Source organism: Camelus bactrianus, chromosome 31, assembly GCF_048773025.1.
Source record: "Camelus bactrianus isolate YW-2024 breed Bactrian camel chromosome 31, ASM4877302v1, whole genome shotgun sequence".
NCBI lineage: Eukaryota > Metazoa > Chordata > Mammalia > Artiodactyla > Camelidae > Camelus > Camelus bactrianus.
Genome location: NC_133569.1, coordinates 15,623,812 through 16,197,991, shown reverse-complemented (window position 1 = coordinate 16,197,991; position 574,180 = coordinate 15,623,812). Strand labels below are relative to the sequence as shown.

At 45.8% G+C, this 574,180-nt stretch overlaps 4 protein-coding genes and 1 long non-coding RNA gene across 9 annotated transcripts in view; 2 read left to right on the top strand and 3 right to left on the bottom strand.

Annotated features, from left to right (window-relative positions):
- Positions 1 to 185,159: 185,159 nt before the first annotated feature.
- On the top strand, positions 185,160 to 471,849 carry MSRA (methionine sulfoxide reductase A). 3 transcript variants are annotated; one of them, XM_074355494.1, is made up of 8 exons: positions 185,468 to 185,608; positions 260,078 to 260,205; positions 310,891 to 310,959; positions 327,657 to 327,776; positions 375,377 to 375,481; positions 388,727 to 388,833; positions 415,867 to 416,014; positions 471,617 to 471,849. In XM_074355494.1, the coding sequence occupies exons 2-8, from the start codon at positions 260,103 to 260,105 to the stop codon at positions 471,721 to 471,723; spliced, it is 759 nt and encodes a 252-aa protein (XP_074211595.1). In that variant the 5' UTR covers positions 185,468 to 185,608; positions 260,078 to 260,102; the 3' UTR covers positions 471,724 to 471,849. The 3 variants fall into 3 exon arrangements, with proteins under 3 accessions (XP_074211594.1, XP_074211596.1, XP_074211595.1); XM_074355493.1 differs by lacking the exon at positions 260,078 to 260,205 and having other exon boundaries at positions 185,160 to 185,608; XM_074355495.1 differs by lacking the exons at positions 260,078 to 260,205; positions 415,867 to 416,014 and having other exon boundaries at positions 185,166 to 185,608.
- A 17,853-nt stretch (positions 471,850 to 489,702) lies between these two features.
- Positions 489,703 to 492,292, bottom strand: PRSS51 (serine protease 51). Its single transcript, XM_045504917.1, has 4 exons — positions 492,273 to 492,292; positions 491,298 to 491,557; positions 490,166 to 490,308; positions 489,703 to 489,999 (listed from the first exon to the last, which is right to left on the bottom strand). Exons 1-4 carry the CDS (start codon positions 492,290 to 492,292, stop codon positions 489,703 to 489,705), a joined length of 720 nt encoding a protein of 239 aa, XP_045360873.1.
- An 8,138-nt stretch (positions 492,293 to 500,430) lies between these two features.
- Positions 500,431 to 502,615, bottom strand: LOC141575703 (uncharacterized). Its single transcript, XR_012503438.1, has 3 exons — positions 502,483 to 502,615; positions 501,850 to 502,142; positions 500,431 to 501,433 (listed from the first exon to the last, which is right to left on the bottom strand). It is a non-coding gene; the product is annotated as an uncharacterized LOC141575703 (long non-coding RNA).
- A 203-nt stretch (positions 502,616 to 502,818) lies between these two features.
- On the top strand, positions 502,819 to 510,869 carry PRSS55 (serine protease 55). 2 transcript variants are annotated; one of them, XM_010967829.3, is made up of 4 exons: positions 502,819 to 503,073; positions 503,636 to 503,886; positions 505,281 to 505,423; positions 510,563 to 510,869. In XM_010967829.3, the coding sequence occupies exons 1-4, from the start codon at positions 502,835 to 502,837 to the stop codon at positions 510,863 to 510,865; spliced, it is 936 nt and encodes a 311-aa protein (XP_010966131.3). In that variant the 5' UTR covers positions 502,819 to 502,834; the 3' UTR covers positions 510,866 to 510,869. The 2 variants fall into 2 exon arrangements, 1 of the variants encoding a protein (XP_010966131.3); XR_012503437.1 differs by lacking the exons at positions 502,819 to 503,073; positions 503,636 to 503,886; positions 510,563 to 510,869 and adding an exon at positions 504,452 to 504,587 and having other exon boundaries at positions 505,281 to 505,419.
- Positions 510,870 to 555,817: 44,948 nt separating this feature from the next.
- RP1L1 (RP1 like 1) overlaps positions 555,818 to 574,180 on the bottom strand; it is a 24,546-nt gene continuing 6,183 nt past the window's right edge. The window contains exons 1-4 of one of the 2 annotated variants that reach the window (XM_010967838.3): positions 568,629 to 568,791; positions 566,339 to 566,966; positions 564,679 to 564,820; positions 555,818 to 563,112 (exon numbers count right to left, since the gene is read on the bottom strand). In XM_010967838.3, coding sequence (XP_010966140.3) covers positions 557,585 to 563,112; positions 564,679 to 564,820; positions 566,339 to 566,966; positions 568,629 to 568,645 — 6,315 coding nt within the window. In that variant the 5' untranslated portion in view covers positions 568,646 to 568,791 and the 3' untranslated portion in view covers positions 555,818 to 557,584. Of the gene's footprint in view, positions 563,113 to 564,678; positions 564,821 to 566,338; positions 566,967 to 568,628; positions 568,792 to 574,180 lie in introns of those variants that run through there. The other variant, XM_074355592.1, reaches the window with a different exon arrangement.

Below are 574,180 nucleotides of genomic sequence, written 5' to 3'. Positions count from 1 at the left end.
CACTTATGCTGCAACTATTTGTCTCTCCTACCACAGATTCTTTAAGCCACATCTTGTGTGTGTAGCCTAACCTTTAGTACATACCCAGTGAACATTAATTTCATGAATGAATCAACGAAGCCACAATAAAATGTGCTTTTATTTTTTTAAGCCCTAGCAGAGATGCTAACTAGTGGCCGGTGGGCAAGATCTGGACTGGAAATGTTTTCTGTTTGGCCTGATGATATTGGCCAACACATGAAAATCAGGAGATTTTTACATGCAATACTAGGCCTACATTACATTTTGGAACTACATATTGGAACTGAATAGCAGTGGCCACCTTTATAAGAGGCAGGTCTGCCTGGATCTGTTTAAATGATAGAACAGAACTCAGAACCATGTTACAGATGAATAAATACAGAAAGCTGGCAAGATTTGCCCTTTTACCAACCATCCTTTTGTTGAAAGAGCTTCAATGCAAGCAGAGTTGTCAAAAAGGTTAAAAACACCTTTAAGAGGAATGTAACTCTGACACATAACACAATATGGATGAACCTTGAAGACATGGTGCTAAGTGAAATGAGCCAGACACACATTAAAAAAAAACAAAAAAACACTGCATGATTGAACTTATATGAGGTACCTAGAGTAGGGGAATTCAGAGACAGAAAGTAGCGTGGTGGTTGCCATGGGCTAGGGGGAGGGGGAGGAATAGGGAGTTAGTGTTTAATGAATTGTTTTCACTTGGGAAGATAAAAAATTTCTGGAGATCGATGGTGCTGATAGTTAAACAACGTGAATGTACTTAACACCACTGAACTATACACCTAAAAATGGTGAAAATGATACATTTGTGTTATATATATTTTACCACAACTAAAAAAAGGTAGAACAGCATATCATTATGTTGTACACCTGTAACTAACATGTCAATTATACCTCAATTAAAAAATAAGTAGTAAAAAAAGGTTAAAAATAGAAAATGTTACCCCAGAAGGTCTTCTTTACAGGAAGGGAATTTCTTTCTTAGGGACACTTATTCTGAGGTTTTAGGAGGGACTGCTCAGCTAGAGAAGTAGTAGGTTTTAGTACAGTAAAATTTTTTTTATTTTCACGGCCCAATAAAGTAAACAAGGGGAACCAATTTAGGATTGTCAGCTTTTTCATTTTACCAGGGAGAGGTAGGGCATACCTCAGTGGTAGAGTGTGTTCTTAACATGCACAAGGTCCTGGGTTCAATCCCTGGTACCTCCACTAAAAATAATAAATAAATAAACCTAATTACCTCCCCCAGCAAAAAAATATTTTTTTAAGAGAAAGCAACACACTTTTAAATAATACATGATTCCAAGAGGAAGTGTTAAGAGAAATGTACAAATATTTTGTGGTGGAGGGAGGGATAAATTGGGAGTTTAGGATTTGCAGATACTATTAAATATAAAATAGATGAATAACAAGTTTAAACTGTACAGCACGAACTATATTCGATATCTTGTAGTAACCCATAATGAAAAGGATCATATGTTTGTATACGTATGACTGAAACATTATACTGTGCACCAGAAATTGATGCAACATTGTAATCTGACTACACTTCAACTAAAAAATAAATAAATAAAAATTTTTAAAAATCTTAATTGATAAATACTGATTTTGAAAAAAAAACTAATTCATAACAGTTGCTGTCCACTATCACTATCATTATTTTTTTAAAGGAAGGTCACAAAGAATACATATTTTATACTGAAATTATTTGCTCGATGAAAAACCTTACTACTGTCCTTTTGCTCTTATTTAGAATTGAAAAAACTTGTCACAGCCCCGGGACTGGTTACTAGAGTTGGGTATCCTGGTCTTAAGACAGATTTCCTATTGACCATCTCGCCACATGAAGGTTATAACAAATCAAGGTTTGCAACATGCCCAGGTTCCTGGGCATCCGCTCTTCACTTTGTACCTCCTTTATAACCTGGTAAATTTTGTTTTTAAAAGGCATGTTCTGATGACAGCTTGAATCTAGCTTTTTAAGCAGAAATAAGGCAGGCAGAAAGAGAGAAGGCTGCCAGTTTCTATGGGAACACTGTGTTCAAATTTAAGCTCAAATTTCAGAGAGGAGAAAGCCCCTTAAGAGTTGAAGGAGGGGGTGGATATAATGGGGAAGAGGTGAGGACTTTCTCAAAAGTTCCAAAACCATTTAAGTTGTCCTGGGAACATCTGATGGGAAGAAAATGAGTAGCTTTCCCGGGGACTGTAGAGAAATGCCCCTGTGGGCTACTGTCCCTTTTGACCTCTTGTTCACACTAATCTCCCTCTTTTGACTTCTGTAATAATGCTGAGGAGAGAGCCGGAGACTAGGAATGCCTTTATCTTCCAGTAGAAGATCTTCCTGAGATAGAGAGAAAGGACTTAGATGCGAGTTACAACCTGCAGCCCGGGGGGCTGGGGGGCTTTCCCACCAGGTAACTGGAGAGCTGCCCAGTCACCTCGCGGGGGGTGCTGGCTCAGGCTCCAACAGGAGAGAGGGAAGGTCAAGGTTTCTCTCTTTTCAACTATCAGAGGAAAAAGAGAAAAAGAACTAGTCAATAAAGCACTCCCTTGGACCTTTGTCTTGTAAAGCCAGGACTTAAGAAATCAACCAATATTTATGGTAAAGATACTGCAGTCAAGACACTGTTAAGGCAGAGGGTAGAGCTCAGTGGTAGAGTGTGTGCTTAGCATGCACAAGGTCCTAGGTTCAGTCCCTAGTACCTCCATTAAAATAAATAAACAAACCTAATTACCTCCCCTCAAACCTATACATAAATCTTTTTTTGAAAGACTTGAATTTTAGCTGTGTTGATAAGAAGTCCTTTGATAAAATGCCCTGATCTTTACATATTATTTGATTTCTATTTTACTTTTTTGTTGCTTTTTAAACATATATTTATTATTATTTTTTTATTTATTTCCCCTTAACAGGAGCACCGGGGATTGAATACAAGACCTTGTACATACCAAGCATGGGCTCTACCACTGAGCTCTACCCCCACCCCACCCCTTTTTTATTACTTCGATCCATGGTTTCTGATGGTCCCTGTGCAGGCTGAGGAAGATATTTTGCCCAGTCTTTTCATTATGGGGGAGACCGCCATAATTAAGAGTTGATGAGTGGATCTGAGCAGGGGGTGACCCCCAGAGGCCAGGCTGGACGTACTCTGATACCCTTCTGCCTCCCTGGCCAGAGCAGGGGAGGCATATATGATGGCCACTGGGATGTCTGGGAGGAGCCCCTAGAATGGCCTTTCTGGCCCCCAGGATCTCTGCCTGCCTCTCAGGGGTGGCCCTGCCCTCCACCTCCAGTCCTGAGGTACCAGGGGGGCCCCAAGGCAGGCAGCAACTGCCCCAAAGTGCTGCAACAGCCGAGGCTGCAGCAGAACTGGGGAACCTGTCCCCCTCTAATAAGGAAAGCCCACTCTGGCAGGCTGGGTAGTAGGCCTCCAATTGAATAATTAATAAAGTTATAAAAATATGAAAAAAAAAGAATGATGAGAGCTAGCATATTGAATACGCACTATGTGGCAGACACGGTCCCAAGCGTTCTACATCTGTCAACTCACCCATCCTCACACTAACGCTAGGAAGCCGTGACTGTTCCTATCCCCGCATTACAGACCAGGAAACTGGCCCTGGCAGTCTTACTGAAGCTGCCACTGTGCTGCTGTGCTCTGAACCCTTCTCTACAATCCTTCATGATGACACATGTCTACGTGCAGATTGTCCAGCCCACCGGAATTGGAAAAGATCTAAATTTCACCATTCTACTTGCCAAAATAGTTTCTAAAACCCCATTATTGTTAAAAAGTGGGAACTGTGTACTCAGTTCTACTTATTACCTTTAAAATGGAGGGAAGGAGCTAATCACTACATCAGGGCGAAAGACGTCTCTCCAGCGTAAATAAGGATTTACCTGCGTGCCTCAGACTTCACTTTGCCAGAGCTCTAAGTTTTCCCAATTATAATTGTCTCTTCCTGTCTCTCCAGCTACACGGTAAACACAGGAATGGCTTCTTCAAGTCTCTCTATCACCAGCACCCAGTACAGTGCCTGGTACACAGGGAGGCACTTACATTTTGGGGAATGAAGATATTAACAACCCAGCACCTTGGTTAACCACAGACAGGCGAAATGGCTTGCCTCAAGTCACGTAGCTAGAGAGCTGCAGGGTTGGAACGCAAACACAAATTTGATTCCAAGTGTCTGCCGTTTCCACAAAGAAGACCGTCCCTATGAGTCCTCTAACGTATTTTTCATGTTAGCAGTATCTTTTCTATGTCATGCATTTCTAGTGGAATTAGGTCTCAATAATACCATTTATTTTATAGATGTTATTTGTCAATGGCTTATTATGGGCCAGTCATTGTGCTCAGGCACCCATTTAATTTTCACAACAATCCCATGAGGTTGGTGCTATTACAGCCTTTGACATATAGGCAACTGAGACTTACAAGTTAACTTGTACACTGGGTTAGTAAGAGGTTCCTACATGCAAATTCTGGGTCCTCTTGTGTGTCCTTCCTGGGCCGTCAGACCACTGCCACTACCCCACCCTGCTTCATGTAGCATGTGGTGCTCTGCTGGGTCCCTCAGCCTTGACTGATACTTTATCCGCCACCCACTCGCAGGGCCGCACCTGAATCTTGCCGTGATCTAAGACTGCTCCACCTATGAAACTCAGTAACTCTCATCCACCACATCAACCTCATCCCACCTGACTCACTCTGCTACTCCCAGGGACCAACACACTGTCTTAAGCCTCCAGTTCCTCAACTTACCCCTTTCCTCAAGCTCAAGCTCCCTTGGGGGTTCATTTCCCTATTCCTCTAGCTTAAACCTCCCTCTTGACCATGTCATCACTACCACTCATGCCCTGTGAATTCCACAACTCAGGTATCTTCCTTTCCCTCCTGTTCCCAAACTTGGCCAGTGAGATGTTGTGATTTAAAAGAAATAGATATTTGTCATTTCTCATATATATTTGATCTTCAGCCACAGTTGCTTTGCTGGCTCACAACTCCCCAAACCCTTGGAATTTCCTAAGAGTTGAGCGTGATCAAGGTGTCTTGTTAAAGGCGACTTTTGGAAAGTGCCTCAGGGTAGGGGTGGATTGCCAGTGAAGCCAACCTGTGATTAGACCTCCAGGGAGGGCAGAAGGGCTGGAGGTTGACTCAATCACCATTGGCCAATGATTTAGTCAACCACGTCTGTGTAATGAAGTCACCATAAACCCACTCAAAAGACAGATTTTTGGCCCCTTTTCAGAGTTTCCACATGGAGGAACCAGTTTGCACATGGAGGAACCAGTGCCCACGTGGGCTGCATGGGCCACCATGCTGTGCCCCAAGCTCCATAAGGACAGAACTTCCTTTGGGAACTCGCCCTAGGCATCTCTTCCTCTGAGTATTGATTCATATCCTTTAATATCCGTTTATAATAAGTCAGTAATCCAATGAGTAAATGTTTTCCTGAGTTTTGTGAGTTGTTCTAGCAAGTTAATCAAACCCAAGGAGAGGGTCATGGGAACCTCTGATTTATAGCCAGTTGGTCAGAAGTACAGGTAATAACCTGAACTGAGCCCTTTACCTGTGGATTCTGTGGAATCTGATTCTATGTCCGGGTTGATATTGTCAGAATTGAGCCGACACCCTGTTGGTGTCCAAGAATCTCTTGTAGATGTGGGGAAGCCTACACACACACACACACACACACACACACACACACACACACATGCACACTTTGAAATTGGGTCCAGGAACCCTGCTGGAGGAAGTCACACACCTGTGCACGTTGGTGCCCTCATGAATCTGTGCTTTGATCTCAGCGTGGCCCCCAGCTCCCTCTCCTGTTCCTCCAGGGCCTTTACCATCTTTATCACTTTCCCTCAACCCTTAGTCCACTTCTAGTTGCCAGCCTCTCTGCCTCCTCCATAGCCAGGATCCCCCAACTAATCCACACTCACTGCCTTCCCTTCCTCACCTGTCATTAGCCAACCAACTATTAATTCAATCACACTTCCACCCACCCTCCCTCCTCCAATCAACCTGTCATGGCTAGGTTCCATCGGCCCTCAAATGACAAACCCGGTAGGATGCCTTTCAGTCTTCGTTTTCCTTGATTTCTCTGCGATACTTGGTGTGACTGCCCATCCCCTCCCTGAAGGCCTTGCTTTCTATGATGTCACTCTGTTCTCCCTGTTTTAATTAATTATTTTCATCAACAAACTTCCCTACCTCGAGCTTGGCATTATGGCATTAGATGCTGGAGATACGATAAAAAAGACATGGTGACTGTCCTTAAAGACTAAGAAATTTGGTGAGATTCTTGGAAATGTTGTAACTTCTGCAAGTTGTTTTGCTGCCTCCTTGTTTCTCTGTCCTGGGCAGGAACCCCCTTTCAGGATGGTGCGCTGGGAAAGGAGGAACTCAGTGTGCCTAGCTTGGGAGATCATGGCAAAGGCAAAGCCAGGGGCACCCCACCCAATCCCAGATCTTGGGGGAGAGAAGAGCCAGTACGCGGAGCGGCAGCTGAACAGTCGAGAAAGTAGGTGTGAGAGAAAGGAGGCAAAGAAACACTCGTCTGCATCAAAGAGTGGCTGCAGGATCATAAATTGCAAAAAGCTCATCTGGGTTCCTTGACATCGAAAGCCACATCTCTTGGTAGGGAGGGTATAGCTCAGTGGTAGAGCTCATGCTTAGCAGGCATGAGGTCCTGGGTCCGATACCCAGTACCTCCATTAAAAATTAAAAAAAAAAAAAAAACAAAAACAGCAAAAAAACCCAGCCACCTCTCTTATGCCTGTTTGCTCCATTGCCATTGCCACCATCCTTTTCTAAGTCTTCTTGCTTTCAAAGCCTCTGCATGACCCCTCCCCAAAAGACGCCTCTGGGCAGGAAGTATCACTCCATCCTGTGTACGGGATTTACTCTGGGGTTATAGAAATGCGTTTCTCCTGAACGTGTAAAGCCACAACTCCAGGGCTTAGGTGGCTGCGTGGAACTGGCTTGGATTTTGAGAGATTTCAGTGTTTGGAAGGGTCCTCCTGGGTGTTGGAGGTAAAAGGTATCCCCTGAATTGTGCTAGCTAGGCTGGACCCAGGCAAGGCCCCCTCGCCCTGGGGTCTCACTTGGAATGAGGTGGGGCTTATGAGCCCCAGAGGGTGAGGTGTCCCTTGTGAGCATCTACACATCAGGTGCCTTTCTGTTGTCGCCTTGTGCCTAGTAAACTTTTCTTCAATGTGTGTGTATTTGACCTATGCTAGGGAGAAGCAGAGGAAGGGACTTTTTGGCAGAGCTTTGGAAGGGAAGAAGTCTGCCTCTGAGGCCAATGTGGTGAAGGCAGTGGGGACGGGGGAAAGACCACAACCGGAGTCAAATCAGAAGTGAAGATCTGAGATCACTGGGCTCTGCTCCAGGAGAGACCTCTCTTCATACTAACCTCACAGCCCTGGGTTTTACTTTATTACAGAAGGTGGCATCCCCTCACACGCCCCTCACCGCTGGCAGTCTCTCTTACCCCAGGCTTCTGCTTTGGTTGCTCTCACTCACGGTGCTACCTGCCCTAGGATGTCCTCCTTACCTCTGCCAATTAACATCCTCAAGCCCTGTTTTCTTCGTAATGTCCTCCTTCGTTAATCCTACACAAGATAATATTCCTTTCTGGAAGCTTCTAGCTCTATGCCACGTAAGCAGCGATGACTGGCTGACCTAAGTGATGTGTGTAGGTCTCGTCTCCTCTAGTTAGGTGGAGAGTTCAGTAGTGGAGAAGCCGTGTTCCCCGGTATTGCGCCAAGCACACAGCCAACCCCACCTGTGCTAAGAGACTGGATTCTTCCAATTTAAAAAGCACAGAGTGGAAGAGCCAGGAGGCAAGAGAAGGGCTTTACATTAATTGTTTTGACTGATTATTCTAGAGGAACAAGAAATTCCAGGAGTAAAATAAGCATGAGTGGAGGGGTGGAAGGTCTTTAAAACATCGCTTCGCCCACTTTATTGAGGAAATATAAACCCCTCCTTGTCTCTGAAGATCCAGAACTAAAAGCCTTCCCCAAATGCACAGATATCACTCTAAACTCCCCCAGAGTGTTCACTATCTGTACAAACATAAACCTTCCCCCTTTGTTGGGAAGTGTCTCTAAAGGACAACATCAGTAATGAATCTCTGATCCGCGAGTTCGTCTCCATCAATCATTTAGGGACAGAGGTCAGGGGAGGGTGTTCTTTTGGTATTATTCCAGGCAGATTGTACAGTTCAGGCCCCATTAGTGAGCACAAAAGAACGTCCATAAAATATTCATAGGCTGCGGCACAAACACACTGGCGGTTTGGGGGACCCACCGCCTAAGGGATTCGATTAGTCAGATCTGTGTTTACAGCAGTTTACCCCTTTAAGCTCAGAGGTTTCCACAGCTCATCCACAAATCTGATTGAGAACTGAAAGGGATTTTTTGAAACCACAAGAGAAAGGGTGGTGCAAGCTGGATGTAAAGTATTTTGCCCAGGTCTCCCAGCCTGAGGAAAAAGGAACTGACTTCTCCCAAGGAGGGCTGTCTGGAGGAGGAGCAAATATGGGAGAAAGTTAGAGTTGGAAGGAAAAGAAATCTCCCAGAAAAGTACCTGGGGAGGAACCCCTGGGGGTGAAAAACATGCTTCTCTCCTTTATTCATTGTGAATATTTTTATCACACATAATTCCGTACTTGATTGTATATGTAATCAATGCAGGATACTTGCCTGATAAGGAATCAAAAGGTGAGGATGACACACTCAACCTGTCTGGGTTAGAATCTCCTTGAAGATAATTATGCTGTTATGATGGAAGAAAATGTCCATCCAGTGCCTCCTTTGATATCGCAGGTGATTAAGGTCCTGTTTTCCCAGGGAGGGTGTTATTTATTGCAGCTGCAGGTGGGTGGGGCGGAGGCCTGAGCCTCGCTGGGGAGAGAGAAGGATCCTTCTGAGTCACCCCAGATTCAGATCCAGAAGGTGTCACCTCTGCTGGAAGCGTGAAGGTGGGGGCGCCAAACCCCCGACGCTGGAGGGAAGAGAAAGGCAGAGGAAAGGGCCCAGGCTGGGATGGCTGCCTCTTGTGGTCTTAATCTTCTAGACACTGGGCATGAAGTGGTTAAAGAGAAACCCAAGGCAGCTGCAGACCTGGGCTGTCGAGTTCATTTTGCCCTGCCACCAAGGGAGACTTTTTTCAGCTGAGACCCGATCTGGAAGCTGTTCTGCCCACTAGAAAGCTAGGGGCAGTACAACCTCCCAGTGCCACAGTGTGACCCACAGGCAGCTGAGCAAGGCCCAGGACAGAGCCGGGAAGCTGCAGCCCCACGGTAGCACCAGCTATGGGAGGAGAGCAAAACCTCTTTAGATAGAACAGTGCAGCCATCCTCCACCAGTATAACTTCCAAGCAGATGCAAGGCTTACCTGGAAAAACCTGAAAAACGAGAGGACAGTAAGAGTGAATACTGAGCTGAGCTCAAGCAAAGAAAGACGTCATCAGTTGTAGAAAAAGTACTGAGAGACTTGCTCAAGCTCTGCGGGTGGAGCCTGGGTCCCTGCTACACCGGAGCCTTACTCTTCGCCCTGCACAAAACTGCTTCTTTAAGGAGAAAACAAAAACAGGTCATTTGGAAAGCAATGATTTCTAAAGTGTGCCCTCTCCCCCCAAATTCACCAAAAACAGAAAGAGCAAGCAACAAATAGGGAAGGCTTGGCAACATATGACAGACATAGAGTTCTAGCACTAAAGAAGACATTAAAAACAGAAACCAGAAAGAGACCAGTAGAAGGTAACAGGCTGTTTCCTCAGGGAAAAGTGTGGACAATGCTTAAGATACACAAATGTAATGCTTTTAAAAAGGAGAGTGTAAATACAATAGGACTAATTAAACAAATATTAACCTGCATTTAACGAAAAAGCATAGTGGGGGAGTGTAGCTCAGTGGTAGAGTGCATGGTTAGCGTGCATGAGGATGAGGTCCTGGGTTCGATCGCCAAGTGCCTCCATTAAAACAAACAAATAATAATAAGTTTATTACCACCCCCCGCATAAAAAATGCAGACACATGGTTTTTTTTTGCATAATACCATAGGATATTTTAACTCTTTCTGTTTCGTTTTGCCATAACTTAGAGCATCCTTCTTTGCTTTTATGCTTCCCAAAACTGTTCATCCACTTTGTATCGACAAGCTTGCTTTGGTAGGTCAGCTCTTTGTCAGCAATGTCCTTTACATCTGTAAATCCATCGTGTAGATGATCCATACTGAAAACAGTGATCATTTGTGACACTCCAGAACACCTTGCATAACAGCCTAAATTAAATCTCTCTCAAGGAAAGTGATTTTAAAGCATGGATGTAATCTGAGCTCATGAAGCAAACACTGGATTCCAAATAAGTTACAATTTTAGTAAAGAAATGAGAGTCCTGTTTAACTTGGTTGCCCTTTTTTTGGTGACCTTTTTTTTTTTTTTTTGAGTTCTGAAGCAGTCTTATTTCTAAAAAATGCCTTATGAAAACTTTTTTCACACCGTATACATGACACTAAGCAATTCCAGTGAACTCAGTTTATCCTTGGCCGGGCTCTTTATGGCCTCTTCAAAGATGATCAAACACTTTTGGAGAAACAGCATACAAATTTCTGTTCTACAGTAATCCTTTTTCCCATTCTTATTCTCACTGTATTTTCAAATCAGAGAAGGACAGCCTTCTTGTCCCTCGTTTTGAAAATATAATTTTACAGAGAACATTCAGTATCTTTTCTTCAGCCGGCAGCAAAGATAGCCATCCTACAGGCATCTGTCTAAGAAGGCAATCCCTTTATATTTTTATAAAGTCAAATATCTCGTTAAGTAACTCCGCAGCTTTCAAGAAACTGAGAAGTGACTAAAACGTTCATAATGAAAACCTCAATTTCAGAGGTGAGCAAATCACATTCTCTTTAGCAATATGGTGTCTATGGTACACAAAACATTCAGCAGGAAAGATCTTTTGTCATTTGGGAAAGAAAATGTATAGACTGAATGGAGTTTGCCAAAATTTACATTTGGACTATCTGCCAAATAGGCAGATAGATAAGCATGGTCCAATGTGCCACTGGATAATATGACAACAATCGTTTCTTCTGTGTTTTCTGGAATTTCATTTGTCTTCATAGAAATCAAGAAGATGATTTAAGATTCCATTTTTCATATCAAAGTACCTCAGAAATAAAACTTTTTTTTTTTTGATGAGGAGGGAAAAAATTTCCTCTACCCTCTTAGATTCTGTTTCTGAGGCCTGTGAATTAAACTGGCCAAAGACAGATTAACAGGAGAAAAGACACATTTTTTTTTAATTTAATCTTTACATGGACAGGAGTTCACAGAAAAGAAGTGAAACCCAAAGAAACAATTAGACCATTTTAACAAAGGAAAGGACATTTGGGCTTCAGGGATGATAAATCATAGGGATGTGACTAGGAACTAGATGGGGAAATAGTTACTTTGGCAAGGTCTTTTTATGCAAATTCATCTCAGTGTTGAGTCCCTATCTCTGGTGATCAGAGTGCTCTGCCTGGAGCCAGGAGTGGGAGCAGGGGGATCACCTTTCTCAAGGGGAATTGTATGCCTTGCTTTCAGGCATATATAAAGAGAGGGCAGGAAGTTCTTCCTGTATCTGCTGTTTCTCAAGTGCCTTTGGCCAAAATAATATGCCAAAGCGGCATATTTAGGGGTGGCATGTCCTGCTCCTCTTCATTGTTACTAGTGTGGCTGTGATTTGACCCCTCACTTGATTCCCCATAGAAAGCATGATGGTTGGTAATTTCCTCCAGAATCAACCCAACATTATAAGAGGCTAGTACATTTGTTATCAAAATTTCCTCTCCTGTTTTCCCACAGGACACTTTAGTTTTAATCTTTGAATCAGGAAATGTAACTTTACTTGGTTTCATAGAACAATCAAAGGAACAATATGAGAACATGTGTTCCTTAGTGTGGTGTGTGCACACTAAGTCAGAGGCCAGCTCTGTTCCACTGAGCACTGGTGTTTTGGAGACACCAAAAACTTTTGATTGATTTAGTAGGACTTGCCCGCCTCATCCTAGACTTTCAAGATTCGGTCTCCATCTGTGCCTTTACATCCCCTTCTCTGCCGTGCCCAACCCCAGTGTATTTTGTGCACTTATGTAGTATGCTCTGTTTTGGTGGCTTACCTTCCTAATTACATTCCTGGGTCCTTGCATCTGTCATTAAAATGTCATGGTCCTTGAGCCTTGAGCCTTCCCTTTCAGTGACGTCTAGGTCATGCTGCTGTTTGGTATTGTAATCTGAACTCTTAGAAAACAGAATCAAAGTATTCACCATGTTAAAAATTAAACCAGCACTCAGTACAAGCAAATTCTCAACACAAACAAAGCACAAGAGTTAATCCACAGGCAGAATCAAAGACAGACTTAAAGCTCGAGATTGTAAGGCACTTGACCTGCACACTTAAGTCATATCACCCCCAGGGATGTACAGTGGATGACCCATTACAGGAACCAAATATCACGGTAGCCAACATCGAGAGTCAGTGACCAAGGAGGTGGGTAATCTGTGCCACATCCATTTGACACCGAAAGCAGCGTTGCTTTCAGCCCATAGGGTTTTAGCTTTCTTTCCCCCCGATCTTCCAAACTCATGCCAAAAACCATGCTTTCTCATGTACAGTTAGATGGGTTTCCTGAAATGCGGAACGTTCAGCGCTGATGCCACAGAGGGACAGTCCCTGTGACTGTCAGATATTTCTGGTAGGAAGTTTATGTTGCTGCACTTTTTCTGGAGGGCAGCTTAGATGTGAATTTCAAGAGCCTTAAACATGTGTAAACCTTTGAATTAGTCATTCCACTTCTAGGAAACTTATCTTAAGGAAGTAGAGGAGGTCGTAAACATTTATGGTTATGGACAGCCAACTGGGTTTTATTTATAATATTCAAAAATTAAAAATACTTTAAACTTTCAACAATAAGGACATAGTTTATTTAACTGTGGTATTTTTTACAGTAATTAAACACAATCATTAAAATTGATGTTTTGAGAGAATGTTTAATGTGTGGAAAAATATAGCAATAACTTTAAGAGGCAGTTTACAGTATGATCCCATTTTTACCTAAAATGTGCATTTATACACATGTACAAAAAATACATAGTAAAAGAAAAAGAAAAACTAGAAATACCCCAGAAGGTTACATTTGAGTGGGAGGTCAAATGGCCATGAAAAATGCCCAATATCGCTAATGATCAGAGAAATGCAAATCAAAGCTTCAGTGAGGTATCACTTCACACCAGTCAGAATGGCCATGATTCCAAAGTCCACAAACGATAAATGCTAGGGAGGGTGTGGAGAAAAGGGAAGCTTCCTACACTGTTGGTGGGAATGCAGTTTGGTGCAGCCATTATGGAAAATAATATGGAGATTTCTCAAAAAACTAAAAATAGACTTACTATATGATCCAGCAATCCCACTCCTAGGCATATGTCCAGAGGGAACTCTAATTCAAAAAGATACATGCACCCCAGTGTTCACAGCAGCACTATATACAATAGCCAAGATGTGGAAACAACCTAAATGTCCATCAACAGACTGGATAAAGGAGTTGTGGTACATTTATACAATGGAATACTATTCAGCCAGAAAAAGAGTAAAATAATGCCATTTGCAGCAACGTAGATGGACCTGGAGATCATTATTCTAAGTGAAGTAAACCAGAAAGAGAAAGAAAAATACCATATGATATCACTCATATGTGGAACCTAAAACAAGAAAAAAGAAGACACTATCAAACTCATCTACAAAACAGAAACAGACTTGCAGACATAGTAAACAATCTTATGGTTACTGGCGGGGGAAAGAGGATGGGAAGGGATACATTTGGGAGTTCGAGATTTGCAAATACTAACTATTATACATAAAAATAGATAAAAAAAATTTCTTCTGAATAGCACAGGGAACTATATTCAATATCTTGTAATAACTTTTAATGAAAAAGAATATGAAAATGAATATATGTCTGTATATGTATGACTGCGACATTGTGCTGTAAACTAGAGACTGATACATTATAACTGACTATACTTCAAAAAAAAAAGATTTTAAAATGTCAAAACAGAATTTTGATAGCCATCATCCAAAGTACAGTGAATATCAAAGGACCCTACCCAAGAGGTCACTTCATTCAGCTGTGTGGGATACATTTTGCATGAAATTCAAGCTGGGATCGCTCGGACACTTCTCTCCTCAGACTTGGAGCCAGTGTCTCTTTCTTGCACGAGGCAGACAATTAACGCAATTGTCCTTCAGACCCACTCTTGTAGATTTGCCTGATGAGTTTTTAAAGTATTCAGATGAAATGTTTTAATATCATCTGAAGGTCGAGCAATTGCCAGGCATGAATGTGAGTTTTCTGGAATTAGCAGTAAGGGACATAATGTATGGAAATGACTATTTTTATTGCAGACTAATATGAGATGCCGACGATGACATAAACCATGAAAACACAGGAGTCTCCACAAAGGAAAAAAGCTTTCACCAAGACGTGGAAAAGAAATTAATATCAAAACACTACTTGATATTATTTATAGTTATGATTTATATAATTATGTTTAAGCTAACTATGAATGGTACACGGTTCTCATTCCATGGTGTATAATCTCTTAGTCTTACGAATATTTTAGTTGCTTTTAAATTCTTGAGTTTAAAAACCCCTTGAGGCGTCACACTAGGTAGATGTGTGAACCAGATTGCTCTCAGCCGACAGCTGCAGGAGGACTGTAGGTGCCCGAAGTGAGCTGATGTGAGAAGCAGCACCTCCTTCTCCTAAAATGGGACTTGCGGCTGAGTCCCGCGTGCCCCAGGGCAAGGAGGGAAGAGACAACAAATCTCAAGTCTATTGCAGGGGCTTTAATTAAACAGTAAGGTCCTTCCAGGTTAGTGATACAAACATTCTACATAAATGTCGAATCCGTGTCACCTGTCACTTTCTTTCCCTCTCCATAGCTGGATGTGGGTTGATGTGATTCTGGAATCTTATTCTTGCTCTGACTGTAAAAGTAATTCTGATCTCCTAGTCGGGTTCCATGTGGCATCTGTGATAAAAGAAGGGAAAGCCAAACTGGACAAGGGAGTAAATGAGGAGTGCAAACCACAATATTAAGATGGGAAGGACTAGTGGGTTTGCACAGCCTACCACAACACCATACGTTATCTGTGACCCCTAAAACACATAAGAAAGGTCAATTGCGTTGGACAACCCCTCAAACTGCCCCCTCCCTCTTTCTCTGGATTATCTTTTCCCTTGTTCAGTGCTCAGCTTATCACCCAGTCCTCTATCAGAAAAGCAAGTGGAAGCTGGCCACCTAAAAGGCACCAAAGGCCAGGAGTGGGGGCTGGGATGGGGTTAGAACTGCAAGATGAAAGCTGAAGGCAGTAGAGCTCAGAGGGTTAGGACTGGTCAAGGAGAAAATCAGAAGGCCAAGTGTGAAGAGCCAAAGAAGTCGCCCATTCCTGCTGGTCTGGGGCGAGGGAGGAGGCCAGAGCACAGGAGATCCCAGCCCCAGCCAAGGGGTGAATAGGGCGCCACAAGTCAGAAACTGGTTCTCCATCCAGGATGTTATCAGTAAACCATAAACCGGATCAAGAATCCAGGAAGTTACGAGGGTGAGTCAAGGTCTGTTTATGGCCTGATTTGAAGACAAGGCTTATTTGCATCAGGAGGTGCCTCTATAGTAAATCCTTCTAGGCCGGGAGCAGGTGTGACCTGCGCCTCTACCAGGCAAACTGGAAACAGGAACAGCCAGCTGCGGGGCAAGAACCTGGAAACCTTGTGGTGGCACGAAGGTCCTACCAGAGGTGACAAAACAGAGGTGCTAAGGGTGCCACTCAACCCTGACTGCACCAGACTCACCTGGGGAGCCTTTTAAATCCCGATGTCCAGCCACACCCCAGACAAATTGGATTGGAATTTCTGGGGGTTGGGCGTAGGAATGCTTTAAAAAATCTCCCCAGGTGATTTTAATATGCAGCCAGGACTGCGAACCACTGAGTCAAAGGTAGGTTCTCAGAACTGTGCCCTCAAGGTTGATTCTGATCGTCATTTTCTTGTGACCAACTAGTAATCACAAAACAAGCTTTACAAAAATAGTGTTTAAAGAAACATTTAAACAATAACAGATGTGTTTTAAAAATAGAGATAAATCAACCCTACTGAGGCTGAGGAGCTGGCACTTCGTTCAAGCTGAGCAGACCCAGGAGGATTTCGATCCAGAAGTGATAAGATGCAAGTGCCAACAAAGTAATCGGATGTGCAGGGTTGAGCTGGTTTAGTTTAACAAACATTTATTAATTATGGTAGCTAGCATTTACAGAGGCAAAGGCTGCAGCAGTCTTAATCCTGCCAATAGCCTATGAGGAGGTAGTTCGGGTACCTTGTTTTATAGATGGAGAATCCAAGAGTGAGAGAGGTGAAGTGACTTGCCCAAAGTCGCAGGTGAGTGACAAATGCAGGGTCGGAATTTGAATCCAGAACTCCCTTCACAGCCACTTTGCTGTAACGCCTCTCACGTCATGATGACTGTGCCAGAGTATTCTTTGGGGACACATTGTGAATGTCACAATCCTTGCCTTCAAGAGAGTGCAGACGGGTCAAGAAATATCCACCACGCTAGGTGATAAGTGCTTAATGGTGTTCCGAGAACACAAATGGGGCACAACTAAGCCTGCCTCAGGGGAGTGATGCTGGAAGAAAGCCACGGTAGACTTGTCTTGTTCTTAAAGGAGAGGAAAAGAGTGGAAGTGGGGAGGCCAGTTAGAAAGTCATTGCAATAATCAGGTTGGGAGCTGGGATCTGGCCGTGGGGATGGGAAGGAAGGGTCCACAGGGCAGGACTAAGGTGAGTGTCATTGTCCACTCAGGCTGCTATAACAAAAATGCACGGACTGGGTGACTTATAACTATGGAAATGTGTTTCTCACAGTTCTGGAAGCCGGGAAGTCCAAGATCAAGGTGCTGGCAGTTTTGGTGTCTGGTGAGACCCTGCTTCCTGGCTCCTAGACTGTCCTTTCCATGTGACCTCACATGGTGGGGGGGGGGCAAGGGAGATCTCTGAGTTGTCTTTTATAAGGGCACTAATCCATTCATGGGGGCTCCACCCTTATGACCTAATAACCTCTCAGAGGCCCCATTTCCTAATACCATCACACAGGGAGTTAAGATTTCAACACATGAATTTTGGGGGGACACAAACATTCAGTCTATAGAAATGAGTCAAGGGAGGTCCCTTGGATGCAAAACTTGAGGAGGCACCCACTCTCAGGGCTGTCCCCAAATTTGCATTGGCCTGAGTGCAAGTGCCACCTTAAAGGTTGTGCCAGCCCAGTCTGCCACACCCTAGGTGCCTTGTTTCCTCACCTATTTCTGTCCCCAAGGGTCTACCTGGAGAGAGCAGTGCTAAAGGAAGACTCAGGGATTCAATCACCTGGACATGGAGAAGTCAAAGGTGCTTTAAGATGTCAAGCTTAGGTTATCAAGAGAATAACAGAAGCATAAAAACATAACATGAGATAATGACAGGATATCAAAGTGGAAACACGCAACCAGCACTTAGAGAGCGAGTGGATCTCATGACCGATCAAGACTGGGGATGCTGACTTGGGAGTCACGGGAACGGATACTTTGCAAGCAGTGGAATCATCGGAGGTGAGAGCAGAAGGCTAAGGGTCTCGCACAGGCGGGCGAAAGCTTGCCCAAAGGAAAACAGTTGTGCACATGGCTCTTCAAAAGACAGGCAACAGGGTTCCCAGTAAAGTTACTCTATAAAGCTTGACAGTGAGTGCTAAACACAGATTATTTAACACCCTTCATGCTGTTACTGAGTATTTCCTATAATCAGTAAACTATTCCTATATGTAAGCAATTTCCTATAATTACCACCAGACAGTTCACAATGACAGTGGAGTCCTGAACAGCGAGGGGGTAAGGCCACCAGCACTCCACAGTCAAACATCCCTGTATGACTTATAGTCTGGCCGCCATATACGTGGGTCCTCTATGGATTTGAATTAATAATTATGTATTAATATTGGTTCATCAACTGTAATAAATGTACTACACCAATGCATGATCAACTCTGTGTGTGTGTGTGTTGGGGGTGATGTAGGAACTCTTTGCACTTTCTGCTCAATATTTCTGTAAATCTAAAACTGCTCTAAAAAATATATTAATTTTTTTTAAAAAAAGACATAACTGAATTAATCCCTAAAGTCTCTCCTAGTCCTCTTTGAAACAGCCTGCCATCCTTAATAGGTTCCAGCTGAGCCCCACCTGGAACAGTCCGCCTCTACCCTTCCTATCTTACCTAGAGGGGAAAAAAAAAGTTCATAAATACTACCTTCCTTAATAAAAACCTACTTCCAATGTTAAACTTCCCCTTTCCAAAATGATATCCTTTCTCTCTCCCATTTATTTCTTCTTTAATCCAATACACATTTCACCCTCCTCTCTGAAGTCTCGGTAACTCATGCCTTAAAAATATATATTTTTCATTTTCCCAATCATTTTTATTAAAGGTTATTACAATATATTGAATATAGTTCCCTGTGCTATACAGAATAATTTTTAAAATCTGTTTTTATATATAGTGGTTAATACTTTCAAATCTCAAACTCCCAAATTTATCTGTTCCCACCCCCTTTCCTCAGGTAACCATAAGACTGTTTACTATGTCTGCAAGTCTGTTTCTGTTTTGTAGATGAGCTCATTAGTGTCCTTTGTTTTCTTGTTTTAAGATTCCACATATGAGTGATATCATATGGTATTTTTTTCTCTTTCTATCTCACTTTACTTAGAATGACCATCTCTAGGTCCATCTATGTTGCTGCAAATGGCATTATTTTATTCTTTTTATGGCTGAATACTATTCCAGTATAAATATACCACAATCTCTCCATCCAGTTATCTGTTGATGGACATTTAGTTTGTTTCCATGTCTTGGATATTGTATAAAGTGAACATTGAGGTGCATATATCTTTTCCAGTTAGAGTTCCCTTTGGATACATGCCCAGGAGTGGGACTGCTGGATCATATGCTAAGTCTATTTTTAGTTTTTTGAGGAATCTCCATACTATTTTCCATAATGGCTGCAGCAAACCACAATCCTACCAGCAGTGTAGGAGGGTTTCCTTTTCTCCACACCCTCCATCATTTATTGTTCTTTTTTAATGATAACCAAAAAAAATATTTTATTTACTATTGTATTACTTTATTATTTTTTGGTAGGGTGGAGGAGGTAATTAGATTTATTTATTTTTAACAGTGGTACTAGGGCTTGAACCCAGGACCTCGTGCATGCTAAGCATGTGCTCTACCACTGGAGCTATACCCTCCCCCTTTGCTTTTTCCTATTTAAAAGTGATCTATTTCCAGTAATCCTCCAAACTAGGTTGGGGGTGGGGCTAAATTAAAAATGAAACGCACCTAGTCAGGGCCGATGTGATCATGGGCCCGAGACAGTGGACACAGGCAGGCCAGCCTGAAGAGGACTCGGGGAATTGAGGACCCGCAGGAGCAGTCATCACGCCTGCAGGCAGTAAGGTTAGCCTGGGCCACCGCAGAGCACAGGTGCAGGTGAGATCCAATGTCAGCTAAACCAGGGTTCGCAGGTATCAGACCACCTCACAAGACCAGGGAGAATTACAAGGCAGATGTTTATAAGCCTCCATCCAGCCCCACCAAAGTCTGAAACATACAGCCCAGTTCCACTGGAAGGGAACGAGATCTTACTACAAGCAGATCCCAGAAAATAAGCCAAATCTAGAGAAAAGGCCAAACTGGGTCTGTATTTTCCCATCACATCACCTTTCAGGGCCATAGAGGCAGCGGTCGGTTGGTGCAGGAGGGTTTTCCTGGTTCTGGGTCTCCCCTCTGCGACTCCAGTCCTCCCCCAAGGGGTCCCAACTCCCTCCTGAGCTTGGGGATCACAGCAGAACATCTGCAAGAGAAATAAACCATTTCCTTGCTAATTTAACCTTTCATGGCATATTTTGTTTCGTCTTTTATGATAAAAGACCATGTTCCTACCAGGAAGGGAAAAAATAGAATGAGGAGAGGACAGAAACCTTTATCTTTGCTGTTGCTCACACTTCATTATAACATATCTTTTGATCCTGAGTGGGGGAGGGCTGGGTGCAGCCCCCTCCCCCTGCCCCCATCTCCAAGAGCACGATCCTTTCGGTCTTAAAGAACCAGGATTAGTTCAAGGAAGTATAGCTTTTCCAGGGTGGACCTACATTCTCTAAACCTTTTCTGTATTTGGCCAAGGGGAGAGATACCATTCTTCAGGTGTATTTGGGCTAAACTAGGGGATGGGGAAAGGTCGGTCCATGGCACAGGGGACTAGGTGGCGGCTGGGAAGACCCCAACTCATTATCATGGCTTTTGCGTTTGTGAGCTGGTCACCCTCTGGGCCAGTGCAGAGGGCGACGTAACCCACCTCTCGGACCACTAACTGCCCACGTATCTGTAGAGTTTGATTTTAGGTTTTGTCCCCATTTGCACGTCTCATACAACCACTTAAATTACATAGTTCTCATCTGGTCCTTAAACACTAATCAATGATTTTATTTCTTATGATTTAAAAAAATATATAACATAACCTGTTATTTATTTTCATCCTGGTATTTTCCGATCATTCTTCAAAAGACCCTGGTTTCTGAAAATTTTATTTCCACCTGGGTAGGAATTTTAAAACAGTACCCTATGTCTAGTTCTTTCTTGTTTTATTGTGATTAAAACAGAATACTGAGTTTTAAAATACTTCCTCTTTCATCATTTCTAACCACTCTACTTTTCAGGGGCAATTTCGCAGCTGGTCTAGGCTATGCCACCCTCGAGGATGCTGAAATCAAACGCGGTCATCTATATGAAAGCAATTTGAGAAGCATGAAGACACTACTCAGAAAGACTGTAGTTGGTGTTGTTATTCCAAATGGCTTTTAAAAAGTTGTGCGTTTTTTTTCCCTCAGGATCATACCCATTTTGCTTGTTAATTATGCAAAATTTAACCTCCCCTCTCCCAAAAAATGATTACCAGAAACAACCAACAGTTTTACTCCTGTCCTTTCCCTCCTTGCTATGAGCACTGATGCTTCAAGCAATTCTCAGCATCTTTCTAGAACTCAGTGGAGTGGGCTCAGGTATAGTTCCCCCTGAGTGTTGTCCCCATGCTATCCTTCACTCCCCAGGCTGCGATGCTGACCTCCAATGTGCCCTGCATCCCCTCTGATCTAAAGCTCAGTGCCAGCCTCTTCCTTGGCCCTCAGTCTCCACCCCTGGCTCCAGAAACAGGTCCCTGCGGGGCCCCTCTGTTAGCAGCTACTTGCCTGCCAGGTCCAGATGAATCAGCTCATCTCCGCCCCTTAAAAGCCACTCAACCACAACCCCCTTTCTGTTCTGAAATGCTTGTTGGAAGTGTTGTCAACACTTCTCAAAGGAAGCAAGTGGTTTTCTCTCCAGTACCTCTATCTCTCGTGGCTTCTTAAAGCTGAACAGGCAGGTAATGTAGTTTTACAGGGAGTGGGCATGAAGGGGAAAATCTATATCCATAATCCCAGCACGTGCAGTGGTAACTGGAGCTTCACAAATGTGAATACATTTTTGGAGAAAAAAAGTAGGATGCCATTCGAGAGCAATGGAGAGAGCATGGGTTTCTTCACAAGTTATCTTTCTCAGTGGGTCAGCGATGAAATCAAAGAGGAAATCAGAAAATACCTCAAGACAAATGACAATGAAAATGCAACCTCACAAAATCTACAGGACTCAGCGAAAGCGGTTCTCAGAGGGAAGATCCTAGTGATACAGGCCTTCTTCAAGAAACGACAGAAATCTCAAGTAAACAATCTAACCTACCACCTAAAAGAATTAGAAAAGGAAGAACAAACAAAACCCAAAGTCAGCAGAAAGAACGAAATAAGAAATGTCAGACAGAAAACAAATAAAATACAGATCAAAACCAAGAGCTGGTGTTTTCAAAGGATAAACAAACTCGACAAGCCTCTAGCCGGGCTCACCAAACAGAAAAGAGAGAGGTCCCAGATAAACAAAGCGAGAAACGAAAGAGGAGAAATAAAAACCGATACTGCAGACACATGCACAAAACATAAGAAAATACTGTGAACAGTCACACGCCAACAAAATAGACAACCTGGAAGAAATGGACAAGTTTCTAGAAACATAAAGCCTGCCAAAATTGAGTCAAGAAGAAACAGATAATTGGAACAGACTGATCACTAGAAGTGAAATAGAATCTGTAATTAAACAAAACAAAACAGAACAAAAACCTCCCTGCAAACAGAAGTCCAGGACTGGATGGCTTCACTGGGGAATTCTACAGAACATACAAAGAAGAACTTACCCTTCTCAAACTATTCCAAAATATTGAAGAGGAGGAAACACTTTCAAAGTCATTCTATGAAGCCACCATCACCCTGATACCAAAATCAAGATACTACAGAAAAAGAGAAAATTACAGGCCAGTATCTTTGATGAATGTAGAAGCAAAATCCTCAACAAAATATTAGCAAACCAAGTCCAACAATACATAAAAAGGATCATATGCCATGATCAAATTGGATCCATTCCAGGGTTGCAAGTTTGGTTCAACATATGCAGGTCAATCAATGTGATACACCATGTTAACAAAAGGAAAGACGAAAACCACATTATCATCTCCATAGAGGCAGAAAGAAACATTTGATTCAATTCAACATCCATATGTGATAAAAACTCTCACCTAAGTGGGTATAGAGGGAACATATCTCAGCATAATAAAAGCCATTAGTGACGAACCCACAGCCAACACGCTGTTTTCCACAGTGGCTGCACCAAGTTGCATTCCCACCAACAGTGTATGAAGGTTCCTTTTCTCCACATCCTTTCCAACATTTGTTATTTGTGGATCTATTTTGAAAGTAGAGCCGGTGGGACTTAATGATGAATTGGATGTGGAAGGAAAGAGAAAGAGATGCTTCAAGGGTGACTCTTGTTTTGGCTTAAAAAACATTATTTTTACTATGGTAAAATAAATATAACAAAGTTTACCATTTAAGGCGTTTTAAAATGTTCATTTTAGTGCAGTAAGTACTTTCACATTGTTGCACAACCATCACCCCCATCCAGCTCCAGAACTTTCTCATCTTCTCAAACTGAAAGTGTCTCCATTGAACCAAGACTCCCCATCCCTTCCCCGGTCCAGCCCCCCGCACCCGATGCTCTAACTTCAGTCTGCATGACTCTGACTACTCTAGGAACCTCATGTAAGTGGAATCATACAGTATTTGCCCTTCCTTGATCAGCTTATCCCACTTGGCAGAATGTCTTCCTGGTTCATCAAAGTTGTAGCTCTTCCAGGGTTTTTGGTTTGGCCACTTGACGATAACCATTTCAGGAGATGCAGATGAGAGAACAGCTCTTCTACTCAGTTGGCAGTGAGCGCCCTCTTGAGGGCAGAGACTCATCCTTATATGTTCCAGGAAGCAAGTACATAGTAGATGGTCTTGTAAAATGCTTGTTGAATGAAATGTACTTTGTTTATTGTATTTTGGCTTTTTAAATTGAGTAGACAAAGATGACCTTGAATGTGTGGGTCTAAAAACTGGGAAGAAAAGTAGATTAAAAGAAACTTTAAAAAATTTTATTGAAGTACCGTCAGTTACAATGTGTCAGTTTCTGTGTACAGCACAATGCCCTAGTCGTGCATACACACACACACACATATATATATATTCGTTTTCATATTTTTTAAAATGATGAACTTTCGACAAGGATTGAGGAGAATTTCCTCCCCTGAAATTCAAGGTCATGGAGACTCAGGAACAAGTACAGTATATTTAATCCATTCACCTGCTATGACTGTCCCAAAACACAGACGCAGAGAGGCACCGCAAGCAAAATGCCTGGCAACTTGAACCATAAATTTTCTTTTCTTTTCTTTTTTTTGAACTGTAAATTTACTACAGGATTTTCTTCTAGAAGTGGTTGCATTCTCACTTCAAGAGGACTTCCACGTCTGTAAAGTTACTCTGTGAATAGGGAGGTTGCCACGAGGAGCAAAATGAAGTTTGCTGAAATATTTGCTGCTTCTTGCAGGGACATTCCAAGGATAAAAAAGTGAAAGCACACATCATGATGATCTTCCAAAACCATTGCCAATCCAGATACGATTAAAATGGCTCAGAATACCTTAATCTCTCACTGGCAGGATGAGAAGAGTGGGAACCACAGCAAACAGCCTGTTCGAGCACATTAACTGAGCGTTTTTCTTTTCTCGTCCTGTGTAATCGATGAGACTTGATATTTCTGATATTGCTGCTACGTCTGATATGTTCATGAGAAATCTGAAGTTACTGACGATATTAATCTTTGCCATCTTCAGCTCCAACTACAGATGCTAAACACTTTTAATTGCTCAAGGGATGTTTTTTGGGGGGGGAGGAATTGGGTTAAGAAAAAGTTTAGCAGATTCCTGTAAACAGCAGTAGTATCAATAGCTCTCTCTTCCCTTTCCTGCCATTAATTTTTTCTGGATGTTTTCTTTCCTCTTTGGGGTTAAAAACAAACAAAAACTCTCTGTAAGGTGGTAGAGAACAGTGTGTATAATAATATTTTATACAAGTACAATAATACATGTAAATAAACTAGCATGCAAAAATGCTATGTTGTAGAAAGTGCTTGAAAAGGCAGAGAAAAAAACGTGAAAAAAATGTGGAAAATATTCAATGAAATATTATTCGGCCTTAGAAAGGAAGGAAATGCTGACACAGGCTACGCTGTGGATGAACCTTGAGGACATCGTGCTCAGTGAAATAAGCCAGTCACAAAAGGACACACCCTCTACGATTCCTCTTTGGAGGAATCAAATTCATAGAGGCGGGAGGTAGACTAGGGGTTGCCAGGGATGGGGCTGGGTAGGAATCGGGTGGAGGGGGGAATACAGAGATGTTATTTAATGGGGACAGTGTTTCAGTTTGGGATGATGAGAAAGTTCTAGAGATGATGGTGGTGATGATTGTACAAGTGTGAAAGTACTTAGTGCCACTGAACTGCACGCTTAAAAATGCTTAAAAGAAACTTTTGGTCAACTAATCTTCGACTAAGGCAGCAAGAATATACGATGGAATAAAGACAGACTCTTCAGCAAATGGTGTTGGGAAAACTGGACAGCAGCCTGTAAATCAGTGAAGCTAGAACACTCCCTTACACCATACACAAAAATAAGCTCAAAATGGATCAAAGACTTAAACATAAGACAAGATACAATAAACCTCCTAGAAAAAAATATAAGCAAAACATTATCTGACATACATCTCAAAAATGTTCTCCTAGGGTAGTCTACCTAAGCAATAGAAATAAAAGCAAGAATAAACAAATGGGACCTAATTAAACTTACAAGCTTCTGCACAGCAAAGGAAACCATAAGTAAAACAAAACGACAACCTACGGAATGGGAGAAAATTTTTGCAGATGAAACCGACAAAGGCTTGATCTCCAGAATATATAAGCAGCTCATACAACTTAATAAGAAACAAACAACCCAATCCAAAAATGGGCAGAAGACCTAAACAAGCAATTCTCCAAGGAAGACATACAAATGATCAATAGGCACATGAAAAAATGCTGAATATCACTAATTATCAGAGAAATGCAAATCAAAACTATATGAGGTATCACCTCACACCAACCAGAATGGCCATCATTCAAAAGTCCACAAATGACAAACATTGGAGAGGCTGTGGAGAAAGGGGAACCTTCCTACACTGCTGATGGGAATGTAGTTTGGTGCAGCCACTGTGGAAAACAGTATGGAGATTCCTCAATAGACTAGGAATAGACTTACCGTATGACCCAGGAATGCCTCTCCTGGGCATATATCCAGAAGGAACCCTACTTCAAAAAGACACCTGCACCCCAATGTTCATAGCAGCACTATTTACAATAGCCAAGACATGGAAACAGCCTAAAATGTCCATCAACAGATGACTGGATAAAGAAGAGGTGGTATATTTATACAATGGAATACTGTTCAGCCATAAAAATGATAACATAATGCCATTTGCAGGAACATGGATGTTCCTGGAGAATGTCATTCTAAGTGAAGAAAGAGAAAGAAAAATACCACATGAGATCCTTGTGGTTTTGGTTTGCATTTCCCTAATGATTAGTGATGCTGAACACCTTTCCATGAGCTTATTAGCACATCTTTTGGGATAACTTATCAATTCAAGTCCTGTGCCCATTTTGAAATCAGGTTGTTAAGTTTTAGGAGTTATTTATTCATTCTGGACATTAATTCCTTATCAGATATGTGATCTGCAAATATTTTCTACCGTTCTGTGGATTACCTTTTCACTCTGTTGATGGTGTCCTTTGATGCACAAAAGTTTTAAATTTTGATGAAGTCCAATTTGTCCATTTCTTCGTTGTTTCCTGTGCTTTTGGTGAAACTGCCGAGAGAGCATCGCCAGGAAGGGTTTTTCCTAAGAGTTTTGAAGCTTTAGCTCTTCTGTTTAGGTCTTCGATCCATGCTATGTTCCCTCTTGTCTATGGTGTAAGGTAAGGGTCCAGCTTCTTTCTTTTGCTTGTGGATATCCAGTTTTTCTAACTTAATTCACTAAATCCTCACAACTCCACGATGGCACTTTTACTATCCCTGACGTGCAGAGGGAAACGGAGGCACAGAGGGGTGAAGAAACTCCCTCACGTGGTCACGGCCAGTACGCGACGGAGCCGACCCTCCAACCAGGCAGCCCCGCCCGGGGTCCCTCTGCCTGTAGCCACGATGTTGTGCCGCCTTAGAGTTACAATAACCTGTAGTCAAAATTCCAACCGTGAACCGATCCCTGGGGAGACCCCTCCTAGGGGAGGGCCCGCCCCCCCCCGCCCCCCCCCGCCCCCGCCTGACCCCCGCCCCTCCGCCCCCCCCCCCCGCCTACCCACCTCCTTTGCTGAAGTTTGTGGGAGAAGCCGCACAGCCAAACTGGAAAGACTGTTCTCCGCGGGGAAGAGCTGTTCAAATCCCAGAGCCTCCCTCAGCCAAGAAAGTCAGCCTTGGCTTTCCCCATCCCTCAAAATGGGGCTGTCATAGCATTTTTTTCTTTTTTCTTTTCTTTTCTTTTCTTTTTTTTTTTAAATTTCTTCTTCTTTTAATGGAGGCACTGGGGATTGAATCCAGGGTCTCGTGCATGCTAAGCACATGCTCTACCACTGAGCTACACTCAACCCCCATCATAGCGTCCTCACAGGGCTGTTCTGGGGGTTAAATAAAGCACAGACCAGAGCAGATATGAAGGAGCCGGATGTGTTCAGAGGACGGTGGGCGGAGGGGCTGGGGGTGGGGGAGGGGGAATTTGGCTGAATGAGGGCCATTCATTTACTTGGATCCAGATTTGAGACTCTACTGCAGATTCAACTCTGTCTACTTGGATCTAGCCAAGTGTTGCTGCCTATTTGGTATTTGATGACCTTCCCTGCTTTGTGTTATGAAAACAGGTCAGGGCTGGTTGATAGACAGATCTTTTAAATCACCTCTGGAATCCTCCTGCCATCCCTCGAGCACATACACTCAAACCTCATTTCTCCCTCTTCCACAGGGAACAAGACCTTGGCCACGTCTTACTGACGATCCCACAGAACAGAGACAGAACGGAGCCTGGGCGGAAGATACTTCACCTCCTGGCTGACCCTGCTGCAAATAGAAAATGAGCTTTTGTAAAATTTGTTTCCTTCTCTTTTTCATCTGATAAAATCAAACTAAGTCTCAAATGAACCAAAAGGAGAAGAGTCTGGCAATGACTTTATCATTCTGCTCATCATTATTTTTTTTTTCCTCTTCCCAGATGCAGTAATTAAAACGAAATGGAGGGTCTCATCCGTTGAGACCCACACTCAAGGACCCACCTGAAGCGGATCCTGAGGTGGAGGAAAGGTTGACGCTAGGGCAATGGCGCCACCTGGTGACCAATATTTTTATTGCAGGCAACGTGCCCCAGTTGTGAACCTTTTTAACGGGAATACGCAAAACAAACAAACAAAACCTCCACAATATTCCTTTTCATATCCTCTGAATTTTGTCGATTGTTAATCTTAACTTTAGAACTAAACACAGATCATATATCTAATGAATATTAGTATATTGCCCATTTCCACATGTACTTTCAAAGTTACAGACTCTGGAGAATAGATGATTTTTATTCATCAGGAGCTTCTTCGTTCTTTTGGTTTTTAATATGTTATCATCAACTCATTTATACTATGTGCCGAGCTCTATAGTGGCATTGGAGGGAAAGTGATGTACAGTATAGAATCCCTGACCTCAAGCATATTACAGTTTGGTCAAGATGATTAAGTTCATCTTGCCTTGAATTAGCTTGAGGTCTCTTCCCTCTAAGCTGGTGGTGCCAAAATGTAGATGGCTGCTGAAATTCAGCTGATGCCAAATACCCCACTCCAACTCCAAAAAGTTCGTCATTGGCCAAGAATATGTGATTAGGCGTTTGCCTGAGTTGGAAGATTTCTTCCACACATATTTAGTCCTCCCCCAAAATTATCCAAGAGAGAATGATGGTCTTACTTTGAAAGGGAAAACAGAACCATCCTACCCCGAGGAGATAGCTGGACTCCTCTGGTGAAAACTGGAGTTTTTCGAAACCAGAGCCTCTGGACCCCAAGGGTACTTGGAAGTCAAAATAAATCTCAGAAATTCCTCCCTTAGTTTCTTTCTTTCTCTCTTTCTTTCCTTCCTTCCCTCTATTTATCTCTTCTTTCTGTTTAATTTTCAGCATTTTAATAACTCTTCTTACATTTCTCTTTGAGAAAGTTAACTAAAAAAATTTTGGGGGGGATGCTGAAATTTTATAACACTGGTTATCTCAGAATGATTTGAAATGTATGATGGCTATTATTTGTGTCTTTTATAAATAAAAACTGGAAACCCAAGTTGATTTTTTTCTTAATAAATTCACCTTGTTGGCAGACAAAGTATTTCAAGGTGATTGGTCTTTAGAAAAAAAAGTTGGAAATTCTGCTTTAGGTAGGGGCAAGTGCTGACCTCTAGTGGACATGTGTAACATTGCAGCCTATGACTGAAGCTCAAAGAGAAAAGACAAGTTGCTTGTTAAATTTCTATTGAATGCCTTCTGCAAAGAGTGCTCTGTTTTCTTCTTTTGAGGATTCCTTGGGACCCTAAAAAAATTCCCCTTAATCTTCTGAACCACTGTCCATATTCCAGGATTCACAAAATACTTGCAGTTCTCTGGCTCATAAGGTACCTAATCTAGCTCTTATAACTAGCAACTTCTCTCCTGCCTATATGTGGCTTGATTACAATTTCCTGTTCCAAGAGTATCCAGGTATCCCATTGTCCAGGGTTCCTACTAATTCCATGTTCATTTCCTGCTGCCTGGGCAGGAGGTGGAGAACAAAGTGTATAAAGGAACACTGAGCAATTTCTCTTTATTGTGACCATCAAGGACCAATAGTTGTTGGACTTCCATTCTTGCAACAAGTATTCATTACTTCAGGACACGTGCAGGCCATTTATACAAAACACGTTAGTGACCAAACCCAAGAAGGCATTACTCCTACCTTAACTAGCAAGGGAAGTGAGGATGGAGTGGTGTAAGGACTTTGGATGGGGAAACAAATTTGACTCTAGTCCTGGCCCTTCCCAAGTGCCATGGAGCCCTGGGAAAGTCTCAGTGCCTCAGTTTCCCCCAAGGTAAAATGGATTAAGTGAGTTTTTTTTTTCTTTTGGGGGGGAGGTAGTTAGGTTTGTTTGTTTGTTTATTAATTAAATGGAGGCACTGGGGATTGAACCCAGGACCTCATGCATGCTAAGCATGCAGTCTACCATTGAGCTGTACCCTCCCCCTGGATTAAGTGAGTTTTAAGAACAAGCTTAGCTCTCCTTCTGTATGATTTATATTGTCTGGACCCATCTTAAAGTTTGTATGCAAAGGGGGTTCCTCTGAGGATTTAGTTATTTGCTGGTGTGTAACGATGTCTCAGGCAGACCTGTCAAGTGCCACCACAGCCTCATACTAGTGGTGTGTATTAGCTCCCTACTGTCAAACAATAGCCCAAACTTAGTGGCTCAAAACAACGTTTGTTATCTCTCAGTTTCCACAGGTCAGGAATCTGGCCGTGACTTAGCTGGGGGTCGGGTGCCAGCTGGGGCCACAGTCTCATCTGATGGCTCAGCTGGGGGAGGATATGCTTTTGTGCTCACATGTGTGGTCACTGGCAGACCTCAGATCCTCATGGGCTGCTGGACAGAAGGCCTCCGTTTGTCCACGTGGACCTCTCCATAGGGCAGCTCCTGACAGGGTAGCCTCCTCCATCAGAAAGTAAAAGTGGGGAGAGTCAGAGGGACAGAGAGAGAGTGAGAGGCAAGTTGGTCTTTCGCAACCTACTCTCGGAGTGCCATCCCATCCCTTTTGCTGTATTCTTCTGATTAAAGTCATTCACTGGTTTTAGCCCACTTGCAAGAGGATGGGAAAATACACAGTGTTGTGGGGGTACCAGGAGGCAAAGCTCTCCGGGAGCCATTTTGGAAGCTGCCAATCATACTGTGTGACTTCAGGAAAGTGAGTGTCTTTGTGCTCCTGTTTCTTCCGTTGTGAAATGAGGATACTAATGCCCATCACATACGTTTGAGGTAAGAAATAAATGGAGAATCCTGGGTACCTAGTAATTAAGAACTCAGTGACCATTACTCCCCATGTACCCCCGTAGAAGCTCTTCCATATAAATAATCACAGAAGTGAATCATTCAGGCTGTTTCGTGTTTTCTCCCTGAATAGGCTTTGGGCTCTTTGAGGAACAGTGGCAAATGGAAAATAATGGAAACACAATGATTTATCTTCCCCTTAAAGTTATAAATCAAAATAATAAAATAATCTTTAAGCCGCCAATTATATCCAGGAAAGAAATTAAAAAGTCGTTGGAGCACTGGTTTCTGTATTTCTCACCATTGTATTCCTCGCACCACAGTGTCTGGTTCATGGCAGACAATAAATATCTCTCGAATTGTATGCTGTTTTGTTTTATAAGCTGTTTCCCAAGGAAACTAACAACATATTGCTTTGCCTGAAAGGGACAAGCTTTTTGATATCACAGAGAATGTAATTAGAAAGAAAGAACCCAGGCATCATTGTTTTATCTTTATCTAAGGCTACAGATTTCTCCATGGAGCATCATTAGATTTCCGGTACTTGAAGAAGACAAGTTCTCAGGGGAGGATCGTTTGGATGAGGACCATAATCTGAAGCCCAAAAGTTCATATCTATAGGGGAAAGATGGACTGCCTCTCAAAGGGATTTGTTCGCCAGGTCTCTATCATCTGGGTGGTTTAGGAAACCCCAGGCAGTGCCTGGACTGGTAGTGTTTCCACACCCAGCAGGAGAAAATGCAAACTCCCTCTGGCAAAAAGAAGCTTCAGCTGAGGCCTCATATTCATACTCTAAGTAATTCATCTAGTACAATAGCAGCATGTAAAGACAATAAATGCAGAAAGGGAACGGAGTCGTGACTGAGAACCGGAAGGACCATAAGGACAAGGCTCACAAAAGCACACACTACTGGAATTGTCAGGCGCAATTAAACAACTATGTTTACTATGTTCAAATGGATAAACGTTAAGCCTGAATATATTTACAGAAAAGTGGCAATAAACAGCAAACAGAGGTAATTTAAGTAGAAAAAGGACAAAACAGAGCATCTAGAAGTAAAACGTACAATAACTGAGATTAAAAGCTCAGTGGATGGGCTCACCACCAGATCAGAAAACAGCTGAGGAGAGGATTAATCACCTTAAAGAAAGGTCTGAAAAGTTTTCCAGAAAACAGCACAGAGAAGCAAAAAGATAAATACAGAAAAAAGGTTAAGAGACAGAGTAAAATGTCTAACAGGTATTTCATAAAGTTTACGTAAGGAGAGGTGAGCATATGGGGCAACAGCAATATCTGAAGAAAGAAAGGCTAAGAATTCTCTAGAAATTTCTAGAAATGTTTAGAGACACCAACCCAGAGATATAAAAACCCAAGAATCACAAGCTGGTTCAATTAAAAAAAAAACAAACAAAAAACCAAAAAGTCCACATTGAGATAACAGTGAAGTTTAGAAGACCAAAAACAAGGAGAAGGATCTTGAAAGCAACCTAAGAAAAAAGATCTTCAAAGGAATGGCAGCAAGATTAATAGCTGACTTTTCAGTAGCAACAATGGAAGGCTGAAGACAATGGAATACTATTGTCAATTTGTTAAAAGAAAATATCTGCCACTTTTTATATAGTAAAGATGTATTTCAAGGATGAGGGCGAAATAGAGGTTTTTCATATGGGCAAACAAAGAGAGTTTGCTATTATCTGAATCCTAAAAAAGCAAATCCCAAAGGATATGCTTCAGATAGAAATAATGTAATATCAAATTAAGAAAGAAAGAAAAGAAAAAAGTGGTAAATATCTAGATAAAAATCTAAATTAACGTTGATTAGATAAAAAAATACCTTATAGGATTGAAAATAAAATTAAAATACATGACAATAATAGTAGATATGTTGGAGAGAGGTAAAGATATACTTCCCGATTCAAAAATTTCTACAAAGCTACAGTCATCAAGGCAGTGAGATACTGGTATCAGGATAAACCTGATCAGTATAGATCAAAGGAATAGAATTAAGAGTCCAGAAATGAACCTTCCCACTTACAGTGAATTGATTTTTGGCAAAAGTCCCAAGACAACTCAATGAGGGAAAGAACTGCCCTTTTAACCAGCGTTGTTAGGACAACTGGAATCTACATGTAAATAGATACTTACACAGAATGAAATTAGACTCATCTCACACAATGTACAAAAATTAACTCAAAATAGATAAAAACCTAAGTGTAAGAGCTGAAACTGTTAAACTCTTAGAAGAAAACAGATGTAAATCTGCATGGCCTTGAATTCGGTAAGAGTTTCTTAAATAGGACACCAAAAAGTGTAACCAATAAAAGAAAACATAGGTAAACTGGACATCAAAATGTTAAACGTTTGTGCTTCAAAGGACACCAGCAAGAAAGTGAAAATCCATAGTATGCGAGAAAATCATTATTTTGCAAATCATACATCTGGTAAGGGAGATACAGGTGCATATCTTGCAATTTAATAATAATAAGACAAATAACCTAATTAAACATGGGCAGTGGGTCTGAGTAGACATTTCTTCAAGAAAGATACACAAAAGACCAAGGAGCACATGAAACGATGTTCAACATTATCAGCTATCAGGGAAATGCAAGTCAAATTACAAGGAGATACTGATTCACGCCCACTGCACTGGCTGTTATAAAGAAGACAGCTACTAACAGGTGTGGGAGAGGATGCGGAGAAACTGGAACCATTCATTATACACTACTGGTGAGAATGTGAAATGGTGCAGCTGCTTTGGAAAACAATCTGGCTGGTCTTTATAAGGTTAAACATAGAATTACCGTATGATCAGGACCTCTCCTCCTTGGTACATGCGCTAGAGAATGAAACATGTCCACACAAAAACTTGTTATGAATGTTCATAGCAGCATGTTCATAAAAGCCAAATAGAGGAAGAACCCTAATGTCCATCAACTGATGAATGGATAGATAACATGTGATAGAGCCACACAATGGGATATTACCTGGAATAAAAATGAAATACGAATACATGCTACAACCTGGATGAATCTTAAGAAACTAAGCCAAGTGAGAGATGCCAGTCACAAAGATCCACATACTGTATGATTCCACTTATGTGAAATGGCCAGAACAGGCAAATCTACACAAACAGGAAGTAGATTAACGGTTGCCCAGGGCTGAGGTTGTGGGGCTGAGCAGTGCTGTCGAAAGAGTGTGGGTTTTCATGGTAATTAAAATGTCCTAAAATTTTAAAAATATTAGTTCTACTTTTTTCAGCTTTATTGAGGCATAAATGACAAGTAAAATGGTAAGATATTTAATGTGCTCATTGTGATGATTTGATACATGTATACAAATATGTTCAAAAATTGTTGATGGAAACACAACTCTGGGAATATATTAAAAACCATCAAATTGTACACTTTGAAAAGGTGAATTGTGTGGTAAGTGAATTATTTCTCAGTAAAGCTGTTTTAAAAAAAGCAAACCAAACCTCTGACAATACCAAGGGCTAAGGAGTATACAGAGCAATGGAAACTCTCAGGTGCTGTTAATGGTAGTGCAAATTAATGTAAACACTTTGGAAAGACGTTTGGCAGTACTACCTAGTGGTTAACGACATGCATCCCTATGACTAAGCAATTTCCCTCCTGGGTAAACCCCTAGGGAAACTGTATCATATACCAGGATACATTGATGAGAATAGCAGCATTACTTGTAATATCTCTAAACTGGGAACAACTCAATTGTCCATCATCGGTAGAATGTGTAACTAAATTGCGGTAGAGTCCTATAATGAAAACTTATCAAGAAAGAGAAAGAATGACCTAGAACTATTCCCAGCCAATATGAATGAATCCTAAAAATGTTGAGGGAAAGAAACAAGACACAAAAGATCACAGACAGTCCATTTACATCAAGTTTAAAACCAGCTCAAACCAAAGGTTAGCATTTAGGGGTATATCCATAGGTGATAGAACATTAAAAAAAAAATGTGCAAGAAAGTGATTATCTCAAAAGTCAAGCTAGCGTTTGCTTTCCCTTTGTGGGAAAGAGACACACAGGGCATTTGGGGACCCGGCAATGTTCCTTCTTGACCCGCTGTGAGGACGTAACTGTACGGTTAACATTGTTCATTAAACTGTACATCTGTATATTTTTGTCTTTTTCTGTGTATAATAATATACGATAAAAAAGGTCAAAGAAAAGTTTGAGGAAACTTTTGAAACCAATCAAGGGAACATTTTGTTAATATTTTAAACCTACTTTTTATTGATTATTCGTAGGTATTTGGAGTGAAGTGGGGGAGAATTATACTTGCTTACATATAATGCTGGGGCCCAGAAGTTGCTATACTGCTTTATAAACAAAAGTGCCCGCCACCTATAGTGCCCAGAGTGGGGCTACATGCTGAGGTTCAGGAGGGGTTTGGATGAACTGATGCAAGCGGGATCTCGCATGGTGATGCACAGGATAAATTCCTAACCTTCTGAAGCGGGTGTCAGAGAGGGTAATTGGATTCTCTTCAGCATGTTTCTTGTTGCTGGTGTTGGATAGAGAGCTGTGCTGGATCGATGGAGGGGCTGTCCCCGGAAGTCAGATCTCATCTCCTTCTGTAACAACAGACGACAGCTCTTCCCCAGAGGCTCTCAGTCCATGTCCTGGATTCAGAGTGAAGGTCGCGGCTGATCAGAGTCTGCCACACAACCTAGGACTGGAGTCAATTCTTGGTCCCAGTTTTCAAATAATCTACAATCTGACTAGGGAGAGAAAATGACACCCCTGGAGAGAAACTTTACATTTTGAATTATGTGGTTTCAATTATAAATGTACCTGGAGGGAAAAGATTTGCAGATGCCATGTCAGGAAAATTTACAAGTCAATTAGAAACATATAACAGCCTAACAGAAAAATGGGCCAAGGACCTGACTAGGCAGTTTACAGAAAAAGAAATTCAAACAGCAATACGCGCGTGAAAAGCTGCTCACCTTCACTCATAATTACAGAACGTAGATCAGAGCAACGAGGTATTCCTTACCACCTGTCAGATTGGCAAATATCTACAGGTTTGAAACTAGCCAGTGTTGGGGAGAATGCAGGGAACAAATAAATATTCTTTGCTGCTGGTAGGAATGTAAATCAGTGTTTACTGAGTCCTAATTAGTATTACTAATTACTGAATTAATATTTACTAGTTACAAATTACATTAGTACAATCTTTTTGAAGGACAGTTGGCAGTAGCAACTGAAAAATTCCCCAAACCTGCATACTCTTTGACTCAACAATTTGGGTACTTGGAATTTAGCTCTTGGATATTCTCTTAAAAGTGTGACAGCATAGACATTGGTGAGAAAGCAGTGGCATTGTGTCCATGGAGGGGATGAGGATTCTAGGAAAGACTTCATTTTATAGACTTCACTTCATACCCTTTGTACGTTTGGAGTTTGGAATCATGTGAATGTGTTACTCATGTTTTAAAAAGGGACTTCCACATAAATTCACTGGAAAATTATTATCGTGAAAATTACCCAAATGTCCACCAGTAGGGGGCTAGTTAAGTAAATATACGTAAGGTGAAATATTATACAGCTGTTTAAAAGAGTGAGATAAATTCTAAAGAGAATATCTCCCAGGTGTGCACAAAGAAGTCAAGCTACTGATACATATACAGTATAATTCCATTTTTCAAATTTAGAAATATATATGCAGATAGTCTTTGGGGAGATCTAGGGTTGAGGAGGACGATTTAGCTTTGTTTCACAATCTCTGTATCATTTGAATATTTTACATTTTGCTTTTTGTATATCTAATTTTTATCTTGCAACGTTTTAGGAAAGCTCTTCAAGGAGACCATTAATTTGGTAAACACTAACATTTATTGTGTTCCAGATTCTGTTCTCGGAAGAAGGGATGAAGATATGAAAAGACGTAGCTCCTGTGCTGGAAGAACTCATTCTGATTGGAAACCACAGAAGAATTTATAGATAAATATAGCAGAATGAAATAAACCCTACTGAGTGAATAATGCTGTCTGGAGAGTCCAGGAAGACTTGGATTTTGGAGAGTCTGTAAGGGTTTCCTAGGCGGAGAAGGGAATGTTGCCCTAAATTGGGGAAGTGGTGATCAGGACCAAACCTGGGGCAGGAGCAGTGGAGACAGAGAAGAGCTGATGAGATAGAAAACTTTCAGTAGTAGAAATTGACCCACGTTAGGTGATTCATGGGGCTGTGGGTGGGTGGATGGGGTTAGGGAGTGAGGGAGAAAGTTACTTCCCTGTGACCAGGTTAGAGACATCATCTGAATTTGGTATTATTTCAAAACAGCAGAAACCGCTATGCATACGCTAAGCACTGGGCTGCAAGAAATGTACATACAACAGGGTCCCCACCCTCAGAGTGGGTTAGAATCTCGTTAGATACAAAAAAAACATGATCGGCTTCCACTGACTGCTGGTCTAAGCTGACCCTTCACTTTCACTAGAACATGCCCTTTCAGCTGACAACCGCTCAACCTCTCCCGTGCAACGTGCGTTTAAGACCCCTCACCATGTGCCCTCCTCAGGCAGCAGGGCCACTCGGGGGTGCCAGCGTCTGACTTTGCCACTAGGCTGTATGCTATGAATACGGGCGTGACCATATCTCTTTGAGTCCCTGATTTTAACTCTTTTGGATAATCCCGGGAAGTGAAATTTCTGGATCATGTGATAATTCCACTTTTAATTTTCTGAGGAATCACCAGACTGTTTTCCATAGTAGTTGCACCATTTTATAATCCCACCAACAGTGTGCAAGCGTTCTGATTTCTTTACTTCCTTGCCAACACTTGTTATTTTTTAGAGCAGTTGTCCTAATGGGCATAAGGTGGTACTTCATAATAGTTTTGATTTGCATTTCTCTGATGTTAGTGACGCTGAGCATCTGTTCATGTGCCTGTTGGCCATCTGTATAATCGTCTTTGCAGAAATGTCTGTTCAGGTCTTTTGCCTTATCTTTAATTGCATTACTTGAATTTTTTGTTGTTGAGTTGTAGGAGTTCTTTATCTAGGCTGGATATTGGTGTAGGTACTTTCGTCACAAGCATCTTTACCTTAAGATATCTTTGCTGCAAGCATTTTTGCTGCATAACTGATTGGCCACAAGGCAATTTTGCCATAAAAGATAAAATAATGAAAAATAAAAGGGGGGCATCAAAAAGGACATAGTGAAGTGAGAAACAACAAAATTAAAAGACTGTTGAGAAATACGAAATATTTGAACACTTTGAAAATGTGTGTAGATTCCAGGCATTATTGCACAAGTTTTTTTTTTTTTTTTGTGAGTTATAACTAATTACTTGTCTTCCAAGTCTTTGGTTCATAGTGTTTTGTACATTTTTTCTTGATTCATTTTCTTGTTCAGCATCATCCTTTTCCTTTTTTGCTAAAATTTCTCCCTTTGTTAAGAGAGGTATCATTTTCCAAACACTAGTATGTGTATTTGTAACTGAAGTTTGCATTGCCTTGTGAAAGCGTCTACACTGCTGTGTGTTCTTGCCATGTTGTCACATGTCTAATGATGCAAGTTCTAAAGTTCTATGGGAAACGTGGGTTCAACTCTGTGCCTTTGAGGCCCTCAGCCTCCTTCTCCTCCAATGCAGTGTGTTTCAAAATAAGAAACCAACCCCTGGGGCCAATCATTGTCATCTGTCAGCTCTATAAGGCCATCGATAACGCTGGTAATGCGTTTCAACCAGTTGAAACCAAACTGTCAAACCCAAAACTGTCAACTAATTATTTCATCTTTCATGGCAAAATTGCCTCATGGCCAATTATGCAGCCAAAACATGTGCAGCAAAAATGCTTGTGGCAAAGATGCTTATAGTGAAAATACCAAACAGCGTGTCCAATATTTTCAGATACACTGTTTGCAAATATTTTCTCCCGTTCCATAGGTCTCCCTTTCACTCTGCTGCTATTGCCCTTTGACTCACGAGGGTTCTGGTGTTTGATGAAACCCCGCTTGTCTATTTTTGCTTCTGTTGCTTGTGCTTTTGATGTCTTATCCAAGACGTCGGTGCCAAATCCAATGTCATAAACTTTCCCCCCTACTTTTCTTCCAGGAGTTTTATGGTTTTGGGTCTTATGTTTAGGTAGTGCATTGATTTTTTAAAATTTCCATGAGTCCATATGAATAACTAGAATAGAGATAAAATTAATGGTAGAAGGAATGTTAGAAAGCCATCATTTCTAACCTCCAAAGTAATAGTTGATTCAGGTAAGGGTCATTGATGGATACATAATTTGTTGAGAAATAAGATAGTCTCCTGGTCTCAAAGTGTCACTCCTCAGAATCTTACTCATGACCAAAAGCAATTAAGTAACAATGTCTCTTTAGAGTGGAGAGAGCGGGGAGTCATCACCTGGATCCAGGAATTAAATTTAGCAACACTAATGATGGGACATCTTGACATTCTGTGCCTTCTGAAGTGATGCAACCAGAGGAATGCAACATCACATCACCTAGGATGCACTCGTGTCAAAAAGCGTTCAACTTGAAATGAAGCACGAGGAAGCAATCAGACAAACCCGAAATGTGAGCTATTCTGGACAAAATATAAGACAACCGGACAACTGGCCTGGGCTTGTCAAAAATATCATCATATACTATCATATTAACATATAAAAAATTATTATCATATTTAATAATTATATTTAAAAATCCAAGAAGACTATTCTAACCTAAAAGAGAGTAAGAAGACATCATAGCACATGTAAGGCACAACATCTCATTGGCTCTTGGGATGAAAATCAAAACAACAGCAGCAGCAACAACTGTAAGAAACATCCTTGGACCACTGCAGTTCCTAGGGTGGTCCCTAGTACTTCATGGGAATTTGGTAAATGTTTGTTGAATGAATGATTGATGGTGGTGGTTAGTGGTGGTGGGTTGAGTGGGTGGGGGATTTGGTCATAGCTAAATACCAAGATACGCTGGTTTCGTGTTGTTATTCTTATAACAATAAGTAAAATAAAATGCAGTAAGAAGAAAATTCATTGTTAATAAACTCAGAGAATAACAAGGGAAATTTCTGGTAGAGAAAACTTAGCTGGGGTGAGGACCTATGGAAGAAGCCCCAGGTCAGTGCTAAGGGGCTAACGCGCCGAAAGAACATTAAGTGTGAAATGAAAGGAAAGGCATTTCTGCAGGAACAAGGAGTTTTGAGGCAAAAAAAAAAAAAAAAAACCACAAAACAAAAAACCCAAAAGAAAGAAAATCCAAAAGAAGAAATGAAGGGGATTGAAAAAAATGAGTGAGACTCTGGTGGGCGATGTGGATAATGGGGAGGGTCTGCAGTGTGGGTGCAGGGGGTCCATGGAAAACCTCTGTACACTCTGCTCAATTTTCTAGTGAACCTAAAACCGCCCTGAAAAATAAAGTCTATCAGATAAGAAGTGAGTGAGAAGGGAAGGGTGGAGCAGGCAGTGACCTTTTCCTCTCCCTAAAATGTCTCTTCAAAGAAAGAAGCATCTATCAATGAGCTGTAACTCATCCCTCCACTTGGCATTTGGAGATGGTCTGAGAAATCCCACCGCATTATATCTGGGGGCTGTGCACAAAGCCTGCCTAATCCCGGATGGCGGGAAGGGGTGGGTTTCTTTCCTCCCAAATTCTGTGCTGAAGATGCCTCTCAGAGGAAGATCCCTTGGCCTCATCAGGACTGGAGTGGAAAAGTGAGCTTCCCCAGACGCAGAGAGGCAACACTGGGTGGAGGGATGAGTTGGGGGCCCACCGCAGGGCTTTTCTGGTGACCTGTGCCTCCATCACTATGTCACATCTTCAGAGCCCTGTTGACATGTCTCCATAAATACGTTAGCGTTTCCATCTCAGCAGATGCTAATTCAGCAAGAGCAAGTCTATGTGCCAGTGTGTGGGCTGACCTGCAAGATCCGCCCAGCAAAAACAGAAAGCAGGCGCCAGCAGGAAGCCGACCTCTGAGAAGCGATGTGCCTTTCTGTCTCCTGTTTCTCCTGGGGACACGCATGGGCCTACAGGCTGTCATTGTTACACCCACATGCAGAGAGGGGCAGCAGGAGGAGAGGAAGGGGTTGGAGAGTCAGTTTATAGTCTATCAAGAGAGAGAGTGTGGCCATGCTTTAATATCTTTCTTTATTATTGGTCCCTTTGAGCCATATTTGCAAAGTCACTTAATCTGTTAGGATCTATGGTCATATAGCCTGAGGCCAGTGAGTTTTTAAGGAACTTAAAAAAATGTTTGAGGGGGGGATGGTATAGCTCAAGTGGTAGAGTACATGCTTAGCATGCATGAGGTCCTGGGTTCAATCCCCAGTACTCCTCTGAAAATAAACGAATAAACCTAATTACCTCCCCCCGCCCCCCCCCCCCCCAAAATCAGGATGATAGTAATAGTGTCCACTGCATGAGGTCGAGAATTACATGAGATCATGCGGGTAGAATGCCTGGCACATTACTCAAAAAATACGGAGTAACTACTATTACTCTGTAATTAAAAAAGCAATAGCCTATCCTTGACCACTCAGCATTAGCATGAAGTTTATCAGATACTCTAGCCTCAAAGAAAAGGGTCCTAAACACATGGCTAAAAAGTAAATGCCTGTTGGTGGAATACAAGGTTTGGAGCAAGAGATGTTACAAATGAGGGCAGTGTAAAGGAGGGTGCCTCCTCTTAATAAATGAGCCAGTCAATGGACATCTGGTTGACCACTGAGTCTCTTACAAGTTTGGTCGGCACAGGGCAGCCACTTTTCAGCAAACTGACCAAATCGAGATCCTGGACTGTGATACTGAGAGGAAGAGCTGGAGCTGCAGTGTCTTCTGGAAGATGGACCATCTCCTCCATGTGTCTGAGCCGGGGAAGGGCAGCCCACGCTCCAGGGACGTGCACATAGTAGGGCTGTGGATGTGTGTGAGGCCAGACCCTCACACCTTAACGAGGAAGGGGGAGAAGGCAGACCGTGCTGCTAGGGGAGCGTGTGCCCTCCCTGCAGTCGCCGCTGTCTCTGCTGACCTCCGCTCACCCCGCACACTTCCTGTGCTTAGGCATCTGGCTGCTGGTCCTCCCCCACCCCCACGCCTGCCATCATACTGCCTGTGCTGCTCAATTCTGAGCAGCACAGTGATCGATGACATTATAGTGACTGGGACTTTTTGTTCCCTGGGTTGTTTTGTATCTGCCTTGGCTGCATTTCCCTCTAGGAATCTGTGTCCTGGGTATAGATTTGGCTTTGGGAGAGCTGTCCATCTGGATTTGTTTGGTTGTAAAGTGCTGTCTTGTATTTAAAGCTATGGTTGTCCCTGACGAAGCGTGGACCCGTAGTTGTGGTTTTCTAGTCCAGAGATGGCACAGAGCGTCTGGGACTTAGATGAATACAGGAGGCGTGGGGCCTGTAAAGTCATCTGGTGTTCCGAGACACCCGATTTGTCCCTGGGCTCTGGCGAGTGAAGCTGGGAGAAGCCCTGGGCTGCCAATCTCTTACACAGAGCCTATAAAATGTAGAAATCTTACTTTGAAGGTATCATTTAGCAAGCACATAATTTTTCTGATAGTTTATTGATACACAAAAATAATGTTTGCAATACTTCAAGTTTGGACCAATGTGCATTGATGGCTTACCATCTGGCAACATTGGGAAATAAGGTAATTTTCTCTTTTTCTTAAAAAAAAAGATACTCCCATAAATAGAAATATCACTTTCAAGGTAAATCTTCCTACTATATAATACATACTTCTCTACTTTTTATTCAGAAAATTCCTATCACTATTGAATACTAATTATCTGCCAGCCTTTACATGCATTATTGCATTCAGCCCTTAACAAGTCTGCAAAGTAGGGATTACTATCACCATTTAGCCAGTAAGAAAAATGGAAGCTCAGGGAACTTACGTAACTTGGCTAAAACCGCATGTTGGGCGAGTGCCAGCATGGGGATTTGAGTCCAATTTTGTCCAACTCCAAAGCCCATGTTACTGCTGCCATACTGTGATAACTCTCCTATTTTTACAAATTAGAGCTTCTAAGCATATTTTAACCTTTGCTTGATACGTTAGAGACAAAATGATAAAAATCAGTGGTGATTTAGTGCTGAAGTACTGACTTAGGTGAGACCCTTGGCTGAAGTAACAGAAATCCAAGGGTGCTTGCTTAAGCAAAGAAAGAAAGATTAATTAGAAGATCTAAGGAATGAACTGGGACTTGAAATTCAAACATATCAGACCTTCTCCATCCCTCATCTCTGCGTTGCTCTGTGCATCTATTTTTGTTTTCTTCTTTCTCTTCCTGCAGACCAGCCTGAAGGTAGGCAGTCCAGGGCAGCTCATAGCCGCCCGCTCTGCCCTTCTTTTGCTTTTGTTCTCATTATCAGAACATGGCTGCCATGTCTCCAGACATCAAGTTCTTATTCCAGGCTAGAATAAAGGGAAGGTCAAGGGCAATAGGGAAATTTTCCATTTTATTCAGGGGATGCCTCAGTGAACATCCACAGATTTTTCCCTACCTTGCTAGAGTTTATAATCCTTCAGGGAAGATAAACATACAGCAGTTAATCACACAACTGAAGACCTCCATTAAGAAGATGCAAGTGTATCCAAGAGAAATGAGTGTGTATGTCTGAATGACAGCTATGAGAACATTCATAGAGCTTTATAATAGCCCCAAGCTGCAAATAACCAAAATGTCCATCAACCGAAGAATAGATAAGTAAATTGTAGTGTATCTATACAATTGGAGATGACTTAGCAAAGCTCCCACCTCCCTCCCCCTAAAAAAAACCCCAAACCACTGCCTCATGGATAAATCTCACAGGCATAAGGTTGAATGAAAAAGTCCAGACATGAAAAATCACATATTTCATTCCACTTATATGACGTTCAAGAAGAAACAACAGAAGTTAGGATAGTGATTACTTCACCTGAAAGGGAATTTTTGAGCTTTTCCAAAACAAACAAATAATAAATAGTCCAGGAATCTTGTAACTGGACTTGTAGCTTTCACCGTCAGCTCATGTCTGTGTCGCACAGGGGCTCCCAATCCCGTCTGGGGACTGGCTTCACTTCTATTTCAGTTTTGTTAATTTTAATTTGATTTTTGACACAGGCAACCTATCCACCTGGTTTAAAATGCAATAGATTTTAAAAGGTACGCAGTGAAAAGGGGCCCTCTGACCCCAATCCCCCAACCACCCAGAAGGACTTCAGAGGCAACCACCATCCCCAGATATTTGACGCCCAGATAAGTGAAGACATGTCAGCATCATCAGCCCCTGCACACATGGTGGCCTACAGATTTATAGCAGCTTCATTCATATTACACTCTACTTGGAGATTTTTTCCTTATCTGTATGTAAACAACTTTCTCAGTCTTTGTTGTTAATGTTTGCATAGCATTCCAATGTATGGGTTTGCTATAATTTATTTATTTGAGTCCTGAGGACTTTTAAAAGATGCTCATGCACTGGGTTTTCCCTGGATTTTAATGCCTTGGAGGTGACACCTGGGTAGACGTGGGGACCACTGGGGTATCTTCAGCCTATGACAGGAAGGATGCTGGTTTCCTAGAGCTCAGAAAGCTGGTTCAGGGCTTTGGAAAGTCAGATAAATTCCTTCCTTCTGATGAACAGAAAGCAGTCGAAGCTAAGACTCTAATTAGCAAGAGACACAGTGATAGGAAATTGAGAAGAGCTGGCCGGAAGCCCTGGACCTCTGTATGAGAGTAGGGAGGGGGACGGTGGGCAGCTGTCTCCAAGTTTGCAGACCTCATAGGACTTCTCAGATCCTGAGAACACAAACCAGGACCCATAAAATGAGGGAAATTCTCCAGATTCTCTGAGCTGCAGAAAAGCAGGACATGAGTTTCAGGATGGGCAAATGAAATGTGGAATATTGAGAAACGTAATAATCCAAACTGTACTGAGAGCACCTTGGGCTAAAATATGTCTACTCAGAGACTGTTCTCTGAGTGTATCAGCTTCCAGTAGTCAAAGAAGTTGACTACGTGTAGGGTCCAATCTGGAAAGGTATTAGAACCACGAGGGGAAACACTGGCCTCTTATCATAAAAAAGTATTGCATTTTCCCATCTGAATTCTATGTGGAATTTTGGCTGGTAAATCTCAGAAAAATATGCTAGGACTTAAGAAAGGCACTTTAAAAGTTAAAGGAATGGGCAAGGATGGAGATGAGAAAGGAAACAAAGCAGTTGGGCGTTTGAATATGTTAAAATCGATGCCTAGTAAAAAAATCAAATCAATTTCCAGGTTGGAAACAAACAACCCAAATGTCCTCCAGAATGGTTAATCTGTGCTACACCTATACTGTGGAATACTATTCAGCAATAAAGAGAGACAGACTATTGATACGTGTAGCTATTTGGGTGGATCTCAAATCTCAAATGGTTACATACTGTCTGGTTCTGCTTATGTAATAGTCTATAAACGAAATTATAGAGATGAAGAACATGTTAGTGGTTGCCAGGGGTTGGGGGTGGGGAGGGAAAGAGCAGGGTCTATGGAAGGGGGCAGGAGGGATCTCTGTGGCCGTGAAACTGTTCTGAGGCTTGACTGTGGTAGTGAATATACAAATCTACACACATGTAAAAATAAAATTGCACAGAACTAAATGTGTGTACACACACACACACACACACACACACACAATACCAGTGTTGTCTCCCAGCTGTGATATTGGACTATAGTTATGCAAAATGATACCATTAGTAGAAGATTGGGTGAAGGGGACATGGAATCCCTCTGTATTATTATTTTTTTTCACCGCTGCATGTGAATCTGCAATTATCTCAAAATCTAATTAAAAAAATTAAATAAGCCTAGAATGTTAGTGATAGAGAAAAGTAGACACGGACAAAGCTGCTGTGACATTGATTTTTATCCAATTTAAAAGGGGGCAGCGCTTGACCTTTAATACAAATAGATTTAAAATCCATGGAACTATGTACCTTTTCAGACACTGAGGAATGAACTTTGTGAAATGTATTCACCTACGAGATGAAAGAGGATGAAGATATAAACACAATTTTAAAAAGCAACAGTGGGTCCCTAAGAAACACTAAGACATTTTGGAAGCTTTCCTAACCTTGGAGCTTGACATCACGAAGAACCATGTGCCTTCACACCAGGGTCGAGGCAGAAGACGCAGCCCTGTCCTCCAGAAGCTCCTTACCCAGGCCCCTCCTGTGACTTCGTACATGTTCCACTGTTCAGGAGTTCAATGCTGCTGACATTATTTATGGCACTGAAATGAATGTCATCCTGACAGATATTATTTTTAATGATATCCTGATTAATAGTCACACTTGAGGCTATTTTAAAAATGGAAGCAGTCACCATGAAGTGTGATAGGAATTACCCCAAAATAGACCATTTTATCCTCTGTGAATAATTTAGAACCTAGTGCTCCGAGGATTGCGAAGAGCATAAGGACTGTGAGGGCTGATTGGGGGCTTTTAGAAATGCAGGGCCCATGTCTTATTATTTCCGTAACGCAGGACTTAGCAGGATGCGCTTGGTATGCACCAGGAGCTCAATAAATGCTGAGCTGACAGTCCAGAGGCACTTTTTGCTGTTGTTCTACATGAGTTTCAGCCATAAGGAGCTTATGGGCTTTGCCATTGAGGATTGGGAACTGATTTTGACTAGTGTCAGGAGGATCTGGGGTGGGATCCTAACACACAGACACACACACACACACACACACACACACACTGAATGGAGAAGTACAGGCCACTGGCACAGGGCCGACCTGTACCTGTACCCGAGGGACCCCACTGGCAACCAGAGGCTCTCAGGCTGCAGCAGCTCAGCCCTGCGCCGTGGCTGCGCTGCTACCGTGGACTGGAGCTTCTCCCTTCTGGGTGGAGGAACAGAATCCCATCTGCTCGCTCCGTTCCTTGCAGAGGCGGTGTGGGGGTGCACCTTGACCGACCACTCAACTGTCACGTACAAAGCTCAGTCTAGCGTCATTAACATTATAAAGATGCTACCGTGGCGAATGGCAAATCATTCTGAATACTTGGCGGTGAGCCTCCCAGAAGACAATTACTGAAGAGATGTGGGAGGAGATGAGAGTGGCCTCTGGCATCCTCAGCCTTGTTGACTGCCGTCCAGTGTTCTCTTCGCCCCGTAGGAGAAAACAGCAAATAGCTACCAGTCTGGCGGAGACTAGGCAGTGATAAGGAAGTTTATCTGTGTGTGTGTGTGTGTGTGTGTGTGTGTGTTTTGACGGAAGTGGATATTTAGATCAAAACTCAAGGATTAAAAAACACCATGTGACTGGGACATTGTGCTGTACATCAGAAACGGACACATTTTAACTGACTGTGCTTCAATAAAAACAACACAAAAAACATCATGTGATTATTCTTCTGTTGACCGTAACACTTTTCCTTTTGCCCAACTGGCATTAGAGAAGGCTTGGAGCACTTAGGTGATGCCTGCACCTCTCAGACCTCTAACCAAGGGTCCCTGGTCTGAGCTTAGTTCTGGACTCCGTGGCAGTAGTTGTGCTGAGTCCATGCTCCCCATCGGGAGCTGCCAGTCAGGGACTAAGTGTGCAGCGTTATTAGGACTTCTCTGACAGCTGACCTTGTCTCCAGCGCCCTCTGATGGTCTTGTCAAAACTTCCTTAGACTTCATGCCATCCAGGCTGTTTCCATCCAAATCCCTCCTTCCCTCTCTTTCACATGGGGTCAGGCACAGCTCTCTCTCCCCATTTGCATTCCCATAGGCATGTCCCATAGGCATGCTTAAACCCTCCTTGGTGTTTGCTTCTCAGAGGAACTGAATTAATACAAGTGGTGTTGAGAGTGGTCTGAGAAGAACAGGGGGCCAGCTGGGGATGTGGGCCTGGATTACCCACCCCCCGACCTATGAAGAGGAAGGTTAGGAGGTGGGGCATGGATAGTCTCTGGCATAATGAGGTGGCCCAATTGCTGAAGATTTCACTGGTGGTGACCTGGGAAATGGGACATGGAGGGGAATGCCGTGGCACGTGTGATGATGCAGGAATTTGAAAAGTATGGGGGTATTGTAAACAGTGCTGCTATGAACATTGGGATTTCAAAATGTAGAATAGATAAACAAAATTATGCTGTGTAGCACAAGGAAATATATACAAGATCTTGTGGTAGCTCACAGCAAAAAAAAAATGTGACAATGAATATATGTATGTTCACGTATAACTGAAAAATCGTGCTCTTCAGTGGAATTTGACACAACATTGTAAAATGACCATAACTCAATAAAAAATGTTAAAAAAGAAGTATGGGGGGAACAGGACCTATGGTGGAATTCACAATTTACCGCAAAGTTGTGCTGGTACCCTGCAAAAGGATATTGAAAGGCTGAAGGCTATTGACAAGTAGATAAAGGCTAAGTGCAGGAACCAGAATGCCCTGGTGGTGTTTCACAAAGAGGCCTGGCTACCCAGAGTGGAAAGGCAGAGATACCAGAGTGGCAGGCCAAAGACCTCATTGTGAGTCACAGCTCCAGGGATGTTCGAATGCCCAGATAAGGCAGGTCTGTCATGCAAAGGACAGGGCTGTGGAAAAATCTGTGCTATGGACTGAATTGTGCTCCATCCAGATTCTTACGCTGAAACATTAATCCCCCAATGTGACCGTATTTGGAGAAAGGATTTTTAGGAGTTAATTAAGGTTAAATATGATCATAAGGGTGGAGCCCTAATCTGTGGCCTTGTAAGAAGAGGCAGATCTCTCTCTTTCTCTCCACTGCTCCCCTCTCCCATGCAATGTGAGGACATAGCAAGAAGGCAGCCATCTACAAGCCAAGAAGAGAGCTCTCGCCAGAAACCAAATTGCCTGGCACTTTGATCTTGGACTTCCCAGCCTCCAGAACTGGGAGGAAATAAACGTCTATTGTTTAAGCCATGCAGAATGTTGTATTTTCTTATGGCAGGCCTAGCAGACTGAGACAATCTGGGACCCTGAAACATGGGATGGAGGCATGTGGATGGATGTTGAGGATGTTAATTCTATAACCACCCCTGGACCATCAGGGCTTGCAGAGGTAGCCCACCCTTCCCTAGTGAGATCCAGCACCACCACTGTGCTGGAGAATGCTGCAGAATCCTCTCGCCTACAAGGCACCATGTGTTCCCCTCTACTCCTGGCTTCCAGGCTAATAACTGGTTAAATCTCAGCATGATTTAAATCTGGCTGGAGATGTGCTGAGCCAGATGAGGGAGAAAAGTGTCTCTGAAAGTAAAGAACTATAAAAACTTAGACAGCATGTACCAGAGGGAGCCAGGGGGGCATATCTGGGATTGGATTTTAGGGATGTTTAGTCAAAGGGGCTGGAATATGAGGCGGGACAGGTAAGCATCTATTGACTTCGGGGCACTTTCATAGAACGTGAGATCTAACACCCTATGAAGGACCAGGGGATGGGAAAAATGCAGCTGCTTGCTGAGGTGGCTCTTAGAAGTCTTGGAACTCTTAGAAGTCAACATTGAATGCAGTAGAAAATACCTGAGTTACTCTGGAGGGTGGCGGTGGAGGGCATAGAGAGGAAGTGGAAATACTAGGATGGACAGATGGGCCAGAAGATCCAAGAGGATTATGTTCTATGAGAACAAGGTGTCAGGAGTGAAGTTCAGTGGAGGTTCTCTGCAGGCTCAGAGAGACGGTTACAGAGCTGAGCTCATTAACCTCCAGAAGGAGGAAGGGCCCTGAGTAACAGGGTCCAGGTGGCAGCATGTAACCCCCCAGGAACCATGAGGTGCAATTCCTGTAAAAAATTCCAGCAAGGTTGAAGAGACAGCCCAGTGGGCTTGACCCTCAGGGACTTGCGGAGATGTTTAGCAGAGCATGGCGTCTCTAGAGGGAAAAAACAGGCAGGTGTCCAAAACGGTGATGCTTAACATCTATACTAAAAAATAATGCAGGAATGGAAGTGTGGTAGACTGCAGACAGCCACTCTAATAAAAATTCAAGATCTTTTGTTCAGTTCCCAGACTGGAGCCAATTTTAAGATCAGAAATCCATTGACTGAAGAGGTGGTCCCTAGAGGGAAGGAACTTACAGCATCATGGCAAATATACACTGTGGTGATACCCCAACCCCTTCCCCGGGATATGTAAGGCGTTTGGGTGATTGTACACGTGGGAAAGGGGAACAACGAGATATTTTGAGGACCATTAGACCAAGAATCTAATGATGACACTGATATCTGGAGATCTAAGGTATCCTTACATCCATCCCCTGGTAAGCCTAGGAGGGCCAGGTTATGAAAGAAGTCCTGGCTAAAGTCTAGCTCGTGGTAAGTCCACTCAGCCTTCAGATCTGCCCGGTGGTGTCTATGGCCATACCACCCTGAGCGCACCCGATGGTCATTACCCTAGTCCGGAAGCACACGACTGAAATGGATACACTTGGCAGTTGGAGGAACCTCCATATCAGGTCTTGATCTATGTCATACAAAACTATCACATTGGGGAAGGCCAAGGGGAACTTCTGAAACTGCACCCCACCACCAGCACACACACACACACACACAGCCCCAGCCAAGGAAAGTAAATAAAAACCAATATAATATACTAGTGGAGGGTGGGAGGAGGAGATAGTTAGTGTCTCCATTAAATAATTAAAGTACGTAGCAGTGGTGGTCCCTTTAATTTGACAGCCTGGGCCCTGCAAAGTTCGTTGGGTCCTGGAGAATGACTTTTACCAACTAGCAACTTCCACTGCGGCCACTGCATTGAATACAGTATCGTGGTTAGAGGAGGTCAGCCAAGCTGTAGGTACATGGTATGCAGCCAACGATTTGGTGAAGGCATTCTTTCCTATTCCAGTTAGAGAAGAAGATCAGAAAAGGATTTGCATTGTTATGGGGTAGACAACTATATTCATTTAAAGTTTTGTCTCAGATCTAAATTAAGTCTGCCGTTCTCTGTGCACATGACCCTGGGTTACCAGCTGAAACACGGACAATCCCAAGCTTGGTTTACAATGAGTTGGCTCGATATGTGGGAGCAAATTAAAAAGGGGTGGCAGTCGCTCTCAGGGATGGCCCTGCTGGAAGGCTCCCTATCAGCTACTGTTGACCAATTCCTGTGTCACCAAACTCCAGGGAGTCCCCCAGACCCACATGTCGCACCTAAAGAAGCCACCAAATCCCAAACGAACTTACTCACCATCCGCCAGCCTGAAAATAAGTCTCACCAGGATCTGAACCAGCCGACATCTGAGGCGGACATCTTTTCCAGGATGCCTGGACCAGGCCTGTATCCCTTTTTTTCAGTACTGTCTCTTACTTTGTCTTCTCCCTCCCTTCCCTGGAAGAGTAACGCCCTCACCTGTATTTTTCAACGCTTTGAGGAAAGCATAAACCTCTCTGATTGCTGGATTTTCCATCAGAAACCTCAGTCCGTCCAGGATTGGAATGGCCTTTCAGTTCACACTACAAGAAATTTTTCTGAGGTTCCAAATGCTATTGTCTGTCCAAACTGTTCCATGGGCCCATTTTATAGAGTCAGGGTACCAGCTCACTTAGACTTGTTCCTTGCTTCAACTTCACCCAACCTGGTTATGGGAAAATAAGATCTTTCAAATGTTTGTATGAAAGGTCCTGTGGAGCTGGCAATGCAAGTTGGATCACTTGTAAACTTGCTGGTGTACCTGCATATCTAGGTGACCTCTTGATGTGTAACAACACAATGTCTGAGCTTTGGTTAAACAATGCTAACACCTCTATGCCATTGAGTTAATCCATAGATACTACCCCTGATGCGGGGACCTGATGGACACCCCATGGTTACACCTTCATATGTGGAAGTCTGGGGACCTGCTTTTATGCTTGGGCAACTCAGTGCTTTGGTAGGTGGAAAATCAATCTCCTTGCTGTAGTCACTGTCCTACCCCCCCACCCCACACAACTGAACAGAAGCCTCCTATTGGTTCCTCCTATTCAGCCTCTATAACTGCCTTAAGCGACGATGTCCAGGAGGCATATGTGATGCTGGCTTTGCCTCTGTAAATGGAGTTTCTTCCTATGGATCAGAGTGACTGCCAATGAACAAATGATCAGGAATCCCTCCCTGATACTAGGAGAGTTCGCTGACTCTGTAGCCAACACATTTTTAGCTCAGCAACTGTCACTTAAGTCATTGGCCAAGGTAGTTTTGGATAAAACTGCATAGCCCCTGGTCACCTCCTCACTGAGCAGGGAGGCAGATGTGCAACAGCAAACACCTCTTGTTGCAGGTGGATAAACGCCTCTGAGGGAAGTCGAGACCCAGTTATGCAAAATCAAAGAGCAAGCACATTGGTCACAGCAAATTCGACTTGACAACCCGCTGCCATTTGATTTATTCAGCTGTCGACCTTCAAGTCTGGGCTCCTGGTTTAGAACCATCTTGCAAACTGGGTTTGTTATATCGTTTTTAAATCTACTTTGTATACTTGTTAAGTCCCGCACCTATCCCTGGTTGGAATTTATAAAAATGACATGCCTAATAAGATGATGCTAACTCAGTGCTTCAGGATAATTTCTAGCACTTAGGACCTTGACCAAATATGGACTTTTAACAAGAAATGCTTGAGAGTTCACCTACTACCTTTCTCTGTTACTCAGATGTTGCCTAGTGAGGCTTCTGATTTGTGTTCTTTCCCTCCGAGATGAGACGTGACAACCAGGGAGGGGTCTTCCTGGCACCAAGGGACACAGTGCTGTATGTGGAGAGCCTGACTCTTGCTCAGCAATGCTTTTGAGGAAAAATCTTGATTAAAAGGGGGAATTGTGGAATTAATTTTAAAACTTTAGCTAAAATTGGACTCAAGACAGGCTTTTATGGTGAGTGTTCACACCCAGCCATGCATTAATAATTATTCCAAACAGGACGAGGTGTGGACTTGCATCGCTGTCAGGAAGGTGTTGCCTACTTTACTAGCCAGCAGGAAGAGGAAAACTTCTCTCCCTCTGAGAACAGCCCAGTCAACCCGAAACTAGCAGCCCAAACCACAAGAAGCCTCCATGTCGGGTTTCCATATTCCTCCCTTTGGTTATTACAGTCCTTCCTAAATCTATCCTTTTTTTCTATAAAAGCAAGTTCCCTTCCCTTATTCGCTGGATTTGCCAGTGATCTGCCATAGTTCATATACCATGAATTATAATTCCTCTGGTTATTCCTGAACAAACCCACTTCTGCTGCCAAAATAACTGGCTATTATATTATTGCAGTTGACAAACCTAAAGGTAGAATCCAAAGTGACCCTACCATCATCACTCTCAGCGACCCACTAAAGCAGATTTTGTGCCTCTTGTTCCTGCAACTCTGTGCTTGCAAGGTTTGAGGTCCTGGTCCCAAAAGGGGACATACCTTTGCCAGGAGACACAGTAAGGGTCCCCTTGAACTACAAGTTAAGGCTGCCTCCAGAACACTCTGGAGTCATCCGGTCAAAAAGGGGGTCACCGTATTGAAAGGAATCACTGACTTTCATCAGAAGGAGGAAGTAGGAGTGCTTTTACACGATGGGGACAGGGAGCAACATGTGTGGAACCAGGCAGCCCACTTGGGTACCTCCTGGCTCTCCCTTGTCTCACTGTGACTGTGAATAGACCCGTACGTGCAGCCACCCCCAAAAGAGAAATGTACAGTGATCAAGGATTTAGACCCTTCCGGAATGAAGATCATACCATTAGGTAAGACACTAACACCGGCTCGTTTGAGAGCTAAGGGGGAGGGGGAGTGAGAACGAAGTGTGGAGGGGGAATGCGGACGCTCGGTTGCAGCTTAGCTCCAAGATCAACTTCAGTGGTGGGGGTTGTTGGCTTACCCCTCAGGAAAAAAATCCCACGGGAACCTTGGAGGAGCTGCTTCTTGAGCCTTCCTGTGTGGTGCAAGGGGTGGAGTAAAGCGGTAACGAGAAGGTGCCTCACAGACAACCCAAAACAAGAGCATGGAGGACCCAGGGCCCCAGCTGCTGGGCTCAGAAAATCATCGCTGCATTAGCACTGAGGCTGTACTTCCCACGGCTGCTCCCTGTAAATGACAGAGGGCTACGGGGTACTTAGGTTGGTCCCTGGGAGACTGCCACTGATGGCCAGCTTTGGCTCCAGGACTCTCCAACAGCTTTGCAGAGCCTTCCTTCGAATGCACGTACAATTTAGAACGCTTCCATCAGCTTCCCTTTCCTCACTCCTTCCCTCACTTGGGGTCAGACTTACTTTGCTGCCTGACATGGCTTTCCCAGCCTTTGTTGTCTCACTTTCCTTTTTTTTTTTTCCCCACACAGGTGCTTTCCTAACAGAATCCTTACATGTTTAATTCCATCTGGGCATGTGCTCAGGAGTGCACTGGTAAACTGATCTCCAAAAACAAAAGAACACATTTGTAGCATTGGCTGACTTCCATGGTATAAATACTCCCACCGTGGCGGACTTCCACCAGTGGTTTGTACAACATTCCTAAATGGCTCTTATGAACTGGAATGAGCCACTCCAAGATTTCACTTCATCTGCGTCTGGGGACTAAGAGGATCTGGACCAACACCCATGGGGTTGACCTGGGGGGACGGTATTGTGCTTGAAGGTAGGATGAGTCAGAATCTGGGGTGGAGGACCTGCCAATTGTCAGCATCTGACTTCAGTAAGGAGGTATCTTCCCCATGCTTTAAGTCTCTGGTGTCTGTGATATTTTTTCAAACAGGGATTAATCTATAAACTTACAGGAATCTGACACGTTCCCCATCCTTCATGACATATCATCCACAGTTCTAGGCATTTGTCTCTGCTCCCCTTAATCCATTCATCCACCTGCTGTCTGGTGAACCTTTCTGAAGTGGAAAATCTCCGACAGCTCTCTTGTCCTAAAGAGGTGTTTCTCCACGGGTGGGACAACTTCTTGAAGGATGTTACTAAGTGTTGCGAGAATCCAAGTGCAGTGTGATCAAATGAGTCTGGGCAACTCTAAGTTAAACAAAATGAGTCAGGTTTCTTTATGCCAGGACTTGTCATAAGGCGTTATAAATTGCCTACACGGCTGTGCAACATTTCCCAAACTTATTCAACTATGGGTCCCTCCCCTCGCTTTTTTTTCCCCCCTCACAGCATCTCACGGAACGAGCATTCTGTAGAAGACTCTATAGAAATGCTGGATATAATGGCTTAGAGCACAGAATCCAAGCTCCTTGGTCTAGCCTTTAAGTCTGGGTTGTCTCAGCTTCAACAGCTGTTGAACATTGTTTTCCTTCCTAAACCCTTTGTTCCAGGAAATTTAACCTCACTCATTCTGCCTACCTATCGATATTTCCACTGCCTTTGGATGTTTCATGCTCTTCCCTGTCTCTCATGTTCCTCTTCTCCTTTACAAACTGCAATTCATCTGTCCTTTCAAGCCCAGCTTAGTGTTACCTTTTCTAGAAAGTCTCATCTGAAACATGGTATGTTTTTTTTGATACATTTTTTTTTAATTCAAGTATAGTTGACGTAAAATTTTACCTAAGTTACAGGTATACAATATAGTGATTCACAATATTTAAAGGTTATCTTCCCTTTATAGTTATTGTAAAAGACCAGCTATGTTCCCCGTGTTGTACCAGCTATATTCCCCCACAGCTTATTTTACACATAATAGTTTGTACCTGTTAATTCCCTACCCTTGTGTTGTCCCTCCCTACTTCCCTCTCCCCACTGGTAACCACTACTTTTGAAACAACGTATTTTTTAAAATTATGGTAAAATACACATGATATAAAAATTACCATCATAGCCATTTGTAAGTGTGGAGTTCAGCGGTATCAAGTACAAACACACTGGCGTGCAACCATCACCACCATCCACCCACAGAACTCTTCATCTCGTAAAACTGAAACTCTGTATCCATCAAACAATAACTCCATATTACTCCCTCCACCTGCTGGCAACCACCATTCTGCTTTCTGTCTCTATAAATCTGACTGCTCTAGGTACCTCTTACAAGTGGAATTATACAGTATTTGTCCTTCTATGACTGGCTTACTTCGCTTAGCTTAATGTCTTCAAGTTTCAACCATGCTGTAGCATGTGTCGACATTTTGTTCTTTTTTAAGCCTAAGTAATAGTCCATTGTATGCTTATATTGTATTTTGTTCATGTATTCATTCATTGATGGACACTTGGGTTGCTGTCACCTTTTGGCTGTTGTGAATAAGGCTGCTATGAACATACATGTAACAAATGTGTTTGAGCCCTTGCTTTCAATTCTTTTGGATTTATACCCAGAAGTGGGATGGCTGGATTATATGGTAGTTCTGTTTTTAATTTTTTGAGGAGCTGCCATATTGTTTTCCATAGTGGCTGCACCATTTTACAGTCTTGAAACTATATGACCTTTTAACAGCACTCTGTGTTAGTTATCACTTTCCATGATGTTCTCAGCCACTGTTACAAGCCTTCTCTTCCCTGTATTATAAGTTCATTAGAGCTAAGACCCATGCCCAATTTTTCTTTGTCTCCTCTCAGATGTCCAGATTAGTGCTTAGTGTCCTGCCCACTGACGCCCTACTCCTTGCTGTTGTGCCTCACTGGCTGTTGAAGGACTGAATTTCTATCCACACGGACATCCTACTAATGGTTCACAAGTAGTCACACAGCCGCATCATAATCTTTGTACTCCTTATCTTAGTAAATGAAGCCTTCATTAAAGGATCTTAAGGAAAATCGAGATGTTTATTTGCACCAAGAATATTATCCTGATGTACCAAAGTGCCCCGAAACATTGAGTGGAGATGGTGTTTTTCCACTGTGTTAGCTACTTGCTGCATCAGGACAAATCCACCCGACAGACAGACAGATTCACAAAGATGTGCTAAGAACTGGATGTCTGTAATCACCCCCCACCCCCATGTGTATGTTGAAGCGCTAACTCCCAATGTGATGATACTTGGAGGTGGGGCCTTTGGGATGTGATTGGATTTGGATGAAGTCATAGGGGTGGGGCCCCCATGATGGAATCAGTGCCCTCATAAGGGGATAAAGAGACCAACACTCACTCTCTGCCACATGAAAACACAGGGAGCAGGCGGCCATCTGCAAGCCAAGAAGAGGGTCCTTATCAGAAACTGAATTGACTGGCACCTTAATCTTGGACTCAGAGCCTCCAAAACTATGAGAAAGGAACATCTTTTGTTTAAGCCTCCTAAGAAATAACTATGCTATTTGTTACAGCAAATACCCAGATTGTCTAAGACAGGACACAGAACTGGAGGGCCTCCAGGCAGCTCCCTCTGACGTCGGGTTGGGTAGCTGCCTCCTTGCTTCCATTCTCATCCTGGAATACAGCTTCTCTGAGAAACAAAGATGTTGAAAATTTCCATCCTTCTTACCTGGGAAGGAAACAAGCCTGAGTGGGAAATAGTTCCTTAGGGTCCCTCCATCCCAGCGGCTTTGGGAAGAAGATAGTCCCCAGCAGGCCGGTCCCTCTGTTTTCTTCCTCACATTTCTCTCCCATGGCTACTGGGTCTCTCTTCTCAGGTTAACATTTAACTTGGACGAAAAAGAGAATCAGCTCCTTAGAATTTTGAGCAAATGTTAATCACCACCAGCAGTCTCAGTAATCTGCTTTTCCCATTTCTCCCGAGGTGGGCCGGCTGATTCAGCGTGTCATTGGAGGCTCTGTCTGCTATTAACCTCTTCACCTCTTCGTCTTTCCCGAGTCCAGTTGTTTTTGCAGAGTTTAATTGGATTAGGGTTAGGGTCTCAGGGACTTTCAGATCTGGAACCTTTATTAGATGAGACAATGGGAAACAGGAGGTGTGGGGTGGGGGCAGTAATTCAGTGCCTAGCTAGCGGGAGAGAAGTAAATCCAGAATTAGGGAGACGTGGGGGGTGGGGCCTTTCCGTAGAGATTTCCTTCAGGTCCCAAAGGGCTCTACATCAAGGAACCCCGCGGACAGGTGAGCGCAGGCATTTCTGGTGCTTTCCTCCTTTTTTCCTCTTCTAGGGAGGAGACAAGAAATATTGGTGGCTTGCTAGGGAGAGGGGTAGCAGAGCAAAACAGAAGCAGTGTAGTGTTACAAAATAAAAGGCACCAAAATGTTATACTGTTGGTAAAAAAAAAAAAAAAAAAAGGTAATAATTTGTAGTCTACACAACCAACTTCTGTCATAGGCTAAATTTGGACACTGAAGTGTGCTGGGACCTTGTCTCCAGGGTTACGAGAAATGGTCAGCATTTTAAACCACAGGACTCCAGACGATGTGATGGACTCAGTGCCAAGGTCTTCTGAGTAGGGAAGATGTGGGAGGAAGATGCCAATTTGGTGGGAAATAAGATGTTCTACTGGACCTCCACCTTACAGTGTGCACTGCACAACTTCAGGGGCACCACCCACAGGGCACTGGTGGTAATACCTGTGGTATTACACGGCCGCTACTTTTTTCCAGGTGGCTGCCCATCCCTCCTAACCACGGTTACTATGGGAGCTCCATGCACATGCCCAGCTCACACTGGACCAATCAGGGTTTTCCATCCCTCTGGTCAAGTTGATTGGTCCAGGGATGGGCATTTGACTTAATCTGGGCTATAAAATGTAAAACCTGGGAAATCCCAACGGCCATGTTTCTTGCAGTGTGAACCTGGGAAGCGGAGGCCAGTTTGGAGAAAGAGAGAAGAATTAAACGTGTGCAGAGAGAAGCAGATGCTGGAGACTTAGAGAAAGATGCCTGAGTCCCTGTTGCCAGCTGTCATTGAGTTGCAACTGGATTCTTGTACAGGGTTCCAGGAGATGATAAATTTCCCCTCATGTTGAAGCTGGTTCAGACTAGGCTTCTGTCACTTGAAATCATCAGAGTTCTGAATAATATGCTAGAGGTCAGGGTCAGGGATGTGAATGTTGTCTTAAGTCCTTTCTCAGATTTGGAATAGAAGCCTTCCAGAGGTCAAGCCTAGCTCTCAGAAATTAGAGGCAGGCAAGATGTAGGAGGGATTTCAGAGACCCAACCAACAAGGGTGGTTTGAGGATTTAAGCACAAACAGCTAGAAGACAAATGACGATCAGTGGGCATGGAGGTGAGCAGGGCAACTGCCTGATACTAGATTCAGGACCTCAAGACTTCACTCAGTGGGTAAGGGACTACTGTTTCCACTCCATTTGTCAGAATGTCCTTGGATTTGCCAAAACAATAATTGTCACAACAACAAAAACAACGTGATTTTAAAAATGAGCAACAGATATGAATAGACATTTCTCAAGAAGACATACAAAGGGCCAATAAGCACATGAAAAGATCCTCAACACCACTAAGCTTTAGTGAAATGCAAGTCAAAACCACAATGAGACACCACCTCACATTCATTAGGATGACCACAAAAACCAAAAAACAAAACAAACCCACCAAAACCAGAAAATAAGTGTTGGTGAGGATGTCGGGAAATTGGAACTCTCATGCATTGTTGGTCAGAATGCAAAATGGTGCAGCCACAACAGTGTGGCAGTTCTTCAAACAATTAAAATTATTACATGCTATGGACTGAATTGTGTTCATCCCCAATCCTAACATTATATATTGAAGCCCTAACTCCCAAAGTGATGGTATTTGGAGATGAAAAATGGTACTTGGGAAGTGATAAGGTTTCATTAAGGACAGGGTCATCTGATTGTCCTTATAAGAAAAGACCTGAGCCCCCTTTCTGTCTCTCTCTTTGCCATGTGAGGACACAGCCAGAAGACAGCCATCTGCAAGCCAGGAAGAAAGCTTTCGCCAGAACTCGACCATGCTGGCACCCTGATCTTGGACATCCAGCCTCCAGAACTACAAGAAAATAAATTTCTGTTGTTTCAGCCAGCCAGTCTGTGGTATTTTGTTACACAGCCTGCGCTGACTAAGACACTGTGTGATCCAGCAATTCCCACATGCAATCTGGCCCCACACTTTCCTTCTGATATATTGTCATTATAGCTATGCTCAGTCCTGCAAACCCTCCTCACCCCTTGGAGGGTGCTCATGCTAATCTTAGGATGCTCACCCCACCCCCCAATCCCACCTGCCTCTTGAAGTTTCCCTAATCTTACTCTCCTTAAAAAAGGCATCTCTTTTATTTGAACTCTTCCAACATTTTGACTGTTTCTCTTATGTGACATTAACCACGTTTGGCTTTGTCATAGTTATTTACGTATTTGTCTTATTTCTTCTACTGGACTCTAAGGCTATTGAGGGCAGGGAGGGAGGGAGCCCTATGCATCCACATATTCCTCCTGGCTGACATCAGTGTCTGACAAACAGCGAGATTTCAATAAAAGTTGCTTGCAAATGAATCTTGGGAAGCTGAGAAGATTTGTAATCAACAGCATGAGAATTAGCACAGAGATAAATTTAGGGTGTCCCACTCATGTCTATCTTCTCCCGTATCCAATTAGGTCCGTGAGGAGGAACAAATGTCAGTCACTGGGGTGGCTGTGTTAGTCCTTTCTGCTGCACGGAGGTACCAAGTTATTGTTTCCAAGAGTAACTCTGCACAGAAGCCGTCCTATCCTCACTCCTTACACACATGCACGTGGAAGAATCATCCAGGAGATTCTGAAAGGCTTCCTAGAGCTACAGCGGGGAAAGTCAGGGAGATGTTAATGGCAAATGGCCTCATCAGTGACTAAGAATTTGTACCCAGAGAGGCTCTGAGCTCATCTCACAGGCTGTGCGTGGAGCAAACAACAGGCTTGGCCTCCAATTTGGAGCCTGAGGGAAGAGAAGGAGCTATTCCCTGTTCCCACTAGCCCTAAGAGCAACGGCTAGTAAGTGTTTATTGAGCACTTACTATACGCCAGGTGTTATGCTACAACTTGCATCGCCTACTAGTCACATGTGGCTACTGAGCACTTGAAATGTGGCTCCTGCAATTGAAGAATGGATCTTTAATTTAAACCTAAAAACAGGTACTCTATTAGGTTATTAGAAAATATTCAAGAATGATTGGAACTAACTTGGGTGTGTGAATTTATTTCTTCAACTATAGTTTTATGAAGTCTAATATGAAACAAGTCTTTCTGATGAAAATTTAGCATCTGAATTGGATTGCATGGTAAGCGTTAAGATACACACCAGATTTTGAAGATTTAGTATGAATTAAAGAATGTTAGACCTCTCGTTAATAGTTTTTATATTGATTACATGTTGAAATGATAATATTTGGGGTTATATGTATTGGGTTAAATAAAACATTTGATTAAAATTAATGTCACATGTTTCTTTTTACTATTCAAAATGTGGCTACTAGAAAATTTAAAATTCCATATCCGCTTGCATTATATTTCGATTAAACAATGCTTTGCCCTATGCTGAACATTTTAACACACATTATCTAATTTAATCCAGAGAAGAACTCTATGAAGTAGACACCATTATTATCATCACCTTTGTACAGAGGATGGGCAGAGAGATTTAGCAACTTACCCAAAGTCATAAGCACTTTGCTACACACTCTCTGGGGGTTGGGGGTTGAGGGCTGGGCCTGAGCACACAGGGCCCCGAGCTTGGGTGTCAGAATCACAAAAGGCCTTGTGGGCAGACTTTCAGGTAATATTTTTGGAAGATGCTATCCGTACAGCATAGGTATAGTAACAGAATTGAAAGCAGAGATTAATCATCGAATCTCAAATTCTCAACTGTAAGCGTATAACATACATCCCAATTTTGGTATCCCTGCTTTGGCATTTCTTCATTTTATAATATCCAGGAAGCCTCAAGAAATGGAAGAGACCAAATCCCTCCAGACTTCTGAGAGGCCCTGGGATCACATTACATAATTTTCCTGGCTGTCCCCAATGCTGCCTTGGACAGTTTTTAGTCCGTTGTCCGATGAGTGGTTGAGGATTGGATACGGCAGGCTGACCGCAAGGACAGCGCGGCGTGGACAGCGCGGCGTGGGCGGCAGGGAGACCAGGCTCCTACCCGCGCCGGCTACACAGCTGTTGATAAATCACCCACGTGAAGGCGGTGGTTATGCTGAGGTAGGAGGGCAAGCGGGGAAATGAGAGAAAGACTTGGCATTTTCCAAGACCGAGTTTTCTAAGAGGCTGGTGGGAGGCTAGAAAGACAGTCAGGGTACTGGCCTCCAGCTCATTAAAAGGAAAAGAAAAGAAAAGAAAAAAAAGAAAAGAAAAGAAGGAAGAGAGAAAGAGAAAAGGAAGGAAGAAAGAGAGAAAGAGAGGGAAAGAGAGGGAAAGGGAGGGAGGGAGGGAGGAAAGGAGAAAGAAAGAGAGAAAGAAAGAGAGAAAGAAAGAAAGAAAAGAAAAGAGAAAGAAAAGAAAGAAAGGAAAGAAAGGAAGGAAGAAAGAAAGGAAAGAAAGGAAAGGAAGGAAGGAAGGAAGGAAGGAAGGAAGGAAGGAAGGAAGGAAGGAAGAAAGAAAGAAAGAAAGAAAGAAAGAAAGAAAGAAAGAAAGAAAGAAAGAAAGAAAGAAAGAAAGAAAAAGAAAGAGTCACCACGCGCTCCGCTCCTCGCCCCGCAAGCACCTGCCGCGAGTCCTGACTTTGTATCCTTCGCAACGTGCAGGATCTGCGGGAACGACCTATTCAGGGCGTCGAGGAGATGACGGAGCTCCACTTGGGCAAGGGAAGGCCGACTAGGGAGAGGAGAGCGAGCTAAACCGGCCCGGGGACGTGCCGACGTCGGGTGCCACCGCGTGAGCTCGCCCCGCAGGCCCACAAGGCCTACACCTGCCCAGCTTCAAGACCCAAGAAAAAGCCCTCAGTCAGCGACCGAGACAGATGGCAGTGGTTTCATGGAGGGGGGGATCCTACGTGCCTGAAGCAAGGTCCTGGAGCAACACCTCACTGTGTGCGGCAGGACATGGTGGCAGCCAGCGGTGGCCTCGCTCTCAGCGGGAGGGGGAGGGGGCCAGTTATAGGGGAATCGACCTCTGGTTGGCTCCTTGGTTACCAGGGAAACCAGCAGAGGGGCACGCCCCTCCCCTCCCCTCCGGTAAGCTATCATGGGGGAGCTGTTCTGATCTAAGATTAGAACAGTCACTAGCTGGGGCGGGGGCACGTGTGTAGGGAGATCAGTCACGTGAGTAGGGTTAGGGTTTAGGTGGAGCAGGCACTGGTCCAGCAGGGCTTGTACAGAGAGCAAGAGAACAGCCATCTTGGGTGGCCTGATCATACACCACCCAATCCCCAGGTTCACCTGGACCGCCTCTGAGTCTACTTGGGGTTACTGTAGCGAAAGTGGGCTTGCCAGGTCACGTCTAAGTGTGATTCTTCATGGAACAGTGAAGTCAGAATTCACAGCTATGCAAAGAGATACGAAGAGGCTGGCTTCAAATGCGGTGGCCTTAACCTAGACAGAGAACATTTAATTTGCAAAAATCATAGGTGTCTCTGTTAAAAGCTCGGGGTGCTCCTACCAGCCTTCAACTGGGGCTAGTAAAATGTCAGACCTTGGAGAAGAAACTGATGAGGATTCATCTGAGGTTCCAGAAATGCGTTTTCTTATTAACTGTCATATCGATGTGCTTGGAGCATGGGTGTGTCTGGAAGGACGGAATGAGGATGCTGTCCTTGCACAAAAAGTGGGGAAGTTGATGTTATTCTTCCCACTTTGGGATGCTTTATAAGAAATTCTGATCAGATTCCACCTGTTCTAAGTGTTCTACGATGTAAATACCTCTGGGAAAGTTAAGAGACTAAGCAATTCAATATGTAAAACAGTTTAACCTCACTGCTTTTCTCTTCTTGACCATTAAGAATCTAGACATTTTCAAGGGGCTGGGGGTTGTGGGAGGAGAGTAGAAGGAACGAGAATTTGATATTTATTTATGGCACCCCCCTCAGTCGGGAAGACTTTGGTGTGATGTAAGTTAGGGGTGGCGCAGGGAGAGATTTGAGTGTGGAGTTTATCAAAAAGGAAAAGAAGTTCTCTTCAAAGAAAACAGAAGGGTTCAAAGGAGAATTTTTACTCAGAATTTTTGTCTGGGACTGGGAGTGTGGGTGGTCTCTCTACCACGTGTGAACTATTTGAAAATCAAAGTCCACACACCTGGATGAGTGAAGCAGGGCAGGGTGGGGGGCCTAGGGGGTGAACCAGAAACAGTTTTAAAGCCCCTTCCTCATCCATGAGGCCACTGTATCTATTCTCTTCCCAAGAGGCTTTAATGCATAATTGTAGCTTTTCTGCAGCAAAAGCAGAAGGACAGCTGCTGCTAATTTAATTACATCCAATTTGGGTGGTATTTTATCGAGCCTTATGTGTAAGGCACCTTCTTAACAACGTCCCAGCCCTGCAAACACTCGCCCCCACATCCCCCCCTACGGAAAACCTGACCATAGGCTTCCCAGGCCAGGATGAAAGCCTCCAGCTTCCTCAGCAGAAAGGGCCAGGCCTCCAGGTGGCAATGGGAGGCCTCAGCCAAAACCAGCTGCTCTGACACTTTGTTTTCTCTCCGTTCCATTCTGATGCTGACATGATGCAGGTCGCTATAGAACTGCTGGCGGTACATGCAAGAGCACATCGGAGCATTTAAAGCATTATTGCAAAATGGGAGAAGGGAAAACAGACAAAGAAGGATCTCCCTGCTGCCATTCCGATTTTTACTTTTATTTTCCTGTTTCCAGAGCACCCGTAATGGGAAGTGCTTGCTTTCATATATCAGCCAAGTCAGGGCATACAAATAAAACAAGGCAAAAGAACACTAAAAAAAAAAAAAAAAAAAAAAAAAAAAAAAAAAAAAAAAAAGAAGGCTATTACCCGCAACTGTGTCAGCCCCACAAGGTAAGGAAGTAAAGCGTTCCCTAGGGCATCTGTGGGAGAGGAGACAAAAGCTTCTCTCTTCATCTCCAAAAAGGATGCCTTTCCCAAATTGCTTTTTCAAGTTTCCCTCCTCGAAATGTGAAATGTGAAATGTGAAATGACATCACCTGAGCACTCAGTGTGAATCGATGGTGTTATACGCCTGTGGTGGCTTTCAGACAGGCCCTGGGCTCCTGGGAAGGTGACAGGGAGGGTGGGGGGGGGGACAACCCAAGGCTGAGGCATCCTGCCTTCTTCTGATTGCAAAGTGCTGCTCCAAAAAACAAAACAAAACAAAATGAAATGGCTCCAGAGAAAGAAGGCCCAGGGGTGGTGCAGAGAGGGAGGAAAAACTTACATTTTCTTTTTTAAAAAGGGGGGGATCATTTACTTCAACTGTAAAGAAGTCTTTCTCAAAAGGAAAAAAAAAGCCTAGAAGTTCCCCCCCTCCCCCTACTCCCACTCCAACTGGGCGAAGTACTGGGACAGACAAGCAAAATGACTGATGTGCCCAGTAAATCATCGTGGAGTGGGGGAAGGGTTTGAATAGAGGCGAGGAAGAAAGCAGAAGCCAGGCATAGTGTTAGCTGATTCCAGCAGAGGCTGTAAGCAGCAAGGGGCCTGGGCTATGGGATACATAATTGGCTAACGAATAATAAAGCCAAAATTGGATATTAACAGCAATTAGTTTCTGTAGAGGCACTGGGGAAAGGAGCTGCAGAAAACCCCATTGGGCCTTAAGCCGAAGCAATGTGAAATTAAACCAGTGTCTCAATTAAATGGGAATAGACATTACCACATCAGTCTGTGTAAGTGTCAGGGGCTGGAGAGGAGCCCCTGTGAAGTCCAGGTGTACCTTCCTGTGTGTCACAAGCTTTCCCTGGCACGACCTTTGTCAGGCACTTCTGGTCCTGACCTCTGTGTGGCCTCTGGAGGCCAACAGGCCCCTTTTCTTGGACACGTGACATTGAGACCCAGGCTCTGAAGGTTATTTCAGGGGACTGGCCTGTTAATCCAGAGGAAACTTACATCACTAACTCGGTACCCTGGTGGGCCCAACAGATGAGGAAAAGGAAGAGAGTTTAGTTCTTTTTAAAACAGAGATCATGTCCAGTGGACCGAATGGCTCTATGCCCTTCTGCTTGGAACTGGGGTTTGGAGGTTCATAGAGACAGAAAGAGCAAGCCAGACCGACTTCTCCGCAGCTCCATCCCCTCTGGCGTAGATCTGGAGCCGGCGCTAAGGCTGGAGGAGAAATATGTCGTTTTCCTTCTGGGTTGAGGGTTTTGTTGTTGTTCTGGCTTTTTTAGAGAGTGTTGTGGGGGTGGGAAGGAGATGTTTGGGGATGGCGAAGTGTGTCGCTGGGGGTTGTGGATCGCTTGGTCCAGGGGGGAGATGCGGGACGCCGTGGGGTAGCCAAGGGGGTGGCTAAGAAGTCACTTTCCTGTCGGGTCCTCTCCCAGCCTCCTCCCTTGCCTTACCCCCTCCCGGGCCACGCACCGCCAGCTCCTCTTTCTTGCACAATCCGAGGCTTTCTAGGGCACAGGATGAGGTCGTCGGGGCCGCAGGACCTGGAGTGGACAGGAAGGAGGCCTGGAAGAAGCTGAGGGAGAAGGAAAGAGGCCGGCGCACCTAGCTGTCCCCGCGCAAAGGCCAGGCCGGGAAGCGCGGGGGCGCGGGGAGGGGCTGACGTTTCATCTGCCAAGGCCTCGGGTTTGCCTCGTCCGGTTCCAAGAAGCTGATGAAGGATCACCGCCCTGAGCCGCGCCCCATTCCTACCCCTGACTCCGTAACCACCTCTGTTGACCGTCAAGTGTCCCTCTGTGACATTGGGGGAGCGGAGGTGCGCGGAAAAGGGGGTAAGGGACTGCCCCTGCCGTTGGTGGCCGGATGCCGAGGGCGTCCAGCCCTCTCCGCGTCTACTCGCAATTCGGATCAATGCGAAGCCTGGGGAAACGAGGATTGACCCAGGTCTTTGGGGCCTGAAGTCTCTTGATAAGAGCAAGGGAAAAGACAAAAAAACCCAACAAGAACACAGCGGGGAAAACAGGAACCGAAAAGAAAAGCAAAAGGAAACCAGCGGCTGTTTTCGCCTTGCTCGATTTTGATGTCTCAGAGGCATTAGGAGATAAAGCGAAAAAAGCAAGCCTCATGCTTGTTGGAAAGCTGGTCACTGGGAGCCCCGGGCGCGGGGCGGCGAGGCCTAGTCGGGCGCCCCAGCCCCGGAGCAGGATCGCCGGGCAGGGAGCCCGTCCGCCGCAGAACCGCCTTTAGGACGTTCCTTGAAGCAATAGATGGAACTTCCAGCGAAAATACTGCCTCCTAGGTCCTAGGTCTCCATATCTGTGTATGTTTAAGAAATAAATCGATTGGATTTTAATCTAAAATAAACCTCATTCTACTTTAATTTGGAGAGAGACCCTAGTGATCCTGGAGGTTTATTTTTTGGCTTTATGCAGCCATGACCCAGGTCCTCATGTTTTGGGCAACATTTCCATTTTAAGACAAAAGGGAGAAGGATTAGAAAATGAAAAGGTGACTCTATTGAGAGTTGCTGGCACTTCAGTTCTGACCTGGAACATTCCTTGTTCTCAATAATGCCTTTTTTTTTGAGGCCATCTAAATTTGGTGCAACTCTCCCCAGGCCTCCGGCTGCCGATGGGCATACAGCGGCCCAGAGCAGCACACATGGAGGGAACACATCCTATTTGAAGTCTTTCTCTTGTTCTATGTCTACATTGGAGATGCAATTAAGTATTAAATATGGTTTGATAAAAACTTAAGTCACATTGAGTAAAACTTGGCAAAAACACCCAGATGAAAGAATTATAGATGGGACTTGGAAGAAAATGCATCTTTATTAGATATCATAATTTTCATAATTGTTATTGACATACTCAGCACCGTGAATCAGCCAGGCAAGCCTCAAACACATACCACCAGCGCAACCCTCAGCCTGTGTTGACTCATGGACTCTAAAACCACCCACAGAGTACATGAGGAAGGGAGGTTCCATCTGTCCTAGGGAGAATGCTTTGCAGCTGCCCCCAGAGGACTCCATTCTAAGGTTGGAACAAGGGGTGGGGGTATTATGTAATTTCAGTAGAGGGAAAGAGAAATTTATTTTCCTGTGGAGACAGTATAGGGTGTGTGTGTGTGTGTGTGTGTGTGTGTGTGTTTAAATGCTTTCCTATAAATAATAGCAATGGATAAGATCATACGAGAAAATCTATGTATATATGTGTCTATGGGCATAAGCCTGCTGAGAAATTCCCCCTCCCCTCCCCTCATATATTTGTTTCACTGCCTAGGGCCCCTCTTGTGCCTGCAGAAACTGTCCCCCCTCCCCAGCCGGCTGGTGATAGGAAGTGGTAGAGGTGATGGAGGAATTTACCTTTGCCTTTGTTAAAGGATCAGTTTCTTTTCCACTTAAACAGAGAGCTGGGCCTGGGCTGTCTCTGGCAGAGGAAAGAAGAAAATTACCATTTTTTTCCTTTGGTACATATCTAAATCCATCTTAAAGGCTCTGGTGTGTCACCTTGAGAAACCTATGAGCTCCCGTCATTGCGAGGACCATAATGATGGTGGTCTGTGTGGAATGATGGCGGTCTTCATAACATATTCGATCTGCAAACTGCCTCAAATGTGTCCTACATTTAAAAAATCATACAGTTTTTCCTTCATTTAAGCCATAGGATGTAATTAGAGGGGCTCAAATAGACAAGGGAGAAGATGATGTTGAGATTTAAAGAAATGCCTGGAAAGAGCAAAAATCTTCAGGTTTCTCACATAAGTATCACTGGGCATAAACAGGCCCCTAATAGAGTGGAAGAGGAGAAGCTGGGGTTGACCTTCACCCGGATACCTCTGGTGAACACAAAAGAGACCTTGAAATTACCCAGGAAGCAGAGCGGTACATTCATCTCTGCCATTGCCGGCCATTAATGCCCCCCATAAAAACACATTTTGTAATGAGACCTGGTGAACACAGGAAAAGCCCCACGCTGATGCACACAGGCCCAGCAAACCCAGAACACTTCCATGCACATTAATGCTTTCTGGAACAAGAGTTTACATAAGTAATAAAATTAAAAAGAAAAACAAAAACGCCCCTCCCATCGCAGATTATGGGCAGCCAGATCCTGGCAGGCCTTGTCCATGGTTCCTGCGGTTTAAGCTCTCAGGGAGAAGTGTGTTAGGTTTCCACCTAAAAGGGGCATTACTCTGGGAGGCATCTGGAGATTGTACCGGCGGCAGCCATATCAGTGAAAGGTACAGCTACGTCTGATGGAATTACGGGAAGCAATTATCGAGACGAGGCTCGCTAATGTGGACAATCATGGGGTCGAAGATTGTTCATCAGAGGCTTAAGCTAGACCCCAAAGAACTGTAAGAGCAGCCTTCTTAGTGAGGAGGGAAGGAAGACCCAAGGAGGGACCATTTTGAGGGAGGTCTATTTTGGAGGCAGTGGCTGCCGGTGCCTCTTAGGATAACCCTGGCTAAGGCTCAGAGGCAAGAGAAGCTGTTCTCTCTGTCCTCCAGCCAGGCTTGACTTTTGGGGCTTGAAGGACTGCACTGCACCTGCAGTTTGCATCATGCAAACTGCAGCCTTCTTGCTGCAGGGGTGAGCAGGTTGTGGCACATTTCTGCAGACCCAGAGCAGATTCTGGGAGTGTCTAGATATAAGGCACCGCACACTTAACCTCGCCTGATTCCAGGCACTCCTTAGAGGGCAAAGGAAGAACTGAAGATTGGCACATAGTAGGTCCTCAATAAATACTTGGGAGGTGATAAGGCTAGGGATCCATGGATACCAATTTATTTAGTGGGCTAGACTGAGGCTTGAAGAAGAAAGAGCTCCTTTTTAGGCCTTCATTCCTGTTTCAGGAATCAAACTAAAATCCTAAGCATCACTTATGGCTTTGGGCTTGCAAAGACAGGCCTCTGCCAAGGGCAGGGAAAGGATGTTAGTAGCCTTCCTGGGTAGGAAGATCCAGCTCTTGGCCTCCTTTCTCTACAGGGCCCTGCCCCTCCTCCATTTTCTCCACCTGGAAATTAATGAGTTTAGGTCTTCTCACCAAGCACTGCAGCTCAGGGGTTAATTCAGAGCTGGAGGTGGGATGGGGATGTGTCTGTGGAGCGCAGGGGGGTCCCTAGGACCAGCTGCTGCTCCAGGACTGGTGATGGGGAGGAAGGCCAATTTGGGAAGCAGGTTCTTCAGGATGAGGGAGGGTTAACCCTTTCCATTCCCTGACGGCCTTTTTCAAAAACAGTCTTTCCTCAGACCTGCACCTGTACACATTCTGATTTTCCTTCTATTCAGATTTTAAAAGGAATGTACCCCTACTTCAGCACAGAGGTTACTGCGCCTCTCCCTTCCTCTGCATCTCCTGGATCTCCGCCTGAAGCTGCAATTACAGCCTCAAGGAGGAAAGCAAGATGTTCCTGAGAGCCCTGGCCATACTCTTAGCTCTGATGGAGCTTGTGAACCTGCTGGGAGTTTGTCATTTCTTTCCCCTGTATCTTAATGACTTCCTCAAGCTTGTCAGGTGGCCACAGCTCAACAGTAAAAGGGGACAAACACCTCCCTCCTCCCTTCCAACTGGCTCTCCCTCACCCCAAGCACAACACAATATATCCGCAGTCTCAGCCCTGGCACAGTCTGCCAGTCTTCTGATGCCAGATTATTTTTTTAAGGGCAAACCAAACGCTAAGCCCAGAGCAAAAACACAGCCATGAAGAAAGGTGTCTACCCACATTCAATGCATCCTGAGCCCAGAGGAAAATCTGCACACGGAAGCCCTCCGCAATGCGCTCACCCTCACCCCCGGTTTGCACAGATCTGTGTCTCTGTCACAGAATCAGCTTCTGTTTCTCTCTCTGAGTCTGTTTGCATCTCTAAGCCCCTGTCTGTCACAAGCCACGCACCTCCCCACCCCAAGGGCTCCGGTTGGGGCAGCCCAGCCGGCGAGAGCCGGCGACCCCTCCCGCCTGAAGTCGCAGCGCTGAGCTCTGCGGAGGGCGACTCGGCTCTGTGGCTCCTTCCTTGGAGGGCCCTCGCGGACCGACGGTGCTCAGCCAGCCCCATTCTTGGCATTCACCGCGTGCCTTAATTGTATGGACATTTAAATCAAGGTCCGCTGTGAACACGGAGAGAGAGGCCTTTCTCCTGAGGAAGGAAGGAGGAAGGAAGGAAAGGAGGAAGGAAGGAAAGGTGGAAGAAGGGAAGGAGGATAGGGAGAAGATGGAGTGAGAAAACAAGGAAAACCAAGGAAAAAGCGGCGCGTGTGCGTGCGCACTGACAGCGGGGAGAGGCGTGGGGGCGGGGGAGCGCAGGGAGGAAAGGACCACAGCATCCTCCCTACCGCAGCTCCCCCAATCACACAGACAATGAGGTAACAGCGACGTCTTCCAAAGGCTCTTTGTTCTCCCCATCCTTTCGGATCCAGGCTTTTTCCTGCAAAGCGGAGGGGGTGGTGGGTTGGGGGGTGTGGGTGGAAGTGGGAGACGGATGATGCCTCTCCCGTGTTAATTACCCCGACTCCCCTCGCCCCTTCCCAGCTCCTCGCTTCCCCTGCAGCCCCAGACAATGAGAAAAACACCACCAACCCCACCTCGCCCTAGCGCAGCAAAACCTACCCACCCACCTCGCCCTCAGCTTTGCCCAGGAAACTGAGGGGAGGGGGGCGGGAGGGAGAAGACGAGGGCGAGAAACGAGCAGGGCAGCCGGGGCTCGGCAGCGGCTGCCAGGGCAGGGCGCGCCGCCGCCGCCTTTACCTCCTTCGCCGAGTCCAGGCGCAGCCGGGCCGGGCGTGCCGCAGGGGCGAGCTGCCGGGGCCCTGGGCCGGGATCTGGGGAATCAGCCTTCCGGAACTCGGCTGCTGCAGTTCTCTCGCTCAGGTCCCAAGTGGTGGAGGGGAAAAAGGAAAAGGAAAAAAAAAAAAAAAAAAAAAAAAAAAAAAAAAAAAAGAAAGAAAAGAAAAGAAAAGAAAAAGAAGAAGCAAAAGAAGAAGAAGAAGAAGAAAAAAAAACACCCATAAGACCGAGGCCCATCTGGCCCCTCATCAGCTTTGTCAAGTCTTGCATACGCTAAAATGCTAATGACCTAGATAGCTCATGCAAAATGCAGCAGGGAGGGAGGGAGCAAGGGAGGTGGGAGGGAGGAAGAGAAAGAGCGGTGTGGGGGGGCATAGCGAGGGAGGAGGAGATGGAGGGGAGGGGAGGGGAGCGGGAGGGGGAGAGAGAGAGAGAATATATATGTCTTCGAAACACCCCTACCACTCTCCTCACCCCACCCCGCCCCAAACTGTCAACGAGCTTTACCAGGTAAAGGGTGGGCACAGATTTAAAAGGTTACTTGTGTCTAATGCGCTGGATCCGTGGGTCAAAAAAAGGGAGGGGGGAGGGAGAGCCAGAGGATGAGAGTCCCCAAAGCTGAAGGGATAATAAGACATTATTTTAAGCCCCATCCTTCCATGCCCTCCCCTACCTCTGCATTCTGTTTACACACACATCCAGACGTTTCCTTATGTGTGTACATGGATTTAACAGTTTTTCATCAATGTCTCAGAGCTCCTATCAACAGACACCGGTATTCTCATTCCTCGCAAAACTCATTTGTGAACCCAAAGGGGGGTTAAAATAAACCCCTTCTTCTGCAATCCTCCTTCAGCTGGCCCATCCCCACTCACCTCCCCCATCGCGCCACTATTCCCTTGGCCCTCCAGGCAGCAGCTCCGGCTTCTACTCTTCTAAGCCCTTTGAGCCCCAGTCTCCTCTCCAACATCCGGATCTCGACAGGGTGAGGCAGGGAGCAGGAAAGCCAAGTCTACCTGATCTCCCACAATTCTTCTCCCATTCCCAGAAAACAAACAGAACCCCTCCCCACCAATGACACAGTTCAAGCATACCAACAGGATAAATAAAAATTCAATCCGAATACCCTCAGAGGTCCGGACGCCGGGCGGCCGCCCTAGGACACGGAAGATCACTCGTGTTCCCGAGCCAGCGCTCCCGCGCGTCCCTTCTTGCCGAGTCCAAAGTGCTTTGTCCGGGGGTCCGCTCAGGGTCTTCCTCTTTTTGTTCTTCTTTTAAAGAGACTGGTCGCATTCCGCAGCGTTCTAGCCGGCCCAACGAAAAGCAGTAGATCTACTGGAATAAAAGGGATCAAGATAATATATATGCAGATGGATGAGAGAGGGGTGCGGAGAGGCAAAGTCCGCATCTAAGGGAGCGGCCGCCGGGGCCGGGCCGAGTAGCTTCCTTCGCTGGGGAAGGGGCGGGCAGAGAGAAGGCGCTGGTGGTCGCTCCTCCTGGCAGGAGGAAATGATAACCATGATAAGGAGCATCATGGTGATGATCTTGAGCAAGATAGGAAAAAAAAAATTCAGAATCTCCCTTCGGTGAACCAGAGCATGCGTGCAGGAGGGACTGCACTGCTGGCGGCGGCGGCCGGGGGGAAGGAGAGGATAGCAGAGCAGGAGGCAAAGGTTGTGGCGGCAGCACCCTCAGATGAATAATAATAACGCGCAGCGCAAGTTGCGGTTCAGCCTGGAAATCCAGCCCTCCGCGTGAACTCGCGTCGAGTGCGGATTGCAGGGGATGAGGAAGAAGGGGGGAAGGGAGGGGAAGAGGAGGGAGGGGGAGGAGAGGAGAGAGGCAGGCAGAGAGGGACAGGGAATTTGGAGCCTTTTAATTTATCCTTACCCAGCCCTAATCTCGCTCGCCGTCCTCTTTGGGTGAGGTCGATCTCCTTTTTAAAAATTATTATTCCTTTAACGGATTATTCAGCTAAAAGAAGCCACATCTGCTGACTGTACCGAAAACAAGAGGATTAGGAGCCAGTCCACAGAGCCGGGCCCGCAGCCCCCCACCCCCTCTCTGCACCAGCACACGTCATTCTCACTGCCCCCGGGTACCTCCCTCTCCCTGCTTGGGGAGAGCTGTGCCAAGGAAAATGCGGATTTGGGGAGAGTGAGAAGTGGGAGCGCTCGGAAGAGCGGGAAAGCCAAGGCTGGAGGTGGCAATTCGCACCCCCATATTCACACGCGCTTCCGTTTATCCGTTTCTATCCTGGGAGAAGGGGGCGCTTTCGCCGTGCCCACATGACGGCATCTGCAGTGGTCCGTGCGCTCTGCCTCCTTAACGTACCCCCGGGCCGCACCGGCTCCGGGCCGACTCCGCTTAGCGGCGGGGGCCAGCAAACCTGCACCTGGTCCCTCGCCCTGCTCCCCTTCCTCCGCCCCAGAGGCCGCGGCCCTGTGGTTGGTCCACCCCCTGGCTCTCCTGCTTTGGCAAATGGAGTAGGGGTACCCGGGCACCGCACGCCCTCTGCTTCTAACCCCAGGCGGGAGGCGCTGGACGAGGGTTCTGGCGTGCGAGGCCCGGGGTAGGGTGGTTGCTGGGGGGACGGGCTGCGGCCGATGCGGTTGACATCACTGCGGAGAGCGCGCGGCTGTCCCGCTGCTGCGGCGACCGGAGCGCCTCTGAGCCTCCCCCCTCCTCCCAGCCCCTTTGCGTCAGGGCAGGACAGCAGCGGGAGTGGGGAGAGAGGTTGCTGTGGGGTGGGGGTAGGTAGTCCCATCCCCCGCCCCCCTGCAGTCAAGGTGAATGTGAAGGAGAGCGGGCTCGCGTGCCCGCGCCACTGGGTACGTGCGCGCGCCTCTCCCGGCTCCCCCCTCGCGGCCCGCGGCGCCCTCCTGCCCGCCCGCCCGCGCGCGCCGCCGGGGCCAGATGGACGCCCGAGATTAGAGCGCTCAGAAGTGCGTCTCCACGTCCGGCCGCCACCCGTCCCGAGAACGTTTAGACTCACTTCGGGAGGCGCCTTTTGTTGTGCTGGTGTGGCCGTGTGGAGTGTTTTTCCGGGAGCCCGGGGTTAGCTTGGCCTTAAGGAAGGACTCAGAATGAATCTGCCCATGAGAACAAAACCCAAAGACACCCCCGCCCCGACCCCCAACAGAAACCCAGCGCCAAGAAGGAGAAATCTTCGGTCTTCCCCAAGAGTCGGTTGAACAGCCTCGGGAGTCAACCCTATCCCCGGCGACGTCCGTACATGCAGGGCCCATCTGCTTCCCCTACTCCGGCTTTTCTTCTTTGATGACTTAAAAAAAGAAAAACCTAAGTGTTACTTGGGCAGCGCTGGATTCAGAGCAACGAGCGATGGGTAGAAAGAACGAGCCCCTGACAGCTAAAGCAGCTCCTCAAGTCAGATGGCCCGCGCTGGGCGGCCGGGAGCCGTCCTGCGGCGTCGCGGCAGATGCGCGCCCACCGAGCGGGACCGGTCGCCGTGACTGGTGACCCTGGGCTCTGCCCTATTCTCTCCTAGGCCATTTTGGTTCTTGTCAATTACTGGGTGTCTGTCCCATTAAAAGAAGCCTAGCAATCTCACAACCTCTTCGCACTGGCTTTTTGCCTCCAACAATGTACCATGAGAAGCTTGAAAATAAGCAGTTTTTGTAAATTTTAAGGAGCTGAAAGCTTTAAATTGAGAGCGAGAGACAGACAGAGGAGAGAGAGATGAAAAGGATATGAAACATCCCTGCAGCAGAATTTTAATTTCTGAAGACTGCAGTTAGTTGGAAAGAGGCTTCATCCGGAATAGCTTTCCGTGGAAAACTTACCATTCTGATAACGTTCCCCTCAATCTAAAATACTTTTCTGGTGGAAAAACTATATTGGCGGTTGCTTGGCTCAAGACTTCCACCATTTTGATCAGAGTTTTATATTCAGGACTGTGTGTCTCCTATTCACTAAGAATTCCTTAAGCAAGCAGTTCCCGAACCCCTTCTACGTGGAGAGATAGGGCTGCGACTTGAGTTCCAGGTTGTCTTGACTGAGAGGTAGCAGGACATACCTCTGCTGCACTTGCCTTGGTTTTTCTTAAAGGCCTGGTGTTGTTTCACTTAAGGACGGGTTCGGTGCGGTCCTTCTACGCAGTTGCTGCAATGCAGGAGATTTGCTCTCTCATCTTGCGGCATGGGGGGAGGGGAGCAGAGAGATGGTTTTGTAACAGGCTCTGCAGGCCTGAGTGTGAACACCTTAAATGATGAGTCCCGGGTTTAAAAAGAAAAGAAAATAAAAGAAGAAGAAGAAGAAGAAAAAAAAAAAGGCAGCTGATGCTGAATTAATAGTTGGAGCATACATACCCCTGGGGCTTTCTCAAACGAGGGTATCACCAGTCCTTTCCCCTCCCCCAGTCACAGATTTCATATCTGTGTTTAAACAGTCTGATCAGATGCTGGGACATTTGTGATGGCTTCTTAAAACCTAAACCCTTGGGCTTAAGAGCTGTCTATACTCCTGATCAAACTCACCCCAAATACTAACACGTTAAGAAATTACATTGTAAAACCTCCCCAAATCCGATTGACTGGGCTGTTTGGGGCCCATATGGCTGGACAGCTGTGCTGCTCCACGTGAAAAGACACCATTGCCCCTCGGATGGTATAAAGCGGGGGTTCCCCAGAGAGCTCAGACATGACCTAAGTATTAGCTTAGCCTGGGGTGAAGACTGAGTTAAATCTCTCTCTTCTTGGAGGTTAAAATAAAGACAACAACAAATATCACAAGAGGTGCACTTTTGAATTAATTGTAAATTGCATACCTCCTGCTGGTCCCACCAAAGGAAGGAAGGAAGACCCAAAAAATCAAGTCTCTCCAGCTTACCAGAAGCATGACGTTAGGCAAACTGAAGACACAGGAGATTGGGAAGAAATATATTATTTGCCAAGCGTACCATGTGTTGGTGACATTTGTGGTTCCCTGTTCAGAGAAGCAGGGTTCTGACCTCAGCCGATTCCTCAGCGTTAACCATGAAGACAGCCATGAGTGCAATTTCCATGGTGAGAAGATGAACTCGTGCTTTCAAAAGGAAAGCCCATTATGAAATGCAGCCGGATTTAATTTTTAATATGATGGCGGATCCTCTGATGCATTCTTTGCTGGTGTTTGCATTCAGGAGGAGTGATTCATCCTGTGGCAGAAATCAAAATAACACTCTGCAGTACTTTGAAACGGCCTCCTCGTTTTTAAAGGTGTCCTGAAATAGAATATTCTCTAACCTTCAAGTTGTGGTGGCCGGAGAAACTGAATACAAAACTGTGTCCCTACTGAAGTGTTCAGGCTAGAAAAGCAGCAGGCTTGTTCTTACTTACCTATCTGTGCTTTCGCCTGCCGCGTCCTCCAGACTCCTACTTCTCTTCAGGCCTTAAATATTTTAAAGGGAAGAAGAGGGGGGAAAAACCCTCATAAATCAACCTGGAGAATGAAACAGTGTGGGGGTGGGTGGGATACAGGTTAGAGAATTAGATTCATAAGATCTGAGTCCAAAGTCAGTCAACATGGATTTGGAGTAATAATTTCAACAGTGAAACTCTGTCCTTTGAAGCCTTACACAGATTTAGCAGAAACTGAAGTGCTCCTTTAGTGTCAGTTTGCATCTTCGGAAATAGCTATGCAGAGTTCTGCAGCGACTGCGGCTTTAAAAAACTAAACAAAACAATTTTGGAGATATTATTTGAATGACATAACTAATGATGGAAACCCGGAGATCATTTGGTTTGCTTCCTACTCGAATAGAAGAGGAAAGCAAGGCCTAGAGAGCAGGAAAATTTTTTTCTGGATGCCATGTGAATGGTTTGTAGCAAATTCTGTGGTTGAGTTAAGAATAAAACCAGTTCTTCTCATTTCTTGCCTCTATATTTTTCTCATATCATAGTTGAACTTTAGGTTTTCATGTGATTTTATTTTATTTTATTTTTTAGTAAAAGAAATAGCCAGCCAACCCTGGCAAGTCCATTTAGTGGCTAGCTTGGATTTAATTTTGAAATTCAGGTTTTCCTATTTACATTTCTCTAGTTTTAGAGATGTATCAGAGCAAATTTAGGAAAACACACACTGCCAACCTCTTGTGGCCTCGGAGCGATAGGGAAAGAGACTTTGTTTCAAGTGAAATGAGCCCCACGATGTGCCGGGAAGATAATCACGAGAGCCGGAGCTGGAGGGTTGGAGGAAGGACCCCCAAGACAGAGGGCTGGCCAACAGCATTCTTTCATAATCATTTTGGGGGAAGGATGAAGCATGTGGCAAGAGTCTCGGACACAGACCTAGTTTATCAGGTGGCAGTTACCAAGTCAATTTGTCTTGTTTCTGCATTATTTAATAAATTGTTCATATTGTACAGAAAAAGAATCTTGGGGGAAAACTCCCAAAGTAAAATAGACTGTGGTCTGATGAAGATGGTTTATAGGCCTGTGGGCAGGTTAGTCACTCTATCGCAGAGGATATGAAATCTCTTCTTCAACATGAGGGGTTCGGAGTAGATGGTTTCTCAAGTCCCCTTCAAGACAAATAGGGTATGATTCTGTCGTTTAAAAACAAACAAAAAAATCCACATGTTCCTGTATTTGGAAGATATTGTTTCCCTTTTAAGATCTACCTGGGTGATACTGTTCAGGGCCTGAGATGTTGAATACAGAAAGCTTAAAGAAGTGATGTGTGTGTGTGTGTGTGTGTGTGTGTGTGTGTGTGTGTGTGTGTTTAAATGGCATTCATCTGAAAGCACAATCCTCTTTATTCCTGATGACTCTCTGCTTCAGGAGATGGTCCCTCTATCAGGTTCACCTAGTGGCATTTTCCTCTCACCCTTAGGACACCTCACCACAGTGTGACTGTCTGCTTCTTGTGCCTTCATATAAGCAGATCCAAGCTGAGCCCCTTAGCAGATTTAAAAGCCCCCCCCCCTTAGCTCCATCCTGACCTACATTGCAGGATGAAGACTAATGATTCATTTGCAATGCTTATGACGGGCATCTACTGCAGGGTTCTCCCTCCTCCTTGTGCAGAAAGAAACCCCGGTGCCCTTATCATCTGATATTACCACAAGTAAATATTTTTGTTCAATTGCTACCCAGGGCAGGAGGCTATTTCCTAATGAATTATCTGCCCCAGGGAGATCTATAACTTGCTTTTGCTTCAGGCAATTTTTAGCATGTGTCAGATTGTGTTTGCATTGGAGAACTTGGACTGGTTTTTTTTTTTTTTTTTTTTTTTTTGGTGCGGGCAAACTATCTGTTTTTCTTTTCATCTTTATGTAGAGCTATACAACTCAACATACCTCTACAAAGAGAAAAGCCCTGTTTTTGTTTAGGAGTCTGAGGGGACCACGCAAACAGGGCGTTCATATGCATAAACGATCAGATCACGGAGAGGAAGTCATGTTCGTATTCATATGCCAGACAGTGTTCTAATGCAAACTGGACAAGGTTTTCTTTGAGTTTCATTTAGAGGCAGCTACCCTGTGCTATAAGTTATGAAACCAGTGCATTATGCTTGGAAAAATGGTCCTGATTCATAACAAGGTGCCAATGGGTATGTTCATTAAATATATAGATTTGAGGCAGAATTAGTAGAAATTACTGAAATGGAAATCTTGTCAGTCACAGATGAGACAGCTGACGAGTCAGAGTTAAAAAAAAAAAAGAAAAAACCCAAATGTGATTCATATCTTGTAGGATTGTGTCTGAGGATGATTTAAATAAATTTGGACATTAGGTGGTGACAAGATGAAAATGAAAAATAGCATCCAATTGGGCAAAAAGACTGTAGTAGGGCCTGGGGGAGTGTGAAAAAAAGGAAAGGGGAAAGGGAATAAAGAGGGGGTCGTTTGGAGGATAGCTTGTTTGTAATGAATGAATGAATAGATGAAATCTAGAATATTTATTTCCCAGTAGCCAACACTCAGGAGACATTCAACTATTGTTCATAAAATAAAATCCGTGTCCCTTCTGTGTTGAGCAGCATTGAACAGATTATCTGCATATATAACTCTGCTGGGAGGCCACAGCATCGTCAGCTAGAACGGTGGTGCGGGCGAAGTGGGTCTACTTCCCATCTTTCATTTCCAAACGCGGTAAGACAGGCATTTAAAAACACTGTATGTAAAACAAAGGGCCGCTGCCTGCCAGCCAGCTGCGTGCCAGGCACGGTGCTGTTTAGGTGTTGCCCGTATATAATCTAAATCTCAGAGCCTTGCTAACTCCATGTTACAGAAGAAGTGACTGCCTCCCTGCGCGGTTAAATGACTTTCTCAAGTGCGTAAGCTGGAATTGGAGTCCAGTTATGACCGGCCTCAAAGACTCCGTGCTCCGGGCTGCCCAGAATAAACAAGAACGTTGTTATATAACGTAAAGCTGATATTTCAAAAAAACAAAACAAAAAAAACCTGTAAGCGTTTGTCCTGCCTCCTTTACAATGTTGAAGCGAGCACTGTGAGACTGACAGAGCAGATGAGAAACACCACTTCAGATAATTCTTCCTGCTAAACTCTATGTACACTATGCAAATATGATTGCAAAAGTGGAACGTTATCAACACTTTAATGCTGGTTATTTTTCAAAGATGATACTTAGAGTAATCAACATAAACTTAGTATACTGAATCCTAAATAATGAAACTGTTGGCTTGTAGCACTCTGACATCTTGGTGCAACCTAGAAAGCCTATCTGGACGATGTGTAGTGATAATAACATTCTGCATTCAGGCAGCATCTGAACAGTCATGGCGTTTTGTCACCGGGGTGGGGTGGGGGAGGGGAGTTGGAAAATAGAGGAGGACTTAGGGGCTCCTTTGGGGGCAGAGAACCCAGGGAAATTCCTGGGATGGAGGACTGTAAATCAAGGTGAACATACTTCCATTTGGTTCTGGGAGATCTGCTTCCTGTCTCCCCCAAGGTAATGCTGATAAGCAGGACCCCCTTGGCAGAGATGCTTCCTGTATTTGGTGTGTGATCAGATACCCTGAGCTGATCTTAAACAATAACAACAATAAAAAAAAAAAAAAAAAAAAAAGGAAAGAAAGAAAAGCCTAACAGTGGATGGAAGCAAGTGATGGAAAAGGTAGGAGGGAATAACAGGAGAGTGATGGGAATTTAGTTTTTATGGGATTTATTCCCCTGTTTAATATATATTTTTAAATTACTGAGCTGCCCCAGGGCAGGAAAAGATGGCATTTCATTCCAAATTCCTTACTTGTCACATGTCAACAACCGCGATATCACCCGGCATCCCCTGTCTGGGCAGGAGCTGCATGCCGGCAGATGCAGCCTCGTGGGGTGGCGTCTGGGAGCCGGGAGGCCTGGGTCCTAGTTCTCGGGTTGTTGGCTGCAGTGACCTTGGACAGGGCAGTTTCCCTTGTGGAGGGTGCAGTGTTGGACCCAGGGCTCCAACCTTCCTTTGTTCTCTTCCCTGCTCTCCACTCCTGAGGTGCCTCCTGATGTGTGCAGGACAAGATCCTGACTCTGTATCTGTCACCTAATGACACCTATTCTCCTAAGGGAATTTTTAAAGACTATCACATCAATTAACAGCACTTTGGGAATCCCTAAGCTGATGAGGGATGGTTGTCTGTGGGAGACAGAGGATGCTTTCCCTGCACTTCTGAAACTGTGCTGGTTTTGCCTGGGTCCTTGACCTCCTCCACGAGAAAGCACAGAGTCTACGGGAGAACAAGCAGGGGTCCTGGGGCCAAGACGGACGTGAGACCACACACTAGCTCCACCACCTTCCTACTCGGTGACTTTGGCTAGTTTTCCATGTGTGATATGGGGACAATGATAATGCCGACCTCACAGGGCTAGTGTTTACTGAGAGAACACCCAATAAATACCAGTTTTGTACTTTTCTTTCTGCCTTCTCTCTGAAAGGGGTGGGGGTTCAGGGATAGTCCCCACTTCTGTCAGCCCCTCCCACTCCCCGGCAGAAGACGGTGCAGGGGAGTGAGCAGGGGAAATGCAATACCATGTGTTGTGGGGTCCACGGGTTGGCCCCAGTCTGAGCGGAAGGGGAGCCCGGGGTAGGATTGTTTCATGATGTAGTTGACCCACAATTGTTTTGACTGAACAAGTGATGTGGAAATAGCACATTATGAAGTAGGGAGAAATACAACTCTGAGTGCCTTCTGAACCCTGGGGGATGTTTTTGAATCCTGAGGGTCTCAGAAGCTCCCACAGAAACTGAGCTCGAGCAAGTGGGGGGCATGGCCTCCTCGAGATGACCAGCAGTCTTGGCCCCATTGTGTGTGGTGTGGCCAGAGATGGGAGAGAATCTCAGAGCTACAAGACGAGAAAATTGGGGTTCAGAGGAGTGAAGCACCTTTCCAGGGACTCCCAGTTATTAGGTGGCTGGAAATCAAAGAGGAAGAGGGTGGACAAGTGTGTGGGAGACCAGAGTAGGGTCCAGATAAGAGGGAGGGTTCTGTGTCGGGGGAATTTGAAGTCTGCTGACTTGCTTTCTCCCTGGGCCTGAACAGAGCTCCGACGGGGACCTAAGCTTTGGAGGTCTCTTTCAGATGGGTAACAGTTATACCTACCTCAGAGAGTTGTTGCCAAGATAAAAATGACACAAGGCATAATAGACACTTAACACAATGCCTTATAAGTGCTCAACGATATTAGCTGAAGATACATTTTTTTTTTTTTTTACCTCACACACACAAAAAGGCAGCCATGTTGCTCTTGGCAAGAAAAGACTGTTAATGTAATTGGCTTTCTTCTTAGTGAAAGCCAGAGAAGTTCCCCGACGCCTGTGGTAATGACATCACCATTAACGGCAGAGGAGGCCAATTGTAACCACGTTTTCCAAGGGTCTAAGTAACTCTCTTTCTCTGGGAGACTTGAGCCTTAAAGCTAAGGTCTGTTTTCAAGGAAGTGACAACCTATAGTATCTACTTTATCATCATTTCACTTCTGGTACAATCTATTAGCGGGAACATGAGGAGACACTGAAGACTTCAGCTGTGGATGTGAAGTTCTTTGGGGATGTCTGGGAGGGACAAAATGAGATTTAGGACTTGTTTGATGTGATGAAACAGCACAGCCTGAGTGAGAGAGTCATTTTTTTTTTTTTTTTTTTAACATCCTAAGGGAGACATTGTAAAAAGCATCCTCAGAAAACTTCTTAAATAGCAGGGCCTTAGACCCTTAATTTCTGGTGATAAGAAATCTGAAAATCTCCTGGAAGTTAACACCTAAAATTTTTAGAAAAGATATATGAATATCCTTTTAATTGCTTAGTAGAGCTTGAAGGAAATAAGTATATCTGAACCAGAAATAAAATCTAGCTATTTGCTATTCCTAAGAGTTGCATCCAAAACATGGAACAAAAAGGCTGGGAGGAAAAAGATGAGAAAAGAAATAAGAGGTAAATACTAACCAAAAAAAAAAAAAAAAAAAACAAAACTGATGCAGTTTATTAATGTAAATATAAAATAGACTTGAAGACAAAGACAGTATTGGTGATAAAAATAGTCTCCATATAATGAACAATTTAAAAAGGACAATTAAGTAGAAGAATAATTCTAAACTTACATGCCCCTAGAAACATAGCTTCAAAACATAAAAGCAAAAAGTGAAGCAATTTTAGGGAGAAAAGGGCAAATTGGAAATGATAGTTAAGAGATTTTAATGCACCTTTCTTGGTAATTGATAAAAACAGTTGGGAAGGACCTAGAAGATTTGAACAACACACTATCAAGCTTGCTTTAATGTGCCAGCTTGGAAACCTCTTATCAGTAATTAGAAAAAAATCACATTCTTTTTGAGCATACACGGGACATTTATAAAACTTGATGGTATGCTGGCCCACAAATGAAATCCTAACAAATGCTATGATATGATCTCACATAGATTGTGTTATTTGACAATATAATTTAGTGAGAAATCATTAGCAAAAAAAAAAAAAAAAATTCACTTGCTTCTCTCCACGCATTTGGGGGAAAATAGGCATTTCTAAGTAACTCATTGATCCAAGAAGAAGTCATACTGTAATTAATTAATTAAAATTCTACATATCTACTAATACTACTTTGCGTCTAGCACTTACAGAAATAATTAAAGGAGAACTTATGGGCTTAAAATGCATATATTAGTAAAGAAGAAAGACTAAAGATTGATGATCTGAGTGTCCAATGGAGGAAGATAAAAAAAGAAAAACAGTAAGCTCAAAGAAAGGAGAAGAGAAAAAAAATAATGATAGGAGAAAAAAGTGAGGTCAGGTGGTGAGATTCTGGAAAAGGTCCATGGCTATTTTATGGCTATCTCTCCACTGCAAATATCTAGCTCTCGCAGCAGAATGGAATCTCTCCTCTGAAGGCCCTTTTCATCAAACCTGTACCACCTTCAAAGTGGACTGAAATTGTGTTTTGTTCAGCTCTGTAGCCTTCACATGTAGCACAGGGGCTCAGCAATTCCAGTCAATGACTTTCCCTTTCGAGTTATCTGTTATTTACCTCCTTTGTTAGACTGTAAACTCTTTGAGGCAGAAACTAGATCTTCCTCATCATTGCTCCTCTACAACATGTGAGCCAGGACCTGTGCAAAGGAGCCACCTGATATTTAAATCTGTTTGAAGTTGAATTGAATTTGTAAGCTTATAGGCTGGAAGAGAAATGGAATAAGGAAGGTGGAAGTGATTTCTGATACTTACGGACTTGGGAATCTGATCATAGTTTATAGAGTTGGCTACTGCTGACCTTCAGCACAGAAAGAGATTTCCCATAGCTTCAGCATGATTTTGTGACTTCTTAAGAAACTGGGGGGAAAAAAATCCTAAGCTCTCCGTTGGAGAGGAAACACATTCCTTTCTGATTCCTGTCTGTGGTGGGGATGAGTGAGTGCTTAGGAATAGAAGGTTTTAGAGTTGGATGCTACCTAGGTTGAAGTTCCCATCTGCTTTTTTTTTTTTATTATTATCATGGTAAATATGCATAATATAAAACCATTTTAGCCTTAAAAATTTTTTTTATGGAGAGGGGGAGGTAATTAGGTTTATTTATTCCTTTTTTTAAAAAAATGGAGGCACTGGGGCTTGAACCTAGGACCTCATGCATGCTAAGTATGCACTCACTCTGCCACTGAGCTATACACCCACCCCCGCTTTTTAGCCATTTTAAATTGTACAATTCAGTGGAATTAAGTACATGCATAATGTTGTGCAACTACCACCATTAGCCATTTCTGGAAACTTTCCATCAATTATCCATAACAGAAATTCTGTCCCCACTACTTTTTAACTGCAGTTTTGGTCAAGTTGCCGGTTTCCTCACCCGCAGATCAGAGCTAATCATATTATCTACTGAACAGGATTACTGACTGGATTAAATGACGTAATGCATGAAAACTGCTTAGCACAGTGACTGGCACAGTGTTTTATTGAGTAAGTACTCAACAAATGTTATTATAGAAGAGGGCAAAGGGAGAGAAAACTCAAATCATTTAGAGCCGGGAGGGCAACTCGAGGTAAAGCTGAATAGTTCATGGAGAGCATGCTGGACAGTGTCTTGATGGGGCTCGTCCAGAACCATGCCTGTTGGCAGATAATCTCTCCAGGCTTGAAAGGTGTGGGGCTGAAGGAGGTTACCTCTAAAATTCCTTCCACCACCAGCACTCCATCTGGCTCATCACGGGAACTCAAGGAACACTTGAATAAGTGAATGACTGAACAGACATCAACATTTCCGTGCTCACCAGGAGGACAGAGATCATTTAGTCTTCGTTGTCAGTTTATCAGTGGGAAGACTGAGACTCAGAAAAGTGAAGGGACTTATTCCAGATCATACAGTTAGGGGTAGAGCTGCATTAAAAAACCAAGGTTCCTAAGCATATGGTGCAATCTCAACTTGAACCAGCACTCAGAAAAATAGGAGAAAAACCTGAGAAAACCCGAAAGGCCCGTGCGATGCCTAATTTAGAGTCAAAGTCTCCAAATGTTCAATGACATTTTCCCTCTCCGACTACACATTTGATGCAGAATGTTGCAGATAATTGCTTTCCGTTAAGGATAGAACATTTCCTTCCATTGCAAGGGCAATGGTCATTCTGGTAAGGAGGATCATAGAAAATAACTATTTTGAAAACCATAATTCTTGGAAGAACTAGGAATTTTTACAAGACCCCAAACTGCCCGCACACTTTAACCTCACCCAGCCTCAGTTTTACTTGTCAGGTGCAAATAATAGCACCCCATGAAGCGGTGGTGAGAATTAAGTGAGATAAAGAGTGTGATGGTTGCTTGCCCAGTGCCTGGCAGACGGATGACATTCAGCAAATATTTGTTCCAAGCAAAGGGGGATCTTATTGATGAAGCATACTCTCCAGCTCTATCAACAGCCCACTTGACCCTGCTGGGAAGATTTGCTGGTGCTGGATGCACTTTGTTTGCAGTGTGACCCAAAGAATAACCTTGGGGGAGGAGGTAGCCATTAGGACTGGAGCAATTTGTAGCAAACAAGTGGTGCTTTTTGCTGCTGTGCCCCGGGCTGCAGTTAGTCAGAAATGGCCTCCCGTGTTTACTGGAAACATCGAGAAGGGTCTGGTGACATGAATGCTTTGGCTGCAGGTTTCAGTCTATTCCCAGGGATCCAGGCCACTTGGTAGTCATCCTATACCCAGACAGAGCAATGGGAAGAATCCTGCGCTGGGAACCAGGACACCGGCTTCTAGATCTGGCCACTTATTAGCTCCATAATCTCAGGCAAAGGGCTTCACTTCTCTGAACCTCAGGATCCTCTTCTGTGAAACAAGGGGCTATAGAATGCATAATTTCTCTGCACCCCTCCTCCAGCTCGACAACACTACATTCTGTTTATTTATTCCATCCACAGCTTTCCAAGTATTGCTGCTCACTGAAAATATGAATGTCCATCCATGTGTACAGTCACACACACACAGACACACACACACATATACGCACACTCTCACGCCCAGAATCTTCACTTAAGGAAATAGCACAAAAACCTACATCCCAGTGAATAGCCATTTTACTCACCACCTTTAGAGTGACATAGCCCAGCTGCTTCTGGACTAGAACCTCATCTTCCTTGTGACTCGGTGCTTCTGCTGCCAAGCGAGGGAGAAATGGTGCAATCTGATTTCCACCCCCAGAGCAACTGCTGCTGTGGCTGCCGCAGCCACCCGCCTTTTCGGCCATGGATGCTGCATCAGCACAGAAGTGCTGAGCACAGCACATTTCTGAGCGTTGGGAGGCAGACTGGCTTGCTGCAGGGGGAAAAGGGTTTCCATTCTTCCAAGGGCTATTTCCACCCAGTGAGTTTTAGTGGTGGCAGGAAATTTACTTTGAAATGTTGCAATCCCCAAAGGGATGAATTTGAGAAACCTTGGCTTTTGCCAAGATCAGGCACCCCCCTGGTGAAGTCAGACTCAGTCATCTGGGATTGCGATCTTGCTTCCTGCTCCAAACACTAAGGCAACATTGGTCTTTGTTGATGAGGATAGTGATGGGGTCTTTAAGCATCCTTAAAAGCCAGGGGGAAATGCCTGGCTTCTTTCTTAAAGGGTGATGTTTCTGAGGGCTTCCAGGAGTTCCAGATGACATCATTCAGCCTGATAGGATGAGATGTGCTTTGGGGTGCTGGCTCTCCTGGCATTATCTGTTGGGAACAGAACAGGGCAGAGCCTGGGACTCATTCACTTTGGGGGTGGAGTTTGTTTATTAATTTCCACAGATGTCTCCCTGAATTGGTCACTCAGCTTTTGGGGTGCCAGGTTCAGGGTGGCTAGTCTTTGCTTCTGCCTAAATTCTGTAGCCCATAGTTTCTGGGCATTTTTGCCACCCTGAGTTTCAGTTTTCTCATCTGCAAAATAATACCACCCAAAGGGTGGTCATGAAGAGTTTACATGGTTTATGATAATGGTCTACAATATTTTTTGAGTATGTCCTCCATCAGTAAAAACTTATTTGCACATGTACCCCCAGTGTATGTATATTTATGTGTTTGTAAATTATATAACACACATATCACTAGCTAATATCTCAAGTCAAAATATACACTAATGATGGCATTCATTATTATTGTAGTGGATGTTAAATGATATTTCAAACACTTGTGATAATTTCAAAAAATTTTGGCCAACTTCTTCTTGGGTCTGAATAAGTCATTGTTTTGATCTTGTAATATGGTTGTGAATAGGGGTGTAATATGGTTGGGTTCTCACTGGAAGTTGACACTGGAAGTGTCAACTCTACCTTTTCTTGTTGTTTGTGTTATTAGTGCTCACTTCCATTTGGGATTTCTTCATTAGAATCTTTCTAAGCCAAGCATCCTCCTTGTGTGTGGAGGGTTAGTTTAATTAAAACTAGATGGTACACTCTGCCCTTCCACTTAACCCTTCCGCACATGGAACTATTTCCTCAGGACAGCATGTTTCCTGTAAGTGACACCTGGGCTTCTAAAAGTCATCAGTGTCAATTCATATATCAGATATTAATAAAAATTAACTTCTTTCTGGTATTTGAGATAAAACAGAGGCTCTGAGATTTTCTTTTCTGGATGGTTCTGCATATACTCTGGGGTACCTATTTGTAGCCTTTTTTGGAAACCCGAGTTGATGGATGTCAAGCTGCAAAGAACTGACTACATGAAAGTAATGGTGGGGATGCGTATTCAGGGAAGAATGTCTTCATGGGCAGAGCTGTTCTCACCTAAAGCTCTAAGAACCTCTGAACACTTTTCTAAGAAGGATCAATCTCATTGGTGCTCACAGAGACCACGCCTGGTCATCCCTCCTTCGAACCGGAGTTCCAGGCAAGTTGGGCTGATCTTCCCCAAATCTTTTTGACTCCAGCTCTGCTCCTTGCCTGACTGTTAGGAGCACCTTGAGCATAGATCCAAATTCCTTATTCTTTGGATTAGAGGCGTAAGAGAATGCTCGGTAGGAAGGAAGTTTAGTGCAGGTTTAGTGTTACAAATGTGAAGAAAGAAAAAAGGTTTTGCATTGTAATTTCAGAAGGCTTTGTTGGATTTTGGAGAACTGGAACTCTCAGTACAGTTCTAGGATTTTGGACAGAATACTCAGAAATCCTTCCCTGGATCCTGAAAAATTCATTTATTTCTTCAAAAATAGTTAGATCACAGGGTTCTGATATGAAATAAGTGAGGTCAGATCATACTGGGCATTGAGCCAGAAGAGGTGCTGCTTATGACCAGCCAGACTTTGGGAGAGAGAGATGGAATATTCACAAATTGTGACTTCGGCAAAACTTTCACCCAGAAAGCCTCTGTTGCTCGCCCTGTGATTATAAGCGTGGGGAGGAAAGAAGACTCTTAAGTCACTGTGACCTCCAGATTTTGTTGGTCATGTAGAGACTCTAGAACATAGGCCTTCCTGGAACAGAGTGACCATCCCTGAAAGTCTCATTGATAGTTTTCTGACACTTCATGGGCAGATGAGAAAGACCTCATCTAGAGAGCAGCCTGGCTTGACCACCGTCTTGGAGGAAGCAATTCTCTCCGGAGTAAGTTTGGCTTCAGGAAGAACAATAGGGTAGAAGGGACTCAAGGAACATGTGTTATCCAGCTTCAAATGATAGGATAAAACATCAAGAGATAGTTTTAAACATATACTCAGTGAAAAAATAAATGGCAGTTTGGGGAATTCTTTCCTAATATGTTCTCTCACGGTAGCAGAATTGTAGCTCGTTACCTATTTCGTGGCAAGAATATTGTTTCCATTTTCCCTTGCTATTAGGTGTGGCCATGGAACTTAGTTCTTGTTGGTGGAATGTAAGCCACTTCCAGTTCTGTTACTTAAGGTATTAATGTGTCTCTACCACCCTCTCTTTCTTCTTCCCATGACATGAATCCAGACATTACGGTGACTCAGCTATGGACATGCAAATGATGATGGTTCTTTAAAGGATGGCCAACCAGTGATTGGCTCCCTAAATGACCATGTGGAGTAAGGCTGCTGTCCCCTTCCCAAACCTGGGCTGCTACAGTGGATGCTGTGGTGGGCTGCCTGGATCTCCCCCTTCAAGCTGTGGGACCTCATCCACCCAGATTCTGGGAACAGTGACTTCTGCTGGTTCACATTTGAATTTTTCTTCAGCAATTGCTCTTGGCCAAAGAGAGCTGCCCTATCTGAAGTTCCACTCCCTCCTCCAGGGACAACTGACATGCAATGATTGTCAATGCTGGTTTGAAAGGCCTGACCCCTATTCCTCAGTTTTGGACAACTCTAAAGGGCATCCCAACTACAGAGCTCCCTGTGGCACTGGCTGAAGCTTCTTTGGAATTGCAACAACCCCTCTGCCCAGCTGCTCTTCCAGAAAGCACTCTCCAGTAAACCTCTGGCATGCAAGTCTCCTCATATCAGTCTATTTCCTGGGGAATCCAACCCAATATACCACTCACATTGTGACTGCTACATGAGTGGGGGAAAAGCCCTTATTTATTCTTTAAGTCTCTGCAGTGTTGGCTTTATTTGTTGCAACACCTCAAACTTCACCTTAATTCAATTATAGAGCAGTGAGAAATGAAAACTGACCTGAGAATTAAAAGACCTGAAACCTAGTCCTGATTTTCAGGAACTCATTTTTTTTCGACTTTGAACATCACCTTTCTTGACCCTAATCTTATCTGTAAAATGAAGGTGTTGGATTAGAGCATTTTAAAGGTCTCTTCCAACTTTACTAATCTGTGGTCATCTTCTTTCGAAAAAGTATCTCTTCATGAAGCTAGAGTGATATCCAGTGGCAGTTGCATTAGCCGAAAATTTCCACCCGAGCAAAAGATTTGGAATGTGACCCTCCATCGTGACCTCTCTTTTGCTTCTCCTCACCCCCATCTCCTTTCCCTTCTGCCTGCACCACCTGTCCTCCTTCCTTTCTGATTCATCTCATCCACCGGCCAGAGAGTAGGTCCAGAAAACCTCAGTCATTTCTTTGAGCTCAGCTGCTGCTGTATGCTTCCAGCTGAAATTCCATCTGGAGCTCATGTTTTAGGCCAACTCCTCCTGTGAGAGCTGTCTTTTTTCCATTGCACCTCTCTGCCCTGCACCCCAGGGGTGGCTTAGGCAGAACTGGCCACTGAGGACAAACATTGTATGTTTTTCTTCTTCAGCTCAGAGCTCTTTTTGGAATCAGAATGCTCTTGATAACTCTCTCTGGGAACATGATTCTGTGCTAGGCACTGTAACCAGCAAGAAGGACCCAGCTTTGCCTTCATGGCACTTACACGCAAGCTTAGATATTGTCACTCAAGTAGCCAGGAAAAGGTTAGCTTTTTATTTGTAAGTACTATGCAGTTAAGGAAGTCTGTATTCATATTATCTCAATTCATCTCAAAAATAACTCAGTAAGTCTGATAATATTATTCTTCTCCTTTGACAGATGACTCTCCTAAGAACACATCATAATTGGCAGAATTGGGACTGGAACCCACATCTTCTAACCACAAAGCCTGCACTTTTTTCTGTCTGCTTTTATTAACCTAGTAAGCTTCCTCACTAGATCCATGCCTAGGTCCTCCAGGCAGGTCTCGGGGCTCCCACGAAACTTGGCTCATGTGTTGGTATATAGATGATTAGTTAGCAGTGAGCACCTATCTCTCCAATTAGACTGGGAATGCCTTAAGAATAGGGACTGTGCCTTGGTCATCCTTATGTTTCACTTTAATGACTAGATATTTTTGGTTTATAATAAGTTAAATGTGTCTTTTTTCTGCAATTCCCAAACCATTCACATTGTGCAATGAAAATAGTAGTGAGCACTGGTTATACACAGAGATAGCAGGAAGCTGCCCAAGGATGTGATGCTATAAGCCTGGAGGAACTTCCCCCTTCCTTATTGCCTCCAAGATACCTTTAAAAAAAAATTTTTTTTTAAACTTCTTTTGGGGGGGGATGATTGGGTTTATTTATTTATTATTTTATTTTATTATTATTTTTTTAATGGAGGCACTGGGGATTGAACCCAGGACCTTTGCATGCTAAGCATGTGCTCTAACACTGAATTATACCCTCCCCCCACTAAACACTTTTCTTAAATGGCAGTGTAACCTTTCATTTCATGGCATGTAATGGTTCAAATGAAGTCCCACACTGACGTAAATTCACTCTAGTTTATAAAAGATTTCTTCCAGACCCTCTTCCAAGAGTGGGCTTGGGAAGCAGGTTGTGGAAGAGCTGCACTTGAGACAGGGGAAGGAAGAGCCACAGAAAGAGGAAATGGGACATGAAAAGTGGATTCTTGGGGTATTAGAGGCACATGATCTGACCTGGCAGTTTGCCTGGCACTGGTCTTGAAGATTCAAAATCCCTTTCCTGTGCCCTCAAGGAGCTGGCTTGAGTGGTGAGAGTAAAGGTGAAGATGAGCATTTAAGGCACTCTGTCCCAGCTCTGAAACAAGCGATTCCAGGGTCGAGGGCTGCTTGGCTCCAAAATGAAGTCAGAAGCGGAGCGCCGCGCAGCCTGGAGCCGCCCTCGCGGCCTCTGCGCGATCCCGGAACCAGGCTGTGCTACTTCAGCACCGAAGACAGCGCCTCGCTAGCCCCTTGGAAAGTGGGCCCCGACTCCGTGACTGTTTACACCAGGGAGTTCTGCATGTTTGATTTAGTGTCTTCGGCAAGCTGTGCAGAAGGTTGGAACCTGGGGTCTTAAGGAAGGCTCAGGATCCAAGGGTCTAGCTCAGATTCCTTTTAAGTGTATTCTTTGGGCCCCCTTTTCTTTCTCTAGCTACTTGAGGCACTCAATCTAATCTTTCCTGCCCCCTTCTATCAGAAAAAAGATGGAATCCTGTGGCACCTCTTTCCCCATCCCCATTGCTAATCTCATGCCTTTCGGCCTAAGTATGCTCCTTCTTTCCTTGGACCTCTGGCTCACTGTTTTCCAAGCAAGAGTTGGCTAAACAGCCCTGGATTTCAGGGAAAGCATGGATTGACACTAAGATACAAATGGCAGAGAGCAGGATGCCCATTTCTTTCCCACTTTCGCAGCAGCACATGGACCTCTTACAGTCATGGTGCCTTAGATCCCACTATTTTGAATTTCAGGCTCAATTTCAGGCCAAGGTGGAAGATAGTCTCAAAGAATCTCCAGGGCCTCAGAGATGCCGCAGATTATGCAGTAAAAGACACACTGATATTCTACCTCTATGAAAGGTCACCCTGGATGTGGTTCTAATTCTTCACCAGCTGTGAGGATTAGAACAGGTCGCTTAACTTCCTTGAGCCTCAGTTTCCTCAGCTCTAAAGGAAGATAACAACAAATACCCATCTTAAGTAAAAATTAATTGAATTATTTATGAGAAATTGTTTTGTTAACTGCAGAGTGCTACCCAATAATTAATAATAACAGTCCTTACAAAACCGTTGATGAGAAGATACTGGCATTTCTGGTTTCCTAACCACTGTGGGCTGTGAGAGTGTTAAACCATGAGCATCAGGGAGGTGCAGATAGTGATGCCAGGACAATTCAAAGGGACACTTGTCATCCTGCTTTGAGTTGGCTGTTGTCTGTGAACTTGGCTTTAGTCCCTTCTGTATCTGAACAAAATTTTTTTCTTCCATTAACTTAATAAGCCAAGGACACTCACACTGACACCCTTGATTTATCAGATAGTCACAGTGCTGCTGGAAACAGCTAGTGACACATTTCCTCCTCCGTCCTCACTTCCCACTGGCAGCTGGACATCTCAGAACCTTGCAGAAGCCTGTGGGTTTTTATTAGTCATTGCCCACGTGTTTCCATCCATCCCCCAGCTACCTGCATGTCACTTCCACTCATTGCTGCCATATCTCTTGGATGATTTGACCTTCTTGTAGAGTTCCTAGGAAAGACTGCTTTGTGTTGTCTCTAAAGAGGGTGAGCCCTAAGGCTGTGGACAATACAATTCCTGCCTATATGCTCAGATAGGTGTTCAGCCCTTACCAGTCATTCCATTATGTTTTAGGGTGGTTTGTGCAATGCGCATGCCTGGTTGTCTACACAGCCTCCACTCCCCCTTCTTTCCTAACAGAACTCCAGCTGTATTCATGTATCCTTCATTCCCCATGTAGCTATGTGCCTGTGGGAGGCTGACCTCACCTCTGGCTCTATAGTAGGCCTGGTTAGCAAAAGGGTATTCTCCTCTGTGCCAGTGGATAGTGCTGGGAGGTCTCTGCAAAAGCCTTACTTATCCCTAAAAGATGGTGAAATGCCTGGATGAGATGCTGAGAATTGTTGCTGCCAAACTGCTACCAGCCTAATATTTAAGCCAACACCACAGATGACAGGGCAGAGAGATGAAAAGAGCCTGGGTCCTTGGTGACATTGCCAAGCCACCGAATCAATCAATTCTGAAACCTGCATCTCATCTGGCCTTCCTGTTATGTGAGATAATCAAGTTCTTTATTGATTGAGCGGGGGTTTCTGTTACTTGCCGCTAAAAGCATGCTAACACACCCGGTTGCTGGTCAGGAGATGAGTCTAGGTCATTTGTCAAAGACACAGTACGCACTTGACCTGCTATGGGGCCCCTCAAACAGTACTCCAAGTTAATCTACCGAGCCTCTTAAGCCAACAGCATTTTCACTCACTCCTGCCATTCTTAGCCATGTGTGTCCGATGACGTAAGCTGGCAGTAGTTAGGAGACATCCTGCAAGTTTGTGGATTCTATTTTGTTAGATATTCAGATTCATTCTTAATCATAGCTGGTTCTATTTCCTCTAGGTGCCAAGCCTCAATTTCTAACTTAATTGCTTGGTTTGTGTAGTTTGTTTGCTTTGGTAGGAAGGATTTCCTTTAGTTACGTGGAACAAGGAGCCTACCAGAGAAGGTGATATTTGTCAAGTACCAAGACCCTTTTGCTTTTTTTTTTTTCCCCTGGGGATATGGTCCTCACATGTGTAAATTCTTTTCTTTTAAATTTTTATTTATTTATTTATTTAATTGAAGAATAATCGGTTTACAATGTTGTGTTAATTTCTGGTGTACTTTTTGCTCTTTAGAAGTCAGTTTTGGGGCCCAAGATTCTGTATATAAAGGGTTTCTGAGGGCCATATTTGTTAATCTTCAAAGGAACGTATTGAGAGGGTGTCATCCCCATCCTTCTACGCAAGACTCTCTAGCTAATGATCTGTCATCTGGACCAATAATAAATTCCTCTTAGCTCTGGTGTATTGTCTGACTCACAGGGATGGTAGAAAGTGGAGGAAGCCATTTTTTAAAGACTGATTCTTCACACTCATTGATAGATGATTGATGGACCACGAGATGGAAATTAGAAAAGAAAGGACAGATGGGGGAACAGAGGGACAAAAGGAGCTGTAAGGAGATTCATTTCTTATTCTCAGCAGATGCAATAATAAAACCTGGTCAAGAAATCATATCGAGGGCCTCCCAAGTGCAAATTTTGTTGGGAGGAGCACTGAGATACTTTCTCTGTCTTTGGGGTTTCATAGTCTAGTTGAAAGATGATCTAAACAAGCAAAAATTTACTTTGAACTATAAAACTAGCTGAATAGAAGAAATAATAATTGTTCTGGACAACAATAGAAGAGCTATCACAAAAAGATAATTTGTTAATTTTTCAAACGAACTGTATAGATAAAAATCTAGAGAAGAGAGGATAATTGGGGCTACAATTGACTAAGAAACTACAGAGGCTATGAGAATAACTTCACCAACATCACTGTCATAATTACTGTCACTACTGCTGCTCTGACAGTAAAAGATTCTACTAATTGAGCATCTATTGAAACCAGTGCTTGACACTTTTCTGTAGTCACTAGCCCTCACAATAGCATTTTAAGGTATTATCCCCATTTTGTATTAATGAAACTAAAAATTAGCTGTCTAGGAATTTAAAAAACAGATTTACTGAGATATAGTTCACATACTATACAATTCACCTATATAATGAAGTGTATAATTCAATGGTTTTTAGAATATTCACAGTTATGTGACCATCACCACAATCAATTTTCCAACATTTTCATCACCTTCAAAAGAAATCTTTACTCCATTAGCCCCATTTCTCCCCAAATCCCCAAGATTTTGCTTAAGGATTTTGACCTCGGGCCTGTTGGGCACTGAAGGCTTTGTGAAAGCTTAGAATTCCAGAATTAATAGAATATTATTTAGCTCCCCAAGCCCTGCTAGTTTTGAGACTGATTCTGACAAGACAGGGAAGTAGATGGTTTAGTTTAAATACGAGGATGAATTCCTGGATGACCTCTTACTAAATAGCACCTACAGTGTTCGATTGTCCAATGTACTGACTGGGATAGGACATTCTAGAATTGCACTTTTAGGCCACTTCTTTCTTCTATGTTTATGTGCTGCCCAAGGCTGGGATTGTTGGAAATTTCAGATAAAATTTCCTTTGCAGTTTGGGCTGAGAGCTGAGAGCACTGATTCACAGATGACTAAACAAACAGTGCTTAACACCCTTGGCTTCACCTTCAAACTGGGAAATTGGTTACTAAAGAGCACGCTCTACCAAAGCCAGGGCTCTGTCTCCTTTCATCGCTGAGTGGTTTAGCCAAGTTGTTAACTGGTGTGTGTTCCTGCTGTAGAATTCCCAACAGATCGCTCTGTATTGAGAACTGGTCAACAAGGCTTAAGCCATAGTGACTGAATATAAAAACTTGGAGAATTTGGACATGGGATCCAAAACTTTTTAAAAAACACTTGAAGTGCAAGTACTAGGGTATTGAAACATAAAGTAAGGACCTGAAATCTTCTGATACCTTATTTTAAGTAAACTAGGACAGGGAATCAGAGTGTTGGACTTTGTAAGGGCCTGTCCAGGCTGGTCTTAGCCCTGAGAGAGACAGAATATTAAGTAACTTGCCTAAAATTACACAGCTTTTTAGTGAAGGAAAAGCTGAGCTTTAAACCCAAGTCTGCCTGATTCCAAGGGGCATTTTCTTTTCATTACACCCCTAACAGAAAATAGAGTCATGGAGAAAAACCGAAGACCCAAAAGAGTGAGTGAAAAAATTTATTCTGAACATCCTAGAGGGGGAGTGGAAATTGCTTCTCTCTGGCAACAGGAAAGGTGGTCCCAATATCAGGAGGCTGTTTTGAAGGTGGGTAGCTGAAACTCCTTCCCAGCAGTTTGCTTAATCAATCTGGTCTTTTATTTGTTCCTCTGGAAGATGCCAGGGGGGTGCTGGGTTGGGGGTGGGTATGGAATAGGGCTCGGAACAGTAATCTCTTGCAGTATATTTATTTCTTGATCTTTTAAACTTGATGGGGCAGACCATGGTCCTCACATAAATTCTCACTTACTTGTAACGTTGCCAGTAGTGTGACATCTTTGTCTTTCATGCTGGCAGGAAAAAATGAAGAGGAATGAGTTCAGACACATGGGGGAGGGGGGTCATGAGCCTTCCTCTAGTCTCACCCCGCAGAGAATCATCCAGGTCTCTTCTCTGGTCTCTCTCTGAGGTCCTGCAGAGAAGAATGAGATCATGTCTGAAAAGGGAACTGAACTTCTTGGAGCAAGAAGCTAAATAACTCCAACGCCTACAAGTGCCATTATCCGTTTTCCATTTCGAATCCTGATTCAAGGACCAGATTGAGTTTATCTTTTAAAAGAACTCTCAGTTCTCAAATCAAAGAGCTGAGTCCTCTTCTTTTCCTCTTCTGGGTTTTTGAATAGTGTCGAGAGCCCCTAATGCCATGGCAACGGGAGATGTGGAAAACTGAACCCGGAAACGTGGGATGGAGAGGACCCTGTGGAGATGGCAGCCTCTGAGGGACAAGAGTTATCATCCCAAAGGCAGATGGGAAGCTGGTCCTTTGCTCCATCCTGATGTTACCCACAGTGGTAGGATTTTAGGGAGGTGGAATGATGGGGAGCACAAACATTGGCTCTGGTGTCATGCAGCGCTCAGTCTGAATGCCAGCTCTGATACTTACCAGCTGTGTGACACTCAGCAGGCTGATTAACCTCTCTGAGCCTATGTTATAGGATTGTTTGTTTGATTATATTAGACAATGAATAACTGGAAGTGCTTGGCACAGATCAGATGCTCAACAAATAGAAATCATTATTCCTATTTTAAGCATTGGGTTCTTAGCTCTTGCTCCATGTCCTCCGTTGGCAGCCTCTAATGATGTGGTTCATCCATTCGGAAGAGTGTGGGTGAAAACAAGCTCTTATATGCCAGGCTTACTTAGATCTGGGAGGATCAGAGAAAACCTGCGTGAAATTGTCCTCATATATGCGGCTCTTCTCCGCACAAGATGTGATGATAATGGAGGGGTGAGAGAATATGCAGGCAGAGAGCCAGGAACCCGAAAACCTGGATTCTTAGGTCTCAACTCACAGAGACACCCTGGGCCAGTCATTTCCTCTCTCTGGCTTTGGACATCTGCTCTGCATGTTGGTTTCAAGAAATTGCAAGCTCTTTTAGAAAAACAGATGTTAGAGTTTGGACAAGATTGCTCTTCTCTGCAAAATATCTTTCTATTCAGTTTCCTGAGGACTGAAATCCTACTGCCTGAGCCTCCTCCCCTGGGGTGATCCAAATAGGGTGTTGCCTGCTGGGCCAAGTGCAATCTTGGGATGAATTGCCCAGCTCACCATGGCTCTGGGAAGGTTGGGAAAGGACAGACCTCTGCAGGGGGTGAGGAGGGACAAGAACATAGAAAGCCAAAGCTGTAAGATTCCAGTGCCTTTCTACCTTTGTTTTGCCAAGAGCTGGGCCACTAGCCACCTATTTATGTAGCTGAGCAGGACCCTATGGGGTCTTCATGGGACACACCCTTCCCCCATAACCTCTGCTGTAGCTCTTCTCTGATAATAGTATCTCCTGAGTTTAGTGTTTTTCCTGGGTTTTTCAGATGCTAATACCCACCACCAAAGGGAAGCAATTAACTACTTGATGGTCCCTGACCTTCTGGTGCCTAAGGGTTAATAGTGTTGACTGCTCTGTTACCTCAGCATCAACCCATCAGAGAATTGTGCACAAGCTGCTCACCCTGTGATCCCTGCTCCCTCACCTGGCTTTTAAACATGCTTTGCTGAAACCCCTCAGGGAGTTTTCTTGGGCATAAACCACCCTGTCCTTCTTGCTTGGCCCTGCAATAAACCTTTCTTTGCTCCAAAACTCCGACATTTCGGTTTGCCTCACAGTGAGCCCGGCCCTCGAACTTGCCTTTGGTAACATTAATAAAACCCCCAGGAGTCAACAGAGAGGTTAGAGGGATTCAGGAGCTCACCGTGTACCTTCGGGCAGGTCAGTCCATCTCACTGGGTCCCAAAGTCCGAATCTGCACAGGGAGAGGATTTGAGCCTCTTACTCTGACATTCTGATTTGGGGGGAGGCTGCCCTGGGTTCTGAGGGGCAGGGCCAGCGTTCAGGAGCTCCAAGGTGGGGCTCCCATATCCAGCCTCTTTGCTGCTAGGAGCCTGCTTGGAGGGAAAATCTAAGCTCACAGCTGAACTGAGGTTTTCCTGACCTCTCCTGCAAGGCCTCTGAGGGAAAGGGCTGTCTGGAGAGAGGAACTCTACTGGAAGTGGGCGTGGTGCATTGAAGGGAACCTTTCTCCCTTTCCTGTTTAGTATTTTATTTTCTCAATAAATACTTACTGAGAACCTATGGTGAATTCAGTATTTATTCACTTCGATATACAAAACACACAAATCTATGTCTTTGTAAAGGGTATGCCCTAGTGCAGACAGTAGAAATAAACATAGAAAATCATATCTTAGCAGTGTCTTCTTGGTGATAAGGACTATGAGAGACACGGAATCAGGGCTGTGACTGTGGGGTTTTGGCAGGGGGGCTGGTTATAACTAAAATAGTTGACTTTAAAAGGCAGACTGGAAGGACACTGGCTGGCCAAGGGGAGAACATTATTTAGAATATAACCACATATTAATATTCACAAAATGCCCTTTAATGATGCTATTCATTAGTGCTACTTATTTGTTAATAATTAATAAGTGAGTTGTTCATTCTTTTTTTTTCTTCTTTTTTCATAAAGGTTTCTGCAGCTTTGCGTGTCCTCGGCTGTCTAACTTTTTTTCTCTTTGTCTTCCTCTTCTTGGCCATGTTCCTGTTCCCTCCCCGTTCACCTGGAATTTTTTTCCGTCGCGGTCTTGCTCCGGCCCGGCCCCTCCCCGCTCCCATCCCCCCTCCCCTCCCCCACCCGCTCCGCGCCAGCTCCCCCGCCAGCCTGTCAGTTTCAGTCCGCTGCGGGCAACCCGAGTGGAACCGCCAGGCGGACGCGCGGGAAAAGGAAGGGAAACCCCTGAGCAGTCAGATCGCGCAGCGGGTGCACCCGCGCCCCACCTCCCACCGCCTCGGCGGAAGTTCCGTTTCCAAAGTGGTTGGGGCGCTGGAGACAGCGCCGCCTGGGAGAGGCTCCCCTCCCCTTTCTGATGAAGCGGGCCACCTGGAGGAAAGGGGCTCAACCGCAAGCCCCCGCTTCTTCACGTTGAGGAGAAGGGTAATGACACCATTAATCATCATGCTAGCTCAGGGTTCTTGTGAAAGTTGAATTTTAAAAGTATGGGACAGCGCTTTGGGGGGTGCCATGCTAAAACTCAAGACGTTTCTCCGGATGCGGGCCAGGGAGCCGCGTGCCGGGTTCCGGGGGGGAGAGCGATGGCCAGGCCGCCCCGTGGCTGGCGGAAGTCGGTGTCTCCCACCGGGCGGAGAGCTGGGTGTGCCACTCACTGCAGCAGCATGCAGGCTGTGATAAAGCCGCCGCGGAGCTTTGCCCTGGCCTGACCGGAGGACGGCTAACCACCCCTTCTTGGTTTTGGGCTGGAGTGATCTAGATGGACCTGTGATCGGGATCCGCTCACTCTACAATAACGATCGCATCGAAAAGGTTCATGTGTACATGTGGGATGGGGCTTCCGTTTCTCATAAGGAATTTAGTGACCTGACATCCCCGGTGTCACTCAGGATGCTGAGCCCAGCGGGATGAAGGTCAAAGGGCTGAGGTTGTGGTTAAGGTGTTGAGAAGCCTTTTCCCCGCCGGAAGGCCCACTCCTCGCTGAGAATCATTACAGACATAGCTGGTCCTTCAGGCCCCTTGGTGAATAGGGTGTATTTTTACGTTCTGTTTCAGCAGATCACTTACGTGCTGGGGCACTTAGTATGTTATAACTAATTCTCCTTTATTGGCTTGCTGCCAGTAGTTTCTCAAGTTTGTGTTTTTAGTTTGTAAATTTTTTTTTTATCCCTTTTCGGGGGTATCGTTGGTGTACAGTAAATGGCACATATTTTAAACATTCAATTTTATGAGTTTTGAAATACGTAGAAATCAGGGAAGCATCTTCATCAATCTGAATAACACATATTTTTATCACCCTTGAAGAGTCCTTGGGGCTCTTGGCGAGCCCTCCTTTTCTGTCCTCATCCCCAGGCAACCTCTTGCTCTCCCTTCTGCCGCTGTAAATCAGTTTACATTTTCTAGAGTTTTATGTAAATGGAATTATACGGTAGGTACTGCCTTTCATCTGGCTTCTATCACTCAGGATAGTGATTTTAAGACTCAGCCATGCTGTTGCACGTGTCAGGAGTGTGTTCTTTGCTGCTGAATAGAAGTCCATTGTGTGGATATACCATAATTTGTGTATCCATTCCCCTGTTGATGGACATTTGGGCCATTTCCAGTTTGTGGCTATTAGAAATAGAACTGCAGTGAAGATTTGTGTACCAGTCTTTGCATGTTGAGTAGGATCTTGACAGCCAGAGATCAAAATGTGTTCCGGACAGAGGGAGTACATGGCCACTGAGGGGTAAAGACAGGACAGGGACAGGGAAGGGGTAGCAGTCTGGGTTAGGAATACAGGATATTCACTCAGAGGGCAAGGGGAAAAGAGAGAGCAGGTTGCAGTCGGATCTGAAAGGGCTTTGGACTTTATGCCTTGGGTTTTATTTCATTCTATACACAGCCAGGAACCATGACATTTTTTTTTTTTTTAAGGCAGAAAAGACACAACTGGAATTCCAACCCTGTTCAGATTAACGTTCCCTCAATCCGTATTTTGCTGAAGAGTTAAGCTAGCTGGTCAGTTTGCTTTTAATGTTAACATTGGGGAACATTTACTTAAGCTAAAGTTCGGGCAGAGTCTCGAGGTCAGGGGAAAGGACAGCCCTCTGTCTCCTATGTTCCCCACTTGTGTAATAAAATAATTGTAATGAACTTTTCCTGGCCCAAGTATCCATGAAGTAGTGGGATGTACATATTCCAAAAGGGTTCGTAAAATCTAAAACTGAATTTCTGGTAAATAAATTTTAATTTCTCATTAACTTCCATTGAAAGATTGGAACTATATTTTTATAGGAAAATGTCACCTTATAAAAATCATCCTTATAAAGTGGATTAGTCAGGGACCTAACAGGAAAAAGGCAGCACACTCAAAATGGGATAAGTTGAAGGGACTTGAAAAAAAAATATAACAATTACAAAGGTGGTGGGGGAGCTCTAGAGCAACCACAAGAGCTGTGAGATAATCAGAAGGGACAAGGGGCAAGGGAGCGTCACCCGAGCCTGAGTGGAGTGTTGTGCAGAGTCAGTTTCTCTTTGTTCAGGGACACGATCAGCTCGAGATGACCAGAAAAATAAACACCTTGATCGCATTCTCATCTCTGCCAAAAGCTAACCCCAGCGAGAGATCATGGAAACCCTTCGATACGGTCCCAACAAGTAGAAAGCAGGATGGAGAAGAATGAGACTACTTTGGGGAGGCATGTGGAATCTGTCACTTCTGTCCCATTTGCTCCCCCTCTGCCTCAACCCTGGTCCATTCTCCACCCTTCACTCTGCTCCGTGCCTCAGGGTCACCCTTGCCCTCTGGCTCCTGGTTAAATTTGGCCAGCAGGATGCACCACCTGGAAGAGTGGCAGGGTATTTATTTCCCTGGCTTCCTCCTCGCTGCATTGCTACGGCTGGCTGTGTCCCTGTACCAAAGCCACAGCTCCTGTCAGAGAGCACCTCTCTGTACAGCCGCTTTTGTGCAGGCAACCAGCACTTCCTCTTGTCCTTCTGGGTCCAGGAATGGCAATGCGTCCCCAGTGTTGCCAGCCCTGGGGCACCATGCCACCCCTGGTTAGTTTCTTTGAATCCTGACAGCTCCTTTATAAATAGGCTCTTACAATCTCTCCTCTTTTCCCTCGGTTCAGTTGCCATCTATTTCCTGCCAGGACTCTGATAAAAAGTCAAATACAAGTAAAATTCCACTTGGCTGTCCTGGTGTGTTAGGTGATTCTCTGCACCTGGGTGAACCAACATGATACCTGGAACAGTTGGCCCATTCCGGGATCTCTCCTGGCCACCTGGAGGCCTCAAGTCTCCCTGCAGATTGTCCCCAGGGGCTCTTCCCAACTTCTGCCTCCTGCACCTGACCACTCCCTCTTACTTGACCTCTGTTGGGAGCCCTTCACTTCAGGCCTGCTTCTTCCACGCCCACCCCTGTGCTTGCATAAGAATGGGGAACCTCAGTTCCCCTGCACTTCATGCTTGTCGCCTCTTCCAGCCCACTCCAACTCGTGTTGTGCAGAGCTGACACCTTTCCTTGCAAGACAGGGGAAGGCAGACCATATTTTAAAGCAAGACTTGTAGTTACAGTTTCTCTGATCAGCGTACCAGCTGATAGGAACATAAGATTCACTGGCTATGTTGACCAAAGGCCATAGGAATAGTGGGTCAGTAGTTTCACACCTGTTCTAATTTATCTTTTGATGGGTGACTCCATCTCTAATTCCCAGTCTACTTTTCTTAGTTGTGCTGGAATGTTCCTTGCTGTAGAATTTTTGTTCTCTTCGGAGTCCATTAGCTTGCTCCTCACCCCATCCCTCCTCGTCCATGGTCTCCCTGACAGTCCTTGTCTGGGTTGGGCTTCTGGTAGAGCTGCACAATGGAACAGTTTCTTTTGTGGTTCCCGGGTTTTCATCAATGGATGGAGGGGTTAGGAAAGGCCAGATGTTGCTTTAATATTAGCGAGCTCATAATCCATATGAGACCAGGCACCTGGTTTCACACAAAATACAAACAGCAATAATAAAGATGTTAAAGCTATTTGAACATGAAAATGAGTGTAAACCAGGAGTAACTTTATTTATTCAACGAATATTTATTGAATACCTACTATGTGCCAGGTATTGTTCTAGCACCAGGGAGTGGCTTATACCTGTAGACCATTTATTTCCAGCCTAATGGTGCCAGTATTAGGCTGGTATCCTTAGGCATAATTAGATATTAGTGGCTTATTAATGCATTAGTAAATCGACTGACCAATTAAATCATTAATTAAATTAGAAGCCATTTATCACACACAGTGGAGATTTGTTAGGTTTGGTAAGGTTGACTCTGAGGAATGTTGGTCTACTGATATGGTTTATTTAGAACCCTGTCACATGTTGCATCTGCAATCCAGCATGTTGTCAGGTAACTAGTACCGTTGAGAAGACAGGACAATCTCCTAGGTTCAATCCCCAGTACCTCTATTAACAAAAATAAATGAACTTAATTACCTCCCCCCTTAAAAATTAAAAAAAAAAACAAATGACAGGCTTTGTAGTAGAAGGAGCAAAACTTCAGAGATTAAATTATACTGTGGAACAGAGTGAATCAAACCAGCTGAACATGTGTCCACGATCTTCCAAGTTCTTGTTGACTCCTGCTCCAGTCCCGGGAGGCTTGTCAACTCAAGAGGCTGCGGTCTAAGACTATGAGCTGGAGCCCAGACACTTGGCCTTTGTTGTGACTCCGCTTTTCACTAGCCAAGGGCTGTGCACGAGGAATTCAACCTTTCTGAGCTCCATTATCTATTTGTTTGCTGGAAAGATCTTCCCCAGCTTGGCACTTCTGATTTCATGTAACTTCAGTCCTACCTGCCTGACTGTATTCCCCAAATGTTTCTTTGGGTTCTGTTGTCCTAAGCACAGCTCAGTATAAGTGAGCTATGATTTTTCACCTCAAAGAACTGGTCTGGTGGACCTAGAGAACTGATATGCTGGGAAGGGGATAATCAGGCACCAGAGTAAGCTGACGTCCCAGTTAAGAATGCAGACTCCTGGGCTCCACCTCCAACATATTGAATTAGAATCTCTGGTTCTTGTGCACAGTCAGGTGGAGAAGTCTTGCTGTGCTGCATTTGGATGATGGTGGTGATGGACCACAGATGGATCGCCCAGCAAGAGGTAACTGCCCCACAGAGGATGGCATTCATCCCTGTGCCACCTTTGTGTTCGTTGTCATACTGTGTGAGCCTGCTCTATTATTTACTTAATAGCTTTCTTTACATTTATTGATTTAAAGGTCAGAAATCTATCTATTTAAAATGAAAACTTCACACCAGAAATGTAAATGGTAAGCAAACACTGCTTGCCATAAAAGAACGCAACTGTAGAGGGAACAGAATTGGGAAAAAAAGAAAGGTTATGCAGTGCCAGCTAGATACCGCTGAGGGCTAGAGCCCACATTTTCCCAGTTCAAGTGGGAAATTAGCAAGTGTCAGAGAGATGGGAGATTGTGCTCAGAACAGGGAAGCCTAGTTACTGAAATGGAGGTCAATTTGGTGTTCAGTTTGATGTGGTTGATGCTAAACACTTCGATATTGAACAAGAAGAGAGATTTTCAGATGTACTTTCTTGACCTTTCTTCAGAAAACATCTTACTAGAGATGTAAGTGTGTGAAACAGATTAAATGCAGCAAGAGCAACAAAACAAAAAACAAAGCAGCTGTTCTGAAAAAAGCCAGGGGAGGGGCCCACCCTCTACGGTGTCAGATCCCAAAGCATTCAGGCTGCGCTTGGAATAGCACTGGTTTGGGGAACCAGGGATCCTGGAGACCTGGTGGGTAAGCAGAGTTTGAGGACTTGGGCACCATGACAGGATTCTGCAGGCTTTGTGCCAGCAGGGACCGTAGAGGGAGCATAAGGGGAAGATGAAGGAGAATCATCAGAAGAGGCTGGCCACATGTGGGTTCGGGAGAGGGTTATCAGATTGCTGACCTACGAGTGAGGCTGTTTTGTTTTACTTGTTTCTTTCAGTCTAAGGAGGCAACAGGACGTGGTTCTCTTTCTCTAGAGTGAATAGCTGGGTGTGCTCTTTGGTTCAGGAGGGGCAAGGAAATCTGGGCATGGTGGTTAAGAAAGCTGACTCTATATTTCAGAGTATTTGTAAAGGAAAAGCTTCCTGGAATTTGGGGTTACTGTGGCCTGGCTCCTGCTCCCGTCACTCTGGTGAATCAGGAAATCATCTGAGCCCACAAAGAAAAGTCACGTGATTATTCTAAACACTTCTTGGGAATCTTTTATGGCAACTAATGAATGGGAAACCTTTTTGACTCTGGGAAAAGTCTTGGGTGAATCAGTGTGCTTGCTCGATTTTGGAGGAAACATAGAGTTAGACTAAGTTGTAATTCTTATCATGAGAAGTTTAGTCAAGATGGTAGGCAACTGTTGTTGGTATGGTGACATCGCACCTAGATCCCCATCCCGGCAATTAGGAACCCTGGCTTTGAAGGGCTCAGAGTTGTGTCTCTTGGTGAGATTTGCTCAGGCAGCAAGGAACTGCCTCCACCAAGGTTCCGTTCCCCTCAGGGAGCCGCCTGCCCCATGGCTGGTAAGTGTAGGATACAAAGGCTGGGCCCCTTGCCTCCACTTTGGGACACCCCTGAAGGGCCATCTTAGCTCCAGAACCCTCTGTAGGACTGATCAAGTCTCCGTTGCAATCTCATCCTAGGTCAGCTGCTATCTTCTTGTATTCTGGGTGACATCATGATATGAAACCAGACAATGGAATTGAATAACATTCAGTTTCCAGGAAAGTGGAATTCTCCTGAGTCATAAGGGTGCCTCCATGAAGTAAAACTGTTCAGAGCTGCAGAACCGCTCTCCTAAGCCTCCTGTAGAGGGTGGCTCTTCCTTGGAGACAAATAATACAGGTGCCGCCTGAATGTGTATTATACACATACACAATTCAGGTGTAAAAGCAGCACCCCCATGAGTGGGTGTTCATCTGGGTATACATCTGTTCCAGACCCCATTTCCACTCCTCCCCGCTTTGCTCAGCTTTACCTACCCTCTAGTTCTTGGCTGTCTGATCAACAAAGAACCCCAGCTGCTTCCTCTGTCACCTCATCTCCTAGGACTGCCATCTGTCTCAGCCTCCCCTGAGTGAGGGCCAGACTTTGGCAAGGTGTCCATGGCGTCTGCTGTGGTGGTAGTGGGTCCAGTGTCCAGGGGTGACCAGATGCCAGGTAGAGCCTTTGGTTGCAGGGGAAGCCCCAGGTCCCTACATAGGCTGGAGGAGCTGGATAACACAACTTGGAAGTTTAGGGGGTTTTAATATCCCATGGGATGAAGTCTGACCAAGGAGAGACAGGAGACAGGAAGGAACCAAGAAGCAGATGACTCTCTTCTTCTCCCCTTCCTGGACTGTTCCAGGTGCTACGACTCCATATGGTCTTTCTGGAGACTTCCGGTTACTGAGCAGCTGCTGTGTTGTTTTGTGAGGCTGCAGCCAGCTCGGTAATTACCACCTTGCCTTTGTCTCTGCCCTTCCCAGCCTTGCTCCCCGCCCCCCCCAACCATGGTGGCCCTGGCATTGCATCACTAGTAGTCTGTCGGCACCTAAGATTTGCATCAGTCTGCTTTCTCTGGGACCCGACGTAAGGCAGCTTCTGAGAGCTTTCCTGTGCATTTAAATGAATATTTTATATTTCAGTACTGTGTTTAGCATCCAAATACCAACACGTGTGTAACAACTGAACTGAACGTGTGTGTCACGATTGAATGTGTGTGTTAATATCTGAACAGCTGTGGGAAGCAGCTAAATAGTTATCCAGAGCTGTGGGGTCAAATACATGTTCAAGTCGGTGTATGAGTTGTCGATCGCTGCAATACAAATCCCCCCAACACACAGCAGCAGAAAACAGCAAGTATGTATTATCTGACGGTTCTAAGTGGGTCCGGAATCTGCTCAAGGTCCCTCACGGGGCTGCAGTCAAGTTGTCAGCTGGAGCTCAAGGTTCAACGGGGGAGCCTGTGCTTTCATGCTGACTCACGTGGCCGTCGGCAGCCCCACGGGTGCCTCTCCACAGGGCTGCCTTGCAATGTGGCAGCTGCCTTCTTCTGGAAAGAGCAGAGAGAGCCCCCAAAGGAAGCCATCGTCTTTTTATAACTGAATCTTGGAAGTGGCATGCCATCGTTTCTGCCATGTTCTATTCATTAGACGTGAGTCAATATATACAGCCCACACTCACGGGGAGGAGATTACACGGAGTGTGAATGCCGAAGGTGGTGACGATTGGTGGTATTTTAGAGGCTGCCCACCCCTCCGTGGGTATACTATTTCGGTGGTAACTTAAACCCACTGTCTCTGCTAAGTCTCAGAGAAATCTCCTCCTGTCTCATCCCAGGATCCTCCTGAATTTATCCCAGAAACTATTCTGATTGAACTGAATAATTTCTGCCCTTTTCGTTTCCAGTTGGGCGGGAGCTGAAAATCTGTGTTGGTGGTAGTATTTCGGTCAGGGGTGGGAGTAGTGTGGCATTCACGTGGGAGCAAAGATGGACAGACTCTTGGAATGTCACGGGGACAGGTCACCCTTGGGCACCCTGAGGGGGACACCACAGGCCTGAGCAGTGAGTACTGGACTCTCTAGGCTGCCCGACCCATCTCGCCTTTGTGCCTGGGAGGCAGAGAATTTAACGCAGCACCTCACTGAGACCTACTGTTTCAGTATTGCCCCGGGTACCACGAAGAATGCACAGATGAATTAGGACAGGGTCTCTGCCCTCATGGAATTTATTTATATGGACTTAGCACTCAGAGAAGGGGGTCAAGGCTACTAGCATAAATTTGGGAAGTGTCCAGTGATAGGAACACTATAGAGGAGTAAATGTAGGTAGAGTCCAAAGGGGCTGAAGGCAGTGCCCTGGGCACTCCAGTATTTAGTGATTGGAAAGAGTAGCCAGCAAAGAAGATGGGGAAGTCTCACCTGACTTGTCTACGAGCAACAGCTGACCCAGCCGGGTCAGTGGTTGGCTTGGGCACTTCCTGGTTATGAGATTGCCTCTGGGTCTCCACAGCCAGCTCCAGGCCCCTAGATCCCCAGTTCAGAATAAGCACAAAACAACGGTGCTCTCAGCAACAGTTTTTTTTTTTTTAATAAACTTTATTTTTCAGAGCAGTTTTAGGTTCACAGCAACACTAAGCAGAAGGTACAGAGATTCTCCATGGACTGCCCACCCCCCACCCAGACATACCTTCCCTGGTAGCAACATCCTTCACTGGAGTGGTCCGTCTGCTATAACTGATGAAAGTACATTGACACATCATTATCACTCACAGTCCAGTGAGTTACATTAGGGTTCATTAGGGCTCTCTCTTGGTGTTGTACATTCTGTGGGTTTGGAAAAATGTCTAATGACTTGTATCTGCCATTATAGTATCAAACAGTAGTTTCACAGCCCTAAAAATCCTCTGTTCAGCAGTGGTTTTTAAAGTCTCTTTAAAAAAAATTTTTTTAAATTGAGACACAGTAGTATTGTCAATTTACAATATTGTGTTAGTTTCTGGTAATACAGCATAGTGATTCAATTTTATATATATATATTCCTTTTTACATTCTTTTTCAATATGTTATTATGAGATATTGAATTTAGTTCTCTGTGCTATACAGTAGGACCTTGTTGTTTACCTATTTTATATATAGTTGTGTGTATCTGCAAATTCCAAACTCTCAATTTATCCCTCCCCACCCAGTTTCCCTCCTGGTAACCACAAGTTTGTTTTCTATTATCTGTGAGTCTGTTTTTGTTTTGTAAATAAGTTCATTTGTGTTAAAACCTCTTTTTAAGAGCAAAGTGGAAGGGATTGGGGAAGTAGAGGAGTATCACCTTGCTTGTGGCTCCTAGAATAATCCCAGGTGTGGTCCTCAGCCTCACAAAGAACACTGTGAGCTCCACTGTCTGCCGAGCGGAGTTCCCAGCTGCCACTGCTGCCCCTGGACTCCGGGTGTGGCTGTGGCTTCAATCCCACTCGCTCTCACCCTTTGTTTTCCTGTTCCATCTACAGCACGTGGGAATGTTTACCTGGTTTTCAAGTCACGCTATCCATGTTTACATGTTTTCTAAAAAAACATGTTATCTAGCAGTGCTATGTGCTGCAGCAGAGAGATCCACCAAATTTTGCACTTATTGCATCATCTTGACTACACATCCCTGTAAGGTCTTTTTTAGAGCCAGAGCTGCTTTTTTTTGGGTGTGAATGGTTCCCAGATCTCAGATCCCAAGAGTTGAGCTTGATGCCAGGCACAAGAAGGCTGAGTTTTATTTAGGTTATACCGGAGGGAGGTGATCCTCCTGGGTAAGAGAATATTGATTCTTGATTGTGAAATAAGGAAAACAGTATCTGGTTTTACATTGAGTTTCAATGAAATAATAATATGGAAGTGCTTTACAAACCACAAAATGCCCTGTGAATTATCATTATTATTAGAGAACGGTCATCAGTAGGGTGGGGGCTCTTTCCGTAGATTTGGTTCGCAGAAACTTAGTGTAATCACCCTAATTTATTCAAGCAAAGTGCAGTAAGCAGAACCCCGGGTTTAAAAAATGCACATTTGTTTCTCATGCATCCTTCCCCTTAGGCTCTAGGGCTGTAACCAGATATGGATCTGAGGCCATGCCATAATGAAGGGAAAACATCGGCCAGGTGAATCAATTCAATAAAAGCATCCTTTCAAACTGGTCCAAAGATTTGGAGCCCAGACCTCTAGGTAAATGACTGGCTAAATTTTATGATTCAGCTGATAAGATGTTTGGAGTTGTATAAACACTGCTTAAGAGATCAAGGGTCAAGCAGCAAATGGAGAGTCTAATTAGGATTAAAACTTGGAGCCCTTGCGTTGAGACAGGCTGAGCTCACCACCCGGTTCCTGGGCGGGGCCTCCGAGTCTGTAAGGTGGAACCTGGAGAGAGAGAGAGAGATAGAGAGAGAGAAAGATGAGTCCTGGAAGGGACACATCCAGTTCATTCTTCTGGGCATTAGTCAGGGAACTCCTTTCTGTCGGTCCTCGTCCTCTGACTCTTCCCAGCTCCATTTTAAATGTCATGAGTGATGGATCACTTCCTAAGGGATTCCCTGTCCTTAATGCACCGTTCTCTGCGGCACTGTTCCTTCCTGCTCATCTCCATTTGGGTCGAGGCCACCCTGGAGGATCTCAGCCTATTGAGACCAACCTCTTCTCTTTCCCAGAATCACTTTATGACTGAGACCAAAGACAGGCTCAGAGGCCCCACACAGCAGGAAGGAAACTCATGAAATAGAAGCCAGGATGATTAGGGGAAAACTAAGGAAGGGAGGGGGAAAGTCAGAGACATCTCCCGAGCACATTTTCTCTATTATGATTATTATTATCATCATTATCTTCTAAATCTCTCATGGCAGTTTATTCCTTTTCACTTGTAATAGTGACCTCTGAAATACCATGAGATAATGGATGCAAATCTCCTAGCACTGGGCTTGACACAAGTTGGTGCTCAAGTTTTCTTCTTTATACGTGTCTTCTTCCAGGCTTCTCTGCATCTCACAGTACTTTGCAGGAAGCTGACGGCGGATTCAATCTCTTGAGTGAACAAAGAAGCTTCATTCTGTTTGACATACCAGCGAACAAGCTGTTCAAAAATGGTTCTCAGCTAAGGGGACTTTTTGCCTAGGAAGGGGAACCACGGCCACTCACATCACTGCACGAAGGGTAGCAGGGGGCTGGGTGTCTGCAAAGACAAGGGAAGCCTCTTTTCTTTCTACCTGGAAATCCAGGTAGATGTAGTCTTCCTGGATTTCCCAGTGAGCATTGACGGCTCCTCCCTGCATTACATCTACACCCACCTACCTCCACCCCTAACTGGCTGCCCTAAAAAATTTCACTCTGAGACCTCATTATACCTAGTAGCTAAGCAAGATCCTGGCCCATCTTTCAGAAAGCTGCCTTTCCAGACCTGCTTCCTGCCTCTCCAGGGCCAGATGTAAGAGACCCTGAAGCTCATACAGTTGAAAAGACTTACCTGGTCAACCAACCAACAGAGAAGCCCAGCTGCCATTAGAACTCAGGACTCCAGACTCTCCGTCCAGTCCTCTTCTCATTTCACCAAATCTAGTGCCCCTCTTCTTTTCAAAATATGTAATCCACGAGAGGCTCCATTTCCTCTTGTTCTTAGTTGACTGTCTATGAAAAACGGAGTGAATTAAATTAATTTCTAATGAATTCAGCATAAACAACCTCTCCCAGAGACACAGCCACTTTGCAAGGCTGCCCCAATGTGGCATCTCAGGGGCTACACCAGGTTGGACGGGGGGGTGTCTTTTGAGGAGAAGGATTCTTCCTGAAGGGGTGAGACGAACCTGTGGAACAGCTGGGAAGTTGGCCAGGAATTGGTGGCGGGTGGATGGGCTCCAGAATGGAGAGCCTGGCTCATTTGTCAGCAGGCTGCCAGGCAAGGGTGTGTGAAAGTTTTTGCCTCATCATAGTTTAGGATAAATCATCCTCTTCCCTCAGCCAATCTGCAGTCGTTTGACCTATTTATTGAAAGTGCAGGTCCCAGAACTGAGGACTTGCTTGAACATTTTTTTGACCATTCCTTGTGTCCCATCTCTGGAGGTAGGAGGATCTAGTATAGACTATGTTAAGGTGGAACAGGAAGAGCTTTGGGGTCAAATAGCCCTTGGTTCTCATTCTGACTCTCCTAGATTAGCTTAATAGGGATGACGATACATGTCTGGCTGCGTTGATGTGGGATTAAACGTAATGTATGTGCATTCTAGGTGTTCCATAATGGTAGTTATAATTGTTATGAATATTGTTAACTATGTAATCTTGGGCAAGTTGCTTAACATTTCTGAGCTGCTCCAGCCTCTCCTCTGTAAATTGGGAATAATTTTAATTTTAATGTAGTCAAATTTATCAGCCCTTTCAAAAAAGAAATTGTTTTGTTCTCTCAGATCATGAAGATTCCAGCCTCCTATTACTTTTAGATTGATGTGCACCTTTGTTTTCTCAAAAGTTCTTTACAGGCATTAGTATCACATTATAACCCAGAGTTTTGCTTGCCTGCCTCCTGTAATGACTATGAAGTATCCAGTACTTATCCTGGAACTGGATGTGCCTGTACGTTCTGTGTCCCGTGCATGTAACTTCATATTATCTCCATGAGAGAGGTGCTAGAGTTATTCCATTTTATAGATGAGGAAGTTGACTCACAGTGGTTATGTTTTTTTGTTTATGGCAGGCATGTTAGCTTCTGCTTTGCCCTAGAAGTGGTCCTCTGACTGTACTGGCCAATGAGATCTCAGTGAGACGTCTGGATGCCTCAGGGGAAACACTTGTTTTCTTAATAAACTGGAGACATGTTACTGGGGTGACATCCCTTTTCCCTTCAATCTTTCTGGAATGCAGATGTGACACCTGGAGCAGGGGCAGCTATCATAAGACCATTAGATGACACAAAGCCAACAAGCTAAGGATGGCAGAATGGAAAGATGGATCTGGAATTCTTGGTGGCACCACTGAGGTCTAAACCAGTACAAATAGCCATCTACTTCCAAGTGCCTAAACTAACTGGACATCCTGGGGGGAGTAGTGAGAGCCCTCCTTAAGCCAAGAGAGGGTTACAGAACTTCTTGGCTCTGTCTCAGGGCAGACTGAACGGGGTAGCTGAGCATATGAGGAAGTTTGCTTTCTTTGCGTTACTGAGAGTTTTGAAAAGAATTTCTAGGACAAATCTCCACAGAGGGCCTGCTATGAGCTGTCCGCCAGGGTGGTGCTGATACGCACATCATGCAGCCTGGCTAGTGAAAAACCTGGCCGCTGTGCTTGCAATGGCCACGGCATGGCAGCAGCAAGGAGAGCACAAGGGGTGTGTGTGTGTGTGAGTTTCTCTCTACCATTTCAGTGATTTATCCTTGACAACTGAGAGAACTCACTGGCCAAGGAATTTCCAAACATTCTTCACTAAGAAGAGAGAACAGGGATCTGGTGGGGATGGAAGGCTAGGATTCTGTGGAGCCCCAGATACATTGTGAGAGACCCTGGCTTATTTCCTAGACCCTGGTTTATTTCCTAGCCCCTTCAATTCAGTGGATCTATGAAGACTAATCATGTGATTTGGTTCTGATTTTCAGGTAAGCAAGGAATAAAATTCTGAAGTGTCTCACAGGAATGTCCCACCAAGCCCTTTTGGGACACACTCTCCTGAGAGCACATCTGGATGCCAGAGATGGACTTCAGGCTTTGATTCCTCTTTTGAGGGCCCCAAGGATTGGACCTTTTGCTCATTTATTTTTTTTGCTTTCCTGTCTTGTCACAACCTTGTCAAACAAGACATAGCTCGTATTTTCCCCCCTTTCCTCTCATCCCTCAGTAAACGCAGAATCATAAGCGTTTTTTTTTTTCTGATAGTAACTACAGAGAAACTGACATGGATAAAAACAAAACAAAAAACAAACATGGGTCAGTTGCTAAGTTACGTGAAGTCTTAAAAGCTTTTGAGAAATAGCTGGTACTGATCTTGGTTGAAATCTAAATGGAGCTTCTTTTGACTCTACTTAACCCCTTTCTGACCCTTTCACAGGCCCATCTCTTGGATTTGTTTTTCAGCCCTTGAATTCTCTTTTGATTCACCAGACTGGTGGTTCTGTATCTCCTAACCTCCTCCTCACTCACCCTTCAGCTGTAGGAAGGGGGCATTCTGCTTTGTGGAAAGTGTGAGATACTGAGAAGGGTGTGATGATCTTAGGTGGCTATTGGAAAGAGGAATGTGCTTGGTCCTTATCTCTCACCCTGGGCTCTTTCTTGGAGTCCTGTACCATGCTTATAACTGGATATATCTTTTTATTTGGGAGTCCATGACTTGTGTTTGGTAACTTAAAGAAAGCATCTTAAATAGCTATACCTCTGGATTTAATTCTGTTTGCCTTTTCCTAACTCCTTGTCCAAATTACCAAACTTTCCCCATCTTTCAATTTCTCATTCAAATTCCATCTTTTCTGTGAAGGCATTCCAAGAAGTCCAGCACAGAAGAATAGCTCCTTTTGGCACTCAGAGTCAGGATATGCTACATCACTTGATTAACACTAAGTTGTTTGTATATTACATTGCTCCCAACCAGAATGTCTCTCTAGCTAGTTAAGAATTCACAGATGTCCCTCAGGTAATTGAATTGACAGTATTTTGAAACATTCTGGATACCAGCAGTAGAAATCTTGAGATGAATAAGGAAGGATTTAATCATGATTTAGGTACAATCTCCAGATTTTTTTCAGTCACTCACACTTTCTTTTGTCTGCCTCCAATGTGATGTCTCCTGATTCATCTGCTCTCTCCTTACCAGTCGTCCACCTGCTTCACTTGACCTGGGGGTCTTAGATTCTCTTCTAGTTGCCAACTTACGTGTTATTCTATCTACTCACAAACCCACTTTCCTCAAAGGAAGAACTCTTATTTCCTTCCGAGGGTGGGTTCCCTAGCCACTGGGCTCTCTTCATGGAATTCAGTCCTCTGGCACACAGACAAATTGTACTCTTCCAGGTATCTGTGGGATGATCTTCCCATCACAGTCTGTTTGGGAACTTCAGCTTCGTAGAGCTCCAGATTGAACAAAAGCTTCATTAGTGGGCGATTATCCACTTTACAAAGGATTCCTTTAAATAACAAAATCCCAGAATGGGCTTAAAATAGGTTTAATTTAACCCCAGTCCAATTGTACACCCTGTTCAATAACACAGTGATTGTTAAAGATGAGGTACATGTGTGCTTATTTATAGACTAATTGCTTATTTGTCCCTTTAAACCCTTACTTCTTACCTAGTGGATCACGTTTCTTCTTTCAGATTCTTCAAGATTCACTTCTGTGGGAAGGGTGTTGTCTGATGAAAAGGAGTGCCTTAGGGTAGCCCCAGCTTAGCCCCGTTATCACAATTACCCACGATCAAAAAGAGGAAATCACCTCCACGGAAGATCACCCCACGACACACAGCTTCTCCCGTCTCTCTTTTCAGATTCTCTCTCTATCTCTGTCTGCCTCTGTCTCTCTTTATGTATCTCTCAGAATCCCCAATCAGCAATTTTAAAGTTCACGATTGATTTCAGTCTGGGTCTCTGATTCCCTACCATTAGGATAGTGTTCACCCCACACATGGTATTTGAGACAAAGAGAGAAAGCCTACAGTCTTATTGCCTGTGTCCATTATCAAAACTAGATAAAGGAACTTTTACTCTCTTCTCCTGAAACTTTACTTGACCCACAATAGAAAGCACTTGACCTGTGGTCCTCATGCTATGATTGTGTCTATGGGATTCTGGCTAATCTGATGGAAAATGAAGGTAACTTGAAGGAAAAACTCAGCTTGTCTACACAAGCATTGCTTGAGTGTTTCACTTATCAACTGGGTGTTTTGGAGGACAGTCTATGCATGGATCTATCCGTAGGTGTTTGTTAAAGAGCTGTTTCAAAAGATGGTATATCAAGTCATTGCCATAGCCTCCTGACTGGTCTTCCTAAAGTTTTACCTCTCTTTTTCGTGAAAATTTCTTCTTTTTAACTGGGCATCTCAAACTTTAATGTACATATGAATCATCAGGGGAGCTTGTTAAAATGCAGATTCTGATTTAGTACATTTGGGATTGGAACTGAAGGTTTTTTAAAAAAAATTTCTAACAAGCTCCCATGTGATGCTGATGACACTGGTTTGTGGACCACACTTTGAGTGGCAAGGCTCTAAAAACTGCTCGTGTGAACATTCTAAATGTGAACATGATCATGTCACTTTCCTACTTGAAATCCATCAATAACCCCCATCACTTCCAAGGTGAAGTCCAAAGTCCTTACATGGCACACAAACGTCTTTATCTTCAGCTCCTTGCCTACCTTTCCAGCTTTATCTGCCACCTGTGCTGTTCCCAGAATGGGCATGTTCTTCCTCACCTGGGTGCAGGTTGTAGACCCCATTGACCTAGCAGACTCCCACCCACCCTTCTAGATTCATCTCACAGTTACATTCTCCGGGAATCCTCACCTGTCATTTCAAAGCCTCCATGCTGCCTCTATGCTCCCCAAGTACCTACTGTGTACTTCTATTACATATCACATGGCTGGAGAGTTTTGTCTACATTTCTTTCTCCCCAGTATACTGTCAGTTCCTGTGGGGCATCAATCATATTCTCTTCATCTCAGACTCTCTAGATCCTAGCACAGTGCTTGGCGCCCTTAATAGATACTTGCATGTATGCAGAATGAGCTCATACTTTTGTCTTTTTGCTCTCTGTGTGGTACTTTCTCAGCCAGGGTCAACCTTTCTCTGATTGTTGTCTACAAAGCCCTCGTTCTCTGAAACCCATGTGCAACCTTCTATCTGGGGAGATGAATCTGATGCCTAGGAGTCATGTCTAATTCCATTGTCTGAACATTAGCAGCAGTTAATTCATGGGCTGTTGTTTGGAAAATGTTAATTAATCAACATGATTTGTCTGGTGCTCAAGGGAAAAAGTCATACTGTTTTAAAAGCAACATTTACCTCAGTAAATGTTCTGTTAACTAAGGCAGTAGGTTTCAACCCAAGCTGCTCATTGGAACTATTTCAGGATCTTTTAAAAAATAATGATGCTTTGGTTCAACCCCCAAGAATTCTGATTTAATTGGTCTGGTAGTAGAGTCTGGCATCGATATTTTAAAGAACTACCACTGAAAACCACTGCACCAAGTCAGAGCATCATACCCCATTCTGGATGAAGAGTTGCCACTTATCTGATGATGGATTATCCAATCCTTGTTCCTCCTTGGAAACTCTTGATTTAAATTTCTTCTTGACGTAATTAGCAAAGGGGATAAAGTCCTTATTTCAACTTATTCAGTAGCTCTCTCCTGCAGTTACATTTCTGTGCAGTCTATAATTCTACTAAGAGGCCTTCTGAATGAAAACCCTTGCTTATCAACTCAAATTGGACTTGAATCAAAAAGAGGGGAAATCAGCTTTGGGTTGCTTCCCATCAGCTTAGGAGGTGTTCACTGCTTATCTCCAGGATGGACACAGGTATGAGAAAGAGTTCAGGTGAGGGCAGGGGTACAACTTTTTAGCTTTCCCTGGGTCTGTTTGGATGGACTAATTTCTCTGAAGCATTGTGAAGTTGTAAAGCCCCCAGACATGATTTTGGAATTAGCTATAATTTTGAAAAACAGCTGCTAATGATATTCCTCCCTTGACACAGAATTGACAATAGTGCTTACAAAATATTATCATAGACCCTTGCAGAATCAAAGGTACTCTGTTTTCCCTTCAGAGGAGATGAATTTTTATACTGTCTGGGCTGGGCAGGTCCCCTTCACTCCCTGCTCTCCTCACTTTGTATTTATAGGTCAGCAGGGTCCTGGGAGCCACCACCCCATAATGGAGGATTTGAAGGACACCCATAAACAGTGTCCAAGAGCACTCTTGCAGGTTTCCTAAGGCTGTAATGCTTTCTGGCATCAAACCCATCGGTACGAAGGCTCAGTGTGAGGTACAAGACATAGTCTGGCAAACTCTTGGTCAACAGCTGGTGGTTTAAAGTCACTCAGAGTGCCTAGTCTGGTTCAAAGGAGTGTTAGCTTTTTGGCTCCTACATATTCCCAGAAGATTTCCTACCTTTGACTGACAAAGGTGACTCCTGAATAAAATCAAGGGGTTTAGAGTGGTTTTGGCTCAGGCTGTAATGCCATGATAATCCTAGAAAAAATGTTGAGAATTTTTTTCCTGGGAAGTTTATAGGAAAACTTTAAATGCAACCTCACTAGATATAATTATCTTGAAGGGAGGGACTATTTTGTTCATTTTTATATTCTCTCTACCCCTTCCCCACTTTGCCTTGTATATTATGGATACTCATAAGTGACAGTAAATAAATACAGCTAAAGTTTTTGAGTGCTTATTATTTGCCAAGTACTATATACAAGCTCTAACTAAATCTAAGTAATTCTAAGAAGTAAATAATATTATCATCCAGTTTTAAAGATGGGATTATTGAGGCTCGGTGAAGTTAACCTCAAAGCCATACAACTAGAGAGTGGCAGAAACAAGATTCAGCCTGGATTTATAAATTCAGTATATTTATAAAACGTTTGCTCTTAATTTACCTGGTGTATCTTAAATGGCCCCAGGAATATCTCAGTTAGAATTCTGGGGTGGGGGAAATGATTTGTAGAAATGCAATCTTCTGGGCTCTACTCCCATGAGATTCTGACTCAGTTGGTTTGGTGTGGGACCCAGGAGTCTGCAATCTCTCAGTCACATGCGTGTTGAATTGCTTGCTAGACCAATCCAGCTCTCTTGGTGAGCAGACATGAATGTCTTCAGCTCACGTGGCTGTTGTCGAGACACCCCAAATGGTTCAAACCCTGCAAGCCCAGACTTTCCTTAGCAATGTTAGCCCCCACCACATCAAGAAGTGTTCTTGTGTAGTGCAAACACATTTCACCTCCATCTCTTAGGAGGCAAGTAGCTTCACCTGTTTACTGAAGTGGGCCCCATATTATTCACATCAGTATTAATGTATAAATCACATACAGTGAGTAAAAGCTCTTGAAAATATCAAGAAGTTCCTCAATACCTCTATCACTGTAAATTGTGCTCTTGTATGTTTTCTCAAGTGTGGCTTTTCCGTCGGCCTTAAATGTTAATTCTGCGTCACTTTATAAAGGTGGCGGTTCAGATTCTCAGGTAATATGGGATTCTTCCTTCCTGTGAGTTGTAGAATGTGACTCAGAGAAGAATCTTAGACTCCCAGCAACAGAAGGAAATGTTATTGTCCTTTTCTGACCTGCCACCTGCCAGGTACCTGACGGAGGGGAATGACTGTACTGTCTGCTCCATTAGGGGGCGCTCACCCTCTCCAGAGACTATGGGTGCCATTGGTTGACAGCTCCAATTACTCCTTAAAATATATATTTATTTATTTTTCAAACTGTGAAATGTAAATACACATTAAAGTGTATAAAATGTGTTATATACAGTTGAAGAATAATAGTAGAATGAACACTCATATATATTCCTCACCAGGTTAAGGCATAAAACATGACCAGACCCTTGAAGCTTGGCAGGTGCCCCTCTCCAGTGAATTCCCCACATTCCTTCCCCCACAGGTGTCTTCCTTTTGGAATTTTGGGGTGTCAACCATTCCTTGGTCTTCTTTATATGGCCCCACTTACATCTGAATCAAGCTCTTTTATATTTTATTATAGAGTCTTGTGACAGAGGTTACTAGCACAGACCCAAACTTCCCAAATTGTCATCTCACTGTCGCACACCAGGTGTGCGACACTGGGAAAGTGATTTATCTTCTCTCTGCCTCGGTTTCTTTATCTGTGAAATCAGAGGAGCAATAGTTCCTGCTTAAAGGATTGTTGTGAGAAGTAAATACATTTAGGGTGCAAGCCTTTATAACAGGGCCTGATACATCATGAGAATTATGACGATGTCATTGTTGTTTACCTTAAGCTGACATCGACCTTCCTGTAGATCAGTGTTTCTCAGTTATCTGTGGTAAAGGACCTTAAAATATTTTTTCCAATCCACTGCGGACGGATAATTTTGTGAAATACAATAACATGGAATAACTGAAAGGTGAGATTTTAAAAACCTCAAACATATAAAATTCAAACTCCAATTTTTTATTATTACAGTCAACAGAAATAAAATTACTATGTCAAATTGCTGTAAGTGTTTTTAAATGGTTGCTTGCAATTGCCGTGCTTATTTGTCATGAGCTGGTCGCGGACAGCTTGTGGACGGCCACTGGCTTACGGATACACTCCAAGCTGCTCTGCTCCAGGTTTCTGCACGCTGATTTCTGCCTCGTCCTGCAAGAGGCACATTCCTTTTGCGGGAAGCAAATTTTGGCAGTCTCTTGTCGGGCGGTCCTCAGAACGTTGTTTATCTTACAGCTGCCCTTCACCTGCTAGAAATAGAAATGATTTTAAAATAAACAAACATACTTAACAAGTGCTGATTATCACCAGAGGCCACCGTTTTCTTCTTCTTTTTAATCAAGACAGAATTTCTGGTGTTAAGGAAATGTCCCCATGTGGACAAGCAGCTATAGGAGAATCGTAGATCTGCATTTTGATTTTTCCGACTCAGGAATAAGACAGGAGCAGACTTTTAATTTTCTGAGTCTGGAATTTGACTGTAAGCTCTCTGAAGCAATTTAAGGCCTCTCCCTTCCCTCTCCCCAGTAGCGCCTTGAGTATTTGTGGACATAGTGGCTGTTCACAAGACAGCTATTTCGCGACCCATGAGTGCTGTGAAGTTGAACCCTGGGAGCTTGCCAACAGTCTACCATTTTTCACCATAAGAAGGCATTTTCATATGGTGCAATCAGCTGTTTAAGTTTCCGGGTCTGATCCATTTCATCTGGGGCCTCTCCCCGCAGATCTGTTAGGTAATTCTTTCCCAGGAATGGAATCTGCCCATTTCTAGGACCTCAGAGAAGTCTCAAGTGCTGGGAAGGGAAGCGCAGTCTGGTCGGCTTGTCTTGTCTCTTCAGCCTGGCTTTCCGCAGCAGCCGCAGAGAACCCGAGTCCCAGGACCTACCTCAGGTATCTGTCAAGGAAGAGTCTGGTTCACCATTTGAAATGGATAAACCCTGACTGATGTGTGAGCTGTTAAAGAAAAAATTACTCATGACACTTGTTAGAGATGGTGAGATGGCTTTATTCAGAGGGGCTACAGCAATGGGGTTTTGCAGTAGGAGAGAGATCGGACTCAACTCTGAAAACAAGAAGGAAGGGTGAGGATTTATAGCCAGGGAGCAGGGTGGGGGTCAGTAGATGGAAAATCACTAAGAGGAAACTTCAGAAATAGCTGGATTCTTGCTGAAGGTGGGCCAGGGTGATCTGATATCACCTGGGGGGTTGAGGGTGGGGATTCACTCTAAACCGACTTCGCACGATTCTTGCTAAAAGTAGACTTTACAAGGACAGAGATGGAAGCCCAAGGTTGGGTCTAGTTGCGCAGAGGGCTCAGAGGAGCCTGGTTAAGGGTGGTCAAGGGGAGAATCTTTGTCAGATCATAACCGTGTTGATGAGTCAGGAGTCCGGGGTTCTTCTTGAAGCTTGGTTGTGAATCTGTGCCCTGTCTCCTAAATACAACATTTCTACAGCCTGGACCCCAGCACATCTACATTTGACTCCAATCAGGATTTGAATCAGACAGTTTGGAGCTTCTTCTGAGCTAGAATATCTGATATTTATTTTTAAACCATTAATGTTCACATAAGACTAGGGATTAGGGGCTCTGTCCATCTGATGTAAAAATAACTTTAATTCTAGCAATTGATCAGTTCTGTGTGTGTGGGGGGGATCACAAAGGCTGTTTGAATTTCAGTCAAAAATTGTCAGTGTATTGACCCTGGATTAACATTTGTGTTCAGTCCTCAAGAGATGAATTTTCATCGTCATCCTGTCTGAAAGAAGGGACATGTCAGTTTCTGCCTGCCGAAATCTGCCTTATAAAATTCACGCCTGCCTCTGGCCCTCAAACTGAGGGACAAGCTGCCAGAGGCTGTCACAGGTTACTGATCCTGTGTTCAGAAGTGGGGGCCTGAGTGCAGGAGCAGGGCTACTCAACGGGAACCTCGGCCTCTCTCCTTCCTGGGCCTTCTGCACACACATGCTGAGGCTGCACAGATGTCAACACAAACACAGAGATCACCCAAAAACCCACACAGATCCACACTCCCACCGTGGGCACTGCCACACACCCCACTGCTAGCAGGGAGGGCGTATGAACAGAAAAATGGTTAAATTCAACCTCAGCCTAATTAGTAGCCAGTATGTCAAGTGGAGTAAAAGTCTGGGCAGTAGAAGGTCTGGGTCGACCATGTGACTCTGGGGCAGTCGGTTCACCTCTCCGGGTCTTGGCTTTTCTATCTGTCAGAGGTGAGTGTTGGAAGATCGCAGTAGGTCTCAAACTTTAGCTTTGGTCGGAATCACCTGGAAGGCTTATTGAAATGGGACCTCACCCCAGAGTCCCTGACTCAGTCCGTGTGGGATGGGGCTTCTTCAGGTGCGTTCGTGACAAGTTTCTAGATGCTGCTGCTCCTGCTGGCTGGGGAACCGCACTTTGAGAAGCCCTGGGGTAGAGGAACTCTCTGGTTCTTATTAGGTCTGAAATCCTGTAAATGTGGGCAGACGTTCAGGACTAAACATAACTAAGTTGCTGCGGTTCTCAACCGAGGCTGATTCTGCCCTGCAGGGGCTGTTTGGTAATGTCTAGAGCCGTTGTGGGCGAGAGGTTCTTGTCTTGTCGCAGAAAGAATTCAGAAACAAGACATGGAGGTCAAGAAAGCAAAGCAAGGATTTATTAAGAGATAGATAGTACGCTCTGAGGGAAGGAGCAGGCAGACCCGGGTGGGTGGCTTCCCGGAGTTTCCTTGGCAAGCTCATTATATGGGTGTAAAAATGAACGGGCAGAATATTCATTGGGGGTCATGTTTCCTGATCTTCATCCCAGCCCCACCTTTCCGGATGGGGAGGAGGGATTTTTTTTTTTTTTTTTCTGTCCTTATTTAGTCTTGATCGGGAAGTTGGCTGAGGTCGTAATGAACAACAGGTTACATTCAGATGGGGGTATCAAGCAAAAGATTACATTTGGATAGACGTCGTAATGATCAAAAGGTTACATTAGGATGGTGGCGATTCCTGTCCTGTCCCATCCTTCTGCCTCCAGGACACTTGTCAACCCAGAAGATTTTTTTTTTTTATCAGTCTGGAGGATCCTGTTTTTCTTGGTCTGTCCAAGGACCCCATTGTTCACAAGACGTATGATTTTCTGCCGTTTGGCCCATGTCCCCCTTTCTCTGCTCATATCTAGCTACCTGCCTGCTCTAACAGTGATACTTTTGATTGTCTTAAATCAGGGCATGCTGCTCCTGGCATCTAGTCGGTAGAAGCCAGAGCTGCTGTTAAACATCCTCCAATGCAGAGGAAAGCCCCCGACAACAAAGAATGATCTGATTTAGAATGTCACTATTGCCAAGGTTGGGAAATCCTGATCTAAGTGCTCCAGTTCAGCTAGGTTTGGATTTGTGTCAGAACAGGACATGTTGACATACACCACGTAGTAAGATTGATGTCTGCTTCTCATTTCCCAGAAGGAAAAGTTCCACAAAAACTACCAGACCTTCCCTGAGCTAGGTATTTCTCTTTGCTCCAGGACCTCACTCAAGGCTGAGCAGGACAATTATGACTCTCAGGAAGCCTGCAGACCTCAGATCCCAGGGAAGCAGCCCAACAAAGCCCAAGGGCTGGCTCCCAGCAGGACGCATTCCCAAGGCAGCATCCATCCAGGATCTGGCAGGCTTTGCACTAGATTAGGACAGCAGTAGGTGCTGGTCGCACTGTGCCCCCTTTCTCTGCTTCCAATCCATGGGGTAGAGAATGAGGGCAGCTCTTGTGGGTTCTGATTAGAAGCTTCACATAGCAAGTCCCTAAATTTGCAGAATGCCGTGAGCCAGAAAGGCTTGTGGGGTGTGTGTGTGTGTGTGTGTGTGTGTGTGTGTGTGTGTGTGTGTGTGTGGTGAGAACCACATATTCAAACCATTCCCTATTTCTGCACCTCATCTTGCCAATTACAATCTGCTTGGTGGTGTGAAACTGACAGCCGGCAGCAGTGACGGAGACAGGAGAACGATGAACAAGGGCTTTGTGCATTCTCAGCTTTAGAGAGAATGTTCAGTGGGGCGGACAGGCATGTAACTGGCAGGTTTAGGAATCAGTAAAAACCAAGAGCTGGAAGTCCTAATTTATCGTCTGTTTCGATACAAGGCTAGACACAGGCTATTTAATACAATGCATTGTTTACAAGTGGGGGAGAGTGGAAGTTATTGATGCATTACAAATGCAGGCAAATGCATCTCATAAGCCAAGGGGTAGGTAATAACAATTGCAGAAGACTAAATTTGACTTTAATCCCCTGAAGAATGGCATGCATACAGTTTAAAATGATAAAAGCTGGAGGGGGTCCGGGGAGAGTGAGTAAGGGAGGAGGGAGGAGGCCTAGGGAGACAGAAGGAGACAGAGGGGGAGAGAGAGAAAGAGAGACAGAAAAAGATAGAGATATGAGAGCTGATTTTCTACTGGGGTTGTGCATTTCTCGATTAGGAAATAGAATGGAAATAGAAAGAAAAGATTTTTTTAGACCTTGTTTTGATAAACAGCATCACGCCTGGCAGGGTGTTTTCAGTAGCAGGTCTGGCGTTGTGGTCAAGCAGCTTGGAGCAGTTTAAAGACCTGCCAATCCCTTAGATAATCCCAAAGGCAGAAATAGAAAACAAGTCTTCATTTGATTAGTGCACATAGGCTGTTTTGTGTCCCCCTCCCGGGGTTGTTAGCGCCATGGCCACACTGGCAGGGTATAAGCAAGTTTGCCCAGCCTTTATGGTTAAAATTCTCCACTCTTGACCCTTAGTGCATGATGCTTTGGTACATAGTAGGTGTCCCATGAATGCTGGTTGAGTGAACTCGGTGTGATACAGCTGCTCGCAAAGAAACAGCGTAGCTGGACTCCATATTTCAGAGTCTCAGCAGGGAAAGTGGTTTTAGAGTAAGCTGAATAGACTCCATTCCCCGTCCACGCTGAACTCTCCTCTGCAGTGTTACTGACAAAGGTGTCCAAATTCTGAGTGAGGAACCACGAGAATTCATGGAGTGGGGTTAATAGCAGTCAACATTTATTTATTTTAGGGGGTGGGGATTAGGTTTATTTATTTATTTGCTTTTTAATGGAGGTACTGGGGATTGAACCTGGGACCTCGTGCATGCTAGGCACACACTCTACCACTGAACTCTACCCTCCCCGCCAAGAGCCATCATTTATTGGGTGGTTACTTACTATGTGGCAGTCGCCTTGTTAAAATCTCCATGTGGTGTATCTCTTTTTGTGCCTCTGTCCAACTTAGGAGGCATTAAGCATCATTTCCTCTTAAAGATGTGGAAATTGAGGCACAGGGAGTGTTCCCAGCTGATGCTGGTGGAGGAGGCTGACTCTGTAGGGGACCCTCGTAACTGCTGGGGATGTTCTTGCTGGGTTGACCTGAAGCTTGCCTCCCGTTCCCATCTAGCGGTCCCACAGCAGTCGTCAGCCCCATGGGCTGGTGTGCCCAGTGGTGGATTTCCACTATCAACATGGTTCACATTTGCCTGGTTTATGGTTGTGTTTGCAGTGCACCATCTGCCTTCTCTGGTGATCCAGTGGCAAACAGAGGGAGAAAGAAGATTGGCACTGGAAGATCTTTCTATGACTGCTTTCTAAGAGTGACAGCCAACTGCGTCCAGCCTGGGTTGTGGAGCACAGAGAGTCCCTGGTCATAACCAGAAGAAGCCACTATTTGTGGATCAATCGAAGATCAGCAAAGGAACTTACTCTGTAGAACAGTGGTCTCTGTGACTCCATCTGTGCGCTTAAGCTGGTTAAATCCTAAGGGGAGCCAGTAATGTCACCTCTCTAGGCTACCCCTGATATGGTGGACCCTCAGTAAACGCCTGTTGACTATCTGATCTGACAGCATTCCGGCTGAGGCTCATGCCGCCAGAAGGGCTAAGCCTGGAGAGATAAAACATTTTTTGTTTGGAAGAATGATCTTGACCATTTGTCTATGACTTTGGAGTAATAGACCTCACAGTCTTGGGTCCTGTTCGCCTGCAACTGGCTTGTATTTTTGTGCTTTGTGTCTTACTGATGGATGTCTGCCTTGGAGGCATGACGGGGGTCCTGGCTGCTCCTGGTTTCCTGTCACTTTCTCCCTCTGGGATATGTAAGTTCTCCCCAGATGTTTCCGAGAGAGAAGCTAAACTATTCCAAACAGAATATATGGCATGCCCAAATATTTTGATGATTTCCTTTTCTTTCTGAGAGCCATTTCTTCTAATGGCACCTTTTCACAGTCAAACAAGCTTGAAAAATTTGAGGAATCTCTGTCCTTGCTTCTGACTCTCACATCCAACCAACTGCCCATCTTAGTGACTTTATCTCGGACGTGTCTCCTCGGCCAGTCCAGGTCTTCATTATCTCTCATTTGAGCAACTGCTGGAGCCTCAGAACTGGTTTTCTTGCTCTCAATCCACTTTCCCTCTGTGCAGGCAGAGAGAGCTTCCTCGTGCAGTGTTTACCCGGGACTATGAGTATCTTTCACCATGGAATGGTGAGTCGATATCGGTTAAGTGATATGTGCTACCTTGTTGGGATGCAGACATCATGATCATTCCTAAAATTTAATGAGCACCTACTACATGCCAGACACTGCTTCAAATGCTACTCACACATAATTTCCTATCCTTTCTACAGCCTTGCCATGTCAATGCCTGTATTATTATCTCTATTTTGCAGCTAGACAGCTGGGGTTCTGGAGACAGCCAGAGCTACTAAGTTGGTACATGGCAGGGCCAGGAATCGGATCCATCTTTAAAGCCCATTCCTCCTCCCCCCTCCCCTTTTGCCACATCCCCCTCGTGCCAGAGACAGAGTCAGAGGTGGAAAAAGGAAATGAACGCAGAGTCATCTGCGAAGTTGCTGAAAAAAAAAAAATAAAAGGATAAGGACTTTATTTTAAGAACTTATTTTCATTAGGATTTCATTTGAGATTTATTTTCATTTCGGCTTCCATGTGGTGATGAATATATACCTTTTTTGAGGTTGATATCGTCAACAGTTATAAAATTGGTAACATGGGGCCTTTAGAGAGCTCTCTTTAAAAGTGAACACATGTATATGTATACATTTTATCTCTTTGGGTAATTGGCTCTGACTCCTCCTAATTCCTCACTCCTACTCAGTTCCGTGAGCAGAATGTACTCAGACTGGAGAGCACTGGGTGTGGGGAGCCCCAGCTGGACTGAGGTCTGGGAGGCAGAATGGTAACTGACGCTTCTTCCGGGGTCGCTGGTTTCAAACCAAAGAATAGTGTTGCTGTGTGATTTGTCATAGAGAACTGGGGGCCACCCAATTGTCTTTTCAGCCTTGAGCAAAGCATCTACTCCCCTTGAGAGTAAAACAGCAAGACATAACTTTTTTAAATTTTGAAGAACTGAAAAGCCTTTTAAGATGGTTTCTCAGAAAGCCAAGAAAAAGCGTTGGTGATTTTCTGCTCTGAACTTTGAAATCCCTGTAGTTGGGTGTCACGACTTTCCTACTTTCCTGCTACCTGGATATTCTTTCTATGTTGTTAAGATCATGTGGCAACTAATTTAGGTCATTTGGAAAAAATTTCAACTACAGAGCCAGATATTTGGGGGGAAATTAAAAATTCTCACTTGGAAATGAATTTTTATATCACATTTAAAAAAATTGTGGTAAACTATACATAGAAGAAATCCTACCATTTCAACCATTTCAAAGTGCACAGTTCAGTGGCATTCAGGTGCACTCACCTTGTGCAGCCATCACCACCATCTCACTCCAGAGCTCCTTTCTTCTTCTTAAATTGAAACTCTGTCCCCTTAAACACTAACTCCCCATTCTCCCTCCCACAGCTCCTGGCAACCACAGTTCTCCTTTCTGTCTCTATGCATTTGACTCCTCTAGGGACCTCATATAATTGGAATCATACAGTATCTGTCCTTTTGGCTTATTTCATTGTGCATAATATCCTCCAGGTTCATCCATGTTAGAGTCAGAATTTCATTTCTTTTTCAGGCCAAGTAATATTCCATTGCATGGATATACCACATTTTGTTTGTCCATTTATCTACTGTTGGGCACTGGTTGCTTCCACCTGGAAACGGCTTTTACAACACTGTTTTAGCTGAGAACAAATACTGACCATTGACTCACAGAGACAAACTATTTTAAGCTTACTTTATGGGACAATCAGATGTATTTTGATTAAAATACTGTTTTATAGACTCGGGGTCCAAACATTTCCTATAAGATTGTAGCTAGTTTGCTCAGATTTACATCTAAAACAAGTCGAGTGTAAAACGTTCTGGAGGCATAGATTTTTGTCATTTAGATAACGTTTGATTGCCAAGTATAGGTTCTGCCTATGGTAACCCACCCTCAACCAACCCATAGAAAGTGAAAGTGTATTAAGGTAAAAAAGCAGGACTCATTTTTTTAAGGATCATGTATCCTTGAAACTTTTATGGTCTTGAGTCCTTGATACAATTACAGTGTTTAACCAGAGTCAGAACGCAAGGAGAAGCCAATTGGTTGGGGGCTTCTTTGGCAGGTTTGTTCTAACACAACGGAAGATGTGAAATGGTTACAGAATCAGATCCAGGGCTGCTGCAGGCGGGGAGGGTGTGCCAGAGGGTGCAAGCCTGCAGTGTTTCTGCAGAGCCACCTCTGCAGAAGAAAATGGAAGAGAAACATTTCTATTTAGGTCTGCAAACGGCTATTCCTATCAAATGGAGCAAGCCTATAAATTCCCTGTCTTCCTCTAGGAGTTTTGGGAGCGGTTTCAGGCAGAGATATTCAAGGCAGAGACAGAAAGCCAGAGTCACGCAGGCGAAAAAGCCACTCCTGAGGTGATAAATGGACTGGCAAATAAATAGGCATTCAACAGAGAGCATTGGGAGAAAAGCAAGCACTCTGCTAACTACAATAGACGAAGACTCTTTTTAAAAATCTGAGGCTAAGAGACAGACGTTTTCTGAAATACATAGTAATGACACTGATATCAGGAAGGAACCATTCCGGCACAGGATGGCACGGAGCAAGAGCAGCCTGGGATGCAGAGGATGGGTGGAACCCGGATCGCACGGAAGGAAAATAAGTCCTAGCAGGACCGGACAATGGCAATTCCCTGTCACCTCTGACTGGGGCTTTCCACCCGTTCCCCTGGGGAGGGGAGATGAGCAGTTAACACCCGAGCCCTGATGTATATGTCTTACTGTCGGCACTTTAAGTTAGCGGTTAAGCTGCACGTAGCTCTCCTTCCACGGGTCAGGTTCCTACCAGTCTTTTTGTTGTCTTCATCATGCCCTGAGTTAGAGTGTCTTTTCAGGGGTTTCTTGCAGGTTGATTTGTGAACCAGCTGGACCCTTCTGACTTCTCCAGGTGAAATTCTGGTCCGAGCATTGTCCTTATGGAAGATGAACTTAGCCTGGAGTATTGCCCAGCTGCTGTTTACAGAAATGACAGTTTAGCTGCAGTTTCCTGCCTGGATAGATTTCTATGTTCTACCATCCTTTTTTTTTTTAAGTGAGGTATAGTCAGTTACAATGTGTCAATTTCAGTGTACAGCACAATGTCCCATTCATGCATATACATATATTTGTTTTCACGTTCCTTTCCATTAAAGGTTATTACAAGATATTGAATATAGTTCCCTGTGCTACCAGCTCCTTTTTTTTTTTTTTTTTGGTGTTATTAAAGATCTTTGGAGATGCAATGCAGGAGTGGGGAGACATATACTGAACCAAGAACTGAGTTCCCCAGATAGCTTCACTCTTGAATGGAAAATAAGAAAAGAAAAGCTTGCTAGGCCAGTGATCAGCAGACTGATGCTAGGGCCCGGGTAGACGCAATTTGCAATGGTAATGTGGCAGCCTGAACTTGGGGCACAGAGTCTACAGCTGGTTGCCGGTCAGCAGCTGCCTCTTGAGGCACAACCCCTGAAGCTTATTAAAGCAATTAGTCTTTTGAATTGTCTAAATCTTCCCGCCCAAAGCCTGTTTCCACACCCCGGCGCAGAGCAGTTGCTCAGCTAAGATAACAGGTCCCTTCGGCAGGGCTGCCCTGAGCCAGCACGAGTTCCCCTGTGTCACTGTCTCAGAAGCCAGCATCCTTGGTGGCCTCTATGTACGGAGTCACTTAAAATAATGTTCCTCCCCCCATTTTTTCCTTCTGGGGAGGGTTAGGGTTCAGAAAAGGGACGATGGTAAGAGGAGGCTCATTTTTCCCAAAGTGAGAACTCACTGCCTGTTATTTTTAGTTGATTGCTCTGGGGCCTGGCTTCTGGGACGCAATATTGTTTTCGTTTGTCAAGTTCGGAGTCACCATTGGTTTTCCGGACTACCTCAGATGGGACCTCTTCCTTAGCCTCTGTTTTGACATCTGTGAATTGGAAAATTCCAGATTGTTTCTCTGTCTACTTCACAGGGGTATAGAATAACCAGTAAGGCTGTGTTCTACACAGTAAAGTGAGTATTTTGGGGGAAAGGGTGTAGACTCAATTTTCTGTGATGTTTCCATAGATGCAAAAGGCACTGTGAGGATATTTACACCTCAGCACCTCTTACTCTATATGACAGATCTGTGGTCCGGAGGGAGTGCCGGACTTGGCAAACGTCCTGGAGGGCTTCATGGCAGAGGGGGCTCTATGACTCAAAACCTCAGGATTCTGAAATCATGTCCACACCTGCCCCTGCTGTTATACTTTGCTCTTTCCCCATTGCCTTTGTTGAATGTACCTTGCCAATGCTGAAATCCTAGACCTTCAGGCTCCTGTGTGCACCACTCAGAAATGATTCTATGTAGATTTGAGTGTAATTAAACCTGCTTTTCCTTAACAATGTGATAAGATTGACATTTTAGCAGCTTAAGTCCTTTTTTCCCCCCTGACAGATTATTTTCTTTATTCAGATAAAGCCTGTGTTCTGTTTTGAATGCTGGGAGAATGTAGATTTTTTTTTTTTTTCATTCGGAGTTGGAGACAATTAGAGCTACAGATTAATTTCTCACATTAAGAGGAATGTTTTGTCTTTAAATCTGCACCTGCTCAACCCCATTTCCAGAGATTTGTAGGTTGTAGTTATAAAGAGGAAGAGGAAATACTTAGCAGGGTCAGAGGGAATCACTAATGGCTAATCAATAACTGTGGAGTATTTCAGGACTCTAAAGAGACATGGCATAGTGTTGTGGGAAACAGTGGGACCACTTAGCTGTGGTTTCACTTGTGCGGGGTTACCAGAAAGAGCCAGAATTGACCATTAAGCAGCCAACATCTCCATTTATTTGTCTTTTAGTCACTGCAAACTCAGTAACAAATTTTTGTGTCCCCCTTCACCTCTCTGCTCTACCCCCCAAACTTGCTGCTCCTCTTGTATTTCTGATCTTTGTTAAGGTGTCCACATCCTCAGCCATCCTTGCGGGAAATCTTGGCTCTGTCCTTAGTGCCTCTCTCTTCCTTACTATCATGGACAAGGGTTGGCTTCTTCCTGGCATCCATCCCTTCCCTCCCTCATTGCTCAGAGCACTCAAATTTCCTTTGGGGAGTCACTCCCCACCATCTGGTATTTGCTATGTGGTTTGGGTAGAATTTTCCCAAGTGGTGGGCCCTGATTAGTTAGACTCAGTCAACAAAATTCCATTTCTCTTGTCACAGAGATTGGCTCAGAGGCCTGAACCATTGTTTGTGTGGCCCTCCCCTAGCCCAGAGTTTGGTTCCATTTGATCCAAGTGGAATAAATGCAGGACTTCTGTATGATGGCTGGAGGAAGGAATACTATATGATCTCATTTATTTGTGGAATCTGAAAAAGCAAGCTCTTTTGAGATAGGCTATGTGGTTGCCAGAGGTAGGGGTTGGGGGAATTGGGTGACGGTGGTCAAAAGGTACAAACTTCCACTTATAAGATAAATAATTCCTGGCGATATAAGGTACGGTGTGGTGACTATAGTTAACAATACTGTGTTCCATATTTGTTAAGTTGCTTAGAGAGTAGATCTTAAAAGTTCTCATTGCAAGGAAAAAAATTCGTAACTCTGTGAGGTGATGAATGTTAACTAGGTTTACTGTGGTGATTATTTCACAACATATACAAATATCCAATCACTGCATTGTACACCTTAAACTTGTACAGTGTTATATTTCAATTATACTTAATGAAACTGGAATAATATTTGTTGATTTAGAAAATTAATTGCTCTAACTAAAATGAGTTGACAGAGGTGTGGCTAATGCAGCAGTGAGCAAAACAAAGTTCTTGCCTTCATAGGGCTTACCTTCTCATGGGGAATTGCAGACAGAAAACAAAATGACAGTCAAATGCATAATATGTCAGGTCAATTCACTGATGGGCTGGTGGATGCTTGCCTCAATTTCTCAAGGAGTTCATAAGATGCTCGTGGGCAAAGGGTGTACCATTTTGTGACCCCTAAAAACCCCAGCACTAGACTTGTGCTAAATAGCAGAGAAATGCTTGGTGACTTATTATTTGAGGTTGGCCGAATTTGCATGGCAAGACAGAGGGATACGAAACTGGGTCTCGCTTATGTAATTCCAAATGCCATGAACAATTTGCCTCTTACTGGGTTGGAAGTAATATTTCTAAGGTCCCTTCTAGCGCTAAGATCTGTTTTCTTTCCTTTTTTTTTCTCCTTAACCACCAGGATGGTTTAAAAATCAAGTGGTGCAAATATAGGCTGAATGTATATTACATTTATTTCATCACGACTTGGTTAAAGAACAATATACAAAGGAAAGAGAAGGAATTTTATTAAAATCTTAATAAGCACTGTCCCAAGTGTGCTGCTCTGATCCGTGCTATTCTCCTAGAGTCTCCCCTTTAAAAATGGATTTTTCCCCTACAGACGTGCATAAATTCAGCTTTAAAGCCATTTGCTTTCTATGTCTGTGTGTCATTAAAACTTTATTTGCTTTAATACGAAATTGTATGCTCCCGATTACAACCAAGCAAAATTACGTCTGCACACGGACTCAAGCCAGAACAGAAGCAGCACTGGGTGATAACAGTGAGACTCAGGGTAGTTCTTTTTTCTCCTTTAGACGTTCCTTTAATGCTATTCTTTAACATTTATACAAGAATATAATTGGGGAGGGAATAGCTCAGTGGCAGAGTGAGTGCTTAGCATGCAGGAGGTCCTAGGTTCAATCACCAGTACTTCCATTATAAGTATATAAATATATTTAATTACCTCTACCCCACAAAAAATTAAATTAAAAAAATAAAATAGTTGGACAAAAAAATTTAAAAAAAAAGGAATATAATTTACTATTGATTTGATTTTGAAAAAAAAAATTTCTCTAGCAAAATACCCAGCAGAACAACCTGGAGAACACTGACCCAGGCTGGGTGCTGCCGGCCTCAGGGAAGCAGGCTAAGGCATGCCCTTGAACATGCCTCATGCACCCAGAAGATGCAGAAAGGGTTTACCCACCCCAGATGTCCTGGCCTCCCGGGTGCAGGAGCTCAGCTTCAGGAGGGCCTCAGGACTCCCTGGAACTGGCCTAATTTGGGGGAAGCCTTGGGCAGGGAGGTCTGGGGAGGCATAGGGGTCAGTCACTGCCCCTGGGGCGCCTTTGCATCAGTCTTTATGTCCCTTATTTGACTCTGCAGACCTGATGTTTTCAGTTTGCACTTCTCTCCCCTCCCCACCTCCCTACCCCCCAAAGAAAAGATATAAGACAAAGAACAAGGAACTGTGAGTTCCAAGTCTGGCTCTGTCACTAACTCTCAGCATGCTCTCTCGGAAAACTATGTAACCTCACACAGGGTCTCAGCTTCTCACAGGTGAAAATGGAGATGGTGGACTAGGTGATATCTAAGACCCCTTCATTTCTGGTGCTCCACGGGGTCATGATTCTAAGAATGAGAAAGAGACAGGCATGCATTTTGTTCACCAGGCAGAGCTTTGGGGCGCAATCCAAGAATATTCCTGTTGTGGCTACCAGAGAGGTCACCAACCCAGAAACTCAATTTATGCACCCGATCCAATGAAATCAACAGTACTTCCTTTTTTTCTTTTTTTTTGCAAGTAAAATTTTATTAATATTTTTAAGCAATGTAATACTTTTGCAGTAATATTACAATACAACAGCTTATTTCTTCAAAGTAAGGAGACAGTGACCTGGGATGTTAAGCTTGACAAAAGTGAGTATCTTTGAAAACTTAGAGAGGTAGAACATGACTAACACCTACTATTCTTTCTTTTTTCAGTATTTCCTTATTTTTAAAGATAGCGTTGCTAGATATACTTGGACTTACCAATTAAAAAATAATTCTGTTATTAATTCACATAGCTAAGAACTTCCACCCTATTGTGCAAATACACAACATAAGGCATCCCACAACGCAGGTTTATAAAGACAGGAAGGCACGGAGCTCAACTGGAACTGGGGTGGAGGCAGAGGGAGTTGGTACCTACTGGGCATTTTTAAGGCAAAGTTCCAGAAACCCAATTCCAAAGCAGACTTACTGGCTTATGCTACGGTCTGAATGTGTCGGCCCAAATTCAGATATTGAAATCGTAACCTCCGTGGTGATGGTTTTTGGAAGTGGGGCCTGTGGCAGTGATGAGGCCGTGCAGGTCCTCATGAATGAGATTCATGTCCTGACATAAGAGGCTCCCCTGCCCCTTCCACCAGAGGAGCTCACAGTGAGGAGACTCACCAGACACCAAATCTCCCAGCCCTTGATTTTGAACTTCCCAGCATCCAGAACTGTGAGAAGTAGATTCCTGCTGTTTATAAGCCTCCCAGTGTGTGGTGTTTTGTTCTGGCAGCTCGAATGCACTAGGAGAGCCTACATGATTAAGAATCCAGTTCCGTGCTCCGATTGACCGAAGGACTGTAATTGCATCATCAGATCGAAATTGTACTGTCTCCTCTGTCTCCTGATCCTGGTTCCTCCACGCAGGCTGCTCTCTGAGGCAGCCCCTCCTCTCAAGGTGGCTCAGTGGTTCCGAGTTTACATCCTTCTCACTCCCAGGCTCATTCCCCAGGACAGCCTCTTTTTTTCAACCATTCCTATTTGGGGTTCTTTTGGTTAGTCACTTTTATAGTCTCGAAGACAAACAATAATACGATACTATAAAGAGGCTTAGCTCTCTGCTTCTTTATTTACCCATATCAGTGTCTCTCCGGGATCGAGGAAGGTCAGATCACTCTTACGCTGTCTGGCAGCAGAGATCCATCACGAGGCTTTGCTTCTTCTTCCCTGGATGACTTGTGCAGCTGCAGGAAACGTACTTCCTCTTCATTTCCCCCTCCAGCCACTCTGTCTTGACTCTTTCATGGTATAAGATGCGGATACTTCTGCTCTTACCCTGTGTTCCTCCTCCCCTTACTTCCTTCTACTTCAAGGAGGTAACACCTGCATTGTATTCTGTACCAATCATGGAGTTTCCAATGTTGCTCTGTAGGTTGATTCTACAAGCTTAAAATCAGGAAGCATGGTTTACATTTTTGGGATCATGTAAGTATGTAAGTGGGTTTATTCTCTGCTGGTGTGATGTCATCTCCACTTTGCTGCTCAGCAGAGATGGTGTCCAACATTCAGTTCGAATAGATAGTTAATTTTCACACCCTACTACTTGTCTTTTATCATATATTCCATTTTTCCAAGCTTTAAGTCATACATCTATTGTTGTTGTTATTATTATATTTTATATTAGTAATGTTCTTTCTTTTTTTCTGCATACTTTTACAATCTCTTTATCTTTGGTACTCTGAAATTTCATAATGCCATGTCTAGGTAGGGTTTTGTTTTGGTTTTTTTTCATCCTGTAAGCCTTTCCTGAGGGGCTCTCTTTTAAATCTAAAGCCTTGTGCCTTTCTTCAACTTTGGTATGTTCTCTTATATTATTTCCTTCATAATTTCTAACCTCCTGTTTTCTTTGCTGTCTCTTTCCTGAACACGTGTCAACCTTCTGGGTTGATCCTCTCACTCGTAAAATTCCTCTTATATTTTTCAAATATATATTTTTTCTTTCTTTACTCTGGGAGATATTTTCAAATTTACTTTCCAACCATCATTCTATGGCACTTTAAATATCTCGGCAACCATACAGCCAGATTTTTAAATTCTAAGAGCTCTTTCTTATTCCCTCAGGACTTGTTTATGCCGAGAATATAATTCTTGGTTTTACAGACTTTGTTTTGCTTGTGATTTTATTTCTCTTCTGTGCCCTGAATTTTTTTTTGGGGGGTGGGGGGAGAGTGTCATTTTTTCTGCTTGATTTTTTTATTTACATTGCAAATATTTGTTGATATTTAATACCCAAGCAACACTGAATTGGGAGTTCTGTCCAGAGAACTGGGATGGCTTTGGAAAGGGACGTGTGGGGAGCAGGCTGCTATGCTGGGGGACCTCTACGTGGAATTCAGTGGAGGACTCTACTCTGTGGTGACACTGCTTAGTAAGGGCCTTAATTTCCCCCTAGATGGCATTTAAAGTTGAGAACAACTTTTTTTTTTTTCCAGTAAAGAGCAACTGAATTTTTGGCCAGGGAGAAATGTCTGATTGTGGCAATTCCTCCCCCTGAAGTAGGGAGGGGCTGGGGGGAAGGCTCACATAGCTGATGAGCAGGTTTTCATCTGCTCCTGGAGTCCTCAGCCCTGCTTCTCATTCCTGTGCCCGTGTCACCTGCTGTCTCAGAATCTAGAGTCTTTCAGGGCCTGCAGCATCCTTTGTTCATCTTCTAGGTGGATGCTTCCTTTGTTCCCTCTGCTTGCTCACCATTCTTCCACCTGCTTTACGTCTTCCAGCAATTTATTACCAACTCTGCACCTACTGTTGGCTCCGTTCTTGGTCCTTATGGGTTTCTGCCTTTGAAGTTATCTTACCATCTTTTCCACAAGATCTTGGGAGGAGCAGAGGTACCCGTGTGTGCTTGGTACCTCACCCTGAAACGCCCAACTTTGTGATGATGTTAATTTTGTGTAGAGGTGATGCTCTGGATTTTCAGTTGATTGTGGATGTGAAGAGACTTTGAGTTTAGTTTAGGATCCTCTAGGGCCGGAAGGAATCTTGGACTTTAATAAATAAATCCCATCCACCTCTTACTTTCTATATTCATCATGGTTCAATCTGAGAAGTGTGACACTAGGTATTCATTTATTTATGATAGATATTTGACCTTACACAATGGTGAGAGGTGATGAACAAGTCTCTCTAGGGCAGTTGTCTTTCTGTTCGAATCTGAGATTTGAATTCTGCTGGGTGGGCAGGAGAGACACAGGTAAAGCAGGGGAGAGTCAGGATAAGATGGACCCCGGAAGCATGAGCTGGAGCCCATGAGGATGGACTAAAGCCCTGTCTGTTCTTGCTGCCTTTGATCTTGTTGGCATGTCCCGCTGAAGAAGCTGGTACCCTTCATCACAGAGTTCAATACACATCTAGTCCAGAACGTGAAGAAGCTGAATGGGGATGTGAGGGAAGACAGAGAAGCTTCAGGACTCTGCCCACGCCAACAGGTAAGTGGCAACGTGCATGAGCCGCTGGGTCCCCCACACTGACCTGCCAGGTGTCACCCCAGTTCTGCAGACCTGCCCCAGCTGGGAACTTACAGGGAAAGGAATTTTAGAAGCCAGTTCAGTTGTGTCAAGTTGACGCACTGCAAAGCCAGCACACTTTCAGATTTGAAAAATTAGGCTCAGGGAGATGATGTGAATTATCCAAAACTCAATAATATTTTTAGTGGTCAAACTCGGACTAGAACCAGGTTTCTTGGTTATCAATTCAAATGCCTTTTAAAAAATTTCTCCCCCTTACTACGGATATAACACAGTCTTTTAAAAAAGATTGAATAACGTAGAAAAGTTGGGTAGGATAAAAGATCATCCATGGTTCCATCATTTAAACTCAATCATTGTTAATATTTTAGTATATTTCCTTTTATTCTTTTTTCGCTTCCTATTTGCCTGTACTTCTATAATTACACTATACGTACATATGTAAATATTTTCTTATGTATTACAATCTTTATCGGCATCATACAAAATAATTTTTTAACTATTTGTCTAGAAATAGACATTAAGGATATTTCTAATTTTCTTGCTACTACAAATAATGCTGAGCATACAAAAAGTGCTGAGTATCCTTGTGTATGTACTTTTATTCCCATTTCACCCCTATGAAAGAATCTTAAAGTTGAAAGCAAATACTCTGATACTTATTTCATCAAAGATAATACCAATTTACTGGAATATCTGTCATCCTAAACCTCTGACAGTATTGGATGTCATCTTTTAAATATCTTTGTTATCATTGTTTCGATTTGTATTGCTTTGGTTACTTGAGAGGGTGAAAATCTCACTTGAATTTGTTCATCTTTTTATTTAATTTTGGTGAATTGTTTGTTTATCCACCTGTCAATCGAGGATCTTAATTTTTTTGTATTGTCTTTTACTATATTAAACATACTAAGTCCTTGTTATTTTGTTACAGATACATATTTTTTTCCCCTGAGTGGTTTGGTGCTCTTAGTCATAACCAGGCCAGAACAATGGGCCCTTGGGAACAGAAGCACGGCCATGTGGAGGGTGGGGATGAGCTGACATTTAGACATATTTCGGTCAGGAGTTCTGATGGGTGTCTGTTGAGGATGCTGGTGGAAAGCCCAGATGAGTCATTCGGTTTAAAGGTAACCCCTGAGCAGATTAGCAAGGTCAGGTGGAGACAGGGGGGAGGACAGAGGCAGGTGAAGGCACATGCCCTGGGGCGCCCTTAGAATCAGGAAAAGTGTTGGGTAAAGTGGATGTGACGGGGACAGCTGGAGAAAGTGACTCTGACATCTTAGAGTGTATAGGCAAGGACTGTCCTCAGACTTCGGAGAAAGCTTATTTGAAAAAGTTCAGATGACAGATGGATGCAGCTCCATTCCCTGGGATGAAGAAAGCTGCTCAAAAACAAAATTATGACAAGTGCACATAAGAAAACCCTAGAAATGTAAACTTGGAGGAAGCAGCCAAAAGAGTTTGCTTTTCAGTGTATGGAGAGCAGTGGGAAATATGTTTGGATATGGATTTGATTCTTGAACGACCGATGAATTCTCTACACGTTGAATGGGAATTTGTGTCCTCACCTACACAGCTTGTATATACCATGTATCTCATATATATTGCAAATATATATTTTAGGACATAAAACATAAATGATGAAAGGGGAGGTATTCTCTTATCCTAACTGAAAAAGGCTTTGTTTTGGAGAGGGCTGTTGAGGAGAGAAGTTCTGACCCGATTTGAAGTACTCAAGAAGTAGATTGGGTAAGAAAGGGGATTTTACTCAGTGTTGCTGTAGACCATGTAAATTTCCTCCACCAGCCCAATAGAAATGAGTCAGCAGTGGTGTCCCCTCTTGTTTTCTATTGTCTATTGAACTGTGCCTTTCGGTAAAGCGCTCCAGAACAGAACCACCTGTGTCTCAGTTCATAAAGGCTGTGTCTTCTTCAAGACACTTTAGGGACTTATATTTAGAAAAAGAAACAAAAGCAAATTCCAAAAGTTTTCATTACATTTGTTAAACAGGATTAGAAAGAAAAATGATTGTTTTAGCTTGAGATGAAAAGCATGGATATTAAGCCAAATTTTGCCTTCGACCATGGGGTATTGAAAAGTAGGATGTGATCTCATATATTGTTGTACTCTCGAAAGCCTTTGTGTGTTTGTTTATTTGCACCTCATTTCATTCCATAAAGAGTTTGAGCTTTCCTGTCTTTGCCCTGATGCTTCCATTACTGGAAATAATTTCCTTCCTTCTCTTCTCCATCTGTTGAACTCCTACACATACTCCAAGAGCCAACTCATTTATCACCTGCTCTGTGGAACCTTCCCCAGTTCACCCAAGGAGAATGAACTCCACTCTTCCTAGTGTGTGGCTATCACATTGGATTGCTAGTAGTTCTACTAGGTTATAAACTCTCTCACTGGTCTCTGTAGCCCCGGCATCCAGCCCAGAGCCTGCAGACTATACATAAGTGACGAAAGCATGAAGGCATAGGAAGCCCTTTATGGTGAATGAACTCTCTGTTTCTCTCTATGTTGACTGGGTAGATAGATTTAATTCTGGGGCGAAGTACGAGAAAGTTCATTGTGGCCCTGAATCTGAACCAGCTGCTACCAGTTATAAGTCTGATGAGTTGATCTCCATCTGGCTGACTCCCCGTGTCTCTCTCTCCACTGGTTCCTGACTCAGGAACGAAGAGCTGCATTATCTATTGCTCCCCTGCTAACCCCCCAACATCTGACATTTGTACAGTGCTTTTCAGTTTACAAAGCACATCCACATCCATTATTTCAAGGGCTGTAAATGAGGTAACAAAGTGCTGTGGGAGTTTTGGGAGCGAGTGATTAATTTCAGTTGGGAAAACCACGTGGCACTGCCTGTGGGCCTTTTTCAGTGCAGGCGTCGGGCTGGGAGGTTCCGGAGCTCTGCCCCTTCCAAACCCTTACAAAAAAGAAGAGAACTGGCAGAGGGCATTAGCCTGTTTCCAGAATTTGCCTCATCCAACATCTAGCTGGCTTTTCTGATCCACTGCACATCTAGGGCATCTTCCCCTGATTCCTGACGTCCATTGGTTTTGTGTTGGTATTTCCAATTCTGCTTATCTTAGGAAGCCCTGGTTTTGTCAGCCTCTTTGGAGACACTACTGTGACATGACCTGGCATCCTTTAGGGGTCAGGACCTGAGGATCACTCTCTAGGGTCATATTCTGTGACTAATGCTCCCTTCCCCAATCACACCGCCATAGAATCACCTGGCACCTACAGCTTTGTGCTGTCATATCCTATCATTGGACTTCATAACTGTAAAGCAACTGGGTCTCTTTGCTCAGTTACAGCCAAGACTTCGTAACATCAGAGGTATTGCCACATCCAAGGCACACACCCGGTGACTTTGTAGTCACCATCAGTTTTCCTACGATGTGGGTCCACCGGTAGACACTGCATTGATGTGGATGTGCTAAAAAGCATTTTGGAACTAACAGCTTCCACAAAAGTGCCAAATTCCAACAGACATCGTTTTTCAAGGTGTTAGAATGTAAATTGAATTTCAAGGCGAAGGGAAAAAAATTAGAATTGGAAGTAAAGAAAGTGAATTTGCAAGCAGAAACAAAACGAGTCCATCTAATTTCGAAGCCTGTCCTGAATGAAGGGTAAAATAACAAACAGGGTTTGTGAAGAAAGAGAATCTAATATTTTCACAGGGAGCTCAACATCTCAGGGACGATAAATGGCACTTGAGAGGAAACGTTGCATTAGATAAATTTTATCTTGACACTGAGCCCTTTAACATGCCTGCAGAGCTTGTCCTGTGCATCTGTTGTAGCCCACATACCAGTCTGTCCCTGGTAGTGACTGAAGGGTTATTTTGCTGAGAGAAAATCTGTTTGACTTAGAAGCTGGAAGAAAGGAGAGGGGAACTCAGAGCCTGGAATCCAAATGAGTAATAGAAAAATTTCAAATGCCACCATGACAGGGAAAAGATGAACACGTCTGTGATAACTGACACCTCTTCTTCCTTTCAATTCCATTCTGTACGATCTCCCCCTCCTCCCAGAGTTCTTAGCCTGGATTAACATCATTTAGGTCTATTTGGAATCACAACAGAGGCTGTGACAAAGGAAATCAAATCAGTGAAACGCATTGTTGGGTGGAATTACCTTTGGAGGTACAAACTGTGGGGATGTGACACTGGTGGTCCTATCTTGCTATGAGCCCTGAGCATCTGGAGTCCCTCCCTGATAACAGGGGCTGATGGGGCAGAAAGGATGAGGAGGGAAGGACTGAGTCCCGAAAGGGGAGTGTGTAGGTTTGGGTGGGTAGGGAGTGAGGGACTAGCTACAGTTCCACGTGGTGTGTGCGTGTGCACACGTGGAGTGAAAATCAGAGCTTAAATGGTGGGGTGAGCAGGTGTGGTGGGTGAGGTTCTGGCCAGTAGGTTCTTCTGCAGCATCTCTTTTCTTTGCTTTGTGATTCAGCTTCCTTTGTTGGTGATTCCCCTCATTCATTAAAGCTTCAGGAGAGATGAATAAGACAATGCATTTAATGACAATTAATCCAAACTGTGCTTTTAGAATGATCTGGGGAAACGGTGGACGTTAACTAGCTTTAAAATTTTTTTTAAAAATTTTATTCCATTTCTGTCAGTCAACTCAATAATATCCTTTATAATGCATTTCTTTTTCTTCTTTTTCTTTCAGTGTGGGATCTGGTATAGGATTGGTTATTGCATTCAGTTGTCATGTCTCCTTTAACCTAGATTAACCAAAACTGTATCTTACCAAGTATTTAATCATTGATAAATGATATACCTATACATGGCTGGCTGATGTAACTTATAATTCAATTAACAGAGCAATAGAATAACCAACGACTATTTATCTGGACATCTCAAGAGCTTGTAACTGCCCACTGCAACAATTCTAAACACATCTACCCCCTTCCCAGTCCTCTGTAATATCTGTAATATACCCTCACTCTAGTTATCTAAACACCACTCCCCCGTGGGGGCAGCAATTTATAGCTGGAAAAACCTAAGCTTGTGGCAGGCAGCTCTGGGTGTGAATTCTAGCTCTACTGCGTGTTGACTGTAGCAAGTTTTTAGACGTCTCCTAATTCTCCTAACTGCTTCCAAAAAAAATGGTAGGAACTCAATAAATAACTGAGGACCCAATTAAGAAATCTACTTAATAAGTTTGTTAGGAGGATTAAATGTAATGATTGTCTGAAATGAATTCATATAGCTCCTTGGTATATAGCAGATTTCCTAAAAAAGTTTATTTCACTTCATTCTTCTTTCTTGGAGACTCAGCCGTTGTCAAGTTCATTCCCGCCTCCTCTCCGTTGCTCATATAGCCCCACTCCACCTCTGTCTTGCCTTCCCCTCTCTTCCCAGCCCACCCAAAGCCTGCATTATTTGTTAAGATTCGACTCTAGTTTTTACACCCTTCATGGAACCCTCCCTGCTTTCACTACTCTCTCTACCTTCTAAACCACTACGCAAATCTTGGACTCATCAAAGATTTAGTAAACGCTGAATGGATGCCATCTTAGAGCATCAAAATTTGGGGATTTTGAACCCAAGACTGGCTCCATACTGCCTTTTATATTGGATCGCCACCTAAGCTGAAATTTATGTTAGAAAATACATGATTTTTGACTCATGGGTGACAAGTACACATTAAATTTTGGAGAACCCGGAATAGTAATAGAAGTGGGGCCATCCTGCCTCTTGCTCAACATCAACTAGTTTTTGTCCCCCTAATTTTGAGTCAAGGGGGTGTCGATGAGCCTGGGGTTGACTCAGTGTGACTTAAAATGACGGCTTTATGTGCTTCTGAGGGAGAACTGGTTGATGAATAGGTAGTTTAAAAACCTCTTACACACAAAGAGCTCAATAATTTTTCATTTTAAACATGTCACTTGAAGTTATCAGTTCATGATTGGTAATGGCGGCTCAACAAGCAGGCATTTATGATGAGTGCTTCGGTGTGAGAGGTCAGACAGAATGACCTCCCGGGGTCTTCCCCATGGACGTCATCGATCTAATCAAATCTTTAGATTGTGCTGGAGCCCAGAGTGGCGCACTTACTGCGTTTTGAATTGTTACCCTATGGTTTTGAAGGAACACATTTTATCTCCCCAACTGGTAAGTTCTGGGAGGGCAGAGATGGTTACTTGTTATTCATCTCCAGAGCACTGGGTGCAGACTGGAGCACATAGTAGGTGGTTAGTAAACACTAACTGACTGATTAATCCAAGATCCTGCAACTCCAGATGCCTATAATACCAGGACACTTAAAGTTGGTTCAGATCAACAGGGGACTCTAAATAGTGACCCTTAAGAGCTATTGCAAAATGGATTGCGTGGACTCCTCAGGGAAGCGCCACAGGCAACATTTAATACTTAGATCTAGAAGCCACTTTATCATTGTTGTTGTTAAGAATGGACTTAAGTGAAAGATGAGGTCTTTTTTCTCAACTCTGACTCTGTTTTGGTCTCAACCCTGACAGTGTATGATACATCAATGCGCTTGTCTTTGCCCCTAAAAAAGGGAGTATGTTGAGTTAGAAATACAAATCAGTTTCAGCAGATTTTAGAGACTTGTGGCCCAGCATCAAGGTGTTTAATACTTGACGTACACCAGAAATGGACACAGCATTGTAAACTGATGATTCTTCAATTAAAAAAAGAGAAAAAAATGTTTAATACTTGGGACTACGGGAGACATCTTGGTAAAGAAGGCAGAATGAAACTGGATCACAGAATCTTCCACGATACCTAATGAGAGGAAGCAACAACTTTGAAGAGTAAAAACAAAACAAGATACCAAAAAATTTAAAAAATTACTAGCAGCATTTAAACAAGAAAAAGCTTGTCGTTTAATACTTCAAACATCCAAATATTCCAGCTAAGGAAGGAGATTCTGACATAGCACTTAACCCTGATGCTATACAGTTGGCCTTCCACATCTGTAGCTTCCACAGCCACAGATTCAACCAACTGAGGATCAAAAAAAATCCTTAAAAAATTCCAGAAAGTTCTAAAAAGCAAAACTTGAATTTGCTGTACTGGCAGCTGTTTACATAGCATTTATATTGTATTAGGTATTATAAGTAATCTACAGATGATTCAAAGTTTACATGAGGATGTGTGTAGGTTATATGCAAATACTACCCCATTTTATATAAGGAATTTGAACATCCTGGGGTTTTGATATCTGTGGGGGTCCTGGAACCAATTCTTTATAGCAGGGGACAACTCTGTACATCCTCCCGAAGGTGATGCTGTAAATTGAAATATGCCCAAATCTGGAGATGATCTAATTGAGGGGACATCTTTATACTTTCTATTACTGGGATCAGGGTAATGGAGAGAGGAAGTGAGCAGTAAGGCTAAGTCTAACCATTAAGCATACCTCCCAGAACAACACAGACAAAAAGTTCTGCCCCCGTGGAGCTTGCAGTATGGAGGAAGAAAACACAACAAATAAAACAAAGAAGTGTTTTATGCTGTACTAGGAGATAAATACTATGGAGAAAACCAAAGCAAGGAAGGGGATGACAGTGTTGAGGCCGAGGGATGCAGTTTTAAACAGAGTGATGAGGGACAGCCTCACTGAGAAGGTGATGTTTGAGTGACTACCTGAAGGAGGTAAGGAAGCAAGCTCTGCAAATAATTACAGTGAAAGCATTCCCGGCGCGGGAGTAGCAGGTGCAAAGACTGAGGTAGGAGGCTGCATGGCTTGCTGAAGAAACAGCAAGGAGCCCGGCATGCCTGAAAGTGAATGAGCAAGGGGGCAAAAATAGCAGGAGATGGAGTCAGCGAGGTAATAAGCAGCTGGATGAACGAGTGTTACGTTTTATCCAGTTCTCTTTCTGCGTCTCTGAAATAGTCATGTGATTTTTTTCGCCTTTGATTTCAAAATGTAGAGGATTATGTTTTTATATTTGTCTATGTTAATGTCTTTATGTTCCTGGAATGAGCTAAATTTGATCATGATGTGTGACTTTTTTATAAACTAAATTTAGCTTGGTAATTTTTTTCAAGATGTTTGCATCCATATTCTTGAGTGAGTTTAGCCTGTGGTTTTGTTTTTAATACTGTCTAAGTCATATAAGCCCTCACAGAATAAGTTGGAAAGTGTTCCCTCATTTTCAACAGAAATTATTAGCTTGGATCGACCTCTGTGTTTATCCAATTCCTTGTTTTCATTTCCTTCTTGCATCTCAGATCTCCCTTCTAGGGTGATTTTCCTTCTTCCTAAAATACGTATTTTAGGAGTCCCTTTAGTAAAGCACTGCTGCTCTGATGTATCCTTTTATTTATTTGAAAATGTCTTTATTTCACTTTCATTTTTGAAAGGTAGTTTTGCTGGGTATGTTTGCCCTCAATTGACAGTTATTTTCCTCTCAGCACTTTGAGGATATCAATAGTATCAAACTTTGAATATGATACCATTCCACTTTTGTAAACATGTATATAAGAACTGACTGGGAGTAAGCATGAAAAATCATGAACATAGCACCCACATGGTTGAAGTTATCTGTCTGTCCCTCCCTGGTCCTACCTCCTTACCTCCCCAAATGGAAGCTAACTCTTTTGACTCTTGTGTTTACCATTCTCTTGCTTTTTAAAAAAGTTGTAGAGCTAAGATCAAGCAACTGTGAGGCTTATGGTGGCAGAACAGAATATAATGACTAGTATATAATGCTTCCAATGGAAAGAAGAATAATACAGCTATCACAAATAGGAAGATGCAAGGAAGTAGGAGAAATCTGTTTTCTGTATCTTCATTACAGACAGTATTGCCATTGTCAAAAATTGAAACATTTACCAATCTTAAATGAAATGACTCCAACCTCTATTTTCCTTAAATTTTTTCCCCTTATAATTTCATAGAATATCTCTAGTGGTGAAAAATATTTATCTAGACTTCAGCAAGTCCTTTAGTTTCACTTTATTTTCTATTCTCTCTGTAAAGTTAAATGTAATACTTTTTAACAAAGATGGAAGTTACATTATGATCATATTTTTATGAAAGTATGTCTTCTATTTAGTTTATCTTTGTAGAGGATGGAGAGCTGCCTGGTATGATGTGCACTTTAATACTGATAATGATTTATTTCACATGGTGGTGTTTGCGATAAATTTTAGTTTGATTTTTGTGTATTCTGTGTTACTGGAATTCCTTGTTACTTGCATTATTACAAAGTCTTTTTTTTTTTTTTTAATTAAATGCAGCATCAGCAACTTCGCAGGGCTTTTTTTGCAAATTGAGACAACTTCCTCCTCCTTATCTACTCCTGTACTCATGGCCTTAACCATCCATCAGTTTCACTTCTTTTCTTACTCAGGAGGCTAGTCAGTGTGTGCACAGCTAGTCATCACTGTAAAATTTCGTATCTTTGGAGTTCTGCCCTGCACTGTTGCTATAGACAGCATGTTTGTGACTCCTGAAATTCCTATGTTGAAATCCTAACCCTCAATATGATGGTATTAGCAGCTGGGGCCTTTGGGAGGTGATTAGGTCACAAGAGTGGAGCTCTCATGAATGAAATTAATGCCCTTTATAAAAGAGACCCCAGAGAAGTCCCTCAGCCCTTCCGTCATGTGAGAACACAGTAAGAAGTTGGCTGGTTGTGAACTGGGAAGTGGGCCCTCACCAGACACTGAATCTGCCGATGCCTTAATCTTGGACTCTCAGCCTTCAGAACTGTGAGAAATAAATTTCTGTTGTTTTCAGGCCACCCGATCTGTAGTATTTTTGTTATAGCAGCCCAAATGGACTGAGACAGGTGTCTGGTCTGCCATGAGGGGGCCTTCTGGCTGCCTTTTTTTTTTTTTTTTTTTTTAATGGAGGTACTGAGGATTGAACCCAGGACCTCACACATGCTAATAAGTATGTGCTCTACACTGAGTCATACCCACTCCTGGTTCCATGGCTGCCATTTTCTTAATGTTGGATTTTTACTCTGTTTTTGCAAAAGGTGGCAATTTTAACCTGCCATGACTGTTCTTCTACATCAATCTTCATAGCTGATTACTTTTTAGTATAAAATCTTAAAAGTAAGGTCAAAGCATATGACGTTTTTGTAATGCCCATGATTTTATATAGCCAAACTGATGTTCAAAAAGGCCATACTAACTGATGCTTGTGCTGGAGGTACTTAAAGAAGTGCCGCTTCCATAGCTCTCTTGCCAGCACCTATCATTTTTGTTTGTTTGTTTGACACCTGTGCCCATTTGATAAGCAAAAATGATTTAATTGCTGTTTTAATTAGAATTTTATTATCAGTGAGGTTGAATGTTTTTCGTATGAGGATTGAATTTTTAAAATTTCAGTGGAATTTTATAAGTGGGCAGACAACAGGATCATATTTAAATTTTTAGGACTGTAATTTGGGTGCGAGCATTGCAAGTGGGTGGTGGGAGGAGCCTGATGTCAGGAGCACCAAGAGGAGATCTTGGTGATGGTCTGCTGATGGATGATGAGGACCTAACCCAGGCAGGGAGGCAGGCAGATCTGACAGCATTCCGTCTCCACCTGTAACTTGTAGGCTTCCTGATTCCCTGTTCCATTTTCACTTTGAAAAATTAACCTAACACTTTGACCCAATTAATCTCGTGATGTCCCTAATCTATTTAAATTTAGGGGAGATTTTATAACTCCCCTGAGAGGTCCATTTCTTCGCTTCCCATCTAGAGAATCAATAATTCAGAAAGGAATTTGGCCGTAAGATGATGAATTTTGTCTGCCTATGACTCCTATATGGGGAAAATGAAAATGAGATTCTGTGGATCCAAACACGCTGGAGAAATACATTGATCTGCTACTGGATTTTGCTAGTATTGGTTAGTCTCTTGGCTTTTACTTTATTTTCCTTATATGTTACATTTTAAAAATAGAGACACAAGACATACATAGTCAGGTTTTAGCCAAAGCAAACCCTGATGAGAAAACGACCAGCCCTCTGTAATTCTGAGCTGAATTGTAATTCTTTGTTCTCTGTAGACTTCAGATAAAAGGATTCATGTGGGATGGTAGATAGGGCGGTTTTAATTTGGATCAACTGGACTTACTGCTGAATTTTACACCAGCCATGCTGAGAGGCAGGTCCTTTGTTTTTCGCAATTATCAAACTAAGTCTAATTAAACTTGCTTTGCTTTGATGTGCTGAAAGCTTTTCCATAATTTTATATTCTGCACCATTTTCTTAAGTCCTTGTTTGAAATCAAGGATAGACTATGGATTCATTTTATATCTGTCATGCCATGATTTAGTATGCATCTAATCAAGTTTTAGGACGCTTCCTTTTGGCTGATAGAATTCAACATTCTTCTCGTGTACTTTGCAATTTGGACACATGGAATTGTTTTCAAATAAAATATGCTAATGTAGTAAATACAAGAAATACGTGTGGAAGGAAAGCACAAAGACTTTCAATCCTACCAATGAAAAATAGATCTTAAACCGTAGAATACACTCTTCTATCTTGTAAAATTCAATTGATTCCCCTTTCTGTTATGTTATTCCTTACAGGGACTCTTTTCTTTAAAAGCACATTTGGTCCCATTGACTCCATGTGCATTTCTCTTGTGTGGATGCGTTAAACAAGGTACTTCGTTGTCTTTTTTGTATTCACAGGTTGTTCATTACCCACTTAGCGGTGCCTGCATTACATCTCTCTTGCTTTATGGGTGCTAGCATAGAAGATGTGAGTGTTTTTCAAAGAGCATTTTTCTTCATCAACGAATAGAAATAACTTAAAAACACATTTACTTCATTCAGCTTGGGGTTCTTGTTAACCTCCGTGCCCTTGGAATGGGCAAAGGACACAAAACCCGATCAATTACACAAATTCCTCTTTCAGCCCACGTGTGGAGGGGACTTTGATATGAAGACCCTGTTGAGCATTTTTGAACACAGTAATGCCTCTCTCTGAGATTTGTCATGAAGACGTATTATTCTTATCTGTTTCTATGGAAATCAGGAAAACTTGGAGCTAAATTATTATCCGTATTAGAAAAACTTCGTATTACTGGGCACACTTTGATAATATTTTAAAAAAACCTTTGTGTTGAAGTATAATATACATGGAAAAAAGTGCGCATATTGTAAGGCGTAGCTCAATGAATTATCACAAATTGAACACACCTGTTTAACCAGTAATCAGACCAAGAAAAAGAACATCACCAATACCCTAGAGCACCCCCGTGCTCCTAACCGATCATTGCTCCCCATTAACCACCGCCAAGAAACCACTTTCCTGACGTCTAACAACAGCGTAGTTCTGCCTGCTTTTGCATGGGGTCTCTTTTCTTTGAAAGATCATTTGGTCCTGTTGACTCCATGTATAAATTTCTTCTGTGTCGATGTGTTAAATAAGGTATTTCATTGTCTTTTTTATACGTGAATTATACAGTGTGCACCCTTCAGCGTCTGCAGCCTTTCATTCAACATTATGCATGGAAGATTCATCGGTATTGTTGAGTGTAGGTGTAGATGTTCATCCTTACTGCTCTGCAGTTTTCCATTGCGTGACTATACCACAATTTATCTGTTTTATTATGGAAGGGCAGCTTTACGTGGTGGGGGTAAAGGTGAGAAGGCGCGGGAAGGAGGCGTCAAATGACTTACATTTCGTATCCTGCACCAGGACCCGAATCGCAGGGACTGTAAGCGAGCTCAGTAGACTTGGTTCTACCTTCTAAGTGCTTGTTCGTTGTAGACAGTAAACACCCCGAGGACAGGGACCAGCTTTGCTGATCTTCCTTCTCCCTGCTCAGTGCCTCCTCCAAAGGCACTCAAATGAGTGTTGATAGAATTCAAAAATAGCTTGCCCATGTGGAGAAATAATAAAGTGCAATTAAGAGGGTGTAAAACTTGAAACATGAGAAGAGTGCAGGACCTTCCACAGAAGAGGCTGCTGAAAGGTAGAGAAGGTGGAAGAAGATGTAACATAAAACACTATGAAACAATGCCTATTTATCTTGCTGTCCCATAAATGAGCCTAATTAAATAGACTAGATCTCTACTAAATCCTCTGATAAAACGTATAAATAAAACAGGGTTGTGGTTTGCTATTTTCTTGTTCACTGCACAGTAACTTCTGGTCTCCCACCTTCGATCATTTTAAATGTATTCTGTTCAATGCACATGATTTTTTTTTTCAATCTTCAAAGTAGCAACTGAACTGAAAAAAACCCAATAATTGTATAAAGTTGACATTCATCACAGCCATGTAAATGTTTGGTATTTCAACCAGTTTTGCTTTTTCCATTTTGTTTTTGTACCAGGCTTTACTGTGGAGTCGACAAATTCTAGAATTATTTTTTTGTAAAATACATTATAAAACTGCTATTTTTTTCATTTCTTTTATTGACTTGATTGAAGTTGCTCTCAATACACTAATACATGAATAATTGTTGTTACGTCCCAGCAAGTGGTAGTAAGATAATTGTAGAGTTAATACCAGTGCAATACATAAACTATTCATTAATGCCTATAGTGCCTATTTGAACGTATTGCTGCATTCTCATAGCCAAGCGTCTAATGCTTTATTGGAGTCTTTCATTTTGATTTAAAAAATTAAGATGGCTTGTTCAGCCTGCTAATTTTGGAGAGTTAATAATTTGGATGCTCTAGAAATTGACCTCAGGAGAATCTGAACAAGTGACAGACCTGAAAGGAAGTCAGGGTGGAACTTGGCTTGGTTGATTTCTGATCTGTCTTCGTGTATTCGTTTGCTAGAGCTGCCATAACAAAATCCACAGACCATGTGGCTTAAACAACAGAAATGTGTTTTCCCACAGTTCTGGAGGCAGGGAGACCAAGATCAACGTGTTGGCAGCCTTGACTTCTTCTGAGGACGCTCTCCTTGGCCTGTAGATGGTTTGTAGATGGCTGATTTATTCATCAGTCTTTTCCCCCCACTATTAGTCCTCCAAGCTTGATCAGCCTAAAGAGTAAAATGACCTATGGAGGTGACACATTACGAGTCGGAGTATTCAGTAGTGGACGACTCAAGCCATTCTATTACTGTAGACAAGCATAAAGATCTAAGTGCTAAGCACATGTTTCACCACTGCATATGTAAGCTGCACATGGAACAGGGCATGAGAGAGCAAAGTAGTTAAACCCCATGGGGCAGCAGGTGGCTGCTTTTAACTCCAGCTGCAGTGAGGGAAGTGGGTGGGGGTAGTGAGGGAGGGAAGTTTCATCGGAGACACCGGGCACAATCGTAGGAAAAATGGCTGCTGCACGATGGGGGAGTCTTTCAGGCGACACTTGGAATTAAAGGCCATTGCACCATCTGAGGACGAGCAGGGGCTGTGCGGAGGGAGGGCCAGCGATCGAGTCCTGTGGCGTTGGAGGGGAATTACCTCCACAGCATCGCCTACATTTCTTGGTTTTGTTGAAAGGCAAACAGGAACAGAAATCACTAGGGCAATAAAAATGCTCTTAATGTTTTTGAGGCAGAAAGCAGGTAGAGTGAATTTGGAGCAGTTGTAGGCAGCAGCCAGGAGCACTTTGAAACCAGAAAGCAAATGGACTATTGTGGGACCTGCGGGGAAAGCAGGCTGCAAGGTGCCTGCGTCCCAGATGCCCAAGCCAGACCTGGAGTCATTGCTGACTCCTGCAGTGTCCTCCTCTTGTCCTCGGGTGGGTTGTTTCTAGGGTTTGTTTTTTTTCCCTCTTAAGAACTATGTTGCTATGGACGTTTTATACATATTTCCTGGTTCATTCATGCAAAAATTTCTATAAGATAATGCCAAATTGTTTTCAAATGTAATTGAGTCAAAAAAACAAAACAAAACAAAACCCAGACATAATGCATGAATCTGGAATTAGGGGGAAAATGTAAAATGCGTATTTGGGACAATTGGGGAAACCTAAATATGGAATGAATATTGGGCGATACTGTTGAATTATTGTTAATTTAAAAAATAAGAATGGTATTGGAGTTATATTTGAAAATGTCCTTTCCTTATTCTTTCTTAAGGGTATTTAGGAGTGAAGTGATAAGATATCTATGATTCATTTTTAAATGGCCCAGCCAGACAGTGTATATATGGAGAGACAGAGAGAGAGGGAGAAGAAAGAAAGAGGGAGACAGAGATTGAGGGAGAGGAGGAAGCAAACAATGTGGCAAAATGTTGGTGGATTATTTACATATGTTTTGAAATTTTTCAAAGTAAAAAGTTGTGAGAAGAAGAGAAAAGGTTGAAAGAGTTAAGGTCTAGTAAGGAAAGCAGAAACCACTGCAGGTATTTCAAACAGAGGGATGTTAATACAAGGAACTGGTTTCAAAGGCACTGGGATGGCTGGAAGTGTAAAAGGCAGGAGGTGGGACTAGAGGACCAAAAGGGAGGAATCAGTGATGCCCAGAAATCAGAAGGTGCCGGTGCCCTGGAGCTCAGCCCACCAGCCAGTTGCTGGCTGTGGTGAGACACTATTGCAGTTGGTTCTGGATCCACTGAAAAGGCACTATTTCTAAAGCAGAGCTGGAACTGCTGTAGGTGGTGCTGCCTCTCCCCAGGCTGCTGGTATCCAGATCACCTGCTATAACTTCGTCAGAAACTGTCACCAAGGGTCAGAGCCAGAAGCAGAAAGCTTCCCTCTTCCTCCTGCACTGGCAAAGCCTCACGGGAAGCCAGCAGTCAAGGGATCCCGGGAAATGCCTTTTGCAGATTCCAAACCCCAGCAGGACAGAGCAGAGTAGGGAAAGAGGATGTGGCACTCAGAGCATTAGGTAGCAATGGATATATACTCCCACCAGAGGTAAAGAAGAGTTCTCTCTGCACCATATCTTTGCTAGATACTTGGTATCGTCTGACTTTTAATTTTTTTCATCTGGTGAGAGTTTTGGCTTGCATTTTTGCTCACCCTTTGTGGCTAGCTTACATGTTTCTTCCTTGGAGAAGCCATATCTGACACTAATCAGCTTCTGTTATCCTCTGTCATTGCACTCTGGATTTCTGCATTGCACCCATCACAATTCATAGTTACATATTTGATGTGTGTATAAGCATGACTGGGACATTGTGCTGTACACCAGAAATTGACACATTGTAATTGACTGTGCTTCAATAAAAAAAAAGTTACATATTTGTTTGTGAGCTTATTTGAATAATATCAATCTACTAAACCAACGTGTAAATTCCACCAGGGCAGGATGTAACTTTCGGTTTCTGCTGAATTCCTGGTGCCTATGATTTACATATTGGATGGATGGATAAAGAGGGATCAAATACAACACCAACCCTGTGTGATGAAGGTGAGGACCTGGATTGGACTGAGAAGAGGGACATCCCCCCTTCTGTCCTGGTGAAGAGCCACATCAGTCACTGAGTGGGGTGAGGTTAATGCCAGAACTCCAAGGAATTGTGACATTCTCTATAATTTGTCCTATATGTTCTAATAATTTGTTATAAATATTAACTGTTAACAAATTGTATGGAATTCCTTCTAAGGTAGCGATTCACTCACAATCAGTGAGTTGTGAAATCCAAGATGAAAAGAAGGCCTCCAGACAGAGTTCGGGAGAGAGAAGAAGCTGAATTAGCTGGAGCCATGTGAATGGTGACCGACCGTTCTGATTTGCCCGGCACTGCAGTTTCCCAGGAAACTAAAATCATAAAACTCTGGGGCAATCCCAGGGATTGATTGATTACCCTAGTCAAATACCATTTACAGTCATCTTGGGCCCCAACTGGGAAGCCCAGAAAGCATCTGCCTTTATAGGACAGGATCTAACCTTGTTTGAACTCTTACACCAGATTGATGACAGTATGGAAGATGTAGATTAATTTTAAGAGGTAATGAACATGATGAATGGAGCTCGCCTGACTTGTGATTAACGGCTCTGCGTAATCAGGACTTTCAGTCAGAAAAGCAGAGGGAGCCCCTTGCTCAGCTGCAGCAGGAGTCCCAGCGGGCCCAGGCAGCGAAGGCAGGGGCTCCTGGACGGCCTGACCCTGGGGCGCCCGTGTCTAACACTAGAAAAGGTGCCGTTGTTTGAGACACAGCATTTGTGTTCATCAATGTGCTGACATGGACCAAGAAGTCAGTAACCGTTTGAGTTTCCAGAAAGCGTCTTCTGACTGTAAAGTCAACCTTGTGAATGCCAAGTCCATTGAAGGGTGAAGTGGCTCTGGAAGGGTTTCATTTTTCAAGGACTTTGTGAAACAATTTCGTGAAGTTTTTTGCATTCATAGATTTTGTAGACCATCCAATTGACTCATGGAGGACAATTAACTGGTGTGGTGGCAAACACTGAAGTACTGAGAAGCCTCTGCCTTCTTTGTGAAATTCTTTCCTCCACTGACTTCTGCTTACACCCCTCCATTCTGGTTAGTTCTGTTTTTCCGCTTGCCCTTCCTCCCTTCCTTCCTTCTTTCCTTTCATATAAGATAAAAAACACGTAAGATCTACCCTCTTAACAAAACAATGTTGTACAGCAGATCTCGAGAACTTTTTCAGCTTGCACGACAGAAACACAATACAAAGACGTCAACTCCCCCTCGCGCTCCCCCCAGCCCCTGGCCATCACCCTTCCATCTTCTAATTTCCAGTTGCTCTTTCTTGTCCTCTAGGCTCCACTTCATCCCAAGGGGCCAATCCTTGTCATCAGGGCCACTGTGTCCCTTCTTGTCCTCTTCTCGCTAAACATACTGCTCCCAGGGACACCTCATCACAGCCCTATTTCTAATAGCAAAAACACAATTTTGAAACAATTCAAGGACTCAGCAGTACAAGATTGAAAAAATATAGATTATTCCTTGGGTGGAATACTCTGCACCATTTGGTGAAAACTGCACTATGCAAGTACATTTATTGACATAGAGAGATGTTCATGATATTGCTTAGTTAATAAACCATGTTATAATATTGCATGTATAATGTGATCTCATTTGTGTAAAAAATAGATAAATATACAGTGACACTTAAATGAATGTTCACCAAAATACTAACAGTATTTTATCTCTGGTTGGCAGAATTCTGTGTGATTTAAGCATTATTTCTGCTTGTCAACAATTTCTAGTTTTTCTACAAGGAACATTTATTTCTAGTGAGATGAACAAGAAATATATGTTGTATGAAAAAAAAATTATGGATATGAATCCCTGTCAGCCAGTTGACTGCATAAAACTGCAATAAATATTTAACCAATCAGTTCAGGTGCAGAGTCAGCTCTGCTCAGGGAAGGAGGCCATGCTCAGTTACCTACCAGTCTAAGGACAGAATTTTTTTTTTTTTAATTTTGATAGAAGCCCATTTCTTTTTCTTCTTTTTCTTTTTTCCTGGAAACTGGTGCTACAGAACAGTAATAAACAGGTAAGGAATGATCAGACCTTGAGCATGGTGTTATTTTACTGTTGCAATTATTGTAAGGGCCAACCTCACTGCAGAGTGTGGGGATGTGTTCAACCCATGGGAAGGCACAAGACCCCAAAGCACTTATTGTGCACTGCTTGTCCTGACCCTGGACATATGTAACAGGTACCAGAGACTAAACACTTAGAGAAATGTTCCAGAATGTAAGTTCAGTGATGTTATTATTCAAAATCTTTGCTGGGAAGTCTTTTTTGATCAGTAATAATGGCTGTAATTTGGTAAGCACTGGCCGTATTATGCATTATCTCATTTTTTTTTAACCACCCTACGAGATTGGTGATGAAGCGATTTTACTGAGAAGGAGACAGGCTTGGAGAGGTCAAGCCACTTGCTTAAGGTCAACTAGTCAGCGGCAAAAAAGATTTTCACACCCTTTCTGCCCGGCTTCAAATCTGATGCAGGAAACTGTCCACGCTGTCTCCAGATCCACACCAGAAATCCATTCTGTATCTTTATGTCAACAATGTTTTGACCTAAAACATTAGTGCCCAGTTTTATCGCCTGCTTTATTCTCCATGTTCTATTCAGAAAGACTTCAGAGTTGAAGATTTGCCACCAGAAGTAACCATTAAAAGAATGGATATCAGGTTCTGACGACCTGAATCTTTGAAGAAGTGTCTCCCAAATTGAAACGAAGAACACCCGATCATCAGACCTGAGGGATGTCTGTGAAGAACGCCACCCATTTGAACAAGTAATTCTAAGTCTTCTTGTGAAAAACAATTCATTGTTTTTTTTTTTTTTTAAATTCTGTCACTTTGAGATTCTGAATGGAGTTTTTAAAAACAAAACAAAAAAAAAAACCCCACGGCTTTGAGTAGAGACATTGGGCTCTGTCCCTTAGCTTTAAAGTGTGTCTTATACCAACTTCATTAAGTTGTTTGGGGGATTAACGACGGGGCAGCCCGTCTCTCTCACCTGGCCTATGAAGTGTTCTTCATGGAGTGTGAGCTCTGAGAGTTCCTCGTACTGTAAAGTAGTTTTGATCTTTCTATGGCTGATTAACTCACAGAGGTAGTATCTTTTAATGCAAGTTTTATATATGAAATGAGGTGCCAAGTTAACAGCCCAGGAAAACAGAAGGCTTATGTTTTTCCGCATAATAAACCGTGAAGAAACGAGTCGGGCCAGCTTTGCAGCCTCTCCACAAGCACGGTGTGCCCATAAAACATCCTGTACACGCAGAATCTTCTCTAAGACACCGTGCTGCTCTCACTGAGGAATAGGATGCTAAGAGCCATCCAGAAATTTTCTTGAACCTGCAGCTAAACTAAAATAGCCAGGTGTGTTCAGGTTAGCACTGGCACAGGAACCCTACGATGGGCCAGACAGTGGGTATTGAAGTTTCAGAAATGAATAGGACTGTACCCCCTCCACTCAGTCTTGGGGGATGACACAGGGACCCACCAGCAGATCATTTGTCTGTGGCAGAACCAGGATAGAAGGTGGCCCAGGATGTGCTTGGAGCCCAGAGAGATGTTAAGCTGAGTTGCACATAAAGAGAGGGGCTGACAAATATTGACGTTATCAACAGCAACACAAGCCCCAATGGAACTCCTCAGTGGGCTTCCGGAACAGAACACAGACGTAACTTCTCCAGAGAGTTAGCGCCACATCCCTCCTCCCACATGTGCGTCAAAGGAGCTACTTAGCCAACACATGGCTGGGGCACAGCTCCGGGGACCTGAGGAGCAGAATGACTGCTTCACTTCCTCCGCAGCACCTGCCATGAGACAGACACTGAAGGGGAAATGTGCGTGACGCATGGCCTGTCTTCCAGAGGCTTGCAGTCTAGTGGAGTGGGTGAGTTCCCTGGGGCTGCCGTGACGAATTACAAGCTGGATGGCTTGAAAGCACAGAAATGTATTCCGTCAGCGTTTTGGAGGCTAGAAGTCCAAACAAGGGGTCTGTAGGGCCATGTTCCCTCTGGGACTCTGGGGGGGGGTCCTTCTCACCCCTTCTCAGCTTCTACTGGTGACCAGCAACCTTTGGCACTCCTTCCTTCAGTCTGCCTCCATCATTCCATGGCCTTCTCCCCTCGGTATATATATCATCTTCTCCTGAGAGCACTAGGCATATTGGATCAAGAACCCACTCCATTATTACTTCACAGTAACTAATTATATCTTCAATAATCTTATTTCCAAAGAAAGTCACATTCTGAGGTACTGAGGATTAGGACCTCCATGTATCTTTTTGGGGAACACAATTCAACCCATAATAGGGAGGTAGGTATTTTCCTCTATTTTGAGGGGAGACAGTCCCCTAAGGATGTACTATTGGGACTCACCGTGCTGAATGGTGAAAAGAGCATGGATGTAGTGATGGAAAGTCCTGGGATCCCACCTCATTCAATAATGCCGCTTACCTCTTGGGTTTGTGTCTTACATCAGTGAAGTGAAGTGGTTGGGGCTACTTGCCTTCTCTCATGTCCAGTGCTTTTGTCCAGTGGAGAGCACTCTTTTTTTAAGGCTGAGTAGTATTCCATTATATATATATATATCCATTATATATGTATATATATATATATCCATTATATATGTATATATGTATATATATCCATTATATATGTATATATGTATGTATGTGTGTGTGTGTGTATACACACATATACACACACACACACACACACATATACCACATCTTCTTTATCCATTTATCAGTTGATGAACACTTAGGTTGCTTCCACATCTTGGCAATTGTAAATAATGCTGCTGTGAACTATGGGTTTTATATATTTTTTCAAATTAGTGTTTTTGTTTTTTTCAGGTATATACCCAGCAGTGCAATTGCTGGGTCATATGGTAGTTCTATTTTTAGTTTTTTGGGAAAGCTCCATGCTGTTTTCCACATTGGCTGCACCAATTTACATTTGCACCAACAGTGTACAAGGGTTCCCTTTTCTCCACATCGTAGCCAACGTGTTATTTGTGCTCTTTTTGATGATGGCCATTCTGACAGGTGTGAGGTGATATCTCATGGTGGTTTAGGTTTGCATTTCTCTGATGATTAACAGCACTGAGCGTCTTTTCATATGCCTGTGGCCATCTGTTGTCTTTGGAGAATATCTATTCAGATCTTCTGCTCATTTTTTAAATCCAGTTGTTTTTTATTTTTTAAATGTTGAGTTATATGTGCTGTTTCTATATGTTGGATATTAACCCCTTATTGGTCATTTCATTTGCAAATGTTTTCTTCCATTCAGTCGGTTGTCTTTTTGTTTTGTCAGTTTCCTTTGCTGTAGAAATCTTTTAAGTTTAATTAGGTCCTATTTACTTAGTTTTGCTCTTATTTCCTTTGCTTTAGGAGACAGATCCAGAAAGATATTGCTGTAATTTTTGTCAAAGAGTGCTCTGCCTCTGTTTTCCCCTAGGAGTTTTATTGTTTCTGGTCTTATATTTAGGTCTTTAATCTAATTGAGTTTATTTTTGTATATGGTGTTAGAGAATGTTCTAATTATATTCTTCTCCATGTAACTGTCCAGTTCTCCCAGCACCACTTATTGAAGAGACTGTCTTGTCTCCATTGTGTATTCTTGCTTCCTTTGTTGTAGTTTAATTGACCATAAGTGTATGGGTTTATTTCGGGGCTCTCTATTCTGTTCCATTGATCTATGTGTCTGTTTTTGTGCCAGTACCATGCTGTTTTGATTACTGTAGCTTTGTAGTATAGTCTGAAGTCAGTGTGCCTAATTCCTCTTGCTCTGGTCTTTCTCAAGATTGTTTTGGCTATTCAGGGTCTTTTGTGTTTCTATACAAGTTTTAAAATTATTTGTTCTAGTTCTGTGAAAAATGCCATTGGTATTTTGATGGAGATTTCATTGAATCTGTAGATTGCCTTGTGTAGTATGGTCATTTTAACAATATTAATTCTTCCAGTCCTTAAACACAGTATAGCTTTCTGTCTGTTTGTGTCATCTTCAGTATCTTTCATCAGTGTCTTCTAGTTTTCTGAGTACAGGTCTTTTAGCTCCTTAGGTAAGTTTATTTATGTATATCTTAAAGCGTTTTGGATTAATGTGATTTACACTTAACTCTGTATATATACTCAGCGTTAAAGAGCAGCAAAGTGGTAGTAAAATAATAATGATTGAACCTAAGAGAGACTCACATAAAGAAAATACTGTAATTTACTGAAGCAGAAAAGAAAAAAGGAGAAGAAATAGAGACACCTATCACATTCATGGATAGGAAGATCAAAGATGTCTGTTTTCTCCAGTTTACAACATAGAAATAAAAAGATTGGGGAGCAATTAACAAACTTGAAATCAATCAACAAGAAGAACCAAAATAATTTTGAAAAAGAATACTAACAAAAGAATGTTCACCTTACTAAATGTCAAAATATTTTATAGAAAATGCTTGGTCTCATTGAGAAATCTCTATTTTTTGTTTATCTAACCATGCAAGGTTTGATAAAGACAATAATAAATGTTTGAGCAGAAATGTGGTGAAATAGGTACACACTTTTTACTTTTGAGCGTTTCAATAAGGGAGAACTGAACCACAGCCTGTTCTGGTTGGGCTGAGGTTCTCTTCCACAAGGGTCAAATTCATTCTAATACTACTCTTGTGTGTCCATCATGCCTTCCTTTAGTGTAGCCCCTACTGATTGCCTGAAAGTGACAAGGAGATTTTAATGTTAATAAAGGGGCTTAGTATCTTTCCATTAGAGCATCCCTTATAGTGCTGGGATGTTCCGATTGGTTCCAAGAGCAGATGGATAGTGAGAGCATATAAACGATTGAAAAGTAAGTGTATTATTGGTACCTAGATTAACAGACAGACTTAGTGGATCACTAGAGCCACACCCATAAGCATCCTTCATAATTTCTGGCTACTCATTTTAGTATTAACTGAAATTAATTTCTTTTAAAATATAATAGGGTGGAAGATGAGAGGGTAAAATTGACTTATTGATAGTAGGGAAACAATTCCTTCTTAAAGAATTAGGTAGCTTTTTAATTTAAAGTTCCAGTAGTTGAATAATGTTCATATTTCCCCAGAGTGACCTTGACTGGAATATCCTCCCCCACCCCCTATCTGAGATAGCCAGGAAAAGACAGAGGTGTATTTTTCATAGCTCCATACTGGACACCCTCATCCCCACTCACTTTCCATCTCATTGTGCTGGCTGGGTCTAGGGTTCAATGCTCCAATCAAGGCTGAAGATAAGGAGTGACAGCTTGCCCAGGGCAAGTGACTTGGCACTATGACTTCCAGTATAGGACATTAATGCAGCTAGACACATGTGTGGTGGAAATACTTATTTTTAGAACTATCCATAACATCCTCGTGAAACCAGATCTTCCCCTTGCTCTGGGTCTCCCACCCACTTGACCTCAATGTCATTTCCAGGTGCTGTTCTACAGAAAATGCCAGGCTGGCTTCCACCTCTTCAGCCTGCCAGGTGGTCTGTATATACTCAGGTGTATATAAGAATACATATTACTCATTTGACATTTATTTAACACATCTCTTCCGAGTGTGGGTATCATTGTGTTTTGGTCAGCTCTACCCCATTACCCCCAAACAACACAGTGTTATTGAAGCACTTTCTGCCTTCAAAGGTCAGAGAAGGTTCCTTGGAGGCTGTGAAGTTTGGGAGGAATGTGGAAAAGTGGAGAGGAATTCACAGGTAGATACAAGGGCAAGATCATCCCTGATCAGATAATCTCTTCCTTTCCCATCCTGTTGACACTGATCAGCTCCAAATTTACATCTCCAGCCCTGACATCTCATTGAATTTCAGATCTGTATGTGCTGCTGCCTAGGGGACTTCAGTTTATAAGCCCGAGATCTGGGAATCATCCTAAACTCCTTTATATACCTAATCTCTTATATCCAAGTCACAAAGGCCTGCTAGTCTACCTGTTGTTGTTGTTTTTTTTTTTTTTTTAACTTTTTACTTTTAACGTATATTCAGTTTACAATGTTGTGTCAATTTCTGGTGTACAGCACAATGTTTCAGTCATACATGAATATACATATATTCATTTTCATATTCTTTTTTACCATAAGCTACTACAAGATATCAAATATAGTTCCCTGTGCTACACAGTATAAACTTGTTTAGCTATTTTATATATACCAGTCAGTATCTGCAAATCTCAAACTCCCAATTTATCCCTTCCCGCCCCCTTTCCCCCTGGTAACCATAAGTTTGTTTTCTATGCCTGTGAGTCTGTTTCTGTTTTATAAATAAGTTCATTTGTCTTTTTTTTTTTTTTTTAGATTCCACATATGAGTGATATCACATGGTATTTTTCTTTCTCTTTCTGGCTTACTTCACTTAGAATGATATTCTCCAGGGCCATCCATGTTGCTGCAAATGACATTTTATTCTTTTTTATGGCTGAGTAGTATTCCATTGTATAAATATGCCACAACTTCTTTATCCAGTCATCTGTCGATGGACATTTAGGTTGTTTCCATGTCTTGGCTATTGTAAATACTTCTGCTATGAACACTGGGGTGCAGGTGTCTTTTTGGATTAAGGTTCCCTCAATATATGCCCAGCAATGGGATTGCTGGATCATATGGCAAATTTATTCTTAGTCTTTTAAGGAGTCTCCATACTGTTTTCCACAATGGCTGCACCAAACTGCATTCCCACCAACAGTGTAGGAGGGTTCCCTGCTCTCCACACCCTCTGCAGATTTTATTGTTTGTGGACTTTTGAATGATGGCCATTCTGACGGGTGTGAGGTGATACTTCATTGTAGTTTTGATTTGCATTTCTCTGATAATTAATGATATTGAGCATTTTTTCATGTGCCTATTGGTCATTCATATGTCTTCATTGGAGAATTGCTTGTTTGGGTCTTCTGCCCATTTTTGGATTGGGTTGTTTGTTTTTTTCTTATTAAGTTGTATAAGGTGTTTATATATTCTGGAAATCAAGCCCTTGTTAGTCTCATCTTTTGCAAATATTTTCTCCCACTCCACAGGTTGTCATTTTGTTTTGCTTATGGTTTCCTTTGCTGTGCAAAAGCTTGTAAGTTTAATTCTACCTGCTAAATATTTCTCAAATCTGTCCCCTCTTCTCCCCTCATTGCCACTAACCTCATCTAGACACCCTTATCATGTCTTGCCTGGAATATATTAACAGCCACTCAACAGGCCTTCTAGTTCTTGTTGTGAGACCTTTCAACCTAATAGCAATCTTGCTTCCAGGATGGTCTCCCTAAAATGCAAATGATTGTATCATTGCCCTAATCAGAACCCTTCCATGGCCCCATTCTGAGTGACGCAAAAGCCCATCTCCTGAGCATGTGTCGTGCCACCCTCGGGAGGGGGCACTTCCTTACCCCCCCAGCTGCAGCTTTCACCACCCCCTGATCACAATGTCCTTTCGGGCCACTGCAAATGACCTGCAAGTCCCCAAATATGCCTTGTATTTTAATACTTTGCACTGCTTCACAGGTGCCTGTTAAAATGGGATGTCCTAGCCCTTGTATCTACCTGAAAATTCCTCTCTGCTTTTCCACATTTTGCCCCAAATTCACAGCCTCTCAGGAAACTTCGGTGACCTTCCAAGGCAGAAAATGCTGCAAAAATGCTTGGCCGTGCAGGGGTAATGAGGGAGAGCTGGAGGGGGCGCACCTGTGCCCTAGATAGCAGGCTCTGTCTCCTCTTTGCTGTCCCACCTCCTCCGAAGGCTGGGAGTGGAAGTGGTCTTTGGCCGAGTGAAATGGGCACCTGGGACCTTATCTACCAACCCTGGGCTCCCAGGTCCCTGTTGTGATCCAACTTGGGGCAATACGGCCTTAAGGGTCACGCGTGACACATGGATGTGAATATTCTTGGCTTTTGCCACAGGTAGACGATGTTCTATAACACACTTACCGCTCCATTACTGTGTTAATAATTACTTTGAGTTGATTCCAAAATGAGCTTTGGTTTTATTTCCTGGTACCTTGCATATTCTGAGAGGGAATAATGTCCGTTTCCTGGTGTCCAGTGTGGGACAGAGAAGAGCCCCGCCTCCACCTCGGCGCTTCTGTTATGACGCTTTCCCTTTGTTTAGGCACCAGTTTGCCTGCATTCCCTGAGAACGCGGGAACTGCACTGGGTTTTCTAGCCCCGGCACGCACACCACTTGTCTTACTGCAAAATCTTAGTGAAATAATATAGTTTCTCTTACTCCATCACCTATAGCCTCCATTTTGTTGCTCTTTTAAAAAAAATTGTATTTAATTTTTGTTTGTCTTTTGGGGGGAGGGGTGAATTAATTCCTTGCGTATCACGTCATCATAACACATCTCGTAAGAGACACGGGAAGGAAATGACCGTGTTGGCGTCTGCGGAGTTGTGCAGGGTAGTTAGTTCATTTGGCCATTCCTTGATGCTGTAGTTACAAGTGAAAGCCACCAGATGGCTTAAGGAAATGAATTTATTTCCAATCCAGATTTTAGCTGAGAAATCCAGGACCAAGTAAAGCAGGACGGGAGGGAGCTCAGACAGCTGTCTATTATAAATCCCAAATAACCAACAACCCCTCTCTTACCAGTGTCATCTGACTTCAGGAATGGATCTGTAGGGACTTCCCTATCTTCAAAGTGAAAAACACTAAACTGTGTATCATCCTTCCAGTGTCTACAGGCTTTAAGAATTACAGAATAATTACCAAAATTCAATTCAGTTCCACAAATATTTATTGAGTGCCTAAGACCCAATTAAACCTTAGGAGAGGTGTATTGGAGCATATGCCACGTGAAGCACAGCTCACTCCACGTGGAAATAACACCAGAGACTAGAAGCAAGGATGGATGTCTTTTTGTGAGCACTAGTGCTGGTTACAGTTTCAAGGAGGAATGCTGGTGGAAAATCACAGTGACCTAGCAAATTTACGCAATTATCTGTAGGCAGAGTAGGTAGGAGACAAAACAAAACAAAATCAAGCAAAACTTCAGATGGCAATAGTGGTTCTAAATCAAAACGTATTTTATATGGTATTTGTATATGAAAACCAGAGTTGAAATTGTTAGAGTAGATGAAAACATGTTAATGGGGTAATTTAAAAATAAACCTATGTGTAAAAAGATCCAGGAGGATATATACATAGGTATACAGGTAGAACATGTTCAAATGGCTCTTTTATTTTACACTCTAGATGCTCTGCATTGTGTGACGTTTCTGGAACAAGCACATGTTTATTTATAATTTTGGAACGTAAAGGATGAAATGTAAACCTAGTTAAAGATAATTCCATTCATTTATTTGACAAATACACTATGGGACAGACTCTGGGAAGGAAGCAACACTCAAAGATAGAGTCATGAATTAGAGCTCCTAATTTCTACTTATACTAACATTGAAAATAATAAAATTTGTTAACCCTTTGAGACTATTTATAAATTATGTCAATCTGCAATGTCTGCTCTTTAATATACACAAAATATATATTTAAATAAACATATTAGAATATTTTAAATGCCTGCTTTTAAAAACATATTAAAAAGGCTTTTCAGAAATATTCAAGAAAAAAGAGAAATATTCAATATCAGATTATTTTTAAACTTCTGAACAAAAGTTGAAGTGGATATAAAGGAATTCAGCAAAGATTTCTGAGGTCACGACACATCTTACAATGATTGGTTAACATTTTAAAAATATTTATTTGCTAATGAGAATTGAATAAAAGCAATCCAATAAATGGGGATCCATTCCCTTTTAAAATACCCAAGAGAGTTTCCTAGAGGCCAGGGAGTCCTAGGAGCTAAACATGGAAGTCTGGTACCTCCGGGCCAGGAGTGGAGAGCGTTTCCTGGCTATGAACTCTCACGCAAGATGCCATGTGCTGAAGATGCTCCCTTGAGCATTTAATCAGAGCGTCTGCCAGCTGCACTGCCCCCCAACCCTGCCCTCCTGGCTTCTGTGCTGGTGGGTGTGGACCTGAGAAGCCAGTAGAGAAACCTCGGGATGAACACAAGTGGTCCACTTGAGGAAGGCGTGCCCTGTTTCCCCCATCCTTCTTCCCAGTCCCCAATCCTAAGAAAACTTGATCCCAGAAAAAAGGAAGACAGAAGAATGAAAAACGGATCCCTCCCCTGCTTCATGCCTTTTGGGAGGGAAGCCAGGTTTGAACTGGGCTGAAAGTGAGAAAAAGAGTGAGTATTAAGGAGACAGGAGTGAAGTCGCCAAGTGTGGACCGGGCTGGCTGAGGTTTTAATAACTGGAAATGAGCACAAAGCTCGCGGAACCCTCCCGACAGCCGGCAGGGCTGGGAAGAGAGATACGGGCTAATACATCGTAAGGTAGTTGACATTTTCTCCTTCACACTTCAGTTTTCTTCAAGGAACTATATATATTACGTTTACATTTAGGAAGCAAATAAAGTGGGTTAACCACTCTTTTATCCCCTACGTTCCGACTATTCAATAAATGAAGTACAAAGCAGATTGCAGAAGAAAATGAAAATCGCCTATATTTTTGCCATCCAGAGATAACTACTGTTAATATCCTGGTGTATATTTGTCCAGACTTTAAAAAAATTCTCTCTTTCAAAGAGGATAGAAAATAAAAGTTAGAGCAGTGGAAATGTTTGGATTATAATCATAAGTGAGTAATAATTAAAAAGACAAAATAAACTGAGGCTGTAAAAATGCACTTTAGAACCTATTAGGAGACAGGAGATTCTAATTTTGCCAAATTCTGGAGCGATCTGGTGTAAAGTTACCTTGGCTGGCTCTACAGGTAGCTAATGCTATGTGTTAAGGAGCACATTTTAAAATATGATAAAGTAGAGGATTAAATAAAATTTATCTCCAGGCTTTTCATTTTAAGCATCAAATTCTCTGGGTTTCTTGAACTACAGTGGAACCTGAAAGTCAACAGCTTAGTCATGGATCAAACAGGAAAAAAAATTCTTTATTTACTATGCACAAACACAGAACAAAACAAATTTGCAATGATGTATGTAGTTACTGTAGGGGAGTCTGAAAATGTTACTGCAAGCAAGGACAGAGGAGTAGCAATTAATTGAATAGTACCCATTACTAATTAAAGATTTATAAAATGTTAAAAAATTTCTCTCTTACACACACATGCTTAAAAATAATGAAACTATGAAATAATTGTATTTTGTTAAAAATAGCATGTTGAAGAAAAAAACATGTACTGTATTGTGTCAAAACTGTCTCCAAGAAAGACAGTTTTAACTAACTGAATTACCTTCATACAAGTAGTTAACTGAATTATCCTTGATAAGTAATATTCAGAGAAGTAAGTTATCCGATAATTGAGCTTTAAAAAGCCTATGTAAATCAGCTGTAAATTAGATAACACGATACTGTTTACTGTTTCTTCATTCCACACACACATCCTGAGGCTGTCTGTGTGGCTAGAGGTGTTGTTTTCTGGATTAAGAACCAGTCAGCCCAGTTTATCAAACCTGGACGACTCGACAGCACCATATTTAGACTCTGGGTGAACTTGATGGACTCCCCACCAACGGACAGGTCTGCCAAATGCACCCTCAGCTCAAAAAAGTTGGTGATTCAGTGAATTTGGAGAAGCTGTGACCTCCCTCTGCTGCCTTCAACTTCACTGATGATGAACACTAAGAGACTAGTCAAAGTCCACAGAACTAGTTAATCCAAAACTAATATTATAATGCAGCCCTCCACTTTTGTACTCATTCACTTGGCCATTTTCTTCTTTAATCATCAAACATTGATGATTGTCTCTCCAGCGGCAGTCCAGGTCTCTGGGCTTGTTTAATCACCAAGACAAAATAATAGTAACAGCTCTTCAGCATTAGGTACTAGATTACATATTTTCACTTGGATTATCTTGTTTAATGGGTATATAATCTTAGCAAGCACTTAGAGAAGAAAAAATAATGTTGACAAGTTATAATACTCTTAAAAAAACATTCTGGAATGTCAGGGTGGGGGAAGGTGACTAGGCAGAAAACAGAGGATTTTTAGGGCAGTGAAAATACTCTGTAGGGTATTATAATCATAGCTGTCATTAAACATTTACCCAAATCCACAGAATGCACAGCACCCAGGGTGAACCCCAAGGTAAACTAGGGACTTCGCGTGATTATGATGTGCTAATGTAAAAACCCTTGGTAAAAAATTCTGGAGGGATGTTGATAACAAGGAAGTAGGCTATGCATGTGTGGGGACACAGGGTAAATGGAAGTTTCTGTTCCTCTGTCTTAATTTTGTTGGAAACCTAAAACTTCTCTAAAAAAATTAAGTCTTAAAAAAAACATTCTAAAGAGATATCTGGACTCCCATGTTCATTGCAGCATGATTCACAATAGCCAAGACATGAAAACAACTGAAATGTCTATCAGTGGATGACTGGCTAAAGAAAATACGGCATACACATATGATGGAATATTATTCAACCTTTAAAAAGAGAAAAATCCTTTCATTTGCTACAACATGGATGAGCCTGGAGGATATTATGCTAAGTTAAATAAGTCAGTCATAGAAGAACTAGTATACTGCACGATTCCACATATTTGACCTAAAATAGTCAAATTTGTGAAAGCAGAGAATAGAATGGTGGCTTTCAGGGGCTGAGAGGTGGAGGAAATGAGGAGTTATCGTTCAGTGGGTATAAAGTTTCAGTTATGTAGGATGAGTAAGTTCTAGAAATCTGCTGTAAACATAATACCTTTAGCTAACAATGTTGTACTGTGCACTTAAAATTTTATTAAGAGGGTAGATCTCATGTTACATGTTTTTACCACACAAAAACTAAACAAAACAAAGGGGCACAAGAAATTTTGGAGGTGATAGATGTATCTGTTACTTTGGTCGTGGTTCTGGCTTCACAGCTATTTGCGTGTGTCCCAAATAATCAAATTTACCTATTAAATATGTGCAACTTTTGGATAGCAGTTATTCCTCAGTAAAGCTGTTAAAACAGACAAAAAAACCAAAAACGTATTCTACCTGCATCCTTTGGGGGACTCTGATGTGTATGTGCGTGCGTGCGTGTGTGTGTGTGTGTGTGTTTATGTGTGTGTGTGTTTATGAGTTTAATTTATAAAATAACTGGAGAACACTTTGTAGATAACAAAATAAGAGATAAGTCCTATTTACATCCAGACCCAGCGGACATCGAGAAGTGGCCAGGAGGGACTTTTGGAGGGACTTACATAGTTGGTTCAAAAGATGCTAAGATTGATCCATGCATTCATTCAACCAACGTTGGCCGAGCGTTACCATGTCCTTGCCACTGAGTATGCACTTGGGATACAACAAAAAGCAAGAAATGAACACAATGCCTGCCTTCTTAGAGCTCACTGGCTAGTGGAGGAGACAGATTTCAATCACCCAGATAAATGTGTATAATAATCATAGCTAATGGTTACTGAGGGCTTCCTATGTGTCAGACGTGATTCATGCACTTTTCCTGTTTTAACTGAGTCATCACCAAGAAAAAACAAAAACAAAATCAAGAACCTGTGAGTTAGGTGCTGCTTTTATTAGCCCCAATTGTATTTCTGATAGGAGCTGTCAAGGAGAAGTTCGTGGTGACCTGGGATCATTCCTTGGGGAAACTAATCTGGCCTGGGGGTCGATCCCAGGAAGACTGAGAAAGGATTGTCAAAGGCTGCCCACCTTCCGAGGTGGGCAGGGTACTCTCCAAGTGGGAGGGAAGTGCTGAAGGGTATCGGTTTGGGGCACTAATGAATTGTTAGCAGTAGGTAAGAGAGTGAAAATGAACATTTATTAAGTGCTTACTACTTTCTGTATGCTGGAGTTGCGCAGTACCCAGCCCTCTTCCTGAACTGCTCTCTGACCCGACTTGAGGGTTCCGACCCTGAGTTCCTAAAGGGGCGTGGGGGGTGTGGATGGCTCAGAGAAGAAGAGCATCAGGCTACCCATAGGGAAATCTAATTAAAACGAGGTGACCCCTGAACCCTAGGGAGTGGCAGCAGCATGGGGTTGGCAGTGTCAGATGCTCTGATGGTGGCAGCAGGGGAGTGGCATCTGTGGTGGCAAGAGGGGACACCAGTGACAGCTGAGGTGAGTTCACAAATCACCTGGGACCCTGCCAGAGAAAAAGCTCGAAGCTGTCTCTTATTGGACGCTTCCAAAGGCCACGGCGGTTTGGGGAGGTGTGAGTTGCACACCTGAAGGCTTCCCTGCTTATTCTATGGTATCTGTGACTCTTTCTGCTTTCCGAGCATTCAGCTTGTTGCTGCTGAGCGCTGCTGCCATTCAAACGTTCACGACCCCCCTTTATGGGGAGGATTGCGTTTTCCCTTTTCCATGGTTGGGCTGTTGTTTCATGTGCAGATTTTGATGCTATTCAAGGTGTGCCTGATCTCGGAAGATGAACTATTAAAAAGTCAGAGCTTAATTTAATTTGACATACGACAAACACACGTGGACCTTTCTCAAAATGTGTTTTTAAAGAGCCAGTTATAATTCTTGAAAATGATGGATTACTACAAAGAGAAGTTTTGAATTATCCAGATTCTAGAATCCGGATTTTGAGGGTCCAACAGATTCTCTCAGCTGCCACTGGATAGACTGTATTTTCTGCTCGTTGCTTGGTTTCTGGTATGTTCCAAATCCCTTTAGATTCAGCAGTGATAGCTGTAGACAAATTAATACTGAACTAAGTTTTAGTTTTGGATTCAGTTTTTGGTTTGGATTTAGTTTTAGGTTTGGATTCAGCATGCAACCCGAAGTGGGCAAAGGCAGTTGAGAACACTGTTAGATTTTAAACACTTGAGGTGTGTTTATGGAGAACTGGGACAGTGGGTGTGATATCCTAGAGTGAAGTGTGTGCCTGGACCAGCAGTGTCGGCATCACCTGGGCGTTTGTTAGAGATGCTAAGTCTCGGGACTTTCGCAAACTACTGAGCCAGACACTCTGGGATGGGGCCAGCAGGCCTTCCAGGTGATTCTGTTGTACGTTGAAGTTTGAGAACCACTGAGCTACTCAAAACCATAGAGGCATAAATAAAATCAAAGGTCATTTCTCAGTCATGTATCTGCCTACGAATAAACAGTCTAGGGGTGAAATAGCACCTCCATGATGTTGGGGACCCTGGGTCACTCCCTCCGGTCCCTGCTGCTCTCACAATGCCGCGTCCATCTCATGGTTTGCAGGGGTTACTCCAGACTGGCTCTCGCACCTGAGTTCCAGCCAGCAGGAGGGAAGGGTCAGAAGGAGAGCCTGGCCTGGGAACTGCACACAGTGCTTCTACTCCAACCCCACTGCCCATCACCTAGCCACATGGCCACACCTGGGCATCTTTACCTGCATGCATGGGAGCAATTACAACCTGGGACGGGGTGGAGTTTCTATTGCTGACCGAAGAAGGCAAGGATGGCCACGGGGACTGGTGACCTCCTAGGAAGGACCCGGAAGGAGGGTTTTACCTTTTGCCCAAGTCACTCCATTTTGTTTTCCATTTAGATCGAAACTTCGCAAAGTGATTAAGAGCAGAGGAATTTGTCAAAGTAAGAGCTAGCCAGCTCATTTTTTGGTAAAGGAATGATCTTGAACTTGGGAGCTGGGAAAACTCAGGCTTGAATCCAGGTTCTTAGTAGTTTTGTTTCCTTGGGCACCTCTCTGAGCAGGAGTTTCCTTGTGTATAAAATTGTGAAAATCGGTCAGAGTGAAGGTTAGAAATAATGCATGTAAAGCTCCTAACATAGTGGCTGGGGGTTAACAGGTGCTTAGCAACCAATAACTAGGTCATTCCCATTTCTACAGGGACACGTTCCAAGACCCCAGTGGATGCCCGAACCCCGCGGAGTGCAGGAACACCGGTATATGCTGTGTTTTTTCCTGTACAAATGTGCTATGATAAAGACTAAATTATAAAAAGGGAGGATATAGCTCAGTGGTGGAGTGCATGCTTAGCATGCACGAGGTCCTGGGTTCAATCTCAAATGCTTCTATTAAAAAGAAATTAAATAAATAAACCTAATTACCACCAAAACTTAAATAAAAATAAAATAAATAATAAAAATAAGTAAAATTTTAAAAAGATTAAATTATATATCTGACATAGTAAGAGATTAACAACAATAACGGATTATATAAATAGAACAATTACAACAATACACTAATAAAATTTATGTGAACATGATCGATCTCTCTCAAAATATATAAATTTAATGCCTTTTCCACCTTAACTATGCACTTGTCACTCAGTGGGGCTGTAAAACTAGCACAAATTTCTTTTTCCTTCTTCACAATTTCGCAGATTGAAGATTCATTTTTTATTGTAGATCTTAGCAACCTCAGCATCCGATTTTTTTCCTTTCCTTGGTAAGTCGAGAACTTTCAGCTTTTCACCTAAAGGAAGCACTTTATGGCTTCTGTTGGCACATCTGAATTTCCAGCATCATTCCTCCTGCCCTTTGGGGCCATTATTAAGTGAAATAAGGGTCACTTGTACCAAACGCTATGATACCAGGGCAGCTGATCTGATAACCCAGACCCTGGACGGCCGCTAAGTGATGTATGGGTGGGATCCGCTGGACACAGGGATGAGTCAAGTCCCAGGAGGACGGAGAGGGATGGCGAGCGTTCATCATGCGCCTCAGAACAGCACGCAATTTAAAACTTATGAATTGTTTATTTCTGGAATTCTCCATTTAATATTTTCAGGCCACGACTGACTTCAGGAAACCGAAGGAAACCTTGGAAAGTGAAACTGCAGTTAAGGCGGGGAAAAGGCCGTGTTGTTTTTCTTGTTATTTCTACTTGCCTCCTAAAACTCAGTAAAATAATCTCTGCAATGAATTAATACACTTAAGACAGCTCTGTACCTTCTACAGATAGACCATGAATAAGGCCACGTGGTTTTGAGTCTGCGCATGTAAAGTGTCATATTAACGCTTTCTATTTATTCATTTATAAGGGTGTCTCTGCCTACTTAAGTGGATTTTTATAAAGAGGCCAAAAAAACCTTATCTCAGTTTGTCTGCCAGGGCATCTGTGAAGTTATTCATGGTTTAAGAAAGAATAGATGGGATGGGAGGATATAGCTCAGTGGTAGAGCACATGCTTAGCATGCATGAGGCCCCAGGTTCAATCCTTAATACCTCCATTAAACAATTAAAAAAGGGCTTGAAAAAAAAAAAATAAAGACAAGAGCTGAAATTCCTCCTGGAGAGAACAAAGTCTCACCTTTTACACATTCTGTCCTGGAGTTCACCTTCCACACCCGTGACAGTTCTTTTTTCAGCCTTGGTGCATGGTTCTGCCCATATCCACCGCCCGCAACCCCTGAGGTTGACGATTTGTCTTCCTTCTCGAAAGCCCTTTGCCAGGGCTCTGCGGTGGGGTGGAGTGAGCACCCCAGTCTGCCAGGTGTGCAGCTGGGCTGGGGCTGGGGTGTCTCTCCAGCACACCGTGGCCCCTGGAGTCGCGGTAAGGCTGGACTCTTGGGTGTGCACCAACCGGTTGGTGTCTTGTGGATGGTGTGAGCTCCGTGGTGTTTACTAAACAAATGAGGGTACAGCAGAATCTGCATGTAGGGACGATGCAAAAACTGTGTTCAAAGCAACACATCAAAAAGTCATTTATCATTTGTAACTGGGAAGCAGGTGTGTTCTTAATAACTTAGCTAAATGTCACACCTTTACCTTATATAACAATTCACTTCCCAATTCCTACTAAAATGTCTTCATGTATTATTTGACTTTTCAGGGGGTATAGTTTTCTTCCTAGTGGCTTTTTTTTTAAAGTAATCCTGAGACATAGATAATTTTTACAAAAGAAAATTGACTGGCAAAATAACTTGGCACTGAAGTTTCCAAGTTCATAGAAAGTTTTCAGTATGTAATTAGGCTCATTTTATCAGTGATGTATACAGTTTTGTGTTAGATTGAGGGGTGATGCAGTTGGATGAATTCTCAGGAGAGACACCTCTGCTTGCCCACCTCTTTGCTGAGCACCTGTTCCAAATCCTCACCCTTGGATTCTTCCTGGGTCCACGTAGATGTGTCTAGGACCCCATCCCCAGGTGCATCCGAGGGTGGGAGGAGGGAAGATGATGCTTGGCTTTCTCTTTCATGCCTTAAATCATGTCTTTTGCCCTGTCTAGTCTGCCTGGGGAGAGCTGGCTTGGAACCATGTGTGGTTAGGAAATCTGAGAGGAGAGGATATGATGGAGCCAGTGGGAAAGGAGCAAAAGCTGCTTGTTAAGGGCTGATCTCTGTGAACAGGGATGGTAACAGCTGGTCAAAGGAGGAAGAGAACTTCCTTTGATGGAATGACTGTTCTGTGTCAAGGGCTACCACAGTAGAATTGGGCCAAATGTTTTGGTTTTGCCTTAGAGGAACAACTACCATCTCTCACCAACACCATATGAGCAGGAAGGACATTTTGACACCAGAAAATTCAGAGTGTGTTATTGTAGAATAAAGGATAGCTTTTCAAAGTGAATTTATATAGCTTCATGGAAAACTTAATGTATTATCTTTTTTTTTTCTTGGATTTTGCCATTTAGCGGTAGACTGGTACCACACTATTTCACTCATGTATGTGATATCCTGGCAGGCAGCACCCCTGACTCCTAGCCAGGCTAGCCAGCCCTTCTGTGTGCTTTCATAAACTACATGCAATGAGGCCAAAATGTAAACAACATGACTCAGATGTATAAAAAATGTTAACTGCCCTGTTCTCTAGAACTGATCTCATCTTGCTCTCATTGTCTCTCACAATGGAGGAAAACACTTGATCTTGCCAAATAAAAGCGTCTTCTTGGTGTCTTTTGGTTTTAAATAGTGTATTTGGGTAACTGCTCAGTCTTTTGGGATTCTCTCCCGGAGTTTCCCTACTTCTTTCCCCTTTCAGGATGGCACCTGGATACTGAGAGAGCTTACATGTCCTCCTGGTCTTGAGGTCTCCCACTGAGGTGGCTCTCAGCCTTGGCCCCTGTCCTCAGAGTATGTGCATTGGTGTGGCTTGGACTCCTGGTCACCAAGCTCTTGTCACGTTGAGACACAGCTGTTCCCAACTGTCCTTTGGGCATCAAGTTGGCTCCTCGTGCTGATGACTGGGGACTTTATTGTTGCATCTGGCCACACAGGCTCAACTCCTTACTCTAACTCCAGGTTTTACTGGGGTCATTGATTCTCTTAGTCCTTCCATACCCCCACCTGCCTTGGGAGAGCTGGAAATGCTCTTCTGCTTTCCCCACAGGGGAAATTGTGTTTCCCTCAACACAATTTTATAGGATCCTGTAAGGCTGCCCTCAGGGCCACTAGACCTGGCCCTGCCCTCAGCCTTTGCTCCTCCTCTGCACACATAGCACAGTGCACGCCCTACTGAATGCAGTTATAGTCTCTCTAGACCATGGCTTTCAAATTTTTTTCTGACCAGAAGCTACACCAGGAGATATATTTTAAGTCTAGCTACAGTGCAGGTATGGTACACACACGTACAAGACTTTGTATTGTTGCATGCTTTCATATGAAATGGTTGGGCCATGTGTCATATGCGTATTTAACTGAGGAAACTGCCAAACTGTTTTCCCAAGGTGATTGTACCATTTAGTATTACAACCAGCAGTGTATGAGAGTTCCAGTTCCTCTATATCCTCACCAACACTTGGTATGGTCAGTCTTTTAAATTATAGCCATTATGATACAGGAAAAAGTGGGGGCTAAAGTTGGGGGGTGAGAGGATGTCCATGACCCAGGTTCCAGGTGAGTTCCTGGGATGCACCCTGCCAAGTGAGGGTCCTAGGCTTTGCTCAGGAAAGAATTAAAGAGTGAGTCACAGTTGAGTAAAAGTAGATTTATTAGATTTATTTAGAGGGATGTACACGGAGGGAGGCTGGTGGTGGTGGTGGTTAGAGTAGAAGTAGACCGATATAGAGAAGCAAGATGGCAGAGTAGAAGGACGCTTGTAACTCACCCTCTCCCACAAATACACCCAAACTCACATCTACAGACCTACTCAGCCAACCAGAGCACCTGCCGAACTCCGACAGAACATTGCCCTCTTCGAAAGACAAAGACACCAAAAATCTGGTAGGAGAAAAGGAAAAAAGAAAGAAGAAAAAGCAAAACAGTGTGGGACTGGTCCCGCGGGGAGGGAGCAGCAAAGGAGGACTGGCGCTTGTTCGCTGGGTGTCCCCCTCCGCAACGGAGAGGCCAGCAGGATGGAGGGGGAGCCTCCGAGGCTCAGATCTGCCCCAAGCACCCCTTGACCAAAAGAACTGAGTTAAATGGGCACAAAGGGTCCCTGCAACACCCAGCCTGAGACGCAAGTAGGCAGCTGGGGCCGGGCCGGGCCCCCGAGCCGGGCGGAGGGCGTGGGGGGGGGCTGCACTGAGGCGGCCCTGGGGGACTGCAGGGGGTCGTGCGCTGTGGCCGGGAGGGGATACGGAGCAGAGAAACCTTGGTCCCCCATAAACTGCGAAAAAAGCAAAGCAACCGGCTGGTGTGCCCTGGGGGGAGGGGCGCCATAGCCTTTGTCTCCTCAGACCTGCGGCGCCATTACTGGCGCTTCTCACGAGAAGACAGGCGGGCGCAGCCACAGCCGCCACCTCCTCCTGTGCCAGCGCCCGGGCGGGGGTGGGGGCGGGCTGAGCCCTGAATCCGCACCCCGGGGCTCTGCAACCTCCTAGGCAGGACTGAGACTTGTTTACAGCCCGAGGCAGATAGGATCTTTCTGCCCTGGCACCTCAGAGAATTCGTGCCACCAAGACAAACAAGGAGCTGAGTTTTGGCACAGAGCAGGGGCAGGGCCGTTCTGCGGTCCTTCCTGAGCCCGCCTTCGGCGCGCCCACCCGAGGTGGAGTGGGCAGCTGCACACAGCAGCGGAGCGACCAGCGCTGGGAGAGAGAGGGTGGCCTCCAGTCTTCCTGGCAGGAACGCAGCACCTGACCACGGTGCTGGGAGGGGGTGCAATCTGCCCACCTGCCTCCCCCTGAGCGCGGTATCTGACTGCAGCATCAGGAGGGGAGTGACCCTCCCGCCCACTGGGTAAGAGCTTAGCACCTGACCCAGTGTTGGGAGAGGGTGCAATCTGCTAGCCGACAGCCACTGGGAGCAGTACAGATGAGGGCGCCAACAGAGGGCCTCTGGACACGCAAGCTGAGTTCGCGAAACAGAGCAAAGACACAAAGACTTCTTGATAAAATCATTAAGAGTACACCATCTCCAGGAGAACTAGATAACTGATACTCCTTAAGCCACAGTGCCAGAGATATATGAGCAACATGAAGAAGCAAAGGAACCATTCCCAATTAAAAGATCAAGAGAAATCCCCTGAAAGCACAATCAAGGAAACAGACATTGATGGCCTACAAGATCAAGATTTCAAAAAAGGACTGATCAAAGTACTGAAGGAACTAAAAGAAATAGTGTTTAGAGATATAAAATATGTCAAAAATGAAGTAGAAGCTATAAAGAAGAACCAAGTAAGAATTAGTAACCTTATTTGCTGAGATGAGAGCTGACCTAAAGGCTGTACAAAGCAAGCTAGATAATGCAGAGAAACAAATAAGTGACCTAGAAGACAGGACAACAGAAAGCACCCAATCAGAACAGCTGAGAGAAAAACAAGTAAAAACCAATGAAAACAATATAAGGGACCTATGGGATAATATAAAGTGTGCCAATCTATGCATAATATGGGTTCCAGAAGGGGAAAAAAGAACAAAGGGGACTGAAAAGGTATTTGAAGAAATCATGACTGGAAACTTCCCAAACCTAAATCAATCAGATATCCAAGTACAGGAGGCTCAGAGGGTCCCAAACAGGAAGAACCGAAACAGACCCACACCAAGACATATCATAATCAAGAGGGCCAGAGTCAAGGATAAAGAAATGATCCCAAAGGCAGCAAGAGAAAAACAAAGAGTGAGTTTCAAGGGAACCCCCATAAGGCTCTCAGCTGATTTCTCTACACAAACACTACAGGCCAGAAGGGAGTGGCAAGATATATTCAAAGTCCTGAATGAAAAAAAGATGCAGCCTAGGATACTCTATCCAGCAAGACTATCCTTTAAGGATAGAAAGAGAGATAAAGAACTTCACAGACAAGCAAAAACTCAAAGAGTTTAGCAACACTAAACCCATGCTAAAAGAAATATTGACAGGTCTACTCTAAATAGAAAAGAAGCAGGATACTACAAAAATGAGAAACACATAACTGGAAAGGAGATAACTGCCATGAATTACAAAAAGAATAAACACAAAATTGTAAAAGAAGACATCTAAATCATTAAGAGTGGGAGAAGGAAGCAAGGAAAGCCACTGTGGAAAACAGTATGGAGATTCCTCAAAAGACTAGGAGTAGACTTGTGACCCAGGAATCCCGCTCCTGGGCATATATCCAGAAGGAACTCTACTTCAAAATGACACCTGCACCCCAATGTTCATAGCAGCACTATTTACAATAGCTAACACATGGAAACAGCCTAAATGTCCATCAACAGATGACTGAATAAAGAAGCAGTGGTATATTTATACGATGGAATACTATTCAGCCACAAAAACTGACAACATAACGCCATTTGCAGCAACATGGATGCTCCTGGAGAATGTCATTCTAAGTGAAGTAAGCCAGAAAGAGAAAGAAAAATACCATATGAGATCACTCATATGAGGAATCTAAAAAAAAAAAACAAAACAAACAAACAAAAAAACCAACCAAAACATAAATACAAAACAGAAACAGATTCATAGACATAGAATACAAACTTGTGGTTGCCAAGGGGGCAGGGGGTGGGAAGGGACAGACTTGGATTTTAAAATGCAGAATAGATAAACAAGATTATATTGTATAGCACAGGGAAATATATACAAGATCTGTGGTAGCAAAAAAAAAAAAAAAATATATAGTAAAAAAAAGAAGCAAAAAAAAAAAAAGTGACAATGAATATATATATGTTCATGTATAACTGAAAAAGTTTGCTCTACACTAGAATCTGACACAACATTGTAAAATGACTATTGCTCAATAAAAAAAATGTAAAAAAAAAAAGTAGAAGTAGATAGACACTCCATAGACAGAGTGCTGGCCATCGCAGAAGGCAAGAGAGAGCGAGTGACCATGAGGTGTCATGTTACTAGTTTTTATATGCTAACAAGTGAAAGGATTATTTCAACTACTTTGGGGAAGGGGTGGGGATTCCCAGGAATTGGAATTCACCTTTTACAGTTGGCTTCAGAACTGTCATGGTGCTTGTGGGTGTGTCATTCACCATGCTAGTATATTACAATGTGTGTAATGAAGCTCAAGGTCCACTGGAGGTCAAATCTCCAGCTATTTTGGGACTCAGGGTCTATTGGGATTTGAATTCTCTGCCATCTTGGTGCTAATTGCTGTGTCATTCCTTTAATGGCTGTGTCCTGTCCCCTTCCCTCCTGTCTTAATTCTAGTGACTGCACAATGGCATCTTTCTGTGGTTTTCATTTTTCCTTAACCTAAGATTACAAAGATTTCCTTCTCTATTTTCTTTTAGAAGCTTAGAAGTCACTATTTTAGAAGTCACAGCCTTTGCACCTGGTTGAAAATCAATCGACCATATATGTGTGAGTTTATTTTGCGACTCTGTGATTTGTTCCATTAATGTGTTTGTCTCTCTTGTGGCCAATATCATACTTTCTTGGTTTTGTTGCATTGTAATAAGTCTTGAACTCAGATAGTGTAAGTCTTCCAGCTGTGTTATTTTTCAGATTCGTTTTTGTCAAACTATTAGGTATTGGGGAGGTCAATTAGGACAATAAGCAAAACTGAAAGTAACAATCAAGTCTTTAGTCACTTACTGGGATAGTATAAGGAAGAGGCCAAAATGGAAAGTGCTTGCTCCTTCTGTTCCATTTTCCCCATGGAAAAACATTGGGTGCAAGGATCAATCAGATGACATGCAGCACAAGTGGGAAAAATTGTCTCACTGAAGGAAAGCACTGAACAAAAGTCTCCTGCTGTTTTATTGGTGGGATGGGGAGAGGCATGGAGAGAGAGCGAGAGAAACTATCTTAGTCAACCTCTCAAGGAGGTCTCCAAATGGGCTAGAAATGCAGATATGATTATGAGCATGGCTGGCCTGGGGTGGGACCCGAGTCCTTGACTGTAACTCTCTCCAGAAGACTACAATTCACTGTCTGTGCACCAGGTTTGGTGTGAGGAGGACAGCTTTTCCTAATGAGGCATGCCAGGCAAAGCCTTTATAATTGCCTATGATTGGGTCTGAAACATGACATGTAAGACTTTGGTCTGAAGCTGGACTCCTCAGTTTTTGGCTAATCTAGGTCCTTTGCATTTGCACTTGAGTTTTAGAATCAGCTTGCCAATTTCTTTAAAAAAAAAAAAAAAGCCTGCTGGGATTTTCACTGGGACTTTGTAGAATCAATGCATCAATTGGGGGAGAAATGGCATCTAACAATATTGAGATGTTGAATCTTCTGATCCATGAACATGGTATATCTCTGCATCTGTTTAGCTCTTGTAAGCTTTCTCTTAGCAATGTTTTGTGGTTTTTGATGTACAGGTCTAACACATCTCTAGTCAAATTTATCCCTAAATATTTAATTTTGGGAGGATGCTATTGTAAATGTTATTTTTAGAATTTCAATTTCTATTTTTTCTCTAATATATAGAAATAAATAGATTTTTGTATATAGATCTCATGTCCTGCAGTGTTGCTAAACCAACATATTAGTTCTATGTGCTTTTCTCTAGACTTTATAACATTAACCTAAACTATGTGGCATTAGTTTAATGGACAGGCAGCAGATAAGGGCGTAGATATTACAGACTAGAAAGCTTGCAAACCTTTTTATGCTGCCACAAAACATTTGATAAAATTGCCACATGCTCCTTGAATCTGTAACTAGAGGGAAAATTGTCAGAAAGATCATTTCTCTGACCAACGAGAGGGTATTGGCTGTTCCCCGCCTTTTTTAGCAAAGTCCTTTGTGAAAGACGAACTCAGGTAAAAGCTAGCCATTTTGTTAACAGAGATGGAAGGAAATAAAGCTCTGCTAAGATTGGAGTTCTCTGCCTGCAGTCTGCAATACAAATTGACTGAGAGTGGTTATTTACGGCCTTAGTCTAGTTTCGATAAAGCCAAAAGCTATTATACTCCCAACAGCAGACGATAAAACTGTGACCCAAAGCCCTTCTCAAGGGCCATTAGCAAAGTGTTGTCTCCCAGACAATGGAAGCCAGGCAAGCAGTAAAATCATATTAAAGGGACTGCCTTCCCAACCAAACTCACAGATTTTGCTGGCTGCAAGGTCACTGCCATTAAGTTAATAGATACAGGATAGTTGGGACAAAGTTGAGTCTAGTAAGTAAAAACGAGGAGTGGTTAGGCATAAGAAATACGACTAGTTGAGATCTTTAGATGCGGTTATTTGTACAAGGAATTGTAAAAGAAACAAACAGACCAGAAATCTTTTCAGTACCTTTTCAAACGGAATCAACAAAGAAGCTACCAGCCTAGCTTGCCAATACCTCTGTCTATCTGACAGTCCCTCAAAACTGCACCAGTAAGAAACTGGGTACAAAAGACATGCGTCCTCCTAGGAGGTCATCCGCTTCAGTACACCCTCCAAATGGAATCATGGAGAATCATGAATCCCAGCTGGTAAAGCCAGTACCTTCAGATGCAAGTAACAAGGGTCTTCCTTCTAGAAAGCAGAACTGAGGTCTAACCAAGAATTTACTCCACCATCTGGGCAGTCTTTGAAGTTTCCCTTTTGCAATATTTGATTAGACTGTGGACCAGTGATGACTCCCCCCCCCCATTCTTTTGCCAAATGGGTTTTCATATTCCTGCTTCACCATTGTACACCAGGTATGCACGAGAGGAAACAGGAAGGGGAACAGACACTTTATTTCTAGGTTGATAGGTCACTGGACCATGAGGAGTTACATCCAGACTTGTAAAAGACTGCACGTCATCTTTAGATCGTGGACTCTGAGCTAGATGCAGTACCTGCTTGGAAATTTGGTTTCTCGTCCTTTAAAATAGAGTGTGTTCTATGTCAAGAGAAGGGTAGATACGGCTAGCTGGGTGGCCAGAGCAGTGGACTGGAACAGAGTTGTCCATCAAAGTACATTCTTACCTTCTTCCTTTATTACAAGAACTGCCTGGTGTTAGCTGCATCCGTGGTGGCCCAGCTAGAGAACTTCACCCCCCACCTCCCCCACAGTAGCTGTGGTTGTGTCTCTAATCAGGTCAACGAAAGGAGTAGAAAGGACATGTGCTACCTCTGGGACACACCCCTAGGAATACTGAGAAGTGCATCCCTTTCCTTTCTGCTGGGCTAAGACACAGATGTGATGGCACATTCTGGGATGGAGGTCATGTATGGGGACAGCAGTGCTGCCCTTCTGGTCCTGGACCACCTACCTCTGGCCCAGGATATGACAGAAAAAAACAAAACAAAACTGTCTTGTTTCAGATACATTACTTTTGGGTTACAGAAACCTAATCCGTGTTCCAACTCAAAGCTAGCCCTAGTTTTGGAATAGAGTATTAAGTATTCTTTTCTCCAAGGGGTAAGGCAGAGTCATTCTTGAGCAAACAGAAAAGAAACTTTCGGTATTCTAATCAGGGTTCTGACCCAATTAAACCAAATATGTAATCACTGAACATTTAATTTGAGCCCAAACAGTGCGAGATACTATGAAGAAAAGACACAGTTCTGCTCACTGTTGAACTACCTATTTCTAGATCGTTACATGAGAGAAATAAACTTTTCTGTCTGAACTGCTGTATTTTGGGTCTTTGTTATACCAAAGAGGATGCTTAGACCGCGTCCTAGAGAAATACATTGTTAGAATTTGTTGGAAAACCAGAGCGTAATCTCAAAAACATCACATCAAAGCAGCATGTGTCCAATGGGAATATGGTCCAGAAGAAAAAAAAAAAAAAGAAAAGAAAAAAAAAAGAGAGACTCTGTCAGCATGGTGAAGCTCGGAAGGGATTAGGCCAGTCTGAAGAAGCGGAAATCTCAGTGGTGAAAATGGCATCACTGAAGGCAGGAATATTAATTCTCTCCTGAAGAAAGAAACAAACAAATCTTAATGTAACTTTTCTCTGTACTATTCTGGTAAATGAGATAAGAAACTCCTGTTTTATGAAAAAAGGTATTTTTTCTTAAAAAATTTTTTTTCTTTTTGGCAGATCTCAGGCATGGCAAGAAGTGGGGTTCAGGAGTGTATTAAACGGGATGAGGTCGTGGTCCAGGTTCTAGACAGTTCGGGGCTTGGAGTGGGGATGTGCATAGTGGTTTCAAAAGGGGCAGCCCCGCCCCTGCAATGGTGCAGTGAAGAAAATATGTTTTAAAGTGGGAGGGTCCGGCAGTGGGGCGGGCAGGGTGAGAAGCTTGGCTAGGGGCTGCGGGATGGGTTTTGTTAGGCGAAGGGCGGAATATCCCTGGCCAAGCCTGGGGACTGAGGTGGCTGGAGACTGAGGTGGACTGCGAAGAGCTGAGGTAAGGCCTGGAGGGGAAGGGCGGAATCCAGAAAGAGGCACCCTCACATACCCTTGTCCATCCCGCAATGGGACAGTTAGGCAATCAGAGGACAGAGCCAAGATGTCTGTGGGGCTGACCCACCTCTCTCCTCTCTTCCCTTCCCAGCTGGAGCTTCTATCTGCACCCGCTGTGGTGTCTGTGACTTCGGTGGTGACTGTGACAGTGTGTCACCCATTTTGTCTGGTTGTGGCCCCTCTCCCTTCCCCTACAGACCCCCACCCTCTCCCATGACCTATTAAGAAAAAAAAGAAAAAAAGAAAATGTTTATTTTTTATAATAATGAAAGTAACATAGCCACTGGAACAGTTGAGAACACTGTAACAACGCTTAACATTTCAAATCAGAAGTTTAGTAAATGTACTGCCGAAGTGAGCACTTAAATCAGAAATTTAAAGTGAAAACCAGTCAACCATTACCCTGAACAGCAAAACTGTAAACACTATTGTAATTTTTTCTAGCCTTTCTTCAACCAGTGCTCAAGGGCAGGTGTGTGCATATTTACACATTCCACATACGACCTCTGTGCACACTGTGGCTTTATTGTGTGTTCTCATTGAACACAGTATAAGTGTTGCTTCTTACCAAGAAAAATTCCTCAGTTCTCAGTTGCGGTGTCTTCCTCACGTGTTTAATTTCATACAGTCAAGTGCAAAACATAGAAAAAGCAAGTAAGTATGTATTCAAAGGCACTAATTAAAAAGAAAGCACAATAAACAAGATTATACTGCATAGCACAGGGAAATATATACAAGATCTTATGGTATCTTACAGAGAAAAAAATGTGACAATGAATGTATGTATGTTCATGTATAACTGAAAAATTGTGCTCTACACTGGAATTTGACACAACATTGTAAAATGATTATAAATCAATAAAAGATGTTAAAAAAAAAAAAAAGAAAGAAAAAACAGCGTATTCCCTTTGACAGAAGAATCATTTTATGACCAGGCCTTTATAAGTGTAGAAGGAACACTTTGGAGTGTTTTCAGGGAAGGCCTGCAGAACCTACTTGGTATAATCTCATAGCAAAACCACATCAGAAGTAAAAGCTGAGCCATGTTGCCCAGACAGAATCTACATTGCAAAATGAACACTTTAATCTAATCTTTTAATGCCACATGTCTGGCCATATTCTACAATACAGTAGTGCTAATCCTCCTGCCCTCCTCACATTACAGCCCAGACCGCATGCAAACACAGGTAACTAAACCCACGGTGTGTGCGGGGGTGGGGGTGGGGGTGGGGGGGAGGCTGGGAAAGCCTTCTCGTTTCTGTGGGTGCTAATCTGAAGTTCCTTCCTTCATGAGACTATCCGCCCATTTTGGCAGAACATTCGTGTAAAACCAAAATTTCACATATGGAACTCCCAAGTCACCCATCTGTCTCCACCCACCTTTATTTTTTGGGGTTGAAAATTTGTCACAGGAACAAATGTTATCTCCCATGATTTGAGAACCAAGAATGATCCAACAGTACCATTAATTCACCTAAACTGCCTTCATAGGGTCGGAGTGACTTGCTCTTCTCCCCATCTCCTCCTGTAAAATGGGTTTACCAACGTATTATTTGTGTGTGTGTATGTACGTGTGCGTGTGGCTATATATGTGTATGTAAAACATTATATTTAATTGTTTACCCTATTCTGAGCTTTTAGAAAATTGTGCTTAGTTTTCACTTTGGATAAATACTCATCTTTTTGATAATTTATCATAATGGCTCCCATGGAAATAGACATACATTTTGACTTATAAGGGTAGTTGCTGGGCAGACCGAACAATGGTTAAGGAAGTTGTGAAACGCGAATGAACTTTAAAACTCAAAGGCCGGGCATTTCTTTTTTTTGGCCTCTGCCGCTTCACGTACTTTGTACCGCACTCAGAAGACCTACTCCGGGCCTGGGAACTTTGTACAGAGAGGGAGCAAGAAAACCTCGCTGGTGCCTCCGGGGCCTGGGCCGCATCCGGGCGAGAACATGCCCTCTGCCCGGCCCGAGGCTTAGTTAGGTAACGACCGGGACTCCAGGGCGGCTGCTGCAGAGCCCGCGGCGCACGTGCCCCGGTGCCCCCGCGCGTCCCCGTGCACGCCGGCCCCGCCGCCCCGCGCCAGCCGCCGACCCCACAGCGGCGCCTCCGCTCCCGGCGCGCCGGCCCTCGCTGCGGCCCCCGGCCCAGCCGCACGCCCATGCTCTCGGCCACCAGGAGGGCCCGCCAGCTCTTCCACAGCCTCTTTCCCGTCCCGAGAATGGGTAACTCCGCCTCCAAGCTCATCAGCCCTCAGGAGGCATTGCCGGGCCGGAAGGAGCCGGTCGCCGTAGCCGGTAAGGACGCGGGCACGCAGCGAGGGCGCGGTCGTTCCTTCTGCGCCTGCGCGCCAGCGCCCGGCGCCTGCGCGGCCTCCGCCCGCGGGGAGGGAGCCGAGGGCCGGCCTCGGGAGGGTCGGCAGTCTGGGGTCTGCGCAGGCGCGGAGGGTGCCGGCAGGGGAGGGGCCGAGGGTCGCCCCTCTTTCTTTGTTTAGGTGCTCACCCCTTAAACCAACACCGAACGCGTTGACGGAATGTAGTACGTTGGTATAACCCACCTGGAGTGCAGATACCCCTGCGGCTTCACACTCTGGGTGGGAAAAGCGCTGACCCGATTTCCGCCCTTTCTCCCAGGTGTGGGTCCCCTTTTCTATCTTCTTTGCACCGGCCGCTGGGAGGCCAGCCACTTGCCGCGATGGTGCGATTTTTTGTTGGGTTGTCACTGGGAGCAATGGAATGGTACAGAATGATGCGACCTGCCGTTTGTAAACTGTATCTCCAGTGTTCGGGTTGCAAGAATTATCCTCCAGTTGTCAGGTTTCCCCCAGTTGTCAGGAGCTGCCGCTAGCCCTGTGTTCCCGGGTCTGTCGCTGTGTATCCGTTATGCAGAAGTGTCAGTTTTAGAGCTGTGCTTCCCAAACTTAAAGATAATTTTCCAATCTTATACCAGTACTTTTGGAAAATATAATAAAAATGAAATGCTAGAAAAACGATCACGTGCTTGGATGTCCAGTAATGTTAAAATGCTCTGAAAGTTCCCAAAGCTTAACTCTGACCTTCTGTCACAGCCCGGGAGAAAGTCGCAGACAGCACGGGACCACCAAGCTGAGGACCATACTTTGAGTAGGATTGCTTAGATGCATTGCTTGTCACAGTGTGGTCCTAATGATACCTTTATAAATAAGCCCTTCCGGTGATACAAAGGCACTGGATAGTTTGTAAACCACTGCTTTAGGGCTGTCAGAGGAGTAAGTAGTTATTAATCTTTTACATATGGCTCGGCTCAATGCCAAGATAAAGCCTGCACTTACAGTTTCCTAGGAATTCTTCCCTTTTTCTTTTCCTTAAAGAATTATTGAGTATATACAGGACGAGGTCTTTGTGAGGACTGCATATCATATGCAATACTCATTGTGAGAAAAGGTAGAGGTTTTTGGATTTCAGGCAGTTTAGAAACACGTTGTGTGACCTGTTCTCATTCATCTACATTAGCAAATCTTTTTCCTGTGTTCCCCATCACTTCACCTTCAAGTCATCCAGAGCCCTAAAAGCTCATGCAGAGAATGAGTTTAAAAAAAAAAATCAGATTATCTTTAACTCTTTCCATCTCTAAACTGTATCACCCCATTATCTAAACTTTTATCTTGAAAGAGATTAACAAACATGGATTCATATGGATATTTAAAGGCATTACTTTCTCAATGCTGAACTTCCCCAGCTTGTATGAAATTTCCTCTTTACACACTACAGTGTCTTTGTGTGTCCTCCCAGACATCTGAAAACAAGCCCAAAACTCCTAGTCAGATTTCCAAACTGGTTCAAGATGAAGAGTGACCAGAATTTAGCTCTGTTTTATCTCGACCAAAGTCATCCCAATCAATTCCCCAGTCTGTAAATGACACTTATGGTAAAAGATTAACGAACATGACAGAAACAAGCCAATGATTTCTTTTTCTATTCACCTAATAACTCTGACTGCAAAACCTCAGGACGTAGTCCTCTTCCAGGCTCTTCTGAATTTTACATAGCCATGCAGACATTGCTGTATCTGAACCAGTAAACTGCTTTTTTTGGTGTAGAGCCAGGCCTGTGATGCACAAGTCCTTTTTGTTCAGCTGTTGTAACTTCCTTGCACCCCCCAGATATTTAAATTTTAGATTGTGGCCTTTCCTATCTCCAACCCTGGTACTGCTGCTTTTCTTGACAGGCTGCTGAAGGTTCTGACTGACCCCAGAAATGGGCAGTGTTAACTCTGGTGGTTTTTCAGTGGCTATAAGATTGAGGCATATGGGCTTAACGTTATTGTTTTGAAAGTTAAATTCATCTGTACTCCAACCTCCAATCTGTTTAACAGCTCTTTTCTCTGCAATACCTCTGTCTGTGTCTGCTGTTATTTGCACCCCGACTCTTGTCAAAAGTTCTGTGACAAGAGCATCACCTTTTGATTGTAGAAGACAAGACCTGGTCTGTCTGGTTAGTGTCTTTGGTGCAGCCTGGTACCAGGTGTACACTAGTACAGATACATTGGGTGTGAAGGGTTCTTATCGTAGTTTTAATCCTACCTTTTTTGGTATTCTTAAAGAAATGTACCCCCTTTTATAAACTGTGGCCTAGTCGTAGTAGATTTCTACTTTGCAGAAAGATGAGATTCAATCCTTCAAACTTCATTAATGTTTAGTTTCTCCCAGGTTACCCAAAGTGGACCGAAACATGAATAGGCCTACTCCGGGTGATTGGTTAAAGCTAAACCTGGACTGGACTGCCTCGCCTCATTTGAAGCACCCTCTGTTCAGATTAGCGGTGGGTTCTGGACCCCACAGGCTGGCTAGCAGGGCACACAGGAATTTGCTGGTCTTATCATGTGGTGGTGGTCTGTCTCTGTTTCAGTGCCTGGCTACAAAGCAATACTCAGAGAACTTTGGGACTGGGGGAAAAGTGGAATTCATGCTTGTGGAACTGAATTGGTGGGCAATTAATTGCTAGAAATAGGCAGGAGGTGGAAAGCTTATAATTAAAGCCTCAGAGGGCCTCCTATGTTGTTAAAATCTAAGTTTATTGTAGTTAGAACTGATCTTATTTCTAGTGAATTCATTATTGTAAAAGCCGAGCTTTTATCATATATGGCACCTTCCCCCCCACCCCCAAATCTGTTTTTTTGATCAGGTGTTTGGAGATACCATCCAAGATAACATTGACAGCTCCTCTGTCATCTCTCCTTTCTTGCCTTTATAGTTTTCAGTGTTCACTGTATTACTGTGATGCCTTTTTGGGGAGAGGAACAGATGTAGATTACGTGCTAAAGGTGTGCTCTTTTAAGAACTAGAAATATAAGCAGACGAACAATAGAACAATCTGAGTAAGCTGAAAAGTGGCTCTTTGAAAAATAATTGAGCTGCCGCATTAGCTATCAATAAAGGGAAAAAAGGAAGAGAGTACAAATACACAAAATAAGAACTGAGAAGGGAGAATAATAGAAATGGAAAATTTAGAGAATCATAAGAGACTGCTTTTTGAAAATAAGTTTGAAAACTTGGATGAAATAGATACTTTTAGGAAATATGACTGACCCAAACTGACCCCAGAAAGGAGTAGAAAATCTAAACAGATTGATTTTTCTAGAGGAAATTAAGTTGCCAAGGAATTGCCTCCTCTCAAAGCATTATGTCCAGACAGTTTACAGAGGACTTCTAAATATTTAAAGAGCAAATAATTCCAGTAGTATGTATTTAAACTAAAATAATTGTTAAATTTTTCTTACAAAGCAAGTATAATATTGAAACCAAACCTGATAAAGATTGCACTAAAAAGAAAACAACAGACCTCTCACTTATGAATACTGATGCAGAAATGCTAACTAAATATGACTAAACAGAACCTAGCAATGGGATTTACTCCCAGAAATAAGGATTGGTCAGTATTAGGAAATCTATTAGTAAAATGCATCATTGAATTGGTCTAAGGAGAAAAGTGATGTAACTATTTCTCTAAATGCTGTAAAGTTGTTTGACTAAATTTAACAACCATTCTTCATAATTACACTCAGACATGGCTACTTTCTTTTGTTTAAATATATCTTTATTGAAGTATAGTCAGTTTACAATGTTGTGTCAATTTCTGGTGTACAGCACAAATGCTTCAGTCATATAGGAACATACGTATATTCGTTTTCATATTCTTTTTTGCCACAAGTTACTACAAGATATTGCATATAGTTCCCTGTGCTGTACAGTATAAACTTGTTTATCTATTTTTATATGTATTAGTATCTGCAAATCTCGAACTCCCAGTTTATCCCTCCCCACCCACTTCCCCTGGTATGGCTGCTTCCTTAAGATGATAAAATACATCTCTCCCAGCCCAAAAGCCAACATCATGCTTAATGAAGAAATATTAAAGATTCGCACTAAAGTTCTAGTCAAGAGAGAGCGTGGAGGTGACTCGCTCTTCCTTTGCTTAGGGGCAGTGTGCACTACTGCTGAATACTTTTGTTCTAAAGGGTTCTCATCTTAGCTTTAATCTTACCCTTTTTTGTGTTCTTAAGAAAATTTCCTTCCTTTTATAAACTTTGGCCGAGTAGATTATTACTTTGCAAGAAGGTAAGAGTCAAACCTTTAAATTTCTTTAATGTTTCATTTTTCCAGGGCTGCCTAAAGTGGGATCCCAGCACCACTAGGCCTGCTTTGAGTGATGGGTTATTATTTAACATTGTTTTGTAGGTGCTAGCCAACGCAGTCAGACGAGAGAAGGCAATTAGAGACATACAGATTGGAAAAGAGAAGGAAAAAACTAACACCATTTGCAGATGATAAGATTATATAACTGGAAAATCCAAGAGAATTTAATAAGGTATCAGAACATATACTTAGAAGACAGAAACCAATAGCTTTAGTCTACAGTTATTTAGGAATAAACTTGGCAAGAAATATGCAAGACCTATGTGAAGAAAACCTTAAAAACACACTCAGGGACACAAAAGAAGACTTGAACAAATGACAAGACATAACCAGTTTCTTGGGTCGGAAGGCTGAGCAGGAAACATGTATCAGTTCTCCCTAAGTTAGTTTATAAAGGTAATATGGTTTCAATAAAAATTCTGATGATATTTTAATTTTGTCCTAGAACTAGATACTAATTAAAAAGTTCATATAGAAAAATAAACAGGAATAGTTATGGTAACTGTAGAAAAAGAGCAAAGAAGGGCAGCCAGCCCTACCAGGTAGTAAAAGTGAGGTTTAATAATTTAAACAGTGCGGGGCTGGTCCATGAATAGAAAGGTCAATAAACAGAAGAGGAAGATTAGAAATCATTCAATCGTAGGGGAATGTAGTGTGTGATACAGATAATATCTCAAATCAGTGGGGAAAAGATGGAATATTCAATAAATGGTTATGTGAAAACTGGGTAGCCATATGGAAAAAACCAAAAAACCAAAACCAAAAACCAACCAAAGTTGGATCTGTACTTCACATCTTAAACCAAGATAAGTTCCAAAAGATGTATGTTGATAATAGTTCATGCTTATTGAATGCTTACTTTAATGCCAGACATGGTGGAAATTGTTTTACATTTGCTAATATATTTAATTCTCACAATATCCCAAGGAGGTAGTAACTATTATTATCCCCACTTGTAGATGTAGAAACTGAGGCCTATAAAGGTTAAGTGACTTATCCAAGGTCATATAGCTAATAAGTGGTTGATCTGCGGTATGAATGTAGGCAAATTAGCTCCAGAGTTTGTGATCTTAACTACTGTATGTGATGTTTTTCCATTTAGTTAAATATAAAAAATGAAACACTTTAAGGATGAGCAAGGGCAGAATTCCTTTAGAAAGGAACACCTTTCCAATGGTGAAAATCAGAAGACTTAAAAGATTGATAAAGTAGATCACAACAAAATAAAAATCTTCTGCAGGCAAAAATTACCATAAGCAAATTCAAAAGACACCTGGGGTAAATATTTGCAGCTCATATCATAGGTGAAGGACTGACCTCCCTAGTATACAAGAAACTCCTAGAAGGTGTGGAGAAAAGGGGACCCTCCTGCACTGTTGGAGGGAATATAGTTTGGTGCAGCTGTTGTGGAAAACAGTATGGAGATTAATCAAAAAACTAAAAATAGATTTTCCATATGATCCAGCAATCCCACTCCTGGGCATATACCCAGAGGGAACTCTAATTCAAAGAGATATATGCACCCCAATGTTCATAGCAGCACTATTTACAATAGCCAAGACATGGAAACAATATAAATGTCCATCCACAGATGACTGGTTAAAGAAGATGTAGTATATTTATACAATGGAATACTACTCAGCCCTAAAAAAGAATAAAATAATGCCATTTGCAACAACATGGATGGACCTGAGGATTGTCATTCTAAGTGAAGTAAGCCAGAAAGAGAAAGAAAAATACCATATGATATCACTCATATGTGGAATCTAGAAAAAGAAAAGACACAAATGAACTTATTTACAAAACAAACAGATTCACAGACATAGAAAACAAACTTATGGTTACTGGCAGGGAAGGGGGTAGGAAGGGATAAATTGGGAGTTTGAGATCTGCAGATACTAACTACTATATATAAAATAGATAAACAAGTTTCTTCTGTACAACACAGGGAACTATATTCAATATCTTGTAGTAACCTATAATGAAAAAGAATATGGGAACGAATATGTGTATGTATATGTATGACTGAAACATGCTGTACACCAGAAATTGGCGCAGCATTGTCAACTGACTGTACTTCAATGAGAAAAAAAGAAAGAAGCTCCCAGAAGATAATAAGAAAACACCAACATCCTTTAGGAAAATAGACAAAGGTTATGAGCAGTTTACAGAAAAGGAAGTGTAATTGGCTCTTATACATATGAAAAAGATGCTCAGCTTCACTCATAATGAGGAGAATGCAGGGACCATTTTTCATTCTTCAGATTGGCAAAAATCCAGAACTTTGATGATACACTTTGTTGGTAAATCCTTAAGGAAAAAGGCACTCTTGTACATTGCCAGCAGGAATGTAAATTGGCTCAACTCTTATGGAGGGCAGTTTGGCAATATCTATCAAAAATTTAAATGCATGTACCTTTTGACCCAAGAATTCAGTTTCTGGGAATTTATCCTACAGATATACTTGCACTCACGCCTAATGATGACTGTACCAGGTTATTCACTGCAGCTTTGTTTGCAGTAGTCAGAGATTGGAAACAACCCAAATGCCCATCAGTAGGGGCTAGTTAAATAAATTATGGTTCATCCTCACAATGGAATAAGCAGCTGTAAAAAAGAACATGGAAAATCTATATGAATAGGTATGGTGAGATTGCCAAGATACAGTGTTAAGTGAAAAATGCAAGATCAGAACCATGTTGTATAATATGTTAGCTTTTGTTTGAAAAAAAAAAGTTAACTTTTGTGTGAACAGGGAGGAAAATAACATGTGTGCACGGAGAAACTCTGGGTAGCTAAGAAACTAATGGCTGGGGAGAGGACTGTGCAATGAGCTGATGGTGGAGGGAGACAGAACTGGGAGACTTGCTTGCTTATAACTTTTGGTTCTTGCAATGTGACTGCATTATTGAATCAAATAACTCCACTTTGAAGATGATCTCTTTCTGCTGTTCTTAGTCTAATTGACCACCTTTCTGTCATCTTTTGTCATCCATATTTCAAGTTCGTTTTTTAAAAAATTTGCTCCCTTTTTCTTGTCACAGCCTTTTTTTTCCTTCCCCAACTTGCTTTTGTAATCAAAATCCACATTTTGGCGTGATTTAAAAATCTAAATTTAGAGGGTGAAATTGGAATAAGTTAATCCAAGTCATTTTACATTTCATAAATATTCATTTTTATTGAAGCGTCAATTGTAGTGGCATCATTTATACAAAGAAGAGATCTCTGGGGACAAATTCCTTCCACTATTATGTAGAAGGCATTATGTGTGTTTCTTTTATTTTGAGTGATGTACATAGACTTTTAAAAGAAAATGATAGAAAACAATTTTCCTTTTAGAAAAAATTTCCCCAATGTGTGATTAATTTCTAAATTATAGGACACAGAACTATTATCTCTCCTCTTTGCATTCTGTCTGAAGCTCTTTATATTACCCTCTGATTCAGAATCCTTAGCACTTTCCTGAAGTCCCTGGGGTAAGAGTGTTCCTTCCATACCTCCCCTGGTTTGGTACTTTCCTTCCCAGCCTTTCTTCCCACTGTGCGCCCAGAGAACCCCATTGTCTGGCTGGTATGTGTTTCAGTGCTTTGCCTCTGGAGATGTTTGTACGATTTTGCCCACGTGGCTTCCACAGTCCAGTCTTTTCATTTCGTCATTCATTAAATGTTTATTAAATTCCTGCTTTGGCAAAATACTGTGTTTTCCATATATCCTTATCCTACTCTTCTTCAAAACTTGCCCTGCTTGAGTTCCATTTCTCCCATTAACCCATCCCTTTCCTCTCCAACCTAAGCGATCTCTGTCTTTTCTACTAGACCAATAATTATGTACTATTTTATGACTCCTTCCAGCGGATCTTGCATTGTTACCTAGGTGCTTTATTTGCTACCCAGGTTATTAAATCTATATCTTGTCTCTCCATATGAGTGACACTCTCCAGAAAGATGACTGTCCAGAGTGGGGAGGGGCTGGGCTGTGTTTGATACTATTTTACCCTGTGGTCTATAGCACGTTGCACAGGGCACTGCCTACATCAGACACTCAAAAATGTTCTGCGGATATTGGGCAAAGTGTGGTGAGTGCTTGAAAGCAGAGACCAAAAAGGTGGTCTTTTAATGTGACCATCATGTGACCATCTTGTGACCAACGGTGACACAGAGTAGCTAACAAAACATGTTTTATCCGTGGGGCACACACTCTGAGTTGTTTCTCCACTAGTGGTGATGGATTTGTGCTGATTTCAGACTTTCCTCTCAATCACTCTTGTGACCAGTGGTAAACCTTTCCACTGGCCAGGATGAAGGATGGGGAGCCCTCGTCTTCAAATCTCTGAGCAGGGACACCCTAGGAACCTGCCGCAGTGGTGGAGAAAAGGTGTCACGCTCAGCACCGTCTTTGGGGGCCCTGGCCTGCTACTCCCCTCAGGTTCAAGGCACACAGTGAGCCTTTGTGTGGGTGGGGAGAGAGGAGAGTGAGGACAGTGGAGGTGAGGAATGGGAAGTTGCTTGCGGGCAGAGACATCAGCCTGCTCCGTGGGCCCCAAGAGAGCCAGCAGCCTCAGGCCCTCAGCAAGGACCAGAGTGGAGGCCTCTTTGCTGAGCTTGGTCTGGCCCCTTCACAGGCCCTAGTGGCCTGGCAGCCGGCCAGACCCTTCCCCGGGCTACAGCAGCTGGCTGGCCCTGCCGTCCTGTGCCAGCCCAAGCCAGCAAACTGTGGTGCTGTGCGAGTGACGGGTGTCAGGGTGTCAGTGTGTGACGGGTGGAAGTTGTGCGTCTTCTGTATCCTGCTCATTCACCTTTCTTCCATCAGTAAATCCCCAGATTGTCTGAGAGCGTCACAATGTCTGATGTATGAAAGGTAGCACTTGAGAGTGCAGACTCCTTGAGGGCGTGATTCTGTCTTACTCTTTGTGCGTGGAACACAGTAGGCTGACAATCGATATTTGTTGAATGATTGCAGCGTATTACATTGTGAGCTCTTTGATGGGCTGGTCCCTCAAATACATACGTGTATTATGACACAGAATAGATAGTCAGAACCTGAATGGGTTCTCGGTACGTACACTGTAAGCATCTTTGTTGTAGACATCTTTGCTGCAAACATTCTGGCTGCGTAACTAATTGGCCAGAAGGCAGTTATGCTGTGAAAGATAAAATAACTGGTTGACAGTTTTTGGTTTGACAGTCTGGTTTCAACTGGTTGAAATGAGTTAGCATTTCTTCCAGTTAGCGACATTATTGATGGCTTTATTGAGCTGACAGATGACAATGATTTGCCCCAGGGGTTAGTTTCTTATTTTGAAACACATTGCATTGAAGGAGAAAGAGGCCGAGGGCCTCAAAGGCACAGAGTTGAACTCATGTTTCCCATAGAATTTTGGAACGTGTGTCAACAGACGTGTAACGACATGGCAAGAATACACAACAGTGTAGAGGCTTTCACAAGGCAATACAAAGTCCAGTCACAAATACATCCTAGTGTTTGGAAACTGATACTTCTCTTAATGAAGGGAGAACTTTTAGCGAAAAAGAAAGTGTGATGCTGATCAAGGAAATGGATTAACAAGCAAAATATATACGTATATAAAACTCAGTGGATGAGAGGTTTGGAAGGCAAGTACTACGCAGGTACAACCCAGGAAATAGAACCAGTTATTTGTGCAAGTGCCTTCAATGTGCACTTCTCATGGTTTATCATGTCCTTCTTCATGTCTCTCTTATTTTTCATCATTTTATCTTTTACGGCAAAATTGCCTTACGGCCAAGTAGTTAAGTTCGTGAAATCATTTGTGGCAAAAATGCTTTGAGCAAAGATGTCCATGGCAAGGATGCTTGTGATGAAAGTACTGGACCCAGTTTGGATGAGTAGAGGAGAGGAAAACAGTACATTGAAAGAGACAGGAAGGGCAGGGGCCTGGGGACTTGGGATTGCCTTGTGTGCTGGTTTCCGTGTTAAAAGTTTTTCCTGTTGTATCAGAAAACTTTATTCGCTGGACAGAGTGTCTGCAGCCAAATGGATACACGTGTGATAAGAAGTGGACTATATTTGAAGAATGCAGTGTCAGCGTGCCCTTACACATAATGGCAGGCTCTGTACCTGCCACTCCCTCCTTCTTCAGTTCAGAGCATCAGCCCAGAGCATCAGCCCAGGCTCGGCTGCATGGAGCTGAGTTTCTGCCATGCTGCCCAGGCCTTTGGTTACATCAGATTTGTAGTGAGCCGTGGGTTTGTCATCCTAGAGCAGATCAATCATTTTAACTTGTATCTATCCCCTCACCAAATTTCTGGCTAAGAGATAGTCAGAAGTCAGGAGGCTCTGACAACCAGCCTCATCTCTGCGTTAGTGCAGTTGGCATTTCCTGGCATCACCCTCTTCGTTGCCCTCAGTTTACTGCTTTACTTTTTTTTTTTTTAAATATAGTAAAATTTTTAGTTGAAATTAAAACTGTAAGTGTACATTGATTCACTAATCTTTTTTTTTTTTGGAATTGAAATATAGTCAGTTACAAAGTGTCAATTTCTGGTATACAGTGTAATGTCCCATTCATATATATATACACACATGTATGCATTTTCATATTGCTTTAGTCTTCATACCCTCTTCTCCTGGCTGGCTGGCTAGCTTCTTCCCAGCTGCTCGTGTCTGTGGATGGTTCCTGAAATCGAAATCTCATCTTGCAGAATTTCCGCTTTCCATTTCCAAATACTTAGAGGATGTGTATGTCCTTGCACAACCCCAGACTCAGTTCTAAAACCAAACTTACCATTTTCCCTTCAAAACATTGGATACGTATTTTAATTTCCCCATTTTTGTCAGTGGCCCTCCATTATGCTCTCAAGCCCCCAAACCTTAGTTAGCCACATTCATCTCGGATCCTTGCCTCTATACTTAATATAGCCCTTCTCCAACAAGTCCTTATTGGTCCTTGGCTTGTGTGGCAGTCAGGATTTTCCAGAGAAACAGAGCCAGTAGCTTGTGTGTGTATGTCTATTATGTGTTTATTTATTAAGAGGGGTTGTTGGCTCACGTGAGAATGGAGGTTGGGAAGTCCAAGATCTGCTGCCTGCAGGCTGGAGGCCCAGGAGAGCTGGTGATGTAATTCAGTCCAGCCCTGAAAGCTGAGAACCAGGGGAGCCAGTGGTATGAGTGCCCATCTGTGTCCTAAGGCCCAGAACCAGAAATGCCCAAGGCAGGAGAAGATGGACGTCCCAGCTCTAGCAGAGAAGCAAATTCACCCTTCCCCCACCTTTTTGTTCTAATCTGAAAACACTGGTGAGCCCACATTGATGGGGCCGGCTTCCTTTCTCAGTGTACCAATTCAAATGCTCACCTCTTCCGGAAGCACTTCCACAGACACATGTGGAAGTAATGTTTTCCCACTATCTGGGCATCCCTTTACCCAGTCAACTTGGCACATAAAATTAACCATTACACTTTCTTTCCATGGTCGCTGCTTTCACTCTTCCCAGCCTAACTGTGAGCACCGCGATCAAGTATCTGTTTAAGCGTCAGATTTCATTCTATCACTGCTAAGAAAACAGCAGTAGCTCGTGTGGTCTGTGCCACGGCGCTTTTCATCCTGCAGTCAGAAACTCGCTCTGACTTGCTGCTAACCTCAAGTGTTCTGGATCTCTGCTTCCACCCCTGAGGCTGACTGCTGCTTAGTTCCTTCCTCCTGGGATGTCTGCTCTCTTCCTCACAGCCCATCTAAATCCCCCTGGGCCTTTCAAGGCTGAACTCAGCTCTTCCCCTTCCGTGCTGCCTTTTGGGGGACCATTTCAGCATAGATTGCTCTTGGAGTTGGAGATGGAGCGAGGGCTCTGAGGCCCTGTTTTACACTTTCATTCTAATGTGTCTCCTTACGGAGGTGAAGGTTGAGCTCCTTTAATATATTTGGAGCTCAGCGATGGCCATTTCCCCCCCTTGTGTCTCCTGAACTCCTAGCATGGTTATGGGGCCCTGCGGGCATGGCCAGAGCTCATGGATGACAATGGCCAGGCTCCCTGGCCTGCTGGCCATTTCCCCTCTGGATGTCCTATCACCGTGTTCTTCCCATTTGTTGACATACTTGACTATTTTGACTCGCGATGCTGTTAAAATAAGTGGAGGAATTAATATAATACACTTTTAAGAGTTTATTTGAGCAAAAACAGTTTTGAATTGGGCAACATCATCTAATCTAGCAGATAGAAAAGAGCTCCGAGGAGCTGCACAAAATGAAAGATTTTTATAGGCAGAGGCGAACGGGAATAAGGAAGTGATTCTGGGCAAAAAAGCAGGTGGGTTATTACAAGGTTCCTTTCCTCTAGGGAATGGCAGGATGTCTACCAGGCAGATTCCCAGCTGGTGGTTGACTGGCTTAAGATTTCATTTCATTTGGCCACAGCCAAAACTGTAGCCAAGATAAATCTTGATTTGGTGGCATGAGGCTTAGCCTTGGTGACATGGGGCATAGCATAAGTGACTTCATTTGGGGCGTGTTGTCCTTTTTTAAAAAACAATGCCAAATGCTTGATTTTATCTTGACCAGAGACCGCCATAGTCTTTAAATCAGCTGGGACCTCTTCTGTAAGCTGGGTCTCATGTAAAAGGTGAAATAAGGCTAGTGCCCTTCATAGAGAAAGACATGGTTCCTTATATTTCTGCAGGACTCTAGTACCATTTCACGTGAACTTATTTGCAGTGCTTCTTGGCAGGGTATATTTCTGATCCACTAGCTTGTTGAATAAGTGTATTAAATTTGCATTACAATAAAGCAAAGACCGGTAATCGTGCAATTGGAAGAAATGCAGGGTTACAATATGTTTTGATGAATATATTATCATTACATTTTTTTAAAATGGAGAATAAAATCTAGAAACGTTGAATGTTTTCCCAGAGCATGTATATAAAATGAATTCTTTGGAAAATGTTACCAAATGGGAAAGTAAGAACATTAGTGTTGAATTTTCTTCTGGAACTTTTTCAGATTTTCCCTTTGATTCTTTTTTGTTTTTAATTTGTAGTTTACCCTTAGGTAATTTATAGTTTGCTTAGGTCAAATACAACGTGAAAAAGTAAAAAGCATTGTTCACAGGAGGCCAAAAATTATTCTTGGGCCAACTGGAAAAAAATTTGATATTTTAACAGATTTTACCCAGAAGGCGAGAGCCATGAAAATGAAATGCTGTGAGGGAATTCAGAGCTTTCCAGCTGGAGGAAATGAAACCTCAAGGAAAAAATCCCGAAAGTACCGTAGTTAGCAGATGAGAAGAAAACCGTGTTAGGGTTTGCAGAACAGAGCAGCCAGCTTTCCAACAGAGCCCCAGAGAAAACACTGCATTGCTGCAAACCTCCATTTTCTTATCTCTTCTTAGGAACCAGTTCATGAACAGCCACGTCATCAAACAGGAAGCAACTCCTGCTGGTCCCTGGGGTTTCTGAGTCCCCCATTTAGCATTCCTCGCACACCGAGCTGTGTGCACTGGCACGAAGCAGCCGCACCGAGCTCCCTGCTCCCCCAGCCCAGGCTGCAGCGGGCCTGATAACAGCCCCGCTCACCAGTGCACCAGGGTCTCTCCCTGACAACCAGGGCAGGTTGCCTGGGAAACCGCATCCCTCCCAGAGGAGACACTGCACCCAACTGCCTCTGCATGTAAAAGAGATTGGAGGAGCCCCTTGCAGATAACTTTTATTTCCAGAAATTAAAAAACAAATTTTTTTTTCTTCTTCGGGATTATGCTTATGCTAAGAAGCTCTGTGGATTTATTCCGATAAGTGGAATAAAAGGGAACAATGATTTTCTGGTGAAAATTAGGAGTTGGACGAATAACGTTATATAAGCTATATAACTTTAAATATGAATTTCCAGGGGCAAGATATGAACCAAGGGATTTCTATTAATATGATGGAACTTAAGCCTTCACTATTTTGGTTCATTAAAAACCCAACAGTTCTTTTTTTCAGAATAAGGAGATTGATTAAGGAGCTGAGTCTACGCTTTCTGTATACATTTGCTTTGGAACTTGTAGGATGGTTGACAAACAAAATTGATATAATTTATAAAAAGAGGATTCTTTATTGTTTACTCCGTTAGAAGGGAACCGAGTGATCTTTGCTCTCAGCCTCTGGTTTCTCATCCCAGTGAGTCTGGGGGTAGGCTCTCCTTGCTGCTCCTTCCCGGTCAGCTGAGATGGCTTCTCTTTGCTTCAAGATCTTAATTAGTTAAATCTTACATTTTTGTTCACATTTTTGCTCAAACTTTGGTCTGTAAGTTTTTAATCATTTGTATCTTCGTCTCCCAACTTCCCAAGTAACCACTCTCCAGAACCAAGAGCGTTCTTCCATACCTTTCTCCGCATTCATTAAATCATACACAAGCACACACATTATTGTCAGTGTTTTATAAAAATGGACCAACATGTATTCTCTACATCTCACTTTTCTCAGTAGTACAGTGTGGAAGCATCTCCAAGTCAGCTGGTATAGCTTAACATATTCTTTTTAACAATATAAATCGACAATTGGGGGGAACAATTTTAGGTTTACAGAAAAACTGAGTGGAAAGTACAGAGTTCCCGTATATACCCATCCCCCACACCCCCAAGTTTCTCCTATTATTAGCATTTTGCTTTAGTGTGGTGCACGTTACAATTGATGACTATTATTAACTAAAGCCCATACTTTACCTTAGGGTTCATTCTTTGTGTTGTACATTTTGTGGGTTTTGACAAATGTGTAATGACATGTATCCATCATTACAGTATCACACAGAATAGCTTCACTGCCCTAAAAATCCCCTGTGCTTCACCTATTCAACCCTTCCTCCCTGCCGAACCCCTGGCAACCACTGATTTTTTTTTACCATCTCTGTAATTTTGCCTTTTCAAAAATATCATATAGTTGGAATCATACAGTACATAGTCTCTTCAGATTGGCTTTTTTCACTTAGCAATATGGATTTAGGGTTCGTCCATATCTTAGCTCATTTCTTTTCTAGTGCTGAATAATACTCCGTTCTATGGATTTGTTTATCCATTTACCCATCAAAGAACATCTTGGTTGCTTCCAAGTTTTGGCAGTTATGAATACATTTATGATAAACATTCTTAATGCAGGTTATTGTGTAAACATGTTTTCAGCTTCTTTGGGTAAATACCAAGGAGCACAATTGCTGGGTCACACGGTAAGAGAATGTTTAGTTTTGTAAGAAACTGCCAAACTGTGTTCCAAAGTGGTCGTACCATTTCACAGTCTCACCAACAGTGAATGAGAATTCCTCTTGATTCGTGACCTTGTCAGCGTTTGGTTTTGTCAGTGTTTTAGATTTTAGCCACTCCAGTAGGTATGTAGTGGTATCTCATTGCTGTTTGAATTGCAACTCCCTAATGACATACGAGGAACATCTTTTCACATGCTTGTTGACCATCTGTATATCTTCTTTGGTAAAGTGTCTTTTTATGTCTTTTGACCATTTTTTAGTTGGATTTTTTGTTTTCTTATTGTTGAGTTTTAGGAGTTCTTTTTGTATTTTGGATAGCAGTCATTTATCAGATATATATTTGGCAGGTAATTCTCCCAGACTGTAGCCTGTCTTCCTATAGTCTTGACAATGTCTTTTGCAGAGCAGACATTTCTAATTTAAATGAATCCCACATTAACAATTTTTTCTTTCATGGACTGCACTTTTGGTGTTTCATTTTTGATGAGTTCCAGTTTATCAGTTCTTCCTTTTATGGGTTGTGCTTTTTGTGTTAAGTCTAAGAACACTTTGCCTAGCCTTGATCCCCCAAATTTTCTCCTATTTTTTTTCTAAAAGTTTTATAGTTTGACCTTTTACATTTGAGTCTGTGATCCCTTTTGAGTTAATTTTTATATAAAGTTTGAGATTTAATTTGAGGTTCATTTTCAGGGGCCTATGGGGATCCAATTGCTAAAGCACCACTTGTTAAAATCCTGTGTTCCCCATCTTAGGGGGAAAGTGGGATGTTAGCTGTAGCTTTTTTACACATGCTCTTTATTGAGGTCAGGTAATTCTCCTCTATTCCTGACTTGCTGAGAGTTTTATCATGAATGGGTCTTCCACCACCAGTTTTTGTGAATAAAGTTTTATTGAGACACAGGCGTGCTCATTGGTTCATTACTGTCTATGTCTGCTTTCACAGTACAACACCAGAGCTGAGTGCTTGTGACAGGGATCATGTGACCCTCAAAACCTAAAATACTTATTATCTGGCCTTTTATGGAAAAGGTTTTCTGATTGCTGCTATAGTTTCATGAAATCTTTCTTTTGGTTTGCTTTTTTTTTTTCCCTCATCAGAATTCCTCCTGTCTCTTGATACCGTAAGATGGTTGCAAATTCTTAATCGTTCCACGCGTGCATCTTCAATTCACTCAGACTTAGACCCTGAGTTGTTGGCAGTTCCCATCTCAAAAGACAGCAGAGTATGGATGTATGTAGATCTGGCTGACTTCCAAAGGCCTTTCCCCGTCTGACATGTCTGTATTTCTATCAGCGGTAGTATTTTGGGTAGTTCTTAGCCTGGGAGCTACTGTTAGCTCCTTACCTTGACCATCAGTCTGAACAAACTCTCTGCACTGCCCTGACCCTTCTTTCCTGCCATGATCCCAGACTCTCACTTTGTGTTGTCTGCACTGCTGTGTTTCAGCATGTTTTCAGGATGGGATGATACCTGACTTTGGTGTCCCTAAAGGGTCCACAGGAGCGTGGCATTCTAAGCTCAGTGACTCTTTGCACTGTAGATACATATTTTTTATATTTTATTTTTCTGAGGGAGTTTTAAAGTTTTAACAAGTCTGTTGCTTTGGTTGAAAATGAGGACCTGGATAAACATTGGCCTTAAGTTAGGAAATAAGCAGATGTGCTCTTTTGATCTCTGAAAGGTAAACCATTGTGGTTTTGTACTAATTGATTATTAACTGGCAGAGGTACTGTGTCCTACATCTCTGCATACACATTTTGTTCTAGGTTGTCCGATCTGCTGACTCCAGAACATGCCTTGACTGATAACACCTCCTTTTCTTGTCTTGACCGAGCTTCCTCTTACCCATTACCACCTCCTCCCTCAGCGATGTCTTCTCTCCCATTTGACCCTCCTCTCTTACACACTTTTAGCATCCTTTTCTTGACTGCTCATTGGGTATGCAGTCCTGTTATTTGACGATTGTATTTTATTGTATTGATTGATTGTATTGTTGTCTTATTATTGCTTAACTTTATAATAGCGATTTAACTTTCATATACATATATATTTTCTCTATAACTGCATTTTAAGTTCAGTGACGGCTTATTTACTTATTCATGTAAGTAATATGCAAGTTTGTGTGAAGAATTTACTTATATGTATATGTTTTCTCTGTAACTGCATTTTGAGTTTAGTGGGGGTTTATTTACTTGTTCATGTAAGTAATATACAAATTTGTTAGAGGAATTTACTTATTTGTATAAGCTCTATGCCTATCCGTGTTTCTGTTACACTGTAATTATTAGTTAAATGAATGAATGATTGAGCTAATACTCCATGTAGTATTAAGTTTGGAAGTTGTCTGTTCAATAAAATCCTTTTAGTGTGGTGCAGGTCAATAGGCGTTAATATTAATGAATCTTAATAAATGGATGTTGTTTGTAACTTACCTTCCAGCACAGACTGTCCATCTCTAGAAATTTGATTATGACTGCTTGTGTGAACCCTGTGGCTGACTTTCCAAACAGTTGTTAGAAGTGATCTGAGCTCTTAGCTGGGATGTTACAATTTGTGTTTAATTTTTATGGAAGAGAAGCCTTCCTGTAAATATGTAAAAATATTGGTGAGTGAAGGAAATGGTTCCCAGTGTGACAGAAGAAGACATCTTAAAAAAGACCCACAGTTATCTGCAGTTTCCCCAAGGTTGTGTTTATATAAAAAAGACATTGTTTCATGTTCTAGAATCAAGAGATGATATTATAATTTAACAAGTTCCACCAATAACTTCGATAAGGTTATCAGCACCAGCACAACTACTGCAGAGATCACACAGCGGGAGTCGTCTCTGGATTTGCTGAGTTTCTGCATTCCTTTAGTATCTTTCATGTTTTTCTCCCAAAGGTACCACTTTCCTCTCTTGACTTAATACCAAGATACGGAAACTTGTTCCTGCTGCAGCGTATGGCGCTGGGAAGTGAATGTCTGTTTATTCTCTCCCTCTACAGGACCTTTCATGACCGTTGGTGGACGTTTGCCGCTCACTATAAATAGGCGGCGTTAAGAAACGTGTTCTTTAGTGAGGGATGAGTTGGTTTGGTGGAAAGCACAGGCATTTCCTGTCTGGATGGTGACTCTGAACTTCACGTGCTCATCAGCTGCATGACCTTGAACAGATTTGCCTGAGTTTTCTCACTTGTAAAATGGAAACAGTGCCACCTGCCTCACACGGATGTCTCTGGGAACGGATGAGATCCTGGAGAAGGAGCCAGCTGATACCCGGCTCCCGGCAGACTCACAGGTGCTGCTTGTGCCGTGAGATGTGTCTAGTGGGGACATTTCGGGAGCAGCTTACTGCTGCGTTGTTGCCCCCTGATCTGTGAAGCTGGCTGGTGGCCGTGTCTTACCAGCACACTCACTGAAATTGCTGCAGCGTGCGACAAGGAGGAAACCCAGCCAATGGCTTATCGTGACCTTGAACTCAACTAATTTCCTTTCCTGGGCCAGTCGTCCTTTCAGAAGGATCGGCCGTGGAGCCACCTGTGAGGCAGGATGGTCCGTCATTACTTAAACCCATGCTCCTCCCGCCTCTTGGGAAAACAGGGCCTCTCAGAGGACATCGGGTGGCCAGCGTGAGTGTGCTTTGCTCAGCCTCCATCCCCCCACTTCCCAGAGATGCCATCCTTCCTGACTGTGCCCTCTCCCCAGGTCCTCAGGGTGAGCTTCTCTGCAGTCAGTGAGCTCCCTGTCAGTTCAAGTTCAAGCAGAGCCTGGGTGATTCCTTCTTGGGGGTGTTTGTGGAGCCCTTACAACAGTGGTGTTGCCTGTAGAGTGCCTCCCGGCTTAGTGTGCTGATTTTCAGAGCCCAGCGCCTTCCCCCAGAGTGTCTCCACACAGCTCCGATGAAGTGTGCATCAGAAGGAGAGAGAAGAGGGTCTTGGGATGGGGTGTGGTGGAATCCCAACACTCAGAGCAGAGGAAGACGAGCCACTGAGGAAACAGAAAAAGTAGCGAGGAAAGGGAAAAGCATGCTCAGGAGGGGAGAGGACACCCAGGGGACAGGGACGCTGAGCCGGCACCACTGGATTTGGTGGGAGTCGGGGTGGGAGGGCAGAAGCCGGTGACCGTGGGTTAGGTGGTGAGGAAGTCCAGACCAGAACGGATTCCATCTTCTCTTTCAGCAAGATTGGCTCAAATGAAAAGAAAGAGGGCAACAGTGACGTTCAGAAGGGAGATGGTTTTTAAAGATGGGAGAGACTCGACAATACATATACTCTGAATGGGGAAGGTATGGGAGGATCTTAGAAAAAAGGTGTCTGTTCAGATTTGCACTGTTTCTTGTCATTTTACGTGTGAATTCTTATCTTTTTGACTGCCTGTCCTCTTTTGTTCTTTTAATTCATGGTTATTTCCCTGCTTCACCTTCCTCATTCCCTCCCTCCGTCCTTCCTTCCCTCGCTCCCCACCTCTTCTCTCCTTGCTATTTGAGATTTCTGACAACTTGTCTATTAATGGGTTTTTTTACAGTCCTGCCCTATTGTATATCAACATAGGGTCTGGGTTATGGCAACTTCTTATTGTCCTTTTAGGAAGAAACCCATATTATCCGTTGGCCCCGTCCATCCTCAGCTGCGTTAATCCTTCCCTACAGCCTTTACTTGTTGCTGCGTGACTTCTTTGTGTCAAGCCATGTCTCAGGGCCCGGTATTTACCCTGTGTTTTTATTAAGTTTTTTGCTTTCATGCTTAATTCTTTGAGGGTTTTGTGATGCCAGCCCAACCAGTTTTTGTTAAGAACAGTGGCATAGGAAATGGAACACACAAAATTGCCTTTTTGATTTAGAACTGATAGAAAGGCAACCTGGGAAACTTCAGTTTCTGCTTCCCAGTAAGTATTCTGTAACTGTCCTTTTGGAGGGGGAGAGGTGAGTGCAATGAAGATGTCTGCAGTTTTGAAACTTCCTTTTTGTTCCTTTCCTGCCCCTCCTCCCTTTTTTCCTCCTCCCCCCCCCCTCCCTCCCTCCCTCCTCCTCCTTCTCCTCTTGTCAGCCAACCTGATATTGAGTGTAATAAACCGTGCTGGAGACAGGAATGGAAGCCGGAATTTGAAAGATGCTTGAGGCATATGCTACGTACAGCTGGTGCCCTGGGCGAGAGAGGGGGGTGGGTGCTGTGTGCTCACCAAGGACCACCTGCCCAGCACCCTTGTCAAGGAGCTGCCTCGGCCCCCTTCACGTGGCTCCAGAGTCCAGAGCAGAACTCTGTCTACTGTGACTGCCCCCAGCACTGCTGATCGCCTCGGTGGGACCTGACGCTCCCAGGGCTTGGGTGCCTGTCTGCTAGGGACGGGAGCTGTAGACTGTACACTTACAGAGCAGACTGGGAAGCCCACACTGTGACAGTGCCCGGGGAGGCTGTGATTTGCTTCTCCGGCGTTTCCTTCCGGGGCCGCGGCACGTACACATTTAGGCTGCAAGAACCAGGTGAACGGTAGTGGCTCAGCAATGTGGTCTGGCTCTTATGATTTTTCCTAGAAAAATCAAGCTATTAAAGTAGCATCACCAGTCGCAGCATCCCTCACTGGAAGAGGTGGTATTTACAAGCTCCTGGTAAGCAATGTTGTTAAGCCCAGCTAATACCAAGGATTGCATCATAAAAGCTTGACTTGTTTCCCCCCTATTTCAAGGGAAACTTTTACTAGTCTTCCATATTTGGCATTTCAGAAGTTAATAATCACAGGGTTCATGGCTTATACAGTGACTCCCATGAGCCTCCTAAGGCTTTTCTCCTATGGCCACTCTTGTTCTGTTCATCAAACCAAGGTGTGAAGCCACTGTGGCCCCAGGGGATGGCCACTATGCTCATGCTTTCTGGGCTTGGCTGTGCCACTAATTCACTGTGCAACTTTGTGCAATTTACTTACCTTCTCTGGCCGCCCATTAGCTTTTCTATAAAAAGTGCTTGGAAGCAAAGATCCTGGAGGTTCTTTTTCGTTCATGCAGTGATTTAAAGTGCTTTCTTTATATCATGCTTAATATTTCCTCCCTTCCCTTCAGAATTAATCTCCTTCCTCAGAAGCATATTAACCCCAGCTCTAAGCCCTGCATCTTTCTTGCATGGCTGCACTTGCTTTTCCCCCGCTCTTCTTTTCTGTTCTTTTTTCCCCTTGAGGAAAAGGCAGAGAAAGAGGAAGAAAATGGTTGCAAATGCAGTTACAGCTTTTCCTGATGGCCTCTTTCTCAGTCTGGAGGAAGTTACTTTGGCAACCGCGAATCCATCTCTCTGCCTCAGAACTCACTTTATCCTTACTTATTTTATTTTAGTGGGACAGCGTCTTACAGATTAAAAAAAATCTGGTTTTCTTCTTGGAAATTCGTAGAGACCAACATTTCTCCCTATATCTGAATATTTGAAAGTACAGTTGAAGCAAACTCCCAGGAGTTTAGAAGCAAGCACACTGTGGTTTTCTCAGTGTGCAAAGTTCTTCCCACGCGGACTGGACCACACATAGACCTTGTTCATTGCAGGCTCTTGGTTCTGTACCAGCCTGCAACTCTGTGTCCTAAGTGTGAACTTTATCTACAGCTTTCTCTTCCGAAGATGAGTCTCCTCCAATCACTGCAGCCAGGTCTTCAGCAGTGCCCATGTGGCAAGCCATATTCCTCCAAACTGGCAGTCTCTATAGAGAAGTCATTAATGGAGTGCAGAGGCAGGGTGAGGCTGGGTGCTGGGGAAATGTTTGGGCAAGATGTCACAATACAGATCAAAGCAGAAGTAGTTCTGGGGCAAGAGCGGGCCAGGTGGACACAGCAGGAGGTGGCAGCCCCAGTTAGGGCCGTGCACAGACTGGGTCTGGGGGCAGCTGCAGATCTCTGGCACGAAAGGGTTGGTCAGGAGGCATCACCGGGGCCAGTCTGGGTGAGACTTGTGTGTAGGGGTCCTCCTTTGAAGGGGCTGGCACCCCTGTGGTGGTCTGAGCCTCCCCTAGCTGACTGTGTCATCTACTACCATTCGGGGCCTCCTGCTCTCAACTCAAACCCTAGTTTCAAACCGCGGAAGCCCAAAGCCATCCTTAAGTTTCCTCTAAGTTCGGGAGCGTCCCTTCAGGGATGCTTGTGTTCTCTTGGTTACCTCTGCCTCCCAGCTCCTGCATCCCCAGGTTCTCTCTTTTTCACACTGAACCGACCCCTTTAGCATTATATCTACCAAACCCTACAAAGCACATGTGAGGCTTTACTGAAGATTGGGGCAGGAGCGCTGGAGGGAGGGGCAGACTGCAGAGGGCCCAGCGAACAGCGAAAGGCCTGCTCACAGTCCTGCTCCCCAGCGCCTTTCAGCCAGCCTTGCAGGCGTTGGGTTCCTCCCGGGCCTCTCCCAACGCAGGGCCTGCACCTCCCACCCTGCTCGTTCCTCACTTTCTTTCAGCCTCCTTCTCAGAAAATGTAAATCTTTTCTCCCACAGAACAGATCTGGCGTTCCTCTAGGACATGGGTTCTAGCTACTTTAAGATGCTAAGGGCCTTACCTTCTATTTCAAAAACCACATCAAGTTGTTTTCTCAGAGACCAAAGACTTCTCTTATGTTGACCTAGGATTAAATTTTGTAATACTGGAGCTTGAACTAGGTGCTGAACTAAGTAGCTCTGAGACCGGGGAGAGGGGATGGTAATGAGTGATTGGTTCAGAGGGCTCTTCTTCCCACTGAGGGGTATTTGTGACCCCCTCAGTCTTGTCCCATTTTATCAGCCTCCCCATACCCCCTCTAGACAGTAACATCTTTGAAGGCAAGACTGTTTCAGCTTCATTACCGTATCCCTGTAGCACCTACCAAGATGCCTTGAACATAGTAGGTATTCAGTAAATATCTACTGAACAAATGGATGATTTAAAAAGTTAAGAATCTTTTCTCTTAAGGAGTTTATAATTCATCTGGGAAGACAAAAATAACATAGATGAGAATAGTTAAGCCATGAACCTTGTGGCACTGATGAGGGGGTGAATTTATCAAGAATTTGAAAATGCTTAATATTTGCATCCTTAGTTGTGTATGTAGTTTTTAAGTAAAATTCAGACTTCTATCCAACTTATCACTAATTCAGATGTATTTTTTCCAGATTAAAAACAAAAATGTAAAGGTGTATTTCCAGAGATGTTTAAAGGGCACCAAAGATTATGAATTACATTTTAGCATCAGCAAATGACAATCTAGTTTTAGGAAGTTATTTTGAACTACGTACATCTAAAACTCAGGTTAGTTTTGTTTTCTGGCTAATTATTCTAATGGGGAGATATTTCCATGGAAGTATTAGGATAAAATACTGTTTCTGGATATGTGACACGTTTCCTTGTATTTTAAAAATCTCTTGGGTGTTTTAAAGGAAATTTAATCCGTCTGATTTTGATCTAAATATAATTTACTCACAGTAATGGAGAAATATTTGATATCCAGAGAAATCTATTGATGCTCTTAAAGCTTTTCTCCTGGGAAATAAGAAATCACACTTTTCCAAGAGTAAATCACAAACCTACAGTGTCTACTTTTTCTACTTACTTAACGAGACCTGAGTTAAGCATCAAATCAGGCAGTCCAAATCAGTTATTTTTGTTTTTAAATTTTTTGTCTTTTTCCATGCATGGGAAGTTTTCATCAAGGAGGTTTTCTTTTTTTCTTATTCTGACAGTTTTATCTGCTATCCTAATTTTTTTTCAAACAATAATTTTGTACGATTTAGGGTAATAAAACAATTTTGATGTCTGTGGATGAACGGTGTCTGTATTCAAGATGTTTCAGATTTGTCAGAAGCTTGGAAATACCATTTGAATGTATTTCTTAATTTTAATTGCTCTGAGAACTAGATACCAGTCCTAAGTGCATATTTTAAATTTAAAAGAGGAGGTTTAGGCCAATGGATGGCCAAATTTCACACACTTGGAAGACCTGAAATCCATTTGCAAATAATAATAACAACAACAACAACAATAATAATACTAATACTACTAATAATAAAAAAAGCGGAGTCCTGATCTCACTATTACGTTTGGAAATGGGATGTGGAAGAACCTGGGCAATAAGAGGAGCGTGTGAGAGGGTCCTGGGTGGCCGCCTGGGAGCTGGGGGCAGGGCCACCCGGCTGCTCTGAGACGCGGCTCCTTCAGCACCTCTGCCCTCTCTCTGGACCCGGCCCCATGGCCAGAAGTGACTTCTGAAATTTCCCCCGAGGACGGTGGTGCTCCCAGCCCTCCTCTTTGCATCGCTGCATCGGGTAGATCTTGCATGGCTGACTTCGGCCTTAGCCCTGATCCTTCCGGTGCCGTCCTCCACCGGAAGCCAGTGGCCGGAAGCCTGGGCGGGGCCCCAGCTCTTGCTCCACAGCCTTCTGCTGCCCTCTGCTGCCCAAGCATTTGGCAGTTACCCCTCCAGGCCCAGCTGGCCCGTGGGATCTGATGCCTGGGTCATTGCAATAGTCTCCAGTCTTTCTTTTAGTTCAGCAAACAAATTTTGCCTGAAAAATCCTGAAATGTCATTTAACATTAGAGTCAGCTCAGTCATAGCCGTTAGGTTCATAGACTGGAGACAGACTGCCTGGGTTCAGTTCCAGCTCTGTCATTTATTAACAGTGTGACCTTGGGCAAGCTGTATGACCTTGGGCAAGTTAGTCAAACCTGTATGCCTTAGTTTCCTAGCCTAAAAGCTGGGTTGATGGAGGGTATAGCTCAAGTTGTAGAGTGCATGCTTAGCATGCATGAGGTCCTGGGTTCAATCCCCAATACCTCTGTTAAAAATAAATAAGTGAATAAATAAATAAACCTAATTACTTCCTCACGAAAAGAAGATGTTGGGTTTTGTCAGATACTTTTTCTGTGTCTATTGAGATGGTTAAGTGATTTCTGTCCTTAAGTAATATAGTATATTACATTGATTGATTTTTCTATGTCGAGCCAACCTTGTATTCCTGGGATAAATCCCACTTGGCCATGGTATATAATCCTTTTTATGTTGCTACATTCAGTGTGTTAGTATTTTGTTTAGAATTTTTGCATCTATATTCAAAAAGAATATTGGTCTGTGGTTCTCTTGCAATATGTTTTTTTTTTTTTTTTTACTATTATTGATTTCTACTTTTATTCCACTGTGTTGGAGAAATACTCTGTATGATTTCAATCCATTTTAATTTACTGAGGCTTGTTTTATGGCCTAAGATATCGTTTGTCCTGAAGAGGGTTCCATGTGCGCTTATGAAGAATATGCGTTCTGCTGTGGTTGAGGGCAGTGTTCTGCAGATGTCTGTTAGGTCTAGTTACTTTACAGTCTTGTTCAAGTCTTCTGTTTTCTTGCTGAACATCTGTCAAGTTATTCTATCCATTATTGAAAGCAGGGTACTGAAATCTTCAACTATTTCTGGAGGATTGACTATTTGTTGAACTATTCCTTCCTTCAGTTATTTCGTTTTTTGCTTTATGAATTTTGAGGCTCTTTTGTTAAGTGTATGTATGTTTATAGTGGTCATATTTTATTAATAAACTGACCCTTTTATCATTGTAAATTGTCCTTATTTTTCTCTAGCAATATTTTTTGTCTTAATTTTTGTTCTATCTGATATTAGAACAACCACTTCAGCTTTCTTTTGGTTGCTGTTTGTGTGGTATATATTTTTTCATCCTTTTACTTTCAGCCTATTTATTTCTTTGATTCTAAAGTGTGTCTCTTATAGAGAGCATATAGTTTGAGCATTTATTTGTATTCATTCTGTAATCTCTGTCTTTTAATTGGAGTCTTTAATTCATTTAAGTTTAATTAAATACTGATAAGGTTGATTTACTTCTGCCATTTTGCTACTTTCTGTATGTCTTTCTTTTTCATTCCTCTGTTCTTCTATTACTGCCTTCTTTTGTGTTAAGTAAATATTTTTGTATGCTAACATTTTAATTCCCTTGTTGTTTTCTTAGTGATTGCTCTGGAGATTACAGTTAACATGTTAATTTACAACAATCAAATTCAGATTAATACCAACTTAATTTCAATAGTATATAAAAATTTTGCTCCTATATAGCTCTGTTCCATCCTTCCTTTATTCTGCTGTTACAGATTACATCTTCACACATTATATGCCCATCAACACAGATTTATAATTAGTGCTTTTTGCGGGTTATCTTTCAAATCAGGTAGAAGAAAAAAAAAGAGATTCAAACAAAAAACACATTTATACTGTCTTTAACATTTGCTTCTGTGATTACCTTTACTTGTGCTTTTTATTTCTTCATGTGGATTTGAGTTACTGGCTAATCTCCTTTCATTTCAGCCAGAAGGAGAAGATCTTTTGGTATTTCTTGTAAGGCAGATCTGCTCTACAAGGTAACAGCTAAACTGATTTTTGTTTATCTGCAAATGTCTTAATATCTCCTTGATTTTTTGAAGGAGAGTTTTGCTAACATAGAATTCTTGGTGGATGATTTTTTTTCCTTTCAGCACTTTGAACATGCCATCCCACTGCCTTTTGGCCTCCATGGTTTTCAGTGAGCAGTCCGCTGTTAATCTTATGGAGGCTTCCTTGTACTTGATGAGCCACTTCTTGCTACTTTCAGGATTCTCTCTTTGTCTTTAGCTCTCAGCAATTTGAATACAAATTGCAGATTCGCTGTTACTCTGTCCATGATTCACCATCTGTATTTGGAAGGATAGCAGGGAGTACTCTTGTTAGGGCTTTCATTTGACCCTTAGGATGTCTCTGTAACATTTCTCTCATTTATCAACTTTATGATTTAGTACTAGGTGGTTTTGTTTTTAATTATTATATTTCAGTTTTACAGAACTTCAGAATGATATTTATGTGATTGATCCCTATAACTCATTCACTTAATAGTTTTGTTGAGCACCTACATATGAAAGGCTCCATGCAAGACTTTCAGTTTTCTTAGATAAGTGACACATGGTCCTGCCTGTGAGGATGACACATTTGGTTGGTGAGGACACATACTCAACAAATTACTGTACAGTTAGAATGAAAGTGTACTGAATATAAATGGAGTATTTGGGGAGCACAGAGGAAGACATCACTGATTTTTATATTTGATAGACAAGCAAACTAAGAATTATATAGATCAAGCAATTTGAGACCTCGATGTTATCTAAGTTAGAAGGACAGAGCCAAGGACTAGAACCTACTATTCTGGGTTCTTTCTATGAAACCATGGTGATTCTAGCATTTGACTGGTCTGTATTTCCAAGCATCAGAGGTAAAAATGATTTCTTAAATGAAATGCCAGCAAATAATTTGGTAGAAGTTGATGGTGTCATCACCAGGATTTGGGTACCATACCACAATTTTCTGTTTTCAGATATATTACTTGATCCACAAAGGACAGGTACATGTGTGAAGCACAGACTGGCTTGTTTTGCTTCGAAAGACATGTATGCGACAAATAAAAATAAATAGTTTTTATTTATACATGTTAGATTGTCCTAGTATGAATTTAGTAAATAAGTGGCTATGTTGCAACTTGAAGTTCAGAATGTGAAAACATGCTTAGTTTTACTCAATCCACTCTAAGTCTTTTGTTTTTCCCTTTTAATTGATATTTATGTTTTGAAAAGAATCCTCACCTCCCTTCACCGCCAGTGAAATTTGGGATAGGTACAGTGCGTATTAGAGTTTCCTTGAAAGTAGGAATTGCCGATCAATCAGAGCTATGTTGTTTTTTCCCCAGGAGAAAGCGTGACTTATTTGGGCATACAGTTTTAATTTTAATCTGCATCCCTCCTTTTCTCTTCTCCCATGATTCTTTGCAGCAGGGCAAGGAAAAAGCTAGGCTTATAAAAAGAAATACAGTATGTGGTGCTTATTAAAGTTACATACATTTCTGCTCCCAGGAGAATTTTGCAGGTGGTGCGTATGTCGCATATGGACACTTCTAGGGAACAGATTCCTTATCGCTGAGCAATGACTGGCTTCTAGTACTCCATTATTGCTCCGGGAACATGTTAGTAATGATGATGAAAGGTAGGATAGCATGAAATCTGTAAGGTGATTTGGCAGAAGCTGATGCTGTTGGTGCCAGGATTTGGGTACCAAACCACAGTTTCCTGTTTTTCAAATGTATTAATTGATCCGCAAAGGACATCTTTTGGAGACAAGAATTCAGACAGGCTGGCACAGGCTGGACCTCCGCCAAGACTGCTCGGAAGGTTGCCATACTGGGAGCAAAAGAGTGAGAGAGAAAGAGAGAGAGGGAGGGAAGGGAGAGAGAGAGGCAGAGGGAGAGCTGAGGAAAGAAAAAAAGGCAAAGCTTGGCACAGCTCAGTCAAATCAGCTTCTTTTGTCTGCTTTCTCGGCTTGAGCTTCAGGAAAGAAAACCGTCCTGGGGTACAGAAAACTCAGAACTTTTTGGTTTTCAAACTTAGAAGGCTTTTTAAGTCTCTTGGGCTATTTGAAAGTGTTGGTCCATTCAATGACGTTTAGTCACCAGTATTAAGGGAAATAAAAGCCTTTTTCAAAATGAAGCTTCTCCCCAGTGTCCATGCATTTGGGAAATACTGTATTTGATTTTTTTTTTCTGCATGTATGATTGTACCATGAGAGACAGGACTGACAATGTAGAAGATGGCAAGGCAAATTTCTAACTAGCGAGAATATTCATTTTCTACAAAATAAACTTTGTTCATCAGTACAAACCTGCTTTCAGATCAAATCAGACATCCTTCGGAATGTGTTGAGAACGTAAGTTTTTAGCTTTTATTTTATTTTTATTTTTATTTTTCCCATTTGTAGATGTTCCCTTTTCGAGGAGCCTTTCTAAGATTTTATGCGACCCAGCCAGGAAGTCAGAGTAAAAGTTGTTTTATCCATGTGTGTAAGAAAACGTTTTCTTAAAGCAACAGCTTTTATTTCTGCTGCTTCATGCTGTCCTAAACTCCATCCCCCAGCAATGAGTGACAACACTGAAGACCAGAAAGGCAAGCTGAAGACACCAGACTTCGCTTGAAGGGCAAACAAGAAATGTGAGCTTGGTCATTATTTTTGTGTGTGTCTTTGCTCTGAACCAGTTTTTGGAGGTGGGTGGGGAGGTGGGTGGGGAGGTGTCTGTGTCTAAAAGATATGTGCGATTAGGGAATTCTCATTGTGAGAAGGAAATGATAAAAGGTAATTTTTATGGGGTTGGCAGAAATGGCTGGGAATGGCAGGGAATAGAAATTTAAATCTTTTGGGTAAGAAGGAGTGAGCTGTGTTTGCAATACTTGGAGAAAAATGCTATTTTTTAAAAAGCTGATTAGATTATATGATTAAACGATTACTATATAGCCTGGCTCTCTCAAAATATTTTAAGGAGGAAGAAAATCTGGAAAGTTCATTGATTTTCTTTTCAATGCTACCTGGTATTCCACTTGGATGTACACTTTATATCTAATTTACTTCCTATTAGGCCTGCTTATGGTTGGCTTGTGATAGTTCTGCTCTTAAAAAATCAGCATTATCATAGGAGAGGTGGACTGTAAGGCACGTATCTTTGTCGACCACCCTCATTGTCAGTGAGGATTCTCTTTCTAAAGAAGAGAGTTTGAATTGTAGGATTGGGTTCTGACTTCCTGTAATAATATATTTTCTTTTTAATTTTATATACTGAAAGAATGTAGGAAAATCGTGTATATCCACATAAGTACAAATCATTTTGGGCAGTATAAAAGACTGCTCCAGGATCCATGCTTTTGTTTTGAGTGTGTAATCATGGATTTGTTAATCCTTTGACCAAAAAAAAAATTTTTTTTTTTTTGCTTATAGCTTGATATTATTGCACCCCTTAAATAATCAATTGTTTTAAATGTTTTTTTATTGTGTTATCATGACCCATCAGCAGTTCTGAGAATGGCATTTAGAATACAGATTTGATTTAAAAATATGTGAAATCTAATACAGGTGTTTGCCTAGTTCAGCTTAAGTAGTCCTTCAACTTTTTTTTTTTTAACTAACCAACATTTTGACCTTCAATAAAATGAAATCACTTAATGTTCATGTGGGTTGCCAAAATGACAACCTTTGTTTCCTAAGCTTCTTTATACACCACCTCGCTGAGGCTCTAAAATGGACGCCAAGACATAAAAGACGTGCTGATAGGCACTGGGAGATGTTTGCATGGCTAGCCTTCCCTTTCGAGCTGATCCAGGGGATCATTCACGCCTCCACTAAAACCCAACCATACAGGAAACTAAAGGCAAGTTCAGTAAACAAGTTTAAATTAGAGCTACATTTTCCATACTGACCGTCTTATTACCGATTTATATTTAATTTCATTTACTTCTTAGACATTTGACGTGACCTCTTGTCATCCAGGCTTGCTAAACATATGACTTCTTTAGTTTATTTAAGACCACGTCCCCTTAAAGTTAAAAGGATCATTTGCTAGCTTATTTTATAACATCTCTGTGGCGAACTCATTAGGAACAAACTTGTTTCCAGACTATTTTTTGTCCAGTTATTTTCTAACAGTATAACAAAAAATTAGTGAATTAAAAAACAAAGGTATCAGAACATACTTTAAAAATATTAAATTTTTTTGATAATGGTAAAGTTACATTTTATAGTGTTTATTAGACTTAAGATTTGATAATAAGCATTAGCTGTTATACCCAATAAACTTTCTTATTGATATATTCTCTCTGGCCTACTTGTTACACATCTTAAAATGAAAAAAGTCCAGTACTAAGATGCTCCTTGTTAACTGGATGAAATAGAGACTCTTTGTGCAACCTTTTTATAAAGGTGTGTTTAAGAGATGGTGCTGATTGCATTGCCAAACATGCACATTTAGGTTTAGTATAATGCATTCTTCTTTATTTTTAGAACTTTTGTTTTACAAACACATTGGCATTTAGGTTATGATTTACTTCCATATGAATATTAATATTTCAAATCTTGTTTTAAAGTGTATAAATACTACTGATAGGATTCTAAATGAACGCCACCTCAGCATATAGTCATTGCGGTTGGCATTATATCATATTTTGTAGTAGAATTATTACAACGGAAACAGATGAACATTTAACTGTTACCTGATGCCTGTTGCCTGTTATTCAGTCCCATTCAGACATATACACCTGAACATACAAGCGCATAATGCTGTAAACTCATGCAGAGCCCTCAGGGGGCGTTGGCCCAACATTTTATAATTATTCACTTTATTGAACAAAGGTTTTCTGAGTACCCGCTCAAATATGCTAATATTGTAATGATTTTTGGGTACAGGGAAGGAAGCCACGCACATGAATGGAAGAGGGAACAGATTTAAGATAGAACCACAAAAGCCTAGAGAGAAAAGAGCAGCTACTCTTGTGAGACTTACTTCAGTAGATTAAAGTACGTTAACCTTTGTTGCACAGTGTACGTGTTGTAGAGCGTGGTTTTACAACAACCGAGATGCAGCAGGAGTCGGGACAAAAGGTAACTAGAAAGCTAGGAGAAGCCGCTGTTGGATTTGAATCCGGGTCCTGTGGAGCTTCTCCTCCAGGATCTATTGATGAGTCAAGTCTAAATGAAGATCAAGTTTTGAAAACATCACAGGAATAGGTGTAGATTTTGAAGAGAAATTATGAAACCCAAAAGATAAATAGTAAACATTTATCTACTGGGCTGTTTACATCACATTTTAGCTGTTTCCCATTAAACAGGGCTTGAAAATCTTTATTAAAGGAAAATATTTTTGTGTTATACGTGGATGATGCAAGCTTATATAGTATTTCAAACCATGTTTCTCTGCATCTAGCTAACTCTGATGCAGATTTGGGGAATAAAAACTAGCACTGTTGAATTTTACGTATGCAAACTGAGCCCGGATACCAGCTGTTTAAACAGCACCCAAACGACCAAACTTGTCATTAATATTTGGTGGTGCTGATTGATAGCTTTTTTGTGTTTTCCAATTTTTATCACTATCTGTAGACCTAAAGAGTTAGACAAACATCATTTGGATATGCCGCTGCCGCTGCTGTTGTAAATGTTTTGATGTATTACAATCGTTCCTGTGCCGTGAAACTTACTATATATAACTTTAAACACTGATTCATAGATCTTTCCTCATGAAGAAGTAAGATTTGCCTAAGGATTCTCACCTTAAAAAAATTAAAACATCTACTGTAGAGCACAGGGAACTGTATTCAATTTCTTGTAATAACATATAATGGAAAGGAATCCGAAAAGAATATATATATATATACACGTATGTATATGTATAACTGAATCGCTTTGCTGTACACCTGAAGCTGACATTGTAAATCAACTACACTGCAATAAAAAAAAAATTAAAACAATTAGGAAACTAGCAGCAGGTAGTCTGTACAGCTTGGAGAATTTTAGTTTACCGTTGTTTAAGTTTCTGCATCTTATTGACCAAAAATCTTCAGTTGTTAAAAGTCTCCTGATGAACGTATAAAATAAGCAAATTGAAATGTTGAGAGGAGGAAAGTAAGTAGGGGCAATTGAGCCATTGCTCACCTGCTTGATTTTACATACGTTCGAGAGGTGTCGGTGACCCTTGGAAGATGTGGCTGCAATGTAAAAACACAGGGATGTTTTTTGCTTTCCTTTGTTTTCTTCTGTGACAGAGTGAGAGAAGAGGAGGCCAACAGCACATCCACCAGCCAGCGTGGTCCTTAGGAAGGGGGTTTGCTAGAGGGCGGTGTGTTTTAAATGGACCAGTGGGTTCACTTTCTGTGTTCTCTAGTGTTTTGCTTCGTTTTTTTTCCCCCGAAGCTTTATTCACTAATGTGAAAACTCATTACACCTCTCGAACCTCTCGACTCTAGACAGAGGTGAGCATTTAACTTGGTGGCCTGACTTTACGCCAGGTGGTGGTTCTCCAATATAAAAAGAAGGTAGAGATTCCCACCCTGAAGAGGAGATGGGAGTTCCACAGGCCAGGGAGGTGAGCTTGGAGCTGCGGTGGTGTCAGGGCTGGCGGCCAGCGGAATGGAGATGAGAACTTTCAGCCGCGGCGTGTGCTGCTGAACTGGTGACGCAGCAGGTATCCCCAAAGGGCCGCTCTGTTCCGGGCACCACGTGGGCTGTCGGGGATACAGAGAGATAATTCCTGCCCATCAGGGATTCATGGTTTAGTTGTGGGGCGGGCAGGGATCAGAGTAACTGCCGACTGCGTCTCCTCAGTGTACAACACACTCACCCATCATCTCATTTCCTCCTGGCAACCACGCCTGCCTGGCACAGGACCCAGTATATCCTGGCCACCCAGTAAGGATTCATTGAAGGAATAAACCAAGTTGTGAACCAGATGATTATCTCCTTGAGTCTTATTCGATTAAAAGAATTTTTTTCCCCTCATGATTGCTTTTATCCTGAGTCTGTGCTGCTGGTTAAGGGTTTAGAGAAGGTAAAGTGCAGGGCCACATTCTCTGTGACCAAGTTAGAATCCCCGAGTTTGCCATTGCTGATAGTATAAAACAAGGACTTGACTGGTCACAATGGCCCTGGCCAGCTGCTCCCTCCCGCCGGCCCTCCACTGTCTCTCAGTCTGCCGCTCCTGCTTTCCCTGAAGGACCCCAGAACTCCACCTCAGGCCTTGGGGGTGTGGCCTCAGCATGGAGCAGACCCGCGGTTGTCTAGCAAGCTGAAGTCTCTGTGCTGAGCGTGGGACGAAGGCTGCGGGCACTACGGGGGAGAGGAGGGTGATTGCAGAGAGCTGAGGGCCCTGCCCCGTGGCTGGCTTCAGTCCTGGGGTCACTTCACTAGTGAGGGCAGATGGGGGGTCTTGGGGTTAGACGGGAATGTATATCAGAAACAGCCAGCTTCAGGGGTGTGGCGAGGCGTCATGAAGAGTTGCTGAGGCCAGCTCCTGGTGAATGGCATCTTTCTAGGTCTTTCTCCAAGGGTGTTTTGAGGCCCAGGAGAGGGAGGTGCAGAGTCTGGACCATTGTGTACAGTTGTGGACTTTCCTCCCCAAGCCCTGTGCCTTGGTCTTGGTCGGCCAGAAGGAGGTACACAGTCACCACAGGTGTGAGTGGTGGCCCTGGAGAGAGTGGCCATGGCTTGAGCGTAGGCTTGGAGCTGGAACAGCAGGAGTGGGAGAAGGTCTGAGGGTCCTGGGCAGGGAGGGCAGCATTCCAGTACTTGACCATGAGGTCCGGGCCTGGTAGGAGATGTGACTGGGAGAGTCACGTTGCAGAGAACATGGTGAAACAGGAAGAGATGAGGACATAGAAATGCTGGTCAAGTGAGAGAAAAGGCTGAGCAAAGTCAGGAGTTTATTCTGAAACGCAACAGACAGTGATTCGTAAAAACAGCACCCGCTGCAAAGTGGCGCTTAGTCTGGTCATGGTTGGTGTTACGGTTACTTTATTTCTTTAGAAGCAAGTGCAGAAAAGAAAAACAGCTACCCGCTTGTGTTCTGTATTCCACAATGTAAGAATTTAAATTTTCTCTTCTGTTTTATCGTTGAGAATCTCTTGGTCCTGTACAATCAGAATACGCCACATGTATGGCTCTTGAGGTTTTATGGAAAATATTTCAGTGCTGCGGTTTGAGTTTTGAAGAATTAGCCCCTCTGTAGTGATGCCATGCTCTGCATCCCATTTGTATCTCTTTTTCCATTAGCCACACACTGCAAGTGTTTTCCCCCAACTTGGAAAGGTCAGATGGTTCTGAGACCCAAGAGTGCTTTATGCTGGCGCCTTTACCATCATGGGTTAGAAGGAGTGGGCTTGAAAGCCTCACCAGCCTCAGCTGGAATTTTGACTCCATTGTTTACTTGTTGGACTTTGGTCAAGTTAGGTGAACTCAGCTTCCTCATGTGTAAAACAGGGATCATGCTGCCTTCCTCAGAGGTTGCTGGGAGGAGAGAGAAGGAAGTTTATGAAAAGCTCTTAGTGTAGTATCTGGTACATAGTAACTACTCAATAAATGCTAGATATCATTTTTAAAAATTGTGGTAAAAATACATAACATAAAATAACTGTCTTAACCATCTTTAAGTGTTCAGTTCAGTGGCATCAAGTATATTCATGTTGTTTGTTGTGCTGTCATGACCATAATCCATCCACAGAAATATTTTTGTTGTGCAAAACTAAAACTCTGTACCTGTTAAACAATAACTTTCCATTCCCCCTTCACCCCCAGGTCCCTGGAAACACCACTTTATTTTCTGTCTCTATGAATTTGACTACTCTGGGTACTGCATGTCAGTGGAATCATATCGTGTTCGTCTTTTTGTGACTGAATATTTCAATTTGCATAATGTCTTCAAGGTTCATTAATGTTACAGTGCATGCTAGAATGTCCTTTTTAAAGGCTGAATAATATTCCATTGTAGGTATATACCACATATTGTTTACCTATTCATCTGTTGGACACTTGGATTTTTTTCTACCTTTTGGCTGTTATCAATAATGCTGCTTTGAGTGTGGATGTACAAGTGTCTGTGTGAGTCTATGTCTTTGGTTCTTTTGGGTATGTAGCCAGACGTGGAATTTCTGGGTCAGCAGGCAGTATTAGCACTCACAGAAGGTTATGTTTTTGAAAAGCTTATTGCAAACTGAAATATGGTATAATCTGAATTTGACTTTCTGGTGTAGATAGGAGTTTGATTGTGAAGTGTCACAGAGTGGATTCCTTTGGATTTATCCCAGGGTTCACTCAGCTTCTTTAATATGTAGTTTTATATCTTTTGCCAGATTTGCAAAGTTTTCAGCCATAATTTCTTTAAGTCGTTTTTAGGCCTGCTTTCTTTCTCCTTTCCTTCCAGGACTTGGATGACATGAATGATAGATTTTTTTTTTGTTATAGTCCTGCAGGTGCTTGACAACATATCATTTCTAGGTTTTTTTTTTTTGGGCGGGGGGAGTGGGAAGGATAATTAGATTTATTTATTTATTTATTTTTAGAGGGAGTACTGAGGATTGAACCCAGGACCTCATGCATGCTAAGCATGTGCTCTACCACTTGAGCTATACCCTCCCCCAACATATCATTTCTTTTAAGCCTATCTTTTCTTTATTGTTCATACTGGTAATTTCTGTCGTTCGGATCTTCAGGCTCACTGAGTCTTTCCTCTGCCATCCTCATTCTGCTACTGAGCCTACCTAGTGAGTTTCAGTTTGTATTTTATCTGCCTCTATGCTGAGACTTTCGATTTTTTTCATTTGTTTCATGTGTGTTCATAATTGCTTGTTAAAACACTTTTACGATGGCTGCTTTAGAATCCTTGTCAGATAATAGATTTTAAAAAACCCAAATTTCTTCTGTATAGCACAGGGGAATATATTCAGTATCTTATAATAACCTTTCATAAAAAAGAATATGGAAATAAATATATGTATGTAGATGCATGACTGGGACATTGTGCTGTACACCAGAAATTGGCAGGGTGTGACCGACTATACTTCAATAAAAAAAAAAAAGAATTAAAAAACAATATCCTTGTCAGATAATTCCAGCACTGAATTGTCTTGGTGTTGGCATTCATTAATTGTCTTTTCTTGTTTGAGTTGAGGTTTTCCTTGTTCTTGGCATGACAAGTGATTTTGATTATATCCTAGACGCTTGGGGTATTATGTTATGAGACTGAGAATCTTATTTAAATCTTCTGTTTTGTTAGAACTCCTCTGACCCCCTGCCAGCAGGGAAGAGGAGGCACTCCCTCATTACTTCGAGGTGGGGGTGGAAGTCCAGGCTCCTCACTGGCTTTTATTTACATCCTGGGGTGGGAGGGGTGCCTTGATACTGCTGGGTGGGGGGTGAATTTCTGTTTCCCCCTAGGCAATACTGTTATTTATATTGTTAGGTTTGTACTTGGTGAAGTAACCTGAGCAGTCCCTGAGCTGTCTGTTCCTTAAATTTAGCTCATATTGTTGGTGCTACTTGTGTTTGATGTTTAATAATATTTAAATTCTCAAATTGGGGACTGAGCCTTCTCTAATGACTAGCTTCCCTAGGATTAGTATGTGTTTACCATGAGCACAGCAAATAAAAGATTTTTTTAAGTGAAGAAACAAGGTTATAGTTTATACTTTATTAACTTTGAAAATTTATTTTTAAAAGGAGAGAAAAGCCTTCCTGTGAAGGATTTCCATTTTCCCATTAACATGCCAGGTTTTGTTAGGCTTGTGTAACTTACTTTTAGAGGAGGTCAGTATATTAGAAATAGTTAGAATAAATGGGTGTATGACAGGTAGCTTTAAACATTTCAGTGATAAAGTATTTCATTTCATTTACTAACTAATACCTATGGTTTTGGGTCAATAACAGAACTTGAATTTGATGCATATGTCTTTAGAATAATAGATTTTCAAGATTCTTAATGGTCATCTGAGGTATAGTAATGACAGTACTGAGTATCAGTACTAGAACACTGCCTAACTAGGTGATCTTGGGAAAAGCTCCACAACTCTAAAGGTTGACTTTTCCTCTCAGAAAAGTGGATGTCACAATACCTAAATCAAAAGGTTGTTAAGAATATTAAATGAGGCAATATGCCTGAAAGCAATTTAACTGGTAGCTATTACACAAATATGAGAGATAATTATCTAGTCATTATCAAATGTATAACTGTGATGGGTAAAGATAATGTACCTGATTCTGTATGATTTTCAGCTCTGTGTGCCAGTAGACTATGGGTTAGACATCTATATTTAAAATGCTTTTTAAAGTTTAAATTATGGAAACCTTTCACATAGTTAAATATTAAATAAAAGGAGTGAATATCCATGTAGTCGATATCCAGAATTAGCAAATCCCGTATTTATTTGCTTCAGATTTGTTTTTTAAAGAAAATAAAACATCAGGGATATAACTAAAGCCTTATTTTCTCATCCCTGAAATTGATGTAGAACATCCCCACGCACATCTTTATGGTGTTACATATGTGCTAAATACTGTACAAGAAATATATGCTAATTATATACACAGCCATAAACAATATAACTGTAGTTCTACATCATTTAAAATGTATATGAATGATTTTATACTGTTGCTATCCTTTTGCAAATGAGATTAGATATTTTTGAGATTTATCCACGTTGCTACTATGAGTCTATACTGCAGAGTGTTTCATATTAGTTTATCCATTCTTCTATTGATGGACATTCAATTTTTTGCCTTGTGCTGACTGTGCTATAACGGCCACCTTGCATGTGCTTTCTATAACGTTTGTGATCTCCAGAGGAATTACATAGAAATGGAGCTGAGTTGCCAAATATGTCAGCTTTACTCAATTTTGCCAAATTATTCTTCAGAGCATTTGTACCGGTTAACATTCCTGCACTAGGGCACCAAAGTTCTGATATCTTTATATCTTCTACATCTTTACCAATACTTGATGGTATCAGATTTTGAAAATTTTATCATTCTAAAGTATGAGAAATATTTTGCTGTTATTTTTATTTGTGTACCTGATTACTTACTGAGATTGGGCATCTTTTTATGTTGACAAAATTTAGATTTCCTTTCCTGTACATTCTCTATTCATACCCTTTGTGCATTTTCCTTTCGAGTTGTTTTATTCTTATTAATTTATAGTATATTTCATATAGCTTTTTCAGGGTACATTTTATATACCAAAGTATATAGTGATCTTTTATTATATGGGTTTAAAATATCATCTCAGTCTTTGATTTGTTTTTTTCATTTTCCTTATGGTGACTTTTGAAATAAACTGTGATATACGTTTGAAAAATTGGAATACTTTCAGTTTTATTTTCAAAGATGATTTTATTATTTATGTATTATTTTTTATTTTTTAAATTTATTTATTTTTTAATTTTTATTTATTTATTTGTCATTTTTGGGGGAAGTAATTAGGTTTACTTAGGTAGAAATTAGCAACCAGTGGAAGACTGGACTTGTAAATCCAAACTATTTTTACAGAGGGTACTGGGAATTGAACCCAGGACCTTGTGCATGCTAAGCATGTGCTCTACCACTTGAGCTATACCCTCCCCGCCAAAGATAATTTTAATGATACTTACAACCCGTGCTTTTGGACGTGGCAAAGACGGCTAATGGGACCACTATTTCTTTGAATGTACCAGAATTTTGTCCTTAATTTATATGGAGCATAAGGTTTCTTATTTTCCATATAGATTTTTTGGACAACGGAAATCTTTGGGTAGATTCTTGGTTCCTGAGCACCAGTCACTGACTTAATGACTGTGGGGCAGTTTTATTTCGTTGTTTGCAGACCCTCCTAAGCACACAATAACATGGGCACATGCCTACTGCATCAGCAGCATCACCAAAGAAGAGCTCTCGGGCCCTTAGAAAGAAAGTTCTGTTTATCTGATTACACTCATTTCTATACAGTGAATGATCTCGGTGCAGTAAGCACTTTCTCCTTTCCCCGACCAGTCCTCTTGCTAACAAAATAACTTAATTGAGAAATTCACACTGTTGGGGCAAGTGGGACTGAGTTGTGGCGGGGCTCCTTGTGCATCCTTTGTGGCGCAATCAAGTGGCACTTATTCACCGACTCTCCACAGCTCTCCCGCCCAAACAAAACCCACCTAATCTCCCAAATCACTTTGCAAAACAAAAGAACACACAGAAGATACAGAAAGCAGGAGGACTGGGGGCGGATGCTGGATGTAGTGTGTGCAGCACACCCTCTCCTTTCCCTGCCCCCTGCTCCTTATACAGAACTGTTTGGCTATTCCACATCTGTTTTAAAATCTGAGTGTGAAAGCATGCTTGAGGAAACACGGTCTTTCAGGCCATTTGGCGCCCTTGTCTGTCCGATGACAGTTTGTCATAACCTAGAGTAAAGTTCTAGGTAGAAGTTAGCAACCAGTGGAAGACCGGACTTGTAAATCCAAGCCTGTAAGGCAAGCCTCCCGGCCTGGACTTGGCAGCCTTAAGTTTTGCGCTTTTCTTAAATTTATTTTTTAATGGAGGTAGTGGGGATTGAACCCAGGACCGCATGCATGCTAAACACGTGCTCTGCCACTGTGCTGTGCCCTCCCCAAGGGCAGCCTTAAGCATAATGATTTGACTTACATGCATTATGAAATCATGGCCACGCTAAGTTTAGCGCCCATCTGCAGTCTCATAGACACAACATTAAGGAAATAGAAAAAAATATTTTTTCTTTATGACAAGAACTCTTAGGATTTACTTTCTTAGCAACTTTCATATATAGCACACAGCAGTGTTAATTATATTTATCATGTTCTCCATCACATCCCTAGTACTTACTTATTACTGGAAGTTTGTACCTTTTGACTGCCTTCATCCAGTTCCCCCCCATATCCACAAATCTGATCTCTTTTTCTATGCATTTGTTTGTTTGTTGGAGCTGATGGACCTATGACATTATGTTAGTTCCTGGTGCACAATATAGTGATTCGATATTTCTATACATTTCAAAATGATGACCCCCAGACTCACCTTTCTTACAAGCAGGGGCCTTGTGCTTTGCTCAGTGCATGTTTGCCTTGTTACACTTGCTTGCTACTTAGTGCAGTGAATGAGCCTCCCGGCAGCACAGAAGGAAACCAGCTAAACATCCCCTCATTGGCTGAGCTTTGGTATTTCTCCCTTCTGCCACTTACTGAATTCTTCCCCTGGAATCAGGACTTAGCACCAGTCACCATCTCTGCATCCCTTCTCCACTGTTCAGAAGTTCTGGGGAAGCTTTAATAAAGAATATGTGAAAATAATGACTACTATTTGTTCAATTACAAACTTTATTTCCTCTGCATCTACAGCCTAAGTTACTGCAACATGGCCTGGTTCATGACACCACTGGGGCTCAATCTAGTCTTCTGCCTCCAAATCCCTTGTTCATTCCGTTCTGTGGCTTTTGTTCACTCTGTAAGGAGGCCACCGGGAGAGTACGTTGCTGCGATTATAGTGGCTCTTCCATTCACCTCTTGGGGCTGTGTACTTGGGTTAACCCTCTGCCATGCGTTCACTCGCTCATTCAAGCACTCCATCCATCATTCACTGAGTACCCGAGTGTCCGCTGGAGCTAAGCGATGAGGACACAGGAATCGACAGACATAAACCCCCTCGCCTTCACAGAGCCTGTCGTGGTGAAGAAAGCCCACAAACAAGTCGATTTCACCACGTGTAATGATGATGTGACAGGAGAAGAGGGCCCTGGTTTTCACAGCTTGCTTTCCCTCCTCAAGTAAAGCGAGAACAATATCCATGCACTTTAGAGAACATGGACCTCTTGGGGTGTGAGACCCTCCTGCATTTTTAAAATGTGACACTGAGTATAGAGCCATAAAATAAATAAAGACTCCAGAATATTAAAATCTTAGAGGTCACTTGGTTTGCCTCCTTGTAGCCAAACCATGAGAATCTCCTTTCTCAGCCTCCTGAGAAACAGATCTTAGCCTCTCTGGGCAGTAGTTTCCTGTGCTCATCAGCACCTGGGAAAGAGGTGCATAATGAGTCATTCTGTGGGTCTCTGACGCAGAACCTTCTTCCCACTTCGTCTTCCACCTGGATTCCTTTGAATGCTTTGGAATAACAGATCGGTGTAGAGGAGCTTTGTTTGGCTATTTCTGGGTAAGTGTCAGGAAAAATCGAGGGGAGGAAAGAAAATCACAAAAACCCAATGTGCAGTTTAAATAAAGAAAAATGAGTTTTACTTCCAAGAGAGCTTTTGCCATTTTCTTAATGCTTATTCTTCTTCGGAGAGCTCATTATTGAACAGAGCGTGACAGTAGTTTACCGTGGTGAATGTGCCTTGTCCGGGCCAGGGGATGAATTAAAGCTCTGATAAAGGCCAGCGGAGTGGGCAGAGCTGCATCTAAATTACCGCCAGATAGTTGGCAAGCTATTCTACTTTTTTAAAGACCTCCGGAGAGCATCTCTAATCGCCTCGAGTTTCCCTTTTCTGTGTTTAATAACCTTTGCTGTCAGGAACCTCTTCCTCATATTTAACCCAGTTTTCCCTTGCCACCGTTCAGTCCCATTTCTCTTGTTATCCTTGGTGGCGGCAGAATAGCAGGTCATTATCTTCTTGATAGTATCCTTAACGGTCTTGAAGGGCATCTGGAAGTTTTCCCTAAGCCGGCACGTTCCCCCAGTGAAATAACAACATACTCCCTTTTCTCCCCTCCCACCCCCACTGCTCAAGGGTCCTCTTTGGAACTGTGCTTTCTGACATTTTGCTTAATTATCTGATCCAAATAGTCACGTCAGGCCTGTCTTGAGACATCCATTGGTTCCGTTTTTGCTCAAAGAGCCAGGTCCTTGTCACCTCCTTCGCTGTCGGTTCATTTGACCTGTCTGCTCCCTGCTGCCCTCCCTCAGGGTGTGAGGTGCTGCTTTGGAGGCTGCAGGGGGCGTGAGGAGGAGTCCCCCTCTCTGACTTATTCCCAGAAGGAGGGACTAGAACACTTCTCGCCAGCCCCTCCTGGTCCTTCTGATCATCTGCGGATTGCGCCTGCGAGTTTCTCTCTTCCACAAAAACATTTCATTCCGGTTGGCATTTTGGTACATTTCGGATTTCCGCCGACCTCATCCTGAGAACGACACAGCACGTCAGTAAAGTTGGCACTGTCCTCTTCCCAGGGCTCTGCTCACTCTTGATACAGTTTTATAAATGCCGCCGGGGAAGCTGGGATGTGTGAACTTGGCTGGGTAAGTGGTGAGCGAGCACGTCTCTCCCATCAGGTTGCACACGGTCCTCACGAGGGGCTGGAGTCAATCTCCGAACCTCCCCAGCACTCAGTAGAAATGCCTGACACCTTTTAAACAACCTTCGTGACTGTTGGTTGGTTGTCAAAAGAGTTATTGGGGAATTTACTTCGTGTTGTTTTTTTTCAGGTTTCTGTCTTCTCACCCCTTTTACCTAAACATAAAAGCAGCTCCAAGCCTTTGCCTGGCTGTGGTGCAGGCAGCCTCCCCCCTCGGCTGCCAGGCTTTTAGAGGATGAAATAAAAATCTATTTATAACTGGTCTCTGATGGATTTCCTCCCTACCTGCGGTGGGACTCCATCAGCAGGTGTACGGAACAGATGGAGAAGGGTTTTCTTTTTTTTCACTTCAATTAGATCAACTCTCCAGGTTCAGCCCAGTACTCTGCCTTTCTCACTTAGCTTCTTCCTCTTGGCATTAAAATTGTCGAGCATAGCAAAACACAAACTAAGACCAGGAGATAAAATGGATCTAGTGCCTGCCTTTAAAATAAATATTTTGGCAAAGGAACCACATTTGACATTGGATGAAAAATCAGTAACCCTTTTCTTCCTAGTGCTCAATCTTCATGTTATTTAAATTAATATTTGGGATACTAAAATGCTCGAGTATAAATGCTTTCTTTTTTCTTACGATGTAGTTTTAGCGTTTGAACTTACACATATCCTCTTGTTTTTGAGGAGACAGATTGTCTCTGATAGTTCAGTGGATATGACGGAGAATTTTAATGAGAAGCTGAAGTCACTGATTCCATGAAGTTTGATATGTCACTGACTGTTGACCTGTCCGGAGTTGAGATGGCATGGTAGCATGCCATCCAAAGCCAGTCTGAACGGGACCTCACCCAGCTTTGGGTTTTACCGTCACTGGCCCGAGAATGATGGGCCACCACAGGGTCTGGCTTCGATGTGTATGTAGATCTGTTCTACTGATCACACTTGCCCTTAACAGCTTGAATCATTTCTCAGTCTCAAGACCCTAGATTTCAGTTAGCTCCTGGCTCTCAGATGTGAGGCCGAGCCTGACTGCCTCATTCAGCAGGCTTTCCTGAGCTGCTTCCCGCCTAGGGCTCTGATGCTGCCTCCACCGAGGCCCTCATGATGGCCCTGCCCTGCTCCCTCAGTGCCATCAAAATTCTGCAGTTAATTTCCATTGGAAGCTGGGTTTGAAGCAAGCCAGGTCTGGCCTGTTTCAGTATGTTTTTTTTTTTTTCCAGATGCTTATACAAGAAGGCTTCCCCCACTGCCCCCCATTTTATTCTACTCAATTCTTAATTCTTCCTGGATGAGTTTCTCAAGGATATGCATTATCCAGATGTGTGTCTCGCTCTCTGGCCTCTCTCCTACTTTACTGCTCACCGAGATTCATATCAAGTGTGTCCACCATTGTTTAAAAAGTTGTTGTGTCCTAGGAGGGGCAGAGTTTCCTCACTTGGAGCCTCCTGGGGGTCCCCACCTAACTGCTGCACTTGAGTGGCTGCAGTATAAGGGCCTGTCCAACCACTGTTAATATGTCAAAGTCCCACCAATTCCCATTAATGTGTCTTAGACTAATTCCCATTAATATGTCTTAGACTCAGCCTTCTTGCTCTCAGACAAATGGTTGTCTCATGTAGATTCAGCCGTACTTAATTTATTTCAAATAATATTCCTTCAACAGATATTTTGAGTATTTACCATATGCCAGAGCTGGGGATACAGTGGAGAGCAAGACACGCAGGGCTCTGTCCTCAATACTGTGGGGGAACAGGACAAGTGTATGTTACGTACGTGTGTGTGAGAGAGAGAGAGAGAGAGATGTATCGCTACAGATTGTGAAGGACAGCTGCAGGGTGCCATGAGAACATACTATTTATCTACTACTATGTGCCAGGCGTTTTATTAAGTACTAGGATTAGATAGAGCAAGGATGTGCAAAAGAAAGAGACCCTGAATTAGACTTGGTCTGTCATCAGGGAGCTCAAACCTGAGCTGCAAAGAAATATAAACAGTCAGGACACAACAGGAGAAGCCCTTCTAGAAGTCTTGTGAGCAGAGAGTTACCCAGACACAGGTAGGGGTGACCAGTTCTGTTGTGCCATCAGATTGACATCCAGATTGGATCGTAAATGATAAATAGAATTGCATCAAATGGAGAAAGCAGAAGAGAACATTCCAGGCAGGGGAAAAGTAGAAGCAAAGACACAGAGACCCACCTGCGCAGGATATCTGGGCCTGACACACGGTTCTGGCCAGAGCCTGCACAGATGGGCGGAGTTCTAGAAAATAAAGGGACACAGAGATGTTGCGGTTTGTTGACTGTGCCATGGAAAGTCAGGATCCTTGCTGTAGGGGCGACCTGAGATGCAGAGGACGTGAAAGGAGATTACTATGCAAAACATTATAATTTGAAAACCTTAGGTTAAATGGGTGATTTTCTTAGAAAATAGAAATTACCAAAATTGCCTTTAAAATAGGTAGAACATAAATGGATCAAGAACAAGGTAAGAAAATCGAAAGAGTCATTAAGAAATTAGGATCTAAAGTGCCGCTGGGATCTCACATGGTTTTAGAAGCAAAGTATATGAACAGAGAAGGTCGAGTTATTTAAAATGTTCCGAAACAGAGAGAGAAGGATGATGTCCTTGTTCACATTATTAGGCTGCTATAAGCTGTCTAAATAAAAAATAAAAATAAGGCAGTCAAAATAAAAGCCCAAATGAGGTATTAGCAGATTTTAAAAAGAGCTGCTTTCGGTTCCTCCAGGGAGCCAGCTCTGGGCTCCGTACACTCTGTTTTTCGCACATCATTTCATCAAAGCCTCACGCAAGCCGCGGTGCGGTGCGAGGTCTGTGATGAACGAGGGCAAACGGAGCTCCGCAAGCGCTCACTGCACCTGAGCGCCCGGCCGCTTCTCCCTGGTGTGGTGCTGCTGTGGTGGTTCTTTTTTCTTGGGCAGATTTGCCAGGAATTTGCCTACTTTATTTTTCTCCTCAGGGACTCAGTTCTTAGCTTCATTTATTCATCTGATTAGACCTTTTTCTTCCTTATTTGCGTCCTGACCTTTCTCTAATTCATTCATCAGCTCCGACACTTAAGTCCCAGCTTTTAGCCACAATCCTAGTCTGCCCCTTATTTTAAAAGAAGAATTCACCACAGTCAGGGAACGTTTATTCCGGAGCCACCAGGACAGTTCCGTGTTAGGAAAGCTAGTATTATAATGGTGCATGCTAATTTGTTTGAGAAGAAACTCTGGTCATCCTGATAGTTACTCAAAGCCATTCGATTTAATTCAACCTCTACTTTTTCTTTAAAAATAAAGAAACAGCTGCTCTTTGTAAATGAGATGGCATAAATGACTTCTCTCACACGATAGACCTAAGACCTAAGAAAGGATTCGCAGCGCCATTTACTTTTTGGTGAAAAAACATTCTTACTAAAGTCATGACCAGATAAAATGCCTGCTGTCACCAGAGTTACTCAACCTTGTTTTAGAAACTGTAGCCTATGCCATTAAATGGTGTAAAGATATAAAATGCAAATGTTGGAAAGGAGACAAAAACACTACTTTCAGATATAATCGCCTGGAAAGCTCATGAAAAGATATTTAATAAGCATCTACCATGTGCTCAGCTCCCTATCTTGCAAAACCTATGATGTATTGGCGAAGACATTCCATAAAATACACGATTCCAGGATAGTGTTATAAATTCCAGGATGGACAAGACCCAAAGTGCTGTGGGAACTCTCCTGTAGTTGGGGTTAACCCCGTCTTGGGGAATTAGCAGTTTTTCTGTTCTTCAGACTTTCCAAGTTCATTTCTGCCTTTCATTCCTGCCATTCCTTCTGTTGAAAACTCTTTGCCTTGAACTTTTATGGCTGATTCCTTTTAGTCACCTGGTCTCAGCTTAGGTGCCTCCTTCTCAGAGAGGTCTTGACTGTGGACTTCTGCCCCCAGAGCTGCTGCAGAATAAATTTCTTTGTTTAAGCCGTGAAACTTGTGGTTGTTTGTTACCACAGTCCTAGGAAGTGATACAGTGGCTAGCCAGATTTGATTTGATAGAGGGGCTAGTCAGTAACAACTCTGCATTTTCTAAAAGATTAATAATCAAAGATTAGTATCAGTTCTTGGGTTGGACAAGGAGTTCAATTTCATGGTTAAGGAGGCCTCACAGATCTGCAGGATGAATTTGAAGAATCTGGACTGGACCCAGGGGGACAGGAACCTTGTCTTAGTCACCGCTGTTTCCCCAGCATTTAGAACAGTTAGAACATAGCTGACACTCAATGACTCTTGAATGAATGAATTAATAAATAGAAAATATACAAAAATACAAAGTGTATTATTATTTTTTAAAACAATGAAGACACTGATTTTGAAAAAAAAATTGGGCCGTGGTGGGACAGTAGGGCCAGAATGTCTGCAGTCCCATGTCCTGCACATTTCTTTGGTCTGTTACTCAGGGTGACTAGAGAAGAAGGAGGTGTCCGCTCCTACCTGGAGCCGCTGCTGTGACCCAGTGCTGCTGAAGCAGTAGCCTTGCTCTCTGCTGTCGCAGCACCTGACTGAAAGCTGTGTGTCAACAAAGGAAGGACCCGTCCTTGCAACCAGTGACATTAAAACCCAAGATAGATAACATTATTAACGCACCAAAGAACGGTTCATCATTTTCACATATTGAGTAAAAACGCATTCATCTGACAAGCAGCGGCTGAATGTTTGCTGGATGCTGAGTGCTGTGCTAGGCTCTGGGGTCCAGAGATTGAAGACAGTCTACAGGTTGTTGGGGGCTGGGAGGCCAGACAAGTAGACATGGTTTTGACACAGTGTGATGACATGCCATTGTCATAAGCCTAGGATGCCGCAGGAACCTAGAGCAAGGTCTGCTAAGGTGGAACGCGGCATCTTAGAGTTCAGAAAAGGTTAAGTACTGTTTGGGCTGTATGTGAGGTCAAGGCTTGGATGTTGGCAAAACGGTTTAAGTCATGGAATAATACGAGGGGTGCTGAAAAATGCACATCTGCCCAGAATAACTCTGGCTGAATAATGCCTGCACCTCTACCCTGGGCAATTATTTCTTTGCCTTACGCTTTCCAAGAGTCCTGTCTGGAGCACGGGCTCCTCGGTAGGGCTCCATGAGTCGTTCCCTCCCTACTTTGTTGGGGATTGATTTCCCAAGTTGGTTTTCAAGGCAAGGAAGAGCCCATGACCAGGGAGGGGTCACAGGTAGGGAAGGTCCAGAGAGAGGCTGGAGAAGAGGGCTCCCTCCCCGGGCCCGGAGAGACCCCTGGGCATTTAAGAATTTAAGAACTGCCAGCAAAGAGCAGAGAGAGTCCCTAGAAGGGGCACCAAAGATAGCCTGGAAGATCCACAGTGTTGCCTGGGCCGGGTCTCCCCGGCGCTCTCTCCCAGCACCCTGGCCAGCTGCTGGGTGCGAGGGAAGGGGCGCGTGGGCGGTGCTGTCCTGTGTGTGGCCATGAACCCCTGGCTCTTCTCTCTGGGAAAGGAGAAAGACTGGCTTTCTAAATGTAAGTTTCTGTATTCTGGGTGTTGGAATGAATCTTGGTTGTTGGGATCCTGTCTTTTGTTAACCTAATGAAGTGTCTCGTAAATATGGCTAGCCAAGGAATTTGATAGTGCTGATGTCAATAAACTCGATGCCTGTGCTTGCCCACTTACCTTACGATCAAGCAAGTATACATTTCAGGCTTTCTGGTGATGGCTGTGAATGCTACTTGCTAGTATTAAAATATTTTAATTTTCCATACCTTGGGCTCTCTTTGCTCTGATGAACCAGTTAGAAAACCTAAATTTACCCTCATTTTCGGTCATGAATGAATCCCTGATTGCCGCAATAAAGAAAAACCCTGGGTCCCACTTCCTTGCTCGAATTAACACAAATGTAACGTTCCATCTTGATCAGGAGGTACCAAAGGCTGAGCATAAACAAAAACACACGAGCACTTCATCACTCTGAGGAGATGTTTAATTTTCATCAGTCAAGAAAGATGCAGACGCCAAATCAAAGGTGTTTACAGGATTTTAGTGAAAGTTTCTGGTGATTTTATTTTTACCAGGTTTTAACTGTCCCCCTGGGCTCAGTTGGTTGGCAGGGTCGAGCTTTAACTTTAGCCTTTCTTCTTCCTCACTCCTGCGTTGGAGTCATGCTTTTATCTCTTTGCCTATCCAGCCTTGGCAGGTATCATCAGTCACTGCCGTGCATCCTTGATTATAGGAGAGACTTTATAAATAATGACCCTCTTATTCATTTGTTCAGCAAACATCGACTGAGCCTAAGCTCTGTGTAGTGAATTATGGGAAATGCTGAGGGGAAACAAAAGTATGTAAATCATGGGTCCAACAACGTGTAAAGGACCCTGGATGACATAAATAATCATAGAAGACACATCTTTACCTCAAGTGGTTTATAACCTCATGGAGTAAATACCATGGGCCTTCCCATCTCTTCTCTTTTCAAAGAGCTTCAGTGGTTCTCCGTTTTCCCCACAATAAAGTCCAAACCCTTCAGCTGCGTACTCAAAATTCTTTGCAACCTACCCCCAGCCCACCTTGATATCCTCACCTCTTACCGCTCCCCCCGTACCCTGTGCTGGGTCTTTCTGTCCTTTCCCCGAATTCCATGTTCTTCCCTACCTGTGTGCCTTTGCGTATTCTATTTTCTGTGCTTAGACTGCTCTTTCTAAAATTTTCGCTAGCCCATAAGCTTCTGCACATTCTTTAAAGCCAGCTCCTCTGTTCCCCTTTTGAGAAACTCTTATCTGGTTTTCCAGCTCTGCCCCCTGTGGCAGAGTTGGTCTCTGGGCTTGTGCAGGAACATCTCGGGTGTAGGATCCCTTCTGGTGCCTAGAAGATCGGAAGGCAATGATCCTCGGCTTTCCTGGCTCAGCCCGGGCTAAGGTGGCCCCTCCAGGAGAATCTCAGTATTTATGATGGCAGTATTTATTTAGAGGCCCTTGAGGAGAGTCCCCCTGTTCCTGAGACGTCTGGACTCCCCTGTGGATGCAGAAGACCCAGAGTGTGCCTTTTAGCGCTTGGACATTTGTGTAGGCTCTTGTTCTTCTTCCTTGTAGCTCATAGTTTGTGTCTACACACACGCTCTCCAGAGCAGACAGTGAATTACAGCTACTGACTCCACGGAGCTCCGTTATCCTGGGTGTTATTTCAGGTGTGTTTTAATGTTGCTGTGTAATTTGTCCATAAAGTACATGTCTTCATAATGAAATATGAATGGGTGTCTGTTGAAGGAAGAAGAATGCCGATGAATAAGGTGATGACAGGACACTGCTGGAGCCCGTTGTTTAAGTCTTCATTGGTCACCTTCCTCCATGTCTAGAGGAGGTAGTGAAGGCCACTTGGCTAATGTGCTTTCTGTTGCAACCTCAGAGAACAGTGATTAATGCTGCACTTGGGAGTGGTTTGCAGGGGGCTGGATGATTGGAGCGTGAAGTTCCTCTCGCCTGGAAAAGCAGTCATGGCAAGCTATTTCTTATATGTGTTTGGTTCTCTGATAAGCCCTTGGATTACTGAAATGGTTAATACACATCTTGCCCTTTCGGAGAGAAAAACATTCAAAGAAATGTGTGAATGCTCCAGTAGAGGCCTGTGCTTGATTCTTGGAGGGTACCAGGTGGTCAGTGAAGAACAGCCTTAGGGGAGGACAGGAGATGGGGTCCAGGGGAGGACGTGAGTAGGATACTGAGAGCGGCAGAGTCTCAGAATTAATTCTCTCTCTGCCTAGTGGGCAAAGGGACTGTGCTGGTAGGAGTCCTGGAAGAAATACACTCGGGTTGGGTAACTGGAGGAAGCTGAGTGAAGGGACTGTTCACAAATGTGCGGGCAGGATGATTGAAAAAACCCGCAGGGGATGGTAGAGCACCTGGGAGCTGGTGACAGCTTTACTGCTCCTGGACCCAAAGGGGCAAGAGGAGGGAGCGGCTAAGAGAATGGAACTGGGGCTGTAGGAGAGGACCGCTCTCCAGGAGTGTCCCCGTCGGGGCCCTGCAGAGAGGAGCACAGCCGCTGCCAGTTTCTGGCCTGGCTGGGGGAGAGGGCGGGGGGCACACGCCTAGCAGTCTCTGTGCTGTCCAGTCCCCCAGCAACGTCTCCCACTGGCCAAACTCACTAGAAGGCAGGGATCAAGGGAGCTCATTGGTGCATGGTTGGCAGAGGACATGAACAGGGTAGAGAAGAGTGGAAGGTGCTTCTAGGAGAGCAAACAGAATATCCCGCACAGAGCTGACTGGGCCCAAGTGAAGATAATGTTCACGGTGTCCACTCCCCTCGAGGAGGCGTCCGCCTGGTCTATTTGTGACTCTTATAGAAAATCTAAAAATGACTTTGGTGCCATGTTTGAAACTAAGACTCACTTCTTGCTCCTATGATTCTACTTTGATATTAAATAAGTTTTCCTTTATAGGACATTAGTCAGTAAATAGAACAGAATGTATGGTTAAATAATTAAAATTACTTTCATCATTACAATGAAAATATGCCTTGCCATTTCAAACCAAATATCCACTTATCATTCCTGAAATTTTGCAAGAAATCTATTATTCAAGGGTGCAGAGATGAGTTTTTGGGGGGTGAGTTTAAACATTTTTATGGATTAGATATGAATTCAGTAAAAATAATTGAATTAAATTGGATGGCATGAATAATTCATAACATGTAATTTCACATCAGTCCTAGCATAAAAATAAAGCTCTTGGTTTATGTGCTGGGAAAATGTATTTTATTATTTAGAAAGGTAGTGAACATTTATTATTTTGGAAGATAATTCACTTTATGATTAAATAGAGATATTAAATTGTAAGATTGAAAGAAAGCATAAAATTCAGACTAAGGCTCTGATACAAGTCACCACTTCTAAGCAGAAGGACGGGGAGAGAAAGGGGAGCATCCTAGGAGTGGGGATAACCTGTGCAGGGGTTCCGAGGAGAGAGGGGTCAGTCTGGACCTGCTGGCTGTTGCTGGAGGGAAGTTGCCCTGAGAGTGTGGTGGGAGATGAGGCTGGAGAACCTTCAGGGCCAGGTCATGAAGGACCTCAGCTACCAGCTGGGCTTGACCTTGATCCTGAAGGCCAAGGGGGAGCCACTGAGCGACACTGAATGATAGATGCGTTCTGTGGGCTTCACAGTCATCTGTAAGACTCTAGTGAAAGTTCTTTCTCCTAAACATTCTTGGCTGTTCAAAATATCATTTGGTCCACGGGGATATTTTATAATTGGTTGATGCAGTATCTTAACCTCTGCCATGGTTTAATGATGGGACCAGAAGTTCATTCACCGAAATTGATACCAATAAGTGTTACTTTTTACAGCAACGCCTAATCCTCTATTTTGACCACTTTAGTTAAGACAACCATCATTCCCTTCAAAAGGCCTTTGCCACAACTTTTATGATTTGAGATGAACCTGGCCAGGTTCTGGAGGAAGGCTCTGTGTTTATTGATCTTTAGAAGGAAAGGAAGGAAAACCCTGGAAGTCATGCCACTTCCCTTCTGGATATGGAAGACTGTCCCCTGGGTAGGATTCCAAGGTTCCTGTAATCCATAAGTGAACAAATACTGCCTGGAGGGTGGAGCTGTGTCTCAGGTCAGAGTCATTGGAGCCAGACAAAACGGAGGAGGATGAAAGACGAAATGGACTCCATTGCCTGGTGTTTTAGGAACTTTTCTCTTTTAAATAACTGCATTGTTTTTGTTAAATGATGCACACTTACTGTGAATGAAGTCAGATAGTACCCCGCAATGCAAGAAAGTAAAAATCACTGAAAAACCCAATCCCCTGGAGATAACCGCATGTAGTATTTTGGTGAACGTGACTACCAGACGTCGATCTAGAATTCATAGTGTTGTGTTTCCCAGTCACTCTCAGTTTGTAAATCCGGAGTTCTCTGTCCCCTCTGTAGGATATCTGCTGTGATTGCCTAGATTTTTTTTTTTTAACTCCTCAGGTTTCTTAAATTAGGGACTATGTTCCATTTTGTTTCTTCTCTTTACAGTGCTTGGCTTGTTTTATAACAAAATACACATATACAAAACAAGGTGTGTGTATATATATGTATATGGGGTACAATTGGGGGGAGAAACTGAACTGTTTGTAATTATGCTTGATTTGGATAACCCACTCTTTTATTGTGGTAAAATACACGTAATATAAAACTTACCATTTTAAGTGTACAATTGAGTGGCATTAAGTATATTCACAATGTTGTACAACTATCACCACTATCCATTTCTGGACCTTTTTCATCATCCCAAATTTACTACACCCATTAAACAATAAATCCCCATTTTCCCCTCCCCTGAACCCCTGGTAACCTGTGTGTTACTTTCTGTCTCTATGAATTTGTCTATTCTAAGGGGAATCCTACAGGGTTTGTCCTCTTGTGTCTGACTTGTTTATTTCATTTAGCAGAAGGTCCTCAAGGTACATCCATGTTGTACAATACATCAGAAAGTTTTTCCTTTTTAAAGCCGAATAGTATTTGTTTATATGTATATACCACATTTCACTGGATAACCAACCCACTTTCGAATTTAGTTTAGAGTTCATTTAGTGGTCATTTTATAGGGTAAGTTTGTTTCATGAGAGTAGATGTCACTAGATGTCACCCAGAAGGAATGAACAGAGGCTGATATATTAAGTGATATTCTTCAGGGAGCCTTCCTGAAACTGACTATTTAGAATTAAAACAATCAATGAATATTTGATACTGGGGTTAAGGACATTTGTTATATTTATTAATAAAAGAGATGAGTAAATTAGCAAGTATTTTAGCTAACTTGATTACAATTCAAAAGGTTGTTGTTAAGCAGAAGAAATACATACTTAAAAATGTCAGAGTTTGGCTAGATAGAGAAATTCAGGTATGAAAACTGTATGTTACTATCTTTATAGTATTGCAGACATTTAGATCTTACTTAATTTCATATTTTTTTTTAAGACATTCAGGAGGTGTGGATTTTTTTGTTGCCTGCACGTGGAATGATTTCTGTTTGCGGGTGGGCAGGCTGCCAGCCTGGTCTTTTCATCTAGGGCAGCGATCCTCAGGCTGGCATGAGTTCTGGACCCTTCTGTGGACTGTGGTGCCGTGGGGAGGGGGGAAAGCAGAGAGACCACCCCCCACCCCGTGATGCAGTCCTCAGGAGAGCTTAAAGAAGTTTCTGTTTTAATTCCGATGATAGTAAATCCTTGACATAAACCTATTCAGGATGACGTGGCATTACTGGATTTGCTGGTTCTGATTTTGACTACCTTTTAGTGTATCCATCCATGACTTGCATTAATTTATATTTCTTCCAGGGCCCTGCTGTTGAGGCTGGTGTGGCTCCTTTAGCTTGTAACTGAGCCTGGAAAACGAGCTACTCGGCTTTCCCCACTCGGCTTGGCTTTGTTGTCTGTACAAGGACATCTTATGAGGGAAATTTTGTTCGTGGTGATATTCAAAATTGAGGTCGGTCTCCAGAGTGGGAAGGGGTTACTTTTTCCTTTAGACAGTGCTCAAGACCCACTGAAAAGCTCTTTGCTGCCCAACTCTTCCTTTTCATCAGAGGTACTGTTCGTCACCTCAGTTATTCACTCATCCAGCAAATAACTTATTAAATGTTTACTATGCAGTGGACATGTTGTAAGAATCATATCAAAAGCTTGTTATGTTAGTTATGTTTAAACTGATTTTTTTTCCAGGACAGGAGTTGAGGAAGACGTTCAAGTCTCCTTGGTAAACTTCCAAATGCCTTTACTGTCGGCCCTTCTTAGGCAGCAAGAGAGTATATAGTATGTGCTTTTTCTAAGTCTTAATTTTCTCACTAGTTTGCAAGCCCCTTGAGGGGAGAAGACTGTAGCATAGCATCCCAATTCTCTTCTGTGCAAACAGAAGGACTTTGTGGCTAATTGACGAACTCCATCAACCAGAACGCCTCTGGATTCTGGCTGCCTGAGATTGTACTTTTTCTTTTTTTGTAATTGAAGTATGGTTAGTTACAATGTGTCAATTTCTGGTGTACAGCATAATGCTGAGGCTGTATTTTCAAACAGACACGAATTTGCTGCAGGTTCTTCCCTACCCTGGATGCTCCTTGGCATTATGGTCATTTCTGTTGTTATTATTAGTGGTAATGGTGGCTGGGAGGGATTGTAGAGGCAGAGATGTAAAGAAAAGCCAGGTCAGCTTTGGCATGAACAGATTGCTCCCCCGCCCGACCCACTAAAAGAATAAAAATGCACATCTTTCAGGGTTGTGGAGAAAATTAAGTGAAATAATACACTTGTAAAATGATGAGGGGAAGAAATTGCCATGGCAGTAACTCAAAACAACGATTTTCCTTCCTTTGTACTTGATCAGATGCTCGTACCCCATCTGCCTCCCCCCAGCCTTGGGCCCTGGGGAACCATGAGCACCAAGTAGCAGGACTCGAGGAGGAAGAAAGACCAGAGGGAGAAGGAAGCCTGATTTTGATAACAGAATTAGAACACAGAACTCACGGGATAGGACAGTGCTCATCAGAAGTGGGGAAGTGCTGCTAACTGGAGATACTAGGCTTTCTCTCCCCATCCCCCCAGTCTTGAGTCCCAGGAAGCACAAAAAAGCAAAGACATCAATTATTAGGAAAAAATTAAGATACTCTGTATTTTTAAATGGCTGTGTTGAATCTGTGTCCAAACCTGCTTTTGCCTGTGAAGGCGGTGTACACCTGGCTCGCTCACAGTTGGCGTTGACAACGTTCCACTCTCCACATCCCCTTCTTATTGATTTCATTCTCTCTCTAGTGATACACACATGGATCTAACCCATGACATAGAATACGTAGTTGCAATCTGGATTGCAAAGTGTGTGTGTGTCCCCGTGGGTCCAATGCCCCAGCAGTACTCACCTCCCTCAGGGGAAACTGGGTTAGTGGCAACCTTGGGGTGGTGCCTTTCTGGTAATCCCAACAGCTGGGGGTGGCTCTTGCCTTATCAGGGACACAGAACATTCAGCAGACGGCAAGACAGCCCTGCCCCCCCGCCCCCAACGAAGAACCGTCTAGCCCCTTTGAAAAACACTGCATTGTCAGTGTGGGAGAATCCTCAGCCACTCTGTCAACTGGAGCCTGTTTATAATTCTGTCACAAAGGATAACAAGTTTCAGGGGAAGCAAGAGAGCCTGTGCCTTGTCTAATGGTATTACTCGGTGACAGGAGTGACTGCATCTTGATCCTTGCTGTGAAATTCTAGGTATGTTAAATTCTGACCTATGTGTGAGCATTATTTCAGAGTTTAGGGCACAGCTATCCCTCTTCTCTTCATACAGATGGGGTGAAATAAAGGTGGTTGCTGTTTGGATCCCTGCCCTGCCCAGACCTTCTTTCACTGGGAAGCCATTAGATAAAAATTGGGCAGGCTTTGTGGACAAGGCATTTCACCAGAAAAAGAATCTTCGCGTCACCATGCACACACGCAGAGTCTGCACACACAAAGAAACTTTGCAGGGCTCTTTTGATATGACATAGGGAAACCGACAGTGCCAATAATAGCACAGGGCTATTTCTCTCACGGTGCTTTTGAAGGCATAGAAAGCAAATGACAATTCCGGCGGTAGCCAAGATATATTTTGCAGGGACTGGAAAGAAACTGGCATTCTTATAGGAGTCCAGGAAATTGTCTTTGAGCCTTTGAAGGCACACAGAAAGCTAATGACACCTCAGAGGAATAGCGTTCTCAGGTTTTAGATGCCACAGATGCCAGTGATGCTAAAGCCAGGATATAAAACCTTTCTTATAGGGCCTTTAAGAATCCTCAGTGTGCTTTTATTAGCAGGCTGAGTGTGTGTATAGAAATGTTAATGGTCTGTGGAGCAAGCTCAGCTTGTTTTTGCAAACTGCAGGACTATAAAAGTGATCGGAAAGGACACCCGTCCTCCTTCCTGCCGGTGCTCCTTTGTTTCTTGTGAGTTTCTTCCTCTGTGTGATGACAGAGCACCGATCACGTTCTGGGGGCTGTGGCTGCCCAGGTGGCTCCTTCGTGGGTTCGTCTCTCCGGGAGCTTACCACCTAATACGGGAGCAACGTATGCGTTAATATCTGCAACCCAAGGGGGAAGGCGATAAGGGTGCAAATAAAGCACAAATTAAATGGAAATGTAGCCACAGAAGAAATTACTTCTGGCTGATAGGATCAAAGGAAGTGACAGAGAGGAAAGAGTGGAAATGGTATTTAACTGTTTTCCAGCCTATGTTGGGTTCGTGTAGGTAGCAGTTAGCTTGCAGGGAGATGCGAAAAGGTGTCATGAAGGAGGGCACCCCAGCTGGCGGAAGAACACTGCAGAGGTCAGGGCAGGAGTGGTGTGCTAGCGGGTGCAGTCCAGGGTTAGCGAGTGGTCCTCGTATGTACTGCTGACCATTCACAGAAGGAACCTGTTTGCTGTTATCAGTGAGTGTTTTGGAGCACTGGTCCTCACCTTTTCATGTGCCCTAGAAATTCCTGGGGAGCTCGTTAAGAATTCCAATGCCTGGGACCCCTCTGCACATCACCATTTAGAAGAGGCCAGGGGTCCTGCTGTCCCTTCCTGCCCTGGCCAGTGTCGGGCCTGCGGCCAGTCTCTGGAGACTCTGCTGTGTGTGTCCCCCAGCTGGGACCCGGCGGCGGGATGTCAGAGCGGGAGGGAAATGGAAATTACTTTTCTAAGAAGTGTAATCCCCCAGTCTTCTCCAAGCAACTACAATAACATCTCATATTTTATTTAATTTTCTTTCAATGGAAAAACCGGTTATACTCAATGAAAACAAATGACTGGTAAAGAAGATCTGAATGATGTTTATAAGCCTTTTATATGATTTTTTTTTTTTTTTGAGTTTTTTGGCCTCCTCATTGCTGAGTAGAGGGAAGACGGGGAAGACGGGGAAGACTGGCACGTGTTATGTTCTACCGGTGTTCGGAGGGGGTGAGGTGATTCCCACCCGGCTAGTAATGTTCTCAAGGGTGACTGCTGTTTTTAATTTATCTGAGCAGTGCTTTTCAGTGAAGTGACATTGGTCCTGATCTGTCTGTAAATAGAGAATTTTACTGGAGGAAGTGAAGTCTCCTTCACAAATCAGTTTGAGCTTTCAGATTGCTTATCTGACGTCAGTGATGCCGGACTGTGCTCCAGTGCAGACCTCGCAGGCCACTGCCTGGCGTTTTTGGCTTTGGTTTCCCTGTGTTGTCTTTGGCCCTAATTGGGCCTCCCGCCCCTCCAGAGCGCTGGGTGTGGCTCTCGTGGTGTGTGTTGGGTAACCCACCTGAATATGAGGAACACTCACCCACCTGTGAGCCCCGCACGCAGGTCTGAAGCATCTGAAGCATCTGCTGTTCCAGCAGCTGGAGCTAGAAGTTCCCTGCTGCCCGCTTGCTCCAGCCCCCCTCGCCCTGCCAACACATCCACGCCAGGCACTTCCCGGTACATTTAAAAGCCCAGCCACAGTCCTGCGAGATATGTAATGGTAATAAGCCTGCCACTTACTGTTTACTGAGTGCCTATGTATGTCACATTCCAGGCTAGGGTCAGGAAGGTTAAATGATTTACCCAAAGTCGTAAAGTAAACAGGTGGCAGAGTCAGTCCCTCGAAGACATGCCTTCTGACTTTCAGTCTGGTTGGACCCTCCACCGAGAGGAATGAGACCTTGGCCATTTACTCCCCGCCACGTGGGCTGGGATGCAGTCTCCACGGCAGGCCTGGCCTCACGAAAATCAGACTTGACTCATAACCGGCGCACTGAAGGATCCTGCCTTGGAGCTGAGTCCTACGGGAGTGCCTGTTAAAGTGGGGAACTGTCCAGCTCTCAGGGAAGCAAAGCCGCACTGGGTGTGGATGTTCTGGGGAGACGCCGGAGGTCCCTGGGTCCATGGCAGCGAGACCTACTTTTTGAGTCCTGTTTTTCGTAGACTGTGCGGGGAGGCGGGGAGAGGGGTTGGAGGGGAGGGAATTACTGTTGACTGAGCATCAGCTGCCCGGGGCTAAGTGCTGTGCGCTCTGTTCTAGCTCATGGGGCCTCACGGCCACTCTGTAAGTTTCGTAGCATCAACATGTTTCAGGAATGAGCCTGGGCTCTGGGGCTCCCCACTAGGAAGGCGCTCGGTCCACAGCCAGACCTGCTTTAACTCTTGCTTCAGTGCCTCGGGCCAAGGTCCTGGCCATGGGCTTGACTGGATCCCCGGGCTCTGCCCCTCCAACTCTCCAGAAAAATTGTACTAGTACTGGGGTCAGCTCGTCCAGGTTCAGATCTGGGCTTTGCTGCCTCCGAGCCAGACAGCCCTTCAGCCTCAACCTATCCAAACCTTAGTGTTGTTATCTCTACAGCTGGGAAGAATACCCACGTCGCAGGGTTATCATTAGGCTTCAATGAGAAAGCTGCTGTGAAGTGCTGAGCGCGTGGTCTGGCACGTGGTGAATGCTCAAGAAATGGCCATGATGGTGGTTCTCTGAGGCTGAGAACCTCAAAGGTTCGTGTCCTGACCCATAAATCTACCTCCTTGGGTCCTGCCTGAGAAGAACGTGTATGATGGTAAATTGTAAAATGCATTTTCCGTGCCATCTGGTTTCCTGCGTTCACTCTTGCCCCCACCCCTTCCTGTTGTCCTGTCAGAGGTGATGGTCGCGGACGTCCTGGTGGCAAGTCCGTAGCTCTAATCAAATCACGTAAGAAAACCGGGAAAAGAATAGCTCATGGCTTCCTGGTGGTCTCCAGCTGGAAGACCCCATACAACGCTTGAGATTTTTCAGTGTTGAGCTCCCGTATAGTCAGCATTCAGACTGGAGAGAAATTCTCTTTCATGCCCAGCCAGTTGGTACAAAAAGGGAACTTTAATCGATACCTGTGCTGGTGTCACTCTCAAATTCAGGTGACAGTGTGGTATGTCCAGGCCTGTGTCACACACACACCAGGTCGCTGTCAGTGCTTGCTCTGGCTCGAGGACGCGTTTCTAAGAGGCTCGTTTTTCTGCACAGTCTCTGGTCTAAATTTACCCACGGCCCACGGTCATTTCCAGGCCAGACTGCACACGCCGGGTTAGAGCCCTGAAGCCAGGTAGTACAGAGACTGCCCACTGCTTTAGAGAGGTCTGAATGAGATGCTGAGGAGGGAAGGCTTTTCCTGTGGCAGAACAGAGCATCTAAACCAAGTGTTTGGGCTGAAATATGTCTGTGTTGAAGCCACTTTAATTTTTGTTTAAAAATGTCGTTACATTTTTGTGTTCAAATGCTTAACAAGCTGTGTTCTGATGACAATGTAGGTTTTCTAAGAGATTGGTCTCAAAGAACTCTTGCTGGAATTTTCTGTAGCCAAGGTGGGCTGTGAAAGTTAGAGCTGTTGCTAAGGGAACCAACTGAGGAATTTAAATGTATAAATCTCGCAGTTGTATTTACACTTCAAGTAACATCTGACCCAAGCTTTACTTCAGGATGAAGAGGAGAACGGAGTAGGGATTATAGCAGGCAAAGATGAACGAGATGAGTACCAGCCTTTTAGAACGCGCTGCCATTAGTGTTTATATCTTACTCCTTAACAAACAATTCTGTTTTTCTTTTTAAAAAGGCCCTAGATGCTATATGCCTGCAGAGAGGTACCCTTGCCTTTCAGGCCAAGTCTTCACCCAAGGCTGTTTCCATCTCTGGGGGCTACTGAACTTCAGAAAGAGGCAAAGTGATAAGAAGAAATAGTTCTCTGGTGTTCTTACCATTGAAACCGAAATCTCTAGAATGATGGAAGAAATTCCATAGTTTACTTGGTGCAATTTTTTTTTTTTTGCCAATTCCATGCTGCCTAAAATGCTTTTTTGCTCTCTTCTATACTAGATAGAAGGAGGTCATTTCCTTGTGCTGAAAAAGAGTTGAAGCAGTTCCAACCCGTAATATTAATGATGACGTTAGCAATGTCGCTCTATGACAGATGTGCTGAGTACGATACAGTTGACCCTCGGACAGCCCGTCATAGAGTTGGTATCTGAGCACCATTTTACGGTCTACGGTCTGCCCTCCGTACCTGCAGTTCCACAGCCGTGGATTCAACTGACCGACCTCAGATCCTGTGTTACTGTGGTTTGTGTTTAGTGGAAAAATCCCGCATATAAGGGGACTTGCACAGTTCAAACCCGTGTCGTTCACTGTACTAGGAATTTAGTATCCCTTATCACACTGAAATTGATACTATGATAAGACAGAGGTGCGTGTGGCTCATGATCCCAAGCACAGAAACTGCACAGCAGCTGAATAGAAGAAGACAGCAGTGTTCTCTGCATTTGTGTGTCCCTGTGCTGAATAGATTTATATTGAACCATATGAAACTGCTCTTTTGTGAGCATAAAGAGTCATATATGGGCAGCTTCCTCTGGTTCAGCACAGCACGTGTTTCTGTATCCCCACCTGGCAGACACAGGTCTGGAATTTCCTTGGGATAAACCTGATGTTTCAGTGGCATAGAAACATGAGATTTTCCACAAATGCCTAACTAACCATGCAGGAAAGGAAAGCTCTTAAGTGTTCTATCTAATAATCCCAGATCTGGAGAGCCAGAAGGGTCCCCAGGGGTTGTGTGGTGGCCCAGCCCCGTTTTACAGAGGTGGGGCCCGGAGAGGTGAGGAGACTTGCCTGCTGTCCTGAGTGAGTTGGTGCCGAGTGTGAGGCTGGGATGTGGCCTGTGCATCTCCTGGGACACCTGCTCAGTCTTCCTCCACTGATTCTCAGTTACAGGCCATCCAAGCTAATGCTGCAAGTGATGTCTCCAACTCAGAAGTCAGCTACCTGTGGAGGCTTATACCAGGCGCAGGGCTCTAGGCATTAGGCTGTTCTGCGGTGCGGAGGAGAGGGGTGGGAAAGGAGTCAGACCTCCCGTGTGGAGGTGAGGGAGGATGGCAGGTGCCGGGCAGGTGAGGAAGGGAGGGGCTTGCGAGGAGCAGGGACGGCGTGCAGATGAGTAACCTGTGATGTGTGCTTGGCCTGAGAGGAAATCCACTTCCATTGCCAAACACTGTCGTATACTGAAGAGGGTATACATTTAACCAGCAGCGAAACACGTTCTCTTTGCGGGGATCCTGGGTAGCTCAATAAACCATCAGCGGTGTCTTCTTCATTTTGGCACCAGCTTTAGAAACTAGCACTTCTGCCTTTATCTCCCAACTTTACTTGAAAGTGTATTTTTAAAACTCGGTTTTCCGTATTTGTGTGTAAAGAAATTGTCTTATGGTTTTGTTTAATTTTGGAACTTCAAAGTGCCTGCTGTTTCTCGTGACAGTCATCTGAAAGACCCTTTTGACATTTAGAAGTTAACTGCCTTCTTTGAGAGCAAAGCAATACACACTGGGAATCAGCATTTAAAAAAATTCTGTGCCTATTTCATCAGAAGAGGATTGTGGTATACGGGGAAATGAAAGAATTCAGTGGAAACTCATTTCATCATAAATGAGATAAGCCATGAGAAAGACCTGACCATAAGCTTCATAGGAACCAGTCATGTGATACTGGAGCTGATACATTAGTGCAGTGGTTTTGAATCTTGTGTAAAGTAGGAAGACTTTGTTCTCAATGGAAATATTGGAACCCTGTGCTTAAAACAGATGGAAGCACTGAATGGTAATGGAGGAGACGTGAGGAGCCCAGAGTCTGGGCAGCATGGCTGCTCTGCCCCTCTCTGCCCTAGGTTATCTCCTCCTCAGAAACTTGAAAGCCACTGTGCTAATAACATTCATTACATACGGATAGTAATCCCCTAAGTAAACAAAAATGTTATAGTTTCAAGGCATGTTTTTATACATCATTTTATTTGACTCTGGAGAACAGGCAGCAAAGACATTCTTACCCCATTGCCCCCATTTTTCATAAAAGGAAATTGAGGATCAGAGAGGTTAGCCACAGGTCCAAGGGCACACAGCTAATATGTAAGGCAGCAGGGTTTGGAATGTAGTTCTTCCGACTCTTAGTCTAGGGCTCATTTCACTGAATTATAGGGTTGTCAGTGGATGAAATAAAAAGTCCAGGCTCCTTTGAACTGGTGAATCTTTCTAGCATGTTTTGTTCAGTGGTGGGTGGATGGCAAACTGGAGGATGTTCAGTGGGGTGACTGGGATACAGCCCATCATATCGTAGAAGTAAAAAATTCAAACAATGGAAATCCCTTTGAGAATTCATTCATTGGTGTGAGCTGATTTCAGCAAATGCACAAGATGCTCTGTAAGGGGGGTGCATGAGGCTCTGCAGGCTTGAGAGCCTTAGGACAAGGAGTGGATGTCACAGCAAAGGGGGAGAGAGAAGACAGCCAGGCTTCAACTTCCTGGAGCTTCAGAGATGGGCGTTCTGTGGCTGAGGGAACACGTGCAGCCCACCATTTTCAAAATACAGCCTTTGTTCCTTTTTCGGGATAAAAACTAGAAGGCTGCTTTCATGTTCCTACTTCTCAAATATGTCAGTTTTTTCAGTGACAGTATTTCATTCAATATAGTAGATAATCTGAATTGTAGGATTACTGTGTATTTCCCCATGGGACTAAATTAAGTTGTTTGCATTTTGGATGGACTAAAAGGCTCTAAAAACATTTTCCCCCTCCTGAATCATTTTTGGAAAAAGAGGTTGCAAGCCACTGATCTATTTCATAATACTGTCTGGGTGAAAGCCAGAAAACACACCTATCTGAATGCAATGATGCTAGCACAGAATTCAGCCCAAAGGGTGGAATATTTAGTGAGAGAGATTTGGGTTCAGCCTGACAGCAGCAGCAAAGTCACAACAACAGCAGAGCTAGTCACTGGGAGCAGGTGGCCTGGTGGTCCCAGGCTCCCCATCCCTGGATGGTGTGGACGATGGGTACCCCAGTCCTGCGTCAGTGGTGCGTCAGACCGCGCCGTCTTCTGAGATCCAGGATTCTGTTAATTCCACGTTGTGCTATCACGTCAGAGTGACTGCTTGGACTTTCCTGCGTTTGAGTAGATGACGCTGACGAATACTGAGCCTTGGGTTTGTTACGTTTCACGGACTTCTCACTTTTGAAATTTTCTTAGCAAGAATCTGAGAACATTATGATATTAACTGGATCAGACTTGTTAATATATTTTAAGAGCATGTAATCCGTGATGAAGAAAAAAACTGAGCTGAGTATTGGATGATGAGACAACAGTCTAGATACTTTTTATTTTAAAAATACTATTTTTAAGTCTTAGAATGACACTGGTGTCACTAAACGTGTCCTCTTTGAAAAACTAGAGAGGGGCTGTGTTCCTGAAAGTTGTGTCAAGTGCCCATATTTTCTCTTTATTTGTGTCAGTTTTCAAGGATTTCCTATTTTTATTTTTGATGCATTTTCAGATTTCAGCTAGTTTCCCCAGATGCTTAGTTTTGCCTTTCTATAAAGAAAGCTTTACTCCTTAATGGTCTGTAATAAATTCATATTTCAGTGTACGAAGGGCGCAGTGTTAGAAACAATAAAAAAAGAGCAAACAAAAAGCCGTTATGTGAACTTTTTTGTAGTGCACATAAGTTTTCAATTTATCGACTTTATAATTTGGGTTTTCTGGCAGCAGAGGTAGAGAGCACTGTTTCTGTCGTAAGTCACTGATCCACAGGAAGAATGAATCAAAGTCTACTAAGTAAAGAGCAGCTTAATTTCTTTAAGAGAGAAATGTATTCTACTCCTCTGCCTTAAAAAATAGAAACAGGGAACATAAAACTATTTGATAAATACTAGAGATAAAAATTAAGAGAGATTGAGGATGAAGATAAAAGAGGAAAGAGAGAGCCCCCCCCCCAAAGGGAAACAAAGGTAAAAACAAGGACTGAGAGTGAGAGTCAGAGACAGAGTGAAACAGATGCTGAGAGATGAAACACCAGCACACGGCAAGGCTGGCAGACTGGACTCCTTCTTGGGGGCCGGGCAGGTGATGATGTAACTTAACAAGAGGTGTGGCAGATGTGGTGGGCTGTGGAGTGCTTGCCTCCCCTAAAGGCACTCAAATCCAACAAAACGGAAACACTAGGAAATCCTTCTGGCACCTGCTGGCCACTGGGCTAGACCCCTGGGTTGTGAGCACCCACAGAAAGGAGAGCTGACATTCACGGGGGGCTGACTTGGGGCCAGGCCTTGTTCTGGGTACCTCGCCTTTAAGGACTGCCTTCTCCTGACATCCTCGGAGGCACATGCTACTGTCCTTATCCCCATTTCAGAGGTGAGGAAGCTGAGGCACAAAGGGGTTACGGGACCTACACGGCTGGTACATGGAAAAGCTGAGGTTTGACCCCGAGGAGCTCAACTGCAGAAAGGGCTGTGTACACAAAGGAAAACCCACACGGAGACATAGGGTGACACTCAAGAGCTATCCATGGCATTCACTTTAAATCACTGAAGGGCAGTGGACGATAAAACAATAATCTACATACGTTTTATTTTAAAAATATCATTTTTAAGTCTTGAAATGACATTGGTATTGATAAGTGTGTCCTCGCTGTAGAAAGAGAGAGGGGCTGTGTTCCTGAAAGTTGGATGAAGTGCCCATAGTTTCTGCTTATTGCCATCAGCCTGACCCTTCACCCCGCCGCACAGAAGAGCAGACTTGGAAAAGGCAGAGACAGAACTCCTCTGACAGCACGCGGGAAGCTTCGAGCTAGTCTTTCATGGAAACACACCCCAACCTTCTGACTTTCACTGTGCACGATATTTGTATCATGATTTTAAAGCGGTCAGCACAGTGGTATACCTTTTAAAGGCACAAAGATAAATGGGGCCGGGGAGGGGAAAGTAGTTTCCCCGTGGTAAATGCCTACTTTTTAAATTAAAAAATTAGAAAGAAAGTTTTGTTCCTGTTTTGACATGGTATAAACTTAAAGTGGTAGTATGGTTTTGCTGGAGACAGTTAAACCCGGGCAGCAGTTGTTTTTTTTTTTTTTTTAAGCCGGAGGACAGTGGCGTTCTAGGAGAATTACCACAGCTGTGTTGTGCCCAACATGTGGTAGATACTCAGTAAGTGTTGAATAATCAAATCACAATATTTAGCAGTTATTTAATGATGGACACCCTCACGGTTTTCAGCATGTATTCACATGCAGTATTTACTCATTATCTCAGAAACTTCTTGAGGCTAAGCAAGGTAGATATCATTATTCCCATTTTATGGATGAGGAAACCAAGACTCTGAGGGCCAAGTGACTTGACCAAGACTCACGGCTGGTGAGTGATGGAGCTGGTACCCGAGTGCTCTGCCTCTAAATCCAGGTTCTTTCCGTGAGGCCACACTGCCCTTCAGTGATTTAAACTGAAAGCCATGGATAAATCTCAAGAAAAATGTGTTTTCTTCTAGAGTTGTAGCGTTTCTGAAAAATGGGAAGCTCTGATTCCACCCCCCCCCCAATCTTGGAAGGAGGAATATTAAATGTCTGCAGTGTTTAAACCTCCTTAGTCCCCTTTCAGCCTCTAACCCCTCTTAAGAGGATGTTTAGGTCTATGACTTCCCTGTTTATTTTTAACGTCTTGCTTTTTTATTCCTCTGCAGTTGAAAGAGAACATTGAGTATGATGTTTTAATGCTATTGATTTTTCCTAGGCTGTTTGTTAAGATCTGTTTTATAAAGGTTCACGGCCAAAGTCAGTTGCAGTAATAGCTCTAAGAGTTTTAAAGCGTCATGGATCAGTGCAAATTTTTCTATCCCTTGCTTCAGAAATTATTTTAAGTAGGTGTTGGAAAGCAGCATTATTTTGAAATATACGTTCTTATTTTTCAAAATCTCAACTGAAAATGAAACATCACCAGGAACAAAGGAAATAGCCTCCCTTTCCCGACCCCAACTCTGCTCTTTTATTGTGTTCTTCTGGCTGCAAATTCAGAGAACTTCGTTATCTGGAGAGGTGAGTATTGTACCAGAACATGCTTCAACACCCACTCCACCCCGTCGCCACCACTCCTTAGGTCAAGGAATTAAGCATTATTTTATCCAAAGAATGATATGAAAGGAAGATTCGCTCTGCCACAGTTTTGTCCTCTCCCTTCAGGGGAAAGAGTGGGCTGAAATGTGCTTAATTTTTTGCTACAGCTCCTGTGTGTACATATTTTTCCCTCATATTATCCAAGACCGAGTGAAGAGGGAGTGTTTAGGGAAAAAAAGAGAGGAAAGCTAATACAAGTTGAAAGTGAGATGCTTGCATCTTAATTTTAAGAGAACACAGAAAGCCAACTGCTTTCAGAAAAGGGCCCCTTCACGGAGTAATTTGCCTGGTGTGGCATCACAGTTTGTTGTATAATTTCAGCCCCGTTACTATGGAAACCTGCTTTAGTGTAGCAGTGATTGTTAATCAGGATTTGTCGTTATTCCCCTTTCATCACGAGCCTCTATATCCTCCCGGATTAAATCACAGTTCTCATTGACAATGGCATAGATCAAACATTATTGCCACACATAAAACCCTGGGCCGCTCCCCGTCATCGCCCCCCCGTTACCGGAGCCGTGAATGCCAGCTGAAGTCTAACTCTCACAAGGAATCCGAGGCTCCTCTCGGCTTCTCCGCTGTCTGCCCTGGTGACAGGGTGCCAAGTAGAGGAGGGCGAGGGCTACTTTCATTTAAACTCGCCCTGTGCACATGGGAAAGGCAAGCCCCATTCCTCGTCACTGCAAACCTGGGTCTGCAGCTCCAGGTCCAGGCAGGAAGTTGTTCCAGGGTGGCCGCGGACTTCCTCTGTCCTTTTCCCGTGTTTGCCCATCGCCAGGCGTTTAGCGGAACCCTTCTTCTTGGAGCAGCCCTCTTTCCCTTTCTTTCCCATCGATTTTCCTGGAGTCCTGGCTCCTGCTTTTCTATAGGAAGATCATGTCAGGACAGGGAGGCCAAGCTGCTCCCCTAGTGGCTGTGACTGTTCCCTCGTAAGCCCCCCAGAGCCCCTTCGGGCGGCGGAGTGACCACTGCTCTCTGAGAGCTGAGTGATGACATTATCTGGATGAGGAGGTTAACAGCCCTAAAGGGCAGCGCCGGAGGCAGCCGTGCCAGATGGCCAGCCTCTTTAGGGAAGTCAGCTCGCAGGAATATGGGGACCACCGAGCTCCAGTGCCACAGTGTTCTGGTTTCAGGGCCATCACCAGTCATGGCGTGCCTTCTGACTCCTCATTGGCGTCATTTGGGAGCAAGGACTTTTAAACTGTGCTGGTTAATACGTAGCCTCTGGTGCCAGTCGGCCTGGGTTCCATGTCTGGTGCTTCCACTTCCTAGCTGTGTGGCCTTGGCAAGCTTTTTAACCTCTCTGAGTTTCCGTGTGTAAAATGAGGGTAATAACAGCACCTACCTCATGGTCATGAGGATTAAATAAGCCGATGTTCAGATTATTGACTGGCATGTTGTGAGTGCTGCATAGGTGTTTGTACAGAAATGAAAAAGAAACGACATTATGCTTACGTGTACTCCAAATGTATTCCAGATCGGATTATCCAAATATTAGTAAGGTGTTGAAACCAGCACTCCCCTCCCCCTCTCTGCTCATCCCCAACCCCCCCGCCCGCCTGCTTTCTCCGCTTCATCTCTGCCGCGTGCCCAACCCCCAAGTATAATTCTGATTGGCTAAATTAATTCTGCAGCATCCTGCTGTGAATAATTATGTTGATCCAGTGTGTATTCTGATGCCTTTTTTTTTCCCTTTGCCTAAATTATAATGTGACAATTGCGGCTCACAGCTGGCTCATCAGAGGTGGGCAGTTTGGGAATTGGCGCATCTGAATGTGTTTCTCTGTTAACCCTCTGCCTTGATTGCTTAAGACAAGACATATGTAAACCCCCTGATTATTGCCATTTGTTTGGACTTTGCAAAGACTCTGCCTTCCAACATAAAGCTGCTGGGTTTGTTTTGGGGGAGAGGGGCGTCTGGAAGTCCCCTCCCTTTCTCCCCTCCCCCCTTTCCCTTTCAGACAATAAATAGCTGTCAGGCTTATGTCAAGGATGAAATTATAGGTGCACATGAGGCCTTGATTACATTGTTTTGGAGAGATTGCTATTAGCATACTGAAATGAAGTCTAATTTTTCACTGACGGAGCTGAGTCAAAACTCAAGTGACAGAGGAGGGCAGACATCTCGGGGACAGAAAGATCCAGTCTGAGCCCCTGTTCCACATGGAGGGGTGGTCCTCCTTATCAAACCAAACAACAAACACAAAATAGTTAACGCGAAAAATATCTCATTGGAAAAGAAAGGCCAACTGATCAAGGATGAAACAAGACATCTGGGTTAGATAAGGTTCTCTGTGAAATTACCCTGTGTGATTTTCAAGTGTGTTTAATCCATTTTAAGGCAGCGTCTAGATTATCGAGTCAGCCTGTGTTTTAGCTGAAGCATGCACTGTCTTGATTTTTTATTTTGCTTGCTGTCTGCATAATTCATTTCATCCTGCCACGTTCCCCATGCACGCATCCTCTGAAGATGCACACTTATGATCACCCAATCTGCAGGGCGCCCGCCCCTGTTGTACTGTGCTGTCTGAACAGCTTTGTGATGTGAACGTGCGGCTTGTTTGTTTCCAAAATCCTTTATTTAAAAAAAAAAAAAAAGTTCTTTGCATGTGGTTTCCCTGAAATGTTTTAAGGAGTGGTGCCTCCCGTGATGGTAGAATAATAATTATATGTGTTTTATTATAACTCTCCCCGCTCCCTGTGGTGCAAATTTAAAAATTGTACACACACACACACATGCACACACACACCCCTGCGTGGGTGTCCATGCGTGTGCATGTGTATGTGTATGTGTGTGTGTATAAAGATTTTAGCATTGTAGCTTGAGAGGTTATTCCATATTACTTAGTAATCCCTTATTACTGCTATTAAGGGGTAAAAAAAAATGGAGATTTAGTATGGATGGGAGAGAGAGGAGGGTGTCCTTCAAATTGAAATCTTGTGACAGTGGAGAAAATTTGTAGACAGACCATACTTTTATTTATTTGGAATATGTATTTTAAGTACCTCCCGAGTACAAGAGGCGCACTGATGTTGGTGTGGGGATTCAGAAGTGAATTAGAAATGGTCCCTGCGGTTCTGGGACATGGATGCTCTAGACGGGAAGGGAACGCTGCTGCCCCCACCCTGGGCTCTAGGAAAGCAGAGGAGAGCGGGGCTGGACAGGCTTTGTTACTCAACTGTTCAGACGATGCAAAAGAAAATTGAGGAAGAGGAGGAATCAACGGAGGTTTACTAAAGGAGGTTGTATTAGAAGTGCGGAGCGGCGGGCAGTTGAGGGGTGGGATTTTAAACAGAGAAATGGAAGACAAACATCCCAAGCAGAGTGGAACGTGTAAACTGCTGAGAGGTCTGGTTTGGCTGGAGGTTCCTTCCCTGGCTGTGCTTTTGCGTCCCTGGAGAACCTGTAATAAAAGGGACTGCTGCCTGAAATCCATAGAGACCGGACAGGAAGCAGACCAGAGGCCGCCTAGGGATGGGGGAGCTGGGGGAGAATAGGGAGCAATTTCTGATGGGTATGGGGGTTCTTTTTGGGTGGTGAAAATGTCCTAAAATTGAATGTCATGATGGTTGCACAAGTCTGTGAATCCACTAAGAAAACCAAACACTAAATTGTATACTTTCCATGGATCAGTTATGTAGTATGTGAATTATATCTCATTAAAGTGGCTGGAAAAATGACTGCAGCCCGGTTCCCAGGCCAGACCAGCGAGATCAGAAGCCAGAGGGTGGTGGCCCTGATCGTCTGGGAAGGAGCCTCAGGTGATGGTGCCGTGTCAGGTCCGCCCGGGCTGCAGCACGGGGTGGACAGACAGCGCAGCTGCTGGGGCTGCCGGCTGGAAGGGTGGGTGGGCTTTACCTCTGAGAGCCTCGCAGGGCCTGCTGAAAGGTTTGCGCTTCCCCAGCCAAAAGGAACCATGGAACGTTTTAAAGTGGAGACCGGGCACCTGGAGACTGCTCTTTAAAAACCTACTCACAGATGTATGGAGGACGGTTTCTGAAAGTTGGGAAGCCAGCTGAGGCTGTTTTAGGTCACCAGTGGAGAGGTGCCGTGGCCCTCACTGGTGCCAACAGTGGTGGGTGGCAGTGAGGATGGAGTGGAGGGGACCGGTGGAGAGACGCGGAGAGAGCAGACCCCAGCAGGGCTGGGTGGCTGCCTGGACGGGGGCCACGTGGGAGAGAGGCTTGGAGGAATCTGCAGTTTTCCAGGCAGTGTTTCTGCGGGGCCTGAGGAGCCAGGCCAGACAGGGAGCTGGAGGTGCTGAGAGAGGCAGGTTTACAAGAGGGAACATGCAGAGTTTTGCATATGCTGGACTCAAGGGAACTGCCGTCCAGCCACAAGCAAACATTCTGCAGAGAGCTGGAAGTGTCTGTGACCCCAAGAAGAGGCTGGTCAGAGAGTTGGGAATCTGCAGACAGGAGTTTCGGGTGATCCGCTTCCCCAGCGGCCCCCTCACCTGGCCATTGGCTGGAGGACCGGACCCTCACACGTGGACCTTACCGCTGGCTGCCTGAACGTCCCCACAGCACGTCACCTGGCTCCCCCAGAGCCAGTGACCCATGATCAAGCAGGTGACTGAGCGAGGCACAAGTGAGTCACAGTGTCCCAGGGACCTGGTCTTAGAAGTGACCTTCCGTCATCTCTGCAAGATGCTCCTGTTCACACAGACCAACTATGACGCAGGGTCAGAGGGGACGGCAGGTAGGCGTGAGGACCAAGGGCTGCCGCGGGCCACCGTGGACTGGCTGCCACACCCTGGTGCCTGGCACTGCGCTGACAGTAGTAACAAGAGCAGTGTGGTCCCTGATGCTGGAGGGTGTGTGACAGGCAGGGCCCTCAGGTGCAGGCAGGCACCAGCTAGGTGCAGGGAAGCCTGCGCTGCCTGGAGCATCCACTCACCCACACCGTTTAGGGACACCTCTCCGTTCAGAGGCAGGAGAATAAAATGAACAGGGCCCTGATTCTCTGGACTGTGACTCCTGGGAGTTTGCTGTCCTCTGACTCCCTGAGGGGCCAGAGGGCTGGGAAGAGATTCCTGACCCCAACAGTTGTCCCCAGGGCCCAGCCACAACGCACAGTTCCAAAGAGGGGATGGTGCAGATAACTGTGGAGGGACTGGGAACGGGAGTAAGTTTTTCCATCCATCATCATCATCATCATCATCATTCATCACCTGATGGACAGTACCTGTCTGTCTTGCCACTCATCAACACCTCACTAATAATTGCTAATTTCCCTTTTTTACAAAGAGAGAGGGAGGCTCAGAAATGTTGGGCAGGCTAACACTTTAATGACGTTGGTTTTTGTTGTGTGTATGATGTGGCTGCCTTCTGTTTGTGGTCAGTGAGACTGGCTCTCTATTTCTGATGGTGGCGTGGAGTTCTCTCTGGAAAATAAATGCTTGTCTATCTCACAAGAGGCTTGTGTGAAAGATAGGACGTAAATGATATTACAGCTGGTGGAGATCATGACGGTGGCAGTGAAAGGACTGAACTTTAGGAAGCCGTCCCTGAGAGTGCGTTAACTTGGCTTCCTTCAGCTGGCCTGGGCCACACAACAGGATAACGCAGACTGGGAGGCTGGGAAGTCCAAGATCAGGATGCTGGCTGGTCTGGTTCTTGGTGAGGGCCTTCTGGTTTGCAGATGGTGCCTTCTCACCGTGTCCTGTCATGGTGCCCTCGTCTCCTCTTCTTGTAAAGACATTCATCCCATCCTGGGGGCCCCATCCTTATGACCTCATCTAAATCTGATCACCCCCAGAGGCCTTTCCAGCTAGTACCAGCGCACTGGGGGCTAAGGCTTCGACGGAGGAATATTGCGGGGGACACGGATATTCAGTTTATAGCACAAGGGTTGCGATATCTCTGTGTCACGGGAAGTGGCACTCTTGAGAGGTGCTGGGGTTGGTGTCAGACATCCTGGGTGTGTGGCTACTGGCAGATCATGCAGCCTCACTTTCCACGTCTCTAAAATGGGATCACAACACCTTCCTTCCTTCACAGAACTCTTGAGGTACAAGTTGAACAACATTTGTGTAGCTTACATCACTTAAGGCTGGTAAAATGCCCCTCTATTAAACTGGGTTTTCATGTATGCAAGATGACTGTGAGAATAAGCTACTTCACATTTTTACAGAAGTTTGGAAAATGCTAAAAAATACACTTTAGATCTAAAACCTAAATCTAAAATGCGTTATGGAATGATATCAAGTAGCCAGATTTTAGTTTTTTCTTCTTTATTTTCAGATGATATTATTGGTCTCCAGATCTAACTCTTTTTCATGTAAATTAAGACAAGAGTTATGGACTCTCCCCTACCCCCTCCCTCTGCTGCCCACCAGCCCACGCCTGGCTTTTTCTGTGGTTTACTTTTCGTTCTGGCCAGTTGTAATCCCTTCCCCTCCAATCTTTAAGTTTGTTAAACGAGGAATTTACTCATGCTTGCTCATTTCTTTTATTTCTATGTTGTAGAAGCAGTGAGTCGCAGATTGGGGCGTCCCTAAAAACATGTGTTGTGTGCAGCCTGGGGTGCTGCATCCAGGGAGAGGGCAGGCCACCCTCCCTCGGCTCTGGGGAGGATTAGATTGAATGCTGGTCGGCACCTGTTAACAGTCACTCCTTTCTGCCACCACAGCTGCCTTTGAGTCCCCACCCTGTACTGAGAGAGGGGAGGAACGAAGGCATAGTGGGTCCCAGAGGGCAAGCTCAGGGCAGGTTCTCTGGCAGCACGTGGCTGCCCTTCAGGAGATATAGCAACAACCTCTTCAGTGCTCACACCTTGGGGGAGCCCCGGCCATCACGTTCTTGGGGTGTACCAGGTATTTCTGGAACCCAGCGGGTGAAGGTGAGGGGCCCGGATCTTGCAGGAGACCTCAGTCTGTAACAGCAGTTTTGTTGTTGGACAGACAAGCAGGACTTGAAAGCTGAGACCATAACATTCATGATCATTTCTTGTAAGTTGGGGATTTTTTTTTTTTTAATTTTTTGGTGAGGAGAGCGGTTTAAAAAAAACAAAACAAAACACAGAGGTTTTTGCCACCTTCATCTGTCAGTTTTACTCAGCCCATTGATAAGTGCTATGTTTTTCTACCCAGTGTAGTTAAACCGCTCTAGGAGGCTTTCCCACTCCTGGATTATGATTACTCTGCTGGGCTGGGGAAAGAACACCTAATGGTACAGGATGCTGTAATAGTTGTAATGAAAAGGTTCCCTTTGATACTGGGGGAATGCTGCGAGCCAGCTGAAATGCAGGAAAGCTCTCCGAGTGAGTGAGTCATTTGCAAAGAGGGAAGGAGGGAGCCCTGCGTGCTGTTTAAGGTAGCCTTGGTCTTTCCGGCTTCTCACGCTCTTTTCAGATCCCCGCAAGTGGATGACACAGAGATGCTGTTAATTGCGTCTGTGAAGGAAGTGAAACAGCGCGACCAGCTCAGAGCGAAGACCAAAGCAACTTCAGAGAGGAAATCAGTCTGTCGTATTTGTACAAGTATGTGCACTTAAATGATAATTACCGTAGTCATTGTTTACTATTGCGCCACTATATTAATTATCTATTCAATGATAATTAAATACAGAATTCTAAGCATCATCCCCAAATTACCTTTTATCAATCGAAACAAACCAATTAAAAATTTCAAAATGCAGCCATGTAATCAACAGCTTAATACATGTTAATTATGACCAAAATTTCAATTAATGTGTTAATATATGACCTCAAATCTCCAGAAACAAACAACCAAAAAAAAAGCAACCTCACATAGCAATTATGGCCTCATTTTACTGACAGATATCTGTGAGTTTGTTTTTGTGTCTGGCTTGGTAATTTGACTTCCATCAAAAAAGCCGGCCTGTTCTTGCCTCTGTTCTGAAGCCATTGCATGAAAAGCTCACAAGGTTTGAAAACAACTCCTTTGGCTTCAGCTCCTGCATCCTGTCTTCCCTGCACAGCACTGCCCGGCGTGTGTCTCTTAGAGCATCCTGTCGGCTGCCCTGTGAACCCGTGGAGTGGGTAGCGCAGGCTGTGATCTCTTCGTTTTGTAGGGCGGGACGGGGGGACAAGACATGGCGGAAATTCACCACACAACCTTCGTGAGGGTTAGAGGAGGGAGTGCCTGTTCCTGGGGGTGTCAGGACGGGCCTCACAGAAGGGGCTTAGTGGAGGGAAGGGATTTAGACCAATGGAAGAGGTTGGGGGTGGAGAGCATTCTAGCGGAAGGAGGGGCTGGGTCAGGACCACGTTTGGCTGGATCTTATAGTCATTGGAGAAAAGCCGTGATGGGTAAGTTCAACAGGGCAGATGAATACATCGATCGTATTTCTCATTCTGCGTGTGCCCCTCGATGGGAAGGCCGTGCTGCAACCCTGAAGTCGGGTGAGGTCGTTTAAAAGTTTACCTGTCCTTTTTTATCTGACTTCAGGTATGTCACACGACAGCACAGCATCCGAGTCCCATCACTTGACCCTTACTGCCTTGGCTTCTAATGACCAATTTATTGTGAGCCCGTATTTTATTCAAAAGAGAACTGGGGGTACTTCTAAAGTAGTTCTTTATTTTATTCTAAGTACATGCTTCCACTCTGAAACGTGGCTCACTTAGACGCACTGGCAATTTTATTATGTGCAGTTAAGTTGTGAGCCTATTTTTGTGTGTATTGAAGTGGAAAGTCTCTTTGGAAATTCAGCAAATTGGACTTCAGCTTGAAGGGGAGAGATGGATAGAACTCTCTGTGTAAATAAATGTATGTATGTGTGTGTATAAAATGTCCTATGTATATATATATATACACACACACAGACATACACATGCATAAAGATGCACATGCATACATATGTGTATATAAATAAATGAAGTAAAACTGGACTGAGTCATAAAAGTGTAAATAGATCAAATATAAAATCCATTAGAGAAGGAGTTTGTTTTTATGACTCAGAAGGGAGGTGTGATAAAGAAGTATTTTTAAGACCAAAACTAGTGTGTGTCAATTTCTTTTTGCCCAATTCCACATCTTCTTGACAGGAAGGTGAGTCACTGGATTTGAATCATAAGGCTGTAAAGAATCCTGGGGGGAATTTATTTCAGGCTGGATGTTTAGAAATGTGGGCTAAATCAGTGACTAGGTATTTGAGTGGATTGGGGAAATCATCAAAACGAGTATTTCTCTCCAGTTTTTCAGATTCTATGGATCTCCTGCCGAGTACAGAAGTATCTTTAGAAAAATTAGTAAAGAGGTAATGCTGTCTGTACATTCTAAAGGAGGTTGTTAAAAATGAGTGGAGACGTATGATCACTCATGTTCACAGCAGCATTATTCACCACAGCCAAAAGGTGGAAAGGCCCAGGTGTCCATTGACAGATGAATGGATAAACGAAATGTGATCTGTACATACAATGGGATATTATTCAGCCTTAAAAAGGAATGACATTTTGATGTATGCTAAAACATGGACAGACCTCGAGGATGTTATGCAAAGTGAAATAAGCCAGTCACAAAAGGATAAATACTGAATGATTCTACTTTTTTATGAGGTACCTAGAGGAGGCAGATTCATAGAGACAGAGGGTAGAATGGTGGTTGCCAGGTGCTGGGAGGAGGGAGGAATGGGGAGTGATTGTTCACTGGGTACAGAGTTTCAGTTTGTAAAGATGAGAAAGTCCTGGAGATGGATGCTGGTGGTGGTTGCACAACTCTGTGAATGCACTTCACGCCACTGCACCGCACAATTAAAAATGGTTGCGATGGCGCATCTTATGGTGTGTGTGTTTTACCACAATTTTAAAAATGAGTGGAACACTTTATTCAGGACCAGGGAAAGCAGAAACCTGAGAAGTTGGGTGGCCAGGCTGTTGTCTGAAATGGAAACACCAGTTGAGCCATGAGGTGAGGAAAGAGGACAACAGGTCTTCCTTCCAGTGAAATCGTCCTTTTCACCACGTCTTCTGCATTCACTTTCTTCTTAACAACTTTTATCCTGCCCTTCCCCTCTTCATTTACCCAATCAGTTCTTACCCCTGGGAGACGCTCACACCAGTGTCTTGCTTCTTTTTCTGCCTTCTAGGCATAAGAGCAACAGTTGGAGTAGACATGCAGTTATGACTTTTTTTTTTTAGTTGAAAGTTAAGGTTTTGATGTTGGTCACTTCCCAAAGTGACAACAGCCCACAGCTCCTGGGAGGCTATTGCCCACTGTCAGAGAAACACTGTTAAGTGCGCTGGCTGCTTTTCTGTCATGAAGAATGTGCTGTTGTGCTGCTAAATATGCTTCTGGAAGAAGCAAGTGAAACAGATTGTGGAAAAACTTGAGAAAGGACATGAACTTGGGTTTTGAATCTTGTCTTCTCCATTTCAGTCTAAAATTCATTTTATTTAGGGTCAAGGGTTTAGCATGCTTCTTGTTGATATTACTAATTAAAAATAATGTCACAGCAATGGTGTTTTGACCATTTTCATGTGGGTAATCAGTGCTTGTAGTCAAAGCTGACATCAAAACTACTGCACTTTTGGGCTAAGACATCTGTACTTTCAGAGATAGCCGTGGAGGAGAGGAAGTAATAGTCTGGGATCCTCCATATATTTTAGGTTTTATTTGTTGAAAGTGGACCGAAGGGGGGTTAATCTTGAGAGAAATGAGAAGTGGTCAAAACCTAGTCACTAATTAAGTCTGCCTGGGAGGGGACACTGCTTTCCAACCTTGCAGGGAAATAGCTGTCTTACCAAGGTCACAGGCGATGTGCCCACCCAGTTAAAAGCACTAGTTACCAAGACGCTACCAAAATCTGCTTCAGGCAGATGGAAACCTCAAGGCCATACTTGTGTTTTATAGGAACAATACATTTCCATTTTAAATAGAACAATTTCACTTATTTCTCATGAGAGAATGTTAAAGCATGGGTCAGACTTATTAATTGTTGGAAGGTCATCTTAAGAAAATTACTTCTGTATTGAAAAAGATTTTAATTTTTCTTCCTTGGAAATAGAGATTTATTGTTTCGGTGGAAATGAGAACCATCATTTTGAAAGCTCTGTAATGTTGTCTCACAAAAGCTTAACATTACTATTTAAATATCACAGGTACTGTAAAATGTAATGTGGAAGCTAATTTTCATAGATTTTGATTCTTATATGTCTATATGAATTGACATTATCTTAAATTCACATTTTGAGCAAACAAGCTAATTTTATGATGAGCGGAATCATTAAAAATATCTTTTTATTCTAAGCTTGCTAAAGAGTCCTAAAGGATTATACCCACACTGGATGTAGTTTGGAGACAAAAAGATTTCTGTTGGTAGGGATATTGGTGACAAAGGTCTGAAACTATTATGTGTCTATTTAGGAGAGAGCAAATGAAGAAATGTAATGATGTGTTGGAAATTAGAATTTTTGCTGCAGATGAGCAGGGACACAAATATGGAAAAGGGAGAATGAAAGGAAGTGTCTCATGGTATTGGATTTGAGTCGAAGATATCAGAATGAACTCACGTTATGCACACACGCGTGCGCACGCACAAACACACACACACACACACCGCGTGGATGTAACTGAGAGAGCCTAGAAGCCATGTCATGCTAGTAGTAATAAGCATCTCTGATGTCCAGATCTTGGTGTCTAAATTCCATGTTCCACTAAAAGAAGCCACTGGAGATACTGCAAGCCTGAGGTATTTGTGTCCGAAGCAAGGCAGTGCTGGAAGACTGGAGAGGTCACGTCGAGGGACTAGCTGAAAGGGACTGTCAGTAGCCAAACTCAGGAGCACCCAGTATCAAAAAGAATTTTGATGATCATAGATTTTTTTTTTTTAAAAAACATGAGCTAGCAGTGATAGAAGGAATTATAGAATTTAAAAAAATCATCATTTTGTTAACACCAGCGTCATCACTGACTCAGGATGGATGCTAAAACGGTGGGGAGAAAAGTGGTTGTTGTTGAAGAATAGAATGTTCTCATGTTCTCAGCTGACTTCAGGAGACAATGTGCCTTTGAAGTGGAGAGATGGATTGTCAGGACCTTAACCAAATGGGCAAGCTTGGCATCACTAATAGCGGGAGCCCTGATGGGATGGAGCAGAGGGTACACAACTTCTGCAGGGTCGGCCTGGACCCCTTTAATGCCATGAAGGACAGAGGGGAGTGCAGGAGCTGTGTTAGGTTAGGGAGACTGAGGAGAAATGACAGCCAATGCAATGAATGAAATTGGTTAGATTCTGGATCAAAATAAGCCAAGTAGCTATGAAGGACATTTTGGAGACATTTGGGGAAATTTGAGTATGAACTTTATGTTGGGTGATGATACTGAGTTAATTAATGTTCACTTTTTGAAAGGTGTGGTTAGATGGGAGAAGGTCCTTGTTCTTGAAGGATGCCCGTTGAAGTACGTAGGATGAAATTGGGGGGAGGGTACAGCTCAGTGGTTCAGTGCATGCTTAGCATGCACAGGGTCCTGGGTTCAACCCCCAGCACCTCCATTAAAAAATAAATAAATAAACCTAATTACCCCCCCCCAAAAAAAAGTTAGGGTGAAATTTCATGATGTGTTAAGCCCAGTTTTGGATATTTTAACAAAAGGGAAGCATGTGTATATATTCATATTGGAGAGAGACAGAGAGAGAGAGACAAAGATACAGGATGGGGTCAAGGGAGGCTGGGGATGGAGAGAGGGTTTGCTAAGATGTTAAAGTGATGAATCTGGGTGAGGAGTATATGAGTATTTAGTGTACTATTGTTCTTTTTTTTTCTTTCTCTGAGGGGGAGGTAATTAGGTTTCTTCATTGATTTCCGCTTGGAGGAGGTTCTGGGGATTGAACCTGGGACCTCCTGGGTGCTGAGCATGCGCTCTACCACTTGAGCTGTACCCTTCCCCCAGTGTTCTTTTGTTTAAACGTTTCTGTAGGTTTGGCATTTTTCAGAATAAAAAATAAATTAATTAGAAATAAGTGGAAAGGATACCCCATGAGTTACATGTATTTCTGCATATAGGAGCATGAGGATAAGGTGGTAGGGGAGTCTCTGAGACGTAATTTCCTATAAGACAAGTATATTCTTTCTCCACTACCCCCAGCATGGAAACTGTGAATGCTGTTGCCTTTCTGTGGAACAGTGGTAACGGGGTGGGATTTTCCAGTACTGCAGTTAGTTGTACTCAGCTTTCCTTGAGGTCTCTATCAACCAACCTAGTTCCTTATGAATTAGAAGATTCTTTATATATTGGTTCAAAATGGATTTTTACATTTTCCCCGATGAATTGTGGTAAGTAAAGTAACAAAGGAATTGGTCATAGGGCAGTCTTCCATTTATTGAGTGACTACTGTGTGCTTGAGAATGCCCTATGTTTTTTACTTAAATTGTCTCCGTTCTTCATGATCTCCATATTATCATGAGGAAACAGGCTCAGGGTGTTCAATGTGTTTCAGAAGGTCACATGGTGAATAAGTTGTGGAGTTGAGGTTTAAACTCAACTCTGTCTTGACTGAGTTTTTACCTATTCATCATACAACGTCATGTTGTCTATCCTTGAAAATAAATGACTTCAAATGATGTCCCAAGTGATGACATTCATTACTTGAGGAAATTCATGGTAGTAAAGATCAAGTTAATACTTCTCTGAATGTATGATATTTGAGGTTAAGTCAGCAGATGGTGGCAGTGGAACTGTACTGGGATTCCACTTCCGTTGCTAATAGTGTGACCCACAGGCCTTGGTTTTCTTGAATATCATCATCTTTGGTCTAGTTGGTATCTTGGTTGGTTCAAGGAATTAAGATAGCATGACACTTTTCAAAGAAATTTTAAAATGATTACTGTGGCAGAAATAAGGTTGGGGGCAGGGATGATCAGGAGGGCTTGGGAGTCTAGTGGTGGGGATGGCTGCAGAGAGGCAGGGGGTGTTATTAGGGATCTGTAAGCAATCCCATGCAGTTCCAACTGAGTTATAAGGGAAGTAAAAGTCCTTGCATGGTGTTTTTTTCTTTTTCACTTCAAAAATTTAATAGTAATTCTTTAATAACGTCAAATATTAGCACCGGTGTCAAATTTCCCTCATTTATACTTTGTTCACATCAGGATCTAAAGAAGGGTCTTACATTGTAATTGCTTGGTAAGTCTGTCTCTCCCTCTCCCTCCCTCCTTTTTAATAACAGCATTATTGAGATGTAATTCATATACCATACAGTTCCCCTATTTACAGTGCACAATGCGGTGGTTTTTAGTGTCGTCACACAGTTGTGCAACCAGCACCATAGTCAATTTTAGAACGTTTTCATCACCCCCAAAAGAAACCCTGTACCTGTTAACATCGCTCCTCATTTCCTCTCAAATCTCTCCCAGCCCGAAGCAAACTCCAGTCTACTTTCTGTTGCTGTCGATTTGTTTGCGGTGGACATTTTGTGTCAATGAAGTCATTGAATATGTGGTCTATTGGCTTCATTCACTTAGTATACATTTTCAGGGCTTGTCCATGTTGTAGCGAATATCAGTACTCCACCCCTTTTTTATTGCTGAATAATATTCCTTTGTATGGATATACTACGCTTTATTTATCTATCCATCCGTTGATGGATGTTTGGGTTGTTTCTACTTTTTCTCTATTAGGAGTCATGCTGTTGCAGTCATCTGTGTACAAGGTTTTGTGTCTTAAAGTGGTTTTAATTTCTCTTGGGTAAGTAGCCAGGAATGAAATTGCTGGGTCAGGTGGTAACTCTGTGTTTATTTAGCATTTTGAGAAATTGCCAGACCATTTCCCTGCACCACTTTACAATCCCACCAGCAGTGTGTTCCATCCGCAGAGGGGTCCAATTTGTCCAGATCTTCACCAACAACATTTTTTATTACTTTTTTTTTTTTAAAGTAAAGCCATCTAGTGGGTGTGAAGTGGGTACCTCATTGTAGTTTTGATTTGCGTTTCCCTGATGGTCCCTTGGAGGGTTTAAGTGGTGGCGCGGCATTATCCGACACGGAAATTAGAATGCTCGTGCTTACTGCGTTGTAGAAGGTGGGTTAGAGGGGTGCATGACATAAGCAGGTGCCCAGTACGTTCAGGGAACAGCCAGGAGGCCAGCATGGCTGGAGCAGAGGGAGGGAGATGGAGTTAGTAGGAGGAGTTAGTAGGAGATGAGTTCAGAAAGGAGGTACGAGGCGTCGGGTGGGGGTGGGAGCCGGTCCTGAATTACGTGGGCTGTCGTAGGCCATTGCATGGACTTTGTCTTCTCCTCTGAGACAGGAACTTCCCGGACGGTTTAATCAGAAGAGTGACACGTTATGACTTAATGTCTTAAAAGCATCGCCCTGGCCCTTGTACTGAGAATTTCCTGAGACGGAGATGGCAGAGGTGGCATTGGGGTGACCAGCTGGGGGCTTAGGGCAGTCATCCTGGTGAGGGATGATGGTGGCTGGGGCTGCCTGGTGAGTGCTGGTTGGATCCTAGATTTATTGGCAGGATAGAGCCAGTGGGATTTTTTGACAGGTTGGTTGTGGGGCTGAGTCCAAGGGAGAAGTCAAGGACGACCTTTGGTTGGTCCCCTGAGCCGAGGGAAGGAGAGTGGTGGTTTTCATGAATGAAGATGACTACGGGGGTGTAGGTTTGGGTGGAGGTCAGCTTTCGATGTCTGCCGGAGGTCTAGGTGAGGCCGCTGAGCCAGCTGTGAGGACTGAGTCAGCCCCGTGCAGGAATGAGGTGCTCAAGGGAGGGTTGGAGCTGGAGACGGAAACATCGGAGCCGCACGCCCCCGCCCCTGCAGGCTCCTGAAAGCAAAGTGGTGTCAAAAAGAAGCCAGGGCCAGCTCTTCAGTCCTTTCCCTCCTTCTGCATCACCAGGTCAGAGACAGCTTCAGGCTGGCCAGGGTCAGGCTGGATTCGGTGATCTCCATCCTTTCCAGGACCCAGATGCCAGAATTGGGGAAGGGACGCCGAACCCTCTGTCCCGGGCTGTGTGAGGACGGGCCCTGCCATTTTTCCCCTCCTAAAAAGCACACACAGAAGTGCTAGCCTCACTCAGTACAGACTAAAGGGAAAGAACCTCATTTTTTTCAGTTTACTGAAATTTGTCACAGGATGGCATCTTTATCAAAGCTTTCCAGGAAGTAGGTTTGTGTGTGTGTGGTGGGGAGAAGGGAGAGAGGTTGCCTCTTGTAAGGCAGATTTTGGTTGGCATTGTCTTTTGAAATCTTTCTTTCAGAAAGAAATCTTGTTAACATGCTGTTTAGATTTAAATGATGACTAGACCATATTTCACAAAGAGGTACACTAGTCGAAAACTGCCTCTAAATACTTTGATTATTATTATTCTTTTAAGAGATATATTCCTAATTTGGGGATATTAATTCTTAATGGCCATTTCTCTGTTAAATTTAGCAGGAAATGCTTATAAAGTTTCCCTTGGTTTTCCCCAGGAAAACACCTTTATAACTTGAAATCTTTTAAAACCTTTTAGAAACACTAGTCTCTCGAATGCTGAGCAGGGGGTTGAAATCAAATGCTTTTCTTTTTATTCTTTGCACTTTGTCAGTTGAAAATGTGTGAAGAAGTCTATTTGAAATTCCCTTTGGGCCACTTAATTCACCTTCATTATGGAAGAAGAGGGATAAAAATAATATCAAACAAACCCAGTAAGTGACTGAAAATATAGTTGGGGTGACTCAGTGGCTCATTCTTACAGTGGTTTTATTTTTCCATTTCGTGAATTCAGCCGGAGAAGGTCCTTTTTAGCTAAAACTCAAGACTCCCTTTTTCCTCAGCCTGGTTAGAGAGGATGGGCAAACAGATTTCAGGTTTTTAAAATGGGACTGCCAGAAGTCACTTGAATTCCAAATAAATAAATTTATAAATTCACTTATGTTCCCGAATAAATGGAAGCGATTACGACTACATTAGTGCAGCATTAATTAACATTGCTAATTCTTTGTATGCAATTATGTCAAATAATAACACTCATAAAATGTAAATATCCAGTGAGTGCGACAGGAGCCTCCCTTCTCTTTTTAACGCCACCGTATCACCGCATCCGACTCTGAACGCGAAATATCACCAAGCTCCCAGACACCTACTCTCTGAAACAGGCTGTATGAATTCTAATGAAAACACTAATTCTGTGGGATAAATTTTCTTTTCCACCCGGTTCAGTGAGGGGCTGCCCAGCCAGCCAATAATCCCATTCCTCAGAGCATCACTGAGAATATTTATATAATTAAATATCATCTGTTTCCCCATTTAATTCCTGGTGGCTCCTTCCCCCTCCGGCTGTTTGCGCTGTTTCCTCGGGCAGGAGCGGCCGCAGCCCTGACGGATCATCTTCATTAGCTACTTGGGGTGATGAGTCCCCGAGTGATGCTGAACGTGATGTACCGCACACAAAGCCGAACCTTCTGCGGAAGCTCTAAGTAGGGCAGGTTTTAGGCAGCTTTAAACTGGTTTGTTTGAAGAAGAGAAAAAAAAAAAAAAGTCATTCTTTTAAGGAAACAATTTTGGGACAGACTTTAGTCTCTGCGGGCGAGCTTCCTCTGACCTGATAGCAACTAACTGCTGATCCTGAAAATGCTTCTTGGTAAAGAAAAGGTGAATGAAGAGCGTGATGTCCTACTGAGAGGAGCACGGTGGGGGGGGGGCCTGGGCTCTGACTCTGGGGGCGCAGCTGACACCAGGCACGGACTCCTGGGTCTTGGGAAGCGAGGGAGCTGGACTCTCTCTTTGCCTGTCTGGCAGGACCCAGGCTCCCAGAAAGTCACCCGATCTCCCTAAGCCTGAGGCTCTGCATCTGGAAAATAGGGACACACCACTCATGCCGAGTTACCCTCTTGCCACGGGAGGGTTGTGAGGATCAAATAGGAGAGCGTGCCGAGCGCACCTGCGCAGAGCCCGCCGGCCTCCAGACAGGGCAGTGGTCTGTCTGCCCTGGAACAGGGTCTGAATGCGTCCTAGAGCTCTGAGCCAAAGCTCTCAGTCATAATCTGTTTTTGGAAACGTGCCTGCAGAGCTGAAGCTTTGGGGTGCGGTGTGTGACCTTGAGTGCGTCCTGCTGTCATTACGGGTACTTTACACCCATGGGTGCCAGTGTTGCTTCTTCTTTAACGCGTAGGTATTTGCTTTCTGTGAGGGCCTGGGTTATGCTGGGAGGCGCCCTGCTGGGCTGGGGGTGTGCTGGCGGGAGGGCTGGCAGCTGCCGGAAGGAGAGGAGGATTATTGCAGGCTTGGTCCAGCTGTGGCCAGGGGGCATCTGGAGGGGAAACCTGGAGCCTAAAGAATGGAGAGCAAGACAAGACAGGCTGAGAGATCAGTTTCACTTTGTACCCCCCAGGCCTGGACCTGGCAGCATCCGTCTCCCTTGTGGGTTCAGAACACAAGGTGTGTTCTAGGGTGAGAGTAAGCTCTTCCCGACCCCGAGGCCCCCATCGCTCCAGGAAGAGCCGCTCTCTTGGCACCGCTGCCATCTCCCTGGCTGCAGGGCGCTCCTGTTATTTCCATGGTGAGGCCCGGCCCATCTTTCCCCAGAGAACTTGGAGAATGGAGGGAGATGGAAGGCAATGGCCTGGAGGTGGGGTGTGATGGGGGGTCTAGGGGGTACAGGGGCTTCTGAAGAACCGAAAAGAAGGAATGCAGAATTCGGTAGCCTCCGCGGTCAAGGCCACTTGTAAATGGCAGTAGCACAAGGGGCAGGAAGATCTCCAGAGAGCCTGACTGTGTGCGAGCACCTGTGTACACAGGTGCACCTGTAAAGGAAAGGCAGCAAGAATGGCTTATGGTTACCGGCTGATTTCTACGCTTCAGGCATCGTGTTAGGTGCTTTATATACACCATCTCGTTAACTCTCACAGCCCTCTGTAGGCAGGTACTGGCATCATTCCTGTTTGCAGGTGGGGGACCGGAGGCTCAGAGAGGTGTGGTGCATTGCCCAAGGTCACACAGGTAGGGAACCAGGATTCAAAGCAGGCACTGTGTCTGGAGCTCTCGCTCTCTTAACTGCGACCGAGGCGTGTGTGGTGGGAGTTCACGGAGCATCGCGACGCCTTGGAACCGGGAGACTGATGTGCAGGGAAGCTAGAGTGGATTTTTAGCTGTTAGCCCCTCCACTGGAATTGCAGTTTTCCCTTGAGTACAACATTACCCACTTTACAGGGCGGCTGGGAGAGGGAAGTGGGGCCAGATGTGGGAACCTGCAAAGGCTTGTCCCGCTTAAAATGCCGTGAGGCTGATGATCATGGAACCGTAGCTGGCTATTCTGCCCTTTATCCTGGGGGCGGGGCACCAGTGCCTCACGGAGCTGTGGAGACAGATTCCTGTTTCAGCACCACATGAGGAAATCAGGTAACTCCAGTACGTACCTGGAAGTTGGAGGACTAAGTGTGAAATCAGATCAGGCCTGGTAGAAACAGAATTCTGTTGCATCCTAGCGTTCTCTGAGATCAAGGGACCATCTGTTTAGTAAGAGCAAGACGCAGGATGGGTAACGTGGGAGCCAGAGACATCATCAAGGGGGAAGGTGGGCCTGGGTAAGAACCTCAGCGGGGGCCTTGACCTCCCGGGATGGACACCGGATGCCCGTGTGGCAGGAGATGGCCCATCGGGACCGGAGGCAGGAAGGAGGACCACTGTGACCAGCTTTCCAATAATATACCCACTTGCTCTGGCTTAAGCACTCTTTTCTGTTTTTAAAGTAGGTTTCCAGTTAAGAACTCAAGCTCACACAAGAGTAGAACCTTTGAACTGCATTCAGGCAAGAATTAGGCTGTGGATTTCAAACAGTTTCCTGGCAAACCCAGCCTGAAGACAGGCCAGGGGCCAAACTGGGTTGGAGGTTGGGGGCAGCAGCGAGTTCACACCTGGATTATTTGCCAGGAAATAAGGGGCAGTTTGTGGACAAGTGGCTTTGGTTTCCTGATGGCACCTCACAAAGCTCTTTCGGTTTGTGCAGGTGAGTCCACTTTCTAACCCCAGTCAGGACACGTGGTCTGCTAAGTGGGAGAGTCTAAGTGGGGGCGCTGTCGCTGGGACCTGAAGCTGTTTCCTCATCTGTAAATTGGAGGCATGAGGAGCCCCTCGTGGGACTGCAGGGAGGATTAAATAATTGCTAACATTTACTGAATGCTTACTATGTGCCAGACACCATTCTAAGTTTTTTTTTTCAAATGTATTAAATTATCTAACTCCCCAAACAACTCAGGGAATAGGTACCATCATCATCTCCGTTTTACAGATGAAGAGGCTCGGCTTGGTGACTTGCCTGAGATTCCAGGACTGGCCCGTGGGCTATTGGGATTTGAAGCTGTGCGGTGATTCTGGAGTTTGTACCCATAAAGCTCTGTGTGCGTTGCTAGGGCACAGGAAGGTGGTACAGGATAGACCCTCAGGAAACGAGCAATCCTGGTGAAATCGGAGGAAGCAGAGGTGATCCTGTCTGCACTCCCAAGAGCCAAGGCCAAGAACTGGGGTGTGTGGGGGGGGGGATTTGGGGGGGATGAAGAGTAGGCTGGTGGTGGCAGCCAAAGACTTTTCTAGACATTTTGGAGGGTCTGGCTACCTAAGCTGCAGGGGAGAATGAGCTCGAGATGTTATTAATTAATGAAGTTATCTGTCAAAGGTGAAAATGTGCAGGAGATGCATATTAGCATAGTGGTTGTGTGCATGCATGCAGTGGGGGGAGGGGGTGGAATGTGTTTGCGTGAACGTGGGTTTGGGTGTTGGGGAGTTACCTGACAAGTGACCTGGCCTCATTCTTCAACTTTGCATTCACTGTTCTGTGTTGTATCTTCTGGAATCTTTTGTTTCCCCTGGTTAGTCACTCATTTGATGACCCCTTTGGAGCCTCAGAGGTCTCAGTCGAGCACTCACTACAGGATAGGTTCAGCCCATTTCCTGGAGTCTGTGAGCAGCCCCCGACCTGCATCCCAGACACTTGCAGAGCCCAGGGACCTACTCCCAGATTGAGCCCTGGATGTACATTAGGGCCACCTGGGACTGGTGTCCATGTTGCTCCCAGTCTCTCTGCCCCCTTATGAAATCAAGTCCTCTGCAAGAAGGACCTGGATCCAACCAGTGTGCTCCTAGGGTTGCGAAGCCCTGGCTGCATACACCTAACCTATGCAGACGGGACAGGGTAACACAGAGATGTTAGTCTGCAGAAGAGCGGGTTATCCTGCTTTTTCCATTCTTCCCCTTCTCTTTCTCTCCCCTCCATCCTCTTCCAGCATTGCCTTTGCCCTTAAGCCCCCCTCTCCCACACAAAGAATTAAAATGTTTTGTCTGGAAATAAGCAGACGTGACAAACACGGCCGGGGCAGCTGTTCAGCGTGTTTGGATGCCAGCAACTCGAGCTTTAACACGGAGATCGGGGTCCATGGCACCCGGTATTGCTGCATCCGTGTCCATTGTGCTGAACATCACGTGGAAATCAATCAACTAACAATCTAGGGAATGAAATATTCAACATACAATGTTATTAACATATAAAAGACTTACAGGCAAATCACTTTTAAGTATGACAAGGCTTCAAAAATGTGTTTCATTTGAGTATAGTGAGGAAGATTTTGGGGGAGTTGTTTATCAGCAGTGCCATGAAGAAGGCTTATTTCTTCCCCTTAAATCTGGATGAATATGCATGTGTGCGCGGCACGATAGTAACAATCCCGAAGCCAGGAGATTAGCGGAGCTGGTGCTCTCGCATGCAAATTCCGAGCATGCGGGGCGGGGAGGCGCGTGCGGCACCTTTCACTTGTCTGCTCCCCAGCCTTCGTCTTCTGTCCTGGGTGTGTGTCGTGGAGCCTTTGCAAAGTCAAAAGCCTACATAGTTGGGACCCTGTGTGGATGCTGGTCTGCCTTCTCTTATTGTGAGATATACGAACAGAAGAGTCCATGACATTTAATGAATAATTACGGATACCCCAACCCCGAAGGAAAAGAATATTGCCAGTGCCCTGGAAGAGTTCCCTCTGTCTCCCGATGTTGTTTAAGAAAATAGGCATATAGAACAGGCACGTGAGTGGCCAGGAATGGAAAAGCGCTGTTTGGACTTGGTAACGCTGCTTCTTGACAGCAAGAGAGTTTCTTTCTTTTCTTTTTCCGTTTTTTCCTCTTTCGGTTTTATTAGGTAGAATTATTACAGTTTGACTGCACATAAATTTCTTTTCGGATCTGTAGGAGGCAGTAGGGAGTCTGGAACCCACCTGTGGGTTTGAATCTCATCTTTGTGACCTTGGGCAAGACCCTTATGCCCTTTGTGCCTTAGTTTTCCTTATCTGTAAAATGGGGATAATAAAAGCACCTACTTCACAGAGTTGTTGTGAGGATCAAGGGTGTTAATACATGTAAAATGCTCAACACAGTGTCAGGGACGTATGTATCGCTACTGCTGTTATTACTTTAATTATTATTAATACTCTTGGTTCTGAATATTAGTGTAATTTTATGTGTGGAATTCTCAGTCTGGCAAATAAATCAACATACATGGATTTCTCTGTTACTCTGGTCCAACCACGTCATGATATCTCCCAAAGCCAGCTCAGATGTCACTAGGAAGGTCTCAGGCATCTCTGTCCACTCCCAAGTGGAACATTGCAGCTTGGCAGAAAAATCACTTTTAAGAGAATTCTAGAGGGTGAATGTGATTGTTGGGAAGTACCGAGGAGAAAACTAGCATTGCTTGAATATTTAAACAGTGCCATTTAAACCTAGAGAAAAAAAAAAAACCCTGTAGGATAAGGTGCTTTTAGCTCATTTTACAATTAGGAAAGTGACACGCAGAGAAGTGAAGCAACTTGGCTGGTGTCACATAGCTGGGAAGTGGTTCAGCCGGGATTCAGACACGCGTCTATTTTCAAAGACTTGAGGGGCCTCAAGCTCACTCACTCCACCCTCCTCCCCATGCAGGAATACTCTTCCACACACCTGCCAAGTGATAACCCAAGCTTTGGTTGAATGAATCATACATTTACAGGAGCGTGACATCTTGACTGTGCTAAGTGTGTATCAGTTTCTAGTCACAGAATTCATTGTTTCCAATCACAGGAAATGCTAATGGACTTCAAGGCATGTATAGATAGATATTCACGATCAAAAGATGTGCAAATTATTTGTTATTAATCACTGTGTGGTATGGGCTGCATTGGAGGTGGAACTGAATAAACGGAATGCTGTAAGTACTTTTGCATTTGTATCATTTTGCTCACAGCCTTCTCTCGTGGCGGCGGAAGCGGGCTCTCTTATGCAGACACTCAAATTGTGACATCAGCCCTAACAACCTGCTAGGGCTTCAAAGTGATGTAGCAAAGACAGGGGTGGAATCCTGAGTCTGTGTGGCTATGGCTGGCGACTAATGTATTCCTTCAATTCTTTATTCGTCTAACTGTATACAACAGGAAAACCAGGAAAAGCCTTACCATATTCATCAACCTGCGTTACTACGTAAATCACAGCTCTTTGCCCCAACCGAGGGAAGTCAGCAGAAAGATGGGTTTAGCTGTGTGTGTACCTTCTGAGTTTTGGCCATTTCTGTTTCCTGTATTGGTGCCACTTAAGTTTATGAGTGTTCGCTTACTTCAGAACTACCCTATACAAAAGGAGCTCAAAATAGATTGTCAACCTAAATGTAAAACATAAAATCATCAAATTTCTCAATGAAAACATTGGAGAAAATCTTACACAAATAATTCTTATGCAAATAATTCTTGAATAGGACACAAATAATTCTTAGATAGGACACAAAACCCACAAACCTTAAAAAAAAAAAGGCTAAATTAGACTTCATAAAAATAAAAGAAGTGTTCTTCAAAAGGAATTAAGAAAATGAGAAGACAGATCTTGTGTGTACTTTTTCCTAATCATTTCAATTTGATTGATGCTGTTATAAATGATACCTTAAAAATTTTTTTTCATTTCCAACTGCTCATTTTTAGTACATAAAAACTAAGTTGGTTTTTATATATTGACCTTGTATCCTGAGGCGTGTTAAATGCATTTATTAGTTCTAGTAACTTTTTTGCCCATTCCTTCGTGTTTTCCGTGTGGCCCAAACTGCCTTTTGTGAATAACGATAGTTTGATTTCTTCCTTGGCAGGCTAAATGCATTCTATTTCCTTTTCTTACCTTATCGCACTGACTAGCACCTCCAGCATGATGCTGAATAGGCAGGTAGCGCAGAGTGGATAGCCTCGCCTGGTTCTTGGTCTCAGGGGAGGACTATTCACCATCAAGAATGATGCTGGCTGTTGGCTGGCTAGCATCCGGCTAGGTTTTCTGCCAGCTGCTTTTACTTTAGGCATCTCGATGGAGAGGTTGCAGCCTCCCAGCTGACTTTTCCCTGCCATCTTTAACATTGTGCTGAAGGGTAGCGAAAGGGAAAGGCTGAACCATTTGTAATCCAGTTAGAAGAAACTGCTGTTTGGGAGTCAGTTTTGATTTGTTTTAGAAATATTTCATCTTTCTCCCCTTTGGGCCAGTACAGGTATGTCCTCCCCAGCATGTCCCGTTCTTTTCTCCGTCTCCTCCCTAGCCCTGAAGAAATGTACTAGAGCTGTCATTTTAAGGGCCTTATTCCAACTTAAACCTTAGTTTTTGAAAATAGAACTTTAAGAAAATGAATAGTTCTCTACCTTTCCTTGTATCTGTTACAAGGATTCTTACCCACGTTCACCCTCTAGTTTCTTGTGAGAGAAAACAAGGGCCTTTTATCTTTGTTGATAAGACGTCATGTAACTGCTATTAATGAGCAAAACTGTAAGAAGAAATGTATTTTTTAATTTGTCCGCGGCTGTTCTTCCGCGGGTGACTAAATTGCTGCACGTTTGACAGCGCAGGCAGCAACAGCGAACTCCCGATACGGAATCACCCAGTTAATTAAGTAAAGATTATATTACTGGAAAAACTAAATCCTCAGCTCAACCATGTGAAAACACTTTGGAAATCATCTTAAAAATGTCTTTGCAATTTCTTTAGCTGGTAGCAGAATCTGTGCAAAGTATCAATCATTGTAATAGCATTGTAGTTCTGTTAACAACTGCTTGAAATCAGGGAGTATTTTATCTATTGTTTAGGTTTGCCAAAGCATTTCTTTTATAATGTTGCGAGGTGTTTGTGTGAGTCTTACTCAAAGAGACAACACAGTGTCTGAAGTCTAAAGCAAGCGATGAAATCTGGAATTTTAAGTCTCGGGTTGGGTCTATATAGGTAATGTCCATCTATGATGATAACGATCATAGTAGCAGCAGAGTCAGTCAGTCAGCCAATCGATCAATCAATCCATCAATCAAAGAAACTCCCTCCCAGATTTCCACCTGAACTAGGGAGCACCCTCCAAGGCGGGTGGGGTCACAGGCATGGAGGTATGGCAGAGCTATAGGCATGTTTCATCCATGCTAGTGTCTGAAAACGGGGGGTGGTGGGCAGGGACAAAGGCAGTGGGATCTGGGGAGGAGGGGTGGCTGGTGTGGCAGTCACCCTGCATGGGAGAGGATGCCGGGCTACTGACGGGGCTCACAGTTTTCAGAATAGCAAAGGAATGACATTTTAGGGGCACTCAGAAAATGCTGGTTGAGCTCAGAGGGACAGAACAGGCAGGAAGTGGAGCTCGTTGGAAGGACATGGCTGCTGGCTGCGTTTCTAAGGTGGACTCTGAAGCCCGAGCGGAAGAATCCAATTGTGGTCATTTGGCGGGGATGAGCTGTGTAGGGAAAGAGGGAGGAGGCAAGGATGACACAAAGCTCGTAGCTAGGACCACTCGTTGGATGATAAGAGTATTAACTGAGAGGCAGGGGTTGGGGAATGTGCCAATTAAGGAACCAGTTGACCGAGAGCATAGAGGCAGGACGAAAACTCAGCTAAGGAGGCAAAAGAAATAGCCCAACTTGGCTTTGGGAATGGATGTGAGTTTGAACTTCATGGAGAGAAGCTAGGGCCAGGGTGTTACTTGACAGGAAGCTCTGGTTCACCAGAGCAGGGAACCAGGGAGCCTTGGAGGCGTGGAGTTGTGTTCTCGGAGGCAGAGGAACGAAGCAGCAGGAGACTGAGGACATGTGCATGCCCCTTCTCCTTCAGTGGAACCTCCTGCTCGTTAATCAGGCCGTATGTATCAAGCACCCGTCTCAGATGCCAGGCACAGATGCTGTGTAACAAAGATGAATAAGAGCCTGGAGATTTTGCATGAGGAGGGGACAGACTGCCCAGCTAATTACAAATAGAACACCAAGTGGAGATGACCACATCCAACATAGGCAGAGAAGGAGCTGATATTTGAGTTGGGTCTCTAAGGAGTTTAGAAGGCGAAGGGGAAGGAGGAAGAGGAAGGAAGAATATTCTAGGCAGAAATAACGCCTGTAGGAAGGCTTATGCAAATAGATGAACTTGGCGGGAGGGTTACTTTTTTCTCACAGCAAACTCTGTCCTTGTGAGCCCCTTTTCTGTTCATCGTCCTCCCTGATACGACAGTTCTATTTAAAACCTTAGTACCTTTGGTTCATGTGTGTGGTTTTTAGCTTTTCAGAGAGAAGGCAGTTAAATGCCAGAGCACCTCTGAGCCGAAGGTCCTCTGTGTTTGACTGTCTGCAGAACAAAGACATGCGCCTTTGTTCTCTGCCTTGTGAGAGATTAAAGATGGTGCCAGCAATGTCACACCCAGCTCCTTTGAAATCAAGAAGTCCCCCTGGTGAGACTCTGAGGGTGGAGCCTAGACGAGGTGAAATGGCCTCCATCATGGTGTAACTTGGTCCTACAAAGAGAGGGGTCATTGTCCGTAGTCGGTGTCACCTTGTTTCCACGCAGGGCCACGTTGTCTCTCTCCAGCCCTGAACTTGAAAGCGTGAGCCCCCTCTGGCTAGTTCCAGGCCTTGCCCACAAATGGAGGCTGCAACTGCTCTCCAGGCGTCTCCCTGACACCCCACCCTGAGCCTCCCCGGGCCCTGGGCCCAGGAATCTTCCCGCTTGTCTCTTTTCTGGGCTTGCAGCCAGGTTCAGCTTTCAAGATGTTGTCTTCCAAATCCTGCCTTGATTCACTCAATCTGCAGCCCCTTTCTTTGTCACTGTTTTCTTGACACTCTCTTAGTTTTTCCTGCAGTCATCTGTGTTCCTGTCTGTCCCATCTTAGACGTTTGCATTTGCAAATGACTGCATTTCCATTTAACTCACGGGAGGCGGCTTGTCGTCTGCTGCAGAAGGAAGCACACCTGGACGGCGCAGAAGACTGAGGGCTGGGCGAGTCTTCCCCGGGGCCGTGGGTTGGGGCACCTGGGCTCAGCATGCAAACCTGAGAGGACAGGTCTGGGCAGATTTCCTAAATAGGCACTGAGATGGAAGACTGCCAGCCACAGGGTCATCTCCGAAGGGTTCTGGGAAAGGGAGTTAGGAGCAGCTGTAGCCCTCTGCATGTTACTTAAAGGGCTTTGGGTGCTTGTTAATGGGTATGCCGGTGAGGGTGCGGACAGGTGGAAGTAGGGAGCTTGTGCCCATCCCTGCAGGAAGGGGGAGGGTGTGAGGGAACCCCGATGGAAGAGCTTATAGTGGCAGCTAGAAAAGAGAAAGGGGCCAAGTAGTCCCAAGTCGTGCATCAGGCATACGGAAGGGATGGCTGGAGTGGACTCAGGATGCAGGAAACCCGGACTGACCAGTAGCCACCAATGTGTTTGGGCTTCATGAAGCTGTCCTTTCCCACCGCTCTTCCTTCTTGGGTCTTACGACCTTATCCTGGTTCTCCTCCCACCCCCACTGATCGCTTCCTCTCCAGACACCTTAACAGACACCTCCCCCTCCTGCTTCCTCTCTTGAACTCAGACCCGTGGCCGAAATCCTGTGTTCTTCTCTCTTTCAGCTCCCCTCTCCCCACCCCTCCCCGCCCCCCGCCACGGTCCTTGATTCAGTATTACCTCTGTGGCGACAGTCTCCCCGCTCTGTGTCTGCATTCTTGCACCTGCTCCCAATTTTCCTCGCTTTTTGGACATTTCCACTGGCTGCCCTCCCCTGTCACCTCAGACTCAGTGTGTTGTCCTCAGACCTCTAATTGGATGAGTCCAGTTAAGTGACCTGTAAGATCTCTTCCAGTTCTGAATTTCTGGGGCTTATGTCACAAACCAACCTCACCATCTTCACATCTTTAAACAGGATTTTCTTCTGTTTCCTAGTTTCTGTCAGTAGAGTTTGCACCCCAAGACTGGCTAACTTCAGCCATCCCTGAAGTTTCCTGTCCCTCCACTGCCCTGTTGGCCTTGCATCTGGCTCTTCCCTTGGTCCACACAGTCACCACCAGTTCTGAGGTTTTTTCCTTAATGTCTGATCTCCCCTGACTCAACTAGGCTCCTGTGGTCCATCCTGTCAGCCTCGGCGCCCTCCAGGACTGCTTTCACATCCTCGTGACGGGGTCTTCTCTCCTCTTTAGCTCTTTGTCCCACAGCTTTTCTGCACTCACCTGCCTGGACTCCAGCCAGCGTGCCATCAACACTCTGCAAACAAGCCCTTCTCCTCTACACTCCAGAGATGCCATGATGATCACACCTCACTTCCACCGGGAAACATTCTCAGCCTGTGTTAATCATTCCATCTTTCTCCTTTGTTCTTCTAGAACTGATGATTTCTCCTACACAGTGTAACATATAACCATGTATGTTCAGTGTGTTCAGTTTCAAGTGTATGAGTCTTATTTCTCCAGCTTGAACATACACTCTTATCCGATCACAAAGATCTTCCCCCAAATGCCAAGAATGGGAAACAGGCTCAACAAATGGTGGTTAGTTGATAACTGATAACTGAGATTCTGGATTAAAGAAAAATTTTAGTCTAATGAGCTTAAAACTCTGCCTGGAAAGTCTGGTGGAATATGCCCTCTGTTTGGGGATGTTGAAAGTGACTGTCTTGAATCTCTGCTCCCTTTTCCCTCCCGCAACCCTCCCATATTTCTACAGATGCCGGTCAGGACTCTTTGCCATCAATCTCATGTCCTTCCCACTCAAATTAGTTGATGTTTCTACTAATTATGTTACCCCTCCTGCTTAAAACCCAGATGTTTACAGGATACAGTCTAACTCTTCGTTTTGGTATTTAAAACCTTCCACGATCTGTCTTCTGGCTTCACTTTCTCCAACTCAACCTCACACTTCTTGCCCAGCCGTACTTCACGGTGAGCCCCCCTTCACGCCGTCTCACCGCTGTGCACCTGCTGTGCCCTCTGCCTGGAACATTGGTAGCCCCCTTCTTCACCTGGCTTCCTGCCTCTGCCTGTCAAGATTCACCTCTGGCAGGCACTCCTTCCAGAAGCCTTCCATGACTCTGTCTGCTCTGGGTTAGATGCTCCAGTGACACCCTGAGGTGGTCCAGTTTCACCCTGTGCATATTTCTATCAAACGTGCATCTCCTTGTGCCGGGACAGTTGGTATTACTGATTTGTCTCCCTGAAAGTCCTAAAACTTCTTGCTGGTAGGGATGGCGTCTTATTAACATTTGTATCCCCAGCACTTAGCGTGGAGCCTGATTTGTTGGCAAAACTTTGCTGAATGAATGCCTATTTCAGCTCTTCATGCCGAGAATGTTTGGCGCTGTTTAGATCCAGCCCTTGTGCTTCGGTGAGCACAGTAATCGCTGATGATTGAAGGTCCTTCAAGGAGGCGTTTTGCTTTCGCCTTTTATCTAGGTAGATACAACTCAGTTTTATGTTTTTAATGCTTCCTTCTGGACTTAATCACTCAATCGAGTTTATTTACATTTGATTCATTCCTTGCAGTTGATGTAGCAGAATGGGTTAAGGCCGCAGCATTTCTTCCATTCTGTTTTATCTCTTATCAGCACTTTGCTCTTCATGCCCTGCTTTGCCTGAGTCATCAGTATTGGGCTAATGGCCTGGAACGGCCCGAGTTGAATGGTAATTACTTACTCTGTTGCTGATAGCCCAGATGAGAATAGGACTTATTAGATCTGTAATAATGGAAATCTGTGTTTAATGCAGATCTTCTAAGCAGTTTGAAACGATCTCAAATTCATCTCTTTTTGCCATATGTTAAAATGTCACATTATGGTTTTAAAATTCAGGATGAGAACTGAAGTTTCAGAAGAAGCCTGCCTGTGGAAAAGTTCTCAAATCTGTCCTTTCTAAACTCAGAAGCATTTGTTCATTTCAATCAAGCCTCCCCGGAGAAGCAGGCCTGTCTGAGCAGTCCCCCTAGGGCGGTGGTTCCGGGAAGAAGGGCGCCTCAGTATCACAAGAACCCGGGAACCGGTGACGGATGGAGGGGAAGCAGGTACAGAGGCCTCGGTGGTGCCTGGGGGCTTCCCAGAGGCATAAAGCTTGACTTTAGCGAAGTACCCAAGTTAAGAATTCCTTATTCTCAGCCGTCAAGGTGGGCCCAAGACCCGAATGCTTATACTTGCCATTAGCCCATCTCTTGTTTCAGCTGTGGAAAACTTCAGCTTTTCCACATTCATTTCTTCTTTCTCCTTTTCACATGAAGAATAAGGATAGAAGGAATCTGACTCTAGAAACCTCCGTGAAAGGTGCTTAGTGATCACAGTCCATCCTCTTCCTCTGGCCAGACCTGAAGACCAGGTCGGTGAAGTTAAATGGCGCACCTGAGGTCACATGTCAATCACGCTGCAACAGGGGTGGAGTCAGAATCTAGCCCCTGCCCAGGGGACCTGCCACCCTTTGTAGAAGTGTGTTCCAACTGGGCCTTTTGACCAGCCCAGCAGCTGTGTTTTCAAGTTATTTCCACTAGGCTGTCTCCTTCTTCTTGACTCGGCAGTGGCCCTAAATAATTTAACTTCCTCTCTTAGAATAGCGTCTTGTCTGGAACTTGCTAATGGGGGCTCTGACCTTCCCATATCTCATAAAGGAAGCAGGGTCTGGAAGGAGCTCTTGTTTCTCAATAGAGACCTTAGAGTGAGAAATGGTTCTAAAGACTCGTCCAGTCTACCGTGCGCTGCTTTTCTCTTTGGTTCAATGAGTCTCATGCCTTTTTGCAACTGGTAGATGTCCTGAGGGGTATTGTTATGGTGTTGAAGAGCTTGGTACTGGTAAAATGCGCCAGGCACATACCTCTTCTGGTTTTGAAGACTTCACAGCGTTCACAGGCGAAGACTGGTTGATGTTGAGTCATTGGTGAGGGGTTGGTTTGGATCCCATGACTCTAAACGATTTTGTACTTTTATGACTCCATGGACCTGAGAGAACTGGCAACATACTCTGATGAATAAAACGGAGGATAAAAAATACGATTCTTTGAACTCATGTTGCTTCTATGTACTGTATTTACTTGTGTACTTTAAAAAAAATCATTGAGCTTTGATACTTTCTGTTGATAAATTTTTTTGAGTTCAGTGAGTTTGTTAGGTACATAGAACTTCACAGGTGTATTTTTAGCAACTCCTACTTTGGGAGAAAATGGTCACATTTTAATATTTAATGGCTGCAGAAATAATGATGATATGTGATACATCAGCATTGACTTAAAAGTTGTTTATAGGTATTTGCCACATGTTCTGGTGATACCTTGTGCCCCATTAGGGAGATTTGACATCTTTTTTGGTAACGAAGTTCTCAGCTTCTATCTGGTTTTTGTTGATGGACTTTTTCTGGCAGTAATCCAGGAATAGTCCTAAAATTTCTTGAAACCAATCTTGGAAGGATGAAATGCTGTGGACATTTGGATGCTTAGTTGAAAGTTCATGCTACCTGCACAGTATCTTCCTCATTTGAGGATGTCTGTGTATCGCTGAGGCAGAGGAGGATTTTTAAGAACTAGAGGGAGTCTTCTGGGTCCCCAGTTGAGAAAGCAGAAATAAAGAGGCAGCGACTTCTCTAGAATCACTTCAGACTGGGTTCAGAACCTATCTCCTCACCTCTAGGCTTGAGTCCTTTCTACCTCGTCACCCACTTCTTTTATTCCAGAAACATAAACAAATATTTTACATCTGATCACCTTCTAATGAGTACATCTATTCCCGAGACTGGCAAACCTTGTGATTCTATCAAAGCAAGCAGTCTTATTTGTAAAGAGGCTGGCTAATTAGCCATGACATTTTAAATGTCTGCATTGTCCTTGAGCTAAGAGTGTGAGAATCAGAAGACTCAGGGGTGTATACACTTCCTGATAGATTTCACTTCGTTTACCACGCTCTGACAGTAAAAGCAAAATGCATCTTAGCTGTTCAACAGCAGTAACTGGGATTCCAAGTGGGAAAGTAACTCGGAAAGACCTGCTAACTGCATTATTGCTAATTTTGTATCACAGGAACTGCCAGAGTTATAAGTGAAGATACGCTAGACGCATTTCATCTAAGAGAAAACAAAAAAAGCATATATTCACTTTGCATAGATCTCAGCGACAGTAATGATCATTTTACTAACTCAGGTTGTTTCTTCAGTTGAAATTTCAGAGTAACCCAGGTAGATCAGAAGACTATTATGATAAAGGATTGGAAGCTCTTGATTTTATCAAGGATTGGAACTAAGTTGAGGTGCTAGGAGATGTTTTATTAGACAAAGAGGCAGGGGAGATGCTGTGGTCCACGACTTGAGAAGAGCATGGCCCCAGCCAGTATCTGGACCTAGTGCTCAAACCTGCCGCCCAGTGAAGAGATTCCTTTGTGAAGGCTTTTGTTTCATGGTAATTCTCTTTGTTTTCTGTTTTTACTAGAAGGACGTATCTCTTAGTACTTATACCTGGTTGCAGTTTTCTGGATGTCCTGTTGATTCAGGGGCATTAGGAAGAGTTAAAACACCCTCTGCGTCACAAGCTCCCCCTTGGCCGTATCCGGTTCACTGATGACTGTGGTGAGTCGGTGCCTCACCCTTTGTCATGGCTGCCCCACAGGTTAATGGTATCTTTTGATAATTTAAAAAATATGTATTATTTTCAGGATTATTTTTGCCTCTATAGTATTTTATTTTTATAAAATTATTATTATTTTTGCCTGTATAGTAATGTGGCGATAAGACAGGGTCATTGTTTTTGTTTTTGTTTTTTTTTAAATACAGCAACATTTTCAGGTTTGAATCAATCCAGTTTCTTGCAGGAGCAGCAGATATTGAGATCTGTGTACTGAATAGATACCAAGGACAGAAGTCAAGGGGTTCTGCTTCTCTAATTGTGGGGCTGGGCTCTGGGAGATGGTCTCTGCATCTTTCTGGCACAGGGATAGGACCGAGTGGTCTCCATGGTTACCTGCAGCTCTCACAGCCTCTCATTTACAGTTGTAATGCGTGCTGCATCTGTGTGCGTTTCAGTCATTCTGAAAAGAAAGAAGGTTTTGTCTTGAAATGGCGTATCTATTTTTGTTGAATGGATGCTTTCTGCCTGGTTCTGGCATGGTCTTGTCTTGCTTTCTTCTGTGTGGACATTCCTGTCTTCCAGTCCAGGCCTGAATGCGCCACCCAGCTGATGGCATGTATTAGTTACTAACACGGGCTTTGGAGTTCAATGCTCCTGGGTTTAGGTCCTGATACTAAATCCCAGCTGAGCTTTTTTTTTCTTATATGTGGAATGGAGATTATGCTGACTTTGTGGATTGATGTGAAATATTGATGGTAAAGCCCTTGGCACAGGGCCTGGTACCCTGCCCCTCTTCCTCCCAAGTAAAGGTTTCTATGTACAGAAATACGAATACCTCATTTGTATACATTTAACGTATTTATGTGTTTAGTGCCAATACCATTTGAAATTATTTTGTAGCTTTCTTCTGTTGAATGCATTGAAGACAGGGACAGGAAACCAGATGTTTTCAGAAGACACTGGATCGAGAGCTGTGCTAACGTCTACATTCTGTTTTTATGGTTCAGCTTCTTCCGATTCCACATATACATGATATCAAGATTGTCTTTACATTTTACGATGACTATCTTAGTCAGTTTGGGCTGCTACAACAAAATGCTTTAGACCAGGTGGCTTCAATAACAGAAATCTATTCTCACAGTTCTGGAGGCTGGGAAGTCCCAGATCAGTTGCTGGCAGATTCAGTGCCTGGTGAGGACCCTCTTCCTGGCTTTTGGAGCCGTCTTATTGTGTCCTCATGTGAAGAGAGAGTGAGCTCTGACTCTTTTTCCTCTTCTTACAAGGACACTCATCCCATCACGAAGGCCCCACCCTCATGACATCTAAACCTAATTACCTCCCAAAGGCCACACCTCCAAATGCCAGCACGCTGGGGATTAAGGCTTCAATGTATGAATCTGGGGGACAGAGCACAAACATTCAGTCCATAACAACCACTCAGGTTGCTCAGCAGAGAACAGACTAGGGTGGGGGAACCCACAGAGAGGGCAAGAGTGGAATCGGCAGGTGTTTTACTAGTGGAGGAAATGAGATGAACTAGTCGGGCGGGTAGTGATGGAGCTGAGGAGTTGTGGTCATTAAGCCAGTGGGACTTCCTGATGTCAGGTAGAGGTGGTCTCTCTAGAGTACTGGTGTCCTGGAGGCCTTGTGTCCATCCTGTGGGCCATGCTTCTGCATGGGGATGGCCTTTCTTCCGTGCCCCATGTGCTTTGACCTGACAATGTGATTGGTGTGATGTGGGGTTAAGGGGTGGGTATGAGAGATTAATGTAAGAATATACTTTCTCTTCTCCTCAAAATAAGAATATGTAGGTGACACACAAGGTTGGGGTAGGGAGAGGAAATACAATTCTCTTGGCACATGGCCCCATCTACAACTTTACAGCTCTTTTCTCAGCCCCTCACCCTAAAGCTTTTGAGATCAAGGAGCGGACAGGTTGATGACTGAGAAGCTTTTGTGACTTGCCTGGTTTATCTACTTAGCTGTGGCAGCCAAGTCAGGTTTGCTGGTTCCTGATCCCAATTCCCGGTGATCCTTCATATAATGTGTAGAATTTCATAAGAATATCCAAAGTAAGAGGCAGAGATGCAGGCTGTCAAGGCTACAGATACAAAGCTATGTGTACTAGCTACCTATTGTCCTGTAATAAATTATTCAATAGCTTAGTGGCTTAGAATAACGTGTATCTGTGATCACACGGCTTCTGTGGATCAGGTGTATGGACACAGCTTGGCAGCATCTTCTGCTTCAGGGTCTCTCCCAAGGCTGCACTCAAGGTCTTGGCCAAGACTGAGGTCTTACCTGAAGGCTCAGCTGGGGAAAGAGCTGCCTCTAGGCTCATGTCTGATAGTTGGCAGGATCCCATTCCTCAAGGGTTGTTCCTCAAGGCTGGGGGCCTCAGTTCCTTCCTGAGTGTTGCCTGGAGGCAGCCCTTGGTTCTTTGCCATGTTGGTCTCTCCAGCATGGCAGCTTGCTTCATCAAAGCATGCAGTAGAGAGAGTCTGCCAGCAAGTTGGGAGTCACAGTCTTTTGTGACTTAATCACAGAAGTGACGTCTTCTCAAGGTTGCCATAGTCTATTAGTTAGAAGCAAGTTACTCAGGGAGAAGGAATTACACCAAGCTGCGCATACCAAGCGGTGAGGCTCTCTGGGGGCCATCCTGGAGGCTGCCTGCTGCATATCATGGCTGCAATCACAATATTAGAGCAGAAAGGGTCTTAGTCATCATCCGGGGCCCTCCTCACTTTTCATAGGTGAGGAACCTGAAACTCAAAAGAGGTGAGGTGACTCACCCAAGGCCATGGCTACTTGGAGAGGTAGACCTGGAACTTCAGACTTTCAACCCAGTGAACTGTAAGTGGGCTCTATCTAACCTGCCATAAGGTGGCAGATTGTGGTTTTTTACTTTGCAAAGTTTCAGCCTCAAGGAGTTTTATTCTTCTGCACATTTTTGATGCACTGTCACTACGTGCTGACCCCCAAGCCTGGATCTGAATGGGATGTAAATGGCCCACCTTGGACTTTGTTTGAAACCCAAGGCATAGAGGTTCTGCCTGAGCTTATCCAGCTTCAATTCTGTGTTTTCTACGTTTTTTATCCCCTTCACATCAACATGTCTTTAAAGTAAATGGCGTAGTTTAGAGGGAGTCTTTAAAACAACAGGCTCCATGAGCCAATCAGGCGTCTCACCTGTTTTGAACATCTCCTTTGTGGTCTCATCTATCGCTATAAACCCCCATGTTAAGGACCCTCAAGTCATAGTTTATCTTGAATCTTGGCTCTGTGTTTGCTGTTAACTCTGGAGGCTGCTTGGCTCCCTAGACTTGGCGCTGTGCTGGCCCCTGAGTCCCCATGTCACCTAGAACGTATAGAGCCAAATGTGAGTGACGGGCTAGGAGGTGAGAGGTCCAGAAAATGGCTGTGGTGCTCCCTGGGATCTACTGTTAAGAGCCAAGATCCTACAGTGCAGGAGTCAGAACAGGGCTGGGGAGACTGCTGAAGCATCAGTCACGGCAGGCTGAGAGCCTGGGAGCTGGAAGCAGTGGCCGTCAAGGCAGAAACGGCTTAAAATACAGAAGTTCAGAGTGAGTGAAATAACAATGCTGATGAGCAGAGAGCAGGAGCTGGGCTGGTCCAGGGCAGGGGTGTTTGTCTCTTTCTCCCTCTCTTTAAGTTTTGTTCTTCAGCAGAAGCTCAGGTGTAGGTGATGTAGAGGCCTTGCGTCCTTTCTGCTAAATGGAGCGGAAGTAGGTGTGGCATCAGAGGAGGTAAAGCTGAGCCTGGCGCTGCTGGAATTGGGAGTGGTGTTGGTGCTGGTGGCCGTGGTGGACTTGCAGTCCCCTCACTGCTCTCTGAAATGATCCCCAAGCTCTTGGTGCCTCCACTCCCTCCTCAGAGATTTATAGACTCCACACCCCTTTCCGTGAAGTGGAAGGACTTAGTTTCCTGTCCCTGGGCGCAGTATACCTTGATGGCCACATCCCCTCTAGACGTGGAAGGTTTGCTTACTCCGTTATGTTCAGTGAAAATAGCAGAAAAGCCCTCTTCTCTTTCTAGGCTGGGATTCAATCGCTTGGTTTACATTGGATTCTAGGGTTTTTTTTTTTTTTTTTTAAATACTTCCCTTGCCAGTTCTTTTAGACACCGGCAAGAAAATCTTTAAAGATGAAGATAGATTTAAAACAACACTGGGATCCTTAGATTTGTCTGATGCTTTAAGCTTACACGTCCATCTTCTCATACGCTTTCACCTGATCCACTTAACATCCTGAGCAGGCAGGTAGAGCAGGAGCGACCCACATTTGACGGAGGAAGAGATTCTAGGTTCAGAGAATTTAGGGGACATGTCAAAGTGCACACAGCTGTAGGCCAAACAACTCATCACTGTTTGCAGCCAAGACTCCTCCCTAGGTCTTCCCACTCCAAGTCCCGAGCTCACTTCACACAAAAAGTAGCCAGATTTTATCACCCAGCCCATGAAAGAAGAGAAGGTGAGAGTGAACCGAGGGGAAAACAGTAAATTATGTTGAATGAAACCTGAGAATAATAGTCTGCATGCATTTGCATAGGGCTGCAGGCCTAAGACTTGGTTTTTACTTGTTCTTTCCTTGTGCCTTCTGCTTTTGTAAGTATTCCCAGCATTTACCACAAAGTCCTCTGCCTGAAGGCTGAGGGCTGCTTTTCTCCTCAGCACAGCCCTGCTCCTCTCTCATCTCGGGAGGCTGGCCGTGCCCTGTGTGAATGGGAGTCCCCTCGTGGCCAGTTGGTGATTGAGGGAGACAGCTGGCTGCAGGGGCGGTTCATCAGTATGCATCATGACCAGGGCCTGCCAGTGATTAGAATTCATTCTAAATTACTCAGAGTCCCAGGAATCTCATTTAGTTCTCACTCAGCAGCTGGAACATGCTGCCAGCTGTGGAGTTAGGGTCCCCCTCAAAGACTTTACCCAAGTGTGGGGGCCAAACAGGTCAAATGATCTGATGATGAGTGGGTGAGGATAAAGCAGGGAAGCCTGTTTCTGCCTTAGAGCAGATGCTCCTCAGATGATGCCGTTAAGGGAGTCAGACCCAGTTTAACCCCCGGTGCCTCCGATGGGCCAAGGAACACTCCAGAGTGTCTTTGGGAGTTCTTGGAAAGAGGGTCTGGAACAGAGAAAGGAGAGGAGTAAACAAAGGGAGAGGGAAGAACTGTATGTGGTACCTTCTCCATCAAGATCTGGCCCCTGGTGGCCTCTTCTGTTTCAGCTGCTGTACACTTTTCAGCGAATCCTAGATGCTGGTCTGAGCTGACCCTTCACTCACGCCTCTGGACCTTGGATCCCTGCGTTCTCAGTCCTGGGTGTCATCCCTTCGACCCCCGACTTCCCCTCATGGAAACCCCCTCCTTTTTCAAGGCTCCTCCCTAACACGTGCACCGGGTGCTTCCACGTGGAGCATCCCCTCACATTCTGGATGTGATTTCCATTCATTTTTTTCGGATCAGGAAATTGAAGCTCAGAGGGGCTCTGTGACTTGCTCAAAGGCATAGTCCTGGTGGGGAGTGGGGTCCTCCAGCCACGGCTTTTCCACTTGTCCTGCACTTGTGTCTCCCTGGTGCATCCCTTCCTTGTGATGTGCCCTGTGCTGGCCCTGACACCGGGGTGAGGTGAGCCACGTTTGACTTCTGTGCTCCTGGCCCTTGTCCTGTATGTCTAGCTCTTCCCTAAAGAAGAGGAGAGACCGTGACCTCATGTCTGGTCCCCTTACGCTCTGCCTCTTAGAGCTTTGCTCTAGGGCAGGGCTTGGAAAGCTTTCCTATGAAGGTGCAGATGGGGATTATACTCGACGCTGCCGCTGCAGACTGCAAGCAGCCATAGACGAGAAATGAATGAGTGTGGCTGTGTGCCAAGGAAACTGGATTGAACGACACTCAATTTTTGAATTTCTTGTCATTTGCATGTGTCACAAATTTTTTTTCTTCTTCTAATTGCTTTTCGATCATTAAAAAAATCTGAAAAACTACTCTAGGCTCATGGGTCACCCCAAAAACATATAGCAGGCTGTGGCTGGTGGGCCTTCGTTTGCCAACCGCTGTTCTATATTTCGCTTTGTTCTACAAAATCATTTAGATTTTGGTAAAATTGTCACTGCATCGGTTCTCCCGGAAGGGCTGACAATGTACACCTTTCACTTCAGGTGAAAGGCTTTTTCACCTCCTGAAGGGATTTTGGGCAGCTGTGCCTGGGACGGCTGTCGGGTGGGCGAGGTGGTGCCGGGGGATGGCTGCTTCCGTGTGGAATAAGGTCAGTCCCGCTGGGCGCCTGTTGTCTCCTCAGTGAAAATGTTAGGTTTAAGTCCTGTATGTCATTTCTCTTTGAGCTCTGTAGAGAGAAAAAGGTCTTGCTTTGGTTTTTTGAAAATACCAGGCGTGGATGGTTTTGTGTGAGCTGTCATCAAGCCTTTGTGATTGTTGATCTTGTAAATTCGTGCTTTTCAGTGCTGGCAGAGGGATTGCTTTTGTTTCCGAACAATTTCATGAAGTGTTTCTTTCGATAGGAACTTGCATTGAATTTCAACTTTAGCTGTATTTTTCATCTCAACTGGATTTTCAAGACACGGGCAAGTGCCATTATGCTCTAGAGGAGTGCTTCGGAGCCTTTTTTAATGTGAGAGCTTCAGCAAAGGGTGTGGTCAGCTACTGGCTCTTTCCTTCTGGCCACCAAGACCCGCAGTTGGACTCCACCGTTGGCCTCCAGGTGACCTGCAGTGACCGTGCATTTGCTTGAAACTTGGTCATTGATCTCTGGAGTGTCCTGAAGGGTTTGCTTTTTACTTAGCCTTGGGTGCAGAGTCAAAACTTCCATGAAATGTTATGCCTATTTGTGGAATTTGGAAAGAAGCATCAGAAAGGGAGAGGAGACTTGACGAGGAACTTGATTCTCACTGGTACCCAAGGTGTCTTCCACCTCCTCCCCCAAGTCCTGTGTTGTACATAAGGGGGCTTACTGGGAACACTGCACTGGGATATTGCATAGGTGCTTGACTTATGCATCCAGCCTCCAAAAAGGCCGTTCCACAGCTCAAAGGAATGTTTATTTAATACATTTCTGTACAAATTAAAGCCTAGTAGTCTGAGAAGTTTAAAAAAATAGGTAGATTACCCGTTATAAAAAGAAGGCATAGCTTCTTCCTCTGTATTTCTTCCCCAAATTCTTTGATTATACTGTGTTACTAGCAACTAGCATTGCTTGCTGTTGGTATTTTTAAGTTAAGCATACAAGATCCTTCAAGTGTGTTAGACACACATCATATTACCGGTCAGCATGGAGCTTATACTCTGACCATTCCTCTCATCAGAGGTAATTCTATAGTCGTTCTTTTGTACTAAAGAAAGAGAACTATCAATTATTCAATCGTCTGAACTGCTTATACATGTAGACTGCAAACACACGGAATTTAACTTAAATGAATGGGTCAGCACTCTGGAACTTTGAAAATTACATTCTGGGAAGGGAAATCTTTTCAATTTCCTTCACAAGCTTTGAGTATTTCTAAGTTTGCTTTCCAGACAGTTAGGGTATATTGATATGTTTAAAGATTTTTTAAAGACTTATTTTAAATAGTTTACTCACTAAAAGTTGCAAATATAGTCCAGAGTTCTAGTGTGCCTTTTGACTAGCTTCCCTCAATGATAACATCTTACATAATCGTAGTACATTGTCAAAGCCAGGAAATTGATGTTGGTATAATACTGTTAACTCAAATATAGACCTTATTCGGATTTCAGTAGTTACTGCATTAGGTTGTACAACATAAGGGTTTCTTATGTGTATATATTGCAAAATGATTGCAACAGTAAGTTTTGTTAACATCCATCTCTTCGCCTAGTTCCAAAATTTTTTTGTTGTGATGAGAACTTTTAAGATCTGTTCTTTTAGTAACTTGCAATTATACACAATACAGTATTATAAACTGTAGTCACCATGCTGTACATTACATTCCCAGAAGTTACTTATCTTAGAACTGGAAGTTTGTATCTTTTGACCTTCACCCATTTCCCCAACCCTCTACCCTTCTCCACCTCAGGCAACCACCAATCCCTTTTCTGTTTCTACGAGTTTGGCTTTTTAGGTTCCACATATGAGATCATATAGTGTTTGTCTGACTTATTTCACTTTGCATAATGCCCTCAAGGTCCACCCATGTCACAGATGCCCAAGGTTTCCTTCTTTTTTTTATAGCTGAATAATATTCAATTATATGAACATACCAGCTCTTCTTGATCCATTTATCTCTTGATGGACACAGATTGTATCCATGTCTCAGCTATTGTAAATAATACTGCAGTGAACCTGTGGGTGCAGATATCTCTTCAAGGTACTGATTTCACTTCCTTTGGATCTATCTCTAGAAGCGGAATTTCTGGATCATTTGGTAATTCTATTTTTAGTTTTCTGAGGAACTTCTATACTACTTCTCATGGTGGCTATACCAATTTACATTCCCATCAACAAAATGCCCAAGGGTTCCCTTTCCTCCACATCCTTATCAACACTTGTTATCTCTGATCTTTTTGATGACAGTCATTCTAACAGGTGCAAAGTGCTATCTCATTCTGCTTTTGACTTGCATTTCTCTGATGATTAGTGATGCTGAATACCTTTTCATGTATCTGTTGGCCATCTGTATGTCTTCTTTGCAAAAATGTCTATTCAGGTCCTCTGCCCATTTTTTAATCTGATTTTTTTTTTTTTTTTTTTGCTGTTGGGTCATATGAATTCTTTATATATTTTGGATATTAAACCCTTATCAGATATATGATTTACAAATATTCTCTCCCATTCAGGAGGTTGCCTTTTCATTTTGTTGATGGTTTCCTTTTCTGTGCGAAAGCTTTTCAGTTTGATGTAATTTTGCTTGTTTATTTTTCCTTTTGTTTGGTATTAAATTAAAAAAAAAAAAAGATCACCAGACCAATGTTAAGTAGCTTCTTCTAGGAGTTTTATGGTTTTAGGTCTTAATAGTCAAATCTTAATCCATTCTGAGTTGATTTTTGTGCATGGTGAAAGAAAAGGGTCCTGTATCATTTTCTAGTATCATTTATTGCAGCTCCTATCCTTTACCTCCTATATATTCTTGGCTTCTTTGTTGTAAATTATTTGAACATGCATGTGTGGGTTTATTTCAGGGCTCTTTAGTCTGTTCTATTGACATATGTATCTGCTTTTAATGCCAGTTCCATACTGTTTTGATTATTATAGCTTTGTAATATAGTTTGAAATCAGGATGTGTTATGCCTCCAGCTTTGTTCTTCTTTCTCCAGATTGCTTTGGGTATTCGGGGTCTTCTGTGGTTCCATACAACTTTTAGTATTGTTTATTCTATTTTGTGAAAATTGCCTTTGGAATTTTGATAGGGATTGCATTGAATCTGTAGATTGCCTTGGGCAGTACGGACATTTTAACAGTATTAAGTTTTTCACTCCATGAGCATGGAATATCTTTCCATTTATGTATGTCCTCTTTAGTTTTTTCCTCAATGTCTTATAGTCTTACGTGTACAGATCTTGTTTTGACTACTTTAAGTCTTTTGATTTTCTGTATAAATTTTATAATCAACTTCAGTTTCTACAAAAGCTTCCTGAGGTTTTCACTGGCATTGTGTTGAGCTGTAGATTAATTTGGGGAGAACTGACATCTTAAAGGATTAGCAAGTCTTTCAATGTGCAAACATGGTATATGTCTCTATGAATTTAGATATTCTTGAATTTTCTTGGCAATATTGCATAGTACAGGTTTTATATGTATTTTGTTAAAAATCTCCCTAAGTACTTCATGTTATTTGTTGCTATTGTAAATAATACTGCTTTTCTCATTCTATTTATTTGTGGCAACTTTATAGTAATATGGTTTATTTTTGCATATTGTCCTAGTATCCTGTGATTTTGATAAACCTAATTATTAATACAGATAGCTTTTTGATAGATTCCTTAGGATTTTTTATTTACGCAATCATGTTGTATGCATATACAGACAGTTTTTCTTCTTTTTTTCCTTTTGGTATGCTAGCTGCAGTTTTCTTATGGACATTGTTCATCAATTTTTCTTCCTAGTTTACTGAGAATTTTTAAAAAACTTATGAATAGGTGCTTAATTGTGTAAAAATTTTTTTTAGCTTTTTTTCTTTTAGCATTTGTTGAGATGATCATAGTTTTTTTTCTTTTTTGGTCTGTTAGCATGTTAAATTGCATTGATTGCACTTTTTGATTGTTAAAACAACTTTGAATTCCTTGGATGAACCCCACTTGGCCATGATTATTATACTTTTAAAATATATTCCTGAGTTTAATATTTTTAAAAATATTTATTATTTTTGTGTTTACATTCATAAGGGAGATTTGTCTATAGTTTTCTGTATTTTTGGTTTTGACATCAGGGTAATACTGGAAATTAATAAAATCAGCTGCAAAAAGTTCCCTCCTTCTCTACTTTTGAAGGAATTTACATAGGATTGGTACTATCTCTTCCTTAAGTATATCTAGAATTTCCCAGTGAAACTATATGAGCCTGGAGTTTTCCATTTCAGATTTTTCCATTTCTTTTGTCAGTTGTGGTCTTTTGTGACTTTTGAGGTATGTTACTAATTTATTGCCTCTTGGCTCTGAATACATCATTCTGAATATGCTCTGGATTTTCTGTAGTATTTTTTCCTTCCGTGTGAGCATGGTGTTAAGCTTTCTAGTATAAGACACTGGGGAGACCTTGCAAGAGGAAGAGCTTCTCCTGCCACTTCCAGTGTGGGGACCCCCAGTGGAACCTGCCCCGGCCACCAGCCCAGAACTCTGTGACCTGACAGCCTTGGTCTGGTGATAACTTTTGTGCAGCCAGAGCTCTTGACAAGGAAACCAGAGCCGCTGTGCTGTCCCTGTTCTCTCCGAGTCCCTGCAGACACCCTAAGGCCGCCTGGGTGCCTGGATCCCTGCGTCCACTCACGCCGCTAGTTTCTGATTGCCTGTGTTCTGGAAGGTGGCCAGCGCTTGCCCAGCATCTCCAGGTCAGCTTGGGCCTGCATACCAGTGAACTTCCCTGCTCTCCAGTGGCTTAACTGCCTCTTCTCCAAGGAGGCTTGAATTCTTCCAAGACTGTCCTTCCTTCGGTACCCTCAGTCCTTGGGAGCATAGAAAGTTTCCTCAGTTTGGTTACTTTTTAATCATAGTTAATATTTGTGATGTTAGACTTACCCTGCTTGGCCTGCTGCGTGGTTTCCATCTCCTGACCAGACCCGGACTGCTACACAGGAATTTCTTGTAAGCACTTTTGTGATCTGTGGGCTTTGTCCTCATTTTCAAAAAGGGTAGGAGACAACTGGTATTTTTTTCTCCTACTCTCACTTAACCCCTCCTCCTCCCCATGTACTTTAATCTGAGATTTAACTAAAGTGAGGGGGGAAGCCCGAGAGTGTGGTGAGTGATGTCTCTGCGAGAACTGAAGTTTAGCGAACAATGATCCATGAATGTGGTTTCCTGCCTCACAGAAATGAGCAGCTGAAGCTTGGCCCTCCCAGTGTCTCATGGTGGTTATGAGATGCTTGGAATTTCTTAAGCTGTGATCAGCACAGGATATAACAGGCTCCTACTATTTTGCTGCTTAAAACAGAGGTACTGTGACCTTAAGTTGCTACAGATGATGTATCCAGGCTAATAACAAACCGAGTTTAATATCAGCAACAATTTTGATTTTTAGATTTGATTTTGATTCCAATAGGAAAGGGGAAAAACTGTTTCTTATCAGTACCACTATGGATAGAAATAATCCAGCCATCTTCTTACTGCCATCTAGTCGAAGCAAAAAGCCCTCCAACTCAACCAAACAACCAATGAACCAAACAAAACCCCATCAAAATACAGAAGATTTCCTCCATTGCAATTAAGGCCTTTGGCATGAATTTAAATTTAGTCTTCCTGGGAATTTTGGAAAAACATTTTTCTTCATTGTTTTTGTAAGCCCTATGTGGCAAGGATATAACTTCCCCAAACAAAACAGCAGGAAAAGCAACTAACAATACTCTGGATAATGCAAATGAATAAATATTGCCGGAATTATTGCAGAAGTGCTGGAAGCCTTACTCTGGTGTTTTAAGGCACTATTCCTAGACTTCAGTGGTTCAGGAATGCCTGTTTTAGCAATCCCAGCACACTAGGGAACACAGTTCGTGGGAAAAATAAATTACGTGGCGGTAGTCTCCGACTTAGAAATAGATCATGTTCCAGGGGTTGATTTGTAAATCAATTAGACTGGAAATACTTTTTTTCCTTTATAAAATATACACTAAATTCAATACAGCTTTCTAAAAGATGGTTTGATTTCCTTCCTTATTTCAGTGGTTGTCCTTTGCTAAAAATTACATTGTTTCTCCTTTATTAGAACATGCTAGTGTATTAGTTATCTACTGCTATATAATCAATTATCCCCAAATTTAGCAACTTAAAAGAACAATCATTTATTATCTCACTGTTTTTTTTAGGGGGGGAGATGTCAGAAATCTGGGTGTGGCCTAGTTGGGTGGCCCCGGATCTGGGTCTCTCCAGGCTGGAATCAAGATATCAGCTGTGCTGCATCTTCCAGAGGCTCAACCTGGGGAGGATCTGTGCTCCAGCTCGCTGAGACCTGCCAGCAAATGAGCTTGAGAGCAGTGCACTCCCAGTCGTGTCTTCAGATGGACTGCAGCCCAGCCAGCACCTTGATTCCAGCCCTTGGGAGAACCCTGAGCCAGAACGACCCAGCTTCACATTCTCATCTGCAGTGAGACCACTGAATTTGAAAATGTTCTTTGAATGAACGGTGGTTATTATGCAACAAGAGATTGCCTCCTCTTTGCAGGAAGAAATCTTTCTACAGTGATGAATAAAGTGGAGATTTCCTTCTGTGGTCACGTTAGCAGCTGGGCAAGTTGGGAAAGCAGGGAAATGTTTTCTTTTCTCCAGTTGTAGCTGGCAACCAGCTTGGCCAGCGTGAAAGGCTGCGTTCTTGGTATCGTAGGGCAGAACTGAGAGTAGATTTTCACATTGAGATGGTACCTTACAGACGGTGGTTGGAATCCTAGAAGGAGTTATGTTTGAGACTCATTTTAGGTTGAGTAGGCCCTCGCGGGCTAGCACACCACCATTTATAACAGCGTGTTCATGAGAAAATGGATTCTGTATCCCCGTCGTCCATTTCTTAAGCGTGCTTTTGAAATGTGACTCATTGTAAAGTTGGGAACTCGCCTAGATTTCATTAGCTCCTCTCCAGCTACCTTTCCCACAATAGTTTACATTTGGAGCTATCAGCCATTTGGGAAGATGCAGTGACAGAAAATAGAGATTACTATAATTTACTCTTAGCACTAAAAGCCTGGCAGACCTATCGAGGCATACTTTTACTCAAAAATCAGATTTTCTGCAGGGCCTGCACTGAAGTCGCTTTACAGTTGAGTTATACCAGGTCACAGCCATCTCCTTGTGTACAGTTCTAGGGTCTTAATCAGGCACCTCCAGAATCATTCAATCAGATTTAGTGCCTGAGAAGATACTAAACTGAGAAGTATTCTTGGCCTGCCTCGCACCCCGCAGCCCACATCTCTGCGGAAGCCGACGGCCTTCCAGCTGGGAAAGACCACTCTTCAGGCCTGGGGTGGGATCAGGGGACGGCTGCTGGCATTGGTGTCCCACATGCTTTCTGTTTTCAGACATAGCTCTCATTTTATTCAGCAGTGGAGTCCTCCAGGAGTCAGCCCATCACTTGAACCCCTGGGGATCGGCTTGAGCACATATTCAAGGAAGATGACCCAGTAGGCCTTGCTCTGCCACCTCTGACCTCTGGCCCTTCTTTAAGTCAGGTGACCGCAAGCATGTTTGAAGAGCCACCTCCGTCTGCACTTAAGTTCCCCAAGTTAGGATGTTCGGTTTCATGTCATTCTTTCATGGTAGACAAGTACCACAGCATCGTAAAATGCCTTTCACATGACAGTGACACGTGACAAATGCCTGAGTCACTGTCAGAACTGGAGTTGAAGGCTTTGTCGATCCCGTTTCTTCATATGCACATGCACTGGGTCACCCGCTGTCCCTTGATTGGCGTTGTGTGACCAAGTCTGCTGTCTAGAACGCAGGTCCTTGGGGGAACGTCTTTAAGGTGGACGATCTGCCTGTCCTTTTGCTCTAGGAAGAGCTGGATCTTAAAAAATTTCGCCGGGTTTTTGGAAGTCAGTGGAAGGCTTCACAGTAAAAACTTGGTTTACCTTCTTTTTTGAGGGAAATACAGAATGTTTTAGCCGTTTTTAAAATTATGAATGATGAGCATAAGTTCTATTCATTAAACCTAAAATAGATTTTAAAGTACCCTTATCTTCTGTGGAGAAAAATTTCACAAGGGAATGAGAAACAGAGAAGATGAGAGATGGGAGGGACAGAGAAATAATTAAAATATGTACCAAATTCCAGAAAGGCACAGTACTGCTGATGTACCGGTCTCCCTCCCTCCTTCTCTCTTCTTTCCTCTGAAATAAAGAAAAGGTAAACTCATAAACATCTTTTATTTTGTTTTTAGGTAAATGATGTTTTGATTCCATCTAAAATTTGTAACAGTTGGTTCTCTTAAAATCCTTCCCCTTTTGAAAGGAAGAACAGTTAACGTATTGTTTTGGAGAACGCAGGTCACCATCAGAGAGGGAATGGAGTGATACCTCTATCACGAGGCCTTTTAGGTTGCTAGAAACTGCTCAGAATTGTAAAGCCTGGTAGATGTTCCGCTGCCGTGAGATACGGGCGGAGTCATCTTTGGCGTTTATCCAGGACCTGAGTGAAATGTAAGCATCCAGCTGATCCGAGCTCAGGGGCTGTTTGGCTACCAGCCAAACCCGCATCTCAATGTGGCCTTCAGCCCTGGGAAGAGGCTCTCGGGCTGCAGGGGTAATCAGAGGGCAGCAAAGACTGGGGCCATTTAAAATATTTTTTATTTCTCTTTTCGAGAAAGTAATGCATCACACGGTTAAAATTCAAAAGGTAAAAACAGAATATTAAAAAAAATGACTAGTAGCATGTTATACACGTTATCTTGCCTGTTGAATTTTTTCCCCAATTAACAGTGCATCTTGTAGATAGTTCCATGTCTTCACCTATAGACTTACTTCATTCTTGATAACGAGTGCATATTATTCCACATTATAGACTATTTTATGCAGAAGGTTGGTGCCAGTCTCTTTACAAACAATCCTGAAATGACTGTCTTTGTACACGAGCAAGGTGTATTGTAGGAGCTGCTCTGAGATGAATCTTGCTGATGGTCAATGTTCTTGTTCCATCCTCTTGTTTTATTCCCCTTGGAACCTTCTGTCTCTTTCTCCTTACCTCCCACCACAGTAATAATTAAATAAGTTGAATGCGTAATGAATGGAAGCCAAGTTGACGACTCTGTTCATATCCACGACTGCTCCTCTTTCTTTCTAATCAAAGCCCCAGATTTAGCTGTACCGCCGTCATTTCTAATGTCAAAAGATAATTGAGACAAGTTTCCTCTAAGGTTTGTAACAACATATTCCATTTCGATTAGGAGCTTCCACTTGGAAATAAAAGTCATAATTTGTTTTCATGAAAGAACGGCCAGAAGAAAGCAAGGAGGTCTGACCTCATGTCGGCACAGGCCCACGTGGTGTGCTGGGCGGACGCAGGGGGGACACTGGTGGCCGGGGAGAGGCTGGCGTTGGTCTGGAACAGATTGCAAGGGGAGGGCTGACACGTCAGGCCCAGCTGAGCAGAAGCCCGGTCATTTATCACTGTCAGAGGGGTGGGGTGGGGCGGGGGAGTTACTGGACCATCCCTGCCCATCCAGGGCTGACGGCAGACAGTGCCTCACGCAGCTTCTAGGTGGATGCTGTGCCTTGGAGGGGCAGTGCACTTCCTACTGGAGGCCCCGACATGGTCACAAGGGAGGAGAGAGCGGACCTCTGCTTGCTAGTGCCCTTTACTAGAGCCGGGCGCTGCCTCCTCTCGGAGGATGGAGAGAACCGTGTGTCAGAGCCCATGTTAGGGGCATACACGTGGGCGCCACAGTGGGGTTAGAACTCTGATGGTGAGGTGAGAAGCTCCCTCTGTGGGGTTCATGCCTCGGTTACATTCACAGGACTTGGGCCCTGCAGGACACTGATTGTTTTCATGTGGGGAACTGACCCGGACAAATGCTGTGGTTGGTAACTTTGCTTCATCTACATGGAAGGGACCAAAGCAACGCAAGTCAGGGACACCAGAGTCCCTCCCAAGTCTTCGAAGGGCAATGGTTTTTTAAACAATACTAAAAAGGATGATTTCTCTGTGGACCTTTATAGGTCTGTTTAACATTCATTTTCAGAATCTAAAATAGGTTTTAGGATCAACAGGAAATGTCCCTTAGAAATCATTTTGGTTTACAGCCATATCTTTTAACACAACTGTTTTCAGCACTGGTGTTCACAAGGATGTCCCATTCATCTAGCCGACATACAGATTTTAATCCTTAAAATAACTTTATTTTAAATGGAATTTCTCATCTCAAGATTACCTAATTTTGCTAGTCATTAGGAATTACATGTGTTGGGGAGGGGCATGGGGAGATTTCATAAAAATCAGGTGGAAATTTTCCATCAGTTAATATTCTGTGCTTATCACAGACACCTGCGTTAGCCACGGTGCTTAAACGTGGTGATTAATAACAGTCGTACACAAGTGAAAATGGAATTCTTCTAACAGTGAAGTGAGTGCTTTTACTGGGGTACGTTGTATGAACTCTTGCTGGTCTGATCACCGTGGGGCAAAGGATGTGTTAAGACCCATAGGCGTGACATGGAAGCCCTGCGTGGAGGACCTGGTCAGCGGCCCGAGGAAGTGGGCGGGGGTCGTTGCTGGTTAGTGATGAAGGATGAAGAGGAGGCAGGTGCTGTCTTACTCTGTATCACCGACAGGAAGCCCGGTGCCTGGCACGTAACTGGTGTTCAGTCATTGTTTCCAGAACTGTGACGCTATTTGAACAGAATGTGGATTCCTGGGCCTGACTCACTGGGGCAGCTGTGCCCCCCAGGTCCCTCTCTCAGCCTTACCTCCCCCTCCCCTACAGCCTACCTAGGAGTTCACAAGCATCGCGGGGACAATGGCTCTCATCAGAGAGGACTTTGGAGGCCAGCGAGGCAGCTGGTTTGAGCAAGCCTGAAAGTCCCTGAACAGCTCCCGCGCGCATCACCCGGAGGGCAGTGTCTTAAGGAGCAAGTGCGAGTTCAGGGCACTCAGGAGCCCGGGAAGAAGAGGGTCCTTGTGTGATCATGCGGGAAACGGTCTGCTCTTTGGTTATTTTCATCTAAGAGAGTTTTTATGGTTTCCCTTGCTCTTTCTACTCCTCAAAGGAGACAGAGGGATGCGACCCCAAGGAAAATGTTTAGATTTTTACAGCTGAAGAACATACCTGACAGGGTCTGGATTTCGTCTTTGTCCTTGCTCTTCTCCACTTAACTCTGTATTATCACTGTTTCCTGATGCCATGAAAAAAAACCTGTTTATGGTTATGCTTTTAAAATTACTGTGTAATATTCCATCTGATGACAGTGTCCCAATTTACTTCATTAGCTCTCTTTTGTTGGGCCATTTAGGCTTTTTATAGTTTTTCACTATTATAAACAATTCTGCTACAAACATCTTTGGAAACCTTTGCCTCAGTTCTGACTGTCTCCTAAGGTAGAGCCCAGTACTTGGAATTACTGGGTCAAGAACTTCAACGCTTTTGACATGCTTGATGCATCCTGCCAGGCTGCTTTCCAAACAGATGGCAGTCCTCCCACCACCACGAAAGTGTGTGAGAAAGCCCATCTCTCTGCACCCTCATGGGTGCTCAGCATTGGCTTTGTAAGTTTTGCCATTTTCGTGAATTAAAAATAGGATCTCATTGTGTGGTTGAGCATCTATTTGTGTATTTACTTGTTATTTATACAATTAATTTTTAAAAATGTGTCATGTGTCCTCCTGTCATTCTCCACTTTCTCTCTGGCAGTGGAGCCACCGCCTTGGGGAGCGAGCAGAAATCATTCTGATGCTGGTTTCTGGGGCACTTTTGTTGTGGGCATCCCCACGGCCACTTGCCTTTGCTCTCCTGGGCCGTCGTGTAGCCCCAGGGGACACAGGGCACAGCAGGCTCATTCTGGGCTAGTGTTTCTTAGGGACAGAAGAGGGCTCCTGCCTCGGGGCTTGTGCACTTGGCATCTCGGTTCTCGGTTTACTCTCTCTCATGGTCTTGTGCCCTGAGCAGACCTCGGAGAGCACAGCAGGTGTGTCTTGAAAAGTCAGACTGCCCTCTGCTTACATAATGCTTTATTTTTAAACCATGCTCTTATCCTCAGCTGACTCTTCTGGCCAGAATCTTCCCTTAGGATTTCTCCCAGTAACTTCGTTGATGAAGTGGACGTCCCTGAGTGTAGGGTCTATGAAGTTTATCTTTCTTTTCACAGCAGCCAGTCCCTGGCACATACTCAACACGTAACTGCTGGTGGACACGAGCCAAAGACCCCACCCTGGGCCTTAGCTGGTGCCTCTCCAAGACGTGTTCTCCTGTAGACTGGGCTTGGGCCCGGCCCTGGCCTGCCCCGTCCTGCCCCGTCCTGCCCCGTCCCCGGGCTGTTCAGGCTCTGCTGCAGAGGGGCGTGGGGAGGCGCGGGGCTGCCTGGGCCCAGGCATCAGCCCCTCCACTGGCCAAGAGATGGTCTGCAGTTTGCTGCACCCAGAGCAAAGCGGGGGGGGGGGTGGTTAGCTGGAGGAAGGACAGCGGCCAGAGCATAAGGATGAAATCCTGAGTGATGGATGAATTTTGTTTTAGTGCTACAATTGTAAATGTTCTCATCTGATTATCCTGCCTTTTCCATAATGTATCTTTTGTTTTTAGGGCAGTCCCCACTTAGGTACACGGTCATTGGTCACTGTGTGAGGAATGCGGAGGGCTGGCCCTCCTCTTGCCCTGGAGTGTTGAGGGACAGGCTCACCTCTGGGGGCCCAAGCAGCTGGGGACCTTCGTCTCATTCCCACTACTGCCTTCCTGGGGATGCCTCTCCAGCCTCTCCTGGCCACAAATGGCGTCTGCCTCTAGTCGGGCACTCACCAGTCAGTAAGAAGGACTCGATGTTCCTCAGACACAGGGTTGGTGGAGAGTGGAGGTTGGCCCTTAGGCTGAGCAGTGCCCTCCTGGTAACCTGCCCACCACCATGTGATTCCCCTCTCCCCCTGCCCCTCACATACAGAGCACACTCTGGGTTGACATTCACCTTGAGACACCAGAGCCAAGAGTTACAGGAGCTGTAAGGGACAAAACCAATATAAAACCACAGTGCCTCTGGGCAGAGGGGACTAGAAGCATCATTACCCGTCCTCTCCCAGTGCACCTGTCTCATCTTTGAGTAACTGAGCAGCAGGTACAGCCTCACGACCCCTGCTCTGCTTTCTCTATAAATCAACACTCACGGTCATCAAATCATCCTTAAAGCACTACGGCAGGCACTTTGGCAGGACCAGGGCCCAGAGGGCTTAGTCAGTGTGATCAGAGGCCCCCCTGCTGGGAACAGGAGACGCTGGTCTAAGGCTGGAGCTTGGGGGTCAAATAGGAGGAGCCCTACTTAGGTCCAATCTGACTTGTATCTTGAGACACCAGGAACTTGTGACCTGAAGAAAGAGCCACAAGGAAATAGACAATGGGAGGGACTGTAAGACCATGTTTTGTTTTGGGGCTTAACAGATTTTTTGTTACGTTATTAGTGAAATAAACGTACTCTCACTGCAACCCCAAACTGAACCTAATCACCTCAGTACGCTTCTTAGTGGCCTGAATGATTGCCAGTAACCCATGACAGGTAAGGGCTGGGTTTTTGTGAGAGGGGCTTGCACTGCTAGTTGACCTGCAGCTCTGAGAGTTTAGTCTGATTTGTGGTTGTTCCAGTCCTGGGATGATTCTAGGGCCAGCGGTGGACCAGGACTCACAGGACAGCAGGAACAGTTCTTGGAATCTCCAATTAGGTAGTGTCGCCATGGTCATCCAGACTGGAGGAGATTGGTCCTATCAGAGAATCCTGAGGATCTGGGGGCCCACCTGCCAGTCCCCACTTCCCTGCCGTTTACCTATATGTCCGCTGCCACCTCCCTTCACCCAGAGGATCTGAGTTTTAGCTATCTCAACTTGGGCACAGGACCTGGTGTTAATCACCGGTTGGTTTATGTCTACATTTGAATTACTGCTGGTACTTTATTGTGTTTTTCTCAATGAAGAAAATAGCCATGAAGTCAAGTGCATTAGACATTCACAAAACAAAGGACAATGGCAGTATCGTCTTCTAAAGCTTTTGAATGTGTCCGCCAAATCCCCTTCAAAATCTCTCTAAAAGTTGACTTTGACCCACTCTTGCTCTAATTAACCTTGCTGTTCCTCAAGCACTGGGCTTTCAAGATAAATGAAAATCTGTTCCTCATCCTCACATGCCCTTGACTGGGGACACATCACAGCCATCAGCAGAGGTTGTCCTCCTGGAGCGTGGGGCTTTGGAACGTGCCCCCACGGAGCCCAGCCAGCCAGATCACAGGCATCCACCCTGCTGTGGCCGGGCAACAGACGTCCCTGTCACAGACCCCCTCCTGTCTCCGTTTCGTGCTCTGCTGGTTATCAATAGTTAGAGCCCAATCAATGAGGGACTTTTCTGTTTAGTCAGTTTGATTGTTTTTGTGCCACAATGAAATGTGCCACCAATTCTGGAAAAAAAATAGATGTAAATGCTAATTGGGTTCCAGGTTAACTTTCCCTCCCCCCAGTCTTTGACTTCTGTAATATGTTTAAAGAGTCTGGTTCTTTGGCCCCCAAATACTTGTCTCAACAGAGTTTCAACAGAAAATGCCCTTAGAAGCTCAGCCTTGGTTTGCAGGACTAGAGCAGCCATTGCTTGGTTTTTAACAACCCTCCATTCTCTTCTCGTGGGGTAAACAGTAGCACTCAGGTTTCCCTCCATTCTTTTATCCCTAAAGCTGTATAGCATTTTGGAGATTTTCAAAGGGTAGTTTTTTTTTTAATTGCAATGTATCATGTAGAAATGAGAAGGAAAATGGCTTCTTTCTTTGTACCATCTTTTTGTTTTATTCACTTAGGCCAAGGATGGCCAAACAATTTCATCCCACATGCCACCTCTTAGAAGTAAGAGACTCTGGGGTGTGCTAAGTTGAGACAAGGTTTTGTGATCACATCTGTGCTGTGGTTGATTAGTGATGTCTGCCATGGGCACGGACAAGGAGGAGAGCTGAATATATGCCCTGTATTTGCCACTCTTGACTCAGATCTGGTGAAAAACCAAATTCACACGTAGATGGTGTGAACACTAGCCTAACAGTTAAGCAGTGTTTACTCTGCACTGGGCACTGTTCTAAGTGCTTTACATATATTAACTCCTTTGATTCTCAAAGCAACCCACAAGGTGGGCACAAATGAGGACACTTACAATGAGGAAATTCCTGCAGATGAGGAAACTGAGGCACAGCGAGCCAAGGTCACCCAGCGGGGAGGAGGGAGAGCTGAGCTTCAGTCGGGCAGTTCTGTTCCAGAGCCCCGTGTCCTCAGCCCGGATCCTGCGCCTCTCTCAATGGCTCGTGCCATGTCCGCACTGTCCAGGGACTCATGTCATGCTCAGCTGTGGTTCAAAATGCAAAATTATGTTTCCAGACCTTGTTATCTTTGAGCCTTGGGCTCTGGAATAGAAGATAAGACAGAGTCCAGGGGAACCTGAGCAGCGAGGAGGGAATTGCGTGTGGAAGTCCTCCTCCCTCTCCAGGTAGCATTTCTAGTCTGTCCACCCCTGCCACACCTCCGCCTGCTCAGACCAGAGGAGGTGGATGGGAAGGGAAGAGGGTGGAGTGTAAGGACTGGAACAGGGAGATCCTTGGTCTCTAAGCCACCTGGCTAGGGAGACTCTTTCTGAGTGGCCACTTTAAATGAGCATTTGTATATAAGGGACACATGTTCATATAAAGAGAGATACATGTTCATGATAAATTAGGAGTTTGGGATTAACCAATACACCCTGCTATATATAAAATAGATAAATAACAAGGACCTACTGTATAGCAGGGGGAGCTGTACTCAGTATCTCGTAATGTCCTCTAGTTGGAAAGAATCTGAAAAAGATTATATATATATATATATGTACAACTGTATCACTTTGCTGTACATGTGAAGCTAACGCAACATTGTAAATCAACTATACTTCAATAAAAAAAAGAATGTTCGATGTCAACAACAAAAAAGGAGACAGGGCTGTTGAGTGTATCAAATAATGTATCTTTCATGATACGTTATTACCTCTGTAGTTCCCGGCTCTTCCAGCTGAGCTATCAAAGGGTGCATATCTTTCATGATACATTATAAAGAGATTTTTTTTAGTAGTTCGTTTCCTTCATTAATTTAACAATGTACTGAACACCTCTGCTGGGCCCCACGCTCTGCTAGAACTGTGGAAGTGGTGAACTGAAAGGGGTATGAGTTCTGCCTTCCCTGGGCTTGTAGGCTACTCGTTGAAATAATGACCAAGTGTAAGGTGAAGGTCTGACTGTAGCAGAGGGAACCGGGGACCGAGGTGGCCAGACCACATGGGTTTTTGAAGGCTTCAGGAAAGTGTTCTGACTTTAGGCGAAGAGTAGTGGGAAGCCAGGAGAAGTAGGGGTGAGGGTGGGGGACTTTGTTTTATATAATCAGAGTTAGAAGATCATGGTGGCTACACTGGGAAGGATGAGTTGGAGAGGGGAGGCGGAAGAGCTAGGTGTACTGGTAGGATGGAGTCCAGGCACAGAGTCCTCAGGAGTTGAGACTACAGTGGTTTGGGTGGTGCAGGGAAGAAGTGGAAGGATTCTAAAGATGTCCAGAAGGCAGAATTAGCTGGATTTGGTGGTAGATGAGATGGGAGTAGTGAAGGAGAGAGAATGGACCAGGATGCCTAGAAAGTGGGAGGATGGCTGTCCTCTTCCCAGAGGGAGGGCTGCCGGAAGAGGGTCAGGCTGGGTGTAGAAGGGCGCCTGTGTTGGAGGTGCTTTTGAGCTGTCCCAGAGGAGCTGCCAGATAGACCACAGTCCTTATTATAATTGTGTAGTGTTTCAACCAGCTACACATGAGCCTCAATGGACTGTCCAGGGAAACTTAGGGCAGCAGAAAAAATTTGTAGAAATCTATAATTTTGTTGGCTTTTAAAACTCCAGATAAAAAACAAACATCTTTTCATCTAGGAAATAAGAATCTAACGATGACAAAGAAAATTGATAGAAATATCTTGCACAATCTCCCTAGGTATTTTTGTTTTTGCAATGTTTCTCTGCCAGTCTTTTCCCATAAGCATTCGCATTTTAGTTAGCTGTCATTAGAGCCTACATCCAGCGTATAAGAGGACTGTTTTCTCTTACTGTTATCCCAAACATTCTCCACATTTCTATATAGCTCTCAAATTCTATATTTAAACTGTTGCATAATTGTCCATGCTTTTGATGAATCATGAACTACAACGTTCTAGGCTACTTCTCTGTTTTTGGACATTTAGTTGATTTAAAGATTTCATCATTACAAGTAACACTTTAATAAATATTGTGAGACCTACCACCTTTTCTGTCCTCTTGCATTTTTCCTTAGGTGAAATTCTTCTGAGTGTGATCAGTGGGTTAGAGCTTGGATGGGGCTACCACTCTTGCTATGTGTAAAGGCAAACATTTTAAGACCTCTGACAGGGGCTCTGGGGTCCTAACCATAGAACAGAGCTGCGACCTCCATGTGGAGCCTTTGGATTCGGTAACCAATGTTCCTAACCATATGTGAGCGTGCGACAAGTTCCCTCGGCCACCTGTGCCCTTCCCCCTTGCATCTGGTGGTTGTATCGGTTGGTGCCTGGAGACACGGTACTGCTTGTTCTCTGCTTCAGCCAGGCTCCTCCCCTCCTCCCAGGCTTTTTGTTCTTCAGCTGGTGCCACAATTACTTAAGAACCAATGGAAGCTCCTGAACCGACGGTCTCCCGAAGGGCTTGTCTAACCTTGACTGAGCCTCACGAGCCTTCAAGTTCTAAAAGACTTGCAGTGTGCTGCCTAGCATTCCCATGGGTTTGGATGAGGGTCTTGAGACCCTCTGTGACCTGATCCCTGCCTTCTAGTCCATCCTTAAGGTCATTGCTTCTCAGCATGGTGCCTCCACTGCACCCAGACTAGACTCTGCTCTGGCCGGGATGACGCCCTGGTTGCATCTACTCAGAGAGCCAGGCTCTCACTCAAGTTGCTCCCTCACCCTCTGCCTTTCCAAACTCAACCCCTCCTTTGAGACTCTACGTGAGCTGAAGTTCCTCCAGGTCACTGGCTCTGCCTTCCAGCTGTTGTACCTCCACTGCAAACCCCAACGGTGCCTTTGGTCTCCACGCCGGGACTTAGCACACAATTGTAAGCTTTCTGGAAAATTCACTTTTGAAATTCTTACCTCTTGGAGATGATCGTACACTCCTCGAAGGCGAGAACCATATCAGTCTTCCCCTCCGGACCTCTCAGAGCCTCACTTTGGTACTGAACCCAGTGTCTGAGCTTGAGAAGTCAAATGAGACCCATTAAATCAAAATATATGTGTTCCATGATGCAATGTCGAAGTGTTTCAGCCATGCTTCACTTAACGTATTTGCAGCATAAATGCCCATGTTAAGAACTTGCTGAGGGTAATACTAAAATACTCTGAGATGGACCAAACTCAGGTCTTCTCTGGTTGCATTTTCGGGGGGTTATGAGAATAAGGTAATGCTGGAAACCCATGAGCTGGTCACGTTTTATTTCTAAGTCCTTGATATGCACTCGGATGGGAAGGGTGATCAGTGGAAGGGACAAGGGTGGACGAAGAGTAGTAAGAACCACTGGAATATCTGTCTGGTTCTTAAGAAAGCAAGTGTCTTTGGCCCCTGGAACAGTGCTTGACTGTCATGAAATGATGTCTTCTGCTCTTCTGGTTCTTAAAAAATTGGTCCCCAGTGTTACCCTGCTGTCTTCACAGCTCACTTTACTTCCGATGGTCAGGAGCCTTCAGCACCCAGTTCACCCTGGAACCCTGAGCTCCCCTAATTCTCAAGGACACAGCCTGGCACTAGGGGGGACCCTCTGGCTGGGAGTCAGGAGCTCCCAGGCGGAGCCGGCCCTGCCCGCCCCAGCTGCCCGGCTCCGCGCACTCTCGCTTGTGAAATGACGCGCCTGGGCCCGACCATCTCTAGGCTCTTTTGTAACTGGGATCCTTAAAAACAAAATAATTGAAACTTTCTTAAGAGGGTGAGCTTTGGTGCCACTGCGAACTAAAAATAAGAAATAGACTATCTGACACGTTTAATGACACGTGTTGGTATGTGTGTAGAACTTTACACTTAACATGCATGTCTTTCTCTCTCTCTTTTTTTTTTCTAGCCAAACATCATGTCAATGGCAACAGAACAGTTGAACCTTTCCCAGAGGGAACACAGATGGCTGTATTTGGTAAGATATCAACTCTGAAAGAAAACCCAAATTGTGTGCAAAGACAAGTGCCAAATTTCTGAGTTTTAGCAAGTGTCCGCAGGGCTTCAGAATCTGGGCGCTTCTAGATATTTACAAGTCGTTGCAGCCAAAAAAAAAAAACTCTCAAGTTCTTAGGATTTCTGGGATCGGAAAAGCTTATGCTATAGAATTTAGTATGCTTTCCTTTCTCACTTTGCAAATCAAATTTCAAACTGTGTATTTGCTATTTCTTACGTCCACACTGTGAAATAACCTGATAATTTAGCGTTTGACTTTTTCTTTCTAGGAGGGTTTTTCCCCCCATATATAAAAAACATATATATATAAATATTTTTTCCGTATATATAAATATTAAAGCTGGAATTCAAGTAGTTTTGAGTTGTTATTCTGCACAAATCAATCTAATTGAATGGTCTCTTTCTCTTCCGTTACGAATTAAGCATATTCCACAAGAGAAAACATCAGCTAAAATGTTTTTAATCCCCGAGTGTATCCTTACCACGTACGGCTATGTGGCTGAGCAGAACTTCTCTGCTAAATTCCAAACCTTTTGGTGAAGAGATCTTTTGTAATTCGTGGGTTCCTTACCTTCATATCTGACATCACCTGACATTCCTTCAGCATGTCTCTGCATCTGGAACTCTCCTTGCCCGCTTTCTTCCCTCCCTCTCTCTCTCCCCTTCCTCTCCTCCATCCCTTTTCTTCCTTACAGCCCCCTCTGCTCCCCACCACCTCCACTTCCCTCCACTTCTCTCCAGCAGTGCCCAGAGACCCTTATCACCCTTTCAGAGATTTCCACCTCTGTCCTCTGGATTTTCAACTTTTTATTTCTTCTGATTTCTCCCCCTTTGCTTTTTAGACAGATTCTATGATCTCTTTTGTCCTAAAACCCTGAACTCCCCTGACTTCGTGTCCTGCTCCAGCTTCCATCTTCTCCTGGTCCTGATGGAAGTCTCCTGCAAGGGCCTCTGATACCAATCTGCTGTAAGCACTGAAGTATCTTTAAGCCAGAAATCAGCCTCCTGACAACACTGTCTCTAAATTAGCATATTCAGGGTAAAATGTTTACGTAACCTCAGAGTTAGTCATCCCTGATGATTAACAGTTGGAGAGTTATGAAATGAGGACCCGACTCTGCCTAGGTGTTTGTAAAGCTCCCTTTGTATGGGCTGTCACCTTTTAAAATATACTGATCAGTGATTAGAAATTACTGTGCTCAGAAATTTAAATGGAGAACCTGGCTTTTGTAGAAAACAGCATAATGGTCGCTATAAAACGTGTGCTATTTGATTTGTTAAGTTTCCTCTGAGAAATTACGTTCAGACGATGCCGTTTTACCCAAGTTGTAGGCCCTGCACGATGTCTGTCACCAGGGGACAGCAAAGGCCAAAGGTTCTTGTGATGATTTTTTTTTTTTTTTTTTTTTTTTGTCTTTCAGATTTGTGAGCCCCAATAGGTTAGAAAGTAGGTTTCAGGTCACACTGGGAAATGTGAAATGGCACTGACCTGCCTTAGGTTTCCGTATGTCGGGATATTATTGGAGGAAAGCCTCCTTCCCAAAGGACTGACCTTGGTCCCGGACAGGGCGACATTCTTTGCCACAGAATTGGAAATAGAGAAAAAAGCTCTGGAGAGATTCTTCTTATTACTTTGTTTTGTCAAAGGTTTGGTTTAGAGTGAGTTTCCTGAACATTCTAACCCAAGGCGTTCATTGTGTGACTTTAGGTAAGCCACTCCCCCTCTCCAAGCCTCAGTCTTCTCCCCTGTAGAATGGGAAGGCTGGGGTGCTCTGAGACCCTCCCCTCTGCTTCTACATCTTCCATACTCAGGCCTCAAGGCTCACCTGGCAGCGGGCAGCCCTGGCAAGCCAACTGAGAATGGCCAAGGGGTGTGGTTTTAAAAGAAACGAATCAAGTACATAATTTCTACCACTGCAGAATTATACAGATTGTAAAACAGAGCATCTCTTGACGTGTAAGGATTGTTGCATTATTAGAACTGCAGTTGGGCTCTTCCAGATGCTTAGTAAGGCCCCCGTTTTGATTGAGTGCCTGTAAACATTTTGTATTCACGTTTTAAAAATAGTTCTCACTTGATGTTGCTCGTCCGCCCGGCCTGCAGTGGAGTGAGTGAGTAGGTGGTCTGGGGGCTGGACTTCTGTCATTCGGGTTGTTTATAGTCGTACTGAAAAAGTCAAACTAAGTACAGCTCTTTGATATCTCTTGGGCACGTAAACCTCCCAGCACCGTGTAAGGCTGGTAGAATTATGCAGTGCCCTTGTCAGAGAGCTCATACGGTTTCTCCCAAGTCCCTCAGCCAGTAAGATGGTGGCACTCGAATTTGAGCCCAGGTCTCAGTGACTGCGAAGCCCACGTTCTTTTTACCATGCTCCCCGACTCTTGGCCCTGGTTGCAGGAGTCCTGGGAGTTTCTGGTAGAGTCAGAAATGCCTTTCAGCTTGATCCATGCACAAAAGCATGATTTCCAGCCAAGCCAATTTAGCCAATTGATTTGTGAATTTCTGTGCATTTCCAGAGTGCTCTGAAGGACTCTCGAGACATGGCTTTTGCCGGGAAAACCCTGCTAGGAGTGACATCTCCTACTATTTACCGTTGTCTCCCATTTGATTTTAGTAGCAGGTATTCATGTGCAGAAGAACGTCTTGCCTCTACTTCACTGTGAGCTCATCAAAGCAACGGTGGCGGTTTCTACTGGTCCAGACTCGTCCTTTAGCCTCGGAGGTCTTAGTATTTTATGCCGAAAGAGTGTCACCAGTTTCAGTTATGTTGTCTGTTGGTTAATCATTTGAATGTACCACACAGAATACTTGCTAAATAGGAACTTTAAAATTTAAAGTGGCCACTGAACTGCCACTGGGCATTGGGCTTAGGGCAGCTGATGTAAGCAAAAGGGGAGTGGGGGACCGGGTCCGGCTCTGTTCTGGAAAATGGACGAATGTGTTAATAGATCAAGTGATGAGAGAAGCTGTAGATGGTTCTGTAAGAGCTCCTTGTGGCATATAATCTTCACAGATTATTTTTAAAACAAGACATTCATTTTTTTTTTTTTCAGATTTTCTTTTGTGGCCCAGCGAGTTTTATCCTTGTCTTGTTTTTCTGTGATCACAGTCCTTTAGCTTTTCTGTTGCTCGCTCTCTCCTCCGGCTTTAGGACGATGCTAACGACGGTAATGGGCTTGCTCTCCCTGCAGGCTGCCCCTCGGCTGTGTGCGATGCTCTCTCAAGTCGGTGGGAGCCCTTTTTTTACAGGCCAGAGAAGCGAACGGAACATTTTGCAATTATTTAATGTCTTTGTTCCCGGAGGCTGAGTGCCCTACAGCTGTCGGGCCTTTAATCCCACAGCAGCCCTGTGAAGTGGGCATTACTGTATTCTTTTAGGGATGGAGAAACTGAGGCACCCAAAGATGAAAGACGTGTGATCAGGTGGAGGGAGTGCTTTCTCAGGCAGGAGGACATCCACGTGACCCTTGCCAGCATGCTGGGCCCGTCTTAGAAAGGTTCTCTCCGGCTCCCAGTAACTTAATGAAAGGGACACCCCTTGGCAGCGGGCCACTCCCTTCACGCAGAGAGCACGGGCCCGGGCTGTCCGTGGGGGTCCTTCTTAAGCACAGAACAGCTATTCATTTTATTACAAGTACTCCGTAGTCAAGAAGGTTTATCATTTCAAAATAAATAGAAATGTATTCATTGAGAAGAGTGCAGAGAAGTCGGGGGTTTGGGATTCCGGTCTATTTGTGAAGATTTTTAGTACAATTTTTAAAAATGAAATACAGATTTTTTAAGACTTTAAAAATTTCAGTACTTGACCATAATACTTATCATTCCAAACTTGGATACTTCTGAGAATGAAAAGGATGCTGTTAAAAATCACATGAAAATAATAATGAGTACATACCTGGAGGATTTCAGACAACTGGGGTCTAATGTCATCCTATAATGAGAGTGTATATTATAAAATATTGTGCCAAGAATAATAAATACATATTAAGTAAGGTTGAAATTGAAAAATGATGAACTTAGATATATAAAATGAAATAAACAAATGAAAAATTACAATGCAATGGACTTACGTGATGTACAACATAACATCAACGCCAGTAGTTATGCTAACGTCCAAGATTTTACTCAGTAATTAGTTATATTCTTTCTGAATGACTTGAAATTAAAAGTTAATTCACACTGATAAAACCTGATTCTTAGCACTTTGATAAGAGATGGGAAAGTGATTTGATCATACCTTTGCAATTTTAATGTTGTAGTAATACTGTCCAGTGATGCGGGGTAATGCCCTCTCCATCACTAGAAGGATTCCAGCGACAGAGCCTTCCTTGCCAGTTGGGAAGTGGAAGGAAACAGCCTTTAGGATCCTTTCTTCTAAGTTAATGAGAATTTTCTTTGTTTCAGAGAGTTAAAGCATTTTGAAAAACAAAATCACTTCTAACTCTAAATTCTTGGATCCTAACATTAGAAACCCGCGTCCAGGCTGTTGGGTGAGAGGAGAAATTCTGCAGCGAGAAATCATAGCGTTCAGGGATTGACAGACACCGGGCAGCAAGGGCAGAAGTATCTCCGTGAGTTCTGAGGGTTGCTGTGGGGCTTTAGGCTCCCAGGAGCCCAGGCGGCAGTGGCTTTGGGGACTCAACCCCCTGCAAGATGTGTTCTTCGTGTCAGGTCCTTTTAGGGCTCTTAAAACAGGAGGGAGCGAAAGACCGTCGGAGGCATTGTGCAACTGTGTTGATCATCTTGTTACACATCTGTTTTTAGCCACCGTGCCAAGAATTTGCTTGACTCTTTCCCGATGAGCTGTGAGGAAGGACTGGCCCCAGAGGAGGGGCCAGTGGCTGTCAGAGGCCCACAGATGCACACCCACCTTCTGAACCCCAAAGGAGAGTGAGAGCAGTGTCTGTGAGATGAACCAGCCATGAGACATTCCACCCTCCTCCCCCAACTTGAATGAGAGGTGATTTTTGAAACAGCCACAGTTATTTTGTCTGCCAGCCAAGAAGACAGCATTGAAAGCAGCAGGCAATATGTCAGACTTCAAAGGAAAATATATTGGTGTCTCATTGGCTCAGATCCAACATTATGTTGGTAAATAATCCAGTCCCGGTGTGACATATTTCTCCCTGAACCTTGACTGAAAACTACTGAAGACCATCCTGTGAGCTGGGGAGCGGCAGTCACTCATTCTAGGAAAAAGGCCAGAAAGAATGACTTTGAAATGTGTTTATAATTAACTCAACAATCTAAATTCACAAGACTGTTAGAACAGCAGGCTGCTAACTGGTGCAAACTTCCTAAGTGATAAGGCACTTGGGGAAACAAAAGTCAGCCTTCCTCCTGTGGTACCTGAAGCACCTTTGAGGGACAGTAACCGGTCATTTGCAGACATGTTTTAAGACACATTTTATTTTATGTGTCTTTTTGTGTGTGTGTGTGTGTGACGATCTCAGGGTTTTTTTGTTTGTTTGTTTGTTTTGAATGTGGAAAGGTCTAATGATATGGGCAAAGGGGAAGACACTTTTCAAACCTTGTGTGGAAAATCCCTTTTGCTTTGTGTGGCATTGCTCGGGGTGGCCCTGGTCCCGGACCTGACGGGCACAGGTGTGGTGTTGGAGAGGGTGTCCTGAGAGAAGGGGGAGATTGGAGCATGGGTGGGGATTTCTGTGCTAGAGGGGAGGAACTGCCCCCATTGAGTGAAGGATCAAATCGTGTTTGATTAAGTAACACCTCTCTTGTCTAGAGCTCGCATATCCATCAACCTCAAATACATGGAATGCAAGTTTAAGAATCAGGAATTAAGCACACCCTTCCTCTCAAAATCTGTAGAGAAGTCCCTAAGGAATTCAGAATTTGCAGAGGTCTTTGGAGTCAGGTAGACCTTGGTGTGCAATTCCAGGCAAGTTTCTTACCCGCTCTGAGCCCCATTCCTCATCTAGAAAATGAGGGAAAGGATATTTACCCTCTGGGGTTGTTGTCAGACTGTCAGGACATACTGCATCAGGGCGAGTGCACCAGGGCGTTTAGAGGAGGCAATGACAGGAATTGTGCCTTCAGAGCTTGGGCACCGCGGCTCACAGCCCAGCCAGCGAGGTGCTCCCTCAGGGCCCCTGTTCTCCCATCAGGCCCCAGGCCAGTGACTCCAACCTTGGTCAGTTCCTTTTGATCCCATAATATCTCCTGCATAAAACTTGATGGCTCCTTTAGTTCAGGGATTCTGAAGGACAACAGACAGCTTTAGCTGAGAACTAATCTATTGGCCTGGTACTGAGCGGCCCTTGGTAAATTTCCTCTTAGGTCCATTCTCATCACTGGTCTAAACGAGACGGGTGGCTTCCTTCTGAATCAGTACAGAGTGCTCAGAAAATAGCTTTACTTCTCAGCTATACAGTTGCTCAGGAATGGCTCATTTTTTCCACTGTTGTCACTGGTATATGGTTGCTATCCAATTGACTGACTTTTTTTTTTAAGTTTTAAAAATGAGAAAGAGGTTAATTTCATTTAATTTACAAATGTGGCAGAAATTTCTTAAATTTCTACAGATAAAATATGCTCAGTCGGATGTAACAGGGAAAACAATCAATTATATTTCCACTGCTTCTCTGTTAATTAACTTTTTTTAGAAGAGGAACGTAGCTGTGGAGAGCACCAGAACCTAAGAAGTTAATTATTATTCAGTTTAACTCAACCAGCATCTTTAAGGAAAATACTGAGCCCCATGTTGCAGACAAAGTAAAACAGAATATCCTCTCTCTTGCTCTGGTTCTTCCCAACCATTTTTCTTGGACCTTGTTATGACATGAAATAAAGCAAAATTAAAATATATGCAAGACATGGCAGAACAGCATACATTAGAATTAGGTAAACATTAGACCAAAGAAAAAAATAGAAGTGAAATATACAAAGCAGGCATGCTATTTTACTACGTAATTTATACAGATCAGCTCAGGTTTGGTTCTGTATTTCCTAGCAGTGACTCAAATGTCAATTAATTGCATGATTGGCGTCAGCCTTTTAAAATTGTGGTAAAATATGCATAATAAAAAATTTACCATTTTAACCAATTCTATGTGCACAGATCAGTGGCTTTAAGTACATTCACACTGTGGAGCAACCATCACCACTATCTTACCTCATGAACTTTTTTGTCTTTCCAAACTGCAATTCTATACCCATTAAATAATAACAGTCCATTTCCCCTCCCTACAGCCCCTGCAAGCACCATTCTACTTTCTGTCTCTGTGAGTTTAACTGCTCTAGGAACCTTGTATAAATGGAATCTGACTGTATTTGTCCTTTTGTTACTGGCTTATTTCACGTAGCAGAATGTCCTCAAGGTTTATCCCAGTTGCGGTGTGTATCAGAATTTCCTTCCTTTTCAAGGGTGAATAATACTCCATTGAATGCACACACCACATTTTGTTTATCCATTCGTCTGTCAATGGACCCTTGGGTCCTTGGGTTGCTTCCACATTTTTGCCATTGTGAATAATACTGCTGTGAACGTGGGTGTACAGATACCTCTTTGAGACCTGGCTTTCTTTTGGTGAACATACCCAGATGTGGAATTTGCTGGATCATATGGTAATTCTGTTTCATTTTTCTGAGGAACCGCCATACCATTTTCCATAGGAGCGGAACCATTTTACACTCCCATCAGCAAAGCACAGGGTTCCCGTGTCTCCACAGCCTTGCCAATGCTCGTCATTTTGTTTGATAGTGACCATCCCAATGGGTGTGAAGTGGTGATTGGTTTCAGTTTTACTTAGTGATACTGGAAAGCTATATGATTGGGAGAATCATACAATTTCTTGATTCTAGAACCAGAAAGAAATTTCTTCCGAGGGCGTTTATCAGGAGGACACTGTAATGTAAGGCAGTCGGAGGGAGTGTGGAGGGAGGTGCATGAGCTGTTGGTCCCAGCACTCTTCTCGTTGGGCTCCTGAAATCCACCAGGAGCAGTCACCGTGCCCCTGCGGTGCCAGTGTCTTTTTGTGCAGGCTTGGCTTAACCCGGAAAGGAGTTACTTGTATCTAAAACAGTCAGTGGACCAGATAAGTTTTAGGGAATTTTCTATAAATATTATTTCTCTCAGTGGATTTTTAATACAACTTCTCACCCAGCCTGTGATGGGGCCTCATGCTGGTTTCTCTAACCACTTCCCACACTTCCACACCTTCAGCTGGAACCCTCCTAGTGTTGGGAGACTCAGCAACTTTCCCCCAGTCTTTACCCCCAGCTCTTCTTTGTGTCTTTGTTCATCAGATAAGATTTCCCACCTTGCATGATGAGTCACTGTTGAATTGATGGTCTCCCTCTGTCTGCCTGCTCTTTGATGATAGGGATGGTGTCTTACTGTCTCTGCGTTGCCAGGACCTAGTCTCAAATACTGGCCTTTAGCATAGATATTTGTTAGATAATCAATGAATACTATTCTGCATATCTGCAATGGAAGTGGGAGACATTTTTTAACATTCTGTTACTTAATTTACACAGAGTTGAGTAAGAAATAATTTTCAAAATTTAGCTTGAGGAAAAGGCTTGATGAAAGGAGGAAGAAGATCTGGCAACTTTTAGGGATTTAGCAGTCAATGGCCCTATGCGCTTTATAGGGGGTGGGTTTCCTCCTCGGTCTAGATGTGTCACCAGCCCAGTTTTCTGGGTACCTGTTGGATGAACGACGTCCAGGGGGCTCCGAGAGGAGGCGGACAGGATGCAGGTGCTAGGTAAATGGAGCTAGCTTTTATTGACTGTCTACTGGATGCCAGGCAGGGCTGAAAGGGAGGTATTTTTAAGGCAGAAAAATGGTTGAGAAATAGGGAAGTGAGAGAGGAAGCAGTCCATCCATGCCAGAAAGAAGAGATGTAAGTGACAGTGGGCCGTGCCAGAGGAGGGAGGGAAAGTTCTAAATTCCTCCGATTCACTGGACTGGTAGCCTAGGGCACTGTCTGTGATGCCGTAAGAATTGCCTCGTTGCATCTGGACCCTGTGCGTCTGTCATGAGGTTTGGTGTAAGCTGGTGGCAGAAACCCACAATGTCTGCTGTTCCTCCACCCCTATTTCTCAAGCAAAAGGTACCTGACCAGGTCCCTCGGGGTCACGTTGCTACTGCTTGGTTTGATGGAAACACTTGGTATCTCAAACCAGTTGTCTTGTCTGACCTGGGCTGACCTGACCCAGCAAGAGCCTGGGTTTTCACTAACAACCTCCCGACTTCACCAGACCACTCCTCTGGGATGAAATGGAATGATCCAGGCTGACCTCGCCTCACTCTTATGCTTTGCTGCTTCTCAGGAAAGGTGAGCAGAGGGTCACTAGTAGATGGTGGTTGCAGGGTTATTTAGGGGAACCTCCACCTGGGATTTCTTCTCCACCACCACGTGTCCTGTATTTTCGCTCAGAATTCTGCTGGAACTGGAAGCATTCTGCTGCGTTAGTCCACGCCTGTGGCCAGTGTCACGGGCATTTGTTCGTTGAAATCCCGTCAATCTCTTACCTACTCTAGGAGGGAAACTAAAATTGCAAGTGCCTGAGGGAAGGCAGGGCCCATGAACAGACATATCCAGGAAATAGAAACACACTGAAGGATGCTTCCTAGGAAAACTGAATGCTATTTTTTTCCCCTTAAGGCTTTCTTTTCTTTGCACAGGCAAGCTGCTGGGTGTATTTATCAGACCCTGATAAAATCCGCAGCTCAGTCTCTCCTAGCTTCATCATCAGCCTCCTGTCCACGTCCTCAGGAGGAGTCTGTTCTCCTGGATTGGGGTGCTGCTGTCTGCTCATCGGGGAGTGTCCTCTAGTCCAGCTAGCAGCCACTTGCTTTCCAGCAGCTGGAAGAACCGTGCTGCTTCCAGAGAGCTGGGTTTCACAGTGATGCCACAGCCAAGGGTCAGGCTCTCCACGGGGACCCACTGACCCATCAGCCTTTCCCTGGGGAGTGGTTGTGGCTCCACTGCCCTTTAAGGGGTACAGACACAGCGGTGCACACCCCAAGGAGGGTGGATGGTGAGTGAGCAGATAAAGGAACTTGTATTCAGCTTAGACAAGAGGAGGTCTGTGGAGTTACCAGAGCTGTCTTCAGGCGGTCAATGGATTGACAGGTTGTCCTGAGGAAGTGGGACTAAATTTGTTCTTTGTGGCCTTGAGGGAGAGGATCAGAGCGAAGAAGGGAACATCCCAGGGTCTTGGCTCAGTGTAGGAAAGAGCTTCCTAGCTGTCATTAGATCTGCAGAGGTGGACTGGGCTGCTTTGAGGCTGAGGGCAGTTCAGGCTTGGACTGGACAGCTGTTTGCTGTGATGCTGCGAGATTTGTTTAATACTAGCAGGGCATTTAAGCTAGGTGAGGGTAAGGTCCCTTCCAACCTTGGAATTCTTGTTTGTTTTATGAGGGGGAGGTGATTAGGTTTCTTCACTGACTTCCCGCTTGGAGGAGGTGCTGGGGACTGAACCTGGGACCTCTTGGGTGCTGAGCATGCGCTCTACCACTTGAGCTATACTCTTCTCCCTAACCTTGGAATTCTGTTCTTGAATCTTCTTGGTGAATAAATACCTAGTACTCTTTGGAGCTTATTCCCAAGGTAAAGGGTGAAATACATCAATGTGTAGAGAGAACCAGGAACGGCATTAATCACAGTACAGAGGGAAAGATGGAGCATACGTGTGCCTACATGGGTATGTTTTAAACTCTGGAAGAGACTGCAAAGGATACTTAATAAAGTTAAAGCAACATTAGGAATTGATGTGGACAGAAAGTAATTGATTGTCACCAAATACTGCAAGTATCAATCAGATTCTGGTGGCTGTATGGTTTCTTTTCTAGCAGAAGATATTTTAAAATTTTGTCGTTTTTAAGAGCAGTGATAAGGAAAGCCTCTCACTGAATTATCTAATACGATGTGGGATTGCTAAAAAGTAAAGCTAGCCTGGGAAATACACTGAGATGTCACTTACATTTCTACCACCTGTATTCAGCTTCTTTGAGAGAGACTCGTGACATTCTAGAGGTGAAAATTACCTTCAAATCCACCTTCTCCTGCTCCTTTCTCTGCTGGACAGCTGACATGCAGTGATTCGTCCCAAGCCACACACAGCCAGGCTCTGTGAACGTGTGTCCGTGATCAGAGCCTGGCCGCCTCTTGTCTGCCTCAGGTCTACTGAGTTGCTTTTCTCGAATTTAGCCGAGGATATTCCCCATCTCTGCCCAGGTTTCCCCTTCTGATAAAGGGCTCAGACCTGTCCGATTGTGGGTGGAATTTGGGTTTCAGTTTCTTGCCCTGGTCAGAGCTCCAATGTGGACCAGATGTGACATCATCAGTGTGATACCATCTGGATGTCCCCCCAGTGCCTTTAGAGAAGACAGGGAGCCCTGGAGAGGGGTGCCTTTGGAATGTGTTGGGAAAAGTGCACTGTGTCTTTGCTGTTGACTCTCTGTTAACTTTATTTATATCCAGTAAAATCCCATTGCAGAAAGTGTAATTCCAGCAGAGTGCTCCATAGTCATACTGTTTGCGCGAGACCACGTGGACTGCCTTTTATTTACCAGGTGCCACTGAATTCTCTCTAATGGATAACAGGATGCAATGGAATCATCCTCCAAACCCTGCATCTGTCGTAGGAGGCTCTTAACTCCGGCTGCGCCATAGCTTTCCGTGCAGCGTGGCAGGTGGGAAGGCGTGGGTCAGCTTCGCGTCCCAGGCAGGCGTGGGTCAGCTTCCTAGGTCTGCCTTGGTTCTGTGTCTTTGGGCAAGTGACTTGACCTCTCTGAAGCTCCATTTTCTGACCCTGAAAGTGAGGCTAATACCGTCTTCCTTGTTGGGTTAGTGAGGGATTCCACGTGTACAAAGATGCTTAATACAATGTGGGGGTCACAGCGGCGTTTGATAAATGTAAACTCCTTTGTACCTTCCTCTTCCCTCACTTTTCTTCCTCTTTCTTCTCTCATAAGGAAAAGGATGCCAGGTTATGTACCTTTTGTAGGAAAAATTTTATTTGCTCACTGATCACGGTCACAAAGTCACATTTAGAGTTGAGGAGAAAAGAGGAAAATAGCTTTCAATTCTCCCTATTACTCTGTCCAGAGGGACATCAGACCATTCAATGATCAGGCTGGGTATTAGAAATAATTCAGTTCTACTCATGTTTCAGATGAGTCGTTGAGGCTTAAAACACCTCCCTGAGTGACCAAGAGGCACACATCTTGCAGTGAGGCTGGCATTCTTTGTTGACAGACACCTGGCTGGTGACATCAGGCAGGAAGAAGGCAGCGAGAAGGCAGATATGGGAAGAGATATTATGCTTTAAAAAAAATGGTGAGTTGAGAAGTAGCTATTAGAGAGTTTTCTGAATTGAGTGGTAACCAGAGAGTTATATGCTCAGGAAATGGAGAGACTGGTTCAGAGAAATTCTGAGAATTCTGGTTGAATCCAGAGAGGCTGTGTATGAGACTGCAAAGCAGTCTGTTTCATTTGGGGGCAGAGGGGATGGCTCTCAGGTTCTCCCACAGGACAATGTGACATCTCAGAGACCAAGGGTGACAGAGAAGCATCTCCGACCTTGGATGGACTGAGAGAAGGAGTTTTGAGTGTGTGCATGTGTGTGTTGGGAGGAGGAAGGTGGAGCAAACAGGGAAAGTGAGAGAAGAGAATGGGGATGAACATTTATTGAGTACCTGCTGTATGCTGGACACTTTCTCTGTTATTCATGAAATCCTGTCAGAGACTCTGTGGTTAGTATTATTTCTGTTCCTAGTTTACAAATGAGGAAACTAAGACTTCGAGAGTTCCCTGAGGCTGCACAGGTAGGGTTTCAGCATGTAGACCTGGTAGAAACAGACCACATTCAGTGCTTCTGAGTCCATGTCTACAGCAACCCAGGAATTTGGTAGAGCAAAGAGACAAGTGAAATAAGAACCTTTTTCTTTCTTAGTTCAGCACTACGTTTTCCATCCATATCGTCATTGAGTTTCCACTTTACAAGCCTCAAAGGAAGATCTGAGCTCTCCATAAACTGGCACTATGGTTTCTCAGAATATCTAGAATGTGCAAACGTGCAGGAAATACTGAGGACAGAGGAGCAAGTTGAACTGCACCATGGAAACGCAACTGGCAAAATCCACACTGTGGGAATTTCTTCAGATCAAGCGGCTCATGTTTTCTTCAATGGATAAATTAAAAGGAAAAGTATGATGGGGGAACCTGTCAATTGAAAGAATTTTAAATATTTATCAATTTTTTTTAAACGAGCAAGACCAAACTCTAGCATCAGGATCGATACCTTGAATGATAAAAATATAAAGCAACATAAGGAAGTGATTACTATGAAAGTCAGATAGTGGTTACTTTTGGGGGGAGGAAGGGGGTTGTGATGGGGGTGTGGTACAAGGAGGGGTTACGGGGTAGACAGCAAAGTTCTAAGTCTTGACCTGGGTGCTGGCTCCTAGGATGTTCACATATTAATAATACATTGAATTATGCATTTGTTTTGTGTGGTTTTTCTTCATCTGTTTTACTTTATAATAAAAGATTAAAATATACAAGAATTTAAATAAAATAGTGCAAACTACATCTTCTTTGATGATATTCATCTTGTTTACTAGACTGTTGTAAGTTCTGAGAAATTCTGCCGTAAATAAACCCTTCTTTGTTTAAACACACACACACACACACACACACACACACACACACACACACACACACTCTCTCAAAACCAAATAACAGAATGCTTAGATTATACTGGACGCCGTTTGATATAAGAATAAAAGCTTTATAAGGCAATAAGTCTTGCTTCAAAGAGTTGTATTCTTATAAAAGCCCCTATCCTAGGGTAAGTGCCTTGCTAGAAGTTTTGGTGTTGGGTGTACACCAGGTTTCTGCATTTTTTCAGCCATGCCTGGCCCCGCTTGGAGACCTTTGCCTAGCTGTAGTGGTTCACTCTCCCTTCTGTCAGAAATACTTTCTTGATCCCTATTAAACATAAAAGGGGGTTAAATAATCTCTCCACTTGCAGTAAATTTTTGTTTGGTCTCCCTAAGTTTTATAAACCTACATCATGAGGATATAGTGAAGATGCAGTCTGTGGGACTGTAGACAATGGGCAGGGTAGGCTGGCTGCTAAAATAGCCCGTTACGTCCCACGTGCGGAGACTGGTGCAGGCATGCAATGCACTTTCACTGTCATCGTGAGATACAGAAATGGTTCATTTTGTGGATCCCGCAGATTTCCAATCTTCAGGGGCTAGCATGCCTTCAGCTTGGTTCCCGGATGTCTTTGTGGCCTTTTATGTTCAGTAATGCTGCCCAGATCACCTTTTACTTGCCCTTCTCCAGAGATTCCCTGTCATCATTCCTGTGATGGTTAATTTTATGTGTCATCTTGACCTGGCTAAGGGGCGTCCTGATGGCTGGTCAAACATCATTTCTGGATGTGTCTGTGAAGGTGTTTCTGGAAGAGATGAGTGTTTGAACTGGCAGACTGAGGAAAGCAGCTCACCCTCACCAATGCAGGTGGGCACCAGCCCGTCCACTAAGGGCCTGGAGAGAACAAAATGGCAGGGGAAGGGTGAATTTGTTCTCTCCGTTTGAGCTGGGGCATCCATCTTCTCCTGCCCTTGAACATCCGTGATCCTGGTTATCAGGCCTTCAGACTTACACTGGGAATCAGGTCGCTGGTCCCCCGGGTTTTCAGGCTTTTGGGTTTGGGCTAGAATTGTAGAGCAGCCTTTCCTGAGTCTCTAGCCTGCAGGCTCGTGGACCCTGGGACTTCTCGGCCTCTGTAGTTGTGGGAGCCAACTCCTCATAATGAACCTCTCTCTACATATCTGTATAGGTCCTGTTGGTTCTGTTTCTCTGGAAAACCCTGATGACATAATTCCCGCATCCCAGGAACACAGTGAAGTAAAATTAATAGTGAATCCTTATTCCAGAGACTTGAGGATAGTCCATTTTTAGAAATACTCAGTAAATATTTAGTTACATTCACTAGCAGCAAACAATTCACTTGTGAACAGGAGAAATGGTATCTAGCAGTATGTAACTCAAATAATGCATATACTTAGCTTTGAATTTTTTGCTTTCCTTTAAAAAATGTATTTTTTGTTTTTAAAGTAATGTGACACTATTACAGAAAAAACTTGAAAACTGAAAAAAATGTGTGTATATTCTCCCCACAGGACTGCAATCATGATTATGATTTTGTCTGTTTGTTCCTATTTTGGTATGAATATTTTTTAGTTGTAAAAAATACATATAATTGTACTTTTCCATTTTAAACTTCGCCTTGAGTAACTATCATATAATCACATACACATTTCTGTGCTACATTGTCATCACAATGGTAATTTTTTTACTGCATTAAATTCCATCACTGGGCTTTGTTGCATTTTTTAACTGTTACCCTATATTTGGTCAGTTTGTTTCCCCTCACATTTGAGCAATTACATTTTTGTATAATGTATAACATTGTGCATATTTCTTTTTGGTTGTTGTTGCTCTGAATTTTTAAAGTTAAAATATTAACAAGTGTCAAGAATTTCAGTAAACTTCTAATTTTTCTTTCACTCTGTCATGGAGTCGAACAAATCTAGTGATTGTTGAAGTAGGAGGCATAGTTAATTTGCCAACTGCTGTTCCACCCAAGATCTTAATTATGTATGACTTAATAAAACCATGTGAAACGTGAGTGAGGCAGTAATCTTGTTTACATCTAGAAATTGGCCACAGAATAGCAGTTGTGGACAGTTTAGAAACTCATAGTAGAAAATGAAGATTTTTTTTTTTTTTATTTGGAGCTCGGGAAATGTAATGCAGCATTTTCAATGTGCGTAAATATGTGCAATCTTGGGAGATGGGTCTTAGTTTTCATCATATGTTCAAAGGAATCTAATAACTAACCACTGATACAAGCACAATGTTTGCTAGTTGAATGGAATGCTATTTTTGTGAGTTTCTTTGTTGTTTCTTCTTTCCTGCTTCCCCTGCCTTCCCCCTTTTCTTTCCTTATTCATTATACACAGTAATCAAACTCAGAAAAATGTTTTTTTAAACATTTTTTATTGATTTATAATCATTTTACAATGTTGTGTAAATGTTTTTTTTTTTGATGAGCAGAGATTTATCACATGAAAGTTTCCAAAGACTTAAAAAATTAAAAAAAAACTAAGCACATATGTGAAATTGTTCATCAAGTACTGTGCCGATCGGTTTTGATTTGAGGAAATTTTCCCTTTTAAATCAGTAATTTATTATTACTTTTCTTTGTTAGAATTTTTTTTAAAGCATGACCAGGATGCTGATCATTAAATAAATTCCCACCATTACTACCACTTACTATGTTTTAAGAAGTCCATAATGAATTGAGTGTGGAAATCATTCATCAAACCCAGTTATCCTTTTCCTAAATTATTTCAAAAGGTATAGCTTTATTAACTCCATTAAAGTTTGAGGCTCTTAAAGTTTTTGTACAACTAAAGCAAAGAGGCATTCTGTGAAAATAACCTAAAATCCTTTCTCAGTGTTAGAAACGCTACTTCTTTAGAAAATAAAACCTTAGTCGTTTTTATTTACCAAGAATGATGTCTCCCCTCCAGTGTAACAGGGCTTCTAATATGCAATGACCACCTCGTTTTTCATAAAGGACTAATTACTGTCATATGTTTTTCTTAGGAATGGGCTGTTTCTGGGGAGCTGAAAGGAAATTCTGGACCTTGAAAGGAGTATATTCAACTCAAGTTGGTTATGCTGGAGGCTACACTCCCAATCCTACTTATAAAGAAGTCTGCTCAGGTAGGAAGAATCTGCTCCATCATGTAAGAAATAAGGACGGACTTGTCCCTGCTGGCAGGTGACAGGATCTTTAAAATGGAAATAATTTTTCTTCTTTTTTTTTGGTGTCTTCTCAGTCTTCTCTTGCCCATTTCTCTAAGTATACCTGCTGGCCTTTCACTTTATGCTTTTGGAAGATAATAGACTTCATATGGAACGTATCATCTCGCTTCCGTTGCAGAACAATCACCCCGAAACTTAAATCACTCAGACAGTCATTATTACCTTATGATTCTGTGGGTCAGTGACTTAGACTGAGCCCAGCTTGGTGGTTCTTCTGCTGGTTTCTTCCCGGTTGTTTCGTGTGACTCCAGTCACCTGGTGGGTTGCCTGGGGGCTGGTTGGTCTTCCATGGCTTCACTCATGCACCTGGCGGTTGCTGCCTGGCGGACACGTCCTCTTGGCTGGGCAGTAGGGATGGTGGACCACATGTCTTCAGCACACTGGCCTGGGTGAATTCACCTGATGGTGGATGCGGAGATCCAGGAGCAGTAAGAGAGGACAAGCACCATTCTGCTAACACCTTTCAAGTCTCTGTGAACTATTCACCGTCATCCCATTGGCCAAAGCAAATCACGTGGTCTAGCCCAGCGTCTGTGTGGGAGGGACTCCTCTAAAGCAGGTGTACGGGGGGTGGGAAGAAACTGGGAACATCACCACAACAATGTATCACCTGGGACAGATATGTCATATTTATTGTTTTCTTGAGGGAAAGACATTAAAACCAGGCTATCGTGAAGGGATTGGCAAACTATGGCTCGCAGGCTAAATCCTTCCTGCTGCCTGTTTAGATAAAGACAGTTTTTTTTTTGAAATACAGCCATGACTGTTTATTTATGTTACCTGTGAATACTTTCATGCCACGATGGCAGAGTTGAGTGGATGCAACAGACATTGTATGGCCTGTGCAGCCAAAAATATTTATGATCTGGCCCTTTATGGAAAAACATTTGCTGACCAGGACAGGCAGATGCCCCCCAGGGCAAATTCTCACTCAAATACAAGCTAACCTCTCTGGAATTTGTTTTGTTTTGCTGTTTGTTTCCAGCATTTAAGGACTTCCTTTACCTTTCTGCCAGCTCCGGTAACATCTCAAACACATTATTTTTCTCTTTTAAAAACTTTTTTTTTCATTTTAAAAATAAAAATGGTATATATTGAAGGTGCCCAACATGATGTTTCTATATACACAGTGAAATAATTACTAATAGTCAAGCTAATTAACCTACCCATTGCCTCACGGACTTCGTTTCTGTGGCGAGAGTGCCCGTGATCTCTCTTAGCAAATTTCAGGTGTACAATGAATGCAGTATTATTAACTACAGTCACCATCCTGCACATCATACCTGTAGAGCTAATTCATCTCACGTAAATGAAAGTTTGAACCCTTTGCCCGACATCTTCCCATTTCCCTGGTAACCACCATTCCACTCTCTGCTTCTGTGAGTTTAATTTTTTAAGATTCTACATAAAAGTGAGATCATGCAGTATTTTTTTTCTCTGTGTCTAGCTTATTTCACTTAGCATAATGTCCTACAGTTTCATCCATATTGTTGCAAATGGCGAGATGTCCTTCATTTTTTAGGCTGAATAATATTCCATGCCACACCTTTTTTATTCCTGTGTTGATGGACACAGGCTGTTTCCACACCTTGGCTGTTGTGAATAATGCTGCACTGAACCTGGGAGTGCAGGTATCTTTGTAAGATACAGATTTCATTTCCTTTGTATATATACCGAGAAGAGAGGTTACTGCATCATACGATAGTTCTGTTTTTAATTTTTTGAGGCACATTGTTACTGTAAGACATGTTTTTCTTTTGTAAGAATATGTTATTCACGGTCTTAGGAGCTCTTAATAGGGAGAGTTTATCTAGATATATAGTCTGTCACATTGACAGAAATGGGATTTTAAAAACATATAAATTGTTTTATCTTTTAAAAATAAAGGTTTGAATTGGTGTTACTTGTGGAAGACCCTCTCTGCTCTTGGAGGGTGCTGTGAATGAAGGTGAGGGAGGAACTGGAGTTTGTTCAATAGTGAGCAGGTTGGTGTGTTTGCTACAATGTGAATTCTGGTTCTGAAATGAAATTTGAACTGGGCAACAATGAAATTATCATAAAAGTATTCATATTCTTGTTTTTCTTGCTTCTGGAGAAAAATGGAAATATTCTGATTGATGTTGAGAATGTGGAATATCGAACCAATACTTTAGTGGTTAATCCATTTTTTTTTCTTTGCTTCTGTTTTAAAATTAAACAAATGCTTATGCAGAGCTATTAATACAGTCAGATGAACCCTGGAGATTACCCAGGTGTAGCCTCTTCAGTCTTAAGAATTGAAATGAATGGATTCCTTCCTGTAATTGCAGACAAGGCTTAATAGCCTGAGATAAAAGGGTTGCTAAGAAAACCTCCAGGTACCTACTGCTTATACTGTTACTCTCCACCAGCAAGATGTTAATCATCAGTTAGAATATTGTGATTGCTTGTTTGTTCAGACTCGCTCCAATTCAGCTCTTCACTGTAGCAAGAACCACATGATAAGTGCCCTTTGTTGAAGCCCTACTATGTGTGATAAGCACTTTGTGCATCTTTGCTTTTTTCCATCTAATCTTCCAAACAGTCCCATGAAGTGTCTCAGCTTCTGTCTTTTACAGAGGGAGTGTTGAGGCTCAGAGGGGATAAGTAATTTGCCCAAGGTCATGTCTGCCAACCTCATTAGCTCTCAACTCAAAACTGATGCCACTGACCATGGTGTAAGTCACCCGACTGTCATCACGTCCCGGCCATCCTCCATTCATCTATGCAAGCTTCCCTCCACACACTTTCATGTGTACGTTTGAGTATACCGGTAGGCTTTTTAATGATTACTGTCAGGAAAATACTGAGCAATTTTTTTTGGTCTTTCTGATGTTTAGAAAGAAAAAGGACAAAACCTTTTTAAGGTACAGTTTTTGTAGACGTCTGGTGCGTCAGAGTGTCTATAGCAATGGTGAAGTACAGAAACCACGAAGGTTGGCAAAGAACTCCCTATTTGATGTGAACGCTACCTGCTAAGTTAGCGGTGGCACCGGGAAGCATGGTTGTCATGGAAACTTGCTCCTGATTGGGAAAAGAGAGTTATAGGGTCTTATCCAGACACAGAAGGAGAGATGATTTCTTCCCCAGGCTTTTTTGTTGTTGTTGTTCTGATCATGAAAGGGAAAAACAAAAAGGCAGACAGAAGCTGCGATAGGTCTCTCTGGCACAGAAGTGGTGGGCCTTCCGACCCCTGTGAGGAGCAGGGAAGGAGAACAGACAGGGTCCCTCACTCGTGTAATTATGGTAACCAGCCAATTAAAGATTTTTGACCAAGGAGAGGGCCTGGGGAGACAGAAAGCAGGTGATACTGGCTGGGCCCCCCTGCTAGGGCCTCGGGTGCGCAAAGCCTTGCTGAATGAGTCAGCCCTGAAGGGGTCTGACTTGCAAGAAAGAAAAGCCACGTCTCTGCTAAGACGTGTCATAATTGCTGAGGCTTCATGTGAGAGAAATACTAGTCTATGCGCCAGTATTTGCCTTCATTTCAATACTGCTTACTCTCATGTTTGCAATTATGCTTGTTGTAAAGTTGGTCACAACCAGGAGCCTTTCGTAAAGGTGTTCCTTCCCTCCTGCCTTCGTTCATTCAAGACAGGAAGCCCAAGGACCTGGCCTGCGTGCCAAACCCCTTCCCTCATAGAGCAGCACACCTGAGCTTGAGGCGCCTTCCAGTTTCCCGGGGCAGGTGCCAGACCTCCAGGGTTAGCGCTCAGGAAGGGGTCTCAGGATCCTGCTCCTCCCCACCTGCAACTGATCATCTGGGGGTGGGGGGTGCTTCCTCAAGTCAGAGCCTGTGTCAGAGCTTCCACAATGATTGTCTTGGTGAACAGATCGATGATCACAAGCCGTGGGTCTGGAACCATTGGCCGCCGTTGGTCGTGCTTGCTTCCGAGTGGGTCTTGGCTGCACAGCCTGGAGGGCCAAGTGAGCACGTGAGTGTGCATGTGAGTATCAAAGCAGATGTGTATCCACACAGGATGTGTAGTAATGTCTGGATGGAGTTACCAGGTGGCTCTTCATGGGCCAGTGATTAGGCACGTAGAAAAGAGATATGGCTTCTAGTAACAGCCAGGAGAGGAGGTGACCCCCACGGCGACACTTGGGTAGAGTCAACTCTGTCGTGTAAACAGAACGGCTGGCTCACTGATGGGTCTGTTACACGCTGGATGATCAGTGTGAGACTTGAGCCTGACGCATGGAGAAGACATGGGGAAAACAGTTCCTCAAGCATTTGCAATGAAGTTGCCCTTTGGGGTAAAGTATAAAATAAGTCTGTAATGTGTAAGAGCAGAGATGGGCAGCCACCGAGAGGAGAGTTGGCTTCTGAGGCCCTAGGACTTCAGCGTAACCCGATGGAATGTCCTGACATTGCGGAAGGGAAAGAAAAGAACCTTCGTGGGGGGCTGGTGCACCAGGCCAGCCTGGGGAAGGGGAGGTCTGCTGGTAGCCACGGGTTGCTCTGTAAGGTTTGGCTGCTGGACTGACTTCCAGAGCCTGACCCCATGACACTTTTAAGTTCTATCACTAACTCCTCTTGTTCTGCTCCACACTCTGTAGAAACTTCTTGTCTTTTCTCCTCTTGTGGAGATTATTTTCAAGAAGAAAATGCACTGAAACAAGGTTGGTCAACCAGACAGTTCTAATTCTCATTTCAAATTCAGTTCAATGCATTCTGAGATGTATAGCTCAGTCTACTGTGAGTTTAGTCTACCTGGGTCATTCTTTCCATATTGGATTAACCTGGGGTTAAATTAAGTAGTAAAAATGGAATTTGAAGGCTGAGAGTCAGAAGCCTGAACTGCCATGATTTTCCAAAGGCTCTGGTGGCCTCCTTGCTTTTCTCTGGAGCCCCCTCACCCCTCACATGTGTCCATTGTTTCATTTCAACCTGTTTGAAAAGTGACCATCCTCCTGGAATAGGCACTTAAACCTCCCCTCCTCAGATTCATCAGTTATTGCTGGCTCTCACAGACTGAGAAACTTGCATCTCCCAAATGTTCTAGGGCTGAATTCCGAGGCCTCTGAGAGCTGCCCACCACTGACTCCTGCACCAAGAACCCAGTCTCAGCTGGAGGCAGGGTAGCCTGGTTCACAGCCACAGCTTTGCTACTGTTTCTTGTCATGTTTCACATCTGTCTCTAAAAGGTGTGCTGAGAAATAATTTAAGTCTTAGTGGCCATCATTTCTGTTCCTAAAATGATTTCCAAGGATTCATCCATTTATTTGGTATTTCTTAATAGCTCAGTGTAGGCCTGGCACTAGAAAACCCACAGAAACCAGGAACGGAACAGCCTAAATTTCGTGCAGGCTTTCTTAAATAAATGTAGCAGATGCAGAACATTGCACTTGGTACCAGAGGATGGTTGTGTATGATACATGGTTGAATAATGCTAGTACCTGTCTTCCAGAATTCTTTCTCTATAGTCAGATGAAAGCTTGACTTTTCACATTTGTTTTAAAGAGTTGTACCAACCCTGGCTTTATACACACAGACATGTGCGCACGCGCGCGCACACACACACACACACACACACACGAGCTTATGCATGCAAGCGTGCACACACACACACCCACAAACACACATTTGTTATGCAAACCAACTGATTAACTGGCATGCTGTTGCTTTACTGCGTTGATTTTAGAAGTAATTGAGCTATTCAGTTTCCTGAATACCCTGATAGAGAATTATTCTTACATTTTGTAATAACGACTACACAGATGAAAATATGAAAAGACATTCTGCAATGGATAAGCATTCTGGGTTAATTTCGGTGCATTAGCCTAATACACAAATAACCCCATTTCTGGCAAGAAAACCCAGGATGTTCATTCACTGGGTAATATCTTTTCGGATTTTGCTTACAGATGTTCAGAACAATTCCATGTTTATTAGTCTATTCAGAAGCTTTTCGAAATCTGCACAGCCAAATGGCACCGACGCCAGAAGCGTGAAAGGCACTGCACAACTTTTTCTCATCAGTGAGATTTATATAATCACCACAGAAAAGCTGAGGCCCAGACGCTCTTCTTTATCAGCAGGGCACTCTGGTGGATTTTCGCACAGCGTGTTCAGGAGAAGTTCTGTGCAGGAGCCCCGGCTCGGGGGGAGCAGAGAGTGGGAGGCTCATGTCACCTCCCAGTGGGGTCCATGCTGAGGCCGTTCCACTCTTTGGACTCAGTTGCCTGTCTTGTGAAGTAGGGGCAGGGCTGCTTTATGAGGCTGGCAGAGTTGCTTGCGATGGGGTTCTGATCTGAAAATAAAATTCTTTCATGTTGAAAGTATCCTAGGAAATCCAGGGCAGGCACTTTCTATCCCTCTAGCTCTGGGGCTTGCTAAAGATAAAAGCGGTGGGTCTGGAAGCATCGCCTGGCAGGGGTCTGGGTCAGCCCCCAGAGGGTGCACGTGGAGGAGCAGGCGCTTTCCTTTTAGCCTCTTCTGTGTCCTGAGTAGGGTGTATCCACCCCCTCGCCAAATGCAGATCCCTATTTCCGCGATGCCTAAGAGCTCTAACAAAGCACTGAATAATCTCCCCACTAATACAAAGCAACTCAGTGTACGTTTTTAGTTTGACTTCATTGCTGAAGTGTTTGGGTGGATGTACATGTCGATGTATCTTGCATGAGATTAATGACCCCATGCTTTTGCAAAGTAGTGATGAGTTCTGTTATTAACAGATTTTTCCAAGCAATGCACAACTCTTTCTAAATTCCTTGCAGACTACATTAAACCTCTTTTTAGTGCATAGTAAGTCTTATTGTACCCTTTTCAGTGTCAGTCAAAGTAAATTACTAAGGTATTGACATACCCCTGAAAATGCAAGAATTCTGGAGTTCAGTTCTTGCTGTAAGCGATTGGATCACTTTTTGTTCCTCTTAATTAGGCATAAAATTAACCTTGAACTTCTAGTAGGCAGGATGAGAGTGCTTATCTCTCTCAAACCACCAGGCAGAAAGCAAGCCCCGAGGTCAGGGGTCCTGTGACTCCTGTTTATAACTCCTAGGACCAAATACGGCCCCTCCACCCAACCCATCCATGTGGCCGTTGAAGACAGATCAGTTCCGTGAATGGACTGTACCTGACAGGGCAAAATATAGGTCATGGGAAAACTGCTTTTTTGGTTTATTTTCTAAGCTTCAATAACCAGCAAAGACAAATTTGGATTCTTGACAAGGGCACCCTTCTGAAGGGCATAGGTCATGGGGAGGTGATGGCATTTCAGTTCTGGGGCGAGGGGGAGGGAGCGGGGACTTAACCATCTTCTAGCCCAGGGGCTTTCAAAGTGGGCGACCTAGGACCCTCAGGCTCCAGGAGGTGCTTCAGGGGTTCCACCAATCAGGAAGTGTTTTAAGTAAATAACAAAGACTTAAGATGCTAGGAGCACTCATTCACACTTTTAGCTCTGTTACATACCGTGGTCTTGATTAGCACCTCATTTTAAAAAGTTCTGGAAGATGTTTGGAAACCAGCGAGACTGCTTGTTTTGTCGGATAAGGAAACCGGCCAAGAGCAGGTGATTTGGGAGACAGATTTGAGAAGGACTGAACATTTATTTGTCTTCCCAGATCATGATGTTCCTGGAATCCTAAAAGGAAGTCACAGTCTGAGTCCATCATGCCCTTTTAAGTGAGGATAGGGACCGCGGATTCAGAGTAGAGATGGCTGTTGAATTTGAAATGTTAAGATTTCACAACATTAATATTTTTGTCAACTAGATCCTGGTTGTCATGTCAGTTAGGCTCGGGTTTGTTTTTTTTTTTTTTTAATTGAGCATGGGCGTTTTCTAATAGTTCTTAGGTCTGCTGGATGCCCTCAGTGCTGTCTGCTCCAGCCTGTTGTTAACCTGGCGTCTCTCGTTTGCACCGACCTTGGAACGAGAAAGCAAATCAATCACCCAGAGATTGTTGCTGCCTCTCCCTCTCTCAGAGCCTCTGCCGGTCTCCAGCCTGGGCTGTGGACCCACGGCACCTGCAGAGTCTGCAGACTGATTTGTCCACCAAGCAGGTCCTCGAGATCTGACAAGATCTGACGAACCATCTCACTCACAACTGTGTCTTATGTTCAGTCTCGAAGGGAGATGACATTGTAATCAATGGAAGATACATTCATGCAGCCTTACTGAACGCAGAGCACCTTTTGTTCATCACAGTCTGCCCTTCATCCCTGGATGCTAAAACGAGCACCTGAGCTGGCCTCTCCTGCAGCGGCTGGACAGAATCACACTGTCTCTCCTGCTCACATGGCCGTGGACCCACTGTGCTCATGAGCAGGCTGGTCAAAGTTCCCAAAGTTGAAACAAAACAGACATGAGAGCCCTTTGCTACAGATATTTCAAGTTTGCTAAAATAATTCAGTCCAGCTTTAGACGTCACAGAGGAGGAGGAAGATGTTTCTGTAGCTTCCAAGGGCTGAAAGCTGGGGAGCCCCAGGACGCGAGGCAGCACAAGACCTGTGTCCCCAGGTGGGAAAGGAAGCCTTCATGCCTTTCCTTCCTCGTCGGGTTGACCGACCAGAGACTCCAGTATGTCACTGTCTGTTGTTTGTCATTTAAGGGGAGGGAGGGCGAATGGATTTTGACACTTTGTGGACTCTGAAAGTATTGCACGTTCCAATGGACTTGAAGTAGTTAAATGTGCCAATATTTCAGCATATCTGATGGTCAAATTCTAATAGGCCATTTAAATGGAAAAGAAATTAAATGAAAAGGAACAGTAATGAAAAAACAAACTTTTTTTATACTTATGCAGCACTAGAAATAGGTTGTTCTTTCATTGTTTTGGGATTATATTCTCAAAGATTTAGAAGGGAGATTAAGGGGAATTTGCTATAGCAAGTGATTCTTAAAACATAATTGCAAAAGCAATTGATGAATGTGCCTGCGCTGGTATTTTCAAATCACAGTAATGGGGCTGTGATGGAATACGAGCAAAGCACCGAACAGGAGGCTGAGCTTCGCTAGGAGTTTTATGTGATACTCTGGGTCTTAATTACTTCACAATGATGGATAGTTTTTTACAGCCTTAGAATCTGGTGTCTTTCTCTTCCTTTTTCTTTTTTTTGTCTAAGTTATGTTAAAAGTAAATATCGGGGTCAATTACCGCCGCATCTGCCAAGTCAGAACCGCAGCGAGAGGGGCTCGTCTGAGGACACGGTCACCCGTCATGCGCGCGAGCTGTGCAGCGGGCTGGGAGCGGCCTCAGAGAGGCCACTGCTGTGTGCCAGGCTGGCCTCGGATTTGCCAGGCCCTCATCAACATGCCATCAGTCACAGGCCACTGCGTCCCCGCAGCTGTGGGCCAGGCTTTGCTTAATAAATCCTGGCCTCTGATGCGTGGAATTGCGGGGCCTGTCAGGAGCGCCGAGGGACAGAGCTGATGTCAGCATCTTCAGGCTGTGTAGGGGAGCCGGTGCCCTGTCTCTGCGGCCGGAGCTTTCCGAGGAGGATGCCGCCCCACGGCGGGTCACAGGGTCCCCTCTACTTTGTAACCGCCTCCCTCCTCTCCTTTTTTGTCATCTTCTCACCCCACTTCTCCTCCCCTTCCCTCTTTTTCTCTTTCTTTCCTCTAGTTGCTTTCCTTGACAATAGTCCTAAAAAAAATCACGAGAACCAGTGACTTACATGGTGCCCACCTTAGGTTTAGAAGAGTTTATAACATGATGCTCTCAACACATAGTATTGTAATAGCTTATATTAACTGCTGGCTTATGATGTCTACAGAACATCTCCAGAGGCTGAGCTTTGTCACAGCCTATGAAATAGGTAGGGCGGTGTTGTCGCTCCCATGACCAGGAGGCAAAGCTCTCGAGAGCAGAAAGATGCTCGGGGTGTCACCGGCTACTTAGAGGTCCCGACCGCCCCTTCTCATGGCATCTCTTTTGAAAGAAACAGGTTTGTATTTCAGACCACCTCCTTCTAAGCTTTTTCTCCATTCATTTCCAATAAATGCATTTTCACGTGCCTTTCTTGAGCATTTTAGGATACTTGAAAAGATATAAAATTTAGCGATTAAGTTCTTGTAGGAATAAATTAGAATTTAGAAAATGGTTTATAAATATTGGTGGCCAGGAACTATATGGATGAACTTGACCTATAGAAACATGGATTTCTTTTTCTTTTCGATGGATGGATCTTGGAGGTCATCTGTTTCAGTGATTCTTGAGACTTTTAGTCAGCATCAGAATGCTTTCTTCTGATAAAGATTTTGCATAGAAGTCTAACATTAAAACACAGTGTCCCAGATACTCTGATTAGTAGAGGGGCTTCTCCCTACACTGTCCTCATTCTTCAGGCCAGAGAGGTGCTTCCTTGGGACTACGTCTAGAAAGCAGATGGGGACCAGGGGCCACTTCACTCTGGGCTGAATCACACGGTGAAAAGGAGAAGGCCTCCCCACGACCGCATCACACACTGAAAGAGAAGACCCTCTCTTTACACACTCGTGCCTGCTTTGAGCTGCACCCTGGAAGTTACCAAAGTCCCCAGGATTGTCAGGGAAGCCATCCAGAGATAAAGTTCTGGAAGGCAGGAGAAGGGGACCCTTTATTCTCTGCCTTCGCAGACGTGTGCCAGGTGCCGAGATGTATGTAGGAGCCGTTAGCATAGGCGTTCTGGGTTTCCCAGCCAGAGCATCCAGTTTCACCCAGTCACTTGTCTCCTTCCATTTTCGGTCTCAGCTCTGGCACCTTGAGCATATTTATTTTAAAGCCCCTCTCTGCTCCTCAGTCCTGGAGGTCAGGAACTGTTAGCTACCATCTGGGGACCTGCCTTGCTGCAGAAGGGTGGGTTGACAAACAGTCATCGGTGCCTGAACTTGTGTATCTTTGTGCACAAGAAAAAAAGTCTGCCACCTCGTTTAAGGCTTGTTAGATTGTGTTTGATAGTTTGAAAGTGCTCCAGGGAAACCCACCCGTCCACTTTGAAGAGTTGCATTGTAAAATGGCTAAGCCTCATACTGGGGGTGCTGGTAGGGGGGGCACGGGAAGACGCTATCTGTTTTTGGCTCTTCAATAACATTTTTTAAGTAATAAACTATTTTTTTAGAGAAGTTTTAGGTTCACAGCAGAATTAAGAGGAAGATGCAGAGATTTCCCATATACCCTCTGTCCCCACCCCATGGCCTCCCCCACTGACACCATCCCCACCAGACTGGTACATGTGTTACAGCTAATGAACCTACATGGACACATCGCTATCACCCAGAGTCCGTAGTTCACCTTAGTGTTCACTCTTGGTGTTGTCCAGTCTATGAGTTTGCACAAATGTGTAAAGACGCGTATCCAGCATCATAGCATCACACAGGGAACGTTCACTGTCCTAAAAATCCTCTGTGCTCTGCAGATTCCTTCCTTCCTCTCCCCAACCCCTGGCAACCCCTGATCTCTCTACGGTCTCTGTAGTTCTGCCTTTTCCAGAATGTCACGTAGTTGGAACCATACAGTATGTAGCCTTTTCAGATGGGCTTCTTTCTCTTAGGAATATGCATGTAAGTTTTTTTCCACCCCTTTTCACGGCTTGATAGCGGATTTCTTTTTTGCCCTGAACAATATTCCACTGTCTGGGTGGACCACAGTTTAGTTATCCTGTCACCTACTGAAGGACATCTTGGTTGCATCCAAGTTTTGGCAATTATGAATAAAGCTGCTATAAACTTAAGAAGCTCATTTTTAACCACGAAGCGGAGAGGTTAGTGTGGGACCTCAGGGGTGGGGGAGTCCTGGAGGCCTGGAATGAAGGGATGTTCTGCCAGAGAGGATTCCTGGCAGCTCGCACCAGGCAACTGCGGGCTTCATCTGCCAGAAACACTTAGATTCTTTACTTGAGTGTGTGTGTGTGTGTGTGTGTGTGTGTGTGTGTCACACAGGTAACAGTCATTTGCAGAGCGCACCTGTGTGTGGGTGGCCGGTGGTTACAAGATCTCAGGGGAAGGTAGCTCTCCTGTCTCCTGACAGTCCCAGCGTTCGGGCAGGCGGGGGTCTGTGCAGCCCTTTCGATGGCCAGGTGTCTCTGTTCAGCCTCACATCGAGGGTGTAAGTCCTCGGAGTTCCACCTCTGTGGGGATATTTCCTATTAGGTAACTCATTTGGGGGAGCCCCAAATTTCATCTCCTGCCCTCTTTCCCCACCCCAAGTGGCTACCAGAGAGGGTCCAGAAGAAACTCCAGGGCTTTGGATCTAAAGATAGAATTCCCTCACACCAGTGAAACATGACCTTAGAGACCTGGGGGCTCAACGCCTCGGACAGCGGAGAGTCTCCATCAGCCCAGATGCTCTGTTCTGTTTGGTCCACGAGCCTGTTTCATCTGTGTTAAATTCCTGCACCCCTAGGACCTACCATTCGAGTACAGAGGAAGGAACCTGAAGAAATTGTCAGGAACGTGGTTCACAATCATTCAGGAGGTAAAGGATGTGCCCTGTGGTGAAACCAGGTGTTAGGGAGCCGTGTCCTCCTCCAGTCTGCAGTGTCCATTTCCCTGTCCCCTCTCCCAGGGGTGGGAGTCACAGGGGACCGGTCCTCCCTCCTTCCCTTCCTGTGTCTATCGCATATGCACTGGGTAGAAAGCATTATTTTGGGCATTTGGGAGAGTTAAGAAAAGAATATGTTGAACGTTCTTCACCAGGAATATATTTCTAGTAGGGAAGCAGGACTGGGCGAAAAAGAGCTGGGTGCGCCGAGGTGAGAATCAAGATGCAGCGCTCCCTGTTCTCTCCCGGGTCCTGTCGTGCATTCTCTGCCTTTGCAGATGGTGGCTGCTGCTCTCCTGGGCCTCTCTCTTTGGGTCTGTAGCTTTGCTCTGCTCACAGCTGTTCCTGACATTGGTGCTTTAGGCTCTGTCTACCTCACCTCCACCTGAAGGGCCTCATGGATGGATGGCTCTGCCTGCCTCACCCCTACCTCCTGGGCCGGTGGCTCTGTTGCCCGTGGTTCTGCTTTGTTCTGTGCCTTGAGGTAACATCAACACAGAAGTTCCAGAAAAGAAGGCCTGGACCTATTTCCCTGAGATTCTATAAGATACGGAATTTCCAGAAAAGAAAAATCAACCTGGTTATTTCGGTTTGTTTCCAAATTTGGATTGGAGACAAACGCTGCCAAGACAAAGTGGGCATGAGAGCTCTAAGATCTGTCAGGTTAAATGGCCAAGAAGTGGAAGAAATCAGCGGCTGTGTGTAGGTGTGTCGTCGATGAATGAGGCTCACTCTGTAAGTGGACCGATTGCAGCAGAATAAAAGCTCCACTTCTGCGTGAAGAACCACACATGACAAATAAGCAAAAACGGCTTATTTCTGCTGTGCCCGGTCCAGTTGTACAGGGCATAAAATTCTGGTTAGTGATGAAAGTGGAGTGAAAAAGCTGCAGGTAAAATATGAAAACAAATATACGTATGTATATACATGACGGGGACATTGTGCTGTGCACCAGACTGACACATTGTAACTGACGGACTTCAATTAAAAAACAAAAAGCTGCAGGTAGCCCAATACCAGTGTAATAGAGAACCAGCAAAGCTTCCTTTGCTCCTTAGTGGGTGGGAGGAGAGGAGAGGGAGGGTGGAGGAGAGCCCCTCACAGCTCCAGCCGCACACGCTCTTAAGTGAGGCAGCTCATAATGTCATTAGGCACAGATGGGCCGGGCACGTAGCCTGGAGTTAGGTCAGCAGATGGGACGATTCATTGCATAAATTGGATACCCAGGGACCTCAGTACCTGCTCGGAAAGCCAAGGACGCATGAGGTTGAGGTTGACCCAGTGACACCATACCTGGGCAGAGGCAGAACCAGGGTACCCATGATCTGAAAGGAGAGTGAACAGCCATTTGCAATGGTGGGGAGAAAAAAAACCAATGAAATTCAGTAAAAATAAAGAAAATCCCATCATCTGTGTGTGTGTTTAAAAAGTGTTTGTTGTAAGAGGACTTGCTGTCTTTCATTCGTCTTTGCGAGACCTGACAGTATTACGTCACTTCCGAATGTTGTAATCACATGACACGCAGAGCACCGGAAGGGGAAATAATATTTAGGTATTTGAAATATAGGCAAAATATATTTGAAATAAATTTTCCTAACGCTGAATTTTTACTCTAAGCACAAAGTGAAAAATAACTTTCTTGAAAATAATTTCCTATAAGGGCTTGGTTTTCAAAATACAGCATCAAATGTATAAAAGATGAAGCCTTTATTTAAAAACAAATTAGTATTAAACTAAAACAAAAATAAGTCTATGTGGTTACATTTGGGTCACTTTAATAGTGTGTCACAAAAACCGTAGTCTGCTCTGATGATACCGAGAACCTTTTCATTTGATGATAAAATGAATAACTTGGCATATTTTTAAGCTGCTGGACACTCAGCACTTTTATATACATTTAGTAGATGCACACGGTCATTCTAGGCTCTCCGTTGAAAGGTTTTAATAATTCATCACCCAGTGTGAAAGTCCCTGTGCCAGATACAGTGGTGGGCAGGAGAGAGGAGTTTTTGTTTCATGAAGATGTACATCCATTACTTCTTTTTTTTTTTTTTTAATAGACTTTAATTTTTAGAGCAGTTTTAGGTTTACAGAAACGCTGAGCAGGAATACCTACAGGGATTTCCCATATTATTCCCCATTGCCTGCGCCTACATTTCACCTTTTATTAGCATCTTGCATTAGAGTGGTACGTTTGTTATAATTGATGAGCCAAACCTTTTATTTAAGGTTATTTTCATAGAATGTCTCTTTGCTTGAATTGCACAAAAAAACTTAGCCATTATTATTCACGGAAGACTGTAGTTTGTGTTAGGGTTCACTCTGTGTTTTCCATTCTGTGGGTTTGGACAGATGTATAATGATGACACATAGCCACCATTACAGTATCATACGGAGTGGTTTCACTGCCTTAAAAATCCCCTGTGCTTCACCTGCTCATCCTCCCCACCTGCCTCCAAATCCCTTGCAACCACTGACTTCATACTTACAGTTTTTTTGCCTATCCCAGAATGTCATGTAGTTGGAATCATATAGTATGTAACTTTTTCAGACTGGCTTTTTTCACTCAGCGATATACATGTAAGGTTCCTCCATGTATTTCAAGTCCAAGGAAAACACCTGGGAATAAAGTGGGGGATCAAAGGAGAGGGTCATGGGAAGCCACGTAACTTGATAGGCAGGCCAGGGTGTTGAGAGACTGAAGTGGAGAGCAGGGTGGCGCTCAGAGGGAGAGGAAGCTTTAAACCCATGTCTGAGTGGGTGCTGCCACTGGAGCTGAAGTGAGGGGGCTTTGGGTGTGTCACGGGTGGCCGCTAGGATTAGATCACGACAAACTGGGGGTTTTGCCTTTGATTCAGGAAGACAAGAGCATTGAGTGTTATTGCTCACTTTCCACCTGTGGCTGATTGGATGCCGAGTCTGGATATCCTGCTGGTGTTTACCCAATTACGTCCTGCATGGAGGAGAGGCCAGAATGTATTCCAGAAATCAGCCCAGATGCCCAGGTGCCCAGTGGCTGGCTGGAGGACAGCTTGGCCAGACACCAAGTGGAGGGTAGAGAGGGAGAGGCAGGGGACACAAGCTGGTCTGCAGCCACTGTACAGAGTCTGGGGTGATTCTTGGCTCCTGGAAGATACCTGGTGCACGCTGGATGGTGATTCGGGCAGGACAAGGACATCACTGGGGCCATCTGGGCAGCTGTCAGCTTGGGGCACTCCCAATTGGCCAGGTCTTGAGGCTGACTGAGAAGTCCTCAGGTTGTCATAGACTGTGGTGACCACTGGAACAAGTGACCCATGGCTCAACCAAACTAACAGAGCTGCAAGGGCCTCTGAAGTCATCTCTTTTTACACAGTTGGAAATGGAAACTCAAGAAGGTTAATGCCTTACCACTCAGACAGCTGGCCTGTAGCAGGGACTTGGCCAGGACCCTAGTCTTTTATATACATATATACACACACACTGATTTTTTAGAAACAGCTCTATTGAGATATAATTGACACATAGGAGAATACACATATTTAAAGTATACAATTTGATCAGTTTTAACATTTTTAGACACTATAAAACCATCACCACAATCAATATTGAACATATCCATCACCCCCAAAGTTTTCTCCTGCACTTTTGTAGTTCCTCTTTCCTGCCTTCCTCATCCCCTGTCGCCCCCTGCCCGTGTGCCACCAGTCCCCCGGCCCCCATGTCCAGGCAACCTCTGATTCGCTTTCTCAAATTTCTAGATAAATTTGCATTTTCTAACATTTTATATGGAATCACACATACATGATTATCATACACATCTGGCTTCTTTCATTCAACATAATTGATCTGAGGTTCTTCCAGTCCTGTGTGTATCAGCAGTTCTTTTCTTTCTATTGCTGAGCAGTCTTCCATCATGTAGTACACCATCAGTTCACATTAACATAGTTAACATGTTGGATAGTTTTCAGTTTGGCTCTTATAAATATTACACTGCCATGAACAGTCATGTACAAGTCTTTGTATGGACAGACACTTTCATTTCTTTTAGAGAAATACCTAGAAGTGGAATGACTCAGTCATATGGTAGGTGTATGTTCAGCTTTTTAAGACATCGTCAAGCTGTTTTCCAAAGTGGTTGTACCATTCTACATTCCTTCTGGTTGTGTATGAAGTTCCAGTTCCTCCACATTTTCACCAGCAGTCAGTTGATGTGGTCAGTCTTTTCACCTTGAGCCATTCTGATAGCTGTGTAGCGATCCAGCTCTGCGCTGCTCACTTGCATTTCTCTAATGGCCAAATGACTGGAGTATTTTTTAAGGTGCTTACTCGCCATCTGTATATCTTTTGTAAAAATGTCTATTCAGATCTTTTGTACATTTTTATTGGATTATTTTCTTATTTTAGAGTTTTGAAAGTTCTTTACATATTATGATTACATGTTCTTTATCAAATACATGATTTTCAAATGTTTTCTCTGAGTCTTTGCATTCTTTTAAGAGTATATTTGAGAAAGTAGAACTTCTAAATTTTGATGAAGGCCAATCCATCCATTTCGTCTTTTATGGATTATCCTGTAAGACATGATGTCATATCTAAGAAATCTTTACCTTACCCACATTCCCAGTGATTTTTGTCTAATTTTTTTTTCTAGAAGTTGTCTAGTTTGACATGTACATTTAGGTCTATGGTACATTTTGAATTAATTTTTGCTTATGGTGCAAGACGCCCACAGTCTTTCGACATACATGCAATGTAGTAAAATGCGTGTGGTCTCTTTATCCACAGATGGCCATGGGCATCTTTTACCAATATCATTATGTTTAAATGCAAAGGTTAACCATACGTTAAATATGTACATCCCTCAAAAAACACCCCACTAAAATACATCGCCCGGTTTTCACAATACATTTAATGAAAGAATAATAAGGTCATTAAGGGCAATCAGTGTTTAGTTGTAGTCCTGATTAAATTCTTGATTATAGTTAGTTATATTTCTTGATATGAACATAGTTGGAGTAAGAAGTAAGTCTCTTCCCCTTTAATGGGGACCAACATAGTCCTGGACTCAAGTTGAAAACCTTGACAGCAGCAGTGATTGCATATTGCTCACCCCCCACCCCTCCCACTGTGGTGATTATGGCACTTTAGAATTCCTGGAGAGGACGTGGTGCTTAATCACATAATTATGTCCCATACAGTGTGGGGCACTAGCTCCACCATCCATAGGAACAGTCAAAAGAGAACTTGGGGTTCTTGTTGTGAAGACCCAGGGGGAGGAGAGGCGGCCGTGCCTGAAGAGAGCAGCTCTTAGACAGGGAAGGAGTCGATCTGGAGACCGGATCGGGCTGCGTCGGGATGGTGGGGCTTTGTGTGTGCGTGTCATGTATTATGAGAGGAGGAGGGGTCCTTGGCACCATTCCGTTGACCGTCGTGTGTAAGGTGTGACTCAGGCCCTGTGACACTGTCATCTAGGGTTGGAGCTGCTCTTCTCATCCCTGGTGATTCCTGATGGGCCCCAGTGTTCTGCCTTCCACTGGGCTCCTGGCCCCAGGGATGTGCCTGCTTTCTGAAAAGCAGCAGATACACAGAGAAAGGGACAGAGGTCAGCAGACAGAAGTGTCTATGTGCTGTCATTCCCCAACGTCTACCGGGGGACCAGTCGTTAAGCCTCTCCTAACACCAGTTTCCTCATCTGCCAAACAAGGAGAAGAGCAGCCCTTTAGTGTGCCCGGGGCACGCCCGGAGAGTGTGCTCCCGACGGGCACAGTGGTTGTTAATGGGGTGGCAGCCATGTCTTCTTCCATCCTTTCATACAGAAAAAAAATCACTTGCACACATTTGTTGTTGTTGTTGGAGGCACCACGAGAACTGGCCTTCCCTCCTCCAGGACCCCGAGGCTGGGTCAGCTCTCCCTCCATCTCCTCGTCCCCTTTGCCTGTTTCCCTCCTTCACTTGCTAAATCACAGTGCTCACTTTCCTCCCTGCCTGGAGCAGAAGTTTCTTTAGGGCAAGACCTCTGATTTATCTTTATAACCCTAGTGCCATTTAATAAATGTTTGATGAGTAAGCAGCTAAATGAGTAAATATGAAGATGAGCAGGACATTCCTGTGTTAAAGGAATTCATAGCCTCATGGAGGAATTGGGTGTATATGAGAACTTGTAGCTGACTGTTCTAGTGGCAACAAGCAATTCATTTATTCATTTTTAAGCAAATTGTGAACACTGCATTCTCATCTAACAAAATAGCTTTTATTGGCACTCAAGACATTTGGGTGGAGAGTATGTTGCTGGAAAATGTTTTCTAAGAACTGTAGAAGAGACGAGGGGAGACAGTGTCCCTTCATTCCAGTCCTTACTCATTTGTAAGTCTTCCGTTGCCCTGGCACCGCCCCTTCCTCTTCCTAGATTAGGTTAGCCCCCACCCCCGCCACCACCGCCAGTTAAACATTCTCACAGCTTTGTCCTTCTCTTTTCTGACAAATTATCTGTTTAGTATCTACCTTAGCACCTGTCTTATTCACTACTCTAGCTTCACCATTTAGAACAGTGCCTGGCAAACAGATCCTTGCAAATTGCTGTTGAATAATTAAGTGTATGTGCACAACAGTCCTGAATCACAAAGAATTAAAAAAAAAATAACCCTGACTTCAAAAATGTTAAGGCTGCAAGTTCTTCTTCCACAACGGTGCACTTTCACTCCGGCTCTGTGAGCAGGGTTCATTTTCAGCAAGACTGTGGGCTTATCGCAGTCGGCCACACTAGACCATTAAGCGGATCTCCAGAGATCTCGATGAGTTAACCTATCAAAGAGATATATTTTGTGTTGTCCTGGAGTGCAGGTACAATTTAACTACTTTTTGTTATCACACAACTTTTTAGGAGTAACCTTTTACCACCTCTTGGGACCCTTATCTTTAGCTTTCTGGAAAAGCTGTAGATGGGAACGCCATGGTGCAAACAGGGAAGGCACAGCCCGTGCACCGTCCGCAGGTGCCCTGTGTTTCCTCGCATTGTCGTCTGTCTCCAGGTTTGACTGCTTCTCCAGAGCCTTTATTGGCAGCTGAAAATAGAGTCCTAGCCAATATGGATACATTGTTACCACAGAATGCAATTTGCTGCCACACATTGTGTTCAGATAATGGAAAAGAGCAGAATTCATCCAAACAATTGTGCCCAAAGAAATGACACCACAGAGTGAGCCATTCTGGGTTTTTCTGAATCATTTAAATGGTTTCATTGTAAGATATCCCTTTGTCAACTATTTTTTAGTGGGAAAATGAAGGCTTAAAGGAATTTCTTTTCCTAAAGAAACAGAACTTAGAGCAGAATCAGAAATATGTTCTGTTATATAATCATTTATGAAACGAGAAACATGGCACCAATGATAACAGGATCACTTTGGTGAAGTTGGAACAGCAGTGTTAATTCTCTGCAATTTTCTGGCTGCATCAGGTGTAGACTTGTGTGGACAAAAGTGAAGTGTTACCGATGGGTGATCAAGAGCATAGTGACAAAAAGCATGAGACCACCAAGAAGACTTAGCTATCAGCCCTGGCTCCCACTTGTCCTCTCTGTGATCATGGAAAAATTATTCTCTCAGCTACTTTGTGCATTTGTTATGAGTGTCAAAGAAGACAATGCAGGTGTGGAGGGTATGGTTTGGACAGTGAAGGAGAAAAAAATTCTGTTACCATAGAAGTAATACATTCCTGTGTGAACTGGAAAACTCATTCAGGTTTCACATTGGAAGTTTGGTCTTTCTTTAATTAAATATTGTCAGAAAAATCTGTTTTGTTGTTTACCTGTGTTTGGAAATTTTACTTATATAGCAGATTCTATTATAAGGAATAAAATAAATGCCTATCTATAGCTATTTTTGCTTCAAGATAATTCACTGAGCTGCAAAATTCTATATAAAAGGCAACATGGTATCCTTTGGTAGAGGGCCACATTCTATTTGTTTTCCATGGAAAAGATAACAAATGTCTCTTTTAAAAAATACATATAAAAATAATATATAATCTACCAGTTGCCTTATTCATGTGGTAGAAATTTTAACCCAAGTTTAATTATAAAAAATAATAAGGAAAATTTTGCTAATTAAAGACTGGCAATTTGATGCCCATCGCACACAAGATTCTCGTCTGCACTGCTGGAGGAGGAAGAAGATGGACACCAGGGGTGGCATAGGGTCACTCCAACCATGTCAGACCAGCTTCAGATCCAAGCGCTTTTGAGGGATTCTGTACAGGGTAATCGCGTGTCCTAGGGCTGGGTGTGTCTCAGATTCTCTGATTTTATGAGCGCTTTTATGGAGGTATTGACACAATGTATATCATTTTCATTATTTTATTTTTCATTATTATTATATTTGTTATGGTGATCTATGATCAGTGGTCTTTGATGTTACTATTGTGAGAAGATTACAGCTCACTGAAGGCTCAGATGATGATTAGCAGTTTTTAGCAATAAAATAATTTTAAATTAAGGCACGTACTTTTTTTAGACATAATGCTATTGCACACTTAGACTACAGTATAGTGTAAACATAGCTTTCATATGTACTGGAAACCAAAAAATATTTGCGACTTGCTTTATTGCAATATTTGCTTTATTGTGGTGATCTGCAGCTGAGCCCACACTATCTCTGAGGTCTCCCTGTAGTTTCCTTTGGCAGTGTTCACACTGCTGAAACCGTCAGGATAGATGTTGCTGGGAACAGGTTAGATGAATGTCATCACCCGAATCCACTGACCAATCTTGGCATCACATTATACATCTCCTGATTTGATGAAAGAAGCAATACATAGATGAAATTCATCTATGAAGAATTCTTGCTAAAATAGTTGAACCCAAATAAAGCCAAAACCTTAGATCCAACATCCAGTTAACAGGAAAGAAAGGGGATGGAGGAACACCTTACATGGCACATACCGTGAGGAAGCAACTGGGCAAATCTGAAATATAGGATACCCTGAGGACAACTGACCTGGTTTCTTAAACATGCCAGTAAGTTGCAAAAGCACTGTTGATTACATAACATTTAAGAGACATAATCAAATATGATGTGCAGACCATGGATGGATGTTGACTTGAAAACAAAACAAAATGACAACTCTAAAAAGACTCTTTTTGGCAGCACTCACGGAAATGTGAACACGGACTGGGAATTAGATGATGTTAAAGAGTGACAGCTAATTTTATCGGATGAGGTCATGGTATTGCAGTTATGAACAAAAATATCCTTATGTTTTAACAATTATACATGAAAGTATTTAGGTGTGAAATGATGTGAGAAATTTGCTTTAACATACCACAAAGTGAAGGAAAAAGGAAGGAAGAAAGATAAAAGAAATTGATGAAATGAGTATGCTAAAATGTTGGTAATTTTTGCCTCTGGAGGATAGGTGGGTAGGTGGGGTTTATTTTACTATTCGTTTTGCTTTTGTGTGTGTTTGAAAACTTTTATAATAAAAATTCTTTATAACTATCTTTCTAGTAATCGTGCAGACTATAAAATAGAAGTAAATAGACACATAATTTTAGGAATAGATTACCGTGTATTTTACATGCAAGAAACACCTGTCCATAAATTCAATTAAAAATGGTTTTATCTCCATTAAAAAATTCAGATATATCAACTGTCTATTTGCATTACAAAGGGGTTGTTTCTTTTATAAAATGGTTTACCACGGAATTCCATTAAATGATTTAATTTCCATGAGTCGTCTTGTTCTAAATCCTCACAATTTAACCGTTTTCTTTCTTCAGTCTCTTCTACTTTCCAGCCAAGCATGCTGAATCCTTGCATGACTCCAAAACTTTATGAAAGCTGGTTTCCTCTATCTGAAATTATTTTCTTCACTTACTGTGTTTATCAGAGTTCCCCAGAGAAACAGATCCAATAGGATGGTGATCGATCCATCTATCTCTATATCCATCTATCTAACTACCTATCATTTATCTGAGGAATTTATTATTAGGAATTGGCTCATAGTGCTATGAAGGCTGAGAAGTCCTAAGATCTGAAGTTGGCAAACTGGAGACCCAGGGGAGCTGATGGTATGAGTTCTAGTCCAAGAGCCCGTAGATGCAAGACCCAGGAGGAGTGTGAAGACATTCTTTGAGTCCCAGCTCCAAGGCAGTCAGTCTGGCAGGAGTTCCCTCTTACTTAACCTTTTTGTTCTACTCGGGTCTTCCGTTGATTGGTTGAGGCTGGCCCATCGGTTAGAGAGAGAGCAATCCACTTTTCTCAGTCTCCTGATTCACGTGTCAGCATCATCCCAGAACACCCTTATGGATACACCCAGAGTCATGTTTGAAGAAATATCTGGACACCCTGTGACCCATTCGAGCTGACAGAAAGAATTAGCCATCACACTTATCCATGCTTTAAGACCTAGCTCAAATATGAATTCTGTAGTAAAGCGTCCACGTGCCTGTTTATATAGATTCACAAGTCTGTATTTTATTCTAGGCTGTAAATTCCTTAATGCAGAGGTTGTTTTGTTCAATCCCTAGTACCTCCATTAGCTAAAAAAATAAACCTAATTACCTCCTCCACCAAAAAATAAATAAATTTTAAAAATATTTTTTTCTAAAAGAGGGATGGTACAGCTTAAGTGGTAGAGATCATGCTTAGCATGCACTAGGTCCTGGAAGAAAGAGTAAATTAATAGCCCTAATGACCTCCCCACCAAAACAATTAAATAAAAAATAAATATTAAAAAAATGACAGTAACAATGATAATTATTATTATAATCATCAGCAATAGATGCAAACAGCTTTCTTGCACCACCTTCCCACTTCCCAGCATCTCATCCTCTCTGTGGGTGAGGCCGGCATGAGCCTTGCGAGAGGAAGCTGCGGGCAGGAGGTGAGGGCTGGAGAGAGCAGCGCCCTGAGGGGGCCTGGGGAGGGAGGCACAGGGGAGCCTGGGAGAGGAGCTCCTTTCTCCTCTGCTGTCCCTCCCAGGCTCCCTAGTGACAAGGCATAACATCCTGGCATCTGGCAAAGGAGAGTATTTACTGAGCCCACCTCCATGATCGCAGAGTGGAAAGGAAGGGTGGCTTAGGAGCTGAGGGGCAAAGACTTAATAACTACTGCTTCTATTAAATCCAGAAGCCTTCTAACATACTATTAGGGTTAAATTCCCAGTAAGTCCCAGGCTTGGATGTGTGCGGTGGGGAATGGGGAGCATGTTAGTTGTTTTCAAATAAAGATCTGCCCCACGAAGGAGGAAATCATTATTATGCGCTGCTCAGAGGGAGCACGCCTAGTGAAAGGTATAGGGAGGCAGACACTGGCAGATCCCTGAGGAACTTAGATGCTTCTCTCTAGATGTTGCAATTATCCCGGGACTAAGAACGGTGAAACACAGGCTAGTCGTGGGCGTTAACCAGCATAGAAGGTGGAGCCGGACCATTCCCATCTGGAGAAGCTATCAACTTTTCAGGAATACCTGTTACCTAAAGTGAGGTGTGCCTGTAGATCTGCCTACCAACCCCCCCTTTATTTATCTCTGTGCATTATCCATCCATCTCTCCATCCATCCATCCTCTTTTGAGTTGCTTCAAAACTCAATGAAGTTATTTCACTCAATTTTAAAACTCGTGTTATTTGGACCAGCATTTTTTGGTTCGCTTCTTAGGGCTATTACATTAATATTGAAATTAATCAACATTAGATACAAATGCATTATTTTCATTTTGGTTTAAATAGAATAATTAGAATAATTCTTACTCGCTGTCTTTTCTCTTGCAGGTGTTCTTTTTCTAAAACTGTCTTGTAATATGCCAAAAGGCAGGAGTAATATCAGCAAAGAGATTGAATAAAACCACATACAACTAAAGCACTGAAATGAGTAAACACAACACATTGTGAAATAAACTGAGTGACTCCAAGGTAATTCCACACTAAAGTTTTAGGAACGTAGCCTACAGTTGTCCAAGCAGGGAGCTGCGACCAGGACCTGAGTCATTAATGTCCGCCTGCTTTACTTCCTTAGTTCCAGCCTGGTCTGAGAGAGTTCATGGCCCGATTTTACTGTTTGAAATTGGATGTGTTGTCTTTTCTGACACGTGGGACTTTTAAAGAGTTGGAGAGCAATGACAAATGAGATTGTGAACAGCCTTTCCTTGGTGGGGCCTCTTCGTTGTTCAGTGATGAGACAAGTAGCGAAAATGAAAACAGTAATAGTGGGTAGGAAGGAACAGAACCAGTGTTCAAACCCAGGCATTTTGATTCCACAGTCCCCGCTACTGCGGTGCAGCGGCATCTCCTAATACAATACAAGACGTGTCCGGGTGAGCGGATGCCGTGGGAAGTTTGGAGCTGGTCAGCTCTGTTGTTTGCAAGCTGCGTGACACAGAGCTGGAACCTTGGTTTGGTTCCCAAGGAAATGAGGGCCCAGAGAGTAAGGTGAATCGCGCAGCATCACTCAGCCAGAGCTGCCCATCTGGGATTAAAAATTAGATCTCTTGATTTGCAGCCCAGAACTTGGGTTTTGTGTCTTTGTTTATTTTTGACCTTTTTTTTTTTTTTTCCAGTTTTGTTGCATAGGAAATCATTAAGATCATTGCTCAGGGAAATTGAAATCCCACTGATGAAAAACCTGTTCTCAGGGTTTCACCCTTTCTTGGCCATCACATCCTCCGGCAGCATCTCTCTGTTGGTGCCCAGCCAGTGCCTCTGTCCACGTCTAGGTCAGGACAGCCTCTGTGTCTAGGGCGGTGGAGGCAGGAATGTGCGTCAGGTGATACTTACGGACAGGCTTTGTTCTAATCGGTACCCCGGAGTCGTGGAAGCTGTCTGGGGCTCTGTGGCTGGGGGCACCGTCACAGTGCGTGAGTGCCACCCCATCCCGACAGTGAGAGTTGGTTAATCGTATACAGTGCACCCACAGTGGGCCGCCTCGTAATTGTTCCACGGCCCTTTCAATTCCTTGCAGTTTCCTTTGTCTCAGCAGTTTTGGTTGCATCCTTGTTTCTGTAAGGACCTGACAGTTCCGGCCTCACAATGCAGCTTAAATTGGACCAGCTGCTGCCTCAATGGAGCAGTCTGCCCATCTCCAAGGCATTAAGCCCAAAATTATTTCGAAAATTGAAGCCTTTGACTTGCTCTGGATTAATGTGATTAAGCGGGGCTTGCTTTCATTTGTAGCGCTCGCTTCCTTTATTAATAGCATCTCATCAGTTGGAGCTGCACGTATGTATTCGAGACAACAGAAAGTTAGGTTGATTGCAGTTTGTAAGAAAAGTCTTTAATGTTTCAGTAGCAACTGATACGAGGCTCCAGTTGTGGGCAGACTTAGATCTGCTTGTTATTCTTAATTTTTTATGGAAACGTAATAAGCAAATGAGTCCTCGCTCCTTCCCTCCCTTTGTCCCCTGCCCCTGAGATCCCCATTTGATTTACAGCTCCCTTTAAGTAATAAAGGAAGGATCTTTTTTTTCATCTGAATTGTATCAGCTGGTGAAATCTGGAAGAAATATCCTTCAGGGTTAAGAAAGGTAGAATTAAAAGGGATTTGATTTTTCTTCTCTGTGTAATTGGAAGTGTATAACCATTATGATGATTAAAAATAATCTGTTAGCTTTTCTAAATAACAAAGTATATACCTCATTACTTGAGACCTAGATCTTTATAATAACAGTGGTGGGTGATAGTAGAAGAAATAAGGGCAGTGTTTTAAGAATGTCTTTAATAATTTTCTTAAGCTCAGTGAAATTATTCTTATAAAATGTATCCTGGCCAACTCAAGACGGTACTAATTCTAGGTCGCATCTCTTGCCCCCTTAGTATAATTCAGCTAATTGGAAGTATAGTTCAAGTATTTTTCTGAGGTTAAATTTTGATCTTCCTTCTATACTATCAGAGCCAAAGAACCCAGGTCTGGGAGTCAGCAAACCTCCGTTATTTTCTCATCAAAAAGCTGTGTTATGTTGGGAAAGTGACTTAACCTCTCTGTGCCTAAGTTTCCTCATGGATGAAATGAAGAAATTGAGGAGGAAGCTTTCTCAAATCTTGTCTAGTTCTATTACTTTATAGATTCAGCATCTATGGCTTCTTACCCCATTTAAAAAATAGGATTTACTGGGTTTGATTCCAGTATCGTCTTTTTGCTTTTCCCCTTTACAAAGTGTAAAGTATAAATGATCAAATTTACTGATATTTGAATCAAATCTGGAAGTCAAAGAGCCTCAAGTAACTCAGTATCACTGCATATACTTTTAATTGTACCTAATCCCCCAGATGTGTTTCTTCCCCATGGTTTTCATTTCATACACACATCCGTCAAGGTTCTGGTTCCTTAGTCCTGTTTCATTTGGAGGTATTTGTTTAAGAACAACCCTTATTTAAAAGACTTTAACAATGTAAGTGGATTTAATACTTAGAGACATCTTTCTTATAAATAAATGGTTTTCTACTTATTGACATAATTTTGTTTGCATCAAGAACTCTTTAGACAGGCAATAAAAACCCACATCAAGGAGTAATACCTATTATATCAGGGACAAGTTCTAAAACCTTTCTCCGTTTCCTCCTCCTGTTTTGCCCCGTATTTTGATAGCTATTGTAACTCAGATGTTCATTGTCTTGTTACATGCTTTACTTTGAGTCATTTATTTGCTTAGCCTTTAGATCTCATTTCCAAAAATGCTTTGTGGTAGGACTCCCTTGGACTGAGGGAGCCAGGTGAAGCAGGGGGCATCCCCTTGGTCTTAGAAGATGTGCTCAGAGCCCCAAAGGAATTTCACAGCACATCTGCTTCTTGACCTGGTTATGCCACTGTCTATGGGATTGGACAATCAGCTATAACAAACAGACCGCCAAAATGTACAGTGGCTCAAACAGTGCAGATTTATTTCTTGTCAGGGTAACATCTGACAGTGGGCATTCCTGGCCAGTGGCAGCTTTCCTCACATGGTGATTCAGGGAACCAGACGGCATCCTGTCATTTGGTGGCTCTGCTGTCCCCTGTGACCCTTTTGCCATCTACGTCCATCTACATCTAGCCTATCATATGGGCAGAGAGCACCTTGGGAGGGCACACCTGTGGCTGAAAGGCCTCAACTCAGCACCGGCACACATGGCTTCTGCTCCTGTTCTTGGTAGAACGCATTCACGTGGCTGCGCGGACCACCAGGGAAGCCAGGAGATCAGTTAAGGTGGGCTGCCGGAGATAAGGAAGCACATTTCTGGTGAAGAGGCTGCAGAATCTGCTGAGCTCCCCCAGGCCCTTTCAGCTCTGCCTTCCTGCAGTTGTATGGAAACTCCTGGAAGAAGATGCCGAAATGGTTATCCTCTGTGAGTGCACTCACTGTGAGTGCAACTCTTTGTGGGCATCTCAGATGGTCTTTTAAAGTTGATTTCAAAGGACCTAGGCATTTCCAAACCCCCTTCTGACTAATTGGGCTTCTGGCTTGGTCCTTGGAACTTTTTTGGAGCTCTGAGTCTTATTGGCACCCTTTGGGCACTAGACAGGGGAATTATGGTAGTCCTTTGATCGTGCTTCATAACCAGAAGAGATGTTTGCATTAGAGTAGAATCCTAAAAATTATTTTCCTTCCGTGGTTGCATTTGTTTGTTTTTAACACAGGACGTTTAGATCACTAATTCTATGAGGATCACACTGTGGCTTTTCTTCTTATTTCCTATCATAATGTTTTCCGGGCTCCACTGCCAAATGGCTGCGTGATCCCGGGGAACTGTCTGAGCCCCTGTGTCTTCATTAGTAAAAGCGGGGATACTGTTTCTCACCTTGATGGACGGGGTGATGATTAAAACACACATTACACGTCTTCTGTGCAAACCACTCAGCATAGCCCTGTTAAAAGAATTAATTAACATAAAAATAGCTGGCTTTCCAGACACATGTAATGGGTGAAAGTAGGAAGGTATGAATGTTCCTTTAGAAATATACTTCTTTTTTTTTTTAACATTTTTTATTGATTTATAATCATTTTACAATGTTGTGTCAAATTCCAGTGTTCATCACAATTTTTCAGTCATTCATGGACATATACACACTCATTGTCACATTTTTTTCTCTGTGAGTTATCATAACATTTTGTGTATATTTCCCTGTGCTATACAGTGTAATCTTGTTTATCTATTCTACAATATTGAAATCCCAGTTTATCCCTTCCCACCCTCCACCCCCCTGGTAACCACAAGTCTGTATTCTCTGTCTGTGAGTCTATTTCTGTCCTGTATTTATGCTTTGTTTTTGTTTGTTTGTTTGTTTTTGTTTTTGTTTTTTAGATTCCACATATGAGCGATCTCATATGGTATTTTTCTTTCTCTTTCTGGCTTACTTCACTTAGAATGACATTCTCCAGGAGCATCCATGTTGCTGCAAATGGCATTATGTTGTCGGTTTTTATGGCTGAGTAGTATTCCATTGTATAAATATACCACATCTTCTTTATCCAGTCACCTGTTGATGGACATTTAGGCTGCTTCCATGTTTTGGCTATTGTAAATAGTGCTGCTATGAACATTGGGGTGCAGGTGTCAGCCTGAAGTAGATTTCCTTCTGGATACAAGCCCAGGAGCGGGATTCCTGGGTCATATGGTAAGTCTATTCCTAGTCTTTTGAGGAATCTCCACACTGTTTTCCATAGTGGCTGCACCAAACTGCATTCCCACCAGCAGTGTACTTCTTTAGAGACTTAAGAAATCAGTCATATCAGAGCTAATGCCCACTGAGAACTCAGTTTAGGCGTCTCCTCTTTTGGCAGCTTCTCTGACTCCACAAGTTCGGTCTCAGCGCTTCCCCCGTGTGCTCTTACCCCACCCTACACGTGCCCTTCTACTGAGCGCTTGTCCACTGGATTGTAACTGAGGTTTACGTCGCTGACTCTCCCACTGCATTGAATGCTTTCTACTTTCTGCTGTATCTCTGGGCCTGGCAAGGTTGAAACACACAAAGTTGCCATTTTTTTTTTAGTAAAAAAAAAAAAGTGGTTAGATTTTAGCAATTTCATATGATTGAACCTAATACGTAAGAGGCATGAGATATTTTGTTGGCCCTTGAGTGATGTGTGACACCTTAACGTGGGACCTGAACTACTTTTGAGTCTCATGCTGTATTTAGCATCTATTACGCTATCATTGACATACAGGCTAATAGATGATGTCATCCTGCATGTGTTTCTTTAGCTGTTTCAGGTACTACCTATGACTCAGATTCTCAGGTGAGCAAGTTCTTCTCCTTAAGGACAAGCTAGTATTTGGCCTATTGTGTATTGCCCACAATGCCAGACAGCTGTGGACAAATGGTTGACATTTAATATTTTTGGATTTGTCCTGAATTCGTTGCTTTTAAATTAGAGTTGAAAACTGTAAGTCTCCTAATCGAGAATTCACTTCAGTGATTTAGTCATGATCCCGGAGTCTTTGACAGAACTAGTATTTGCACTCAGTGGCTAGTCTGTTTCCGTGATGGCACGATTGCCTTAGACTTGATGGGAATGTCAGGATGATTTGACAGTATGTTTTCTTGCTCTAGGCTTTTTTCTGTGTGTGTCATCATGTTTCGTGGGAAGAAACACCAAATTTGGAATCAGACCTGGTTTCAGATCCAGTTATGCCATTTATAGACATGTGACCTTGGCACAGAGATTCAACTTTTTGCTATTCCGTTTGCTTCATTTGTAAAATGCCTGTTTCACACCATTGTTGTGAGGATTTAATGAGATCCAATATGTAGATTATTCAGGATACTTTTGGTGGCAAGTAACAGAAATCTCAACTAAAATTGGCTTAAAAATAGGAACATGTACTCTTTCACATAACTAAAAGTCAAGAAGTTCCAGGGTGATTAATTTGGTGCCTCAAAAAAAAAAAGTCATCAAGAATTCAGGTTCTCCCCATCTTTCTACTCTGCCATTCTCACTTTTGGCAGCATCCCTCACTGGCCTTGGATGGCTGCCACAGCTTCCGGCATCAAGTCCTCAATTTCAAGATCCACTGTCAAGAAAAGGGAATTAGTGCTCCTTTTTTGTAAGAAGCGTTTCCTAGAAGTCCTTCAGGAGGCATCCCCTTAAATCTCTTCTTCAGCTAGAAGTGTTTCACGTTCTTGTGCCTAGACCAGTCACTGGAAAGAGGAATGCAGTGGTCATAAAGAGTTAGAGCAGTCAGAACGTATACTGGTAAGTCAGAGGGGCCCAGCCTGCCCAAAGTTGCCTGATTGCCTGACTCCTGAACTGACTTGGTATTCAACAAGCAAGGAAGGGGTGAGAGGTGGATCGTTGTTGGGTAGACAGCCAACAGTGTGTTCAGTACCATGGACAGTGCTTGTCTAACCATAAATTATGAAGTAGGTGCGATAGGATTGTAATATTTAACCGGATGGTTCCTGGTGTGTATTTTAAACCCGCAGTGTGTTCCCTATGGTTTTTACTTCATACACACATAAGTCAAAGTTCTTATTTCTTAATCATGTTTCATCTGAAGGTGTATGTCTGAAAATAATCTCCATGGAAAAATAGAACTTCAAGAATGTAACAGGATTTTACTACTTAGGGACATCAATTTGGACAAAAAGTATGCTTTCTGAGACTTTACAATAAGAATAAACAAGCAGCTGTATAGGTGTTTAGACATTACATCCAATTGTCATACAAAAGGAAACACAAAATAAAGACAAGACAAAACCTTTGTCATAAGATGGTGAAATTTCTCTGACTTATTATTGTAAACTTGATATAAGGTATGATTTGCTAATGGGGGAATAGCAGGTTTTTAAGAATGTTTCTAAGTGTTTCTATGTGTATTTTCACTTTCTGGGGGAAAAAAAAACCAACATGAAAAGTCATGACTTTGTTTTACTGCAAAACAACTGTGAAACCAAACCTGTAAATCAAGCCTGTAACTCGTACAGGTTAACCTTCCTTGTCAGTCTTTCCTGTCACCTAAGAATAAATTATATGCATTGATAAAACACACTGAGGTTTTACAAAAATTCTTTCAACCCTTGGTGAGTGCCATTCTGTGGGACTTGTCAGTGTGGGTGCTGCGAGGGGTACCAAGGTCCATAAGACATAACTTTGTTGTAATTCAAGTAGCTCATCACCTTGTGGAGCAGAGAAGGTCATTCTAACTTAAGGTAGAGAGTGCTCAGGGCCCCAGGACGGATGCAGGTGGAGACCTCTGAGAACTCAGAGGTGATTTCTGGCTGGGAATCAGAAAGGTGTCATGCAGGAGCTGACCCTGGGCAGATGAAGGGGGTGAGGAGGAAGACAAGTGCCCGATCGGATGGAAGCCCCTAAGTGCTGCTGGTGTGAGGAAAGTGTAAGGAAAGGATGGCCCTTGAGGAGAAGTGGGGGGAAAGTCTGGTGGGAAAGGAAGATTGGGGAAAATCGTATGGCTAACACACAGCAGAAATGTAATATTCTGGCATTGAAGAATTCCCCAGAGAGACTAAAATGTGTTTTTAAATAGTCAAAGGATAATACAACATCATCAGTTGTCTTCAGGCTTCCCAAGTTCTCCACTAACCCCAGCATAGTCAGGGCCTCAAAGGCCTGGGCATTTAGAATTCAGTGTAAGGAGCATTCCTGCTGCACGGAAGGCACATTTAGATGCTTGGGGTTCAAAGGCAGAATGCGATTTAGCTCCTACCCTTAAGAAGATTGGGTCTCAGGGTTCTCGCATCAGCTAATCCCAGGCTCCACCAACCCTGGCCTCTAGGATTCCTCTATAATCTCTCCCTTCAAGCAAAGGCAAATTTTCTCTCTTGTTACATGGGGAGCAGGGAACAGCTAACACTCTGGAAATAAATCATTCAGCCAAACTGAAGAGGGACTAAAACTGCAGAGAAAGAGATGAGGTGGAGAGCCAGCCCCGCGTGGCCTTTGTCAGCTTGTCGCCAGTTTATTCTCAGTCACTTCTACTGATAGAGGCCTCCCTATTGTTACCAAGTCCAAGCTCGTACTGCTCCCCACCCGACAGGCCAACAAATCGAGAGATGAGTTGTTGGGGCAAGGAATGGTGACTTTATTCGGAAAGCCAGCAGACAGAGAAGATGGTGGACTAGTGTCCCAAACAGCCATCTTACTCAAGTTAGAATTCAAGCTTTCTTTTATATTAAAAGAGGAAGGGGTGTCGTTGGTTGTTGTGAACTTCTTGGTGCCGGAATCCTTTGTTCTTGCCGCTGTCCCCGTAGGTCAGGTCATGATGTTCCCGTAAACCTCCAACAAGACAAATGTTATTCTCTGTTCTACAACTTTTCATCTCCGCTCCGTATGAATGGAAAAGCATTATACCTTTAAAGGTCAGAGCCTTGAGAGTGGGCTGCCCTATATATTTCAGGCTAACAGCAACATTCTTAACTTGTAGCAAAAGCAATGGAATACAAAGGTTAAAGTAAAAGAAACAGATCTAATGTGGAGTCAGATTTGTTCTCCCTGTTACAGTATCATCTAGGGGAGTTGGCAGCAGGAAAGTGAGGTAAAACTAGGTGTTAAAGTCTGCTCACCAAGGTCAGCAGAGCCCCAGAACCTGGATCAATGAGAGTAAGTGCCAAGCCCCGCATTCTGTAGGGACGTTTTAGACTTATCTGTATAGAGCATTCTAGGTAGACAGAGGGGGGTTAATAATTGAGAGCGATGATTTCTTGGGAGAAGTTGCTGGAGAATGAGGCCAATACCTAAGGCAAGCTGGTGAGCGGGATCTGTATTGTTACCTCAAGCCAAGCGCAGGAGGCCTCCGGGGGAGCACCCGGACAACTTAACATCTGCTGCTGGAATCTGGGATATGTCAGGGTTGGTGTGTGTTTCCTGCCCATGGAGGAAGAAGGCTAATAAGACTGTGGCAGGAGCTGCCCGGCTGGCAACAGAAAGGACACAGCCAGCCTGGGGTCTGGTTGTGCTTCCTCCCAGGTGGGGCAAAGGTGTGTGGCTTCCAGAATTGGACCCTGTGCTGAGGAGGCAGTCTGGGATCTTTTACAAAGTACCTCTCCCACGAGGACCACGTGGAGGGGCCAGCGGACTCCCACAGGGGAAATCCATGGGGTGGATTGCTGGAAGCTCAGAGGGTGGGGAGCAGGGAGGGCGGCTGTAAGCAGCCAGCTGGAGCAGATGGGAGGGGCCCTGCCCACCTCTAGGGAACAGCGGCCAGAGATTCTCAGAGAGAGGACCCCCTAGAAACCCACAAAATTACCCAGTGAGGAAAAGAAGCTTTAATTATCCATCTCCCACGTGGAGAGGTAACCCCAATAGCGGATGTATTAATTTCCTGGGGCTGCGGTAACAGTCTATAGATGGGGCGGCTTAAACAGCGAAAGGCAAAAGGCAATTGTATTTAACTTCCTGGCAGAGACCCTCTGAGAGTCACTGAACAACCTCCAAGCCACCCTTTGGGTTTTATGATTTATAAGGCTTCTGAAGAGTAGCTCTTAATAGAATAGGGGAAAAAGAGGTTTGAATCATGGCCTCTGTAATGAAAATGATTATTTTCAGTTCTAGATTGACACAGTATAACTTTAAAAAAATTTAGTAAACTAGTAATTAACTTGTATACTTGTATGTATAATTAAAGTTAAATGCCTAGGAGAGGTGTTTAGAATAACTTGGTCTTAAATGAAAAATAAAGGTTACTATCCATAGTTTCTTTTAATAAAAACAGATGTAAGTCTGAGGTTCTCGGGACATTATAGGCGTTCCTTTTTAAATAAAATAAAATATTTGGTCCATGAAAAGAATTATATAAAGTGGACTTAAATGATAAAACCTAAGAATAAGAGGAACCCATCACACTTAAGAACTAGAACTTTATCTAGAATGTGGAAACCCTCAGCATGCACCCCGCACCACTGGCCCCCCACCTGCCATTGCATCCCCAGAGCCTCTTCCCAGCATTGTCTGCTGTCTGAACAATGCGGTGCTGACTGTTGCTTTGCTTTTCCTGGTAGTTTTGCCATATGCTTTGTGTATCCCAAAGCAATATATTATTTAGTTTCGCCTGTTTGGACCATTTTATAAGTGATATCGTACGATATGGATTCCTGCATGAATTATTTTTCTCAGTCAACAGTTTGCTCCTGAGATTCATCCACATTGAGCCACATAGCTGTAGTTGATTGCTTTCTGCAGGTGGTATGTTATTGTATGGCCAAGCTGCAAGCTATTTTTTTATTTTCCTATAGATGTTCTTGGCTTGTGTACACTATTTTCCTATTATAGACGGTGCAGCTTGGTAAATCCTTGCATATCTCCCAGTACCTAGGTGTAAGAGTATCTCTAGGCTCCACTGGAATTTTGAATTGTAGAAGTACCATTGTTTTGATTTCCAAGGTACCATGGGCCTATGTCAAAGTATAAATTTTTTAGCCAATTCTATGGGTATGCAATGGCATCTTGTGATTTTAATTTGCATTTTCTTGATGACTAATGCAATAGAAGCAATTCTCATATATGTGTTGACTGTTTTAAATTTCTCTTCTGCAAAATGCCTGTTTAGATCTTTTACTAATTATCCTCTTGAGGTTTTTGTCTTTTTCCTTGTTGGTTTTAAGGAATTCTTTATATATTCTGGATGCGAATCCTTTGACAGTTATATGTATACCAAGGATTTTTCTTATCTTTGATGGCTTTTCTTTTAAAATTCTTTGTTGTGTCTTTTGATGAGAAGTTCTTAGTTTTAATGTGGTTCAGTTTATTAATCTTGTCCGATATGGTTTGTACATTTTGTATCTTTTCTAGATTAACCTGGGACCACAAATTATCTTCCCCACCTTTGGCTTCTAAAAGATATTAAAGGAGTTTGGCCTTTTACATGAAAAGTTTTAATGTAACTAGAATTGACTTTTGCTTATTAAATAAAGACCTTATTTTATTTTTGTCTTTATGAATAATCAGCTGTTCCAGGGACCTATAATGTAACCTCTGTCACATAGTAAGTTTCCATACTTGCATGGGTCTCTTTCTGGGCTCACTGTTTTGTTCCTTAGCTCTCTATTTCTGTCACTGCACCAATGCACTGTCTTAATTATTAATTGTATAATTGGTGAAACAAGTCTTTTCAACTCGTTTTTGAGGAGAGTCTTGGCTATTTTCAGCCCTTTGTTCAACTTTCATGAAAAATTACTGGTCATGATTTTGATTACATTTTGAGATAAACCTAAGCTGGCCAAGAAGTTTTAGCTTTTAAATACATTGCTGGGTTCAGTTTACTGTTAATTTTGGTGTTGAGTTTGCATCTTGTTTCATGAATGAGATTGGCCTATAATTTTATACTTTTTTATACTGTCCTTTTCCGATTTTAGTATCCAGTTGTACTAACCCCACAGAACGTGCTGGGCAGTGTTCTCCCTTTTTTGTGTTATATTAAGAGTTTGTGAAAGATTCAGATAGTCTGTTTCTTTTTTTTTTTTCATTCTTTTTTATTGGAGTATAGTCAGTTTACACTGTTGTGTCAATTTCTGGTGTACAGCGTCATGTTTGTCATACATATACACACATATATTGGTTTTCATTTTATTTTTCATTATAGGTTACTACAAGATATTGAGTATAGTTCCCATACTATACAGTAGAAATCTGTTGTTTATCTGTTTTATATATAATAATTGGTATCTGCAAATTTTGAACTTCCAATTTATCCCTTCCAACCCCCTTTACCTCCTGGTAACTGTAAGTTTGTTCTCTATGTCTGTGAGTCTGTTTCTGTTTTATAAATAAGTTCTTGTTTCGTTTTTTTATATTCCACATATAAGCTATATCATGCGGTATTTTTCTTTCTCTTTCTGGCTTACTTCATTTAGAATGACATTCTCCAGGTCCATCCATGTTGCTGCAAATGGCATTATTTTATTCTTTTTTATAGCTGAGTAGTATTCCACTGTGTGTGTGTGTGTACCACAACTTCTTTATCCAGTCATCTGTTGATGGACGTTCAGGAAAAGAATCACTTTTGCTGCCTCCCAATAGTTTTGATAACAGTATTTTCATTATAATTTGGTTTTAAGTATTTACCATATTTTATTGTGGTTTCTTCTCTTTGAATTACTTATTTTTAAAATTACTTTTTGATACTGATATCTACTAGTCTTAAGTCAAAAAAGCATTTGTAGCCCTCATACATTGCTGGAGGGAAGGGAAAATGATGCTGTCCCTTTGGAATACAGTCTGGCAGGTCTTCAGGAGGTTAAACATAGAGTATAACCCAGCAGTCCTACTCCTGGGTGTATCCTCAAGGGAAATGACAATATATGTCCATAGAATACCTTATGCATGAATGTCCATAGCAGCAGCATTTAGCTATTTATAATAGCCCCAAAGTGGAAACCATTCAGATGTCCATTATTTGATAAATGGATAAATAAGAAGTGGTATATACATATAATGGAATATTATTTGGCAATAAAGAAGAGTGAAGTACTGATACATACCACAACGTGATTGCCCTTGAAAATATTATTCCAAGTGAAAGAAGCTAATCACAAAAGACCACAGAGTGTCTGAGTCCATGTATTTGAAATGTCCAGAATATAGAAATCTGTAGTGACAGGAATAGACAGGTTAGTGGTTGCCCAGGACTGGAGGGGATGGAGGGTTGGGAGGATTAGAGTTAAAGGATGTGGAGTTCCTTGGAGTCATGAAAATGTTTTAAAATTGATTGTGGTGATGGGTGGCCAACTCTGTGAACATACTAAACCCCACAGAATTGTACGCTTTAAATGATTGAATTGGATTTTATCTCAATAAAACTGTTACCAAAGAAGAAGGCATTTCCTACTGAAATCACCAATAAATTATAATAATTCTAAATGACTTTTAAATTTGTATGTTCCAATTCTCATTCTCCTCCCCCTCCAGCTCCCCCCTCCTCTTCCTCCTCTGTCTCCTCCCTCTCCTGTCTCTCATTGGAAAAGTTGAATAACAAAGTATAACTTGTTTATCAAAAAAGGATCAGCTTAATGAAAATTAATGGAGAATATTGACGTGAACATAATTGTCCAATGTCCACTCGCTCAGATAACTGAACACTAACAGACTGAGATGGTGTAACCCTGACAGTCTGTCGGTGCTGACTGACTAGCACACAAGGCTTAGACTGTACGGTTCTGGGAAAGCAGAATCTTGAAACAATACTAGTGCAGTGAATGTAGGAGCAGGTAGACTATATATAACATATCTTAGAAAATGCTATAGATAAGAAATGGTCTTTGAGACGATTTCTGGCATGTGTCACCGGGGAGAATGGTATCAGATCTACACAATGAGTGGATTGTGTGGAGTGGCTTCTCTGTGGAGGATTTTACTTTATTCTCTGCGCTGGAAACCCTGACCCCACCCTGGCTGTGAAGTAGGAGCCTGCTTTGTAAAGGGGCGCTGATCAAGAAGGTGGCCCTTATCAAGCTGGGATCCAAACATCTGAAGCTTATAACCAAGCACAATGGCCAAGGCTTCTTATCCACGTTTCTAATTATATTTTTTCCTGCTTTTTAGATAAAGGGACAAAGAAATATGGGACTTACTTTTCAGGTTTTTTCAGGCGGTTCTGAAGCATCCTTTTTAAAGGTAGAGGGATGTAGTTTTATTTAATAGCTGTCCTCTGAGCAGGGTGTATTCTCCAAGACTGTCCTTCTGTGTACAATAGCACGTGGATGTCAGAGATGCATTAAGAGATGAAATAATTCATTTGTTCTTTCTAATGAATAGTAATAATTTATAATTTGTACTAATTAGAAACCTTTCATCCACAAAACCCAACAAGCTTTACAAATATCCTCTCACCAGCCTCTGAAGTAAGTGTCTGGCAAGTACAATTACCCCTAATTTGCAGAAGGGCCAGGGTAGGGAACATAGTACAGAAATAGTTACTGATGTATCTGCAGTCTGAAATTTATATTTTGAAAGTCACTTTAAACTTATTTTCATTAGTTATTTTGGTGGCCAAGGAGTATGACTTACCCTGACCTACATAAGGGATATCCACCAAGGTGAGAACTATGAAATTCACATATCCAGATGTTTTCAACACTGACAAACCTAGAGAAGCTCAGATTTTCCAGCCACTTGGGGGATTGTGTCCATTCTGTGCCCCAGTTGTCTCCACAGCCCAGTTGTCTGTTCATGTTGTAAAGCAGCCGTGGTGGCACTGCTTGATGCAAAGCCTTCAGAACATTCTAGTCTGTTCTCTGATCAGTGGGTGATGGGGGGTGCAGATGAGGGTAGACCCAGAAGAGTGGGGACGCCCTTTTAGTCACTGTCTCTGCCTCCAGACCGCACTGCCACCAGAACAGCCCACAGGAGGCTGCGAAGTTAATCTTGAAATAATGTTAACTCTTAGCAGCTCGCTTTGACTTGTTGCAAAATTTGTACTCTTGATCCTGGAATTTGTGTTCTCCATCAAAAATATAGAACAGCAGATTGCCTCCGTATTTCTCATCACCTCCTCTCTGTAATTTGTTGTGGAAAAGACTTGGATTTAATTTGACTAACCTCTCTCTCTCTCTCTCACACACACACACACACACACACACACACACAAACACACACACACACATACACACAAATTGAGGTCAGAGCTTACCCTTAGAAAATACACAGATAGATAAATAAGGTCCAACTGTATAGCACAGGGATCATGTGTTTGAACATACTTGATAATGTCTTCAAGGGTTTTTACGTTTATTCATTCTTAAAGAGAGAATTATAGAGATCTCATGTTTGATGAGAAAAAGAGAAAGAAAAAGAGAGAGAGAAGGAGGGGGGAGGGAGCGGCGCATGCGCCCAGGGAAAGCAGTGCATTCAGGCAGAGAGGGTGATCAGTTTCAATATAAATATCAAAGTGTGTGTCTCATGCAGTTTTCTCTGAGGAAAAAAAAGCAACTGTAATGTGGTTTGTGTGCAAAATGAATAGGCAATTATTATCTTTGGATGACTTAAAGTAGCTCTTCTGGCAACTCTGCATAAGCAGCGGGAGTTAGCAGTGAAGAGTTTCAATAAGGGTGCCTTTTCTCATCCATGTTATTATGAGTTGAGAGGAGTTTGGGGAGAATATGAGAAAATACCCGACTTGATTTTAAAGACCCCTTCTGTTACCAGGATTTCAGGGGTGCTCTAGCTGTGTTTTCACTCTGATTCAGAACACAAACACTTTAAGGAAAACCTGCCCTTGGCCACTTACCCAAAGAAACCCAGCTTTTCTTGGAGAGCTGTCCACATTGTTCTGTTTGTATTCACCCCGATCCTGAATGTTTGAGAACTTCTAGCTTTGTACAGTGACGTTGTCATGACATGGCTCATTGTTAGTGGTGTATGGAAATGATGTCACAGATTTGATTACTATCTGTCAGTTCCCAGAGTGCTTCCCCCTTAATGTCTGTTACTCAGTGCTTTCAGCCACACTCCAAAATTGATAGGACAAGTGTTAGCGTCCTCATTTTACAGATGAGGAACTCGTGACTAGGAGAGGGTAAGCGGCTTATCTGGCAGATTATGCCCTCAAATTCAGGTCTTCTGACTCCAGAGTCAGTGCCCAGTTAACTACCCTACAAAGTCCTCCCCCTTCAGCCTTCTTGGGAGTCATTGTGGAGGAGTGAGTAGACCCCAAAAGACACAGCCTGGCCCTGTGAGTAGAAGGAGGTAGATCTGCCTCAGTAAAGACAGGACATTCCCACACCGGCTTGGACTGCTTTGTGAAATATCCCGCACCCTGTCGCTTGACGTGGTCGGCTGGAGGTTTCAATGGGGTAGAACAACACGGTGTTTGGCTAGGTGACCTTTTGTGTCCCTTACAATTCTGAGACTTTGTTAAAAGAAATTTCCTGTCTGGTTTTCTCTCCCTTGGTATTGCCTCATTCATCAAATGCCTGATTTCGTGGTTCCCTTTCTGGGTTTTCCATCAGCAGTCCTGTCAAGCTTTGTGAGGACACATATGCCCAGGCCGGACCCCAGATCTCCTGTATCAGAATTCCAGTGCGGGGCAGAGTGGGAGGGTGAGAGTCTTTTCCAGAAAGTTCTACACGTGACTCTAAGGCGTCCAGTGGTGAACCTCTTTTCTGCTGTAGCCCGCTAATGACAAGGTGCAAGCAGGCCTCGTTTTGGACTTTTTGATGTAATTTAGCAGCATCAAGAAGTCATAGTCTCTCAGTGTGCAATGCCGTTTTTATATTAATCAGGCCATTTAATAAAACTGTTCTCAAGGATGCCGTGATCTCCACTTGGCAGGTTAGCTTTGCGAACATCTCTTAGCGCCCGCCTGTCTCATGATCTGGTGGGAGTTGGGGCTGGTCTGGGAAACAGGCATTGATCAGCCAACTGCATAGATCCTTTCATACACTTCATGTTTGGGAAAAAAACAGTTCAGAGGGTGTGACAGCCAGCCTCTGCAGTCAGCAGGGTGTGTGCAGAAACTCGGTAGCTGCTCACTCCTAGACTAGTTCCCTGCCAGTTAGCTTTGTAGAAGAAACCTCCAGTAGCATGAAGAATTGATGGTTATAGTTTATTGTTTTCTTGAGGAATTTTCTTGATGAAGTACTCAACTGTGTTTCTAGTACTTCTCTGAGATAATAATCTCTGAAGGATTATGCATCCCCCAGCACGTCTCCCCACGGTGTACCAAAAAAAAAAAAAATTAAAATTGCTCTAACAGTATTTTTTTTTTTTTTTTACTTTTCAATCAATGGGATGCTTTTTAAGGCTTACGTTTCTCTTTGGACACTTTAAGTGACTGATGAGACAAAAGAAAGAAAGCCAAGATAAAATGACAGTATAGACACTCCTCAAATCCTATAATGAACTCCACAGGGCATCCAATTTTGATGTATTAGGATTTTTTTTTATAATGAATACATTGTTGGAAATCACATTTTCTGTCTGCAAGAGCTGGAGATGAAACTGAGCTGACATCTTACCTCTTTGTAGTTAATTAGCAGGAGAAAAGTAGTGGTTTAAATCTCGTCCTGGAAAGGGAGGTGTTAGTCCTCCATCCTCCCCTGTTCCCATCAAACCCCTGGATCTCTGTGTTTGCTCTTCCATCTGGTTTAATGGTTTGGATTGGTCTCGTTGGCTGGAAAAGATGAGGGGAATTGAAGAATGGTTATTATTTAATGAAAAAAATAACTATAGCTCACTTCTCCCCTCCATCTTGCCTGTAGGGTAACAGAATAGATCGGGTCTTTTTGCTCTAAAGAGCAGTTCTTTACCTCGACTCAGACTATAAGCGATACGCAGGCTGCAAGAGTCTTTTAGTTGTCACGGCAGTAACCTTTGCCACCACTGTATCCCCAGCACTTAGCACAGCACCTGGGACTTAGAAGGCATTCAGTAAATATTTATCCATTAATAAGTAAGAAAATGTCGTGCTAACCCTATGGTAAGTTGTTACAGTTGCGTTCATTGTGTCCAATGCCTTCCTCCAGGTAGTAGCTGTGTCCATTTGAAGATGTGTGGTGAGGTTTACATAGACTTCAGTGTTAGGGACAGAGAGGCAGAACAGGGCTTGTAGGTGTGATTCCATTTCGGGGTCTGGTCCTCTGGCAGGTGAGCCGTGCTGGGGCCAGTGTGGACAGTCACCCAGATGGAGGCTAAGTCAGTGATAGAAACATTCAGCACAAAGACTCCTCCAATCTGTACGTGTTTCTTAATGTCAGATCATGTGCCTGATCCTGGGGGATGACAGAACAGCCCTGTCCCCGGTCCTCCTCCTCCAGGAACTTACTTAGTATGTGGACAGACCAAGCAAGCATGTGAAAACAGACAGCACCCAAGTGTTACACTGCGTGTGACTGATCCCAAGTGCAGGAAGAGTCAGGGGACGCTGCATCAGTGGTGCTTGGACGAGAAAGATCATTCTTTGAGTCCCTTCTGTGTGCTAATTGCTGGACCCTGTCTGCTACACACATCATCTCTCTTCATCACAAAGACCCAGGGAGGGTCCTCAAGGGACCTGACTCAGTCCAGGAGCACAAATCTCAGCACAGTAGATCTGATGGGATCCCACTGACAGTGCTTCCCCCCGCATCATGCCTCTTCTCAAAGTCCTGTACTTAGGGAGGGCTTCCTGGAGGAAGCAGCACCCGAGGGAACCTTGAGAATAGGAGAGAGCTTGGATTGCAGATGGCTGGAGGAAGAGCACTGCAGGTGGGGGAGGAGGCAAGAGAAACTGGGGTGGAGGTGGGGATGTGGAGTGCCTGGATCAGGGAGCTGGTGTGGGGAAACTGTTACCGAGTCCAAACTCGTTCTGCTCTCCACACAACAGGCCAATAAGTCAGGAGAGGAGGTGCTGGGGCAAGGAACAGTGACTTTGCTTGGAAAGCCAGAAGACCGAGAAGATGGGGGACTGACGTCCTAGAGAACCATCTTACTTACACAGCAGATGTGTGATTTTTCTGCCCCTAGAACACTTTTGTCTTGTGCAGAATGACTTCCATAGTCTACCCGTCTGCGTTCATTCGCCTCCCTTTGGGGTCATGAGGTAAAGCAACAGAGAAATGCTCAGAGAAGACATTCATCCTTTTCATTTTTCCTTTCAAGGTATTTTTGAACGACAGTGTTAAAGCGTCTCTAATGCTGCCGTGAACTGTTAACAGGCACGTTTGCACATCACATCTATCATGCTGTTTGCATGATGTTACTTGAAGAAACAGCTCAAAGTACTTTTAAAATGTAGCCTTTTATCTCTGGAAGCACCAGAGACTATTTGCAGACTGGTCTCGGGAAGCAAATTAGCCTAGCCCACTGGCGAGTTCCTGGAGGCGTGGGCATTTCCGCGAGTGGTTCCTGGCCCCTTAATCCTTTTGATCATTTGCACTGTGTATTTTTATACAGACTTCTGTGCTTTGGAGAAATAAAATAAAGAAACTTAAAGGTGAGTTTGACAAGGGCTTCTCCACACTGTTTGTCGATGCAGATGCAGCCTGAATTTTAATGGTAGTAGTATCTTTTAAACAACTAAGCTTCTCTAAACCTCTCCACAAATAATGTCAGTGTACAGATTATGCCTGAAGGTGTTTGCTGGTGAGTGGGGCTCTTTCCTGACCCCGTGCTGTGCCACGAAAGAAGAGCCTAATCCTGGAAAATAGCCTTGACAGCCTGGATGTCAGTTACCCCACAGCTGGGTTTTCTCACCTGGGCCACTGCCTGTGGGACATTGGCTGTCAAGTGATGGCATCAGGTGTCTATATTCAGGAGCCCAGCTTGGGGGTCACAGAATGAGCTAATCCTTCCATCTTCAGTGAGACCTGGTTGGCTCTTTTCTGGACCCTGCCACATACTGGCTGTGGGATGTTATGTGAGAAAACTTTGTGGAGATGCCTTGGTTTCCTCATCTGTAAAATGGGGATGATATCTGTTGTAAATTGTTGTGAGCAGTATCTGTCTGCCCATATTCATAGCAGCACTACCCACAACAGCCAAAAGGTGGAAGCAGCCCAAGTGTCGTTGGCAGATGAATGGATAAACCAAATGTGGCATTAAAGTGCAATGGGTATTATACAACCTTAAAAAAAGAAGGAAATTCTGACACATGCTTCAACACGGGTGAACCTTAAGGACTTCCTGTTGAGGGAAATAAGCCAGTCACAAAAGGACAAACACAGTGTGAGTTGATTTACATGAGGTACCCAGAGTAGTTAAATTCACAGAGACAGAAATAGAATGGCAGTTGCTTGGGCCTGGGGGAAGATAGAAATGGGAAGTTAGGGTTTAATGGATATAAAATTTCAACTTTGCAAGATTAAAAACATTCTGGAGATGGATGTTGGTGATGGTAGCGTAACAATGTGACCATACTTAGTGCCACTGAACAGTACACTTAAAAATGGTTAAGATGGTAAATTTTATGTTATGTGTTCTTTACCGCCATGGAGAAAAATTGGAAAAACTTTTGTTATGAACATTAAAGAACATCTTACATTAAAGTCAGCAATGGTATGTTAATGTTTCAATGTGTATTTGTTTGCTTTTATTTGATCACTAAAAATGTTGAAAATTTTTCATGTCTTGATTTACATTTATTTTTTCCAATGTGTATTGCCTATAAATTTACATCTTTTGCTTATAGTTCTAGTGTGGCTTCAATGCCTTTCTTACCAAATATATTTTGTCGTATTTGTATGCCAGGTTTAATATTCAGAGTAATAGAATATTACTACTTATGCAGTTAAATCACTCATTTAAACATTTCAAGACACAAAATAAGATTTTAAAGTAGATCAAAGGTGGTTCTACAATAACATAATCAACGAATCATCTTCCCATAATCCACCATCACTCTTTTCATGTCTATTAGCATAAAATCCGGTTTTATTTACTTATTTATTTTTTTGAGGTATAGTTGATTTACAGTGTTGTGTTAATTTCTGGTGTACAGCATCTTGATTCAGATATACATATGTATTTCTTTTCATATGCTTTTCATTATAGGCTATTACAAGGCATTGAATGTAGTTCCCTGTGCTATACAGTAGGACCTTGAATTTTTTCTGTTTTATGTATATATAGTAGTCAGTATCTGTAAGTCCTGAACTCCCAATTTATCCCTCCCTATCTCCTTCCACCCTGGCATAAAATCTGTTTAGATTGACTATTGTTTAGTATGACTATAATATTTGAATTAAAATTATGTAGACTGACCAATTAAGAATAAAATACTAATAACCTAATATAAAAAGGACATAAAAATTAGAGCAAATAAAAATTTAAATGATTAATAAGCATGACTTTTTAACCTAATAATTAAATTCATGAGCAGTAAAATGGTAGGATACTGTCTTCCATCTATAAATTGGTAGGGGTTAAAAACCCTGTAATGGTGACTGAGGCTGGCCCTCAGATATGCTGCCAATTGGGAGAAAAATTGGGTCAACTTTAATGAGTAGCAGTTTGACACTAGGTGTCAGGAAACTTAAAAATGTTTAGAAACATTGGTCTAGAAATTCCACTTATATAACTAAGGCTTGAGGCAGCCTCAGAAATGTAGAAAAACATTTATATTCATAGGTTAAAAATGGGATTCAGTCCAAATGCACAGAAACAGTGAATGGTTAAATAAGTCGCCGTAGGGCCATCTTCGGAGTGTAATATAGTCATTATAAACGGTATTTCCTATAAATTTCAGTGGTATGAGAAAACACAATATTGCTGGTAAGTAGAAAAAGCTTGATGTAGTGATTATAATAAAACCAATTGTGTGTCATGGTGTGCGTATGTGTTTTGTGTGTGTATCTGGTGTGTATCTAGGAAGAAATGTGTAAAAATATTCATAGTACTCATCTTATTTGGTAGAAGTGTAAGTGATTTTTATTTTCTTTTTTATACAGATGCACATTTTCTAAGCTTCATGATGTTTGCAAATTATTGTTTCTACCATCAGAAATACATTTAAAATTTTTTTAAAAGACTAAAGATAATGAATAGATTTCTTTCCTTTTCTGGATTCAGTGCATTTTGCTCTCTCAGCTTTGATGTATTGGACAGGACCCTGAACTGGAAGTCAGAAGGTAGTTTTTCAGGTTATGGTCCAGAAATTTACTAGCTATGTGACCTTGGGCAAGTCTAACTTACATGTACCTGTTTCCCCGTTTGTAAAATGGGGATTTCTACCTTCGCTGCCAGTACCACTGGAGGGTTGTCAGAATTAAGGTGACATTGCCAACACAGGGGGAAATCACTTTTGCAAACTAAGGTGTAAGTTCAAAGGATTCCCCAAACCACCGTGAGGCTTGGTAATTTGTTAGAAGGACTCACAGAACTCCCCGAGAGCTGTTATCTTCACAGGTTGATTACAGGGAAAGGATACAGATCAAAATCAGCCAAAAGAAGAGAGCATCAGGCAGAGTCTGGAAGGGTTCCAGGGTGAAACTTTCGTGTCATCTCCCACGTAGTCAGAATGTGTTGCCCTCCTGGCATCCACGCATGATGACATGCCAAGAGTATTGCCAGCCAGGAAGCTCCCCCAAGCTCTGGTGTCCAGAGTTTTTATTGGGGCTTCATTATGGAGGTGTGATTGATTGATTGCTCACATGGCTGGACTCAGCCTTCAGATCAACGGATACTCTGTTGCCCAAAACCCCCACCCTCAGTCACAGGGTTGGTCTTTCTGTCTTAGCAGCCCCTCCCGTAACACTGTTGGCACCCCTACCAAAAGGCTGTTAGTGTGGCTGGCCCTTCTCTAAATAAGGGCACTCATTTCAGGTATCAGAGGCCAAGGCAAAGGCTGGCTACCTATTTGGGCAAGGCTCAATTCTTTCCTACACATAGGTGGCTGAAAAGAGAGGGGAAACAAATTTAAATGTAGAGATGCTGTTAGTTTGGAGGGGTCTATTATTTACCGTGTTCTAACGCTGTAAAATAAGAGAGGGCATGAATTCCATCGGTACGAGTGATGCTGCAAATCCCCGCTTCCCTGATCCACAGGACTGTGGGGACCACCTTTGAGAAGGGGCTGGCTGGCAGTGGGGGCTGCAGACAGGCGTTTGCTACAGGAGTTGTTTATCACAGAGATGAATTAGGCTGAGAAAACACTTATCGCCTGCTGGGTCTAGGAACCTGACCCTTGCCTCGGTGCTAACAGCACAGCAAATATGTCCCTCCGTTAACAAATTTATCTAACGTGAACGAGCTCTATACCTGTTTTTTCCCCAGGTTTCTCTACCTGGCACCATCTCCCTCCACGGTACAGCTGAGCTTATTACTACATACAGCATGGGGTGATGATAAAAGTAAATTGGCTTATTCCTCTTTGCATAGGTTCGAATCTGTAGCACCATGTTAGATTGGATCCTTAAGGTTCCCTAAGAGTGAGATTAGAAAAAATGAAAACCTGAGTTTATTTTCTCGTGAAATTAAAAAAAAAAATTAGAGCACACTGAAGAGAAATCACCATCCTCAGGAAGCTTGCTGGAGCTCAGCTGTGTGCGTCTCTGGAAAAAAGGACCAGTGACAGAGACTTAAGATGAAACCGTCATAGTTGTGCCTCCCGCCCTGCCTTCAAAGGGAAGAATTTCAGCCTTTGTCTAGTGGTTTTCCGGAAACAAATAATGTGTAATAAATTGATGTTGTATGTTCTGTTTCTTTCAAGGAAACACTGGCCACGCAGAGGTAGTCCGAGTGGTGTACCAGCCAGAACGCATCAGCTTTGAGGAGCTGCTCAAGGTCTTCTGGGAGAATCATGACCCGACCCAAGGTAGATGAGTGAGCCAGTATTTAATTATCTTACTAATTACAGCGGGGATAATTAGTGTTTGAGCTGCATGGAAGAGATGAACCTTGAAATCACACAGGAGCTCAAGAATATGATTGCAGACATTTATTGACGGAGAAGAGGAGGGGCTGGGGGGAGAAAGGGTGAGAGAATAAAGGCGCAGCCACAGTGTGCGCCCCTCCCCCCTTTACAGCTGTCAGGGGTGGGAAAATTCCCACAGAGAGGGACGCCAGACAATAGAGAGTCGTTCACCTTTGATTATTGCATTATTCCTCCTTAATGCAGTCTTTTGTCTACAAAATTAAAGTGTCTTTCTAGCAGCTCCAAAGTTTTCCTGATTTATGGTTCCTTTATTTCCCTGAATTTAGCCTTTCTCATCTTTTGACGTTATCAGCTTTCTTTTCTCTTTGAAATGTCTGCGGGTGATTTAAAAGAGAAAAAAAGCTTAATAAAGGTAAAATGCAGTAATCAGTGGGTCTATAATGCTTGAGTTATTTAAATATTTCACTTATCTTCTTTGGAATTTATTATATGGAAATATTCATATATTGGGGCTATAAACAATGGTGGTCAGAAATTTTGTTTGAATGCACACACAAGCAAAAATCCCGTGTTGGCAAATACCATTGTAATATTCAATAAGGGAGCAATTTCCAGATTTCATCTTAACAGCCTTACAAGCACTGCTTTGCTAGTGTGATGATCTGATATTGTGAGGCTTAGGAACTGAAAAGTCCTATGTATCTAATGTGATTTTCGCAAACCCACAAACAGATTGTTCGTTTAGCAATTTGTCTATTTAACAAAAATGTTTTCCATTTGGTGTTAGGTTTTGGGGTTGGGGGCGTCCCAAAGGGACTGTTCCCTGATGAACGGATGGATGTGTTTTTTCCAACTGTGTGTTGTGCTTTGTGGTGGAAACCTTCCCAGGACCACAGCAGCACAGGGTGCTGAGTCCTAAGTTCTGGTTCCACCTAGTGCCCGGATGATTTGCCAGAGGGTAAAGGTCAGAGCTCAGGCAAGAATAGCAGAATGATCAGTGAGGGTAGGGCAGGTCCAGGATGGAGGCCTTGGAAGGAGGCCAGGAGCAGGCTCTCCATTACAGCGAGGTCCACTCTTTTTGCCAGATACTCTGCTAAGTGATGCTAGATGACTAAGTGGTCTGGAATAAGCAGCAGTACCCGACCTTTTGGTTACCACACAGGGAAAAATATGTTCCTATAGGAAGACAATAGTTTAATCCCAATAAACTGATGTCAAATGAGCTTTCAGAGAAATATATGTAAGACCACAGACCCAGGTGTTAACCTGAAATAATTAAAACAAGATATATGTTAATCCTGGGGCATGAAAGCAAAAACGTGAGTTCAGAAGAACTCTGGTATCAATGGATTTAATTCCATTGATAATCTGAAAGGTCTAAAACCTGTGGTCATGAAGTCATTTTTCTGAGGTAAGAATTTGCAGTCCACTCTCTGAAGGGTGGGTGTGCGGCAGCAGATAGCTGGGACGCAGGTGAACTTGACCATCTGACCACAACCTTTTAATTTCTCTTCTTGAAGCCTCATGGTGACTCCTGTCACTTTTCACAGTGCAGAGTGGCCCAGAAAAGAAAAGCACCAGTAGAGCAAATGAGGGAGGTGGAGGCGTGTAAGATCGGTTGCTCTTACTCCGAAAATGGATGTTTCTAAAGACAGCAGCGTGTTGGATTTGGTGGAGACTCTGGTCAGTGAAGCAATAGCCCATTCGAGGTTTTTTTGGGAAAGAAGAGTAAGAGATTTCCTAAAACTGCTTGAGGCATGCTCTTAGCTGCACCAGAATTACTTATCAACAAAGAGACGAAATTTGAAGAAAAAGCTGAGAAGGCATTGATCTTAGATGTGATCATGTACCTGGGCTATTCACGATTCTCCACAGCAACAGAACTCAAGAGAAATGGGTTTTGATTAGCATGTTGAAAGACTTTAGTGCCTTGTTTATAAAGTCATTAAGGATTTGCAGGGGCCACTTAAATTTTTTAGTTATAATTTACTTCATTTTGTGGGAGAAGCAATATAGATGATATTAGCAAATGTGGGGGTTCTGGCTAATGACAAGAGTCTTCTGTAGTGGAAACAGCAAGAATTTAAGGTTAATTTAAGTCCCCTTTCAATTAAATCAGATCTTCATGGCATAGACTAGACAGAAAATCCTGCATGCCCCTCACTGCTTCAAGGCACTAAAGCAGCTCTCACAGTGTGGGTCCTAATGAGAAGGAGGAAATCCCCATGGCCCGCCGTTTTGAAGGGAGCAAAGCTGGTAGGTAAGAGCTGTCAGAAAGCGTGGGCTCCTAGGGATATGGGGAGGGGGCAGACACCTGTTTTCCGTCGTCGCCAACAGGCAGTGAGTCCTGAGAGAGTGACACAATGGATTAGCTTCAGGTGAAGTTTACAGATTATTGGCCAGTAAGTGGAATAGTCTTGTCTCTTAATTTGCTTCAGAACTACTTTTGCAAAGCATTCAGATATCACTGTTTAAGCTGATAGGTCTTCTCTGGCATTGCCTTACTCATGGGGCAAACACACTTCCTCCAGGCTCCCAAGGATAGCAGGCTCATTCCTGACCATGTGGTCCCCAGTTCCCCTGATCTCCAGACAACACGGCAGAGTGTGACATTTAGATTTGGGTTCTGGCCCCAGTGAGACCTCTTCTCAACCTCGCGACCTTGGCCAAGACACAGTCTGAACCTCTGTTTTCTCACCTATCAAAAAGGGATGATGGTTTCTATCCTGCGTACTTCTTGGGTTGTCATACGAACTAAATGAAATCATGTGAAAATAACTTGAAAATGCTCAAGTATCATGCAAGAGGTAGGCATTTTTGATGTGTCCTTTTCAGCACAACAGTACAATTTCACTGGGTTCATTTTTTTAAATTAATAAATTTATTTTTATTTTTATTTTTTATCGACGTGTAGTCGCTTTACAATGTTACTTTCAGAGGTACAGCAAAGCGCTTCAGTTACACATATACATATATACATGGGGTTTTTTTTTTGGTTTCTTTTCCGTTATGGCTTATAACAAGAAATTGATTATAGTTCCCTGTACTATACACAGTAGGTCTTGTTGTTTAATCTATTTTGTATATAGTAATATGTATCTGTTAATCCCAAACTCCTAATCTGTCTCTCCCCCCTACTTTCCTCCCTGGTAACCATAGTTTGTTTTCTATGTCTATGGGTTTATTTCTGGTTTGTAAATAAATTTTTTATTTTTAGATTCCACATAAAAGCGACAGCATATGATATTTGTCTTTCTTTGTCTGGCTTACTTCACTTAATATGATAATCTCTAGGTCCATCTGTGTTACTGCAAATGGCATTATTTCGTTTTTTATGGCTGAGTAATATTCCATTGTGTTTATATACCACATCTTCTTTATCCATTTATCTGTCAATGGACATTCAGGTTGTTTCCATGTCTCAGCTATTGTAAATTAGCTGCTGTGAACATTGGGGTGCCTGTGGCTTTTTGAAATACAATTTTCTTTGGATGTATTGCTGGATTATATGGAAAGTGTATTTTTAGTTTTTTAAGGAACCTCCATACTGTCCTCCATAGTGGTTGCACCAAATTACATTCCCACCAACAGTGTGGGAGGGTTCCTGTTTCTCCACATCCTCTCCAGCATTTATTATTTGTAGACTTTTTAATGATGGCCATTCTGACTGGTATGAGGTAAAACTTCACTGTAGTTTTAATTTGCATTTCTCTACTAGCTAGTGAAATGGAGCACCTTTTCGTGTGCCTGTTGGCCATCTGGATATCTTCTCTGGAGAGATGTCTAGGTCTGGGAAAATTGGACAACTGGACAGTTATATGTAAAAGAATGAAATTAAAACATTCTCTAACACCATATACAAAAATAAACTCAAAGTGGATTAAAGACCTAAATGTAAGACCGGATACTGTAAAGCTCCTAGAGGAAAACATGGGCAGAACACTCTTTGACATAACTCACAGCAATGTTTTTTCCAACCAGCTCCTACAGTAGTGGAAATAAAAGCAAAAATAAACAAACAGGACCTAATTAAACTTAAAAGCTTTTGCACAGCTAAGGATACCATCAAGAAAACAAAAAGACAACCTACAGAACGGGAGAAAATATTTGCAAATGATGCCACCGACAAGGGACTAATTTCCAAAATACACAAACAGCTCATACAGCTTAATATTAAAAAAAAAAAAACAAAAGAAGCAACTCAATCAAAAAATGGGCAGAAGACCTATTTATTTATTTTCATATTCTTGATTTCTGTGGGAAAATATTTACCCTCTACCTACTGAGGTGGGGTTTTCTACCCACGAAGCTTGTTTTGGACTTCCTGTTCGTTGGAAAGATTCCAGTGTTGTTTGTGTTCTCATTCTGTGGTGACACGGCTGCTGCTGGTGGGGGTGAGGCTGGAGGACAGGGAACTCCTGACGTCTGCTGCCTGGCACAGTCCTCAAAAGAACCAGATAAGCCCCCAGCCTCTCGCGCGTGATCTGGATCCCTCTACCTAGCTTGCTCTGTGCGCGCTCTATGCATGAGCTACATCATTTCAGGCCTCCTGTTCCTGCATCAGGATACGGGGCACAGACCCTGAACCTTGGGCCAAGCCACAGGTACAAAGTGTGCAATGTAGAGACTCAGCGTTGTCTCACTTGACCCCATAAATCTGGCTTCTCAGTTCCACCCTGTTGTCTCCTCTTCATCCTGGGGGAAAGGGTAGGAACATTTACAAAGCACCCGTTATGGGCCAGTCTTAGTGGTAGATGCTTTATGTCTGTCATTTCATTTAACCCTTAACACAGAACCTTATGAACTGCGGTTCGTTGTCTTCACTTAACAGAAGAGAAGAAACGACGTTCCAGGCAACTGAGCATCTTGCTTGATGTGGATGTCACTGTTTGGATGCAGCTCTGTCTAAAGCCCAGGGCTGTTTTCTTTTCCCGACACCAGAGGGGTCCATGCTTCCTGACTAGGAGGACCTCTTCTAAGCGGAAACGTTTTCCAGAATCCCCCATGTGATAGATTTATGCCCTTTGTAACTTTTTTAAAGCAAATATATTGAAATGCTGCTACAAATTTAATCACACTTTAAACTGCATGCCTGTTTTATTACCCACCACCATGTCACGTACCTCTGGAAAACGGAAATGCCCACACGCGTGATGCATCCTGCAGCCTCTGGGCCTTGCCTGCTGCACAGTTGGGTTTGGGGACCTCTTGTAGCCCCAGGACTCCCCAGGGACTGCGGCCGCAGGTGGGGAACTGCTCCGGTGCACTCCCAAGGGGGCAGAGGCCTTCTGGCTGAGACTGCTAGCTGACCCCAGTGTCCATTTCCCCACTTCTGAAAGATTGGAATTTTAGCCGGATAAGCAGCCACCAAGAAAGACTGCATTTCCCAGACTCCTCATGGATAAGTATAGCCAAGTGTTCACATTCTGACAGCCAGGGCGTGCGTACAGATGATGGTATCAACTTCTTGGCTGTGTGCGCTGAGAGGAAAGGCTGTCCTCATCCTCATCCTCGTCCTCCCATCCCACAGGTGGCCTGTGGAAGTCATGATGGACCATCTCAGACCACAGGGAGGGGCCTTGCCCTTGTAACTGAGGAGCTACAGGACATAAGGCTCCAGTGCCACTACCCCAGGCTGGGCTCTTTCTGTAAGAAGAGTCTTCTTTAAGCTACTCTTATTTTGGTTCATTTTAGTTCTTTTTTTTTTTTTTTTTATCCCCTACAACAGCTGAACTATTCCTGACTGAAGTAGCCTTCAACTATGAGCTGGTGATGAACTCACAGTCTCTGCTCTGAAGATCTTAATTAAAATGTGTCCTTAATTAGAACATCTTTAATCAAATCTGTTAAGACGATGGACTCTGGGGTTAGAGGAGATGGCTTTAACCAGGTCTGCCGCATACCAGCCGCGTGGCCTGGGGAAGTTACGTCACTCGTCGCCTCCATCTCCACCTGGCCACCAGGGTCCTCGCTCTCCTTTTCTCCTCTCTGACCGGCCTGTCTTGCCCCTTCCCGACTCAGCTAGAGAGACTTTGCAGCCTCCTCCCAGGTTTCGCTACCACGGTTCCCCCGCTTCTTCCTAACACTTACCGCGAAGCAGAATTTTTATGTTTACTCGTTTATTAACTGCTCCTCTTCTACAAAATCAGCTCCATCTTCAGTATTTTCTCATTAAACAAATGAGTGAGGGGACCTCAGTTTTCCCCATCTGTAAAATGGTTCCTACCCCACTGATACATCAGTGTGTATCAGGGTGGGTGCAGGAATGTGGTCTGTTGGGCAGAGCCCAGTGCCAGGCAGAGGGTAAGCTCGCCGTGTATCACAGCCACTGGGCTCATCCTGCCCGAGGAAGAGTTGTTTCACCAGCCCCCGTTTGTTTACCTTGCTCTCTTTTGAATCCCAGTATTTCTCCATTTTTCTCTGTCATTTTTCCCATCTCATATTCTGCATACTCCGGATCATTTCCTACACTTGGTCCAAATCCTTTATCCTCAGTCAGCAACTCAGCACCCCTTTCCCTCCCACGCCCACCCCCCACCCTCCCACAGGGAGCTTCCCAGTTGTCCTCAGTGGCTTCGTGTGGCTCCGTGGCCACGCTGTGTCTGGTGCTGGGTTTCTTGGAGCCCCAGGACCACACACTCTGGCTGGCTGCCTTACCCTCAGAGCCAAGAGCAGGAGATTAATGTGGTTCCTTAGCCCGTGGTTGGAACTCAAGACCCCCCAGGACTCTTCTCCATTCAGTGCCCTTGGACCCCACATCCCACCTCTCACTGTGAAGCATTGCTCAAGGTGTGTTGCTCCCAGGAGGCCCCCAGAGAATCAGGGATGGCGTTGGTCCATTCCTTCTCCAGCAGATTTGCTTCATAGCCTGTTTCAGGTGCACAGCAGAGAGGCCAGCACCCCCCCCCCGACTCCCCCCGGCCCTGGGCTGTCTACTGGGAAGCATTAATTGGAGAGAGAAAAATCCTAGTTTCCTTCTGTTTCTCATCAAGTTGGCAATTAAGAGCTGATGTTCGTATATTTGAACTTGCCAAATTAATATCTGAACTTCGTTGTGCTGACCCTTTTAAGTTAGTTTTTAAAAAATAAGTCACCAGTTTTTGAAGGACTGTCCTTTTTTTAGACCATGTACAAGAAATCTATCATCTGCAAATAATTAGACAGTGGGAATGATATTGTATTGCTAATGAGCAGATGTGCGTACTTACAGTGCAGAAACAGCTGCACACACATAAAATGCAAAAACAACCCAAACCCAGCATTATGAATTCTGAAAGGGATTTCATTCTTTTAAGAATTTCAGAAACAGAAAAAAAAAAAAGAAAAGAAAAGAAACAAAGAATTTAACTGATATTTTTCTTTATTAATTGTTCTTTCAGTCATACTTTTCCACGCATAACATTATCACACATGTACGTAGTGTCTTTGTATTTGCAAATGTGCTATTTGCACTTTCAAATCCCTCTCTCATGTAATCCTGTAGGGCTTACGCTTAACATTTTTCCTCTGCCTTTCTAGTGCTTTAAGGGTTTGGTGCCTCCAGACTCAATGCAAGACTCCTACTGGGTGTTTAGTCTGGGCTGGGCGTGGTGCTAGGTTCTTATGTGCATGTAACCCCATTTGATCCCAGAGTAACCTGTGAGTAGGTGGTCTTAGACCCATTTTACAGATGAACAGACAGGCCCAGAGAGGTGAAGTGATTTGCCATGAGCCAGGTAGTACATTATGTGTCAGAGCTGGGTTTTGGACCTAAGGGTTCATTTTCAAACCTTATATTCTTTCCGTTGTATAGTACGTGGTCCTACATTGTTACAAGATTACATATGTTACAAGAGCCAACAGAAAGCATGCCATGACCAGAAACAGCAGCACATTATCCACGGAAGAGTTTCTGTCCTCACGAGCTCCTTGTAATACCCATTAAATCCTGTTTTATAATCCTGTTAAGGATTTTCAAGATGAAGAAGTTCAAATGGGCTGTTTTTTTAAGGCTGTAAATCAAATGTCTTTGTATCGAATAGTGTGGTAGCAGAAGTTAGAAATGCTAATATCTTTTGGCAGCCTATACAAAGAGCAGGGAGCCAAGAATTTCTTTTGAAGGATGTGATTGGGTCAGTAAGTTCACATAGGCTTTTGAAAACTTTCAGCCAGGAAGAATTCCACATCTTTTAGACAGGAGTGGTGAAATTGTTTAAACTTTGCTGATCAATTCCTGAAATGATATAAAATCAATAAGAAGAAATGAAGTCAGAAGAATTACATTACTTCACATAAAAAAGTATTAAATCAGATAAGAGAGAAAAAAAATCAGAGCTGATAACGTTGGCAGGAGCTAGAATTTCCAGGTTCCAGAAATGGCAGGCTAGATTATTCAGATTGACTTTCTCATCAAAAACAGCTCAAAATGTTGGATAAGATTTAAAAAAAAAAATTAAAAGCATCACATCAAAAAGCCAACAAAGTGCTTAGGAATTACCGTGTTAAAATTGAAGGGAACACAGAAATCCAGACAGGTAAGCAGGGGACTAAAACACCTTTGTTCTGGGAAATTTGCCAATCCCAGAAGAGTTGGGTCTTGAGGGCTTTTTAAAGGATATAGAGGGTATGACCAGTACAATTAAAGCACTTGATCTGATGGACATATATAAAACACTGTACCCTACACCTTCTTAATCACACATGGAACATATATGAGGCCATAAAGTTTGAATATGTTGCAAAAGGACTAAAATCACAGAGATTATGTTTCTTTCACCATAATGCAATTACACTATAAATCAATAGCAAAAAGGATAGCTAAAATATAGAAAATCCTTTTATGTTAGAAGAGAAGAAATTTTCTAATTATCTTATGGATCAAAGACAGCCATAATGGAAATTAGAAAAAATTTTAAACTGACTGGTAGTTAAAATACTATACATCAAAACTTGTAGGGCATAGCTAAAGCAGTTCTTAGCGAGAAATATAGAGCCTTAAATTCATACATTCGAGGTAGAGAAAGATAGAGCTCAGTGTCCATCTCAAGAACTTAGAAAATCAGCAAAAACATAAGCCAAACAATGAAGAAGAAAGAAATAATAAAGAACAAAAATAAATGGAATAGAAAGTAAAAAAGTAGTAGAGAGGATCAATGAAGCTAAAAGTTGGTATTTCAAAATGGCTAATAAAATTAATAAAAACATTGGAAAGTTGATCAAGAAGAAAATGAGAAGGCATAAGTACCCAACATTGGGAAGAAAATATGGAATATCACTACAGATAGGCAGTCTTGAGAAAAAAGGACAAACCTGGAGGTATCAGGCCCCCTGATTTCAGTCTGTAATACAAAGCTACAGTCATCAAAACAGCATGGTACTGGCAGAAAAACTGACACATAGATCAACAGAAAAGACTACAGAGACCAGAAATAAACCCATAAGCATTATGGTCAATTAATCTATGACAAAGGAGGCAAGAATTTACAATGGAGAAAAGACAGTCTCTTTAATAAGTAGTGCTGGGAAAATTGGACAGCCACATGTAAAACAATGAGATTAAAACATTTCCTCACACCATATACAAAAATAAACTCCAAATGGATTAAAGACCTAAATGTAAGACCGGATACTATAAAACTCCTAGAGGAAAACACAGGCAGAACACTCTTTAACATAGATCATAGCTCTGTGTGTGTGTGTGTGTGTGTGTGTGTGTGTGTGTAGGATCTGTCTCCAAAGACAAAAGAAATAAAAGCAAAAATAGACAAATAAGACCTAATTACACTTAAAAGGTTTTGCACAGCAGAGGAAACCATAGACAAAACGAAGGACAACCTACCAAATGGGAGAAAATATTTGCAAATGATATAACCAATAAGGAGTTATTATCTAAAATATGTAAACAGTTCTCATACAACTCGATATCAGTAAACAAGCAACTCAATTAAAAAATGGGCAGAAGCCCTGAATAGACATCTGTCCAAAGAAGATATACAGATAGCTAACAAGCACATGAAAGATATACAACATTGCCAATTATTAGAGAAATGCAAATCAAAACCACAGTGAGATATCACCTCACACTGTCAGAATGGTTAACATCAAAAAGTCTACAAATAACAAATGTTAGTGAGGATGTGGAGAAAAGGGAACCCTTGTACACTCTTGGTAAGAATGTAAACTGGTGCAGCCACTATGGAAGACAGTATGGAAGTACCTCAAAAATCTAAAAACAGAATTACCATATGATCCAGCAAGTCCACTCTTGGATATATATCTGAAAAAAAAAACTAACTCAAAAAGATATGTGCACCCCAATGTTCATATCAGCATTATTTATAATAACCAAGATATGGAAACAACCTAAGTATCCATCAATAGATGAATGGACAAAGAAGATGTGGTGTATATATACAATGGAATATCATTCAGCCATAATATAACTAATAATACATAATATTACTCAGCCATTTGCAACAATGTGGACAGACCTAGAGGGTATTATGCTTAGTGAAATAAATCAGAAAGAGAAAGATAAATACTCTATGTTATCACTTATATGTGAAATCTAAAAAATAACACAAACAAATGTATATAACAAAACAGAAACAGACTCACAGATATAGAGAACAAACTAATGGTTACTAGTGGGGAGAGAAAAGGGGAAAGGGTAAGATAGGGCTAGAGGATTAAGAGGTACGAACTATTACATATAAAATAAATAAGCAACAAGGATCTGTTGTGTGTATGTTGAGAAGCATTCCTTAAACAAGGTATAGAAAGTATTAACCGTAAGAGAAACTGCTTGATAAATTTAACTATATATTAAAATCAAACTTTGGTTCATCAAAAAATATCATAAAGAAATTGTAAGGACAGAGAGGTTATATTTGACTAAGTATTAGTATCCAAGATACATAAATATTTTTAAAAATTAAAAAAATCTCCAATAGATTTTTTTTAAAGGCAGACCACTGAATAGAAAAATGGGCGAAAGACTAGAACAGTGGTGAAGACCGTCTTATTTCTGAATCCCAGTAGCTGGTACCTTGGACAGGGAAAAACAGATGAATGAATGGAAGGAAGACAAGAAGGCAAGAAGTCAGGAAGAAGGGCTTTTAAAACGATTTTTATCATTAATTTTCATTGTTCCTGTTTCTTTCTACCAGTCTGCAAGTCTTTCTTTCCCACTTCCTAGTAACCCAGTGAGTGTGAGCTTGAGCAGTACAAGATAATTGCCAACAGGCTTGATTTTTTCAAGCTTCAGATCAGAGACCAAGAGTGAAGACATCGTATTGTGAAGCTCTTCATGGGCTGGGGCAGGGGAAGGAGAATTCACTCAAAGAGACTTCCCCCTCTCTTGGGTTTGTTTTCCACTAAAATGGAGAACTAGGGTGGAGATTAGCAGAGGTAAAATTTAACTAGGAAGGTAATTCTGTAAAAATAAATAAATAAATAGATGTAATAAACAGGAAAAAACTAAATAGTACATTTCTACACACATAAAATTAATTCTGAACCTCTCTTTAGATCGTTTATCTGTGTAACCCCTGCTGTGTGAGTATCTGAGAGATTAATATAAATAATACTTTTTCTGGGGGGAAAAAGAGTTGCTCCTAGAATATCTTGTGTGATGTCATTGGTTATTTTTATTTCAAACTAGTTCTGAGCTGTTCTAAGATTATGAAAAGTTGTAAATATAGAAGTGTTTAACACCTGCATCATTTTTTACAGTCAGCAGAGTGCTTTACAGGTTCCGTCTCATTTACTCCTCCCCACAAACCTATAGGTTAGGCCCTTATAATCCTTGTTCTGCGGAAGAGGTTTGAAGCTCAGAAAGATGAGGTAATTTGCATAACACGTCAGTGGCAGAATCAGACTCAAAAACAAGATCTTGCAGCTCCAAGTCCTAGGCTTCTTACAAGGGGTTTAGTAAGCAGATTTTCCTCACATATGAATGACTGTTTGGCGTTCATTATATAAACCAATGGAGGTTGAAAGAAATGGTGAAAGTTTAATGATGCTAAACATCTGTAAATGCAATGTCTTAAAAATAATGAGAACAGAAAATCCATAGTTCTGTAGGTTTTTCAATCTGTTGAACATAAAATCATATTTCCCAGTGAACCATCTGTCTTCAAATTTGAAGCTTCTGTCTGTTTAAGAAGCCCCTTCCTTAGTGAACCAAGAAGTATGTGTATTGGAATTAACCAAATACACACACGTCTGGGGCTATATATGTATGGTTTTGGTTTAAGATATGCCTTCTCCTCAGGATGAACTTTAATGGAAAAAGTCAATCAAAATAATGTTGTTGAGTAGATGGGAGAGTTAATGCCTTGTCCAGTTTCATTCAAGACTCAAAGGATCCTGAACAAAGGCTGTGACATTTTCTCTCTATTCTCTGCTGTATCTCTTTAGCACTTTCTTGTCCTCCTTTCTGGCCAGTCAAGGGTTTAGCCAGAGTTGACCAAGAAGAGAACATGTATTGATTCTGACACGGGGAGCTTTTAGTTTTATTAGAACATCCAAGAAGATCAGGGCTGTAAATTCAAATTTGAAAGACAGATTTGAAATTTGCCCACTGATGAATAACTCCCATCTTTCCAATGGATGGTTAGTTTGGGTTTGTACAAAGAGAAAAGTGCAGGGAGTCTGGGGCAAGGCTGTGTGTCATGCCTGTGAACTTACTGCTCTTTAAGGCGGTCCACAGGATGTTGGGGACAGCCCAGGCCTGCACAGGAGGACAGGGACAACAGTGACAGAAGCCACATCAGTATTATAGTAGAACTGAGGATCAAGTCAGAATGCAGAACCAAGGGATCACGGCTTCAGGGAAGGGTCCATACATCCCTAGCCTGGATCACAGTGGTAGTATAAACTCTGATTGTAGAAATAATCCATGGATCATTTTTTACAGAAATTCATTACCTTACATACTTGCCTAGAATGACAGCCATGTACATCTTTTCTGTACGGCCACACAATTTTCTGAAATCTTCCTGATATTTCAAACCCTTAGTTAGGTTGTCCCATCAGGGCAAGAGAAGCTCTAAAAACACATGTAAACTTACAGGCTTCATTAGATCCTCCTTCAACCAGATGATCTGTGAAAATATGACCCTTCGAAGAGCCCTCTGTTATACCATATCCTTGGAGTGATTCTCAGATGTTCCCAGTCATGCCCTCTGCCTTCCTCTTCCCTAGGCTTGCGCCAGGGCAACGACCATGGCTCTCAGTACCGCTCTGCCATCTACCCGACCTCCACCGCGCACATGGAGGCAGCCCTGAGGTCCAAGGAGGACTACCAGAAGGTAGGGTCCCCCCTCTCCCTCCTGGGAACCCCCTGCAGAGGGAGAGTCCGCTTCTTGTCACCTGGCACTGTGTTCCATTTGAATGTGGTTTGGAAGTTTCTCTCAGCCTCTAGGAACACAACCCCTCTGCTCCACAGAAGCGCTAAATGAGCAGACCCTGATGCATTTCTCTTTGAAATCAACTCATCCGGATGAACATACATAGCTTAACACTTAGTCTCTCTGTCTCCTTCTGAGTCTGTCTCTTTTTTCTTCTCTCTGAATAAGTCTGCTTGGGCGGCGACAAAGTGTGACAGACTCGGGGCTGAGATGACAGAAATCTGCTGTCTCATGGTTCTGGAGTCTGGGAGTTCAAAATCATGGCGTTGGCGGGGCTGGTTCCTCCTGAGGCTGCGAGGGCGGGACCTGCTCCAGGCCTCTGTCCTTGACTTGTAGATGGCCGTCTTCTCCCTGTGTCTTCACATCAGCTCCCGGCTATGCGTGTCTGTTTCTGTGTCCAAATTAGCTCCTTTTATGACAACTCCAGTCGCATTGGATCGGGGCCTTACCTAGTGACCACATTTGAGCTCGGTTACCTCTATGCTGAGGTCCTGGGAGTCGGGATTCCAACATATCTTTTTTGGGGAAACACAGTTCAACCCATAGCGCTGTCTCTCTTGCTAGTAACAGTGGATTGAATTATAATAAAAATACTTCTCAGGAATGTAGACATTACCTCATGAAATAATTATTTTCACTATTAATTTGTATTATATTTAAAAAATCTCCTCTAATTCAGAGATTCAGTTCTTTTAAAAATAACTAGAGTTGCTTTAATTTTCAGAACTTAGTGATAATGTTTAAATTTTAGTTACCTTTATATTTTCTGATTTGGATCCATGTTTAACAATAGAGCCAGGAGCGACTGTAATACTGCTGTATTTTAGAATTATGTAAAAAGTCTGCTATGCCCCAGTCCCCAGAAGTGTGTGGGTTCTCCACCCATCCCCATGGTGGCAGAGGTGGCAGGGGGCAGGAGGCAGGGACAAAAGTGTATCTACTGAGAAAAAGTAGCAGGACATACAACTCATGGTCATTTTAACTCTAGAAACAGAGAGGGCTGATGGGGATGCTCACAGAGCCCCATTTATTCCTCAGCATGTTCCCCTCCCTCCCTCCAAGGCTGTGATGTCTGCATGGGTGATCGGAGTAGGCAGCCTGGAGGATGGCCCTCAGTGGCCTCTGCCTGTGTGGAATCCCCTCTCCTTGAGCGTGGGCTGGACTTAATGACTCTCCTGATGAACGGCAGATGTGATTGGATGTTACTTCTGAGATGAGTTTCTGGCAGGACCGTGGCTTCCATCTTGGGCACCCTTTCTCTCTCACTGTCTCTTGGATCACTTGCCCTGGGGGAAGCCAGCTGTGGTGTCGTGAGGCAGCCTGTGTAAAGGCTCATGTGGCAAGGGTCCGAAGTCTCTAAGAAACATGGGAGCAGGCTTGGAAGTCCCCAGCCCTGGTCAAGCCTTCAGATGAGACTGCAGACCCGGTTTGACAGTTTGACCACAACCTCAGGGTGGACCTCAAGCCAGAGGCACCCAGCTGAGCTGTGCTGCAGAGGCTGCAAGGAAATAAATCTTTTGAAGGAACTGCTAAGTTTAGGAGTCATTTGAGTATGCTTATGTTTCCATTCTAAACTGTGAATTATCCTTCCTCATTTCTTTTTATGGTGACTTTTTTGATAATGGTGGGCTCACCTGGGCATGTGTGCTGGCAGTTAAGCATTCAGCCTCCAGCCTTGAATTGCCTCAATTTGTAAGTCAGCTGCATAACTTCTTAGCAAGTGCCTGACACTTAGAAAGCCATGTATCACAATTACGTCAGGCAGACACATAAGGATGAGAGACCTCTGTCACAGGACTCCAGGGCAGAAGTGATTGCAGCTTTGTGTAGGATGGTGGGAGTATGAATGGAATGGAGGATATTTGGGAAGTAGAACTGATGGGACTTGGACCTTGATTGGAAGTGGAGGATAAATGAGAGGAAGGGATCCAGGGTGACTTACAGGTTGCTGGCTAGTGATGTTTTGTATGAAGATAGGGAGGGGCAGAGGCAGTTGGTGGGGAAGGTAAGTTTAGTTTGGAAATGTGGAGTTTAAGGTGGCCCTGATAGGTGCATGCACAAGGCTGTTAAGAGGTGATGTGGGCTGGTCCCACCTTGCAGGGAGGGTTACTGTGACTGTTAACTGGCTTAATGCTGGTAAAGCACATAGTAAGTGCTCAACAAATGGTAACCTTTCTTACTATTGGGGATTATCAACTTATATTTGGTAAACAATGCCTTAGTTGCTGGTACGATCACTTAGGAAGAGTGGAAAGTGATGAGAAGAGAGGCTTAGGACCTGAGGAACACCAGCATTTGAGAGATGGGGAGGGTGCCGAGACATGTGGCAGGCTCCATACAGAATCAACCCCAGGCAAAAACTTAGAATCTAGTTCTATTTGGTTTAACCTCACTATATTTAATTATAGAGCCTATGTTCGTAATTAATACTTAAAGTTACATATGACTAGTGCTATATATAGATTTCCTAATATGATTCACAGTCTCTTAAGTTACAAATAGTAACACTTAGAAACTCTGGGAGGGTATTGACTTCTCTCCAGAATATCTCAAAACGAGGTGACCCTCTGGTGTTCACAGTGGAGATTTTAAGTTCAGAAAGTCAGTGCCTTCCACGTGACGATGAAGAGACTAACTTAGACCTAATGTTCTGGTTTCTACCCCCGTATAGTTTCTTATCCTTCGCTTTGGGTGGAACCCACACTGATTTGAGATAACTGATACACTGATGAAATACCTAAAAATTAGATAGTAAATATTTATTGTTTTCATCGTTTCTCCATTATTTTTGTAGATTTGGGGAATGTTAATCTTATATTCTAGATAGTTGTTCTAACCTTTTGGATGTTCTGTACTTAAGCATATGGAAATTACATACATTCATACATATACTTTTTTTTTACTTGACTTTTAAAAGTAGGGTCTGTTTTTAAAATAAAGCTCGGGCCCTCCTGTGCTCCCAACAACCAGATATCCATTGCTGTTAACATAACCACATGTGACGGCTGTATCACACCTCAGAGAGCAAATACTGTCGTGTCTCCTTAATTTTATGCATAAATAAATCTAGCCCTGGATCCTACTGATAGGTGAGTAGAAAGTCCAGTATTTCTCTCCTGGCAAACTGTCTAACACCCAGAGAGTCCTGGCCCTAGACCTGTGCCTCCGTACGACCCTCTGCCCAGTGGCAGTGGCTTCTTCCGCAGTGCCCGGCAGTGGCCGCCAGCCGCATACGGCTGTTGAGCACTTGAAATGTGGCTCATGAGACTGAGGAACTGAATACTTTATTTACAATGTGTCAATTTCCGGCGCACAGCATAAATGTCCCAGTCATGCATATACATTCAGATATTCATTTTCAGATTCTTTTCACTAAAGGTTATTACAAGATATTGAATGTAATTCCTTGTACTACACAGAAGAAATTTGTTTTTTAATCTATTTTTATATATAGTGGCTAACATTTGCAAATCTCAAACTCCCAAATTTATCCCTTCCCATCCCCTTTCCCCGGTAACCATTAGATTGTTTACCATGTCTGCAAGTCTGTTTCTTTTGTAGGTGAGTTCATTAGTGTCCTGTTTTCCATGCATTTTTATACGCACTGTTTTCTCCTTTAAGAGCTGGCATTTCTGACCCTGTCACCACACTCAGGGAATTCATCTTGTTTGAGCCCTGGTGGGACCCCCCTGCACTAACTCTAACATTGACTTTGGTTACTAATTTAATAGTCGTCACTAGTTTGCCCCCAGTGACCCCCAGGAACCAGCTTCTTCAGCAACTTTTCTCTGCTGCATGAAGTTGAGAGTGACAGTATTGCTTACCACGGCGCAGCCATTTGAACATAAAATTAGCTGATTTTATCACAGGGACCAATTGTTGAGCTAATTAGATGCGCAGTAGTGCTGATGAGCCAGAAACCCAAAGTGATTTTCCATCTAAACTGTGGTTTCCTGCAAAGTTGGCTGGGTTGTAGATACCAGGCTCCCTGACAACGCTAGGAAAGGAAGGGAGGCTGAAGGAGTTTGCTTGTTTACGCTCAGAGTAGGGAGGCTGGAGATGCTTACAGAAGAGGATCAGAGTGGCATGTCAACTTCACACTGGGTTCCTTGACCTTGAAAGGGCGAGATTCTGTTCACAGAACTTGACAGCTGCTTTGTGGCTTTGGTGAGCTGCAGACTTAGCACAAAATGTGGGCTGTTCTTGCCTTGGAATGAAGACTTTGTAATCGTTTGTTAACGTCATTTTCATATTTTCTCCTCAGAGTCTCACAGTGGAATTATTTGCTTATGGTATTATGGAAGAGATAATTTGGTGTAATATTAATTGTCTTTGGATCATCAAATGTAGACAGTTGACCTCTCAAGTGAACCTGTGATGACAAACATTTTCTAATATTCTAAACTGGATTGTGGCATCTGACCGGGATGTGGGTTGTTCATGTGTGATTCTCAGGACCTGAAAAGTAAACTCTTCCTCATTTAGGAATTAAGCCTTTTGATCACTGATAGATTAAGTCTCCTGAAATTTGATAGAGAATTAATAAATCTTAAGATTTTTCTGGCCACACACCTTACTTCCTTCCCAACTCCTGGAGGCTTCATGAATAGTAAGCACAACCTTTCCCCTGGATGACCTTTTTGGGTGAATGTTAAATTACCCACCATGTGTCAAATGTAAGATAGTGCCTTAATATCTGTCTCTGACTCTCAGCATGTTTGTTCCTCTGTCCACCCACCTACCCACCTATCCATTCATCCATCCATCCATCCATCCATATCTTCAACATAGCTATAATCTCTAAGTATTTACCATGTTTTATCTTGAAATGTAATTATCCAACAGTCTGTCATCTGTTATCAATACTCTATAGTGTCATTTTAAAGAAAAGTACCCAAAGTGAAAGATAAAAATAATGCAGTTGACTGGATTACAACGTGTATTTTTAGAATTGCTTCAGCTTTGATTATTTAATTTGTTTAGTGGCCACCAACATTCCATGGCTTGTGGCCACATCCTTCCAGTCTCTGTCTCGGTGGCCACGTTGCCTCTTCCCCTTCTGTGTGTCTAATCTCCCGCAGCCTCTCTGTCATAAGGACGTGTGTGATTACATTTTGGGCCCACTGGCTAATCCAAGATAATCCTCCATATCCAAGTCTTTAATTTAATCACACATAATGGTGAAGGATTCCAAGGGGTGAGGACGTTCAGGGGGCATCATTATTCAGCCTAACTACACCCCCTGGCCTGGTTTCCATGGTACCACTGCCGCATGTCCAGCCCCAAATAGGGGCTGAAACTGAGAGCTCTCCTTTGATGGGCTGCTTACCAGGTGGTTTCCTGTCTGGCTTCTTCTGGAACCCAGGGCCATATGCTCAGGTCCCCAGAGAGAGGATGGGACTTTATCTCCTCTCTCTTGAGGCCCTTGTCTCATTTTGAAGAAAGGTAGAAATTTGCAGAAGCTTATCCCCTTTCAAACATCTCTACCTTCAAAAAAAGATCCAACTTCATCCCCATCTTACTTACCAAAATAAAGTAACAACCGGAAGGAAATCCTAAGAGCTAGATTCTGGCGGGAGAAGATTGTGTGTGTGTGTAAGGAATCAAAATGCTGTTTGAATGGTTGGCAAGAATGTTCTAGAACTCTTGCAGTCACTTACTACCTGTGGATCCTTGGCTTCTACTTCTGGTCTTCATTCTTAAATTGTCTGAGTGTGGATAGCAAGATTCCCTCACAGATTTGTTATAAGAATTAAATAGAATTTTATACATATGTAAAATATCTCTTGTTATGGACTGAAAAAAATATATATATATACCTACTTTAGCTAGCATGCAGTAACCGCCCAAAATGCATTAATTGAAGTCGAGCCCCTCAGTTTTCCAATCAAGAAAGTAGTTCTAATTATGCCAACTCTATTGAGAGATGTTAAGTATATGCAATAAATATCCAGTTATGCTGTAATTGTCATATTATAACCGGACCTGATGGTTCCCCACCAGGAGGTACAGATCCTTTGCCTTTTCCTAGTAAGCATCTATTGGCTGAAAATTTTAACATAAAATTTAAAGGGAGGTAAGTCCTCCCTTCCTTACCTTCCCCCCGCCTTCCTCAATAAATTAATACCTTAATTACCTTATCAGATATTAATTATGTGCTGATCAGTTGCCAGACTCCCATTACAGTGGTTTCAAACCCAGCTATCTGAAGAAGGAGTCTGTGAAGTTTCTTGTCATCAACGGTGCTACCCACAGTCCCGAAAGCCCACGTGTCACAAATGCTCTTTCCTGTAGAGCCTCTGCTGGGAACCGTCCTGACATTAAGTGAGCCGTGTGGGAGCTCCTCGTTTCCCCCAAGACCTAGTTCTGTGCTTGGCACCTCGCAGATTGTCAGCAGATATTTACTGACCTGAACTGAAAAGATGTAGCAGAATTAAGAAGCCCACTGTTACCCCTTGTTATGGGCTGAATATTTGTGTCCCCTCCTCCCCAAATTCATGTGTTGAAGCCCTAACTCTCAATGTGATGGTATTCGGAGGTGGGGCCTTTGGAAGGTGACTAGAGTTAGATGAGGTCATGAGGGTGGGGCCCCCATGATGGGATTAGTGCCCTTGTAAGAAGAGACCCCAGAGAGCTCTCTCTCCCTGTGTGCACACAGAGAAGAGGTCACTTGAGCACACAATGAGCTGGTGGCCATCTCTAAGTCATGAGAAGAGTCCCCACCATGAAACCTACCCTGCTGGCACTGCCCTGCCTCCAGAACTGTGAGATAGATGTCTTTTGTTTAAAGCCACCCAGTATGGTGGCCCAAGCTGAGACATCATGGAGGGGTGGGAGGAACCACGGCCTTGGGTGAGAACACCTCGCTGGGGCCCTGCTCTGCCTTTACTGACCATGACTTTGGACAAGTCTTTACAGCTCTAGTTCCCTGTTTATAAAATGGGGACGAGAAGAACAGAAATTTTCATAAACCTTAGCGGTTTCTAGTGCTTTGTCCCATGTGCTGGGAATGGTGACCCTCACCCCACACAGGGAGGCCATTTAGGATCTGCTCTCCTGCCTGCCTGAGGAAGAAACTGAGGCACAGAGGGCTTCATTCACATTCCCAGGATGGCCCAGATAATACACTTAGACAGTTAGAGTCATTTGACTCTGAATCCCATATGCTTTTCTCGCACGCCGTGTGGAGATACTTGGTAATCTGTCAAGCATTTTACAAACATCACAGTTTAATGGGGGGACTCCAGAGACAAGGCTGTTGGCAATGACTTCATCCTGCTTTCCCAGAGGCCCTCAAATCTCAAACCGTTGTGGAAATACAGGATTGGGGAACCTTCCTCTCTGTTGTGAATCGAGAAGATGGCAGGGTTATTCCCGTTTCTTTGTTCGCTGGAAAATGGGTAGGTTGCATCCTAGAAATACCTCTCCTCGATCTGTTGTGTTCTCTGCGCTCTGATGTGAGAACCAGTGACAGCAGCAAAAGACTGTGCTCTCACCAACACCAGAACTCATTTATCTGCATCGAAGCACCCTGAAGAGACGTGGGTAAATGTCAGTTGATATTTTATGGTTTAGGGATTAGCCATCTCTTCCTCTTCTTTCTCTTCTTCTTCTTTTTTTAAAATTTGTGCTATCGTTTAAAGCTTGGAGTTATGACTTTTAAAGTCCATGGAAAATCCCTGAATAATTCATTAACTTACCTTAGTCCAAGAGAAAAATCCCCCTTTGTCTGCCCAGCAATAAAGATGAAATTCCTCTTACACCCCTCTTGTAGCTTTGTGGTTATCGTTGCAGGTATTATTATGAACTCTAAATAAGAACTTGGGAAATAAATGTGTTAAAAGTGCCCGTTTCTGGGAGGCAGGCACCTATCTTTCTACGTATGCAGCCGTATAGACAGATAAATCTTTAGCCTTAATGGTTTACTTGCATCTGGGTGATTATTTTCATTTCCACTTAATACTGTGTGTTAGACTCCCTGTGTATGAGTACAGATTGCCCTTTCTTGCACTGTATTTAGAAATATCTGCATTTCCCCTGGGAATTTGTTCATTAATAGTGGGTGGGGAGAGAAAAAGCTTGTAATAATGGGCTTTACATATTATTAAACTGTGTGCATCCACATTTGGGTCCAAATGAGAAATCCAGTTTGTGTTACTGCCCTCTGGTGGTTGTAGTTTGTTACTGCAGCGGCGGGGAAGTGCGACCCTGGGGTGGGGTTCCGTCTGCGGTGGCAGCTTCCAGGTGCGAGGCAGACATCATCGGGCAGGGCTGGGCCATCAGTCTTTAATTCACCTTCGTGCTTCCATCCAAGTGCACCACACGCACTCTAGGATTCCACTTACTGGCCAGAATAATGACAGAAGAAAGCATTCTTGTGAGGACCGAGGAGACATTTTCATTTCAGGGGAGGGATACATACAAAATAACCAGCGGAGGGTGACCTTCGAGTGAATTCAAACTCTCCATGGGCCACACTCTTCCCCATCTGTCAAGGCCGGCCTGGGAAAATGCAGTGGCTCCCCACGTGTGACATATGTACCCCTTGTGGTACCCAAGATGACTTTAGGGTGTGTCCAGATGAACATTTTAAATTTTAATAGTTATGTGTTAATATTTTAACATGTTTTAGGAAATAGGAGGTGAGTGTTTGCAGCCCATGATTTCCTGGGCATTATTGCTTAGGGGGAGACCGGGAGATGCTGCATTCTCTGCAGCGATGTGGCTGGTGGTTGATGGCCACTGGCTGATGGGGCAGACCGCCCAGGGAGGTGGGGAGATGACGTGGGGCAGCAGTGCTCAGCGACCTGCTTGTGATGTGACCTTGGACTGGTAACCTCTCTACGCCTGGGGCTCCTGATTTGTTAAATAGGATAATAGGGGCTACTTCTTAGGGTGTTGTAACATGACGCGATATGGTGTACAGGTCAGGTGCCTGTCACAGAACGGGCGCCCCAGTCTCCCCACACCCAGGACCCTTCTCGGAGCTCGCCCTCCTCCACGTTCCCATCGTGCTTTTCTTGCCACGCCCACTCCATCCTCCTTCGGACCCGATGTAGGAACAGCTTCCATGTTTTCTTCCCTCTGGACTCCAGGTGGGGCCTCCCCTGTGGAGGGTACTCCACGTGGCACTGCGCACAAAGCAGGACTGCATGTTTGCCGCAAGAGTTAAGCACAAGTGCGGACTAATTCTAAGCGGAGGCGTCTTCCGGTCTTCTGACACATTCAGTGCATTTCATCTATCGGATGAGGACGGGGCCTGTACATTGTCCCTCTGGGTCCCTGATTCATGTGGTCCGATAACAGGGACAGGATTAGGTCTCCTGCCCACTGGCTGCTAGCCGGGAGGAGAAAAGTTCTGCAGTGTCCAGTGCCTGCCTGCGCCGGAATCACTCTTATCTCACCAACCGATACATGGGTTTGTGGTGTGCGCCTGCGTGCCCTTGCTCTGCTTGTTAATTTCAGTGGCAGATAAACGCCAGGCAGTGGAAACATTTTAAATACACTGTTTCTGCTAGGATAGGATCTACTTTAGAGACAACAAAAGAGCCCTTGTTGCTGAAGCAGTAGATTCATAAGCCTCGCCCTGGTTTCCTCTGTATAAAATGGCCTTAGGAGTGCTCCGATCAGAGGAAGTACCCCAGGAGGGGAGGGACGTAGGAGCCCTTACGTTTCAGTGGCCACGGGAGCGAAACAGGGTTTGTGGTCTGCTTTGAAATTCCCGTGGATTCTGTCTCAGCTCCTTGTGGTTCTAAGTTTCTCTGATTCACCTCCACAGAGCTTCCCAGCCTGTCCTTAAATGGCTGCAGAAGCCGGCTTGCACGCCTGCCGTGGACGCGATGCTCATTTAAGGCTTCCCGAAATCAGGGCTTCCATGTTTGCCATGGAAGCCAGCGAGCCACAGGCACCTCAGTAGCGGAGATGAAAGAACGTGTGTGTGCGCCTGTGTGTTTAGAACTTAAAGGACAGGGAGAGAAAGAAAATAGATGTTACCGCTTTGCACTTACTTCAGAATATGCCTGACTCCCTCTGGTGGGACCATTTAACTCCAAATGTGTCCCCCTCTCCCCCTCCGCCCCCACCACCCGCTCCCCACCCCCACCACATTCATCTTGGCTCATGTGACATCTGTTCTGGGCACTGTGGAGCCGTCTTCTCGTTGCCATGGCAGCCAGTGGAGAGAGCCCGCCCATTGGCTGCTGGCAGAGAGGAGGAAAAAGAGGCCCACGGTGTCAGGGGTCGTGTGCCTAGGGCCCGCCTGCCACTGTTTTCAGGCAGCTGCTGGCTTGGCCGCATTGATAGAGCACGCTGCAGCGGGCAGAGCCCCACCGGGACCAGCCGCCACAGCTGCGGACACCTCCGGGCAGATTGGGGGCCCCGAGGTCAATGTCATTAGTTCCTCCCTCAAGTGTGAAGTGTGTGAAGGACAAAAGCAGAGCTGGGAAAGAAAAGTGGGCTGCCTTTTCCTTCACCTTGAACTCCTCGGGGCTCTCTTCTCTTTTGTAGTGTTTGGACTGAAATTCGGAATATGACCCTTTCTGCTCCCGGCCGTCCCCACAGAGAGAGAACCTGGGCCTGAATTAAGCTGTCGGAATAAAAGCCAGTGTCCGATTCCATTTACCTTGACTATGACCCTGTGACTCTTAAAACGAAAAGGGGACAGCATTCCATATCGAAATCCACACCTGAACCTGATTGTTTTTAAAATCATTCTCCTCTTGTTGGAGTCACCTCTGAATTTCACGATGTGATTGGAATCAGAGCTGCAGGTTATCATAGTTCTGGCCTCGTAGCTGTAGGTTACTCACATCCTCACCTCATGGCCAAGTGAATCAACGCCCCAGTGCCTCGCACCTGGTCAGTTGGACAGATGTAGAGAAGCTGTGAAAGCCTCGTGGGCCAAACCCCTGCTGCCTCTCTCGGGCTCCCTCCTCCAGGTGGGTTTTAGGTCCCCACCGCTGAGAGATGGGGTGTCCTGTGCACCAGCCACACTAGGCCTTCAGCCTCCAGGGCTGGATACCGGTTGGGATCTGGGTGTGGCTGGTGACCTTGTCTCCCTGGGCCAACACTGACGGCACCAGTCAGCATAATTGAGGGTGGAAGAGGAAATTTCACCAATATTCTCTCTTCTGCTCCTCCCAGTGAGCATGTGTGGTCCCTACTTTCCAGGCAACTGAAGATCACACATCTTGTGGCCGGGGAGCCCAGGATGCAGTTTTTAATTCTTTGCTTCCAAACTACACACATGCTTTGCCGGTTCTGTCACACGGCCACGGTGGGTGCCTGATGTTTAAACCCCCACAGGTCTATATGTGGGAGGTAGCCTGTGATGAGGACCGTTCCTCCCACCTCTGCTCATGCTTTATTGTGCCCCTTTTACATTTGATGAGAATGTGTCATGAGTGTTTAATTTGTCAAGATCAGGGACTGATGGCTTGAGGAATTTTTGTTATTCCTTGTGGCGGCTGCTTGCGGTTACAGTCTGAAAGCACTGGAGACGTGCATTTCACTGAGCAGAGGGCTCCCGGCTGATGACAACGAGGCGATTTGTGTCAGAACCAGTGAGACAGAGTTAAAAATTATTGTTGCCTCTACTTCCCTCTCTCAGACTTATTTTGCTCCCTTACTTATTTGGGGATGGGTTGCGTTTTATCCGAACAGAAATGTACCAGAAAATCATGATGGAGGAGTTCTGTGTGATTAATGGCTGCCTCTCTGCTGTCTTTGCTTGTTCCCTTTGGCCTGAATCTAGACGTTTGAGGATTTACTCCCAAATCTTTGAAAGGAACAGGAAAAGAATGTGGTAGCACTCACCTATGCTTCTGTGTGATTGTAACTTGTGCGATTGCTCCTGCAGGTTGGTGAAACCAAGACTGATACAGTTGCCTATGATTCACATTCTAATCTTTCTATCCACGTGCTGATCAGAGCCAGCGGAGTTAACACACACTCGATCAGGTGGGAAATGAGGCCTGGACTCCCCAAAAGCTTACCCTCAAATCCAGTGTCCTAAGTAGCAAGAGGTTATTAAACAAACCAGCAAACTGAGTTCCTTCCTTTCCTCACTCTTGGACTGGGTACAGCACCCACTTAGGGGAAATTGAGCAAAATGGAGAGCCTTTGCATTCCCAGAGATAGGACTTCAGCAAGCACTCAAAAACAAACAAACAAACAAACAAACAAACAAACAAACAAAAACGCTTTAGTGACAAGAATGCTAGAATATTTCATGTTGTAACTCAAATGATGTTTTTAATCAAAACTTGAGTGGCGAAGTTACCATGAGTAACATTTTGTCCCAAAAGATAGGATCAGGTCTATAAAGCTATAAGGGAGCAGATTTGGACTCAAGAAACCTACAGGCAACTGTTCTTCCAGTTACACTTACCCCGAGCATTCCTCCAATTACCTTCCTGTGACATGAGGCTGTAAGAAAAAATGTAGTGAAAGACAGCCTTAACAGTGAGTTTTCCAGAGAGAAAATGAAGCAGGTAAAAGCCAGAGAAGTTCCTGGTATCCACTTAAACAGCTGGAAAGGAAATCGGTCTAAACTCCCTGAACTGGTAAGAAATCTGCACGGTCTGTGTTCACGATTTACCGGAGACACAGGAATAAGACCATTAGCCATCACGTAGAGTAGCTGCCTACTCTATATCGAAAAAATGGCACGGTTTTTCTTTTTTCTCTATTTTCTTATCCATAATTTTAGACTCATCTACCTGAAGAAATTCCTCTAAAATATTTAGTTCAACAGTATTTAGTCACATGATTAATGGTTGTATAATATGACCCTTAATTTCCTCGCCAATTCTCAGGTTGTATGACATAATGGTGGTAAGACAATTGAGTTGGCATTAGAGCTTGAAGTTTTATCAGAAAAGATTTATTGAGCACCTGAATATGCCAGGAGACTAAAGGACAGCCTTGGTTTTTTAAAAATATTTTTATCATTGTATTATCTAATTATTTTATTTTGGTGGGAATGGGGGAAGTAGGTTTAATTATTTATTATTTATTTATTTATTATTTATTAGGTTTATTCATTTTTAGAGGAAGTGCTGGGGATTGAACCCAGGACCTCCTGCATCCTAAGCATGCACTTGAGCTATATCCACTTGAGCTATATCCTCCCCCTGGCTTTGGTTTTTGAGCCAGATGCTAAACCCTTTACCCCTTACATTCTGTGCATGTTTTATAGAATGTCAGTCAGTTCCTTACTGGGCAATAAATGCAATGTACCAAGTCCTCCGAGTGTGGATCTAATGTTGATTTTATTTAGACATTCTCATTTCTTGAAGGGAAGCACCAGACCGCTTCATGCCAGGAGGATTCATTTACAATTTTAGAAACATGTTTACCAAGATAAACACTTTGTTACAAAGTAGCAAGATTCAGAAGCAAAGAAAAACAATTGGGGGAGAAAAAGGAGCCTGGTTTTAGGGATATTGTTCTTTGTGCCAAAGACACTGAGTTGAATGAAAAGCTGATTTATTAGTTTTGCACATATTCATCCAGAGGGGGTTGTGTGGTCTGGGAAATCCACAGAGCTTAACACCCAGCACTTGTGACAGGAAAATGTTATTAAAGCATTGTTAGTATTCAGCAAAGTACCCTCTTTCTGCTAAATCAGTTTGTAAAGTGGCCCTTAAAAATGCACATGTGCTCATTGATGACAGCGCGGCTGTGTGTTTCTGATGGAAGTCTAAGAGGACGTGAGAGTCGAGAGGTAAATTACGAGCGTAGGAAATCGGGGGTGGAAGGTTGACAAAAACAAGTGAACAGAAGCGATACTCGAAGAGCAGCAGAAGAAAAAGTATTCTTAAGTCAGGAAAAGGGGAACAGGATGTGTGAGGGACCAGGTGGGGCTAAAAGAGAAAATCCATTGGTCATCGTGTGGACATCGTGTGTGAAAAAGGAACCAGGGAATGCAGCCCTGGAGGGAGAAACACAGCAGGAAGTGAAAGGTGGGCCAGGGTCATAGTGTTCCAGTAGAAAGGAAAACTACGCATTTTAGGATTGGGAAAACACTGGAAAGAAGTCAAAACGGACAAAAAAATGTCTGAGAAGCACTGCCTTGGACTGAAAATTTCTAACACCATCTGATGGGTTTCTGTGGTGCTTCAGCCTTTCAGCCAACTTTTTAAAATTAATTTCCTAATCTGTGAAACGTGGCTGGTAGTCCTTGTTCCACTTGCTCACGTTGTGGGGTGTGAGGGTCTAGGGAGATGCTAAGTGTGAAGAGGATTGTAATTTGGAAAGTGGTCTGCGTGTGTCAGGCATTAGCTGGATGGGGGCTGTGGAGAACGAAAGATAGCAAACTGCATTTTCTATTTGATGGCAGAGCTGACATTTTATCCTTTTCTATTTTTTTTTTTCACTCCCTGGGGTTCTTAATTTGTTCTTTTCTTTTTTTATTGAAGTATAGTTGATTTATGATGTTGTGTTAGTTTCAGTTGTGCAGCATAGTGATTCATTTATACATATATATATATATTCTTTTACACATTCTTTTTCATTATAGGTTATTACAGGATATTGAATGTAGTTCCCTGTGGTATACAGTAGGAACTTGTTTTATCTGTTCTGTATAGAGTAGTTTGTATCTGCTAGTCCCAAACTCCCAGTTTATCCCCATCTCTTTCCCCTTTGGGAAACCATGAGTTTGTTTTCTATGTCTGTGAGTCTGTTTCTGGTTTGTAAATAATTTCTTTTGTGTCATTTTTTTAGATCCCACGTATAAGTGATATCATATGATATTTGTCCTTCTGTCTGGCTTACTTCATTTATGATGACAGTCTCCAGGTCCATCCATGTTGCTACAAATGGTGTTATTTCATTTTTTTTATCACTGAGTAATATTCCACTGTATAAAATATACCACATCTTCTTTATCCAGTCATCTGTCGATGGACATTTAGTTTGCTTCCCTGTCTTGGCTGTTGGAAACAGTGCTGCTGTGAACATTGGGGTGTGTGTATCTTTTCAAATTGGAGTTTTCTGTGGACATAGCCCCAGAGTGGGATTGCTGGATCGTATGATAACTCTATTTTCAGTTTTTTAACGGATCTCCACACTCTTTTCCTTACCTGGTTCTTATGTAAGGAGATGACACGATTGCAGAGATAAGTTGAGGGTGACTTCCACATGGAAATGTAGTTTATCTCCTCCATGTCACCCATTGCCAACATGGCCCCTTAGCTTTAGAATGAAAACCACAACTTATGAACCCTCAGTCCTGGGCCGAGCTTCAGTAGAAGTCTGTAAACTTCTTCCATTACCGACCCTTTCTTTCAGTTTGGAGGCAGGCCCTTTTCTGTAACATTCCTGGCTAAATAACTTCTTGAGAAGGCAACCCATCTTTTAAATCAGAGTTGAGTTTGTATCGTGAATTGCCATCATTTATTATTCAGGTCCTAAACTGGCCACTTTTAAATTGGGGTCTGTTTAGAAGTCCATTGGTATAACACAAGTGAAATAAATTCAGCACCCGCCCTGTTCCTGCGTGTCAGGGATTTTTTTTTTCCCTATAAAGTAATGGGGTTTTCACTACAGGTTGTCTGACAACTTAGAGAGGAAACACAGGGACCCTTGTGGCCTGCTGTGTGCCACCCAGGCCTCAGCTGGGTGATGGCCGCTGCCCACATGGCCCTTACCTGTCTGTGTGGTAGGAGACCATGAGTGGCCACTGGTGGTGACACACAGGTGGGAATGTGTGGCTCCCAGGGACCAAGGAGCCACAGCTGCTGTTGCCAGCAGAGCTCTGTGCATCCCCTCGTCCTTCCAAGCAGACTCCAAAGTGCTCAGCCCTCTCCAGGTCACCACCACGAGGTTGTTGAACTAGATTTCGACAATCGAAAAGGATTTGTATCTTAATTCTAATTTACCATGGAAAAACCATGAGCCGTCACATTGGGAATTATTCAACCTGCTTTACAGAGTGGTGAGGATTATATACGATCACCTTTCAATTCAATTCAGAAGTGTTTACCAAGTACCTGTATATTGCAGGGAGGGCTGTGGCAGAAACCCACATAAATCAGAATCTAAGAGCGCAGATGCATGACCGCTTAGAGCTTGGGGGCACATTCTGCATCGGCTTGGCTGCATCTATTGACCTAGTCTCCAATTCAGGTAGAGAGCAATGCTCATGATATAATAAAAGTACTATTTCGTCCAGGGAGAAAAAAGGCCCTGAAAAGAAAGCCAATCAGTAGTTAGTGTGTGGAAAAGGCTTTCAAATGTGAAATGATTTATCCACCTAATGTACAGCTATTTAAAAGCCAAGCTAGAATTTGAGGATTTGTAGGGTTCTGTGGATTCTGGAGCCTCGGATGTACCCACTGAATTAGAATCTTCAGGGGTGGGGCCAGGAATTACAGAATTTTTTAAAACTCCCCAAATGATTTTGCTGCACAGCTAGGTTTGGGGACCTCAGTGTGGTGGGTGAGCCCTTAGTCTTGGGTGTCTTTAGTCCTCAGTCCCCAGACTTAGGACTCAGTGTTGGGTGTTTGAGCCTGGGTGACTCACTTAACCTCTCAGCTTCAATGTACTCATCTCCAAAATGGATCTGATCACATGTAACTGGGAAGATGGTTGTGGAGAACGAATGAAATGACAGGTACCAGGCCCCCGGTTTGCAGGAGGGCTTCATCCGTAGCAACTGTCTTCCCTCCTCTTCTTGCATCCGGCACGTCATTCTCAGTTTATCTTGAAATCTTCAGTTACATCAGCAATCAACACACACAGGCAAACGATGTGCTCAGAAGGTCTGACGTCGAACACTCAGCTGTTGATGGGGAAGGCGTGGGGCAAGACAGTTGCTAACTGGGGTGTGTTTGTAATGCACTTTCCACCAACACATTTCCCCCCTGACGTAAGCTACGCCTCCCAAGTGTGGGCTCTCCACCCAGGGTTAAGGATTTTAGGGACAAATAGCCCACAAAGTGCTCACAGAACAGCCTGTGTCCCACTCTCCCCGTCCTGTGCATTGTGAGTCGGCGGGATCTGCTCAACTCAAGGAGTTAAAAATGGCTTGTTAGCAGTCAGCTGTGTGAAAGCAAACGGGTCTTTTTGTTCTTAAGTTCTGTTCTCCAGTGTTGGAGATTTTAGGCGATTTCATTTCCGCTGGTCTTCTAGGCATGACCTTGAGCAATGATTCTCAGACTTTTTGGCCTCAGGACCTCTTTAAACTCTTAAAAATTATAAGGGTCCCAACGAACTTTTATTTTTGAGGGTTACGTCTGTTGATATTTACAATATTAGAAATTAAAACTGAGGTTTTTAATACAGGCGCACATTCCATTAGCCATCAGAGTGGTGGTGCCATCACACTTCATGTAGCTTCTGGAAAATTCCACCTCCACTCATGAGAGGATGAGAGGAAAGAAGGAAATATATATTAGTATTATTGTGAAAATAGTTTTGGCCTTGTCGACTCTGGAAACAATCTTAGGGGCAACCGGGGGGTCCGTGGCCCACCCTGAACTGCTGATCGTGAGCGCACAGGGTATGTCTTGCCACGTGGATCTGACTCGGAGAAGCACAGAAGTCAGAGCAGAGCCCTTTGAACCCCTCACCGAAACAGCTGGGAAAGCGCCTTCAAGAAGGCCTCAGTGCCTAGTTGCCAAAGTGAGTTTACAGCCTAGAGCTTCTGACCCCTGGGCTTGCCCTGTGTCTCAGGCCAGGGGCTCAGGGCTCAGGCTCAAGGGCGAGATAGCTGGGTTCCTGTCCCCAGCTGCGTGGCTTGGGCCCTTGGGCAAGTTTCTCAGCTCCTCTGGCCTCCACGTCCTCACGCATAAAATGTGGACTATAAAAATACTCACCTCACTGGCCTGCTGGGAAAATTCAACGAGATAAAGTATAGAAGGGAGTAGTGTCTTGTGCGAGCATCCGATAAACATTGACCACATCTCCGCTTTGCTGGAACCCCCGACTTGTCAGTCACTTTTGTATTTTCCTCTTTTAGCCTGAAAACAACAAACTCTCGGGGTGTCCCTTTGTGATAGTGTGGCAGTCACCACTCCTAGGAGTTGCTGCGGCTCTTCGCCAGCTCTGGTCTCAGCCCCTCCTCTTTCTGACCACATCCGGGCCGGCTCGGCAGCTGGGCGAAGCACGGGATCCCAGGTTCCTGGTGAAGGCTGTCTCCCTCTGCCTTCCCACCAGGCTGAAGGCAGAGCTAACATTGGCTGTTAGGAATTTAGACGTCAGACCCAGCAACCCGTGCTGTGCGTCACGCGGCGTGATCAGTGCTTTCAAGGTGGTGTGAAACCTCGTAAAGAGCCAACGAATAGTATTATTACAGTTGAATAGAGCGAAGCGTGATTTAGGAAGATTAAAATTTGTTTGTAGCATATGTTTTCCTTTTTCTTTTTCCCCCCTAAGTAAAATGTGTGTTTCTGCAGCACCATCCATTTGCAAATTGCATTCCCAAACCACTTTTTAATTGTCTCCTAATCAGTTCATGGGAGAGCTCAGTGATGGGAGGTGACCCACTTCTTCTTATCTGGAAAATGTAAATGTAGTGCTTTGTTCCTTGGTGGCCCTCACAGGCAAGCCAACAGATTTCTGCTGCAAAAAAATGTTAGTATTGTGATTGTGAGTGAGTCTGGAATTGGAATCTCAGATTTCCAAGTCAGGGAAGCTCAGTTCAGCAAGATATTCTGTATGAGATGATGATGATGGACTTTGAGGACCTCAGGTCCTCTCTTGGGCCTGTGAATGACCACCGCAGACACATTTCTTTTTCCTTACAGCATAAGTTACTTACCACTGTGTAACAAAGCACCCCAAAGCTTAGTAGTTTAAGGCAAAAATGACTTTCTATTTCTCATGATTCTGTGGTTTGGCTGGATCCTTTTGTTGGTTTTTGCCTGGGCTCGTGGATGCGACTCTGTGCAGTTGGTGGCTGGGCTCAGAGGGGGCGGCTGGGACGTCTGACCTCTTTTTCTTTACAGGGACTTTCCTCCTCTAGGCGGTTAGCCCAGGTGAGAAAGTGGGTCTCCTTCATCTTTATCTTCGCCGTTTCTGTCTATTCCTTTCCATTCCTATCTCAACCCTTGCTGTCTTGGACAGTGACCTCAGCCTCCTACTGGCCTCTGGGTTCCAGTCTCACTCTCTCCAGTCCATTGTCCACACTGCTCCAAAGTCCCCTTCAGTTCTGCTTCTCTCTTGTGGAAACCCTTCTGTCGCCCCACACTTCCTAGCCTGGCGCTCAGAGCTCTGTACGACGTGACCTTCAGTGATTCCGTCACCAGAGCGCTCACTGCTCCCCGACACTTACCTGACTTTCCGATCAACGTGTCCTTCTGTCTAGGCTCTGCCTTCCCCTTCCCTCCTCTGTTCTGCCTTTGCCATCACTGCAGCCTAAATGGATGACTAAACATTCCCTTGTACCCTCCCAGTGGCAGTGCTGTGTCCTGCCCCGGGCTGCAGTCTTCCAAGCACGTGTTTTCTCTCTTTTTCTGGGCCACGCTCATTGAAACACCCACCCTGGCTGGTCTCTGCCTTGTATGTAGAGTGAGCACAGAATAAATATTGGTTGAATGAATGAATGATGCGGCGGGTCTGGGCATCTAGGCCAGCCCTCATGGAAAATGAGTTCATCTTGAGATTGACTTGGGATCGATTAGTTCAAACCTGCAGTTGAGCGTTCCCTGGAAATCACGGGCTCCTGTAGACAAAGTCTCAGAGTAATTACGTATTTACTTAGTCCTTCCTTCTGTAGTGCCAGTGAATTGCTTCGTATCTGAGTAAGCGCTGTGGCCCTGTCCCCAGGAGAGCTCTCCCTCTGAGGTCTGTGCCAGCCAAATGCCCATTTCCCCAGTTGTATCCAGAGGTAACTGGCTTCTCTTTGGTGGAAGTTCAGTTTGTACCACCAAGGCGTCTAAAATACTGATTTCCTTACTCATGAACACCTTGCCGTGATATGTACCCTGGAAGGAGAGAGGCTGGAAGAATTTGGGGCCAACAGGTGGCTGGGACCTGAGGGGCAGTGGGGGAGAGAAGGCTCGCTGAGGACGAGGCACGTATCACAGGAGGCCAGCGTGGTGGGAAAAGAGGAAAAGGGCGCGCTGTGGCTTGCACTGTCTAAAAAAACTTGCCAACTTGGTCTTTTGGTTCTTGGATTTCTGCATCTAATGTAGAGAATGCCAGCACCGTGTAGAATGCCAGCCTACGAAAAAGGAATGAAAAGAATGCCTGCAAAAGCTGAATAATCATACGCAACACAGGGGTTAATTTTAGAACATGATCAGATAACGGAAATTATACCTGGTGGTCATCAATTAGCACAGCTACCAATAAAACAGAATACGTGTGTTGTTTCAATTGCTGAAGTTCGTAGCTAGAAGTTGCTTTTGGAGGCATCAGCAGGTGCACTGCCAGCAGATCCACCTTGGCTGTCGTGAGTGGCGAGGCGGCTGTTTCAAATGGTGTCAGTGACGCGCATGGTACATACTCCTGATGTGGTAAAACGTCTCTCTGACCTGCGCTGCTCTTCCCCACCCTCCCTGGTTGCATCACTCCATGCCTTCATACATACTGTTCCCTCTGCCTGGAACATCTTTACCCCTTCCCCATTTTTTTTTTTTTCTGTTCTTCAAGATTTAATTGAAACCTGACTCTTCAACGATGCCACCCTGAACTCCCAGCTGCAGGGCCTCCCGCTCGTTTGCTGACATTTGCACCTGTGACCTTGGTAATGTTCCCCTGAGCATAGGTCTCTCTCCCCCTCCAGCTCCTTGACGATAAGGAGGACTTGCCTTCGTTGCTTCTTCTGTTAACTCCCACCACACCAGGCCTGGCACAGGGCCTGACACTTACTGGAAATCAGTAAATATTATTTAATAAAATGGGACTAATTCAGGATTGAGGCTCTAACCATTTAGCTCCTAGAGAACTCCTATCTCCCCACTGGGCCCTCTGGCTCCACTGCCCTCAGTTTCTGTGTGAGGCCCGTGAATGCTAGACTGTTAGCGCCCGGGGAGGGGTCCAGGGGCCTTCTCACATATCCCCTTGTTTTAGTCCCTTCAGGTAGCTGTAACCAAATGCCACAGGCTGAGCAGCTTACCAACAATGGACAGTTCCTTAATTACAGCTCTGGAGGCTGTAAGTCCAAGATCAAGGGCCAACAGGGCCAGGTGCACCTCGGGTCCGCTGCCGGGTGGCAGACTACTCTCTGCGTCCTCACGTGGCCGAGGGGGTGAGGCAGCTCCACCCGCCCGTTCCTGCGGGGGGCCACTCACATCCTGATCGCCTCCCAGGGGCCCCGCCGCCTAACACCACCACCTTGGGACTTAGGTTTCCAATAGATGAATTTGGGGGGAACATAAACATTCAGACCATAGCACCTCCCATTTTACAGGTACAAATTCCAGACAGTCAGAGGGACTAAAGGAAGGCCACAGGTTTCCTACCAGTTGCCATTTAAGCTTTTGACTTTGTTGATGAAGCCTCCATAGGCAAACCGGGGACCTAGGTTTTCATTTGAGTCTTTATGTTAACTAGCCGTGTGGCAGGGACACTGCCTCCCTTTTTAAAGAAATCGTTAGTCATAAAACAGTGGCTTGTGAGTGGAATACAGAAAACTGGAATCTTCTTTCTTCTATTGTTTTTTTTTTAAAAAAACTTGAATTTTAATGCTTTTCAAAAGGCATCCGCTTTGCCGTCAGCGGTGGTCTCCAGCCTTCCCCGTTGCTCCGAACGGCACTGCCCCACAGACGTGTAATGGCAGTCACAGATCTGAGGCACATGTGGAATTTAAAGTGTTCTAGCATCCAGATTAAAACGTTAAAAAGAAACCAGTGAAATTAACTTGAATAATTTATTGAACACAACAGAACCCAAATATTTTCATTTCAACATGTAATTTATAAAGAACTTATTAGTGAACTCTTTTACATTTTTTTCTCCTTCTATGCCTTTGAAAACCTTTGTGTTTTCTCCTTAGAGCACCTCACGATTTGAACTAGCCACACGCTAAGTATCCAGTCGCCACCCGTGTCCAGTGGTCACAGGGGTGGACAGGGCCGTTCTAGGTCCTCCTCACTTCACGTGTTGACTGTCCTTCCTTCCTTCTGAAAGCATCTGAGTCTGAAACCCCTGGATAAGAGGTTCATTGGCAGTTCTTTCTGCCATGACATCCTGTGATTCTGTTGTAAGGGGGGATTTCTGAGATAAATGAGTCCAGAACCAGAGGAGTTGTTTCACCAAATTAGAACTCAGTTGGAGCCACAGCGTTTGAACTCGGACCAGAAAGCAACTCTCAAACTGGCAGGGTCAGATTTTGGGGCCCCGAGCTGAGTGGGCTTGGAACGAGACCCTCCTTTGTTTCAGACCCAGGCGTGATGGCCTGTCCCCGTGGCTGGCAGCCCCAGTGTGCTTAGCAGCACTGAGACCAAGGCCCCTACAAGCCACCTCTCTGTAGCAGCAGCACGCACAGAGGCCGCTGCCTCCACCTTCATTCACAGCAACCAGCTTCCCTCCTGGGTGCCTTCCCTGCATCTCTTCTGGTTCCAAACATCATGTCAGACTTTCTCAGCCATTTGCTGCAGTCGGCCTGGCAGGGATGGGTTACGTGGGAGCTTCTGGAGCCAACAGAGGCCTTCTCACCGCCCTTCCAACCGATGGCTTCCATGAAGGTGACACAGTGTGTTTTTTAGACCACTGCACAAAACCATTATTTCCTGTTACTTCTATGCAGCTGCTCCAGAATTGGCTGGAAAGAGAACGCCACTTAAGCTGCCTGAGCAGGAGAAGGCTGTGAGTCAGAAGACATCTTGCCAAAGGCAGCTGGAGATGCTTCACTGGGAGTCTATCTCCTCTTCGTAGTGACGCCCTATTTCCAGGCTCATCCGTTCAAGTGAGAAACAGTATGCTTTTCCTCCCTGTGCGAATCTCTACCAAGAACACTGTGTAATTTAATGAACGGCAATTTTTTTTTCCTTCTGAACAGCAGAGTGACTTCTATTTGTAAAGATGATCACTATGAAAAAGTCAAAGGTTTCTGTTCAGACCCGGTAGTTGGAAGCTATCAGGACGATTAGGGGATTAAACTCCTTCCCCATTAAGACAGAACAGCCTGTAAGAACGCTTGTGAGCTGGATTCAAACATTGTTACACATAACGAGGTGACTGCAAGGCCGTGCTTCTCAAGCGCTCATCTCAGTAGGAGTCACCTGGGGATCTTGCTGAAACGCACGCAGTCTTGGATTCAGTAGGTCTGGGACGGGGCCTGAGACTGGGCATTTTTTAACCAGCTCCCAGGTGAGACCCAGGTGTCAAGGCTGTAAGGACTTGGTCTGGACCTTGGATGTATGGTCACAGTTCACGGGCAAAGAACTCGACTCTGTGGCTGTTAAGGCTCTGCTGGGAGAATTGAGCTGACTTGGGAACGCTTTCGTGTTCGTGAGCTGAAGTGCTGAGATTTAGTAAAACAGCAGGAAATGTGAGAGTTTAGAGAAGGGAGAAAGGGAGCTATACAAGCACCTTCCTGTTTCCTGATTCCTTATGAGGAGTCCACTGTTTTGTTTGCTGGTGGTGGTGACCGGGAAGATACTCGGTGGGACAAAGTTCTGTCCCAGCTGGACAAGATGGAGATCTTTGAGAGCTAATGAATTTTTTTCTGACTCCTAAAGTTGTTATAGGTGAGAGCATATAGATTAAAAGAACCAATAAGACTGTGTGTGTGTGTTTGTGTGTTCTCTATGAGAAACGTTTTTCTCCCCATGCAGAGGAGACTGTCTTGTGTTTGGAAGGAGTTCCACGCTGTGCTTCAGGACCACAGGTTCAGCTGGGGGCAGGGCAGAGGGACTGGAGAAGGGGAGAAAGGCCGGAGGACAGGATGGGGCCGTCATTCCTGGGCAGTTCGTAGCATGTCATGTTCATTTTGGTCAAAGACTGATCTGAGAGATGGCTTCTCAACATGTCGAGGAAGATTGCAGTTGCAAAGTGCTGGTTTGTCTCTGTTCTTTTAATGCTTTCCTGAAGTGCCATTTTGTCTCAGTAAAATGCTCCCTAAAAATACTCAAATATTTTTAGTTGGAGAGTACGAATCAGATTGAGCTGCACATTTCCCTGGTGAGCAAAAGGGATGAGTTTGTGTTCATTAACTCGAGGCCATCTGGTGCAGACACGCAGCAGTCTGTGAATCAAACGTGCCTCCAACTCCAGGGATCAGAACCCGCGCCAGACCCAGTGTTCTGGAGAGTCAACAACCAGGAGGAGAAAGGGGGCTCGACTATCTTTTTCTTTTATTTTAAAAATCAGTTCCGGCTCGCAGTATATCAGCACCACCGTCGCCTTCTCTTCATTGCCCAGCCGAGCTGCCTTTGGGGGACGCTTCCGCAGTCCAAGTGCTTCCAGGCACCACCTCCCCTGGGGCAGGGGAGGCCAGCAAGAGCCCCGGCACCCCTCCCTCTCCACTCGGGGCCAGAACCTCGGCCAGCGCCTGCGCTCGCGCTCGCACGCCTCACGGTGCGACAAAGGATGCCGAACCAGAGCGATGCTCAGAGTAGTCGGGGGAACGGGCCTTTGCAAAGAGCGCGTTTCTGGACAGGAGAGCGCGTGCTTCTTGCAGCCTTGCTAATAAAAAGCCACTCAGCAGCGGCCGGCTTTCCATTTAAGCGTGCTCACCAGAATATCAATGAAGGAAATAAACTGCTCTGCCGATTTGTTCCTGATTGCCACCAGACCCCTGAATGGAGTGTTTGGAGAACACTTTTCTCGCACCTGCATTTCCCGTATTGGAAAGTGGGGTCCGTGTGTTAAAACTAGCGGTCAGCGTCTCCTGCAGAACAGCCTGGCCGACCTCCCTGGGTCCAGATGCACTTTTCTGGGCCGTGTCTGTTCCCTAATGCTTTCCTAAGTATCCTCTTTCTAGCTCTGCTGTTCTCTTTAAGTAAGGACCCCTGTATGTTTGACTGAAGAAGATCAATAGAAGGGCTGCCCATCCGGAAGATAAGACCAGTGACTATTCCTCCCTCAGTGTCTGCATCCGCCGCTGCCCACCCTTCTAGTTCTAAGATGCCAAGCAGGTGACAGAGTTCCATCTGGAAGATTCTTTTGACTCCCACGCAGGACAGTGATAAACAGAAATAAATAGGCAGCTATTTTCCCATGTCTCGTAACGTGTCTTAGGAAACTGCATTTCAAAAATTACAAAGAAAAATGATGAGACAAAGGACTTTAAAGATGGCTGTAGGGGGAGGGTATAGCTCAGTGGCAGAGTGCTTGCTTAGCATGCAGGAGGTCCTGGGTTCCAGCCCAGTACCTCCATTCAAAAAATAAATAAATAAACCTAATTACCGCCCACCTCCCAAAAAATGATGGATGCTAACAACTTTATTATTAATGGAAAGCAAGAAACCTATGTGTAAGAAAATTTGCCTAAGTGCTGTGAAGAAAGCTAAAACATTCTTCTTCTTTTTTCAATGGGTTAACCTTTAGCAGTATTATTCAGCGCACTGCATTGCACTGTTTCTTACTACAGCCTTACCAGCTCCAGGGACTATCATTGTTTTTAATTGTTTGCTGATATGATAAGCATAAAACGGCACTTTGTTTTGTTTTGCGTATCTTTGGTTAGCACAAGAGTTTAAATTCACTGGGTTTTTTTTTTTTTTAAGCCCTGAATAAAGATTTTCTTGTACTTGGGAAAGCTCATCTTCTAAAATGCAAAGAAGCTAGTGTAAGGTCTTATTTGGAAATTGAATTATAGTGTGTTTGCTTTGGACTTGATCTCTAAGTTGGTAGAATCCACATTGTTTGCAAGATCCAACTGTAGACACAAATTTGAGAAGACACAGTGAGAATGACTCAGTGAGAGAATCAGATGGAGAAAGAAAATTTTGTTTTAATTTTTTTATTACATAACTAATGTATGTTTATTGTGGGAAACACAGATAAGCAAAAAGAAGAGAATAAAAATTACCTTTAATAATCATATTTTTAAACACTGGGTGTATATGTTCTGTTCCTTTCTCGTTGGAGTAAATACCTTAAACAATAGAGTCAGTATACATTCCTTTTTGTTATGTGTTTCCACTGATCAGTATATCGTGAATATCTTTTCATGCCATGACATGTTATTTTTCTATATCATTTTTTTGCTACATAGTTTCCCCTGAATGGATATACCATGATTTATTTAACCAACCCAATATTCTTGGACATTTGTGTTGTTTCTGACAACTGGGAATTGTAAACACTGTTGTGGTGAGCGTACCTGCAGCAAAGTCTTTTGTGCATCTGTGGTTATTTCCCTGGGATGAGTTCCCAGAAGGGGAATGCCTGCATATATGGGCATGTGGACTTTGATAGCTTTTGACACGTGTGTGTCAACAGCACCATGTCCTTTCTGTACTATGGCACTGTCACAGAAAAAAGTATTCATGGCATTTGTTGAAGGTGGTAAGGATGACTTTATTCAAGGGGGCCATGGTGAAGTACACCTTGCAGTGTACTTGAGGTCTTGCAGTGGGGAAGAAAGATGGGACCCAAATCTGAGCACAGCACAGGCAAATGGGAATTTATAGCCAGGGAGCAGGGTGGGAGTCAGTGGACAGGAAGTTACTGAGAAACATGAGGGGTAAGGGAGGTTCTGGCTAAACCAACCTAAGAGGACTCTTGCTGAAAGCAGAACAGGGTGATCAGTCATTACCTGGGGGATGGTGGGGATGAGGAACCTGATCAGATATCAAAGGTGATGACATATTGAGGTTGGGAGGTTCTGTTAGGCTGACTTAGCAGGATTCTTGCTAAACTGGGATGATGCACAGATGGACACAGAAGTCCCAAAGTCAGACCTAGTTGAAAAAGAGTTCAGGGGAGTCTGAGAACAGTTTGGTCAATGAGAGACTCTGTGTCAGCATTTAGCACGCTCTGGGGTAACTTCTTGTTTATTGTCCTCCCCGTAAATCTTTATTTGTATTCGGGCAGGGCTGTGTATCCCTTGTTCATCAAGCTACAGCACCGAGTCGCCCTCCCAGCCCCCAGCCCCACCCCTGCCTACTCCGCATCGTTCCTGGCACGGAGCTGATGGCAACTGGCATGGAAGTGCTGAGTATTGGTGCATGTTTGAAAAGAGGTAATGGCCAAGGCTGGATGGAGAGGGAGGGGTGAGGAAGTCATCGTCGGAGACTCCTGGGTTCTGGTAGGAGCTTTATCAGATAAATGTGGGATTTGCCAAACTCGCCGTCAGTTCTCTGATGCTCAATTTTCTAACACAAGCAAATGAGGCCATTTAAAAAAGATGATCTGTCCGAGGACATTTCCAGACCTGCACATTTATGAGTCTTTGTAAGTCATGTGTAAGGGATGGAAAAAGCTGGCTTGGGTGGGGTGAGAAAAATACCACAGTGAAGCCGGAGAAGTTTGCCGAACAGGTAGATCCCTTCAGGACATGAGTGACAGCAGAAAGGCCTGCGCTGCAGCAGGACAGTCACTCTTTGGGCTACTAGTGTGACTCCTAGCAAGAGGCAGCATCTGAAAGTTGACTGGCTAAATACCAGCTTCAGACTCCTGGCGTGAACCTTCAGAAGGCAGATGAGTGGCGGTTCTGGGTGAGGACTTCCAGAAGCAGGTGATGGTCAGAGGTCTAGCCAGGTGGATGGCCTCCATCAGGGAGACCCAGTAGTCAAGGGACTTGGACTCAAAGTGGAACCGTGGTTTCCTAGAGGTTTGGAGATGACAAGGCCTGGCCTTTCTCCATAGGAACTAGGGTCTTGGCAACAGAAAAAATGGTGAGCCATGCTAGAATGGGGTTTTGAAGAAATGGCTCGTTCACAGTGGTCAGACTGCTGAACTGTCAACATGAAGCTCCTTAATTTATCTGGGGAGCTGGGATTCAGTGTTCCCAGCTGTGAAGGTTCGGTGTCTAGAGTCAGGAAGTCTGGACACTCACTACTGTTAACGCTGTAGTTGGCAGCCTTCTCTCTTGGCTCTTATCTAGATAGAGTCTAGAGCATTCTGAACAACCTTTAAAACTGATCCCTGTTGGAATTTTTTAAAATTTGTCTTCATCATTCTATTAGAAAGTAAAACAGACACAGAAAGCAATACTAAGCAAATCCATAGCTTTGTGCATTTTGTAAGGCAGACACTTTTATTCCCAAAGGGTTTTGCCAGCCACCCTAAAAGCCTCTCCATTGTCCGTCAAAATCACAGCCCCCTACCTTCTCAATTTTTATGATAATCGCTCTCTTGCATTTCCTGGTAGATGTCACCTCAGGGTGCTCTCCTCACTGCTACTTTTTGTAGTGTATATATATATATAATTGATGGATAGCTGATGTACTGAAAATTTCAGGTGTACAGTACAGTGATTCACAATTTTAAAGGTTATACTCCATTTATAGTTATTGTAAGATATTGGCTAGATTCCCCCTGTTGTACAATATATACTTGTAGCTTATTTTACACATAATAGTTTGTACCTTTTAATCTCCTACCCCCATGTTGTCCCCCTCCCCACTATTTGTTTTCTGTATCTGTGAGTCTATTTCTTTTTTGTTATATTTGCTAGTTAGTTGTATTTTTTTAGATTCCACATGTAAGTGATATCACATAGTATTTGTCTTTCTCTGTCTTATTTCACTTAGCATAATACCCTCCACGTCCATCCATGTTGTTGCAAATGGCAAGATTTCATTCTTTTTTGTGGCTGAGTAGTATTCCATTGTATATGCCACATCTTCTTAATCCATCCATCTGCTGATGGACACTTAGGTTGCTTCCATATCTTGGAAAATAGTAAATAGTGCTGCTATGAACACTGGGGATGCATGTATGTTTTTGAATGAGTAAATTTGTTTTTTTCAGATATATACCTAGGAGAGGAATTGCCGGATCATACGGTAGTTTTAGTTACAGTTTTTTGAGAAACCATACTATTTTCCATAATCCTCACTGCTATTTTTTTATGTCATGCCCGTTAAAAAAAAAATTTGTCTTTGAAGTCTTTTTTAAAAGCTGCAGCATCTCCTCCGTCCCTTTCTTTTCCTTACACTTTTTCTGCGGAAGGACCGAAGCATTTTTAATCTGTAGAATCTCACAACCTTCTAGGGTTGTGGTGCAGTTCAGCACGTCCCTCTGGCTTTATATTTCCTACACCTTGGCAGCTGCCTCCAGAGGCTCGACCAGACTCGGGTTCAAATCTCTTTGGCAGGTAATGGTGTTTTTCATCAGGAGGCACATAACATGTGGTTTTTACTTTTTCATGTTAACACCCTGTGATGCTCAGTGTCTAGACCCACCACTTCACTGCGGGCTGCAAACACTGATGTAATTCTCACTCTATAATTTTGTGTTTATTTATTAGCTGGGATAATTTTTTTAAGGAGAATCTTCCATTTATCTACCACTTGGTTACCCAGTGGTACAGTTCTTACAGGAAAGACAGAATAAATATTCAGTGTGTTTATATATCCAGTTTTTGAGATGATAAATTGGCTTCCTGTCATCCTTAAAATGTGACCAATTAGTTCTTTTAAAATAGTATTACGAACTCATGGATTAAACAAAACAAAACAAAGCAAAACTATATGGGCGGTAATAGCTCAGTGGTAGAGCGTGGGCTTAGTGTTAGCATGCGTGAGGTCCTGGGTTCAATCCCCAGCATCCCCATTAAAAAAAAAAAAACTCATGGATTTTCACATACTTGATGAATTTAAATCCATTGTCAGTTGGAGCTTCTTCACCTGGCTCCTGGCTCCCTTTGACGTGACCTCGGGAGGTTTCCGATCATCCTTCCTGTCTGGAATATGAAGATTCCCTAGGCTCATGTTGTGTATTTCCTGCCCCAGACGTAGAATCAGCCTTTTCTCCAAGAAGCCTGGTTTCTCTTAATGGGAAAAGGTATTTCAAGACCACAATCTGGGTACTTTGGATGCTTCTTCCTACTGGGTTGGTCTTTGATTCTAGGTTTTTCAGTGCACATACCATGCACATGTGTAATATGTGTGTGTGGGAGGGGAGGGCAGATGTGTGTGATCAAATATTTTGTGAGTTCAAGCTATTCAGGTTCAAAACCAGAGAGCTTTTACTTCACTACTTTTCTACTGCATTTGTATCTCCTTTATTCCAAACCAAGAGTCCTGGTTCTTAAAAATGCAGAATTAGAATTAGAACATCCCATAATTATTATGAAAGTCTCAGAATAATAGTAACAACAATACCTCCACCATCAATTACGGTTACTGAAAACAGCTAAAATGTTAAATCTCTATAATCTCTTCCCGGCCCCCAAATTTTCTGGTTGTATTTGTGTTATCAGATCATATAGCCAGTATATACTGTCATCTGTCCCTTTTAGCCCTGATTCAGCTCTAGTTCTGTAGGCAGCTATATATTTAACCCTGACTATTTTTATGCTGATGACAATCCAGTCATTTTGCTTATCTAAGCTTATTCTCTAGTAGATTCCTTAGTAAGCATTCATCACACAGAAAAAATATTCTCTGAATTCTTGCATATTGATAATAATTTGTGCTCTTTATACATGAAGTCAGTTCTGCTGGATATAAAACCTTTCACTCACCTTTTTTTCTTTAAATAACATAAATATAGGTATCAAAAATATAAGAAAACAGTACAGTTTCTTCTAGAATAAAGTATGGCTATCAAAAAAGCATGTGATAATCCCTTATAAGTTATGTATAATAAAGATTTTTTTTCTTATCTTTAAAGTTCAGTAATTTTACTAGATTATGTCTTGATAGTTCTGGGTTGAGAGTTTCAAGTGTGTGGTGTGGTCTTTCAATATGTTGTTTCAAATCTTGTTTTAAAATTCAAGGAAATTATCCTGAGCCATACTTTTTAATATTTTTCTATTCCCTTGCCTTGGTTTTCTTTTTTTTTAAATTGACATATAGTCAGTTACAGTGTGTCAATTTCTGGTGTACAACATAACGTCCCAGTCATACATATATATACACATATATTCATGCCTGGGTTTTCTTTTTCAGCGACTGACTCCTATTTGCCACTGGCTGGATCTTCTTTTCCTAGCTTCAATATTTGTCCCTTTCTTCAGATCCTTGTTTTAAAAAATCTATTTCTTCATTTCTTTTTGATTTTTAAAAACTTTTATCCTTTTAGTCTTTCCTTTAAGGCATCACTTGTTCTATGTATTAGTTTTGTGTTCCTTCTAGATTCGTTTTCATTTCTAAAATAATTTTTGAAGTCATTTTAGATCTTACATCATTTTCTTATAGCCTTTAGCTGATTTTGAAATAATGCACTACAATTCTGATAGTTTTCTGAGCCCATCTTTCTGGCATGCCTTCATTATCTATAAAGATGGTCTTCTGTCCTTTTTTTTTTTTTTTTTTTTTTTTGGTAATAGCTTTATATGAAATTTTACCTGCATGCATACCACTACAGGGAGGCTCTTCTCCAACTTCCCCCACCAAAACTCTCCAATAAGAGAGTGATCTTAAATGAGGGCACTTTTGCAAAGTGTGAATTCTTATGTGAATTTACTTTTACTGAGTTTTTAGGAGGAGGGTTGGTTTATTTAGTTTTCCTAACTTCACGGCGTTCCCTCTTCTGTTGTTTCCCATAGTGTTAAATAATATGGCAACTTTCTTTTTGAGATTTCCTGCTTCTGCTCCCCTCCTCTACTTTTATCTGGACCACATCTTTCCAGGATCTCTGTAATTCCTCCCTGCTCAATCTTAGGGGCTCACCAGATGATTTCATTGGAGCTCCTAGGGAGCAGGCAGCTCCAGCCTCTTCACTTCTGACCTTCAAACTAGGTCCTTCCAGGCTCCGACTACTAGAGTGAGCAGAACTGCTCCATTTTAGCAGCTATTCTCAGTCATCTGTGCTTTCCATCAGGCTCCTGTTGGATAGTTTGGTGTCTTGTTCTCAGGTCCCTCTGATGCCCCGTTTCTTCCCTCTGTTTCCTCTAGCACAGATGCCAGTGACACACACATCTTGTGCCTGTTGGTGGTTTTCTCCACTGGGTTGTCTTTTGAGGGTTCATGGGGGTACCTTTTCACTTAGGTTTGTCGTAAGCATTGTCTGTGCGTTTTTGATTTTGCGTTTAGTTTTTCTGTATGTTCTTTCCGTGAGGCACTGGGAAGATATCACTGCCACCGCCCTCCTCCTGGAATCCCCCAGCAGGGTTTTAAGCTAATGGAAGGCAGGGCTCATGTTGAATCTCCAGCAGCACTCCACACGTTGTCCTGTATGTAACATGAACTTTATAAATGCTTGTGGGATGAAATGGAACTGTCTACCTCTGGATTAAAATCCCAGCCCACAAACAGTGCTTTCGGTGACTCATCCTATTTCCAAAGAGACATGATGTCCATTGGGATGCCAGGGACAGAGGGTCTGGTCCTGGTGCTGGAGGAGCTCACCTTCTAGTGGGAGGGCAGTGTCTCTCCGTTGCCCATTACATGGAGATAATGAGTTGCAAATGTTGAATTGGCTTTTAGAGTTCACAGCCTGCCACTTGGAACCACGACCAGGTTGGAAAGCAGTTGGGCCAGCTTATGACTCCCAGTGCCTTTGTCTAAGAAGGAACTTTATATAGCCATAACTTAGCCACTTGTTTGCTGCAATCCCTCATTAAAGCTTTTTTCAACCCAATAAACAGCCTCACCCTGGCTAATAGAGTTGGGCGACTCCTCAGTGGCCTCTGCCTTCGTCCTCTTTGGCTCCGTGGTCCAGGGTTAAGTTCCTGTGCCTTCAGTGGGGCCACCCACTGAAATGTTTAATGCGGAGGAGAGTATTATGTTTCTTGGAGACATAACATTCTTGGAGACAAGATACATTTAATGCAAACTTTTCGAGATAACAGGCCTTTTGAAATGCAGTGTGTTGGGGGAAGACGTAGCCCAGGTCAGTGGCTGCCTTAGCCAGCGTGGCTCCTTGGCCAAAAGGCTCTGGGGTCTGTATCTAAAGTTCATTAAACTTTTGTCTGGGAGACTTTACTTGGGACTTGTGGTTCTATGTCTTCTTACAGCTTTTCAGGCTGTCACCACAGTTTGGTGGTTGTGGCTGTGGGCACAGCTGTAGGTAACTTCCCCTTTGAATGCCCCACTACTACGAGACCATTATGTGGGGGGTCCCTAAGCCTATTTTTGCATTTTATTAGGATTCCTGAAGACTAGAAACTCTGGACGCAAGTAAAACTACCGCTAGGAGACACATTTGTGACATTTGAAGACTCGTGTTTTTCTCTGTCTTCTCAGGCACCCACTTGTCTTCCTCAAAAGTTAATGTGAGAAAGATTTTTATTTGGCACTTAGCTTAAATGTACACAGGACGCCATCTCCTTACAGTAACTCTTAAGAACATCCCTTTGTGAAGTAAATACGACTTTAATTATGTGAAAAATGTCTCTCTAATTTAGGTCTTAAAATTTCAACTTTTTTTACATCACACCGTCATCTTTCAAGGCAAAGCTGTGTTTTATTCATTTATTTTTCTTTCTACTGCCTCCCCTTGATTTCCTGGAAAGGGAAGTAATTCCTACCACATGAGGGCGATGGTTTCCCTTTCCCCCATCTCCTCTTTCTTTGTTTCACTATGTTGGAATCTTTCGTTTGTGAGGAAACAGAGGAAAAATCTTGGCCTTGGAGTGAGAGAGCCTAGCACTCCCATCCAGCTTTATCCTAACTTGTGACACTTTGACAAGATAGTTAACCTCTCTGAGCCTTAGTTTATTCACCTATAAAATGGGTATTTTAAAAAAAAATCCCTGCATCACTTTGTCACTGCAGGATTAATTGTAATAATCTGTATAAAGCACTTGGTACCTGGCATATGTTGACACCTGCAAAGTAATCATCCTTATTGGGGACTCTCTTGCCACTGAGAATGTGACCTCCTGCCCATGAGAAATACTGTGTGGTATTTGTTCTCACTCCCCCTTCCCCCTGTGGGTGGGCTTCATCCGTTTTCCCTCCTGTGCTGTTGAGGACGTGTTTCTCCACACAGATAGAGCTACAGCCACTGAAACGAATCAGAACTGGCCGTTCATACTGATATGTAAGCAATGAAACCCCAGCCAGACACGTGGGTGTGGATTCTTTAAGCATGTGGGTGGGGAGGGGTCACTGTGATGTCTGTCTCTCGGCTCTGTTCCCGTTTCCGTGTCTGAGGTTTTCATGCCTCTTAATAGACATAACGCCTGGCCAAGCAACCCCCTTAGACTCCTGGGTCCGCAGAGAAGCCCATCTCACCCCTCCCGCACCGCTGGGTCCCAAGGGGAGGGTGGCCTCAGATGCAGTCTCTTTTGCAAAACGTTGCTTGAGAGATGGCAAATCAAGCTCAAGCCTGGCATCCTGGCCTTTGTAAGCACAGTTCCCTCCACAACCTATGTGGTCTCTGATACACCCCTCACTGCTGGCCGCCAGCTCTTTTGTTCCTCTGTCCTTGCCACTGCCCCCTCCCCCCAACCCCAGTACACTCAGCTTCACTGCTGCTTAAATGTCATTTTTGAAACAACAGAAGGACATGCTGTTTTTTTGCGGCATCTCAGAAAAAAAAATTTTTTTTGATCCATTTGGTGTTAAAAGCACTCATGAGAAATGTATTCAGGGACCCTCGCCAGCCTCTTTCACTGGCGTGGTTCACATTTGGTGGTTGGTAATGTAACAGGCACAACATCTTTCCCCTAGAATCGTCCGTCCTCCCATCCTCTGTGTGCTTCTTCCTGAGAGGTGTTTATCTTTCAGCTAATTCTCGATTTGAAGCACCGCAGTTCCTGGTTTATTTCTGAGCTGGGATCCATCCTCCTCCGGGTTTTTAAGCAGGTTCTTGGAACACAGCCAAGTCCGGCTTGCTTCTCTGGGCTGTAATGGAGGAAGAGGATCAGGACACTTTGTCCCACCTTGACCCATAGGGCCAACGAGCGGGAGAGGACTCTGTCGCGCTCCTGTGTCAGGACCTGTCTTCCAGGAGGGAACAGTGCATCTCAGCAAAAAAACTAGCAACTTGAATTCCCTTTGTTGCTTCTCTGTCTGTCCTTTGGGCCCCACTGTGCCCCACCTGTGATTAGGTATATTCACCCCTGGTCATTCCCCTCAGATGGAAAGTTCTTTAGGGCTGGGTCCACATCTGATTCATCTTCTGGCCCTTTGGTGCCTAGAACTGTGCCTTGTACGTGGTCCATGGCTGCTGACAGCAAGAACCCACACAGCCACCCGCTCAGCTGCAAGCGTGTGTGAGGAGGAAGCAAGGAACAGGGCTCACTCGCCCCAGGCTTCTTCCTGGTGATGCTCTGCAGAAGAAATGGTGCACACTGGCGCATAGCATCATTTTAAAACCCAGAGACCCTTTGCTCATTACTGAAGGTCCAGATGAGCAATTAAGAGAGGAATTGGAGTTTTAATGAGTTGGTGTTCTGGCCAAAACACCTGATTGCGATGTCGTGACCAGAGTATCCCCACCTGTTTGAGGTATTCAGTCGCCAGGACTGTGGCGCTCTGGACTTCGTGGCTGTGACCCCGGACACCCAAAGTGGGAGTGTGGTTGCCTTTCGGGACCGTCAAAGCAAGCTCCCCAAGTCTTGACTGCCCCAGAGCAGCCTTAGTGCAAGAGTAGTTGCAGAGATGCTGTCAGGTGTCAAAATCGTACCCAGGAGACCTTCACTGTAGCTCCTCGGCCGGTTATCCTGTCCCCTTTTGGCGCCCTGGGAGAGCACTGGCAGCCACTTAACAGATGCTTCCCTACTTACCTTCTAGCCATTATACGAATTTGGAGGAAATGAGAAATAGACCAATTTTCACTCACACACATGCACACATGCACCCCCCCCCAAAGAATTCCTCCCCTAGTGACTTTTTCTGACATAGCCCTTAACAGGAGTCTGACACTTTGAGGTTTGCAGCCTGGGTGACCTTCTTTAAAAGTACCCTGTGTCTTCCCTGACTGAGTAGACTTTCATTCACGGGTGAATCGGGCAGAGCCAAGTCCCTCTGCAGACGGGCACACGAGACGCCGTCCACACCACCTAGAACCTACTCGAAGCGCGTAGTAGATATTGCCTCCCTCCACCGTTGGGGACATTCCCCGGATGGAGAAAAACTTGTGTTGACCACTTCACATGTGTAGGTCTTTCCTAAGCATGAATCCTAACCTTTCCTTTCTGAAATATCAGGAATTGATCCTGCCTTAAAAATCAGCTTGGAGGTGGGCTCCCTACGTAATGATGCCCTTGGCGTGTCTCTGTTGAAGAACATGTCTGAGCTTCTCTTTATCTGCTTTTTCCTCACCTTTGAATTCTTCATGGAGGCTGAGTTTTGCCAAATAGACAGCGATAGAGCAAAATTAGAAGCTTTTCACTGGACCGGCTTCTAAGGGCCCTTCCTGGTTTTCTAAGAAGCAACCAAAAAAAGAAAAAAAGAAAAAGTAGAGACTGAAAGAAGCAAACTTTCAGCTAATTATCATCTTTTTTTCCCCTCTGAGCTCAGAGCACTGTTCTTAATTTCCTGACCAGCTTGCGCCCCTCCCCCGCTCCCTCCGAGCATCTGTGGTGGTTTCAAATTGAACTGCATACCTGCTGCTCTGAATTTCCAACATACCATACCAGTTGGTTTGCCAAACAGTGAACTGCCAGCCATCTGCCATCCAAAGTCAGAATTTACATTGTTTCATCTTAAAATAACGCCTCCGGAATAGCAAGCCACTCTGTGCATCAGGTTTTAAAGTTGACAATCAGCCAGAATTAAAAACAAATACCAAATGGGCATAAAAAAAGAACGTGGTGGGGAGCTGGGGGTGGGGTGGGGGCTGGCATTTGACAGAGAGTTTCTTTTTCAGCATTTTTACCTGATTTTCCACCAAAATAGCCATGCCATTTAATTTTATCTGCAACAGCAGGAACTACTTATAGACTGAGAGCATTAACTTTTTACTTGCCTGGCTCTACACAGAAGAGGATCGAGACTGTGGGGCTGGAGCAGTGGTCCCCGTCTCAGGAGAATGGATGTCTTCATAATCCCTGGGTCTAGGGGAGGAAGACCTGTCTTAACCTCTTCTTGCTCAGATGAGAAAGCTAAGATGCATGAAGGTGGAATGCCTAGTCCAGGGTCACTGGCTAGTTGATGGTGAACCCATGACTCCCGGCTCCCGTATCCTGACCCCATCCCTGTCTTGACCTGTCACTGTGGATATGGGATTCCCTCCACCCACCTGTAGTTCCTGTTATGCGACTGTGGCACCTTTCATGCCTTATCCCCTGCTGCTTCAGGACAGACAGGAGAGAAGGGATTTCTGCAGGATCGGGGAACCCTGGCGACCTGTGATGTTAGCTTTGTGGAAGAGCGACCATTGAATCTGGGTGACTTTCCAGAGCAGATGGGCTTGAAGGAGGATTTTTTTTAAGAAAGAAAGAGAAGAGGTTTCATGTTTCTTTTCCGGAAGCTGTTCCAGGCGAAGGCAGCTTGGGGGAAAGTGTGAAGTTCTGAGTGGGCAGAGGAAGCAAAGGGCTCTAAATTTATACCAGAGCCACCTGCCTACAGTTTGGCACCCTGTGCCACGGGCCTGCCAGCAAAAGGAGGCCTGTACCTGACCCTGGGATGGGCAGGGCACCGGGTGACCCCTGCGCTGGCGTGGTGCCGCTTCTTTGAGCTGACCTTGGACATCCTGGGGCCCAGACGAGCTGCCTGCTCAGTCTGGTCTTGATGTGAGTGTCAGAGGTGGGAACTGGGGTTGCAGCTGTGGTTAGGTTTGGGTTTTGACCGGATGGTGGCATCTCCACCTGGAAGCCTTCTCTCCAATCCCAGCCAGACCCTGGGTCCACCTTCCATGTTCCCACAGCCCCTGCTCGTAGCTCTGACATATCTGCCCCGAGAGCCTGTCTTGGTTGCTGGGACTCTGTCCTTCCTGTTAGAGACTCCTTGGAATCAGGGCCAGCTCATCCGTCTTTGGATGAGATTAGTATGTGTTCCACTTACGTTCACTTGGAGAAAGAATCAGTTGCTGAGATAATACAGAACTTGACTGGTTGTGTTGACTGCTAGACCCAGTCCCACGGCGCTTCTCCTGTGAAAGCTGCTTTTGGTTTACCTGAGCTTTTCCAGTTCCAGTTAGCATTACTGTAACTAGCTACCAGTCATCGGGAGTGTTACCAAGTCCAAGCTTGTCAGGCCAATAAATCGAGGGTTGAGTTGTTAGGGCAAGGAATAGTGACTTTGTTCGGAAGGCTAGCAGACAGAAGGTGCTGGACTAGTGTCCCAAAGAACCATCTTGCCTGAGTTAGAATTCAGGCTTCTTTTGCACTAAAAGGGGAGGGAGCAAAGCCCTGGTTCTGGCCGGACTCTGGAGGGGGGTGTTAATTTCTTCCTTCCTGCAGCCACTTAAAGGTGAGTCTGGTCAGGAGGTTTCCTATGAGCTAAACCCAGGTATTTTAGCCTAATGCTCATTATCTGGGAGGCAGGGTTCCCAGAGATGGGCCGTTATGTATAACTTAAGCCTGTAGGTAACTTCCCTTCAATGATTAACTTGTAGCAAAAGCAACAGAATACAAAGGTTAAAGCAAAAGACACAGATCCAATATGGAGGCAGATCTGTTCTCCCCATTACAAGAGTGCTTAGGGGCCAGTCGCTGTACTGGGTACCTTATAAATGTTCTGATCCAATGTGATTTAATTCAGTTTATTAATAGTAACCCTGCGAAGCCACTGTTGTCATTATAAAGATCATCCAACCAAGGCACAGAGGGGTCAGATTTCCCGAGTCACACCTCAAGTTCGCGTCAGAGGCCGATTGGAACCGCAGGGCCTAAGAGCTCCTGTGAACTGAACTGGTTGCTCTGAATCGGGCCGTGACCAGGCCTCCGTGAGCTGCTGCACCCCGGGGCACGTGCTCAGTACCAGTGACCACTGAAAGCGCCCTGACACCCCCAACACACCTGCAGGAGGGCAGCTAAGATGAGAGAGGCCTTAGGAGGAAGACTCGAGAAAGCGCTTCCATTTGGCCTGGGAAGAAAACACTGAAGTGAGGCGTGATGGCCACATTCAAGATTCCGACGGGCTGTCCTTGGAAGGGAGAGAGGGTGTGCTGGCTTCCTCCAAGCTCAGGAGCAGGGGGACCGCTGTTGAGCCCATCAGGAAGGATTTCCAAGCAAGTGGAGCTGCGCTTCAGTAGAAGCAGTGAACGCCCTGCACACGAGGACCAGGCAGCAGAATGACCATGTGTCACGAAGCCATAGAAAGGATGCGCCACTGATGTGGAGCTTGGTCCAAGTGCGCCTGAAAACGCCCATCCCGACCCCCAGATCCCTCACGTCTGTTCTTCGTTTAGTACATAAAACAATGGTCATTATGACGAGACATTTTTAAAGCTTAAAGTAGCCTTAACTCCTTTTTACAGACTGAATCATTTAAAAACCTTCTCCCCAATCCTTGCCTTGAAAGTCTAGTCCAAAGAATTCCAATTTTTAAAAACTTAAGCGAGATCAGATGCAGCACTGTTGCTGGACTTCCTGAAAGGTGTTTTCCTTTGCAAAATGGGAGCGTGAAAGCGTGGGCCCCTCTGAGGACTGCAGATGCTGGTCCGCGGGAGGCCTAGGGGAAGGCTGCGGGTCCCGCTCAGCCTCGCCCGCGACGGCTTCTGGGATGGAACCCTCTAGAAGCCAGTGTAAAACTCTGCCTAGCTATCTGCACAAGTGCTATCTGTAAGACACACTGTTTTGTGATAAAAGATAAAAGCTTTTTTCTAAAGCAGCTGTGAGACTGTTCGTATCTGACCCTGAGTTAGAGTCGTTACTAAGGGAACCGCAAAGAGAGAGAGCTTATATTTAAATGAGCTGACATCTCAAGATTCCCTTGAGCAGGAGACATGTTTCTCCCCAGGAGAGAGCGGAACATGACTTTCTTCCATGTAGTGAAAGGATTCGTGGTGTTTGCTGCCCATGGGGTGCTTGTACCTGTCTGTCCCCGCTTTCCCTTGCTGTCTGGGAGACGGGACCGTCAGCTCTGAAGGGCCTCCAGCTCATCTGGTAGCCAGGAGAGCAAAGCAAGGCTTCCCCCCCCGGTTGTCTCTGAGCAGCTTAGTAAGATGCCAGCGTTCTCGTGGGTACAGGACGACTCTGCTGTGCCAACAAGGGACCACATCCCACAGGGGTGTGGAAACAACACACATGACGTTCAGAGGCCAAGAGGACAAGTGTCAGAATCCAGGCCCAGGTCTCTTAGTTTGAAATGAACTCTGCTTTCAGTTCTAGGGGAGAAACGGTTATATTAAGCAGTGACCGAGTTATTAAGGTTGAGTAGTTAAGGTAAAGTTATAATGGTTTAATACTTCTTTACCTTAAATACTAAAAAATAAAGTAGTCTTTTAAATACTGTTGAAATGTGGCTCTTTTTATAATTTTTTTTTTAAAGAAGAAGAAAAGGTTCTCCCTCTCAGTTAATTCTGTCCATTATAGTATATAATTCTGTCTGCTATAGACAGAATCTTCCTTGGATACAGCATGATTGTGACACTCCTGCCACCTAGTGGTGGAGTGTCTTAATTGCAGACCAAGTAAGAGATCTGAACAGACAGGAATTTCAAGACTAAATATAAATACAGCAAACCAAATGCCACCTCTGGAGACCAACCTTACATACAGTGTATAAATCACTGTCTGATGCGGTTAAGAGGGAGGTCATCTTTCGGCCTTTGCTTGTCTTTGATTTGTGGTGCTTTATGCTCTCAAAGTCCACCAGAAATGCAGGCAATGTAAAAAGAACTACAGGAATTTACAGTAGATCACAATTTGGTTTTAGAATGAAAGCTGTTGTTAAAAGGGGGCATTGGTTAAAATAATTTTTAATACTTGCTAGGTAATGGTCATCAGTAGTCATCCAGTTTGTGCATTACTTAATCATTTCTTCAGGTTAGTTACGGCCCGTTAATCATAAAACATGTTTTTAAAAACAGTCACAGGAAGAAAAACAGAAATGAGAATTACTCATCAGTGTTCCAGGTTTAAAATCATCCTTACATAACTTGTAGCAGATAAAGGAGGAACAGCCATTCACACATTCTCCCATGTGGTTATGAAACCATGAATTCATACTGAGGTACCCACACAGGCAGAGTTCCGTCATCTCCTCCCTGATGGGTATTTGGCGCATATGTTCTGTTCTTGTTGAAGAAGAAACTTGACGTTGAGTCATCGGCAAGGGTTGAGTCCTCAGTCAGGGTAGACACCTTTATAAACTTCTGTTTTGTCGTTATTTTTGCTTTCTGGTTTAATAACAACCAACACTTATATCATGTCTTGCAGCTTCAAAAATGCTTTCACATGCCATTTTCATTCTCTAGATAATTAGCACCTTTGTTTTACAGCTGAAGAGTCCACTACGTTCATAGAAATCAAACGACTTGGTCAGTGACAAAGGCAGGAGGTAAATCTCAATTTTCTGGCTCTAAATTTCAGGCTTGTTCTACTCTGTGGCCCTGCTTCCCAAGATAAGATAAGAATGTTCTCAAGATGGAATTCTTTGATTCCGTTACATATGGCGACATAGGTCTCATATGGCCGGGCAAGAAATAGCAGGGTAGGCAGAGGATCAGCTGATGTCTGAGCTTCTAAGGAAAGAGATTTCACACCACAACCATTGGATATACCCTTCTTTTAATGGAATGCCAGCGCTCATTAACTCAGTTATTCACTTGATGACAATTACTGTGAGGGTAGCAACCGTATGACCTGCACTGTCAGCCCAGAGAATGACGGTCTGGAGGGGCCCACGCTTTGATGACCTGTAAGTGCCTCTCCCTTGTCCGGAGCCCTTTTCTCTTAATCTGCCACCTCCAGTCCGTGTGATGCACCTGGAATGCTGGGGGAATGTCACTGCTTGTCACGGTGCACAGCAAAGAGGGAAACGTATTAAAAATGCTTTGAGACTCCTGAGGTCTTGTAGGTCAGCCTGTGGATTGGTGCGTGGATCTGTTCTCCTGCCAAACATGCCAGGGTTGCCATGGATTAAAAAAGGCAGCTGCATTTTGTTCTGAGACGTTCTGTCACACATACATGTGCACACGCAATGGCTAATCGTTAGATGTGTCTTAAGTATGATCCAAGTCTCCTCTCCGTAATTCGACTCCTTGCCTGACTTCAGTCCTTCTGAAAAACGAAGATTCCTTTTCACCATCCTGTGCTATCACATCAACCCGGGTGGACCATAACCCCCTGGGGACACTGCCAAGCCAGGCTTACCCACTGCACCCCCTCTGCAGCCCCGTGTAAGAAACAGAGCTCTCTGTGTCATGAGAGGTGACTGATAAAACTTATTTTGTTGGTTATTTTAGGTGTATTATTGGGGGGCAAGACTGGGAAGGAGAGAAACGCCAGAAGGTACTTGAAGGTCAGAAAGGAAGTTATTTACCGTCTCGGCCTTTAGAGGTGGCGCAAATTTAAGCCTGGGGGAGCGCAGACATGATGGGAGAAGTCCTCCTCCGTGGTTCTTCTTCCTGTTGGACTTGGAAAGAGTGTCATCAGTCCCTAAAGCCTCAGCTGGCCCGCACCTCGTTCCCCGATTTCCCCGACCCCCTCCATGATGAAGGCGAGTTTGACACAGGCCTTCCCCAGATGGTCCCTGTACTCTGGGAATGGCACAGCTGTTTGTCCTGTTCTCAGCTTTTTGCCTGGGCAGAAGCACACAGCAGCGAAGAGCCATGTCTTCTGGGTAGGGAAGAGAGATGGGAGCTTGGTCCCCTGGCCACGGTAGGGCTTGGCCTCCTTAGCATGGCGTGCGGGACTGTCCACAATTCGCCAGACTCCCTGTTCCCTCCCAGCCCCCTCTTACTCTACCATGAGCTCCTTCGTTTGCTTTGATACCTCTGGGCCTCTGCACTCGGGGTTCCCTCTGCTTTGGCGGGCGCTGCGAGCTGCCCTCACCCAGCCAGTGGGCCCCACCACCTTTCACCTCCAGTGCTGCCCCGGGCCTTGTCACTGGGTCTCCCTGGCCCTGCTGGGCAGCGGCTGCCGTGTGAGCCAAGGGGGTCCAATTAGGAATTAAGAAATAGACTATTACAATCACAGGCCTCATTGAGCCGAAAGCGCTTAGAGTAATTTTCCAAGCGAACTCCGTGGAGATTATTTTCACCAAGCTTGCAAGTAAGACAAACAGATTCCTCACGCATCTGTAGTGCTCTGCAGTGTAAGACGCCTGTACATGTACCGCTTTGTCTTGTGACAGTCGTGTCACAAGGGAAGTCGGGCAAGTGCTCTTCGCCTCTTTCTGGGTAACTAAACCGAATCTCGGGGAATCTGACTGACACAGCCACTGTTCCCGGAGACACGGGTCCACGCCCACCTCTGTCTCTGGATGCGAACAAAGGGAGGAGGCTCCAGTTAGACAAAGCGAAGACGGGAAAAACCATAACGAATGAAACTGAATGATGCAAAGCAGGCTGCCGGCTCTCCGGGACTGGCAAGAGAAGGTTGGAATCGTCAGGGACTAATAATTAACATTTTGGTGGGCTTGAAAGTGGAAGGAGACAGCTAAAACTGGTTTGAAACGCCAATAAAGTTGAAAATCGGATTTCCTTTAAAGCTTTAACTGTGTGGCAAGCCCTGTGCTGGGTGTGCGTTTACGAGCACGCCCTTACAGAGTCCCCCGTCAGCGCGTGAGACCGTCACTGTCATTGCTGTCATCTTCCAGTCGACCAAGGGCTGGAAGGGTCAGCAGATGGCTCTCAGTGACCGGTGGCCCGTGTGGCGGTGCTTTGATGGGGTGCTGCGCTGCCGCCCTCTGGGCTTCATGGGAGAAGCAGGGTAGGAGGTGGCCCTGGGCTGGGGTCACGATTGGCCTTTCTGGGCAGAGAGAGGAGGCCAGGCGCCTCAGAGGGGAAGCCAGCATGACCGGAGGCACGGAGGGCAGGACAGATGCGGTCTGTGGAACTCTGGGGAGCCCAGGAGAGAGCGTGGTGTCACAGGGGGAAGCAGTGCGAATGGGCTGGGTTACTAGTCAGACGGGGCACTTGGATGTGATGGGGTGGGCTGTGCGGCCTCTGGAAGAATCTGAGCAGGAGAAGTGGGTGGATGTAAAAACCACCGAAGCGAAGCCTTGGCTGTGGGGTCTGTGTTGCGGCCACTGGCTCCCAGGGGTCTGGGAAAAGTCCGTGGGCCCAGCCCAAAGGCAGGTGCGTGAGTCATGCCGCCGCATCAGCGTCCTGAGCTGGGGGCTTGCCCTCCCCGGTCAGTGCGCAGCCGCCTTCCTGGCTTATGCACGAACACGGGGACACCAGTGGAGACGTGTTCCCCTGCTGTCCGGCTGATTGATGGAGGAGTCAAGCCTCCTTCTGTTCAGTGCAGTGGGCTGATGGGCTTCAGTTCTCCAGGCCAAATTCCTAGGGTCCTTTTGGTCCCAGAACACTTTGCCTGTGGCGTTTATAATAAAAAGGACAGAAGTGAACTCACAGAGTATAATCTGGGGGTTGTGAATAGAGATGGGAGAGGAGTTATGACTCTCCTAGGTCTGGAGGCCTTGTGCCGTGGGATCTTTTGGCTGCCTCGGTGGGAACAGGCAGACCCCACCTGGCCCTCTTGCTGGGTTAGAGGTAAGAGTAACCATTAATCATGCAAACCCTGGGTGCCAGGCCCCAGGCTGGGCACCTTACATGTGCGACTCGCAGAACTCTGTGAGGAAGGTGTTATGATCTGATTTACAGATCAGTAAATTAAGTCTCAAATATTATATGAGCTGCCGAATTGTGACAGCTGGGAAATGACAGGTACAGCCACCAGGTAGGTCTCTGTGTCCTTCCCACTGTACGTTGGAGGGAAATACACAGATGGAGCTGGCTGGGTCAAGGGTCTCTGCTTTGAAACAGGCAGAGAGCTTGACCATTTAGTTTCCATTTTCCCCTCATTATGCCTTTGAAAACTCTTGTACGTTTGAATAGATAAGAGACGTTTGCAGTTGGTGTGGACAGACACATGTTTGCTCCTCCACTTCCTGCTTTTTCGTCTCTTTCTGGCATCTTTGCTCCTCCCCACCCCCAACACATTTAGGGAAAGTAAGGCAGCATCCGCTCTGTCGCACGCTGACATGCGTATTGTGATGTAGACGTGGCCTGACTGGGAGCTGCTGGCACGGGCGCGGCAGATGGCTGCCCGGGATGGCTCTTTGGCCCTTGGGGTGGATGAAGACACCGCAGCCGGGGCACTACCGCAGATGTGTTTGCAGAACTGAATTCATGTGCTTCTGTTCCTCTCCTAATGCCCCAATGGGATGATGCTCTGTGGAGCCTGGGGTTCCATGGGGGCCTCAGTAGGAACAGGATGTGTTTGGAGAAGCAGGGATGGAGGGCAGGCACAGGACTGTCACCGCTAAGCACCAGCGGGGAATTAACGGGAGCTAGTCCCCAGGCTTTGGATTTTTCAGAATGGCACCACATTGGTAGATGAGGCATCAAGCCTGAGTTTGTTCAGGTTTCTGTTAATGACTCCCCTTTCTGGGCTGCACACTTACCTTTCTGATGGTCTGAGCAGCTCATTGTTACATAGCGAGTAAATCAGCTATTCCTTTAACTGAATCACTTGGCAAACAGTAGTGCAACTTTTACACTTGAGAGGATGCATTCCTCAAGATGCCGGTGTTTCCGGCAGGTTTTCTGAGGAAGGATCCTCATAGCTTTTGCTTCTACATTCTGACCACAAACAGCAAAAACCACTTGGATCCCTTAATTGCAAGGAGTCTTCAGAACCGCGCCTCCATGTCCGGTCAAGTGCAGGTTAGAGGCGGTGCAGCACGATGTTAGTGTCATGGGCTTTGTCGCCTTATTGCCTGGGCTTAAATCTCTGCTCTGCCGCTTACTGTGTGCTCTTCGATGTGGCATGTTCCTGCTCCACGCTGCCTCAGTTTACTAATCTGTACAGTGGGGATGATGAGAGTACCTGCCTCCTAGGGTTTGGGAAATAATAAGTAAATTATTCCATGTAAATCATAGAACAGTGCCTGATAGATAGTAAGTACACGGTAAGTATTAGCTATTACTAAGCACTTCAAACCCCCTGGAAATCCTGTTTTTAACTTTATTGGAGTTTTGAAACCAGTTTTGGTTTTACAGTCGTTTTAATTTAGTTTAGTTTGAGTTGTCAGCTCTCGTAACTACAAACATTCAGTGCGTGTGTGCAGTGGACTGTCATGTGCTGAGTGCGGAACATATAAAGGCAAATGAGTGAAGCCTTTTTCCTTATCTTAGTCTAGTGGAAGCAGGTGTTCCTGGGGACAGTCACCACTGATGTGTAGAGGCTTTCGTCATGGCCTCATTGAGCATAAGGTAGGTTAAAAAAAAGACCTTGGCTGAAAGTTTATAAAAGAAGCAGAGAGGTGTGGGGCTCAAGAGGCCTGAGGCAAAGCCCAGATTCACTCATCACGAGGCCTCGGGTAAGCCGTTCAGGCCTCCTGGATGTGACTCAGTTCCTCATCTGTAAAATGGGCCTGCAGGGTTATGTCCTAACTCATGATGGTGGCTCACGTTACGCGGCTGTGTGGAAGGACCCTGGTGATCCTTCGTACTGAAAGTGATGATCACGAGGGTTTGGGGGGGAATAAGTCACAGGTGGACCCAGCCAGCGGGTAGAAACCAAGCCAGTTTGCCTGCGGGATTTTACATTAATTACCTTTGACATTCTTGGCTGGCGAAACCCTAACCTGAAGGTGGCCCGAATCCCCTTTCGGGAGATTTCTGCCAGCATCTATGTGGGGCCTCCGGTTTGAAGCACAGCTTGGCCTATTAAGAACCAGATCCTTTCATATTACTAGCAGCCAGCTCTTTCCATTAGCAGATACTGATTCTTTGTTCACTTCAGCAAAAGTTCACAATAACTGGCTCTGTTGGAAGGCGTGGCTTCTCCGCAGCCATGGCCTTTGGGTGGGTGAGAAAGCCGCATCTGTGTGGAGGAGGTAAGGAGTGTAGATATTTTTACCCAGATATGTACCCTGCACTTCCGACCTTCTGGTTTTGCATCTGCCCAGCAAGATGTCGCACCAGAATGTCTCCTGGAGACGGCTGGGGGCCTGTGACCCAGAGCTGGGGACAGCAGGCAGCGTGCTTCTCTCAGAACACAGGGCTGCTTGACTTCAGGCTCTGGAATCAGACTGGAACCTCTGCTGGGCCTCTCTGGGCAGCTTTAATTATGGCAAGTTCACAGGGCAAACTCCTGCTGGCCAAACACTTTCAAAGGAGGGTCGTGAATGACGAGGTGCTGGGTATGGGGGCCCTGAGTCTCCCAGGGCCAGCCAGCGGGGACCCGCTCTGCCCAGCCCCACTGCCCAGCCCACCAGGCGGAAAGTTTCCCGGCAGCACTGGTGCTCGTGGTCCAGGAGGGTCTCAGTCTGAAGCTGGGTGTGGTGGAGTGTGCGTAGGACCCCCACGCTGGGAGTTCTGGCCCCAGCACAAAGCTTTCCTCAGCAACACCTGCTCGGGGTGAAGGGCTCCAGGCAGCCAGGCCAGCAGATGTCTTTATCAGCAACTGAACGTTGGCAGAGGGGTTCTGCTTACCCTGGGGAGCGCAGGGTGTTACGGGAGAGAGAGCTGGGGTCTGGGAGCCGGGAGCCCTGGGTTCTCGTCTCAGCTCTGCCACGAGCCAGCGGTGTGGCTTCTCCCCTCCGGGCCTTGGCCTCTTCACACAGGAAAGTTGGCAGTGGGGTTAGATCACCTGTGGGTCTTGGCGATGCTGTCCTCATGTTCCGGACTCTGGGGACCACAGCGAAGAGCAGATGTGGAAGAGCAGTCGCCCAGTGAGAGGTCCCAGAAACTAGGGGGGCTGACAGCTAACCCCCTAAAATAGTCTCTTGGTCTCTAAAAGCCAGGAGGAACTCTCTGATCAGGGAGGCAAACCCCGTGACCTGCTGGGTGGGTGACCCTGACCAGGAGCAGGATGGAGGTGACCAGGCTCACTGCATCCATCAGAACACAGACTGGCATCATCTCTGCGGCCATCATCTCCCGACCTCCCGCTCAGCATCTCCAAGTTCAGACTTTCAGAGACACCACGCACTCGCTCAGTGGTTCTCCAAGTGTGGGCCCAGTGGCACCAGCGTCATTTGGGAACTTGTTCAAAATGTGACTTCTTGGGCCCGACCCCAGCCTTACTGACTCAGAACCCCGGGGGGTGGGCCCAGCAATCTGTTTAACGAGCCCTGCAAGTGGTCCGAGGCAGGTTGCACCAGCCCGACCCCATCGTTTGACAACCATCGTCTCTCTCTCTCTCGTATAAAACCATTTTTATTATGAAGACCACGCTACAGCAATGAAGATACTTTGAAAATTACCGTAGTCCCACTGCTCCGACACAGGCACTGTTTTCGTTTTTCTGGGCTCTCTCCTGGTCTTTGTCCATTTGCCCCCGTACTTCTTATGCGGACGGCATTATCTAGAGACTTCTTTTTTGTTGTCCTTTTTTCGCTGAACGTTACTAGTGCTTTTTCCCCGTTGCTTCATCACCTGCATCCTTGTTATTTTCAATGACTGCAAAACACTTCCTCCCACGGCCCGCCTGACACGCTTGACCGCCCTGTCCCGAGACAGTTGGCAACTTGCCTCTCTTCACTACTGGAGAGGTCGCCTGTCTGTCCAGGGTGAAGTCAGCTTCTGGGGTGTTCCACGTGACCCCCTGTCAGCCCAACGTCCGACCTCCCTGGAAGTCAGTCCTCAACGTGAGTCTATCCAAAAAAGATTACTTAATGGAAAAGATAAGTTTTAAAAAAAATCCCTCCGGAACAGATACTGAATCCACAGTGCCGCATGGTGGCTGAAACACCCCCGTCTGCCGAGTTTTGTTAACGGAGTGTCTTCCCATTTCCCTCGCAGGTGGTGTCTGCAGAGGGGGGCAGGTGTGGGGGTGGGGACGGGAGCCTCCTCCGCCCAGTGGGCTGGGAGCCCGTGGCCTTGCCCGGTGCCAGGCCTGCTGTCGGTCATTTCCTGAGCATCCTGGTCCCCAGCAGGAAGGCCCCTCCTTCTTTCTCCTGCTGCCTCACCTCCCCCTCTCCCACACCTGTGCATCACCTGTCCCCCTCCTCCCCCCAGCCTGGCTCAGCCCAGTTACAGCCCTGACACACAGCTTGACCAGCACGGCCCTGAGGGGTGGTCCCTTTGTTTGGACAAGACCACTGACTGTTCTTGGGTCATACAAATAATGCTAGACCTTTTGAAATGATATTGTTGGGATAAATCCGTAGATGCGGGCTAAAGGTGAACCCCAGGTCCCATCATGTGCCACTGTCCCCGCTCCTCGGGGCGATCTGCATGTCTGCCGTATCAGTGACTCCACGCTGCTTCTCACAACCTGGCCAACTGGGGTCTTCCTGGTTTGGCTCTTGGATCACAGACTCCGCTCGGATGCCTCCCAGGGCAGGCTTTTAACATGAATGTTGATTGGGCCAGAGCGTGGGAGAGAGCAGGCCGTGATGAACGGGAGGGGACACCCCGCCTCAGGGGCAGCAGGGAAGAGAGCTCCAGGGACGATCAATGACGGGGGAGGCATGTTTCTGCCTCAATTTTAGTCCCTCACTTCCGCATCCTCTACCTCTGGTCCCACCCCATCCCCAACGTTCCAGCCGCATCTGACTGGGCCATGCCCGCTCTGGCCTGCTTGGGGCCATGTTGCCTTTTCACAAGCCGCCTCCCTGCCTAGAATGTCTCTTCCCCTTTATCCCTGGTTGACTCCTGCTCTTAAGACTCAGCCAGCAGGGTTTCCTCCTGCTGGAAGCTTTTCCAGACCAACCGCCGCTGGGTTAGGAGGAGGCCTGGCCCCTGGGGGAGCTCCCTGCGCTGTGCTGGGTGGGGGACGGCCGCGGTGCTGGGCCTTACTCTCCTTTGAGAGTGCTGCTACAATTCACAATTTTGAAATCTCTCTTTAAGGATAGCCCAAGGGACCTCTGAAGGGCGCTGACGGTGTGGCTGCCTTTCCTGGGCAGTTTTTCCTGGTTAGCCTGTAGCTGGTGAAATGCCCAGATTCTGGACCCTTCTAGGGACCGTCCAGGATCAGAAAATGCATTTACGTTTAGCTTACATTCCTTCCCTTTTCTAGACTAAGGACTTTTTTTTTTCCCCAATTCTCTGTATCCAGAAACTGTTGGGGGTGAGAGGTTCTTGTCTTGTCGCAGAAAAAATTCAGACAAGACGCGGAGTTTAAGAAAGCAAAGCAAGGTTGTATTAAGGGATGGGCAGTACGCTCTCAGGGAAGGAGCGGGCAGACCCAGGTGGGTGGCTGCCCCGAGTGTCCTCGGCAAGCTTGTTATCTGGGTGTGAAAATGAAGGGGCAGAATATTCATTGGCAGGGAGGGGTCTGGGGTCGTCTTTCCTGATCTTCATCCCGGCTCCACCTTCCCAGGTGAGGAGGAGGGGTTTTTTCATCCTTATTTAGTCTCGATCCGGAAGTTGGATGAGGTCATAATGATCGAAAGGTTACATTAGGATGGTGGGGATTCCTGTCCTGTCCCACCCTTCTGCCTGCAGGACACTTGTCAGCCCAGAAGGTGTGGTTTTTTTAATCAGTCCAGAGGATCCTGTTTTTCTTGGTCTGTCCCAGGACCCCCGTTGTTTTCAAGATGTGTGGTTTTCTGCCATTTGCCCACGTCCCCCTTTCTCTGCTGATATCTAGCTACCTGCCTGCTCTAACAAAACCAGCAAGCTGCTTGACACACAATAGGTACTGGGCAATTTTTTTTTTTTGGATAGATGGATGGGTAGGTGGGTGGAAGGGTATTCTGTATCCGTATGCTCCGTGACCCCTGAAGAGGGCGGCGTCTTCCCCAAGCCTCTCCCTCACTCAGCCTCCCCACCTCTGCCCTCCTTCCCTCCCACCTCCCAGTCGCCTGTGTTGTCTTTTTAGCTTTACGTTGATTTCATTGTTTTTCTCCCTCCTTCCTTTTCTCTTGGCTCCACCTCTTCCTAACACAACCCAGTCCCTTCCCCGCTGTCTCTGGCCCTTTCACCCTGACTAAGTGGCCGGGAGGTTTGCTGTTTAGGGCTCGTTCCCAGGGCCTCAGGAAGGGAGTGGCCTGAGGAGCAGAATCTCTGAAACACTTTGGGAGAAGAGCTGGGAGGAAGGGGGCCGTGAGGCTTAGATCCTCAAACTGGCTCTGCCAGGCTGGTCCCTCCCCAGGAAGCTTCCACTTTTTCACATTGGCGTCAGGCCTCCCCTCTCCAGGTGCCTGGCTGGCGGGGTGGGAGCACACGTGCCCCCAGGCCCTCTCTCTGCAGTTGCTCAGTTGAACCACCAAGCAGAACACCCCCCCCACCGCCCCCAGCGCGCCGTCAAGGTCGTGGTGCTACATTCTGCCCCGTCCTTAGTGTCGAAGCAGAGGCTGTGCAGACACTCGGGAAGCTGATGAGACCTTTGCTTTTCCCTAGAGGTCTAGGAACAGTGGCAGGGACCCCTGAAGTGAGGGCCATCCCTGGGGGCTGGAATAGTCATGCTGGGTTGGTCTGCTCCCTTCCGCATCTCAGGCGTTGTCACCGGTGTGATCCTATGAGATGGGAGATATACCAAGGGCCAGCTTGCAGGGGACACATCACGAATAGGAACTGGAGAAGTAGCATGTGACTGGAGAATAGCGATGCTAAGCCGTTTCATGCTGTGTGATGTGGCTTCCTCCTACCTACTTACAGGTGAGGAAACAGGCCCAGTGAGGGCAGGTGGCCCACGGTGGCTATTGGCCTGGGGCAAGGATCCTTGTGTGTTACTTGGCTGTGGGTTTCAGCAGTTGGGGCCACCGCCTTCCCCTCCTCTGGCTGCTTCTCCAGATCGTTCAGCACTGCCGGCAGCTTGGGAGCCTTTGGCCTCAGAGATGGCGCTGCTCATAGGCCCCCCTCCCCCCACCACTGTGGTTCTCTTGGGTCTTGAGGGTGAGCGTCCAGGGCCATGACCTACTTCATCGTTACCCCCGACCCACACTGGTTTAGAGGAGGTTCCTGTCACCAGAGTCTCCCTTGAACTGCTTTTAGTGCCAAGACCCATCGGTAGCAGCTGGCGTAAGGCCCTGTGTGGCCGGGAGGGAGGCACACCTTGAGTGTCCTATTTGCAAAATGACCAGAGGCTGTCATTCTACACCTGCCTCTCATTTGGAGACCTGATCTCGAGCTGTCAAGGTAGTGCCAGGAAAGGCCTTTGCCAAAGCAGCTCGTGAAAATCTGGCCAACGGGCCTTTGGGGTCCACTGGCTACAGCTTCACGTGGCGAACTGCTCAGCTATGTTTTCAGATTTGGCAGGTGGCAGAGGTCCTGAGTGGCCAAAGGCCATTCAAGGGCCAGAATGGCATTTCTGGACCCTTCTCTTTAAATGGACATACCGGCCCAGTTGTGGAAGGACAAGGCCGTGCTTGGAAGAGGCCCAGCTCTGCCTCCAGCTCGCCGATGGTGAGACAGAGTCAGCCGGCTGCCCCGTCCCAATGATGTCCCCCTGCTGACCCGCCTCACGTCCCCGTCTCCACACCGCCAGCTAGCTCCCTGGTGGGGAGTCAACTTCCCGCAAGTGCTTTCCTCCTTACAACGTTCGCTGTCTCCTGGGAGGTGGGATGGGAGATGAGAATTCCCAGGTGTTCATGTTTTCTCCCCTAGGGCTGTGGAAGCATCCATGGAGGAAAATTAGTTCGGCCACCTGCCCTTCGAGGGGGAACGTTTGAGGCCTGTGCTCTGCTGGGGTCCATAGGCCAGGTGCTGGCAGAGCCAGGACTTGTCGGGGAGGGGCGCTGCTGTCTGGAATGCAGGAGGGCTGCAGGGAGGGGGTGCCCAGGTGTCAGGAGGGTCACCCGTGTGAGCAGGGGACCATGGGGAGCTCAGGATGGCAAGTGGGGTGACTAAGGGCCTGTGACGAGAAAAAGCTCCAGTTCACATCCACAACTTCTGTTTTTTTAATGTTTTTGCTGAAGTATAGTTGATTTACAGTGATGTGTCAGTTTCAGGTGTACAGCAAAGGGATTCGGTTATACGTGTATGTATGTTCTTTTTCTGATTCTTTTCCATGATAGCTTATTTCAAAATATTGAATAGAGTTCCCTGTGCTGTATGGTAGGTCCTTGTTGTTTCTGTTTTATATCACAGGTTCCATTTCTTTTAATTGTGGTACATTAAGACGATTAAGAATTGTACAAGTTTATAGTGTATAGCATAGAGAACTATATTCAGTATCTTATGGTAACTTATGGTGATGGAGAATATGAAAATGAATATATATATATGTTCATGTATGAATGAAGCATTATGCTGTACACCAGAAATTGGCACAACATTGTAAACTGACTATACTTCAATGAAAACATGTAGAAACAAAACAAAACAAAAGAATTATACATTTTTAAGGCATATGATTTGATGATTTGATACACATACATATTGTGAAACGATCACCAAATTTAAGCTAATTAATAGATCTCTCTCTTCAAATAATTAAAACTTTTTTTTTTTTATGGTGAAAACCTTAAGATCTACCCTCAGCAGCTTGATTCAGTTTTAAAGTGTGTGTGTGTGTGTGTGCGTGCGCTGTGTGTGTGTGTGCGCTATGTGTGTGTGTGTGTGTGTGTGTGTGTGTGTGTGTGTGTGCTGTGTGGTCTGTTTGTACTCAGGCAGCTTCCCGGCTAGACTGAAGCAATTTCAGTTTGATTCTTGTGGCTTAAAAGGTCCCTGAAACACTTCAGTGAAATTATGGCTCCTTAATTTAGCTGCCTGTCAGTTATCTCTTTCCAGGTGGTTTAGGGTTGACAGGAGTTTGACATTTATAAAAATGTTTTGGAAACTGTATCAGACGCCTTGGAACCAAAAGGAGTATAAAAGTGCGTTATCCCAGGAGTGGTCCTCCTGGCCGCCCCAGGTCCTGCCTCTCTCTTTCAAGAGCCTTTGAGACAAAGCCTGGTGACGGGCTGTGGAACTGTAGGCTGCTTCTGAGCCTGGGTGTCTTTGTGAGTTTCCTTCCTGCTCCCGTCACCCTCATTTTAGTGACTTCTGCTTCATTTGCCCACAGCTAAGGACAAAGCATTTCTGTTTTGTTGGTCAGAGCATTGTAGGATGTTAACGATGGAAAGAACCTGAGGAACCTTCTCCATCTGCTCATCCCCACTTTTTTCCCAGGAGCTTGGAGGGCAGGGGATGTGACCCTATTCACATGACTGACGCCCGCAGGGCTGAGATTCACTCCCAGATCGATGACTCTGGACCATCCTGGCTCCACGAAGCTACATGTGAAAATGCCTACAGGGACATTTACCTACCAGTTTCAGTACATCTATGAGCCCAGAGCTTGTACCTTAAGTTAGAATATGCCTGACATATAGAGCTGTTCACCCTGGAGAACTATGTGCGACTCCTTCTGTGCCCTTATGGGTGGGGGGAGTAGCGGCAGCCTTCCTTGAACTTGGAGGAGCTCCCTCTGCCCCCGCCTGCCTGCTCTCATTCCTAGCAGTCAGCTCAGAAACATTGCCAGGCACCCTGCCAGTGCTGGGCATCCAAAGAATGAAAATCCAGAATTCCTGCCCTCCAGATAATGACACAACAGTGTGCCAATCACCCCAATGACAGTCCGTGTGGAGCCTCGCAAGACCGCCCCAGCAGAGCTGCTCTCTGTATCTGGGTGGGAAGGGGAACGGGGGGTTCAGCCCAAAGAGTCTCAACTCTGGCTGCTCACTGGGGTCACCTGTGGAGTTAAAAAAAAATTCCTCCTGCCCCCTCCCCAACCCCATTGTGATGTTTAACCCCAGCCTGAGGGGAGACCCAGGCATGAGGAGTTTTTTTTAAGAAGCTTCCATGTGTTTCAGAATGCAGCCATGATTGAGAATGGCTAGGTAGAAGGACTCACATTTGAGTCTTATTTGGGGGAAACTGTTAAAAAAAATGTGACCCTTGTGAAAGACAATAAGGAAGACTTCATTTGAGGGGGGCTACTGCCGTGGGCTTTTGCAGGAGGGGAGACCCACTGGGCGAAGACAAGAGGTCAAGCGGGGATTTCTAGCCAAGGAGCAGAGTGGAGGTCAAGGATGGAAAATTCCTAAAAGGAAACAAAGGGGGTAAACCAGCCTGACAGGAGTCCTGCTGACGGCGGGCCAGGGTGATCAGACATCACGTGGGAGACACGGGGTTAAAAAATATTCAGTCCCTTTGGCAGTATTTTTAAAGTCGCTATTATGCTCTAGAAACCCGTGAAATTAATGCATTATTGTTTGTGTTTTCCCATCCAATTGCAACTTCCTTGTTACTACTTCAGTAATCAAATCATTCTTTTTCAAAAAATGGGGAGGGAGCTGTCACAAGGCCCCCTGAAGGATTTCCTCCTGAACGTGGCTTTCTGCTTCCCCGGGGTTGGGCTGGAGCGGACCCTGCCCTCCCGCCCTCTTCCGCCCGCTTTCCCCTCCCCAGCCAGAGGGCGGTGGTTCTGGAACTCACTCGTCAATAGTCTGACTCCTGTAGGAGTCCACTTTTAGAAAAATACTAACCTAATTTTTCATTAACTTTTATTTCCCCCCTTAAACTTTTAAATCGTCTGTAACGCAACCCGACTTAACGCGGTTGGGAAAGAGGTTTATCCATGACTGTTGCGACAGCAGGAAAGCTGGGTCCCAGTGCTGCTCTGACAAGGAGCAGGCTTTGTGCTCTTGGCAACTTGCGTTCCAGCTTCTTCATCTGAAAATGGGCATCATTCTTTAGATCAGCTCTCTCTGGGGGAAGGTGCCAGACTGCACGTGGGATGTCTGTGCACTGCCTGGGACCCGGCGGACAGATGTAGGTGTCTGTGATGTTCTGGGTGATTAAACCATATCTTTAATTAAAACTCTATTAAGATGTTTTTCAGCACTTATTGATAATTCTGTGGACAGTTTTTTACTAGTAGTAAATCCAATGAATGAGTCAGAGAGGATTTTCCAGAGGCCACATGACAGCAGTGACAGGACAGGGGTAAGGATGCTGAGGCTGGAAGAGGTGGGTGAGTTCCCAGGTCACACATCCTGCCCTCTGTCCCCTTCCACTTGACCACACCTAACACGTCTGTCGCCCAGTGTCCCAGCCCGCCCTGCCCTGGAGTCCAAGAGGAGTAATCCGTGGCCTCATTTGTCTGTGGCTTCATGTGTCCCACGTGAAAGGAAGTGATGGGGCAGTGAGCGGGCAGATGGTCCCCTCTTTAGAACACTGCGTTCCACTTACTAGGGACTTGGATGGCTGGCCTAGTTTTGCCACAGTGCTGTTCCTGCAGTGGACTTTTCCTGATCTCTAGAAACATGTGAAACATTTCTGAAAGTTGATGTTTTAGGCTTAAGGTTCAGATTATCGCTATTGTATTTAAAAGAACTCACTACAATAACGTACTGGACATTCAGAAAAAAGGGGGGTCACAGCCCCGCCCCCACGTGGCTGTGTGTCTGCAGGCTGCGTGATGTACGGTGGCCACACGGCCAGCCCACGGGTCTGCAGGTGCCAGCTTTCTGCCATCGGTGGTGGAGTCAACAGCGGATGGGAGACACCCTGAGACCACACGCCCAGTGTCAGCACTGGCTGTCTAGGGGATTGACAAGAACTGTTAACTAGATGGCGTCCGCATCCTGGGTATTTACAATAACGCTTAAATATTTCACCAGTCTCTTCACCCTGCTTGTTACGATGAGTTTTTCTCTTTGACCTTTCCCACACCAAAGAGATGTTCAATGTTTTTATTATAAAGAAACCAAAGTTGACACTATGAGTCTGTATTTTGGGCAGCCAGAGCCCTGTGATCCCCCAGGATAATAGTTTGTATTTTCAAGGAAGTAATCTCCAAGTTTCAGACCCTCTACCAATACCAGGCTGTTAAATCATAAATAGACCTCCAGTTCCTCCCGTCCCATCCCTTCTTTATCCAGGCCAAGAAAGGGGATTAATGTTATATTAAGTGCAAAAATTTGCTTATCACAGTAGGATTTATGAAGTGATTATGTAAGTTTCCTCATTTGAATAGCACATTTTAGTTATAAAATCCCTTTTATAAATAGCATCTCATCGGTTCCCTGAGCAGCCTTGTCAGAGTGGCAGAATTCTCACATCCATTTTATGGACGGGAAAAGCAAGGCCCAGAGGGCTGTGGGACTTACCTGAAGTCACAACTGCTAGGAGACAGAGCGATTCCACAGCCAGCTCATTTCCCACACCTCCCGCTGCTCTCAGCGAACTAGGACCTCTGTCTCTCCAATGGCATTGGCTGCTTTCTAAATAACGTGTACCAGGGCACACGTGTGAGCTGGCTTGTCCAGTTTCTGTCTGATATTGCCATGGTTATTCGTCTGAGTGGGATCCAGAGTCTTTTCAATATTGTCCATACTTATTGATTGTAAATCAATGATCCGCAATTACATATTCAGTTCAATCGATACACAGATGGAGTGTCTACCATGTGTAAGACACTGCCTTTAGCCTGCGATGTGTGGGAGGGTGGTGGGACCAATAATAGTGATTTCAGCTCAGTCTCTGCCATCAAGCCAGCTTACAATAAAGTGGCAGAAACTAACACACACACAGCTGCCTAGAACAGCATGACACATGTGACATCAAGGAGAAGCTCAGGATGCTCTAGGAACACACCTAAGGGAGCACTGAATTCTAACCTGGAAAACCTAGGAAGGCTTCCTGGAGGATGTGCCCATTGAAGTAGGTGCCTTGAAAGACGAGTAGGATTCCTAACCAGATGTGTGTGTCTGTGTGTGTGTGGGAGGGTGTGTGTGTGTATGCGCACGTGGGGCTGTGATGGGTGAGGAGAGAAGGAGTGCATTTCAAGGAGGAGAAATAACCTCAACAGGTGTGATTTGGGGGCAGAACCACAAGATGTACACAGAATGGGTCTGAGGAGTGGAGAGATTGAAATCGTAAAGTTTGGTTGAGGCCAATTTGTGGAGGAAACATTTAGCCATATTTTCCAGCAGGGGGATGCCATGGGCGGCAGGGATGTGTTTTAGAAGAGCCATTCTGACAGTCACGAGGTGAATGGAGCAGAGGGGCAGACACTGAGGCCGAGGCTGAGGCCAGCTCGAAGGCTCTTGCAGAAGTTTTGGCAGAGCACGAACGAGTCATCTCAGCTCAGGGTGAGAAGATTATTGCCTCCGCCCCTCCATTTTTAATGAAAATGTCCGCTGACCCTAGCTACAGAAATCACCTTTCATCAGAGAGCACTTTGAATCCCTTCCATATCCAGTGAAAATGCATCTGCCTGCTTGTGAGAGTGTTCTTCTGCTTCGTTTTGCGTTGTATCCCTGAAAAATGCTGAAGACGTGAGGGTGTAGGTGCCCTGTCTCCTGTGGGTCTCATAGGCAAATCTATAGTAAAACTGCGCAGGGCGGTCCCAAGCACATGGCCCCTTCTCTGCAAAAGCTGGAATCAGAAACTGCATGTCAGCAAATTCCTGTTTCTGTAGGTCTTCAGGTGGCCCTGTAAGTGGGCTCGAGCTCAAGTGAGTGATGCCCTGTCCACTTTGTACCGCACGGCTTCTGCTGGCCTAGCCCACGTGTGCTGCTGCTCGCTTCCCCCCGCTTCCCACTGGCCCTCAGCTGCACCTTTCCCCTCTCAGGCTGCGGCTCCCGCTGTGAGGCCCGCCCGATCCCCCACCTTCTTTTCCTGCAGGCTGTTGGTTCTTCCACTTGCTAACTGGGACTGGTGGCCAGTTGAATGACAGGGACAAGCAGGAGGTGGTGGCGTTACCTGCGGTCTCTGTCCGTGGCGCAGGTACTGGGCCTCCCGGCGGGGACCAGACACCCACTTAGCCGGGGCTGCTGTTCTTCAAATGCACCTGCTCCTTCAACTTGGAAGTCCCCCCCCCCCCCCGCTCCCCACCGCTCTTCTCTCCACCCACTGAGTGGCCAGGGCTCTGACAGAAGATGCAGTGCTTCCGTGGAGTAAGACGCAGCATTTCAGTAACTTCTCATGTTCCTGTATTTGGAGCTCCAGTGTGATAAGAAGCTATATCACAAAAATAAAATACTGTTTGGTGGAAAACCAGATAAGCGTTCAAGGGAAAATGGGATTCGTTTTTGAAGATTATACACTTAGAACGCCCACAGTGAGCCCCTGAGTGTCTTGGCGGTTAAACCTTTTGGGAATGGCTGCCGGTCATTTCAGATTCCCCAGAGTGAAGGACTTCAGGTACGGGTTGAAGATAATTTGGGGGTTATAACTTTCTAGATGGATGGTATATTTTTGAGTGTGGAATGACCTTGTCTCTTTACCCAAAGGAACTGCCATTAGAAGTGTTTCAAGACCAGTACCTCCAGGCAGAGCCTCGAGGCTGTTAAGTGACTGTACTTGCCCGGGCCGAGGGAATTGTGTCTCTGAGGTTTCAGCCCCTGTGTTGCCAGCATGCCCTGTTTAGTGGGGCCACCATTGCCTGAGGAACTGTGTGACGTTTTTCTTTATAGTACCACTTCCATTCTAGTGCCGTGGCAGCAGCGGCTACTGGCCTGGTGACCTTGGGCAGTCTCCGCATCGAAGTGGCCATGAGGGGATGAGACCTCTTGGGCAAAGCCTTCCCTGACCCTCCCAGCCCCCGTCACCCAGCTCTGAGGCTGGCAGCTGCCGTGGCCACTTCTCTGCTTTTATACTCCTCAAACTGGTATAAGGGCTGCCCTCCACCCCCAGGCATCCTGGAGCCGGTGTCCTGTTCACCCAGGGAGTCGCGTTTGCGGCTCTGTTTCACCAGCTATGTAGGGCTCTGTGATGTGCGCGTCTGTGCGCTGACCTTGTCCCCCACCTTGACCTTCCCTTCGGATGTGTATTTTCCCTGGTCCTGTTTTATTTTTGTAAACCACCTCTAAGGCTTGGCCGGGGAGGGAGGGGCAGAGCGCGGGGGTGAGCGCCGTGGAGCGTGTGCTCCAGGCCCCCAGCGGGCAGGGCCCCATCTCTCGCTCGCCATCACCCGTGGTGGTAGCGGAGGCAGGGCCTGGCACATAACAGGAGGCCTCTGCGTCGGAGCTGGAGGGCTCACTGCCGGCGAAAATTATCTTTTCTTCTACCGATTTCATGTTTTTTCGCTTTTGATTTCCATTATTCCACACTGAATGTGAGATGGGTCTGGAGTACTGGGTCTCTGGACTGCATATAAATGCAAAAGCTTTCTTTGAAAGAACAACTTGTTTTCCCTTAGTCTTTAGGACTTTTTATTCCTGTTGCTCTCAATTCTCCAAAATGAAAAAAAACAAAAAACAAAAAACCAAAACCAGAAGTAAAGAAGTGAGCCCATGAGGACAGCTTGGCAAAGAGCAGAAGTGGGCAGAGGCCCTCTGTTCTCGCTTCTGTCGACGTGGAAAGCCTTGAACTTGGGCTGTAACATCAACATTATGAAAGGTGGTATGGATTCGGCACAAAGTGAAGACCAGCTATTACCCTGTGCCCTTAATCACAGAAAATCAACAAATTTCTAATTTGGGGTAAAAATCCACTTCTAGGGGGTATGACAATTTTAGTGTCCACTCTCCAGTTGCCTGTCCCCAGTGATAACTTCCATCAGGTCCTGACTGGTCACCACTGGCCTTCCCAGCTGTAAGAGACTAAGTTCCCTTCACTCCACCTGGGAGTCCCTTTTATAAAATTTTTAGCAAACGGTCAATCCGTCAGTCTCAACTTGAACGGCTCCAGGGCAACCGTTTCCACCGTCAGAGTCCTCTATGTGAGGGCCTTTTCTTGGTAGCAGAGTGGCTAAGTTCTGCTTTGATGGGGTCCCACCTACTGGTCCTGGTCTCGGGTTTAGAGCAGCACAGAGCTGGGCCCCCCGCCTTTTCCGAGAGAGAGAGAGAACTTCCTTTGAGGCCAGCAGTGAGGTTCCCCTGGAGCCTCCTCGTTGGGAGCTGAGCACCCTTTTCCCCGGAAGGATCCCTCAGAAGGTCCTTGGCCACCTGGGTTGCCTCAGTCCCGAGAAGGTCCGACTTGTCACTGTTAGGGTCAGAGCCGGGGGCCCCCCAGCTGGGCTGTTCTGCCCAGATCGTGCTGGGGGCCCCCGCACGCTGTGCCGGGGGGACGCTGCCTGGTGCCAGCAATTCCTCCAGCAGCTGTTCAGCCAAAAATAAGCTCTCAGCTGCTGAGGGCTGATCTTTCTGCTCCTCTTCTTCTCAGAGGCCGAGAGCCCAGCGGTCTGCCAGCTGGAACTGGGAGACTGGAGATTTGTTTTTCCCAATTCAGCTGAAAGGAAAAGCAGGGTGAGGCTCTCCTTTCTTTTTAAACCTTATTATGTCAAAGGAGTTGTCTTATTCTTAAGGGGAAAAAACACCACCACTGCTTCTGAATTTGGTTTAAAAATGGCATCAGAAAGGGTAGGCCTGTGTGGCGGGCGCCTTTCCTGGGTCCCTGGCAGAAGCGCCTGTCGGGGAGGTCAGGTGCAGCTTCCACCCGAGCGGAGGGAAGGCTCGGGCAGACGCCTGAGGGCGGAGTCCGGCCCGGCAGACGCGGCCTTCCCTGGGACACCCCCCCGCCCCCCCGCTGCCTATTTGCACAGATGTTGCGAGCGGCTGCCCAAGCGGTGGAGCTTTCCCAGGACTGCACAACTTTCAGGTGGGCACTTGTTTATTTAGCAAATAAGCATGAGCACCTGCTGGATGTCAGAGCCTGTGCTGGGACTGCAAAGGTGAACGGAGGACAGTCCCCGTCCTCACATCTCTCACTGTCTGGGGGGAGAAACGGACAGGACAAACTGTGAGAAACGGTCTACAGGTGTCCCCCGGAGTGCTGGTCCTTGACGAGCCTGCAGTACGTAGTGTCGGGATGGTGGTGCCGGTGGAGGTAGCGTAGATGATTGCTGTCATTGTCACTGTGCCAAACAAACCACAAAGGCTGTGTGACACATGGAATGAACAATTTGAAGTTCTGCTTCCGATGTCTTAGGGGATAATCTAGAACTTGACACAGAGGAGGTGATGTTTGAGCTGCTTTGGAACAATAGGGTGGACAGTGGGAGTTAAGGACTCTCCTAACAGGAAGAAAAGTAACATGCAAAGGAAGGCATGGGGATTAAAACAGGATGTTTAGGGACCAGCAGCAGTTCTGGTGTACCTGACGCAGGGTGTGTGTGTGTGTGTGTGTGTGTGTGTGTGTTAGGGTGGAGGGGTGATAGACGGCCTTCCTGGAAATGGGGCGTCTCTAATAAGGAGCAGAGACCAGGGCAGATTGGCACGTTGCCTGGTCACTCTGGAGGAGGTGTGGGGGCTGGGCTGGAACAGGTAGGCCTCGGGGCGGGAGATGGGTTGCAGGTTAAAAATAATAAGAGAGAACCGAGACTGAGGCAGTGGTGGAGAGAAGGGAAGGGAGGAGATAGATGGAAGGAAAAAAATCAGAGATAAGATTAGGACGACTTTGTGACCTACTCAGTCTGGGGTCGGGGTGGGTAAGTGGATATAAATGATGAGTCAATGAGGGCTGGAACTCAGGCTAACATCCTTTCCCCTTGTGTGGCTGGCGTTGGAACTGAGATGGGGAAAACAGGAATGGGAACAGATGTGGGAGAACAGATAGAGAATAATGGTGATCTGTGCTGACTGAATAGCGCACCTGCTTTTGGGGGCTGTCGTCTGAAGGCAATAATGATCTGGTTGGAAGATGTAGTGGGTGGGCGGTCGTCAAGCCTTTCAGGGGAGCCACGTTGCTGATGTGGTGGCAGGAAGAAAAGGGTAAGGGGCAGCATTAAAAAGGAAGGCTGGCCCCTCACATGTATGGTCAATTGATTTTTGCCAAGAGTGTCAAGACCATTCAGTGGGGAAAGGACAGCCTTTTCAACAAATGGTGCTGGAAAAACTGGATATCTAGTCTTGTGACTGAATGTAAGTGCAAAAGATGAAGTTTCCTTACGCCATGTATAAAAATTAACTCAAAAGGAATCAAAGGCCTAACGTTGAGAGCTTAAAACTGTAAAACTCTTAGAAGAAAACAGAGAGGAAATTATTCATTGGCTTTGCAGTGGATTTAATGCAGGTCTGCGCTGGATTTGGCAGTGATTTCTTGGCTGTGACAACAAAACAGAGGCAACAAAAGAAAAATAAATAACTTGGACGTCACCAAAATGTAAAACTGTGTGTCAAAAGACACCATCAAGAAAGTGCAAAGACAGTCTACAGAATGGGAAAGAATATGTGCAAACTCTGTGTCTGATAAAGGAGTAATACCCAGAATATATATTTTTTTAAAAACTTCTGCAACTGAACAACAAAACAACCCCATTTGAAAATAGGCAAAGGACTTGACTAGACATTTCTCCACAGAAGACATGCAAAGGGCCAGCAAGCAAATGAAAAGATGCCCAGCGTCGTCACTCATTAGGGAAATGCAAATGAAAACCACAGTGAGACAGGATGATTACGACCGACAAATCGGAAACCAGCAGGTGTTGGCAAGGATGTGGAGAAACCGGAAGCCTTGAGCACTGCTGGTAGAATTATAAAATGGTGTGGCCACGGTGGAAAACAGTCTGGTAGCTCCTCTAAAAGTTGAAGATAGGATTACCATGCAATCCAGCAATTCCACTCCTAGAAATATGCCCAAAAGAATGAAAGCAGGGACTCAAAGAGAGATTTGTACACACACGTTCACAGCAGCATTATTCACACAGCCAAAAAGTGGAAACAACCCAAGGGTCCATCAACAGAGAGATAAACAAAATGTGGCCTATACATACAATGGGATATTACACAGCCTTAAAAAGGACTAAAATTCTCATTCAGGCTACAGCAGGGATGAGCCATGAAAGCATTATGCTGAGTGAAATAAGCTAGACGTTATGTTAAGTGAAATAGTCCGGTGCGTGATTCCACGTACATCCACAGAATGGGCACATTCTTGGAGACTGAATGTGGGATAGAGGCTGCCAGGGGCTGTGGGGAGAAAAAAAGGAGGAGTTATCGTTTAAGGGTGCAGAGCTTCTGTTTGCGAAGATGAAAGGTTATGGAAATGGCTAGCGGTGATCGTGGTCATACAACACTGTGAATGTCCTTAATGTATGGAATTATACACTTAAAATGCTTAAAGTGGTAAATATTATGTATATTACCATTGGAAAAAAAAAAAAAAGAAAGGGATGGCAGGGCAGACCCTGAACTTGCGAGGCTCTTTCCCCGTAGTCTTCCATCTTTGTGCCTTTTGAGCTTTGCTGTGGCTGAGGGTTCCCACCCGCTCCCATCCTGGTTCCCAGCTCCCAGGGCTGTGCTGTGGGTTCCCGCCCCACCTCCTTGGCCTGAGCCCTGGGCCGAGAAGGAGCTGCTTTCAAACTGGGGGAAGCTCTGGTGAACCTCTCCTGGAGGCTCCTGCATGGACAGGGGACAGAGCCCTGCCAGGCCCCGCAGGCAGGGTGTCACCCTCTAACAGCCGCTAGCCATCTCTCTCTCCACTGACGGCTTCCGTGCACCCAGTTTCCGCAGGGAGGAGAGCCCTGAGTCGGCCATCGCTCCAAAGGGGCAAGCATCCACAGCCCCCACGTGCCCTGTCGCACCCTGGGATGCTCCCTGGAGGTGGCTGGATGCCCAGGCGCCCTATCATCCTTTCCAAAGACGGCCCCTCGCTCACAAGGAGGGTAGGAGAGGGTCAGAGAGGCGGTGAAGGAACAGCAGCTGAAGGACCGTCCCCACAGAGCAGGGTCATATCGTGTCACGGAGTGCCCCATTCACAAAGGATTTAGCTGCGGATGATCGAGCTATTTAAAAAAGAAAAAGTATTTTATGATAGGGTGGTTATTTTGCTTTGCAATATGGAGTCAGAAGAGAATTTTCCAGACTTGACGTTTAAACACAGAGTTGTGTTTGCCTTGCACTGCGTGGCGCTGACACTGGGGGTGAAGCCCATGGCTCCCGCCACTTGGAAGGGCTTGTTTCTGAGAAGCAGAGTGAGCACCACACCTGCCCCGTCCTTGGCCGCTGAACCCCTGGCCAAAGCCTGTACCTCCAAGTAACACAGTGGTTTCAAGTGTCCGAAAACTGCAAGAAAAAACAGCTTCTGAGAACCTAAAGGTGAGTCACCAAGTCCTGGCCCTCAAGCCGGGACCCTCTACCCCGCGTGGCTCTGGTGTTAGGCATACGAACGTATAAAACTGCAGATTCTCGTTGACCAGACCCTGCAAGTTAGAAGCCACTGATTAAAATGTCTCGGGACTAGTTCAAGGGAGGCCCTCTGAAGGGACCAGTGAAGCTTCTGGAAGCTTGGCAGCCTGAGCAGAAAGAAACACCAGCCAGCAGCCCAGGAGGGGCAGATCCGAGGATCCCAGAAGCAAGGTTCCCTGCTGTGGGACATCCCATGCAAAAAGTGACATCAGCCAGCCAACAAGAAGTCCCACCACGCTGGGTGAGGAGCTAAGGCGACGCCTTACGCCGTCCGACAGGCTTCCGGTGCCCCAGGTGCAGGGAACGGACATTTAATAAATGACAGACACTTTAAAACATGGTGGGCAGGGGAGTGCCTAACTCACTTTAGAAAGCTTTTTAATGAGAAGTTATAATATTAAAGGTTTCATTTCATCTTACTGAAGTTCACTTTGTTTACCTGAAAGGAAACACTTCAGAGGACCGAGCCCTGGGCCACGCCACCCTCTGATGCTCACTGCGCCCCTCCGCTCACCTCGCCCCCGTGACGCAGGGGACATTCGCTGCCCAGAGGCCGGGAAGGTGGGGCGTTACTGTTCCTCCACAGACAGGGAGGCGGGGCCTTCACATGGGAGCCTCTGGGCTCACAGCCCCCGGGGAGAGTTGCCCTGAAAGTGTTCTCTTCCCCACAAGAGTCCTGAATGCGTTTCTCCGCGGTCCCAGTGACAAATGACGATCACACCTGGTACCAGGGAGGCAAGGACAGGAGATGTTCCTCCCATGCTCCCTGCGAGGAAGGAACGCACAGTGCGGGATTTCATCACACCCTCTCCTCTCCGGGATGGGCTTCAAAGCGAGCAGTTGGCGTTTCTGCAGGGACAGGCCATCGGGGTGGGGCTGCTCCCTCCCCTCACCTCCTGTCTGCCATCAGCAGCTGGTTCCGACAGGTGCTTGGCTGCCCACGGCAGATGGTGACCGAAATGGGAATGGTTGGCAGGGCTCTCCACACGCCGCCCTCCCGTCACACGCAGATGTGTGTACAAACACGTGTCTGAGCGCGTGGTTTTGTTCTAAAGGACCTGCGTCCGGTTTCAGGTGACACCAGGGGACTCATTCCAGAGGACAGGCATGGTCCCTGGGCCACTGCTCGGTATCTGGCTGCCAGGCTGAAGGGGCACGTGCCTGCACCCAGGCACAGCATCCTCCATCCTCCATTCTGCAGCCACTTGTCTCCCGGTTGGTGCATCTGCCCTGGATTCTGCCTGCCTCCCCAGCGCGCCCCATGAGGCTCTGGGTTCTGTCTGGGAAAGGCCCACAAAGGCCCAGCTGCAGTGGCCATGCCGCCCCAGGACTCCGGAGCAGAGGCTGGGCCCTGCTTTGCTTCCGTCATCTGTAACCCAGGGCGTGGTCCCACGCGCATCTGATGGGGACACTGATGGGGATCCCAAATGCACTAGGAGCCTCATCTTGGTGGAACAGCAGGACACGTCTGTGCCCCAGTGCCGGGGGACAGAATCACGCAGCTTGTCCTCGGGAGGCAGCCGAGCCCCGTTGCACCTGAGCCGAGAGCCGCCCGATGACTGAGCCTCCCCACCCACCGGGGACCAAGGCCTCGCCAGGGCCGTCCCCCAGCGTTGCTGCCCACAGCTTCACAGGAGCCCCGCCTGTGCCGTGTTTGGGCTGCTCTTTCCAAACAGCTAACCAGCCAAGGCAACCAGATGAGGGTGACATCTGGCTTGAGACCGTTGCCAAGTCACTGCTGTTCCATCCCTGGCAGGAAGGAGGTGAGCTCTCTGTGCCAGATTCTAAAAGAGAGAGAGAGAATAAAAATGTGTGTTCCATGCCCCACATTTCTTCCTTCTTTTTACCCTGACACCTCAGCTGTCAGTTTGCTTTCCCTGGAACTCGGACATCTGAAGACCCAACATCCATAACTATTTAGAGCAGACTTTTACCACCTGGTGGCAGACAAAGCACTGGGGCAAATGATGTGATGGGGCTGGAGTGGTGAGATTTAAAGGCGAGCTCAGAGGGAAAGTGCACACAGGCGTGTGCACACACACACGTGATGGATCACAGGGGGACAGCGGGGTGACAGAGAGGAGCTATTCACTGAGTGTCTTCCATGGATGAGGCTCTCCGCAGTGAGTGTGTTTTTAGCGAACTGAACAGGATGAAAATAAGACAACACGGATGAAGTACCGTGTTCCCTGCCTCTCGCAGTATGGAGGAGAAATGTTCATGGTTTTCACTCTGTCTGATTCTTTGTGGAGTGTCAAGAACAGCCTGGTGCCTGTGGGCCAGCCTGGAACTAGAAACAAGACTCATCCATTTGTGTCCGGCAGGGGCAGAAGAGGGAGTGCGTGGACTCAGCTAGGGGAGCTGAGAGAAAGTCCAGCTGGCAGGCCGAGTGTGGTGTCCAAAAGTCACGGCAGCTTGTTAGCTGTGTGACCTTGGGCGAATTCCTTAACCTCTCTGAGCCTCTACAATCCATCTGGAAAATGAGAATAAGAACCTCTTAAAGAGCATTTTGTGAATTTCCAGCAAGAGACGTGGAAATTATCTACGTGATGAAAAGATTTCAGAACTTCAGTGGAATGGGCAGCTTCACATGATGCCATTTCAATAGTGACATTTCAGTCTATGTATTTTCCAAGAATGTCACCATCACCAGGTGATACTGTCACTGTTATTTTAGACATGAGGGAACTAAAGAACAGACAGGAGAAGTGACTTGGCCAGGTCATGCAGGTAAGTGGGGGGTCCTAACAGCTAGTGACAGCACAGAAAGAGGAGAGGTGGCTTCAGAGGTGACCTCCGGAACGTCAGGCAGCAGATACGGGGCAGCACAGCCCAGGGTGTGTTGGCGCGTCTCCTCCACGCTGGCCGCTGTACCTTGCTCACTTATCTTCAAGGCACCCACTTTTCCTCTTGGCATAAATTAAGCTGACAGCCTACTCCCAGACACCAACATGTGTTATTTTTTCACATGTGAGCTGTGTCTCACCTGCTCTGTGCTTGTTTCTTTCATTTCTTTGAAGCATACAGGGGTTTTCTTTATCTCTTTAAAACATCTTGTTTGGTCCTACTTTTTGTGGCCAACAAAAAACCCCTTGAAATAGATCCTGTTCATGGAACCAAGGTGAGATTCATGCTGCGGGTGGCCTTAAGTCTTGCCTCGTCAGATGTGACATTTTCTTGGTGTCATTGGTGGAAGCGACAAACAAGAGTTATGTATTTCACAATGTGGAGGTTGATGTAACATGCCCGTGCTCTTATGGTCAGCCTTTCATCAGCTCCCTTTGGCTCATGGTCAGCATGAGGGACAGACTTGAGGGTCATGACATGAGTCAGCAGGACCAGATGGGGGGCTGTGGCAACAGTCCAGCCAAAGGTTGGTGATGGCTTAGCCTGGGAAGTGTCGATGAGGATTGGGTGGACTCATGTTAGCTGTGTGACCTTGGGCGAGTTCCTTAACTTCTCTGAGCCTCAAGTCAAGATGGAGTGTTGAGATTTGCTTGAGAAACAGGATTTGCTCTGAGACATCAGAGAGCAGAGGGTTGACAGTAGCAAAGAGATGTCTAGCCTAGGGAATAGGTGGCTGGTTATGTCTTGTACCAAGAGTAGGAGCAGGAGAAGATGGACTGCTCCAGCTTGGGCTGTGCTGTGTCTGAAGCTCTGGCGGGGTGGGGAGTTGGGGGGAAGGTGTGGCAGGCTTCAGTAAGCATGTAAAGAGGAGGGTCCGGATCCCTGGAAATGGTGGGGGATAGAAATACGGAGAGTGAGTCATCCTTGGTCCAAACAGCCCAGTACCTGGGGTGCAGGACAGTTTGTATTCGTCTTCTGTTTTTTGTTTTGTTTTTTTTTTTTTGAGAATAAGCCCCATGTAAGTGTTACTATTATTTTTATCAAGAAAAGGAACAATTTACACACCTTCACAGACTTAGGAATAAAGCACAAGGCTGCTGATGTCTTCTGAATTAATCAGACCCTCTCCAATAATTTTTTTGGGGATAGTTTGTATTTGTACTGAAACTCCTACTTGTTCAGTACATTTCTGTTTTACTGCCTCTTCTGCATCCTGTGGTGACTGCATACTGCATCTTGATCAGATACCAATTCTGAGAGTTTTGTCAAGGATCACTTAAATCTTTAAGCTACTCTGGCGAGGCAAAGATTCTTTGAGTGGATTAATAGGATTGCAAAGAAGACTTAATAGCTGTAGAATTCTTAGGCTTTCCAAAAAGCAGTGGACAGACACACTGACAAGCTTCCACACCAAATTCCCATTTTGTTTCGAGGGTCCTCATGAGATCAGCAGCACAGCAGGAAATCTCTGTCGTCACAAACAGGGAACTAGTTTAACGACAGGAACCAAAATAAATGGCCACATCTCCAGGAAGGAGAAGTATAAAAATGGGGGTTCTCAGGATCGTTAACTTGGACCAGTCTTAATTCACATCTATATAGTGATATTCAAAGGGGAATAGGTAATAAAAACATCCAAGGTTTTACATGAAGTTAATCTCTTCCATCATGTTGAAAGCAGGTAGTGTAAATATTCTACCATGGGCCAGGTATACTGTGACACAGAGGGCCTGAAATACTTTTTAGTTAAGAAGGCAGATGTAGTGAGTGATTGAGGACAGGGAATCAGGAGTTGGGCTACCTGGGTTCAAATCCTGCCCCCCAACCCTGTGCTGAGTCAGAGGGGCTATTCTGAAGATGGCATAAGTAACACATGCAGGGTGGTGCCTGGTACAGAGGAGGGACTAGAGGAATGTTAGCTCTTAGAGCCTCTTCACCTCCCCCCACCCCACACCCACATCCTATTCCTTGTCTGCCAGAAACATGGGGTTTTCACCGGGGTCTTAATAGACATCATGCAAGATATTTCTTCAAAGGGATAATCGAAGGAAAAGAACCCCCCCCCCTAAACCCCAGGCCTGTGTCCAGCCGCTGTGCAGCTGTGACATTCAGCACTGCCCTGCGGACAGAGCCCCAGCAGTGCAGCGCAGGCAGTGTGGTCCATGGGCTGTCCTCAAAGTACGGAAAGTCTGCATGGCGTGTGAAACCCTCACTGAGTGTCTCTAGAAAAATAGGGAAGCGTGAAATGAGGCTTCAGTTAGAAGGCTCTGGTTTTCCCACCTTCTCTCGGCAGAATCCCTGCCACTTCCTGCAGTAGGACATTCCAAGGGCTCAAAAAGATTGTGACATCTTCAAAAATAACTAACAGTGCGAGCAGCGCTACTGAAATGGAACACGGTGTTCCTAGCATGTCGTTCCATCGATTCCTCCAGGCAGCACTGCGGGGGAGGTCACTTATCCCCATTTTACAGAAGGGACGGCCAAGCCTCAAGGCCACGTGGTTTGGTAGAGCCTGGAGTAGAATTAGACCCCTCTTGTCATTAACATCTGTACAAACACGGTCTCCCTGAGAACCCCGGAGATACCATACGGCTTTCTTGATACTTAGAGACACAAAGTGCTGCTTTGAATATATAGCGCCATTGTCTTGACTCCAGGTCGCTTTAACCGGAAAGCATGCTGATTATATGGCGGCGTCACCACGTTTAAACCGTATAATTAGCTTATGTTCTGCCGTCTTCCCTTGAGGGAGTTCCAGTTCTTCTGGTTCTGAGCCTTGGAGAAAATTAAAATTACGCTTTGGCCAAGAACACCCGTAGCCTATTTTGGATCCCCTCTTTAATTTTCCCTTTTCTTTTCTCCTTCCTTCTCCCTCTTCCTTTCTTCTTTCAAAAAAAAAAAAAAAACAAAAAACAAAAAACAAAAAAACAAAAACCCTGACTGCATTTCATCACTAAGAGGCTTAAACAGCCTGAATAGAGAGTCTTCATTAATCCAGACCCCTCCGTCTTATCTCCACTCGGGTTTTATTTGTTCCTTTGTGACCATATTAGCAATTAGAAGAACAGAAGAGGCAAGAGTCCTCCACTGATGCCTGCTTAGACGTTGAGATGCTGTTGCCTGGAACTAGAAAGCATCACGGGCCTGTCACCCACAGCTTCAGGACCACACGCTGACAGCATCACAGGAAACGGGTCCTACTCCCGTTTTCTTGCACTATGTCATCTTTAAGCCTTGGAGGAGACCAACAAAAGCTTCTTTTCTCTCTTTATTTAATATCATCATATATTCCCTACCATGTGAGGCTAGAAGCGAGAGCATTAAAGCAAAATATATCTTAAATGTATTTTCTCCTAGAGCTTTTATTTTATTCCAGTCCTATTTTTAGTTTTCTTTGATAATAAAAAAAATCCAGTCATTTGAATTCTTAGCCCTCGACAGTACAGTGTGAGGTTATACATACTGCAGCCCCAGGGGGGATTTCTGCTTGCAAGCTGGCCAGCCTGTTTGCAGTTGACAGATGTAACCTACTCCAGGGCAGAGGAAGTCTCAAGGGAGGTTTTAATTTCTTAATATTGAAATGAGCACAACTTTTATTGTCTTAATCAGTGAATAAAAAAGCAATAAAGTTGCAAAGTCTCATTCTTTAAACTCAGTGTAAGAGGATTTTAAGAAATTATAATTGCTTTTTAAGTTACCGTTGAAAGTTAATTTTCTCTGTGTTCGGGAAGATTCTTCCAGCAGCTCTGCAGATGGACAGTCGTACTGCAGTTACGTGAAACATTTTTCTGAGCTGTCCTGTGGACACCAGTCCTCGGCAGGGAGAGGGTGTCTGCGAAGACATGCCGAGGGAGTGTACTTTGTCTTTGAAGAGAATGTGGCTTGGTTTTCATCACGTTTCGTGAGCTCAGAATACAGGAGCATGCATTTAAAATTGCAGCAGAAATCTTGTAATGCAAACTGCAGTCTTTCAGAAGATCTGCTCCTTTAGGCAAGGGGCTGTATTGAGGAATATTTCTGACTATGAATAAAGGATTTTCTAATGATAATTAATGGCCTTTATAAAGTCATAGTGAGCATGTTTCAACTGTTTGTCTGAACAAATAATTATTTTATACACAAAAAGCTGATGTATTACATGCAGTCATTCTTATGTCTTTCTTACTTTAATCCAACTTAAGCCCACATTTCTTAAAAACAAAAGTTCCTCAATTGCTGGGGCCATATGCTAGTCAATTCTGGTTCCCTGGTACCTTGTACAGTGTCTTCACTGGAACGCAATGAATATTTCTTGAGCTAAACTGAAAAAAGAAAATTGCTTAAGGAGCTTTGTGTGTGTGTGCGTGTGCGCGTGTATGTATATGTGTGTATACATATATAGAGAGAGATAGCTATCTTATACAATATAAAATATAAAATACCACGTTAGAGATGTGGAGACAAGATGCCCAGTGGGAGAGCACCAGAGTCCCAGGGGAGGGGTTGTGCATTTAAAATCAAAATGCAACTTGGGAATATATAAAGTATTCTCAAAATTCAATAATAACAACAACAAATCAATGTTAAAAATGGATGAAAGATGTGAACAGACACTTCACCACGGAAGATATACAGAAGGAAGTAAGAACATTAAAAGAAGCTTAACATTATTCATCATTAGGGAAACGCAAATTACAACCACATTGGAAGACTACCACACCCCATTTAGCATGGCGAAATTAAAAAATAATGGCAGTTTATCCCTTCCCTCTCCCTCCCGCAATGCCAGTAACCATAAGTTTGTTTTCTATGTCTGTGAGTCTATTTCTGTTTTAAAATAAGATCATTTGTCTTTTTTTTTTTTAGATTCCACATATGAGTGATATCATATGATATTTTTCTTTCTCTTTCTGGCTTACTTTACTTAGTATGAGACTCTCCAGGTCCGTCCAGGTTGCTGCAAATGGCATTACTTCATTCTTTTTAATGGCTGAGTAGTACTCCATTGTATAAATATATCACAGCTTCTTTATCCAGTCATCTGTCGAAGGACATTTAAGTTGTTTCCATGTCACCAGAAATTGACACAACATTGTAAACTGACTATACTTCAACAAAAATAATCATCATCATGACAATACCAAGTGCTGGCAAGACACAGAGCAGTGGGAACTCTCAAACATTGCTGGTGGGAATGCATGTTTGCACAACTCTGAGACTCTGCTAAAAGCCACAGATGTGAAAACTTCAAAATGCTGGATTTATGGCATGTGAACTGTATCTCAGTAAAATAGTTATCTGACAAAAAGAAGCACGGTTTAGAAAAGGCTCCAAAACACAAGGCCGAAAGAGAGCATACAGGTAACAGGTGGATGACCGCCTAGTTTAATCTTCCCATTTCACAGTTGGGGAAACTGAGGCCCAGATGCAGACCAGTGAAGCAGGCTGCCCAGTGGTTGGGGGTGCAATCAACACAAATTTCTTTATGCGTTCTACGGTTATGGTGAGCAGCCAGCCCAGCTGACCTCAGACCGTCCTAGTTTTAGCACTGACAGTCCCACATCCTGAGAAGCCCCCATCCTGGGCCAATCAGGCCTGTTGGCCGCACTGTCTGCAGTTCAAACTGGGATGAATATTCATCCCTGTGGCTCTGAATCCCTGACATTCACGCATAAATGAGAAATGGCGGTATTCAGGGAAGTTCCTTTGCCTTGCTGACCTCCGTGTTCTAAAACTTAAGCAGCTGGCATTTTGCTTTAAGTTCTTTTCTATTCAGCCTTTCAGAAGGAAGGATCTTTCTTTCCTTTTAATGAAATCTCGATGTCATCCGCAAGGTGAAAGCCAGTGTCCTTGGCTTCCTTGAAAGTGACAAGTGGATTCTTTTGTATACTAGATGCTGAAGATCTAACAAAAACAGAGGTTGGCGTTAATTGATTTCAGATATGAAAAAGCAGATTATAACCGCTCAGAGTTATACTCAGAGAACATGGAGAGGAAGAGGGAGACAGACCCATTTCCTGTAAAAGCCGTGAAAGGAAACCTCATGTAGCAAACGTCATTTGAATTCCTTTTCAAAACCAGCAGACCTCAGGGGGAAGGTCTATTCAAGAGAAGCCAGCAGGCCTTGGATGTGGGATTGGTGTGGGTCACCGCGTGGGTGGAGGAGGGCCTGCGGAAGCCAGAGCAAATGGGCAGTGGCGCATTTCAGCCCCACAGCTCTGAGCTTCTCCCCTGGCCTGAAGCGGGGGGCCCAGCTCAGCCCCTGTCCTTCCCCAGCCAGGGCTGCTGCCCAGCCCAGCCTGACGGGGCTCCACCTTCCGAGACACGAAGTAGAAAAGCAGGAGGACCCAGTTCCTCTGGCACCCAGGAGACGGTGCTTGGAATTTGTCCGGTGTGGGGAGGCAAAGGATAACCACTGAGTCATGGAAAAACGAACACTGGCCATCTCCTCCCCACCCATCCCCACCTTGGCTCCATCTGCCTTAAAGACATGGCCGCAGGCAAGCAGGTGACCTCAGAGGCATCTGCCAGCTTTGCTGGGGCCCAGTGTTTCCTTTAATCTTGTAGAGTGCTCTGACGTGTCCCCGCGGTCACAGGGCAGGCGATGGACGAAGTGTGTCACTGGGTCACCTTAAGTGGGAGCCAGCAGAAGAAAAGACCATGAACTTGATGCCTCCAGAGGCTCTCCCCCCACCTGCTTTCATCTCCTCCTGCTGTTTGGCCTGAGTCCCTTTCAGCTTCCGGGCCTCTCCCCCTACTCTGCCCGCTGCCCTGTCCAGGCCTCTGACCCCTCCCTCCATGCGCGTGGGGCAGGCCCATCACTGTCCTCACAGCTGCCCATCGTCAGATTCTCACATCACTGTTCGCCTCCTTGGGACCGCCCCTTCCCGGCTGGACTGGCCTTTCCTTCCTCTGCGGCCCTGAGGCCTCTGCACCTCCGGTGTTCTGGCACGTTCCGTCTGCCTTCACCTGCATGCATGAGCTGTCTCCTCTACCAGAATTCTGACCTCCCTGAGTGATGGGCCGTGGTCCTCTTCACTCCCCAGCATGTGGGCGTGGCTCCCACTTTGTCACGGGTCAGCCATCCCATCCCTCGGCCCATCACGTGACCAGCCTCCCTGTCTGAATCGAAATCTCCTCGAATGCTGGGAGATTCTCTTCCCCCGTCCTGCCTCGCCAGCTCCTGCTGCGTAACAGGCACTTAGGTTGTAATTGCTCCCATGTCTGCTGTGTTTGCTGCTCCAGAGAGAGCTCCTTCAGGTCAGGGGTTGCCTGGTCCCCCTCCATGTTCCTAACGCCTGGCACAGTCCATGGCGCACGGCAAATGCCCCACAATGACTGCTGGCATTAGTTAATTAAGTGAGGTTGTAGAGTTAAAGAGCTTATTTGCAGGGAAGTCTCGTGACCGGCTCACGTGAGCACTGCCTGTCTTCCTGGATCTTTCAGCATCACATCCCAAACCCGGGACAACTGGGATCTGTACTAGAGGAAGAAAATATTCCGCATGGGGGGCTCTGCTCCAGATTGTCACTGCCCTCACAGCAGCCCCAGCTGGAGCAGTGCTGGCCGCTGTGGCCAAGGAGAAAGTGCGATGCTCATGCCGGCTTGGGGCAGCATCTGCCCAGAAACGGCAGACGTCCCTTCCACTGGCAGCCTTGTGACTAGAGCGAGTCACGTGGGCACGCTGACCTCAAGACGGAGGGCAAGGGATGTTGGCGACCACGAGCAGACTCTGCCACGCTTGTCCCCTGGAGCAGAGCTTCTCAAATTCTAGCACGCACATGGATCACCTGGAGGCGGTGTTAAAATGCAGACCCTGATTCAGTAGGTCTGGGCAGGGGCCAGATTTCACATTTCTAACAAGCTGCTGGACCACTGTCGACATTCTGAGGACCAGGGGTAAAGCTTTGAATCTTTACGGGCCAAACCGAACTCCTTCCCTGTCCCCATCTCTGCAGAGACTGAACTCAGCTCTCAGCTCTCTCATTTTGTGTTGCAAACCGAGAAAAGCATCCTTGAAGGTCAAAAGACACTTGTGATTTACCTCGAGGGTGAGGGGGACACAGAGGGATGGATAATGAAAGCCGTTAAGTGCTCGGCACAGCACAGCGGCGGAGTCTGGGGAAGGACAGAGCACAAGGATGCTGCAGCTCTTCTAAGAAGCCAGGATCCTTCCGTCCAGAGGCCACCATTTACATAAGCAGATTTGGTAAATGGACCAAATTAGACCTAATTGTGTCACCTCTTTGTCTGCTTTGCCCCTGTTAGTTTCATGGAGCTGGGAAGGGTCATTGCAGCTCTGACTAGGCTTCATAAAGGCTTCAGCCCCATCGAGCACCCTCCTCATCCATGTCACGTCATTGTCCCCGGGATCTTCTCACCCTTGCAAGTGCTGATGGTCACTGACGGGCTCGGGCCGGTTCCGTGGTTCCAGAGCCTGGAGCTCCTGTTGTCCCAGGGGCCCCTCTGTGTTGAAGGCAGGCAGCCTGCCCCTCCTCCTGGTGGCTGAGGCTGAACCCGGACAGCGGCACACCGGCTCCCTGAGCACCTGCGGCCAAGTGGTCCCGAACTGGAAGCGTGTGTGCCTCTGCTCAGCTCAGGAGAGGTGGGGTTTTCCTTTCTAGTGGTTTTATTTAAAAGTCGTGCCAGTCACTTTGTATCCTTTCCCAGAAGTTTTGATTGATGGCAATCTGGTCAGCCAGAAGCTGCCAATGGAACAAAACTGCTGACTTGGGCACTGGAGTTGGTGGAGCTTATTAAACCTGCACGACGGGGTGTGCGTGTGTGCGTGCATGCACACGTGCAGGATGGAAACAGCGCAGGATTCGATGGAATTAGATCTGGAAGGAACTGAAGGGCTCTCTGTTGAGAAGGGAAAAATATGAACCAAGGAGGGGTCCTACCTGTACATGCTCCCCGCCGCCACTAGAGGGCAGAGTGCGGGACAGCATCCCAGTCACCTGGCTCCTGCCAGGAGCCTTTTCCTCTCATGCGGACCTGGTTGGCCTTTGGGCAGCAATTTCAGGTTGAGTTCTTAAAAATCAAACCCTCGTTTCCTGTGGGCTCAGAATCATAAACTGGATTTCACTTCTAGGATCTTACCATTAAAAATCTTTAAACAGTGATCATAAAATGGAACTCACACTTAGCTTTTACAAATAACGTCATCAAAATGGAGCACTTAAGAGAAGGCTAAATTCTATCAGCGGGCAGAAGAAACAGGGTTTGCTTGGATTGGACTTAATGAGGCTTTTGAAAAATATGCATCTGATGGGGTTTGAACTTATTATAAGTATCTTCTTCCTTTCCTGGTGACTTTCTCATTGGCTGCGGAGCCATTTCTCATTGGGCCTTCCAACTGCGATTGAAATTAAGGTCATCCGTCTTGAAAATGCTCTTTGCCGGCTGGATATGCCGGCATGTTCCAGAGCCCTAAGTGGGGCTGGGCAGTTGCTATGATGACTTGCACGTCCAAAGGTTCTGAATACAGGGCCTGTGGGTGGACTCCGGAGGGTCATAGAATCATTTGAAATTATAAGCAAATATTTGATGGTGAATTTATGTGGGAAACGTATCCACAGTGTTTATCAGGTTCCCAAGGGAATCCATGGCCCCCCCCTCAAGGATGTTAAGAGCCACTATCATAAATTGGGTTTCTTTTTTATAACGATCCATTTTCTAAAAAGGGAAGGTGTCCATGGGTCACTCTGTGTACTGTGGAGGTTGAGTGTATGTCACTCGGCATCCTCATGTACACCTGTATTCACATGTGTGTGAGCACACACACACATGCAACAGTGCACCCACGTCCTCTCTCCCTGGGCTTTGCTGTCCTCCACTGAGACATAAGAGTAGCGATTCCTCCCTCTTAAGTCAGTGAAAGCCTCACATGGACTAGGACTTTGGAGACACTGCAGTTCAGGGATGAAGGCAGACTTCTCCGCCTCGACACACTCCTAACCCTACCTGTCGATGCCCCAGCTCGGCCTGTGCTGCTGTGACCTCCGGGCTGCATTCAGGAAGGTGTAAGAGTCTGTCTTTTCCACACAATATACTGAGTATCCCTGGGTGCTTGGAGCCTCTCCGGATGCTAACAGTAAGCTTGTTAGCAGGTTACAGGAAGCAGAATGGTCACGTGTTCATTAATTTTATTAAGAGAAAGGCTTCCTGCCAACAGCCCTCTAAGGATGGGTTGGACCCAGGGCACACTTGCTGGCAGAACGCCTGTAAGGGAATTGTCGGGCCACTTTCTGGGGCGTGTGTGGTGTTCAGCAGAGTGGCTGGCGCTGGAGACGCCTATTAGGGGCCAGGAGCTCTGCCCGGACGAGTAGCTGCTCACCTCTCTTTCCTGCCCCACAGAGATGGACTCAGAGCTGTAGAAGTCGAGAGTGCAGGGGGTGGAGACGGAGGTCTACTTAAGGAGGGCAAGGTGGTGGGCTCCTTTCCCCAGGGTGGTTGTCGGTGGGAAGGCAGACCAGGACCATTGTGTAGTCAGAATATGCCAGGATGCTCTGTGCTGTCTGCCTCATCTTGGATTCTCATCACAGCCCAGTGAGTGAGGTATTATGCCCATTTTACAGATAGAAAAGCTGCCTGCAAGAAGAAAGTAATAAGAGAATAAAGACAGAGGAGGAGGCTCCCTGGGGCCATCTAAGAAAAGGGTGAGGTAAGAGTCTGTGAGAAGGGGAGGGCGGATATAGCCCAGTGGTAGAGTGTGTGCCTAACATGCACGAGGTTCTGGGTTCAATCCCCAGTACCTCTGTTAAAATAAATAAATTACCTGCCCCCTCAAGAAAAAAAAAAAATATATATATATATATAAAAGAGTCTGTGAGAAAAACGTGGCTAATTGATTGCATTAGGTGACCCCCCCCCCAGAGAGCTCCTGGACCAGGTGTCACACTGACGTGCGTTATTTCACATTAGACCCCTCTTACTTCCCTCTCAAAAATCAGCAAGGAAAAAAAACTGCCACAAACAATGAGCTTTAGATAATTGTTTTAGAGTCAACAAGAGTGGAAGAGTTAGGGACAGGAAAGTTAGGCCCAGAGAGTTCTTGTAACGTCAGAGGGGAGTGGGAGTGGGAGTGGATAATTAACTGCAATGTCTCAAGCGCTGTAAGGGGCAGCAGTATTGTGGGAGCCCAGAAAATGGAGGAACTTCAGCCTCCTAAAATCAGGAAAGGGTTTAAAGAGGTGGGAGCATTTGACCTGGGTCCTGAGGGATGGGTAGGAGCTCGTGCAATAGAGAAGACAGAAAGCGGTAGTGTGTAAAAGAATGGAATATTCAGGAAATATATAAGTTTCAAAACGACCCAAGACAGTTGTACTCAGAGAGGGAAAGGAAAGTGCTAGAAAAACCAGGGAGGGGGATGAAGCTGAGGAGGTGGGGTGGGCCCTGCAGGAAGGGGGAGGGGCCGGGCAGGTTCTCCCAGGGATCCGGGTTTGAGGTGGTGCTATTACCAGCGCCTGCTCTCCCGGCTCCAGGGGCGGTAATCAGACGGGTCCTGGAGAGGATACCTGTTCTGTTTAGCCCTGTAGTTGGGCCCAGCATGGGGAGGGGGGAAAGAGCAGGGGAAGGACATCCTCCACTGACAGTCACCGACAAGATCTAAAGTCACCTCGGGAACCCCTGGCACTGCCTCCAGCTGTGTGTGTGTGTGTGTGGCCGGGGAGGCAGGTATTGGTTGAAGGCCGTGGGAGAGGCCCGGCCTGACTTGCTCTCATAAGGAAGCACATGAGGAAGCAGAGGGCCGGGGCTCTGGGAACAACGGAAACAGACGAGATAGGGTTCTTCATTTTCCCACTTCCTCTGTTTTACATCCAGTTTCTTTTGCGCCCTTTTGTCCCCTCTGCGCAGTTTCAGAGACAGGATTGAGCACAGCCCTGTGCCAAGTGAGGCCTCAGCCTGGAGGCTGCTGGCCCAGTGCACGGGGGCGACGTCCGCCCCAGTGCAGACGTGGCCAGAATGTCCCAGCCTAACAGGAGGTGCAGGAGGGCAGCGTGTGGCTCTGTCCCCTGTGGGTTTTCATTGCTGTTTATTCTTGGTTTTCCTCTCAAATGAAAGCGAAGCGTCTGCCATCGTGTGGCGGAGCCCGGTACTGCCCCCCGCGCCTCCCCGCTGCTCCTGGAAGGATGCAGCCCTGGGGTGGTCCTGGGCAGGCTGGCATGAGAGGCGGAGGGGAGCCGGGTATTAGCGCTCACTGGCGCCGGCCTCCCTACCTCGGGAAAAGGAGCTTCTGGAGATGGCGACTGCGAGCTCCGGGGCCTCAGGAAGGCCGAACTCATTTGTACAAGAGGATGGCCATTTGTGAGGGAGAGAAGTCCCGGAGGGCGGGCGGCAGGTGAGGAGGTGGCGCCCAGAGAGGACGAGCTGGGATGAGGCTGAGAGGAGGCAGCGGCACAGCCCTCTCGCAGCAGGAACACTCCCATTAAGTGAGGCCCCGGCAGGGAAACTTCCCAGGTCACAGTGCGAGGTCACCGCGGCACGTGGGGACTCCTGGAGCGCGGAGCGTCCGGGGGAGGAGCGCGGAGCATCAGCCCTGCGGCGTGTGAACGAGGCGGAGGGATGAGTTCCCCGAGGCCATCGCAGGCCTTCACACTGGAGAGGGTGTGAGCCCCGCCCCTGAGTCTGGAACCTTCAGGATCTAACCTTTTATTTGGTATTTGGCTCCAGCTACAAGAGCCAAGAAATGATTTTGAATCAGTTGGAGAAGTTCTCTGGCTCTCTTGAACGTGGGCCAGGAATGGTAAGGCCTCACCTCTTTTTCTTTTATGAGCTCCCAGGTGCTGCCTGGGGGAGCCAGCATGCTCCACACACCAGAATATTCCATTGCCACAGCCACCTCGTGTCCCAGAGGCTCCCTTCAGTGTCCCTTCTTCACAGGCAAATCCTAGTCATGACGGAAGTAAGCGCCCTGGGCTGCACGCGGGGGCTGCGCCCTGGTCTGCTTTCTGCTCACAGTGAGATTATCCCTGACTCGCAGTCTAACCGGGACAGTTAACCAGTCCCAGGTCCTTATGCTCCCTGAGGCTCTTGTTCCTGAAAACAATCCTGGCACCAAATGCCGTGTTCGCTGGGGTTCAGTCACAGAAACAGAAAGTGTTCTAGGTATTTCAAGCAGGATGGATTTTACAAAGAGGGGTTACTGCTTCCAGAATCATCTGAAGGGCTGTTGGAGTGAAGGTCAGGGGGCAGCACGCCTGGATTTCAGGATGCCCAGAAGGTCCAGCAATTGCTAGCCATCATCGCGATGACTGTAACTGCCAGCCGCACAGGAGGGACTGACCCTTGGGAGGAGCTGGTCTGCTCTCTGCAGGTACTTCTGCCCGTCCTCCCCGCTGCATCTCGCGGGCGATGGCTTCTCCTTCCATCTACCTGCCAAATGCCACATGCGCTTCTCTCCTTGGTGGAATCTAAACTGGAGTGCTGCTGGCAGTAGGATCTGGGAAATGCGGTCTCCCGGCTTTCAGCCTGTGCAGTAGCAGGGCCAGCTGAGAATGTCGGGGGTCAAGGACAGTACCTGACACACTTTTCAGTACGGACAGTAACAACAGGACCTCTTTCAGATGGCTGTTGTGAGGCTGAAATTCACAGAGTGTGGCATATGGTGAACCCTCCATAATGGTTGGTTTATGAAAAATAAAATCGAAACTGAAGTCAGAGTGGCTCCCCGTTCTCATTTCTGACCCCGTAAGGAGCCCGGCTGCTTCTGAGCTGCGAGGTCCAACCCACCCACCTTGGTGAAGGTCCCGTCCTTGACAGGCCCGGCCTGCTGGGCATCACATCCTCAGCTGACCTCATCCCAGCTCAAAGAGCTGGTGGAGATTCAGGAAGAAGGTAAAAGTTCTCAGGGGGAAACTGGGGCAGTGAATCATGATGAATATTACATTGAATTCCCCATGCTGTGCAGATTTGAGGACTTCATCCTAAATGGACCAAGACAGTCAAAAGGCTTGTCAGTTCCCTCATGAAGACACAAGTTGAGGATGGGCCCTGCACCCCGGTCCCAAGTGGAACCAGCAGAACTGGGGTCGAGTCTCTGTAGCCTCGTGCTCAGCTACTCCGAGCAGCCTGCACCAGGAAAGAATCAGGGCACAGCTGAAACCCAAAAGGGAGCGGAAACGGCTAAGCTCCACGGGGAACAATGTCTATTTCTTAATCCGTCTCCTGCCCCAAATAGCTCCGCTCTCCTCCCCCACTGGTGTTTACGTGTGTTTCTTTCCCTGACAGCAGATGCCAGCAGGCCTTCAACTGGGTCACAGAGGGTGGGGGTGAGCCCACCAGGCCCCCAGGCCACATCCTCCCCTGACCTCAGGCCCCAGGCTCTGGGCCTGGAGTGCCCAGAGCCCAGAGCCTGGGAGGCCCCCTGCCCTCCAGGGCATCCCGGCAGGGTCCCTGCTGCCCAGAACCACAGCGAGGGAGCGAGTGGGGTGCCTCTGTCTGGCCTGCGAGTGGTCAGAGAGACTGCGCTGGGCGGTGTGCAGCCCCCCCCTTTCATCCCCTCCCCTTGCAGCCCGGCCTGAGTCCTCTTGGGGGCCCCTGTCTCCCAGGGCAGCCGGGGAGCCCCACGCCCTGCTGCTTCCCCTGGAAACAGGGCCCCAACCAGGGCTCCCGACACCCACAGAGTGGGGGGGGCAGAGGTAGTGTAGAGGGTAGAGTGTAAATTACAGAGTCAGAAAAACCTGATTTCAAATCCCAGCCCCCTGAGGCCCAGGGAGGGAAGCGCTCGCCCAGAACAACCCAGCTGGGAAGTGGCAGAGCGCGGGCCACAGGGACTGCTGCACGTCCCCAGCCACGTGTCTGCCCCTCACCTCCCGACCTCCTGCCCCTCCTCCTTCCCAGGACCCCTGCTGGTCCCCAGCCCTGATGGTCCTTTCTCTCCACAGGTTCTGTCGGAGCACGGCTTCGGCCCGATCACCACGGACATCCGGGAGGGCCAGGCTTTCTACTACGCGGAGGATTACCACCAGCAGTACCTGAGCAAGAACCCTGATGGCTACTGCGGCCTCGGGGGCACCGGGGTGGCCTGTCCGCTGGGTATTAAAAAGTAATCTCTCTCCACGTGGCCAGCCCTTGAGGTCACAGCAAAAAAAAAAAAAAAAAAATCAAAAATCAAAAATGCTTCCAACAAATCAGGCAATTCTTTTGTATTTCCCAAGGGGCTTTTCAAAGTGCACAAAGGCTCCTAAAAATTGTGTTCATTGAGGTGTAATTGACATGAGGTGCAATGGATGGTTGATAGCATGTAATTTAGCCTCTAATAAGTAATGGTGGGAGAAGAGATGTGAGGTTTTTTGAATCATTTGTTGTCTGAGGGAGATCATGAATAATCAGTGTTCACCCTTCTTGTGCCTGGGTGCCTGCCCTGGACTCTAGGGGACAAAGCTGGGAGACTGTCGCCAGGCTAGGGCAGGTGGGAAGTCCTCTGTCTGTGCCCTGTTCCACTTCACATGCCTTCCGGCTTTCCAGTGCCTTAAAATTTGTAAACCCTTATCTCCTCCGTGAATCGTTCCCTGACATACTTTGCTCTCCTGATCCTATGCACGTGTCAGGAGCTTTCTCTCCTTTCAGTCCTCCTGGTGGCAGGGAAAGGGGGTGAGTTAGCCTAACGCTTTGCTTACAGCGATGAGAAATGCTCGTTCTAATAAAAGTCTACAGTCTAATAATACAAACTGATGTCTCATCTGTGTTTTACTTGCTTAGGTAAGACATCTCTAAGCATTGTCAGATAAATTTTAGAACTCTCGAAGAGCTTGGGAGGGAAAAAAAACCTGAAAAATCGTTTTCATCCAAATGGGAAATACGATTGAAATCTTTGGAAAACACATACAGCTCTAGCTCCTTGCAACGTTAGTAATAAACCTTTAGTAATAATGGCTGTTTACCACATGCCTGCCACAGCCGTCACATCAGGGACTATTCCAGATAGAGAACAGACACATCTAATCGCTGCCCTTACGAGTCTTTAAATTCAAAACAAGGGGTCGGAGGGGCATCTGCAATAAACACATGAATAAATAAGATAATTGCTGGTCTTGAGAAATGCTATGAAGACGATAAATAGGATGAGATTATAAGTTGTGTCTGGGGGCCGAGGAGCTGTGTTCAGAGCTGTTTTAGCTACGAGGTGGTGACATGTAAGTTGAGAACTGAATGATCTGAACGATGGAAAGGAGGAAGGGAAACATGAGTTGGGGGAGGAGAGCAGAGCTCTGAGGGCAAGGAGACGGATTAAGAAATAAGACATTGTTCCTCGGAGATATAGCCCGTTTCTGCCTTCTCCCTCTTGGAGTTCCACTAACACCTCAAGAATACGTAAGTGGAGTGGAGATATCTTGTCACTGTCAGCATCCCCGCTGTGACTGCTTGAAGAAAAAGCTTTTCAAATAGAAGGACCAGGAAGTACAAATGGCCAAAGCCAGGGCGGAGGTGGGGTGGGGGTGGGGGGGGGCGGGTACGGCGTCGGAATTTTTGCTGTTTGAGAAGCAGAAAGACCAGTGAGGCTGGAATAGCTTGAATGAGGAAGGTACTGGAGAGAGGTATCTCAGAACCAGACCATGCAGAGTCTTCTAAGAACATGTTACTGGGATTTAAACTTATTTTAATTTTTATAATTTAAATTTAAATTTTTATAATTTAAATGTTATATAATTGTCTTTCTCTGTCTGATTTACTTCATTTAGTATAACAATCTCCAGGTCCATTCATGTCACTGCAAATGGCATTATTTTATTCTTTTTTATGGCACAGTAGTATTCCATTGTATAAATATACCACATCTTCTTTATCCATTCATCTATCGATGGGTATTTAGATTGCTTCCATGCTTGACTATTGTAAATACTGCTGCTATGAACATTAAGGTGCATGTATCTTTTCAATTAGAGTTTTCTCTGAATATATGGGATTGCTGGATCATATGGTAACTCTATTTTTAGTTTTTTAAGGAATCACCATTGTGTTGTCCATAGTGGCTGCACCAGTTTACATTCTCAGTGTATGAGGGTTCCCTTTTCTCCATGCCCTCTCCAGCATTTATTATTTGTAGACTTTTTGATGATGGCCATCCTGACTGGTGCGAGGTGATATCTCATTGTAGTTTTGGTTTACATTATCCAATAATTAGCGATGTTGAGCATGTTTTCATGTGCCACTTGGCCATCTGTATGTCTTCTTTGGAGAAATGTCTATTTAGGTCTCCTGCCCATTTTTTTGATTGGACCGATAAGGGCTTAATTTCCAAAATATACAAACAGCTCATACAACTCAATAACAACAAACAAAAAACCCACCCAATATCTGTGTGTTTCTTCCCTACGTCATCTCTCGGACATGTCTGCTTTGGTGAGTTCCTGATCCTGAATCTTAGCATTGTTACTCATGATCTCTGAGAGGCAGAAGCAGCATTTACTGGGGCTCTGAAGCAGGGGGTAGAAAAGAACAAGGACCTTTCTAGAGACCAAGTCTGTAGATCTCAGGGAATGAGCTGCAAACGAAGGGGAAGGGAGGAGTTGGAACGTTTCTCATTGCAGGAGCAGAAGAAGTGGAAAACGGAAGCAGCTGTGGAAGGGGACCTGCTTGTAAGCGGCGGAGGACTGGGCTTTCTGGCATACCCTCCTCGTGGCCAGGTGCTCTAGCCAAACCTTTGGAGAGGCCTGCAGCTGAAGTTGGTAACCTGCCTCCAAGTTCTAGGGGCACCATCGACCAGTGGGGGGGGAGGGGTGCGGTGGTCCCAGGTCTATTTTGAGCTCTCCTGTAGATATACGATTATTTCAGGCACAGCTAATCGCACGAGAATCCCTCTTCACAATGTACAGCCCACCCTTGGCCTTACACTACAAACTGAGAAGGACGCTGGGTTTTGAGGCAATGCAGTGTTTAATCACGGGTATGACAGAAGCATCACAAAGTACAGTAACCAGATGGCCCAGGGTGATAGATGCAAACTGGACCCAGAGTCTGGCTGATGCTTGAAGGGCCTCTTTGCGCTCAAGGTCGCCTTCTCAATCCATAACAGATAATTAGACACCTTCGTGTATACGCCGAGCCGTTTCTCCCGGCCGCAGCCCACTCCCCAGCTGACAATGCCCAGCTGGTACCATATGTTTGTGGTTTTTTTCTGGCAAACCAGAGGCCCCCCACTGTCACCCTAGGAGAGAAAAGTTGTTTGGGAGTGGAAGAGGCAGCAGCAAGTGGCTCTTAGAGCCTCCTGAGGACACAAGGCCAGAAGCACTGACGCTGTCTTTCGATGAGTGTATGTTTTTAATTTTTGATTAGATTCTCCAACTGCATGCCTGTGCGCCCAGCTCTGTGACCATCAGAAAGGGTAGCAAACAATTTGGTCAAAAGCAATGGTGATGAATGACGATTTGGTCAAAAAAATAAACATCCACCATCATCGTCATCCAGTCCCGTGCGTTTATTTTGATGTCCCCAGGGAGTGGTTTTCTAATCCGTTTTGCCTCTCAGCACTTTTGTTGTTTTTCAGGATTCTTCCCATCTCCCCAGAAAGATCTCATTTTGCTCCTTCTGTATTGTTCACAATAGCAAAAAGCAAAAAACAAACAAACAAACAAACAAAAAAACAACCAAAAGTCCATTATGCTTTCTACTAGGTCATTGGTTGACTACAGCAGACATGCAAGCTGTACATTAGGATGCAAAAAAAATACCAAAAAAATGTGTCACAGTGTTAGATGGTGGTTTAAAACATCCAGTTTTAAACAATTTACAATTTTTAAAACATCATGGAAAGATTGCCAAATAAACACAAGGACAACAGACATCATTGACATGAAAATTAAGGAATACACTACCTTTCATGACCCCCAAACCTTGTGGACCACTTAAAAATTCCTATTAACGAAGAATGTATGTTCATCAAAAACAATCAGAAAACTGAGATACGGGGGAGAAAAAGCATACAGGCTATCCATGATGAGACAAATAGGTAAATTTAAATATAAGCGCGTGCGCACACACAACTGTGTGTGAGAATATTTCAGATAAGATACAGGTAAGTTCCTCTTCCCGGTCCGCCATCTATACCGCTTGCGTTTTCTTTACCACATACACAGAGAAAGAAATGAAATAACGTTTCTAACTCCGGCCATAAATAGGCAATTCCTCAGTCACATACAGCTTTCCACATCCTCGCGTGTGCAAATACGTGCGCGTCATTCTTCTTTTCCAGAAGCAGGATCGGACAGCGCACAGTGTCTCACGGCTCATGAAGATTTATTTTTGAAAATATCAAGTGACACACAGAAAAGTCCACAAGAAGCACCACTTAATGATATGCCAAGAATCCAAATACAAAAGAAATAAACAACCCCTCCCCCTGAAAGTAAGACATGGGTTTGTTTGCTTGCTTTTTTTAAAAACCAGATTGTTATCATGAACAAATTGCTGTGTCCATCAACTTACTTGGAACCAAACTATTCTTTTTTAACTTATTTATATATATTTTTATTGAAGTATAGTCAGTTTACAAGGTTGTGTCAATTTCTGGTGTACAGCACAGTGCTTCAGTCATATAGGAGCGTACAAATTTTCTTTTTTATATTCTTTGTCACCGTAAGTTACTATAGGATACTGAATATAGTTCCCTATGCTGTACAGCATAAACTTGTGTATCTGTTTTATGTATATTAGTATCTGCAAGTCTAGAACTCCTAATTTATCCCTTCCCACCCCTTTCACCCCTTGGTAACCATAGGTTTGTTTTCTATGTCTGTGAGTCTGTTTCTGTTTTGTAAACAAGTTCATTTGTCTTTTTTTAGATTGCATATGTAAGTGATATATGGTATTTTTCTTTCTTTCTGGCTTACTTCACTTAGAATGACATTCTCTGGGTCCATCCATGGTGCTGCAAATGGCATTATTTTATTACTTTTTATGAGTGAGTAGTATTCCATTGTCAAACTATTTTTTACCCAATACTTCAAAGTCATTGGCCAGTCCCATGACCTTTCTTTAAAATGAAGAATTATACTTGCTTCTCTAGAGATGAGGGGACGTATGTGAAAGATGTACAGTCACGAACTTAAATTTCCAGAGCCAAACAGACCTTGGTTCAAATCCCAGGGTGAACACTTAGTTAAGAGAATGTGAATTTTTGTTGTTGTTGTTTTAGCATTCTAAGTCTCGTTTTTCTGCTGGCGATAAAAATTGTCCCTCTCCTGCAGGACTGCTTGTGCGGAGGGAATGAAATGGCACCTGTAGCGCACGGTGCCTGGCCCCGATACACGCCAGCCTGTGCTCAGTGGTAGCTCCGGCATCTCTGTGGCTGTTGAACCAGGCAAATCTGGGCGTGGCCAGGCGGGGCCACTGGATTTGAAGCCTTGTTCCTCCTGAGCTCCCACCCCTGAAGCCAGCCTGCCTCGGTTGGAACTCTGGGCCTGTAATTACCTTGCTGGAGTGTGTCCTCCGCAAGGCTGTCAGCTTTCCTGGTCCTCATTTTCCCCATCTGAAACAGGCCTGCCTCCTAGGGCTAGTCCCCAACCCTGGGAGGTGTTTGTGGAGGCACTTTGGATGCTACTGTGCACTGAACGGACTAAGAGATGGCGGCGGAGGAAACGGTACTTATGATGCGCACCACGACCCTCCTCTGCTCTGTGCGCTTCTAAATGCCTTAGTGCATGGACTGACTTTATCCTCACAACAGTCCCGGAAGGACTCTTAGTATTCCCATTTTACAGATGAGGACATCTGAAATGGCGCAGACACAGAGGGAAGTCCAGGCAGCGAGCAGAGGAGCCGGGAGGGGAGCTGAGGGAGTCTGCACCCCAACCGCTACCCTGCACAGCCTCCCTGGGGTTGCAGAGCATCTGAACTGGACTGAACAGCATCCCTCCCAGATTCACGTCCACCCGGAACTCAGGATGCGACCTAATTTGAAAATAAGGTCTGTGCAGGTGTAATTCATTAAATTAAGATGACGTCCTGCTGGATTAGAATGGGCCCTAATCCAATGACTGATATCCTTATAAGAAGAGAAAGCAGAGGAGATATACACACAGGGTAGAAGGCTGTGGAAGGATGAAGGCAGAGACTGGGGCGATGCATCCACAAACTAAGGAACACCCAGGGTGACCAGCAGCCACCAGAAGCCAGACAAGGCAAGGAAGGATCCTCCCCCCGGAGCCTCCAGAGGGAGCAGAGCCCTGCCAATGCCTTGGCTTTGGACTTCCGGGCTCCGTGAGAGACCATGTTTCTGCTGTTTTGCTCCACCTCTGATCCACAGGAGAAAGGGGGGAGGGTTATGCTGCCAATGCTGGCCAGCTTTCTGGGGAAGCCCCTCTCCAAGCCGAGGAGAAGCTGCATTACCTGGCAGGCGTCCTTCCCTCCTTGAAAGTCCCCAGCACACAGCATGTTCTTGGTGAGCACTGGCATGATGTTGGAGCACGTTTCCCAGTTGACCAGCTGGATTTTGACCTTCTGTAGCACTGTATCCGTATTTTGGCGAGGAGCTGCCCCGGAGAGGAAGCAGATGTGGAGAGTGAGGATCTCAACATGGTCCCTTTGGGTTGAGGTCAAGCACCCACCCACATCCTATCTTTTCACCTCCAAGACAAGGGAGCTGCCCTATGGCCCGGGGAACAGCCCACATTTGGACTGGGTGGGGAGGGGTCAAGAGGGGTCTCCTTCTGAACCAAGAGCTCCCCAGGACTGGGTCCCTACTGGATGTCAGCCTCAGGGAACTATCTTCTCACCATGCAGAAGGTGCTGGGTCCCAGCTAGGTCCTAAAAAGGTGTTTTGTTCAAATCCGTAAGGTTGTAAAGAGAACCCACAATGACAAGTTGTGTCCTGGGGTTAGTGGCACAAAAAGATGGGCTTGACAGTGTCAGGGCCCTTGAGGAGTTCGCTGCCTATGTATGGGCTGTAGGTGAACCCAGCTCCTCGAATGTTCACTCCCCAAGATACAGATATTTTCCTCTTTGTCAGTTGCTGCGTCCCCAGAGCCTGGAACCTGCCTGGATCACGGAGGAGCTTCAGTGACTGAGGTCAATGAAGCATGAGGGACTCTCAGTGAAGAAGATGGCCTTTTTCTGAAGCTCATGAAAAGCTTCTAAGGGCAGTTCCCAAGGAGGGGTTCTAACGTGGCTCTGAGCTTTAGGACCACGTGGGAATCAATGCAGAGCCATCTGAGTGCCTCTTGGGATGAGCAGCACAGCAGGGAGCATGCTTGTCCCTGCCCTGCTGGTTATGGGAGAAGTCACATTTACCAGGAAGGAAGACAAACGGACACCACCATGTGGGGTGGCTGGGCAGAGTGGCAGAAGTAGGTTACACGCGGACCCTCGAAGGACAAATTCATATTCAGTTTATCCCCTCCTTTTTGGTCTGGATCTGTGGTTTTCAAATATTCTAGCCACAGAAGCTTTGATCACAAGGGAGCAGAACTGGCCCCACCCATTGGAACAAGAACTGCTCTGGCGAATACCAGCTTGGGCTCCCTGGAGCCCAGGCCGTTTCACCCACTGGTATGTCCTCAGAACTCCTCTTAGTCACCCTTCAGACTCTGAACACTTCTGCCTGGGCTTCCCCTGAGGCCCTGCTCCACAATATGGACATAGAACTTGCTGCAGGAGCCCAGGAAAGCCCAGGAGAGACGGCTCCCACGTGAACTGAGAAAATGTTTCATCAGGGACCTTAAATGAGAACTAGGAGTCCCCAGACCCACGAGGCAGGCTGCCTAAGCCCAGAAGAGCCCCTCCGTGAAGAGCTTCTCATTGTCAGCCGCAGCCAGGGTCCCACCCCCATCCCCCCAACCCCCGGGGTTGGGCTGTGGTAACTCACCAGTCACGCCCCATCCGGTCACCCAGCAGTTTCTCCATCTGCCTAGGTCTGTGACCTCTGAAAGGCAGATGGGTACCTTCTCGGCACCCAAGTTAAGAGGGGACTTAAGCAAGAGCAAAGCGATGTCATTATTGAAGAGCCACTGGTCAAAATTAGGATGAGTAATAAGCCTGCTCACTTTGACCTTTGTTAAGTTCTCCATGCCATTAAGATTTTCTTCACCATATATGACCTTCAAGGCAGCTCTGATTCCAAAACAAAAGAAAGAGGGAAAAAAGTGATGAAAAGTGCTCCTTGGGAGGAAATGTCTGCACCGTCTGAGACTGTCATCCTGAGAGCTGGGGGACAGAGGGCATCTGGGGCCGTGCACTTGGCACAGAGCCGAGCAGGAGGAGCCAGACCCGTAGCGCCAGTCCTGCCCTCCGGCCAGCCGGCCTGACGGCCTCTTACTTGGGCAAATACACCTGTAAATTTCATCAACAAATGCCTGGGAAGCCACGCTGTGCATGAGTAATTGAGGGACTGGACCTTGATGTGCAAGAAAAGCCAGACTGGCTATCTTACAGGCACCTGGGAAGTTTGCTATTTCGTGGGCTGGGACGCAGACAGCACCTTCTGCCACACAGCCAGGCCTGGTGCCCTGCCCTCGGGGGCCTAATCCCCCTAGGGGCCCCCAGCTCCGTAGTCAATGTCAGCTCACTCTCTCTCGGAGCAAGTGCTTCGGGAAGGACTCTCCCGACGTTCTCACCAGGACTACGCGCACTTAGCAAACTGCTGAGCAATCCAAGGTCCGTTCTGCAGTTCCGGCCCCACACCGTGGGCTGGGCCCCAGCGCAGGAGGGGAGCAGCTCCTCTCCGCCCACGAAGCGTGATCCGTAACCATCCAGGCGTATACCTCCTGGTGTTTTGTTTTATGGTTGATGAACGAGTAGAGGCAAATATTCTACCACGACTAGTTTGCAAAGGAAAAATTCTGTCTGCGACACTTACTTAGTTTTGCCTTTGAAGCAATGGGATGCAGTGAGAATCCACCACTCACTGAGGATCGATCCTCCACAGAGATGTTTGCTTTTGTGAAAGATACTCACCTGCCATGGGAAATCTCTAATGTCTGCAGGCGCCCCACCTATGATCTCCAAAGGTTCTAACTTCCTGGGATTGCTTCTGATTCTCTGGCCGCATTTCACTAAGAACAGAAAGAAGGAAGAGGGAGGGGAGACCGAGGGCCCAACAGTCAAGGTTGATTGGCTTGGAAGAAATTCGAGTATGATGCCCCTGCCTCCTCACCCCGCAGCAGGCAGACAGCAGTGGCTTAGCCAGGTTAATACCTGGTGGGGGGCCCAGCAAACAAAAATGACGCCCTCCATGCCTACCGAGGGCCCTCCAATTTTCCAACTGTGAGACTGTGCTTCTGGAGGGGCAACAGCTCCTGCCTTCACCATGACTGTCCCTCTCTGAGGGCCTGGGGGTGAACGGCACACAGCCCCAAGCCCTGGGGCTGGGTCCTGCTACTGTCCCCCAGGAAGGAAACCCAAGGGAAATTGACCAGCTCCTCCTTTCCTAACTGGTTTCCCTGCACTTCCTACGGAGATTAGTAGCACCGTCTTTCACTCAATTTCATCCCTAAACATCATCCCAGTCACACCTTGAGAGAAGTAAAAATTTTGGCATTTCCTACGTGATAGGATTGTTTTAACATCTTCTGATGGCTTTCAAACATCTGAGCAATGAGAAAAATAAACATCATCGGATCTAAAATGTTGGGTGCTTACTATTTGCCAGGCACCATTCTGTTTTGTCTAAATTAATTAATTTAATTCTTGTACAAAACCCCATGAGGTAGCAGAAATTTTAAAGAGAAGACAATGAAGGCAACTTTAAGGTTAGGACATCTGGCCAAGGCCAACAGCTGATAAACGATGGAGCTAAGATTTGAACAGAGGCAGTTGGCTTCAGAGCCTGTTTCCATGACCACTGGGCAAACTGCCTTCTAAGTGTTCACCATATTTATAAATGGGGAGGAAAGGCAATGACATTCAAAAATGTTCACAGAAGTGCATCATTTAAAAGGTATATCTATTCAAACCAACTCTCCACCACGCATCACCACCGCCCATGTGGTTCCCACACCACACGTCACCAAGCCAACATGCCCACCACCACACAGCCCCGTCACCACACACCCCTGCCATGACACAACCCCCCCGCCACAGCTGTCCCCACCACATGTCACCATCAAGCCCAGCACTCATCCCCACACATTTTGTTGCCACCAGTGCGCATCGCCACCACTACCAGTCACCACCATGGCCACCGCTGATCATTGCCTTTGGGTTTCTCTCCTCTGACTTCCCTGGCCTTTCAGCTCCCCAGAAGCGCCCTGCTCCTTCCTATCTCTGAGCTCCTCCCTGTGCGCCTGCCAGATGGTACTCCTTTGAATGTTTAATACTTCCTTCCCCTCGCTAGGGAGTAAAACTGCGTTAAGGGTAGGAAATGAATATGTCGTCCTTGGTCATAAAGCATCTCTTTCCTAAAACCACTCCCAGCACGCGGTAGAGGTTGGATACCTGTCAATCAAGAGACTGACAGCATAACATGAATCTCTGTAAGTTCTCCAGACCCAGGGAGATGAATCCATAGTAGGTGTTAAGATGCTGCCTTCGTTACAGTTATACTATTTATGGTTTTGCATTCGACCAGCTAGTCTCCACAGGATCCTTCAGAGTATTTTCAAAGAGAAAGCAGCAGGGATCACACATGGCCTTAAAGCTGCAAGACAAGGCTCGTTGGCGCCTCCAGCTGGACAGCTGGTTACCCCTTTCAAAGGGTTTATTTACACTGGCCATTTACTTGGGAAATCTCTGGTACCTAACATAGATGTTAAGCGTGCGCACACACACACACACACCAGACTTGTCCACGTGTAACTTTGAAGTTGGGGACGTTTGGGGAGCAACAACCTCAAACAACTGGTGCCAGGGGCCCCAGCACCAGCGTCACCACGGGCGCCTTACTGAAAGTGTAGTCCCTCCAGTCCCGAGAACTACAGAACCAGCATCCCAGAACTTGACTTTCTGAACAAGCTCCCCAGGCGATTCTCCTGCCCACCAAGGAGCGAGCGCCCTGGAGAGGCACAGACCTGAGAACACCCCAAGAGACCTACGTGGCAGGCCGCTGTGAGGCCAGGGCAGCAGCAGGGCGACCAGCAGCAGAAGCACTGCTCTTCCGTCCCTCCACCCTGTCATTGTCCCCGGTCTTTACTGAAGCCGCTGGAGGGGCTTTGGGTGAAACTGCACATAGTCAGTTCTGAGGGACCGAGGCAGGGCTTCGCTCTCCATGCCTGCTGTCTCTCAGCCCAGCCTGCCTGCCCAGGTCACAATAGGGCACTGGGTGGAGCCAGAAGAGTCCAGGCAAGGCAGCCAGGTGGCATCCTGGATCCAGGGCCTGATCACCTCCATGAGCCCATCCTCTGGGATGTGCAGGTTGCTGTGGAACTGGGAGGCAGAGGCAGCGGAGTGGGCGGACTCCACACCAGTTGGGCTCCTGCAGTTCGGGACATCTCAGATTCACTGATGCTTCAGGACAAAAGAGCTGAAGTCGTTAGGAGACGGGGTCTGACGTGTCTGCTGGTCCAAACCAGTCAGGTGATACAGTGGTGGAAGCACCATTGCATGAAGACGTATGTCCACCCCAAGACCTGTACACAGTGTTTATGGTGTCTTTATTTGTAAGTGCTAAAAGCTCACACTCTACACGTCTATCAGGTGGTCCGGCCAGACATCAGCAGTCGTCCTCAGTGATAAAACGGAGCAGACCACAGGCACCTGCCATGACACGGATGCCTTATGCTGAGCTGAATAAGCTGGACACAACTGCCACCTTCTGTTATGACGCACAGACGGCCCGGAGAGCACTCAGTTGTTGCCTGGGGCTGGGCTTGGGGAAGGGGCTGGGTCCCCATGGCGCTCCGGGGAACTTCCTGGGGTGGTGGAAAGGTTCTATGTCTTGATTGTGGGGGTGGTCACACAGCCGTTCGCACTTGTCAGAATTCATAGACCCATACATTGTAAAAAGGTTAGTTATTTACTGAGTTTAAATTACTTCTCAAAAACCAGACTTTGTGATTTGTACATTTCAAAACTTCACTGCAAGCCCCAAAAGAATTGCCTGCTTTGTTGAAAGTGTTTTTTGTTGTGACCTCAAGGACGTTTCAGGAGGAGAGAAACTCCTCTTTTAACTCTGGCTTAGACTGCTCAGGCCTGCCGAGTCAAACCACCATGGGCGGGTGGGCGTCCACAGCGGGCCTGTGTTCTCTCTTAGTACTGGAGGCTGCAAGTCCAGGACGGCTTATCCAGTCCTGGTGAGGAGCCGCTTCTAGCTTTGCAGGTGGCTACGTTCTCGGTGTGGCGTCAGGTGGGAGAGAGACCCCTCAGCTGTGCCTTCTTGTAAGGACAGTAATCCTGTAGGATCAGGGCCCCACCCTTATGACCTCATTTAACCTTCATTTCTTCCTTAGTGGCCCCAACAACAAATGGCTAGGCTCCAACGTGTGAATTCTGGGTCCATAACAAATACCCAGCGGACAGGCCACCCCGGTGCCCCCGAGGCCGCAGTAGCCATCAGGGTTCTTGCTCAGGTACTGCTGGTGGTAATCCTCCGCGTAGTAGAAAGCCTGGCCCTCCCGGATGTCCGTGGTGATCGGGCCGAAGCCGTGCTCCGACAGAACCTGTGGAGAGAAAGGACCATCAGGGCTGGGGACCAGCAGGGGTCCTGGGAAGGAGGAGGGGCGGGAGGTCGGGAGGTGAGGGGCAGACATGTGGCTGGGGACGTGCAGCAGTCCCTGTGGCCCGCGCTCTGCCACTTCCCAGCTGGGTTGTTCTGGGCGAGCGCTTCCCTCCCTGGGCCCCAGGAGGCTGGGATTTGAAATCGGGTTTTTTCTGACTCTGTAATTTACACACTACCCTCTACACCACCTCTGTCCCCCCACCCTGTGGGTGTCGGGAGCCCTGGTTGGGGCCCTGTTTCCAGGGGAAGCAGCAGGGCGTGGGGCTCCCCGGCTGCCCTGGGAGACAGGGGCCCCCAAGAGGACTCAGGCCGGGCTGCAGGGGGAGGGGATGAAAGGGCGGTGGTGGGGGGGGGAGCTGCACACCGCCCAGCGCAGTCTCTCTGCCCACTCGCAGGCCAGACAGAGGCTCCCCACTCGTTCCCTCACTGTGGTTCTGGGCAGCAGGGACCCTGCTGGGATCCCCTGGAGGGCAGCGGGCCTCCCAGGCTCTGGGCTCTGGGCACTCCAGGCCCAGAGCCTGGGGCCTGAGGTCAGGGGAGGATGTGGCCTGGGGGCCTGGTGGGCTCACCCCCACCCTCTGTGACCCAGTTGAAGGCCTGCTGGCATCTGCTGTCAGGGAAAGAAACACACGTAAACACCAGTGGGGGAGGAGAGCGGAGCTATTTGGGGCAGGAGACGGATTAAGAAATAGACATTGTTCCCCGTGGAGCTTAGCCGTTTCCGCTCCCTTTTGGGTTTCAGCTGTGCCCTGATTCTTTCCTGGTGCAGGCTGCTCGGAGTAGCTGAGCACAAGGCTACAGAGACTCGACCCCGGTTCTGCTGGTTCCACTTGGGACCGGGGTGCAGGATGGGACCTGGGGCTCCTGTCTCCACGAGGGAGCTGCTGTTTGCTGACAGCCCATCGGCTTCTGTGAGGTGATGTCCTCATGTCTTCCACGAAGAGGGTGGCTAGGAGTCCTTGAGTTGAGCATTAACCCACGGCCTGACCTGCTGGGCCCTGCCGTGACTTTCCGGATTTCCGTCCAGCCCTCTGAAGGGAAATGAAGGAGACTGATGGCTCTAGCACCTCAGGCCCTGGGTGTTTAGGAAGATGACCCCGAGCAGAGCAATGTGGAAGGGTCCCAGCAGGAAACAGAATTCTGCTCAGAAAGTTGAAATCAAGGTACTTTCATGAAGAGACAGAGAGCTGTGGGCACTGTAAAGTGACCCAAAGAAGGAAGGCCTCCCAAGAACTGGCTGCAGCAGCCAGGCACGGGGCCGAGCACAGCGAGTGGAGCTGCTGGGGCCCAGTGGGACTGGCAGTGGCAAAGGAGAGATCCCGGCAGGAACTGGGTCAAGGAGGGACCCTGCTGCTGGCAGCTCAGTGGCCTCAACAGGGAGGGACTGGGAGGACCCCCCGCCCTACCCCCTCATGTCTGGCCTTGTACCTCTGCCGGTAGCTCCCACAGGCCAAGTGACATGTAGGACCCCCAGGTGACTAGCCCTTAGGAGCAAGCCTCCCAGGACTCGGGCAAGGACAGTCAGTGGATTTGTAGCGGTGAAATGGGGACACATGGAAAGTAACTGTGCAGAATCATCTAATGCTCCCTGCCAGGGACAGACTTGAAAGCTATGAGCCATTCTTATCTCAGGCAGATAAAGAAAGCAAGCTACCCAGAAAGGCTTTTCATGGGGCTGTGTTGGTCCCAGCACATTGATAGGGGTGCTGTCGGCCAGGAGTGCCTGTGGCCCTAGCCGGGACCATGTTACTTGTCGCAAGCCCCCACAGCCACCTCCCCCAGTGGTGCGGCTGGACCAGCCCTTGTGGTTCTTATTACGACGGCAGGATGCACTTCAGCAAAAACCATCAGGGAGTGCAGAGGAACAAGATTTATTAATAGGCAGGTCCTGGAGGCTACACACCGCAAGGTTGCAGGGAGAGAGAGAAAGAGAACAGACCTGGGGATCTTCTTTTATTACGGCTGAGAGCGGGGTGTCTAGGGTTTCACAGGGTCATTCTGTGTTGACTAATCCCAAGCATAGGACCAGGAATCAGGGTGCAGGAAGGAAGAAGCAGGTCACCCGAGCAGCTCTGTGGGTGACCCAGGACTTTCTGAAACAGGGACCTTCTTCGTGGGGACCTTCACCAGCCTGACTCCTCATCTGATTGTTTTGCTAGAACCGGGCAGTATGCTTATTCAGGAGGGATGCCTTTTGAAATGGATCACTCAGCAACCAAAGCTTAAAATGCCAAGCACTTAACCCTAATCACGTGTCATGTCGTATACCCTGCTGAGTGAGGACTTTGCAAGTGTTATTTAATTCTCATAGCGACTATTCGAAGAAATCACTCCTGTTTTCCGCCTTTAGTGTATCCATGTGCTAGAGATTGTATCCTGCTGTTCAGTCCTGCCTCCTGCCCCTCTAAACTCTCCTTAGAATTCTAGGTGCTGAAACCTGGTCACATTTCTCAGAGTCCCAGCAAACTTATTTAGAGTCCCAGGCAAGTTTTGTTGTAGGAGGCAGAAGACAGAGAGAGACATTGTTTTCCCATCATCTTCCCCTAGTGGTTGTACACAGGCACGCAGACTTCAGCAAAAGACAGTTGTGAAGTTTTACTATTTGGTGTTTTGCGCCTTTTGGTGGGGGGGTAATTAGGTTCATTTACGTAGCTGTTTATTGGAGGTCCTGGGGACTGAACCCAGGACCTCGTGCTTGCTAAGCATGCACTCTACCACTGAGCTATACCTTCCCCCCCTGTTTTGCTATTAACTTTGGGTATGTATCCTTCAGCAAATCATTACACGAATGTTGAAAAGAATAATAGAACCATTAGCACTGAGTCCCTACGATTCCTGAGGCTTACTAAACTTCTGAGAGCGAGCGGCTGTTTTTCCAGGTCTGTGTACTCCAGCCCTTTTAATGGTTCTGACAGCATCCATCTCTGTGTGATAAATCCCTTTCAGCCTGAGATACAGAGAGTGTTTTCTGCTTTCCTGATAGAATTCTGACTGATACAGTATTTGGTACTGAAATTAGTTTCAGGAGATACACTGCAAAGATGGGAATCTGAGATTTCTCATCAGGCTGGATTTGACTTGAGGGCAATAATGACTTCGTCACTAGTGGAAAATGAGATTCTGGGAGACCACGGCCTGCAGCATCCAAACAGTTTCTCAAATTATTACCTGTCATTCTTGGAATCCTATTAGAGGAGAACAAGTGGGTTTTGTGATAAAATTTCCTGGTGGGAGAGGTAAGTACAAGGGCTGCTGCTACCAAATGCAGTGAAAAGCTTCCAGGGGGGAAAAAAGCAACAACAACAATACTGGGGTTTTACAGTTTCAGCTCGCAGGCATCATCCAGGAGCCGGAGAAGTTTCTACCGCTGCCTATCTAGTATATCAAAACCCAGCCCCAGAGCTGGCCCTGCGGGGGGCAGGATGGCGACGTAACTTGACTTCACAACTGCTTCAGATGCGTACCTGGAAGGGGATTTATTGGGAAAGAAGGTGACTGAGAAAATTGCGATATATTTGGGTGAATTAGTGTATTTTAAAACTGCAAACCTCACGGAGCTTCCCTTCCTATTGGAAGCAGCTGATCTCTTCCTTGAAGACTTTGTAGCAACTTAGCTGAAATAATTATTTTCCCAGGGGATGCTGGTTCTCCCTCTGCAGGACCCACCCCTGCCACCTCTCAGGAACCATCAGTGAAGCCATCCAAACAGACCTCACAGGGTTTCAGTTCAGATCTGACCAGGTGGAAGATGTCGCACACGTTAAAGGAACTGCAACATTCTGCTAAAGTGTCTTTGTAGAAACCTGAGGATTATGTGCGAGCTTAGATTCTAAGGCAGTTAGGCGAGGGGTAAAGTAAAATGTGATTGGGCCAAATTTATCAGTCTGAGTGCACTTAAGAGAAAAATCTGTCTTCAAGTTAGTTATCTGGAGCAGCTAGAAATGGCTGTTTGTTTAGCTGACAATAAAATCCTGGACCAAAAAAAAAGCCTACATGAAATGGAATTCTTTTGTAGACTATAAAAGAAGGCATACAAAGTCTAGCATAGGAATGTCAGAGTGGATTTAGTAAGTGTGACCTGCTCACCCGTCCTCTAACTCCATCCATTATGTGAGTCCTGATGACACCGTGTTAAATTAGGCATTGAAAAATACATTTCCACAAGGAGCGTCCGCGTCGTTAAAACACCCTGTTGTGGCCATCCTCTGCTGGCGAGGGTGATGTGGCACCTAACCCACCTCATGGAAGGATGATTACGCTTGACCTCTTCCCTCGCAGAGCAGGCGGTGATTTTTCATCATAGTGATAGGCATGTACCCTGTGTGTGGACGTGTCTGCCTTGCCCGCAAGGCTTCTGCCACGCCACCACACACAACTTACTAAATGCCTCGTTATTTCATCCCATGATTTCCCATTGGACACAACTTCTGATCAACTGGTTATAACACAACAAAAGTGAGGCAGTGGGATTCACTGAGCTGACCGAGCACTCCCCTGCCTAGAAGCAGCACGCCTGTCGGAAAAGAACGTCTCACTGAAGGGTCTGAACTGATCCTACCGTGATCTAACGACTAATGAGGTCGAAGTCCTCTTTCACAAAGAATAATGTAACTTAACAGCCAGTATTTAACGCATGGTGCTGATTCTCCCATGGCCAGAAAACACAGGTTTGTAAATCAAGGGATAGAAATTCACCACTGCCCAAGGCTTCCTCTCACACCACCTGTTTCTTAGTAAAAGGGAGATGGTCCAGTGTGCTGTTCCATGCTCTGCCCACAGGGCTGTTTCCCCTCACTGCCTCATTCAAGGTCAACCCTGAGCAGAACCAGGACTGAGAGCTTTTCCTCTGTCATCAGCTGGCAGAGGGCCTCCTGTTAAGTCACAACACAGGCTAAAACAGAAGCTTCACTGCAGCAGACAGAGGTGACATGGGGGCCAAGGGGATGTGTTTCATCAACTCACTTAAACTTGCTTGAACCCAATCCCACGTTTCCATCAGAAGATGGAGTGCTGCTGGCCTGCCAAACCACGTGCTTTGCTGGGTGACGGTGGGCAGCCCAGGTCACACAGCTGCTTGGTGTCCCATGCCCAGGCACTCACTCTCTTCTAAAACTCTGTGGCACAGCAAGAATTGTTTTACAAACAGTATTTCTCTGCTGCAGAATGCAGATTATTTCAGCCCCACCCTCCATGCACCGCTTGTATCTCTTTTTAGTGCCGTTTGATCTTCCTTCTTTAGACTGTGAGAATGTGGGAGAGTTGAGTCTACGTCCATCTTCCAGGGTCAGGCATAGGGACTAACCTATAGTAGATGCTGCATGTATGCTTGTGTAAGGATGGGAGGAGAGAAGGGAGAAGGAGAAGAAGTAAGTGTGGGTCTGAAGTTCAGTGCCTTGATTTATCACCAGTAGCCATGGTGGTCAGCAGCATCTGAGACCCCAAGCCTAACAACAAGGGGCACTGCAGGGCACGGGGCAGGGGTCTGCTCTGGGATCCCGAGGTGGTGTAGACTTTCCCCGCCTTTTCTGTCTCTTCCCGGATCCATGGAAGAAATTGAGCCACAGACACAAACATCCCAGGCCTCCCCCTGAAGCCTGATCTTACGCCCCAACTGAAGACACCCACTTGGAAGAGCCTCTGGTTTCCATGGATGGTACAGACCATAGGTGCCCCACTGTCTCCCTGAGAATGAGAAAAGGCAGAGGGCACAGTCCGCAAAGCAATCAAAGTGCCTCTAACTAGAAGGCAGAGTCAGAGGGTCCTAGTGGTGTGGGCTAGGGGCTTCCCCCCTGGGAACCTGGGAAGGGGCGGGGCCATAGAGGATGGGACCGAGACAGGGGCTGAGTACCTGGCAATTGCCTTTGGTGCCGGGTTCTTTCCACGCACAAAGCATGCTCCTGGAGAGCTGGTCCACCCTCTGGCTGCATTCTCTGCGGTTAATCTGCATCACTCTCAGCTTCTGCAGGTATGTGTTTAAGTGGCCGTATTGGTCTGGCAAAGTGAGGAAGCTAGTATGAGAATGAACACTGCTCCAACCACTGAGAGGGATGGGCCCGCAAATGATCAGGGCCAAGGCGCCAGAAGCATGTGAACACTCTGCAAACCACGGACTCCCAGGGACGGAAGGCCACAGAGGGGACCTCCTGCCATGCCCAGCTCAGTCTCCTCTCTGGTATTTCCAGTAAGCGGTTCCTTCACCTCCGCTTATACAGGTCCCCTTTGGGATCTCACTCCCTCCGGGAGCAACTTACCAACCCCCACCCCAACCCCCGCCAGGTGAAGCTGGAATGAGCCTTCTCCATGACCCCGCCGTCTCTTCACAGCCATGATTTGTCCCTGTGCAGAGGTTCAGAACAGCCTCACTTCTGAACCCGTCTCTGCCAGGTCAGTGGAGAAACCAGGAAAATGGCACATCTTGCGGGAAGGAAACAAGCTTGAGCCTAGAGGACCTTCTGGCCTTCTCCCCATCCCACCCCCGCCACCCCTGTCTGGCCAGCCTGGTGCCTTGGGAAAGGAGAGCAGTTGATGACTGTGCTTGGTTGAGGACCATCTGTCTCAGCGTTATTTCAGGATGGTGGCCTGCATGAGCTTCATTGGATGATGAACAGCTGGGGAGACGCGACTGTAAAACAGCCCAGGACAGAAGAATCCGAACTGGTTTTCTACACTGCTTCTGGGCTTCAGAAAAATGATCATCACTCTCATGTTTTGAGAGTCTTCTATGTTCCAGGCTTCTACTAGGGACCTTGCATGTATAATCTCACTTAATTTAATCCACAGAACTTATCTGAGGGCAGCATTACTGTCATTCTACAGATGGGGAAAAGTGCGGGCAAGGAAGGTGTAGGAGCCAGCTCAAAATCACAGAGCTAGGGTGGAGAGGCCAAAGCTCAGACCTGAGTCTTCCGGAGCATCACGCTGTCAGGCCCAGTGGGACCCGCACGCGGGCTTGCTATGGGTTCTGAAGGGAAGGCACCTACCGTATGCAGGAGGCGTCACCCATTCTGTCATCCAACAGCGGTCCCAGACCCTCTCCTTCCTCTGCAGGCAGATGGGCATTTTGAAGTTCGTAAATTGTATTGGCGTGGCGAGCAGGAGCAGGGAGAGGTCGCTGTCCAGGCGGGGTGGCTTGTAATCTTTGTGAATAATTATTTTCTGCACTTGCTTTCTCTCCAGGTGGACATCGTTGAATGTTCTGGATCCCATGACCACAGTGACATTTTCCAATGTCATTTCTAGTCTAAAGAATGAATATAATAACTCCAAACTATAATAATATGTTGCATTTCTTGTTTACAGACACATTTGTAATCAGCAGAGTGTACAACTGAACACTGAGAAGTGCAAAAACAGTGGCTGGAGATGAGAGGGGCAGGAATCAGGGGTCTCAACTCAGGCTGGTGACTATCAACCCAAGGGGACTGTCTCATCCCCTCCAAGTAAGTGGAAGGAATCCATCCAGGAGAATAGAATGCGAGTTCCTTGACCACAGGGAGCTTGACTGCCTTGTCGACCACCACATCACCCTCACTTAGAACAGCACATAGCAGCCTGTGTTTGTACAATGAATGGATACAGCTTGTTGTCTACACAGATGGCGGGCAGGAAAAGAGAAGCCTTGTGCTGATTTTCCAGTACTGGCTGCGTAGCCACAACTAGCACCCAACCTTTAGATACGGTTTACTAAAGAGGAGAGAATAGGTGTAGAGCAGACATTTTTTGGTACAAAGCCAATGGGAGCAAACTGGCTGAAGAGCCCATGGCTTCACAAGCCTTGTACACAAACCCATTAAGCTACCCAGCCCAGACAATATGCTGCAGAGACCTGGTATAAATTAAGACAACACCGCAGAAACTTACAGGGTTCTTGGGAAGCAGTGTGCAGCTGTCAGAACCCACCACCGATGTATGATTGAGCCTCCACAGAGGTGTTTCTGTGAGATCTGGATACTCACTTGCCATGGGAACTCGCCATCCTGAACTTCAAACAGTTCGTGAATTTGTAACAGCGATGAGTTTGAAAACTGGGGTCTGTAGCCACATGGAACGTCATCTGAAAGAGAACAGAAAGAGCTGTTTGTACATGAGAAGCACTGAGGTGTCCTTCTTATACCGTATTCCTAGCATCTTCCCAGCTGAGACTGGTGATGGAGCTGAGTGAAGTGAGCAGGTGCAGAGGGGACAGATCGGAGACAACACCAGCAAAGCGTACGTACCTCCTTTAGAGTCTGTCCCTCCCATTCAAAAAGACCTATGAGAGCTGGAGGAGTCAGGGCGGCGATCAATCAGAAGCTGTAGAGGGGTTGGGGTGGCAACGGAGAAGGGCCAAAGATATGCAGGGTCCATTCAGGAAACAGAAACCATGCAGGACTTGAACAGGGGAGTTTAATATAACAGAGGAGTAACTATAAAGGGTCAAGAGGAGTCCAGGAATATCTCCGGGTTAGGGAAGAATGGAAGGACCAAACTTGGCAGGAGAGTCCCTCCCCAAGGCTGGGGTTCAGAGCTCACTGGAGAACGTGTCTGCCGCCCAAGGGAAGGCAGAAACTTGCTAGTCCGCATTGCAGGAAACGCTCCTCTTGCGTATAGCTGGGCTGAGGCTGGAAAACCCCCTTCCCAAGGCAAGCGAGCTGATGACTGGGGGGCCAGTGTGTGGAGGGAGCTTAGGTGCCGAGAGCCTGCTAGTCAGTGAGGGGACGCAAAGCCTGGGTGTCCAGGTCTGTGTTGGCACAGATGCAGTGGCGAGGTTTAGGGGGTCTGGAGGATTTGGGGGCTGATCAAAGATAGAGAGATGGCCACCAGGTGGCTGTAGCATACACAGGCTTTATTTGAGTGATGGTTTTACAGGTCTGCGTGCAGTAGATGCCTTTCGAATATATCATCTCATTCTCTCCTGGCTTGCAAGGTCTCTGCTGAGAAATCTGCTGTTAGATTTATGGGGATACTCTTTTAGGAGAGAAAATTTTTTTTCTCTTGCTGCTTTTAAAATTCTACCTTTGATTTTAGGCAGTTTCATTGCAATGTGTTTTGAAGAAGATCACCTTGGATTGAAATTTTGCAGTGACCTATTAGCTTCATGGACTTAGATGGACAATCTTTCCCCATGTTTGGGACCTTCTAAAGCTTTCTACCCCTTTCTCCTAATCGCTCCCTCTGGGACTCCAGTGATGTGTACGTTGTATCTCTTCACGATGTCCCGTTAAGTCCCACAGGCTTTATTCATTACTTTTGATTCATCTTTTCTTTTTGCTTCTCTAATTAGATCATTTCAGTTGCTCTGTCTTTGAGTTCACTGACTCGTTCTTCAGCTCCAAAATTTCTGTTTTGGTTCTTTACGTTTTCTCTTTGTTGAACTTCTCATTTTGCTCTTGTATGGTTTTCCTGATGTTGCTAAATCCTTTATCTGCTCTCTTGTAGCTCTCTGAGCATCTTTAGAACAATTATTTTGAAACCGTTTTGGGGAAATGTACAGATGCCCCGTTCTGTGGGGCCAGGTACTGGAGGTTTACCATATTTCTCCAGTGGAGTCATGTTTCCCTGACTATTCATTGTCCAGTAGCCTAACGCAGGCGTCCGCACGTTTGAAGAAACAGTCACCTCTTTCAGATTTTATGGACTGACTTCAGGAAGGGAAGCCTTTTGTGTGCAGGTGGGAGCATGCTGGACTGGGCTGTGACCCTGATCTGCTAGTGCGGAGGGTCAAGTGTATGGGCATGATGTCTCTTCAGCTCAGACCACTGAAAGCCACAGCATTCATAACTGTGTGGTCCCTGGCAAGCACGTGGTGGGGGGGCATCTGCAGTGGCTGCAAGGGCTTTTAGGGTCCTCAGCAGCATCTCTAGGTCCAGTGAGTAGGGACCAGGGCAGAGCTGGTGGCCAGAGCTGGTGGTGTGCATGCACTCAGCCGTGGGGCCCTGCTTCCGGCGCTTATGTAGTGGTAGGGGCTGGTTGCAGGCACACATGAAATGATGGGGGCCAGGGCAGGCAGCATGGGCTGAGGACAACTCTAAGTTCACTGGCAGCTGTGCGGACCCTGACTGTCGGACCTTGCTCTCCTGCGGCTGCATGGTTTTCCCCAGGCATGTGCGCTGCAGTGGGAGAGGCCAGGAGAGAGGTGATGAGGGCTGACTTGGGACACGGCCAGTGGGGAGGCATTTCAAGTCAAGAGATTAGATTCCTTCTGGCTCCTTCTAGGTGCTTCTCCTTGAGTCCCCTGACATCCCCTGTGCTCCATACAGCTCTTCCTCTCAAGGGTCTGCTATGAAATGTCACTTCTCTGCCTCCATGCTGCTAGGGTTTGCACCTACAAACTTGCTTGAAGGTCATCTTAAGTATGATATTTACCAATTATTTTTGCAAAGAGCTATTTAGATATTAGGGATAATAATTCTTTACCTGAAAAAAAAATTGTAATTACTTTACCCAATTTGTCAATTTCTTTTGTTTTTGATGTTCAAGAACTTAAGGTTTTTTTACTGGGTCAAAAGTTTTCCTCTATAATTTTTTTCCTTATAGCTTAAGTGCTTAGAAAGTCATTCCTTTTGCTAAAAATTTGTTAAGGGAGCTTCTCTTTAAGTAGTCTGTCCACGTCCATCTGTCATGGTTGCCTTTAATGTGGGGTATGAACGTGTGCAGCCCCTGGGGTCCCTCCTTAGCCAAATCAGCCGTGTCATTTGCGCTGATCCTTCTCAGCAACACTGCTTAAGAAGCATTTACCCAGGAGTCACCTTTGGTTGATTCGGGTTGGAGATTTCTTATCCCATCTCTTGTCCCTGAATTTTATATTGTCTCCAAGTTTTGGAATCCAGACGTGAAATATCAAATCAGAGTCTGAAGGGTCCCTTTCTCTCACCTTTGCTCTGATCTCCTCCTCTCTCCCGCCACTCTCTCCCCCACCTCCTCAGAGTTTCTCAGATTCTCAAGTGAGCACACACATAGATACACACTATGTGCTGTAAAGCTAGTTTATCATGAGTATGTGGCAATATTTCAGCACAGCCCTTACAGATGTTTCAATTTTGCTCCTTATATTGAAACTCGGTGGTGAGCATCCTCCTGTACACTCTGGCTACCTCAAGTATAGCCTCTGAGACAAAGATTTGTTCTTATATTAGAAGATTTAGTGGGGATCTCAGTGATAGAGCCTGTGATTAGCATGCACAAGGTCCTGGGTTCAATCCCCAGTGCCTCCATTAAAAATAAATAAATAAATAAACAAACAAACAAACAAATAAATAAATAAAAATAAAAAAGAAGCAAACAAACAAAGATTTAAACTAAATCGGAATTCAGTGCTTGAATCCTTCATCCAGACTTTATTTCAATAATTTCTGGGTTTGCTGCCACCACGTTTAAGAGCAGGTCAGGTAACTGGTGGCATCGGTTGAATTAATTTACCAGGTTTAGTCAAAGCACTAATGAAAACTCTACAACGAGTACATTTAAACAAAAGATAAACATTCATGTCACCTCAGCACATGTTTAATGCTGGCAGAATGTTTCAGACTAAATGAACCTAGTTTGCTAAGTACCCAGAGTTTGTGAAAATAAGTGAGTAGACATTTAGTTTAGGAGATGTCACGTTCCAGAAACAGGCTTTGTCATTCTTAACCCGCTCCTCCTTTGCTGTCGAAACCGTGCATGTCCCTTCAGGTCAGTTGTCCTCAACACTGCTCTCGTCTCTTGGTTCATCCGCATGTGAATTCTGAGGCACAGGGAACACAAATCAGCGCCAGCCCGTCTGGCCTCCAGGTCTTCTCTCCCTGACTAGAGCTGTCACAGCTTCCACACATCCCCTGCCACTCTGACCCTCCCGGTGCAGACTCTGACCCCGGGCAGATTTGGCCAGGCCGTCACCCTCCCCCACCTTGGCTTCTGCTCAGCCCCTCAGCATCTCTTCTTGGGACAGTGGTGACGGCCTCCTCGCTGTCATCCCAAACTCTGAGACCTCAGTCTCCTCTTTCTCCATCTTCAACCTTGCACACGGCTGTCTTGGTTCCCTTCCAGCAGGTCATCCAGCAGGTCAACCTGACCTTGCTAATTTTCTTCTCAAAACCCTTGGATGGCCCCTTCCAGGGACCCTAAACAAAGCAAAGTCCCAGTCCTCGGCACGACCCTTAGACCGTCAGTGATCTGGCGTGATCGACCTGCCTTCCCAGCCGCACTTCCGGCTGCTTCCCGCCGCCTTCCCTGTGCTCTGAGCCGTTGCTAAGTGGTTTTTAGATCTGGGAACATGTTGACCTTCTTCAGCTTCATGCCTTTGCCAGGCTTTTCTCTCTGCCGTAGATACATCCACTATCCACCTGGGAACGCACGTAGTCTTCGAGAGTTATTTTCTGCTCTGTTGTCCCAAAGCACCTTGAAAACACTTCAACAGGGCACATTGTGTTAATGCTGACATGTCTCCCTGACTGGACTGTAAATGTGTGGACGATATAAACCATCCCTGCCATCTTCATGAGATGACATAAAATAATAAGGTGGTCTGAAATAACAAGACCCTGGTTCCACCACAGCTCTGTTGCTCCTCCTGGAGTGTTGGGCCCAGAAAGATCCTTCATGCATTTACAAAGTGGGCAGTGGAGCCTGGGGAAGCAAAAGCATTGGCTAATTGTTGCCCCAAGCCCCGTGTTCTTCCTGAACTCTGGGTCCAGAACTCTGGGTCCAGACCCTGGGGCATGCTCACCGAGCCCCCTGCATCCACTGTGAGCCATCAGTTGTGATCTCCTCACTTCCAGAGCCACTGGCTCTAACTCTGCTCCCCCTCAGGCCTCTAAATCAACCCAAAGGAGCCAGGTGAGAGGCTGCAGGCCTCTCCCCATCCTCTGCCCTGGGTTAGCCTGGCACAGACCTGCGTCTCCCTGGGCATGTCCCTCGAGCGCCATGAGCAGCGGAATTAGAAGCTGGAGCATTTTCGTTTTATTCCAGTCCAGAATTGCCCAACCTGGGCCTCCAGCCAAAGCTGACAAAGTGCCAGCTGCTGCTTCAGGGGGGCCATCACAAATGCATGGCAGCGTGGTCCTGGGTGACATCACAGTAAGCCTGGGGTTAGTGGGGAAGCAGGGGGCTGCCCAGCCCAGTCCTCTCTGCAGGGGGACCAAAGGGACACCACATTAGACACACCTGTCTGTACCCACCCCTCCTGCCAGGAGCTCTGGCCAGGAGCCCGGATGAAGACCAAAACATATATTTCTTATTATACAAAATGTATTACATCATAATATCACAAGTTTCCCCAGTTCCCTGCAAAGCTTCCCAGTTATCTGAAAATCTCCTCAGCTGTGTAAAAGTCTCCCCCGTTATCTGCAAGTCTCTCCAGTTAGTTACAAGGCTCCCTAATTATCTGCAAGGATTTGCTCCTCCTTCCTCCAGGTCTCCTCTGTCACCTTGTCACTGAGAGCCGCCCTCCTGCCATTCTATAAAAAATGACGCCTGCTGCGTTCCCCATCATGCACTTCCCAGGCCCCTCCTGGCTTTGTATCTTCTGTCGCACATGTGATCATCCAATGTCTTCTGTATCTTCAGGATTCATTCACTTTCTGTCCCTTCCTCTAGACCGTAACCTTAGCGAGGGCCAGGGATTCTTTCATTTCTTAAGTGCTCCTCTATCCCGGGTCTTAGAGCAGGGCTATGGTAGCAGCCGGAGCTCAGGCACGCTGTGACCACAGCCGGCCCTCAGATCAACCCTCATAGCTGTCATACCTCCTTGTGGAGCTAAGGGAAACCCTGAGCGGGTACGTACCCTGCCCCAGGCCCTTTGCAGACGTGCTGGAAACAAGGTTTGAAGCTGGGCATGTCTGACTCTGGAAGCCACTCCCCAGCACAACACACAGACCACCTTCTGAACAACGCAGCTCAGTGTAAAACCCAGCCACTCTCGTGCTTTTGGTCGGGAGGGTGAATTAGATTTATTTACTTATTTAAAAACAATTTTAATAGAGACAGTTGGGATTGAACCCAGGACCCCGTGCTTGGGAAGCATGGGCTCTGCCTCTGAGCTACAGACCACACCCTTCCAAATCTGCAACCCTGATCTGCACCAAACAAGCTGCCCAGGCTGCGCATCCGAGTGAGAGATCCTTCGGCCAGGACCGTGGTGAATGAAGTCACCTCGATAAGGCCACCCTGGGGAACCTCTGGAGTGTCAGCCAAGCAGACCCTGGGCCACCTATGCCATCATGAACCTGCTTCCCTCTTTGGGTTTCTATGGATTCCTTATATTCCTGAAGTTCCTCTCTGCACTCAGGCCCCTGTGTTTGCCCAGTTCCAGGGGGGCCGTTCCCACTGTAGTCTACAGGGATGGCCCCCCTGGGGGTGGGGCTGTGTGCGGTGGCTCTGTCCCCACTGGTCCATCCTTCCACCAGTTCAGACAGGGTGTAATCCACTGGTATCATGGAGAAGCTTGGCCAGAAAAAATGCTGCACAGGGAATGTGTGTTTTACAAGAGGTAGGGCCCAAGTCATGTTGATAGGAAGACAGAGAGACCCAGCAGGCATGGCTCTTCCTGGAGATGAGCTGTGATTTTGTCCAGATACTTTCATAGAAAATGAACAGCAGTTTAGAGTGAATATGACCATCGTTTCTGCCTCCCCACCAGGGAGCTTAGCAGTCATCCTCCATTCTTCCAATCAGACACGGGGCCCAGGTGCCCCCTCTCCTCCACCCCTAGGAGGAGAAAGCCACCAGCATTGAGAGGGTGGGTAGCAGAGGAGGGAGAAAGCTGAGTCCAAAGAAAGAGCACAGGGAAAATTCGGAGCCTCCCTGGACAAGACCAGGGCCGGGTGACCCAGGGTGAAGAAGGGCCGAGGCAGATGAGGCTTTACTTAGAACAGGTGTGGAGAGCCACACTGCAGGCCTCCGCCCACCCCGCAGAGTGGACACCTGGGCCCTGGGAGCAGCTGCCTGCGGGGGCCCCGGTCCTGGAGAAAGAGTAAGTCACGTGTCCTGGAGTTTCTCCTCCCAGAAAGTAGCCGGAGCCACGTCCTTGGTGGAGGAAAGAGGGCCCAGCACCCAAGCCATAGGGTCTGGTTCTGAGCTTCACAGCTTCACTGTGGGCACATTAATTCCTTCTCTGCAGAAGAGAGAAGCGAGGGGGCAAGGCTGGGCAGAGGACACACAGAAAGCCTAGAAAATGACCAGTGGTCCCCTTGGGAACTGAAATGAGCACCCAGTTCACATCCAGCCAGTGTCCAGCAGGCTGTACCGAGGACTTGTGGATAGAGTGCCCCCAAGCCCAGGCCCCGAAAGTGTGAAAACGAAATAGTGAGGCCAGATCCCATGGCCGAGTCAGGGGAAGCTGGGCACGTCCATCTCTGGGTCTGATCTGTCCATCTGTAGAAATGGACAGGGGCCTATCTGGAGATTTGGGGGCCATGAAGAGGCAGGAGCAGGGACTGTCACCTGCGGGGCTGAGTGTGAGGGGAGGGGAGGTCAGAGCCAGCGAACCCAGCTTGTGAGGTCCCTGCTGGCCGCCCCAGATCAGAGGGCTGAGCAGAGAGCCATGTGGACACCTGGACCGCAGGGCGTCAGGGCCTCCTGCAGCATCGCCCCATCCTTGAGGGTCCAGCCCCGACCCCTTGCCCAGGCCTCGTGTGCACGTTCACAGAGAAGCCCCAACAGGACAGGCTCCTGAGCCTTAAAACACACTGGGTGTGGCGGGGCCACAGGCTAGGCGCCCACTGAGGACTCGTGAAGGGCGGGCCGTGCCCAGGCCAGTGGAAGGGCAGCGCAGACAAGAGGGCCTTGAGCATCAGGCCCGCTGTGCACCATCTTAGAAGCACAATGACCAGAGAGAAGCCTGCGTGACTCTGCCAAGTTCTGCCCATTGTGACGTCGCCGGCGGGTCTGGCTGTGAGAGGGAGGCCTCGTCTGCGTCACTGCCCTCAGCCCCGGCCTCCGCCGCCTCCCAGGCCAACAGCCACGCCAAGGACCATGCTCCTCTGGTCACTTCTGCTACTCTTGTCCCAGTACCGGGTCGCACATCTCGGTACGTGGACGCCTCCCCAAGGCCAGAGCGGCCCCCCGAGGCGGGCCTGGGCCTGGCCGTGGCCCAGCTCACTCCCTTGCAGCCAGTCTGTGATGGGCGTTAGGGCAAAGGGAGAGAAGTGATGGGTGGAGGAGCTCAGGAATGAGCTCATTGGCCACTAAGAGGCCGGCTCACAAGAGCAGTAGCTTCCTGTTTCCCACACGCCCTGTCCTCTTCTTCCCCAGCCCCCAGGTCAGCCTATCTGACCTTACAGTTCAGTTTTGAAGTCTGAGACTTTATCCCCAATGGGTGACGGAGGGCCCAGAAGCCCATGCGCCAGATGAGCTGAGCATCAGTCCTTGAACTCAGAGGCAGACGAGTGTGGGCCCTGGGCCCCGGCAGGGCTCCCGGAGCGGCGGACGCAGAGCAGAGGCCTAGCTGAGCGCGGGCTCCGTGTGCTGTGCCTGCGGGCAGAGGGCCAGGCCTGCCCTGCTCCACAGGCAACTCCTCTGACAGGCTGTTTCTCTCTTAAGAGGGTGGCTGACGTCGGAAGGAAGTCGTTTGTGTCAAGTACTTTCCCACGTTTAATGCCCACCCTACCATGGCGGGCTCTCCACCTTTGGCCCCACGCTCGGGCGAGGAGCTCTGAGCCTCCCCGGGGTTGCAGGTCGATCCAGTCACACAGCAGGGAAACGGTAGGGCTGCGATTGGCACGGGTGTGATTCCCTCTCTGCACACGGCCTGTGTCCCCGGCCTCCTTCATTCTGGCCTGGGCTTGGCCGCACCGTGTGAACTGGGTGGTTGGCGTGTTATGGGCAAAGAATTGGCCGAGTTCTCTCTAAGAGCGGGTCCAAGTACAACTGATGGAGGCTCGAAGCCCTTCTCATCATTTCAGCCCTGCCTCCATCAGTGCGTAGGGCTTCATGCTCTAGCGTTAATCTGTAAGTCCGCGCAGTTCCACGCTGGTGATGTGGACTGTTCTCAAGACCAAGGAAAGGGGGCCTTTGGCACAAGAGGATATGAGAAATCCTGACGGCTAACGTGGCTGGAGGGCTTTCTCTGTGCCAAGCACTGTGTGGGGCACTTCAACACCCACGGTCTCGTTCACACTGTGCATCTGTTTTATGGCGTGGGTGTTAGCTTATGTCCATTCTGGGAATGAAGGAAGAGAGGGTAAGTAAATTGCTCAGCAAGTAAGCAACAGAGCCAAGATTCAGACTCGGGCTGGGGGACCCCAGAGCCTGAAATGGTGCCCAACACGTGTAAACACTGTGTGTGAGTTTGGTAAATAAAGAGGAAGGGCAGACCCAAAAGTCCTGGAAGGAGCCTCTACCTGCTACTGACGGCTGAGGGCTACTGAAACATAGCGACACACTTTCACTGCAGTTTTTTTAAACCACAGATGACCACCAGTGTGTCCCTCCAACCCATACGACGAAGTCCTCAAAACCTCTGTTGAGTGGACGGGTGGAAAAGTAGCATCGAGAGAGAGAAAGGGGTCTTAGGCTCCTGACAGTCAGACTTATTCCTAGTTCCAGACACAAGATGAGATTCAAGTCAGAACATACCAAGAGGGTCTCCTCCTCCTGGGGGCGAGGGGCTGGATCTGGACTCTGTCCAGAAGGCAAGTTCCTCTTCTCTGCCTAGGTGGCTGCAGCCTTTACTCTCAGCCTCTGAGAAAACGGAGCTGCTCCGCCTGGAACAGAATGTTCTCACCTAGAATAGCTCAGGGCTCCTGGGAGGCTCAGGCCGTCTCGGGGCCACCCTTCCGGTTTCTCACGTGTATTGGTGTCCTGTGCTGCTGTAACAGGCTACCACACACTTGGTGGCTTCAACAATACCAACTTCTTATCTTACGGTTCTGCAGGATAGAAAGCCAACGTGGGTCTGTCTCGCTGGGCTAAGGTCAGGGTGTCAGCAGGACTGTGTTTCTATTAGGGGCTCTTGGAGAGAGTCTGGTGCCTTTTCCAGTTTCTAGAGGTCTTCCACATACCTTGTGGTCCCTTCCTCCATCTTCAAAGCTGGCAACACTGCATCTCTCCGTGGCTTTCTTCTATAGCTACACCTCTCTTCTCCTGCACCCTTCTACCACTTTTAAGGACCCATGTGATTACACTGGGTCCACTCAGATTACCCAGAATAATCTCCCCATTTTAAGGTTAACTGATGAAACTTAATTCCATCTCCAAAGTCCCCTTTACCTTGTAAGGTCATATATTTACGAGTTCCAGGGTGTGATCCATTAGGATGTGGCCATCTTTTGTGAAGGGGCATTCTTCTTCCGGCCACTCTGGGGTTGGTCCTGGACAAGTATTTTCCTCTGATTTCCCTTGGATGAAAAAAGAAACAAACTTAGTGAAGTGAAGTGACTTGTCTGTCTGGAAGGGAGACAGAGCTAACACTTCTGACCTACTTCCCCGGCTCTGTGCCACAAATATGAAGTGTATGTTGGTTTACTCACGTTCCTAAGGGTGTTTCACTGGTCTGGCCTCAGTCTCCTCATCTCTAGAATGGGTATAATGATAGCTACTTACAGGCCTTCTGTGGATATTGATGAATTGTCGCATCTTTTCCCTTCCTTTCTCTTCCATTCTACCAGAATGCGGTGAAAGGCCCAATTTTGAGAGAGGAGCTCAGTATTCCAGAATCATAGACGGGGTGGAGGCTAAAGTCGGTGAGTTTCCATGGCAGGTGAGTATTCAGGCAAGAAATCAACATTTCTGTGGTGGCACGATCATCAGTGAGTGGTGGATTGTCTCGGCGGCTCACTGCTTTTTCTCGGAGGAGATACCGTAAGTACCCAGAGCCCACCCCCATTACTTCCGACAGTGGGCGCCCCGGGGCACCCCCCCACACAGCCAGACCTGACTGTTGAGGGGACCCCAGGGCTGATCGGTCATGGATCAGGCACGAAGGGCTCCAGCCGTCCCCTCCAGCCCTGGGGATGGGGAGGCTATGAACCCGAGGCTGTGCCCATCCTATTGTCACCCAGGACCATAGCCACGGCTTCCCAGACGTTACACACTGTCCTCTCCAGGAACATCTCTGGCTTGCTGGAGCCAAAGGGCTTGGTGTGTCCAGCTCTCCTAGGACATTCAAGTCCTTCTGGGAAGAAATCCTCCTAATTCTGGCCGTCTGGGCCGTCTGACACCTTACTTCCCTGCTCCTGTAGAGTTTTCTCTGTGCTCCAGGGGACTGGTGTGAAATAGAGCATTTACTGGTTCCCAGTCACGGACAAGCCCCAAAGGACCCTAGAACTGTGTGGGGTTTAAGTTTCTTGGGCACGGCAAATTCCGCGTGCCTTGTGACTTTCGTTTACCTCCTATCTCTCTCTCTCTGGTTCTACGCCACCAGCCCCTCAGAACTAAACATTGTGCTGGGAACCAATAGCTTAACCGGCCCATCTCTGGAAGTAAAGGGGGTCACAGCCGTGATTATTCACAAGGACTTTAAAAAACTCAACATGGACAATGATCTCTCCTTGCTGCTGTTGGACTCACCCATCACGTTCAACGGCCTGAAAGAACCGATCTGCCTGCCCACGCAGCCCAGCCCCTCCACGTGGCACAAGTGCTGGGTGTCAGGATGGGGTCAGATCAAAGCTGGTACGTGACTGCTCAGCAGCTCCCAGGAGCAGATCGGGGAAGGGCCCCTTCACAGTGTCTGAGGATGGGCCAGTAAACCTAAAGGAGAAAGGAGAAGGTGAAAGAGGGGAGTGGGGGAGACGGCTTGCCATGGAACAAATCCCCGCACACCAGAAACTCAGAGGCTTAATCTCAGCCTCTTCCAAGCGCCAAGGAAACCTCCTCCCAAGGCCCCGAGCTGAGATGCCAGGTGTGAACCAGGCCCTGGGTGTGGTCATGTCCCACCAGCACAGAGCAGGCTTGATTGTTTAATTGAGTTTAAACCCTCCAGTTGGCCAGGGGTTCTCTGCTCTGCTCTCTCATATCTCCCTGATTCACCCATTGATGCTTCCCACCTGGTCCCGACAGGCATTCAAGACGCCTGCCCTGGCCTGGACTTTCAGTGGGCCTGGAGGGCTGCCCACCCCTTCTTAGAAATGAATCTGGTGTTACTCATCACTTGCTGTCACACTGTGACTTGGCCAAAGTAGGAGGAACCGTACCAGGGCATAAAGGGATTATGAAAGCCCCACTGGACTGTCCCCAAAGAAAACTCAACAAAACCAAGTGCAGACAGATGGGGGAGGGATGGGAACAGTACAGCGCTATCTCAGGTCTGAACAGGACTCCATCCTCAGAGATGCTCTGCAGTGAGCTGGGGTCTGAAGGATGGGGGGCAACTGGTAAGACACTGACTCAGGGCTCCAGGCACAACTCAAAATTTAGAATTGAGGAGGAGGTAGATGGGTGCCTACAAGATTAAAAATACTCAGTAAGGAGGAGACTCTGGAAATCTCTGTGTGGTCAGAGTTAATGAGATGGAGAGAAGTCCAGGCAAATTCCGGAAGCTGGCAGTCCCGGGGGGGGGGGTCTCGGCAATCCACTGTGAAGACTCTCGGCCCACTTACCTTTATCTGGAGGATGAGAAAGCTTTCTCATTGGGACTGCAAACCCATTTTCAGCAGCCCTGCTTTAGAGAAACACGTAATAAAAAGTAGAAAGAGGCGAATATGCGGAGGCGGCAGGATTATGCTGAGAAATGATCACTAGCCAGTTCCAAGAAGTCAGGTCTGTAGGGCTGCTGGGCTCAAGCTGGAAGTCAAGTCTTCTTGGAGGCAGGAATGTGGTTTTGAACTAGAGAGATACTTCAAGGAGGTGGGGACTTATTTGGATGAGCCTGTGGTGACAGAGTGAGTAAACTGCAAGGGATTCCTGGAAGGGAGTGGAGGGTGAGGTTCTGCGAGGATGTGAAGAAAGGTGGACAGGTGGCTGGGGGGATGCGGGGCTGGCAGGATGGTCTAGGACATGCTCAGTTGTGTTGCCGGCATGGGGACTGCTGTCCAGTGACTTTCTACTGTGCTTTCTCCGTGGGTCAGGTGCCAAACAGCCTATGGAAACTGAGCTGATGAAAGTGCCAATGATCATCATGGATTGGGAGAAGTGTTCAAAAGAATTTCCAAAACTTACCAAAAATATGCTGTGTGCTGGATACAAGAATGAGAGCTACGATGCTTGCCAGGTAACTACGGATAGCCCCCCCCCCCATCTTACAGGTCTCTACCCTGCCTCAGGGCGGCCAATGCACAGGTATCCTTCTCCACTGGGAAAAGACAGTAAGAGTTTGGAAAATGTGTGGGAATCAAGCTCAGAAAGAGGAATGGGGACGTGGATTCAGGAATACTTACTGTCAGGTCCTTGGATTATCGACGCCTGCCCGGAGTCAGTATGCAGCAACCCTGTGCAAATATTTCTGGTCTTCTCGAACTAGGGTCCCAAGACTTTTCCCACTTCTTAAAAAACAAAAAGGCAAGAAAGATTTGAGACCCATACAAGCAATTAGTTTACTTCATTAATGTAGCTACCTTTGTTGAGTGTGTTAAGCCCTGGGGAGCCAACCATTGATGAGACACGGTTTCTTGCCTAAAGGAGCCGGCAATCTCCTGGGCAGGCGGTTGGTAGACAACAGTAATATACTGGGTAATGCATGGGGGGTTCACTGAGCCAAAGTCTCGTAGCTTAGCTTCTCTTTAGTAAAATGAACACAAAAAATTTAAAAAGAAAAACATTTTTTGATTGGTACTAGGAAAAAAAAAAAACCCTCATAGATTAGCTTCCTCTGGCTCTACGGATGGGAAGGATTCATCTTGAGAGGGTTCAATCTGATGAGCCCACTTGGTCCTACTCATCGGCTGAGCAGTGGATTAACTTACAGATGTTAAACGTTCTGTAGAGTGATGAAGAGGCTGGGAGGTAAAGACTGGACTCTGGCAGCAATGGCGCCAGGTTTAGAAGGAGTCCCGCACATGGATGAATATTGTGAGGACCACAGACAGGCAGAATCAATATCACATGAACCCTGTGTCTTCTCCATATTCTGGACAACTTAATACATTACAAAACAAAAGAGAGAATTAGGACTTATGTCTCTGGACAAGATGGAGTAGACATATTTCTCTTGACCCCTCTCACTAAGCACAACTAAAAGCACTAGACATTATACGGTAAAACGAAAATAAAGGCTCTGAAGGGTGAAGAGAAGACTGGAAGCAAATGTCCTAATACTTAAGGAATGACACAGCAGCAAATTCCTTGGGTTTTCTTTTTGCCTCTTGTAATCCCAGACTGGATGCTAGAGAAACCTGCAACCCAGAAATGTCAACGGGCACAGACAAAAACTAACAAAACAATTCAAACCAAGAAAGCCTGCCTCTCTTTGAATTAAGAAAGGGGGCAACCTAGCAAGGCAGAAACGTTTTAACAACAAATATTCTATTGCAGCAAGACACACATTGCCCTCTACCCCAGCAACCAAGGTTGAGTGCACAGCCCCGCCTTCCTCCTTCCCCTGCCCACGGTGGTGGTGTCAGGGGTGGTGTCAGGGGAGTGGCAAGCCAGGGCTTTAACTACCACTTTGTAGTAATAAGCCATCCTCTGCCCCCTTCTGAGCCTGGGCTCCCACCCAACTGCCCCTGGCCCTCCTGCGCCTCCCCTTGGTGTATCACTGACCTGAGTCGGTGGGGAGGTGTCTAGACTGCCCACCAATCCAATGGAAAGGAGATGGTATTCCCCTCCCTCCACTCCATTTTCATAAGAGACTTGTTAACAGAAGATTTATATGAGAACCAGAGTCTTGCAACCTAATACTCAAGACATGACCCATAATAGAACAGAGTTTTGCTACTATCTGTGGATTCAATTTATTAATAAACATAGGATAAGGTAAAATAAAGCTAAAAACCTGAGTAGAGAATCTTTTCTTTTAAATTGAAAATTATTCATTCTTAAAATAAATTCAATTAAAACTTAACTCAAAATGGATCATGCCCTTAAATGTAAAAACTATATTTTGAAAAACTTAGAAGAAACAAAGTCTTTGGGACATAGAGCGACATCAAAAGGGTGATCCACAAAGGAAAAACTGAACCGCTGGGCTTTACCAAAATTACGAACTTTTCCTGCGTGAAAGAGCGCTTTAAAGGGGTGAAAAGACAAGCTGCCGACTGGGAGATGACAGCCAATAAAGGAACACAGAACACAGAACGAACTCTTAAACTCAGCAGTAGAAAACAAACTGTCCAATTCAAAAATGGGCAAAAGGCATGGACAGACATTTCACCCAAGAGGACAAACAGGGAGCAAAATAAGAACATGAAAAGATGTTCGGCATCATGGGCCCCCCCCCCCAGCAAATGCAAATGCGAACCATGAGGGCCTCTCACCCCGCACAGCTCAGAACGGCCAGAATGAAAAAATGGTTCCTACACGAAACGCTGACAAGCATGCAGAGAGACTGGGTCCCTGATACAGGGCCGGTGGGAATTTAAAATAGTGTAATCGCTCTGGAAAACAGTTTTGCCGTTTCTTTAGAAACTGAACGTGCTCTTGCTGGATAGCCCAGCGAATGCCACTCTTAGGCATTTATTCCAGAGAAAGGAACGTTTGTGTTTACACAACAATCCGTGCAGGAGTGTTTATAGCAAAAACTGGAAACAAATGTCCTTCAAGATGCGGATGATTAAATAAACGGTGGTGCGTCAATACCGTGCAATGCCACTCAGCTGTGACAAGAAGCAAACCATTGATACGTGCAACCTCATGCATGTGTCAGAGACTTACGCCGTGTGAAACAAGCCAACCCCCCAGGTCCCACTCTGTGTGATTCCATTTACATAACATTCTCAAAAAGACAAAATTATAGAGAGGGAGGACAGGTTAGAGGTTGCCAGGGACTAAGGAGGGTTTGGAGGTGCAGGGAAGTGGATGCAGCATTAAAAGGACAGCATGAGGTGTGCTCGTGGTGACAGAAATGTTCTGTATTTTGACCGTATCGATGTAAATGTCCTGGTTGTGCTATTGTCCTATGCGTAGTTCTGCAGGTTGGTTTTACTGGGGGAAACATGTAAAGGGTATGTGGAATCTCTCTGTACTATTTCTTCCAACTGCACACAAATCTACCATTAAATCAAAGTCAGAAAAATAAAGAGAAGATAGGGCTTCTCAAGAACAACAGTTAAACAAAGGTTTCAGAGCACAGCTATGCCGCAGACCTAGGGAGCAACCGGTTCATACTGGAGCAGGAGACGGGGCTCCAACATCGATTGAAAAGGGGAAACAACATTTAATAGTGGGATTGGAAAGAGAGGGCATTTCAGAGGGACTCACAGTCTTGTCAGCATCAAGTGTTCAGGGAACTTCCGATATTTCAGAAGCCAGAGGTAACGGGGGATGAGTGGGGAGGGGCCAGCAGGGCCTGGAGGGAGGGTGAGCATGTGTGGGAGGCTTGCTGTTACCCCAGGCCGTCCCCCCTACTGCTCACCCAAGAATGTAAGAATCGGGTCCCACCAGTATTCACACCTCTGCTTTCAATCTCTTTGATTCAACACCATCCCATATTCAAATGGCCAAAGCCGACCGCAGCAACACCGGAAAAAAATCAAGTGTCTTCTCTGAGGATGTTTTCTGTACCCTTTGCTGAGATGGCTGGATCTGCCATCTGGAGTCTAGGGTTTTGCTCCAACCCCTCCTCTATCAAAATGTCCTTGAATGAAAGCTTCTAAAATTAATCACCTGTTACTTAAGAGTGCTATAAATAAATGTCCTGTTATCATTTTAAGCCCCTTTGAAAAATTGTCAAGTGAAAAGCTTTGCTCTCTGTTTAGAACACTTTCTATTGCTAAGAATAAGCTGACAGTGATCCAGTCCAGGAAATTTTTCTGAAATTATATAACATTATCATCACTTAAAAACAGATAAGCCAGGCAGAAAGTCCTCTATGGTTTAAAAATAATTGCCCTTGAAAAGAAAATCACACTTTTAAACTCAGCAAACTTGAAAGAAATACACAGTCACATAATTAAGGGAAAGAGTATAATTTCATGATGAAAACACTGAAATATGTTCAAAATAATGGCAATAAGATTATGCTGTGCTTCCAACACAAATTAGAATTAAATACAAGTGGCCTTTGTGATTTACTTTTTCCAGAGCTTTTCTTCTTTGTAATCCCCTAAGATTATACCATGAAAAAGAACACTTCAACTGAAGGAAAATAATTTAAGTGGTGCAGTCAAGACAATATAGAATCAAACCTGGCCCCAGCTAGCACAGCAATGCTTCTGTGAGAGAGTCGCGAACTTCTGAGCCATGAGCATCCCAATGAACCACACAGTCTGCTTCCTCATCTGTCCCCTCAACTCCAGCAGAAGCGCGGTCTTGCTCACGGGGGGATTCCCAGTGCCTAGCACCGTGTTGGCATGAAAAGTGCTCAAAAAATGTTTGCCAAGTAGACAACCCTTCCAAGGAAACCGGAAGCTACCCATCAGTAGTCACAGTGTTAGTGGTGAGGACGTCCCAGAGAGACCCTGAAGGAGGCTGAGAACTGCCGGGGGAGGGGGGCTGTGAGCTGGCAGCCAGCTGTGCCATTGGGCCATTTGGTCACAGGCCTTCCAAGCTCACTTGGATGTTGACCTGGATTTTTTTTTTTTTTGAGCAGTTTTACGTTCACAGCAAAATTGAGAGGAAGGTACAGATTTTTCCATGTACCCCCATCCCCCACATGCATAATCCTCCATATTAACACCATCCCCACCAGAGTGGTCCATTTGTTATAACTAATGAAACTGCCTTGACACATCACTATCACCCAGAGTCCAGAGTCCACCTTAGGGTTCGTTCTTGGTTGTCCAGTCTGTGAGTTTGGTCAAATGCGTAACGACATGCATCCATCATTAATAGCATCACCCAGAATCTTTTCACTGTCCTGAGCTGCTTTCCCAGGTGTTAGCTTGACCCCATCATCACCCATGACATTGCACGAACATCTTATTTCACTCCATAGAATCGTAGACTCTCAGAGCCTGAAAGAAATGTATAAAAATATTTGATCAGAACTGTCTCACAGATAAGAGACCATGGTTATTTTAATCATCAGTCACTATCCCCATTGCCTGAATGGCTCTGAAGCAGTGTAATAACATGGGAGCCAGCCTGACAGTGGCACTCTCCCCCCATGGAGCTGGGATGGGGTGGCAATGATGAGATTCTCCTTGGCGGCCTGGAGTAGGTGGTCAGTGAATCCTCTTCCTTTAGTGAGCAGTGCTCTGCCTCAAAAGGGCAGTTTGGAATGGACTCGCTGCTGATCTGTGTCCTCTGTCTACAGGGTGACAGTGGTGGGCCTCTAGCCTGCACCACGAAATCTGGCAACAAGTGGTACCTGGTGGGCATCATCAGCTGGGGAAGGAGCTGTGGACGGAAGGCCACCCCGGGAATGTACACCCTGGTAGAGAATTACCACCCCTGGATCAGGAAGGTGACTGAGTTAGAGGGAAGGCCCTTCGGCGCTAGGAAAATAGGAGCCTCCCCCAAACAGAAACCAGGGCGCTCCTGGGCCTTAGAATTCCCGGAGCCAGGCAGCCCCAGATTCTGCCTTCTGCTCTACTTTCTGTCCTATATGCTATTCTAGGCAATTTTCTATGGATAATAAAATAGATGCTATTTTTCAAAGGAGTGTGTGTGTGAGAATGAGCCACCAGCAGAGGGACTGACTGCAGATTAGAGCTAAGGGCAAGAACTGAAGCTGATAACAGAGTAGAACCAGAAGGCAGGCAGGCTGGAGCCATGGCTGAGGGACTGGGCTTTACTGCAGGTGAGTTATGGAGCTCAAACCATCTAAAGCCAAAAAGGGTTGTTTCTAGATGTACCTAACCAAAAAAAAAAAAAAAAAAAAAGGAGTGGTATGTCAGTGGCCTTCAGGCATGGCTGAATCCAGGAGCTGAGCAGATGTTAACAGGGACTGTTTCTCCAACAGGGCTTCCAAGCAGAAGCCCTAATGACCACTACTACATTCAGTTTGCATCCTACCAGCTTAGCAGCCCCAGTAGAGAGAGCCTTGTTCCTGATAATTCCAGCAAATCTGTGGCCTCACACTCTTGACACACAGACCCATGGCCCCTTGCTGCTCCAATTACTGTGGCCAACTGTGGCACTCTCCTAGGCAAGGCCTGAGTTACATGCCAACCCCAGGAGCCAGCAAAGGGCCAGCCATCCAGAACTATGTGCCTTAATAGTGGGTGTAGGTGGTGCCCCCACACCGAATTGAAGGTTCTGTGAACAGATAAAAGGGACTGAGTACTGGAGATGTCCTTTGGTGGTGGACATTCTGCTGGCTGCCCTCCTGGACAGCCGAATCCCAGGCTCCCAGGAGCTCCTGAAGAAATGAAGCTGACCAGGGACTGTTGCTTTAAGACCACTGGAGGAGCAGGGTTAGAGTGGGGAAAGGGAGAACCAGGAGGTGTTCCCTTTCACAGTCTCTTTCTGAAGAAGTATCATCCATGCTGCAGGTCATGGGAAAACCCAAGCTTCTGTTTAAAGCTTTGCATTCCCCAAATTGCCCTTGCTTCTTTAGTGGGAGCCCAGGGGATCCAACAGAGACCAAAGCCAGAGGGAAGAGGCACATGGGAGCCCTGAGTCTTTCAGTCTTGTATTGAGAGCTCAGTGTTGGGCACCATTCAGCAGAAGGCAGGAACCCATCCTCCTGGAGCTTCTTGGCAAATGGTGATGCAGCCTACACCCAACCCTTCCCATTGATGCTGGAGGCTGTGGCACCTGGGACTCCTGCAGAGTACAGAGGGGCCATCGCCAGGGGCTGGCAGGACCCAGAAGGCTCCTCAGAGGGGCTGAGCTGTGGAGGAAGATCGGTTGAAGGGGAAAGCGAGGTCTTTCCAAGTGTGGAAAGAGAGCCAACGAAGGGCAAGTTGGAGATGAGCATCGTCAACTTGGCTCAAGAATAAACCTAAAGTGAGAACAGGAAACAAGCTGGGAGCAGGGAGAAGGGGGAACAGAAGAGGATTCCCAAGATAGAGAACGAAAATAAGATGATTAAAAAGGGGGGATGAGGCTCAGGAAAAATGATGGTTGCTCAAGAAAGAGGTGAAATCAGTTGTCTCGGAGTCAGTGTAAGCACAGGCTCGTTGTTCATTCTAATAAAGGGGCTAGCATAAAGTGCCCCAAGCAGGACACCTGGGGGAGGGTGATGGTTAATTTTATGCATCGACTTGGAGGATGGTTTTGGAAGAGATTAACATTTAAATTGGTGAACATGAGTAAGCAGACTGTCCTCTGTAATGTGGGTGGGCCTCATCCAATTAGTTGAAGTCCTGAGTAGGACAAAAAGACCAGCCTCCCCAGGCAAGAAGGAATTTCTCCCACGGACTGGATTCCATCTGCACTGATGCCTCTCCTGGGTCTCTACCTGCACCTCAGCACTCCTGGGTGGTGAGCCTGCCAGTCCACACTGCAGATTTGGACTCCAAATCTCCAAAATCACCTGATCAGTTCCTTATAACAAATACATACCACACACACACACACACAAACACACACACACTTTTCCGAAGAACCCTAACTAATACAGATTTTAGTACCAAGAATGGTTCTAGAGGAACAAAAACTTAAGGATGAACTTTCTGAATTGGCTTCCTAGTCTGATTTGATTTAAAGACATTAATGACCGTCTTTCCAGTAGTAAAGAGAGCACTGTTGGTCCACGGTGGAATGCGGCAATAGAGAAGCAAAATATGCCCATTGGAGACTCCTGACCCAACACTTCTAAACAGCAAGGATCTGGTTGGCCATGTAGATGATACTTCTGAATATTTTGTCAAAATAACAAGTATAATGAGATTGGCTAGTGGCTTCCAATGGTACCAGTCAAAGTGGGGGGAGAAAAGGATGAGCTGACTCTGAACTGACACTGATTCCATCACTGTGGTCCACCAGTCCGAGCAGGAGTTTATGGAGCTCAGGGGATCAATAGAGTTTTAGTGCAGGTCCTTCTCGCAGGGGGCCCGGGAAGTCTTGAGTTTCTCCTGTGGTTGTTTCTCAAGTTCCAGAATGTATCCTTGGGATAGACATACTTAGCAACTGGCAGACTCCCACGCCCGCATTGGTTCCCCTATCTGTGATTGGATCAGTTAACACAGCATTGTCCAAGAGATACACAGGTTGAAAAGGCACTGGGAAAAACACAAGGGTTTTATTCTTTGATGTAAAGGAAGTCTGGAGATAGGCAGTTCATGGTGGGTGTGCCCCCCACCCCACCCCCCGGAAACCTAGATTTCTTCTCTCTTCCTCCTCCATTGTCTTGACTGTAGGGGACCAGGTGTCTGACTTTGGCTCGTGTGAGACAGGGATCCAGGCAAAACCTCCTCAGTGTCTGTGGCAGAAACCAAAGGCTTGTTTTCACGGGGATTATGTAAATGTCTTCCTTCTCTGCGCCTCAGTTTACCTCAATTAACGTCCAATCTTCACACGCTTCATGGTGAGTTTTCTCAGTTCATTCCAAAGCATCAGCCAATCTAGAGAAAACAAAACAAAATAAAATTACAAAACCTGACCATGCAACCCATCCAACAGTGACACTCCGCGACCCACCATCTTTTCTGACCCTGGCTGTATTACCCAGGGCCAAACCTCTCTCCATTTTGCTTCTTACCTGCAGAATTAAAGTCAGCAGAAATCTCTGAGTCATTCTCCCTAGAATTCGGATTTGAATACCTAGCGATAAAAACGCTAAAGGCCCTTTGTCCCACTGTCCGGTAACTGCCAAACAGAAATTAATTTTGTGATTCTCAGCCCAAGGAGGGTTCTGCCCTCCACCCCTCACTCCCCCTCGGGAGACAACTGTAATGTCTGGAGATGCTTTTCAGTGTCACAACTTGGGAGCTGGAGCGGGAGGGGTACTCCTGGCGTCTGCCAAGGGCAGAGCGGTCAGCGGTGCTGCTAAATGCGCCACGGGCACTGTGTCGGGGAGAGGGGTTCTTGCCTCGTGCCGGAAAGAACTCAAGAGCGAGGCGTGGTAAAGGAGATGCACACTCCATAGGCGCAGTGAGGCCTGTCTCACTGCGAAGGGAAAACGGCTCAGGAGAGACGCACGCCATAGGCAGAGAGTGGCCGTCCTAGAAGGTAAGTGGGGGAGCGACCATGAGCACAGAGGTGTTAGGTTCTACGGGCTCAGGAATTTCACAGGCTGATGGGTAGCGGGATTATTCCAACTACTTTGGAGAAGGGGCAGGGATTTCCAGGAAACGCCCCCCCGCCCACTTTTTGACCTTTCAAGGTCAGCCTAGGCACTGCCATGACACTGCGGGTGCACCATGAGGCTCAAGGTCTACTGGAAGTTGAATCTTCCACCATCTTGGTTCTAACCAGTGTGTCTTGTCCTCAATGGCTGTGTCATCCCTTCAATGGTCGTGCCCTGCCCACTTTCCTCCCACTTCATTAGAACAACCCACCCCCTAAGGCTTTTCTGGCCTCAGTATCAGGAGTGCCAAGGTCGAGGAACCCTGGTGTAGGACCCCCTTCTCTTACCAGAGCACTAGATTGGGGGTGTGGCTCTCCAAGGTCAGGGAGGTGCTGTCAGAGCTGGATTTCAGAGTCCTGGATCCTGACAGCCAGGCCAGGCCTTGTTCTAAGTCCCCTGACAGCTTTCACTGGAAGCCCCCTTCCCCTCCTCTCTCCCTCCCCTTTCACCGCCCCCCATCTTCTTTGCCTTCCATCTGTTGGACTGTGGGGTCCACAGATTCGGGTCCTCAAGGTCCCTTCCTCCCGGCGTGTGTCGCAGTGAACAAGCAGGGGTCCCGCCCTGGTCCATGCCCTGGTCCATGCCCTGCGGCTCCTCACAGCACAGATGTGGTTCCTGGGCCCCCTGGGAAGACCCCACCCACCCTGCTTCCAAGCCTCACAAATGACCCGTGTTGGAGTCTGCATCTCTCTTATTGGAGAGATTTCATTACAGGCAGCGGGGAATAACTCCTTGTGAGACATGTGGTGTGAACTTGAACCCTGGAAGCAGCTTCCTTTTGGTTTCCAGGGAGGAAAGGGAGAGAGTGAGCCGCGGAGCGGGAGCCTGGGAAGACGGCGGCGGGACCAGCAGGCGCAGCTGGAGGCGGGATGGGTGGGGCGTGGGGAGGAAGTGTCCCGGTCTTCTGCAGTCCCCTGCCGCCCATCAGCCCCTCCTGGAGGGGAAATCAGTGTTCCGCCCTCTTGTTCTCTCCCCAAAAGCTCTGAATTTAGAAAAGGCAACGCAAACCCTGACGAATGCATATTGTCTTCCAACTATAAATGCCGCGTCCGCTTCCGCCCCCGCGCAGCTGTCACCGCCTCCTCCCGGCTGCCGGTGGCGGTGTCGGGCGGTGTCGCCGGCCTGGGCGCTCAGCCACCGCCGCTGGCAGCGCCCGCCCTGGGCGCAGGTGGAGCCAATGAAACGGGCTGTTTGTTGGCCGCCACTCGAGGTCACCTGGTTTCCGAAGAAGCAGATTTTCGACAATCTCCTGCAGGAGGAGCGTTTCCAACTCAAAACTCTGCTGACATTTCCCCCCAACCCCCACCCTGACAACTCACTTGTTTGGAAAATAACTGAGAAACCTTTTATTCCTCCTGTTTTTAACAGCATCTTCTCCCATCCCTGTTGCCTGTAGATGCAGCAGGGCAGAGAGGACCAGTTCCATTGCTCACATGAGGAAACCAGGGAGGCTCAGAGAAGGGAAGGCATTCAATCAGCGTGAACAATGCTAAGAGCCTGGACTTGGGGGTAGGCAGGTTGAAGCCCTCAGGGCACCCCAGGAGCCCCAGTGACCTGGGATCTCATTCAAGTGCCTCCTTGCTGCTAAAGTCAGGAAGGTTTCAGATTCCATACCCCAAGTCTCACAGCCGGTGGGCTCTGAGCAGGCGTAAGAAATAGGTGTGACCCTCCTTGTTAATAACAGCTGTCATTTGCATAATGCTTCTTATATACCAACCATGTTCTTAAATACCCATATGTATATGAACAGCCCCATCAATCCTTAGAGTAACCCAGGTCCAAAGGGGTGGAGTGGCTCACCCAAGGTCACAGGGCTCTAAGGTGGTGGGGCTGGTATTCACATCCTGCACGTCTGGTCTAGATGGAGGTGGGCTGAACCACTGGGCCACCTTGCCTCTGGACACTGTCCAAGACAAGGACACTGGCCCACTAGTTCACTAGAACAGCTAAAATTTAAGACTGGTAGTACCAGGTGTTGACAAGGATATAGAGAAACTGGATTTCTCATGCGAGGCTGATGGAATCGTAAAATGGTACAACTCATTAAGGAAATTTGGTAATTTCTTTTTTTAATGTCTTTTCTTCATTTTTCAGTTTCATTAGGTAGAACTGTTACAATTTGACTGCACATATGCAATATATTGCATGTAAGTTCATGTACACAATATACTGCACATTTTAAAAATTTACATATATGTACTGTTCATTGTTTCTAAGAACATTTAGAGCTTTAGCTTTTTAAACTTACATAGTTATCAAAGGAATAAAGCCAGCCACAAAATAAGAATTAATTCAAAGACATACATACATCCTGCTATTAACAACAACATTATTTATAATTGCCAAGATGTGGTAGCATCCGAAGTGCACACCAATAGATGCCTGGATAAAGAAGATGTAGCTTATATATGTAATGGAATACAACTCACCCACAAGAAAGAAGGATATTTTGCCATTGGTGGCCCTTGGTTTACTTTTTTTTATAACTGGTATAAACATTTCCATTGCATCAAAAACAACAAAATACCTAGAAATAAACAACCAAGGAGGTTACCTATACTCTGAAAACTGTAAAACACTGATGAAAGAAATTGAAGATGATACAAAGAAATGGAAAGATATCTTGTGTTCTTGGACTGGAAGAATCAACATTATCAAAATGGCCGTACTACCCAGAGCGGTCTGCAGATTCAATGCGGCCCCTGTCAAAATAACAATTTGGGAATTTCTTGACAAGTTTAACATATACCTACTTTATGACCCAGCCATTCAGTTCCTACATACTCACCCTGGAGAAGTGACATCACGCGGTCACACAAAGACTTTCCATATGAATGTTCATAGTTGCCTTATTTGTAATAGCAAAAGCTGGAAACAGCACAGATGTTTATCATCAGCTGTTGAATGGATAAAAGCGGAGTGGCATGTCCATACAGTGGAGTACTGTCCAGCAGTGAAGAGAAGCAAACGGCTAGTGCATGCAGCTGCAGGGGTAAATCTCAGAATCATTATGCCGAGTTTAAAAAAAGACCCCCAAACAGCTCATACTGTATGATTTCACACGTATAAAATTCTAGCAAATGTGAAGTCATCTATATAGTGACAGCTCAATGGTAGTTGAGGGGGTCAGAGGTAAAGCGGGAGAGTGGATTTTGAAGGAGCCCAGGAAAACATCCGGGAGTGATGGAGATGTTCGGTATTTTGGTTGCAATGACGGCTTCACAGGTGAATGCACATGTCAAAACTCACCACAGGAGACGCTTCAGCTACGTGCAGCTTGTGCTAAATGAAACCTTAGTAGAGGTGTAAGAAAATATGAGTGTTGGATGTCCGTTACTCTTCTGTGTCCAGATTAAGAAATTGGCTTCCATGTGCTACGGAAGCTCGGTTAGAAATCTAGCCCTGATTTTACTGCTGTAAAATGGGCATGTCAGTGGCTCCCAGAGTCAGCGTTGGAGTCCCATAATGAAAGAGCCAGCTGAGCCCTGAAAATGATGAAAAACCTGACCCCCAAAGAGGGAAGTGACTTGCCCGAGGTCACCCAGTGACTTCGTGGCAAAGTCAGCATTTGAGCTCAGGTGCCCTGATTCAGTCACTGGTTTGCAAGGCCCAGAGGACACCATGGCTCCAGGTGGTCAGCTGTAGTCACCAGCTAAGTGACCACACAGCCAGAGCCCAGCACGTCCCTGGCACAGAGAGCCCCTCAGCAAAAGTGGCTTGAACCACTGCGCACGCTGTGCAGTGACCAGACATCAAGGTCAAGAGGCTGACCTGTTCGGCAGACTCATTGGGGATGAGCAGGGAAGACCGTGGCCTTGACCTGTGCGTCTCAGACCATCTGTGGGGAAGAGCAGAGCTTGTGGGCTCTTGTTCCAAGTTTCTAACTTATTACAAACCAGTACTTTCATAAAACACAGTAAGACTGAATTCCTAGAAAAATAAACTGAAAAATGAACATATAAAATATAAGCTCAAACTTCCATTATTTGATTCGACCCACACAAAATCACTCTTAAATTGCTATGAAGGTTTCTGAGCACTTACGCCCCCTTCCAGCACTAAGCTCTTCACGCACCAGGAACAAGCAGTTTGCAGACCAGCAGTGGCCTGTGTTCCACACTTTGAGAAGCATTTCCCTAAAAGACCCAAACTTCAATCACCAGGAAGTAGGGGACCTGTGGCTGCCAAGCCCAGACTTTCTAAAGTCTGGGAGGATCACATTAGAATGTTGGATCGGAATGAAGCCTTCGGTGTGATGCCTGAGTCATCATTTGAATTGAGACAGTACAGATTTATGTATTATTCATTGTCTTGAGGAATAAAAACTCACAAAATGCCTAAGTGCCCTCAGGCCCCAGAATAGCTTAACTGAGCACTATTGCCCTGCGAGGCAAGACGCCTGTTTAATTCTGAGTTCTGCATTTTTACATCAGAACAGTCCCAGGAAGAGGCCTTTTCCACCTCTGGTCCCTGACTAACAGCTCCCGGCCTGAGTGCGGGAAGGGGCCGCCCCTCCCTGAGGAGCATCCTTCCAAAGCGCGGTCGCCAGATCACCCAGGGGCTGGGCTCCCTGTCCTGAGTCGGCCTTGACAGCCATGGAGAGCAGTGGTCCTGTGCTCTGGGATCAGGTCCAGAAACACACCGGCTGAGGCTCAGGGCTTAGACGCAGGAACATGAGCCCCTAAGCCCCGGGTTCCTGGCCTGTGAAATGAGGAAACGGTCACATGCACTGCACAGACCAATACCAGGTGTGATGAGGCAGATGAAGGATGTTCGCGGGCACAGGTGACAGGACTCAATGCCCATCACTGGGCAAAGCAGGGTGGACAAGACCTGGCCCTTAGTAAGGTCTCCCTCATCCCCCCACCCCTCCCTGAACTGGACTTGAGTCCCCTTGAAGTTCCTTATATCAACCCCAGCAACTAGTTGTTCAACTTGAATGCCACAAGGGACAGGGAACTCACCACCCACAGACAGCCCTCCTCAGCTCTGCACGGCTTTGACCCGGACAACAGAGTCCCGCGCTCAGCGGCATCGCCCTCCCTGTGACTCACACTTGCACTGACTGCCGCTCCCGAGGCCACCCAGACAGCTGTGCCCCCTTGAAGACCATGCTTCTGGCCTCACAGAGCCTTGACTTCCCCAAGCTACACAACCCAGCCCCCATCGTGTCTCCTATTTATATTATCACAATTCACCCCGTCCCATCACTCTGAACACACCCACTCCCAGGTGAGATCTCCCAAGGGGAGACCCATCCCCATCCCATTCTTGTGGGGTCTCTTGGTAGATGGGGAGGTGGGCCTCACTCCTGAACTTTCTGAACCCTAGAATGTGCAAAACCCGTCTCAGCGCCCTCGGCTGCCTTGTTACCCTTTTCCTGACACCACAGCGGCTCCTCCCTGAGTCCTGGGGTCTCCTGGTCCTTCTTTTCCCTTTATTGACTCCCATTCAGCACGCATCCTCCACCCTGGGGACATACTCAAGACTTAAGCTACCACCTTCCCTTCCCATCTCTTCCCTTTCGTCCTGAATGATTTGGTCTGAATGCCCCGATGTGGCTTGGAGCGTTGTTGTGTCCTCAGTTCAAGGACAGGGGAGCCATGAAGTCTTAGGGCTGTGTGAGGACAGTGAGGAGGGTGTACCCCGGAAGGGCGTCCTGGTGAGGGGTGTTGGAGACCCCCTGGGGTGGGGAGGGGTGGTCAGAGCCTGGATGAGACCACAGAGCATCTACACAGCAGGATGCACTATGTGGGAAGTCAGGGTCCAAGCGAGGCGTCCCTGGGGAGGGGGCCTGGCATGGAGAAACATTCTACAAAATAACTGCATGATAATCTTCCAAAGTGTCAAGGCTGTGAAAATCAAGGGAAAAGGGAGGAATTGCCCCAGACTGAAGGAGACCAAAGAGAAGTAACCTGCCAGGGCATCACTCTGAATGGATCCTGTTGTCACCAAAGACCTTGCTGGGTCATCTGGTAAAACCTCAGGGGGGTCTGCCGACTCTGGGAAGGGCCAGTATCAGCGTTGGTCCCCCGGGTGTAGAGGAGCATGTCCTTTCTTGTGAAACACACACTGATGGGGAATCAGGTCAGCAGCTTCCTCTCCAGTGACCAGCAACGAAAAGGCTTTATTATGTAACTGTACTTCTGACTTCCCTGTAAGTTTCTAAGAGCTTGAAATTAAAAAAAAAAAAAAAAAAAAAAAAAAGGAGAGAGAGAGAGAGAGAATTTCAGAGCTGGCGCTCAGAGATTACCTGACTGTTGGCTCTGCTTGTGAGGTAAGGGTGGGTTTGCGGAAACGTTCAAGTGGCTGAGGAGAGACGTCACGCAGTTAGTTGGCATTAGAGCTGGGGCCCAAACCCTCCTTTTAAGTCTTGTGGTTGGATCTAGTCAAAGTCCCTCATTTTGCAGGTTAAGAAACTGAGGATCAGGGTCACAAAGAGATTTGCCCCTAAATGAGCTGAACTGATTTCAGGCGTCACTTGATCAGGACAAATTTGGAGAGTTTCTTAGGGGTCTGAGATTGAACTCTGAGCTCTGGTCTCCTCTGTCCACGTGCACCGGAAGTTCTCCTAGGTGTTGGTCCTAAGCCATTCCTCTCAGAAGGGAAAGCCTCTGCCACTCCCCCGGGGTTTTAGTTTGTTCCAGGCAAAGTGGTCACAGTGTCCATGAGCTGCCTGGCCTGCAGGGGTCTCTATGCCTTCTGGAGTTTTCCACCCTCTCATCATTGACAGCCTGGGACCTCACCTTCCATGTGCCAGCTGTTAGCCAATCAGCTGGCAATTCTAAAGAGGCAGAGGGCAATAGGAGCTCCCTAAGGAGGGCACAGGCCAGTGGGGAAAGAAGAGACATCTGTCTGTTAGCGGGCAATGCAGGAGGTGGAGTGTTTGCCCTGAATCATGTCCCCTTGCCAATTCATATTGAAGTTCTGACCCTCGATACATCAGAATGTGGCTTTATTTAGAGAAAGGGCCTTTAAAGAGGTGATTAAGGTAACATGATATCACTAGGGTGGGCCCCAATCCAGCATGACTGGTGTCTTTATAAGAAAAAGAAACTTGGACATAGGTGCACACAGAAGGGAGACCATGTGAAGACACTAGGAGAAGATGGCCATCGACAAGGCAAGGAGGGAGGCTTCAGGAGAAACCCACCCTGCTGACACCCCAACCTCGGACATCCAGCCTCCAGAGCTGTGAGAATATAGATTTCTGTTGTGTGAGCCCCATGGTCTGTGGTACCTGGCCACAGCATCCTAAGAGAATAACACAGCAGAGATGAGGGATGCAGGCGAAGCAGTCCTTCTACAGACCACAGGCTCTTTGCACAGATCCCCCCTGCCCACATGTCACGTCACCTTCCCCTAACAACCCTATCTGAGTGATAGCCTCCCATTTGGACCATCATCGATGAAAGCAGGGAACAGAGTGCTCAGTCTGCAGTCAGGAATCCCAGCACCTCTGCTCAGGAGTTGCATGATCTTGGATGAGGCATTTAACCTTACTGAGCCCCCGTTTCTTTATATAAAAATAGGATTTGTAATTTCTGTTTTTAATCTTTTGTAGAATTGTCAAGAAGATCAAGTGGAGAAACTGAGAGAAACTATAAAACATTGTACATGTGAGGAATTGCTATTAATGACAGTAATGCTATAGTATTTGTAACTTCAAAAATGTACTTACTGAGTTTCTGTTTCAGTTGGAAAATGCAAACCTAATCTCCAGAATTTGCAATCCAGGAAGGAATATGAGAGTTACACACATAAAGCTGTGTGCAAGATGGCACAGAAGAAAATCTAGTTCGCAAAACAGAAATTGAGTGTTCAAAGATAATCACCACGGGCTGGTGTGTATTGGGGCAGTTCATTCGTTCAAACGTTTCCTGGGAGCCTTTGTGTGGCGGCCTGTTCCGGGGGAAGGGAGGCGGGGTGGATAGAGCTGTGAACAAGCCAGCGTGCCCCGAGAAAGCCCAGGTTCCAGGGGCGGGACAGACACAATAAACAACAGATGTTACCGAATATGTCCGGTGGAGACATCGTGGGGTGGGGGGGTAGGACGGCTGCTTGGGGACAAGGGCGGCTGCTGTATAGGACTATTAGGGAGGACCTCCCTGAGAGCTCAGACCTAGAGGAAGTGAGGGACAGAACCGTGCTGCTGCGTGGGAAAAGGGCATGGTAGGTGGTGTCTGGGGAGCGCTTTGGAGGTGCGGGGGGCCCAGCCAACAGGCTTCACGGGATTGGCCAGGAAGGAGCTGCAATTCCCACATATTGCCACCAGGTGGCAGAGTTACTTTAGGCAAAAAGTTCACGGAGCGTCTGGGAAGAAAGGGTCTTTCTTCCTCCAAATGAGGAGGCCTTGGACAGGTTGGGATGCCGGAAAGGCAGATACAACCCCGAAGGGTGAGAAGGAAGAAGAAGTTCCTTGCCTGACAGCTGGTTGGCGCTTTCCAGAACCACTGGATTCCCCATCCTCCCAGCTGCTGCCAACCCCAAATTGGCCTTCACAAGTGGGGCTCTGAGCTCAGAGCAGTCTCAGCTGACGGATATTCTTGTGGGACCCTTCCCCCCATGGGGTTCTGCTCAGTACCGGGAGCTGGCAAGTGGTTCCCTTTGCCTTGTGGCTGGGTCCCTTTGGGGCCTTCCCGTCCGTCTACCCTAGTGAGCCAGGAAACTCGCCCTACAGTTTACCGAACGCTAGTCTGCAAAGCTGGGGGGCCTCTTCCTGAGATCCGAGGAGGGTGCTGTTGGAGGCAGAAGCCCTGGCTGGGCAACACGGAGCAGAACCCCGCCATCCGATCCCGCTCACTGTGCCAGAGAGTGAGATTTGGATCCACAGGAAATCACTTTTTCCTACCTGCCTTCTCTATGCAGCCCTCCTGCATGGAGAACTTTTATGAATCATCTATACATGCCAGGCAGTGTGCTGGGGACCTAGGAGTCGGTGAGACAGATCGGTCACAGAGTGGGCTGCAAACAACAGTCGCGGGCCTGACTCCAGCCTGCCACCTGCTTCTTCAAATAAAGTTTTACTGGAACACAGCTTCTCCCATTTGTATCATATTGTCCATGGCTGCTTTGTGCTATGAAGCAGGGTTGGGTAGCTGCACCAGAGACCATATGGCCCACAATCCTAAAGCATGTACCATCCGGCCCTTTATAGGACACATTTGCTGAGCCCAGGTCTGGAGGGAGAGACAGGGAAGTGAACAGAGGATCGCATCACTAGGATGAGTGGTGGTGGAGGTGGACGGATGTGGAGGAGGACCATGATGGGGGCAGTGCCATGATGGGGCAGGGCGTGATGGGTGGGGCTGTGATGGAGGCAGGGCCACGATGGACACGGACCAGGAGAGGGATGAAGCTGAGCCACCTGGCGGGTGGAGGTGTGTCCAATAGGCCTATCCTTTAGGACCCGGAAAGGGCCCTGCGCAGCCGTGGGGAGCGACTGAAGGGCCTTGGGCAGGAGTGACAAGATCACATCCCAGGAACTATTGTGTGGAAAGTGGAGGCAGTGGGGACAACAGCACAGCCAAGGGGGCCCGTGAGAGACTGCGGTGACCATCTCGGAGGGGAAGAGAGAGGCCTGCAAGGGCCAGGAGCTGTGGAGACGGAGAAAGAACCGATGCTGGCAGGATTTTGAGTGGGAGGGAGGGAGAGGCAGCGTCAGGGCTGAGTTTGTGTCCAGCCCTCGAACTGGCACTCTGGGTTAGCACAGAAACTTACCGAGCCCTGCCAGACGAGGCAGTGGATGAGACCAGGCAGATTACCAAAGAAGCCCCTCCTTCCAAGGTGCGGACACAGACCAGAGGTCAGCCCTCCAGCTGTTTAGTGGCCGAGTTAGGAGTGCCCAGTGCTGGGAGGAGCCTCCTAATATTTATTTCTGTGCTCTGTGCCCCTTTCCGGATGAGTATCTGGTATCTTCCAGGAGTTTCCTAACCAGTGACGTCAGCATAGCCCTCTTAGGATGCCCTGTGGGTGGCACTGGGCTGTATGAACTCAGGGATCCTTGAAAACCCAGTGCAAACCCTAAAGGGAGAGACAGGCAGAGGAGTTGAAGCAGTCCCAACTTTCCCCCAAAGTGCCCACAGTGGTGACACAGGGGAGCTAACAGACCCCCAGTCCGGAAGCAGATTTTTGATATCCAAAGATCACCACTGTCCCATAGAGAATCACTACAGTGAAACCCTGCCATGAAGCCCTAAGAGGGGGCTGAGGAATAGAAGCCCCTAAAATGCAAGGTCAGGGTGTTGCAAAGTCAATGAATGAATGTGCGAGACTTGGGTCGCTGGCGCTGTGAGTCTGTCCCAGCCCAGGCTCTTGTTTGGCGCCACCTGGTGGCAGCTGGCTGCCTGGGCTTAAATATCAAAATTCTAGGTCCTGGGACTTCTGTTGGGGTTTCCGAAACAGATACAGATTTCAGGACTCCCCTAATTGGAGCAGATTTGTTAGCCTTTTTGGAGAAAGTCAGGGTGCAGGGACCTATCTTCTACCTCCTCACTTCTGAGTCAGGATTACGTACAGTTTCCCCACCCCATCCTCCCCACCTGCCTATCCATGTGGATGTGCGATGACAACTGTGTTATGTCTAAATTCCTGTTCCCCTGGGCTACGGTATCTTGAGGTTTTTCTGTATTAACCTCTTCTGAGAAGGAGCTTTCCTTCTGACACCTGTGTCTACCACATGATCTACTTCCCAAAGGACGGGATATGTGTGCATTTGCGTGTGTGAGAGTGCATATGTGTGTGTGTATTTGTGTGTGTACGTGTGCGTCTTTGTATGGGGTGGAGGGAGGGCTTGAGGGAAGGGTGTTTGCTCAGTTATCCTGTCTTCTTTCACATTCAGATAACTCTCAATAAACCAACCACTTCCACTGAGAATTTCTCCTCCCCCATCACCCAAAACGGACCAACCTGCCTGCAGGACTGTTTCAAAATCCCTCACCATCCCTTAGTGTCGTCTTACTTCAGAGCATGCGCAGAAGGTCTTGAAAGCGGTGGGCTTTGAGCACCATCCAATCTCCCCTTCCTCCTGGGAGCGCAGTGAAGGATATCCTTTAAAAGCCGTCTCTGCTCAACAAGCAGGAAAGGTCGTGCTTCATGGCTGAAGGTCAAAAGGCAGAGGAAGCAATCCTGCACCCGGGGCTCCTTACCCGGCTCCTTCTCCTTCCTCTGCTTTCCTCCCAAGACAATGACCTTGTGAGGCAGAAACACCCGTGGCTTCAAAGTACACTCATTCACTCACTCACCCACTCACTCATTTTGTTATTGAATCGGAGCGGGTGCTGAGTGCCCCTCTCTGGCTGGGAGACATGGCGGGCAGTGCCTGGTTACTGTCTTGGGGAGCTCAGCGTCTGGTGGGGGGAGGCAGCATCCAGGTCGATAGATGCAGTAATAGGACTGCCACACTGGAGGCGTTAACAGAGCCACGTGTCCCAGAGGATTGAGGACAGGCTTTCTGGTGACGTGTCTGACCTGGTCGTCTTGTTCAAGGTGGGGAAACTGCACAAAGGGACTTTGCTTCTTAACCTAGGTACCAACAAGAGGGGCCGAAGGGGACAGCTAAGATGATGGAACAGTGTCTCCCCCTCCTGCATTGACTGGCCTGGCAGCTCAGTGACTGGGCGGAGTCCCCACCCATCCTTGTAGGGGGCAAACACATAATTGCATGTGGCTTTGTGCTGGGTCAGGTCCCAAACTGTCCTCACTATAAAGCATTCCAGAATGCTGGTGGTATCTGGAGCAGCTCTGGGGAGCAGCTTCCTGCTTGAATCCACAGAGCATCAGGTTGAAAAAGCAAAGCTGTGTTGCCACCTTATAGTAAGAACTGAGTCCAGGGAGCCAGCTATTTATTGAACACATGATGTGTGCTGTAAAAATCTCACTTAAAACTCCATACGACCCCATGAAGTAGGAAGGACTGTTTGTCTCCACTTGACCGGCGGAGAGAGTGAGATACGTAGGGGTTTGGATAACTTGACCAAGCGAGGTCACCCAGGAGCAGGGAGTGGACTTCCCACCCCAGGTCACCCTACGAGGCTGCGGCGAACCACAAGGAAAATTCAAACCATCTGTCACCAACCAGGCTGTGTTCTGAATTTCATGTGGCCCCCAACCACAGGGAACAGGGCTCTGAGGCATCCATCTGCACTGTCATTGCCCTACGGCCTCCCTTTAGGGTGCCAGGCCCTCCAACTGAGATGCACACGTTTTAAAAAATTAGTGCATATCATTGCATCATCCAGAAAAGAATCAACAATGATTTTAAAAGAAAGATCTAAGAGGGAGATGAATTCTAATCATAATCCCCATCACTCGCAATGTCCTCTCCTGCCTGCACTGCACGCGCTGATTGTCCTCAACTTCTCCACTTTGTCGCCCATCCTTTGACAGGTGCCTGATGAGAAACCCTCCCCCGCCAGGTGCTGGGGGTGGGGGGTGAGCAGAGAGAAGCAGCCGTCGCTTTGTGGAGCTTGTGTAGATTGTCAGGGGACAGACACCAGGGGCAAAGTCACAGCTGTGATAAACGTGATGCTGGAAGGGAACCAGTGCCTGAGGGGGGACGAGGTGAGGGTGTCCTGTGTGGCGTGTCCTGGAAGGCTCTCCAGCTTGAGGATACACAGTGTGTGTTAGCACCACAAACGTTCCAGGGAGTCCTGCAGAAAATGCTACTGCTCTGCCTGGAGGTCCCAGCCTTCTCTAGACATTCATGACCCTGAAGGCTTTTCTCCGGGGGACATTTGTGAATGCCCCACCGGCGGAGGCAGAGGCAGCCCCTGGCGGCGGTGTGCAGGAGGCATTGTGGCAGGCGCAGGCTGTCTGAGTCCCGGCCAGGGGACTGGAGCCCGGGAGGCACTGCTGTCCCATTATCCTTTCTGGTACGTGGAGTGGGACGGGGCTCGTGGGGAGCCAGCACCTCGCTTGCTTTTCTTTCCGCTGTCACTGTCGGAGATACACTGTCTGGCTAGCGGTGGCTCATCGTGTGAGTCAGGTCCTGACCTGGTCTCACGTGCGTGCTGGACCAGAGTCCGACTTGACGGTAGCTATGAAGCCAGGCTTCAGTGAGAGGTGGAAAACCGGTCTAAACGCAGCTGGCTGCGGATTCGATCGGGCTGAGCCTGTGGCCGCGGGTGGATGTCCCTTTGACTCCTGCCACCCCTCCCTTGGGGGCTTGGAGTTTCTCTAGAGGACGGAGCCCAGAGCCCCGAGGGGAGCTCTCGCAGAGAACCACAGCCAAGGCAGTTTCTGCCCCGAGGGGTGACCTCTCTGGGCTCCCTTGGGTGTTCGGGGTACGTTCACCACGTCTGCCACCCCATGGGGAGCAGACAGGGTGGTGACTGCGCTAGAAGGTTGGCAGGGCTTCCTGGGACCTACTTCTGGAAGGCAGGCAAAAAGTGACTGGGTCACAGTCGCCAAGCTGCTCCTGAGTCCTCTCTCAGCAGAGCTTTGGAGGCCCTGCGCCCCTCCTCCCACCCTCAGCTAGTTGTTGGGCACCTGTCGCGTGTGTGGCCCTGGCCCCAGGCTCAGGTGCACGGTCCAAAGGACAACACACGCCTGCGTGTGCCCGGCAGAAAACCATGACTCCCACTCCCCACATCCCACTCTCCTCGCCTCACAAAGACCCCCAACTTCCCCGCGCGCCCCATCGCCGCCCCAGCTCCCTGCCCTTCAGGGAGCACCCCCACCCCTCCCCACACGTCCCCGCCCCTCCACCCTCGGCCAGGGGCTATCCAAAGGCCAAACCAAAAAAAAAAAAAAAAAGGGAAAACAAAAGCAAACAAAAGAATTCCCCTGACCCCCCAGTAAACACACACACAAAAGAGCAGGCTTGTGGGAAGAGGAAGCAGCACCAACATCTACCCCTCGGGGTAGGGGGGCCGGGCTCCCCCATTGTTCTCTCCCCAGGCCGTGATGACAATCCCAGCCCGGGCAGCTCAGCCCCCCTTCCCCGTAGCCGGCCCCCCTCCCCCTTCCCACCTCGGCCCCTGAGAAAGACACCTCGGAGCAGCTGTCATAGGCCCAGAAGTGGTTCCCACAGGAGGAGGAAGCAGACGCTCACAAAGGGCCGGCTTTTCCCTGAGGAAGCGGCGGTGGGCTTGCAGGGACAGACTCCTGCAAGGACGAGGGACAGGGCCGGCCGGGGACCCAGGGGACCAGGCCAGGCGAGGAGCCGGCTCCCGGAGGAAAGCAGGGCATTGTGAGCCCTTGTTTACGGGCGGGCGGAGGCCCTGACCTTGCCGCTTGTCAGCGGGCCCTGCAGCCCCTCCCCTCCCCGCCACCCCCACACTGTGGCCCGGTCGGCCCATTCATAATTTTATTTGGGGGGTGGTTGTTTGTCGGCCTCCAGCCCCTCCCCCAGCTGGCTCTCTTTCAGCATTGTGACCCGGATAAAAAGGCAAGATATCCTTCCCCTTTCCCGGAGCCAGCTTCCTAGCCCGGCCTTGCTGGCTGTGGACTTGGTTAACCCTTAGGAGAGCAGCAGGACGGGGCTCTCCTCCAGCAGCAGGCGGCCCGAGACCCCTGCCTCATCGACCCAGGGGTCCTTGTTGGGGATCGGAACCCAGGGTCCCGGAAGGGTTTGGGAGAAAAGCCCTTGTACCACGTGATACATTACAAGGGAGATGGTGGCCGTGGCCTCACAGAGCCCACGCGGTCCTCAGCATCCGTTTCGCAGCCAGCGCTGAGCGTGCCTGGGCAGCCCGCTTCCCCGCGTGGTGGGCTGTGCGCCCCCAGCAGTCCCGGCATTGGGGGGAATTCACCTGCCAGGGCTGCCCTCACACAGCACCACGGCCTGGGGGCCTTGAACAGTGGGCATTTATTGTCTCACAGCTCTGGAGGCTGGAAGTCCAAAATCAAGGTGTCGGCAGGGCTGCCTTCCCCTGAGGCCTCTCTCCCGGCTTTCAGATGGCCGCCTTCTCCCCGGGGCCTCCCATGGCCTCCCCTCTGTGGATCTGGGCCCTCATCTCCTCTTCTTATAAGGACACAGTCACATCGGATTGGGGTGCACTCTAATGACTCATTTTACCTTAATGACCTCTTGAAAGGTCCTTTCTCCAAATATACTCACATCCTGAGGTCCTGAGGGTTAGGGCTTCAGTATATGAATTTTGAGGGAATACAACTCAGCCCCTGGCAGGAGGACTTGGACTGGGCTTTCTCTAAGATCTCCTCCAAGAGGTCGCTGATTCTCTAGTCAAGTGGCCGAAGAACTAGAAGAAACAGAAAGAAGGGACATAGGGAACTGAAGGCGAAGGGCGGGGTGAGGGCTAATGTCTGGAGAAACGCGTCCCTCCGCCCCAGCCATCTTTTCCGTGGAGAGCCTGTGGCCTCTTGGGTGGCCTGATGCCCACCATGGCCATCCAAGGTCTTTTGGTTAGGGTCTCGGTCAGGCCTGGGGACGAGGGTAATGATTTGTGACAGCGGCGGAAGTGACAGAAGTGGGCTGAATTAGGGGTCAGATCCACTTTGGGGAGATGCATTGAGAGAAGCAGCCTAGCTGGGGGTGGGAGGGGTGCGTGGAGCTGGGACGTTCGAGGATCACTGATGCCCAGGGAGCTGCTAATCCTGACCCACAGAGGCTACACAAAGGGGAAGCAGAAGCCTTTCTACGAATGCCAAGATTCCGGATGGGGAGCCCACATCTCCCCCCAAACACCCTTGCCCTGTGTGTGCATGTGTGTCTCTGCAATGCATGTTTGTGTCTGCGTATGTGTGCGCTTGCATGCGTGTTAGTACGTGTGCATGTGTGTGGATGCACGTTTGTGTGTGCACATATGCACGTGTGTGTGTGTGTCCTCATGCACCACAAGTGGCTGAGTGTCCCGGATGAGGTGAGGACAGGACTTGGGCCCAGTGGAAGTGTGGGGGCTGCAGTTCAGGCCCCGGGGTCTTTGCCACTGAGTGGCCCCAGTACAGCCAGCACCCAGTGTTACCGAGGAGCAGGTGGGAACACCCGCTTCTCCCCCGATTCCTCAACGGCTTCCTTCTGGCTCCATGCTGGTCTGTTTGCTTTTCTCCAGGAAGCCCCTGCTTTAGAGACCTAAAGGATTTGAGAAAGGAGTGTCTTCTGCCCAGGATCGATGTGAGGGGTCGGTCCTAAGAGGCCCTTACACACAGCACGTGGCTCTGGAGCTCAAAGACACACTCCCATCAGTTCCTCCACGTGATTCCCACAGTGACAATGAATGTGGCAGACGGACCAGCCCCATCCTGCAGCCTGGCTGGGGGTGCCAGCCATGGAGGGGTGGGAGCCAGAGAGGCCAGGGCTGGGATGTGGAACTTAGGGCAACGTCTCTGACCCCCAAATTCCTGAGATGAAAAATGGGGATATCGGCACCTGCTGGGGAATGTCTGCGGTGGGAAAGAAGAAAGGGGAAAGGAGATAAAGGGTGTAAAACGTGACGCACAGTTAGGGTGGGCATGGCAGCCCCTCCTCTCCCTCCCCCTGCAAAGACGGCTCGTGGCCGCCCAGGGGCCACGGAGAATAGAGCTGGGGCTTAGAATGAGGAGCCCAGGTCTCCACTCGTCCTCTGCCCATCTTGGGATCTCTTTGCTCGGCTGTCCCACCTCAAAGCTACCTCCTATCCAAATCACCCAAGTCTGGGACTAAGAAAAAGTTGAAGGAACCAACTCAATGTCTTTTCCATTTTTCCACTTCCAGGGGCCCCCAAACTCGCAAAATCCCGGATCAGAGCTAAGAAGGCAGAGACTTGGATCCTTCTCAGAACCCCTGGTGGCTGAGTGTCCCCCAACCTCACAGAGCTCCACCTCCCTGGGGCCTGCAAACAGCAGCTCCTGCCCTGTCCTCCCCCTCGGTCCCCGTGTGTCCACCCGACACGTGCTCATGCCTGAAACTCACGCATTCTTTCACTGCTTCCCGAGCCTGGACACATGGTGGGGAGCAAGCCCCACCCCCTCCTGGTCCTCCCAGAGTGGACACTTCACACCCACCCCTCTTTCCCAGATACAAGCAACTGAGAAGTGACAGAGAAAGGCAAAGGACAGCAAGAAAGGCCAAGCACCCACAGGCAGCCCGGGGCGGAACCCCGAAGTCCTCCCTGTCACTCTCAAAGTACGTCTCCAGTCCTCGACTCAGAAAGAAGGCTGCTGAGTCAGGATCTGGAGACCTGGCTCCCCACTGGAGGCAGGGCCCCTCCTCCAGGAGAGGGGAGAGGAGGAGGCATGGCAGGAGGCCGTCACTGAGACCTAGAAAATAAAGCCACGCTGTCCCGTGGCACACCTGTTCCCCACGGTTGAGGTCCAGGTACGACCAAAGCTCACACAGGCTCCTCTGAGCCCTCTTTTCGACCTGGCCTCATCCTTGGGCTTCTTTCAGAGTCTAGTTTTATCCAGAGTCCTGCTAAGTCAGTTTAGAGACAGTCCTCCACCCTCTCCCTCGATATCTGATCAAATTCCTCATCCCCCGTGACCCCCCAGGTGACATCCGACACCCTGGCCTGCCTTTAGTGAAACCCCCTCGGATCATTCTAGCCAGAATCCCCCGACCCTTGATGTCTCCTCATAGTAATTTCCATCCCCTGACCCCCCAAACTGCCCCTTGGCCAGAAATGCCCACTTGTCCCTGTAGTGTCCAGAGTTGAGCCCCGTATCTCCTCCCCCAAGAGCCTTGACACCTGTCATGACAGTCCTGAAGGCCTAAGAATTTTTCCTTTAACAGATAATATTAAAAGCAAGCAAACAAACGAATCGTGGCCTTTGAGGTGGCTCTGCTGAGCACAGGCGTTTGATGGTGAGTTTGCCCAGGGGACCAGCCCCTGAGGAACAGCCACGAGGACTGCTGGCAATAAGCAGAGTCGTGGCCAGGTGGAAAATTCCAGGCTTTTGGGTTTCTCTTTCAGGGACAAGAACCTAGAGACATGGACAGAATTCTCAGCAGCTCCAGGCACCAGCCCTTTGACATCTGTGGCTCTGGCCGACTCTCGCCTGGAGACGTCACCACGTAGGCAGGGCTGGGCATGCCCCCTCCAAACAGAGACTCCCCTCCACCCTGGGCTGCATCCAAGGAGAAGATTTGACTCTTCGCTGTGGCTGTTTATACTCACAGCACTTGGGAACTAAAAAAGACCTATATACAGGCAGACCTCAGAGATACTCAGGTCCAGACCATGGCAATGAAGCAAATATCACAATAAAACAAGTCATGACAATTTTTTGGTTTCCCAGTGCATATCAAAATTATGTTTATACTATATTGTAGTCTATTAAATGTGTGATAGTATTATGTCTAAAAAAATAATGCACATACCTTAATTAAAAATACTTTATAGCTAAAAGATGCTAACCATCATTTGAGCATTCAGAAAGTAGTCATCTTTTCGTCATAGTTACATCAAAGATCACTGACCCCAGATCACCGTAACGGATAGAATAATAATAAAAAAGTTTGAAACAGTGTGAGAGTGACCAAAATGTGACCCAGAGGTAGGAAGTGAGTGAATGCCGTTGGAAACATTGCTGCCGATACACTTGCTCGATGCAAGGTTGCCACAGACCTTCACTTTGCAAAAGAAAGCAGTGTCTGTGAAGGAGCGCAGAGTGAGGTCTGCCCGGACCTGGCCCACGCCCTCCGACGGCAGCTGGGAGCTGGAGCGCTGGGTGAGACCCTCACCCCAGGCCAAGCGGCCAGCACGCAGGCAGAGCTGGGCTACACTCTAGACCTGGAGTCTTTCCAGTGAGAGGGGTCCCGCACGCGCCTCTCCAAGAAGACTCCAAGCAGGGGATTTCAGTGACTTTTCACCTTCGCAGTTGGGAGAAAACCCCCTTCTAATGTGATCTTTGCAGGAGGAGGAAAAAATAAGAACCTGCAATTCAGCAGGGAGTACAATTTTAAAAATAAGCCTCAGGGACAGGGCATTTCACGGCTGCCCCGTGGGGCTGCCGGGCCCATAACTCAGGAGCACAATGGCTTTTCTTGTTGTGAATGAGCGTGAGGTGCCAGCAGAGGAAATAGGAAGCCCCCAATGCAGTCTGAATGGACCTGTGAACAGGCGTAATAAAAGTTGTCCTGGATTTCCGTTACCACCAGGTGTTTCCGAGAGACGTCTATTCATTCAGGCCCGGGGATGGCCGCGGGGGCCGAATCTTCCCCGGCCCGACCCCAGCCCCTTGCTCCGCTCCCCTGACCTCACGCAGCCACTAGAGGCCACTTGGGCCTGGACTCCTGGGATGGACTCCGTGATGGGCCAGCTCTGTGGGATTCATTTTAGAGTAGAGGGCAGGGGGTGGCAGAAAAGAGGGGGTCACCAGATTCCAGTCCCCCCCAGGTTTGATGAGAGAAGCTTGTGTGTGGGAACCCAGGGGCACGTGGAGAGGGGGGTCATGAGCTATGAGTGACAGACACGGCGAGGGATTCGGGCCAGGAGCCAGGAGGTCCCGCAGCGGGGACGACTGGGGTTAGAGGCTGAGAAGGACCCCATCTGTGTGTGTGGGGTGGGGAGACACACCAGTATGAGGCGCGGGCACATCGGGACAGTTGGAGGCTGGCGCCCCGAGGCCACTAACTTGCCCAATGAGTTCAAGCGAGTGTCACTCCTTTCCCGAGCCTGTCCCTTAGCTCCCAGACCAGAAGGTTGGAGCACGCTGCCTGTCTAGTGCTGCCTTCTGTGATCTGTAGTTGGACTGTAAGACAGGAACGCTTCAAACCAAAAGGAAAAGGAGGCTCTGGTCTCAGATGCCCACAAGACCAGGCAGGGCAAAGATGACTGAGGTCAGCCTGGTGGAAGTAGGGACCGTGGGGGCGGGAACATTCCAGCACGACGCAGGCCACAGAACACACACCTGCCCGCGGCCCCGTGAGGAGCCCACCCAAGGCAGCCCTCCCGCCACCAGCTGCGAAGAAAGCCCCCCAAGGAGGCGAGACTGCACTTTAACTGTCTTAGTCAAGCAGATTCATAGAGATGCTGCCACAGCAAGGAGGGGCTCTGTTGTTCTGGAAGGGAAGGGGATGGATTTATTCTGCTGAGGTAGAAACAGATCGTAAATGATTTGGCTGTTTACACAGCAGATGGTTTACAACACACACCATCTGCATGGATAAGAAGTCATGGACCAGCCGCGGCCCTGACCCTGTGCAGGGAATCAGTCACTCCTCCCCCATCACAAGTAGGAATGCCCACCTCCTCTAGGAAGCCTACTGTGATTGCCCACCTCCAGGAGATGCTGCCTAGAACCCGTGGACAGTTGACCCCGTGGGCACTAGGACATATCAGCTGGCACCATTGCTCTTTCACAGCATCCCTGTGGCAAGAGGCAGATCCTCCAGCTGGAAACCCTGACTCTTACCGCTTCTGGCCTCTTCAGTACAGGAGGCACGCCGGGCAGTAAGCATGTACTAGAGCAGCCCTCTGGTTGCCAGGGTTTGGAGAGCAAGCTGTGACCATGGCCAGTCCAGGTGTCTGACTGACATCTCTGTTAGTCACCTAAGGCCTTTGGTAATCAGTACTTAGAGTTAAGTATCTCAGCATCCAACATATGCACATCTTCACTTCCCCCAGGCGACAAGGACGAGGCGATAATGGTGATGGTGATGTTGGTGACACACAGATAAACAGCTTCAGAGAGTACGAGCTGGGTGCTTTTGGTGTCATACGTCTTATTGTGGGTCTAGGAACTGTGTGATGGCGAGGAGGGTATGTCATCTTGCAGGTAGGAGCACGGAGGCTCACAGAAGCATGCGGGTCACAGGAGCGTCAAAGTTCTCGTAACTAGTAAGTGGCACAAACATTCTTCTCTTTTCCTCAACCGAGAAAGTCAGGCCTGCAAAGTGCCGTCTTCCTCAGTGGCGTCACCCAGGAGAGGCTAAGTGTGTTGAATATTGTTGTCTACACTGGGGAAATCTGCTGGGCTCTGAATCGCCCCAGGACTGGATGACCTCAGCTTTTCTTAAGACGTACATGGGAACCCTAGTCCTCCTCCAATTCCTTGGGAAGCCTAGCGGGCCCGGGGCCACTGCCAGACCTCGAGGGATGGCAGTACTGCCCTCCCTTCTCCGACCTCCAGTCTGCACACACGTGCCAGGCGTGGCCCACAGGGCACAGAGCAGATGAGAGACGTGGTAGGAAACAGCACCAAACTGAAGGCCTAAAGTCTGTGTCATGTTCCAAAGTGGCCATGTACCAGCCACGTGGTCCCAGGTCAGCCAGCCCTGGTTCCCGCGTGTAGCAAATGAGGGAATCATGCCAGATACTCTTGTGTCTCTCCAGTTCTGTCATTAAGTGAGCCTACAACTCAGCCAGGGAATTGGCTCGGAAGGAGGGCGAGAACACCAGCAAGACCCCTGTTTCTGTGCCGCGGGGCAGGGGGAGGGGGTAGACAGAAGAATCACAGTGTCTCAGTCAGTTTGGGCTGCGATAACAGATTACCATAGACCTGGTGGCTTAAACAGCAAAATTCTTCCTCACTCTTCTGGAGGCTGGGAAGTCCAAGGTCGAGGTGCTGGCAGACCTCACGTCTGGTAGGAAACTGTTTCCTGGTTTGCAGATGGCCATCTTCTCATATGTCCTCACATGGTGGGTAGCAGAGAGAGAGGAAGCAAGCTCTCTTCCATCTCTTCTTATAAGGACGCTTATCCCATCATGAGGGCCCCACCCTTGTGACCTGATGGCCTCCTACAAGCCCCACCTCCTGATTCCATCCCACGAGGGGTTAGGATGTCAACATATGAATTGGGGGCGGGGGGGGGACACAAGAAGCAAATAACTTATTACAATGGTAGCACTGAGAAAGATTTATGTCCTGGCTCCTGCCAGGGCAGACAATAGAGTCAGTAGAGAAAGACCCACCACATTCTCTCTCTCTCTTAATCCACCCTGTTCATTTCCTCTCTAACAGTTACCAGATTATCACCACCTGCAAAGCTCTTGTTCATTATTTCCTCAGTGTTCCACTTTCTGCTTCTTCTCACTAGAGGGAAATCTCTAGGAGGCTTTGCCCCTGTTGTGTCTGCCACTGTGTTCCCTGAGCCCGGAAGGGTACCCGTTGGCACTCAATAAATGATTTAGCAAACCAATGAAGAAATAATCTCTTGAAAGAATTTCGCCTGCCATATCAGTAAACAAAGGATGTTGTGGCTTTCAAGGCACTACAGCTGCCCTGGACTGTACACCGCCAGGGGATTCAGGATGGAGGAAGCAGGATACTGGCCCTAGATAGTTAATGTGCAGATCAAAGGAATGATTTTAATAAGCCCAGACTCTTGCGTCTTCCCATACACAGAAAAGTGCTAACTTCATTAACTTGAGATACCTGGTTTTACTTTAATAGTAATCTTTCCATGTTCCAACAACCTGTTTTTGGTTTTTGGTTTTTTGGTTGCTTCTGTTTTGTTTGGTTTGGTTTGATTTGGTTTTTGCAAGAACTCCTGTATCCTGGCCTCTCCCTTACCTCTCCTGAAGGGTCCCTCAGTGACATCTGAGAGGCTGTCTCCTGGGCTTTAGTCCTCAGTACATCCACCAAATAAAGCAAAATTCTCACCTTTTAGGCTGTGCATTTGTTTTCAGTTGACATTATAGTTAAAGGACGTAGAGCTTCAGGGAGGTTGTTACTTGTCTGTGACACACAGCTGGTAACAGAGGCAAGACCCCACCCCAGGTCTTGGGATCTCTGGTTGAGTAACCATCCACTGCATCATGTGACTGGCTCCCTTGCCCCTGAAAGCAGCGGCAAGCCCGAATCACATGTCTCCTCCTCCTGGAAGCTCTCTCGGCTCTCCTGAGCACCCTTGCAGCTTGGTCTGGAAATGCCTGCACTTTTGCTAGGGGTTCGCCATCTTGTTTTCTTCTCTAATTTGACATTCAGTTCAATCAACATTTGTCGAGGTCAGTGCACGCAGATGGGGCGCTGGAGAGATTCTGCTCAGCTGATTCCAGCTGTGGTTGGCATGTGACCCTCCCTGAGAGTCAGCACCTTAGGGCGGGGTCACTGTCCCTCACCCCCCAGACCAGCACGGTCCTAGAGCAGCTCGGGGCCTCTGTGCAACTGAGCCAGGTCGTCTGCTCCCTCTATGGGGGCCTCTCCTGCCTGGTAGGTCCTTTATGCAGTGGGGTCTCAGCTGGTCCCACCCTGGGCCTTTTTCCCTTGACAACAAATCTCCCACTTACCTGCAGGCCTGAGGCAGAGTTTACCTGCTCCAAGGGTGATGCGGAGAGAAGACTTCCTTTCTCCAGGTTGTCTCTCATTCCAGGGAGCAGAGGCAGGAAACTGGTTGCTGGGGTCCAGTCAGGGCCCCGACTTCCACATGTCGTGTCTGGGAGCAGAACTGGGTAAAAGTTCCCAGCTGAGGGATACCTCCTTCTCCACCAGCCTCTCTCCCCCAAGCCTGTTCCGTATCCCTGGACACCAGGGCCTGGACCCTTGGGCCACTCAGGCTGTGTCCACCTGCTGCCCCTCACAGGATCCTCCTCCAAAACTCTGTTCTCCTGTGATGGGGCCTTTGTTCGGTAGAAAGTCCCAGGCTTCTCCTGGCCCAGGTCAGGGCTTGTCCTCAGGCAGGGACTAGAAGAAGCATCCTGGGAGCCAGGCGGCCCTCCTTCCCACTTGGAGGCAGGAAGCCATCCCTCTGGGACGAAACCAGGGAGACATGGTGGGTGGCGGGGCACACAGGGAAAGCCGGGGCTCCCCCTCCAGTCCTGCCCGTCATCTGTGCTACAGCCTTGGACAAATCGCCCCCTCGCTCTGAGCCTCTCATTTGGGCCTGGAATGATCTCTAAGGCCCTCGCCAGCTGGAAAAGTAAATCACTGCCCTTCAAAAATTTCCAAATGTAACCCCTTAGATTACTCTCAGATTTCAGAATCTGATGCTACAGGTAAGAAGAACAATTGATGAGTTTTTGTCTTCTCCTCTGTCCCACTAAACAATTCCAAGAGTCCCCGTCACCTCATGCCAGCCTTCTCTGTCCCTCCTGACTCTGGAATGTCCAACCCAGACCTTGGCAGTGGCCCATGCCCTGCTCTGACCTCCAGGCCTGTCTGGCCATCTCTCTTCTCAAACAGTGACATTTAGGCACAGGGGAAATCCGTGGGGTGCTGCAATGGCCCAGATCTCCCTCCCAGGCTCTGTCCACAGTGACAGCGGCTCCCTTGATGTAATGTCCCCACTCACAATGTACTCCAACTTTTAGTTTAACCCAAAGAATTGAGTCATATGGTGGACACTTCCTTTGGGAAAGAAGCTGGCTCTCAGTGAAAGACGAGGTCAGCAAGTCCTCCCAGGGTCCTCCAGGTCAGACCCCATGGGCGGTCACCCAGTCCACCTGGCCAGAGAGGCTGGGTCCCTCAGTCTGCTGCTGCCCAGGGTAGGTTAACTAGCTGGACGTGTGTTGAGGCAGAGCTGATGGGAGGTTACCCCCAGAACAGTTTGGGGGACGGAAGATGGTTCTCACTGTCACTGCACCCAGGTGTGCAGTTACCAAGGGGCTGATCCCTGTGCTCACTTTATCAAGCAGCCATTTTGCAGTCCCTCTGCCCCTTCTTCTGCAATCCAAAGGCAGTCTCATCTGTGGAGCCCTCAGGGGAAACAGAGCAGAATAGTCTGAACACAGTGCAGGGATGGCCCTTTACAGATGGGGAAACTGAGACCCGGATTCAAGGGCTGGCTTGGACGAGCTCGCTCCCATGAGTGCCCGGAGCCAGAGTAGGATGCTGGGCTCAGTGTCGGCAAAGCCAGCGGCCGCCAGCCCAGGGGCAGCACCCAGCCGGGCCTCCAGGGAGTCACCCCAGGAGGCAGACACACGGCCCCGCTGAGCCCCCTATAAATAGCGTTGGGCTGTGTGTGTGCACACGCCGGGCCGGCGTGCATAGGCCGGCGTGCACGAGCCCCGGGCGCCGTGAGCGGGGATTGTTCGGCAGGAGATGGGCCGCATTCATGTGCAGGGCTTGGGTCGGCGCCAGCCTCCTTTCTCCGAGCAATCCCATTTTGGCTATTGTGCTGATTATGGATGATGGTTATCTGGTTGTTTATCCAGTTGCTGTATAGATTGACTTTCTGAATGTCAGGGTTTGGCTGTTTCCATAACAGGAAGCTGCTTGCTGTCTTACTGTGTTAAGAAACTCCAGGCTACACAATAGAATCCCAGCAAAACCCTAAACACTCCGTTTGCCAGGGGAACCTCATTGAATCCAGCCCTCATTGTTTGTGTTATAGGCTGAATGCTGTATTTACAGTCAGAGGAGTGTATGTGTGTGTGTGTGTGTGTCCGTGCGTGTGTGTGCGCACAGGATATTAAGCCTGACTTTTCACTTTCCAAGTTCTCCACCTGAGCCTCAGCCTAGATTAGGGCCCTGAGATTCCTCGGACAGACATCTACTGAAGCTGGGGGTGAGGGGCCCAGCAGGACCCCGGCCCCGGAGAGTTTGTTCCTGGGTCTCCGGGCGCCTCGCGTTCAGAAGGAAGCTGGCGTTTGCATTTTCCTACCGAGGCGCGGACAGTAGAACAAACACCCGAGTCAGAACTGACCCAGGCGCCAAGACCCCTGCGCAGGAAACAGGACATCAAAGAGGGACGCTCGGCCCTGTTTCTGTCCGTCACTATTATTTATCATCAGCTGAGGTGGTTCCCATGCCCGGGGAGTTTTCAAGAACCCCCCTAAGCACTCGGTTAAATGTCATGGATTCATCTTCAATTTTATCAGTCTCCCCTCCCGTCCTCAGCTGCCAAGTTGCTTAGAGAAGACAGCAAAGGGAAGGCGGCCGGGGCAGCCTGAGCTCTGCAGGGAGAGCTGCCTCCTTCACAACAGAGACCTGGTGCAGCAGGGCACCATGTGTTTAGCGCTTGGCTGGGGGCTCCCGGAGGGCACAGGCCTCCTCGGCCACGCTCCTGGAGGGGCAAGGGCCTACATCTGGCGCTTGTAAGGACCCTGTGAGTTTGCAGTCCCTTGGGGTGCAGCAGTCCTGGAGCCCTTGGGGGTGGGGGTGCCCAGTTTTCTTTAAACCTTGACAACATAAAGACAGGTGAGTGTAAGCATTTTGTTTGATGTAACCAAGGAAGCCAGTGAAACAACCTGTCAAATCGTCCTCAGTGGTTAAGGGAGTGTGTGCACCAGGGTTCTTTCTTCCACAGAGTGTCAGGGCTTCCCCAATACTGCTCCGCCGCATACTGGGGAGGGGCAGAGGGACCCTGGAATGAGATGTCGAAGCACAGATTGCAGAGGGGCCAGTTGGTTCCTCGGTCGATGGTAGCTTTCTGCATCAGATGAACACTGCTGGGACCATTTCTCCGCTTCCCAGAGCAACCAATCTTCCCAGAAGGAGCCTGGCAGAAGCTGGAGGGAGTGAGAAGTGGGATTGTGGGGTCCCAGAGGGGGCTGGCGGATACTGTGGGCATCATGGAGTTAACCCACTTCTTCACTTTACTCGAAGCAAGAGTGAGGATGAGAAAGTCAAGCCAAGTACCTAAGGTCAAGCTTCTGGTTAACAGCAGAGTCCCAGGGGAGGCTGGCCCACTCCCCCAGCCCCCTAACCCACAGCGAGGGGCAGCAGGGCGAGCAAAGACACTCCTCAAAACCCAGGAGAGAAGGAAGGGGCAGCATGATACCCAGAAAGTCAAAGCAGCAGAAAATGTGGACACGGGGCTTTGTCACAAATGGTTGAGCCCAGGTTATTCTAGATCACTACAAATACCCCTGGGGGAGACATTTCAAGTTCCATAAAGCATGGAAGTCCATGGTCTTGACCTTTCTAAGTTAAAGTAAACTTGGAGGTCCTGGGGAGGGAGAAAAGTGCTTAACTCTTGATTCTTAGAGCAAGCTCTGAATTTACGAAGCCTTCCTTTCTGCTTGCAAAGAACCAGAGAGATGCAGAACACCAGCCAATTCATCAGACCCAAAGAGGTAGAAAAACTGTTCATTTGGTTTTTAAAAAATTACCCAAACAAATGTGAATACTCTTCTATCTTGGTACTGAGAGAGTTAAAAGGGCCTCATAGTCCAACCTCAACTCGATGCTTGAATCTAAATCTGAGACCAAAAGCTCTGCCTTGGTTGAAGGCTCTTGGTGTCTTATGGATCAAACCATCGCTCCCGCCTTGCTCCGCTCCAGTTGTGGGTTCCCTGCAGACAGAGCCTCTGTTGAACACTGCTGCTCTGTGAGTTGTCTGGAAGTTCTTTAGCAGTAGAGGGCACTGTTTACCTAAAAGCGTGAGCCTTGGCCAAGAGAAGGAATTCTGATGCCCCGAGAGTGGTCACCTAGCTGTCTCTCCGCATCTCCTCCAAACCAGGTCCAAACCAGCCCCAAAGATGCGAAGGTCATAAGTTCACAAAGAGCTCCCTCTCTTCCTCAGGGACTCAGTCCTGCTGTAGCCATCCTCCTGGTCAAGAAGCCCTTAAACCAGCCTGCACCCATTGTGTTCCATTTCCTCTTGCTGTGTTCGACTGACTTTGAACCTCGTGTTCATGCTGTAGCAGAACAAATTGCTTCCCCAGCATGCTTTCCCTCTGTTATTCTTGTTTGCTCAGCATCCGCTGCCATGGGTATGGCCCTGGGGTGGGGCACAGGGTAGGGTTGGGACAGAACAAACTGGACCTAATTTGAACACGGCAGATGAAACTGAACATTGTCGGAGTGTCTGGGTCCCCACTAGGACTCACTGACAGTCAGTGAAGAGCGTTTGATTATCTATTGGGCTAATAGGTCGGAAGCCTGGTGCCTGTAAAGCACAGGCACAAATCAGAATCACACTTATAGGGCTCTGCTTCTTAGAAAAATGCCTTCAAGACACTAGAAATGCTGAAAATAGACAGATGCCCCTAGGGTTATTCTCTAAATATTAGCCACGTTTGTGGATAGTTGACTTTATTTGTTTTAAGATTTGACCTTGGGCTAGATGTGGTGGGAGGTTTACCCCGGAGCCAACCAAGGTTAAGCCTCGAAGCCCCTTATGGCTAACCAAGCGCCCCAGCAACCTACATTCAAATAGCATGTGGGTTTGTGAAACTTGCAAACGTAAGATATTTTAATCATAAATTGGTTAAGACTATTGTTTGTTTGCACTCGGACTTTCCCTTCATCACACTTACCATGACAAGCACACACAACTTAGCTGCTTCCGTTAAGCACTGCTAACTGTCCTGGTGTAGAAATGGCTTCTAGGCACATGCCAATGACCCACCGGTGCCACGAGATGAAGGTGTGAGTACAGAAGTCGGGCTTCAGTGGGAGCATGTCTTAGGGCTCCCAGCGGTGAAAATTCGTACCAAGCAGAGGAGACACAAATATACAGAGCCAGAAGATTGCCTGGATTCTTTTTCCAGTTTCCTTTCCTGATATTCATGGTTTTCATCTCTTAAAAACACACTACTTGTCAAATCAAAACTGCAATGAGATATCACCTCACACTGGTTAGAATGGCCATCACAAAAACGTCTATAAATAATAAATGTTGGAGAGGGTGTGGAGAAAAGCGAACCCTCCTACACTGTTGGTGGGAATTGAAGTTGGCGCAGTCTCTGTGGAAAACAGTACAGAGGTTCCTTAAAAAAACTAAAAATAGACTTACTGTATGATCCAGCAATCCCACTCCTGGGCATATATCTGGAGAAAACTCTAATTTGAATAGAGACATGCACCCCAATGTTCACAGCAACACTATTTACAACAGCCAAGACATGGAAGCAACCATCAACAGATGAATGGATAAAGAAGATGGGGTGTATATATACAATGGAATATTACTCACCCACAAAAAAGAACAAAATAATGCCGTTTGCAGCAACATGGGGGAACCTAGAGGTGATCATACTAAGTGAAGTAAATCAGACAGAGACAGACAAAATATCATATGATATCCATTATATGTGAAATCTAAAAAATAATGCAAATGAACTTATTTACAAAACAGAAATAAGCTCACAGACATAGAAAACAAATTTATGGTTACCAAAGGGGAAAGGGGGTGAGGGAGGGATAAATTAGGAGTTTGGGATTAGCAGATACAAACTACTATATATAAGGCAGATAAACAACAAGTTTATACAGTACAGCACAGGGAACTATACGCAGTATCTTTTAACAACCTATAATGGAAAAGAATATGAAAAAGAATATATATAAATGTATAACTGAATCACTATGCTGTACACCAGAAACTAATACAACATTGTAGATCAACTGTACTTCAATTTTAAAAAATACACTACTTGGGAAAATGACACTATAATAGTGGATACATGTCATTATACATCTGTCCAAACCCATACAATTTACACCACCAAGAGTGAACCCTACTGCAAACTATGGTGATTACAAACTTTCAGTGAAGATTCATCACTTGTAACAAATGCCCCACTGTGGTGGGGGGTGTTGAGAGTGGAGGAGGCTATGCATGTATGGGGGCTGAGAAATCTCTGTACCTTCTCTATTTTGCTATAAATCTAAAACTACTCTAAAAATTAATCTATTAAAAAATATGCAATTTGGGGGGAAGGCATAGCTCAGTGGTAGAGTGCGTGCCTAGCATGCACAAGGTCCTGGGTTTGATCCCCAGTATCTTCATTAAAGATAAATAAATAAATAAAAACCTGGGTACCTCCCTCCAAATAATAATAAAAAAAAATTAATATGCAATTTGCGTAATTCATTTACTCATTCCAAATAACTCTTCACTTTTGAGCCTACTTATGCATTTGCAATCTTGTGTTCTCTTTCTTTAAGAAGCCTCTGATTTGCTGAGGTCCCCACAAAACCTGGGTCTGCTCTGTGTGCATGTCACAAATCCTTCAGCTGTGTTAGCTCATGCTTACAACTATGGCACTTTTCCATTTGGAATATAAATACCTTGATGATGACATGATATCTACTATTTCCTGTGTTCAGTACATAAAGCAAAACCATTCATTGGCAGGAGTTAATTGGCCCTCTCACTGTATCTGTGGGCTGCTATCTGTGGGAACTGTGTTACTGGCTTACTGAGTAAAGTGTAGAGAATTCTGCCCTGAGATTTCTGGTCACTCAGAGGTGTCTTGGGCTAAAACAGAGGATCACGGGAAGCACACAGTTACCCACGTTAATAGAAGGAACAGCAAACAGTGAACTCCATAAGCCACTGGCTTTAGAATAGTGTTCCTGGTACCGTGGATGAGGTGATGGCCTCGCCCTGCTCTGGCGAGCCGGGTTGGGAGGGGCCAGGGGATCCCGTCCTGGTGCTCCCACCGCGAGGAATGACTCTGAGAGACATTACCCCACAGACGGTTGTGTGCCTTTTTGTTTCTAGACGTTTCCAAGGTCACTCCTTCCGGAAGACAAAATGAGTGAACTTTGTTTTCTCCAAGCTCCTGTTTGGCTAGCGTGAAAGAAATGGGGTTTTTCAACAACAAAGATTCACGAGGGTGAATTTTTCTCCACCAGAAAGTCATCATTCAGATTCTCCCGGAGAAGATACAGAAGAGTTGAAGATAACCTGAGAATGCAGCTTGTCTGGAAATTCTTCCAGGGACCATCTTTGACAGAGACTCCCTGTCATATCCGCATCTGCCAGCAGAGGGCGAGGCTTCCCCGCTGGTGGGAACGAAGCTGGCCACACTGCGGGAGCTCTTTCCTTGGTCCAACCAGGTTAACCAGACCAGCCGTGCCGACTGCCAGTCTGCACCCACACCCCCCGAAAAGATAGTTCCGCCAGAGGAGGCTGCCAAGAGCCCCGGGCCCGAAGCCTGGCCTGGGCTGCTCTGGGGGTCCCAGACTTGGGGCATCCCAGACTTGGGGCATCCCTGTGCCCTGAAGAGCCATCTCCAGCCTGCAGGTCTCCTAGAGGATTCTGGAAAAGCTGTTCCAGAGAAACTCTAGGGAAGGAGAAAGATGCAAAGATTCCCCCGCCCTCCCATTCCCAGTCCTGTCTGAAATTCCCAACCACCTCCCTGCAGCATTCTGGACCCCACAAGGGGTCTTATGTAGGGGCACCAAATAAAATTCAGTATGCTCAATTCAATTTGCATCTCAGATAAACAAAAAATAATCTTTTAGTATAAGCGTGCTCCAGATATTTCATGGGACATACTCACATTTTACAAGTCATTCTTGTTCTGAAATTTAAATTGATTTGGGTGTGCTTTCTCTTTATATGCAAAATCTGTACCACCTAGCTCTCCAAAGATGCTGAGAATACTGCAGCCCAGTGCAGACTGAAAGCAGGATTCCACCTCCCTTCCCCACCCTCTTCTTCCAAAAACCTCTGGCTAGGATCTGCTTTATTAGGCCGGCTCTAATCTAAACCCTTCACTTCACACACTTTCCTTTCTTCGGCCTTATTTGGTCCTGTTAATAAAACAGGCAGGCCTGTGCCTGAAGAGGAGACTGAGATGCCGAGGGAGATTCTGGCTGTGCCGCTGCACATCAGCTTTGATGGAGAGACTTGGAGAGACTGCGTTCGCCTCCAGCTATCACAGCTGGAAAGGGGGAGCCTGGGCTCAGAGTCTCTGGCCCACCTCCGCAAGCACCAAGAACGAAAATCTCACCAAAGAGAGCCTGGCTACGTGCCCTGTATCCCACCTCAAGCTCTGGGGGACCTGACAGTGCAGGCAGCCCCCGCCAGCAAGACACCTGGGCCCCGTCGGCCGGCCTCAGCAGTGGCCTCGGCGGCAGCCTCGCCTTCCTGTGCAGCCGCTGCAGCGTGTAGGATGCTGATAACGGGAACAATGCAGCAGAGGAAAAGTGGCAGGAGTGGGACAATGAGCCAGCCGTAGGGACTCTCCCAGGCCCGGCGGGATGGAGGAAGGATCTGCAGGTCCCAGGGGGCAGGCTGGAGGCTGCTGTTGGCGGGGCTGTTAGCGGGGAGCCCAGTGCCCCGGGAAGGAGAGGGTGGGGGCAGCCTTGGCATTGTCCCAACCCCCAGGAGACACCCCCACCCCGTGGGTGGGGCAGCTGCAGACAGGGAATCGTTAGCCCAGGAAGGGACCTTCCAGCCTCCCCCGGGCAGCAGAGCTGGCCTCACACAGCTAAAACAAGTGAGAGAGGAGAGAGTGGCTTCCAGGATGACCACAGCTCTGACCCCAGAAGACCCACAGCCTCTAACTTACTCTCTTGTTCTCCAGCCTGCCCTTGCCCAGCAAAGGGCTCTTCAACATCCCAGCCGTGCAGAGCACCTGGGTGCACACACAGGACACCCAGGTAGGTCTGCCAATCACACAGGTAGGCCAGCTATCAGAGCGGCACATAGATATCTATCTTGGGGCTTGGCCAAACACGACACAAAGTGGTCTCGGTGGCTGGGTGTCTACAGGTGCCTCCCAAGAGGCGCTGCCTCTGTTCTTAACTGGGAGTGGCCCCTGAGACGTCCTGGGTGCCATCGTCATTAGGTCTACGGCTCACAGCACATGGTAGGGAGGGAGCAGTGTGGAAACCATCACCGACCCTCCCTAGGCCAGAACTGGAGACCACTGGAGGGGCGGCCCAGGGGTAATGACGAGCCTCAAGGAGTATTTGTCTCTTTTCTAAATCCAGACCACGGGGACCTAGTCTGTGTGCATTCACTCATTGCTCCGCCCCACCTTAGACGGAAAAGATCTTACAGCCACCGCTAAGATGCAGCTTCTAATGGAACAGGATAAAATAAAATAAGGAAGAAAGCTGAGGGGAAAAGAAAACAGGAAGGGAGGTGGAGTGGAGCCAGGAGAGAGGGTGAGGGCACCGCGGTGCCCGCTGTGAGGTCCCCACGCAGGGGGGGAGGCAGCTGCCCTCAAGAGGGAGAAACACGATCTGTCGCAGGTTGTTTGGAGGAGCAAGAAAACCCAACAGCAAACAAAAACACCAAAATGTTATTTCTGATGCTCAAACCAGAGACCAATCCTCGTCCAAAGTCCTCCCGGAGACAACTTGGAGCAAGGCACTGGGCCTTCCTGGGCTGGAGACCCTGCTTCTTAGAGCACCTCCCAGGGGCAGGCAGGGGCTGGGACCCGTGCACCCTGCTGGCTGCTGTTTTGGCTGAATTTTAAGGCAAAGTTCTAGGGGGCAGATTCCAGAGGATGGAGAGAGGTGGATGTTTTGCACCACCCCAAGGTAACCCTCAACCACCCAGGCTTCTCTTGGTTGAAATTTGGAGAGGGATGGAGTAGCCTGGAGTGGGGGTTCCTCCCTGGCCACACCCGGGAGGCCCCTACGTGAGTTCCTGGTTCACGGCGGGCCTCGCTGCTAAGCCGTGCGCCTGGATGGGGCCGTCCTCCTCTTGTGAACGATGAGACGTTTGAGGGGCCCCTCCCCACCTCCGTCCTGGAGGTTAGAAAGGCCAAGGCCCCAGCGAGGCCGGATTGGGCCTGGCCTGATGCCAGTTCTGCCTGGTCACAAGCAGGTGACCTGGCTTTTACTCACCTGAGCCCACCCCCCAACACCTGCCCTTGCCAACACCTGTATTTGTAGGTGAAACTCATTTAACCTTAGACACTTCCTCCGCACTGGGGAAGAGCAGCATCTTTGCTGGCAGGAGGCAGGGGCCCGCCTCGAGGGTCCCCCCCTCCAGGAGCAGCATGGACTGCAATGATCAGGGTGTGTGGCAGCCCCCAGGGCAGACTTGGGGCCTAACAATGGGTCCCGAACACTGCGCTGCCCCAGTTTAGAAGGATTTCAGCACATTCTGCAGGTCGGGGCGTGACTACCTTTGCATGGACACCCCACTGCTCCTGCCTCTCTCTGGGTCACCTCTAAGAGCTCGGGGCCACGCTGGGTCAGTCCCTGGCCATCCCCTCTCCCCCACAGTTAAGGGCAGCACACCGGAGCTCCTTGTGAGGGGCTGTTTTGTCAGCATTTGGCATGCAATCCACAGAGGTGACACCAATTACTTGTGTCACAGCTTCTGGGGGAGACGGAGATGTATGAAATCCAGCGTGGGGACCATCCATCAAGGCCTGAGAGGGGGCCGAGGGTCTGTCAGGGTGACAGGGAGTCGAGAGGAGCCAGGGTCTCTCAGGACAGCTGCCTGGCAAAGTGCATTTCATCATCAGAACCATGGCTTTGGCAGCAGAGCTCAGCCCAGGGTGACGGACGGAACAGCCTTTTCAGAGCCAGGCATCTGGCCACCATGCCCCCCACCCCCCAGGTGCCTGTGTCTGGTCCCACTGGCCCCTCTTGGCCTCCTACACCTCTGGGCTTTTTTTTTTTTTTTTCTTAATTTTTTTGGTGGTGGGGAGGGAGGTAATTAGGTTATTTGTTTTAAGAGGAGTACTGGGGATTGAACCCAGAACCTTGTGCCTGCTAAGCATGCGCTCTGCCACTTGAGCTACACCCTCCCCCCTGCACCTCTGGGCTTTTGACTGTTCTGTTCCCTCCCCTGGAATCTCCCCCAGCCCAGCTCCCAACTCCTCCAACCAAACTCTGCTGTTTGTCAAAGTGCTCATCAAATGCTCTCTCTTTCGGGAAGCCTTCCCCAGATTTCTCCCCTCCGGTAGGAAGGCGCTTTCTCTCCTCTGGCTGCAACCCCAGCAGCCTTCTGTACCCGCTCAGATGAATAATCTCCAGTGTGTCCCAGGAATAACTAATTGATGAAATGCTCACAACAGCACATCTGCAGTTATTACGCTGTTTATTCTCATAGCCACTCAGTCAGGAGGGCACTAGGCCCATCTTGATAGAAGGGTAAGCGGAGGCTCAGAGACACGGGTAACTTGTCCAAACCACACGGTTGCTGGGTAGCGTGGGGCAAATGGGCAAACCGAAGGTACAAAGGAGGGCATGGCAGAGGGACCCGCCAGCGGAGCCCTGGGGATCTGCCGGCACAGCCCTGGAGAACCTGCACTGGGATGGCACTTCCCTCGGACCCGGGGTGGCTGAGAGGGTCTGTCCTGGGAAGTCCCACCAGCCTCAGGAGGATGCTGGTCTTGCAGGAGCTCCTGCCAGGGCAGGGAGAGGCCATTGTGTGTCTGCTGGTCACGGGGTCCAACCTCCTCGTCGACTGCTGGGACCTGGCTTCGAGTCACCCCTGCAGCATCAACTTGAGACGTCGCTTGGGGGCCTTGGGAATCCAGGTCTTGTCAAGTGTGACTCCGAGTTGAGACTTGCTCGCACTGTGCATGGTTTGCACTAAACCCCAAGCTATTCTAGAGAAAGTGACCTCGCTCGTGGAGAGCGCTGTCTGTGTCTGACAGCCGCCCGCCTCCTTGGCTCTCAGAACCCCCGCTCCCAGCCCACACACCCTGAGCTCCTCTCCACAAGGGGCCTTTTCCCAGAGGATTTCTCACTTCTCCTGTTCACCTGTCTGTATCAGTTTCCCCACCCATCAAATGGGTACAGCAGACTTGGCCTGGCTTGTTTCTTCACTGGGCCATTCTGAAGGCCTAAGGAAACCAGGCTGTGCTTTCTGAAGTGTGCAGAGGCCCCAGCGTGTGCGGGGTGATCTGGTGGACGCCCACTGTCTACTTTGTGGGAGTTCAGGGGATGAGAACGGAATTCTGACTGTGGAGAAGTATATGTCTTAGGCAAGGTCAAGAATGGCTGAGGCTGGCGGCTCGCAGGCCCTGGCCCAGGACAGCTCGAGAGGTTTTGCAGAATGACCAGTACATGGCCCCAGCTCCATGGTTCAGGATGGTGGCTCAGCCCAGCAGCTCAGAGCTGGGAGGGACTCCGAGGATGCTGCAGATGAGGAAGCAGGCCCAGAGGAGTGAAGGGACTGGCCTGAAGACACCCAGCTCAGCCCATGGCAAGAGAGCCAGGATGGGAGCCCCTTACCGGGCTGCCCGAGAGGCCCCTTTCCCCTCAGGGGTCCTGTCAGGGGGCCCTTCCCAGGAGTCCAGAACCAGCCAGCACAGAATTCCTCTTCTGTTTTCATACGCCCTGCATCCAAGAAACCATTTTACTGGGGCAGTTTTGAGAGCCCCTCAATCCTCATGCACTTCAAAGAGCTCATGGCGGGCGGCCAGTGGCCACTGCCGGGGACTTTCCTAACTCAGCTGAGGAAGCTGAGGCCAAGTGGGGGTGACACGGCCAGTGCTGGAGGCATCCTCGCCTTTCCTGTGCGCTGAGGCCACGTCCCCGGCCGCCCCATGTCACAAGCCATCAGGCTGCTGGCCCAGCTTCTCTCTTCCTAACTTTCCTCCTTCGGGCTCTTGGTCTGCTTGATGCCACAGGTTACCTTCAAATGATGAGACGTGTCCTGTGCACCCAAATCTTCACGCCCCCTGCTGCCTCCAGCAGAGCAGGGGACACCAGGGGTCAGACAGTACAGCCATCAGCACTTCTCTTATATAAAGTGACCCTCCTTGGCCGTTAGGGAGTGGCCACAGAATTACCCCTGCTTAAAGCTGGGAAAGGGGGTGGTGTGTGCAGCTCCATCTCATTCGCTAAAAGGAAAAGCGGAGACAGAAACCCCGCCTGGAGGAAGGGGCGCCCATCCCTCCACGTGCCTGAATAGAACCTGGATGGTAAATCCGAAAAGGTCTCAGGCTCCCATCCTTTCGGCCCACGGGCTACAGGGGAGGGGCTTCAGAGGGGCAGCAGAGCACATCACCTCGGGAAGGGGAAGGAAAAAAAAGAAAAACAGCCTAGAAAACGCGAATCGGCTCCGGGAGCGGCATAATGGGAAGCGTGATGTATGGTGCTGGGGACATTATTAATGGTTTGCTGATTTTTACCTTTAAAACCTTTGGGCAGATTATTTATTATGTCCTTGGCGTGCGTATGATCTATGGAGGGGGCACTAATCTGCGCTCCCCCGTGTCCCCGCTCCTCTACAGCTTCTAATTAGGCTGGAGGCTGCCCTCCCTGCCGGCTGTCGCCCTGCGCTAGCAGAGGAGGCAGCCCGGGCTCTGAGGACGGGGCTCTGGGCTCTCGGAAGGTGGAGCCAAGGCCGGCCTGCAAGTCAGGGAACCAGGTTTCCAGGCCTGACTTTGTACTCACTTGCTGTGTGACCTTGGGCCAGGGCGGGCCCTCTCTGGACCTCTGGGTGCTTCTCTCAAATGACACAGAGCCAAACAAGGCAGGTATATGGCCCCTCCTGGTCCGAAAGTCTCTTGATTCTAGGACACAGAGAATTGGAAAACAGCAGTGCTTTCCCAAAAGTCCAAGGTCACCAGCCTCAGCAGCCCAGTGTCTCTTAAGATGCGAAGTCATCCTTTCTCCTTCCGGCTCCTCTGCTGTGGCTGCTAAGCACCGGTAGGGGTGGTCTGGGCCCTCCAGTGCCCCGCTCATCCTGCTGCTGGTTAGGGACAGACCTGGGACTGGAAGCCATGTGCAGTGGGGCTCAGCCATTTCCAAGAAAATGAATCAGTTCCAAGTCTCACCCTTCCCACCTTCCACCATTGTACCCGGTAGGCAGGAGACCCTAGGTTTGTCCTCTCCTGGAACGGCTGTGATGATGGAGCTTCAAGAGGTCCCCAGATTCATCCCTCCAACTTGAGGGTGGGAGCCTCCAAGCCAACATGGAAAGTTGGGAAGCTGCGTCATTCCTCCTGAGACATGGTGGAAGAGTTAGAACTCAGACAAGGGACACTCCTCTGCTCCTGGCCCTCTGGGGAAGCCACTGTGCTCGCGAACTTCAATCTCATCATCTGTCAAGTGAGCCATAGTAATACTTGGGACATCTAGGGTAGGACCACCCATCCTTGTAAGGGACTGGCCTCATTGTGGCAGGGCGATCAGGGTCCTGGCCCCTGCACCGCACACATCACTGGTCCTGCCAATCATTGTGACAAACAAAAATGTTCAGTGCTTTTCTCAGGATCCCCACAGTTGGAAAACCACAAGTTCCCTGTTTATCGGGGACCGGCCAGTGGGGGTGTCAGGGATGCGGCCAAGGAGGGTGGGCCCTGGAGTGGGGAGGTGCTGGCTAGGACCACTTGGAATGCTCAGCCCCTCAGACCAAGGGCAAGACTGCTGGGAGGCCAGAGATGCAGCCCAGTGGAGACCAGCCCACCCGCCGTTGGCCTCTGGCAATGGGGCTCCGAGGGGAGGTGGTGGAGCTTGAAGCCCAACCCAAGGGGTACAAGGTAAGAGGTCTCTCAGAGCCCGGGGGTTGGGGCTTGGGGTCTGGCTGCATGGGAGAGAGAACCCAGGCCTGGGAGAGTCAGGTTTGGGTTTAAATCAGGACTTCAGCATCTACCAGCCGTATGTCCTTGGGCGACTCACCTCCGATCCCTTTTCTTCAGCCATGAACTGGCGCTAAGGCAACCTTGTAGGTGGTGGCAAAGCTGAAAAGTGACAGTGTACGTAAAAGTCTCTTCCTGGCACACAGTAGGGGTGCAATTTGGTATCTCAGGTTTTCGCTGGGCATCCTCAGACCAAAGCAGGAGCACAAACAGCAAGAGAGGGTGAGATCCCCCAGGGAGGGGACGGCGAGAGCAGAGCCGCCGGCTGAGGAGTCACCGGCGCCTCCGGTGCAAAGTGCAGGCAGAGGACGAGGAGCTGGAGCGGGGGCGGGGTGGGGGGACGGAGTTAGGGCCGTGGGCCACCGCCATCCCGGGAGATGGTGACCAAACCAGGCCCCAGTGTTTGGAAGATACACAACCAGCAGTGATTTCGGGGCCAAGAGAGTAGTGGGGGCGGTGAGCTGAGATGGAGGGGGATTGGATGAAAGTGGAGGTGGGGGCAGCGGTGGTGGGGGCGGAGCGTTCTCCCGACGGCCTGTGGGGGCTTCCTCTGGTCTTCTCAACGGCAAACTGGGTGCCTTTGGGCAATGACCCCCTCCTCCAACCAGGTCTAAGCATGTAACCCAGGAGGACAAGGGTAGGGCACGGGGGTGTCTGGAAGCAGCCCTGCGGCGAGGGTGTGGAGGCAATGGGAGGGCGGAGAGCTGGCTCAGCGGACGAGCATCAAGGGGCGGCCAGCCTCCCCTGCTGGATGCCGGGGCCCAGCCCAGGTGCTGGGCAGGCTTGCCGGGCGGAGGGTGGAAGGCCGATTACCCCAGGAGTCCGTGCCTGACTCCTTCCAGTGGAAGCTCCGGGACAAGCTGGGGTCACTCTTCTGGGGCAGCCGTGCTGGTGAGCGGGTATGAGCTGGAGGGCCCGTGCAGGCCGGCACGTCTGCCCCTCGTGAGTCCCACGGAAATCCAGGGCCCCGGGTGCCCACAGTGCCTCTGGGGGGCCGGCAGGGGGAGCGTTCTCTCCCCACTAATTGCCTCTCAGGAGAGGAAGGCAGAGAGAGAGGATGACCTGACTGACCCACAGTGTCCCTCAGGGAGACTGGATAATGACGGAGGGCAGGGAAGGGGCACGTGTGTGTGTGTGTGTGTCTGTGTGTCTGTGGGGCTGGCAGGGCTGGTGAGAGGTACTTAGCCTCTCTGAGGACCCCCGGGCCTGGCGGGATGGTCCGACCATAGGATGCAGGCCCCTTCAGGGGGAGGACGTACACGGGTGTTCCCCCTGGGGCTTGCTGAAATGCACCTTCCCAGGCCCACGTGCAGACACGTGGAACCAGACTTTCCTGCCTGGAAACAGCGTTTTAATGATGCTCTCTAAATGGTTTACATGTTCGTTAAAGTGAAGGAAAAAAATCCTGGCCTCTGATTGGTTTGGAAACTTCTCAGGACGCGTCCCCTCCCAAGCTGTACTTGTACTCAGGGCTTCGCGGACTGAGAACAGGTTACTTCTGTTCTGCGCACCTTAGAAGGGCCTTCCTGGAGCCAGAGCCTGGGCCTCCAGGTCAGACTCAGATGCAGGGAGCTGGGTGAGGAGGGAGGCGGGTGGGCGTGCAGGTGAGGGGGGCAGGGTCTGGGTTACAAGGCTGGCTGTTTGTCGCATTCCCTGGCAGGGCCTCTCCCACCCTGGGGACAGGGGACTTTGAGGTGAGCTATGGAGAGAGACCCAGTGTCTGGGCCCAGCATGGCCACTTTTCCAGCTGCCTGGTTTAGACAATGCACTTTTTCAGAATGGATGTCTTCTCACTCGGAAAAGGGAAGCTAGACTAGATCAGTGACGGGCCACTGGGACCGAACACTGTGTACAGCTGGGAGCTGGACAGCGCAGCTGGGCTGGGGCCCTAACCTGGACCAATAAAGTCAGAAGCTTTGGTGCAGGGTGTGGACCCGAGTCTTCAGTTCCTAGCCACTGAAGGATGGCCCCTTTGAGCTGGAGTCTCTGATCCCCAGCAGCTGGACAGGAGCTGGGGGAGGAGCTTGGTTTCTCCTCACTCACTTCTCTCCCCCACTTACTTCAAGGAGAAACTCCACTGGCTAAAAATGCTTATTTTACTGCTGAGACTAAAAGTCCTTTGGCAATGCTTTGAGTTGCAAACGCATCAGGTTTTGATTCAGGGATGGGTTGAGGCTAACATTTTCAAGAGGTGCTAAATTTCGGAGGCCTGGCCGTGCTGTGCAACACGGTTGCTCTAGAGCAGAGAGGTGAGGAGGAGACACCGAAATCCCCACCTTAGCTGATGGCCCTGAAATACTTCATCACCAAGTCAGAAGAAAGCATAGAGTTTTCCATTAAAAGCAATTTTTTTTTTTAAATATAAGGGGCAGAAACATTTGAGGGCTTAAAGCAGGTGAGTTTGTAATTGAAAGGAGGATCCATAGATGGCTAAACTTTGAGTTTAACTCTTAGCTTTATAAAACCAGGTTATCTAGAGCTTCCAATATCTGTACGTAAGTAGAACATTACTTAAGGACATGCTGGAATCAGTTGAACCAAAAACCCCATCTAACTGACTTTCGTAACTAGTTTGCAGTAAATTCATTCAACAAAGTGTTGATCACCTTTAGTTATTTATTTATGGGCCCTGAATCAAACTGAAGAAAATATGGTACAATGGAAAAGGATGTGGCCTTTGGAGTCTGAAATATCTGAGTTTAAATCCGGCCTTCGCTCCTACCTCATTGTGTGAGCTTGGACAAGTTTATTAAGTCTCCTCTGCCTCGGTTGCTTTGTCTGTGAAATGGGGATAACTGTGTCGACTTGCCTGCTCCCCAGACACGTTGAGAAGATTAAATGTGTTCACTTATGTCTCATATGGTATCTAACACATAACAAGCATGGAAAACTTAGCAGTTCTAATTAGAATACTGATATTTTTCCGACATACATGTAATGAAGTTTTGTATGTTATCTACTTCTCAACAATGCAGCAAGGAAGATTCTATTTGGCCCACTTCATAGGTGTTGAAACTGAGGTGCCATCACTGAGACTTGAGCCAAGGTCATCCAACTCCAAGTCCCACACTCTCTCCATTGCATTCTCTTGACCAGAGACCGACATGCCATTTTAACGAAGTGCCAGGTCAGTAGGTGCCAGGGGTGGCTGTCTCTGTCATTTGGGGAGATAGCAGATCATGAAGCAAAGAGGTTGGAACATCTCTTAGGAAATGACTGAGGACCTCAAGTCACAGAAGAGGTGAACAGTAGATGTTCCATGTCAACTAATAGTGACCAGTTCTGGACATCACCCTACGTAAACCAGGCTCACACCACCATCTGCTCCGTTGGGGGCGTCTGGCTAAGATACCAGCGTATGTATATGTATATATACTTTCAATGTAAAAACTTTAAAGATCACCTCCACAGAAATTTTAAAAACATGTCAAATTTTATTAAGAATATCTTCTGCACTCAGAGCAGGAGGGATGACTCTGGTCGTGAAGACACAGCCTACACCCAACATTTGCCTTATTTTTAAATTACTATTTAATTTATTTTAATTTATTTTTTTATTATTAACATTTACGTTTAAACAACCAATGAACAATACCTGTTCTTGCAGCACAGACTCCCATTTTAATAATTCTGAATACACAGAATGGTCCTGGATGAGTGGGAATGCTCATGAGAACCAGTGAAAGAAGTTCTGTTCCGTCAAAGAGCTCCCGACCCAGACGGACCCCGTCCAGGTCTTGCTGGAGAAGAATGCTGAGAAAGGGCATTTCTTTTCAATCTCAAAAATAAGTAGAATGTCTTTTTAAAATTATAAAGGGCACATGTAAATCTATTCCTTTTTAAAAAGCTGGAGTTTCACTGAAAATGAGCAAAAGGCGTAGACATATAATTTATATGCAAATAGTATTCTTAAAAAAATACTAGAAAACTCTTTAATCTCATTAGCAACCAAATATATCTAAAATAGTACCACATTAAAATGAGGTACTATTTTTTCCCATGAAATTAGCGAAAGATTTCTCATTTTTAATGACCACCAAACATGGATGAGAACGTGGGGGATCAGGTGATGCAAATTAGTACAGACTTTTAGAAAAACAGTTTGGCAGCAAGATGTCAAGAGCCTTAAAAAACATCGGTATCCTTTGACCCAGTAATTCCATGCCTGGGAATCTACCCTAAGGAAATCACCTGCACTTCAAGGGAAAAAAATATATATATATATAATTATTTTTTTTCATATCTATATGTGAAAAAAATAATGGAAAGTACTTAAATGACCAACAATAGGAGATGGTGAAGTATTTTATAGTCTCACAATACAGTATCAAGCATTAAAAACATTATTCAGGTATAAAAAATAGGTTTAGGAAGATTTTGAGATTCAAAGGGAAATTCTTACATTAGGTTAAAAAAGAAGTTTATAAGGATGAGCACAGCTATCAAATAATTAGGGGAATGGTGGGAAGGGAATACATCAAACTGCTAACACGAGGGGCAGGATTAAGAATGACTACTATTCTTTTCTGCTTTTTTGAGTTTTCCAATTTTTTTTCTATTACAAAAAATATATATATGAATTAAGGAAAGACACTTGGACTTTTGGGTTAAGAACAAATTTTGTCCAATGACCCTGAATTTATCCTCCTCTCCCAAGTGTTCACATCTGCAGAGTCACCAAATGTAGTCAGGACCAGAAAAAAGCACTTCAAAGTCAAGAGAGGTCAGTGCCAAGGGAGGCCAAGGAGAGAAATAACTGGAGATCGATAGACAGAAGAACAAGGGAAATACTAGTGAGCAAAAAACAAACACAGCCAGAGCTGGGGACTGTTCTGGACCGTTTCCAGTCAGTTCCATTCTCCTGGGGTCAGCATACAGATATGGGGAGGGGGCAGCTGACATCTAATAATGGGGTGCATCTGAGATGCCCTTCCTTGACATGTTGCGTGGATGGGCAGGGGGCCTCAGAAGCCCGGAATTTGGAACCCCGGGCAGCCTGGGGTGGCTGTCCTTGGCAAGTCCTTGATCTTTGCCCGTGTTCTTTGTGCATCTCCAGTGGGGTGAGCTCCAGACTCAAGACCATCTCACAGCTGGAGCTCTAGAAATCTAAGTCGTCTTGGCCAAAGCCATCTGTCCTGTCTGTGGGGAGCTTTTTAAACCTCATTTCTGTGGAAGTGAGACTCTTCACTACCTTCTCGTCTTCTAAGTCAGAACTTTCTTCTGCCTTCTGCCCTGGAGTCGAGTCTTTCTCCTCCCCCTGCTCTGGAGGCGGCCCCTCCTCCTCCCCCTGCTCTGGAGTCAGTCCCTCTTCCTCCCCCTGCTCTGGAGTCAGTCCCTCCTCCTCCCCCTGCTCTGGAGTCAGTCCCTCCTCCTCCCCCTGCTCTGGAGTGAGACCTGTCTCTTCCCCGTGCTCTGAAGTCGGTCCCTCTTCCTCCCCCTGCTCTGGAGTCAGTCCCTCCTCCTCCCCCTGCTCTGGAGTCAGTCCCTCCTCTTCCCCCTGCTCTGGAGTGAGACCTTTCTCTTTCCCGTGCTCTGGAGTCAGTCCCTCCTCCTCCCCCTGCTCTGGAGTCAGTCCCTCCTCCTCCCCCTGCTCTAGAACTGGTCCCTCCTCCTCCCCCTGCTCTGAAGTCGGTCCTTCCTCTTCCCTCTGCTCTGGAGTCCTTGAGCCTGAGGGGTCCCCTTCTTGCTCAGAGGCAGAGCTTTCTGGACACATGCCGGTGACTTTTCTCTCTGGACCAGAGATGCCCTTGGACTCGTCTGCAGCAGTTCTTGTGTGTCTGTCTGAAGGCTCATCTTCAGAGCCTTTCTGGGAGAGCTGAGAGCACTTCCCCAGAGACGACGCGCTGAAGGAGGAGAGGCCTGCTGTCGGGCCTGACCTTTGGCGGGGGGTGTCTGCACCGGGGGCCGGGGATGGTGTGGGCCTCCCCTCCCAGTCTGGGCTGCCGTTTCCAGAAGCCTCACCCCACTGGCTGTCTGCCGGGCCAGCCTGAGGGCCCTCTTCTTCCTCATCCCCGTGTCCCTCTCCTGACTTGGGCTGTGGCTCCCCTTCAGCTTCCTGGGCCTCTGCGGGGTCGGCGCCAGCATTCTGTCCTCCCAGACTTCGGTCACCTCCTCCCGAGGCGTCGCCCTCCAGAGTGTCGTCAGCCCCAGAGCCCACCCCCGAGTTTTCTTCCTTCCCACCCACGCCCCGCTCCTCCATCTCCGGCCCCTCCGGGTCGCTGCCTCCACAGGGATCTGTTTGCCTCTCTCTCTTCTGAGCAGCTGCCTCCTCCCCCGCCCCCCGGGGGTCTTCATCTCTGCCCAGGGTCCGACTGCCCTCAGCCTCGCCCCTCTCCGCCACCCCAGGGCCCTGGCCTGAGCCCAGCTCCAGGCCTCCGTCGGCTCCCTGGTCAGCACCTGTCCCAGAGGGGTCCCTCTGAAGGGGCACCATCTCCCTCTTTGCAGGAGCAGCCTCTTTGGTCTCCAAGTGCGCACACCCTCCTTTCTTCTGCAGAATCTGCTGCAGGTCAAAGGCCTCTCTGATGGGCGTGCTGGCCACCCCCACCTTGTCTCTCGGGGAGGCTGGAACCACTTTCTTCCTCACGCAGGCCTCGCAGGGACAGAACTCGTCCCTCCCCGCCTCCTCCTCCAGCCGGGCCCCCAGGGCTGCGCTGAGGGCTGGCGCGTCCTCCAGGGAGAAGGAGGGCGGCCCCCAGCCCCACATCTGCTCAGAGAAGGCCGAGAGGTCCCGCAGACCCCGGAGGCGGCGTCTGCGCTGCTCTGCCTGCGGGGACACCTCCCACTGGAGGTCCTCCCTGGGCGGCCCAGGCACTGTGGCCCCCACCCGGCTCTGGATCTTGCGGAGCTCCTTCTCCACGCTGTCCTGCAGCCGCTGGCCCACGTCCTGCTGCAGCTCAGCCACCATCTGGTCCAGCAGGTCGTTGCTCGGCAGGTCCCAGCGGGCGCAGAGCTCGGCCGTGGCACTGGCGAGGTGGGCCATGAAGGCCTTCTCCATCTTCTTCAGCAACCTGGACACCCAGAGCGGGTCAGGCCCCAGAGACCCTCTGCGAGGTGTAGGAGGGCCTGTCTCCCCAGCTCCCTGGGGGAGCGCGGCCTGGGTTTGCCCACAGCCTGTCTCAGTTGCTTTGGGCAACTTCTCTAAAGTGAGCTCAGCTTTGGAGCCACTTTGAGCCGCAATGGCATCGAAGTCTCCCTCTCTGAGGCTCCTGGGGCCCTCTGTCGGGTTCTCTTTCCTCCCTGGAGGGCTTAGTGTGGCCGAGGGAGGGCCTCCTGCCTCCTCTTCCTGCAGGCTCCGATCTTCCCGGGCTCCCATCCCATCCTGAGAGCCCATCCCTGACAATTCCTGTCCTGTGACACCTTCCTCTTCTGGAAACCCTTTGACACCCTCTTCTTGCAGCTCTGCACTTTCTTTCTCTTCTTTCATTTCCTCTAATTCTACCTTCTCTTCCTGCATCATGTTTTCAGCCCCCTGGTCTAGGTCACTGCCCAGCAGCTGCTCCTCGCTGTTTCTTTCTGCCGCATCCTTGCTGGTAGCACAAGCATCAGAATCACTCGGCTGATGGGTCCCCAGATCCTCTGGGTTCCCTGAGGTTCTGGAATCAGGTCTCTGGCAGGGGATGTTCAAGGGCAGCTCCATCCTCTCAGGGGCCAGGGTGCAGCCCACCACGCAGGGTCCGCTGCCATCCCCTGAGCCTCCGGAGCCACTGGCGACGTCCACCCCAGAGGAGGACGTTGGTGTGAAGTCCTCAGCTGCAGCATGTGAGCCTGGGCCTGGCAGAGCCTGGCCCCAGCCGAGCTCGCGGAGACCTGAGTCCAGCTCCTGGTGCCCGAGGCCACAGCCTGGCCACAGGGCCTGGAAGGTGCTCAGGAGCTCCTGGTACCTAGGAGAGTCCATGAACCTCCCTTTGCCAGCGGGAGACCCAAGGTGGTCGTCAAAGAAGCGGAGCCTGGCGAGGCAGGTGATGAGGGCCTGGGCTGAGCGGCTGAGCCTCTTGCCCTTGGAGCTAGACACTTCAGGGAGGCTGCTGGGCCGGCCCTGCTTGGAGCCCATCAGCGCCTTCATGATCTGTATAGAGGCAGAGACCCTACTGGGAAGCACGCTCTGGCCCATCCCGCAGTCTGCAACCGCTCCTTTGTCTGTCCCCACCTCCATGGGGGCTTCTGAAACTCTGCTGCAAGGAAGGCTGTCTCCTGACTTGGGATCAGTACCACCAGGCACCGGTAGGGCTCCATCTGGTTCTGCTTTCTCACTGGCGGCTCCTTCCAGGGACGAGCCTCTGGCCTGAATTGGCCCTTCCAGGCCATCAGGGGAACGTTCGTCACCAGGGTCCTCCGCAGGGCCTTCCAGGCCATGCGCAGCCCCATCCATGCTCTCATCCACTATTTCATATTTCACGGGCCCCGGCTCCTCCGGGATGTTGCTCAGCCACTCACGGACCACGGCTTCTGGGGAGGCCCGGGGCAGGGCGCCCAGCACCAAGCCGCCACCTTCCTCTTGCTCTCCGAGGCCTTCCCCTCCACCCGCAAACCTTCCTTGGAACATTCTCCCAAGCCTGGGATCACTGTGGGGGCTGCCCCTTCTCACAGCTCTGACTGGTCTCCCTGCAGCCCCTGTCTGAGAGTCGGGGGGCCGAGGGCGCCACGCGCCCTGCTTTCCCTCCCTGGCCTTGCCCCCTCCCAGCCTCCCATCAGCACCGTGGTCTCCAACACTGTGGCTGTGGCTGCATGAAGTGTGTTTCTTGCCCACGGGCCATGCGCTGGGGGGCATGGGGCAGTACCTGCTGCACACCAAGCAGGCCTCAGAGGAGGGCCCCTGGCTGCCCCAAGGCTGGGAGGTCGGCAGCGGCCATGTCTTCCCACCGGGGGACCCGCGGGCTGGGGATACACTCATCTGTGAGCAGCAGCTGCCTCGGTGGGATCCCTGCCACCTCCCTCCCTCAGGCCACCCGACTGGCAGGACCAAGGGCCAGGAAGCCTTGGGACCATCACCCCCTGCCTTTCCGCCCAGGCCATCAGCTTGGGAGCTGAGAGAGCCGGATGTGTTGGAAGGTGTGGGAGCTGGTGAACACGCCCTGAACTCAGGGCCGGTCTCAGCGGAGGGCGAGTTCGGTGGGTAGAAGTTGGAAGCACAGTCGGAATTGCTCACAGGGGTGATGGGGGCACTGCTGAGCCCTCGGGTGTCCTGGGAATGGAGAGAGGCCGAGAAGGGTGGCCCTGGGTCCCAGGAAGGCCACTTCCTGGTGCTACCCGGGCTTTCAGAGAGGCCGGGCGCTGGGCCATCTGGGCGGGCCCCGCCTCTGCTGGGTGTCCCCGGCACCGACCTGGACACAAGCGAGCCGAGTAGGCTGTGGGGGTCCCTTGAGCTGTGGCGCGGCCTGGGGCGGCCCCCCTGGGCCCCTCGGCTGGCGGAAGTGCCGGGTGAGGACAGACGGCTGGCTCTGCCCTCCTGCTTTCTGCTCCCGCCCGGGGCTGAGGCGCAGGCGGAAAGTGGGGAACGGCCTCCTGCATTGTCCCCAGGGCCAGCCCGGCCCAGAGCCAAGGGCAGCCTCATCCCAGACCCACTCCTGGCCAGGGCGTGCCTGCTGCCCTGTCCACTCACCTCGGCCTGTGGGTCCTTGTTCCTCAGAGATGAGGGGCTCATGGTGGGGGGACTGCGGCCTCCCTGCTGGGTGGTCCCCCTGCAAGTCATGACCCTGCTCACCTTGCTGGGGCAGCCCGGGTGCAGCTCACCTCTTTCACTGGACTCCTCGTGGGACCCGGCACTCGCCGAGGAGTCAGGAAGAGGGCCTGTGGGGCCTTGGGTCCCAGGTTTCAGGCAGCTGTGATGGTCCCTGCTGCCCAGTGCTGCTCCTCCGCCTGGGCCCTCACCAGCCCTGGAGGCCAGATGTAGGTCACAGCTGCCCCTGCCATCCTCTAGGGACCTGGAGCAGCAGGAAGAGTTTGGCTCTGAGCCTTCGGGGGCTCTGTCACTGGAGGCAGGGCTGATGCTGTCCTTGCTCCTTCTTTTCCTGGTGGCAACCCCTTGGCTCCGGGGGACCCTGGAGTGGGAGCCCTGGGTCGGCCCAGGCCTCCTCCGAGAGGCTGTCTGATCTCCCTGGGAGCCGTACAGGGGGTTCATCCAGATCTCGTATGGGGACCCTGGCTGCCACCGGCCACGGTCAAAGGCTCCCATGCCTCCTGCTTTGCAGGGCTCCAGTCCCTGGCCCCCAAGCTCTGTGGGGTCCCCAGGGTGGCCCTTCCACACACAGTGGGGGGGATCTGCCTCCCCCAGGACGGCACCCTCCCCACTGGCTGCCGTGAGAGTGCTCGCCCTCCTGACCCTCCTGGACCACAGGAGCGGGTCCTCCCCCAGCAGGTGGAAGCGGACTTTCATCTCCACAGACAGGCTGCCATCCTGGTTCATGCGGATGTTCTTCTCAATGTCATCACCAGCCACCAATGGGCCGAGCTGGACAGGCATGTCCCCAGGGTGCCTGTCAGGAGCAGGGCCCATGCAGGTGCCAGGTAGGGACACGGAGGGGTCGCTGAGCCCAGACCTCTCCGACAGCAAGGAAGACCGCCGCGGCCTGCTGCCCGGCCTGGACCGTGAGTGGATGATGCTCTGCTTGGCCTTTGGCCCCCAGCTCCCTGGTGCACGAGGAAGAGTGAGAGAAAAGAGGGAAGGACAGTGAGCTGCTGCAGGAGCTCCGGGCTGGAAGAATCCAGGCTGGTCGTGAGCCTTTCCCAGTCTGTACACCCTGCCACCTCCAAAACCAGCAGTAAGGACAGAAACCGTTCTAGAATGAACTTCCGCAGAGCTGCCAGGGGGTGAACCTGCAGAGCCTAGCAGGATGAACTTAACGTCTGAATTCGGCCTCACCCTGCCACTTCCTAGCTGTGCAGTCTTTGGCAGAGCCTCTTTCCTGAGCTGTAAAAGAGTCATGGTGTCTGGCTGGTTTGTTTCGAGGATGCAAGGCAGTGCCTCTAAAACTTCCTGCAGGGTTGCTGGCCCAGAGCAGGTTCTCAACAGACAGGGGAGCTGGCTGCAGAGCAGCGGTGCCCGGAGCTAAGTACTGGACCTGCTTATACCCGCCCCCAGCCCAGGAAGCACAATGAGTAAGCTGCCGCATACACACCTGATTGTAAACTGTAAAGTGCTTTGCAGTTATTAGAGGTGATTTATCATCTTAACCCTCATCAAGCTTTGGGGTTGATAAATGCTTGCAAGGAAGGACCTGGACACACAATAGCAGGTCCTGAGACCTAATCTTGCCCCTAAGCCACGAAAGAGAAGAAGACGGGGTCACTGGGGATAGAAAGACGTGACCCCAAGAAAGAAAGAAGCCTCTTGGACTTTCTCAATTCCTCTCCTGAGCTAAAGCTTGGCAGGGTGGGGCTGGCGGAAGCCGAGCTGATGGCCAGCAGCAGAGCAGACCCCCTTGAGTCCATCTGGGCAGGAGACGGTTTTGCCAAGCCCTGCTCCCCCCGTCAGCACCAAATGAGACTGGGGCTCCTCTAGAGAAGGAGCTGTGGCTGGTGGTTTGTGCCTCCAGCCCCTGGCGTGTGGCGGTTACTGGGACCACTGTTGTCATTCTCTTAACAGACTTTCACAAGGGCATTACTTTGTTTATTCACCCAGGTCTGTCCATTGTCGCTCCAATAATTTTGCTGAAACTTTTACTCTGCATGTATCAATTGTGCTTTTGAAATAATGTGTTTTTCTTTTTTTAAAATAATAAAGCCTACCTCTGGCACTTAAGACTTCTCGGCTATACACATGGACCAATGGATGATTGATAGTTATCATTTGTTTTGGTCTGTTTGGCCTCCACTGTTGCCTAAGAGAGTCATGACTCTTGAAAGATGCAAATGCCACACACTCATGGTCCATTGCCTGTATAATGTCATGTCCATCATGGTCCTTAATAAAGTTTATTTTAGATCCTAGAAGCTTAGGGTTCCAGATCCCCTAATCCCTGTTCTCTTTAAATTCCAAACTCCCCTCTCTCCTCTCCCAGTCAAATGTTCAACCCAGTTAAAGCTGATAGTGATGACAAGGAGGAAGAGGCAAGAAAGACCCCAAAACAATTGGGATGCCCAAGAACTGGGGCCAAAGGTAGGTTTCCTAAATTATTTAGAAAGGAAACCTGTCCAGCCCTACTGAACCTCCGCTCAGTGTCAAATAAGATTGGGGATACTCCAAAACGAACTCACCATATTTGTTCCTTGAAGTCTGTGCAGATAAAGTTTCAGTTCCATTCCTTCTGACATCTTCCATTGCCAGAGGTCTGAAGGGCTCATGGCCGGCGCACACCAGCACCGGCGGGTTGCACAGCAGACCCTTCAGAGAGTCTACCTGAGGAGGGAGAGAGTTGAGTCAGGAGGCCTGGTCTGCAGGATCCCCCTCTGCCCAGTGAGATGGAGGGTTTCAGTGTTGGATTATCGAGGGGAAACAGGGTGCTGTTGTTATGCCATGGGGTCAGGGAGGAGGTCACATGTTGCCCAGGGAACCCCTTGGGACAGCTTCTGTGGTTGCCACATTCAGTGGTAGAAGTGACCACAAGATCACGGCAGCCCCATTTAGGAAGGATTTCCAAGGACCACAGGAATAGTGACCCAGTCACTCCATCAGGTCCATAACCACAGTCAGGTGTAGGGCAGCGGGAACCTGGAATGGACGGTGGGAGGAAACTTAATACCAACAATAGCCTTGCAGTAAATGCTCGAATTTTCTTCACAGCTCTGCTAGGCGTGTATGTAAACCAATTTCCCATATTTTTGCTCCTCCTTTCCTATAATGCTTTATATAAAGTAAATTGGTGGTTGTGGACTTGAGAGTTAAATCTTAAGTTAGAGGCTATAAAGGTGGGATTGTGACTGGGCTGGAGGATGGCTGGTGCAGCACTGACATGACTTTGGGGAGCAGGTGACTATGTCTCGATCGTAGGAAGGATGGTTCCACTCTTAGCTGGGAACACGCTGCAGCAGCTGCTGTTCAAATTTAAGGACTAGCAGAATGGTGTATAGACGTGTCACGTAGCCACAGGACTAGACTGTGGGAGATTGGGTGGATTAGGTCAATCAACCTCCATCTTCCAGCCCGTCTGCCTTTGGTTACATTCATGTTCTGCAAAACCTACAAAGGCAAAAATCACATCCCCTAGCCTTCTTTACAGTTAGGCTGAATGCGGATCACACTGTCCATCTAGCAGCTCAGGACTGGGAAGGCAGGAGAGGTAGACACCACCGCTTCTCCTTCTGGTTGTTGTTGCAAAGCAAGTCTGTGGGTATCGAGCAATCATGGCAGCTCGGGCTGCAGCGGCCAGACCCGGCGCCCTGATGCTGCTGGGCGTCGAGATGCAGCCGTGGCAGCGTCCTGGTCCGGCTTTGTGAGCCTGGGTCCCACCACAGGGAAGTGATCCTGAGCTCAGTAACCACACCGGCTTCAGGCCGAGGTGGCAGTTTTCTGCAGGATGCTGGGCACCATTCTGCAGACCCCGCATGGGGTTCACTCCAGCTTTCCCAAGATCAGGAAGCCCCCTGATGCCCTGTGTTAAATTGCTTCCTGCTGAAGTTTCTTGGAGAAGTTTCTGTTTCTTACACTGAACTCTCACCCGTATTAAGAGGGTTGGATAAGAAAATAATCAAAGTGTGCAAGCCATAGGGTACAAAGTGCTCGCTAAATGGTAGCTAAAAGCATGAATAACCATTGTGCGTGTGTTTAACTGACTGAATGTCTCCACTCTCTTCACTTCTAATGTGTAGCAGGAGCAACCAGTGCCTCTTATTAAGGCATAACTCCCCTGTTCCAGCTAAGTGCCTTGAGCTGAGGTCCAGAGAACTTCGTAAGGAAATGTCATCCTCAGCAGCCTACCTTCTTCCCACTGGTCGTGTACACCTGCTTCACGGGAAAGTGCAGAAGATCCGAGGCTTTGCTGAGAAAGGCCGACAAGTTCCTGGTGTTTCTGTGACTGAGCACCACGGTCTGCTGGAGCCGAGGGTCCCCGTTCTTGACCAGCGTTATCCTCCTGGGGGTTTTGAGACTTTTACAGGAAGAGGATGTTCCCGGTGCCTCACAGCGTCCTTCGAAATCTCGTGACGGCTGAGCGGGAGGGCTTCTCCCCGGGGGCCGACCTGGCCCAATGGGGGTCTTGGGGGGCTTCTTATCGGAGCAAAGGTAGCAGCCACCATCCTGCAGCTGCTCCAGGGCGCTGAGGCCGTGCAGGCCACGGGGTGTGGTGACGGAGCGCACCCCGAAGGAGAGAGGCATGCGCTGGGAGAGCTCATCCATCAGGGCACCAAAGCTCCTGAAGACCCGCTGGTGAACAGCCAGGCGAACCCCGGCAAACCGGGGGTCCCCTCGCTTGAGGAAGGTTATCTTCTTGGCTGGCGTGACCTGCGTGACCGAGGGGATCCGGGCCACAGAAGGCAGGAGGCACGCAGGGTGGCCGGGGGCCTGGGCATCCCTCTGGGTGCTGTGCATGGTCGGGGGGGCCAGGCAGCTGTAACAGATCAAAGTAAGGCGAGGGAGAGAGAGTCACCCGCGGGATTCTGCGTTTTCTCTCTCCCCTTGGTACAGAGGTGCTCCCTGCCCACCCCAAACTTGCTCCACTCAAGCGCGTAGAGGCAGGTTCATCCATTTTGACAAATAGGAAAAAGGCCAAGCATCTGGCATCAAACAGATCTGAGTTCAAATCCCACCGTCTCCACCTCCCACTTCCTGCCTGTGTGACCCAGGAGGTTCACGATGTAATCTGCTCTGCTCAAATGCAGCCACACTCGTCTGCACGGGGTTTATAAGGAGTCAATGAATTCACACTACAGAGCACCTGGCAAAGAGCGAGCATCCAATAAACCTTTATTCCTTCCCATCCTCTTGCTGTTTCTCTTACCCTCTCCTCCCACCTGGACCTCCTTTGAACACTGTTGAGTTTATCTCCTAAGGAGGTGGGTGAATAAAGGGACGTGAAAACGCCAGATGAGCGGCCAGGGACACAGACCCCTGGCCCAGTCTCTCAGAGCCAAGTCTCCTGTGTGACGGTGGGGGCGTCCCAGCTCTCTGCACTCACACCCTCCAGCTGCCAGGTGGGAGGGCTGGAGCAGAGTCCCTCATCCCAAACCCCTCAGGGCTGGCATGCAGACAAGGAGATGCGTGACTCAAAGAAGATGCCACTACTTGACGCTGTGTGTTTTCTCCATTGTATAGGGAGGTTTGCTTTAATATCAAAAGAATGTGCCCCCCTGCATTCTTCCGAAGTCTTTTTGGTTCATGTGTGATGAACCAACCCTGTGGGTAGGTACCGCAGCCCACTGCCACTGACACGGGAGAGAGGGCGTCAGGCCAGCCATGTAGGTTCAAGGCCATTCATCCAACTGTTCGTGTCTGTTCCCGCCGTGGTGGCCCTTTGCCTCACCCGGGACTCCTGCAAAAGCCTGCCACAGCTCTCTGTGCTCAGGTCACCATGTTGCGCTCTATTCTGTGACCCCGCCGGACAAGCTGTCCCAAAATCCAGCTCTTCCCAGAACTTTCCTGTGCTGCAAGCCCCTCAGGTGGTTTGCAGTGGCTGCAGAAAAAGCCCAGGCCTTTACCCCACGACCCACGGCCTCCCGGATTTGCTCCAGCCACCCTGCTGGGCCTCGGCTCTGGCCTCTTCCCTGCAGGAATTCTCCTCTCTGACCAGGCTGCCTGACCCAGGGGCTCTCCCTGCAGGGTGGACCCATGCTTCTGCACCCTGCTTGGCTTCTCTCCTTTGGGGAGGCTTCCTCAGCCCCCCATTCTGGGGTAACCGCTTTTCAGCCTGGCTCCCTGACATTTCCCACATCCTGGGCCTGTATCCTTCCTGGCCAACTACCCCAAGGCATGGGGTGCAGAATCCATACTCCCCGGGGCCCCAGCCCCATGCTTGGCACACAGCAGGGGCCCAGGAAACACCCCTGATTGATAACACGGGTACTTCCCAGAGCCTCACAGCAGAGACAGGCCTGCCTGCCAGTCGGCTGCCACGCAATCAGGTGAGGAGTCTCCTCCGATTACGTGGGGCTCAGACCCTGGCAGGACCCGCATTACTGCGCCCACTGCAGTGACCATGGTCTCCCTTGATGCAGCCGCCAGCCCCGCCCACGGCCCAGCCAACACCCAAGGCTCCCTTCATACCGTTACTCACCGCTTATCCCCATTCATCTTTGGGGAAAGAACTCTTGTCTCATTTTCAAAATCTGGGGGTGCAAAGAGGCCTTATAATCTTCTCTGCTCTCTGGCACAAACTTTATAATTAGCCTCCTCAGCCTCCTCCCTCCCAGCTAAGCCCTCTAAGCTGCTTTCTTACCCTCCCGCTAATGTCCCCGCAGCGGCTGCGCACTGCTCCTGGGCCGTGCCTTCCCGGAGGACTGCTCTCTTCCCCCTTGATTTTCAGTTTCACTTGTGACAATGAGCACCCTTCTTGGCCGTCACTGAGGGACTGAGAGGGGAAGGAAGGCTCACAGTGTCCCGTAGAGTCACCGTGTCCCCCAGCATCACCATGTCCCCAATGTCACTATGTCCCTCCAGGGTCACTGTGCCCCTGAGGATCACCGCATCCTCCAGTGCCACTATGGTGTCACTGTGTCTCCCAGTGTCCCCCATAATCACCATGCCCCCCAGCATCACTGCATTCCCCAGTGTCACAGGGTCCTTCAGTGTCACCATGTCCCCCACATCCCTGCTGCCTCCAAGGGCCGCAGCTCCTCACAGCCCACTTCTGAGCAGAGAGGGCCTCTCTAGCGCCCCCTGACAGCAGCTCTGCAGGAAAGGGGAGCCTGGCCTGGAGGGAAGGCAAAAGCCATCGGGGCTCCTTGAGAACCCAGGCCAAAGCGCCTCGTGGTATATTCAGTACACTTGAGAACTGACGGCCCCTCTCCTCTGACATTCCTCTAGAAAATAACCTCTCTCTGAACTGGAATTCTCAATCTCCAAGTGGATTTTTGAAATAAAAAAGGAAAAGGCCCGAGGGACCCTAAATACCAAAGATCAGGCTGTCACCAGCCAGGGTCCATCCCGAAGGCTCCTTCCTAATGCGAGACCAAGCACACAGCCCCAGAGAAGTGAGGGAAGCTGCGGACCGACCCTCCCTGCTGGCATACCTGCACCCAGAGAACAGACCATGTTCTGCGCACACACACAGACACACGTATACACATATACACACAGACACACATACATGCACGTGTGCACATTTACACGCACATCCACAGATACACACACAGAGCGAAGTTACAACACTCAGGCCCCAGGTGCAGGAGCTGATGGTGCGGGTGGCCTGGGCACATGGCCTGTGCCGGGGGAGGGCACGCAGGACTGCACGCATCACTCAGCTCCTCAAGGGAAGACCAGGCGACCCCTTGCTCTCCAGCCCCGTCAGCAGACACAAGCAGGGTCTGCATCCTCTGCAGGGTGAGTCACAGAATCATGACCTCCTCCTGCAGCCACAGGGAATGAAGAAGCAAACTGACTTTCCTTTTCAAAGAGGTTTAATGAACTTTTGATTCTTTCACCTTCAAAACGACCTGGCCCCCAAGGGGGCTCATTCACTTAATCACCTTCATTCACTTCTCTGTGTACCCAACAGAGATTTCTGAGCTTCTGTTGTGTGCCAGCCTCTATGCCGGGTCCTGGGAACACAAAGATTACTGAGACATAGCACCTGTCTTCAGAAACTTCATGTTCCAGTGTGAGAAGTAGGCACATCATTAAAATGCAGCATAAGACACGTTCTGAAATACACATACAGATATTATACACAGGATGTGACTGAAAGCAGATTAAGGGGAATACAAGTCAGGGAAGACTTCCTGGAGGAGGTGATGTGCAGCCTCCTGAGCTACAACCTAAAAGATAAACTTGGGGATTAGCCAGAGAAAGGGGAAGTTAGGACCTGTGTGGCAAATAGATATGACCTTGGTGCCAACTCTGACCCACCGAGTGGGCTGGAAGGATGGGCAGAGGAGGTGCCCAGACTTCCCATGTGCTGTGATCAGATAGCCAGGCTGCCAAAGCGTCTGGGCAGAGAAGGGCCACACAGTGCCTGACACTTCCCATCCCTGCTCTGCTTCCGGCATTCGGGGTGGGGGCGTGCATGCAAAAGTGCAGTGGGGAGAGAAAGCTTGGGCGTTCTGGAATGGCCTTCAATGGATGGCATCCTGATGATGTAGAAAGACCCCTCTAGGACAACTGGGAAAGTTCTGGGGAACAAGGGCGACTGCACTGAAACAGAGCCTGAGGGACGGATCCAGCAGAGGCTGAGCAGGAGGGGCCAGCAAGACCGGATGACCTGCGGATGGGCTGTGGGGGGCGCCATGGGGAGGATGAGGTCCAGCGTGGTTCCTGGGTTTCAGGCTCAGGGACGCGGTACAAGGCGGTACTCTACTCCCCAGCGGGACAGCAGACAGAGGAGCAGTTTTGGAGGAAGGAGTGAGCGGCCATGTGAAGGGCCGTCCTCTCAGCAGGAGCAGGGGCTCTGCACCGGGTGCATTTGCCCGGCTGCATTAAGGGGGCTGACAAACACCTCACGAGGATGGGACATCGCAGACCCAGTACGACCAGCTCTGGCCCAGGAACCTCAACAGCAGAACCCAAAGCCCTTCTCCCGCTGAAGTCTGAGAGGCTAATGGCTGGAAAAGCAAACTCGGGGGGCCCCTACCTTAGATCCAAGAACAGGTGAGGATGAGGGGGCTGGTAACTGAGTCTGGAAAAACAGAGGAGAAATGAGAAGCGGGTGCCATTGCAGGCGCTTTGCCTGGGCTGCCCCAGTTTCAGCTCTGAAGGGCCCCGTGCTGGGACCCCACTCACCCCTGGCACCTCCTGTCCGCAGCTAACCAGCTGCCTTCAGTGTGGGGCCCAGGCAGCTTCCCAGGATCGAGTGGCCTCTTCCTGGCACTGGCCCTGCTGGCAGTGAGGCCGAGATAAGCAGTTTGCCTCGTGGAACCAGAAAAAGATGCCGCCATGAAAGATGGGAAGCCAAGTCTTAACAGCCTGGCTGAGCCCTCCATGCAGTGAGGCCTGAACCCAGAGCCCAGTGAAAAACTGGACTCTGCAGGTCCATGAGGCAACAATTCTCTCCTTAGCTTAACTGATCTGCGTTGGCGGTTTGTCATTTGAAACAGACAGGATCACAGATCCACCAGGGAGCTGCGCAGTGAGGGTTCGCTCTTTCCCAGATTCTGAAGCTGGATTTCTGAGTTAGGAGGACCCCTGGGAGCAGGGGGCGGGGCGCAGAGGCTCCTCGCAGTCCCCTCCCCCCCGACTTGTCCCTGATGGGGGACAACCGTCTCACTCCCATCTGGCCGGGAGGGAGGGACAGAAGAAGTAGAACACAGGCCCCAGGCCCTCAGAGGTGGGACCAAGGGTTACTGGTCAGCTGACTTGTAAAGTCGAATCTATCCAGTTTTCCCTCATCGCTTTCCTTCTTTCAGCATCATGAGGTTTCTCTCGCAGACACAGAAAACAAACTGTGGTTACCGGGGGAAAGAGGCGGAGGGAGGGACAGACTGGGCATTTGGGACTCACAGATACACAGTCCTGTATGTGAAGTGGGTAAGGAGCAAGGACCTGCTGTGGAGCACAGGGAACTATATTCAATTCCTTGTCATGAGCCGAAAAGCAAAAGAAACTGAAAAATATATTTGTATGTACATGTATAACTGCTGTACACTTGAAACAAACATTGTAAATCTACTTCTCTTCAACAAAAAATAAGAATAAGAATAATAAAAAAATAATGAGCCATCTCTCCCTAAGCAGGGCCGGGAGAGGACTTGACCTCCTTAACAAGACAAACTAGATTGGCTCCCAGGCCGGGCCTAGACTGAGGGTCCATTTAGCACCTCTTTGCCCTGAACAGAACCAGGCAGGCCACGTGATCAGGACCCCCCCCCCCCCAGTAGAGAGAGGACAGCCCTTCGCCCACTCACATTCACCGCAAGACAAGGCTATGAAGGAGGGGAGCTGAGCTTTCCAGGTGCGAGGAAGAGTTGGGGAGAAGGCTGCAGAGTTGGGGGACAGCTGGGGACCAGGTCTCCACACTCGGCTCCCAGCCTGGCTCATGTGGGGGACAGGTGTTGGGGGGAACTGTCTTGAGAAGGGGGTCCCTCCTGCAGCAGAGGGCTTCTGCCCAGCTGGCCCGTGGCTGAGCTCGAAAGGAGACCTCCTTTCAGACCCCTCACCCCACTCCCACTCGGGGCAGGGCCTCAAGGCATGCTGGGCAGAGCGGATCAGAGGGGGCTCTCATGTGCAGCTTTCCTGAGCCACATGGATTCCGTGGGGTGGGGAGAGGCCCAGGCCAGGGCTTAGGGGCTGCCTGTTGAGCTGCGGTCGGAGGTCTTGATCAGCACAGAGATGCGCGGGGGTGTGCAGATCACTAGTGCTAAATGAGTCCCGGCAAAACCCAGGCCCACAGCACCAGTCCTAACCATGATGGGGTTGGTTTAGGGCAGCAAAGGATGGGGGGGATGCCAGGGGATTTCAGGAGGAAGCAGAGGAGGCATTCCAGCTGCGAGTGGGTGGGGGAGGGAAGCGGAGAAAAACAGATGAAGGGGCAAAAGGAGAAAAAAATAGAAGTCACAGGAAATGCTCCAAAAGGTGACAGCCCGGGTGGAGGAATTGGACTGGGTGAGCCTGCAGGGAGGAAAGAGTGCCAAGCGGCTGGAGGCGGGCGCAGGCAGCAAGAATGATGGGTTCAGGAAATGAATAAATAGGATGAGAGAAGTCCGCGGGCAGGATGGAGGCTGGGCTTTGCAGAAGAAAAACTTCCGGTGGCAAAGTCACCAAAGCAGACCTTAGAGGGAGTGAGCAGGAAGGGGCGGGGCGGGGAGGGCTGGGGCCGAAACCTTGAAGGTTGATTAAATGATATCACACGTGAGCAGCGGAAAGGAGCCAGGATGCTGTGAACAGTACTCGTCCCCAAGGAAAACTGCAGTCGCACGTAGCCCCCAGGGATAACAAGCACAGCCTTCCATCCGCAGACCAGCAGCTAAGCCCCCTCGTGGCGCCTTCCAGCGCTGCACGGGTCTACACAATCCATACGGGATGTGGAGCCACTTTCAACACTACCTTTCAGTGACTCGAATTTGCCAAGGAGCACCATTATTTTACGAGCCAAGAAGAAAGAAAGAAAAAATAGTGACCAGCAAAGACAAAGACATGCTATTCATTGCAAGCGGCACCCTGATTTTAGAGATATTAAAACATGACATGGGGGGGTGGGATAACCTGCGTATCTTAAAGTCAGTGAAATACACACTACAAGGAGCCCCGCACAGACAATAAAGACACAGCACTTCTTCAAGCCAGTGTGCTGTGCCCTGATGCTCATGTCATGATGATCAGATGGGAAAGTGTGACTCATATTAAAAAAAGGAGGAGGTGGGATGAACTGCCCTCTAAGAAACGCGATTTGGTGGATGAAGCCTTCCCAGAGCTGGGGCTGCGGTGGTGAGGGATGAGGGAAACGGCTCCACACAGCAGAAGCCCCTGGGCTGCAGGTTCTGAGCGGTGGATTCAGGAAGAAATGAACAGAGTGAGAGGGAGAGTGGGTCTAACAAGACTCGTACGCTCGATGAACAGATGTAAAGCAATCCAGCAGCAGGTACTGAGATCTACCATGTGCTAAAATTCAGTTCGACACACAGAATGAGGCACAGTGTGGTGAGATGGGCTCATGCCTCACAGAATTTAAAGTCCAGG

What these genes read in the sequence shown, in the direction of transcription:
- MSRA (XM_074355493.1), top strand. Translation starts at nt 185,473, where the DNA reads ATGCTCTCGGCCACCAGGAGGGCCCGCCAGCTCTTCCACAGCCTCTTT. An exon ending in GGAGCCGGTCGCCGTAGCCG is followed by an intron (nt 185,609 to 310,890) that starts GTAAGGACGCGG and finishes TTTTTTTTCTAG; the next exon opens with CCAAACATCATGTCAATGGC. An exon ending in TGGTGCATGTTTGAAAAGAG is followed by an intron (nt 416,015 to 471,616) that starts GTAATGGCCAAG and finishes TTCTCTCCACAG; the next exon opens with GTTCTGTCGGAGCACGGCTT.
- PRSS51 (XM_045504917.1), bottom strand. Translation starts at nt 492,292, where the DNA reads ATGGCGAGTTCCCATGGCAA. An exon ending in GGTGACGCCTCCTGCATACG is followed by an intron (nt 490,309 to 491,297) that starts GTAGGTGCCTTC and finishes TCACTTTGCCAG; the next exon opens with ACCAATACGGCCACTTAAAC. An exon ending in GCACCAAAGGCAATTGCCAG is followed by an intron (nt 490,000 to 490,165) that starts GTACTCAGCCCC and finishes TCTCATTCTCAG; the next exon opens with GGAGACAGTGGGGCACCTAT.
- PRSS55 (XM_010967829.3), top strand. Translation starts at nt 502,835, where the DNA reads ATGAATTGTCGCATCTTTTCCCTTCCTTTCTCTTCCATTCTACCAGAA. An exon ending in TTTTTCTCGGAGGAGATACC is followed by an intron (nt 503,074 to 503,635) that starts GTAAGTACCCAG and finishes CTACGCCACCAG; the next exon opens with CCCCTCAGAACTAAACATTG. An exon ending in AGAGCTACGATGCTTGCCAG is followed by an intron (nt 505,424 to 510,562) that starts GTAACTACGGAT and finishes CTCTGTCTACAG; the next exon opens with GGTGACAGTGGTGGGCCTCT.